At 42.8% G+C, this 486902-nt stretch overlaps 3 protein-coding genes and 3 long non-coding RNA genes across 11 annotated transcripts; 2 read left to right on the top strand and 4 right to left on the bottom strand.

The window, feature by feature from the left end:
• Window positions 1-2794: 2794 nt before the first annotated feature.
• FSD1L (fibronectin type III and SPRY domain containing 1 like) lies at window positions 2795-70371 on the bottom strand. Of its 3 annotated transcripts, XM_084774953.1 has the most exons (14): window positions 68806-70371; window positions 53200-53295; window positions 52248-52379; window positions 50356-50457; window positions 45179-45201; window positions 39780-39901; window positions 28974-29183; window positions 27395-27493; window positions 23082-23211; window positions 22400-22432; window positions 15665-15765; window positions 14870-15121; window positions 12237-12325; window positions 2795-8613 (listed from the first exon to the last, which is right to left on the bottom strand). In XM_084774953.1, exons 1-14 carry the CDS (start codon window positions 68818-68820, stop codon window positions 8491-8493), a joined length of 1527 nt encoding a protein of 508 aa, XP_084631079.1. In that variant the 5' UTR covers window positions 68821-70371; the 3' UTR covers window positions 2795-8490. The 3 variants fall into 3 exon arrangements, with proteins under 3 accessions (XP_084631079.1, XP_084631081.1, XP_084631080.1); XM_084774955.1 differs by lacking the exon at window positions 22400-22432 and having other exon boundaries at window positions 15665-15762; window positions 68806-70319; XM_084774954.1 differs by lacking the exon at window positions 22400-22432 and having other exon boundaries at window positions 68806-70315.
• Window positions 70372-78259: 7888 nt separating this feature from the next.
• Window positions 78260-257687, bottom strand: SLC44A1 (solute carrier family 44 member 1). Of its 3 annotated transcripts, none has more exons than XM_084771960.1 (16): window positions 257514-257687; window positions 215733-215822; window positions 206949-207091; window positions 182537-182673; window positions 170801-170894; window positions 164810-164979; window positions 162844-162933; window positions 159681-159820; window positions 158290-158476; window positions 156949-157114; window positions 155912-156068; window positions 154775-154858; window positions 145631-145768; window positions 137804-138040; window positions 135684-135764; window positions 78260-79112 (listed from the first exon to the last, which is right to left on the bottom strand). In XM_084771960.1, exons 1-16 carry the CDS (start codon window positions 257544-257546, stop codon window positions 79098-79100), a joined length of 1962 nt encoding a protein of 653 aa, XP_084628086.1. In that variant the 5' UTR covers window positions 257547-257687; the 3' UTR covers window positions 78260-79097. The 3 variants fall into 3 exon arrangements, with proteins under 3 accessions (XP_084628086.1, XP_084628085.1, XP_084628084.1); XM_084771959.1 differs by lacking the exon at window positions 78260-79112 and adding an exon at window positions 131060-133467; XM_084771958.1 differs by lacking the exon at window positions 78260-79112 and having other exon boundaries at window positions 135459-135764.
• LOC311592216 lies at window positions 208421-215725 on the top strand. Its single transcript, XR_014777344.1, has 4 exons — window positions 208421-209573; window positions 210053-210151; window positions 212103-212189; window positions 214288-215725. It is a non-coding gene; the product is annotated as an uncharacterized lncRNA (long non-coding RNA).
• Window positions 257688-271159: 13472 nt separating the features above from the next.
• On the bottom strand, window positions 271160-271558 carry LOC311605465 (small ribosomal subunit protein uS8-like; the record flags this gene model as incomplete). The annotated part of the gene is made up of 1 exon (XM_084796002.1): window positions 271160-271558. One exon carries the CDS (start codon window positions 271556-271558, stop codon window positions 271166-271168), a length of 393 nt encoding a protein of 130 aa, XP_084652128.1. The 3' UTR covers window positions 271160-271165.
• Window positions 271559-347906: 76348 nt separating this feature from the next.
• On the top strand, window positions 347907-468139 carry LOC311592247. 2 transcript variants are annotated; one of them, XR_014777347.1, is made up of 3 exons: window positions 347907-348373; window positions 412645-412737; window positions 467711-468139. It is a non-coding gene; the product is annotated as an uncharacterized lncRNA (long non-coding RNA). The 2 variants fall into 2 exon arrangements; XR_014777348.1 differs by lacking the exon at window positions 467711-468139 and adding an exon at window positions 457470-457500.
• Window positions 427453-483084, bottom strand: LOC311592181. Its single transcript, XR_014777329.1, has 3 exons — window positions 483002-483084; window positions 443452-443587; window positions 427453-431827 (listed from the first exon to the last, which is right to left on the bottom strand). It is a non-coding gene; the product is annotated as an uncharacterized lncRNA (long non-coding RNA).
• Between the last annotated feature and the right edge of the window lie 3818 nt (window positions 483085-486902).

Raw genomic sequence — 486902 nt, 5'->3', positions numbered from 1 at the left:
ATGCTGGAGTTAGATGATATTTTAAAAAAAAAATCAGCATTTATTGTGCTCAACAATCTCTAGAAATTAAAAGTAGGAAAAAGAACTTTTTTAAGCTAGGTGGTGGTGGCGTAAACTTTTAATCCCAGAACTCGGGAGGCTGAGGTAGGTTGATTTCTTTGAGTTCGAGGCCAGCCTGGTCTACAAAGTGAGTCCAGGACAGCCAAGGCTACACAGAGAAACCCTGTCTCGAAAAACCAAACCAAACCAAACTTCTTTAGAAGTGGATGCTTTTCAGCTGGGCGGTGGTGGCAGATGCCTTTAATCCCAGCGCTGTGATTTCAAGACCAGTCTGGTCTACAAAGGGAGACCAGGACAGTCAAGGCTACACAGAGAAACCCTATCTCGGAAAAATGCTTTTCAAGTGCAAATCTTGTCCTGTATAAACCTTGAAAGAGACAGTTAATAAGAGGACTAGCCAGTTTTTTTTTTAAATTTGAGCTAAGTATAGACCTCATTGTTTTTTCCTATATGAGAGTGGTTATAATGTACCATGTACATTTTTAAGTTTCTGTTAGTGTAATGTGGACCAGGATTTAGATACATATGCCAAGGAAACAATTTGGAGCCCTTCAAACAAAATTAGCAGTCCTTTTCTTTTGGTTATCTTGGACATAACTTGTCAGCAACTTTTTTTTTTCAATTTACCTCTAAATTCTCCCCACTTGTAACTTAGTTTCATTTCCTGCTGCTGTGATAAAACTCTGACAAGAGCAATTTATAAGCAAAGGTTCATTTTGGCTCAGTCACATCCTATATCATATTAAGAAGTCAAAGAGGCAAAAACTTGAGGAAGCTGGTTACATCACATCCAAAACCAGAAAGAGCAAAGAGCTAATGTATGCTAGTATTTAGTTAGCCCTCTCTTCAGTCCACGACCCAGCTGGTGAAATGGTGCTGTCCATACTCAGACTAGGTCTCCCCACCTCAATTAGCTAAGGGGAGCCCCCTACCCACCCACCTAGCCTTAGGTACTCCCACAGATTGATCTATGTGAGACAATCTTTCACTGTGACTCCCTTCTCATGTGATTTTGTATCGGGCCAAGCAGACAATTAAAACCAACCCACACACTCACGGAATACTACTAGGCGAAGCTGGGAGCTTCATTTCCACTATGGAGTTTCCAGATGAGTCAATATAAAGCAGAGTTAACTAAGCATTTTTACCAAGTTACATAAAAACAAGGTGCCAGAGGGAGGTCCTCTTTCCCTACCCATGCCTTTAATTTTCTTTTTTATCCTGACTCAGGTAGAGAAATACCGAAGCAAAGTAGACATGATCCCTGGATTCCTTCCAACTGTGATTCTACAAAGACTGGTGCCATGGGAGCCGAGGTCAGGATCTGTAACCCAAGTACCCGTTGCATGTACATCCCTGTATCTCACTGTATACTACTGGATGTCTCTAGAATATGCATAGCCTTCCCTTGATAACATTTTATCACTGGCTTTATCATTCCTTTTGGTGTCGGCATTGAGCACAGTGAGTATAAGCAACTAGTACTATGCAACGTAAACTCGAAACTTCAACAGAAAAGTAGAGTGCACATACTTTTCCAAGGAAAAGCCCAAATGTTGAGGAAGCCAACTGCCATATGGTTTCTGTTATGGCAGTTCTATTTGTAGAACCTACAGTTGCTGGAGTGGGTTGTTTGGGGGAAGGTCTTAAAGGTTACAACTGGACCTATCTCTTTCGCTTCTAATCTGCCAGCATGTGAGTAAGTAGTTTCTCTCATAAGCCTGTCACTACCAGCAAGCTGGTTTAGCCACCACACCTTCCCATATGTGACAGATTTCTGTCCCTTCAAAATACATCTTCCTTCTTTAAGATGCCTGTCAGATATTTGATCCTAATCACAAAACATAGTCTACGTATTTATATTATTGACTGCAGGGAAGGATACAAAGAACATATATAAGCCATCATATAAAAATACACCTTGCAGGTACAAGTTAGAAAGGAGAACCTTCAAAATTCTGATAGTCTATTTTTATTGAAGGAACTCTGAACTGTGGAGGCCAGTTCTTTGCCTAGCAGCAAGATAGAAGGATGGATAATCCATGTTTGCCTTTCTTCAATGCCTTGCTTCTATTTTAATGTCACAATGCTACAATGCATAGTATTTTTTTTCTGTGCCTGTATATACAAGAGAATTCATTGATTTCGTTAACTGTTAAGTTACACCCATCCATAAACCTTCTACACAGAGTACTGCCCCCTCAAAACCTTTGTCACGTGCTTCTCCTCATAATGCAAGGCTGCCTGTTTTCCTTTTATCTTTTTCTTGGTGACCAAGACCATAAATATAGGAAAGACAGCCAAAACACAATTATCCAATCATTGCTTTGCTCTTTTCCCCTTCGATTTGTTTCATGGTACAATACTCATTGCATTAAAAGGATACAGTTCTGAGACTGTGTCTCTTAGTAAGTACCTCTACCAAAATTCAACTTATGGTTTTGATGAGCCAACTACTGTATCTTCAGTGTATAAAACAGCAGCTACTGGTGGCATGTGATTGTTTAAATTGATACAAATTTTAAAATTCAGGTGGCTAGTACATTATTGTCAGTAGCTGCCTGTGGCTAGTGGCTACTAAAAAATACAGGATTCCCATAATTTTATAAACTATTATTAAGTGGCACTGTCCAACATATTCTGAGGTAATGGATTATGACTTTTAGAATATTCCTTCTTAATTACTATGGGTATTTAAATAAAAGTTGATAAAAATAAAACACTGACACAAAAGGAAGCAAAGAAAAAGTTTAATTTTTAGAAGGGATAATACAGGTGCTTTTGTAAAAACCTCAAGTGGAACAGTTTATACAGAACATACAATCATTTCAACATACAAGTTACTACACTTTGAACACCCATTTTAAAGTTTTAAAAAATCATTTAAAAAGGCTTTGTCTTGTTTCCAAGGAAAATGAGGCAGTGTGCTCATCTCACACACTCTTGCAGCACTGAATATGTCACGTGTAGTTTATCAGTGGTCTTCATCCACACTTCAAGGTTAAACCTGAGGAGCTGTAGTTTTTATTATCACAACTGCATAGCAAAATCATGTCCAGATAACAGACACACCAAAATCCTGTAGAGTAGGATAACTTGTAAACTATCTAATACACCCAATTTAGAGTGACACAAATATGTCCAGACAGATAATAACTGATATGGGTTAGCGAACAAGATTTTGAAATGTTTCTTTTTAATAAAAAAATTGATGAACGTTTGTCAAATGCAATAAACTGTTGAGCCATTTGGTTGTTGGCAAAGAGCTATTTCAGGCAAGCTCACTCTGCATGGGGTTCCAGCTAGTCTAAACGGGAAGTGCAAACTCCTGGGGGAAAAGGAGCTAAAGTAATTTGCTTATTTAGGCTTCCACTCTACACATGGATGCTGCGGGGGAACTTTTACAATCTAAAAGTTGTGTAGTTGATGAGAAATATACACTCAATCATGCACAAAGTAAACTAATAGTAAAGGACATTTTAACAGGCGGTCTTATTTTTAAAAATCATTTAAACTCACTGGTAACACCAACTTAAGAACATGCCTTTTCAAACCAAGCAGCATTTACAAGTATCCACACAGCCACTGTTAATGAAAACCACTCCCTTTACATAGGACTCCATTTCATTACACTCCTCACAACAGTCCCGTGAGGTAGGATAAACAAGGTACAATATTTTAAGTAAGGCAATAGAGGCCCAAAGGTGATGAGTGACTTATAAAGAGACCCTAGATTACTGTGTGGGAAAGCTATGGCGATTAATTTTAAATACTTAAAAGAATGCCAAAAATCTTAAGGACAGCAGCTTTTGCCTGAAGTTAGTCTCCAACTTCTTAAAAGATACAATATGAATTTGATTTTGAAGAGTCTCCATTAAAATATCTATTAGTTTCTGTCCTTTGGTACCTTAGAAATACTGGAAATGTAAAAAAGAAACTCTTCGCATAGCCCTGTGCTCACCAATATTACTAAAATGCCATTAACCAATCTCTCCCAATTTGATTATAAAATTGATTCCGCCTTAAGTTCCAAGCCAAGCAAATACCTTCACTGACCTCTGCCACATACTGCACATTCTTCTGCATGTTTATTCCTAAGCACCAGCTTAAGTTGACTGTTACTAACAAAATACATCATTTTAAACAAATATAACAAATGATTATGACACCAAGTCAGCATATTATATTAACTCAGAAAAAGTAGTCTTTTAATATGGCTGGGTAGTCAAGAGAAAAGTTCTATGGTAATTTCTGGTATTGATTACTAAGCCAGTATTATAAACATTCATGTGGCGTGTCCAACCTTCCAATGCAGACAAAAGCAGCAAACTATCCACTTAAATTCCAACTGGAACACAATCCCAACAGTGCTCAGATTAATCATACCTCTCAGGCAACACAATATTGACATCAGAATCACAACTGTGAACACCGTGGAGATATGCATAAAACTGAAAATACAAACCCGAGGTAATGTTGTGGTGATGATTTTTTCAAAGAAAGGACTTTCTTACCTACTCTAATTCTGAGTGCTGGAGTTATAAAAGGTCCTGGTTGACAACAACAATTTGATGGTGACTTGGATACTTAGTAAATTCATGCTTACCTCTGAAAGAATGCATATAGTGTAAAAATAAATCAGGAAACTTTTCTAGACTTTTTGTTACAATATAACTGTGTAGTCAATTTGATAGTTATTTTAAAAAGCTACTGTAGATATAGTGTGTGTGTGCGTGTGAGAGAGAGAGAGAGAGAGAGAGAGAGAGAGAGAGAGAGAGAGAGAGAGAGAGAGAGAACAACTTGCAGGAGCTAATTCTTCCCTTCCATTTAGGTCCCAGGAAACAAGCTCAAGTCATCTGTTTGGCAGCAAGCCCTTTTCCTGTGAGCCATCTTGTCAGCCCATGAATGCAGTTTTAAGAAATCTAATAACATATTAATAAAACATTATTTTTAGATTAAGACTATCAACTCAAAAATAACAGAACAAGGTGCCCATGGTGAATTACTAGTTTTGGAAGCCTAGATAGAAAATAATAAAACTGACACCACATCATTAAAACTCAAGTATTGTTATATGACTTTTGTGCTGATCTAACAAAGATGCTAACAGCTATGAGTAAAACACTTACAATTTTAGAGTAGGGTAATATATTTCATGGTAAGAAGTCTATACTGTCTTCTTTTAAGATTAATATTCTTTGGAGCAATCACTTCCCATATATATCCCTTTCCAATTTTTAAAAATTGTTTTAAAGAAACAATTGCAAATACATAAATAGCTATAATTTCATGGAAAAGATATATAGAGAAAAACTAATCATTCTAGGTAATTGACCTAATTAAAATATTTCATCATAAATATTTACTTTTATCATTTATAACCAGGATCAATCATGTAAGTTCAAATTATACATAATATTGTTGATGGTTTGTTTGGTATTTTTTTAAAAAATATTCAGAAGAGAACATCTTCAGAACAGAGTGAGAAGGCCCAGCCTGGCTGTCCAGCAGTTTACTGTCACATGGTAGAGGTGCTATCAATTAAACCCACAGACAGATGACACACTTTTAATACTTTTTAAAACCTATACCTGGAACATTCAAAAATCACTGTATATTATATTTCTATGTGCATTAGTCATTAAATGCTTGGTATGTACATATTTACCAATATTTAAAAGATGCAACACAATCAGCTGAGTCAAATGAATTGTAGCAAAATTCTTTTTCTAAAGTGCTTAAGACAGCTCCTTCCTGTCTATTTCCAGCTAAATAAAACTGGTTTGGAATTCAACTGCTCAAAGGGAAATACAATACTTAATACATGTTTTTGTGAAACAGTTTTTACATGGGTGGTATGCCCATTACAGTCCACCTCTCCTGCACTTCCTTCATGGAGAGAAGTCATGTTTGTGCTGGGCAAGCAGACATGGAGCAGTGAGGAATGCTGGAGAGGGCTTACAGGTTTCCACAGCCGACGAGGCTGAGCAGAGGACTCAGTACTTTTAATATAATGTTAGTGAGAATGTTACATATTATGATCAAGTTGATAGAGACCTTATTTTGAGATGATTTAAGTAGGCACTATATTCAAGTATTTTTAATTTAATAACAATGGTAACAAACTTCCATTTAACCTAATGAACTTAGGATTTTAAAACTAAAATACTACAGATTTTTAAAAAGAGACTCTTAGTAAGAGTCAGAGAATAGAAAAACCTCTGATGCTGAAAGCAATGAAGATGTAATTTAATTAGTACCTAGATATCACATGATGAGAACTTGGACTCTGATTCACTGACTTTATACTTTGTACTACAAATCTGCTGAGAAAAAACCCTTCCCAGTAAAAGTCATGCATTTTCCAAAAAATGTTTGGAAATTTTATATGAAGGTCTCAAATGCTGGGATGAGGACAAGGAAGACGCAGGCATGCTCCTCTAGCCCTCAACAGACGGCCCTCACCACCACTACAGCACAGTGTTGCCTGCCTCAGATCCAGTCCACAGTGAGCATGCGCAGAGGAAAAAGGCACTGTATAAATGAGAAGACACAACTATGCAAGATATCGTATCATAACGAAAAGTTCTATACAAGAACAACTGGCTTTTTCCATGTCAGTTTTGACAACACAGCCACATAAAGCAATTACAGTGAATTTCTGCTTTCAGGCTTGAGTCTACAAAAGAGTAATTGCTTTTTCCTTAGGTCATAAAGTATTCCTGTAGGTAGCACAACACTGAAAAATGTCTTTCAAACTATGAGAAATGAAAAGTACAATGTTGCTTTGAGGAACACAAAGAATATTGACATACTTCATTCTATAAACTGCTTTAGTCTTAAAAATTATTAATGTGTTATCAGACAATAATGTAGATAATTGTTATTTGGAAAATATAATATCCTAGGTCAAATTTGTTTCATCAACAGAACAAAAACACTCATGCCAGTAAGCAGTACCTTTAAGAACAAACACTACTGCTATCATACAAGCCACACACAGAAAAGCAACAATGTATACTTCTCCAGGCAAGTTTGTCAGAGCTCAAGATACTTAAAACAAAAAGAGATTTAAAAGTTTCAAAAATGAATTAAAAGTCAAATACTCATTTCTTTATCATTTATCGAATTTCAACTTCTAGTTTGGCTCAAAAAACTTGAGTTGAAAGTACTAATTGGCTCAAAAGTCTTGAGTTCAAAGTTTTAATCAACTTTGTAAAAAAAAGGGTTTTCTGTTAATAACCACACATTTTACTCAGTGTTTCACACATTCCTTCAGATTTGGGAAAGATATATCTGTGTTCACTTTTTGAAGAATCATAAACTTTTAAATAGCGAATTAATGAGCCAAAAAAGACAGAAATAAAAAAGCAAAACAAAACAAAAATCCTTCAAATAGTTGTTTGAAAAACTACATATACCAATTAAGTTGGAAACATTTTTTTAAACAGCTGGTTAAACCAATCCATATCTTTGTAAAAACAACATATAAATTATTTCAGAAAAGAATACTTTAGGCACATTCTTTATAATCTTTCATAGGCAAAAAAATTACTAATGTGCAGCTTTTTACCCTTTATAGAACTTAATTAACAAACTTCCATTCTTACTAATAAGGGTCAAAATAAGCAATAATTATCACGGCCAAATTTAAGTGGAAATTTTATCAAAGATAATTATAAAAGGTGGGATTAAAGTAAAGAACAAAATCAGAAAGCATGGCTTTTCAAACAGTACCCAGGGGCCACAGGGAGGAGTGGAAGCACAGAAACACACGTGAAGAATACTCCTTTGTGCTACCTAAATTATCCTTATCTGCTTGATATTTTGAGTTATAACCATAAGAAAAATATCACAATATTTTAGAGGAGAAAATGATATGAACTAGTCAATAAATAAGTTACCCTATCAAAAGTTCATCTTATTTATAAAAGAATAAAGTAAGCCAGTGTGAGAAAAATTCTCTGCCATCCCTAGGCAATCATTTCAATATCTAGGAAGCCTTAGGGGACTTTTTGTTTTTAAAGCTTCAGTGTGAGGACTTAATGACAGCTGGTGAGAAGAAAGAAACAAGAACATGTGATGAGAAAAGGCAAACTTTAAAAGCCTTGCAGCCCAGGTCTCGGGCTTACCGAATGTAATTACATCTACTAGGACAAGCCAGAGTAGCTTAACAAACAGAAAAATGGGTTTCAACATAACTATTTCAACACTGTGTTTTTCCTATATTCTATTCAGATACCACTATGTCAGCTTCCTGCACCCCAACTGCTTGACTCTGTGACACTGCTGTGACCTCCTGTAGCTGCTTCCTATTTGGTGTGCAGTCTGACAGATTCCAGGCTTTACAGCAGAACACAGCAAACCTGATCTCCACTACTCAGAAGCATCTGTTAGGAACTGCATGGAAAAGGCCAGAGTAAGCTGCAGCTACTGAGTGGCATTGTGCAGGCTGCCTGTTGATCCAGTCATTCCATTTTCACTTTTCTGAAGTGTTCTCACAGCACTTGGAACCTGCATTCCAGTGCTCAGAGAAAGTCCACCACACCACACCTAGGACAAGATAAAAACAAAGCCTCAGTTAGACACACAGCAAACTGTAACTCAAGCCATCCTGAACTTCCCATGCAAAAGGCAAAATAACACATGTGTGAACATCAACAAATCCCAAATTGATTAGCTTCATGTCTGAGCTGAGGAGAAAGGGAAAGGCTCACAGTGGCTGAAAGAAGTCTTTGCAATAGCAGAAGCCAATGGCACTACACCCAAGAAAGGGAATGCAGGGCAACAGTAACTCAAGAGAATAAACCAGATTAACCTCAGCACACAATGCTCAAAACAAAGATTCAACAAAGAGAGATAATGACAGATCAATTTCCCTTGTGAAGGCTGATGCAAAAATATTCAATAAAATGCTGGCAAACCGAATCCAAGAATACATAAAAAAGATTGCCGACCATGATCAAGTAGGCTTCATGCCAGAGATGAAGGAATGGTACAACATATGAAAATCTGTCAAGGTAATCCACCATATGAAAAATAAAACCACATGATCATCTCATTGGATGTCAAAAAAAAAAAAGGTTTGACAAAATTGCAACACCTTTTCTTGATAAAAGTCTTAGAGCGATCATGGATACAAGGCACATACCTTAATATAATAAAGGTAATATACAGCAATACGATAGCCAACATCAATTTAAATGGACAGAAATTCAAAGCAATTCCACTAAAATCAGGAACAAGATAATGCTGCCCACTCTCTCCATATCTCTTCAATATAGTACTTGAAGTTCTAGCCAGAGCAATAAGACAAGCAAAGAAGATCAAGGAGATGCAAATAAAAAAAAAAGAAGTCGAAGTATCACTGTTCAGATGATATGAATATACACGTAAGTGGCCCCCAAAATTCTATTAAGGAACTCCTATAGCTGATATACACCTCCAGCAAAGTGGCTGGACACAAGTTAAATTGAAAAAAAAAAATCAGTAGCCCTCCTACATACAAATGACAGGCTGAGAAAGAAACTCTTTACAAACAGCCACAAATAATACAAAATATCTGTCTCAGTATAACTTTAACCAAGCAAGTGAAAGACCTGTATGACAGAACTTCAAACATTTGAAGAAATTGAAGAAGATATCACGATGGAAAGATCTCCCATGGATCAGTAGGAGTAACATAGTAAAAATGGCCATCTTATCAAAAGCAATCTACAGATTCAATGCAATTCCCATCAAAATACCAACACAATTCTTCTTTACAGACCTGGAAAGAGCAATTCTCAACTTCATATGGAAAAACAAAACCCAGGATAGCCAAAGCAATCCTGTACAACAAAAGAACTTCTGGAGGTATCAACATGCCTGATTTCATTCGAGCTCTACTATGGAGCTACAGTAATAAAAACGGCACGGTATTGGCATAAAACAGACAGGTTGATTGAAGGAATCCAATCGAAAACCCAGACATAAATCCACACATGTATTTTTGGATAAATAAGCCAGAATTATACAATGGAAAAAGAAAGCATCTTTAACAAATGGTGCTGGTCTAACTAAAGTCAGCATGCAGAAGAGTGAAAATAGACTCATATCTACCACTGTGAACAAAACTCAACTCCAAGTGGATCAAACATACCAGCATAAAACTAGATACACTGAACCAAACAGAAGAGAAAGTGGAGAATAGTCTTGATTGTGTTGGGACAAGAGACAACTTCTGAACAAAACACCAACAGCTCAGGCACTGAGATCAACAATTAATAAAGGGACCTCATGTAACTGAAAAGCTTCTGTGAGGCAAAGGACACCATAGCTAGGACAAAATGGCAGCCTACAGAATGGGAAAATATTTTCACCAACTCCACATCTGACAGGGGCCTAATATCCAAAATATATAAAGAACCCAAGAAACTAGACATCAACAAACCAAATAGTCCAATTTTTAAAATGGGGTACAGATCTAAACAGAAAATCCTCAACAGACAAATCTCAAATGGCAGAGAAACACTTTTCAACAACCTTAGCCACCAGGGAAATGCAAATCAAAATGACTCTGAGATTCCATCTTACATCCATCAGAATGGCTAAGATCAAAACCAGAAGTGACAGCACATGCTGGTGAGGATGTGGAGCAAGGGGAAAACTCCTCCATTTCTGGTAGGAGTGTAAATGTATACAGTCACTTTGGAAATCAATACAGTGGCTTTATTTGTTTGTTGTCCAAACCAGGAAAAAAACAAACAAATGTCGTTGAACTAATAAACAGTGGTACAAGCCAAACAAGATGGCCCACACCTGTAACCCAAGCATTTAGGAGACAGGCAGGATTTCAGGCCAGACTAGTATACAAAGAGACTTTGTCCCAAATAATGTGAGGTAGGAATATAGGTGAGTGGTAGAGTGCTTGCTCAGCATGTACAATGCCCTGCAAAACCACCCAGCATCTACAGCATGTACAAACATGAAACACTACTCAACAGTTGAAAAGAAGACTGACTGGCACACACAGCAGAGAGGCTGAAGTTCCCATGTGCTGTGTGGTAGCATCAAAAGTTGTACACCATACAACTCCATCTACATAACAGCCTCAAAGAGCCAAACTACAGGAACTAAAAAATGGGTTACTTATTGTCTGGGTGGGCTGTGATGGGAAAGGCCTATTACATGGGAGCATGCCAGACCTTCCTACAGTGCTAGCCATTCCAGACCCTGATCAGTGGCCGTGGCTCCATGCCTGTGCACATCTGACAGAACTCATGACTATACAATACTATATGTAAGTTATGCCTTAATAAACCTAACTCTAAAAATTAACCTTGTGTGCAAACAATATCCTTAACTAAGTTAATAACACTAGGCTTCCAAAAAGGAAAATAAAGATGTTTAATAAGTTTAAAACTATTTCCTTATGTTATCTAGCTGTATTATTGCATAATTATAATTATTTGGAATGAAAAATAAGGGATAAACCCAATAAATATCTATGTTAAGATACATTCAAATTAATTCCATAATTGCATGGTATCCATTTGGCTCAACCATATGATCTAAGATTTTTCCATTGTCTGTGTGGTTTTAGTTTTCCACTCGTTCTTAGAACTACATCAATTTTCCAGTATATGACTATATCACAGTCCATCCATTCTAAGTTGGGTATTTTATGTGAGGGTCTTCTATTTAGAGGCTATGATGCATGCATTTTAGATATACTCAGTTACAGGCTGATTTGTGAAGAAAATCATGTCTCTTCACAGAAAATGAAACCTCTTTAATTTTTTAATAAAATGTTATTGATGCTTCTATAATACCTTAGCTGTCTACTTTTCTCTGTTAAAGTTAGGTGAGTCTGTAGCACTAAAGTCCAAGACAGTGGCTAAGCCTTCTACAAGAGCCACATAGGGAATGGACACAGGCACAGCAAGATCACACTCCTGACTTGGGTACCAGTTACAACGATGAGTATAGTCATGCAAATAGTCATGCTTGTGGTTTTGTACAGCATGTTAGTGCTGACTTAAAAAACATACTGAAAATATACAGAAAATCATGTTTTGGAAAGGGTAAGTTGGAGAAGAGATGTATACAAAGGTATGGTACTTTGCTTCCTTATGTCATACAACACATTATTCTCAGAATCGCTAAAACAAATAAAATATAAGTAAGATACTAACCATGAAACCAGGTAGTACTGGCTGAGTAAACTTTGTCTTGAAGGAATAGAGCAACTGCTTTGAGTGTGCATCATAGAAAGAAAGCTGACCTAAAAAGGTAAAAAAAAAAAAAGTCTCATTTATTATCCAAAGTTATAATGTCTAAGTTTAACGTGACCATGCCAAAAGTCGTATTTTGACATTAATTTTTGTTACTAACTGTATGAACCATGCTTAACAATTTTTATAAAAATCTGAAAATGTTAAGGAAAAGTCTAAATCTGTTTTTCTCCTGATCTTCAACACTTTAGAAATATCTCCACATTATATTAAGTTGGTGCAGAAGTAATTATGGGTTTTGCATTGTTGAAATTTGTCATTATTGGAATACATTCTTTTTTAAAGACTTATTTATTACATATACAGTGTTATGCCTGCACATCAGAAGAGGGCACCAGCTCTTATTGCAGATGGTTATGAGCCTCCATGTGGTTGCTGGGAATTGAACTCAGAACCTCCGGAAGAGCAGACAGTGCTCTTAACTGCTGAGCCATCTCTCCAGCCCCTGTAATACATTCTTAAATAATTATGACTGTTATATATACTTCTTTAACACACATTTCTTGCTTTATATTTCTTGCTACTAACAGTATTTCCTGTTTGTTTCAAATTTACTTTATACGATGGAAATGTTAGACAAAAACCAAACTCAGTTTTTCATGCAAGTTCAAACTGATGCACAGCAGCAGATGCAGCCCACAGCAGCAGTAACATGGCTGGTCTAGGAACTGCCAGTAAACTTGTACTACAGTGTTGGGGTAACAAGTTTTGCAGAAGGAAGGGCCTTGAAGATGAGGAACATGGTGGCCATCCTTCACAAACAGACAATGACCGTTGGCCTTCTTACAACTAGCTACACAAAAAGTTGCTAGGCAACTAGCTCAACATGGACTATTTGATGGTGGTCTGCACGTGAAGCAACTGAAAAGGTGAGAGGGCTTGGTAAGTGGTGCCTCTAAGCTGCCTACGATGAAAACAAAGTCCTCTTGAACTGCTGTCCTCTCTTATTCTAGGCAAACACCATTGCTCAATCTAATTATGATATGTAAGGAAAAGTAGAGCGTACATGACAAAAGATGATCAGCTCAGTGGTCAAACCAAACTAGTTCCTAAGAGCTACAATGTGTGTCCTCCTTCTCTCCCTCCCGCCTCTTACACACACACAGACACACACACACACACACACACACACACACACACACACACACACACACAGAGAGAGAGAGAGAGAGAGAGAGAGAGAGAGAGAGAGAGAGAGTCATGGCTTGTCACTCGGTTGCTAGTCTGATGAGTCCAGCAAAACCATTACACCTGAGACGCATGCTTAGGAAATCCATGAGCTGCATCAAAAACTGCAGCGCCTGCAGCTGGCGCTGGTTAATAAAGAGGGCCCAATTCTCCACAACAATGTCTGACCTTCCATCAAACAACCCCAGTGTTTCAAAAATAGAGGGGATGTGGCTACCAAGCCTTATCTACCACATTCACCCAAAATCTCACTACTGCTTTTTCAAGAATCTAGAAAACTTTTTGCAATAAAAACAATTCCACAATCAACAGGATGCAGAGATTAGTCAAATCTCTGAACCACAAACTTTTATGCTACATGAATAAAAATCTCCTTAATGGCAAAATTTGTTGATTTTAAGAGTTCCTATTTAGATTAGTAAAAATGTACTCACTCTAGCTGTATGATTTAAAATTCATAGTCCAGAACAGCAATTCCCTTTGCACCCATCTGATGGCACTGTTCTGCTTGTTCTACACCAACTGCCTATCTGGGAAGTGTCCTGGCATGGATGTACAGAAGGGAAAACTCAGCTTCTGGTGCAATTTGAAAAGACTTAGCAGAGAATGGAGGGGACCATGGAGGCTCTGGAGGTATGTGATGAGGAGGAAGGTGGGACTGTCAGCAGTGATTTCAAACACAGTTTTTTCTCTTTGATCACTTGCTGTTTTATGTGAGTGAAGCAGCAGGCAGGCTTGGAGGTGGGTTCCAAGGTTGATGGAATGCCTCTTGGTGGTAAAGGCAAGGATGGTTTCCACAGCAAACAAAAGGTTTTACTAAGTCACTAAATGCTAAGGTCGCTTCCTTCTCATATCGATTGTGCCAAATTCCATCAGCTTGTAAGCCTCACTCCTTCAGTCTGCCTTCTAACTGCCTGAGCCCACGGCACAGTCCACTCAGTGTAGTCGCGCTGCTTTGGCCTTGCTAGCTTCTGAAGGTCCCTCCCTCCCAGTCTGTTTCAGCAGCATCTGACTCTAACCCTCTCTTCCTAACTGCCCAGCCTAACACTGGCTCTTCTCTGGAGAACCCTCTGACGGCTCTCCTCTTCATCTGTATCCTAATCAAGTTTATATCGTGTGTCTCTTTTTCACAGATTCTAAATATAGCTGTTTTGTCCAAGTTTCTGACTATCTCTGTAAGCTGTTCCTAAAAAGTTTACTGGCACCAAATGGAAGAAAAAAGCAAAATTCCTGTATAATTTCACAGAGGCAAAAGCAGTTTACACATGCTATTTTGTATACATAAAGTATACTGAAATACAAGCAAGTATGGGGAAATGATGACTTAAAAAAATAAATACACTTACCCCCATCAAAGTCACAAAACACACCTATTTTCTCAGGAACAGGAACATCCAAAGCTTTGACCTTATTATTATGCTTGGCCGCAAATGTGTTCTGTAACCAGCTGTTGACGTGGACACACCAACTAGTGTTTGTCTTTCCTAACTGGTCAAATTTCCCTAAAGTTTTGTATGCTACACCCACACTATACGATTTACAATCCTTCTGGGCCTTTACTTCCCAATAATGTTGTCCACTTTCAATAGCAGTGTCTCCTATAAAAGAACAGAGAAAGGGTTTTGACTCTTGGTCATCCTTATGAGTCACAGATTTTAATTTTATCATGTGTTCCCCAGTAACATGTCTTTTTTAGACTCAGTCTTGCTCTGCAGCTCAGGCTGGCCACGAGCTCTTGATCCTTCCACGGCAGCCGCCAAGTGCTGGGATTACAGGCTTACACCACCATACCCTCCAATCCAACTTCCCTTTCTGTGAAAATAACCATGTCAACAACAGATGCTAAATACAGAGTATGTGCTATAAATTTAAATGTTATTTATGTTTCTATGCATATAAAATACCTCAAGGCAATTCTTTATTAGAATTCCTTCAAGGGTTACATGTTCATGAGGCATAAAATATGAGCTGAAGTAGAGACTTAAAAGAACCAATAAGTCAATATGAAGAACTCTCAAGCACTCAGGCTTCAAACAGAACCATCGGCAGAGGCTCACCATTCCCTATACAGGCTGACTTTCCAGACGTGCGTAGGGAGCCCAGCATGCCATGTGGCCTCCAGCCTGAGAACCACTACCTACCCAGCACTGTGTATGACTCCCCAGTGAAACGATCCCTGCTGCCTCTCACTGCTGGTGGCCTAGAGCCTACAGACGTCCGTTTTGGGGATGGCGTACCACTTCTATAAAATCAGACACAAACAAAAATTATGTTGAAAATGGTTCATAAATTAGGATTACAAATCATAGCAGAAATCTCTGAAAATACTTCTTATTATGTTGCAATACGTCCCTTGATCTGAATTATTAAAGAGTTATCAATTATAAGCACTCAAATGCAAGAGGCCATCAGCACAGAGCAGGCTGAAATCATTAATGCCATGCAGACTGAGCAAGATTTACACAGAGAACACACAGCTGAAATAAGAAACAAGACAAGACTTGCTGATGGGAGAAATTAAGAAAGATCTTGGGTTATAACTTGTACATATTTTGCAACTGAATTTAAATAAAAGCAAAAGCAAAAAAATAGATTCCTTATATAACCATAACAAAGTTGTCATTTTATTAGCACCATTTTTGCTCTTGATCTTTTCTTCTTAAAAAGAGAAAGTTACCTGAATCTATGCATTGGAAATATCGAATCTCAAAGCATGTTCACTATTACAATGGACAAGATCCAACATGATCTGCTTCATATCAAATAATATGACAAGCAAACTGGACATCAACAGACTCTTCACCAACCCACAAAAAATTGATAATAGATTAAATCTCCAAGATGCTTTTGTTGAGCCTATCAAGATAGTGCTCCAAGTTCCATGCTGTTCTTTTTGCAGTCTCAGTTCCTAGTAGCCTATCTCCAAAATGTTTTTAAAGTATGCTTTAATTATACTGAATTTGCACTTGTAAAACATTTGGTTTTTTTGGTTAAGATCATCCTGAAGTTGGGCTGTAGGGATTGCTCAAACGGTAAAGGGCTTGGTGTGCAAACACAAGGACTGGAATTCAGTCACTAGAATGCAGGTACAAAAGCCAGGGATGGCCGTGTGCACTTGTCATCCCAGCCCTGGGCACGTGGATCCACCAGCTCACTGGCCAGCTAACCCAGGGAAACAGGAGATCCAGTCTCAAAATGCAAGGAAGATGGCATGTGAGAAATACTGCTACCTACCTACATGTGTGTGTGAGTGTGTATGTGCACACACACATACACACAAAGAGGGGAGATCTTGAGAGATTATTCCAATGTTACTTAGGGAAAATAGAAATACTTTATTACCATCACTGTTTAGAAAATTTCTACTACAGTTGCACTAAGATTATTCTTCCAAAGAAAAAATTACTAGAAATTACCAAGTAAAACCTATATACAAATCTCTCTCCCCCCTCCTCCCTCTCTCTCTCTCGTTTTTTGAGACAGGGTTTCTCTGTGTAGCCTTGGTTGTCCAGGTCTCACTTTGCAGACCAGACTGGCCTGGAACTAATATTGATCCACCTGCCTCTGCCTCCTGAGTGCTGGGATTAAAGGCGTGTGATACCACACTCGGCTTACAAATCTCTTATAAACATGAAATCATAAAAATGATGTTTACAGTCATTTCATGTGATCCAATGACTTCGTTTTTGATTATTTAAATAAACTGTTGTTAAGAACAGACTTATTAATGGTTTCAAATAATTAAACTGGGATGGACTGCTTCAAGTATATACATTTTAGTGAATGCTATTAAGCAGCATGGTAACATGGAGTGATAAAATCTGCATGGTTTAGTTTAGTCCTTCCTAAAGGAGAGCAAAAGTCTTTTCATATAATTTAAAAAGTACAATAAAAATTAAATAAAAAATATCCATAAACATAAATACTGTTAAAATAAAATCTCGAAGTATATGTGAGAGACTATTAACAGTAACTATTTAACATGTTAGAATAATAAAAAAATAATCTTTTCTTTAAAAAGACTTTTTCTTTTTCTTAAAGGCCAGCCTGGTTTACAGAGTGAGTTCCAGAGCAGCCAGCGCTATACAGAGAAACCCTGTCTCAAAACAAAACAAAACAAAATAAAACAAGCCATTTTAAAAATATATTTAATACATCATGTTTGTTCAGACAATATGAGTATGAACAGACATCATCCACGACTGGCAACTGAAAATTTCTGTGAAAATTAGGGGCAGGAGGAACAAAAAGGAATTGACTAGGAGAACAAGTGCTTCTGAGAAGTTCTTCAAAATATAAAAGACTGGAATAAATAAAATCCCTAGGGACAGCTGCACTCAAGGGGTGAAGCAGGGGGATTACAAGTTTGAGGACAGTCAAGAAGCAGGTTTGCCGACAGAATGAGCAACAGAGTCTACTTGAAAATGCTGTCGAGGGTGGGGCAGAGTGAAATAAAGAAAAACTTAGTATTTTAAAGAAATATAGTTTTAAATTCTTTAAGATGTTTAAAAATGTAATAGATAATAAATTGCAAATAAAATTAAGATACAAATTAGTATACAAAAAATTTTGGCGTGACCAAATTTTTTTAATCTGGTACTTATTATGCAAAAAAGAGTCATTAAGTAGCAAGCTTAAAATCTGCAAACACTGCCGAATTAATGGCAACTCAAAATATCCCACATCACAATTTTCTTTTTGATTATTTTTATATAAACTGCCTGGTTACAAACACTCTTTGTGTTTTCTAGTATTTTATTTTGGACTAAAAGGAAAAAAACAACACTGTATTTTTCTCAAATTGAAAAAAGTAGATGGAAGGAAAAAAGGAAGGAAGAGAAGGAAAAGGAGGAGGGAGGGAGACAGCCAGATGACCAATCCGCTTCTGAATCCCTATCGTCCTGTGGCAGGGAGGACAAAGCGACTTGGGCTGGTAGTTTTCAAGACATGTCCTGAACCCACAATGCTGCAGAGGCTGCTGTGGGACTCTGGGATTAAGTCAGCTTCAGGACTCCGTCCTATTTCAGCCAGCTATCCTTTTCTCTTTTTAGATTGGTCTTCTGGCATATTTCACTCAAGGAAGCCATTCTGTTACGCTACAGTGTGAAACGCACTGTTTTAGGTGCAATATTAGGAAAGCCTGAAAAGGAAGATTAGTCTCTTTGCAAGTTAATTTAGTTTCACATATTGAAATTTACATACAATGAATATAATTGTAACTAGTCCTGGGTGTATTTGTAGACAATACATTTTGAAACTAGAGACTGCCTGGACTCTGCTTTGCAGTAGCAAATCTAGCAGTACTCTGACCCCCAGTGCTCCTGGGGAGGCTCATGGTTAACAGTTATGACTATGACTGATTCTCCACTGAGAGACAGAGTAAAGAAAATACAAGAGATCTTGTGAGTAACCATGCAATGATCAACGAAAGGAGAAGATAAAGAAGTTATAATTAAGGATAAGCAAGAACTAAAGCATCAAGCCAGGATGCTATGATGTAAACGTTACAGAGGCACTCTGCCACTGAGCTGTATACTCTAGACCTATTAATGAGCTCTTAATATGCAAATTATCACAGTGGCACAGAAGGGCAAGGCAAGAAGCCACTGAAGAAGTAAGCAAATGCTTCCCTATAACACAGACATGGACCAAAAAAAATGATAATGAAAAGACAATTTATATACAATATATGGTTTAAAAAATAACCAGTATATGGTGACTTTACTACATCGTGGCAATGGTCAGTGAAGAGCCTGCCTATGAAGTACCTTAGGGAAGGAAAATAACTGTGAACAGAATTCACATCTCATGGCTGTGTCCTCAGCACATAAGAGATATGTAATATCGGCACTAAAATATGGCATTATTGGTGAAGGGCCAGCTATACTCTTATAGTCTTAAAATTGAAAAAAAAATACAGGTCTTTAGGATTTTGGTAGCAAAGTGTTGAGTATCATCTGAGAAGGCAGAACAAAGTCAAGATCAACCTGGATGTTTTCCCCAAATACCCAAAATTCATGTACTCCTCCATGGTAGGTCCAACTGTCGGCTGGGAAGAAACTCACTCTGCAAACTATATACCAGGTACTTAAGAACATCAAGAGGACAGTGATACATAGAAACAAGAAGAAGCATTTCACTGAGCTTTGCCTCAAAATATACTAAAGGATCATCTAAAAAATTGAAAGAAGCAAAAGTAAAATAAATATGACTTACCAGCAGTAAAGAAATACAAGGAAGCATGAAAAACAGAGAGAGAAAGAGATAAGTGCTGAGGTGACAGTCTACCTTTAGAGTTAGGTTAATAAGGAAAACGCTTCCAATTTAGTTCCCCAGCCTTCCAACACTGCAGCACATTCTTGCAAGGACAGCAGCCACCACCATATAGACCTTGTGTTTCCATCTTAAAGGTACCTTGGTGACTTGGTTAAGAACTTGTGTAGCCCCTAGAGCAAATTATTTTACCAGCTTTCCAAATGATCTGCCATCCAATTCAGCTTGTTCACTAATGTAAGATAAACAGAATAGGTTCTCCTACTTTAAAATAATCATTTTTCATATTGTCTATTAGCAATTTAGTCTTGTAGGCTTATGTTTTAATCTCAATCTTCCTTTTTAGCCTTGTCACCTATAGAGTACTATACAATTAAATGTGCCAAAGTGTTCTGTAATTTTTATCTACAGCCTTTCTTCTTTTTCCCCTTCACTGCAAGATGAAACATCACATATTCTCCCACTTCTTGAAGAATCAGTCTGAATCCCACTTCTTGAATGAAGGTTTTTGTTGCCCTATTATACTAATTTTATAGACTCTAGATCCTGACCCTATTGCGGCATTTCACACACAGTCACAGACAACTATAAAGACTTTCCCAGGCAGGCCTCTAGGAGGATGCGTGGGGTGCCTTGGTGTCAGACAGTACAGTGGGCATCCCTGCTAACACCACACGTGGAGAACACCAAGCTTCTCAGCAGTTCCTAGAGGGAATCATATCCTGTACCTAAAATCTGAGACCAACCAGTATTCCTGGCTTACTTAGCTTTATTTACAGCAGAGGTTCTCAACCTGTGAGTCACAACTCCTTTGGGGGTCAAATGACCCTTTTACAGGGGTCATATGAAACAATTGAAAACACAGATATTTACATTATGATTCATAACAGTAGCAAAATTAGTTATGAAGTAACAATGAAAATAATTTTACTACTGCGATCACTACAACATGAGGAACAGTATTAAAGGGTAACAGGCAGCATCAGGAAGGTTGAGAACCTCTGATTTAGAGCCCTGTTCTCATGGAAGACAAGCTGCATGCAGAGACAGTTTTAAAGCGTGTGTACTCTATAGCAGTGTTTTCAGCATTAGTGTGCTGGCCTATAAAAGTATGTGTATGGGAGAGGCAGTTTTCCTCACTTAATTTAGTACATTTTTCACTTTTAACCTTTTCTTATTCCCTACTTCTTTAGCACTCTACTCCAAAAAGCAACACAAACCTTCTGTGTGGGGCTTTCTGCCAATGAGACGATCCTCTACCTATAACGTGTGCTAACTCAACCTGACCTTAACTTGTTGCCTTTCAATGGCGGGAAATGGAACACAGGGTGAATGAGCAGCCTTCACTTTGTGACTTCTTTCTTACACTAACACAGTAAGGTGGGAAAGACTTGCCTGCTGCAGCAGTTTGGCACACAGTTCAACATCTGGCAGCTCTTTAAACCTTTCTTCTAGTTCATTACTACACACAATGTATCATTGTACCACTGCTTCGTGTGTATATGTCTCATCTATATGACTTAGACCAAGTTTTTTTTTAAAGCAGGGACAGTGTTTATCCCTATAAACTCCGTAGTATCTATAATATATGTTCCAAAACAAACAAGCACTTATCAAAAAGATAAATAAATACATACACGTTGAGCATCCCTAATCCAAAAGTCTAAGATATTTCGACTCTGAAAACTCTGAGCCCTCATACAAGGTCAGAAAGTTCCCTACCTGACCTGTGTAAGTCCCAGTCAAACAGTGGCACACTAAAACGTGTGTACTTACTTTCAGTCTATGGATACAAGGTGTACATAAATAGCATATGGAGTTTAAAGTTGGGTGCAAACCTTATATGTGTGTACTATATATGTGCAAATATTTCAAGATCTGAAATCATTTTGCATCTCAAGCGTCTCAGATAAGGGATACTCATGTGGCAGTACATAAATGGCCAACATATACAGTAAGTCTAAAATGCTAGACACAGTCTACAGTGTTCCTAGCTGCTGAATAAAATTTTATATAGTCTGTCAAGTTCAACAGCATTTTACAGCACAGATGCAATCACTTTCACCAAGTACAGAAACCAAAAAGAAGAACTAACTGAAGAGCACACGTTGGTAGCTGGTGAAGATACGAGATCATCTTCACTCACAGAAGCATCTTCTTCCTTGAGCAGCCTGGAATGATTCCTATTTTTGGCACTGTCTTAATCATTTTATCAATGATGTTCATTATTTTTGAAATTACATAATTATTATAGACTACTCCAAGCCTGCCTCCTATCAAACACATATAAAAGCAATCAATAATGTTATTGAATACAGTGAAACAAGAAAGGTGCCAAGTATAAGTAAAAGCAGGGTAAAAACAGATGAAAAATTAAGTCTTTTTAAAGCAGAGCATATGTTATCATATACAATATAACTCAAAGAATGCAGTTCACTACAATGCTGTAAATTCAAAACACAAGCTCCCAATAGAGACAGTCTACACAAAGCAGCATTTTAACTTATGAAGGCTGCTGCAATGGCATCTGCTTATTGGTTAAAAGAAATTATTCAGGCAAGCTAGATACTAAGTCCTAGAACTAGACAGACACAGATCATCACCTTGTGTGCTTCTTCAGTGAAGTAACATGGGCACTGTCAGATAAAAATAGGCAACTGTTACGATACTACTTTACAACTTATACGTGACATCTTACACTAGAACTAGACTGAATGCTTCCTTGGGGGGGGGGGCTCTGCTTCACTGTTGTAACCCACAGACATTTTCCATCAGTCTGAGCAAAACTCTACCATTAAAAACTTATGCTTATGGTTTCCATATTATGACAAAAACAAAAGGTCCTCAAGCCCTGAGTTCACCAGGGTGCTCTTCACTTGGGGTAGAAATGCTGGGAGTTGTCATTTAAAAACTGCAGCTCTCTTTCAGGTAAGGCAGATGACCTATAAGCCTAGATAGAGGTCAAGAAACTTTTTTTTAACCTGGTGTATATATAACATTAAAAGACAGAATGCTGAAATAAAATGTATGAGACGATTATTAAAAGAAATTAAGAAAAAAGTATGACAATGTTAGGCACAAATTCAGTGACAAGAGGACATATTCTTCACCTGTTACTAACATCATAAACCATATCACTATGCAGAATAAAGTGTACGTTATTGTCAAATGAGAATCAACACACAAATACGTCCATAAAATAAGTAAGAACCTCAGTATCAGTATGGTCAGAGACAGACGGCAGGGTAAGCATTTGCCACAAAACAGGCGTAGTGAACGACTTACCTGCCTTTGTTCTCTTTTCCTTTAACCTTACTTTCTTGGCCTTTCCCTCCAGTAGGGTCCCACTCTACACAGGAGTCTTCAACTTTCAAGTTCAAATGGGATGATGAGTTATCTAAACTGAAGTTAAGTGCTGCCCAAGACAATATTTAACAAACATAAGACATCTCACTGTCTGAAACACACCTGTCATATTGTTTCTTACACAACTGAGCCAACTCTCCATGCAGAGAAAAAAGTTCTAATCATTAACCCTCCCACAAAAACTCTCAATTCTTGGGCTATAGTTTGTAAATCCCACCTGTTTCCATTTTTTCCCTCTGCATATCCTATACCCTAAGCAAATACAGTGAACCTGCACTGCCAAGAGTGCCTCTCCTTCTACTGAACTCCCCACCAGCACACAGCAATCAGAATTACATGTTTATAGAATGATCAGTTGATCGTTTTGACTAAATAGAAAGGATTGGTAGAATTGTGAAAAAAATAAAAAGCAGTATAGTATAAAATGATAGTGTAAAATAGCCTAAGTATTATCTCTAAAGCTTTAATATTAACAATTGGACATGGATGCTATGACATCACCGGAAAGCTGACTATACTCGAGCCACAGTGACGTAAGCAAAGGCACTGAGCCAGATGACAGACGACGTGTTTCACACAGTAAAAGGGAAAAGCATCCACTTAATGAAAACAAGGCAGGCAAACAAAAATATAAAAGAACCCATGCTTTTCAGATTATTTGATGTTTTAAGAACTGTATATACTGTTCAAAATCCTTAGAACTGCTAATTAAGGAAATTAATGAAACAGTTTTTCTAGACACTGAGGAAAAAAAAATCACTAAAATGAGTGATTCACTAGCTATACAAGGCAGTTTTCTCTATTTTGCAATGCAATTCCCAAACTACCTTACAAAGTATCACCTACTTAGTTACAAATTAATCTGCTCCCACTACATTTTCTGCCAAATGTTCAAAGTTTTGGAAATTGTTGATTAAAAAATAATCCTTTACAGTAGACACTTTAAGGATATTATTTGGAATTAACTAAGACTTTTGTAAGCCTGTGAAATACACACACACACACACACACACACACACATTCATCATCATCATCATCATCATCATCATCATCATCATCATCATCAGACAAGGTAAGCATATACAGCCCAGTGATTCCCAGTGATGAAGCATCCTTTCATCTGGATTTTGGAAAGAGGACGTCAACTCCAATATGCATCCCAGCCATTGTTCATTGTCTCACTTATAAAACATCTGAATAAAAATCCACTGACTGCACAGCCCTACTAAATGTCATACTACACAAGGAAGTCAATCACTCTCAAAAGCTGCATCTAAGCAGAAATAAACAGGAGGAATGATGCAGCTTTTCATTAAAATAAAAATAGAATTCTTCAATAGGTAGACACACTGAGACATTTCCAAAATCAACTGTTTTACAGAAACAGTTACCCCCTATATGCTAGCCAATAGGTTATGCAGTTAGAATATCTATATTTTTGAAATACAGAAAATGGGCTTTAACACACAAGTACCATCAATTGCCCATAGCTTACTCAAACCCTAAGGCCAGCAGAAAGAAGACTCTCAGGCTGTTCCCTAATATTTGTTATGATGGAGTGAAGAGACATGAGCTACCTCAGTGGCAGGAAAAGGCATCGCCCCAAACCACTTGTAAGCTAACTTACAAAATACCACAACATCCAAACAAAAAGGCATAGGTATCCAAAAGTGTGTCATGCTTAATCTCTTTCTTTCTATGGACACTATTACTTCACTAGGCCTCTGTTAAATCTGTCTCTTGAACCTCAAAGCTGAACCACATGCACAACCAGCTGCAGTTGGGAGAAGTTTTGTTACTTAGCAATATCATTTATCCTTACAAGGAAGGAAGGAAGGAAGGAAGGAAGGAAGGAAGGAAGGAACAATGTATCTTGAAACTTACACTGCTCATCACTTTTACAATTTTTATGCCAGAAGAAATAATGCTACATACATTGAAGGGACAGAAATAAACAATGGAACCGGGCGTGGTGGCGCACGCCTTTAATCCCAGCACTCGGGAGGCAGAGGCAGGCAGATCACTGTGAGTTCGAGGCTAGCCTGGTCTACAAAGAGAGTCCAGGACAGCCAAGGCTACACAGAGAAACTCTGTCTCACAAAAACAAAAACAAAAACAAAAACAGAAATAAACAATGGTAGCTGTATTGTGTTTTCACTGCCCCTTCTCTCGAGTCCCCACTGGTATACTGATTGGCACTAGGTGGTCAAAAATAGCAGGGACAAGACAAGTAACTCAGCAAATAACTGTTCAATGGTCACTTTTTAAGACCTTTTCTACAATTTCACTAAAAATCATGTTAATGCTACAAAATAATCTGAGAAATTTTATGATCCATAGTCACATAAAAACTATCTTATGTGAAGATCAGAATCACTCTTACTGGGTTGGGGTTGTATTTATATACAACCTATACAATCTATAATCTAGGCTAACCTCAGGGAGTTACTTCCATGAAATCTCAGAGACCAGAATCAGCTGCCTCTCTGCACAAACCCCCAGACCAATCAAGACTCCACTTGGTAACCTCAGACACAGCTAAAGGACAGCTATCCCAGGAAACCACAGCCAACAATATACTTCTAACTTAATGTTCATAAACTTCATAGCTCCTCACAGTTAGGTCCCAGCTTGTTCACTAACTATTACGAGACGATGCTCCCTAGGGCATCTAATTGTAGCAATGCAATCTTTCCCGACAAGAGACAAAAGTAGCTCAAGCCACATAGAAAAGATTATCTGCCTGGAAATTGGACAAGGCTTTGAAATGTGGAATCCTTTTGAAAAACAGTAATATCTCAGTAATTCTATTTCTTCACTAAGCAATGAGTAATCCTCAAGTAAAACCATCTGCTAATTCAAAGTATTTCAAACAAGAATTTTCCTAGGCCTTTATGCCACAAACACTCCTGAGTTTGTCTCATCGGTAACTCACAGGCCTTGAACACTCAAACACTTGCCTACCATGCACAGGGTCTGGGGCTAAGTTCCAGTACTTGGATAAATTCTGATATATATTTAGGAATTTTTGTCTGTTTCATTTTGTTTTGGTTTTTTGAGACAGGGTTTCTCTGTGTAGCCTTGGCTGTCCTGGACTTGCTTTGTAGACCAGGCTGACCTCGAACTTACAGTGATCTGCCCGCCTCTGCCTCTCTGAAATACATACTTAGATTATCATCCAGATAATAGAGAATTTCTATGATGTATATCCACTCAATGCATCATAAATAAACTATAAGTCAGTGGACTGCTCCAAGCCTCAAGGACTGACTACAATGTAGTCTAATTCAGGAAGTAAACTCAGACAGTTGCCACCTTGTGACTGGGAGGATCTCTAGCAGACTGGCTTTCAAGTCAGTAACTACCTAAAACCTCTCCTGTGCTACAAAAGGGGACATTCATAAAGCCAAACCTCTCTCAGAACAGAACTTGGGTTAGCACCTACAATGAAGGCTGGCTGAGAACTTGGGAAGAGAGTCTGATACCCGCCTAGGGCAGATCTGGTCTGTGGTAAATATCACACACTTCAATATTCCTTTCTTTGTTTGTACTATGGATATCAGTAATATCTATCAGTGGTCTCTTAAGATGATCTCGTGAGTGCGAGGTAATTACTAATAAAGTATATAGAAAATAATAACTGGAAGAAAATTTGGGGAAACAGAGGGAACTTCTTTGTTGCTGATTCATAACTGATTCTCTGAAAATTCCAGACAAACTTCAGCAGTGCTTATTTATTCACTCACATAAGACGTAAACTAAGCACTCAGAGGCAAATAGAATAGCATTACCTCAGGACGGTGAGAAGGTTCAGCAGGCAAAGGCACCTGCTACCAAGCCTACTGACCTGAATTCGATCCCTGAGACCCCACATAATGGAGAGAAGTGTCTTCTACAAGTTGTCCTCTCACTCTACATGCATGCTATTTCATGTGCACATACCCCATACACATATGCACACAAAATTAACAAAAATGTAATTTAAAGTAAAAAAGAAAAATGAATTGAATGAAATTAATTTTGAAAAATAACATGCTATCATCTCCGTCTATTACAGGAATAAGGGAGCAGTCTAATGAAAACCACTACTACTATAGTCCTGTATTTTTTACATTGCAAAAGCCACAGGGAGGTGGTAGAGGTGCTGGGAAGGAATCCAACTACACATGAAATGACTGACAACGCCCTAACTAACTTCTGAGGGTAAGTTCTGTCTGCTTATGTCTTCTTACCTTTGGTCTCTAGGGTCACTGGGTCTGAGTAGTCTCCAGCCACAGCCTTGTTGCATGCTCGCACTCTGAAGTTCATATACTTTGAATCAAACTTTAAGCCTGAAAAAAAAAAATGAAAAATTTTAGTCATAAAAAGTAAACGATTGACTCCAAAAAATATGAGTATACATCATCAAACAGATATTTTTCCTTCTTTAGACATCGCTATACTTTATGTTAAATGGATGAGAATAAGAATAATAAGAAAATAAGAATAATGACTTACCTAATATTTTCTTCAAAATAAATAAACTATACAATTACCAACACTTTTAACCTGGTGATTAATAAGGCAGTATGCTTTGGGGCTTCCATAGAAATGACAAACACTGGGTGTGGTGGCACACACCTGTAACACAAGCACTTGGAAAGCCAACATAGAGGGATCATTGGCTCCAGTTTAACCTGGGCTACAAAGCAAGAGTCTATCTCCAAAGAACAACAACAAAAAATCAACAAAGCATGACAAAAAACCACAGCAGCAGCCACAGTAACAAAAACCTCGTAGTACTTTATTCAACGAGAAATACTGCAGTTTATAATAGCATATTCATCATTTTTTTGGAAAATAGATATCACTAAGGAATATATATATGAAATCCTATTTTTACATGAAAAATGAAAGGCAATAAAGCAGAGATTGACATGACCTGTAAAGTTACAGCTACATTAAAATCTTACTCCAAATATCACTAGCTATAAGACCTTTAACTACTTGACTGACTTCTGTTTTCCATCTGTAAAGTGAAAATCACAGAAACCATTTCCAAGCACTCAGGATTACATGAGACATGATGTGCTGGTTAACTCTAGTGTGCTGCATACACTTCATGTCTCCTATACGCAACACCAGCTCCTGGGGTGGAGCTAGTCCTCAACAGGACGGTATCCCACCCTGCAAGGGCACACCTAAACCTTAGCTTGTCTGAAGTATCAGAAGATACAGTTTAAAAGGCACTCAAAAGGCCAGTACAAAAAGTCTTAGCTAAATCCCAATTCTGTGTTAACACGGAGGTAAGCAATCCTAAAACAGTGAAAACAAATATCTCTGAAATGTGGAAGAAAAATAATTTCTTTACTTAGTCAAAACTTAAAGTTAGAGGTTAGTTGAGCATGGTGGCACATGGCCTAATTCTGGTACCCTGGAAGCAGTGCTCAAGACTGGCCTGGTGCATAGTGAGCTCCAGGCCAACCAGGGCTACATAATGAGTCTGTCTAAAAAACAAATCAAAATACCACAAAGAAAAAGAGAAAGATAGGAAGGAAGGAAGGAAAGAAGGAAGGGAGGGAGGGAGGGAGGGAGGGACAGTTCTGAAATATTGTTTCCATAACATCCTTTTATAATTGTTTTACATACACTGTTTTAGTGGGTTGCAGATATTAATTAAAAGTTTTACTGATATTTCAACAGAAATTCATCCACATAATAAATATCTCAAAATTTAGCTAATAAAAATTTTATCATGTAAAGTAACAAAACCTTTTCCTTATTTACACGTATTTTCTAAGTGTATATAGTTATATAACGCTGTCCTCTTACCTGATAATGTGTATTCAGTCCCCTTAATGTGATCAACCGCTTCCCAACATCGCTCATCCTTCACACGTGGAAGCCCATCGAAGTTTGTTTTCCTATACTCCATTATGAAATGGTCAATTTTATTATCTTCTTCAGGCATTCTCCAAGCTACAGTTACAGAGTTGTCAGCCACCAAACACTCTGCTGGATCTATCTCTGGAGCTTTTGGGACTGCAGAGAGAAAAGCGGGCAGGGCGGTAAATATCATTCCCCACAGACTGTAGCACAAATCAAACACTTGTGTTTGGCACTCAATCATTGCTATTTCTTCTTTTGAAATTTCAAAAGTGAGTCAGTCTTAGAGAAAAGATAACCTACAAACTCAGGATACTTATTTTCAAAGCCTCTTTCACTGCCAGACTCTAAGAGTTTGCATTCCAAAGCTTTCTCACAGATTCTGGGTTTATTACCATCTTAGATAGCAACAGGTAAATCCCAACCATCTAACCATGCTAAAGATAATCAAGAATGACTTGTTACTTCTAAACATATTTTGAATTTATTATTTTTAAGTGTTTGATACAAATTAAATCAGTACTGAAAAGCTCTGAATATAATGATTAAATTAATTAAAAGTTGTTTTCAGTGTATTTTAAAGATTTTTCTTATAGCAAGTTGGGAGAAAAGAGAACAGCTGGTCGTCAGGTACAAGCAAATATACTAAGTTAAATAACAAGAAGAGGTTCTAATATTCCAAAACAGAAAAAAATGAGTGTAGTTGACAATAAATTATTATATAATTTAAAACAGTTACATTTTTAATGCTCCCAACACAAATGTTACATATTTGGGGTGATAATGTGATTGTGAACAATTTGATCATGATTTTATGACTTGATGGTCATACTATACCATAAATGCATATCACTGATATATGTCAATCAAATATCAAAATCCTTAAAAATAATTTTAACATACTAAACAACAATGAATTCCTCATCCCTCAAAATTACTTAGGAATTTTCAAGTGTTTCTCCCAGGAGTTTTATAATATGCTAAAATAAATGAATTTAATGAGCTACAGTTAACATGTATGACTATAAATCAATTTATTTTCCATAAAAGAGATTTTACAGTTTTGCAATACTGAATAGGTGACACAGATGAATTTTAACTGTCTGCATCTCTGCACATGACATAGAGATTTATGTTAAATTATGCTAATTAAAAAGGGAATTTAGCTGGGTGGTGGTGGCACACGCCTTTAATCCCAGCACTTGGGAGGCAGAGGCAGATGGATCACTCTGAGTTTGAGGCCAGCCTGGTCTACAAAGAGAGTCCAGGACAGCCAAGGCTACACAGAGAAACCCTGTCTCGAAAAACAAAAACAAAACAAAAAAGGAACTTAAAAATATTTCCTCCTCTTATGGTAACACATGACTTTACTCCCAGCTCTTGGGAGGCAGAGCTCTCCATGAGAAGGAGGCCAGCCTGGTCTACATAGTGAGTTCCATGAGTAGAAAAGGCTACACGAGTACCTATTTTTTAAAAAAATATATTCTGGTATGCAAAGCTAGATCAACACTGAGCCATCTCTCCAGTCCCTTGAAAATATTCTTTTTAAAGTAAAGTTTCTTATTATTCCTACTTTGCTAAAAAGTCATGAATACTGATTATTGTCACATTTTTATTTACTTATGATTATTTACTCCTTATTAGTGTTACTGAATGCATCCATCAATTTCCAGTGCTGCTCCAGTAGTTACTGCTCTCACGGAGGACCCTCGTTCTACTCCCAGGCCCCACATGGTAACTCCAGTCCCAGGGACTCCGATAGCCTCTTCCGGCCTCTGTGGGCACCAGGCACACATATAGTGCACATACATACATACACAAAACACTAGCACATGTATAATAAATAAATAAAATAAAAAATATTCTTCCAAGCCGGCCATGATGGTGTTCATCTGTAATTCTAGACCTTGGGAAGCTGAGATTAGAGGATTCTCAAAAGCAAGTAAGCCAAAAGTACAAAACGAAGTAGAAAAAAAAAAAAAAGGAACATCTTCAAAAAAGTCTATAGTTATCAGCACTGAGAAACACAATACCTTAACCCAAAACTACAAAACTAGGATGAAGATGTTCCCTTCTCTTCATGTCTACTCAACATTTTGCTAGAAAGTCTTATCTAAATACAGCAAGACAAGAGATAAAATGAAATATATACAAACTAAACAAAACAACATTTTTTGCAGATGAAATAACGAAAGGGAATAAACTAAACAAAGCAAATATTGCAATTGTGAGTGGCTGCACAACCACTGTGGGATACAACGGAACTTAACAACAGTGAGCTTATTCCTCATGGAAATTCTGCACAGCAATGTACCAACAAACAACAGCTGTCAAAGCCCACAGAGCGTGTGGTACCAGCAGAGAATTCCAATGCAGACTACAGACATCAGTTAAGCATGAACTGTCAAGCCAGACATGGCAGCACACACCTTCAGTCCCAGCACTCAGAAGGCAGAGGCAGCCAGAACTCTGTGAGTTCAAAGCCAGCCTGATCTATAAAGCTGAGTCCAGGACAGGCAAGGCTACACAGAGAAACCCTGTCTCAAACAAACAACACAAACCATGGTAGTCAGTGCTTGAAGAATAACACCTGAAGTTGGATTCTGGTATACATGTATACCTGCACACATACCTGCCCATATACACTAACATGCACAACATGAACATACATACACGTTACCAAAAGGGCAACAGGATTACATATAAAACCTAAAATACAAAGCAGCTGAGAACTAACAAATTATCTCAGCAAAATAACACTAAGCTGACAGAAGGAGAAGGTGACCAAGTTCTAATGAACACGGGATCTCCCCAATATTCAAGTTTTCTGTGTAAATAACTATAAGAACAATTCTTAGAATATGACACATCTTAATAAGACAACTGTCAGCCAAAGATATATTTATCACGTATCACTACCATCGACTTCCTTGATGTATCCTATAGGTTTTGTCACTGTGATATATAAGAGCTATTAGTCTCTATTGCTGCAAATGATGCAGACTATCCATTGTCAAGAGAACAAACCATAGATATCCAACAGCTCCCTGAAACCTACATCACAGTTTCAGCAAAAGTGAACTAGCAGGAAGATTCTTCTATCTTGTGACACAAAGAAACTACTAAAAACTGGGGTGAAGGGAAAAGAAACTGGAGCAGTGATACTTGGAAGGAAAAGGATTATTTATGTAAGTGGCCTTGCCATTCAAGAGTGATCCATTGAACTAACATTTATCTCTTCTTTCATGTTATGAGCATCCAGGGCTCTACAGTGAGTTTCTTACTAAAAGCATTTACTTGGGCCTTGCTATTAATCCATTTGGTCACTCTGGGATTTAATGATTTAAAGATTTACTTTATGTATACGAATGTTTTTGCTATTGTGTGTGTACACACACCATGTGCACAGGAGGGCCACTGGACTCCCTGACTGGAATAGAGTTGGTGAGATGTTACAGAGATGCATGAAACTAAATCTGGTCCTCTGAGAAATGAACAAGTAGCCTTTACTGCTGAGCCATCTCTCCAGTGCATACTTTTAATTATCGATAGAGAAGAATTTATATTGCAACTTTGTCAGTTGTTTTCTATTTGTCTTGTAGTTCTTTCCTGTTTCTGCTTGTTGTCTTCCCCTTTCCATTAAAAAAAAAATGTTTTGAACAGGTTTAATTTCTTTTCTCTTTATTTCTAATATTTTGGGGTGTGTGGTACCATGCCATTTACATAAAATACTGAGATATTATGATACACATGTTGGTTTTCACTCATAATTATTATTTTGTAAGTGCTTTATCAAAAAAGGCTACAGAATCTCAGAGAATCAGTTAAAATTCCTTCCTAGTCCAGAGAGTTCCCAAAGGAAGGAATGCTAAAGAAGCTGAGGAGGGAAGCTCTTGAGGACTTCCCTCACTGACTGCACTGGTAATCATGCCTCTGCAATGAAGTCTCCAGGAAGACCAAGCTGACTGGCTTCAGAGAACTTCTGCGAAACTGAATATGCTGCGGTAAGCAAAAAGATGAATAAGAACTAATCCAAGCAGGAGTGTGGCACACCAAAGCCCCGCAGGGAAAGGACCTCCTGCACCTAGGCCCCCTCCAGGACGCATCCTGGTACTTCTCTGTTGAGCATTTACTTATACCTTTTAAAACAACCATGTAATAAAGTGATAAATGTAAGTACAGTGTTTCTCAGAGTGCTATGGAGCCATGTAGCAAGTCAATGAAACCTAAGGAGACAGTGGTGGGATTCTGAATTTTAATTTTATTATTTTTTAATTTTCTATTAAAATATAATCAAATCATTGCCCTCTTCTCTTTTTTCCCTTGAATCCCTCCCATGTATCATACTCTCCCTTACTCATTCATAAAATCATGGTCTCTTTTTTATTGCTACACACATGCACGTGCACAACCACCCACACATGCACACATGCACACACGCACGCAGGCACACACGCACGCAGGCACACATGCATGCAGGCATACATGCACGCATCTAAATATACGAATACAACCTGCTTGGTCCATTTAGTGTTACTTGCCTGTGTATGATTAAGGGCTGACCACTTGACACTAGACAACCAACTGGGGAAGACTGATTCTCTCTTGCTCAGCAGGAATCCCAATTTTCCTCTCAGCTAACAGGTTCTGGAGGCCTCAGATCTGAAGCCGGGCCTAAAGCAGAAATTATGGGAACTGAGCTTAAAACCTGTGGATCTGGTGCTGCCTTCACACGGTGTCAGAAGTGAATTCAGTTAGAGAAAGCTCAATGTGTGTCTGCTACAGAAGTTCCGCTTGACGGCAGAGAGAGGCATACAGATCTGCACGCACCAGTCGCAAGGCGGGATTATGAGACTGAGCCCTGAGAGCCATCGAGGTGCTGTATACAGACAGCCCACCTTCACATAACAGCGCTTACGCATTAGCGAGAGATGGCACCACTCACGAGGGAAAGGAAAATCAGTCTAGCCACATTAATTTTGGACACTTGGGACATTAGAGTGAAGGATTTTAAAGGGTAAGCAAGGGTGTGGCATCAATTCCACAAGAAAGGCACAGAGTCTGATCAGTCAACTAACAAGACTGCAAAGAGACATGCAGGAACCCAGACTTCAACAGTCTCCCATCAGAAACGGAGCAGCAGACGGTGCTCCACCCAGGAAACTGCTGAGCTCCATCGGCAGCCGTGTAAGTTTAACATCTATGGTCTGCTGTGTCCAGCATCAGAAGACTACAGAATCACCTGAAACGCCATGGAATTCAGCCGGAAGACTATACTCTGGCCCACAAGACACACCTTAACAAATTTAGAAGTGTAGAAAACATACAGTATCTACTCTCAAAAATACACAATGCAGTTAAACTAGAAATAATAGAAAAAAAAGTGGGAAAATACAGCTTATGAAATTTTGAAAAAAAAACCAGTGCTTATAAAAAGTGTAACACTGAATGCATACATTAAAATCTAAAAATCAGTAGTCTAAGTACCTATTTTAGAAAACAATACATACACATAAGAACAAAGTAAATACAAAATTAGAAAAAATATATGATGAAAATTAGAACAGAAATCAGTGAATCTAAAAATATAAAACCAATAAAGAAAACTCACGAAACTAAAATCTGCTTCTTTGAAAGATCACTTAATCAGCAAGCCTCTACCTAGGCTAACCACAAAGACAGAAAACACAAATTATTGACATCAGAAATGAAAGAGGAGCTATCACTACAGACCCCATGGATATAAAAGCCGATAACCAAGCCAGGCATGTGGTGCACAATTGCAGTCCCAGCACTTGGAAACAGAGAGAAAAACTACAGGTTTTAGGACAGCCTAGTCTACATTGTGAACTCCAGGCTAGCAACCAGGAGATTCTGTCTTCAAGGAGAGAGGACAGGAAGACAAAGAGGAAGGGAAGGAGAATGACAAACACACACACACACACACACACACACACACACACACACACACACACACGAGGTGGGGAAGGAGAGAGGAAGAATATCTATCACACAGAGAAACCCTGTGTGCCAAAAAACAAATAAAAAAATAAATACTATGAACAAATTCTAAATCTACGATTTTGATGATATAAATTAGTAGATATACTATAATACCATGATAATCACTATATGCAGTAGCCACATAAGGAAAAATAATCTGAATAGACCTAAATCTATTTTAAAAACTGAATAATTAATAACCTTCCAAAGTAAAGTACCATGCCTAGATGGATTCATTGGTTAATTCTACCTAACACAAGGAATCAATTATACCAATTCTATACAATTTTTTTGAAAAGAGAGAAGCAGGTGAAATATTTTCTAATTCTTTTTGTGAGGCCAGCAACCCACAGTTCCTAAACTAGACAAAAATATAGAAAAAGTATAGACTACTATCTCTATTTGTAAACAGATCCAAGAAGGTTCAACAAAATATTAACAGAACAAATCTAACCATGCACTCAAAAGAATGCATGACTGATCTTTCTTAATGGCAGGAAAATTGACAAACGATAGTATTTTCAACAAATGCTGCAGTAATTGGACATTCACATAAAAGGAAGGAGCAGGCAGAAGAGAAGCAGAAGCAGCAAGACACAGACTTTACACTCTTTCTCAGAAGTGAACTCTAAACGGATCATAGACCTCGATGGAAAATGGTGAAAGTATAAAACTCCAGGGAGACATGGCAGGAGATCAGTCAGATGGCTTTGGGTTTGGTGACAGCTTTTAGACAAAACACCAAAGAAGATCCTTATAGAAAAGTGTTAAGCTGGATTTGCTAAATTAAATATTATAGAGCCTAGCATGGTGGTTCATCTTTTAATCCAATTCCTTAGAGGGCCATGGCACGAGAAGCTTTAGTTAACAGCACAAACAACGGAGTGAATGAAACCCTGTACCCCAAACAAACAAACAACAACAAGGCCAGGGACCTTAACAGATAACTCACCAAAGCAGCACAGGAGGAGTATATGAAAAGGTTCTCTAGTTTACATGTGGCACAAATTACAACTGCCATGAAATGACACCACAGTAGCAATGGTGGCAAAATGTGGCGTAAACACCAATTCACTGCTGGCAGGGATGCAGAGTCACAGACTCTTTGGGAGGCGCTCTACAAAGCTAAGTACAATCTCACCACACTACCAAGAAACTGCCTAGAGGAGCTGAAAACGTCTATCCACACAAAGATGCATATTTATAGCTATATTCGTTATTGCCAAATGTGCAGGCAATTCAACTGTTCTTCGGTAGGCAATTACGTAAGTAAACTATGACACACTGGGACTATGGGTTTTTATTCAGTGCTTTAGGAGCTATCAAGCCAGGAAAAGAAATGGAGGAAAGTTAGTGCCTATTGCTAGGTGAAAGAAGTCAACCTATCAAGGCTACCAGTGAAGAGATTCCAACTCTATGATCTTCCACAGAAGGAGAGCTATGCAGAGAATGGCAGGACCACACCAGGAGTAGGACCTCTGTGTAGACTCATCCCTTATAACAAGTGTGCCACTCTGCTGCGGGATGCTGATAATGGGGAGACTGTGTCTTGCATATTTTTGGTAAAGTTCCATGATTCCTACTTACTTTTGCTAGGAACCTAAAATTAGTCTAGAAAGTAACACCTATATTCAAAACATTACAATAAACACATTGTAAGCTGGGCATGATAGCTCATGACTTTAATCCTAGCCCTCCAGGTGCAGAGGTAGTCAAAAATCTATGAGTTCAAGGACAGCCTGGTCTACATACAAGTCCCAGAGCAGCCAGGGCTACACAGGGAGACCCTCTCTCAATAACTAACTAAATAATGAACTGTAAAAATTATGTATACTTATATAATCATGCAATGGTGAATCTAAGTAAGAACTCTATTAAAAATATAAGACACAAAGGAAATTAGTGAGATATATAAGTATATATGTGTGTCTATGTGTATGTATATGTATATTTGATTGCATTAAAAAATAAATTTTTGCTAGGCAATAAAAATGATGATAGACTGAGTTGATAGGAAAACTAAGGTTTCAAAGGTATATGCCACATAAGACAAAGGTCTACAAGTTATCCTCTGACCTACAAATGATAATCTACCATAAATAAAAATATAAAAAATCAGACTATCCAACCATTAGTGAAACTGAAATGATCAACAAGAAGTTTCCACATACTGTTAAACTCCAAAGCAAAAGTACTTAACAGCATTATATGCATGCTCTCATTTCTTTACAGGGAGTGGAATAACACTAGGTTTAATAGAAAGAAATGGCCATTTTAGGGAAGCAGAATGTCCAAATACTGTCAGTTACATGACAGTGTTTATGATGCTTGTCTAGGCATTACCCATTTGTGATGCAATGTTGTCTTCTTTATTCGAGACAAGTGTTCTGCCACTAAGTAGCATCTTGAGCTCACAAGTGAACATTCAGGTACTAAAAAGTAAAATCTCAGTTAATGGTAATCAGCAGAATTTTGATGCTACAACTGTCGGGGGCCATGAAAGAGGAACAGCAAAACAGCTTTTAGAAGTCACTGGATGCAGGCCACAGGTTAGCACACGTACAGTGAGTGTGCTTGGGAGAGGCAACGTCGCAAGGACTACAAGGACCACATGTCCTGAGGACTTCACTCTGTTAGGAGGTTTTTGTTCTGCTTGTTGTCCTCATGATCACCACTTCTCTCATAATCTGTGAGTTGCATGAAACCTCTAAGGGGGTTTCCAGCCCCTCGCTGGGCAGAATCATTGGCACTTACGATATCAGTGACTGATCTTTTCCAAGTATTGCTGCTGGAGCAGATTAATGACTCACCCACCACCCTCAGAAAGAATCTAGAGATGTAGACTGTTAGTAAAGTTAGGTTAAGATGTTTTTGCTACTGGATTTGATGTAGAAAACCTTGGGGAACAACTTGAAGATTAGAAAGGCACATCGTTGATAACTAGGTGAGGGATTTTTTTGAGGTCAGGGAACAGGAACAGTGGAGCCTGGCTAGCACTAGCTCACGTGCCTGTCTTGCTAAAGCTGGGCTGGTGACCAAGGTGCTGATTATTCTTGTACCCATCTTGACCTCAGCTTTCTGATATGATTTAATGAAGAGCTGATGAAGAGTGTACCCTAAGGATTTAAAGTAAAAATGGCTGATTTTTTAATATATAAAAGTCTAGATTTGTGATTCTTTTAAGATTTATTATGAGGTTATTTTTAAAAATAAGTAAGAAGATGGCTGGTCCTTTCCTTATAACTGCAAACTGTAGCCGTTCAGTAAGAGAAACTGACTGAGAGAAAATAATCTTGCTTGCTTACACTTTGTTAATCTATAGCAAGTTGCTTAGATAAGATTGTATGTGGGTTCTTGTTTTTTTCACCTGTAATACACAAAACATTTGATCATGTCTCACTACAATCATTCATTCACTTAGAGAAAAAGAATGTAATCACATTGTAATTTTTATATTGCTTGAAAGATTTTGCTGGGATATATAAGCTATAGGGAAAAAAATAAAGTTGTTAGAGCCTTGCTTCCTCCATTGTGCAAGTGTGCACGCGTGTGTGAGTACGTGCCTGCTTTACATTCACGGCCAACCCCACATCCCCTCCTTGGATCACTGAACATACTGTTGGAGCTGGTCTTCGACATAAAATGTCAACTTTTCAAAAATAAAATAAAATTCAGTTCCTTCTCAAGGAAATTCTAAGTGTCATATTGAACTGCTCAAACCACTTAAAGTAATGGTATTCCAAAACTCTAAAAAATGTTTATTTGCCTTTTGATATTAGATGCACACCAGGTAAGCACTGTGATGAAACAATAGTATAGACGTTCTTCAATTTGCAACAGGCTTGCATCACATTAAGCCAACCATAACTTGAAAATACCTTATGTAAAAGTTCGTTTCATTTGCCTAGTCTATGGTGCACGGCAGCTTAGCCACACAGTGTGCTGTAGTACACATAACTGGCCCTTTACAAGGCTCACTGGAAACCGTAGCTTCCTGCTGCTGCTCTCCATCACAAAAGCATATCCTACTGCATACTGCTAACCTAGGAAAGAACCAAATTCAAAATGTGATCTCTGCTAAACATTTACCACTTTGCACCATCATACTATAGAAAACAAGTCAAATCTGCCCAAGTCAAGGATTATCTGTAATTCAGAAAAGGCAATATACACACAGACAGACTGACACCTTCCTTTCAGCTGCACTTCTTCGTCCCTCTCTCCTTCTACACACTCACTTCTTCGTCCCTCTCTCCTTCTACACACTCACTTCTTCATCTCCCTCTCCATCTACACACTCACAGACTACCACAGAGATAAGGTACTGACAGTCACCACTCACCAAGACCGAATTGAGTCTCAGCTGCTGTTATAAATGCATTACAAGAGTCATTGCATTTAATAGCATGAAGCATTGGGAAAGAACATCAGTATTGCATTTTAAGATGGGGAAAAACGAGGAAAGTTAGTTGACTTCTTGAGATCACACAAGAAAACAGCACAATCCACATCTATGCAGTCTGGCCTTGAGACCAACCATTACTCTTTGCCAACACAGCAACATGTGCTATTTCTTAATGAGAATAACATTGAATTTTTACTACAGGAAAATAATTCTTACCAATAAAACTAGCAAATTTACTTCTTGCTAAAGTAAAACATATATTTCTTTAATATTTACATACATGTTCATTACAGAAAATCTTGCAACATTTTTACTTGAAAGATCCCATGTAATAATATATTTACCTGGCAAAAACTTCAAAGTTTGCAGCATCTGTCTTTCCTGAGAGAAATCCACCATTAAATGAGTCATGTTGTCACTGACTTTTGGTTTCAAACAAAGGCGAAAGGCTGAAGCCATTGTGACTCTATGGTAAACACAGACATACTCTTTAAAATAAATGAATGTAAGGTAACAAATTTTATATAATTTATAAAATTAAGATAAAAATTATTTCACTTAGTGACTGTAGAAACTGTAACACAGGCAGTCAAATAGATTTGCTTTGCTTTTGAAAACTGAACCAAAAGCTGAAACTCCAGTTGTATAAAATTTCATAGATACCACAATAACCAATAACTAACATAAATAATCTCTACAAGATCCCAACTCATCTGAACCTCTGTGGACACTCTCACTGACTTCCCAATGGCAGCCTGGTCACAAAGAGTGAGCCTGTTCTACACATCCTTCCAGGCACTGTTACAGCACTCTGTCCTCAAGGCAGAGGTAGAATGACCTGCTTTACACACTGCAATACCTGCTAAAGACGAGGAACCACAAGGACAGAGCCCAGGCCACTAACAATGAGCTCCATCCTGCCAGCCGTCCCTCCCGTCTCTCAACATCAACTGCGTGGGAAGATACTATGAGAGGCAGCCAGTGGAGGTGTATGTCATAGAATAAGAAGTGTTCAATAAAGACGAGTGTGAAGTAAAATACAAAATAAATAGCAAGCAAAATAAAATCTTACTTTATCAAAAGTATGGAGAAAGTTCTTAGCAAGAAACTGAAAATTAAAAGAAACTCATAATTGGTTTAAAAAGGAAAGCCACTTAATTGTGCCCCTGATTGTATCTGTTTCCCCTCAGGTATCCAAATGAATGAACTATTTACACACACACACACACACACACACACACACACACACACACACACACACGAAAAGAAACGTATTCAAATAATTTGTGATTTAATCATAAAGCTCAATATTTTCATGTTACAGTAAATTTCTACAAATATCACAGCCAGTCCTGCAACATCCTTGGGGAAACAAAGGCAGACACAGAAGTCTACTCGTCGATGTTTCCTTCCTTGCACAGAGTTTGAGATGATACAACTAGAGCTACAGGAACAAAGGGACCAGGCTTGTCAGCTGGATCTGCCACCAAGAGGTCAACAGGATGAAAGATGGCAAACTTGCTGATGTCAGCTGTTGCTATACTCAGTTACTTTACTTCACTAAGAAATGAAGTAATCACTGTACTATAACAACGAACAAGCACAAATTATCCAGAAGAAAGTACTATACAGCAAGCAGTTCACGGGGACGGCTCCTATGTCTGAATGCTTTAGAAACTAAATATGCACTATATACTCTATACACTGCACCAAACTGTCTGCTCTGAAAGAATAAGATTTTGGTTGTACTGATTAAGAAGTCAGTATGGAGGCTCAGCTTCATACATGCTGTTTTGTACAGCCCTGGATACCTTCTGATGTCTACATGTAGAAAAATGAAATTAGACCCATATTTGTCACCATGCACAAAACTCAAGTCCAAGTGGATTAAAGACCTCAACCTAAAACCACAGACATTAACCCAATTAGAGGAAAAAGTGGGGAAGAGTCTGGAACTCATAGGCACAGGAGACAACTTCCTGAACAGAACACCAACAGCCCAGGCCTTAACATCAACAATTAATAAATGGGACCTCATGAGGCTGAGAAGCTTCTGTAAGGCAGGTGACACTGTCAAGAGAACAAAGCGACAGCCTACAGACTGGGAAAAGATCTTCACCGACTCTTCATCTGACAAAGGTCTAATATCCAAAATATATAAAGAACTTAAGAAATTAAACACCACCAAACCAAATAACCCAATAGAGAAATGGGGCGCAGAGCTAAACAGAGAATTCTCAACAGAGGAATATCAAATGGCTGAGAAACACTTAAAGAAATGCTCGACCTCCTTAGTCATCAGAGAAATGCAAATCAAAACGACACTGAGATTCCATCTTACACCCATCAGAATGGCTAAGATCAGTAACTCAACTGACACCTCATGCTGGCGAGGGTGTGGAGAAAGAGGAACACTCCTGCATTGCTGGTGGGAATGCAAACTAGTACAACCACTTTGGAAAGCTATCTGGTGCTTTCTCAGAAAAATAGGAATAGGGCTTCCTCAAGACCCAGCTATTCCACTCCTTGGAATATACCCAGAGGATGTACTACTACACAACAGGGACATATGCTCAACCATGTTCATAGCTGCCTTATTCATAATAGCCAGAACTTGGAAACAACCTACGTGTCCCTCTATAGAAGAATGGATAAAGAAACTGTGGTACATTTACACTATGGAATACTACTCAGCTATTAAAAACAAGGAATTTCCAAAATTTGTGGACAAATGGATTGAACTAGAAATTGTCATAATGAGTGAGTTCACACAGAAGCAAAAAGAGCTAAATGGTATATACTCACTTATATCGAGACACTAGTCCAAGGTGTACGTCCCCATGAAAAACTGTACCTACCAGAATAGTGGGTAAGAGGGGAGGACATCCTATTGAAACTTTAGGTGTGAGAAGCCTGGGAGAAAGAGGAAATGGAAGGACCCAGTAGGTCCTGGAAAACTACAGGCGAGTCTGGGCCCTGGGGCCCTCCGCAAACTGTGGCAACAGCCAAGGAAAAAATAGGCAGTAAAAACCTTGAACCCCTACCCGGACTAGCCGATGGACATTCTCCACTGTTGAGTGGAGAAGGAGATCTAACTTTCACACAAACTCTGGTGCCCCATATTTGAACATGTCCCTTGGACGGAGATGCCTGGTGGCACTCAGAGGAAAGATAATAGGTCACCAAGGAGAGACTTGATACCGTATGAGCATATTCAGGGGGAGGAGGTCCCCCTCAGACACAGACTTAGGGGAGGGGAGGGGAGTAGGGGGGAAGGGGGAGGAAGGGAGGAGTGGGAGGATACATGGGATGGGCTAACAACTGAGATGTAATATGTATAAATTAATAAAAATGTATTCAAAAAAAAAAGAGAAACTAAAAAAAAAAGAGAAACTAAAAAAAAAAAAAAAAAAAAAAAAAAAAAAGAGTTCCTAAGGCACCATACTGAGATGAGACAGTTCACAGATGCCCAGTGAATGGGCTTGAACCTCACTGGTGTCTTCTAAACCTGATGGACTACTGCTTAATGAGAAATGCTGAGAATTTTAAGGGATTTTAAATCTATAAAAGCTTGTCATAATAAAAATTGAACACAAAGAAAAGAATGCCCCCCAAATGCCGTAGAAATGTCACCTACAATAGAAAAAAACTAAGAAAAACTTCTAGTCAAAATTAAAACTTAAAAACTTTTAAGAATCTGCCAGGCAGTGGGGGTTGCACGCCTTTAATCCCAACACTTGGGAGGCAGAGGCCCATAGATCTCTGAGTTTGAGGACAGCTTGGCTTACAGAGCAAGTTCCAGAACAGCCAGGGCTACACAGAGAAACTGTCTCAAAAAACCAAGAAAGCAAACAAACAAACAAAAACTTAAATGAATAAATTCACAGTTACAACAATATTTTCAGAAAACTTGAATTTATTTTTAAACTGAATATATTTAGAGAATATTTGGGCCTTAAAGCCCAAACTAAAAACCTAAAATTAGTAAGACATTCTTAAACCATGCTGTTTGGTATGTTTTAATTCATTCTGACTTTCCGAGATTATTTCTTATTGTAGCAGCTGAATTAAAAGATTCTTTCTTTCCTCCCAGTGTTATCACTGTCAGGAGAAAATAATTACAAAACAGATGAGCACATTTAATCAAGTTTTAAAAAATAGGCTAACACCTAGAAACACTCTTCAGATAGGAAGCAAGTGTTCCAAACAAAGGAAACAGTGTAGGCTTTAGCCACAAGGAAGAAGTGAGGACTCTGGTCCTGTGATGCCTGGATGCTGACTGAGAAGAAGGCAAAGATGGGGTGTTTCAGTGAAGAGAGAGGCCATAAAAGCTGGCATTAAATTTAAATCCTGATAAACAAACCTGAACAGAGGTCATCAGGAGTAAAGACGGCAGCTGGAAGCCCAGAAAACAGAATCCTGAAATAAAGGAGCAATTTGACAAAGTCTCTTAAGATTTCTTGGACAGCCCAAAACCCAGTGAGGAATTGATTTCTAAGCCAGAAAAATCAGGAACCACAGTGGAATGTAATGGAATACTTGCTAGTAAAGAGTAATATTCTATGTGGGTGTGAGATCTCTGAGGACAAATCTATCTTGACAAAGACCTCCCTCTCAACTGCTTGTCAGAGTACTTCACTGAGCCCAGCAGCATGCACCTACAGTCCTGGCTACTTGAGACCCAAGGCAGGAAGAACTCTGGATTCAAGGCCAGCCCAGGAGACACAGTGAGAACCCACTAGTAAAACTCTAGTGATCTTTCTATATCAGCATTCTAAGAATGAGCCACATCATTACCCACTTCATAATATAAAATCTACAGAAATGGACAATAGTATTGCTTTGACACTATGTAAATTTCATATCCCCCCACCCCAAATAATCAAAAAAGAAATTTCTCCAAATTAACAATAGACACTGGTTTTCATACAGTTTAGAATAAGTATTTCTGTGAATTACCTGATAAAGAATAAACTGGTCTAGACTTGAAGAGACTGAAGAGTTTTACCTGTCAGAGAATCTCACGATCGTGAAATAAAAGCCTGACGTTACAAACTACAGACAACCTCAGTGCCTGGTCAGGCAGGTCAGAAAACAATCCAACTGTTACCTCAGCTCCTTTAACACTCAGTTGTTCCAGAAGTGCTAAGTGCCCTTTTATATTCCTGACTCTACCAATGAGAAATACTTTCTATAACTTAATAATTTTCTTGCGTTTTTTCCCTACAGTATAAAAACAAGATAGTGGTGGCAGCAGAAGTAGAAAGGGTGGCAGCACCAGAACAGGACAGAGAGAACGGAAGGTGTTAGGCAGAACGGCAGTGAGGAGCTTCAGCAACTCAGGACACCAGGCAGCTCTGGCCTCCCTGAAAACAGACCCACGTAGACGTAAGACAAGCCACAGAACTGCACCCAGCAAGTCACCGAGAGACTTTCTAAGTCCTTCAAAATAGAGCAATCGTCACTACTAAACTAATTAAGAACTATTCTAAAACTAAAGCTAACTATTTTATTAAACCAGAAATGAAATTCTCTTAGAAATACGTAATTTCCACAACTTAAGATGTGACTCTAAAAAGTTTACTGGTTATGCTGATATACAGAGCACATTTTCTTTACTTTGTACATAACCATTATGTACTGTTATTTTAATCGACAGAATTTCAAGAAAAATAGTTTCTGAATTTCATTTCTGACTTCACTATTGACACTTAAATAAAGAAATGTAGGTTTTATACCATACCTATCCTTGATCTGTCTGGCAGCCTTGGAGCAGGTCAGGGAGAAGAGAAAGAAGTAGTTAGTGCTTTTCATGCAAGTTCAATGGCAGTGACATGCAAGAAAGTTAGGATATAAACCCTGCAACAGATTAGTTCATAGTCATCAAAATGTAAATTACAGAAAATCTATATAACTCACGTAAGCTTGATAAAGTGATGTTAGGACCACAGTAGAATCCAGACCCCTCACATCAATCATCGAAATAGGAGGAAAATTTAATAACATTTCAACTAATTTATGGAAGTATAATTGTGGTTTTTTAACATAAGATTATCAAAAACACCTTCACTTTTATTCAGTCTGATACTCTTTAACTAAAATAACTTCTTTCCTAGACACACACTGCTACACACCCCAATAGTTCTTATGTATATGAGAGCGTCCTTGTCAGCATACAAAACTAGAGTGCAGCTCCAAAGCCTCTGCTCCCAAGAACGAGTTCTGACAGCAGAGCCTGAGACATGGACAGAGGAGACACCTCTAACAAGCAGGCTTTCCCTTCAGGAAGGTTCACAGAAGCTATCAATTACACTTACTTTATATGTCTTGTTTTGTTTTTAGAAAATGAAGTTCAAGTTTAGGAAGGGTTCATGGCCACGACCTGGTACTACAGTCACAAAGCAACGGAAACACAGAGCTGTTGCCTCTTTACGTATAAATCAAATATAATATACCCAACTGCAGAGTTTCTTCCATGCCACCAGGCATATTAGCAGTTGCAGCTGACAAAGGTGGCTGTTTTGCTAGCATACTCCCTGATAGACAGTAATATTTAATAACTGAGTACATGTAAGTTAGATGTACAAAGCACTGCTCTGTTTCTTCTCTCCTTCAATCCTAACATTGTTTCTACTTGCTACAGGCTATTTTTCTACCCAGCCTCAACTATTTAGGCCTGAGTACCAGTCTAAACGAAAGAACTGAGGTCTGAAATAGATCGCAACATGCTCCTGCTCCAGCATTACCAGCGATCAATGCTGTGGCCTTGAATCTTAATTATTTTACTTCTCTGTTCTGAATGCTTTAAAAAAAATTCCTTTCCAAGGTTCACGTACTACAGCCAACCCCAAGCGCTGGCTCTCCGATCTCCTCAGGTCATGAACTTAGGCCGCCACAGTCCCTTCTGGAAGGAGTTTTGAAAATTACTGCCATGGCAGCTGGAATTAAAAAACATTTTCATACATGTGCTAAGGGAAAGAAACAGGACTGTGCTCTGCACTCAACACTTCTTTACATACAGAGGGAGCCATCATCATCACCCCCTCGTGTCTGTCTTCCTTCCCTTATCAGTGAGTGATGCCAGATGGTTAGTTCTACAGAGATTAACTCAGGTCCTCTTACTTGTCTTGGAAGTTTGCTTGTCCACAGAGAATATGTGTTGTGTTCCTCTTCCTCTGTGCTGTCAGTGTCACTGCAACAGCCCTCCCAACCCCCAGTGATCTGAGGAAGCCTGTGCTGGCCACACCTGGGTAGGTAAATTAACTGTGGGCTTAAGAAGTTTGCCTATGGAGAAACCCCACAGTCTTCAGTGTTATAGCAGTATTTGGCCTCGTCTCAGTTGTCGTATTTTATCTTATTTCTTGATGGGTTTTGAACTTGGTTCCCAGGTCCCCTCACATGACCTGCTCGTAGAAAACCACTACTGATTCTGCTTCGTATCTGGCAGGGTATCAATTTGTGCACATGTACCTACACATGCACACAGGACTTTTTGTGACATCATGTTCATTTTTGTTTAAAAAAACAGAAAATGAACAAATGAGAAATGAGATAACCTACAAGAAACTGCTATGCCGTGTATTTACATACAACACACACTGAAAATTCTGTGCCTCCTCTTTGAGTTAGGTTCACACTTTATTTTACATGCACCTGTAAATGCAGAAGATGAAAAATTATCCTCTACAATAAGAGGAAAGTCTCAGATTCTAGACTTGTTTCTCTAAAACAGCCCAACTTCAAGAAATATCTTTAAATAGAGAATAACTTTTTTTTCTAGAAATTCTTCTCCCAAAGAAGAAAGCCACTCATATACTTTCATTCCTCTGTTTTAATTTCAAGAGTGGTAATTTTATAAATTTGTGTCTCTGACATATTAAGCCTAGAATTTTCCAGCACTCTGCTGCTACCATATTTATCTGCATCTGCACTCAGCCAATCAGGAGAATGCCAGTGAGTGCTTGGCTTTCTCTGGGGCTATGGTGTTGTGTGCTTCTGGAAGCCTCCAGGAGGTATCATTACTTATGCTGACTGAACCCCGCTTACCAGCACCTCACACCTCTGTATTTGGACTGGAAACAGCCTCTTCTTCTACTCTCATCCTCTCTTCCCTATATCAATTAATTTTTTTTTTGTTTTATTTTCTGAGACACAATTTCATGCTGTAGCCCAGGTTGGCCTCAAACTCACAGCAATCTTCCTGCTTCAGCTTCTCAAGCACTGGGATCACAGGCCTGGGCTAGTATACCTAGCATCTATTTTTAAATTAATAATTACAATCTTTTAATATATCGGTTTTACAAACCTGTTACCCTAGGCCAAAGGTACTTAAGCAGAACTGCAAGAGAGTAAAGGAGTTACTACAATTAAGTATTCATAATGACCAACTGTAGGGGAGGAGTGATGCTCTCTCACAGCAAACACTGGAAAACAAAGAGCGAGCGGCTCTCAGCCTGGGTGCTGACGTGGCCTCGGCTCTGCCACACCTCCTTTCTGTCTTGCCAGTTCCAACCAATTTTACTCCTGCTTCTCCCTGAGCATGGATTTCCTTCTCTCAGCCTCTCTCTTCACTCTTGTTTTCTCCTGATAAAAAGCATCAGGAGTCTCCTCTGCCCAGCAGAGGTGGGCACTGCTCCTTCTAGAGGCTTTTCTATCCTTTTCTTTGCTGCTCCTCTTTCCACATGTCTTGGTAGTCAATTTCATTTATATTTTCCAGCATGGCCACTCAGTCCTCAGATCAACATTCATTTTTAAGTCTTCAAATGTTCATGAGCCTGGAGTTTCTTTTTCTTATGTAAATCCAAAAGATTTATATAAGGCATCACAGGCCACAGGGCGCAGTCTCCAGGATGTGAAGTTCCAGATGTTTGACTCTTAGGGACCTACTATCGCTGGCAGAGATAGGAAAGGTGTATTTCTTTCTAATATCCGTTTTTCCTTTTTCTTTATAGAAAGGAAAATGGAAAAAAAGAGATATATCAAAATATTCTTCTTCCTTTAGGCAAAAATATTAACCCTGTTAGGGAACAAGGCAGAGGCAGGTGAAGCTCTGTGAGCTTCAGATCATCCTGATCCAGCAAGTCCCAGGCCAGCCAGGGAGCTCCTGGGGACACAGAGGGAGAGCGTGTGCTTTCGTTATTCCTTTTTTTCGTTTTAAAGATCTTAGAAAAAGAAGTAGAACTAGATGTATACCTATTGATTCTATACATTAAAGAATGTGGATATATATATTTAACTTTAAATATATTTGACTTTTTTCATATATGTCTATCTTTCAAAACATATGATCAGGGCTGGAAGAGACGGCTCAGTGGTAAAGAGCACCTGCTGACTTTGCAGAGGACCTGGGTTCAGTTCCCAGCACCCACAGGGTGTTTCACAACCCCCCTATAACTCTTGTCCAGAGATCTGATGCCCTCTTCTAGCCTCTTAGGGTACAAGACACATACATGATAACCATACATATATGCAAGCAAAACATCCATACACTTAAACAAACAAATGCATAATCACTTAAAAGTAAATAATCTGAAACTCATGTTAGCACAGTACTACTTAGAGCCTCTTTATAACCAAGCACATCTGTACAGGAGGAGACTACACTTCTGCAACACACCAACACTCACAAATAAAAGGTAAAGGTCTACTTTAAGGTATGTTTAGTAAATACTTTGCTTATGTGTAGTTGTCTTCAAAGCTAAAGCACACTTTCGTTAAAGGTTCTCTCTTCTCTCAGCACTCCTGACAGGCCTAAGGAAGACCCATCTCCCAACCTTGCCCTGCACAGCAATGGCTGAGCTCCTCTCTCATTTGCTCTCCTCAAGGCTCAAGAGATGGACACACTCAGGGGTGAGCTATTGTGAGTGAGAAAAAGGAACTAAGCCCTATTTTTTCTCTTTTCATCTGTGATTAAACGCAGAGGACACTGTCCCCGTCACAGCATGCTGCGGCTGTTCTTCCGCTGTGGGTGCTCACGGTGGAAAAGAATTCTTTCCTTTTAATCTGACAAGGGGTTGAAGGAGGTAACTATTTATATACTGTCATGGAAATTGTTCTGGTCAGTTCTTCATTGGAAGAGGTTTGAACTCACAGTGAGAACAGGAATGTTACTTTTGGCAAAGGATCCAAACCCTGCTCTGCGGGTCAAGTGCCAGTGGCCGAGAAACCACAGTTGGTGGAATCCTGTCTACTTTCTTAATGATCCAGATCTCATCTGGACTTTTTGTGTATTTATTTACTATCAAATAAACTTCTCATATTAAAAAATAAGGTGAAGATATTCTAAAATTCTACCACATTTGTGTGATTTTTACTTGCTCACTTTCACATCATCTAATGCTGATAAATCGAGGCCTTCAAAGCCAGTTCTCCGGCTAGGAACAGGAACACACAATTTAAACAGCTGAAGATAAAAAGTATGAAAAAAAATCATTGTATAGGTTTTAGGCAAAGATATTTTGTTGTTGTTTCCAACTATATTAGCCAACTTAAAAACTTTATTTGGGATGTTTCAAAATAGTGGTTCTCCCAGATTTACAACATTCAGCATGCATCTGCTAACTGTACTTCAGGGTCATCCCACACTGTCTTGTCAGCAATTAAGCATCTGAAGTAGGTCTACAGAAAATTATGACTCGGCTCAATACTGAAGAATTTTTAAAACAAACTGCCATTAGGTATATAACTGAAAAATAATATGTGGCTCATTTAAACTGATTAAAGAAAAACAGAACTAAAATAATCAATTCCCGGCCCCAGTTCCTGACATGCTTTGAAATAAGCAAACATCTTGGATTTTATTTAGCAAAAACCTCAAGTTCTTTTCAGTGTCAGAAAGAACAAAACACTCTGAAATACTCCTTTAGTGTACTAGGACAGGGATTTTGATTTGTCTGTCTATTTGCTTTTTGTTTTGTTTACCTTTGAAAATTCTTCAGGCTCCTTTATATCTAAGGACTTTGTTGCGAATTCCAGTAGTTCTTCAGAGTTCTCCAGCGCGTTGTTACACTGACTAAGCTGACTCTGGGGGGAAAGCACAGAACCCAAATTATCACAATGAACCTTCCTACTGCAATCTCAAATATATGCTATAATAAATTTAAGAGATGGCAATAATTGGATATATACATATCTCATAGAGCTACAGAAGAAAGATAATTACCATCAGTTATATACATGGCAAAATTACCTCTTTTCTTATAATTTATTCAAAACAGCTTACCTAGGGCTGGTAAGATGGCTTGGTGCTTGGGAGAAGCACTGTCCAAGTCTGATCATTTTAGTTTGTCCCACAGTGAAGGGAAAGACCAGACTTGGAAAGTTGTCATCCAACCCACACTCCTACAGGAAACAGGAGAATAAAGCCAAGGGCTCACAGTACAGCTGGTGTCATTTAATATTGCCTCCGTGGAGCGTGGCCAATCAGCTAAAAACCTTTATGCCGGTTCGAATAGCAATAGTTATGGTGGCTAAGGTAAAGCAGGCTCAAGTATCTGCGTCAAGACCTACTGTGACTATATGCTGAGCTCAGACAATAAAACCTAGGAAGCCAATCGATATTATGGCTCAAACTCTGCCTACATAGCCAAATGGTTCTTTTTTCCTGAATAACAGATGGCAATGTGTGAAATAAATTTGAATCCTGGAAGAATAAGAATATAGACTTCTGAAAAAAGAAAGAATATAGACTTCTGGGTGGCCGAAAACCAGAGTAGGTGTTGACAGACATAGGATGAAGGACCTCCAGCAGGGTCAAGGAAAATCGCATTAGGTTTCAGTCAGTTAATAGTATAGTAATTCCTGTGGCTAGGAAGGGGAGGGATAACAATAGAAATACGGCTGATCAAACAAATAAGGGTGTTTGATATCATGACATAGCTGGTGGTTTATGTTAATAATGGTGGTAACAAAATTGATTGCTCCCAATATAGATGCTACATCAGCTAAATGTAAGGAGAAATTTGTTAAGACTACTGATGCTCTGGCATGTACTACATTTCCTGCTAGAGGAGGATAAACTGTTCACCCTGTTCCTGCAAAGATAAACAAACAAACCGATGATTCATATCCAAAACAAGAGACAGATGTTGACAAGGATGAAGCAACGGGAATCACTGTGCACAGCTGGTGGGAATATCAAAGGGTGCAGGCAGTGAGGCGCAGAGTGTGAGGCACCTAAGAAAACTAAAAGGGTGGCTGCCACATGATCAGCACACTGACTTCCAGGGACATAGCCATAAGAATAGTTAAGGAGTGTCTCCAAGATGTTTCTCCCTGGTCACGCTCACTGCAGCACTGCTCACCAGTCAGATGCGTAACAGCTCAGTGCCACAGACGGAAGAACAGGCAAACACGACATAGTACATAGAGATGCTATTCAGCCATAAGGCAACCTTGGCATATGCTGGGGTGTGGACAAATCTGATGCTAAAGTTGAAATGCTAGACAAGTCCACTCTCAAGAGACAGCTAAGTAATCAAAATAATGCAACAAATGGCACAATTGCCAGGAGCTGACAGAGGGGAAGTAAGGAGCTGTTATTTCAGGGGTGAAGAGTTTTAGCTTTGTAATAAGACAAAAAAAGAGCCAAGTTCTGCTAAGCAACAGTATGATTCACCAAGCTATACCTGAAAAGGGCCAACAGTAAATTCTATGCTATTTTAACCACAATTTTTAAAAATATCAAAAGATATTTATGACCTAACCCAAGTTAGAAACCACTATGGAGTTCAGAGATGCGCTACGCTTGGGTACTTCTTGCCTCCGAAGCGCAGCATTCAGTGAGCACTGCGCTCAGGTGGCTGAGCTCTCACCTGTAACTCCTGTGATTTGCGCACTTGTTCCTGCTTGATGGTGCTAATCATGCTTTCCTTCACATCATCCAATATGGAGTACAAACTATCAAATTCTTCATCTAACTCTGAAAGGATATTGGAAGAATTTTCCTGTTTTGAAAAACAAAACAAAGAATTGCTGAAGAACCATACAATATTTAAAAACTAAAAGGCATTAGCAAAGAGAATAAATAGATTTGTATCATAAATTACATTACTCTAATACAGTGGTTCTCAACCTTCGTAATGCTGTGACCCCTAATACAGTTCCTCATGCCTGGTGACCCCCAACCATAAAATACTTTATTGCTACTTCATAACTTAGTTCAGCTACTGTTATGAATAGTAATGAAAATATCTGATATGCAGGAGACCTGATATGGGACCTCCCAAAAGGGTTGTAACTTACATGGTGAGAACCACTGCTCTAATAGAGAAATAATAAACTTTAATGTGGGACTTCAGGTCATAAAAACTTATTTCCCCCAACCTGGGCCACTTCCTTAGGCACCCCTCTCTCCTACCTGAGTACTGTGCCACCTGCATCTGTGCCTGACTTCCATCTAGTCTTCAACCCAGTCCTACCACTGCAACCCCTCAGTATACACAGGAAAAGAAATAGACTGTTTTCCACTGCTTTGAAGAGGCACCATTTGCCCTTAATTGGAATTAGTGAAGAAAACCCTCACACAGAAATGAGCAGAACTTTAACACTTGCTGTAAACCCCTGGCTGGCTGTCCCTGCCCGTTGGCACCTACTTTCCCTGTGTAGAATGCAAGGATGACACGGAAAGCGATTTTACTCTCGTCCTGTGAAGACCCTATTCCCAGCCACAGTACATTACACTCTAAAGTTGACACGGTGTTAGCTATACTTCAGGTTTTATTTGGCAATCATTCATTTATCCAATTCTTACAGCAATATTCATACCTGAACTCCCTTCAGTGTGTGATTCAGTGTATCAATGAAGTTCTGAATCTCATCGTTCTTATTTGCCAGAGTTGAAATGATTCTTTGTAGAGCTTCCTAGGATTTAAAACAAAATATTATCTTCTCATAAAAGAAAATTTAAATCTCCTAACAAGCATTCTGTAGAGAAAGCTATACAGGCGTGTATCGCGTAATATATAGGAGCAAGGTAAAGCTTCTGTTTGTTTTTTTAGAGTCTATGGTTACACAACATGGGCTGTGGCCTGTTTTCAACTCTGTAATCCCCTCAAACTTCAGACTGAAAATAATCAATGTTATTGCTTATCTTTTTATTTTAATATGGTCTCACTACATAATCCTGGCTAGCCTGGAACTCACTCTGTAGACAAGGCTGGACTCCAACTCAAAGAAATCTGCCTGTGTCTGCCTCCCAAGTGCTAGGATTAAAGGCACGTGCCACCACACCTGGCTCTGTGTCATATCAACATATTATTTTAGACCACACAAAGCCATGATGCTAAAGCAAATCGAAGCTTATAATACAGTATCAGGAAATGAAGAATAAAGGTGAGGAGATAACGAAATCTAACACATTTATTTACGAAAAAAAGACAAATTTTAGAAATATGAAGGGCAACGTTGCAAATCTGCTGCTAGAACAGTACTGACAAGCTACAGAACCAAAGTAAATAACTGTTCTAATAGCAAACATTCTAGACTGTGATAATGCTTCCAAGTTAAATACAATATGTGGCTCTTTCATTTTCTCATACTTTACTTGGTCCTGTGAATAAAGTTTTCTAAAATAAATGTGTTCTCTGTATGCGCCCACTGACCACATGAAGCTCTCCAGCACAGCCACTTCTCACCTAGAACTAATAATCACTGTCCAGAAATGTGGGAGCACATTCGAGGAACTAAATTTCACTGTTCACTTGTTTAGGTTTTTTTTTTAAATCTTATTGGAATATATTAGCTGTACCAAATAATGGGCTGATATCATTTTCAGACATTATGTAATATGCTTTGATGATATCTTTCTATTTAGTTATTTTCAGTGTTTAGTGCAATGTGTGACCTGTATTATCACAGTGGACAGTACCGTTCTGATTGCTCAATAACTCCACTATTCCTATAGAGGGAAAACTCAGTAAAACTCAAATGCAAGTACTTTTCCTGTGTGACATTTCCCAGAGGCACGGGGTGCCTTCTCTAAGTACCTGCAAGCCTAACTATTAGCGAAGCCTATAAAATTTCATAGGACCAAGGTTCTCTTCAACACATAGCTGGCAGTGATAAAAAGGTTATATATAAAGTGCCCAGGAAATGAAGTGAGAGAACAATCCATCTAACATTAATGAATTTTAAAGTTACAACAAATATCTAATTCTCACAATCCCTGGAGATAAGGAAGCATTATCACCCTTGGGCTCAACCTCAACACTCTCTGCTTTCTTCATTTCTTTTTTTCTTTTCTTTTCTTTTTTTCTTCATTTATTGACACCATCCTCTTCTTTATGGTATTTTAAAACAATACAATGAAGTTATGCTAAAAAAAAAAACAAAACAAAAAAAACAAACAAAAAGCTACAGGTACCAAGAGTTAGCTGTTGAGTCTTCCATCCTCTTCTCAGGAATATGTACACAGTTCAGAATGGAATCGTGCAGTCAGGACTCTGAAGAGGGGCCACAGTCCTTCTGAAGAGAGGTAAAAAGGAGAGCCAAGTCTCCCATGTATGTGCCAAAGTCAGGCCCTCTAGGTATGTGACGCAGCACAATACAAGAGTAAGGACAGCACTACACCATCCTCTGGCTGATTACAGGTGGAGCCAACTAGCATGACCTGGTTCATTCTGGTTAATGGACGGCTGCTGCCTCCCTTCTGGGCCTCAGAAGGGCAAGTACTACAGCCTAGTGCTCAATGTTCCCTGAAGACCCTTGTCTTAAAAGCTGTTCTGCACAGCAGCATTGCTGGAAGGTGGTGGAATCATCAAGTGGAAGCCAGTAGATCACGAGGTTGTGCTCTTGAAGGGGGAATCCTAATCTCTTCCTTTCTTCTTCGCACCTCGGCTATGAGGTGAGTTTTGCTCCATCACATGATCCATACCATAATGTGGTGTCCTTTCCATAGGCCCCAAGGCAAAAGGGCCAAAGACAACCAATGACTGAACCCATAAACCAACGCACTCAAATAACCCTCTTCTTCGTGACTGCAGATATGCACTTCAGCAAGGGGAAGCTGACTGCGTCCATACACAAGATAAGAAAATGAAGACCTAGCTACTGCCCGAGTTACACTGCTGGAGAGAGACAGACTGGCTCCGTCACGTGCCAAAGCCCATGCTCTCACCACTCTGTCTCTAACCCCAGTTAACCTGTGTCATTTGATACACCTATATGATGGACTGAAAATCTTTAGTATCTGGCCTGTGGAGTTCTTAATGGCATAGACAATTTCTAGAAAGTCCACAGTAGAAACTCACACTTGAACTTAAGCTTATTCATGGTCAAGCACATGTAGCAAACTGTCAGGTCATTTAAAGACGCCGACACTGCACCAGAACAGAGGCAGAAGAGTCTTCAAGAAGCTCTCTCAGTCTACGGAAAAGAAGCACCATTTCCCAAGGTGTGCAGCCCAACAACAAAGTCTCAACAATCATGAGCAGTGTGTGCTCAATACAAACCAAGTGAACACTAAGGTGATGGCACACAAAAGAAGCAAGTCTCTCAGAGGGAGGACCCCACGCACAAATGCTTCTACACGTTTACTTAACTTAGGAGCAAATTTTGAAGAGCTCTGTAGCAGCAAGAACTCTGGAGACAAACGCATATTACCTCAGCTGCACAACTATGAACTCCATGGACCTTTTCAATGAAAAGCTTACCTTTTTAAAGCTTCTGCTATTACTGTGTGCAGTCAAACACAACTAAATACTCTAATTTTTATTGTGTCTTCATAACGAATCCTCTACATCATTATGAGTTACCCACCTGCTGAACATTAATAGACTCCTGTTTAATAATGGTATTAGAAGTCAGAGTGCAGCCATTACCATCTGCAGTATTCACATTTTTAGAGCAGTGCTGTCCAACAGAAATACAGTGTGAGCAAACAGCAGTCACATCACAAAGGTAAAGGAGAAACAGGTGAATTCATTGTGATACTTTACTTAACCTAATATATGTAAGTATCATGTTAACTTATAGTAAATATTCAAATGTTATCTAGTCTGGGATAGTGACACACACCTGTAGCCCTGCTAGATGGGAGGCAGAGGCAGGAGGAATCCAGGAATTCAAGGCAAGACTGGACTGAATAATCTAACAAGATACCAATGTAAAAATCCACAAGGTTTAACAATTATGAACGATCCTGTTTTTAAGAGAGCATTACTAGGGGCTGATGAGTTAGCTTAAAAGCTAAGAGAACTCATTGCTCTTTCAGCGCACCAGAGTTCAATTCTGAGTACCTACATGGTGGTTCACGAGCATCTGTAGCTCCAGAGTGAAGGGATCTGATTTGCTATCTTCTGACCTCAACAGGCACAAAGCAGGCATGTGGGACATATACATATGCAGGTAAAATACTCACACAAAAAAATGAATAAATCTAGTTTAAAAAATTTTAAAGAGAGCATTATTTCATCCTTAAAATCTAAAGTGCATTTTCTGTTTCCAGCATATCTCAATTCAGTTAGCCTGCTGTGTCTAGAAGCTAGGCAATCTAACTTTACAGGCCTATACATGCAGGGAGTCCAAGGGTTCACCTACTGATATAATCAACTTGGTGCTAAAAATGAACAATCTAAATGTTTTCTCAACTGTTTCTTAGATAAGTAGATTTTCCTTATGTGTTTCTATCATGGCAGATTGTTGAATTCTAAGTGCCTAATGTATACAAGTGGAAATGGTCAAACAACTTCAAGTTCCTTTACTAGAGTTACACTAATTTCTAAGTCTATATTTGTCACCACTAGAAGATGTAAAATATTTTTAAGTTATCAACTCTCAAAAGAAATAGTGGCTCCTAGAAGAATCAGAAACCACCACAACCGGGGGGGGGGGGGGGGGGGGAGGGGGGGGGGATAAACATGTTCTGCCAGTAAAATGTACACCTTATCACCAATATTTTTTCATTAGAGAGGAGTTTTAGGAGACCATGAGTAAAAATAGAAACTGACAAAAATAAGACTGTACATAGAGACAGTTGTCATGTGAGTTATCAAACTCAAAACCCCACCAGGAAAATGTCTACTTTATATGATACTATTCAATATCTCCAAAACCAGCGTCTTGAAATTACAACTAATCTTATATTTACCATTCCAATTTAACTCATTTGAAGTCCTTGCTTTTATCAAAACAAGAATCAAAGACCCTTTTCAAACTGTATTGGTCCAGGAAGTGCTACAGCAGTCGTTCTGGAAAGAAGTTCTCCCAGTGTGGTGCTGGAGGCTCTGTGTTAACCGCAGGAGCTGCTTACAAACACTATACATTTACCAGGAAGTAGTTGGGAGAATGGTCAGTAAAGGCTGCCCTGTATTTCTGGAAATTCTTTGAGGGCAGAACCTCTCAGGCTCATGTTTCAATTTAACACCAGTACAGTGGGAAAGATCAGACTAGGTGACAAGAGCTTTGCAGCCTTGGCTAGGAAACACACTGAGATGTGACAGCAGACAGGCCACCTCCATAAGGCATTGGAGCCTTTGGACTTAAGATCACATTGATTTTCAAAACTACTGTGAGACACACACACACACACACACACACACACACACGCACGCACGCACGCACGCACGCACGCACGCAAATATTTTTTATGTATTTGAGTGCTTTGCTTGACCACTGAGGCCACACATCCATGATGGCCAGAAGAGGTTGTTAGATCCTTTGGAAGTGGCATTACAGGCAACTGTAAGCTACCATGTGGGTACTAGAGACCAAACTGAGTCCTCTGTAAGAGCATTAAGTTCTCTGAACCACTGAGATGTTTCTGCAGCCCCATGATGGTTCATTTTAATTGTCAATTTGACACATCTAGATCACCTGGAAATGGATCTGAATGAAAGACTGTCTAGATTAGGTTAGCTTGTGGGCACATCTACGGAGGATTATATTGATTATATCAATTGAGGCAGGAAGACTTACCCATGTGGGTGGCACCATTCTCTGGGCAATGTTAGGAATAAGGAAAGCAAGCTGAGGACTACACTATATGATACATTAATTCATTGCTTTCTGCTCTTGATTATGGATGGAATGTGACCAGCTGCTTCAAGTTTCTGGGTTCAGTAAACCCTTTCTTAAGTAGCTTTTGTCAATGTATGTTTATCACAGCAAAAAGAAAGGAATCTAATTCAGTTACTGAGCACATTATGAACTGCAGAAGAAGCCAACATCTAGATCAATAACAGAAACCTAAAGACACCAATGTGACATTGACAGCAAATGCAGACATAGTGCTTCTATATTTAATATCTTGAAATTTCCCCCAAGGACAGCCTGCTGAGAAAAAAGGCCCAGCATTTCTGAATCCACCTGACCTTTAATCTGTCGTTATGGAGAGGGTGAGTGACTGCAAAGGACTCTGGTCAACATTTTATACTGAGTGTAATAAATGAACCCAAGCTCCACAGGAAGTACTAAGAACTAAGTTATGAAATTATGAAGGGCACCCGGGGCTTCAACCACTCTGCTCCAACAGTGGGATTTGCAAAACCCAGGGTGAAACGACAGAACCCAGAAGAATCTGGAGCACTGTGGGACGGAAGACAAGTTACAAGCAATCAGAATATTTAAGATAAGCTCAACCATCTCCAAAACATACCTTAAAACCCCTAAAGGATAATAATGAGAACTGAGTGGAAACGTAACCTTAGCATGTGTGTCAGTTAAGAGTTTTCTCTAGGGTGACAGGATCCGGGAGAAGATGTGCGTACAGAAATGGTGTGCGACTACTTGGGGACATATGCTGGGGAAAGCAGGCTGAACAGGTGTCAAAGCAGCAGGATCTTCATTTGTTTGATAAGTATTTTCTAAATATAACAGGCAATATACCAGGGCAGATATAAATATGTTCTGTATGCAAGTAACCACAGTTGGCCTCCCAGAACTTCAAAATTCATCAACAGTTTTCATAATGGGAACCCAGGTTAACTGACAAGGCTGAGGTGTGGGTCATTCGCGTGCTTCAGATCAATAAGGGCACTGCAAGCCGGAACCCAACATTTTCAGCTATCATAACTTCCTCCCCTCTGATCTAAACCCTACATGTAGCCATAATGTTCTACCACTGTTACATCCTAAATAGTTCTACATAGTTACTAATTCTATAAATCCTAGTATAAGACACCAGCAAGGCTCAATCTCTAGGAAAGCCCACACTCTAACAAAACTTTTCAACCATCCTCACATATATTCTTTCTTCCCAATAATCATTTTCTATTTTTCAATTAAAGTAATAAGATACCAGCACACTTCTCAGAGACTTCTCAGTGCTTCTTGGATAAAGTAAATCACCTGAACACTGCCCCTGACCATCCCATGCCCACCTCACCTGCTTACAGCGCTCGCGCTCTCCTCCCAGCAGTGTAGACTGTGCTGAGTTTCCCCCCTGTTGAGTTCTCACGTTCACAAAACTACAATTCTAAGATGTGCACAATGTGCTGCTTAAACCAAAGTTATATGGAGAGCCCTGTGCTGTCTGTGATGCTACCAAGGCTTCATGGCGAAGGAAGGCGCTCACAGGGAAACTGCTCCTGCACACCATGGGAGGCGCTCACAGGGAAACTGCTCCTGCACACCATGGGAGGCGCTCACAGGGAAACTGCTCCTGCACACCATGGGAGGCGCTCACAGGGAAACTGCTCCTGCACACCATGGGAGGCGCTCACAGGGAAACTGCTCCTGCACACCACGGGGACCTGTCTGCATAAAAGGCTGCCTCCACGGATCTTGGAGTCACGTCAGCTCCCAAGCCTCCTGTCCCCTCCCAAACATTAATATTGATAGCTAAAGGTCATATTTGGATAAGTATATTTTGTGAGACTTCAGGCAGTATTAAGTAAAAGTTCTCAGATTCTGACAAATACCCATTATGCCAAGTCATGACAAAACACATAAAGCATACGTCTCCAGAGGAGATGTACATCTTAGCTGCAGTGCTTGGTCATACAGCGCAGTCACCAGAACTCAAAAGCTCATGCCATCAGAATCAAGCCTACCAATTATTTCACTGTGAATTTAGAATAACACAACTGCTAAGCCAACAAGAAAAAAAGGGTTTGATACAGTCGGGCCGAACGCAGCTGCCACCACTCCCAGACTAGATCAATGTAATCTGGGATGGACAAAGCCTACAGCACTTTCTTCACGGCAGCACAGCTTACCTTTATAATCAGGGTGAACTGTAAAGTAAAAGCACAGGCAACAGACTGGGTAGATGGACAGCAACACACTCACACTGTCAGGAGCCGGGGCCAGCTTAACCTCTTTACTTCTTAATTCAGTTCATCTTCTCAAGATTCTTATAAATGGATCTGGGCTCAGTGGTTAGGCACACTGGCTGCTCTTTCAAAGGACCTGGGTACAGTTCCCAGCAGCCATATCCTGCTCACAGACGGCTGTAAGCTCAGTCACAGGAAATCCACCACCCTTTTCTAACCTTCTCAGGCACCAGGCATACTATGGAGTGCAGACATACATGCAAACAAAAATAAAGACTCTTACAAGGTATGATACAAATATTATCTTAATTTTCCAAAGAAGCAGCCAAGGCATAAAGAAATTCAGCAGATTGTCTAGAAACTCAGAATGAATGTGCCACAGAGGCAGGATTCAGATTAAAGAAGTTAATATTAACTATTATACTGCACTGTCTGATATGGAAAATATGAGGTTCATGAGAAGGAAGTCAGCACAGCTAAGAGCATCAAAAACAGCTATGACTCTGCTTCAAAATCACAAGAAAAAAAAAAAGAACCCTGGAACTGACAAAGTAGAGTACCTACATACAGTCCCCTCTGTTTTACACATGACTGGTAAGCGCCAGTGTTTTCAACCTAAAAGCAACGCATCATCATCTTCGTGGTGGTGGAAGCAACAGACAGAGGAAATTGCTCACCACCGTGACCAGGAAAGCAGAGGGTGAACTGTGCAGGGCTGAGCTGAGTCCAATAAGCTCAAGCCCCACCCCACCCCCCAAGCCTCTCCTCCGCCAATGTCACACGCTGGAGAACAGCCTTTAACACACTGCTTTTTGGAGACTTCCCAGATTCAACCCATAGCACCCTACACATCAGTTGTTTTGTAACTTGGGAGCTAAGATGCTAGCGCTCACCACTTTGAAATGGTATTGTTCTAAGTTATGCACCCCAGCCACAACTGGGAACTCCTATGCTGAGTCTTAACTTAGCTGCATTCAACAGCAACAAGAAGAACAACACACTCTGGCAACCCAGTACAACAGGCCCCTGAATGATAAGCATCATCCTGTTTGGAGAACAAGGGGCCTCCAACCATCGGGCCGGAACTCTACCTCAGCATCAACGTCATCCATATAGCATGATTAAGAATACTGACACATGGGCTTTCCCACCAGCAGCTCCTCAGACAGAGAGAGTTCTGAGACAAAGTCCACATTCCTGCTTACAACAGCTAAGACATCCAAAGTAGAAATCACCGTGAATACCACAAATGCACCCCCAATCTAAAGGGGACAATCTACTCTTATTCTCAAACAAGTTATTATTTAGTTAAGAACCTCCAACGTCAGGGATATTTTTAAAATTCATCCTAAGGGCTTTCAACAATTTATGGTCGCAGAAAGCCTTCAGAGGTTAACCTGATTTAGGTCACACAGCAGTCACTTGTCTCAGGAGCTCAGCTTTTACACTAGTGTAGACTGCTGTCACTTCTGGGGCTGGAAGGAAGGAATCAAGACAAAGTTCTAGTAACCAGAGCAAAGGGATCAGTGAATTCAGCTGCTGCCTAATGTATCACTTCATACCTTGGTCCTCATTTAAATTAGGTAAAGAGGGTTGAAAATGAGAAAGCCTCGCCCAGCAGGTAAGCTGCAGCAGTAAGTCTTACCAGGTGAGCATAGCTATTGCAAACATTAACAAGGGTGGTGGGTCCAGCAATGATGCGAGAAGGTAGAAAGGAGGACTGAGATGGCAAGAGTCTGACCATCCTAGAGCGGCTCACTGGTGGGGAGCTCGGTGAGAGGCTGTGAGTGGTGCTGAATGTGAACATAACCCTGACTCTGCTCACCAACTTAACAAATGGAAGAAAAGCCCAATCCTGGTAGTAGAAGTGGCAGGATGGAGTGTGCACATCCCTCCTCAGCTGAGTAAGACAGGGAGGCAGCCGAGGAGGTACTCTGCCATCCAAGAGGCAGGGAATGCAAGCGTGTGAGAAACTAAAGAGGCTTTAGCCACGTGGAGAATTGTTCCACTCAGTGTGTTAGGTGAGAAGGACGAGATGGACCCAGCAATGCCCCGCGCACTGGGGGAGAGGCTGAGTGAGCGCAAGCACTGTTAGCTGCTGTTGAGAACGCTAGATTTGTGTGGAGCTTTCCTTAAGTCTTTATTGTAAATACCCCATAAAGTTTTCTGTGTCAATGAGTTAAACTACCAGGAGCATCTGTTCAGGCCTTTGAATAGCAGTGCCCAGCCTTCCCTTATGCCAGGCACCCCTTCTCTGGCAACTGGCCAGCCTGCCCTCATGGTGGCTCAGCTGTTTTGGATACTTTACAATTACCCTGAGAATGCCAAAGCTGCAATTATCGACACATCTGAAGCCAGGACTCCTGTTCCACAAGACTTCACTCAAGCCACAACCACTTCAGAAAACTTAACTTGTCTGGCCTTGGAAAGCTTTGGGATAACAAGCCTTGCCAGACTTTAGATGACCCTGCAGCTCTTCTTACTCAAGACGGGGGACAAGCGCCTCCTCAGTAACTGAGCAAAAGGGAGCAATTGGTGAAACTGGAAGCTGGTGTAATGACTGGCAGAAATACTATCCTTCATTTGTATGTTACAACCTCCCCTTGGCTGCATAACCAAGCTATTCGGCTCACTGTTTAGAGCATCCTCCTATGCTACCCCAAGTGTTGTAAAACCAGGCCTACTACATCTTTCATATCCACTGATGAATCTTACGTACAATGGGATGAGATGATAGCATGAAAAATAACAAGCAGTGGCCCTAGCACTGGAGAAGGTGGTGGAGTGGCTGCCACTACAGCAGCAGCACCAAGAAGATGGTGACAGGTCTAGACAGCAGCAGGGACAGAAGTGGCAGGAGTAACAGCAGAGCATGATGAAGGGTGACAGAAGTAGAGAAAGTAGAAAGGTAAGGTGGTGGCCAAGCCTGCAAGCACTGTTCCCTTAGGCATGCCTAAGGGTCTCCAAGCCTTGAAGACCAAGGGGTTGTGACACGGGCAGCTCAAGAGCTAAAACGCTCACCACTAAGGGTTCTAACATCCAAAGCACTAGAGCTGTGAGACTGGCAGGTGCTGACTGTCGCTCTCACTAGCTCCAGCTTACAACTGAGGCTCTGCCTGGTCAGGCCACTTACAATCAGAGCCCTGGCAAAAAATACCGAAATAGATCTGGATTCTATAAACCTCTAGTTTTCAAGGTTTGGAACTACAAGCCCCTCAGTCTGTTGGCCGAGCCCATAAGCCTTGGGCATTCAAAGTCCCAGGCCTGAGAGAGTAGATTAAGTAGTTACCTATTCTACATGTCCATCTGAGGAGAGGGGGAAATGCACTTATTCTAACAAGCAAACCAGGGTCAGGGAGGCACAAGGAGAATATAGATTGAGGCACTCAAGCACTGCTGACAGTGACGTCAACCAACAGAACCCTTCTGAAGCGCAAATGGACACTATATCTCAAGAATTTTATGTAACTGGTAATTCCATTTCTCTAAATGTATGACAAGCAGGTTATTAAAAATGTTGGCAGAGACCTGGCTACAAGAATGTTCCTTTCAGTATTATTTATAACCTTAAAACTGGGGACCAACATAAACATCCAACATAAGGATAGCAATCAAGTTTAATCAAGAATCACATTTATACAAATGCATTATTAAGTGTTATAGAATGTTAATAAATTGGAAGAATTCTCATGATATGTTGTGTAAGAGCAATTTATAAAGCAATACACATACTATGATACCTAATGTCTTAAGGTTCTATTTGCATGAAAACGTGATCAGCAAATCAAACGATGTGGTTATGTTCAAGGTACAGAATTATAGGTGAGTTTACTTTCATTTGTTTATAGCTGACATTTTCTGCAATACACTTGGATTATTTGCATTTATAATGTAGGAGAGGTGCATAGGCTGGCTATGTTAACACTTTAAATTTTTTATTTAAAAAATGAAAAAATTACATGCTAAAATTAATACCCTATCAGTCAACAGACATCAGTAATTCTATCTGAATGCTGAGGCTGGAAAATCTACCTGAGGGGAAAACACAGTACAGGCTGCTGACAAACCCACCTGTTTCCAAGTACGGTCAGTGTGGAATGTCCACCGCTATGGCACCGCTATGGGAAACACCCAATATGTACTTGCTGCATGAATAAACCTGTTTGCACTCAGCCATGCACTGCAAAGAAGCATTGTGTTAAAACTTAAAAAAAAAAAAAAGCCTGTTTCATTAACAGATATTTAGAAGCTGCCAAGTTTAATTAAAAAAAAAAAACCCAAGACCCCTATATGTGAGTAAAGAGATCATGAGCCTTCATATGATGTTCATTTATACTGCACTTCATGGCTACAGCTCTGTTTAGAGAGGTAAGATTCCCATCCCACCTCCAAAAAGAAAAAGAAAAAGAAACAAAAGGAGGGGAGATGCTGTGCAGTATAGGATCTCACCTGGGGCAGCAGAGCAGATGCCAGACTTCACCTACGCTCTGCACCACCTAACACGTCCCTACACGTGACGAGTGTCTAAAGCAAACAAACAAAACCAACTACTGTACAGGGGTTTGTCCCTAGCAACATCTTATTTGTCGTAAAGATTTGTTTTCTTTTTAATTATGTGTATGAGTATGGGGAGGGGCACATGCATGCACGTGGTTGTAAGTCATCTGATATAGGTGGGTACTTGGAATCAAACTCTGGTCCCCTTCAAGAGCAGGAAATGCTCTTAACTGCTGAGTCATCTCTCCAGCCCCTAACTGTTAGGACCCAACATTTTACATTTTAATTTCCCTAATTGTGTATTTGGAAGCCAAAATTTAAGGACTAAAGGGAGGTAATGAAAAAATGTGGACTATGGAAAGAAAAAAAAAAACCACCTGGTTTGAATCCAGACTGCATTTGGTGCTGTGTGACTCTGCGAACTACAAAAGAATTTTGCTCTGAGAGTTCAAAGGAGCCCCCTACATGGTACTGTATGCACAATAATTAGCTTTCATTCTTCTTCACTTTCCTGAAGAAACTTTAGGTTTTTAAAACTGAAGACAAGTTAACGATGGAACACAGGTCAACTGGATAGCTATCTGGATATGGAGTGGGTCTTTCAGCAAGTATCAGGGTATAAGAGGAAACAGACGAGGAAGACAAGTGCAGAGCTGAGGCTAGGTTTACCCTGGAATAGAAAGGAGACTCTAAGTTACCACCCAGGGTAGGAAGAACACTCGAAACAATGGGTAAAGCACTTAACAAAGCACACTCTTGATGGCACTCTTCTTCTGTCCCTGTCCTCCCACACTCACTGCTGGAAGGAGCACCAATCTCTTATAAACAGGAACCCCTATGAATATCAGTGAGCTGTACCAAAATTTAACTCGCACTACCAAAAAAAAAAAAAAGTACGCAAGAGGTACAACTGTCTTAGTTGTTTCAGTGTTTTCTCTGAATGTGCACATTTCATCAGGGAAAGAAACCTTCCAGATTTTATCTTAAAACCACTTAAGGACATATTCAAAAGGTCTGAGGATCAAACAAAGCCACGTATCCATAACACATCCTGCTCACAAAAGTGTCCCAGAAACTCAATATAAACAAAATCCCTCTGTTCATTTCCAGGAGATAATACTGCTTCTGTGTCCTACAGTATGCCTTACACACCCACGGCAACTGCGTCTTCTTCCTCCACTCAAAAGCAGCATCTGTTGCTAACAAAACACTGAAGTTTCCATGGACAAAAAAAGGAAGGAAAAAAAAAAAAGCAGCTGGGGAAGCTGCCCCACGTGCTGACCAGGCAGCGGCAGCTTCTGTAAGACGTCCTGTTAATGTCTTTATGTAGACTGCCTGACTCACAACTCTCAGTCCTCTTTCTATTAGGATTTAACAATCATTTCTCGGCAGCACCGGCTAAAACAATTTCTTAAAGATGTACAAGTAGTAAACACACCTTAAAGTTAAAGAAGTCTAGACTGGATTTGAAAAGAAAGACGCTATTTTGAGGTTGAGTTTATAAGATTAACAAAAGCTGTTACTATGAGGTGGTTTTCTTGACATGAACACAATCCTCATTACTCTTAACGAGACTGCCATGGTTGTTTCTATTTTAGAGATGAAGGAATGGAGACTAATGGCAACTTATCCAAGCTACGATGGCCCATAAACAGTACGGCCAGAGAGCTGGCTCCTCTTAATAACTCACAACTCAAATCCCAAGGCCTTCCCTGCCAATTACAGCATGTAATAGTTCCTTTATAGACTGAGGGATCATCTCTGCTACCATTTTATAACCGGAAACAGTCTCTAAAGCTCATGCTATGGGTGTACTGCTGTCTTGTGCAATAGTCAGGAATACCCAGCTTAGCTCATTACTATTTGAGGCAAGTAACTGATTCTACAGAAATTCATTAAGAAAAGGAAGCTCAGCTTGACAGCATGACGTACAGGCATCAACACTAGTTACCCACTGTAAGCTATAGGACAAGTTCTTGATACCTCCAACGAAACTCAACCTACTTTTAACATTGAAAAGTTGATTTTCAGAGTAATTCCGGTAAGATACACCAGCACCAACTAAAAGAACAGCTAATTCTTCACTACCTCTGGGGAGACTATATATGGTACCCTGGCGGCGCACAAATACATTGTCTGAAACAAGAACAACTTGGCTCAAACCTCCGATTACTGGCGCCTCCTTGTAGACCTCACAGCCTCAAACACTTGATTGCCCAGTGTCCCCTGAGAAGATGAGCTACAGGAAAACACTTTTAGTATTACCATGCATGGACTGTTTTAGTACTAATTATTCATAAACTTTAAAACAGTTTTCAAAATGGAATGTTTTATCTCAGTTTTTAATAATACTATACTATTTTCTTACTTCCACAAATGAGGAGACTGATTAGTGATTTGCTCTGTACACAAACATACTGTACCCTGCAACTCAACTTTCTGTATTACCAACTCACTTCTTCCTTTTGACCTTTGCTAATAATGTCTGTTCAAATACCACATCCTTTTCCTCTAATAACCTGTGTGATGTTTTATAAGCCCAAGCAGATAATACTTCAAATTTACACATAACCAAAATACAAACTTTTCAGATAGCCTAGTAATATCTTTATAAGATAGGGTAATAATAGTCTGGAAATAATAATTGGATATACCCAAATAGGTTTCAAGGCAAGCAAATGTAATCTTGTGCATCTCTGTTAAATACAATAGTAAATGCTTAACACATCACATTATTCACGCCCCACACCTCTAGCATTCCTCAAGAAGGTGAATCCAGGATTTTTTAAAAAAAAATGCAATTGTTCTATAAGCCTTTCTGGCACTTTCTATTCAATAACAGAAAAGAATGGCCTCTTATATATGCTCCCTTTTCCCTGCTACATTATTAATAACAACACTTCTTTTTTCTTTCCTGTAACAGAGTACATTGCAATCACACTATAATATAACAAAGAGAGCAGGGTGGTTGATTTTTTCTATTAAATTTTCAATTGCAATTGTGGTCAATAGACTGACTGTAGTCTCCAAGTACTTCACTTAATCGAAAAGGCTACTCTGTAGATCTTTCCTTAACTTGTTCTCAAAGTACTGAACATTCCACAAGATCACCGGGTAACTGTGCTGAGCTATACCAACAGGCGGCCAAGGGTGGGGCAGCGGCCCTGACAACTGCCTTTTTCCTCAATTAGGCAAACACTGAGATCTGCTTATAAATAAACCACTAGCAAGGCAGTGGGCAATGGTACAAAGGAGATTCGGTCCCAGACCTAGAGGGCAGGGACCGTGCTTAAGACTCGGTAGAAGAAAAGGACACCAGTTTGGGCGCCAGCAGGGAGCACCCCCAACGAGAGGCTGAGCCACTGTCCTCACGCGTGCCGAAGAGGGACCCACCCTCCGAGCACGCTGCGGGAAGAAAGGGGCCTAGCGTCCGCAGAGGGCGGCGGGGACCCGGTTGCCGCTTGCGGTCTCCTCCCTGCGGTCCCCACCCGGAGCCAAGTACGGGGCAGAGGTCGGCCCGGGTCACCGGCGCGGTCCCCGCAGCCAGCGGGCGCTCTGGACCGGTCAGGTCGGGTGGGTCCGAGGCCTGGCCTCGCCCTCCGCCGCCGACCTAGCCCCGCGCGCCCCGCCCACCCTCTCGGCCCGGCGCTGCGCCCCCGCTTACTTTCTGCGAGTCCATGGTGAGGGACGAAGCCCTCCGGGCCGAACCTGTCACCGGAGCCGAGTGCAGAGCTGGAGGAGCCTTCGAGACCCGCTACCTCGGCCACCACCCGCCCTGTCCCGTCCCGCAGAGATGCCGCCCGTCCGCACCCAACCCGCGCGCGCGCGCCGCCGCCGCCGCCGCCGAGCCTCGGTTGCCAGGGTGAAAGGGCGGCCCGCGGGAGGGCGGGGTGCGAGCGCGCCACGCATGCGCATGCGTGCGCTGGCACCCGCACCGGAGGAGGAGAGGATGGAACGTTGCCGGTCCTCCTGCGCCTTCCTTCTGCAGCTGCCTCTTTCCTTGCATCCTTTTTCCTGTACCATCGCTGCGGGTCTTTGTAATGAGCCATTAAGCACCCGGCAGCCAGGCCTGTGGGGAGGCCCTGGGAGCTAGCTCTGACCAGGATGCAAGCCGCACCTACAGCATCTCTCCACTTAGCCTTGGAGAGGCAGTCGGGGTAGGCCAGCCCAGCTATCCAGCAGGAGGGGCAGCTGAAATGTGGGGAAAGGTCTTCAAGGGCTTGGTGGAAACCTGAAAGGGCTCCAGGACAGGGAGTAGGAGGAAGGTGCAGAAACGTGAGTATGGGACGATTAGGGCTTTGTGACCTGGCTGCCCTTGCCCCCACGTGCACCTTCCTATCTCTGTGATCCTGTGTCATCCATGAAATAAAAGAGGGACCGCAGACCTTGCTGAGGACCGTACAGATTAAATACTGTGTTTGTATTGCCCAGAACATCGTGCCTGAGTAAATGACAGTGGGGGCAGCAAATTAGAATCTGCTTAGGACCGCCGGAGGGGGCACCGCAGACTGGAAAGCCTGGGAGGGAGATGGGCGGCTTTAAAAGGTTCTCCAGGAAGACAGACTTCATTTCCATTTAGGTGACTTGAGAAAAACTCATCTGGGCATTCACATACTAAAGAAATAAAAGGAAAACGAGTGTCAAGCATTAGGTACCGGTTCTGCAGTTCTACACAAATGGTCAGTGAAAAGGCCTGGTTCTCAAAGAGCTTACAGTCTAATGTGCGTGAGGCTGTTAGAAGAAGAGTTTCTAAGAGAACCAAGGAGAGGGAGGGAGATAGATGAGGGGATAAAGCTCTTGTACTGCAAGAGTGAGGCCCCGAATCTGCACACACCCAGGACCTAGCACCCACATAAGAGCCAAGGGACCACAGACACATACTGACGCTCATGTGCCCACACATTGGAATACACTCACACCAGCCAAAAAAAAAAAAAAAAAAAAAAAAAAGGAAGTTGCATGAGGTAAATGGCAGAAATAAAGTAAGCAAATTTCATGGAGTTAATTCACTGAGAATAAGCAGGGTTCACATTTGTGACATTACTCAGGAATGGCATGGGGAAAAGCTCTGAAAGGGTCTGAGGAAGACTACCTCGTCACAAGGACAGTAAAAGCCAAGGCCTTGAGGAGGCATGAGCTGTTTTTGAGGAACCATATTTATATTGGAATGTTTTAATGTCTCTACCAGAGTCTTTCCAACCATATTATGGTTTCTTAAGGCATATCTTTAATCCCTGCACTTGGTAGGCAGAGGCAGGCAGATCTCTATGAGTCCCAGGCCAGCCTGGTCCACAAATTGAGTCCAGGACAGCCAAGGCTACACAGAGAAACCCTGTCTCCAAAAAAAATCCAAAACGAAACAAAACAACAACAAAAACAAAAGGAAAAGGAAAACATCTTCTACCATACCCTGTCCCCACCTAAGCAGGCCACACACTGTGCACCCAATAGACCCTTTCTTAACTGAATAGAAACGCAAGGAACAGGATAAAAGATACAAAGAGAAACAATGATTTAGTTCTAAGTGGACTGAGGAGAGCTTGTGCCCAACTTTACTCCTGCCAGCTGAAAGGAGGGGCAGTGCACACTTCTCCTGGTATCAAGAGAAGGGAATCTACTACCCAAAGTCCCCAATTGCATGAGGGGAGGTGACAGAGGCCAGGTATCCAGCCACTAGCCCAGTGCTGCTGGTTCCAGTGGCTGACCTCAACACTGTAGCTGAGTCATTTTCCATGGGTGAGAAATACAGCCTGCAGCAGGGCGGGACATCAGAGGTCAAAACCACCGCCCTCGATTGACACCATGGGCTGGTCCATCACAAAGGTTAGGAAGGAGCCTTTGGTCTCATCTCCAGAGCTTCACCTCGCTTCCACCAGAGGGAAGCTCCTGGGCCCTTCTTGAGTGACAAGCACTAGCATGGGAGGAAGAAAGAAGGTTTGAGAGACGCGGAGTCACCCTGAAATGTGATCAGCAGCCTGTCACAGAGCCACATCCTAGGAGCTCATTTCTGGCTCCTTGGCCCCAGTTTCTGTAGCTCTTTCCCTTCGGGCCAGCCAGGCAGCCTGTGGATTTTGAGGACAGCTGTACCCCATCTGACTTGTGCCCTCAGCAGCTCTCCGGTTCTGGCTTGTCTGGCTTCCCAGCACAGTTCATCCAGGACCATTTGCTAACCTCGTTCACGGTGCCAGTTCCTTTGGGCTGGGACTTGTGTCCCTCCAGTTTCTATAGTTCTCTCACTACATTCCCTCATCTCGTCACCACACTGGGCAGCAAGTCGACAGGCCCGGTCACTCACTGACCGGGCCACAGGCAGGTCCTTACCTTCTGGGTACTCACCTTTACATACCAAATCCGGCTAGGAAATATTTTAAAGTAGCTTTATTCAAAAGCAGTTGTTCTTAAAATTTGGCCCCAGGACTGACTGCATCAGCATAGTCTGATAACTTCATAAAAATGCAAGTTCTCAGGCCGGTTCCTCATAATCCATGAAAATGGACTCTCTGGGGTCAGGTCCAGCAATCCCATTTAACAAATCCTCCCTATGGGTATAACGCATACTGACGCCTGAGAATCACACTGACTTCAAAGGGACCAATATTGCTCTTTAAAGGGGGGGAGGGGCAGGGGAAGCTGGAGAGTTGAGAGCACAGGCTGCTGCTCCAGAGGACCTGGGTTCAGTTCCCAGCACCCACACGGCAGCTCACAACTGGCTGTAACTCCAGTTCTGGGTGATCTGATGCCCTTTCCTGACCCCCAAGGGCACCAGGCACTTTCATGCACAACGCATATAAGTAGGCAAAACATGTATACATATAAAATAAAAATAAAAAAAGGTTTAAAAGTAAAAAGGGAGGGGCTGGTGAGATAGAGTGTGTGCCACTCAGGCACCAGGGCATAAGCTTGGTTCCCAGAGCCCACATAAGAAGTGTGGGGTGTGGTGGCAGGCCTGTGATGCCAGTGCTTGGGAGCTAGAAATAAGAGGCAACCAGGCACTCACTGGCAGCCAGCTCAGCCTGATCAGCATGCTCCAGGGTTAGTAAGTGAACTTGTCTCAAATTTTAACGGTAGAGCAATTGAGCAAGATGCCTGATCTCAACCTTTGGTGACCACACACGTGTCCACAAATGCACACGTACCTGTTGTACCTGTGCATATGCGTTGCACATACACATGATACACACACATAAAAGGAAAAGGGACAACAGAAGGATAACAATATATATTGTTTCCAAACTTAGGCTTGCTGTTCTGAGATGCTCGTCTAAGTCATGGTCACCTGACTGAAGTGCCTGGCCTTCCCTAAACTGCTTGCTCTCTGATGAAACCCCAAGTCTGAATCGCCTCATGGTTGGCACTGCTCATGTCCCAGAAAACGGTCCCACTCCAAACTAGGTTCTTTGTCCTCTGTGAGAGAGGACACTCCATGCGAGCCTGAGCTTCCTCATGAGATCTGGGGGAGGGAGTTCCTTCCTTTCCACATCTCTAATAACCTCCCCCTTTGAGGATCAGTCCAGCTGGGTCTGCAGGCCCTAACAGCTATGTACATTTGAACCCTGACACTGCTGCCTGCCTGCTCTGCAGTCACCAGTAAGCCCATCTCTTCACCAAGGCTCCATTTCCTAGTGCACAGCCATAGCAACCATAATTTCCTTTGTGGTTTTAGTGGGGATTAAGGGAGACTATGTATGGAAAATGTCCGGCTTAGTGGGCTTGTAATGGGTGGGAGTTGCTACTCTTATTACTGCCCCTACACAGCGTTTCCTCCAGGGCTATTCTTGCATAGTTATTTCTCCACCGGAGTCTTGGAGCCTTAGAAAACCTGTTCCACTCCAACTCCCCTGTTCTCTGCCATGCCTGTTTTTCCTGTTACCCATCACTAGTCAGGTGCTGCCCTTTGTTGAAGTCCCAAATGTTCACCCATCACTCCCCGATCAAACGTGACCTGGGTTTTCATTTTACAACCCAGTCGGGTAAAACCACGCCTCTCCATTGGCTAGATCTGGGTAGGGGTTTGACGTTTACAGCCTGTATTGTCCTTGGCTGGTGCCATAGTTTGAGCAGCCCCTACCCAGATCTAGGCAATGGACAGGACATTCTCCACAGTTGAGTGGAGAGTGGGGTCTGACTTTCACATGTACTCTGGTGCCTCCCCTGAATGGGGAGGCCTGGTGGCACTCAGAGAAAGGATAGCAGGCTACCAAGAAGAGACTTGATACTCTATGAGCATATACAGGGGGAAGAGGTCCCCCTCAGTCACAGTCATAGGGGAGGGGAGTAAGGGGGAAATGGGAGGGAGGTAGGAATGGGAGGATGCAAGGGAGGGGATGACAATTGAGATGTAATATGAATAAATTAATAAAATAAAATAAACCAAGCCTCTCTAAGTCTCCGTTTCTTCAGCTGTGAAACAGGAGTCACAGCACCAGCCGCAGCTGATGAGCGGATTAAGTGAAATAATTCAGGTCAAGTGATTAGCTGTGACTGACAAGTGGTAAACATGCACAAAAGCTTTGTGCTTACTATCACTTCTCAACCACAGAAGCACCTAACTTTGTGCTTCATTAAATGACAAGAGCTCCTACAAAGGAGAGGTTGGTTATGCCCTAAGGGAGTCTGGTGGAGGAGGCTGAGCAGTGGGGTGGCCTAGGTCACACTTAAGAGACCTCTAAGCCATCGGGAAGCAGTAGACACAAACTGGAATGGTGAAGAATCAAAAACCATGTGAGAAGCGCAATTCAAGTACCTGATCATAGTTAGCCTAGAGGAAACATGGATACAGTCACCGACTTTGTCTCCTCTGGGCTGGTATGCAGTGTCCCACTAGTAACCTACACCCACCTGCTGGAAACGACAGGAAGACAAGTTTCCTCCCAACACATTGTCTAGAGTCCCACAGAAACTTGCTCATTGGACTTGAGACCTGCTTCACAGAAGGGAATTCATACCCGATAGTATAAACCTGATTACAAGCCAGTGGCTAGGACGGGCATAGACCACAAGGCAGTGGTTCTCAACGTTCCTAATGCTTTGACCCTTTAGTACACTTCTTCATGTTGTGGTGACCCACAACCATAAAGTTATTTTCGTTGCCACTTCATACCTGTAATTTTGCTGAGTTGTAATGTAAATATTGTGTTTTCCTATGGTCTCAGGCAAGCCCTGTGAAAGGGTCCACTTCTTTTGTGGTCGAACTTGGGAGGTTCAACCCGCAAAGGGGTCATGACCCACAGGTTGAGAACTGCTGCTCTACGGGGAAACCTACTACTGTCGTTTTGCTAACCAGGTATGCTGGCCAAGGGCTTTCTAGTGATTTATGCCTATACCCATAGAGCGGGTACTGCTCTCAAGCGCAGCCAAAGACACTTGTTTGTGCAGTGGCAGCACTTGGTGCAGGTGTCATCAGTCAGAGTGCTGACAAGAAGTGGCTGCTGAGAACTCAGCCCTAAGGGGGACATCTACACCAATACCCTCAAGGCTCAGGCAACATGGTGGACGAGGAACAGAAAGGATGTGAGAGCTGGAAGGATGCTGTTTTCTGAACACAGACTGGCTGTTGCCCTCCTGAGCTCACAGCAGCTAGTTGTCTGCACAAGATCAAGCCAGTCAATGGTTCCAGCACGGAGTGGAGAGGAGCTTCTGCAGCTACACTCCGAGCTTCAGCTGCTGCAGAGCTATTGGGAACTGAAGGCTGTTGGGAGAGGAGGAGTCATGTTTCCTCAGGGGAGGGGCCTCGGGTAGGTTGTCACGTGCATGCAGAGCCAACATCACTAATTGGACTTAGTGGGTTATTTGAAAACACACACATCAAGGTAGGAGAGGCACATGTAGAGGGTGCCCGGAGAGATTTGAGGAAGGAGAGGATGATTTGGGGATAGGTAATAAATATAGATTGTATATGTAATATAAAATGGTAAAAACAAATAATTATGTAATAAAAATAAGAGTCGCAGAGATCTAAAATAGATCGTGTGGTAGGAAGATTCCCACCAATGCCAACATCCAAGCAGAGGCTGGGCATTTGCTTAGCAGAGCTGCCATGGGGGAGGGGGGCGGTTCAGGTGCTGGAAGTGCGCCTGGTAGAGATAAGATCATTGTAAACATGGGGGTTCCAGGCGCTGGAAGTGTGCCTGGTAGGGGTGACATCACTGTAAACATGGGGGTTCCAGGCGCTGGAAGTGTGCCTGGTAGGGGTGACATCATTGTAAACATGGGGGTTCCAGGTGCTGGAAGTGTGCCTGGTAGGGGTGACATCATTGTGAACCCACAGTTCCATCATTCTCAGTAACAGTTCATTCTCTCTCCCTAGCTCCACCACACCCCCCCTGAGTCCACCGCAAAACATCCTTCTTCCTCCTAGAAGAGAGGCTACTGTCTGAAAAGCTCTGTTTGGATGCTGCTGTGTCACAATACTTCCTCTTTGTGCACTGGCCTACTTTACACTAGGTTCCGGGGGTACAGCCCGGAAGGTACACATATTCCCAGTGTACCCTGCTCTGGTCCTGGACGTGTTTCTGGACTCATGTTCAGGCAACAACTATGAACAAAGTGAATTATCGTCCCATCTATCTCCTCACGAAAGGAAATATCCCCAGGAAGCTGGCTCCTCGCCAGGCCTCCCCAGCACAAAGGAAAGGCTCACTGCCATCAGTAACAGCATGGCTATTTGTCCTTCTTCCTCTTGCAGATACTCTGAAATGCCATGAGCCAGGTAGAGCCTAGGGACAAAAAGTGCCACAGCACATAACCAATTGTACATACAGGAGTCACCCAAACTCCACTGCCCCACTACTGGAAACAATTCCCAGCTTGTAAGCACTAGCCATGTGGCCAGGACAGTTTCTTTTCCTCTCTATAGCTCTGTTTTCTCATCTGTAGGATGGATGTATTAACAGCATCTCCTTGATAGGTAAAGTGTTTAGAACAATGCTTAATGCATAGGAAATTCACACTGCACATTACTTACATATTATTATTTCCTAAAGTAGGCCATTTTCCTAATCACAGCCCCCAGAGAAAGGACTGTGGGTGCTTTGCTACCCTAGGACGGTGGCTGTCAGGTTAGGAGGGTACTGTGTCAGCTCTTGCTGGGAAAATAACACTCCTGGGATGCCTTTCTCATTCTGAAGGTCAATATGTATTTTTCCATTACAGAATTGAGTCAGAAAGGATGAGGGAGGCTTGGAAGGTGGGACACAGGGCATGGAATAATAATCTTTGATTTGAAAATCTAGTGTATTTCTTCTCTTCATTGCATGGGCTACACGCTGACCTACCAGCAGACAAGAAGGGAAGGTAGGATCCTGACTATGCCACAGCCTGAGCACAGTAAGAAGTGATGGGGGCATAGGCCAAGAAAAAGATGTGGAACACAAGCCAGGGACTAGAGAGAGGACCCTTTAATGCTTTCGAACCTGGGGAAGGGTTAGGAAAACTTTAGACTATGTAGGAGGTGGAATATTCTGCAGCCATAAAAACCTATCTCTGTAAAAAAAAAAAAGTACATAACCATGTGAAATAAAATGTATATGATATAATTTTTAAATAGCTGGGTTTTCTTTCTTTTTTAAGATTTATTTAATTATTACAATGTTCTGCCTGCATGTTACACCTGCAGGCCATAAGAGGGCACCAGATTTCATTGTAAATGGTTGTGAGCCATCATATGGTTGCTGGGAACTGGACTCAGGACCTTTAGAAAAGCAGGCAGTGTTCTTAACCTCTGACCATCTCTCCAGCCCCAATAGCTGGATTTTCAATAAATTAATTGAATAGCATCTGTAAAAAAAAGTAATTAATACACCTTTCTTTTGGCTCAAGAAAAGTGGTACCATATATGAAAGCCAAGCCTGTTAGGAAATAGAACGCTCTCATAGGCTGAATACATATGTTCTGTCTCCAAGTCATTTGTTTGTTGTTGTTTGTTTGTTTGTTTTTGAGACAGGGTTTCTCTGTGTAGCCTTGGTGTCCTGGACTCGTTTTGTAGACCAGGGTGGCCTTGAACTCACAGCGATCCTCCTGCCTCTGCCTCCCGAGTGCTGGGCTTAAAGGCGTGCGCCACCATGCCCGGCTTTCAAAGCCATGTTTTAAACATCCTACTCCCTATGATGATTATATTAGAAGTTGGGGGTCTTTGGTCTGTGACTAGGTTATGGAGGCAAAAGCTTTCATGAGTAAAATTGAAAGGAAGAAGGAAGAGGAGGAGGAGGAGGAGGTGGAGGAGGAGGAGGAGGAGGAGGAGGAGGAGGAGGAGGAGGAGGAGGAGAAGGAGAAGGCAGCGCCCAGAGAGCCCCTTTATCCTTTCTAATATGTGAGGATATGTGAGTAGGTGGCTGTCTATGAACCAGAGAGCAGTTCTCCACCAGACACTGAAACTACTACCCTTGCGCTGTTGTTTGTAAGCTGCATAGTCTGACATTTTGCTATAGCAGCCTGAACAGATGACGACCAATACCTACAGGCGTTCCGTATTTCGTTTCTGCTTTCATGAACATGAATCAAGCTAAAGAAGTTAGCTTTGAGTTCTGCACTCTCATTTAGCATCGTTCTCCCGTGGCTTAAAAACAAAAGGAGATGGGAGGAGAGATGACCAGAGATCAGACTGCCTTGGCTTTGGAATTCCAAGTCAAGGTGTTGGGCCTGGAGTATGCTGCTGTATGTGGGAAGGAAGCCGCGGGTCAGCCTGTGGACCGTTATTTTAGGACCTACTTTGGTAAGAGGAATAGAAAGGACACGAGTGGGAGGACTCTGGGGTAAGGAGCTGCCTGGGGCCCCGGAGACCAAGTTCTCACCCCCCCCCCAACCCCCAGCTGTCCTTCGCTAGTTGTATCAGCACAGCCCTACAATCCATGCCCATTACTACGGTATCTGCCAGCACACCATCATTAGAACACAGTGATTATGTCTGCATGACCAAGTTTTAATTTTTCAGTCGAGGGAAAGTGTAATAAAGTGCTCTTAACGAAAACCACGGGCTTCCTTCCAAAGTCATCTAAGTTAGGAGTCACAGCCTTTCCGGTAAGGGCCCTCTCATCAATATTTTAGGCACCGAGGGCCATAGGGCCTTTGATAGAATTGTGTAACTCTGAAACTGCAGAGAGAAAGAAGTCATAGACAATATATAAAGGGTGTGGTTGTGTTCCCATAAAATTTTATTTACAAAAATAGGTGGGGACAGGCAGATTTGACCCATGGGCCATAAACACACAGTGCTATTTTGCTTAGAAAATAATTCTGTGATTCTTAGGTGCTTCTAAAACACTTCTCCCGGACACTTTCCATGCACATACGCCACCATCCCCACCCCAATTTGAGACTGGGCAGTTATCTCTGTAGCAACAATGAGCAAAGCATAGTGTTATAGTGGAGGGATACCAGAATTGGAACACTGATTCTATAACTGTGTGATCTTACCCACAACACATGATCTCTCTGAGCATCTCACTTCCTCATGGTCAAAACCATCAACAATACACACCAACTTACAAAGTTTCCTGAGGACTCGGTATTCTGTAGGGCACCCATCCTAATGCTTAGCATGCAGCAGGCCACTAGTAAGAGCAATTATTAGCCCACATGGACTCTATAAATAGCAGAGTCAGAGAGGATAAGCCCGGGATGAACGCAGAGAATTCCCCCTGTGAGTCCTGACTTCAGGCCAGCACTCACTAGATTAGAAGCAGGGCTTGGCCCTTAAACATTACAAGGCCAGAAGAGAAAGCAACATGAAGTTCGAAGACATGGCTGCAAGGCAGATTATTATCAAATGCTTCGGATTAATCATTAAATAGCCACGCCCACTGTGGCAAGTCCATTTGGCTCTTCGCGGTTGGAGAACCTTCTTGATCGCTGCCATTGAAGTAATAAGATCCCGTCTTTCTCACACACCCGACAGCTGGCGAGTGGGAGAGCCTGCGTAAGCAGCCTCCTCTGAGGCCATTCTTCAACTCCAGAGACAGGTCACCTCTTCCTGAGCTGTAAAGTAAACACATCAGGAGAATGAGTGTTTCTCTGCTCGGAGAAGAAAACACAAGATGAAGCGATCAATAACCCAAGACAAATAATGCGGGATAATCTTTAGCTGTTATGAAGTATTAAAGAGGCTGAATATAATCACATAGGAGACAATGCATAATATGAACATCTGCAACAGATTCTATTGGGTTCAAATTCTAATTGTGCCCCTTTATCAGCTGTGATTTATGAATAAGCCACTTAACCTCTGAGCCTAGGTTTCTCTAAGGAAAATAAGGTACACTAAGGCCCTTTAAGTTTACGGTTGTTGTGTTAGCTATCAGCCTGACAGGCCCTAAGGCCACCTGGGAGACAAGTCACAGGTACACTTGTGAGGGAAGGTTTAGCCCCTGGGTATGCCTCATAATTCGGTTCACTAAAGTGGGAAGAGCCACACTAAAAGTGGAAGGCATCACTCCTTCCCTAGGGCCCTGCACTGTATAGAAAGGTGAAAGCTAGCTGGGCAGAGACAGTCATGACTCTCTGCTTCCTGTCTGTGGATGCAATGTGGACAGCCATGATGGCCTAGACCCTGCTCTGTGAGCCAAGAAACCAACCAATCAAAATACACCCAGCCTTTTCCCTTAAGTTGTTTTTGTCAGGGTCTTTTATCACAGCAACAGAAAAGTAATTCATGTTGCTGTTGTGAGGATTAAAAGGATTAACGACATAAATGTAAGCCCAGTCCCTGGCACACAGTGGGGGTGCTGGACTCACATTTCCCATTATTGACTGGGGTGAGCACTATTCTTTGACAAGGAGGTTTTTAGAAGTGGAACTGGGAAAAATCTATGAGTTAAATTCAATGCTAAACTGATAACCTGGTTTTATGGTACCCTCAAAGACCCAAGCCTGAAACACAAATAAAAATGTGCCTTTTTCGAGCCTGGAATTCAGTTAGCAGAGGGACAGACCTGACCAAGAATGTGTGTTGCCACTGTGCACTAGAGTCCCTCAGACAGGAAGTGAGTAAACAAGCTGAGGAGAAAGCCATGGTGCTGCCAAAAATGACGACCTTATCCTTAGGAAGTCCTCATTGAAAGATGGAGGATGGAAGGGCCCAGAGGTATGCACAAGCTATTCAGAAAACGGATGTGTGCAGTGGTGTGTGTGTGTGTGTGTGTGTGTGTGTGTGTGTGTGTGTGTGTGTGTATGTGTGTGTGTGTGTGTGTGTGTGTGTGTGTGTGTGGTGTGGTGTGTATGTAGTGTGGTGTGTGTGTGTGTGTGAGGTATGAGTGTATAGAGTGTGAAGTGTGTGTGTGTAGGGGGTGTAGGGGGTGTGGTGTCTGGTGTGATGTGTGAGTGTAGTGAGTTTATGTATAGTTGTGTGGTGTGGTGTGTGTGTTGTATGGTATGGGTGTTGTCTGTGTATGGATGTGTGTTATCTCTGTGTAAGGGTGTGCATTGTCTGTGTGTGGATGTGTGGTATGTCTGTGTGAGGGTGTATAGGGTGTCTGTGTGCTGTAGGGGTTGTGTGTTGTTTGGGTGTGAATGTGTGGTATGTCTCTGTGTTGTAGAGTATGTGCTGTGTCTGTGTGTTATAGGGTGTGTGTTGTCTGTGTGTGGATGTGTTGCATGGTGTGTGTGTTGTCTGTGTGAGGGTGTGTGTTGTGTCTGTGTATTGTAGGGTGTGTGTTGTCTGTATGTGGATGTGCTGTGTGTGTGTGTGTGTGTGTGTGTGTATGTCGTGCATGTTTGAAGATATACATAAAAAGGATAAGGAGTGAGCCTGCAGGTGGAGTAACGGTTCACAGTGGGCACAGGAAGTCTGATAATGTGGAACATGATGTTTTGTGTAACATTCTTATCTCATAGCCTCTGTCTACAAGTTAAATAATTTCTGCTGGGCATGTGATTACAGTAGAGTGCTGGGCTAGAATATTCAAGAAATGGAGTTCTATCCACAGTGCTGTGGGGAAAAAGGTCTTAAAATCCATTAGGACAAATCAATGCAAGAGACCTAATTAAGAATTGTAGACTCAGCTTAACTCTTAAGCAAGTCCAGGACTAACCCAGGACAAGCAGAAATGACAAGATAGTCGTGACCACAATATGCAGGGGTGTAGGAGGAATCTCCTGTGTATTGTATGGATACACCACCTGTCAATTAAAAACGTATGGCCTATGGCTGAGGCAAGAAATGGGTGGGACTTCCAGCAGGCAGAAGGGATTCTGAGAGTGAGCCGGGCGTGTAGGATTCAGCCAGCAAGATGTAAGAAGATTGGATGCATGGTGCCTGAGCTCAGGTAGCCAGTCATGCGACAGAATGTAGGTTAGAATAATGGGTTATTCTAAGTTATGAGCTAGTCAGAGAAGAGTCTAGCTATTTGGCCTAGGTACTTGTAAAATAATAATTGAGTCTCGTGAATCTTTATTCCAGGAGCTTAGGGCGGGAGGTAAAGACTCTTCCTACAACACGGGGAGGCTGGGCTTGGTACAAGAATAGATAGAAAGTAGCTTTGTGATCCATCCAGCTAATGTCTGAGATCTCCAGATACAGTTCTCTCTACAGTAGGCTCTGCTTCTCACCAGGCCCTACACCAGGCAGCAGGAAGCACTGAGAACAGCATCACGTACTCACTCCTGAGCTGCAGCCTTGGGACGTCAGCTTCGCATTCCAGCTACTGCCTCTTTGCTGATTGTGCCTGTCTCAGATTTCTTCCTAATTTCAATGTATTTGGCAAATGAAAAAATCAAATAAAGCCCCGGGCACTGCTTTTATGACCCCAATTCCTCGCTCAGGAAGTCCCAAGGCTCCCTGTGTCCTCCAGAACCTCCTCTAAACTTTGCTGTCCATGACTTCCATGCTTATGGTCTGATACATGGCAACACACAGCTTCAACTTTTATCATCTTTGCCCTGTTTCTGAGTGTAACACTTCCTATAATTAGACTGACATCCAATAGTGACGATGCTTAGTTAAGATCACATAGCACAGACAGTAGGCTTAACTAACCTTGTGGTTTGTGTGAGACCGAGAAAAACTATTTTACTACTATTTTTAGTTTAAACTTTTATTTTAGAACAGTTTTAAGTATATATAAAGAAAATCTACAAAAGCAATAAAGAGCTCTTATTACCCCTCACCTAACTCCCCCATTGTCACGCCCCAGAACTCTGGCACATTTGTCACAACTCCTGACCCAGCACTGGTAGACAGCTACTAACTGCACATCATACTTTACTCAGATTCACTGGTTTTTCTAATGTCATTTTCTGTTCCAAGACATACAGTTTCCCTTCTTTATATGTAAAATACTTAAAAAGCCAAATGTCACCCTTAAAAATATTGTATGATCTTCTCACGATCTGATGACACTTTGATTCTATCTTTCCCACTACCCTTGAACATGAAAAAAATTCCTAATATAATCTACTTCTTCCCAAGGGTGAATGAGAACATGCATTTGTGAGGTACCACTCCCATTGGAAAGCGGAACAAGTCCTTATAGACTCAGAGTTCAAGTCTTCATCTAATTGGCTGCCTGTGAGAAAGTTTTGCCTCCTATATAGTTTAGAAGATTAATATCTATCTATTTATCTATCATTTATCTATTTACATATTTATCAATCTATCATCTATCATTTTGAGATATGGATTTGCTAGGTAGCCCAGGTTGACTATAAACTCCCTATGTAGCCTAGGTTAGCCATTAACTCTTGCTATTCCTGGAATTGTTTTTAAAACTGGCAATTTGAAAGAGAACAAGGGAAAGGGAGGTATATGGAAGGGTTTAGAGATTAAAAAAAAAAAAGGTAAGGGAGAAGGATGTAATTATAACCTCAAAAAACCCTATCTGGCCACAGTGGTATAAGCCTTTAACTCCAAGACTTGAGAGGCAGGAAGATCAAGAATTGGAGGCCAAAAGGGGTCCAGGGACTCCCCTAAACATTACAGGCTATTGACAAGGTTAGTGTAGTGGTTTGACTCTCATGGACTCATATGTTTGAATGCTTGGCCCACTGGAAGTAGCATTATTAGAAACTGTGGGCTTGTTAGAGGAAGTGTGTCACTGTGTAGGTGGGCTTTGAGGTCTCTTAGGTCAAGCTCTGCCCAGTGTGAAGTCTAGTCCCCTTCTGCTCCCTTCAGAACAAGATGTATAACTCATGGTTCCTCCAGCACAATGTGTCTGCCTGCATGCCGCCATGTTTCCCATCATGATGATGATGTACTCAACCTCTGAAACGGTAAGCCAGCCCCAATGAAATGTTTTGTTTTATATGAGTTGCTATGGTCATGGTGTCTCTTCATAGCAACAGAAACCCTAAGACACTTACTCTCGAAGACCTGATGGTGAGGCCTTCCTGCTGAAGACAACACTTATTTATGGCATCAAATACGGAAAAGCAAAGCTGGTTCCAAACTAGGAACTTTACCCTACTATTCATGGTCCTGGAATGTACTCTGCATGACACTGGAGGAGGAAGGTAATTGTCAACAACACTCAGACATAAATGCTGCAATCTATAAGAGATCTGGTATGGGAGTAAGTAACCACATTTTAAAAATTGGACTTCAGGCCCATTTTGGCCTGACACCCATACATGACACTGTTAAAGTGTCCAAGAACCTGAGACTAGATAGGTCACAGGCCTAGGGAAGAACTTAATGCTATTATTCTGCTAAAGGACCATAGCAATGAAGTGACTCCTAGTGACATATGCTATACCCACAGTGCCCCACTCCGCTCTCCTCAGATAAGCTTCTTGCAGAGATAGGAATCAACAGAGACCTGCAACTAGATGGTGTGCAGAAAGTGAGAGGCTTTAGAGCATCAGTCCTAAATGAGATGACTTCATCAAACCCCTCTTTGGGCCTGTGCGGGAGCTATGCAGAAGAGGAAGTGGTAAGATTATAAGAGCTGAGGGAGAGCCGGGCGTGGTGGTGCACACCTTTAATCCCAGCACTCGGGAGGCAGAGGCAGGTGGATCACTGTGAGTTCGAGGCCAGCCTGGACTACAAAGTGAGTCCAGGACAGTCAAGGCTACACAGAGAAACCCTGTCTCAAAAAACCAAAAAAAAAAAAAAAAAAAAGGAGCTGAGGGAATGGGTGACTCCAAGAAAACAGTATCTTCCAGACACAACTGACTGAACAGGTGCGCATATGAACTCAGATCCTATGGCACCGGGCCTGCAGATGAGGTCCCAGCGTGGAGAGGGGGAAGTGGACATGGGGTCCCATCCCTAAACCAGAAGCTACTTGCAAAGTTACCTGCTGGGCAAGGGAAAAAAAAATCTGTTTTCTCCAATGGGGCGTCACTGGCTGTATCACTCATATTCCAGGGCAAGTCCCATGCCCAGAAGTAGCTGGTCAACACAAAATGAACTCCACCGAAGGAGAACTTTTGTGCTTTTGTTTCATTGGCGCGTGTGTGTCTTACTGATTTTTGGTTTATTTTTATTTTCATCTTGTGGATTTTTTTTAAGAGAGAGAAAGAACATAAAGTTGGGCGGTATGGGAGGTTGGGAGAGTCTGAGAGGAATTCAGGGAGGAGACAACATGAATAGAATATATTAAACAATACGACTTTTCATAAATTGTATAAATTTTTCATTAACAACTAGGAGAGGGAAAAGCTAATTGGAGACCAAGTAAGGCACGGTGCTACAGGCCTTTAATCCAAGCATCTTGGGTCACAGAGAGGCTGGGCTCTGTGAGTTTGAGACTAGCCTGTTTTACACAGTGAGTTCTAAACCATCTAGGGCTACCTGTTCAGAGTGACCCTGTCTAAAAAAAAAAGAAAAAGAAAAAAGCCACGAGGTCATCCTGGGCTATGCAGTGAGTTCAAGGCTAACCTAGGCTACACAGAAAGCACCCAAAATGAATTTTCACCAACATACAAGGAAAATACTTTAGAATGTCTCCACTGTTACTGCTTCCTCTCAGGCCAAGAAGATTAAAGTGGCTTTTTAAAAACCAAGGCAGAAGACCTTGGGAGCTGAAACTCTAATCGAGCCCTCAGTTACTTTCTTTGATAAGAGTTGCCTTTGTCATGGGTCTCTTCATAGTAGTGGAACACTAACTGCTGATTCCTGCCAAAATAACTCTGATATTTGGGGTTTTAAACTATTGTACATGGTCTATAAGATGTTGTTCCTACTAAAGCTCTGTGTTCTAGAGTGAGTGATCAAAAGGTTTTTTTTTTTAAATAAAATATAAATGGGATAAGATATCACAAAAAACAAACAAACAAAACAAACAAACAAACAAACAAACAAAAAACCTCAAGGCAAACGGTCTGCGTTCTGCCAGTGACTTTCATCTGATCCAGTCATGGACAGGCAGTCTTAGAGGCTGCCTAGATGCTCACTGAGTGACAGGCCAGGCTGGCCTGATCCCATGAGCATACTAGACGTAACCACCTGAACCGTGAGTTTCTAGCTTTTCCATATGTGCAGATCCACCTGGCATCCTCATCTCTCCCTGACTGGCTGGAATAGAAAGAACAAGTTCCCCGCCAGAGGACTGGTTTATCTTTCCTTCTTTTCAGTCACAAGTGGGTAACCTCCTTCCTCCCTCCCTCCCTCCCTCCCCCCCCCCAGAATAAAAACAATATATTTTTAAGAACCTGATTTTAAATGTAATACTTTAGTCTGCTATAGAGGACGTTTGCATGTAACTCAGTTTGCAGAATGCCTTCTTAGCATGCATGAAGCTCTGATTAAGTCCCAGAACCACACACAATATAAGCTGGGAAGAGTAACACCTGCCTGTAATCCCAGCCCTTGGAGGCGGAGGCAGGAGGATCACAAGTTTAAGTCATCACTGGCTACATAGCAAGCTGGAGGCCTACATGAGACCCTGTTTCTAAAACAAAGGCTTCACTTAATTAACTTCTAAATCAGGAAGCAGCGCTTAGGAGGTGGAGACAAGCAGGTGACAGGGTGGAGACAAGGGCTGGTGGCCGGCACCGCCGAGTGAGACATTGTCTAAACCCAAAACAAAACAGTAACAAGAAATGGAATATTTGGTGTAAAATAAAAATTTGAATTTTACAAATCCTGTATTTTACTCTTCCTTTATCTGAATCCTGCATAGAAAATTAAAGGCCTTTCCTGCAGAAAAACACATTTATAACTTAACCACCCTAGCACATTTATTTTCAAGTTCATGGCTTCCCTTTCTGTGTGTGTGTGTGTGTGTGTGTGTGTGTGTGTGTGTGTGTAAGTGATTACATGTATGTGAACAAGTGTATGCACAAATATGTACACATGGCAGTGAGGGGCCAGGGTTAGTAATACTGGTTGTCTTCTGCAGTTGATTTTCACTTTAGCTTTTTAGACAAGGTCTGCCACCAAACCACGAGCTCACCATTTTTACTACACTGGCCAGCAAACCCCTCGGATCCTTCTGTCACTTTCTCCCCAGCACTCGGGTGACAAATGTACACTTCAAGTAGCTTTTTAAATGGGTTCCAGGGGTCACACTCAGTCCTCATGCTTGAGTGGCCAGCACTTGACTCCTTGCTTTGTTTTGTTTTGTTTTTCAGATAGGGACTTGGATATCCTAGATTTGCTTAAAAGTTGTTGTGTAGCCAAGGGTGACTTCAAATTCCTGATCCTCCTGCCTCCCATCTCCCAAATTCTGGGACTATAGATATGTGCCATTATGGCTGACTCAGGTATACGTTCCATTCTTTTTGCCTCATGTTATACTACAAACATACCCCCTTTCTACTGTTCAGTGTGTTTTAATTGTTATGTACCCAATAAAGTAGCTACGTAATCCTTACTTAAGCATTCTGCTGACACACTGCAAAAAGACAAAGGTCTGTGTCTATTTGTTTCTACTGTACTTCCAGAACTTATAACAGTGCTGGCAAAAAACACATACTTAGAGCACATTTATTAAATAAAAAGTAAATTTAAATGTAAATGGTTCCAAGTATTATTCTCCTTTATTGTTGCTGTGACTATTATTATATTCTATTTTGTTGTCTTAAGTTTTTCAAAGTCCTCACTGTGTAGTTCAAACTGGCCAAAACTTTCTGACTCCCCCCTGTGCATCCAAATGCTGATATTACAAGCTTGCAGCACCACACCTCAGCTTTCTCTTAGGTAGTTAGTTTCATTTCTTATTCAACCACCGCAAATAAAGTAGTTTTTAATGATTATTTTTGAACAAACAGGAAATACGGTGAAGATCTTTCTTTGAGTATGACCTTAGTATGACGACATCAAAAGCCCCTGCACATCTGAAATGGCTTCGTCCTACCCTCACATAGTTTCCAAAGATAAAGTCTGCTGTGGAAATATGTTCCCTCCTAATTCTGAGGTCATGCGCCCCCTCCTCCCTCCCTCCCTCTCTGCCTCTCCCCCCCCACCACCACATCTTACCTCACAACCCACATTGTGTATTGTTTTAGCGTTGAAGGCCTTGGAATCACCCCCCTTTCCTGTCTTTTAGTTTTTCTCTTAATTTCTTTCTGAAAGATATCCTCAAATCCATCACAACCTACACAAATTACTGGGCTCTGCATTTTTCTTGTTTTTCAAATTTCTGAGCTTTGTCCTAGAAAGTAACCACCCACAGTCCCACTTGGTGGGTGAGAACCTGCACGCTAGAATCTTCTCCAGAGTCCGTTCTAGCTCATTCTATCTTTACTCCGGTGTAATAGACCATAGTGTGCCGATATAGCAAAGTCAATCCACCTGTTTTGGACCTCTGAGTTCTTTCCAATTTGAAGGTACTGCAAATAATCCTTCTATGAACATGTGGGGGGGGGCTTGTTTTATTTGCTTTTTTAAAAGAGTGTATGACTATGTGGCCTCAACCCATGATCCCATGATCCTTCTACCTCAGTCCTCCTGGTACTGGGATTGCAAGGCTTTGCTGGGGTCACCAGGGGAACTGTTGGATTTGTACTTACTTTCAACTTTAATTAATAAAACAACACAGGTTTCCAGCACGTTTCTTCTGACTTATTTTCTCATGAGTTATATGTAGAAGTTCTAGCTTCTTTTCTTTCTTTCTTGAATTTTTCTATCTATCTATCTATCTATCTATCTATCTATCTATCTATTTAGATAGGGATTCTCTGGGTAGCCCTGGCTGTACTGGACTCACTTTGTAGACCACGCTGGCCTCAAACTCATGGAGATCCACCTGCCTCTGACTCCTGAGTGCTGGGATTAAAGGCATGTGCCACCATGCCTGGCCGAGTTCTAGTGTCTTCAAAACCAAGTCAACATTTTATTTTTTAACATTAGGGGTGGCATATCTCGAGTAGCTTTAAGTATATGTGTCTCCAACTGTCACCAATCAGGAGGTTGACAATTCTCTTGATGTAAATGGATAGAAATCATGGGCAGACAGAGTTCATCACTGCTGGTCTCTAGCAGTTTGTGTTTCCCTCAGTGTTTGGCAGCATCAGTCCCAGCAGATGGCAGGTATACAAAGCAGCAAGTGCTATCAGGTACAGCCCTGTGAGGGCCTTTGACAAGGGGGCCCTTGTCCCTTGACAGTGGCCTGTGTTATGCCACTCAGCTCAGGGTCTGAGTCTCATGGCCTTGAGTGAACTCTTTGGAGTCCAGGGTTGTAGTTTCTCTCCTCTGGCTCCTCACAGCCTTGTATCCCCTCCCTTCTCCCTGTTTCCCTCCCGTCCTCCCTACCTTGGTCGCTCTCTGACCCTTCATCTTTCAGTGGCCACTGCCAAGCTGCTGCTCCTAGGCCTGTCTTGTGGTCTCTTCTACAGTCAAGCAGGTTCTAAGCTGGGACCTAGCTATGGGTCCCAACTAGGGTCATTTAGGACCTAGTACTGAGTACTGGAAACTGGGTGCCAGCTGCTGGGCTGGGCTGGGAGGCAAACCATCAAGCCGTTGTAGACAAGAGCATGACCGTGCCGTGCTGGGCAGTGCCAGGCTTCCCTCAGCTCCCCTGGGACTGTTCAGCCATCGAGCCACTGCAGCATAGCGAGCAGGTACCCATCTGATCAAAGTGAGCAACCTCCAAATACAGATTCATGCTTTGATCCAGAAGGGAGCAAACCACCTCAGGGACTAGTGCTGCTACCTGACATGAGTTCTTGTTCCTATCAGGGACTGGGCAGTAGTCTATAGAGCACCCATGGAATTGCTTGGCGCCTGTGAGATCAACATACCTTAGCCCTCCCAATGCAGGGCCAGGCAGTCTCTGCAATGTTTTCAGCTTAGCCTGCACTATTGAAAGTAGGCAAGAAAACCCCATTGGAGAGAAGTCTTCGTTGGACCTGATGTCACGTTACGGGAGGCATCACGGTAGAGTGTTCCTAAGCCCATTCCCCAGTGAACCTAAGCTTATAACCACAGAAGGGAGTATTGGACAGCACAGCCACTTCTTTGTCCAGTCACAGCTTTGCTTCCAGTATCAATGACAAGACATTAAGGCATGTGTTCCGGACATATAACAGCCTAGGCGCCAGCCATCATAGTTGGCCATTGATTTTCCTGTGTTCAAACCTTTCATCAATTTGGGTTTTGGGTTTTTTTTGTTTTTTGTTTTTTTGCCTTTTTCTCATCCAGCTGTACATGTCCTCTATGCATGTTCAATGGTATTTTTACCAAAGATAAATTATTTCTAAGTATTTTCCCTCTTTTTAATGGTTTCTTTTGATAAATATCATTATAAATTTTAGTTTTTATGGTGTCAAATGAAAGTCCCAACTTAAAGCAATTTCATGAGAAAAACTTTGACCTAGAAGCCTTTCTGATCTTGGTATAATTAACTGTATAGGACTTAGGTTTAGTAGCGATCTGTTCCCAAGTTCAATATTGGGCCTTTTCTGCCACTGGCATGAACACTAAACATTATGAGACATGAAGGATACCGTGCTATTCTATGACCCTTGGCACCAGAACACAGGAAGAGAGATGACGACAGCAAGCCAACGTTGGGTGTTGTGACAGGTCATATCACAACAAAGCTTTAGTCTCAAGAGATGAAAGATCAGTTCCTCAGCCACGGAATCATTGTTTTTATAGCTCCTCACTAAAGCCTGCATGTTAATAATATAATCTCATCTGGAGTAAAATTCTGTAATCTTGTAAATGCCTTCTTCAACAAAGCAGATCAGAAAGTCAGAGCACTTTATTGTACATTTTAAGGTTTATTACCTTTAACAAGGAGTAGCCCAGAGAGATAATTAGCCTACTAGCTAATTATTTACAAAGAAAGGGACTAAAAAGTCAACTGTTCAAAAAACCAGAGCCACCCATCTTGACTTTTAGTTAGTTAATAATTCTACATAGTTACCTTGCTTTCTTTGGTAATCTTGCCACAGTGCATGTTAGATGCATGCTAGAAAGTAAAATTCTTCTAATCCAAGCTGCTTTATTGTGTCCACAAAAAAGAAGCTTGCCAGGCACATTTCCGATGCATTTGCAGGTGCTGAGATGGACATAGATAGTTACACATACCTGGGATTTAAATTCTTTTAGCTGAGCTAAGCATTTGGGTCTTACTTGTCCACTGGCTCCTGGATCCTGTTGGAGACTACCAGAACTATAGTCCTTATACTTGGAACACCATTCTCGTGTAGCTTTACCTCTCAGCAGAGCATGTCAGTCACCTACTCATGCTACTTGGCAGGTAAGAAACATAGGTCAAAGTACCACTCTGCTCTGGGCAGTTGCTGGAGAGTAAAGCCTGTTCACTGAAGAGCATCATACTGGAAGACCATCCCTGAGACATAAAGCAGGGGAGGACAGCTTTATATGGGAAATGTTCCCATATGGCCCTTTGACTTTGACCTTGACAGGATGCCAAGAGGATTCAATGGAAAAAAGAATAGTCTTTCAACAGAGAGTGATGGAACCACTGGGTTCCTGCTTGGAAAAGAAGATAGCTGGATATGTGCTTCCTGTGGGCCAGACAAAAGCTAACTCAAACAGATCAAAGACAGAAGCACATGAACAAAGTGGTAACTTCTCAGATTGAAGACTTAGGGATGAATCTTCATGACTTTGGATTGGGTGAAATATATGTTTATTTCTATAACAATAAAGCACAAGAAACCAAGGAAAAGATAGATTTGATTTTTATCAAAATTAAAAATGTTTATGCTTCAAAGGACATTAAAAGGGCAAAAATGTAGTCCATAGATTAAGAGGATCATGTGTCTGAAAAGGGTCTGGTGTTCAGAGTAAATAATAAATAAACAAGCAACCACCTCACATTCAGCAAGAAGAGAACTTGCCACAAGCTGAGTCAGCTGAGAAACAGACCCCCGCCCACTGAGGAAGTGCTTCCCTCAGATTGGCCTGGGGACATGTGATAGGGCAACCCTCGGTTAAGGACTGATGTAGGAAGGCCCACAACAAAAATCAACCTGGGGTATGGAACTGAACTGCATTTTCAAAAGGAAAACAAATGGCCAAAAGATCATTAAAAAAAAAAAAAAGAAACAACTATTCAATATCCTTAGTCATTATGGAAATGTAAATTTAAAATGCTTAGAGACTTTATGTTACCCCAGTCAGAATGACAAAGATTAAAAATAAAAAGACAACAAGTGCGGGTGTGGATGTGGGGACAGGGGAACACTCATTCACAGTTGGTGGGAATGCAAAATGGTGTCACTAGTATGGAAATTAGCATGGCATTTCCTCAAAAAGCTAACTCCAGACCTAGCTATAGCACTCCTGGGCATAGCATACTCCTACTGGGCTCCAAATCCCACTGTAGAGATACCTGCCCATCCATGTTCATTGCTGCCTTTTAGTTCTTTCTTCCCCATTTTGGTGTTTTGTGTTTTGAGACAGGGTTTCTCTGTGTAGTCCTGGGTGTCCTGGACTCACTTTGTAGAACAGGCTGGCCTCGAACTCACAGAGATCAGCCTGCTTCCGCTTCCACAAGTGCTGGGATTACAGGCTTGTGCCACCAGGCAGGGCTGCTGCCTTACCGTCAATAGCCAGGCAATGGAAACAATGCAGATGCCCAGCACTAGATAAATAGGTTATGAGTATGTGGGTCATGTACACACTGGGATATTATTCAGTTGTAAATGAAACTTTCAAGTAAACCTCAGGAAATACTCATTCAGCTACATTTTTTCCTATTGTAATTGTAATTGTTATGTTTGTTATGTAAACGAACAAAACAATTTCTTTAACCCATTTGTTTACTTTGGTGTAGTTGGTTTTTATGCCCTTACTGATTTGTGAAGAGAGGGTGGGTTTGAACTCAGGCTCCGGCAAATATTAACTATGACTGTGGCAAACTGTCTGTTTCCCTATCATGTCTTCTCACCTGTAGAATAGGAAGAATGACAGTTCCACAAGAGTGCGTGAGTGGCCCGGCGTGGTGGCGCATACCTCTAATCCCAGCACTCAGGAGGCAGAGGCAGGCAGGTCACTGTGAGTTCAAAGCCAGCCTGGTCTACAAAGCGAGTCCAGGACAGCCAAGACTACACACAGAGGCCCTTTCTGAGGGGCGGGGCAGAGAGTACGTGAGTGATGTATGTGAAGATGTGGGAGTGTACCCAACTTGTGCAATGTGCTCAAGAAATAGTACTCGATGCCATTTGATTGTTGTTATTATTATAAGTGGGAAATGATTGATGAAGCACAGGAGCAGGGAACTGAAAATGTGCAGGCAGAAACCTTCCGTGATCCCTCCCCGTCAGGGGAATTATTTAAATATGACATTCAAAAAGAGCTATAAGACACATTGCTTTCTTTGGAATTCAGGTGAATGTCAATGTCATTCCAGGTCAAAGACAAAACAAAAATACATAAATGTATGTTAGGAATAATGCGCTGAAGAGAATGCAGAAAAATAACAGTGCTGTTTAAGAGCTCTGACACTGCCACCTTGAGGAAGTAGTGCTACACTACAGCCTGTGGAAGAGGTTTGCATTTGAAGCTGAATTACAAGCTGGTGAGAGGTTTCACTGCGTAAGGGCAGCTGTGGGCAAGGTTGACAACCTGAGTTCAATCCCCAGAAGTACATGGCGAGAAGAGACAACTGACTCCCACAAGTGATCTTCTGACCATCACCATGCTAGAGCCATGATACACATACATACATACATGCATGCATGCATACATACATACATAATTTTAAAATTAAAAATATATTGTCATTAAATGGAGTGAGATAATATGTAGATTTATTAATCACAGACCAGTTTTTAAATTTTGTTTTGGGCTTATTTATTTTATGTGAGTATTTTGTCTGCATGTACAGGTTGTGCATCATATGTGCGTCACATGTGCCCACTGAAGTCAAAAGAAGTTATAGGATCCCTTGGAATTGGAATTGTGAACCATCAAGTGGGCGCTGGGTCCTGTGCAAGAGGAATAAATGCTCTTAACTGATGAGCCATTTCTCCAGTTCCCAAACACCTATTTTAAAAATAAAATATTTTGGGGCTGGAGAGATGGCTCAGAGGCTAAGAGCACTGACTGCTCTTCTAGAGGTCCTGAGTTCAATTCCCAGCAACCACATCGTGACTCACAACCATCTATAATGTGATCTAATGTGCACTGTATTCATAGTAAATAAATAAATAAATCTTTAAAGAGTATTTTAATGTAGGAAGTGCTGCCATGCAATACTTAACAAAAAGGAAGAGAAGAAAGAAGGAAGAGGAGGAGGAAAAGGGAGGGAAGAAGAAGAAGGAAGAGGTGGAAGAAAAAGGAGAAAGAAAAGGAGGAGGAGGAGGAGGAAGAAAATACTGACTATCACTCTGTCATCACAACTCAATAACACTATTTTTAAATTATTTGTATTTTTCCCACTTCCTCTTTGTTAAAATCAGTAATGTTTTTTCATGCTATCACATCATTAATAATGATTTGTAATGGCTCCATGGCATTACGTTGAATAGTTGTGTGTAGCCTGACCCAACCATCTCTCAACGCTGAACAGCCAGGCCGCGACCAGGAACAGTGACAGTGCGCTGTGAAACACGCTGTAGGTAGAATTAGTGTGTTTCTTAGCTACAAATGTCAATTTTGCTGTAACAAACGGAATGTGCAATTAGTAATTTTTAAAGACTTACCACTTTAAGTGTGTGTGTGTGTGTGTGTGTGTGTGTGTGTGTTTGTGTGTGTGTGTGTGTACCATGTGCATGCAGGAGCCAGCATAAGCCAGAAGATGTCAGATCCCCGGGAACTCAAAGAAACATGGTTGGGTTGTAAGCCACCATATAGGTGTTGAGAACAGAACTCAAGTCCTCTCTGTAAGCGCAGTAAGTTCTCTGAAGAGTTGAGCCAGCTCTCCAGCCCTTATAATTAGTATTTGAAGAAATAAGCAAAAACAAGAAAATGAACTATGGCTGCAAGATCCCAAACCAGACAATTACTATAATACGTCCAGCAGTCTTTTGCACACGTGCTTGTTGAATATATGTAGCACATGTTGATTTTAAATAAGCATGAGGTTATATTTTTTTGCTTGAAAATTACATCACATGCAGCATTGTTAGTACTATCCATTGAAAACTTTTTGAATTAATAATATTCCATTGTATCAATTAACTAATGCACATTTGTACACAGTAATTAGCTTATATGTACATTTTTGACACAGTGCTTACAATTGAGCAGAGCAAATACATTAAACAAATAAGCAGAAAGAAGTTATATAAACATAATTTATGACGAGATGCTATGAAGAAGACTATGCTATAAAAAAAAACTGACAGAGGTCTGTCTGAGGGAAAAATTTCAACACATAGTCCTGGAGAGATGGCTCAGCCATTAAGAGCACTTGCTGCTCTTTCAGAGTACCCAAGTTCTGTTCCCAGCACCCATATCAGGTGGCTCACAATTGTCTCCTCTGACTTCTGTGGGCACCTACATTCACACGCGTGCGCGCGCGCACACACACACACACACACACACACACACACACACACACACACACACATTCACCCCTGCACATAATTAAAACTAATAAAACTTAGTTTAAAATTTAAAAAAGGTTAAACATGAACAGTGAAGAACTGGACATTTGAAAAACTGAGGAAGGGCATTCGAGACAGAGGCACCGCATGTTTGATACCCTTCACATAGGAAAATCCTTAAGTGCTGCGCGGGAAACCTAAAGTCAGCATGCCTCTCATTTGGTGGTGAAACAGGGGCTTTCCATGACACTGTAAGGTGTGCTGCACTCCAAATCTGTGAGAGTAACATGACTCATAGTTTAGAAAGCTCCTGTGTGACTGGAGAGGTGGCCCAGTGGTTGAGAGCACTCCTTGTCCTTCCAGAGGACCACAAGTCAGTGGCCAGCACCCACGTGTGGTGGCTCCTAAATGCGTGTAATTTCAACTCCAAGGCACCCAACACCTTCTACTGGCCACTGAAGGCACCCACAGATATGGGTACATGGAGACACACACACACACACACACACACACACACACACACTCCCACAAACAAAAATAAAATCTTAGAAAGCTCATGCTGCCTGCTTTGTTTCGGTGAATGGATTGGGGGGTAGCAATGTGAGGAACCAGTTGGGAAAGAATCTTCACTATTCAAAAGATGACCTGGAGGATTGGTGAGGCTAGCTATAACGGCTGGGTTTAAGATGCAGAGGAGTCACTAGCTTGTGTGGGAGCAAAGCCTTGTTTAGTCCTGATGGCAAGAGCTGCTAACATGGATGAGGCCTGTAGCAGGATGACAAACATAAGACCCTGTCCCCGGGTCTTCCCGTCCCTTGCATACTCTGCCGGTTCCTGCGCCCACAAGTCCAAGCTCCATATTACCTACTAGAGGCAGAGCAAGCATCTGCCATTAGTGGGGAGCTCACAGGACTTGTCTGGAGGTGGGGTGAGTTTGAGAGTCCTGGGTTTCTGGAATGTGGTTGGTCTTGGGTTTGGAGGGAGCTGTTTCCTTGGCTCTGTGACCTTCTGGCCCAGGGGTTAGAGGCCAGGAAGGGGGAGAGCCAGGGCAGAGAACCAAGTGTTTAGGGCCTAAAGGTGAAACTGGTCATATACAAAGTTAAGTTTGAAAAAAAATGCCTTTAATCATCTATGGGGGAGAAAAACATACAGCACAGTACATATACATTTCTGTACCATTGTTCTGAAATTCTTCTTCGTGCTATTTCTGAATGGCTCAGCTTCAACTTCTACACTTAGTAGAGTCAGCACCTGCCTACCTGGCTGTTTGGACACTGTTTCTACAGTTGGGATGAATAAGCCTGTCAGAGCTTTCGTACTTCCTTTACACGCTGACATTTGGTTTCATGGTATCTAGTGCCTGCCTAAGTGAATGCCTCTAAAAGGCAACTTCCCTGTCCTCTGAGAAATGACAGGGTGTGGAAGGAAGGGCGGGAGGATGGGGAGGAAGCATGAGGAAGCATCCGGGTCTCCAGCTTAAGCAGCAATTGGACGGTGGTGCTGTTTGCTGACATGGGAAAGGCTGGGGGTTGACTGCACTATGAGTCGCGAGCCTCAGTCTATACCTAGACCTAGGTCAACTGCAGGAGGAGCCAGTCAAGGCAGAGCAGCACTCAACAGCCTCCTCAACTTCGTTAGCAGGAGACGCCAGGCCAGGTCCGTTACAGCTCCCTCTTTGTTTCACTTGGTGATGCCATTCTGAGAATGGAGAGACAAAAAACCAAGACCGAAAACACCTTAACTATGCACAGGCCACAGGGGCTTAGACTTGGCCTCAGGGACATGGCAGCATTTCATAATGAGTTTGTCAAATAGGATGCAAGGTTTTTGTTTTTTTTGTCCCTTAGGCCATGGCCATATTAACTGCCTGGTCTATGAGAAAGGATTTATTTGTTTGTTTGTTTGTTTATTTTTAATCTAGGTTGTTGTCTCAATGGCTCTTGGTTTTAAAAAAGATAGACTTGGAGTACCACAGCACCAGGGTCCCTTCTGGCTCAACTAGGACAGTTCCCACCCTCTCGCTCTAACAGTACAGTTTACACTATTAAGTAGGGAGCTGTAACACTAACCTCAAGGAAGCCAAGAGTAAATGGTTTCCTTTACTTTTTTCACTCAGTCAAGCCTGACCTAACAACCAGTTTCCTCTCAAAACCACCTAGTAAAAGACTTGAGCCAGCACAGGAAGGAAGACTGCAAGGTAGCCTGGGAAATTAGTGAGAGTATGCCAGCAGCCAGAGGCACCGGAGGAGATCCCTGGGGTGCTGTGAACCTAACAAGGAAGTTCCAAAAAGTCCCATAATATAGAACTCTTTAATGACCAGGTCTCTAATGTGTTCTTGAGACTGAGGCACTATATACTCATCTTTTCATCTTTGAAAACAGACCAACTTATAATCTTTCTTTCTTTCTTTCTTTTGTGTATTTGTTTATTTGGTTGGTTTTTTGAGACAGGGTTTCTCTGTATATGACTGTCCTAGACTCGCTTTTGTAGACCAGGCTGGCCTCGAAATCACAGAGCTCCACCTGCCTCTGCCTCCCAAGTGCTGGGATTAAAGGTGTGTGTCACCATGCCCAGCCTCTTTAGCTTTTTTGAGACAGGGTTTCTCTGTCAGGCATAGCCCTGGCTATCCTGTAACTTGCTCTGTAAACCAGGCTGGCCTGAAACGCATAGATTTGCCTGCTTCTGCCCTCTTGAGTGCTGGAATTAAAGGCGCAGGCCACTACCACCTGTAGTCTCATAATTGTTACTAGGAACAAAAGAGGCTGGCGAGATGGCTCAGCCACTAAAGGCTCACAACCAAAACTTTAAGCATCAGAAGAGATGCCATGAATAATGCACTCACCACAGTAGCTTTGGCCAACTGCATATTGCTTGCTAACTGCTAGCTGTTCCTAAACCGAGGCACTCAGTCCCACAAACCTAGTTCACAAAATATTAACAGAAACATGGGGGAGCCATTCCTTTGTGTTGTTTTATAATGAAAAAATAAGAAAATTTAAGGTGAAATTACATTTAAAGGCCAATGCCTCTAATTTTGTATAAAGTACAAAATGAGCATCCACTCTATGAAAAGCTGACATATGAAATACTCTAAAATCTTAAATTTTGGAGGTATCAATATAATGCCATAAAATGGAACATTTCTCACTGATCTTGCAGAGGACCTGAGTTTGATTCCCAGCACTGGAATCCGGTGGTTCACAACTGTCAAAACACTCATGGTCCTAAGCATGTCAGATAAGATATTCAATCCAGAGAGAGTGTAGCTAAACCTTGGGAACTGCAGAACTATGCTTTCTCCATGTCTGTGTCCTTCCAAACAGGTGGTGGCTACACCTCCCTTAGCTGCAGCCAAGACACATCTCTGGGACAAAGGAAATGCTGTGATTTTAGTATTCCATATGCAACGGGAGGCCAGTCATTTGCAAATAACACAAGTTATAAATATTCTTGACTTTTATTTGGCCAATTTTTCAACTTCCATTCTCTTCCTAGAGTCTAATGAAAAATAAAATAGGACATTTGGTCCCACTCCTCTCTTCTCACGCAACTCCTGGCACCCTGCAGAGTAAGAGAGCACATTCTTGTCCCGATCCTGGGGTGATGGATGCAGAGAGCTCTAGCCCGTGCATTTGGTCTGGATGATGGTAGACAAAGGAGCCCCCCAGTTCATAGTCTGGATGGCCGAGGGGGGTATAGCTAGGCAGCTGTTGTCCAGGGACAGCAAGGAGTGAGGTGGAAGGTTCAAAGCAGTGAGCCCACATCTCCAGCAACAAGAAGACTTCCAAGAAGGCGGGAATTACTAAATTAATTGTTTTTAATAATTAACTCATCTTTACGGTTTATACTTCCAAGCAAATAAGTAGCTTCCTGGGACATACAGGGTGTTCAAACTTTCTAAATCTCAGCTTGGGACAGTTGATTTATCTGAAGGCCCTTTCTCCTGATGTGTGTATTCCCTGAAAAGTTCTCTTTATAAAAGGACAATGAAGAAGGTATAATACTTCTTCTGACCTTATTAAACTTTGAACATATATTAAAATCCTTCAAGCACAAGTAAATCATGGAGCTACTCCAGACCACTGTCATCCACACATGTCAGGCTGTGTCTTACTCTACTCCAGGTCATTGTCACCCACACGTCAGGCTGTGTCTTGCTCTACTCCAGGCCACCGTCATCCACACATGTCAGGCTGTGTCTTGCTCTACTCCAGGCCACCGTCATCCACACATGTCAGGCTGTGTCTTGCTCTACTCCAGGCCATCGTCATCCACACATGTCAGGCTGTGTCTTACTCTACTCCAGGTCATTGTCACCCACACGTCAGGCTGTGTCTTGCTCTACTCCAGGCCACCGTCATCCACACATGTCAGGCTGTGTCTTGCTCTACTCCAGGCCACCGTCATCCACACATGTCAGGCTGTGTCTTACTCTACTCCAGGCCATTGTCACCCACACATGTCAGGCTGTGTCTTGCTCTACTCCAGGCCACCGTCATCCACACATGTCAGGCTGTGTCTTGCTCTACTCCAGGCCACCGTCATCCACACATGTCAGGCTGTGTCTTACTCTACTCCAGGCCATCGTCACCCACACATGTCAGGCTGTGTCTTACTCTACTCCAGGCCATTGTCACGCACACATGTCAGGCTGTGTCTTGCTCTACTCCAGACCACTGTCACCCACTCATGTCAGGCTGTGTCTTACTCTACTCCAGGCCATTGTCACCCACTCATGTCAGGCTGTGTCTTGCTCTACTCCAGGCCTTTGTCACCCACTCATGTCAGGCTGTGTCTTGCTCTACTCCAGGCCATTGTCATCCACACATGTCAGGCTGTGTCTTGCTCTACTCCAGGCCATTGTCATCCACACATGTCAGGCTGTGTCTTACTCTACTCCAGACCACTGTCACGCACACATGTCAGGCTGTGTCTTGCTCTACTCCAGGCCACCGTCACCCACACATGTCAGGCTGTGTCTTACTCTACTCCAGGCCACTGTCACCCACTCATGTCAGGCTGTGTATTGCTTCTCCCTTGAACAGGAGCCTCTATTACTATTGTTCAGAAGTGGCAAGCCTTCCAGGCCAATATGCTTCCTACCTTGCCTGCCTTTTTTCTTTTGTGTCTTTGTAGTCGTTTGCTTTTTGGTGCTATTTTCACTGCCACATTCACTGAAAAATGTGTTCAGTCACAATGTATCAATATCTTGGCATGTGGAAGAGAATCAGGGTGGATAAGTACAACAGAAGAGGTGCTGTCATTGGGGTGCTCCCCAAAACGTGATCCCTTTAAATGAAATGTTAACTTTTAACCAAATCTCTCATAATAATGTGCTGTAGGCTGTTGACTTAGCTAATGAACAGGAAGCCACAGCCTGTTAGGAAATATCTGCCAATAAGAAGGTTACGCTTGGGCAGGAGAGGCTGAGAGATCCTCTCCTGATTTGAGGCTGGGCCAGTCAGACACAAGCTGCTTATCTGCGTAGATGGAACAGCCTGGCCCATAGGCCAGGAAACCCTAGCTTTGGGGAAATCACATCAGAGCCATGGCTCAGGTCAGGTGAGTAAATATTGACAGACTGGAGTCCTCTTGGGGTGTAGGGGGGCTGGTTAATGACTATCAGACTTTGTTCCAGAAAGACCTTGAAATCTTTACAAAGAGCTTGGGACAGAGTGTCTGTCCATAGAGCATTGCTGTCAATTAATCTGTCCTAAAGGTAAGCCAAGCAGGACAGCACAGAGTAGCATGAACCATGCTGTGTGACAGTTAGCATTGTAGCAAGCCCAAGTGTGTACCAATGGCCTTTGGATGACTCACTGTATGGGGGCGGGGGAAGGGCTAGCTAAGCTCAGCTAGCTTCACTAAGGACTCTCTCTCTCTCTGTGATGGGCGCTTGGCATTTTGTCACCTTTTCCCCAGTGAATCCTCAAAGCATCATTAGTTTCCCTTTGCCTGGTAAAGGCACAAGTGACTTGCCAGATTGATGGGATTGGCCAGATCCAAAGTCAAGTTCATCAGATTCCCACAATGCTTCTGCCTGACAGTGACAAGTGAAAGCTACATGCATGACATCACCCAAGGCCAAGCAGGATGGGAGGAAGGAGAGAAAACGGGCCAGCTTGTCCATCCAATCAAAGAGGTTTTGATTGAATATATTTTCCCCAAGTAAGCAACTCACCCTACTGTGGAAACATACTCATCATCACTTATTATTCTTTAAAAACCAAACCAAACCAAACCAAAGCCAAACAAACAAAACATCTAATTACCCAAAAGCAAGAGCCATGCTAAATGGACTGGGAATTTTAGTGTTGAATCATCTTCTAATGCCCAACCATCAACCATCAATCTTAAGAAAGTTAGTCTTAACTAGCTCAGCTGGATTTAGCCTCTGTCACATGAACAGGGAGGGCTGTGCTTTGCACTGATATCCCAAAGGAATGAACAGCCCAGTTAGAAAGCATGCCTTCAGTTCAGTCTCACTGTCATCATGCCCTGCCTGCAGGATGAGGTGTCTGCAGGTGATGCCCAGCCTGACTCAGGGCTTCATCCCTCATCACTTTCAGGAGGATGTTGTCCATAGGTTTCTACATGAGCTGTGTGTAGGTGCTGTTTCACACCTCCCCACCTCATCAGCTCCTCGTCTCCTTGTGAAGAGAGAAGCGACTTGCCTTAACCCAGTCCTCTCCCACAAAGGATGGCCTGTCGCCACTGCCACTCATATTTCCATCCCTAAGAATGCAAAGGACTCCTTTGTGTTTTTCTTTATCTCATTTGGAATCTTGAATGAGAAATAAAGATTGACTTATTATTTCCCTAAAACAAACCCTGGGGGTAAATTCCCTAATTTAATAGTTGAGTACAACTTTTAGTGAAAACCCAAAATTTGGTAATGTTCCCAAGGAGCACAGAAAGAGTAGAAATATTTAATGTAAAAAAAAAGTAACTGAAGGCTAATGCCCCTCAAGTATGTACTAATTGATTCTATTTCCAAGCTTGCAAATAGTGAATGCAATTATGAGTTCTAGCTTTCTCAGACACCTGGGGCTCCATGGGAGATTTAGCTGTAATTTCATTGGCTGAGTTTGCCAATTTATCACTTTCTACCAGCAGGTGTCACCAGACAAAAGCACATTTGCACAAGGATAGGCCAAAAGTCCCGCAATTTCCGCCTTCACTCTAAGGTCACATTGTAAGCGGAGGTTTCAGATGAACAGCTAGCATGGATGCTCATAATTCTCCAAGTTTACTGTGCAGAAGCCTCTGGGCTGCTGTGTGGGCAGCAGGGGTTGTTAAAATGTAGATTGCTGTGCCTCTAGCTGCAGGTCTGATTCAGCAGGTCTGGGGGGGCCCCAGTCATTTCCATTTTAAGCATCAACGTTATGCTCCCTGCATTCCCTGTTGTGATGTGGGCTTATAAATACTTGCTCACTGTCTAGACCGGACATGGTTGTTTCATAGTCTCAACCCATGAGATAGCTGGGTCACCAGGGAACGTCTTTGTTCTTGCATTCATTCATCAAACATCTGTTGAGCCCTTACAACTTGCCAGTGATCACTGGGCACTTCCACAGCATCAAGAGGCTCATCCTGCGAATTCAGGCTTCATCGAGAGATCAATCATTAAATCCAAAAAAGACTCGGCTTTTCTCAAATCCAACCAGAGGAGAGCCTGGCTTCCACCATGAGAAGAAAAAGATCCTTTTCCCAAAAAGAATATTCATGTATCTACAGAAAGTGCTGCCCCCAAAATGGTCCCTAACAGCTAGTTTACTTGACATAAAAGCAACAATGTATTTGGGAATGCATCTTATTACTATGATTTTAAACATAGAAAAAAAAATCCATTAGTATCTGAAAGTCAAAATGTTACCACGTTTTACTGCCACATTAACTTTATAAAACCAAGTACAATAACAACTCTGGTAGTGTGAACTGTTGGCGTGAGGTCAGGAAAGTGCTTACTGTGTAAGCATGGGGTCTGAGTTGAATCCCCAAAACCAAGAGGAGCTGGAGAGATGGCTTAGTGGGGAAGAGTGCCTCCTGCTCTGCCTAAGGACCCCAGGCTTGATTCCCAGCATCAGTGCGAAAACAGAGCCTAAGCACCTGTAACTAACTCCAGCTCTCTGGTGTCCAATGCTCTCTTCCTAGATTCGCTGGGAACTTTCACTCAAGTACACAAGCCTAGTAGTCATAGATACACACACACACACACACACACACACACACACACACACACACACACACACACACACTGAAGTAAGATGAAATCTTTTGAGGGGGTAAGAGAGAGGGGGGGGGGAGAGGGAGAGAGAAGAAAGACAGAAGTGAAGAGAGAGAGAGAGAGAGACAGAGAGAGAGAGCTTGATGGAAGAGGAGAGAGAATTTCATGCCACTTGATGCAATCTAAAGTCATGTGACAGAAGGGAACCTCAGTTGAGAAAAACGCCTCCATAAGGTTGGGCTGTGAACAACCTGTAGGGCATTTTCTTAATTGGTACTTGATGAGGGAGGGGGAAGGCCCAAGTCATGGTGGGTGGTTCTATCTCTGAGCTGATAAACATGGGTTCTATAAGAAAGCAGACTGATCAAGCCATGATGGGTAAGTCAGTGAGCAGCACCCCTCATGGCCTCTGCTTTAACTCCTGCTTCCAGCCCTTGTTTGTGCTCTACCCTGACTTCCTTGGATGATGGACTATGGTGTGGAAACATAAGGAAAAAAGCCCTTTCCTTCTCAACTTGCTTTTGGTCATGGTGTTTCATTATAGCAGTAATGACCCTAAATAAGTCAGGCAGGCAGACAAAGAGAGAGATGGTACGGGGAAGAGAGAAAGCGGGGAGGGTGGAAGGAAGGGGGTAGGGTAGTGTGATGCCCATGCTTGTAACCACAGCACTGGGAAGGCAGAGATAGGTAGATCACTGAGAGTCTCTGGCCAGCCTGTCTGGTTCAGTTGATGAATTCCAAGCCAGTGAGTCTGCTCAAAGTACAAGGTGGGAGGCATTCTGAGGAGCAACAGCTGAAGTTGACTTCTGGCACTTGGGTGCATGTGCATGTGCGCATGCGTGTGTACACACACACACACACACACACACACACACACACACACACACACACACACACACACGGGAGGTAAGTTACATAGCTACAACTGAAGTACAAACAATTCTGTCAGAAACTTAAAATTTTCCATTCTATGGCTATCTAGGGGGAATAAAAGAGAACACAGTGTTAAACACTTTAATAAAAAGCATTCATCTGCATGCCAAACACGGGAAAAAACACTATTCAGTGAACAATCTCACCATGCCCTGAGTCCACCCACATTTTTTTTTAAAATTTCCTGATCATTAGAAAATTTCTTACACTAGAACAGAGTTTGTAGTCATGAAAACAACCTTTCACTGTCTTTCCCTATGTGCTTAATACTGCAACATCCCAGGGGCAGTGGGCGCCACCAGCTTCTGCAGCACTCCTCAGAGACAGGGGCCTCCCTTCCTCCCTGGAACTAAGTCAGTCTTGGGACTGCCTCAATTACTCATTTTCCTCACATCCTGTTTGGTACATGGGAAATGCCCAAGTCTCCAACAGAAAGCCTTTTGCTCCTCAGGACTGAGCGCATTGTCTTAAGTTAGGCCTTGGTGTCAACTGTGCAAGTCAGAATCCTATAATGGTGGCTTAAAGAGGAAAGAGACCAATCCTGGTGGATGTGGCCAAAAGTGAGCAAGGCCAGATCTGGAGAGCTCTGGGATGATGTCCTGCCTTTCCATGCTGACATTGTCAGTGTCTAGGTTTCAGGTAGGCTTATGTGATTACAGCTGTCCCTGCAGGAGAAAAGAAAGGGGGGGGGGCAAAAAGGGGGCACCTATGTCAGGAGGACAAACTTTCTTGGGAATACCATTTTACTGCAGCTTGCATCTCCTCCGTCAGATGGCCACCTCAAACCTGAGGGAACTATGGTATGGTGTTGCCCTTGGCCCACTGGCACGACATCCGGCTAACATTCATGAGGAAGAATGGTACAGTCGACACTGGGTAGGACAATTAGCAGTCACTAGCGCAGCCAGATTGAAACGGATGATTAACACGTTAACTGACAGGTGAAACAGAAATATGTCTTTGTAATCACTAGACTCTTTTATGGCTCTGGGATGAGATTATAGAAACGGTCTATTTTCCCATATCATCCTATCAGCTACTGCTCTCCTTTCTAGCACGTCTCTTTTTCAAGCAGATCTCTTTCCCAGGCATTCTCAGAACGGGTTCCGCTTGTTTATGTGCAGGTACAGGCTGACCTACAAAAAAATAATGCAGAGTCATCTCCCTCCTCCTGCTGCCTGCCCACTGTGCTGTTAACAGAGCCTAAAAATCACCCAAGCACAAACATCCTCTGCCAGTTCAGACAAAGTACGCCCTGAATTCAGATGCTTAATGGAAAAGCATAGGGAACACTGGGGACACCCAGCCTAGAGTCCTACCCTTGTGATAGGAACGCTGCCAGCTTCTTAATAAAACTGATCCCACGCAGAAGCTCCCCAGGGCATCCCAGCGTCGCTTTGTCCATTGTGAGTTGGCTTTACGGACCCATGCAGCATATGCATCACCACCGTTCAACGCCAGGCTGTCAGACTCAGTCCACTGTGCCTGTGCTGTTACGGAATGAACTATATCATCAGCATTCATATTGCTAAGTCACCTTAAAATGAGGTTATACTTGGGATATTGGTGAGGGAGGGCTGTATTCACCTGCAGTGGAAATTCCCCCACATAATAGTCGGTTCCCATACAAAGAGGTCAGCAGACTACAGCGGACACCGCAAGCCAGTGCCCAGGCACTTCCTCACTGCTTCATCTCGTGTGTTTTCTAGCTTCAAGGTTATTTCATTATCCAGGAAGGCTGCGGGACTTCTAGCCACCATGTCTGAATCCCGGCCATCAGGAAAGTAGAAGCCAATTAAAGGGCAACGGCTCTTTGCCTAGCAGTTACCTGTCATTGCCCCCTCACATCCCACTAGAACTGAGTTACAAGGTCACAGTTCACCTATAAAGCAGGCTGAGGAGAACAGTCCCTGTTTGGGGTGACTGTGTTCTTTTTTAGAAATCAGGTGACTGCTACCTTCAAAGACTGGAAAAAAAAAAAAAGGACTGTATTGGGAGATGCAATGTAGTCTTGGCAACTCCAACTCTTTATCCACATCAGCAGTATAAATATTCAACTCTTCAAGGCCAAGGGGAGAAGTTCATACTTATTCTGCATCACTGTTGCTCATAGTTACTCGGCGCCATCTTAGGTGCTTTACAAGTAACAATGTAGTTAGTACCATTATCCTATTACACAGGTTAGGAAACAGCGCCCAGGGGTCAAGGCCGTGCAGCTCATCCGAAGCGCAGCCTTCTCTGGAGCTCCCTATGGTTTGGTTTTTCCATTAATGACTACTTTGCCCACATGTCTTCTTACGTCTGTTTTGGACTCAATTGTGAGCGCACATGCACACGCCTCACATATAAGCCCCACACAGCATGGAGCATCTGACAGGCATGTGTGGTTTATTACTCTGCTGATGGCCCATGGAACTTCCTCAGAGTCCCAGCTGTCTGCAAGCAGTAAAGAAATGTGAAGGCTTAGAGGTAGGAAAAATGGTGAGGAAAATAAATCTCTTAAAAGTTTTCTTTTCTTTTTTTTTTTTTTTTTTTTTTTTACTTTTAGGAAGGTAGCTGAATGAACAAATTCAAGTGAAGAAGAAACTCTGACACTAGAATTTTAGGGCTGTTTCATCAGCTAACACCTAATGGCCTTGCTGTGCTGGTTAGTTCTAACTGTGCACTCAATGAAACTGAAACGTAGACTGACCAGGGAAGGATGTTTAATGAGGAATTATCTACAGCAAATTGGAATGTGGGCATGTCCGTGGGGACTGTCTTTCAGGGTACTTTACCACAGAAACAGGAATGAAACCAGAACATGCATCCACTGAGAATGTGCAGAAAAAGGCTCAGAATGTCAGGCAGACTCCGGCCAGTCCTGTAGAGGTGACAAGGGAGCTCTTGCACAGCATGAAGAAACTTGGCATTTAGTATTGGTGACATAAGGAAGATATAGATGATCCACTGTATGTTCGCAATTACCATACATGTTCATTCCTATGTAGGGATGGGTGGAAATGGCTTACTGTGCACCATGAACGTGTGCTGGAAACCTAAACCTCACTGTGGAAGTGATAAGATGTGGGACAGTTCAGAGGTTATCAGGCCAGACATAGATTAGTGGCATCACTATGGGTGAGAGTTCATTTCCTGGGTAAATAGATTCTTTATAAAAATGATGTTTGTAGTCAGGGGTGGGGTGGTGACATCTTTAATCCCAGCACCCAAGAAGCAGAAGCAGGCAAATCTGAGTTTGAGGCCAACTTGATCTACAAAGTGAGTTCCAAGACAGGCAGGACTGCACAGAGAAACTCTGCCTTGAAAAAACAAAAAATGAACAAACAAACAAAGGATGAGTTCATTCTTGTCTTCTCCCTCCCACCACCAGGTGACGTGCCGGAAGGCCGTCACAGATACACAGTCCTCACCTTGAACCTCTCTGCCTCTGGAACTTTTAGAAGTGTGTCTCTTCACCACATGCTGGCGAGGATGTGGGGAGAGAGGAACACTCTTTCATTGCTGGTGGGAATGCAAACTAGTACAGCCACTTTGGAAATCTATCTGGTGCTATCTCAGAAAAATGGGAATAGGGCTTCCTCAAGAAGCCCTATTCCACTCCTTGGAATATACCCAGAAGATGCTCCAGCACACAACAAGAAAATTTGCTCAACCATGTTCATAGCAGCCTTATTCATAATAGCCAGAACATGGAAACAGCCTAAGTGTCCATCAGTAGAAGAATGGATAAAGAAACTGTGGTACATATACACTATGGAATACTATTCAGCTATTAAAAACAAGGAATTCCCGAAATTTGTGGATAAATGGATTGAGCTAGAAATGATCATAATGAGTGAGTTAACCCAGAAGCAGAAAGACTCAAATGGTATATACTCACTTATATCTGCATACTAGCCCAAGGGGCATGTCCCACGAAAGCCTTCACTTACCAGGAAACTGAGACAGAGGGGAGGACATTCTATTGGGACTCTAGATGAGAGAAGCATGGGAGAATGGCAAAGTAGAAGGATCCAGAGGGTCCTAGAAACTTACAAGTAGAACATTATGATAGGCAGATTTGGGCCCAGGAGTCCCGCTCAAACTAAGGCACCAGCCAAGGACAATACAGGCGGTAAACCTTAAACCCCTACCCAGATCTAGACAATGGACAGAACACTCTCCACAGTAGAGTGGAGAGTGGGATATTACTTTCTCACATACTCTGGTGCCTCACCTTTGACTATGTCCCCTGGAGGGGGAGACCTGGTGGCACTCAGAGGAAGGACAGCAGGTTAACAAGAAGAGACTTGATACCCTATGAACATATACAGGGGGAGGTAATCCCCCTCAGGAACAGTCATAGGGGAGGGGAATAAGGGGAAAATGGGAGGGAGGGAAGAATGGGAGGATACAAGGGATGGGATAACCATTGAGATGTAACAAGAATAAATTAATAAAGGAGAAAAAAAAAGAAGTGTGTCTCTTCTTTAGCAGTTTCAGGTATCTGTTAGAGCCAGACAACGTGGACTAATACAAAAGTGTAAAACTATTCCAACAAACTTGGTACAATGGAGCAGGAGAAGACATCCTTTCTAGTGTTTTCATGAACTATCTAGATGGCTAAAGGAATGAGGTTCAGCTCTGTGGTAGAGCACTCACTTGCCCATGGAGGGCCCAGAGTCTCAGCTGTAGGATGACAAACAAACAACAACCAAGAAAAACAAGCAACGGACTTTAATGAGTGATTCTGACTTCACAATATGAGCCACAACAATAAGGTAAGACTTTGGTTTCTAAATACCAGTTAGAATCGAAGGGAACTTGGACTCCTTTAAGACTTGAGTGATGACAGAGCTGAGACAGGGGAAGCACAGAGGAGCAAGGCATCTCATGGTCAACAAATAAGGAAGAACTTAATGAATGGAGAGCTCAAAACAACAGGAGCTATAGCATGATTGAATTTTTATTGGTCAAATTTCAGATCATTCGTACATAAAAAAATTCACAGTAATGAAACAAATCCAAGATCTGATATTTATTCTTCACCAAATTATGAAATTGTGTAATACTAACGTGTATTTGTTTATGGTGTTTATGTGATGAATAGGTAACAATTTAGGAGAGGCAGGAAGCTCTTCTTTCCAGCAGGACACCACAGAATAAAGTCAGGGAAAACAAAGGAACTAGAAAATTACCATCTGGCGAGAGCCACTGTAACATTCTTTTCCTTTAGGTAGCATATGAATAGATGCTGATGCTAGTGGCTAAGAGGATGACAAGTGTCATAGTCTGCCGGCTTGACACAAACCGAGACACAGCTGGGAAGAGAACACCTCAATTTAAGAGTCATCTCCAGCAGATGTTTGTGGGGCATCTTCTTGACTGCTAATAGATGCAGCAGCACCCTCTAAGCCAAATAAGCCCATTTCTCTCCTAAGCTGTTTTTGGTCATGTTGTTTATCACAGCAATAGAGACCCTGCCTAGGACAGTAAGAAACAGGACTTTTACACAGGTTCAAAACATCTCCCTCGAAGGCACTAATTACAAAGGGGTAACAGTTCCTTTGCAGCACACACACCAAGACCATCTACCTGAGCAATGTGACTGAAGTTTACATCATTCTAACTTCATGGAGATAGGACAGGCAGGTGCCTCCTGACGTGAAGTCCAGAGGATGCAGTGTGAGGCACAGCTGTCAGCATTGCTTTGCCTCAAGATCTATTTAGAAGGAACGTTAAGACAACTCAAAATGAAGAATATTCTATACAACAAATGGCATGGTTCTTAAAAAAAATGTTGTCATGAGTGACAAAGAAGGACCAAGGAATCAGTCCAAATGAAAGGATGTGAATGAGATATTAAAGTTAAAATCAGTGGGTGATCCCAGATGGGAACACTGACTAGAACATTCTTTTCTCTCAACAACAACAACAATAACAACAACACAATAATGAGAAAATATAAAAAATTAAAAGAATGTCTGTGACTACAAAGGATGAAGGGGAGAGGGGGTGGAGGGATAAACAATAAAGCAAATGTAATAAACCATATTCAGGGAATCTGAGGAAAAAAAGAATAATTCTTTGAATTTTCACCCTAATTCTCTGTAAATCAAATTATCTCAAAACAAGCTGAAAATACTAGCTAACAGTGCCATTAGCTTTTATGCTTTCTGGAAAATTTATATATCATAAATGTTGCTACTTTAAAATGTGCTACTTGGTGGCATTCAATACATTTATACAGTTATACAACCAAAAGTACCATCTCACTCCAAAATATCTTAATCTCCCCATAAGAAGCCTGATCGTGGCACTTGCTGACATGCGCGCTCACTCTATCAACTTTGCACTTTGTGGACCCTTTAATGTACATGGATACCATGAGATACAATGTGTCTGCTTTTGTGTCTCATTTCCTTCATGTATTTTCAAGGTTCATTCATATTACACCATGTATCAATAATGAATTCCTTTTTAAGCTTTATGATGCTCATGTGTATGTGTGATGTGTGGGGGATGGACCTGCCACTGTGTGCATGTAGAGGTCAGAGAAAGGACCACTTTCAGGACACCGGTCTCCCCGTTCCACCATGGGTCCTGGGCACCGAACCCAGGACATCAAGCTCGCATAACAAGCACTTTTACCCACGGAGTCTACTCACTGGCCTCTGATTCCTTTCTATGGTTGGCTTCTTCACTGCGTGGACATATTTCATCTGCAGGACAATGAGTTGTTCTTTTTTGAGTTGTCAGTAGCGTTGTCATGGAGGCATCTGTACAACTTTTTAAAACATCCATTTTCAATTACTCTGGAGATATACCTAGGTATAATAGCTGGGTCATAAGTAATTCTGGGTTTAAGTGACTGAGGACAGCTGAACACCAGCATCGCAGGAGGGTTCTCATTGTTCCGTGCTGGTGTCCAGGACACTATAGGCATCTAGTAGCTATGAAGTTGTATCTCAGTGCTGTTTTGATGGGTAGTGAAGTTCAGCATCTTTAATGTTCTTCATGCCATTAAAAAGGTCTTTAGAGAAAACGTTTATTCAAGTCCCTTTTTCATCTTGGGTTATCATGTTAATTGTAGGAGTTCTTTATATATGTGGCTTTTAGAATCTGGTTAGAGATAAGATCAGCAAATACTTTTTTCTGTTTGGTGGAATTGTGTTTTACTACTTTGTCTCGTGTGTGCACGTGTGTGTGTGTGTGTGTGTGTGTGTGTGTGTGTGTGTGTGTGTGTGTGTGTGTGCCCCTGTGTGCTGGTACACATGGAGCCTACAGGGAGGTTACATGTCTTTCCTCAACTACATTTCACAATTACACACACACACACACACACACACACACACACACACACTTAATTCTGAAACAGGGTCTTGAACCTGAAGCTAATGGATTCAGGTAAGCTTTCTTGCCAGGTAATGGGCTTCAGGCATCATCTGTCTCTAATCCTCCAGAGCTGAAGTTACAAGCATGGGCCACTATATCTGGCCTTTTACATGGTTCTGGGGAGTCTGAGCAAGCATGAGAACTAGGTCCTCATGCTTGATACTTGTGATACATGTGATACTTCAGTAACCAAGCCAAAGATCAGCAGATTAGTTGGCTTTGAAGCATAAACTTTTCGGTTTTGATGAAGCCCAACATACCTATGTCTTATTGACACCGGAATGTCTTATCTGACATTAGGAACTCTTCCCTCATCCACTGGTCCTTACTAAAACCAGCTGATTATAAACACAGTTCTACTCATAATTTCACTCCACTCCTTCCATTTCTAGCCTCATATCAGTGCTTCTCTGTCTTACTTTAACCTGTTCACGAGTTTTAACATCAGAAAGTGACGTTTTCCTAAATTTACAATTGGAATTGAAAACAGTTTCAGTTGTTTGAGTTTCTTTGTAGTTCCTCATGAATTTTCAAATCATTAACTTTCATTTATGAAAGAATAAGGGGAAATTGACAGGAACTGCTGTAACTCTGTAGCTTACTATAGGTAGCATGGTCACGTAAGTTTTTCTAATTGGTGATCATGGATACCTCATTGACCAGTATGTTCTTTCCCTTGTATTCTGTGCCTGTAGACTTTTGTGTAAACATCTTGTATCAGCTTGGTTAAATTTATCTGTCATTGTTTTATCCCTTTTGGAGTTATTGTAAGTGAAACTATTTTCTTTTTTTTTTTTATTAATTTATTCATATTACATCTCAATGGTTATCCCATCCCTTGTATCCTCTGATTCTTCCCTCCCTCCTATTTTCCCCTGACTCCCCTCCCCTATGACTGTGACTGAGGGGAACCTCCTCCCCCTGTATATGTTCATAGGGTATCAAGTCTCTTCTTGGTGGTGGAACCATTTTCATTTCTTTTTCACACTGTTCACTGCTAGTGTGTAGAAACAAAAATGGCTAATGCCATGTGTTGACCCTGTATCTTCCAACAATGTTCTGTTGGAATTAATTTTAAGGATTTCTCTGTGTGTATGAATTATTTATGACTTTACATATCACAATGCCATCCAACACAGGAGGCTTGAATCATTCTTTTGAAGTTATGTGCTTTTACTTATCTTTACCTAATTTTCCTTCATAGAACCCTCAGTACAATACTGAATGGAAACGGCATTCCTTTGTCTTCTTGATCTGGAGGGATCTTTTAGTCTTTTATCAGTAACTATGATTTTATTTATTTGTTTGTTTGCTTGTTTTCATAAACATCTTGTAACTGGCTGAGGAAGTCCCTTCTCTCCCCAGTTTGTTGAGGGTTTCTTTTTCAGTCATGGAAGGACTTTGAATTGGGTCACTAGCCTTGTCTGGACGCACTGAGCTGGTTATGTTGGGTCCTGCTCCATCTCACGAATGTTTTGCTCACCCTTGCATTTCCCTGGATGAATGGATGCCCCTTGGCTCAAAACAGAGCTCTCTGGGTGTGCCATTGGACTTCATCTGCTCATCTCTCAAAATGTCTTCATCTAAATTCACAAGGGATAATGGTCTGCAAATTTTTTTTCTTGTGATGTCTTTGACTTGCTTTGAAAGAACATGTTCCTCTTCTATGTTTTGGAATAGTTTAAAGTATCAGTGTTAATTTTTCTTGATCAAGCCATTTAAATTTTTGAGTTTTTTTTTTCATCTTTTTGAAAGAGTTGTCAATTCATTCTTTCATTTATTTATTCCTTTCATTGATTTCCACTCTAACCTTTATTTTCATGCTGTCATCTGCTTTGATTTTACAGTGTTCATAGTGGCAATTAAGACTAATGTTTTGGCATCTTTTTAAATGTTTGCACTTAGCTTATATGATCCACTGTATGTACTAACTTAGGGGCCTTTCATCAGTTTAAGTATGTTGTATCATTTTCTTTTATCTCTGGATATTCTGTATTTCCCTTGTGTCTTAAATGGTTATTCCAGAATATGCTCTTCATTTGCACATACTTTTACACTTACTGAAGTTCCTTGTTAATGCTTTCAAATTTCATTCCCTTTGACCTAGAATGTACTTTACATAATAAAATCTTTTACAATTTACTGTTACTTTTTTGTGTCCTGTTTTATAGACAGCATTCCAGGTCCTGTTGAGAACAGTGCTACAGAGTAGGGCATGCTACAATGCATAGCTAGTTAGTTGTTTTATGGTGTCATCGCTTCTATTTCCTTATTTATTGTTGGTCTAGTTGTTTAGCCATATTGAAAATGGAAGCCCAGCAGTGGTGGTACACACCTTTAACCCCAGCACTCAGGAGGCAGAGCCAGGTAATCTCTGTGTCTGAGGCCAGTCTGAACTACAGAGTGAGTTCCAGGACAGCCAGGACTACACGGAGAAACCCTGTCTCAGAAAACAAACGAAAGAAGAGAGAGAGAGAGAGAGAGAGAGAGAGAGAGAGAGAGAGAGAGAGAAAATGGAAGGATTAAGTCCCAACTATTAGTCTAGATTAATCTACTTCTTCCTTTAATTCTGTCAGATTCTGTTTCTTACATATGTGTGTGTTTACATACAGATATGTAAATGCACATGTATATGGAAGTGTGAAGTCAATCTTGTATGTGTTCCTTTGGTGGCTTCTACCTTGTTTTTTGAGACAGGTTCTCTCACTGGTTTATACCTTGAAAGCAGGCTAGGCTGTAAGTTCCAGGGATCTACCTGTCTCTGTCTCCCCAGTAATGGTATTATAGGTGAATGCTATCATACGTGGCTTGTTATGTGGGTTCTGGGGGACAGAACTCAGGTCCTTCTGTTTGCACACCAAGCACTTTATGGAATGAGCTATCTCCCCAGCCTGCTGCATGAGTTTTTGGTTTAAGTGTACCTATGTTTATCATTGCTGTATGTTATCAACAGACCATTTTATCATTATTAAATGTCATCATCTATTAACAGCCTCTTTTGTCTTGGTACTTGCTTGCCTAGTGCTGATATAGCCAGCTTGCTTTTGGCTACTGTTTGCACAGAATACTTTTTTTTTTTAACCTTCTACTTTCAACCTAACTAATGTGCTTTTTGGATCTAAACTGAGTCTGTTGGAGATATCATATAGTGGTTTTATAGTCTTTTAAACACATTCCTCTGATTCTGACTTTTAACCAGAAAGCTCTATCTATTAGCATTCAAAATAATCATCGAGTGAGGGTTTCCTTCTGCCATTTTGGTCTTTGTTTTCTGTATATCAAAAGCTTCTCGTGTCTCTCAATCCCCCACCACTAGATTCTTTCATGTCTTCAAAAAGAAAATTGTTTTGTTGTTATGCACTTTTAGATTAGTGCTGCTCTCAGCCTGGGTGGAGACACTTCTTTTTGGTTAGCAGTTAATGCAGCTCTTAAGTGGTAAAAGTGATGAGAAGTGGCTGTTTAGTGTTTGGCCCTATACAAGGCATCACACACACACACACACACACACACACACACACACACACACAGATACACACACACACACACACACAGATACACACACACACACACACACACACACACACACACACAGAGTAAAACTGTGGGAGAGGAAATGGAGAGACTGCAAGGAACCACAGTGACTTGTGCAAGACCTGGACAAGACCAAGCCTGCCAACATTTTATCAAGAATTGGGAAAGGGCTTGTGAGACACCACCTTTTCCTGGGAGCTGCTGGCAGTTGGTAGATACTAGGGAGACGAGTGTCATTTCCTCAGTGGCGTAATCACTGGTAAGCTGCCTATGCTCCAGTAAATAACCCTGTGCCAATGTTCAACCTTAGATAAGCTCAGTAAATCTTTAAAAAAAAAAGAGAGAGAGAGACGTGGTAGCAGAAGGGAGAAGGGCTTCATAAGGTGAGGAAAGAGAGAGAGAGAGAGAAGGTAATGGGGAATAAAAATGATCACAACTCATTATTTAAGAATACATGTATAAATCTGCCAAACATAAGCAATTTATGGATTTTTTTTTTATAGTTCTTGTTGTGTAGCCAAGGCTGGCATCAAACTCAAACTCATAATCCTCCTGCTTCAACTCCCTAAGTGCTGGGATTACTTCCAGGCACCACTATACTTAGCTAATCAAATTTTCTACCATGCTATTATTTTGATTTCTTTCTCACTTGCTTTTTTTTTTTAATATACTTTCAGTTACTTTGTTTTTTCTTTCTTTTGGTCTTTTTCGAGATGGGGTTTCTCTGTGTAACAGCTTTGGCTGTTCTGGACTCTCTTTGTAGACTAGGCTGGCCTCGATCTCTCAAAGATCCGCCTGCCTCTGCCTCCAGAGTGCTGGGATTAAAGGAATGTGCCACCACGCCCTACTCAGTTACTTTCTTAATGCTGCCCTGGTGGTTACAATTAACATCTCAAGTTAGCAACAGGTGAGTCTGAAGTAACAGCAACTTAGTTTCCATAATATACTAAACTGTCCTTATGCTGCTGTACCCACCGCATAGTGTTACCATCATGTATTACTTACAAAAAAAAAAATACAGTGAACAATACTTTAGCCATTTTTGTTTATCACTGAAATCCAGGAAATTCCCCCAATTTCTTTTCTCTTGAGTTTCTTACGCATCCCAGGAATAGTATCTCTGAGCATCTTGCTGTCCATTAGCCAAATAAACTTTTATGAGCCGCCTGCCATGCAGTTTCACGCAAGTTCTCTTGCTCATAAGTTCCTTTGGAAAAGCCAAGCCTTCTGGGATTGTTTGCACATGGCTTTCAGAGTTTAGTGTGTGGGCCACTTCTGCTTATTTTCCTGTGGCCTTGATTAGTTGCTTTTGGGCAGAACTCTTTGCTGAGCAGTAAAGACCACACATGCTTCCTGCTGATCTTTTGTTTTATTCCATACTAGCTGGACTTGAAATTTTCCTAAGACAGAAGTTAAGGGTATGCCACAAAGGACACAATTGCCTTCCCGCCGCCATCAACTCAGTCCCCTTGGCTGAGACCTGAGGTCCAAGTTCACCCCCAGCTCTTTTGGCGCCTGAGTGCTGCTGAACTCGGACTCACAAAGTTAATTACTATTCAACTTCACTGTCTTGACTTCCTACTGAACAGTGGCTCAGGAAGAAGATGTGTTACAGCTTTATGCATTGGGGTGCCAGTTCAGATAGATTTATAGTTACTGCTTTAAGCATAGAGAAAAAAGACTAGAGACAAAACCACAGTGGTAGCTTCATATTTACCTGTGGCTGTACCTGCTGCTCTTGTTTCCTCCCTTTGTCCTTCCTTCCTTCTTCCTCCCTTCTTCCTTTCTTTTTGGATATAGCTAAAGCAAATATCTACTGTTTTTTCATTTCTGCCAGGAAGACACCCTCTAACATTGCAACAAATATTCTCAGATTTTATTTATCTGGGAGTGTCCTTGCTCTCCCTTTGGTCTGGGGGACCATTGTTATTGGATAAATAACGCAGAATTGATGTATTTTTTCCTACATCACTATAAATATTTTATCTCATTGTCTTACAACTGTCCTAAGTCCTGATATGTATCAGTGAATAATTCTATCATTAACAACAGCTTATGTATAATGAGTTACTGAACTCACGTTGTATGCAATACTCTCTCTTTGCTTTTGTCTTTATCAACAATTTGATTACAGTGGCTCTCTTTGAATATATTCTACATGAAGTTTGTTGCGTTTCATGAATGTGCAGATTTATATGGGATTTGTTTGTTTGTTTGTTTTCAAGACAGGGTTCTCTGTGTAGCCTTGACTATCCTGGACTTGCTTTGTAGACTAGGCTGGCCTCAAAATCACAGTCCTAAGTACTGGGATTAAAGGCATGCACCACCACTGCCCGGCTTTATATGGGTTTTTAAATTTTCATTTAAAGGCTCTGTCAGGTCAATAGCTGGGTGGTACCAGAGTCTCTACTAAATTTTTCTTTTAATAGATTATATTTTATTTCTTTTTGTGCCTTGTAATTTTATAATGTGTCAACTTTGGAATTAGAGTCTACTTCCAGGGGTGTGTGTGTGTGTGTATGTGTGTGTGTGTGTGTGTGTGTTTTGTATATGTGTATGTGTGTATGTCTTTGTGTCTAATGTGTGTGTTGTATATGTTTGTGAATGTCTGTGCATCTGGTGTGTGTTGTATGTGATGTGTATGTATGTCTGTATGTCTGGTGTGTGTGTGCGTGTGCATGTGTGTGGATGTGCATATGTTTAAAGACACATTCTCATGTACTCCAGACTGGCCCTGAACTTGTAGTTGGTCATATAGCCAACTATGACCTTGAATTTCTGATTCTCCAGGTCTCACTCCTGTCCCCTCCTAGACTGCTAGGACTATCGGCCTGCATAAGCATATCTGTTTTTATGCAGTGCTGGGGATCCTGCATGCTGCTGCATGCTCTTCTAACTGAGCTGCATCTCTAGTCCTCCCTGGGTGTCTTTCTTCCTTAAATTGTTGCTTTGTGTGGGGTGCAGGTATGTATCTAGCCACCTCTCTAAACGATGGGGTTTTTGTTGTTGTGCTTTGTTTTGTTTTTGGTAAAGGTGGTATTCAACTTAAACTTTGGTATGTGGACACTGAAGTCCCTATCTGGCTCATATTGCGATAGCTTCTGTTAGTGCTTGGACCCCTCATGCCTCCCAAGCATCATTTTCTAGTCTGCATATTAGCTTTGTGTGTGGCAGTGCATAATGCTTCGAAAGGATGCTTCCTTCCATCTCTGCTTTAGCTTGTGTCCTGAAGTTACCCAGGTGACGACTCAAGGTCTCAGCCTTTTCTTTTTTTCTCCTCCCCGCCTCTTATTTTTCTGCACATAGACCAACCAAAACATATAGGTGGCCTTTAGATTTTCTAGGCATATGCAAGAGCATCTCAAAGATTTTGCTCTCAAATCCATGTCCAGGCCTAGACTTTTTCTTCCCAGGCTTTTCCACCTGTCTGCTTCTTGCCCACGGCATACACATATCATACACAGCTAGAGTATGCTATTGTTCTTGGGAGTATTGGCCTCTGAGTGTTTCTGACAGACATCGCTGTAGCTGTTGCTTCAGATGTCAGAAGGGTCTTGGAGCTGAGCCTTTGGACAGTCTGCACATCAGTCAAAGCAAGATTTTTGAGAACGAGAGCCTTTCTGGTCATGTGGCCCCAGCAAGCCACTGTGACCACGGGTTCTGCTGCCACACCTCAGCTGCCACTCAGCTAGTGGGTGAGGATATTATAACCTTGTAAGCTAACACACCTCGATGGGTTTTTATTACATTTTCCTCATTTTGCACTCTCCTGCTTCTAAGTTACTGTTCATTAGTATTACATTGTTAAGATTCCGGAGTCTGGCAAAGTGGACGTGACAGTTTTTGCCAACTTAATCATTCCTTCAGGAGATGGAGGAAGTCTTTAAACGTCCTAATCTGGCACTTTAGTCACCTCACGCCAGCATTAGCTTCTCTATACAGACTCCAGCTTGCTTTGTTCGGTTCTGTTTTCTCAGTTCACAATAGACAGCAAAGATCCTGAATATGTGTTAGGTAATGCTTTGAGTGAATGAAAAAAATTACCACTAAACCTTATTAACTTTCCTTTAAGATATTACTCTTCTCATTTTACAAAGGAAGACACTGAACCTCACAAAGATTTCCTAGCTCCCTGAGATTACATAATTCATACAGTGGCAGAAATAAATTCCATCCCATATCTATGATGCCAAGGCCTTTTCTCTCTCCTGTGTATTACGCTGGCTTTTCTAGGTATCAGACAATGAGGAAACGCCAATTGTGTTGTATGTAGCTGGTTTTGAAGTGTGTCCCTATCCACTACTGTATTTGCTACCAGAATAATCCTACAGCGGGAGCTGAATGCGTTTCCTCTTATAGGTACAGAAACTAAGGCACAGAAAGGGAAAATAATCTGTAATTGGATTGGAAGGCTGGAGATGAACCCAGATGTTTCAATTCTGGCATTTTCATTTTTGCTGTAATGCAAACACGGCTTTCAGCTTAACATGGTTCTTTGTCTTCTAATGCACTATTGCATGGAAACCAAGACCTGGAGATTCACACCTGACTCCCACCTGGACCCCTTATACCAATCAAACATCCAATTCTATTGATTTCACATCTCATTCATTCTTAAACATATCCCCGCGTCTCCCTTCTGTTGCTGCGATCCACGCTAGAGACTTCACCTTTGCTCATCTGACAAATCACAAAAGCTCCTCGCTGGTTTTCCTAACCTGGAACATCACTACACTCCATACTCCTTACGTAGAGAGATTTTCCCTACAGCTGTGGGAAAGATTAAGCTGTGTCACAGGTGAAAGCAGTCTTGGCAGGCTTTACCCTTGGGGCACCCCATGAATACCTTGTGATAGACTGAGTGGAGCCTTCCTGGGCTTGGAATTCAGGAAGCAGACCTGGGAACCCTACCTGGGCTATTGTTTTCCTAATTGACCCTCAACGGGAAAAGGAGACCGCCCTTTCCATGTGACTGAGGGAGGTGGGGAGGAGAGAACAACAGGTTCAGCCCGGGCGAGAGCGCGTGGAGAGCAGCGACCAGGCCGGACCAGCATGCGGGCCAGAGAGACACCTAAGGACCCGTCCCGTGGAACGGATACCGGAAGGTTCACTCTTTTGTCCCTTTAGCCTTTTTTCCTTCTTGTGAAAGCTAGTTGGGTTGTATAATAAAGCTTAGTTGTTAAGAAACAGAGCCAACACACAGCCAAATGTAAATATCAAGCATTTCTTTGCTCACTGAGCCCCCAATATTCATAAAATCAAATATATTAGAATGGTCCATAGGACCTCTGAGATCTGACCTCTTTTAACTTCTCCAGTCCCTTGTTCCCAGATATGCTCTTTAGTACAGAACCCCAGACACATTATCTACACAACACACACACACACACACACACACACACACACACACACACACTCACACACTTCTGATGGAACACCCTGCCCCCGAAGGCCTGTTTACTTACTATATCTCCACCTCCCACCCACCTTCAGGTGGGTCTCCCTGCACTCATGAGCTAAAAATTCTGTTAGCGCAACTGGTACACTCTAGTGCATGCATCAGTTTATCCCATCGCTGGCTTAAACAGACTGAACTTGTGAACAGTAGAGACTAGGCAGTTCTTTCTTCCTGCTTAAAAACAAAAGCCTTGCATGCGCATGTGCATTTGTGAAGGCTAGAGGTTGCTGCTGAGGAGTCCTCTATCCTTTTCCACCATATTGTTTTCAGACATGGTCTCTCACTGAACCTGGAACTTGCTGTTCAGGCCAGCCCTGCGAGACAGCAAGCATCCCTTATCCACCTGTCTCCAGCCCAACCCCCAGCACTGAGGATACAGGCACTCACACTGTCACATCCTGCTTCTACATGAGTTCTGGGGAGCCAAACTCAGGTCTTTATAAAGCAAGTACTTTACCCATGGAGCCATCTCTCTGGGCAGAATACTTTTGCACCCAGTGTTTTGTTTTGTATATGTGTTATCTCATTTATTGTTCAAGGAGATAGCACAGGAGGAGAATGGGACTCAAACACAAGTTAACTTGTCCCAAGTCACGTATTTAATGAGAGGGAACACAGTTGGCATTCGCAGTATTATGAAAACTGCATGTACTGCCTTCTACTACTGGATAAAATTCTACAGATGCTAGTGTGTTTCTTTTCTTTTTACATTTCGAGGAAGCTCAGTGTATTTAATGTCTCAATGTACTGTGCCCATATTCACTCTAAAATTTGAGGTATTTGTTATGTCTTGCCTGCCTTTTGCTTTTAATAATATTTCTGTATGGATGCCTTCTGGGAAAGAGTATAAATATGTAAACATGCATACACTAAAAGTAAATTATTTCTGGTTAATGTAAAAACAAACAGATAGTTAAGGGGACAAGCAGGACAGCAAAGCAGGCACTTTTCTCTGCAGCCACCTCAGTCAGGTTAGGTTGGGAACTGAAACCGAGAGATTACAGACGTTCATTCATCAGGCAATGGAAAAACCCTTTAGAGCTTAGAGAAACAGTTTACAGACCTCCATATTTTCTCTAACACATTTCTTTGTACACTACAGAGATTTTGCCACAGAGCATTGAGCAGGAGAGTCACTGGCATTTCCAACAGCCAGTGACTTAGAGAACCAGAGCTCTAATGAATTTATTCATCTGTCACCAGCTTCCCCTCCCCCCAAAAGAGGTGACATCATCCTAAGGGTAGGTAGGCCTCCATGTAAGAGGCCTGCCTCAAAAATATGCAACAGGGGCATATAGGAAGACTGGAATGGATTTCTAGTCTACACACAATGCGTGCGTGTGTGTGTGTGTGTGTGTGTGTGTGTGTGTGTGTGTGTGTGTGTGTGTGATAAAGCACGTATCTAATCAGTCACCATGCCGGCTGTTCTTCCCTGCTACACTTGCACTTTCCTTTCCAGGCTCCATGCACCTAGGTCACTTCCCTGTATAGAGCCTGCTATAGGCTCCCTAAAATTCAGTGTAGATGGGAGTACATGAGTGTACCCCTTTTTCTCCACGCTCACACATCTGCACCTTCTTTGCTCTGGACATCCCCAGAAAGACGGTACCTCCTTACGTTGCCATGGTTGTCTAGGTGATTCTGTTTTCCTCCATCCTACAACTCTGTCTTAGTTTAATGTCACTGGCCCTTCCCCTTCATCATCTGGGTAACCCTTTTCACCCTTCACGACTTAGGGAGTCTACTGATGGCCTTAGTACTTTGCGTGGTGCTCCGCACCTCCACTTCTCACTGTAACTCCACTGCTGGCTTTGTCCCCCACTAGGCTGAGGCCCCCAATCCTCTGCCTGGCCTCAGGAGTGCTCACTGCATTGGACACAGGAGTATAAGCCTCAGCAGGAAAAGCATCTGAAATGGGCCTCACCTCACATCTCCCACAAATCTGATATGAATGGCACCAGGTTATGACTTTCTAACCCTTCTTAATTTATTAAATCCTCCTGACTAGTGTTCTTGACTCCTCCCTTGACTAAATCACAATACATCTAGTTAGACTTGACTTAGATTTGTCTCCAAACCGGGAACCTGTGGTTCTGAGCGCCATTTAGTTAACATCCCCTCCTTGATTCACTTGATGTATGGTTATTTCTATTAAATTCTTACCAGAACTAGGACTTTCTGGGGAATGTTCTCTTCTAGTGCACTAGATCAGTTACTATCATTTTATTGGCTTACCTGGCCTTTTGCTTTCAATATAGCATGATGTCTTCATTAAAAAAAAAAAAAAAAAAAAAAAACCACAAGTATTTTATGTACTCAGTCAAGCAAAGAAAACAAAAACAGCTATACCAAAATTACCCATAAGCTCCCAACACAGAGCTTAATGATCGTTTTAACACAAGGATAATTATCATTTTAACACAATGACTTCCATTTAACTGTCTTGCCAGATTACCTGACATTCTCTGGCCTTTTGTAGACTATTATGGCTGATGATTCCAGAGTGCTCAGTGTTCAGCGCCCTCGCCTGTTCTGGCATTAATGTGCTATGCTTGGCAGAAGTCAGTTGTTTGTTGAGGTATCTTATGGTGGGTGAGGAGTTGCTCTAATGTTATTTAAACACTATGTACACCAATAAAAACAAGACAAGATCAGTTTTATGAAAATTAGTGCTTTGAAAACCTGAATGCTTGGGCAAGAGTCAATAGAGGTAAAATGCTAAAAATAATATCCATGAATGTGAGTGAGATAAATAAACATTAGAAAGAAAATTATAAAAAATATTTGCAACCACAGTTGGTAATTTTCTTGATCCATTTTTAAAACTCACTATTTCATGTTTACTCTTTGGGAGTGACACTATGAACCGGTGGCAACTAATCTCAAAGCTGCCATCAGACAAATTTAGAGGCATTCAAGATTCATAAAATTAACAGACCTTTGTCAAAGATTAGCCAGTAACCAGGCTAATTTCATTTCAGGTTTGAGGCAGGAGGATCATGAATTCAAAGCCAGTATGTACTACATAATAAGACCTTGTCTCAATGAAACAAAACCAAAACCAAAAAACAAATAACAACAAAGCCCCCCCAAAAAACCCAAAACCCAAAAATATTGGCTATGAATATTTATATCTCAAGATTAAAAAATAATCTTTAACAACTTTCTATCTTAACAATTTTCGGTTACCCTGTCAACTATCAATGTCAACAAATTCAATAAGGCATCTACTGGAGCTTTAAAAAGCATAGGCCATTTACTTTACCATGTGGAATAATGCCATAAGCATTCCTTCCCTCCCTGCACAGTGACTCCACTGTGAATGTTATTCTAATCTATTAACTATTACTATATCATATATACAGCCAGTCCTGCCCATCCTTCCTATTAACCTCCTGTGTAACCATCCCTTTTACTTAACATTTAAAATGTATGTCCCTGTTTTCACTTTTTCTCTTTGCTGGGAATGAGGGGAGGGGCACAGAGGTTAAGTTTAATCTTATGCTGAGCCAAGGGTTTATTAAATAGCTATTTTCCTTTGTCTCTTTTTTTTAGGAGAGTAGGGGGATTTTTGTTAAAGTTATTTTGTTGTAAGCTGAAAGAATCCTTTGTGGAAGATGGAGAAGGTAACTGACCACAAATCCCTACCATCGTGTCTCCCAGTATGAGGCTACAGGGCTGAACACCCCATTTCATCTTAAAGGCAGCTATGCTCACAGCTCTGGCCTGGGATCTTGGTAAGATATGAGGATCTTTAATAAGATTTCTATTAAAATTTTGATGAGGCCATGACATAGTTTGATAGCCAGCTCCAATTTTCCCAGAAACCTGAAGTTAACCTAGGTGAAACTCCTAAAGCTATGTTTCTCAGAGTCTGAACAATAAATGAAACACAACATGAAATTAAAGGTCTCACTACTATGTGCTGCATCTAAGACAGTGATATGAGGAGGTACAAGCATGTGCTGCGTGGGTCACTCCCACGGCACCTGGTGAGAGGCAGAAGCCAAGCAGCCTCCTAAGACACTGCTGCCTTCCTTAAACTGTTCTGCCTCCATGACCAGCTCAGATTTGAACCACTGTGTGTACATCCAGCTGGGACGTATGAGCACAGCCGTAATATTTTGGTCACTGATTGACTGCATTTACAAAGGCAGTCTCTTTTAAAATATCATTTTATCCAGGGATATTGCATCCATCTAAGGTTGTGTATAAACACATTCAAAGATGTTTACACAATAACGACTTTACCTCATGATACGCCCTTCACAATGTGTCCTTGTCATTAAGTGACATGTGTGAAAGAGACCTTGGGTTTTCTTCTATTTTCTAAAATTTGAGGTTCTATTACATGGTATACTTTTCATGGACATAGCATAGAAAATGACTTCAGGGTACCACTCAGGAAATAAAGCTTTTCATAAGCTCCTTAATAAATAGGAGGATTATATAGGAGATATGGTGTAATTCTGCATCAGAAGAAGGCCAAAGAATGCCCCAAGTCTAGACTGGCTAGTTTTTCAGTATCTCAAACACTCGCTATTGTCAGAACCTCACAAATGCTCTGTTAGCAGCCCCTTTTAGCAGCCTAGTATACACACCAGGGCTAACTAGGCATCACTCAGGCCCCAGGAAAAATCTCAACTTACAAAACAAGGAGAGATTTACTGGTTTTGCCACAGATCCTCCACTTAGGAAGTATCCTTTCTGAGTTCTTAGTATCACTTAAAATGGTTAGTTTTGAAAAAACTTGATTTTTACAAATTATAACAGGCATAGCTGCTTCTTAAACGATGGCCTGCCTCAACTGTACACACACCCTAAATCACTACAAATGGAAGCTTTAGTCACCGATGCCACTGCACCTGTGCAATGAATGCTTTCCGTGGTGAAAATTACACGTGGGAGGCCCTCTTCTCTACCTGGATTGGACTCAGTTGTAACTGTATCCCTTATACAGCCACGTGACCACGCAGATTCCAGCAATGAAACAGTAGATAAGCTTTGCACTTTAGAAATGTGTTTCAGTACACTAACACTTCATGGTGTACGACCCTGGGACAGGCTCAGATGATAGTTGGGAAGGAAGAGCTGAAAGCTGCTCTGCCTCTCTCGCAGCAGTGAGCTGATCTGAAGTGAGGACCACCTCTATCAACTGCCACCACAAGTGTGGGAAAGGGTTAGGACACAGTAAACAAATGACATTCTTTCCTATAAAATTTTATTTATTACATAAAAAATTCAATACATTTGTTAGACTAAAATACAGTTTTCATTATAATTCTGGCAACTGAGTCCGTACACAGAGAAAACTTAGCATTAAACCAGCACTTTTTTTTTCTAGTTCATATTTCTGCACAGGTAAAACATTTCAAAGCTCCATTTCATATAAGCTCATTGAACTTTGAAGCCAGATGGAATGCTAGCCAATTCAGAGCTCTAGGCAGTTCATTTGCCTGCAAGAGTTGATTGCTTCAGAAACTGAATTGCTTAATATACATAGTTCTTGAGTCCTGCGAGAGCGTAACGCTCTGTCTGTAAAGTCTGCACTGTGTTAGTCATGACAGTCACAAATACCAGGGCTACAAGGGCATCTGTGGGGCGTGTTCAAGCACCTCCATGTTTGTTTCCTCACATGCATAGTGTAGTGACACCGTGATAAGAAAGAACCCAAAGTAACATGAAGGTAGATGACCCCCAACTGTGGAATCCATGGAAGGCTTAACTGTATTTCAGCACTCTGAAAATAGATACAGATGGCAAACAAAACAAAACAAAAGCAAAGGACCAAATAAATAAATAAATAAATAAATAAATAAATAAATAAATAAAAAGGCATTAGAATGTTTTGTGCTTTCATCACCAGGACAATGCCTAGCCTTGGCACGGGCTGTGACGTCTGCCTGAGAAAGCAATAAGTAGCAGGCCTCCATTGTATTGACTAGACTCCAAGACTCCCCCAGTTGTCTTTAGTCTAGAAGCTCTAGCCTAAACTCAAGTTCAGGAAGGCTGGGCCAGTCAGTACAGATAGCTGGACTGTTTGGTCTGCAAAACACAGGCTCTGTGTCTTTGGTTTGTTAGATGGCCTCGTGCTCTTCCCTGCCTGTCAGCTGCAGTTCTCCCCCAGGCCGCGTCGTCTAACCAGCTAACAGCCTACCTGGAGTGACTTCACTAGATGGGAGGTCTAGCAGAAGTGCATCTGGTGGTCCTAAGTATTGACACTGTCTTGTGGAAACTTCTCATTTTAAGAGTTCAGTGCTCGCATAGAGGATGGAAGGGAGTCTCAATAGAGCAACACAGAAAAAAAAGAGTTCTCTTTCTCCAGATGATCATCTTTGAAAATTAAAACTCAAGAAGAAGCCGGGCGTGGTGGCACACGCCTTTAATCCCAGCACTCGGGAGGCAGAGGTACGCGGATCGCTGTGAGTTCGAGGCCAGCCTGGTCTACAAAGTGAGTCCAGGATGGCCAAGGCTACACAGAGAAACTCTGTCTTGGAAAACAAACAAACAAAAAACAAAAAACAAAAAACAAACAAACAAAAAAAAACTCAAGAAGAAGTTCTGAGGAGAGTACTGGAAGCCAAAGGCCAGAGAGAGTGTTAGCTAATCGTCCATGGCTCAAAATCTCCAGCTTCCACACTTCTCCATAATATAATCCTGACACAACTTGTGGGGCAAGGAAGGCCTGCCCTGGTAGTAACACGGTGAATGAGGAGGGCCCTCAGTTTTTAGAGGCTGATAGAGTAGTTCGGGGGACCCCTTCTATCTCTGTACATCTTCTCACAGCTTACTTTTACTCATGGATTTAAAATCCATTTCTCTAGCAACAACTAGCACAAACAATATTCCCAGCCAGCAGGAGGTGCAGGTAAATCCAAAGACAAAAGTCAGATATTTCCCCGTAAGTTATATGCTTCTATGACAAATGGATCAATCAAGTTATTAAATTTTGGGCCTTTCCCACCTATTACATAAATTTACAGCGTCTCCATTTACAACCATGAGTGGTTCATTCCAGCCTTTAAGGTGCTCAGAGAGCTGACTTTTGTTACTTGCTCATCAACGCGATGTTCAGCCAGACAACATAGTAGTTTTACTTAATCAGACTGTGAACTGAGACCCACTCAGGTGAAAGCATGGATCTTTCCTAAAGAGCCTTCCTAACAGTGAGCCGTGGAAGTGAAGGACTCAGGCTTCCTCGAAGCATGAGGAAGGACACAGGATTAACCAGCAGAGTAGTCTAACCCTGCCCTCTACCTTGGGGAAAACTAAAGCAGACAGCACCTCCCAGGTTGATGTGAGTGTGTGTGTGTGTGTGTGTGTGTGTGCGCGCGCGCGCACGCGGGTGCGCATGTGTGTGTGTGTGCTGGGTGAAGTCGAACTTCTACTGCTAGAATCAGCTCCTTCAATTGTTCACCAAACTTTTATTTTAAATCAAAAACCCACCCTACTTCAGTCAACTCATTATTGTTGTCTGTTTTTCCTCATGTTCACAGATGCATTTTAAGACACTTATCTATTGGGTACAGTGTGCCTCATAATGCTGTATCTGAGGTACGTCAAACTAGCTACATGTCTTGGTAGATGGATAATTACAAGGATTCTCCCCCCCTTTTTTTTATCTGATTTAGGGTGCACCCCACCTCACTACAAATAATTTGGTTCACTGACTAAAATTCCCTCAGGACAGACTCCACCTCATACTTCCACGGTAGGAAATCTTAGTGCTGCGATAATTTAAAGCTGCCCGTTCAGACTAGTGTAGCTTCTATGTCCAGGCCTGGAACTAAATCATATACTATTTTTAGTTATAAAATTGATTCAGGCCAGAGGTGAACAGCATCTGCTCCATGGATAGTTGGTGGGGGGCCTAACAGCCTGTAGGAACAGATTAGATGTTCACTGAGGTACATCTGAGAGGCAGCTCATAGCTTCCACAGGTATGAACGGATCCTATGGACAATCAAACCTGCTTTTGAATTTAAAATACTAAAAGAGAGAAATATCTGGAACATGTATAAATGAATCAGTGTTTTCATAATCAACTAGATCTTGGTTCTATTATGATTAAATGCTTGATTTTTTTGGAGCTTTCTGGTCCGGAAAGTCATTTAGGTTGTAAAACTGAGTATCAAAACTAAAGAAGAGTGTAATATTTGGGTCCCTAACTATTTATCTTTTGAATAAATTCAGTAATGATGCTCCCTAGAAATACCAAATCTAAATCCTGTACTTGTAATTTACAAAAGCATCAATTGTTCATGCAAGAATGAAATTCATTCATTGTTGGTCTATTGTTACACATATAAAGGGAGGAAGAAAGAACACAACAGTTCTGTAGAAAAGAAAGGTTTTCCACAGAAAGTCACGAGTTTAAAAATTCTGCATTGAGGATTTCTATAAGAAAGATATTTTCAAAGTGTTAAATTTTGAATTGAAATTGTCCTCTTAAAATAAAGAATATAATTTTGGCTCAAATTTGTGAAATCTGAATGGGAAAAGTATGTCATTTCAAACTTTCCACTGTATAGAGTATATTGAGTTTTAATATTGTTTTTAAGTTTGCTAACTTCAGACTTTTTTTTCTTGACATATTCAATGATCCTGCTTTTTCAAAAACTGGGCCATATTCTACTAAATGAAGACAAGTTAATTCTGCAAGTGGCCACTGTGTAGGAACAATGCCTACTTTTCAAAAGGGCTAACGCGAAGTCCGTAATATACACAGCCACATGGCTATGCATATAAAGCAAAAGGCATTCTCTGCTTATGAATATAGAACACACAGATCTCTGCTCTGTGTATTGACTCAGGATCTCATAGTCTCTAATATATATTCACAGAGTGCGTCTTAACAACTGAGGCGGGCGCTGTCTGTCAGCTGCAAGCGCAAGGGGATGCAGAGATGAACTGTCTGCTGCAGTGAGACGCCTCCAGATTTCCGAGGATTGTTTGCTTGCTTGTTTGTGTTTTCTAAGTGGCCAAAGCAAAACAATATTGAGCTGATGTTGGTGTTTGGAGGGAGAAGCGTGGTAGTGGGCCTGTGAATGTTAAGCAACTGCTTCCATCACTGAACCTTGCTTCAAGAGATGAAAGCTCACAGACCCTTTTGGAGGAAAGGTCTCAGAAAGTGCAGGAAGGCTATTGGGAATCCCAACTCAAATGAGAAGCCAACAATTAAAAAAAAAAAAAAAAAAAAAAAAAAGAAGTTCAAGTCACCATAGGCAATAGCTCCAGTCACAACACTGGCTGCTCTGAAGGTGGAGGGACCTCCTGAAAGAGTCCTCAGCAGCAGGGGCTGCATGGCAGGGATGTCTGAGGCCCAGGGGTGGAGCGGGTGGTAGCTCTGTGCGGCTCGCAGATACCTGGAGCACGCCTTTCCTGTACTAGTATTCTGAGGAGGCAGGGAGAGGTACTCATGTTTGAAGCTTAAAGTGGCCCAGGACCAGGATAAAGGAGTCTGCACCCTACCAGGGCAGCATCACCAGAAAGCACTCGGGAGGCAGATATCATGTTCCACGGTATTGGCCAGAGGTTACAGTTACCAGGGTAATGACATTCATTGAAAGAAAGAGAAAAAAGGAAGGAAGGAAAAACCTAGAGTAAAAGAACATCTCTACCAGAGGAAATACTTATTTCAAGCATAATTTTGAAAGGGACTCAATAAGTACCTCCACCGGGGAAGACGGAGAACCAAGCCAGCTAAGCTACTTAAGCGGCCTCATCATCTTAGAGCATCCATACCTGCAGGCTAGGATGAAAATGTCAAGGAACCGCTGCGGGAGATGGCCTCAAGAGCGACCTGGGTTGAGCTCTGCTCATCCACGCAAGGATTATACAATCTCAGCGCCCTCACTAAATTGTTAACTATTTATCATTATTGCATCAGTAAGCCTCTTGTTAAAGACGGGCTCATGGGTTCACACTGGAATAAATTTAATCCCTTTCCTCCCACACTACAGTCACAGGGCCACTTAAACATCATGCACCAGGCTCTTTAATTATCTGGTGGCAGAGACCTTGTGGCACTGTGGACACCACTGCCATTGAGAAAAGGAGACCCCCCCTCCCCAAGTCTAACTCCAGAGACTCCAGAGTGTAGTGTTGAAAAACCATCACAGAAAAAGGAGGATGTCACAATATAGAACCGACGACGGCCTATTCAGGTGGCAGGCTCCATGGTTAGTTTTTGTTCTTGGTCTGTTCTTCTCACTTGGGCGGGAGATGGAGGCGGTGAGCACATGGCATTAAGGCAGCCCGGAGCTAGGAGGATGACTTGCAAAGGAATGGAAGAGGCAGCAGCAATGCCCAAGCAGAGCAGTTAAGGATTACTAAGAGGCCTCTGTTGGGCTTTCTCAAATTAATCAAAGAATGGAGCTCGGGGCAGAGTGATATTACATACATCAAATATCACTCTGTGTGCACCCGTGCAATAGATATGCATATTTGCATATAGCTATATGGCACACAAATTTGCTTAGGGAAGACAGCCTGGAAATTAATTGAACTCAAATGACATAGTTACACATAGATCATAATTTCTATAAACACAATGTTAGTAAAACAAAATTTATTTGTAAAACAGGACCTGTTATATAAAATGGCACACAATCAAGTTATACAAAAATACAAATTTTCTTTCTGATTACAGTTCTAGTTGCAAATGATAATTAGAAAGCATTCCTGGTGGTTTCCAGTAGCTGGAATTGCGAGCACATGGAACAGGGGCAGCGAGAGTCCATGATGCAGGGATGTCCAAGTGAGCAGAACCTGATTCCCAAGTTCAAGTCCATCATCACGTCACTCTGGAGGGACACCTCCTAAAATGGCTAGCTCCTGGAATGTCTTCCGGTGTGACACCCATCTTCCAGGCTGTGGCCCATTCTAACTTTAGTTCCCAATGTTTGTAAATGTCAAAAATCTGCGTGGCTACAAGTCACATGATATTCTGATTTTCTCACATGATTTTTCTCTCTCACCTAGTGGGACAGTTGTTAGTTACACAATTAAATTCCATTTCAAGTGATATAAAAGTACAGTGACACTATCTGGCAAGACTAGATGGTAGATGTTAATTGCTGGCAAATTATTATTTAGCGATAGCTATGCTCTGAACGCTGGTTTCCCAGATCCTGCTTAGACATGAACTCTTACGTGTGTGTGTATGTGTGTGTGTGTGTGTGTGTGTGTGTGTGTGGTTTGTTGTTGTTTTAATCCAGACTCTTATTGCAGATACTCTGAAGGTTCAGAAATATTCATGAGCTTTGAAAGGAAACCAAGGCATTTAGCAAAATTTAGCCTAGCTAGATTAAAGAACACCAGTACTTAAAAAAGAAAATACAATTTACCTTTTGCAGCAATTTAAAGGTCCAACCCTTTGAAAGGAAGCACATTAGCAAACAGCTGCTTACTGAGCCCTCAGGACACCGTACGCAGTTCCATAACCCCAGTCTGATTCACCGTCTAGTTCTGACAGGCAATGCTTTCTTTCAAAAGATTTTCCTTTCATGGAATGATAAATGCTGAGGCTTTTTTTTTTTTTTTTACAGAGCCTGTATTTAGTGCAATAAGTTTAAAAAATTTGCTCTGAAATATTTACTTTACATTAACAAAAATAGCTTCTTTTAAAAAAATTGTAACAAAAAGGAGTTATCGCATAAACAGATCATGAATTATTCTTAGCAAATTACACTTTTTTTTTTCTTAAAGCATTCACCATTACAATAAGCAGAACAATGGAATATTAGCCATTCATATCTGGTAAGCTTTAGGAATGAAAAAAAAAAATCCAGCAAAACGAAACAAAAAAAACCCCAAACGTACCCGCAAACATAAAGCACATTCACACTTGAGGATTAACAACACTAACCAAGTCTTCAGCTAACCACTGTAGAACTCTGGATACTCAACAGATAGCCAAGGAGTGGAGCACCTGCCAGTGTGTTCAGATTTTATAGCAAGCATTTGAGTAGATGGCCGTTTAACCCTAAGCTCCTGACCTGTCTCTGAAACAGAAGCGAAGCACTGAGAATCCCAATGCTTCATGCTTCATCCCTCTCTTTTGTATTCCTTCTAGAATTACCTAAGGTGAAAATCAATACGCAGAAACGTAAAGGCTACACTTGCTGGGTGCCCCAGCTTCCTTCCAAATCAGGCACACAAATGTGTGGCGGATGCTACCAGGAATCAAAAAGGAACGAGACAAAATACAAGAAAAAAGTTTGCATAATAAAGATCATCTACCCCTTTCTCTCTCTGTTTTTCTCACTCTCTTCTACAGAAGCCTTAGGGTAAACTACAAATACCTGAGGAGTTGGTTACTTTTGAATGTCGGCTGACGAATGCATGAGTTACTATGAAACTTCCCATAAAGGGCCCACTCATATGCTTCTGAAAGGAAAATGGCATGGCTTCTTTGATTGGGGAAAACAGATTGGAGAAGTCTCTTATTTACCTGGACGCACACACCTAGCCTGACACACTAGGGCTTATGCGTCAGTAAAATAAGATACTGATTTTAAACACACACCAGGGAATCACCCCTGCAAAAACTTACACAAGAATTTGGTATAATAATTTTACCTAGGTTAAGTAACTAAAGTTAAAATTTCCTCTAGTTATTAAAAATGTTAATCAGATATGAATCTAACATTTCCATTAAGACAATTACAATTGAAAACATTAAATGACGGAAGTTGCCTTGTAAAAGCCACCCGTATGAAAGGAGTACATGTTTGACAAAAATAAGCATAAAAAAGGTATTAAATCCCTGTTCCTTTTCTCTGATTTTGGCTGATTATGTGTGTGTGTGTATATACATATACATATATATACACACATACATATACATATATACACACATCCACACACACAAAGACATAGTTATGTGTATATATTGTTTTGGAATGTCAATGGGGTCCATAACCGTCGGCTATGTTCAAGCAGAACTTGCTCCCGAAGCCTAGAAAACAAAGCCATACAGAGTATAATCTTAGAAAATTACCATTGAAAGGACAGATGAATGATGCCATTAGTATATACACACACGGTCACAACAGCAAAGTGGGACATGAGGTTGACACTCCACTCTTGAGCCTACCGTGCTGAAATACTTCCCACAGGGTCACCGGGGAGACACGCACAGCACACTTCAGCCCACACCCCAGAGAAATCTTAGCCTTGTGTGACAGAGCTCCAAAAGCATGCCGTTTCACTCAGCAAACTGCTCTCAGAATGGTACAGAGACCTCATGAATCTTAAAAGGGTTTTAAACTAGTGAGGTTCTTTTAAATAGCTCAAGGAGAAAAGTGGCAGTTTCTTATTTAGTTCAAAGACACCCTATCAAGAGGACAATCAGAAAATCTCATTTTCCTAAATGTATAATAATAATCAAGATCTAAATGCAGACAGTCCATATAAAGGGAGACAGGCGGCAGTGGCTTCGCTGTATGTACTGCAAGCCAGATGCGAGGCTCCCGTGGAGCCCCTCCATCTGAAGAGGAACACAGCAAACGAGAGCAGGAGGCTAACTTTCTATGACCCCCTCACTTCAGTGCCAAAGTGCTAGGATAACTCTTTATGACACCAGGGATGGGGGGACAGAAGGTGTCAACTTTACATGTGTGCTGGGCATGAGAAGAAACGCTTAACGGCATGCTCAAGAAACCGTTCTCTGCTGCTTCAGGGGTAGGGGCTTCTTAACAGTGACGTTCTCAGGGGACAGACGCCAGAAGGACAACGCACTTAAGGGATGTGCTTGGAGACAGAGCTTGTAGGACAGCGATGAGCTGATGAGCACTGTAACGTGAAGGCACCCGTGAAGGGAGGTATTAATGCACTGCTGTGGTATAGGCCGCAGCTGAAAACGCTATTCAGAGAAGTAGGTGGCTTCCGACAGAAAGCTGTGTAACTCGGGCAGTTCTCTCAAGATCAGCGTCTATAAATTAGGGTTTCTGGTAGGGAAGGGACCCTTGTATTCTGGTCTACCACAATTCATCTGCTTCTTACTAAGAATCATAATGGAAAGACATGCCAGGTCCATGGCCAACTTGGCCGGTTTTCAACCTCAAATATTTCTACCTTTCTTAAAATGCGCATCACAAGGGTTCAATGGAAGTTCCAACCAGCACAAAGGAGGGAGAGGTTAGTTAGTAGCTTCAAAGCTATGTGTATGCTCCTCTAAAGTGTCACGCTTGGTCTCTTTGTTCCCTAAGCAACGAGGACAACCAGGCAGTACAAGTGACATTTCTTCATGTCACTATTGGGTTGGTGGCATCATTCTATTAGACCAGTGCAGGCTTGAGGTATGTGCTACTATCCGACAGGAGAGTGTCTACAAGAGAAACAACTCAGGGGAGGCTAAACGCATTAAGTTGTTTTTTCTCCTCTAAATAAAATAACCCTATCTGTCTGGCTATCTATTGGTCTATCATCTCTCGTCTATGTATCCATCCATCCATCCATCCATATATTAATCTTCTGTCTATCTATCTATCTAAGTATTAGTCCTATCTGTAACAGGCTGGAGAAATTGATTTCTTCTACAACTAAGGTGCGGGAAGACTAGGCTGTCTTACCAAAATGGGATGTAAGTACTGATGGAAATCGCCTTGTTTGCAGGCGAAAATAACTCAAAACAAAACCAAATAAACAAACAAACAGAAATAACAACAGCAAAGAAAGTACAATCTGAGCAACAGAAGAAAAAAGTCCGTTAAGAGGAAAAGACAGCAATGTAAACAGAACAATATTGTTTTTCAAAAAAGGAGGAATATGAACTTTTAGCAAGCTGAAAGGAACTCTCACGATCACATTCTAAAATGATCAAAATGAATTGCCGTTTCAAAGACATCCCGAAATGTCCTGTAGGATGACAGGACTAGATACTGACAGCAAGGAAAACAGTGTTGACTTGGAGGCAAGCGATCGCCCTTGGTCCCCTGAGCACTGGTAGGGACGCTGTTCCTTTCAGCTCACTTTTACGGATGGTAGTCGCAGCTGTGACACGAATTGTGCCATCCAAGTGATGGGTAAGCAGACAAACAGAAAGAGCAGCATGTCCTGCGTGATGCAGACAACAAACGCTTCTCCAGAGGACGTGCAGTCAGTGAAGACAGAGAGAGAGAAGAACTGAAAATGAAAGTCTTGGAGGGCGGCCACCTCCTCATCGCCACCTACCATCGGCTTTAGTTCTCTGGCATCCGCGACGCCTCCCTTACCAGCTTCTTTCATTGCTTTCCTACTGTTTTCCACAAACTCCTGCAAAATATGGACCACACGGCATTAATTTGGGGATCCTTTTCGATTTCAGGCGGTAAGTGAACTTTAATGATACAACCTTTGTGTGGTAAACTGTACTTCGAATGAACAAGAAAACTGCTAAGTTCATCTGAATGGAAAGCAATTTAAGGACATAAAATCCTCCTTCCTTCACTGTTCTGATAATCTTACTAGGCGCCAAGAGAATAATTTTACCCAACACTTTTAAGAGTTTGCCTTTCCCACCCTTAGATTATCATTTTTCTTTGTTTTATTGTCCATATCAAAGTTAAATGAACCAAAACCAGTTGGGATCAAAGGCTTCTAGTTTCTTTTATTTATTTATTTTTAAATTTTTTTAGATAGGATTTCACTATGTAGCTCCAGGGGGTCTGCCATTCACTATGTAGCCCAGGCTGCCTTTAAACTCATGGCAATTCTCTTGCACCAGCGTGGGATTATAGGTGTGCAGAGCCACACCCCACTCAAAAGCCTGGACCTAGTACAAAGACCTAGACAGTAGTAGTCATAAGCATGAAGTACTTTAAAAAGTACCCCCACCAAAGAAACCAAAACCAAACCACAGGTCGGCTACCTTAAAAACATCGAGCCTTAACGTTTCCTGCTTTACAGCACCCGCATCCCACTCCAGACGTCATCCTATAAAGCAGAGCTATGGAAGGCAACAGCCGGTCTGATGTGGTGAGGGTAGGAACAAGCCCCGGGGCACTGTGGCGCTCTACTGAGGCTTGGGGAGCAGTTCCTCCCTAGCATCCTCAACATTCTGACAAAGCACAGTGGCTCCTACCTCCAGTCCCAGCACCAGGGAGACCGAGGCATGAAGAGTACAAGCTCAAGGTCAGCCTGGGCTACACAGTGGCAGTTTATCTACTTAAAAAAAAAAAAAGTACATTTTGTGATCAGTGGGTTAGAAAACGGAAATTTCCCCTTCAACTGCTCTAGTCACATGAACCTAAAATACAGATCCAATTCCATATGAAACCAACCAGATGGAACTCATTTAGGACTTATGAAAGCTTCCAAAATTTAGTGGATGATGCTATCAGCAATAACTGGGTATCAAACAGGTCAGGTCAGTTCAATTACCTTCAATTTTCACTACTGAAGAAAAAAATTATCTCTTTTATTTGTACATTTACTTCAGGGTTAACTGAATACCTCACACTACCACAAAAGGCTCATTATTTCAATGTATCAAATCCAGTCTTAAGCATCTTCAGTTTGGTATCAGTGAACAATGATAAAGCTATATTTAATTTTTTTTATTATTATATGTGTGTATGAGTGCACCATGTGTGTGCAGTGGCCAAGGAAGCCAGAAGAGGGAATGGGAGCCCTGGGACTGAAGTAACAGAAGGGCTGTGCAGGTGCTGTGTGCTCGCTGGGAACTGACACTGGATCCCCTGCAGGGGCAGCAAGGGTTCAAAACCACTTCCCAGTCCCTTACAGCCATTTTAATGTGGCTTTCAAGTTGTTTCAAATTTAACTGAATTTCTAACACAGAGGAACTTCAGGGGCTTCCGACGAGTCAGCACAGAATACTTTGACAGTCACAGGCTATTTCTTATATTCATTAGGGATGCCTTCAGTCCAGCCTGGGGGCGTCGGGATGATGGGTTTTAACTAGGGTTGACGGTAATAGCCTTGGATGCTGGAAAAAGGCAGATAGGACCCGAGAACAGGACTTCTGTCTTTAATACCTACTAAAGGAAAGGGCACTTTGATCAGTGGCTGGAAGACATGTTTAAAAGTCCAATCAAAGCTGTGTAGCAGAGAAGGGGAAGCCACAGTTTAACACGGAGTGTTTAAAAATATTAAAGAGCACTGTTCTAGAACGTGGATCTGTAATGGTCTCTTCTGTACCAGGACAACCTGACTTCTCCAAGAGAAACGGTCATCCAGGACTGAGTTCTACAATTTTAGCACTGGATTACTCTGAGGGAATCAGTCACACCGAGTGTTTTGAAAACATCATCGTTTTTATCCCTCAAGCAGTCGAGGGCATTTGACGCACTTACCATCAGCACTTTATCCATATAGAATTCTCGGCCAGGGCTCCCATCATTGTATTTTGTATCAATGGCAAAACACAAGAATAATACATCCACTACCATTTCGTAAATGGACAGGAAGCAATGAGCGACTAGGAAAGCAAAGAGGCAGACGATGATCAGAGGCAGCACCCATACTGTGTAATCTCGCTGGTAGTTGAGCAGCATAATCCCAGCCAAACCGGTGCTGCAGACTATCAGCACCTGCAGCAGAGAGAGCAGAGACCACACTTAATACCCTATGGCAGCAGCCACAATTCTTCATTGCTGCAAACTGAAGAAAACTCTTCATCAGTGATGGTTGCATAAGGCTGTTCCAGTTCAACAAACTCTACATAGACCAACACATAATGTTACCCATGGACATCATATACACTGAAGAACACAGGCTAGCTAATGCATGTTAACATTAAAGATAATCTAGTTTTCCAAATGTCATAAGGCTCCTGAAACCCTCATACACTGAGAATCTGGTAATGAATTTTAAAATAAATGTATGCATAATTTTTAAAAGTTGGTTTGTACTCATAAAATTCTTGATGCTGGAATTAGTATATATTTTTCTAAATATTCCTATATATATGAAATCATATTATAAAAAAAATAATAAAAAACTCTTCATTACAATTTAAGAATATCATCATAAATGCCTTGCAAATACTTAATTGTACAATTTCATCTTATGCATGATTTAAAATATATTTATCAACTTTCCTACTATTAGAGATTTATATTGTTTTCAGATAGAAATGATGCTGCAACAATCATCTTTATTCATAAAACTTTTCTTGTGTTTCATATTTAATTTCACACAGAACACATGGTAAACATAATTTTCCATGAAGTGTAGGCTTTGACTATATGTGAAGCAAAAGTTACCCAATGCCTCCATGTCCCTGCTAAAATAATAAAACAGTCAACTCGCTTACTGTGAAGAACCACCTAGCCAGGCACTTCTTCACCTCATATACTTTATAGCTCTTTTAACACTTTTTATTTCAGCTTGCCAATAATCTTGCAAACGCTTGGTGGCAAACATTATCAACCCCATTTCTTAGATTGGGGAACAGCCTTGGAAATGTCATTCAACCTGCCCCAAGGTCACAGAGTAAGGAACAGGTTCCACTCAAACAATGCCAGTCCCACGACTCTTTACAGGTGAAAACCCAGCAAGTATTTGGTGCAAACACTCAGAATCTTAGACACACTCTTCTCTGGCTCTCTGCTTAGTGTATCACCAGGCTTACAAAACAAAACGAAACAAAACCGGTAGAATCACTTTGTATCCAGAGCTGAGGAGGGGCAGGCCGACTCTTGCAGCATCCTCACTATCAACATCAATGCACCTCTCCTTTGCCTTCATCACAAACTCGAGTTACAATGAATGCAACACACCTACTCCACTACACACCCACTGAGTTATGATGTATGCAATACACCGACTCTGTTATACACCCATCTGGTTTAGATGCTTTCACAGAACCAATCTAGGTCTTCCATTTGTATGGCCTTAGACGTATTAATCACCTCTTATAGTGGCTTCTTTACTGGGTGATTTTCATATGTAGTTAACTATATTGTTTCTTTTACTCATGTGATTTCAATCTTTTTGTTTTGTTTTTAAAGACACGGTTCCTCTGTGTAACCCTGGCTATCCTGGACTCACTTTGTAGATCAGGCTAACCTCAAACTCACAGAGATCTACCTGTCTGCCTCCCGAGTCCTGGGATTAAAAGCACATGTCACGATTGTCCAGTGGTTTTAAATTTTGAATGAGTTATTTTTTATACTATCTTCAAATTCTGCACGTTCTATGGGAGATTTGAGATTTTCCATGTTCCTGCCATCTCCCTAAAAGTCAAACCATATTTGAAATATTGAGGTCAATTATAGAAAGTGTGGCTCAAACAAAGTAAATATTGACACAAAGCAGTTGGGATGGGAAGCAGCATATTATATCACGTGAGAAATAACTCAAAGAACATGTGATAGTTCTTCTTGAGAGACTAATGTAGTAATTATGCCAAAATATAACTAAAAAGCATCATGCATTTTAAAAAACTAATTTAATGGCAAACTGACAGGAACAGCACAGGAGACAGACAACATTCAAAACTTCCTCTTGTGTGAAGGACACTAAGAAAAGTCTAGTGAATGAATGGGTCATGTATTTATTTAAACAGAGCTGACTAAAACGGTTCTTAAACGGTAGAGGCTAGGAATGCAGGTTCTTGGGCTTTGACTCCAGAGAGCCTACTGACTGAAACAAAGATGAAGCCCAGAATAGCCCAGGTACCCCAGGTGTCGATGCAGTGTGCAGGCTCCATCGCAGGGAGCAGTGCAGTGCACCCATCATCTTCCTGCTTTAGGAAACATTCAGCTTCTATTTCTACATCTCACACACTTCCATTTTCTTTTTTAAATATGCCTCCTAACACCTACGTTAGTTAAATTATTAATAAATGAAGATATATGCAGGGACTGGAATATATTAATAGCTTGGCGGTAGAATGTTTGTATAGCATGTATAAAGCTCTGGGCTCTATCCCCAGAACAAAAAAATAAACAAATAACAGACTGTGCTCTCCTTCCTTCCTTCTTCCCTTCCTTCCTGATTGGACTTCTAATCCAAGATATTTATGCATAGTGGTAGAAATTCAAGTACTGTGTCAGAATGTGAGAAGTCAGGAATAAAGAATGTTAGTTTTAGAGTCGGAAAGATATAAATGTTAATGACAGCTAGCACTGGGCCTTGTGCCCTAAGTTCATTTAACCTTTGGAAGAGACACAACAGTGCACACATTGCATGATGGTAGAATCCACATTCTGAAAATACCTGATGCAAAGCCTGGCCAGTGTTCCTCCCTACCCCACCCCCTACACCTCACATTTATGACACCCTTTTCCTTGGAAACTGTATGTTGAGAGAATCTGTTTACCAATAAAATAACATTTGTATTAAAACAATCTCCTTAAATAAGTTGTCAATTACAAGACACAACCAATATGAGAAAAGTATTATGAAATAGAGGGAACATAATTTTACACAGGAAAAATAAAAACACATTATTTTTTCATGGGGCATAGCTTTATTGGGGCAAAAATCAAGATTTTAAGACAAAAACTCATCCATGTAGCTTCCAGGTCTCTCTATTACTGCTAGGCCACTATTCACCAATGACCACAAGGCTACAATTTACTAACTCAGAAAGCCACTGCCTTTGCCAAATGCCAAACTCTTTAAAGAACACCGTCTCTAAAGGTCATCACAGAAATGAGACCTGTGATGTTATATTTTTGTTTTCTTTTACAACTTTTAAATTAAACTCTACATTTGAGGAAATGTGATGCATATAAATATAAGAAATCACTCAGTCAGTGCACGTACTCTTCAGCTAGCTCAGAACTATCATCTTGTGCTATTGCGGCTCAGTACCATGAGGACTACTGATGCTAACACAGTCCAGACACAGAACATATCCACCACCACCACGTCCTTCACTTCATCATCCTACAACTATCCTCATCACCCCATCATCTTTAACCAGAGGACCACAAATCCACTGCAGCATGAGAATCGCCAAGTCTGCAATGTTGCCTATTGGTCACATATCAATGCAAGTGCTAATAATTTGAGATTAGATTTTTTCCCCCACTCAGTATTTCTTCAAGTTTTACTAAAGTTACTCCATCTACTAATAGTTAGTCCTTGAGGTCAGCTTTTATAATGCTTACAATGATCTATGTGAGCTACTTTCCTCAGAAGCTACTTCTATACAATAGCAACCATTTAACTATAATAAAATTCTTTTTAAAAGATTAGTGATCAGAAAAAGTGCATACATATACCACATTGTGAAAATGACGGGTACCATATCTGTCTGTCTATCTATCTATCTATCTATCTATCTATCTCTTTCTATCTCTATATATGTCATCTTCATGCTTTAGAGAATATTCAATTTCTTTATTTAAAAGATTTATTATTTATACAGTATTTTGCCCGCATGTACATGCTTGCCACAAGAGGGCACCAAATGTCATTACAGATGGTCGTGAGCCACCATACGGTTGCTGGGAATTGAACTCAGGACCTTTGGAAGAGCAGACAGTGCTCTTAACCTCTGAGCCATCTCTCAAGCCCAGAGAATATTCTATTTCTATGTCTCACACTTAAACTTAATTTCTTAAATTTCATTTTTAATATGTCTCATAACGTTTAAGTTTGTAAAATCTAATAAATGAATATATATTCAGGATTTGTATATGTGCATGTGTGCATATATACATATGTGCTTGTGTGTGCGTATATAGAGGGAGGGTAGAGATGTGGATATTCTGATACTGAGCTATACTACCAGCTCAGAACTACACTTAAAAAAAAAAAAAGATTTTTATTTTCCTGTGTTAAAAACTCAGAAGGTATTTTTCCTCTTAAAAAAAAAATCATTGGAGTTAATTTTTAAATGTATATTTATTTTATAGTTTTAAAGTATACTTTCATTAATGCTATTTTTGAAGATTTTATTTTAACTTTATGGGTATGACTGTTTGCCAACATGCACGTATGTGTACTGCATGTGTTCCTGTGCCCATGAAGTCCAGAAGAAGGCGTCTCCCTAGAACTGTAGTTACAGATGTTGGTGAGCCACTGGTGGGTGCTAGGGAGTGAACGTGGGTCTTCTGCAAGAGCAGTGAACACTCTTAACCCCAAAGCTATCTCTCCAGCCCCCACTTATGCTATTACTAAAATTTTAACTTAATAAATCACATTAAGAACTCTAATCAGTTCCACTTCTAGGCTTTTAGAACTAAAGTGAACTAAACCAGCAAAAATTAACATGAGCGTATTTGTGCAAAAAGTTTTATTGTAATATAACTTGTAATAGTAAAAGAAAAGAATAATGTAAGTTAATTTATTTTAACTTCATTATTATTATTATTATTATTATTATTATTATTATTATTATTATTTCACATTACATCTCCATTATAATCCCTTTGCACTGCTCACCCTCCCTCCCTTTTCCACTCTACTCCCCCTCCTAGACCTCTGACAGGTGGAGCTCCTCTCCCCCTTCCCCTGTGTTCCCACAGAGCCTGTGCCCTAAGGAGCAGTGATCAAACCGCAGGCATCAAAAATAACATGGAATGCTTCATGAATATGTGTGTCATCCTTGGCAGGGGCCATGCTAATCGTCTCTTTGTCATTTCAATTTTAGTATATGTGCTGCCGAAGTGAGCACAATATAAGTATTGTAAAAAGCACATACGAGAGGATTGGCGAAGAAATGATAGAGTGTACGTCATATGTAGAAGATGTTTACTGGAACTAGAAATGCTTGTAATATCAAGTGAAGAGAAGGGTAGGGGTTTCCCCTTCCCCACCACCTAAGCTGTGTTAGCACACAGACAGCACCCAGGACTGTCTGTAGTGCATCACAAATAAGCAGTCTCTATCTGGGGAGTGAATAGAAAGATATGATGAATCTAAAGAAAGGCTTTCAGTCAGATTACTAGCACACTAAAAACAAACCCCACAAGCCAATTTAAAGCCACTGCGCTTCATTGCTTATGTACTCTTCCTTCTAAGGGGATGCACACTGAGCAGAGAGGAGGGTGCCTTACCAGGGAGCCTCGTGGAGAGGAGTGTAGGGCTATCCACTGCTAACACTTGAGATGCTAGCTTTCCCTCTTCCGATGCACATTTTAGTTGACTTCCTAGCTCTGTGCTTGGTGGTGCTGGGTCTTGTGCATGCTTACAACATGTCTGTCACTAAGCTTCGGCTCTGGTCCTTAACAGACTATTTGAAGTGTAGTTTTACTCAGTGTTATCACTGACTGCACTATATTCTAAACTCAAAATAAGAACATAGTTTAATAAGCCAGCTTTTAAATCCAGTCATTTCTTGAGTTCTCAGCATTGCATTGTTCATAAAAGGTCCCTATTATAAACAAACAAACAATCAAAGCAAGCTACAGTTATTTTGTATTTAGAACTGTTTTAGGGGTAGTTCTGAAATTATCACAATTATTAAATAACAAGACTTTTTGGACAAACAATGTTAGTTGAAAAAAAATGATTGTACATGGTTAGATGTGAACTCCAGCCCTTCTAGTTCTCAAAATGTGGCCAGTTAATTACCTCTCTACACGACTTCCTTCAGCTACGAAACATTAAGAAAGCTAACAGTAATGGTCCCCTTCCACCTTCCAGAAGAGGAACATGCACTGCCAATTAGTCTAAGTCAGTCTCTGTCTCTCTCTGTCTCTCTGTCTCTCTGTCTCTCTGTCTCTCTCTGTCTCTCTGTCTCTCTGTCTCTCTGTCTCTCTCTCTCTCTCTCTCATTATTTGTGCTCATTCTATTTTAGCTCTAGGGAGACATTACGGATTTGTAAATAAAAACAGTCCAAACAAGACAAAGAATTTAAGCCGTTGCTGAATCAACGTGTATCATGTACACAACCAGCAACACCGTCAAATCCTGTTCTTGACTTAACAAGGACACATTTCACCTTTACTATAAAGATGTCCTCTCAAGTAAAAACATGACACAACCAAATGCATTATAATATAAACTTAATTATAGCTATTCAAAGTAATTACCCTTAATTGTTTTCAGATGTCAGTTCCCTATGAAGCCACACACTTCAAAACACACAAAGCTACATTTCCACTAGACCAAACAATTTTTTTTTTCTTTTCAAAGACATTTTAAAGGCACAGTGGCTGCTCCGTCCCAGTGTATAAGATGGTTCTTAGTGGGGTACTGACCATAGTGTGCATGAGGAGTTAGGAAGGTCATTAAGGCAAGGTAATGAAGTGTATGAAACTGTGCAGCGGAAACAGCGGGTATGTATGCTGTGACTGTCCCGCTGCAAAAACACACAAAGGCACAAGCGACATGCTAGTGACGCTGCAACATGTACAATTCCTTCATTTTCCAAATTTCCTAAATATCCTCTAGCTTTAAATACAGGTGCAATGAAATCTATGTATAATGCCATTTATGATTTTAGTAGATTCTGATAGCACGGAATAAACTCTTTTCTCGGCTCTAAGAAAAGTAGGTCTTGTTCCCTAACACCTCTATTTTAAAAGGATCTTTATATAATAACATCTAACATTCACCAACAATTAACAATGTGTCAGGCACTGTCCTAGATAGCCTGTGAGGTCTAAAGCCTCACGACAGTGAAAATGTGTCCTCGTTATTATGCCAACTGTACAAACAGTCACCACACGACCCGCAGAAGAGAGCACCATGTTTAGATCCATGATGTCAGGCCCAGACTCCAGGTGCAGCACTATCCCTGCCTTAGCTACTTTTCTATTGCTATGACCGGAAGCCACACGCTCACGCTATGACACATGTACGGAGGTGAGAAGACATCCCTTCTTCCACCTTCACACTGGTATTAGCTCCAGGGTTCAAACTCAGGTGGCCAGACTTGTGTAGCCGGTGCCTCTACCCACAGAGCCATTTTACCATCCTTCATAACTCACTATAGTTCACAGTGTACAGGCCAGTAACTTAGCCCTGCTGGGTCAGTCCTCCTGTTAACTGTGAACAACAGAGCTCAACTCATACATTGGTTATGAGGATTAAATGAACATAATACCTGTAAAGTAAATGAAGAAGTACCTAATGCATATTAAGGTGTCATAAACATTTGCTACATAGTAAATGACTTCTAGATTTGTGCTAGGCTACATCATTTTTAAATTAAAGAACAAAACTTCGTACGTCTACTCAGGCATTACGTTTGTCTCAGATAACACAGCTGGCCTTACCTTGCCTAGGAATAACATGAAGTCCCCCACTGTGTTGATGGCAGCCACTCGCAGGGCGTTCTCCACTAGGATGACAAAGGCATCCTTTGCTGAGGTGCAGAAGTTGGTGCTGTTGATAGCTGTGGCTGTGTATGCATTCTAGACAAAAGGAAAATGTTTCTATCAGTCTCCAGAAATGTACTTTTAAAAGGCATCAACCACGTACGCTTACAGCACAGCTAGGAGAAGACATCAGTAAAACACACAGCTTTCAAATGGTGTAAAGTAAAGTACACCACTGGGCACAGAACACAGGAGCCATAAACAGACAGATGGATGAACGGACAAATGGAAACTTATGGTAAAAGGAGCTCCTTTCCTGGTCTCTTAGTTTGGCCCTGTAAAAACACTTACTCAAACACACGCAAACATTCTGACATCCAGGAACTTCCTCCCTGTCTTCCAAAAATCACACATAATTTAAACTTTCCTGGATGTCTCAAACTTGTGACTAAAAGGACTAGAGTACACTGCTGACCATTTCTCTGCTGGTTCAAAATGCAGAGCATCCCAGAGCTGAGGAAAAACCGCAACCAACCAAGTTGTTCCTGGTGCCGATAGGAAACCAGAGCACATTTCGCAACTCAGCATGACTCTGATACACAGATTTTCATCATAAAAATTGCAATAGTTTACTACCTGAATATATTTATTTCAAAAGCTAAAAGATGCAGTGTTTTTTTTTTTTTTTTGCCAAAAAAAAAAAAAAATCAGGCCATTGCTTTTGTTAGCATTCATTCATTCATTCATTTGTTCTTTCTTTCTTTCTTTCTTTCTTTCTTTCTTTCTTTCTTTCTTTCTTTCTTTCTTTCCACTGTCATCCGCCTGCATGTTTTATCAACTAGAAGATAGCAAGAACCAAAGAATTAACTCCACAAGGCAGTACTCCACATTTTTCCCCTATCTTCTACAAAAACTCCTTTTGAAACATTCTGCAAAATGCCTCAGTAAAGTAAAAATAAACCATCCTTTGATGTCGTGTTACAGTGACCCTGCTGGAAAACCATGGAAAGCTCCTGTTCCAGGCAGACCTATTCTCAAAGAGCACAGAATGGTCCCCCGTGCTCACTAGTTCCTAAGCACTCAGAAAATACCCATCTAGCCATTTGTCCCAGAGCAAGGATGTTCAAGCCACCGCCTAAGGGCTCTGGCCAGGCCTGGCCTGCTGGCTGCCTTCATAAATAACGTTTTTCTGGGACAACGTCCTGTTCACTTGGCAGAAACAAGTACTTATAACTGAGATTACATGGCCTGTAAGACCAACACGTTTTCTGGTTCTTTCTAAAAGAAAGTGGCCGATCTCTATTCCGCAGCTCTGCTGAGGAGCAATCCTAAGCTAGGTCCCGTCTGCAGCATCCACTCCTCAACCTTGTAGAAAGCTGAACACGATCATTTCAAGCTTTAAAAGTTTCCCATCTTTTGGCATATTTTACTATAATTCTTTTTCCCTTCACTTCCCACTTCAGTGCTCTGAACCAAACCTAAAGCTCAAATGTGCCAGGCAGGTGGCCTTACGTGCTACAGCCCCCAGCCCTTTATAATTCTTTGATTGATTGATTTATTTTATGGCTGCAACAAGAATTCTTGTTGTCTAGGCTGGTCTCAACCTTGCTCTACAGCTGAGAATGACCTCTAACTCCTGGTCCTCCCGCTTCTTCCTCACAGGGCGTGGATTGTACTACCTTGCCTGGTTAATTCTTTAGCCCAAGACTTTACTGGGAGCAGGCTGCAGGGATATGGGGTGTAACTCCCTTGAAGAGAAAACTCTTCCTATGTTATTTATTTGAGTTTTTCAGTGCTTCTTAGGCAAATGCTCTACCACTGAGCCACATCCTCCACCCTGATCTCCTGTGCTGTAAGACTAGACTAATGAACTAGTTATTAATGCATTTCCAGGAGAAAATATCCTCCCATAGCAACACCGTCTTCCAAAGGACGCAGGTCCAGTTCCCAGCATCCACGTGGTGGTTCACAACTCCCAACTGTCCATTACATCCAGTTGCAGAGGATCTGGTGCCTTCTTCTGGCCTTTGCAGGCACTCGCCATACATTTATTCAGGCAAAACATTCATACATAAAACACAATTTTAAAAATCTAATAAAAATACATCTTCATTTAAAAATCATTATAACGTTCATAATTAAGAAAACTGAGCAACTCTAGCTAAGTAATTTGGTTTTTCAATACAAGATTTCTCAGTGTAGCCCTGGCTGTCCTGGAACAGGCTGGCTGTGAAGTCACACAGATTCATTTGCCTCTGCTTCCCAAGTGCTGGGATTAAAGGTGTATACCGCCACTGCCCAGCTAATTTTTTTTAATAGAATTTTACTGTATATGTCAAGTTGCCCCATAACTTACTCTGTAGCCCAGGGTCAGCCCTGGGGTTCTGATCATCCTGTTTCAGCCTCTCAAGGGCTGGGATTACAAGCTGAGCCATAGAGCCTGGCTAAGAAGACTTACTAAATCAGTTAGGTTCTCAGGAACAAGTCAGGAGGCTCATGTATCCCCACCCCCTCTCTTACCCTCCTTCCAGCTGCCTCCAGCAAGCATCTCACCTTCGCTAAGTAAACGATAAATGCCTCTGAGTTCATCTGAGAAGCCATTCTTGCTGCAGTCAAGTGATGTGAGTTGTTGGAATACTGTCTATAAAAATGTATTCTTGTGTTCTTTAAGTACACACACACACACACACACACACACACACACACACACACACACACACTACTGCTGGAGGTAGGGTGAGATAATGAAGACAGCTGGGCAAAGTTAGGCTTAAACACTTCCTCTACCTCAAGGACAAGCAATCTGCTACAACGAGCCAATATCAATTCCCCTATCTCTAAAGCACAGGAAATGATGCCTTATTTACACAGTTGTGTTGGGGAATTGCTAATGTATATAAATATGAGGTACGATTAATAGGGTGTGTGGTGCGGCGCACTAAAAAATGACTTGTTATGTATCCCGCTCACAGGAAAAAGCTTTATGATTCTAAAGAGCTCAATCAGTCAGCGCCCAGTGTGAAACAGCTAGTCCCAAACAGTGCCAGAGAACGAGTCCAGTGTGAGCCAATGCCCAAAGGAAAACATGTTCTGCTTGTAACAATCTCTGCACCTACGTGAATTCAGTTAGACTACATGTGTCAGCAACCTCCGTGTCACAGCCGGTGCTGGAGAACAAGGAGTGGTTCACAGGTTGCTGGCTGGCTGTACAATTCTAGCACCTACTCTATAAATAATAAATGGAGTATCAATCCTCTGTAAATACTCTACAGCAGCAGCAAAAAACTATTGGTCCAGGGATAACTGACACTGTGCAGCCCTAACAACTGTTTGTTCTAGCTCACTTGGATTTTTGAGGGGCAGGGGGTTGGGTCGGTTTTCTAAATTAACTGTCAATATTTTAATAAGAGGAGACAGAATGTAAGCCTCTAGAATTCTGGTGTGTGTGTGTGTGTGTGTGTGTGTGTGTGTGTGTGTGTGTGTGTGTTTTCCCCTTCCTCAGAAAACTGGGCAAGTTAGAGACTGTCTACAAACGCACAGAGCTATGGATTGGATGACCTCAGTAGTGACTGCCTGCTTTAGATGGCACAGCACACACCACTGCAATCCTTTACGTTCCTGGAACTGCCCCTCAAGGCACCGGAGTTTCTAGCTCTGTTCCAGGCTTTCAGAGGCTGCATGCGAATCTCAGGAGAAATAGCAAAAGGCTGGGTAGGACCAGCCACGTAAGGAGAGGACAGCTACCTTCTAGAGAGCACTGGGCAGAACAGCTTCAAATGGGGACTCCTTTATGTAAAGCATGAGGCACAGTGACTGGCACTATGGCAAGTGCTCTTCATCAGCTAGCATCATAATCAACATCACTATTTCACTGTGCTCTACCAAATACTCTACTCAAAGAGGAAGGAAGTGATTTGGGAAGAAATGTTTTAAAAGTAAGGACCACATTAGAAGATTTTTTTAAACATATATACAATAAAGCTACAAGAATTCGATATTATAGTATTGATACAGAAGTAGGCGGGTTAGTACCGGAGAAGACACGTCCTGGCGTGTGCTCATGTGACATAGATGAGTGCAGTAATCCCAGCACTTGAGAGCAGCAGCATAAGCATCTCTGCAAGTACGAGGCTAGCCTGGGCTACATACAACAGACATCCTTGTCAGAAGAAGCAAAGAGGAGCTCAACATGTGATTAAATGGGAAGAACTCTATCGCAGGAGACACACTGATCACTGACTGATCTTAGGACAGCTGACCGGATCCAGACATGTCAGGGAATTAGCCAAAGAAAAGAGGAAGGCCCTACGGGTCTATTAAAAACTACAATGGAAAAGCTATTTGATCTTGAGGTGGATAAACCTTGTTCAGCTTAAAAGTTAAGTAGGAAGCCACCAAAGTGAAGTTTAAAAGATCTGGCAGGAGGAAATAGAAAACCTTCTTTTTTTTTTTTTTTTTTTTTTTAAAATACATTTTTATTAATTTATACATATTACATCTCAGTTGTTAGCCCATCCCATGTATCCTCCCATCCCTCCCTTCCTCCCACTTCCCCCCCCTACTCCCCTCCCCTATGTCTGTGTCTGAGGGGGATCTCCTCCCCCTGAATATGCTCATACGGTATCAAGTCTCTCCTTGGTGACCTATTATCTTTCCTCTGAGTGCCACCAGGCATCTCCATCCAAGGGACATGTTCAAATATGGGGCACCAGAGTTTGTGTGAGAGTTAGATCTTCTTCTCCACTCAACAGTGGAGAATGTCCATCGGCTAGTCCGGGTAGGGGTTCAAGGTTTTTACTGCCTATTTTTTCCTTGGCTGTTGCCACAGTTTGCGGAGGACCCCAGGGCCCAGACTCGCCTGTAGTTTTCCAGGACCCACTGGATCCTTCCATTTCCTCTTTCTCCCAGGCTTCTCACACCTAAAGTTTCAATAGGATGTCCTCCCCTCTTACCCATTATTCTGGTAGGTACAGGTTTTCATGGGGACGTACACCTTGGGCTAGTGTCTCGATATAAGTGAGTATATACCATTTAGCTCTTTTTATAGAAAACCTTCTTATTAAGTGATATACAAGAGCAGAGCAGTGGTGGCGCACGCCTTTAATCCCAGCACTCAGAAGGCAGAGGCGGGTGGGTCTCTGTGCCTTTGAGGCCAGCCTGGTTTACAGAGCAAGTTCTAGGACAGCCAGGCCTACACAAAGAAACCCATTCTCGGGGGCCGGGGGTGGGGGGAGGGGAGGTGGGGCGGGGGGAAGAGATGTTCAAGAAACTAAATGTGGCCATTACTGCAGAACAAGTGGCCAGTTGCTGAGAATATGCTCCATGCTCCATGCACGTGAGAGCTCAGCACTGTAAACATCCTTTTCATTCACAAAATAATAATAGCCAATGTCTGTAGAGGCTGCTATTATCTCCTCCTCACACACAGGGTCCACATATTCACAAACATCTCACTGCTCTAAGCGTATCCAAGGCAACAGTAAGCATTTAATGATGATGACCACCATGTGAACATGGTGAGATCAGGCAGTTGTTCTTCTTGTTGAAGCTTTTATAAACTGGTGAGTACTTTTACAGTATGCTTAACTTTAGAGCAAACTGGTGTCCTTTTAGGATGCTTTTCGGATTACCTTGGCCCCATTTTAGTAAATCAGAATGAGCTTGTTTATAAAACGAGATCTGGCTCAGACGTTAGGAACACTTCCGGCTCTTGCCCAGGGCTCGCTGCACCTGCACTGAGCACCTCATAATCATCTGTAACTCCAGCTCCAAAGGATCCAATGGCCTCTTCAGGCTTCTGAAGACCTCCCATTTGCGCGCACACATACACACACACACACTCACACACACACACACACACACACACACACACACACACACACACACACACACACTCACTCATTCACCATTAACAATAAATCTTTAACGAAAAGGAAACGGAGGCAGCAGACAAGTGACAGCATGTGCCAGACAGTCACAAAGAGCCAAGTAAGAGAGTTAATTTACCTGCACTGAATTTCACCCTTATGTAATGCTGGTGGCGACAGCTGGTATGTATTTTTCTCTCCTTGCTAAGGAAAGGAACTGACTTACAGTTTCACTAAGCTTGCACAAAAGTGTTGAGACTGAAATACACCCTTATCAGTATCTGAATTCTCCCCACTGCACACCACCTCAACAGGACTCGACCCTGGATGCTTCACATTCTGAATGCTGACTCATTGTCATGTCGACAAGGGAAGACGTGAGATACCATGGCTCAGTCAGCAGCAGGGCACTGAACATCCACACAGCATGTATTACAGTACGCAGAGAGGTGTCCTTGGATTCCAGCCCCTGCTGCGCTTACACCTCAGTGTTTCAGAGTGTCGGAGAAAGGTGTCTGGGGGCGGCGGCATCTCTCAACACTGCCTCGACTCCTAGCATTTTATACATGTCACACAAATGGGTGCTGACCTAGCTCGGAAACATCTTCCTGGAAGTTGAAAGCACTCTGCTCTAGAAAACTGCTCCTTATGCTCTACTCGTCATGGCAGAAAGTTTTCTAACATCTTCTGTAGGGTTACATCATTTCTAATAAAGCACCATAAATAATTGGTCCTCACATAGCTGGATTTCATAGCCCCAAACCCAACTACTAAAGGTGTGCCCAGAAGTCTCCATAAAGCTTTGCTCATGTGTGACCTTTTACTACTTTAATGCATCTCTTGAAAGCTCAGCTATGGGGTCTACAAGTGAAGATCCAAATTGGACAACACTCCCATGGGAAGCACCCACATCACAGAACTACTGCTGAGCTGCTGACAGAGGGTGTGCTTATGTCTTGAATCTCACACCAGCTCATGCTTTGAAGGCTTGCTCCCTGGCCAGAGGTTCTGTTGTGGAGGGGTGGAGCCTTTGAGTGGCACAGCTAGCTGGAAGAAGTAGGTTCTCAGCAGGAGCACCTGAGGGTCACTGCCCAGTCCCTGCTCTCTGCCTCTGGTGTGCTGTGGCAAGTGCATGCACCATAGATTCCTGCCTCAACTCTACCACCACAGGCTAAAACAACCCAGAACCATGAGCCAAAATAAGTTTTCTTTTTCATAGGCTGTTTCTTTCAGGCATTAGGGTCACTGGGGACACAAATAACTAATATAGATACGCTGGAAATGCGTACACTGGTCAGTGACTACTTGTCATAACATATTTTTTTCTCCCTTCACTACAGCTGCACACGCCTTTACTATGAGTTTTTTTTTTTTTTAATGGAGTTGCGTCTTACTCAGTTGGCCTTTGGAACCTATATAGTACCTGGAATAACTAAAAATTCATTCTGAAAGCACCTAAAGACCTCCTGTGCGTCAGATACTGTGCTACCCCCTGAGAAGTCAAAGCAAACAGGAGTTCTGCCTTTAAGTAGCTGTCAATCTACAGGTTAAGATAAAGAAGTGACAGGCAGTTTCAGCTCCTTAATGTTTTCACAGAGGCATGACTTGGTGTTATAGAAGCTCAGCAGGGGACTGGGTGATGAGGGAAAGCTTACCCATGATGGGTTCCTGGCACAGGGCTGCCTGGGAGCTGAGATTACAGAGCCAGTCTAAGCCTGTCTTCCTGAGGATAAGCTACTTACGTAAGTATAAAATTTAAGGACAATGCGTTTTAGTATGCCTGTACCAAGGCCAAATTTTCAAGAAATTTCCAGGATTTTCTGGGTGTTATTAATTATTTTTGAATGAGTTTCTAAACACTTGTACATCCCCAGAGAATAATATGATCTGTAAAAACATATTGAATAGATTCTTATTGAATATAATGATGTATGCATACCCACTTTCTCATATTAACTACAGAGCTCAACAAAGCAAAGTCCAGGCATGCTCGATATCGTGGCCACAGGATGACCACCTATGGCTAATACACAGCGACTGGGAAATGCTATGTTGGAGATAAGTGGAGGGAAAGCCAATCATTTAGAGGGGAATGGTAAGAAAGTCAATTTCGCTTTGGCCTGTTGGATGAAGGCATCGATACATTAAAATTGATCTTTAGGGAATGGAAAAGTAGGGGAAAAAAATAGATGAGAGGGGCGGAAGATGGCTCAGGGGGCAAACACACTAGCTATGCAAGATGACATGGACACACACAACAACAACAACAATAATAATAACAACAACAACAGCAACAATAATAATAATAAAAATTTAAGTGGTGTCAAGAGAATTCTGTAGCAAGTCCTATGTGATGAGATATAGAAACACAGAGGGAGCCCTAACCTGCTTCCCTGTGTCAACTCCTTCCACTGGCCTTAGAAGTAACACCTCCCAGGGCTGGGAAGATGGCTCAGTCAGTAAAGTGCTTGCCATGCATGAGGACTCGAGTCCTCAGAATTGTGTAAACATCTGGGCACAGTGGCATGTGCCTGGAATCTCAGAACTGAGGAGACAGGAGACTCCCTGAGGCTTGCTAGCCAGCCAGGATGACCGAATCAGCAAGCTCCGGCCTCAAAGAGAGACCCTCTCTCAAAAAACAGGTGGCCGGTGATCGAGGAAATTAAACTCTGGACATGGTCCTCTGGGCGCCACACATGTGGACGCATACAGAACCATGAACACATACAGAGACGGAAAAGAAATAACTCGTCCTCTGATAAGTTTCCTCAGGTCACTATTGTAGAGATCTAGTGGCTTGACCAAAACAAAACAACAAACAATCAAGAGCAGTGATTTTGTAGAGGGGTCAGCTTAAGAAGGACCAAGTACCCACAACCGACCTCACTAAAGTGACGCTTAAAAGCAAACAGTATTTAAATAATAAAGGACAAAAATCCAAACAATAAAGATGTGAATTAAGAAAAAAGAGATTATTTTTTGCAGAAAGATGAACCAAGTGACATGTTTATCCATGTAGTAAAACTAAGATTAATAATAACAATGTCAGTGAACACATACCTTAGTTTAAAAACAAGACCATGATTGATACACACCATGTATAATAAGAACCATGTGTAATACCAGAAGAAAAACACAATTTCTTCTAATTAAGTTCAATTATTTTATCTTGGAAGAAGGAACAGCAAATCTCTATTTGAAAATTAGTTATATATATATATATAGTATATTTTACCTGATTTAAGTAATTTAGGCACTTTTCAAGACACCAAAGGCAACAAATGCAAGATTTCAGCATACACCGTGCACAAGCATTTTCCTGGAGAGAGGAAAAAGTAAAATAATTAACAAACACAGAAACAAAAATTTAATCACTGTGCATGCAATTTCAAATGCTAAAAACAACAACAACAAAAACAACAAAACATTTAAAAACCGCAATATAAGCTTCAAAGCCTCCATATCCATTTCTCCTATCTTTCAATATAATGGCTGAGTTATTTAAAAATCACTTGAAATCAACATTTATTTACCAAGGACTGCACATATGATAGAGTAAGGAATACAGAAGCAGTAAGACAAGATGAATATAAACACTAAAGGGCCAGACTCAGAGTGTGGAGGTGACTACGTGTTGTGAGAGTGCAGAACATGCTTGGGGAAGGGAGTCAGGACCAGTTTCTAGGACGAAGCAGATTCTGAGCAAAACTAAGTTGAAATTCATATTATTTCCAAAGTCAATAGGGAATTTCTATATGCTAGGTAGTAACTTGTTACTAGATGCAAGGATTATGTAGATCTTCTCCGCTCTTCAGATTGCAATCGTTTCTTTTCCCATAAGCCTTTAAGTTTGGTATAATTTCACTTTTCATTTCTTACTTTGGTTGCCCGTCATTTCTGTTTTTTAAAAAACAAAAATCCTTCCCCAGATCAATGTCAAAAACCACATCTCCTGTTTCTTCCTGGTCAGTGGTTAGAGACTTACTGTTAGACTGGCTAACTTCCGGTGTGCCGTCACACAGCAGGGACACTTGGCTAACTGCTCTCTACTAGACGTGAGGTTTGGATGTTCTTACCACACAGACATGACAAATGCTGTGAGGCTATGAAGCCTGCATGTGCTGAGCAGCCTGCTTTGACTATCCGACAGCAACACATGTATGAGAACACACTGCATTCTGTGTGCATGCGCAGTGATTATGAGTTCTTAAAAAAGGGTAAAGAAGCGGACTGGACAGATTTTCAGGACCTGTGGAACGTGGAGATGGTAGACAAGGAGGAAGAGCTGATCCCACCTTGCTCTGAGGAAAACACTCAGGAGCTCATGCCCTACTGTGTGCAGCGATGAGGTCTGGCGAAACAGCCCTCTTACCTTTCCTTTGAGCTGACTGTGGACGTACATTAGGATCATCCTCGGGATTTTGACCAGGGTGATGATGAAGGAACCTTTCGCCACCGTACCAAGGTGGTAACGAATAAGGCGGTTCACTGATGCCAGAATAGGTGTGAACGGCAAATTCCTTTTATCCCTATTTTTAAAATAATCAAAAGAATAAATAATTAAAACAAAGCCTGGAACAGGGAAGAAACACAAATATATATGGCCTGGAATCTAATGAAGTGGAAACAAAAGTAACAAATGTAATATTATCTAGCTTTAGGACAAAATGACAAAATAACCACAAAAAACATTGTGAAAATGCCACAAAATCAGTTTTGTTTTTCCACAATATGGTTCTTATGCTTTGCAGCTTTAGATAAAACTGGATTTTGAAAGTTCCTAATAGTTGGGCGTGGTGGTGCGCGCCTTTAATCCTAGCACTCAGAAGGCAGAGGCAGGCGGATCACTGTGAGTCTGAGGCAACCTTAGTCTACAAAGCAAGTTCCTGGACAGCCAGGGCTACATAGAAAGACCCTGTCTCAGAACAAAACAAACAAACAAAAATCTACAGCTGGTAGCTCATTATAATAGATTACTGTGTGGTTTACTCCTTTAGGTTTCAGCCCTAAGGTTAGCAAAGGGGTCTCACAGCAGTTCGTCTGAGAGAATCAAACTATGCTTGCCCCCGAACAGATTTTTACATTTCATACTCAACAAGTTTCCTTACAGAAGGCAGTTTAGGGCAAGTCATTGTCTTCTGCTCTAAAACACATTTTGAGGCAATTACAGGAAAGTGTGAGGTATAGAATACCCAACCCTCAGAATTATCAACTGAACCATTTTGTCACGGTCCTTTACACACACACACACACACACACACACACACACACACACACACACACACACACACACACACCCCTCTTTTCTTTTATCAAAATGAGACAGTTCCAGCTCAGTCCCACTTTCTTCCCCTGTAGACATGATGACGTAAAATGAACTGGGGTTTTCTCACAGGTAGGAAGTCTCACCTGGTGAAGTAGTATGTTACCACAGCCCCTGCCACAGTCATCTGCTGGCACGCGAGAATGAACTCACTGATCCAGACAAGGCCAACCACATGGTACCACCACATGTACTGCAAAGGCCCAGAAATTTTGTACTCCACGAAACCTTGTTCATTCTGAACAGCGCTGCCTGGAGAATGTCAAGGAAACAAAGAAGTGTTGTATAAAGCAGAAACCGAGATACCCAGCTACCGAGCTAAGCGGTCAGCAGGATTTCCCACAGCAGATGCCGCTGCTCCCGGGCATAAGTATTCCAGGCTTGTAGTGCTGTCTCACTAAGGGACAGCAATCGTTATCACTTTAAAAGTTGTGAATTTAAACATTACACAATTACACATTTTGGTCTCCTCTAAGGCATCAAAGAAAGTGTTTAAACTAATCTATTTAAATATAGTCTAATTCCATTATCGGTTATTTAGGCATGAATTTTCAAACACTTCAGTGTTTGTTTTGTTTTGTTCTCTTTTCTGGGTTTTATTTATCCAGTAATTATCGATCTAAACTACTCAGTAAGCATAGAAATCAATGTTATATTCAATTACTAAATGAGCTGCCTGGCCAGAGATGTTTCACACAAATTTCCTCTCACTAGACTCCCTACTCACAATTAACTCGTGTGTCTTACTTAACCTTTGGTACTGAGTCTAGCTATCAGCAAGTCAGAGTCTACCTACAAAATTGTAGTCCAGGAGCCAGGTGCAGTGGTGCGCACCTGTAATCCCAGCACTCAGAGAGACAGAAACAAGCGGATCTCTGAATTTGAGGCCAGACTGGTCTAAAAAGCAAGTCGAGGACAGCCAAGGCTACACAGAGAAACCCTGACTCAAAAAACCAAATCAAATAAACAAAAAAGGAATTGTAGTCCAAGATGACTCTGGACTACGAAGCAATGCTCAGAGGCTATGGATTCATTAGTTCATTTCAGAATGGATCCAACTATCTGAGTAAATTGGGAACTCACTTCAAATCCATGACCCTCTCAAAATTAAGCAGTTTTAGGTCTTCGCTGATCTAGAACCAAATTGCTAAGATCTGCGAAAACAATGCCAACGTGGGAATGAGTTATTGAAGACTCTTGCTAGATTTGATAGCTACTGGCTCTTTGTCAGCAAATATATAAAGAATTGTGTGTGTGTGTGTGTGTGTGTGTGTGTGTGTGTGTGTGTGTGTGTGTGTGTGCATTAGGATCACTTGTGTAGCAAGCACTCTATACTGAGCTTCACTCCCATCCATCTTTGATGACTTATAATATTTGGGTGCAAATTAGATTCATGGGTAAGAGGAGGAGGCCACATCTCTTCTTACCGGTAGTGCCAAGGAAAAGGAGCGTCATTATCCAGTATGCCCAAAATAAAACAAGAGCGAAGAACGTCCAGAAGGGCTGGAAGACTAGCAGCGGCAAGTGTATGAAGACCTTGCCGGCCACGTGAAACAAGGCGATGGTGAGAGCAACACGCTTGCGCATAACCAGCATTATCAAGAACAAGATGACCTGAGTGCAGAGGAAGAAAGGAAAGAGTTATTTCTCTAAGCAACTAAAACAAACTGCAAAGTGATAGAAATTCCTAACTTAACTTTCTCAATGTATTAAGACTGGTCATTTCTCCACTTATGACCAATCAAAATGTGTTGTCAGTCAGGACGACACTCTTCATTTGCACAGGCATGCCTATGGTCCTGAGAAACGGTAGGAGAGCTATATGCCACCACCTCAAAGCAAGGGAAGTATTCATTTGTATTTTATCTCCTTTGTTGACTGAAACTCCTTAAGTGGCATCTGTGGCAGAATAACCATTTACCTATTCGCCATCTCCACCTCTTTCCCTAGAAGCTAGCACAGAGAACTATAGTTAAAGAAGACTGAAGCCGGGTGGTGTTGGCGCACACCTTTAATCCCAGCACTAGGGAGGCAGAGGCAGGCGGATCGCTGTGAGTTCAAGGCCAGCCTGGTCTACAAAGTGAGTCCAGGACAGCCAAGTCTATACAGAGAAAACCTGTCTTGAAAAAAAACAAAACAAAAACAAAAAAACAAAAAAAGAAGAAGGAGAAGAAGAAGAAGAAGAAGAAGAAGAAGAAGAAGAAGAAGAAGAAGAAGAAGAAGAAGAAGAAGAAGAAGAGACAGAAAATAAAAGGAAAAAAAAAAAAGAAGCAAGACTGACAAATATCTTTGGATCCAGTAGGTTTTAGTGGCATTATTGTTATTATTAGTATCACTGATGCTCAACAGAAAGCTTGAGATTACCCCTCACTTAACTATAGTCCAATCAGTAATATTGTCACCGTGTAACACTCATATAAGTGGAGTGGGTCTCATTTATATTTTCAATACAACATAAGATGTTAAAAGGTAAAATTCAAATAAAAGAAAGGGAAATAATGAACAAGTGAAAGGAACATCAGTCTATTTCCTAATACTATTCAGAAGTATAGAGAACTGTTTTTAACGAATGTAACAATAAGAAATATGTTGTTAGCAAATGACAGTATAAACATCCCAGGTGAAAATTATCTCAAAAAGCAGACAAAAGAGAACAAGTTGTTGTTGCATCAAAGAAAACTCATCAACTAGAGAAACCTTTGAACTGGAAGTACATTATGGGATAGCAATACAAAGGCCAGAGTAAGTTTCTGTTCCGTTTGGCAGAGCCTGCTAACATGCACACAACACTGAGAGCTACACGTGCACCCCGACTCACAGTGAACACTGTAGCTGAAATGGCATAGATGAGGAGGGCCCGCAGGTTGTCTTCAGCCACCTGAGGCTGTTCAGGAATAACTGTTTCTTTGGGGAATCTTCTTTGCTTTGCATATAGCCACCACAGTACTCCCGTGCCACCTGGAGATACAGAACAATTGGTTTTGCAAAACCAAGAAAATATGTGACATACATGCTCAATTTTCTGGACCTACGTTTTTTTGTTTTTTTGTTTTTTATCACCAAGAATGGGACACAGTGACAATCCACTTAACCAGAAAGCATGTGGGTGCAGCTCTTTAGAAGCGTTAAGAGAGAAGGCAGCTTTCACATAGGTATCTGCAGATTCTTTAATGTACCAAATAGACTTTCTTCTATTGTATGCATCATTAACGATGAAGCTGAGGACACAGCCAGTAACGAGATACCTCCAAGAGAACCCGGGAACACCAGTGCCTAGTGCTGACAGCCAGGGGACTGATTAAATACTTCTACAGTAAATAAACAAACACCAGATGAAGGATATGAAAGAGTAGTTCTCGCCAAAGGTGGGAACAAAAGTAGGAAGCCCTGATGGCAGTGGGTTCTGGGGATGAAGAACTTGTATCTCCAATGCCAGCTCAGATGTAAAAAGGCTGAAGAACAAGGCAAACCAACCTCCGTGTAATGGGTGACTTTCCACCCAATGCACTCATGAGAACCTCTCCTCTGGGGTAGGGTAGAGTACTAAACAGATCCCCATTCTCTCTGCTCACTGAGCTCACACAGCCACGAGGACATGGAAACTAACAGAAAGGAAGCCACGACAGGATGTGAATCTAAGGAGAAAATCTAGGAAGGATGGTACTTGGTTTAGGAAAACACGGCAACTTTGTAATACCAATAAGCAAGGCCTCACTGAGATGATGGTGTCTGTGCAAGAGACGAAAGACTTCTGAAACTACCTAAGGAAAAGCATCCCACACCGAGGGCTAAGCGGCTGAGAAGAGACTGACTAGTAGGAGAATTCTTCCTCTGATCCTGAAGAGACCACACTTATCAGTCGATCCTAAAGCAAGTCACCAAGAAAGACATGCTAGGAGTCGTGCGTACAGGAACAGCTGGGGACCAGGCTACCCTGTAAAAGTATTTGGCTACAATAAGAAAGGATCACTCAAGTAGAGTGGGGGAGATATATAATATATAAATATAGATATATATATAAAATGTCTGACAGATAAAAACATGGACTATGATTTACACTGTTCAACTTGACCTCAAGAGTGAATAAGTGAAAAGAAATTCCTGATCCTATTTGTTGAATACCAACTGTGAAGCTTTCTTCTAATGAAAATGTGAAGAAACCAGACCAACTAAGAGTATATAAAAAGTACTTCTTCACTTTTGAAATACCAAGGTACCAGAAAACTGCTTGGAAAACTGTTAAACGTGTCCAAAAATAAAAAGAATTACATTCCCTACAAACGAACAGACAGTTCAGACAGCAGCTTAACGGCAGGAAGTGGAGAGAGTAACAGTGCCATCCAGGATGCTGCGGCTCGCGGGCGACACTCTGTATGACACTTTGGAATCCGTGGTAAGACCGGTACAGATCCCTCTACAGTTGTTACCTAATTTATCCATTATGACTATTAAATGGGTATTATGAATTTCACAAATGACACAACTGAAACCAGGAAAGTTAAGTAACATGAAATAGCATGTGCTCTAAGTGGCGAACTTAGATTTATTTATTAAAGCTACATACCTGAACACGAGTTACACTGACAGGCTGGTGGGCTAAATGAAAGCACAGATGCGAGGAGGAAGAAAAGGCAGGATGGAACTGAGCATCAAATCCCAGGCCTTCCCTGCCATGGCCAGGCACAGACTGACAGTGAGAAAACCAACACCAGCAGGGAGCAGACTCAGCTTGATGAACTCATCTCAATGCAAAAGAAAATAACAAAATACCAAAGACAGCCTAGACGATCATAAAATATTCATAGAATAAGCAACGACTTTAAGAAAAAAAAAAAAAGCCAGTGGGACAGGAACAATGACCAAACATAGAAATAAACCCAGCTCTTCACAGGTGAAAAAGAGCCATCTCCAAAAGACAAAGAGCAAGGACAGGAACCAGAGTCATCTTTTAAAATCCTTATAAGACTGCAGTAAAAAGCATATAAACCTCTAAGAGGCTTATCAGGCAAAGAAACAAAATGCAGCATAGTTATTCTCTGAGGTCTCTGGAGGAAATGCATAGGCACAAAGGAACATATGTGCCTGAACATGCTTCCGCTCAGCAAATCCAAAATGTGCATGGAAAGGTAAAGACAGTATCTGATAATCAAGAACTGGGAAAATACAACAGAAACCATTAAGTCCCTCATGAACAAATCATCTGAATTCACTCAATACAAAGGTGAACCAAATTACGAACTTAGAAAGATGCAGGACCAGCAGTTGCAACTAGGACTGGCCTAAGAATCCTACCCTGCGACGTAACTGTAAGTCAGAGGCCTTTCAAGGCAAGGGTAAATAAATCCTTAAGACACAGTATGCAAAAATAATATTTTAAATCTAATAATAACTTGAAAGCAAAAGCTGTGATTATTTGACAAAGCTAAAAAACACTAGGGAGCAGAAGGGAGCAGGTAAGAAAATGCTACACTTTGAAAAGGCACGGGAGACGTAACACATACCATTTCTGCTTTTAACAACCACAGGATTAAGCAGTATTTTACAAATAAACACAGGTTACCTACTGTAGAAGTAGAAATATATTAGATACACAAAGCAACGGATGAAGACTGTCAGAAAAAAACAGTGCGCACAGAAATGCTAGAAAAAAAGGAACTACAAAAGCGGGTGTTAGCAGCAGGACCAGCACCGGTCAGATTACAGACGCAAGTGAAGAGACACAGTCAACTGGAGCTCAAAATGTTAACTAAATGCTATGTATTCGTACGCATGCACGAAGAAAAGGGTATGTGCTTCAAGTGCTAGCAAGAGTGAAAGGAGGAAATGAGAAGATAATTATGACACCCTCAAGGCAAAAATAAACACTCATTCCAGAGAAGAAATAGCACAGGAAAATAAAAATTTCATTTTCTTCTTATTTCTATTTACTACCATGAAATTAGGTAGGTACCATGAAGACAAAGAAGAAGAAAATTGCTTACCAAGTGAACCCAGTATGACCAGAATTGTTAAGATCCACACAAGCACTCTTGATATATACCTGATAATCACCATCAAAATCATGGACAGAACTGCAGGGAAAATAGGAAACACAAAGAATATCATTTCAGAACCACAAGAGAATATAAAGAGAGAGACTTACAACTGTTGCTTTTTCCTACAGGAATAATTTGATGCTATTAACTTAGTTCATGACCACGATTTTGAAAAGAAAGAAAACAGGCTGCTTCTGAAATTACGACTCACACACTTAAATAGCATCTCTGAAAGCCAAAGGTCCTAACTGCGTGGGCGATAAACCACAGGAACGAATACATGCAGATGCACGTGGTGACTACACAACAACCGTGGCTGCTGTGGAGTCTCCAGCAGGAAGACATCAGACATGCAAACGGACATTAGCACAGGAGGTGGAGAGAATGGCGTGCCATGTTGGTGACCAAAACAAACAACAACAACAAAAACAGTAACGTGCAGCTGGAGGTCAGTTAGGGCTAGACTGCCCTGAGTAGCCTGTAGAGTCTGAGGGCAAACTTCTCTAATTCGACAACATTATCCAATGTTGTACATTATCTAATGTTTTACGTTTAACTCTACAACTCTGAGAGGGCCTGGGCCTATGTAGTATAATACCCTTAAACCTGCTTAAGCCAACTCCTTCCTGACCTCACTTCTCAAGTCACTGCACAGCTTTTCCTCAGAAGCAAGTGAACATTAGGTTGGGCTGCTTAACCAACTCCCTTCCCCACCCCAAACTCAATGCCAGTGTGCCAAGACTGCAGCTAAACTGTAAGGAAGGGCGCTTAGCCCTGTGTGAGAAGTATCACTCTGAGGAACACTTTATAAACAGTTAATGATCTGAAGGCCCATTCCACAAACAAATGAACAGAGATATCTTAGATTTATATTCTGTTCTTATGCGTCAAGTGAGAGATAGTCTAATAAAAGTGGAATTCCAATGAACTCAAAGCAGTGTTATATTAAAGTTTGTACATGGCTTTTGGTTACAGAATTCAATTATTTCAGAAAAACAAAGTGATTTTTACATAAAGTTGTCACAATTCTTCTGGCCATTTGCAAAGCTAAATAAACGGTTAGGTTTGTGCATAGGAATTTTAAGGTACTGCTTTTACAATAAATGTATAGGAATAAAAAAACCAGATGGGAGCCCTTCAAATTTCATACAGATAGCATTACTTTAATTGAGTCAAGTACTGCCTATGTAAAGAGAAAACACTCTGATGATAGGAAAGGTGGAAATACAGCCGGTCTCTTCTCAATGAACATGACTGCTATTAAACATACATAAATACTAATTTTACTTATGCAATGAAATGGCTATTTGGTTCCTACTAGGTTACATCTCCCAACTAAGAAGGCTTATAAACTCTGATATGTTCTTCTATAGTTTTAGAATAATACAGGTAACTTTTTTCACTTAAAATAAAATTAATTTTTATTATCTAATTATTGACTAAATAATTCTGTGGCTAACAAGTGGAGATTTCCTAGTTTTCCCAGCAAGGCAGTAATACTATGAACTATAGCAAAAAAGTAAAAGTACATACTTCAAAAGTAACCTATGTTCTTAGAATATCTTTTACATATAAATATACCTTTGGAATGATATCTAAAAACAAGAGGATTGCTAAATCATTAAAAGGAGCCTCCTGCTGTCACTAAAGATAATAAATCACAACTCAGTAACCCGAGTTTGGGGAAACAAGTCTTTCACCAAAGGAAAAAAAAGAAGCAACAAGAGCTTCAGATATAGACATATACATAAGTTTATGTATATATTTGTAACTAAATGTAATCTGAAACAGCTATTTGGCCACGGGCAGTCAAACATTTTACACGTATCCCCAGTTGTATGCATATTTTGGCTAAAGACAGAACAGCCTTCTTCAGTACTATGAAATAGCTAATAATGAGAAAAACAATTACCTAGTGATAACAAGCAAAGTCCCAATATAATTTCTTTGCTGGTCATTACTCCACTAATCAGCCTGTGTAAGACACTATTGTCACTGACAAAGGTGATCAGGGCCTCTGCAAACTTGGCATAGCAGGAAATGTTCACGGGAGCACAGCGATGGAAGAATGGAATAGGTGCACTGGTGACACAAGAAAAAAAAATCAGAAAAAAAATTACTCCTACTTAATATAAATGCCACATCAAACACACAAATGAAAGGTGAGTATGGCCGCAGTACACTCCACCCTGTGCATTATGGGAGCTAAGTGCTGTGCGCTATGAAGATGACTGCTGTGCATACTGATGCCAATCTCACCAGAAGCTTATCGAAGAGGGTGGAGTGCATATTCCAACAGAACACATTCCCCTCCCCTTCTGAAAAGAAATGCACACACACACATATACATGGAGAACTACCGGAGCAAAACCAAACACGCGAGGCGCCTCCAGCCCGCACATCTACGAGCGGCAGATGGTGAAGTTTACAAGCATGTACATCACTGAATGGAAAATAAACTTTGACAAAAGCAACTCAAAAGCAAACATATACACATGCTTTTACAGGAAATGGGCCACCATTAATAGAATGTTTCCTCTTTCAATCATCATAGGAAACCTCGTATTAATAAAGGTGTTTAGGGCACAAGCTTTTATGTCCTCATATAAACAAAGGCATGCGAAGATATTAACAGACAGCAACTGAAAACAGCCATGAGAATAATCTATAGAAATGTTGATAATACAGAAATATTAGGGAAATTATATATAATGTAATAGTGATATCTCTGAATAATCGATTACATATAAATATGGGAACAACAAAACACTATTAAAAAGTGAAAAATACACGATTTGTTAGGGTCATGGAATTCTGAACTGTTTTCTTTCCTTTTTCAGTGTTTGGAATTGAACCCAAGACCTCAGGCATGCTGGACAATTGCTCTACTACTCAACTATATTCCGGAAAATGTCTTTCCTTTTTAATATGTTATGTGCATGATATATATGACAGCATATTATATACAGCATATCATATATATGATATGTGCCTAGACAAAGAGAAAACAGACAATGATTTAATCATTTAACCCAAGCTTCCATGTACTACAGCTGTGCATGAGCCATGGCTTGAATCCGGCTCATGGTGACATGGATCTGTTTTAGCTTCTGAGAGTATAGTACATACACGCATATCTAACCAATGACTATGCTGTGAACCACAGACCATCAGGATTCCTGGAGAGCCCGTACATATAACACTCATGTATAAATACATATGTGTGCGTTCAGTTAAAATTCAGCCACCTTAATACAAACCTCACATGATTAGCGCTGTTTGTCAGGCAGGTGGCAGGCTACTGTGACACACTAGGCTGGCCTCGAAGCTGTAATGTGTTGCCATTCTTAAATATTGGTCTACCTAGTAGGTAAGATCATACACTGGGCATTACGCTTCAAGGTTTCTAATCTGAGAAAAACAATATACTATCTTTGTTTCCTTCGTCAAAATAATATTTCCTTTTGAAATCAGAATGTGTGGACTATGTATCTGTTTTCACTAAATGCTAGTAAATGAACACTAACGGCAATAAGCAATGTCATCCATACTTTACGAAACAGAACACGTTTAAAGATGAAGGCTTACCTTAGGTACAGTTGAGTAAAATGCATCCAAAAATGATGTGACAATACAACATAAATATTCACTTTAAAAAAAACCCATCTCTGTGCACCTGTATGTGTACACATCTAAAAGGGCATTAAATGAGCTCCCTAGAATCAACGCCAAAGACCTAACACTATTTTAAATTGCAGGAGGCTAGAATGTTCTGAACAATTGTTTCTTGAACAAGTATTGTGTCATTAAAGATGAGAAAAGGTCTCAAATTATACTACACTTTTAAATGAAAGGGATGGATTTAGAAATGCTACAAGAATTAACATGGATTAGCTAGGAATCTCTAAGGCAACAGAGGCTGATTTGGGGCAGAAGTCTTTAAAGTGATAACTCTGTTACAACTGACAGGGTTTCTCCCTATATCTCTCCGTCCATCTGCCCGTCTACATCTATCAGCTATCTATCTATCTGACAGGTTTTTTCCCTCTATCTGTCCTTCCATCCATCTATATCTATCTATCGATCTTTCTATTTCTATCTATCCACCTGCCTGTATCTTTCTATTTCTTTCTATCATCTCTCTATCTATCTCTCTCTCTATCTATGCCTTTCTATTTTTCTATCATCTATCTATATCTTTCTATTTCTACCTATCTATCTATCTATCCCTCCATCCATCCATCCATCTATCTATGTAAACTCAAGGCTGGCTTTACATCTTTAAAGCCTAAATGTTCTCTGGTCTATGGTCCTCTGCATTTCCACCTTTTGTGTGTTAGCCTGTGGTCTCCAACTTTCCTTCAGCTGAACTCATTTGTCCCGACCTGTAACTTGAGAGGGACCTACCTCAAGCCCCTCTCCTTTTTCATAGTATCCACTGATTTCCTTGTCCCTGCAGACTCTTTTCTTTTTCCCCCGTCAGGCACCAGTTAAAGCCCTAACTCTCCTGACACTGCACACTCACAAGCCATTGTTCTCCTTCCTGTTAACTCAGGGCCATATGTCATGGATTCACCCACTGAATAGCACTCCTCGCCTCTTAAATTATTTTGTTGCTATTATTTGCTTTTTTGTTTTTGTTTGTTTCGTTTTGGTTTTGGTTTTTTCGACGCAGGGTGTCTCTGTGTAGCCCTGGCTGTCCTGGACTCACTTTGTAGACCAGGCTGGCCTCGAACTCACAGCTATCCGCCTGCCTCTGCCTCCCAAGTGCTGGGATTAAAGGCGTGCGCCACCACACTTGGCTTATTGTTTGGTTTCTGATACAAGTCTCATTCTGCAGTCCAGGCCAGCCTCAAACTCATAGCATTCCTCCAGTCTCAACTTCCTCACTGCTGAAATTAAAGCTTTTAAAAAAATAAGCTAGCACATCCAGTTTTGCATTTTGCTCTTTTGTTAAAGCTCAGTTTATTTACATTTTTGTAAATTAAACTTGTTTTTTGACAATTTCATACCTGAGTAAAATGCATTCAGTCAGTTTGCTCTCACAGAATTCTTTTGAGTACTTTTGACACCAAAATACTTGTGTTATATTTTAGCATTTAAATCCTATTTAACATAATGAATTATCTCATTTCACATACTCCTGAGAAAATACCTCTGGGAACTTGGTATATGAGATCATGTCTGTACTAAAATCTAACCTATGTAATAAAGTCTGTACTTACTAATGCATAGGGCATGTATCTCTTTACACTAAGTTTATCTCTTTTTCAAAGCCACAGACTAAGGCATCTCAGAGTAACAGGTAGCTCCTGTAGGGCCTGGCATTCAGTAATGTGAAAATTACTGAAATATTAGTCAACAAGAACAAAAGGCGTGTGCAACGAGCCTCTTAAAGATTGGCCACTCATAGGCAAAGTGTATGTTACCTTGGCAAACACAAAGCTTGCTTCCCTTTTGAGTCCTGACTACCAGAGTGAATGGGCTTCCTAATGCATGACAACAGCGCTTGACAACCTGGTCCATGTCTCTTCTTGAGCGAAGGCAGAAATTAGCATCTCAGTAACTACCTGAGAACCCCGAGCTAAAAATAAACACCCACACATGATTTCTAGCTGAAAGTTTTGAGAGAAGAATAGGATTAAAGGATTCTAGAAAGATCTTGAGAGCAGGAAATAAACCAAGAAGCACCTAGCAGTTACCTAAAGTACTCTTTGTACGTTTCATTTTATTCTCTCTCTTCTTTCACTTTTATATACTTTTGAAACAACTGCCACAGAGATCCTGTAAGATCTAAGCTCAAATTCTAACTCACAGTGATGACTGTGTGGCCTTGGGTTAGGGTTAGGGTTAGGGTTAGGGTTAGGGTTAGGGTTAGGGTTAGGGTTAGGGTTAGGGTTAGGGTTAGGGTTCCCAACAGAATATTTCCAATTCAAGTTTAAAAGTCACAACTTGTTTGAACTCAAAGTCCCTGCTTCTCCGTGCTAACAGGATGCTATACTCCTAGGAGGAGGGGGTGAGGAGATGTAAAAGGAGGCTGGAAAGTAGGACCACATCAGGGAGCCGGTTCCAGTTCCAGGGGCTCTGACATGTTCTCCTGACCTCTGCAGGCACTGATTACACCTGCATGCATATTTGAATGAGGGCTAGTAATTGGGGCGCATACTTTCAACGCCAGAACTTGTAAGTCAGAGGCAAGGGAATCAAAGTTCCAGGCCAGCTTGGTCTATACAGTGAGTTCCAAGCGAGCCAGAGCTACATAGTGAGACTGTCTAAATTTCAAAGTGAATGAATGAATGAGTGAGTGAATGAGTAAATACTTAGCTGACCAGGAACAAGTGCTGCCCAATATGGCAGGATCAGAGGTTGGGGGTTAGGAAGGTGATATGAGCCACACCCCCACCCACCCACAGTTATGTAGGAAAACAAAGGAATCTCCTTCCTGTGATGCCTAAGACTTTCTAGCTATTTTTTTTAATATGTTCTAGCCTAGAAAGAATGGCTTTATATTTAAAATATACATTTAAAGCAGATTTTAGCAGCTGGGTATATTTATGTATCTTCTCTGCTCCATTGAGCCAGGGCTGACTGAGTTGACCAGGCTCACCTGAAACTTCCTACTTAGCTCAGACCTTGACCTTGAGATTCTCTTGCCCTGGCCTCTTAAGTATCTGGTATTAAAGGCTCACACCACCAGGCCCAGCTCTGCTCATTTTTCCTATATTTCCCACAATGACTGGATCCAAAGCACCTCCTTTGCTTCAAGATTGTGACGTCCCTAACAGTCTTCACGTCCATGAATGCAATCTCCTGTAGCTGGTTGAAGGCCGTAATTTTTAAATCCTTCCCGAGTTTCTTCTAAAATATTCCCTCTACTTTTATGTCTATAGGCTTTAAATATTGATTTTCAGTACAAACTTGACAAGGCTAAAAGATCTACAAATCAATTTGACTGATGCATCCTTTTTGTACTTTGCAAAAGAAAATTTAAAATTCAAGTTAATAAAGCACAAGTTACAGCCATAAGTAACCCTAAAGCTGACATGATCTGCTTTCATGTTCTCCCATTTCGGAGTTTTCACTTAATAGCCCACTCGAAAATACTGATATGAAAGTGACTGACTTCTAGTCAGTTTTCTAGAGGTTTCCTACGTCACACTGTTGGAAAGACAAGATACTTCAAAGTATGTGCATGTATAAATATATGTACACACATAATTTTGAGAATGTACTCTCTAATTCTTGAATGTTTATATTATGTTAATGTTTGCTTTACTTCTAAGTACTGTGAGCCGCTGCCAAAGTATTGCTTCATCTATGGTCTATTACATGCAATCAGTATTTAACAATAAATGTTTGCTAAATAGGATTTTGGATAAAACCTGGTGAATAGCCTAACACTGAGAATATACCTTAAGACTATAACCTAAACAACCTATGTAGATAGGTTCATTCATATACTTTTAAGACATAGAGTAAGTAACAAATAACTTCAGTAGTAATCCTAGGATCAACTTCAAAGCATATATGGGGACAGTGAGAATTGGTCTCTAAATTTATTTGACACTAATGCAGCTATTTTACAGACTTAAAAATTATGGCATGAAAACAAAACACACACAAAAACAAACAAACAAACAAAAAACAAAAAACACCAGAAAATAAGGCATGAGTGAACTTCGAAATATCTGAGAAGTCTATGAGTAAAATGTTTAAAGATTAAAAACAAACAAACAAACAAACAAACAAGTGCTATTAAGTCTATTCCTACTTTTAAAATACTATTATCAAAGTAATGGCCCCAGCAATTGGCATATCAAATGACAATTTTCTCAGGATAGCACAGTTACATTTACCTATGAAAACAAAAGCTACAAGCTAACAACTCTGTAATAAAATTTACCTGGCTGGTACTGGTAGTTTGGGGCAGAAGCCAGCTGACTTTGAAGACAGAGTGTATTCAGAAGGCTTTATATTGTAGCTACACAGTGCTGAGCCTGTAGAAAGAAGGTCACAGGTTAGCTGGGGGAAGAGTCTGAGCAAAACCTCCAACCATTTCTCCTGAACTCTGTAATACTAACACACAACTACAGTCATTACAGATGTTATAAAAATCAGATTTAATGTATACTATGAATTATTTAAGACAATTTTCTCTGAAATGACCAATAGTTCAATGTATTTTAGGCACAAATTTTAGTTACTAAAACTTTTAGTGACTGACAAGTCAGATGACAGGGGCATATATGTCACTTACTGTAAGCCTATAAAATAAGCATTAGGATGCTCACAAACTAGGAGATAAACAAGCTAAGAACACAAAGGCAGTTGGCAGAAGGGCTGGGATTCATTAGGAACCCGACTGTTACTGCAAAGCCTGCACACCACTGTATAACTGTCTCTGATTCGCAGATTTTCCATTACTGCACTCAGGTGGGATATCACTTGTCTCTTATTTAGAAGGCAGCAACTAATCCAACTATAAATCACTAAACAAACTGATAAACTGGTAAGTGATCTCCAATTTCCAGACAGTTTATAATAGCTCAAATTCAACTTTTGACTGGCCACTGGAAGGGCTTTCTGAGTATATGATTAGTACTTATCTAAATAACAGTAAAAATTCAGAACGACACAGTCCACTGAATTTAGCACATACTATGATACTGAGCTGCAAATTTTCTGATATAGTGACTCTTATACAGGAAAGGTCATTGTACTCCAACCACAGAGGCTAATGTGTGAGCAGCAGTCTGTTGCTTTAGTTTTACAGAGTACCTACCACATTATAAACAAACTATTTGACTAAATGAAATTCTTAAGTTTCTAGGTTACCAAGATACTATTATTGATACAAGCAGAAAAGCTTTCATTTGTATAATAAACAATGATGAGTTCTTGTATTACACCACGGTGGAAAAGATCCGACATATACAGTGAGGCCAGAGTGACCAGCTTCCATAAGTAACACTGGGCCAACTACAGGAAAGGCACATAATCATATCTCAAGGAAATAGAGAAGAATATAGAAAAATAAACATATCCGGGTTTGTCTGGGATAAAATTGGGAGTGGATTTATTCAATTTTTACCTTGTTTGATCCATCAAACTAATTTCTGGAAATTCATGGAAAGCCACAAATCAGAAGCAACAATGTCTGAAACCAGCAAACTATCTGCTGTTTAAATATGAGGACTGCAACAACATAATCACCAAAATATAAATAGTACGTATTTCATGCAAACATAATGCAAGTAATTTGCCAATGCAAACTATTTTTAAAGATAATTTAAAGTTACATGGCACTGTTTCTACTTTTGGTAGGCTTATTAGGGGACTGAGTTTTTCAAATGATTTTTAACTATTGTTTTTCTTTTTTTTAACTATTGTTTTTCATGTTGATGAAATTTCATTAAAAGTTAAGCATAAGGGCTAAGGAGATGCTGCATTAACTTAAGATTATGTCATACAGTTCTACTCATAGCAACTTGGAGGAAACATGACACCAACCAAAAATTTTAGATTAATCCTAAAAATATCTAGAAATCTTCCTATTGAGAAATACTCATTAATAGAAAGGAAGGGAGGGAGGGAGGGAGGGAGGGAGGAAGGAAGGAAGGAAGGAAGGAAGGAAGGAAGGGTGAAAGAAACAAAGAAAGAAAAGGCAACGGTGCCAACAAGCGCAGAACCCCCTATTTGTCTGTAGACATCTTGAGCTTAACTGTCAACACTTCTTTCAGAGACCAAGATGGAATCAATGTGCAAAGCACGGAAGGCACTAACTAAAGTACTCTGTGTTGTGTCCCTGCTACGAAACACACTGCTTCACCCGAATAAAATGAACACTGTCTCCACCCCCCTCCATGCCTTCCTTCCTTTAGAGAAAGAGGTCAACAGGTGCAACAAGGCTCAATCTTATAAATACTTCCCAGGATACTGTGCAGTGAAAGGATAATAGCTTTATCTCCAATGGTCTTCTGGGACTTAGGTCGGTACTGAGTAGGTCCTGTACTAAACAGACTAAAGGGAAAGAGACCTTCATAACACATTAGTGGCCACAACCAATCCTAAGAAACTTTCCGCTGCCTCCTGCTCAGACTTGATAGATGGAGGAGGCCCAATCAAGCACATGCCCCCTCCCCCTCAAAAAAAAGAAAAGAAAAGAAAAAAGAAAGCCCTTGCAATGCAAACATTTCACAGTTGTTGTTGTTTTTTTTCCATGTTATTCATGAATGCGCTTTCAGTGGCCATTTTAAAAGCAGCACCTGATACTTATTTTCCGTACAGCAGAATTATAAACAATGCCAATTGACCACAAGAGGCTTACACCCAAGGAGTTAGACATACGGGGCTTTTTTTTAATGCAAAAGCAGGTTTAGAAAAAAAAGAAAACCCACTCTTGAATAATGAAAAGTCAAAAGCTAAAAACAAAAGTTAATCTAAAGCACAGCAGAGGCACTCCATGCCACTTAGCCAGTGTTATTCAAAAGCTATCCAAATGAGCAACCTTCCAAGTCTAAATACGGTATGCAAACATTCATCATGGTAAACACTTGCCATCACCCCCGTTTAACTTCTATGATACTTCAAATGTCTTAAAATACTCAATTATTTGTTCTTTGGTTCAATTTTGGTTATACAAACCCTACGAGTTCTAACCTGTTACTACACCAGAAGCTACAGATGAGAGAAGGGGAGGAGGGGGGGGGAGGGGGAGGAGGGGGAGGGGGAGGGGGGCGAGAGAAAGAGAGTCAGCTGTGTATAAATACAATTCTCTGTTCTTTATGTCATTACGTCTTTGTGTTATTCATCATAATCATAACCAGACAAATATTCTGTTAGGTTCCATGTCAAAATATGCACCCACCCATCCATCCATTCACCCATCCCTCTATCTTTTTCGGTTATCTGGGGGAAATGTGTGAAGAAAATTTATTTCCAATCCCTCCTCGACTGTGTACTTTAATGCGCCTCCATCCATGATGTCCCCAGCGTGAAATATGTCTTCATCTGATTTTTTCTATCATACTGGTGAAGACATGAAGCCCTGTCAGTAAGACCTTCTGAGTCATCTTAGGTCATTATGATCTGTTGGGTCATATGGGCTTCTCTGCACCTGTCACATGACCCTCAGGAGGGTCTTCAGAAAATTCAGGTTCCATGTTTTATACCCTTATAGAAAGATAAAACTCACACTCCTCAGCTTCACGGCCTTTCTAAAGCAGGACTGGACCTCTAAGCGCTGCCTCGTTTCAGCCCTGGCTGCTGTAGGCATCCACTCTCCTCTGTTAGAGCTGCCCTGTGCACACCAGTATCTGAGCAAGGTTCTGCTAAGGGTGAGCAGGATGTCACACACCACCTCCTGTCACGTGTCCTCTCACCTACTTAGGAGGACATTTGCCTCTTGGCTCTGCTGCAGATCCCAGCATCTTATTTGGTAAAATGTCCACCTATCAGCTCCATGTTCAATACACGAGCTCATTGAGAACTGTGACCAATGTGCTAATGGATAGGTGACGCTGGAAACCATGTTCTCGGTGCATCAGGTTACATACAATGTGCATATGCTTCTTACTACACGCTACAGAACTAGTTTCTCAGGCTTGGCATTGTGGTGTGTGGTAGCAGACACTGGTGGTTATGGAGGACTGTGCTACACAATCCAGGGGCTTACCAGCACCCTTGGCCTCTCCGGACTGGATTCCAGTAGCTTCTCCCTAGGCCCTTGCTCAAGCAACAACTGGAATTTGTCCAAACACTGCCAAATATTATCACTTAGCACCATTACAATAAAAAAAACAAAAACCAACACACACACACACACATACAAAACAAGGATCAAAACCTGAATTACTTGAAATAAAGATATAGCATAGAGGCAATATTTTGAGCTGATATTTTTGCCTTAAGTTGGAATTTCATTTACTATAACAACTATTTTTATAAGCATTAAAATATGAAAACCAGACCCCTCAAAATATGATTTAGAAATTTGTATTAATTAGGAAAATACTGTGCATTCATAATCTGGCAAAAATCACTTTTCCAATTTCAATCTCTAGTAATTCATAAAATGTGTGAACATATTTACAATTCCCAAGAAGCATCGGTCCATAGAAATTAGCCAGGTGGTACCACCTTGTCAATATGGTGGGTACTCAGTAAATATTTGCTAAGTGAATTTTTAATATCTACACTCAAGACCTGTAGGTACTGTGAGGACAAGATGCCTGCTTCTGCTGGACCGCAAGCCTCTTTAGTGTGGAGCTACCATATGGATCTTTGGTGCACACTTTATGGATATGATTTGTTTGAAGGGATTAGTTTAAATTTGACTATCAACTGTAAACATTTTTTTTTAAACCTTTCTAAATAATCAAGCACCATGGTCTCTCACTTGAAAGCAATTAAATCATCTGCTGGGGCAGCGCACTGTGCTCATTTACATACATTACCAAGACCAGCCTTCTGCACCGTGATGTAAAAACAAAAATCTATACTAATCCTGTGCTCTATATTATGTTGTTGCTGACTGAAGGGAAAGCATACTGATCTGATATTGACTGTAAACTTGACAGCCAATGCCCATCAAAAAGGCTCGTTAGTATTCACGAGCAGTAAATTTTATCTAAATGTTATATATGTTTGTTAACATTGTTAATAGCGGAACAATAATCATTCTGAAAGCACCACTCAACACTGCTGCACTCAAAATGCATCTATGATCCAGACAGCAGGACATAATATCTCAGAATTATATGAGTTACTGTACATCAAAGCAGTGCTTTTAAATTGTGGTACTTTTTTTTTAATATAGTATAAATTAGATGCAAACAAGGAAGGAAAAGAAGCCTCTGCCATAATTTGCTATTATACTAGGAAAGACAGTGTGTGTGTGTGTGTGTGTGTGTGTGTGTGTGTGTGTGTGTGAGAGAGAGAGATAAAATAGAGTAATAAAAATGATAATAAATGTGACATGTGAAATAGTCCCAACAACTGAAGAAGCGTAGTTCATGGTCACTTACAGGAAAAATGCTCATTTGTAAACTGCTTGTTAGAATTGAGGTAGAAACCATGTAAAGTATCTGGTCCAGCACACAGCATATAGTAGGGATCAGTAAGTGGCATGTTGAAGCAAAACTCAGCATTTAAATCACTCACTAAGACTCCGATGCACGGACTGAACAACGGGACCAGAGATGGCGGGCCAGACTGGTGAGGAGGAGATGAAGCATTTCATAGCAAGCACTGTCACCTTCCTTGTCACCTGTCATGGTTTGCTTGGGTTCAGATGAAAACCTCACAGAAAACCAGAGCTAGGCATCAGAAGGAGGGCCTCACTCCCTCCATGACACACACATGATCTATGCTTTCAAAAACCATAATAAGTGCAGAAAGAAGCCTGATCATCAAGAAGAAAGAAAGATGGGGATGAGGGAAATCACACCTTGCTGAAATCAGGACTCAGACGGGCTCTCGCCGCACAGTTTCAGTTTCCTCTGCAGGGCATAAGGTTGGGGAAGAGAAGGAACAAGAGGACTTAAGAGAAGAAAGAAGAGGGACAATAATCACTTGGAGAGGGTAGAAGAGAGATAAATGAATGAAATGAATTATTTAGAGAGGAATTTAAAAAAAAAAAATGATCTCACAATTCCGGTTAGACTGGAGCTTAACAATTTACCTGCTGGTGGCAACACACGTGGATACAGAATTGAGGATAAGGAATGTAGAAAATGTGAGATTATTAAGTGGCAATAGAGACAAATATGAAAATCTGGTCCACGCTCTTTGAGAAAACATCACGGGCGTCTCCTGCGTGAGTTCATGCACTGGGCCTTGGTGTTCAGAGATAAACACAGCATGAGCCTGCCTCCCGGCAACTCACACAGGACTGAAAGGATGTGATAACGGGCTGATAGCAGTTTAAAATGGAGTCCTTACAGGTTTTGGTAACTGCAGGTTTTTTTTAAAAGGCCATTTAAAAATTGTTTTCTTTGCTAGCATCATGCATTTGTGATATTCATGTCATATATGAATTATGAGCCATAAGAAATTCACATTTACACATTGATTACCCAATTCACACGTTAGAGAATACACTTTACAGTCGTCTAGATGCGCCTGCCTGCCTTTAAAGCTCTTTGTAATACCGCAGCCCGTCCACAGACTCCTACATGTCTTCTGACCCCTCCACTCTAGCCAGGGACACTTAACAAACGTTTCCCACAAATATCCAAGAAAACAACCCTCTTTCTTGACTAGAAGAAACAAAGATTTGACAGAATACTTTATTCACCTAATAAATGTGTTTCTTATAAACACTACTACAGGACTAAAGCGCTTCCTCTTAACAAGAAAAAATTTAATAATTTCTAAAGGTAATTGTGAATGGTGATTTTAAGTACTAGAAAGTACTTTCAAAGGTCATAAAAACTTAAAATTCACCAGGCAGTGGTGGTGCACACCTTTAATCCCAGCAGAGGCAGGGGAATCTCTGAGTTTGAGGCCAGCCTGGTCTACAGAATGAGTTCATGCCAGCCAGGGATACATGGAGAAACCCTGTCTCAAACAAAACAAAACAAAACAAAACAGCAAAAACCTTACAATTCTTTCAAATGGACTTATATTTTCATTCTGCTATGAAATGTATTGTCTTACACTGCATTTTAAATAAGACTTAGAATTAGCACCCTAAAAGTAACTCCTGTATGATCCTATTTCGAGAATTTTTTAATTACGATGAAGTACACGTAGTGTGGAAGTTACATGCTATCTGTGGGAACAGTCATGGATGTCCAGTCACAGCGTTCACAACCAGCCTCACCATCCATCCCTAGAACTCTCTTCTAGAAACACTGTGACTCTTTACACATTACACAACAGCCATGTACCACTGCAGTTCCTGTCTTGAGGAACGTGACTGCTCGAAGGCCTCAAATACGTGGATTTTCCAACAGTGCCTGTCTTCTGAGGCGGGCTTATTTCTCTTAGTGTGTCACCCCCAGTCCAACCACGTAGAGGTGTAGCCTGTGACAGGATTTACTTCTTTCTTCAAGCTAACCAATGTCATCATGTGTACATTAACTCTTGTCTTTCTTCATTTGTTTTTTGAGACATGAGCCGCCATGTTTAGTTGACATTCTGGTGGTTTCTGCCTCCTGACTGGTGAATAACGCTGCAGTGACCATGGGTGTGCAACTACTTCTTCAGAACCTGTTTTCGGTTCTTTCAAATAACTACCCAGAAGGGACCCGGCTGACGTAAAGGGGCTCCCACGCTTCCACGGCAGCCACACTGTCCTGAATTTCCATCAGCCAATGGCTCTGAATTTTCTATGACCCACCAATGCTGTGATTTTATTTTTAATGATGGATCTTAAAGGCAGAAACACTCACATCCAGAGTGTGGGAGAGGACATGTTAAAAGGTAGCCCAAGACTAGACTATAACTCCGAGTGCCAGATAAGACACGCAGGGTTTCTGAGCAATGGAGCAGTGTTGACTGAGACCACCAAGAACTGAAATGGCTATGATATGGGATGGATATTAAGCACTGACCAGACAGAAGACTTGCAAGTATTTTCTCCTGTTTCTTGGGTGACTCAACTCTGGTGTATCAAAGTTTGAGATATTATGATGGTGACGATGATGATGATGGTGATGATGGTGATGATGATGATGATGATACAAAGTCTTGCCACACAGCAGCCCATGCTAGACTTGGATGTGTGACCACCCTCCTTCCTTGGCACCCTAAGTGCTGAGATTACAGGCACATGTCATCAGGCCTGGTTATATACAACTTTCAACTCTGACTTGACCCAATTCTGTTTTCTTCTTTTGTTTCCTATGCTTCTGGTGTCATTTGGAGCCATTCAGGAAAGTGTTGTGAAATCCAATCCCCCCCCTCCCCCCCGCCCCAGGCCTTCGCCTCCATTTTGTTCTAATAGTTTTAACTAAGCTTTTTTCATTTTTTCACTTTAATTATTCTCTCCTAGAGATCTGAATATTCCCTTCCTTATACCTGCGCCATCTCTTACAGAAATCTCCTGTTTGAAAGTAATATTAAGGTCCATAAATGGGAGTTCAAAGAGCTTCCACTGTGTACAGAGGCACAGACAGCAACAAAAATTGAAGACAAAGACCAAAAAGGGAGGGCACTAACGCAAGACTGGAGAAAGAGCGCTCCTGGTGGCAAAGGTGACCCTGGGGTTACAGCTCATGGGCCCATGTTGTGCCATCAATCTGGAGAACAATGTATGCTCTTCTGAGAAATTCAAGAGTCTCAATTCAGGGGCTGCTATTAAGCAGGTGTTTGAATATCTACACCCGAAGTTTCCTCTATTTTGGATTTTTTGTTTTGTTTTTTTGAGACAGGGTTTCTCTGTTTAGCCTTGGCCGTCCTGGACTCACTTTGGAGACCCAGGCTGGCCTCAAACTCACAGCAAACCACGTGCCTCTGTCTCCCAAGTGCTGGGATTAAAGCCGTGTGCCACCGCACCCAGCTCTTTTGGAATTTCAATAAAGTTTATACACTTGCCAATTGAAGTTACTGTTACGCCCGTTCTCTTTCGTCTGGACGCTCTCATTATTACTGTTGTGTGTTGGGAAGCAGGATCTAACTCTGTAGCCCACCCTGCCTTGGAGCTTAGCATCCCCCTGGCCCTTCCTCTCAAGGGCTGGGAATATAGACGTACACCCACATGCCCAGATTCTTTATTATTCTTAATACCAACTGACTCCAAAGCCTAAGGGAGGTTGCTATTTGCTAAAATACTTCTTAATTAACACTCCTGAAATACAAAGCTACAGACTCCACTGGAAGTGTTGTCTTAAGGTAGATATGATTAGACCTCTCTCGGTACCCCATTTACTTACAAGGTACTGGCCTAGAAACAAAGCAAGGCACAGGGCCCTCTCTCTTCAAGAGGTCACAAGAGCAGGTCACATAGAGGACAAGGAATGAGCCCTCACTCGGTGCTCCTGGAGATGCCTCAGGTTCAAGGCACCAACACTCTCATCCAGCCCGTTTGAGAAGCTGAAGATTAGACCATAGCTCTGTCATATGAGGCATTCACACTTCTTCCTCTTTTACCCCTGACGAGCGCCGAGCAATGGATTAGTGTTGACGGAAAGCTCTGAGAACTGCTATGGCTGTTATTCAGCAGCTACATCTAAGGAACTAGTGGAGAGGCTGGGTGTGGGAAGAGTCTCACACTCCTCTGGAAGCTGGAAGAAGAAAAGTAGAGGCGGCAGCTAACACTAATTTTCTGCAATGTTTTTACCAGCTAAAGTTTTAAATATTTTTCTTGTCCTGATTTAGCATAAAAATCCTAATGAGGTATGTCATGTAGACACTGCCCTATATGACAGATGAGGGGCCAAGGCCTGGAGAGGTGAAACAACCAACTTGTTCAGAGTCTCAGAGCCACTAAGTTGAATCCAAACAGCTTACCTGAGAGCCTGTACTGTTACCCGGTGACCCACACAGCACTATCGGGTACACGGTGTCTAAGCAACTCTACCCCACACCTAAGGTGGGGTATGGCAAGGTACAAGGCTGACAATTTCGGCATATGGCTTAGTGAGGCAAACGTGGGGCCGCACATGGGCATAGAGAGTGAGCTCTTGAGAGGGTACTGAGCCCTTTTCCTTCAGTGCCCATCACACACTCAGCATTCCTCACACATCCTCATATTTATTTGGATGAGGACACCTGGGCTCAGGAAAGCTCTTCTGTCTCTTATTATGTAGTCAGTGACAGAATCTGAATGAGTTTCCAGCTCCTCACCAGCCTGTGCCTTTTCTGCTATCTACATGAAGGGCATGAGGTGGTAGATCAGAGACATCCCCCATCTTCCTCCCACGGAGGACCAGCATCCTATCTGGAGCGAGGCTGCAATCGGCATGGTGATGGCTCCAGGCCTGGTTTAGCGAGCTACACGTCACGTGGGGTGAATACCTGAATCACCCGTTCTTCAAAGGACCTAGCAGCAGCCTTGGATTTAGGCAGGCAGGAAGGCTGAGAAGTCCTACACACAGAACACAAACATGGAACCTCAGGGAAGTTCAAAGCATGGGCCAGAGGGACCATTAGCATGTGGTTCTCCAGAAAGAGTGATTTTAAAACTGCTCTAAAGAGAACTGCGGCACACCATGTGGAGCTGAGGCCAGAGCCAGGAAATAGGAATTTCCAAAGAGCAGAGCTGACTGCAGCAAACTGGTTCTGCTGGCATTCTCTGCTAATCCCAATCTTTTAGCCTCAAAGTTCCTCAAAACTATTCTTAGAAAAGGTCATGATGCAACATTAAATTTAAGAGCAGAACATAAAATTATATGTACACCACACACGGGAAAAGAACTGACGGCAGAAATTTGATTATAGCTCTTTATATTCATTCCTGTAACTGCCGCCATTTGCTTTACACATGCATATATTATACTGTTAACACAGATTAAATATAGTGTCTGAGGGGGAAAGAGGGAGGGGAGACAGATTCAGAGATTTAAACAAAACTTGCAAAGAGGGCAAAACCTGAACATCACATAGAGGATACAAGTAATTCCAAATGCTTCTCTGGCACCCACATGATTGGCTTTCACCTGAAATTCCAGCACTCGGCTCTAGAGGCAGGCAAGAGCACCATCAGTGCCACCAGCTCAGGAGAGATCCTAGCTGGAAACAGTGAAAGTGGCACTCAGAGGAAGGATAGCAGGTTACCAAGAAGAGACTTGATACCCTATGAGCATATACAGGGGGAGGAAATCCCCCTCAGTCACAGACATAGGGGAGGGGAGTAAGGGGAAAATGGGAGGGAGGGAAGAATGGGAGGATACAAGGGATGGGATAACCATTGAGATGTAACAAGAATAAATTAATAAAAAATTAAAAAAGAAAGAAAGAAAGAAAGAAAGATAGCCAACAGGTTGTATCAAAAGCACCTGCAGGGTTTATTTTAAAAGTACCACTTTCCACATCACAAGGACCTGACTCAGAATTTTCCTGGAAAACACCCAACCCTGGGGAAATTCTTTGCTTTCCTTTTCCCATAAAGGTGTGAGATAATCTCTGGTTTGTGTTTTGAGACAAGAAATCTTGTTGTACTGTCTAAGCCAGCCTTGCACTTGAACTAAGCAATCCTCCTGCTTCAGCCTCCTGGGCAGCTGGGATTGCACTTGCACACCACTGTACCCAGCAAATCTAGACGTTAATAATCTCCCTGAATTGATTCTAGGGTTTTTGTTTTGTTTTGCTTTTGTTTTTCGTTGTTAGGTTGGTTTTTTGTTTTGTTTTGTTTTGGTTTGGTTTTGGTTTTTTTTGAGACAAGGTGTTTCGTGTAGCCTTGGCTGTCCTGGTCTCACTTTGCAGATCAGGCTGGCCTCGAACTTACAGAGATCCGCCTGCCTCTGCCTCCCTGAGTGCTGGGATTACAGGTGTGTGTCATCGTACTTGGCTGATTGTAGCATTTTAAAATTAGAAAACCTAAAATCACTTTAGCTTTTTAAAAATATTACCTCTTTAAGGTTGTTTTATGACATTATTTAGTATGAAAACAAGTATATACCGAAATGCAAACATCCAGTCTTTAACAGTGAAAACTGGGAACCAGAGTGTCAATTTGGACAGCCTAAAATCTCACCATTGACCTCTGCAAACTTCTGGACGTCACTCAAGGTTTTCAGTTCTTGCCCTGGACACGCTGCTACACACAGTGCTGTAGATTTGATCTTCATTGTTTTTAAGTCCAGATTGCATGGATCCAAAAAGAACACATACCTAAAGCAGGGAGAAAAGAACCAAAATATTATTTTGCAAAGCACATATGATTAGTGTACAGTGGTACACTTGACCATTCCCAAAAGCAAAGGGTAGCCTCCACTGAGCTGCACCGTCAGCATTCCTCCAAGAGAACCATGTGAAAATGTTGAAAACAGTGACTTACAGTGCTAACAGGGAGAATGGAGTAATTGAAGGACTTAATAGTTTTCACAATTTCTTTTCCTAATATTTACATTTTATAATGTACAGGTTTTATCATTAGAAATCATTGTTTTCTTGCTTTTTTAAACTTGTATCAAATACTACTAGAATGTCCCAATGCTGTGATTTAACATACATTATAGTTGCCATGGAAACCACAAACTTTGGCTAATGGATATTATTATCAAAATAAAAATATGTGCACGAATGAACATATACTGCTATGAATGGAAACATGCTTACAAACTAGAGTAATCTATAGCAACATCGCAGTGTCTCTGTGTGTGGTTTTTAGTTTCCTTTCCTTCTTACAGTTCTCAATTTCTAAAAATAACGCAGATTACATTTTAATTGGAATACTCATAATAAATACTATTTGTTAAGATATCATAACAGTTATGTAAAAATAATACACATACCCTAAATTATGTCCTCTGTATTTTTATATAATTACATTTTTAAAGAGAGAAGCTTAGGTGGAGATCACAGGATTCAACAGATAAAACCAAAGAGAAGATGAGGAAGGACAACAGGTATTATCTCCTGTCCATGAGAAAATGATGACCAAACATCCTCCAACAAGATAAGCAAAGTGTAGTGCTGCAGACCATGGGATGGAGCATAAGAAGGGACGTCTTATTTGGCACAAAGTTAAAGAAACATAGGTCTGGTACATTTTTTTTCTGAGTCCATGACAAATTATACAAAGTCAACAGCCTTTCCCACAACCACTCAAGTCTACAGTCCAAATACAACTAAACATTAGAATTGGGTAATTACTTTTCTTAGCCTTTGGCTACAGTGGCGTGAAGAAACAGGATTAGGCACAAATCTAAAAAGCAGAAAGGATAAAAATCAATGCACAGGTGAAACAGGCACCATAGAAGGAAGCCAGAAAAAGAAAAACAAAAAAAAAAAACATGCAGAAGGTACCAGACAGGCCCTCCCAGACGCAGTGATAACACTACAGCCAGCACAGGCAGGAGATCATCCAGGAAGCCAGCAGGGAGGCAAAGCATAAACTGCAGCACACATCAACAAGGTCTTAGAGACGCTAAAACCATTCATTCCGAAAGTATAAAAGGGATACAAAGAGGCCAGATGTGGTTTGGAAGTAGGGTCCATGGACAGCATCCATGGCCGAAAACAAGGACGTAGTCAGTACAGGCAGGCACAGAGAAGACGGGTGCTGGGAACCCTTGGTAGAGACAAGCAGCCTCTCACTAATTCTCCCTCCATCTGTCCCACGCATCTGACTCAGAGTGTCTGTTCCTAGGACCACAGACAATGAGCTGTACAAAGCCAGACTCTGAGCAGGGAACACTCAGGTCCTGGAAGAGGGTAGATCAACTAGCCCTGCCGCCAGTGCCAATAATAAGTGCTGTCCATGATAGCAGCAATGGATGCAGCCGGTCCTTACTCATGTGCCAGACACTCTAGAAAACTCTGTGTACATATATATTAGTTGCACACAATGGTGCGCTGTGCTTCTGTGAAGGCGGTGGAGCGCAGGTTGGGGAGAGTCATTGATTACATAGTTCCTACTGATAAAGGATGCCTAGAGATGCCTAGAGAAATCACATGACTGCAGCACACAGACTTGGAGATAAGAAAAGAAGGCCAGAGGCTGTCAGGCCTCACAGCTGGGATGGGGCTCGAACAACGGAGACCTCGTGAGAATAGATCCTTTGTCTGATGTCCTGTTTCTGCCTCTTCCAATGCTAAAATTGCCCTGGTTGTGTCCTGTTTATACTCTAAACACTGCTTTGTACTTGTGAGTGGGTAGCATCCTTGTACTGTGCATTAGTGATACCAAGCGGAACCTGCATACTGGTTCTTTTTACCCGCTCCGGCCCCTCAAGCAGCAGAGATCATAGGAATATGTACTAATTTGTTCTGTAGTCTACTTAAAGGTCATGGATAACACACGTAACAGACAGCACATATATGACAGTTTTATCGGTCTCACCCAGAAAGCAACCTGACTTCTCCAAAGCCTGCATTTGATAGGAAGCCACTCCACTCAACTCATTCTGAGTATGGCACACAGCAAGACAATAACTCTAATATTTAGTTTTCATTTAGGAGAAAAATCTGCATAGACACCATTAGGTCCACAGCCTAGTAAGGTAAGCAGCGGCTAGACCAGTTCAAGTAAAACAAAACAAAAATGGGTTAAGAAAGTGAGTGGAAGAGTTGGGCACAGGGGCCCACGCCTGCAATCCCGACACTCAGGCAGGCAGAGGGAGGTGGATCGCTGTGAGTTCGAGGTCAGCCTGGTCTAAAAAACAAGTTCAAGACAGCCAAGGCAACCCAGAGAAACCTTGTCGCAGGAAAAAAAAAAAAAAAGGAAAAAGAAAGAGAAAGAGAGGGAAAGTGAGTGGAATTCTACCATGTCTCTAAAGCACTATCAAATTATTACTGTCAATTACGGCTCGAGTACATGGTTTCAGAAAACCCATAATCCACAGAAACAAAATATAATTTTAATACACCTTCAGAAATGTGTGCTAACAGATGCTCAGTATCTGTATCTATGCTAGTTCCAACGTAAGCTACTTACAGGCCCTCGGTTCTAGCTATGCTAATGCCTCTTGGATGATTGGAGGTTTCCTTCCTTTTGACAGTGAAACAAGCCATCAACTATTTACAAGTCAGGCCAGCAGCAGCAGCAGCAGCAGCAGGTGACACTCAGTAGTGTCCCTTATCGCACTTTCATTCCACGTGGTTTCAGCTACCTGTGGCCAACCAAAGTCAGGACACAGTAAATGGAAACTTTCATAAGTAAACAAAATGCCAAGTTTTGAGTAATTTTTATTATAGGTATTGGTACAATTGCTCTAATTCATGGTTAGGTATTGTCAGTTTCTTACTGTGTTTGATTTATTAATTAAGCTTTATTATAGGTATGTAGTCACGGGAGAAAATAAATGGTACCCACAGGATTGAGTACAACCCACAGCTCCCGAGATCTGTACTGCATCTTAGAATGCGATCTTTCCATGAAGACGAGCAGACTCAGCTGCAGCTCTGTCTCAGAGACTATCCTAATTCCACTCTCAGTGGCTACAGCACGGATGTCCTAGAAGCCGGAGTCTACTAATAGCCTTAGAAGCAGCTCTGTTTAAGTTTTACATCCTTCAGAGGACCTAGAATGGATAAAATACCCCAACTGGGAATGAAGGAAGGGCGGAAAACAACGAGAACAATACTCCAGAAACCGAACAGCCTGGACACCTGCAGGCACTGGCACATACAGGATGCACACAGCATGCTTGGGTGTTCCAGAAAAGACATTTGCAAAGGGAATTGCCAGATGCCCAGGTGAGCTTTGAACTTAGAAGTGTGATGGGGGCTGGAAAGATGGCTCGGCCGGCTGTTAAAGGGCAGGCTCAAATCAACAACAACAAACCCAAGGCAACAGGAATAGAAAGAAACCGCAAGGGGCTCAGGCTGTGCTGCAAAGGAAGGCTGAGGAGCTGGTGAGGAAAGGATATAAACACACGCTCCGGTTCAGGTGGCTTCAGGGGTTATTTGAGGATTTGATATGAAACAAATCCACTCTAACTTGGAGGTCTAGAAATACAATACCAAATTATGTCTAAAAGGAAAGAAGAAGACGAATTTAACGAGAATGTCTGTCTGCACAGTAAACAGGAGGACACGGGCACCAAACATGAAAATGGGGCGATGGGGAAGAGGACAGCACTAAGTCACAGGTCAGGAAGAGGAGAAGAGCCACAGGAGAGAGGTGGCTTGAAAAGCTGTGTTCGGAGCAAGAAGATGAAACCCAATCATATATGATGCTGCAGGTTTAAAGGTTAAAGCTTAAACCTCTGACTGGCTTTTACTGTACTCACCAAAGACGAAAGTGAGCGGGGGGAGGGGAGTTACTCCATGTCATAAAGCCTCTGAGGCTGGTTCCTCACAACAACCATAATTCAAAAGCCAAGGGATGGATCCAGAAGGTGGGTGACAACTGGAGGTCACATCAGTGACAGGCTCATGATTGGCTAGTGATATCAGATCCCCGTAGTCCAAAGAGCTCACACTTACCCATGATGCAGTAGTTTATCATGTGGGGAACAGCACTCAAAGGGTTAAGCGTTAAACAGGACTTAATCCATAGAAAAGCACCCCAATATTCCACAAACATCGCTAAGTATTTACTCCAAGGGGAAAAAAAACTTTCTAATGCAAAAACTCACGAAACAAGAAATTTTAAATGCAGATAAAAGATACAGAAATACAACTAATCGTTTCAGAAACACATGACTTGTGATGAGGCTGAAACAGCAATAGAAACTGTGTAGTTCTGCAGGGAGGAGAGGGGGGGAGAGAATACATGGGGGGGGGGACCTGAGCTGCATTTCAAAACTGAGTAGAAATTTTCCGGACAGATGGGGAAAGGAGCACTCCAGGCAGAGAAAGCCGCATGCCTGAAAGCACAGAAGCATGAAAGAGCATATTTAAGGAACTGCGAATCATTGGATAGGGCTGACTGGGGTGGAACATCAAAGAGGCATGTGCCAAGGAGAAGAGGGATAAGAGGTGGCTGTCCTAAGAATTAGGGGATCTTACATTCTGCTCCATAAGACAATGTGTAGCCACATGGCCGCCTCACGCGGTAAGGCCCTGGTGTAACCACCGATCCAATTGAAGGCCAGAGGGAAAGGCTGGGGCACAGCAGGGCCGCTCCGGAGATGAGCCCCTGCCATTAAATTGCCTCCTGCTGCCATGGCAACTCTGCGGCAGGGCTTTTTGGAGCAAGAGGTGGCAAGCAGATACCAGGTCTGTTGGCCGCCTCCTGCCGAATTTGGCTTCTCTCCTCCCTAATCAAGCATTGCGGCACTAAAGCAAAAAAGCTGCCAGAAAGGCCCCTCAAATGCCTTCTGCTTTAGGGATTCCTGACACATGTCATCCCCAGAGGGGAATGTAAGGGATGCTGATCATTTGTCCAATTACAATAATGTGTAGCCCCTCTATACAGTGTATTGCCCTCCATAAGTCACCAAAAGGAAATACCAAAAGGAAATACACAGCAGAGCAATGCAGGCCTTCTGCTGATGCTACATACAGGCTACAGAGAGCCTGAGGATCTGCACTCCACCCACGGGAGAGTTCTGCCCAGGGAGACCTCTTATTTCCTGTGTGGAGGGAGGACTGCAGCAAGGCACGTCCAGGCACTGCACCAGGCTAGGAACCAAGTGTCCCAAGTAGGGCCATCTTACATAGCGCAGAGCTATGGAAACAGCATAGCCTAACTAAGCTAACTAACCCATCTACCGGCAACAACACACAATTAACTCCACATGTTTGGCCCCCAACATTCTAGAATAACAACCAAAAAAAAAAATTAAGAGAGACATGTTGAGAACAGTGATTAACCACAGACAGTGGCCTAGAAGGGTGTACAGTGTTTGCGGCCATCCCTCTCTGACCTATAAGCACGTATATTGCTATAGTTGGAACATCGGTCCCTCAAAATTCCATGTCTAGGGGTAGGGATGTACTTGCTTAGCACATATGTGAAGGTTTAATCCCCCTCAAGGAAAAACAAACAAACAAACAAACAAAAACCCACTGAAAACAATAAAACACCATTGAAATTTGTCACTGTGGCAGCATAAGAAAGATGCAGCTGTAAGTGGTGACCAATGATCATGTGCTGCTGTCATGAATGGACAAAGGTCAGCCTCAGGAGATAAGGTGGCTGTCATAGGAAAGTAGTAATCTGAGGTCAACCTGAACTAGGCTGTGAGACCTGGCCCCTAGACATACACAGACAGACAGAATGACTGACACACACACACACACACACACACACACACACACACACACACACTCATGCAAAGCTTTATTTGCTCCTTTACACTTTCATTCTAGCCTTGTACATTTTAGTTATTTATCTGTTTTATTATCTGTCTCTACTGATAGAAATCAACTCTAGGAGAATAGATAACCCAGTCCATATTCTCCGTGCTTAAACAGCACCCAGAATGAGGAAGGAACTCCATACTCATTTATGGAATCACTAAAAAGACGTACTTGTGTAAATTTTGCCAGGTAAGGATTGGATAGAAAGGAAGTGGGGGAGAAGATATTTAAGGTTGAAATAATCTAAGTTATTCAACATAAAAAATTTAAACACCTCCTCTGGCAGGCACAGGGGTAAGTAAGCAATATAATTATAAATATGGCAACACTAGCCAGGCAGGCATGTGGCTCATGCTTCCAGTCTCAATACTAGGGAGGCTGAGGCAGAAAGTCTCAAGTTCAAGGCCAGCCTAGGCTATGTACAGATTTCAAAGCCAGCCAGGACTGCACAGCAAGATCCTATCTCAGAAACCAAACCAAACCAACCAGAAACAGATTACAAAGTCAGTCTCCCTTCCCGGCATTCATGGTACAGAGAGGGGCTAAGGGAGCTGCAGGCAGTGCAAACATTTCACCCGGGAACAGAGGCCGGCACAGGAAGCATCAAATGGGTCTCCTGTGTGGAGCTGGGGCGGTGTCTAGAGAGGAGATAACTAAAGGAACTAAGGCTGAGTAAGCAGAGCAGCCAGAGCCACAGAGCTGGGAACACGGGCACTGCTGACGTGGACTGCAATGAAGGATGCGGGGGTGGGGGGTGGGGTGGGGGGTGGGTGGTAAGCAGGGATGCCGCAACGAGACTGTGGTCCTTAAAGGTACCGAAGAGGCAGGACAGTCTGGAGTTCATCCTACAGCTGGGATGCTGTTGGGAGATGAGCAATAGGTAAGTTAAATGGGAGGGAAGGAGGCTAAAGGACTTTTACCAAGAGGCGATGGCTTTGATTAGAGTGAGAATGGAAATAAACAGGATTTCAAAACTACCAAGGAACAAGTAAGAACATGTGATGATGTGATACAGCAGACAGGAGAAGAACATCTCAATCTGACCAGGATGCCTTGGTCATTAAGGTTTGTAGCCCTGCTCCATTAAAAAACAAAAAAATAGTAAGTGCTGGGCTCTGTGGCCCATGCCAATAATTCCAGCACTCATGAGGGAGGGGACTGGAGAAGACAAGCCCAGGAACTTTGAGTAACACAGCAAGACTGTCTCAGAAAACAAACTGTCTTTCACAGCTACCAAAAAAGAACGTGTCTATTTAGCAAAGGTAAACAGAATCCTACCAAAGCCACAGGCACTGTCCTCAGGAAGCACAGAAGGATAAACAGTATGCCCTGCTTTCAAAAGCCCCAGTTTGACGGCCTTGATCTATTAACATTACAAACAGAGGCATGCACATGGAGAACTCAGAGACAAAGATCAATTATCCTGTGTCCGTCTCCTCCTTACACATGTACCAAAATAAGAGAAAACGTGCTGGAAAACCTGGGTTCAGTTCCCAGCACCCACATGGCCGATCACAATCACTGGTAACTCCAATTACCAGGGACCTAATGACCTCTTCAGACCTCCACCAGCTATACAGGCAACACACACACACACACACACACACACACACACACACACACACAAATAAATCTAAAAAAAACTTTTAGAAAGGGATAGAATGAATCCAAGAACAACTGACTATAACTTATACAAAGTTATAAATAAGCACTTTATAAAAAAATCACATGAGACCTATCAAAAAATAACTTTTCTATTTAGCAAAAGTAACTAGAATATTACCAAAGCCAAATTCACTGTCAATACTACAGTCAGAAGGAACAGTCTCAAATTCAAGTTTTCAAGCAATCACATTGAAAAATACCAGATAGTAGGTCATGCAACAATGGCAAAGGGTTTTGTTTTCTCTTAGCTTTAAAACTTTATTGGGACATAATTAACACACCATAAAGTCGACCCCTGCTGACTGTGTTTTGCTTTCCTTTAACACAGGGTCTCACTATGTTGCCCTGGCTGGTCTCAAATTCCTTGCCTTAAGGAATGACCTTTGTTACCTAAGCCTTTTCAGAGCTGTGACTATACCTAGGCCCAGGGATTATAACTACAGGGAGGCCTAGAGACTTGAAAACAAGTGGGCCTAGAAATTGTGACTGACAGAAGGCCCAGGGACTGTGACTACAGGGAGGCCCAGGGGCTACCCCATGTACCACTGTGTCCAGCCAGTTTAATGTTTTTATGTATACATTATTGAATTGTTTGTCACAAAATCTAGTTCTGAAGTCTTTTCATCCGTAAGGAGCCTCCATAAGCATTAGCAGTCATTGCTCAGTCCTCTATCCCTACCCCTACTTACCATGACTCCAAAGCTCGCCATGCTACAGGGTATGTATGCGTCAATGCCCCACTGCGGCCCTGCACAACGCTGCATCGTATGCATACACCACAATCTTGTTATCCACTCATCAGTGTAATTATTTGGGGAGTCATAATTTGGGGAGCCTTTTCTAGTCACTTGCTCTAGCTCCGATATAAGGAGACAGAGACCTGTTAGATTTATTCAACAAGCTTTCAGGCACTGGGGCTGGGTAGGTATTCATCTGCTCTAACCCCCTATGGCTAGTCTGGCTACTTCTCAGCCACACGCCCCATGTTTACCTGCCATAGTGGTCCTGCCTGGGCTGTTTCTGCTCCATCGGGTCAGTCCTCATGACCACACCCTTCCTCTCAATTCTTCTTCCTTCTCCTCCTACTCTCAACACTGCTGTCAACATTCATATGTCTGTCTCTATGTGTACAAGTGCTTTTATTTCTTTTAGTTAGGTTTCATGAAGTAGACTTGCTAAGTCATACAGTAACTATGTTGGACATTTTGAGAAATAGTCTGTGTTTACCATGGCAGCTGCTCCATTTCAAACTCCTATTGCAATATATGGATCTCCAATTTCTCCAAACACTTGTCCATATTTTTAAAAATGTCTATCAACTGATGAATGGATAACCAAATTGTGATATATGATACAACAGAGCCATTTTAAGTCATCACTTTTCTTGTGGAAGAGACAGGAGTAACTCCGGTTTTGCTTTGTATTCACGAGCCTATTTATGCATACTGCCTTTCAGTTCCTTTGGAGAGACGCCCCTTGACTCTCTTGCCCATCACAGATGGCTATTCACTTGTACCAAAGACAGAAGGATGAGGCAGACCCAGGCACTAGATATTGTGGCAACACTATGAAAAAAAATTACAAGAAAAAAGGTTAAAAGTAAGGATGACAAAGGACAAAGATCTTTCAGGAGGCAATACGGGAGGCAAAGATTAAAGCTGCAGAACAGATGCAGTGAGGAAACAAGACAAAGCATATGCACCCTGGAAAGACAAGCTTGTGGCCGGAATAAGGGGTTTCAATTGAGTTGAGTTGGTTTGACAAGGCCAAACTATGGCTCTGCAACTATGGAAGAATGAACCCTGAAAGCATTCACTAAGGAAAATGTAATACTTCCCAGGGCTAGGGTGAGAATTGATGGGGGAGGATGTGGTGAAGAGCTTTGGAAGCAGCATACACATAACAGGGGTCAAGTGCCTTCCCATTTGGGTTAAAAACAGAAGCACCGACAACATCAAACTTTTTTGAAAGGTGATGATGATAATGAAGATCACAGATAGAAATTAACACTTATAATTCCAGGCACTGTGCTAAGGCTCATATGTCACTATCACATTTATTCATCCAAAACACCACAGCATGTCCATCTACCAACAAGGTTCTTTGGGCCAAGTATTACTGTTGCTATTTCCTATGAGGCAAGTCCTTCTTTAATTGTCTCTCCAATGGATCTACCTTTAAAGAGATCCTCAATTGCATGAACAATTCAACTCATCATGGAAAAGCTGAAAGTGCTATTTTTATTGTATTGCTTTTATCTTTTTTATTAGAGAATCAAAATTTTCATAATCAAGCATGCCAACCTTGATGGCTTAATTTCTTTATTGCTTCAACAATGTACAAATTATCCCCTCTCCTCAATGATGTACAATATTCACTTCAAAATATTTAATTCATTTGGAACTTACTTTTTATGATATGAGATCAAAATAAGTGGCTAAATGTAGCACTCTTCATGTTACCATCCAACCCAATAATTTTAATTTAATTTCTTTTTTTGTTGTTGTTAAGTGATGGTTGTTTTTACATGTTCTACTTCTCTTGAGTTTTTATATATTACTTCTATTTTGTTTCCATGACTGTATGTACCTACATTTACACAGTTTTTATAATACACCTTTGGAACATGATTTAGTCTAGAACAGCAATCCCTCCCCCCTTTGTTTCCCTAGAAAGCATATGACAAGGGCAACTAGAGATACATAATCTTTATGAGAAAACTTCAGTCCGTGTCTTGTCTGGCCAGCACATCAATTGGCAACAGGATACTGTTTTGTTGCTCTGTGGGAGGGAGATGAACTTGAACCTGGGACCTGCTAGGTAAGTGTTCTACTACTGAGTCACCCCTCCAAGTCTCAACACTTAAAAAAAATCAGAGCTGGAGCTGGCTCAGAGGTCAAGAGTTCCATTCTTGCAGAAGACCTGAGTTTAATCCCCAGCATCCCCACAGCAGCTCACAATCATCTATAACTCCAGTTCCCTGGGATCTACTGCTTTCTTTTGAGTTCTGTGGGTACCATATACACATGTGATACATATACATGCAAGCAAAACAGAAAATATGATAAATCTTAAAAAATATAAAATAAAAATGAGAAGACTAGCAGGTCTTATAAGTGCCCCTCATCCTTCATTAACCTGTGCTACCTTCAATGTATTAAAGAAGATTTTAACCAGTTGACAGGTATCTAGCCTCTCTTGAAAAATAGGACGGGAAAATATGTCAGTAGTTAAAGCCTTGCTGTAGAAGCAAGAGGGCCAGAGTTCAAAGTTCAGATCCCCAGAAGCCATGCAAATAGCTGGTGGATCTGCTGGTCTACCTGAAATCCCACCCTTTGAAGACAGAGACACAGGATTCTCAGAGTAAATCAGCTAATGACTAACCAGATAGGTGAGCTCTGGGTTCAGCTGAGAACCTGTCTCAAAGAATAAGATGAAAGCCAGACATGGTGATGCATGCCTGTAATCCCAGCACTGAGGAGGCAGAGGCAGGCAGATCTCTGTGAGTTCAAGGCCAACCTGGTCTACAAAGTGAGTCCAGGACAGCCAAAGCTACACAGAGAAACTCTGTCTTGAAAAAAATCAAAAAATATAAACAAAGATAAAAGGTAAAAGAAAACTCCTAACACCAACCTTGGACTTCCATAAACACGAGAGTGCGAGCGCGCGCGCGCACACACACACACACACACACACACACAAAGAAAAACCACTCTAGTGTCAAAGTCTCCTCTTCTTACATTTTGTATCTCAGCTAGAACCCCACAAAATCCCTATGTATGGAGTTCAAAGTACCCAGTATCTCCTAGCATCTTACACCTAGTCTATTTATGTAATTTACAGTATTTGTCTGGTGGCTTTAGGGTTTTCAACCTCTGGTGAAAGGCACGAGTCTCTCTTTCTGTTTCAAAGCCAGAAATTCACAGGTCTTTTGGTATTCAACTGCAGTAACTACACTTAGCCTAGACATCTGGTCTGCTCTCTCAGACGTACCCACTGCATGGCTCTGTCTCTTCTTCTCAAGTACCAGTTCACTGTCTTACAACATATGCACATCCTTTTAATACTCAGTTATTACTCTGTGAATAATACTAACTTTTAAAAGTGTTCTTCACTCGAGAAAAATCTTTTCTGTTTTTTATTTTATGAATTATACCATCAGCCAGGATTAATTCACCACCCTATTGGGGTCTTAACTGGTACTGTATTAAGTCTATAAATTAACTTTGGTTGTATTGTTGTATTTGCTGCATTAAAACCACCCAGTAGGAGAAGATTTTATATCTATTATTGTTCTGCTTTCCTTCTATTAAAATATTATAATTCTCTGCATTTGGCAATGTATAAATATGCATGTGTTTGTGCAAGTACAAAAAGCTAGTCTTTACTTTAAAAAATAAGTATTATCTTTTTCATTATATTTTCAGCATAATAATAAAATAAACGACTGAATTCTGAATTTATTTAGACATACGTTTTATAACTTATAATTTAAGCATCTTGCTTATGCATGTTATGTCGCAGCTCCTAAACAGGCTGTACTGTAGTCTCTTGTATTATTTTTCTCTCTAATGGAACACATACATCCCATTTCTTATATGATTTGCTGTACCTAGTTATTTACAACAATGGTGTACAAAGGCAGCATCCTGTTTGCTTTAGGTAAATAATTCCTATTTCTACATAACCTCTACAAGACCTTACTAGTGATTTTTTTCTATGACTTCAATCTTGCATTGTCAACAAAAAGTGCCAATGGAGAAGGCAAGTCTTTCTGATAAATGCTGCTGGGACACTTGGATCTTTCTCTGGGTGCAAGGGATCAATTTTGTCTATTTTTCACACCATCTAAATTTTCTAAAAGTACTCACAAAAATAAGAACTAGTTCCAGGACAGCCAAAGCTACACAGAAAAATCCAGTCTTGGAAAACAAAAACAAAAACAACAACAACAAAGGAGGAAGTAGTGGTGGTAAGCTAAAAGCTCTTAAAGGTAAAGTAATACATTGTTAGAACAGTAAATAGGACAAACAACTAAAAGATCATGAAAACTGAAAACCTTCCCTCATCAAAAGATGCCATTGGGAGGGCTAGAGAGATGGCTTGGTGGGTAAAGTATTTGCCATACAAGCCAAGATCTGAGATCAATCTGCAGAACCTGTAAACAGCTCAGCGGGCAAAAGACACTTGCAATCTCAACACTGGGAAGAGATAGCAGGATCTCTGTCACTCTTTGGCTACCCTAGTTTAACGGTCCTAACAAAAGACCATTTTTAAAAAAGAAGGCTCATGAGAAACACCACTCAAGAATAACCTCTAGCCTACACATACAGATGCCACAGAGAAAACAAAAAGAGGACACTGCAAAGAGATGGTTTAGTAGTTAAGAATACTTCTTGTTCCTACAGAGGAACTTTAACCCCTAGCACCCACACCTAGTGACTCACCACTGCCTGTAATTCCAGCCACAAGGGATCCAACGCTCTTTTCTGGTCTCCTTGGGGACACACACACCACACACACCAAACACACACACACACACACACACACACACACACATTTTGCAAGAAATCAAAAGGGTAAAACACAGACTACAGAAATATCACCAAAGTATGTAACCATACATCTAAAACATAAAGGACTTATACTAAGATTAAAAATCATTCTTGAAATTCTTTTATAAAAATTGAATTGCTTTTAAAAATGTGTGAAAAGCATAGTACTTCATAAAAAAATAGACAAATAGCCAGTCACTACTTTAAAAAATGTTCAGTATTGCTGGTCATTAAGAATATGAGAATTAAGAACAAATAAAAAGACTGGAAAATAAAATGTGAATTAAACTACAAGACAATGAGGTGCCATTATACACCCACTGGGGTATCTAAAAATAGACACCACAAAATGCCACAAAGACAGAGCAATTAGAACCCTCCCACTTTCCTAAGAAAGATGCAAATGGTGTAACCACTTTGAAACAGTGTGAGAACATTGAAATCCTATGGGATACTGAAATATATGTCCTTACAAAATCACGGCCACAAGCTTCCAAACTAGTATTACTCATGATGATAAGAAAGTATTTTTTAATTTAAAAAGTGCTGGATAACTAATATATAATACAACCACAAAATAAAATATTACCTAGGAAATTTACAAGGAATAAACTATTGGTATATCTATAAGATATGAATGAATATTAATAACATTTTTATGTTATGTTATTAAAACGTTTTTTTTTAAAAACCAATCTAGGTATGGTGGTGCCAGTTTTAAAAAAATAAATAAAAAGGGGGGACAGTACAGACAAAACACTACATATCACATATTTTCTTATATAAGAATCCTTTTAAAAAAGAAAAAGCAAAATTATATTAACAAAACACAGGTCAGTGGCTGCTTGGACTGGCAGGAGAGGGGAAAGGCTGGCTATACAGTGGCACAAGGTTATTTTCTAGTAGCAAAACAGGTGTGGATCCTTGTGGGCGGTGTTTAATTGTATACATTCACCAAAATTCTAAATGGATATATTATTTTATTAAATGTAATTACACCTCAATTAAACCATAAAATACAGTATTTAAATTTTCCTCTTGAAAATACCCTTTGCAAAATCCAGCTTAACCTGAACCACCAGTAGCAGGTAAGAATTCAACCTTATTCCGAGAGAGCCAAACTTTGGTCTTGGTTCCTGAAGTTACTCTCTGCATCTAGGAGTGCCTTTGTTTAACTGGGACTTGGGTCACGGCACACAGCCTCACAACATGATTTATGACGGGGACAGTTTAGGGACTGATTATTCTACAAACATCAGCATCAATGTGTAGACCAGGTGTTAGGGATCAGGTGGTGTCCACGTGACCTGTGATGCAGAGAGCTTAAGACTGAGTCATCTACACAGACAGGCGCACGAACCGATAAGCACAGCGATCCAGTGAGCTTCCTAGGTGCCCATCCTCCATTTTCACACACCATTGCTAAGCAAGTGGAGTACTCCAACCCCACCTGGCTTCCCTCCTTCTACGGATGAGAACCATGTGCTCCTTCTGTTGGCTCACCCATGACTTCGGTGCGGAAAATGCTGGAAGCATGGCTATCATTAGCTTCCAGCGACTCTTGTGAGATCTTCTGGTGAATTCTTGAACCCAAGAGTAATTCTTGAGCTCTGAACCTACATCTGCCATCGGAAGTAAGGGTGGCCCTGGGAAAATGGCATGGGGAGCCTTTTAGCTCCCCAGGTGCCTTCAATTCAGACCCAGATACACTCACACGCATGGGCAATGTCTATGAAACTCCTAGTTGAAGCGGTTAATGATTATCTCAAATTATGGTACAAAGGTCTCTCAAAAGCTTTTTTTTTCCCCCAAAAGCTTTTTAAAAATCTTTATGGCGCCGGGTTAACACACAACGAGTAGACCAAGCACACACACCAGCTGCCTAACTTAGACACAGCAAGCGCATCCGCGAGTCCAGCATCACAGGAAGCCAATCACCCGGCCTGAGCTGCAATCCTGCGATGTAACTCTGCTAAGTAGCCTTCCACTCTCCTATTTAGAATCGGTAAACCATTCAACTTCCATCTCCTGCCTTCCCTAAAGATGAAGTAAATAGCTGGTGTCCTTTGCTCCTGCTAGCAGTTCTAGTCACAGCAAGTATTATGACAGTGGACAGAATCCTATTAGGAATTACTTTTTCTTTTTTTTAATTAAAGTTAAGACATAATGGAATCACAAACTATAATGAAAATTATTTTCCAAATATGCCTCTATAAACTTACCTTTTGAAAAATCTAGGTCTTATAACTTCTAATGTTTTTCTCTGAGAGAGAAGTTTGGGAAATTTGTATAAACGACACAGCAAGTTTCAATTTGATCCCAAGTATTAACCATTTCTGCACGCTGATGATGCCTATGGGACAGGAAGTCTACAAATGTGGCTTCATCTGAGGTCTCGTCTAGGGTATTCCTTCTCATTTTATGCTAACCTAGGAGAGGTAGCAAGCAAAGGCTGACGGCTGAAAGCGTTTGACGGGAGACTGGCGCCAGTGATTTCCTTCAAAGCAAAGGGAAAATGCTCAGACTGGGGACATACTCACCTACTTAACCTAACTGCAGGAAGAAGCAGGTCAGCTGCTGGGTCGCTCTGCAGGGCACCGGAAGGCTCGAGCTCCCGTACAGTGCCTACACGAACCACATCTCATCCTCAAGCGGCTTCAATTCCATGGGACGCTTGGCCATTCCTTCCCGTGTATACCAGTCCTCACCCTGCATTAGCCCGGCCTGCAAGAATCCCAACCTGACAGACCTTGACCTGAACCTCATCCACAACAACCGGGGCTCCACATTTGACTAAAACTACCTTGTTCTCAGCCTTCCACCACTGGTTGGAACCAAGAAGCTGCCCTGAGGGAAGACTTATAATGAGGAGGCCTTTACCTGTCATTGAGGCAAGGTATCATGGGCCACAGGCACAGGTATAGAATTCTTAGGTCAGTGTTAGGCTCTGAAAATGACTCCTTACATACTCAGCAAGGAAACAGGACCCCAGTCCTAAAGCCACATCGAACTGACTTCCTGGTGGTAGGTTAGGGTGAGAAGATGGCTCATTCTCCAGATCGGCAAGAAGGCACTGCAGCACTGCCTATGCTGTGATTCTAGCCTTAGGAAAACATGGAATAAAGCACTAGCTACGCCGCCGACTTCTGATTTATAGAACCCCAGTGTTTTCCATCACTAGGCGACAGCAATCTGTTGCAACAGCAGTAAGTAAACTAACATAACAGTGTTTCTGGTCCCTCCACCCAAGGGCCCTACTTTTCTCTCTTCACCAGTTGTGATGAGGAACCCAGGCCAGCAGTCACAAGGTGTTGATGGGCAGCACTCATGCAGGATGGAGCCACTACCATTGTGCACCCCTATATTTGCCTTCCTCGTGAGAGTATGAGCTCTTCAAGGACAGGGACTATGAACATCTCTATTTTTAATTTAATGCACATAATGCATCTCATGTATAAAATTTAACCTTGAGGAAATAAAACCTATCCATTGTTCAACAATAGCAGTAAGATTCCCGTGTCACTCTATAACTGACGTGCACATTTGTCCTGTTTTCCTACCATAAGCTCCTGAGTCCTGAAATGTCTCTCCAACAATACTTCCTCCAGGTACAGCATTTGTGATTGCATGATTTTATCAAGTTGTACTTTTTTTTTTTTTTACAAGATCATAGTTTCCATCAGACTAAAAAAAAAAAATTACGTCTGTGTAGCTGAAGGATATATGTAAAGTTTAGACACCCAGATTTAGACTCTGAACCAAAGAAAATGGCCAAGAAAAAGGGTTTTAAGCAAACTCTCCTTCAGCCATTCAGGCTACTTCCTGTTTTATTATCTCTAGAAGTAGCCTGTATCACACAACTAATTTTCAATGAAAGTAGGCTAAAGACAAAATAAAATAACTAGATTTTTCCTTTTTAAAAAAAATGTTTGTTAGTCATTCATTTTATGTGTGTGGCTCTTTTGTCTGTTTGCATGTCTGTGTATCAGAGGAGGGCATTGGATCCCATGGGCCTACGAGCATAGATGGTTGTGAATTGCCATGTGGATGCTAGGAGTTGAACTCAGGACCTCTTGAAGAGCAGTCAGTGTGCTTAACTGCCGAGCCACTTCTCTCACCCCAAAGAAAAAATATACATTTTTTTAGGGGATGGGGGGGCGGGGCGGACAAAAAGGTGACAGGGTCTCTATATAGCTGTGGCTGCCTGGAACTCACTGTGTAGACCAGGATGGCCTAGAACTCACAGAGATCTGCCTGTCTCTGCCTCTGAAGAGCTGGGAGTAAAGGTCTGTGCCACCACGCCCTGGCAGAATTTTCAAGAAAGGTGAATGACAGACAGCCATTGAGCACACAACAATCTAGGTCAAGTCAACAGGAAGAAAAGTCCTCGTTGTAGGCGCTAGGTTATAGGGAATCTTAAAACACTCTTTTAAGCAAAATTTACCTTTTTTTTTTTTCTTTTTTCTTTTTTAAGCAGGGCCAAAGATTTTCAGTGAGTGAGATTTGAATAACTCTTGTTAAAACTTTGCAAAGTGATATAAATTACACCCGGCAAGAGGCACACAGGCTGAGGCCAAAGCAGTGTGTGAGGTCAGCTAGCCTAAAAAGTAAGGCTTTGTCTCAAAAGCAAAATAACAGCAACAAGCAAAGCATGTCTTTACACACTGATTTACTAAAGAAACATGTTTTCTGGAAACCAGAAGACTGTAACAACGTATAGGCCCAGAAACCTTGGCAATCACTTAAAGAGTAAACACACTCTACACAGTAGGATGCTGTCACCACTAACTTCCCATATAGCCCTTATATAAGTTCATAGGTCGAGGAGTGTGGGCAAGATGACAGGAATTATCTAACCTGAAAGGACAAGCAGTAACCATTAACGTTCTAAGAGAAACCACAACATTTCTCGAAATGAAGACCAATACTCACGAAATAATTATCCTACTTAAGAACTGTATGGTAGGTACGTGTCTACAAATATCAAAAACATATACACAGTAAAACAAAACCAACCGTGACATGAGAATAATGAAGTTCACACCACAGTTCATGTTCTCTCGCCAACAGAAAAAGGAATTTTGTGGTCGCCTTCAAACTCTTTAAAACCTCACAGATCTGGCCTCTTTCAAGGTCTCCGTGGTTATAACTTTTGTATAACCTGCTTCCTTCCATGTTTCCCAACAACCCTCTCCGCCTTTAAATGCTGAGAGGAATCTGCAGAATGAAAAAGGCACAAACCCAGAGCCGCAGCCCGGCTGGCAGGAGGCAGGACAGACCGTAAGCAGGGGCACCAGGCGGAGGCCAGTAGAGCCCTAGTCTGGGTCTCCGCACACGTTTGTTGAACCACACACAGACCAAAAAATAAGAGAAAAAATGCATCTGGGTTGTCACATTCAGAATTCTCCTTCTTACTACTCTCTGAGCAACAAGGTGTAACAGCTCCTTACTCAAGAGTACTATCAATAATTTGGAAATGTTTACGAATACAGAAAGACACACACAGCTTATAAGCGAATACTCTGCCATTTATAAGAAGGATGTTAGCAGCAAGCGATTTTGATATTTGCAAGTATGAACGTACTGGAACAATTCCATGGGGACACAAAGGAATATGCGTACAGGTCTCCGTAGAACCTGGGTCCTTTACTCATATAATAAAGGGCCCCAGTGGTCTGAAGGTCCTTCTAGCCCAGGCATGGTAAGCTAGCTTACAGTGAGGACAAGCACAGCTGAGAAGATAAAGTCCCTGCATTAGGGTTGTTTTCACTCCATTTCCTAGACAATTATGCAAAAAAAAAAAAAAAAAAATTGAAAGAAGACCCCAAATAAGAAGCTCCCTTTACTGACTATTCACACACAGATGCCACCATCTTCCTCAGACCCTTCACTTCTTGCACCCTGTTAACAGATCATCTCAAATTGAGAGGCATTTTAGGGGCATGTAATGGGAACTTTAAAATAGCTTCTTCAGAGGAAAGGCTGAAAGATGAAAATTAGATTTATGAGAAACACATCCTCTGAACCTGTAAAAGAAATCAATACTAGCAAGTAAGAAACACTGGGGAAATTTCTTAAGAGTAACAAAGAAAGTGGACACTAAGCAAGAGCGTGTGCAGGAAGGAGGGCAAAGTCCTCACGACGGAATACCTCAATCAGAACAACCTACATTGTACCCTCCCTGGCCTACGCTAAGAGCCGCCGCCCTCCTGTCACACCCTCTCCTCTGTGCACCCAGGGTGTGAGAATATCTCTTGCGCAAACACCAAGCCCTCCCCACTGCCTCAAGCCCCATCTCAGAGGCCAACGAAGTGAGACCCCTTGTCTCAGCACATTTCTCTGAACTAGTTCAGGCTGAACTGAACATAAGCCGATGCATCCCTGCTCTGCACATATGGACACCAGCACCCCTGTCCCAGATGTTACTGTTCCACCATGTATCCCGCCATCTTGTGATGACATTGGCCATTTGGCCATCACCAGAGGCCTAAGCCATAGAGCAACCTGTAAGGCTAATAATATCCCCTTCTCTTTATCATAATAATGATAGTGATAACTTTCACATACATTCTAAGAGTGCTTACATGTTATAGGTCCACAAATTAGAACATGGCAGAAGAGATTTAGTTTTGGCATTGTCAATCAGTTCACCATTCACTCCCTACAATCAGAAGTCTGGCTCTAAGCCCAACCCATGATGGGTAGGATCATCACCACAGCTCAGCCGCAAGGTAAGCCACTCTCTGTTCACGAGCGTTGGGCAGGCTGCTGTCAGATAAATAATCTTCTATTCTAGAACTCCATGGCTCTATAGGAAATGAGCTTATCTGAGTTGATCCAGACTTAGGCCCATATCTGATTTTGCTTCTATGCAGGAAAGTCTTAGTTTCTCAAGCAAGCAGCTCAGAAATGAATTTAATTCCATATGAAGTTGAGGCTTTCCTGGATCTCCTCAACACCGTGGGGCAGTTCTCTGTGCAACACTGTTACTACAGGAAATACACTATCATTACAACTAGAACATTACAACTACAAGTGCCAATAAATAAGGTTTTTCTTTACTGATAAGAAAACTCTTACATCTTGAACATTTGGTTAAAATAAGACAGATCTGTGTCCTCTCCCATCTGTTTCCTGAGTTCCCTCCTTTCATGATAATTACAATTAAGTAAGCCCTCATCAAGGAACCGAAGTACTCAGACTAAGAGCTACAAAAACCGGGAAGACAGTATGGCAGAGGACCCAATAAAGTCCCAGAGGCCTTGCTCATGTCCTTTTGCAATTCTTTTTTCCTTGAGTTCCAGTAGGACTTCAAATTTGTGCCTCATCAGCAGAAAAACGGCAAAGATGACATACATCACTTCCACCATTACAGCACATACAGGCAATGTCCATATGGATAGCACTTTATACTATGATATCACTTCCATAATTATACTACATAGAGGTATTACTTTCATTGTTCTAGAAGATTCTCTAGGTGCCCTTCTGCTGGTTCTGATGGAGTACACCACGGCAATCTATGTCTAAATTTCTGAATCAACAGACACCGGCATGACAAATATGTCTTGCTTTAAGCCACTAAATTTATGGTATTGTTACCTAGCAACCGATAATTAATAGACAGACAAGAAACACAATATAATTAGAGAGCAAATTGAAGGCCATAGAATAACGAGCGTGAGATGGCAAAGTTCAGGCAATCACAGTAAAAGGAAGCTTACTACGGGATAGGGTTATTTTGAAACACTTCATAAAAAGGTCAGCTGTGAGACCTGGTGTAAGTGTTTCAAAGAATCGGATAAGCAGACAGGCAGAAGGAACGGCACAGAAGTGGAATCAATCAAATGCCACAGACAGTAATAACACCACACTGAGGAACAGTAGGAGAGGACTGGGAAGGTGAAATGGGTCTGGATCTCAAAAGGCCTGCAAGAGCAGGGGCTGGGTGGGCTCATCTGCGATTGTACAGGCCACAGCAGGAAAGCAAAGGCCCTGGAAGAGGGCAATGGCAAAATAAAAGCCCTATTTTCAAGAACTTAATCCCATCACAGCATAAAGGACAGAGCTGATTACAGCTAAGAAGCCCCAGAATAGATACACTAAGCACAACAGTCGTCATGAGAGGCTAACAAGTGTGGGGGAGGGGCTTCATACACATTAATAACTAAAGGCACGCAAATTAAAACTATAAAGTACTATCCTGTGGCTTATCAAACTAGTAAAGAATAAAAACTAATAATACTATCAAAGATAAAGCAATCTCAGACACTGTTGGTGGGAATGTAAATGCAACAGCCTTTATGGAAAGCCGTTCAGCAACATGCATTAATAATCTTAAAATATTCAGATTCTCAAACTCAGTAATTCACTCCTTAGAGTGAATTTATTTACTCATTTGGCAAGCACTGAATGAATTGCCTACTTCACTCCTGTCACTGAGCTAGCTGGCTCTAAGGATTCAACACTGAAAAGAACAGGCCTCATTGCTTTCACAGCATTTAGTAAAGACGCCCCTTTGACAAATTATCAAAAAAAAAATTGTAATTATTTATATTAAAGGCCACAAGGAGAGTGTAGTTTTAAATGGAAAATTATGATAGGTGATTCTTTCATTCCGTCGGTAGAATGTCAGTCTCACAGTTTAATTTGTAAAGCCAGAGACAGCTTCTCTGGGAAGTGACCTTTCTGCTGAGAGGAAGGATGAGTAGAATTTAGCTACATAAGAAATGGAAAGAAAAAAAAAACCTCTAATAGAAGGGATAACAGTCATGAAAGGATTTTAGAGGATTTGTTGCTGCATTATTCAGCAAATGCACATGAAGGTCAAATAAGGGCCAGGCATTCGTGGTGTCAGCACACAACACAGGTGTAAGGAGAGTATGCATTAACCATGGAAGGGCAGGGAGCTCCCTGAAGCTGGCAGGACAAGCAAACAGCTCCAGACAAAGGCAGCAGGCCATATCGTAGGAGGAAAAGGATGAAATAAAGCTAACGCAGACAAAGAACGCTGCCTTCTTGTCGCTACCTTCAAATACGTAGACTTACCTGAATACGGATATCCCAAATTCTCACAGCCATTTACAGACAGAGATGGCCAGATTACACCGTAACAGTTAATAGTGCAGAGGAACCAAAAACACGTAAGTGGGTATGGTTGCACACACCTTCACATCCCAGGACTGGAGAGGATAAAGCAGGTGGATCTCTGTGATTTCAAGGTCATCCTGGTCTACTTAAGAAAGACGCAGGCCAGCCAGGGCTACACAATGAGCCCCTGACCCCCGCACCACACCCCCCCCAAAAAAGAAAAAGAAAACAAAAGCACAAAAATACATGTTAAATATGTGTACATGAGTGAAGAAAAAAACTAATTCAAAAGCCTACGCAAAATATTCAGAGAAAAGTAGCTCTTTCTCAGAGTAATATACAATTTCTCCTTGCCAGAGGCCAACGTGTATATATAAGATAGACAGAAGGTTTGGAAGCTGCCTCCCCCACCAGCCTGTTGAACACCACCGGGTTAAATGAGAGTGGTATCTGCATGCCTTATGATACATACATGTGTAGGTCAGGAAGCAAGCCACAGGGACAGTGGACTAAAGCATAAGAACCCTCTCTTTCCTGTGCCCTCAGCTGAGAGAATCATAAACTTGGCGCGTTTTAACATCTTATGACACAGGTGCTACTTTAGAAACAAAATAACTTGAAGCTTTTCAAGTTCTACATGTCCAAATACATTTTGAAATAAAAAGTCAACAAAAAAAGTTTGTGGTATTTTTCATATAAAAGCTGACCCAAAGTCTAAAATGCGTATTAATTTCATGAGGCAATTATAAACAAGCACAAATGAAACAATTTTCTAAGCTGCTAAGACTCATTCACCGCTTCTCTCGAGGGATGCAGGATGCAGGTGCACTTGAGGACAGATGCTCACAACAGCACTGGGTCCTCTGCTACCACCAACCAGCTACTTGGCCTTGGCAGTCACCGCAGCTAAACCTTTGTTCCTCCTGCCTTGCAGGGTGGTAAATGCTTGTCATCTGCAGGAAGCTATGCAAATGCTCATTGTTGTTACTTAGAACTTAGCATATTTGACCTGCATGATCTCCTCTTCATTAGAGGGTGGACTGTCTCTAAGAAAGGGAAACTATTTAAAAAGTTCTTCAAGTTTGCGAAATCACTGAATTCACCTTATACCTCATACAGAAGGGCCAAGATTTAACGAACAGAGTCACAAAATAATAAGTTGTTAGGATCTACTCTAACTTTTCCTAGAAAGTATAATAACTACACTGACCAGTACTGCTAGCCTGCAATTAGACTTATTAATTCTGAAGTCCTGGTTTGACTTGAAATAACACAATGAAGTTTGAGGGTATACACATTCACAACCTGAAACTTTACACAGATTATCAGACATAGAGCGTGTTTACTGGATGAAATGCATTTCCTCCATCAGTACTGGAAATAAAATAATAGCTTTTGAAGAGCAAGGACAATTAAAGTCAGGAGTGTCACGACATCCTCACGATGACACTGAGAACCCAAGACAATTTGTCAAAGAAGATGTAGCTTTTATGGAGCTGGAAAGGCTTAAATATTTATAAATGATGCATCACAAAATACTACATTATAGCTTTATGCTATTGTCATCCATCTGTCTCTCATTAAGTATAATCTTAAAATGGAGAATATTATTTTCTGGGTTAAGGAGTAGAACACAACCTAAAGGCTAATGGGAAGACAGAAGCCTTTCAAATCACTTTCTTGGCCCACTAAAACTGCAAGGTAGGCAGTTTTGTTTCCTGGAGAATGTATTTGTTGAATGAAAGCAGCAGTGACTAAATACCCCATTAAAAAAAATACTCTTATGGAAAGTATATGAAAATACCCCGGAGGCGTTAGGAAACCATGCCTCCCTGTGCTTCCCGCCAAGTTTCCAGACCGTTTGTCAGGCAAGAGTCTACTCACTTCCGGTGGGTGTGGTCCAGGCCACTGTTTGGTATTGCTTCCAGCTTTGCATTTCTCTGCCCACAGATATTTCCATAGCTGTCGTATCCTGACACTAGTCTTGCTGCTGCACCTGTTGCTACTGAAAAGCCACAAATAAATCCCTAGGAAAGAAACAGAAAAAAAACAGACACAAATAAACCATTTCAATAGCATCAGTCACTACTTGATATGATATTGAGCTTCTTTTGTCTGCTGAAGGGAACAAAGAGCTATGTCTTCTTATAGCAAACACGATTACACTGTTTTCCCTGGTCTGTATAGGAACAGGATGAAGAAGTCACAGGGAAATACCATTTGCTACTGGAAGGACACAAATCCTACCCTTCCTTGTCATAGAATTGCCTTTGCATTTTGTGACATTAACTGTGGTGCCCCCACACTGAACACCTGCTCGGAGCCAGGCTGCATGCAGGGAATTTACCATACATTCTCTAATTCTCCCGAGGAGGAAACTAAGGCCTAGGAAGGTTAGTAAGTCACGCAGGGCCACAAAAGCTAGTAAAGATCAGAGTCTAGAATCAAAGCCAGCTGTAGTCATTCCTTAATTTTACTTGGTCATAAAGGGGTTCTATTAAACAAACAGGAAAGGATAAATGGGGGCTAAAATCCAGAGAACAACAATGTGAGATCTGAATCATCATCACTTCAGAGCACACAACACTTTTGTCCTTCCTGTGACAAAGCTGTCTAAGAGCCAAGACTTACACCATGAAGCTCGCTCTTAACACAGGGCAGTGGGGGGAGCGCAGGTGAGGCACTGGCTTCACATACTGCAAAGGCTGCTTGTTTCATGGGAATATGCTTCATCCTGGTCTCAAAGGTAAATGGTAGACACTGGGGACCACACAGTGCTTGCTTGCTGAGTCTGGCAGGTGCTGATCACAACAAGGCAACGGAAGCCAGCGCTCCACCACAGCCCAGTGAGCATAAGGCTGCAAGTAAGACCAGTGACTGCTGATAATGGCTGTACTAGGGATGGAGGGGCGGGGGAGGATGGGACCTGGACCCATTTCTGCTGTTTAGTCAGGTTAAGGAGGCAGAGAGGGTACCCATCGATTCTTATCTAAATGGTGCTGCTGGATCTCAGGCTGCAGAGGTGCATGCTGCAGTCTGATCCAATCCCTCAGGGAAAAGCCTTTTTTCCTTTACACATACTTACCTAAAAAGCCTTAAAAAAAAAATCTGACAACTCTCTTTCTAAACAGTTTTTCTGACTTTCACTGTGCAGACAAGGAAAGGTGAGAGCATGCCTCTACCCTGTAGAAACTTCTTAAACCACACTCTGTGAAAAAGTGCACGGAGGACAGAAACCGGACACAATGTCCTAGTCTCCAACCCTGATCAACTTTCTACCTCAACTGGCTCACCTGACAAATGGACAGAAAGAGTCTGCAGCTCCTTAAGCTGGGGTAAGGAGTAAATGGCGCTGATAAGCATCTCATATTCCGCTATTAGAAACCAGAGCATGTGTGAGAGAAAGACGGTGGACTTCAAGTTACACGCTCTTGTGTTATCAATGGAGCATTGATGGCTCCATTTTCTATGAGTATGACTGTGGTCAAACTTGCTCAATCCCCCATGCCTCAGTCTACCCATCTACTAACTGGGAGTAAAACCGCTTAACCCAGCGGCTGCTGTAGGACATGCTAGAGGGAACACACATGAGTGCACCTCTGGGTAAATGCTAACCCTTCATTCCCTACAGCAAGAGCTGAGCTGCCAACAGCGCTGCTGGGCGTGGCTGGCCACTCCCGTTACAGAGTGCTCTCTCCCCTCTGAATACGGGAAGAGTCAAGGACTTCAGCCTGATACTAAGATAGATAGATAGATAGATAGATAGATAGACAGACAGACAGACAGACAGACAGACAGACAGACAGACAGATACTCTTGTACACACATACACACACACACATACTCAAATGAGCACACCCTCTTATACTTCAGCTCCAAACTAGGAAACCGTGTGCTGAGCGAACAGAAGGAAGGGGAAACGCAGAGGCTACAATAGAGAAGTTTTCTATCATGAGCATCCAGAATGTCTCCCAAAGATCCCCGTGTTAAGCGCTTCGGGCCTCCAACCTGTGGGCCAGTGATGCGAATGGGTGGTGATGAACCCGTAACACGTGAGCCCGGCATGTCTTCCGGTTACGCAATACCTTTGCAGGGGACTGTGGGGGCCCTGGCTGCTGCTTCATAACGTCTTTCCGCTGTCAGGGCCGGAAGCGGAAGTGAGTGACTTTCCTCTAATGCATGTTCCTACCACGAGGGACCAACCCAAAGGCCCCAAATCAACAGGGCCAGCCAACCATGGGCTGAAAACCTTTTCACTTATAAACTGACTGCCTCGAGTACTTGTTATGCCAACAGGAGAGCACCAAGCACGATCCTGGACAAAGGAACTAAACGAGCCTGCTCGGTAGCTGGAGTCTCCCTACCACCTGGTGCCTTTGAGGCAATTACGGACTTAGAGTCTGCTCTCTTCATCTGTAACGCTGAGCACGTCTACCTCACAGCACAATGATGAGACCTAAACGAGATAACGCAGATCCAATCCCTGGCTAAGTGTCTGCTACCTGGCAGGTGATCAATATGTGGGAGCTGTTACTAGTAAATCTGCAATGGTAAAGGCTGACAGCGGTACCAGGAAGTGACAAACTTGCTCTGTTTCTTGTCAGAAAAACCAAAATTTTGTCTGGGGGAGGGGGGTTGGGGAGCAAAAATGAGTAATAATGCCAGTAATTTTGTTACTACACAAGAATACTTCCAGATCACAATTAAACTTCTTTAGTAGTCCGGAGGGGGTAAAATGGTTCATTAAAAGGTTACATTTTTCTTTTGTTTTATTTATGGGGTTTTTTCCCCTAACATTTGATAGGAACGTTGTTAAGGATTCCATTGTTCAGGTTTCCCTCCCTGATTGTTTTATAACACTGCTGCTGCACATGATGGGTCCCCTTCTTTATCAGAAGCCACCTCACATCCCTGGGGCATGGCGGAGGGTAAGCTGTAAGTGTTATCTATGTATGCTGAAACGGGACCTTGTCATATTTTTCATACAGGTCATTTAAAGTTCGTAGAAGATTCCAGAAGCGCTAGAGCAGAGAGTGTGAGAAGCCGCAAGGGTGGAGCAGACGGTAGGGCTGGGTACATAATAAAGGGTAAGAAGCCACAACTATTGTCCCAGGGACTTCCCACCTGGTACAGGCACTGATGATGCACAACAAGGGCAAATCTAATTACAATTCCAATCTCTTTAAAAAGAAAAACACTTAAGTCCAAACGCAGGTGACTACACAACTTCAGAAGAGAAAAAAAGAATACAGTACATGAAATTGAAACAGGATGGGAGAAATGTTTCTGAAAATATTCAACACTTTAGTGGCTTTCTGGATAGAGGAGGGAAAAAGCACCCAGCAGAAGGAAATCACATCACAGACACGAATGTTTAGGTGGAGGAGAAAGCCTTTGTCATGGTGGAACAGAACACAATCACTATGACTAAGGAAGGGAACCGTGACGACAACATTAAAATGACTGAGCCACTGAAGCATTTTGGGGGCTGCTACTGTGAGGTAAATAGGTGCAGACAGAAGACTTAAAAAACTAGGTGACTAAAAACGGGGCTGGGGGAGGTGGTGGTGCATACTTTTAATCCCGGCACTTGGGAGGCAGAGGCAGGCCAATGCATCTCTTAAGAGTACCAGCCTGTTCTACAAGAGCCCTGGTTGCAGGGCTATACAGAAAAAACAAAACAAAACAAACAAACAAACAAAAAACACCTAGGTGACTAAAAGCAAATACAGGCACAGCGCTGAGGGACAGAGGTCATGGACAAGACCCAGCTAATAATTATGTATCACCAAAATGAGAGGACAATTTGGACGTAAGAAACTGCAGCTCCCTGTCATAAGGGCTAATGTTACTTAAGTAAGTTTTTGCTTAGACTTGTGCACCATCAGGATACACTTCTCTCTCTCTCTCTCTCTCTCTCTCTCTCTCTCTCTCTCTCTCTCTCTCTCTCTCTCTCTGTGTGTGTGTGTGTGTGTGTGTATGTGTGTGGGGGGGGGTGATTTTCACACCTACATTTTACCAAGCAACTGAACAGAGCAGATGGTCTTCACTAGGTGTGGGGGTGGGGATTCAACAAAAACCTGAGGTGAGTAGGAGGAGGATGTGAATATGCCAGAAATGTTGCAAAAATAGTAAATGGGGAAGTGAGTGGCAGAGCCGCTGTGTCCCAGCAGATCAGAGCACTGAGAGGCAGGATAGCTGTGTCCCAGCAGTTCATGGCAACACACCCCGCCAGCTCTCTCTCAACCACCAGCACATAAGTGGCAACTAGTGCTGGGTCAGTCTGCCCAATAACACATTTTTAAAGCAGTGGGATAATACTTGGTTTCTAGTCCTCCTCTTCTGAGACTCCTGAAAGCAGGAGGACCATCCGGATCTAGCAGATAAGGTCGGATTAGAAGGCTAGGCACAAAGGCATACTTATGCAAACAAAGCTTTTGTCAGTACACTGATTTGCAGAGTCCTTTAGCATTTAATAGAATGCATTGCTCTAAGAGGAAGAAAAAAATGTTTGACAAGTCTCAGAAACATCTATGCAATAAGTTTTTTTTTTTTTTTTTTAGTATATGCCAAGGCAAAACTTACAATAAAGGAATGAGCATACTCTTAAAGGAAAAGGAAACAATGGGCAGGCACAGAGGGAACAAAATCCAAATCTAAGGCTTGGTTTCATAAGACAATCAGAGAAGGGAAGAAAAGAAAAACAAACAGCAACAACCAGACAAGGAACACAGAGAACAATCCTTCTAAACCCCAGGCATGTCACACCCTCCCAAATCCTTTCTGTGGCTCATCAGAGCCCTGAGCTGGCTCTCCCCCTGGCTGATCACTAGTACCCCAGAGATTAGGGCCTGATCACTAGTAGGGAGCTGAGGATAGAGTTCTAAACCAGAATTCCAGATAACAGTCATGTACAGGTGGAATTAACGAACTACCTGATTGAAAAGAGAATGTTTTCAATATGGAAAGCTGAAAACAGGAATTTGGAAGTGCAATGTTATGCCAGGTATGATAGTAACATATCTGTGATCCTAACAGAAGCAGAAGGTTTCCAAGTTCCCGGTCAACAGAGACTAGGCCCAGCAGCACATGCCTACAAACCCAGCATGCAGGAGGCTAAGGCTGGTGAGTATAAAGTGAAGCCCAGCTTGCCAACAAGATTTTGCACCCATCTCACCCCCCAAACTTAAGTTTAATCATAAATGATGGCAGCCCAAGAAAACTGAAAACAATTTACTTTGAAAAATGCCTTAAGTTCTTGACAATTCACGCGGTAAAAACTTGCAACTATAGAACAAATAAGTAAATTATGACAAGGAAATGGGCACATGCAAATAAAAGGTTTAATAATGAAGGTGGATGAAAAATAAAAGTATCAAAAATAAATAAATAAATAAAATTAAAATATCTATAAAGAGCCTAGGTATCAAGGTAATAAAAGCAATAAAGCTAAAGTCTAAACACCAGGCTACAAGCTGACTAGAAAATGGTCTATAAAAGGAGAAAGCAGAGTGATCACTGAAAAGAACACGGAAAGCTCCTATCTTTGCTAACTTACTAGGCAAGTTAACACTTAATTTCACTACCCCTTGTTGATACACTAGTGTAAACTCCATCTCACTGTACGATTCAGAGATTTACATAGATTGATAATGTTCAACAGATGCTTGTTGAGTGTTTGTTTCAAAACTCCAGATGGGGCTGGAGAGATGGCCCTGGTGGTTAAAAGCATCTGCGGCTCTGGCGGAGGACCCAAGCTCAACTCCCAGCGCTCATCTCATAAGGTAGCTCACAACCACCCATAACTCCAGCTCCAGGAGACCCGACACCCTCTCTGACTTCTGCAGGCACCAAGCACACGTGTGGTACACAAATGCACATGCAAGCAAAGTGCTCGTGTGATTAAAAATAAAATAAATGAAGAATTCTTTTAAAGCTAATGGAAAACAACACCACTAATTTTTTTTCTTTCTTTTTTTAAAATTTATTTTAAGAACAAAAATGAATCCAGATTGCACCCTGTCCATCTAAAAGCCTGAAGTCTAAATGCTTCATGATCTAGAGCACCAGCATGGGTAACATGTGGGAAAGTCCACATGTGACCTCCCATGATGAGCTGCAGCCAAAACTATATAAAACTTCCTGCAGGGCGTGAGTATCAGGTATATCTGAAACATGGAGGAATTCTACGTTTAGACTTGGGTTCCATCCCACAGATACTTCATCATATTATGTATATGCACAAATAATCCAATTTTAAAATTTTACAGTTTTTTTGTGTACACATACATACATACATACATACATACATACATACATACATACATGTGCATGAAGGTCACAGCACAGCTTCAGAGAACCACTTCTCTCCTTCCACCATGTGAGTCCTGCAGATCAAACTCATCCACCAGGCTTGGCAGAGGGCTCCTTTGCCCAAAGAGCCATGCCAACTACCATCCAAATGTTTTTACCATTTTCAAATGGGTAACACTTTGACCCCTGAGTGTCTGGTATATGGCTTACTACAGAATGAAATTAAAATGGGATGGAACCAGAAGCAAAACTATACACCTCAGTTGCACTTGTGAGATGGGCAACGATTACTTCCGCCTCCTCACGGCAAGATTTGACATCAGCTCAACTCCATGGGAAAGCAACCTACTTAAAGATTCAGTCCAAAACAAATAGCGCTGTGCCTGTATTTAAAAGCACACACAGTGGGTCTTAATTACCGTCGTGATGAAATAGACATTATATTAATTACCATTGCATTAAAACATTTCAGTAAACAGCTCCTTACGCCCAAGTAACTCCCAAATCAGTCTATTAACATTAATGATTGCACTTTCCTGGGCTATTTGAGCCCAGGGAAATCAAAAGCACTTTGAGTGGCAGGGCACATGTTTTTACAAACGTAATTGTGAAGGTCATTTGCTATTTGTTTTGGGGTTACAATGGCTATGGAAGAGCTGGGGGCTGATTTTATCAGGCAATCTATCCATGCTCTTCGTGAATATTCGCACATGCTGAACATGTGACGTCACTCCACTAAACTAAGCAAACTCTTGAACAATACCTTGTAAGGCCTGCATTAGCATTTTGACCTTTTCTATGCACCCTAAATTTGGCAAAGGTGTACTTTTATCTTTAAAACAAATGCTCCTTATTTTCCTAAGCTTATCATATCTCATTCAAATGTATTGTTTTCTTTTCCTCTGCTCAGGGCTAAAAACCTTAACTAAAGCTATGGCTCCTAGCTTAGATGACGGCTGTCCTCCGAGTCACAGAGAACACCTGTGGTGTGCAGCGAGACATGAAATCTTTTATTGCAGACAGACAAAAAGCAGTATTTCCAGAAGGAACCTGCATAGAAAGGGCAGGAAGATGGGGCTAAAAATACAGCTAATAAGACCAGGGATGCTGGAGACAGTGCGGTTGCAGCCTGAGTTAGTCGCTAAGGGATGGAGAATCACGGCCCTGGACAGAGTCTTCTTGATGAAGAGGAACGAAATGCAGAGCTGGGGACACAGCTCTCCCATTCACTAGCACGGTAGCCTAAGGGTGGTCCTCTTCTTCCTTAGTGTTGATGTTTTAATCTATAAACCGAGGGTGACTGGCCAGATGAAGATTCCTAAACCCTTTGATGCTCCAAACGTCAGAAAGTGCTAAAGCAGCTCTAGGCCTATTATTTTGGAGCCTAGCACCCTGGCAGCAACCAAAGCCACGAGTGCCAAACTCTGGCTAGGTACACACTCAGCACCTTTCCCCAAGACTCCAATTCTCATCCTCTCTCCCGAGGATGAAATCACCGGAAGTCCTGATTTCCATCAGAGAGAAGCCACTCATTACACTTGATGGCAGGCTGGCGGCCTAGGACTTGACACAAGGGGAAAAGCACTAGGCAGGCTCTTCCCTTGCAGGAAGAACTCAAAACTCTGAGAATTCCAAGTGTGGTGGATATCAGAGAGCTACATATTCACTTTTCCAAAAGGATGCCAAGTCTCCGGGGAAAGAAGTGGCAATCCCAAAGATAAGCGTGTGGCTTGGGTGGCTGGAGGAGCTGGTACTCAGGATGTTCTACTAACCTCTCAAGATCAGATTTCAAAGAAATGTGCATCAAACCATCTGGCTCTCTCAAATGACTGGGTGAAGAGACTCTCATCAGCTCCTTCTGTTTTATCTCAGTTTTCATGCAACAACAAGAAAAAGAAAGAAAGAAAGAAAGAAAGAAAGAAAGAAAGAAAGAAAGAAAGAAGAAAAGCATAAAAGCAAAAGAAAACAGGCCTTTAATCCTAGCACTTGGGAGGCACCCACATGGCAGCTCACAACTGTCTGTAACTCCAGTTCCAGCGGATCGGCAGCCTCACACATACATACATGCTGGCAAAGCATCAATGCACATAAGAAAGTAATAAATAAGCTATTTTTTAAAAAGCCAAAAACTAAAACAAAACAAAAGACAAAATAGCAAGGGACTACCAAATCCTACCTAATTGTATTAAAGGGGAAAATAACCCCCCCCCCATGATGGTACCTCAGGTGCTCCAATTATGCCAATTATAAACAGGGCAGAGAGGAGAGACGAGCACACAGATGCACTGGAAGCTCCCTCTGCCCCTCACGCCCTTAGGTCCAGAGTGGAGGTGTGGTTAGCCTGAGTGTCCTTACCATCCCAATGCAGAAGAGGACAAAAAGCAGCAGCCATGGTATGTCTGTGCAGCTACGATCCTCCAGTGGCTTCCAGTCTCGTTTGGAGCTCTAAATTCAAAATACAAAGCAAGACAACTGGTAAGTGTCAATTTTAATCAAAACTGGAAAGGTACAAACACAACATTTCTACCCAGATTTTTTTTTTTTTTTTTTTTTTTTTTTTTGGCTACACAATGTCTACTAAACCTGTAAGGCAAAACGCAACGATCTATCATGTCTTTGTGAAGTCCACGCTAGCTTCCGGGGCCAACACTGCTGTGGCTCGAGTCCCACTTCCTCCCCTGGCAGGCATGGGACTAACATAGATAGTTTTTGTGGTATCCCACTGAAATATGTAGCATGCTGAGTTGTTATTCTTTTCTATTTCTCTTTTGAGACATTGACTTGTGTAGCCCAGGTTGGTCTTGAACTCCTTATGTAGCCAAGGATGACCCTGGACTCCTGATCCTCCTGTTCCTAACTCTCAAGTACTGGAAATACAGATGTGAGCCACCACATCTGGCTTCTGTGATGTTAGGGATGGAACCCAAGGCACTGTGCAGACTGCGCCAGCACCTACCAGCTGAGCTACATGCCCAGACCTAAACTGTTATTCTTAAGAAGCCTGTGTCTGTAGCCTACTGTGAGCATAGCAAAGGACTGGACCTGTCTCATTTCCCATCACTTTGGATTATGCCTAAGCCTTCATATGTTCTCAGTGAGGGATTTCTGGGATAAATAAATGAACATGGTCTTCCACTTGTGTGACTTTTTCTTTGTGTGTCCAGATGCCAGACAGACAGACAGACAAACATGTTAGAGCATCCTTTCTGTATGTTCTCTCTTGGAGAAGAAGCCCACCAAGTGAATTCTTAAGAGGTAGATTTGTCTACATTAAATATAATTAAAAAGAAATATTCTTTTTTTTTTTTTTAAGACAGACCTGAGCAACTTCTAAACCACCATCCTTGGGTTTTCATTGCGTTCCTAAAAAATGCAAGTGCTTCCAGTTCAAACAGAGGGATTCCTAACCAGAGAACTAGAAGCATTCTGAAAGTTAATTTGCAAAGCATTGACTGGAATTCCAATTCAATATTTTTTTCTTAGTGCAACAGTCTTAGGTGAGTCCATACATCCTTTTCAATCAAGCTGCAACTGGATTAACTCTCCTGAACTCTCAAAGGAGTAAATAGCCCTGAATCTCACACCCTGTCCTGAAAATGGAGCAGGGAAGGGAAGGGAAGGAGAAGGCAGCCTCAGAAAGCCAGCCCGCCTTTACCCTACAGGAACTACAGGCGACTGTGGAAAGCTGGGAGCAGGAGAGACGGCCTCCCAGGAAGGAGCACACCAGCTGACTGTCCAGTGCCACATGGTCAGCCCTGAAAACAGACAGACAAGTAACATCCCCTGCACTACGAAGGGTACATTGAGAAATATATTTATGTATTTATGTATATATGCATGTAATATCAATTAATCAAAAAAGAGGCCATGAGTTTGAAGGAAGGCAGGGAGGGGTGTATGGAAAGGTTTGGAGGGATAAAATGGGAAGGGTGTGATGGTACTGTAATCTCAAGACTTGTCAGTAGGAAGGGGCCGAGGCAGAGGGCAATGGAGACAAGCAAGTGCTCTAGTAGAATTACTACTTAGATTAGAGTCAAGCTCAGCTCTGTTTTTAAGCAACAGTCTTAAACTATATATCCTTTGATAAAAGCTACAGATCCTTCTCTTAAGATATACACTTATATTCACATGATTTTTATAAGAATGCAGACTTCGCGGGGTTAAGAAGCTCAACATTAAACTATCTGCCTATGAGGCAGTTCAATTCCTAGCACCCACATAATGGCTCACAACCATCCGTAACGCCAGTCCCGGGGGCATCAGCACCTTCTTCTGACTTGCATGGGCAATGGGTACACATACATAAATGCAGAGTTTTATATACATAAAATAAATAATTTTTTTAAATAGCTGCCTATGAGACGGGAAGAAGGGCCAGTTGGTAAAGTGCCTGTGTGTAAACGTAAGGACCTGAGTTTGATCCCCAGCACCCATATGAAAAAGCCCGGCACGCAGGTGTGTGCTGGTGTGTACCTGTAACCTGACGCTGGACAGGCCAGCACAAGAGGATCGGTGGTGCTTGCTGCCAGCAAGTCTTGCTGAATTGGTGAGTTTCAGATTCAGTGAGAGGCTGTATCTCAAAAAAATAAGATGGAGGGCCTCATTTACAAAGGTACCCTCCATGACGTGTGATGAACTTTAATTCAACCCCTAGGGTCCACATGGAAGAAGAAAACTGACTCCTTCAAGTTGTTCTCTGACCTCTCCATGCCTACTGTGGCAAGTGTACTCCCCTACACACATGCATAATGAAAGAAGAAAGAAAGAAAGAAAGAAAGAAAGAAAGAAAGAAAGAAATAAAGAAAGAAAGAAAAAGGAAGAAAAAGTAGAGAGAGGTGGAGGGGGGGAGAGATATTAGTGATTGAGAAAGACATAAGATGTTAATCTCTGGCCTGCACATACACGCATATGCACTTGCACCCAAGCGCACACACACAAACACCACACACATTATACACCACACACAACTCACTCACTCACTAAGTAACAACTGCCTATCAAAAACAAAGTCAGAAAATTTGAGCTACAACCATTTCTCTCTGACTCCTAAAGTGCTAAAGACCAACGCCTCCTTATGCCTTACACAGTTCAACTGTTACAACAGAAATGCTGTTCGCTTGTTCCCAGACACCCACACAAGAAAACAAAAGAGCACTAGTTAGTCATGGAGGAAAAAAACCCTCACCCCAAGACTCTAACTAGCATGGGACCGTAGGAATGAGTAGGTGGATTCCTCCAGAGGAGGACAGCGCCTGGCGTTACCAGCTAGCTGACTTCGGCTAAGTTGCTTGTCTCCCTGATGGCAGGGAAGGAGAGACTGGATCTCTTAAGTTTCTGTCAACTCTACAAATCTAAGATCAGGATTGGACTTCTGCAGACTTTTGGGCGGACAAGTAAAACTACTACAAAGTAACATTATTCCTTTTGTTGTTCAAATGCCTGTACTGTGGTCTATACTTTGGAAGACAGCTGGTCACTGTGTGAATAAACAATGTTTCTTTGTATTAAACAATTTCAATCTTGAATAGTGCCCATTGCAGTAAAATTACTCATGGGTACAGAATTTGGAGACCTCTGAAATTTATCCTATTTACTCCATGGTAACTTATAAAACAGCAGCTCTACTGGGAAACACTATTATTTGTTTGTCTTAAACACAAAGCATAGGAGGGACAGGCACCTCAGATTAACAGCTTTTTGTTGTTATTCTTGTTTGCAACCATTTTAGACCAGCACTCAGTTTGTTACTGCTTAAGCTTCCATCTGTAACATAAAGCCAGAGTGATTTTACTTTGACGAGACAAATACAAAGACTCAACATTGTAACAGTTGAAGCTGTTGTAAGACGCTGCTGTGCCAAATACATACAAAACCTCTACTGGATATAAGTTGGGAGGATGGATGCTACAAAGAAAAAAATGGATGACAGAATCCGGGGAAAGTGGAAAAGCAAAGGGGCCGCACACTGTAACGAAGGAGACGTCCCAGAAGAAACTAGCAGGCGTCAGGGCAGTGTCCATCACTCAAAAGCACTGGCTATTTTCATTACAAGTCAATATTCCCTTTTCAGCTTAACCCTTTCCTAATTGTTCAAGTTTCTATTTACAATGTGACCTTTTCCATAAAAGGTATAAGAATATTAAACTCTCTTTTCCCTCTTAATTATATTAAAATATTGGTCTCATGGAAGCATATTTTATCTTGGTTGCCATTTTTTGTTTGATTGGGGTTTTGTTTGTTTTGTTTTTGTTTTTGCTTTTGTTTTCCGAGACAGGGTTTCTCTATGTTATCTTGGCTGTACTGGGCTCACTTTGTAGACCAGGCTGGCCTTGAACTCATAGTGCTCTGCCTGCCTCTGCCTCCTGAGTGCTGGGATTAAAGGCGTGCGCTGCCACCCCTCCCCCCCCCCACCTACCCAGCCCCCTCCCCCGGCTTAGTTGCCATTTTTAACGCTATCAATGACTGATTTCTTATTAACCAGGAATTTCTATACCTAAAGGTTTACACACATGTTTTTCACTGATATAGGTACCATCCTTGCTCCAAAGATGAACAAACTTGGGCTCAGAAATTAAATAAGCAGCCCAAGGTTTCAAAGTTGTGCAGCTAGGATTTAAAACCCAAGTCCACGACTCCAAAGTCAACTCCAACAAGACTGCTAACTCCTCCTATTAGCAGTCAGTAAGGAGCATCAGCAATTCCTCACATGGAAATACGCAGAAGCCAGGCTGAGAATGCAGCATCCTTTCAGTGCAGAGAAACTGAGTGACATGTTATGAACCATGAAATTTCTCAAGTGAGCCACAAAGCTCAACAGCTGAAAATTTTAATGACTTTTTAACAGATGTAACCAAGTGACAACTGGATTTAATGCTATCTGTTTCTTCCAATTAACATCGCATATAGACCATCAAAAGGAAAATGTGCTGCAGACATACTTTAAAAACGTGATTTTTATCTTTACTCAGATTCTTTTCTCTCTCTCTCTCTCTATATATATATATACATATATTTGTGTGCATATATAAAGTTTGTTTTTTAATTAAATATTTTTTATTTTTTACATATACATTTATATTATTACACATATACACAATAAACTACCTATAGTAAGAACTATAACACAATCAGGAATTATATAAATGTTACATTCTTAGTGTTTTGGCTATTTGTATTTGACACCCTTGAAGAAAACATCTTTCCTATCTTGGTGCATCTAAAATTCTGAATGTAAATCAATATCTATCATATCTCATCATTATCAAGTTAAAACATCTATCTAGACCTGAAAATGTCTTAACCCCTAAACAACTAAGCTTAATTGTAAAACTAAATTATCTTCAAATATGGCAAACAAGCCACTAGGCAAAATGCCCTCATTTTTACCACAGACAGAATTCTGCCCCAAAAAGGGCAGGCAGAGTCAATGACAGCCAAACTCTGCCAAGACAGGGTAAGCAAGTCCTCAATAGTTCCTGCCTCATAAATATGTCCGTCAGATATATTGGGCCAGAAGGCTGAAGATGATGCTGGACATCTTTTTAAAAATCTAAAATAAGCAGAGTTGGGCTTGTCAGCAACCAAATATAGTCAAGAGAGTGATCAGTAAACTCAAGGTACCCAATACAAATAAAAAAGAATTTAAACTCAGAAACCAGAATACTGCTCAAAGTGTAGCACGAAATTGACATGGTCTAACATATGCATAGCAAGAACCAAAGAGGAAGATGTGATGAAACAAGAAATATTTGAAAATATAGTAACTGGAAGGTTCCAAAAATAATAAAAAAACAAAGCACAGATCTAAAGAATCATAAATTTATTCCAAATAATGACAAAAACAGTATGCATGTGCACACACATATTTGTGTGCACATGCATGAGTGCGCATGTGCGCGCACACACAAATAATAGAAAATGTGTATATGTTCTTCTATGCCAGACGACAGATGTCATTCATCAAATTACTCATGTTCTCCTTATCTTAAAGCTAGGCAAAGACAAGATTTGGCGTCTTTACATCCCTACACTTTACCCTGCATGGGTATCGAACTTTTTTACTTCTGCAATACCTCATGGAAACATCACAGTTATGGACAAGGGTATGACTGACCCTACAGTCACCACAAACCCTACAACCCAAACCACCAGCCTCCTAAGAAGCCTGATGTGCTCCTTGGAGGTTCTGGATTTTCTTTAGGGCATCAACCTGCACAAAGTTCTAACTCAGCTTTCAATATTATTTCATAGAAATTCCCATTTTGAAAACGCATTTGTAGCTAACACCAAAACACAGAACTGTCAGCAAGTGCCACGCTATGACTAGCTGGGTGGCGTCAGAAGTGCCTAGAAGGCATCAGCTCCGGCAGGGCAGGCCACAGGCGAGGGAGCGCGCTGGTAGAGAGAAGCCTACTGCATGGAATTCCGCAGGGCAGAAAGGATTAAGAAGACGCAGAAAGATCAGCCAGGCAAAGGCACGATCTAGATTTAAAGGTGTCAACTGGGTCTCAAATATGGAAGAAGAAAAAGGATAAACTCCTCCATGGGAAAAGGCCCAAGAAACAGCTAAAAACAAAGACTGAATGTTCCCTGCCACGTTCCTGTATTGTGCCTACTATGTATAAGCTTTACCCTTATTAGAACAGACGTGAAAAGCTTCCCCAAAGATTCCTATAGGGACAGAGCAGGCTCTGAATCTTCCCTTTATAGGCCATACTTATAGAAGCCTGCTTGCAAAATAATAGAAAATATATAACAAAAAGGTCAGCTAACGTGGTGTGTGACTGTGTGATACTATCCCGAGCATGCTGAAAAGGCTATCCCGATCAACACTGGGCACTACACTAAGTACTAATGACTCACAGACAGGTGAGACGGCTCCTGACCTTCCTGAGCTCTCATTTAGTGGGAAAGATACAAACCAAGCACTGTGACACTGCAAACAGCGCCAACACGGAGGGCTGGAAGAGGTACTGCAGAAACAGGCTGGGATCCACTGAGACGGTGGCTCAGAGGTCTGCTGGAATCACCTGCAGCTTACTTGCTGACGCAGACACTGAAATGATCTTTCCGTGTCTAAAACACAATGTGCCATGTGCCCACAAACACACTCAAAATTCTTGTGAGCTATGAGAACTATCCACTGCCGAGTGTGAATTTTACTTCCACTCAGAAAGGTTTACTAGAGAACAAAAAGACACACTAAGTTGGCCATTTTTCGATTTCTCGGGTTGCTTTCATTTAGAGAGAGATACTAGAAATGGGGGGAAATTGCCCTTTTCTTTTTTAACCCATAGCAAAGGACTGTATTTGCCAAGCTTCATGAACAGCATTCTTACATTTGTGTCATTTTAAGATACCTATTAAACCTGAGTTAGGTACTGGCTGGTCACATATATCAAGGGCCGCTACTGGAACTAAGCCAGGGAGCTGTCTTCGCCAGCATTGAATGCAACCAGGCCAGAGGACGAGAAGAGGTGTGCCAGCTGAGGCTGAGCCTGAACACAAGACAAGCCAGCCCTGATCTCAACCTCACTCCGACAGGCAGTCCGTAACTACCCATAATCCCGTGTTCTCACTAGCAGGGATATGCCCCAACATTCATCACCGATAACAAAGTACCAACACTTTATAAATGAAGCTGATTCTGGGTTCTTTGTCATCAACGCGTGCTTACATTCGCACAGGTCGGCAATAAGGAGCATGAAGCCGGAAGCCTAGGACTGCACAGAACCTGAAGCCAACAGTAATGACAAGTACAAACGTCACCCATCCTGTCTGCTGCCTAAACCTTTGCAGTACAGATCCGACAGATTAAAATGAGAAGCCAATAATGCCTGTGAAGGGCAAAGCTAGCTTTGATAGGGCCTTTCACCCAGCATAGATCCCTACAACTGTGCTGGGCTATTGTTGGGTAATCTGCAACTCTCTTTCTCTCTGTCTCTGTCTCCCTGTCTCCCTGTCTGTCTGTCTCTGTCTGTCTCTGCCTCTCTCCCATAAGCATCAGGCCCCCACCCCCAACTTCCTGGCTTAAAGAAGCCATTTCCAAGATGCTCTGATAGTCCCACAGCTCTGCTCTAGTTTCCATTGTCCCAACTACCCACTGGCCCATCCCTAAAACACACTGAATATGTCTATCTCAAAGGTCACGGCTACGTAGGAACACGTGTGACTCGGGCTCTTAGGTGGCCATACTAGTCTACCCATGAGGTTTTAATCTGGCTCTTGTCAATCTGCTTTGCACAAAGGCCTCTGGAATTAAAGACAAAGAACTGTGTGCTCAGACTCTCCAAAGCTCCCTCCAAGGACACGCTGCTTCATTAAATCCCCCAAGATGCTTTTATTTGCACAGAGTAGTAACGAGAATAAAAGAACTGGTGTGGATCGTTTTGCCAGTTTCCAATAGAGTGAGCAGGCATGATGAAGGTGGGAGGCAATAAAACATAGAGGCTTTCAGCCCTGTGTTCACTGCACCTGCAAAGAACATCTCCTAACAGGGTTTTTGAAAGATATCTCCTGTCCTTTGGGAAAGCTCGGTCAAGGACCTGGAGCGCATAACTACTTACATTTACTGTAAGTCAATCTGTTTCATTTGCTAAGCCTGGTGATGGCAATTTATATTGTGAAGGTGAAAATCAAAGCATGATTTTTTTTTTTCTTAAACAGGCAGTTAAAGGTAGTAAGAGACACTGAGTGGAAAGATACGGACATCTGTATGTAACTACTTGTCTTAGTTCATGAACTTTATGCTAAGTCAAAAGCACTCAACTGTGTAAGGAGAGAGGACTTAAAAGTTGTTTTCTGAGCTGTGACAGAAAGATACCAAGGACATATGTCACCTATGACATCATTATACTTCCGACTCCTCTAAAAGAAGTAACTGTGGGTCTCTTACTCGGCTTCTGGCACATAATAATTACTGAGCAGACACCAGGCTCGTCCTTCTCTGCAGCACTGCTAATCCTACCCTCTGCTTCTACAGGTGACAGCTGCCTACAGCCCTCAAGCAGCATTACTGCGTCTTTCTTGAATCAGTCTGAAGCAGTCTTTTAAAAGTAAAATTAAGGGGCCAGGTGTGGTGGCGCACACCAGTGGATTTCTGTGAGTTCAAGGCTAGCCTGGTCTACAAAGCAAGTCCAGGAGAGCCAAGGCTACAACAGAGAAACCTTGACTGGGGGGGTGGGGGGTGGGCGGGGGGAGAATTGAATTTCTAAAATTATATTATCCTTCTCACATCCTAAAGATGTCAGAACTTCTGTAATAGCTGATGATGTCCAGGGCTGACAGACAGAGTCAGCTCTCTGTTTTATACCTCGTAGTAGGTCACAGTGGTCCTCTGACCCTTTAATATACTTTCTCATGTTGTGATCCCCCAAACCATAAAATCAATTGTGTTGCTAGTTCATAACTGTAATTTGGCCACTATTACGAATTGCAATATAAATATCTGTGTTTTCTGATGGTCTTAGGTAACCACAGTGGAAAGATACTTCGATCCCCAAAGGGGTCACGGCCCACAGGCTGAGAACCACTGGTATCTCCAGTCTCCAGACTACTAGTTGATTTCCTGGGTTTTCATGCTATTTGTTATTTTAAAATATTTTTTCAGAGGTGTATATTTAGATTCTTACTCAACTGTGCTTCCTATTCATATGAAAGTGTTTTTAAAGTTCTCGTAATCTATGAAAGGCAACATAAAAACCACATAATCATAAGATAGCATGTAGGTGGCTATGAGTAAATTTATGACTTAGCTCTCTTTTAATATAGTGTGTGTGTGTGTGTGTGTGTGTGTGTGTGTGTATTCTATATAATTGTTTCCTACTACATTATGAGTTTCTTGAGGATAAGGACAATGTGTCTATTTAAATAAGCAACCAGCCCTGTTTATATAGGCACTAAAATATTTTCCTAAAATGCAAGTCTAAAGCATGTACAGAATCTTCCCTTAGGAGCTGAATCTGTATTGATTTTCTTGCCTCACAATGTATTTGGGGGCCAGGACTTCTTGGTTTTGTTCACTGCTATACCCTCATGGGTCCAGGAAAGCCTGCCACATTGTAGGCTCTCAGTAATTACTTAATGAGTGAATCAACAAGGCTACGTCTCTTAACTACAGGGATGAAATATTGTAAGTCAAGCATCCTCCCTGTCTCTCTTGCACTACACAATTTCCATTGTACCATAGGCTGGCTCCTTTTCCTAAAGCTGTGTTTCTCAAAGATGTCCACTAATGGTTATCTCAGAATATAAAGCCTATTCTATGTGTAAGTAGTGGCAAATGAAAGTCTATATTTTTTAAAGATTTCCTTTTATTTTATAAGCATGTTATGTTTTGCCTGCATTTATGTCTGTGCACTATGTATGTGTCTGGTGCTCAGAGAGACCAGAAAAGGATATCAGATACCCTAAACTAGAGTTACAGACAGTTATGAGCCACCAGGTCAGTTCTGGGAATCAAACCAGGTCCTTTGGAAAAGCTGAGCCACCCATCTCTCCAGTCCCCCTGAGTCTAGGTTTTGCGGACAACTCCTTTGATCCTTTATAGTGAGACTCTTCAAAAAAAAATTATTGAGTCACACGCCCCCTAGGAAACTGGGATGAAAACAACATAATCCCACTCACTATGTTTCTTTTTAAAGATATACTGCTACGTGTGTGTGTGTGTGTGTGTGTGTGTGTGTGTATGTATGTATGTATGTATGTATGTATGTATGTATGTATGTACCATGTGGCCAGAAGAGGGCCTCAGATTTCAGATCCCCTGGTGCTGGAGTTACAGGTGGCTATGAGTGACCCAGCACGGGTTCGGGGGACTAAACTTGAGTCCTCTGTGAGAACAGTGAGCATTCCTGACTGCTGAGCCATCTGTCCAGCCATGGCTCACTACAGTTCTAAAAAGCCATGGTCACAAGGTTTGTAGTTAGGTAGATACTCCCAATGAAAAGCCATCACACCAAAGGCTGGCAACTTTGTTTAAAGCTATGTTAAAAACAGTAATATAAATTGGTTAGTCACTTTCAGAAAGTAATTTGGCAATATACTTCAAGATCCCAAAGAAGTTAATCTACAACAGTATAACAGCTGCACATAGTATATTCAATGCAGAGTTATTATGAAAAATAATTAGAAATTAGCTAGACAATAGGAAACTGTTAAATATTAAAGTGGTATATTAAGCAATCATAAAAATAATTAAGAAACTGCATAGTAAGATAAAGATGATTATGATAAAATTTGCATAAAAATCATGGGATGAAGTTCTATATATACTCTGGTTTGATAGCTAAGTAAAACAATATATGCAAATGTGTCAGCCCTGAGAGGGGAGGGGAATATGATGTGCATTATTGCTATTTAATTATGGAAGAAACAAAAGAGAATATTGGCTCCCACTTCTCCAGGTTAGTCTTTTTCTACTTTCTCAGTATAAAAGTCAACTACAAAGGGACACAGCATCAAAACCATCATCAGAAAGAAATGTTTAAGCCAATCTACCTGACACTGAAGACAGAACACTTCAAAGTTCATTAGAAAGCTACATGCTAAAATTAGCTCAGGCAGAAGCAAGACTTCTACTTGGGAATGAAGGGCAGGAACGTTAGGAAGGGAACTGGTAGAGAGATGGATAGGAGCCCCACACAGCTCAAACCTCAGCTCCTCTTTCCTGTGACTGTGGGGGGCTAGCTTGGCTTCCAGACCCCTCAGATAAAGGTAAATACCCCTTTGGTGGTACTTTAAAGCTTCTAGGAGAACAAAGCTCTACATCGTTCTTGGTGCCTTTCTCAATGCAGTATGGGAAACTTCCCTAGGTGGCATCAAAGAAAGGGAACTGCACCAATGCTCATCCCAAACACCCATGAGTTGTTCCCATGGTGCGACATCATGGAAAACATATACTTGCAAAGCAAGAAGAAATGAATGAGTGAGCAACTGTTCAGACACCTGTGGTCAAGAGGGAAGAGTACAGTAACTTTCAAATGATGTAAATATGGGGAATTGACTGATTTCTGTATCTTACTCTCCACCCCATCTTTACTGGGTATTTAAAGAGCAATAAAGCAATAAAATATATCTGAAGGTGTATATGTCAAGTTCCGGTATGAGCACATGTTGGAAGCTCTTAAATTATTAATGAAAGTCAAAGGAAACACCAATTCTGAAACCCATAGTGAACATACTGATTTTAAGAATCCATCCCATCTGTAGTCAGGAACTGATCATTCCCACAAGAACTATGTGATGCACATGAGAATCCATCACTTGATTCTCACCTTGGGGCCACTGACCCTTTGCTAACTAACCATTTCTGGATCCTCCCTTTCCGTTGCTTCCCTTTTATACCACAATCCATTTGAGTTCACACCAGAAGGTTGGTGAGATGACAAACAAAATTGAATATAATTTTTATTTTTCTGGTACTAAGAACTGAATGCACACAATTATCCAAGGTGACAAAAGTCATGAATCAAACATAATCAGGCCTGGTATCAAAATAACCTGCTTTATTAATATGCTTGTGTACCGCCACGCAAACGTACACATTACAGTTAGTGTCACCAAACATACTCCATGCGCTGAGTACTTTGCTTATAATAACTCATTTAATCTGCACAACAAACCAATATGGTCGATAATTTCCTTATTTTACTGATGAAGGGCAGGGGGATGAAGTAATCTGCCTATGTGACACAGTAACTTCCACACTAGAGAAAAGTGAGTATTCGGGCTCCACACCCACAGCCGTTCTGTTCAGCTAAGCAGACAAGCCATGGCTTCCCTACCCAGTAATGGGGAGTGACATATGTGAAAACGAGGAGGGAAAACAGAGAAATGAAATGCGTAAGAATTACAGGAAATTTTATCTTGATCACATTTTATATAGTTGGCGTTTTTCTTATAAGAAAATTATAGGTTCCAACCAAGAGTAATATATTAAAGCATTTTGTGTTTTGATTTCATAGGTAATTCCCAAATGCCCAAATAATTACTCTTGGTATTTGAAGAAAACACCACAGTGATTGTTAACAGGTAGGAACAAACTGTTGTTTCCCCCAGCCATCTGTACTGTCTACTCTGTAAAGTGTTTGTCTGCAAAACGTAAAGTGACTTTTTGCCATTAAGAAATCCCATACCAGGGTTTAGAGAAATGGCCCCAATAATTAAGAACACTGCAGGTGCATCAGGTCCACCAGGAAGTGGAGATAAAGGCTGCTGTGGGCCAGCCGACACCGGGTCCTGCCTCGGACTCCTGCAAGAGCAGTGAATGCTCTTAACCATGGAGCCATCTTCACAGCTCCTAAGTTGTTTGGTTGGGGCTTGGGTTGGGTTTTAAAAAATAAAAACAAAAAATCCTAAATCACTAGGATTACTAGATAAAAATGCTGTTTTCTTAGAACAATCCAGTCTCTTCATAGGCAAAACAAAGGGAAAAAGTAATAATGTTACAAACAATTAACTTATAAGATAGACAGGGTTAGAAAATTCAACCTAAAGTAGAAGAAAAAACAAAAAGCAAACAAAAAACACAAAACACTCCATGTGCCATAATAAAACTAGACTGCATTTAAACAGCTATAGAAAGACTGGAGTGGCTAGGACCATACATATACAGTTTCAATTTATACAGAACCTAGGAGATTCTGGAGCTGGGCTGTTAGATATTCAGAGAATTAAACCTTGATGCTGCCCTACCAAACTTTTTCTTGGGGCTGGGATGTTGGGACAGAAACTCTGCCACAGACATGTACCTATCGCTGAGTAGACAAGGAGGGCACTGAGCTGCGCTCGCCTGCTCTCTGAGTCGCCCCGCCTACTCCTGTTTACTTGACTTCATGTAGTCAGGCAGCCTTCTGCCTGCCCTCTGACTTCCCCCATGTTGACAGGCAGTGTGCACAACAGAACCTGACGGTACTGAGAAGTGCAAGTGCAGAACAAGAGACGCTACTGCAGATAGAGGGAGCGTGGAAGTGAGACACAGGCAAATTGTTGGCGGCCTTATCTCATGAGGGAGGATCACAAAGGACTTCATTTGAGTGGATTTTATTTAAAACACTATTTACCAATTCAAAGTAAAGAATTCTAAGCTGGACAGTGATGGCGCATGCCTTTAATCCCACCTCTCGTGAGGCAGAGGCGGAGGCAGATGGTTCTCTGAGTTCGACGCCAGCCTGGTCTACAGAGTAATTTCCAGGACAGCCAGGGTTACACAGAGAAACCCTGTCTCAAGAGAAAAAAGAAAAAGCAAGTAAGTCGTATAGTACTTTGGCTTTGTCTTCGTGCTGACCAAACAAACAAGAATTTTCTAGTCTATAGTCAGCAAGTCTTTAATAAATTAGCCTTCAGGATGGACACGTGGACTTTATGATGCTGTCTGCGTATGTCGACAGATACGTACTTAGTGTATTAGTGAAATCATGACTCTCCAAAGCCCAGGGCTTGGTGGACTGCCAAGCCAACGATGCTTGATGACGCCTGTGGGCTGCCTTCATTCATTGATAAAAGCTGGAAACTCATCAAGTGCTCACAGTTCAAACTCTACGTGTGGCCCAGAACAGCTACGGGTGAAGCACAGCACCGAAGCGTAAACATACTTAGAACATCATGAGGTTATCTTTTTGTAACTTGATTGTCCAGGCCTCAAATGCGACCCCCGTGGTTGGCAATGTTGTGTTTCGAGGACTGGACGCACTTACCTGAAGGCAGATGCTACTGCACACGGCTAGCACTCAGGCGGCTTCTCCGTCATCAACACCCAACACACACCTTTGCCCTTAAAGATGGAAGCCGTGGGAAGGCAGGAGTACTGAGTCAACCTGTCCCTGAAATCTGGACCGTGAACCTAACAACACTGCTGCCTTCTTCCCAGAGGTGCTCAAAGTCAGGGTGCCCTTTAGTACCCTGAATCATGAGCCAATACTTCGGCATCACACAACCAGCTGACCCCCAGCTATCCAGAATGCTGACTAACTCGTCAAATGACTGCCAGATGTGAAGGTGACAAATTACTGCAAAACCTGCAAATCCCCTTCAGTGTTAAAATCCAACTATCAAAACTCAAGAGCCAACAGATTACTTAAGTCTAAAAAGGCAAAAAACATAATGCAAAACAACCCTCAGGTCAAATTCCAGTGTGAGAAGACAGCTCAGGCCCTCCCAGGCCTGGGAATCAGTGGTGTCGGGAGCTGTGATGGCTTCTGGGAAATCAAGTTCACATCACAAGCTCCATTAATACAAACCAGCTGAAGATCTATAAAGTGATTAAAAGCACATACCCAGAAAAAAAAGTCTAGAAACTCCCAAGTAAGTGAAGAGGAGCACTGAGTCATCATCAAACTAATAGTCCCGCGAATGACAGACACTATGCTTGCTGGGGAGAACCGGGGAGGGCGGGTACAGGAGGAGGGGAGAACAGATCAAACTAGAGTAAATAAGTGCTTTAAAAATATAAGCAGCTCTAAGTCTCCAAACCTAATGAGTCATCAAAATGCCTGACTACTAAGAAGCCATTTTTGACACTCACCAAAGCTAGTAAGTCTCAGGCACTGACTTACTTTAACTGGCTCACACGGGAGTCAGGACCAAGGTGGGGCCCCAGCCAAGCCTCTCGGTATCCATTATAAGTCCTCTTCTGTTTTTTAAGAGTGATCTCAATTAGTCCCTTAAAAGCAACTACCAAAGTAATGATACCCTGGACCAGCCATCAAACAGCTGCATGGCTTCTAAGAGCACTCCGCCCAGCATGCAAATAAATTCTACAGAAATCCAATTGAAACCTACTTCCCACAATGGAAGGGAAATGAAAAAAGAAAACAACAACAGAAACAGCCAGGAGGTGGTGGCACACACCTTTCATCCCAGCACTTGGGAGACAGAGGCAGAGGCAAGCATCTCTTTGAGTTTGAGGCCAGCCTGGTATACAGAATGGAGTTCCAGGACAGACAAGGTCATAGAGAGAAACCCTGACTCTAAAAGAAAAAAACAAAACAAAACAAAAACAAAAAACACAGTTCTTGCCTACACAACTAAGGGCTGGAATAACAGGTGTGAGCCACCACATTTGACTTAAACCTGTTTTATTTTGTTTTTAATTCCTTCGGACAAACCCCAACAGATACATCCTGTGACTCAGTTTACCATCCAATGTTACACAGAAATAAAATCCTGCATAATCAAATCATTTTGACTTTAGATCTTCCTCGCTGCTTCTAAGCTCCTTGGCTATTTGGTATGTTTCTCCCTGGTATCTATTTCATAGGATTTATTTCGATACACGAGTTATCCAAAACTTTCACTGAATCTAATAGCTAATAAATGATTTGATTCAGAACGACCTCTTTACTAAGTAACAAGTTCTTACACATATAGACTACTTTCTTCCATGCAGCTTATTAATAATTGTAGTTGATTTTGTTTTCTAATTCATCACTTGCAGTCATTCCCCTTGTTTCTGGCTTTATGGCTTACTACACTAATTAATCTTCTAGAACAATGCTAATGGTGATAATAAACTCAGTATAAATATCTAATGTAAACTAAGTTCTCACTGTCAGATACATTAACTGACCTAAAAAGTGGGTCTTGTTAAAGACGTAACAGTGTTTTCTTTAGCCGGGCGCGGCGGTGCATGTCTGTAAGCCCACCACTCATGGAGGCAGAGGAGGTGGAAGGATGCGAGTTCAAGGCCAGCCTGGACTACAAAGTCAGTCCAAGGCTACACAGGGAAATCCTGCCTCGAATTTTTTTTTTTTTTTGCTACTTTAATTTGTGTTTAAGTGTGGTGAGCACACGTGTCTGTGCAGCACACGGGTGCACTGCCTGCAGAGACCAGTAGGGAGCACTGGATCCCCCGAGACTGGTCATGTAGGTGCTGGGAACGGAACAAAGGACCTCTGAAAGAGCAGTGAGTCAGTGTTCCTAACCACTGAGCCATCTCTCCAGCCCCAACACAAAATTATTTTGTGTGTATGTGATTTTTTTTAATGGTTTTTCTTGAGATTTGTGTTTCTTGAGATGTCAAGTCATTAAATGACCCAGAATAGGCTTGAACTTTAGATAAATAGCTCAAGCTGGCCTTGAACTTGCAGCTCTTCTGCGTGAGCCTTTTTATGGCCATACACTATTATACCTCGCCACACTTTCTGGCATACTACTAGACTAATGGTATGATATTTCTTGCTGAGTATCCACATATCTTCAAGACATGCGGTGTTAGGAATAAACCTAGGGCTTTACATTTGCTAGGCCAGTATTTTACAACCGAACCATATCTGCAGTCCCCCAATACCTATTTCAACAAGAATAACAAAAATAGCAAAGAGGCAGGTCCTGGCTGCAGGTCAGAGCTAAGAAATGTTGAGGGCAGCTGTACAGTCTGCTAGGCCATGTTTCCGGCCTCATACATGGTAGGCATCAGCATAATGTCCGTAAGGTCACACTGGCTCCCAAGAGATTTTCCCAGCATGCCGCTGTTTTCAAGCAGAGGTGAGTTTTTTTCATGAAAAGAAAAAAGTTTTTTCAACAGAAGACAACTTGGGGGTGAGAAGATGGCTGAAAATCTACTGCAGTGACTTACTGTTGTCTCCGTGGCTTCTTTTTATTATGGGCTGCAGGTGCAGATGAAGGTGCCCAGGCCTTCCTCCCCATGTGCGCTAACGAGGCTGGGCACTAGACCAGCCCTCTGCCTGTCATGAAAACAGTGTATCAGAAGCAAGACTTCCTTTCTAGAGGGCATGGGCTCCCATTACGTGAGATGACAGAGAACAGGTGTAACTCGTGGTGCTGGCTTATTCGTTTTTTGGTTTTTAGCATGTAATAGACTATTATTTGTTTAAGCTTCCTTGGTGTTTAGTGCTCCATCCTAACTCTATTTTGCCATCAGCCCTATTGTTTGAAGTACCTGATTCTGGCCATATGGTGTTATTCCAGGTTTGTCTACATAGTATGGCAGCAGAAACATCTGTATCCCTCACAGAACCAACTTAGACTAATGCCATGTACTGCTTATCACTGACATCAGATAGATAGATAGATAGACAGACAGACAGACAGACAGACAGACAGACAGACAAGACAGGCAGATAGATGGATGATAGATTTGATAATTAATGACACAGATGATAAACATCACCTTAAGTCTCATGGTCATTACAAATTCAAACATTAAAATTTCAGTCTTTAATATAAGAAAGTTTGTTTTCCTATGTGTGTGACAGGTACAAGCAGGTACCTATGGCAGCTACAAGACAGCCTTAGATCTCCTTGAGCTAGACGTAGAGGTGGTTGTGAGACCCAGGGTGGGTGCAGGGAACAAACTTAGAGTCCTCTGAAAGAGCAGTCACAGCTCTCAACCACTGAGACATCCGTGCAGCAGCGGAAAGATGATTTTTTCTATACTGATGTACAACATCCTAGGTCCCTGGTACCCAGCATCTCTGACCTATTTTCTTCCTCAAGCTGTCCAGCCACTTGGGCGTTCTTGCTGTCCTTTTCTTCCTCTCAAGTGTACGCAGTTCTATCTCAATTTTGACTCACTGTCCTTCCTTTCCTGGGTATGAACCTATTTTGTTTTTTCATCTCGGGGAGGCTTTTCCTGAACATCCTTCTGTAAAATGTATGCGTGCGCACGCATGCATACACACACATACACACACACACACACACACACACACACACACACACACAGAGTCGCCTCTCACTCTTTTATATCTCACTTTTCTCCACACAGTGAAGATCTTCAACAGATAAACTACAGAACTTACCTAGTCATAAATCCTTCTAATCTGGAAAATGAGCTTGGTATTCTGTGCCATATCCCAGCATGTAAAACAGTTCCTAGCACATAAAAATGCTCACTTCCTACTCACTGTGTGAGGTGATGAAGGAATTGACAGCTAAAGGCCGTGACTCTTGAGGCCATCACCTTAATCACCGCAAACACAGCAAGAATCCGGAAGGTGGGGCATAGAAGTTGACTTTATTTTATCACAGATATACAGCTAAGTTGTGAAAACTTGTTCAAGAGATTTATGGAGCTGCTTCGGAAGATCGAGGACACTTGGAATTAAAGGGCTTTGAGTGGCTTGACTTGTCAGGCCCCCTGATGACTCATGAAGATTGTTCTTCCATGATATGAAGAGACATCTGAACACACCACACTGACGCTGCTGAGAGTCGGGGTAACAGGCGCTCTCTGGACAGGATCGAGGCAAGAGCGGAGCTTGGATTCACACTGCCATGTGTGAACAAGTAACTGGAGACTGTGCTTCTCACAGTTAGCCAGACCCCAGTCTCAATGGATCCCCAGAATTTAAAAACCAGAGCTTTCCCAGAAGTCAGTTTCTAAAGGTCACTAACTTTTATAAGAACTGTCACACTTTTACTGTCTGTGTTTGCCTCTGAGGCACAACCCTCAGGGACAGGCCTGAATTATCAAGCACTTATCACACTGGCATTGCTCACATTTTCAAATGCAAGGGCTGAGAGCAGAATGTTCCCAACACAAAGTCGATATCTATGACACTCTGAAGACGAATCACAAGCTTAGCCATCCTAAAGCGGTTGGCGTGTGCTCAGCTTTACAAAGCAGGCATAATCCCAGACGCTGCACGGCACACCTTTCCACGACAGAGCAAAAACTAGAGGGGGACACCACTATTGAGGTAAAGCCAGAGCTGTGGCAAAACAAGTAATAACAGGTAACAAACAACCTGTCCTATAGCTCCAGATGATGGTCATTCCTTCGAATGCCACTTTGCTACTTTGGTAGGCAATGTTGTAAGGCTAGACTTAGATTTTCAACTTTGCGTGGGAGCGGAAGCAGCTTAACTTTGTGCTTTAGGAGAAAACAAGTTTACTATATTGTTTTGTAAATTGATTTCTTAGTAGTTTTAAGTCATGACATCACAAATCTGCTTTGTTTGTCTTTAAGATATCAAACATCTGCATGGTGACTCACCCTTGTAATTCGAGCTTTCAGGAAGCCAGGGCCGAGAGGACCCTGAATGAGGTCAGCCTGGGCTACGCTGCACATTTAAGTCATGTGAACGGTGGCACGCCAAGACGGATTTCTTAGTTTTAGTAAACATACCAGCAATGACTGTAAAGCAGCAACGACTCTAAGAAGCTAGATGGAAGAGAAACACAGGAATTCTGTGTACACTAACTTTTTCTCAGTGTAGATTCAATCACTTGGAAGTAAGAGTTAAAATAAGAGTTCTAGCCCTAACGCCAAAATAAAACTGTGAAGGTGAAGCATTAAAGAAAAGCCAGTGTCACAAAAATCGATGTCATTTAAATTCTTTGGTCCAGATTAAAGGATACAGGAAACATGGTTTCTCAATATGTGAACTGTCCAAAGCAGACATATCTGAAGGACAAAAATCTTCTACTTCTCTATCTCAACAAAATACAGACCCACTCGAGCACAAATAAAAGAAAAAAATGCCTCAAAATTATAACAACAATTACATATGCATGGACCCTGGGTTAGAATGAGCCATCATTTAAACTAAATAATGGGTGTGGAAGAAATTAGGTTTTGTTATTAAAACATTTTACTCTTTATTACTGCTGCTACCACTCCCACACCTCCACCACTGGAGAGGACACAGGGCACACCCAAGCCTCGGTGTGGCAGTTAGAAGGCAGCGCCCATGATCAGGGATTGGGATCCGCCCCAGAGCCAGCTTCAAGCAGCTGGTGCTCTGACCTCAATGCCGTCTCACCAGCTCTGCTTTGCATTGCTGTATGTGGGAGAGCATATCACTATAACTCACAGTGACTTGGACCACGCCATGTAGCCAAAGCTAACCTCAGATTCAGGGTAATCCTCCTGCCTCTGCTTCCCAAGTCCAAGAAGTTAGCATACTAGGCTCTGAAAGGAAGTTAAAGTGTAAAGTTATTATCTCTATTTGCTAGAAATATGAGAACTATTTTGTTTTTCAAACTTAATAAAGAGTATATAAAGATTTTATAATCTGATTAAACAAATTCCTTTGGGTGTAAATGTGTCTAGAGCTGCAAGAACGGGAGGCTACCGTGCAAGCTTCCACACTCTGGCTCGGTTGGCCTCCATCCCCACCTCCTGCTCCTTGTATGGTCTCCGAACAGTTTGAACACTTCTCCACCATCGACTGCATCATCAGCCAGAGGCCTGACCCCTTCATTCATCTCTACTCTTTATCTTCCCTTCTGGTACTTAATTTTCCTGAGGTCAGCCTATACACACATCAGTTCTGTTGAAATAAAATTAAATCTTAACAAGGAAGCTCCAATTCAAACAAAACAGAACCTTGCAGGAGAAAGGATGGACCGAAGCCACTAGTTGTCATCCGCTTTTCAAGGCAGAGCCCATATACATCACAGGAAGTTCCAAAAAGACTAAATCTTCCACAAATTCAACAACTACTCTCAGGCTTCCTCAGGTTCCTTCCTCATTATTAAAATTATTTTGACTCACGCTTCCTGGATGTTTAATGTCCTAGGTGCAATGCGAAAGGGCTTGCATGCAGTTGTTTTGTTTTGTTTGTTAAGTCTTCCAACCAACCATTAGGGCTATAGGCTACTAAATAAGGAAACATCAGAAACATCAGCTAATTCCCAGGGTTCCTTTACTAGTGAGTAATCAATAAAACTTGTCAAAACTCTAAATATAATCTTCCTTCCAATGTCAATCCTTCTGTCAGTGCTTCTAGTAACATCCCAATTCCTCCCACTGGAGACGATCGTCTCTTCCATGGACCCTCAGGAGTCTCTTTATTTCCTTCTGTTGATCCTACTTCATTCTCCCTGTCATAAAGTGACAAATATATGCATCTGTGTTACTTTTATGTTCGAGCGCTTTAAGGACAAGAACAGCTAAGTCCCTGGCGTACACAAGCTGGACCTATGACGATGCCTGGTGGACTGACAGGCAGCGAGTGAATTATCTCTCAGCAAAGACCTTGTAGTCAATGAAAAACAAACTGATTCTTAATTCTCCCGGTTGCTAGGAAGACATCTGAAGTAGACATGCAGAGAGGCTGGGCACATACCAAGGCAGGGTGCAAAGCGCTTAGTTTGAAGCTTGGCAAACCTGCTAGTCAGTCCTAGCTCTGCTACAGAGAGGCTAGCTGAAGACAACTTTAGCCTGTGTGTGCCTTCATCTCCGTACCTGCAACACTTGTGCCAGGGGCCATAACACACACAGAACGCACAGCACCGCACACAGCAAGGGAGACACCTGCTGAGTCCGGAGATGCTGTACTGCTGTGTCTATTATGGGGATGAGGGGAGCACACAAGGTGCACTCAGGCATGCCATACAGAACAAAACTGTGTATTATTACATTCTAGGCATGGGAAACTGTTTTATGATCAGTATAGACCTCAGAGAAAAGTTTCCTGAGAGGAAAGGAAATGAGCTGACTCATCAGAAGGCCGTTTGCCTAGAATGAAGAAACGTCTAAATAAGGACATCACATAATTAAAAGCAGTGAGGGCAGGAGCAGATGCTGTTCCAAAAAGGCCACCATGGCCCACAACAGTCCTTGCTTGGTTTAAAAAAAAAAAAAGGCCAGATGAGTAAAATGAGGACATCCAGTGGGAATTTTAAATACAATTTTGAAAAGAAAAGATAAATTGCTAAACAAAATAGAAGTATGAGGTGGAAGCTTGGCCTGCTTCGGAGAAGGACCCACCAAGCAGCAAGTGCTGTCTCTGAGGAGGGATGAGGAGTTTCCGGAAGCACTGCGTGACTATTCTTAAACCACTGTTGGCGTTCCTGCTCCAACGTAGCTTTCAGTATGGTGACACATAGCCAGACACACAGAGAGAAGTAATGACTTTGAGAACTAGCCCTTGTCATGTGATTATGTAGCTGTCTGTGGATAAAAAGCAGGACACCAGAGGACTGAAGGTTCCATAAAACTTAGAATCACTGATCCCCGGGGAACTTTCAAAGCCAGAAAAAAATAGCTTAGTATTATTATTTCTCACAACATCAACAAAAATAGCCACATATGCCTGAAGAAAACAACTAACAAACAAACAGTAATTGTGGAGCAACTACTCGAAGTGGTAAGCCCGACTATAGGGACACACACAATGGGGTGACTTTCAAGCTCTGCGCTGGCAGGTCAAGAGCCAGGCATTGACTAACAATGGACTCTAAGCTTTTTGAGATTCCTGCTTAAATCAATGTATCACTCAGACGCAATTTCACACAAATCATCTACCATGAAAGGGCATATGAGCCCAGAGATGTAGTTTACATATAGATTCTTTTTCCAAACCATCGGGCACCTGTTCAATTAGATCTGGAAAACCAAAAAAGGAACAACGCAGCTCACATGCATTAATTAGCAAGAGCAACACGAAGCCCATTCATCCCCACAGTCCACATTAACTGTGTTCAAACTAACACAGGCGTGGACTACAAGGAACTCCAGAGGCTCTGCATTTGCTTTCCTCTCTGAGCAGATGGGGAGGGCCCATTTGACATTTTTTTTCCAATTAGTCAGTAGGCCATTCATCAATCTTAAGTGGAACTCACTGCTCTTAAAAAAATTACAAAAATGTGCACTATACTCCCAGCCTGTTTGTTTACTAAGTAATCTTGGCTCCTTAGCTTCTAAAAATGAAATAATACATAAAATGCTGGAAGGCCAGAACGCAGAGCAGCGCTGCAGTCCTTGCTTTGCACGTGTGTGCTGGAGTGCCCCAAACCATACCTACTTTTTAATCTAAGAAAATGACTTCCAAGCGAGAATTTTACTCAAACATGAGCAACATGTAAGAACGAAAGCAGGAGCTGGAGCCCTAGGTCAGCAGTTAAGAGCACTTATTTACCGCTCTTGCAGAGAACCTGGGTTCGGTTCTCAGCACTGACATCAGACAGCTCACAGCCACCATAACTCCAGCTCCAGGAAATCTGAAGGCAACTGCATGAATGTGGTACGCACACACGCACACACGGAAGAAGTAGCTTAAAAAAGAGAGAAGCCCTGTGTCAAAAAAAAGTTCAGAAAAAGGTACGTTTTGTAAATTTTGCTGCCTAAGAATAAGTCCAAGTAAAAGAATAGATAAACAAATAAGAACTAAGAGTCCAATATAATCAACTCAGTAATCAACAAACCTTTAAGATAAATAAGGGACAAGTTATTACATATCCGTCGATAACAGCTCTAAATATAAACAGTCATAACTTTCCAATTAAGATACATTCAGAGTGTGGTGGCACACGCCTTTGATCCCAGCACTGGGGAGGCAGAGACAGGCAGATCCCTGTGAGTTTGAGGACATCTGGTCTACAAAGCGAGGCTAGGACAGCCAAGGCTACACACAGAAACCCTGTCTCAGAAAAAAACAAAACAAAACAAAAAGACACATTCAGGCTGAATAAATTAAGAACCAAGACCCAAGAAGGGTGTGGTAACGCATGCCTTCAATCCCAGCACTCAGGAGGCAGAGGTGGGCCGATGATGTGAGTTCAAGGCCAGCCTGGTCTACAAAGTGAGCCCAGGACAGCCAAGGCTACACAGAGAAATCATCTTGAAAAATAAAACAACAAAAAGAACCAAGATCCAATTACCCTTTCCAAGAAACTCACCTTACTTTCAAACACATAGACAGACAGACAAACAGACACATACACACACACACACACACACACACACACACACACACACACTGGGTGGGGGGATATGAATAGGAAATGATAACCCAAGCAAGAGGAATCTTCCTATGTCAATCCAAAACACTGACGTAGCCAGAAGAGATCAAGGCCACATAGTAACAGAGAGAACAGCGCATACAGGCAGGGTGCTGCCTGCCTGTAATCCCAGCTGTTCTGGAGGTTGGGTAGGATTGTGAGTTCAAGGCCAGGCTAGATTATACAGTGAATGATTTTAGGTACATATACACCAAATGTTAATATTATTGCACAGGCAGACCCAGAGACTTCAACTTTTTTAAATTTATTACTCTCATCATGGAAATGTAAACCAATAAAAAAAAAAAGACCAGGTATGGTGGTACATGCCTTTAATTCCAGCACCCAGGAGGCAGAGACGGCAGAGTTTGAGGCCAGCCTGGTCTACAAAAGTGAGCCCACCAAGGCTACACAGAGAAACTCTTGTCTCGATAACAAACAAACAAACATAAAGAGCCTTAAAACCAGAGCCTACACAATGCAGGGTCAGTCAACTAGGTGAATACTGAGAAACCAATTAGTCCTAAGTGCAAAGAAACCCAAGCAAACAGCAAAACAAGACAGCTTTTACCCTCAAGGTCAACAAACCATAAAATACTCCATGATTCAGCTGAGAGCATTTACTTAGTCATGATGTAAGGACAGAACATTAACCCAAAGTCATAAAGTTCCACAGCAGAACCAAGGTACCCACAGGAAAGGGTTGGAAGAGCTCAACCTTCATCTTCCGAGGCAGAAACTGATGCTGAGAACTAAAGGATGAGGGGCCGGTGTACAAGCATACTAGAGATAGAGAAAAGAGAAGGCGCTGACCCCAAAGACTGAGAATGGCCTCAGGGCAGCAGAAGATGGAGGAAGACGGGACACTTTTCTTGTTTTAAATGACAAGCACTCGGAGAGATGGCTCAGCATTCAATGGCACATACAGATCTTGCAGAGGACCTGAGTTCTGTTCTCAGCACCCACATCAGGTGGCTCACAATTGCATGTAACTCCAGCTTCAGGATGCTCGGATGCATCTGGCCTCCCTGCGCATCTGCAGTCACATACACATACCTACTCCTAGGAAAACATAGATGCACATAATTAAAAATTATAAAGTTGTAAAAATGAATGACAAACACTAGAAATGTTTAATGCTTTAATGTATGTGCACATGCAGCTTTTACAGATACAGATAATATATATACAAAATAATATATATCAATGTGTGTGTGTGTGTGTGTGTGTGTGTGTGTGTGTGGCTTTTTTGGTTTTTCGAGACAGGGTTTCTCTGTGTAGCCTTGGCTGTCCTGGACTCACTTTGTAGACCAGGCTGGCCTCGAACTCACAGCGATCCACCTGCCTCTGCCTCCCAAGTGCTGCTATTAAAGGCATGTGCCACCACGCCCGGCGCAAGACATTTTTTATGGCAGGTTTTTTTTTCACCCATTTATTTATTTATTTAATCACTTTACAGTCTGATCTCAGGCCCCTCCCTTCTCTCCTTCCAGCCACACCCTCATGTCCACCTACCCTTTCCCCGAAACTCATCCCAGGACTTCAAGTCGCAGCAGGACTAAGTGTACGCCTTCCTACTGAGGCCAGACATGGCAAACCAGCTACGGGAAAGCGATCCAAAGGCAGACAACAGAGTCAGAGACAGCCTCTACTCCCATTCTTAGGGGACCCACCTGATGACCAAGCTGCACGTCTACTACATATGGGTAGGGGTTCTAGATTCAGCATGTGCTAGCTCTTTGGTTGGTGGTTCAGTCTCTATGACAGGTTTTACATTTAAAATACAAAGAGACAGCGAGGCGTGGTGGCACACACCTGTAATCCCAGCACTCTGGGAGGTAGAGGCAGGCAGATCACGATGAGCTCAAGGCCAGCCTGGTCTACAAAGCGAGTCCAGGACAGCCAGGACTACACAGAAAAACCCTGTTTCAAAAAACCAAAAATAAATAAATAAAATACAAAGAGACATACATATAAAACTTGGCAAACATTAAAGGCTGGTTTCAGTTTGTCATTCTATGTGACAAACTCAACAATAAAGTTCCAAGGATATAAGCCTAAACATGAAACGAAAGTTTCTAATAACAGGGAAAAGATCTGGCTGATGAGACACGAAGCACCCAGTTCTCAGTTGCTGGGCGAGACTATGCAGAGCCTGAACTAAATTCACTTAGTAGACAGATACAAAATTCATGGCCACCTAGCGCTAACTTGGTTAGCCCCAGCCATTGTTGACTTGTGTACACAGATTCCCCGTGACAACGAGGCCTAGGCAGGGCTAGAAACTGCCCTCGGTGAAGCCTGGGCACCACAAACGCCTCCGCTCCCATTTACACCTACCAACGACTCGCTCTTGATTTCTCCCCCAAGTCTTAAAAATATTTAGTTTGATTATAAGTCACCTAACATATCCATGCAAGCAGGCAAGGTATGAACACAAGCGGAAGAGGAAGCCATGTCTGCGTGGAAGCAGCTGGAAGATAAACAATGTAGTCTTCCAGTGTAAGAAACGACATGGAGAGCCAGGCCCCTGGATGCTGTGGGTCCACAGCTCGGGGTCCTTAAGCAGGTACTACACCCAGTAAGCATTAGAGACTTAGGGACCAAGTCCTCAGCAGCTGAGCTCTTGGTTGTGACAAGACAGAGAGCTGTGTGTGATTCAGGCAAATAGATAAGTCAAATGGATAAAAACAGCAAAGGTGGCCAGATTAGTCAACAACCACCACAAAAAATCTACCCCCTTTTTTGAGACAGTGTGTCATGCATCCTTCCTTTCCATCCTGTTACACACACACACACACACACACACACACACACACACACACACACTAGAATGTGATTTTTTTTTTTTTCCAAGACAGTGTTTCTCTGTGTAGCCTTGACTATCCTAGACTCACTCCATTGACCTGCCTCTGCCTCCCGATTAAAGGCCTCTGCTGGGATTAAAGGCGTGCGCTACCACTGCCCGGCCCACCAGAATGATTCTTGACTATATTAAGAGATTCATCTCAGGCACAATGAGAAAGGCCCCGCCTCCCTCTGCTGTGTCTTTTAGGATACTCAGGAATGGTTACCTGCACTGAGATATTCTAAGGTTTTTTTTTCAATGTCCATACATCTATACACGTATAGAACTCTGGTACACCTGTAGGCTGTAGTTTTTCACTCTACCTGGCTAATGGGTTCAACAGAATCAGGGCCAGCACAAAGCCGCATGGATACAACACTGTCTACTTTCAGAGGAAGTCTTAATTTTTCGTTAAACCTTCCAAGCAGCACACGAGACTAACGTTCAACAGAACTAACACAAGTGGCCAGTTGATATGCTCCTTTTTGTTTTATGGTACTTTGGATCCTTTGACTTTTTCTCTTCCACAATATCAGAGACAAGTCATTTTTGTAAGTCTCCTGCTGTGCACCCTGCTGGTGACACCTCAGGTCTGTATCTCTCCTCCTGTCCTCCTGGACTATCCAGGACAGGCACTGAGACCGCGGCTCACTTCCACCATATTCTTCTGCATGGTGAGCCAGTAACAAGGCTGTGCTGATGGGGACACGAAGGAAGGTGAACACATTCTCATAAATGTACGGCCATGTACCAATGCACTGCCGTACTTAGGCTTTGCTAAGGTCCAGAGAGCTCTATGATTTTCCACCCCTCCCCAAGATCGGCTGGATATAATTAACACCTTCACTGAGAGTTGCTTGCTTTGTTTTAATTTTCAGATTCCATTCCATTTTCCTCAACTGACACACTATATTTAATATGAGTCTTGGTAAGTATCATTAGCATCACCAACTAAGGATTTAGTCTTCAAATGCCCCCACCTCCCTCCTCATACCCTGGAATTCGTTACTGCCTTGGCTCTGTCCAGCATCAAGCCTGCCCTCCACTCGTTCGTTATCAAACGAGATAGCTCTGATCAGTGGGGCCATCCAGGTAGTGTCTGCAGTGTTAAGTGGTAAATGTAACTGCAAAGCCAAAGGAAAGAATAAGAAAACCCCAAAGACAGACAGCTGTTTCCCCTCTTGCTCTTGCTTCGACCAGTGGTTCTCAATCTGTTAGCTGTGACGGGGGAGTCGAATGACACCTTTTACAGCAGTTGCCTAAGACCATCGGAAAACACATACTTACATTATGATTTGTATCAGTAGAAAAACTACAGTTATGAAGTAGCAATGAAAATAATTTTATGGCTGGGGGGGAGGGGGTCACAACAACACGAGGAGCTGTATTAAAGGGTCGCAGGTTTAGGAGGTTGAGAACCAGTGGTCTACATGGTCCCACAGCAGTTTAGATTCTGAGATTTGTGAAGTTTCTTTTGTAACCCACCCACTTGCCTGGCCCTCCTTTCCTTGCTGTGATCGCTAGACTTCATCACCAACTTCAAGGAGTTCAGAGTCACCTGGGAGTTTGGTAAGAAGGCGCACCTGTGTGTATATCTGTGCGTCTGCAGAGAAAAGACCCAGCCTGAATGTGGGTAGCACCTCCCATGGGCGGGGGCCCACATGAAATACACTCTGAGAAGGGGAAAGCTGGCTAAGGACTTGCATTCCCCTCTCTCTGTTTCCCGGCCTGCAGTGATGAGAATCGTCCTGTTCAGCTTTGCCCTCTGGGCTATAGTAACTGACTCTCTAAAACAGCGGCTATCAACCTTCCTAATGCTTAATGTTTCCTTAAGTAACAGGAAAGATACAGGATAAATGATGTAAATAGAAAGATATTCACAGGATGGATAAATCCAGTACAGGCCAGGAAAGCAAATTCTCTCCTCCCTGTGGGGGTGAGAGCAAGGTGTGGTAACATGTACTATGACTTCTCAAGGTGGGGTACGGAGAAGGCAGCGGTGGTACAGAGTTCTCAACTTTTCTGATTGCAGACACGTCCATGTTTCAGGAGCGCATGCTTCAGGGAGTGATCAAGGTATTCTTGCAGAAGTAATTTGTAACTCTGAGTGAAACAGACAGAACATGAACAACCCCTACCGGGCAAGAGCCAACGGTTAAGTAGCAGCACTGCACTGTCACTTGTTAGCAACTCAAGAGAAACAAATGTTTCCACTTGTTCATGGTTTACTCAGTCAAATTAAACTTTGTGTTTAAAAGGTTTATAGTACCACACCAACTTATGATCACACTCACTTTTAAAATGAAGTGTCTTCTTAAACTATTGTTTCCAAATCTCCCTAACAAAGATCTGATTGGCCATTGGCTACTGTCTCAAAGCACAGCAAACCAATAAGGCAAAAAATATACATACACTGTAGATAAAGTGTATGTGCCGCTGACCCTGCTCCAAGTTTTTATACACTAACTAGCATACGCATTTTTAGGTTAATAGATTTAATATAATTTAAATTTATTGGGGGGCCGCATGCCACAGCACATGACTGGAGGCCAGAAAGAAGACAGTCAACAGGAGTCCTTCCTCCCCGTGCACCATGTGGGTTTCAGGGTGCTACTCACACAGTGCTCCTCCGTGCTCTCAGTGCCCCCGCCCCAACTTTAAAAAGAATACATGGCACACATAATCTCAGCTCGCATAACAAAAAAACGAGGTATCTAAGGTGCAACCATCTTACCACCACGCTTATGTAGTAGTTCTTAATAAAAAGCAGGGGGTAAGGTGAACCAGCAACACGAAATGCCCTCAGAACTAACTTGCTTCTACACTACTGGGTGGCACTGAGCTGGCTAACCAACTTTTTTTGTTTTTTGTTTTGGTTTTTTTTTTTTTTTTTTTTTTTTTTTTTTTTTTTTTGAGGCTGTTTCATCTATAAATTGGAGCTAACTCAGATCTGAGGACACAGTAGGAAATATGGGACCCAGGCCCTCCACACAACACCCAGACATAATTGGCCATCTGCGTAGTCACCTGCTCAGCTAACTGTGCTCACTGCATACTTGCCTGCTCCAATTTAGTGCCTATTACAGTGTAGTTCAGGCTAGTGGGTCTAAATACCTGGTCCACACCAAGTGCTGTTACTTCGAAAGGCTGCGGAGCCTGTCTGGCAGAGACTGGTCAGTGAGGAAGAGCCACTGAGGGTGGACTTTGAGGGTTATGGATGGCCTTGCTTCCAGACTGAGATCTCTACTTCTGGATCCATCAAGATGTAAGCAAGCTGTTGTCTCATGTTCCTGGCAAAGGGGAGCTGCCGCTGGCTCTTGTGCCTTCCTCACCATCATCTGTATCTCCCAAAACATTATCCAAACTAATCCTTTCCTCCAAGTCACTTCTACAGTGCCTTCCCCTGCCCCTTGGCAACGACCCACACTTGAAGCTCCTCCCTGTTTGTGATATAAAGTGTGTTCCAAAACCATCTGCAATCTTCAGTTGACTAGGAGTTGCACTAGCCGGAGGCACCAAGAACAGCATCACTTCTACTAAGCCCATACAAAATTCAACTCTCCTTCCTCTCCCGCTTACTAGCCCCATCAAGTCCCAATCACAGCAGCCCTAGCCCACTGCACAGGAATTCTGCGTGCCGTTCAAAGCCTGTCCTGTCCCTCTGCCTTACCTCCCTCCGTGTCCACATTCAGGCAGGAAAGCCTGTCTTACTTCACTTCCACAAAGTCTCTTGTGTTTCCTTTGTGGCCACTGCCCCAATAAGCTCACATCCACGGTTACACAGGTCTTCTGTCAATACCCCATGGCTGACCATTTCCCATCCACTCACACATGAACACCCTCCCTTGACATCTCTTCTCACCTCCCCAGGCGGGTCTCCTGACCATACTGACTCACAGCAGCTCATGCCTCTCCACGCACTGGACCAAGCGATCCTTTCCACTTCTCTACCCTCTCACTCTCTAAACCCTGGCCAGTGGGGCTCAGGAAGGCCATGTCCCACCCCTGCTTCCTCGCTCCTAAGCCGCGAACCACCAGCATGGCCTCTGCCTGTTACTACCTATTCTACCGCAAGTGCTCATCCCTCCAACATAGGAATATTTTCAGATGCAGCGTCCAGATTCCAAAGTTCGAATCTGAGACTGCCTTTCTAATGGGAGCATGAGCGTGAGTTTACATTACTATGGAAACTATGGAAACTTCTGGGATATTTTTTTATCATTTGTTTGATATAGGCCCATGAAGTTACTCTTGTTTCCATTTTCTTCTGGTGAAACCAAGGCACCAATGACCGAGGAAGTCAGCCCAAATAAATGAGCTGGTGTTGAGACTGAAATCCACTCCTTCCGGTCGGTACACAATGGTGCTCCCTCCTCCAGGTCTCAGAGGAAGGAAGCCTCTGAAGCAGGCCAACCGCCACTTGCCCACTAAGGGAGGGTTTGGTGGGCGGTGACTAAGTCCAATACGCTGAATGCAAATGGATTCTGTATTTTCAAAAGGAAAACGTTCTCTTAATCTGAAATATAATAGCTAAACCTAAACTCCTTTGCTGTTATAAATAAAACAACAGAACACATGATACAGCTCAGCACATAAAGGCTCCTGACACCTGACTTCACTCCCAGAAACCCACATGGTAGGGAGGAGTGACCTCCACATATGTACACCCACCCACAGTAAATAAATAAAATAAGCAAAAATGCCATCACAGAAGTACTCCTGCACACCATATGGCAATACTTTGGATTACTAGAGGAGTTCAACAACTTTCTTAAATGGCTTTCAGTGTAGGTTGTCAAGAAGTACCCAAGAGGGTTACTCCAATTTATTCAGCAAATCAATAAAGTCTATTTGAGTCAAAACCACAGAGGCAATTAATATTATTCTGTTAACTTATATCAAGGTCACTGGCGTGAAGGGGTGCCCCTCCTTCAGCCTGAGTGGTAACAAAATTGAACATTTCTACACGTTAGCTGCTTACATCCATTTCCAAAATTCTATTTCTTACAGAGCTATATTTGGTATGCAGCGATATTCTAAATAATATGAGTCTTCATTTTCACTGCTTTTATTTTTTTTAAAAAATCCCTGAAAGAAAGCACAGTGGAAGGAAGAACAAAAGAAAATGAAATGTTTAAGGAAAGTTAAAGAGGAAAAATGAATCCAAATCAGACAGAGATAAGCTTTAGCAGGGCCAGGCGTGGTGGTGCATGCCTTTAATCCCAGCCCTCAGGAGGCAGAGGCAGGTGGATTGCTGTGAGTTTGAGGCCAGTAGGTTCTAGAAAGCAAGTCCAGGACAGCCAGGGCTACACAGAGAGAAACCTTGACTCAAAAAAGAAGAAGAAGAAGAAGAAGAAGAAGAAGAAGAAGAGGAGGAGGAGGAGGAGGAGGAGGAGGAGGAGGAGGAGGAGGAGGAGGAAGTGGAGGAGGCCACAGCGACAGCGACAGCGTTATCAGATGAAAGAATTTGGAAGAGTAGGAAGAAGAGGAAGAGGGCTGGAGTGGACAAGGCTCTCCAGCTCTCCTGGGGCCACTCTTAGAGAAATGTTAATTAACTACTTAACCACACTCCAATCTCTGGAGTTCTTTACTGAAGCTGTCCTTTTGTCAGCCAAAGAAAGGGGCAGTGGGCGTGGCTAAGGAGAGAAAAAGGGCACTGTAGCAGAGGCTATAGCCCTGGGGGACAGGGGTGAAGACCACTGTGTGTGTGGCTGGAAAGGTTTATACTGGAGACACATGAAAGTGTTAGGCCACACTATTCAAGTTTGATTTCACAGACAGAAGAAAATGGCGGAGCTACTAGCTCCTAGCCTCTAAGGCTCCTAGTCCATACCCAGCCATCCCACCACCACTGGGCCCTCCCGCTTGTCTGTCCTACCGGTGTGGCTTCTGGTTAGTCCACTCTGTATGTCCAACCTCCTAACACTGCAACATGTCGTTGCCACCTACTCACACTGTAGAACTTCACAATCATTTTTTAAAAATTAAAAATTTCAGAATGCATTCTGTAAGTTTATGACTTTGTGTTGGGCCCCATTCACAGCTATCCTGAAACACAGAGGCTAAAGACTGGACCAACTACTGGGTCTTTGTTTTCACCCTGCTAGCCACTATTCAGGGATGATGACTGTATTCTTCCCTAATCTCCATTCAAGGAAAAGTAGTACAGATTGTTAGAAAAGTCCATCGGGAAAAGCCACAGCCATCTCCAGAGCAGGAGTGGAGAGTGAGAAGAGAAAGGCCACCTCCCTTAAGACTGTAGAAGAGAGTGCATGGTGTGGTTGCTCGGACCAGTAATCACAGGACTCAGAAGGCTGAGGCAAAGAGGAGTCTAAAGCCAGCCTGAACTACAAGTGGGAGAGGGAGGGAAGAAGGGAGAGAGGGAGAGGGAGGGAGGGAGAAGGAGAGGGAGGGAGGGAGCGAGGGAGGGAGGGAGGAGAGAACCAGGGAGGGAGGGAGCCAGGGAGGGAGAGAGGGAGGGAAGAGGGGGGGAGGACAAAGGGAGAGAAGGGGGAGAGAGAGGAGAGACACCAAAGAGAGGGAAGAGGAGGAGAGGAGAGGAGAGGAGAGAGTAGCTACTTCCTTTTATGAGTCATCATGGAGTCACTGAACAAACTAACTGGGAGCCCCACCCCGACTCGGGGACTGAGCAGGAAGAAATAAATTTTATTTAATGTTTCCAGCATTTGGATTTGAGGGTGATCTGCTACTGCTACTTACTTCTTCTGGTGGCAACATCCCAAGTGGCTTACAGTGAAGAATCTTGTTCGTGCTACCACAGTACTACAATATAAAGCAAGCAATGCCAGCACTGCTGCTTAAGCATCTTGAAGCAGTCACCTCTTTTCAATGTTCCAACCCTCTTGTTATTTTCTTTCCTTGACATTATACAAATGTATCCAGGAATAGCATTTGTGCCTAACATTCTTTAGCTATCCGGCACCCTTAAAAATAAGAATATGGAGTGGGGAGATAGCTCAGTCAGTAAAATGCTTGCCTTGTCAGCATGAAGAGCTGAGTTCAACCACTAATGTCCAAGTGGAAAAGCCAAGTGTGGCAGTATACCCACAAGACAGAGAAGCTAATGCCATGGGCTGGCTCAACAGCTGGCCTTTCCCAGTTAGGGAGTGCCAGGCTAGTAAGAGACTGTGTCAGACCCAAAGGCAGACGACTCGAGGAAGAATGCCAGAGACTGTCCACTGGCCTTCACTCACATCTACACATGCATGTGTACTCACACAAACATGAACAAATATACATATTATAATACTATTGCTTTAAAAAATGTTTAAACAAAAACAAAATAATATTATTGCTAAGAATTTCACTACTAAGCAGGGCAGTGGTGACACACACCTTTAATCCCAGCACTCACGAGGCATAGGCAATCAGATCTCTGTGAGTTTATGGCCAGCTTGGTCTCATGTCTACATAGAGAAAACCCTGACTAAAAAATATTTTTAAATTAAATTAAATGTAAAATGTATTTCACTACTAAATAAAAGTCTGGTTGTGATGAGCACCTAAAAGGAGTAACAATGTGGTTTTGGTAAATAAATAAACTCCAAGAGTTTATCAAAAGTCTTAATATAAACTATACTGAAAATACTATGAAAGTAACAAGTCTATAGCAAGAAAAGAAAAGTTGACATTTCTGATTAAGTATAATCAAAACTATACTGAAATATGCCACTCTGCTTAAAAAAAAAAAAAATAGTATCCTCTACTTCAAAGAATCTTAACAAAAAATAGTAAAAGGGAAGAAGTTATGGTTAAAAACAGCCAAGAGCCACAGAGTTCACTACAGGCTGTCTACAGGTACAACTAAAATCTGTATGGACTTCCTCTAAAGAATCTGTTGTTAAGAAAAAAATCCAGCTGAATGCAATGACACAAGACTGTGATCCCAGGTACCTGGGGAAGAAGACAGGCGGATCTCTGTGAGTTCAAGGCCAGCCTGGTCTACAAAGTGAGTCTAGGACAACACAGAGGAACCCTAATAAAAAAATAAAATGAGGAAGTCCATATTAAATTTTAAGGAGTACATTTGGCAAAGTAGCTTACCTCCACTCACTGGTACGAAGAACACATGTTTAGTTTGTTCAAACACTTCCCGAGCACCTCCACGAATCAGCGTCAGCCAAGCAGAGCCCAGCAGGAACACACAGAGCAGAAGAGAACATCTCTTCATCAGCCCGGGACAGAACAAGGGCACCAATGGTCCATGCTAAGGACCTAGCGGTGACACTGGTACCTGCGCAGGTCTCCAGAGTACTCCCCCCTCCTCTGCCACCAAATGGAGAAGCAGCTGCAGTCAGGGAGCATGGCTGTGTCACAACAAAACATTTTGGAACAAGGACACCCAAACTTCATATACTTCTCATGAGACAATATTCTTCCCTTTTTATTTGTCTCAGCCATACTTGTCTTGATTGTTTCATCAAACAAACAAACAAACAAAATGATGTTGTTTTTTTTTAAGGCAGTGGCATTTTTCGGTGTATTTTATTATACTTATTCAGGCAATATGAGCTTTCCTTCCTTTTGCTATAGACTTGTTGTCTATACCATTGTCTGATTGCCAGCCATGTAAACACAGGTTAGCAGGTCAGACTCCATCCATAGGCTATGGTAGGCAAACTCACAGTCTAGACACCAATAGTGACTAAAATTATATGATTACTGCTATTATGTGTTCAAAGGGGGAAAATCCAGGCAATGGTGAGTTTAATAAGCAGACGTGACCTAGTCTGAAGGTTCAGAAAAGTCTTCCAACAAGTTAATTTTAGGATGCAACTGTGGGGTCCTAGTCAAAGACCACATAGAGGGAAGAGCAAGGGGCCTTCTCCACATGTGAGCGCTTAAAAGACTAAGGCATAGGACTGCCTGAACCGTGAGGCTCAAACACCGAAGTAAATGAGGCTGGAAAGGAGGCACAGAGTGCACCAGTCCATCTTGTTGACGCTAAGAGAATCTAGTCTTTGTCCCCAGAGAAATCAGGAAGACTAAATGATTTTAAGTGGGGGAGGAACACAGCCAATCAGTTTAGACTTTTCAAAGACCATTAAGGCTGCAATATGGAGAAAGATGAGATGGAGGCCTGAAAGGACACAAGGTACTGGCTGGAGATGACGCTTAGCTAAGAGGCTGGCAGTGCTCCAGGAAGGCAAGATACAGCGATGGGCTTGGAAGAACAGAAGACAGTCTGTCTCCCTTCCGGACCCAGGCTTCCTAGCTCCACGGCTACTGGCATCACTCAGTGAGCCAGATATACAGGGACACATGGGATGAGGATAGATTTGAGGTCTGACTTGAGCTTTAGGGGTGCGAGTTGAGTATCTTCATGATGTTCCGGTGTCAATCAGTTGCTAGTAACAGGTCAGAGGGGGCTTGTTTCAACTCAGCAATTCAGTCTGGGAACGGTCCTCACCGACTGTAGTGGAAACCACTGGAGATGAAACCGCCTAGACAGAGGTGATCCCCTCACCCAGCAGTGGGTCTCTTCAAAATGTTGGCGCCGGGCAGTACCGCTGAACCAGTTAAACCAGAACCTCCAGGAGCAAGCCCCAGGCATTGGCATTTTTAAACTTTGCCAGTGACTCTAATGTATAGTTAAGGTTGAGAAGAATTAAGAATTAAGATATTAAGAACTAAGGGTCCCAGCTACCCCATAGCCTAGCTCTCTGACCTGACAACTTCATGTTGCAATTTGGGTCAACAAAATAGGAAGATGGTAATGCTGCTTTATGTCTTGTGTCTCTTACAGTCTACAAAATGCAGTCCAAACCTATAAACCCTGAGGACTTCCTTCTTCCTGGGTACTAATGAGGAGGGAGCATGGGGAGAGGAGCATTAACCAATTACCAGCAGCAAAACAGACTTGTAGAGACAGTACTCTTCCTGGCCAGGCATGGTGGCGCACGCCTTTAATCCCAGCACTCAGGAGGCAGAGGCAAGCAGATCACTGTGAGTTTGAGGCCAGCCTGGTCTACAAAGTGAGTCCAAGAACAGCCACGGCCATCACACAGAGAAACTCTGTCTCAAAAAGCCGAAAACAAAACAAAACCTCTGCCCTTGTCAGTAGCATTCTTAAATGACAATCAGAAAGTACAGCTAGATCGTGTTGCCTCTGGAGCATCCCCCCTGCTTGATCACACAATGGTCCTCCCAGTGCCTAACTGCAGGTGGCTCAAAGTGCTATGAAATTTAACTTGGAAATTCTTTGATACAAAGTTGACCTTTCTTTTTTGCAGACTGAAAAAAAAAGGTTGCAGCAACTTTAGATATAGCAACTATGTATGTGAACACTGAAAAAGCAGGCAAGTCAGATGCAAGCCACGGAGGTAGGCAGTTTCAACCAGTGAATGGGTGTGGTCTGTCACTCCAGCCTCCTTTTCGAATCTCCAAGTCTCAATTTCTTCAGTTGGAACATGCAAGTAAAATCAACCTGAATTACTATGAATATAAAAAATGAGAACATGGCTCTGAAAATAGATAAAACAGCATACTATTTCAATACTATTTCCCAGCCAATTATGATTAACTTGTTAACATCCTGGGGGTTTGTTTGCTGGAGGCCAGGGTTTGCTATGTAGCCCTCACTGACCTGGACATTCTCACTGACTCTGAACTTCCAGCAGCCCCAGCCTTCCCCGTGTTTGGATTACAGGTTTGGCCACCAATGCAGTGTGACTTAGAATCTTTTTGACACGACCTTTTATGCTTCTAAATGAGGTTTACTTCCCAGATCACATTTTTAATTGAACAATTTAGTCTCTCTCAATGATTCCACTAATCCTTCAATTCCATTTTTATCACCTGACTTCAAATTCAACAAAGCAGGTGTGAATACAGTATTAGAAAAGTGTTATAAGGTAGTCAAACGATAATGGGTAAACACTACTGACTGGGTTTTTCTGTCACGCTCCAAAAAAGACAGCAAGGCTAAGAAATGGTAGTTAAATATTTCACCCTCAGTTTGAAGTGCTTGGGATAAGACAGTGCCCAAGAGTCTTCTAAAACGAGCCCCACGAAGGGAGGTCTCTTCACCTGGGACGACTCCCCCTTTTCTCTTTCCAATTCTAAGGTTGGAACGAAGGGCACGGAACCTCAGAGGCTTGAGAAACCGTCTGTCTCCAAAGCACTGGGCTGAGAAATAATGATCTAGCCACTAAGGACAAAGACAGACAGCAATTTGCAAAGTAATCTTTCACAACCCACCTCCATTTACATGGGTTTGTCAATGGGAAAGAACATTCAATAAATCTGAAGATTTACAAGCGAACTTTGAAGTTTAACACTACAAGAATAAAAATTATGTATAGCAGGTTACAGCAGAAGAAATGCCTTATGGAAAGATGGGGATAAATTTTAAGAGTCGTAGGGAGGGTAAGTGTTGTAAAAAGAGAGCCCAGACCATCTTACTTTGATGCTCCCTTCAAGTACACTTTTAGGCAAAGGATGTCATATACTGGTTTGTTTAGAGCAACTTCTAACAATGTGTAATGGTTACTAATTAAGGGAAAGAAAATCACCCTAAGAGTTCTGTGAGATGCATGTTACTAGACACTTATCCTTAAATGTATGTATCTAAAACTGTACAGGTTATTTTGCAAATAATTCGTTCCCTCGGCAGTAAAATACTAGCAAAGAATATATTTTAAATTTAATTCTTAAAGAAGAATAATTATTTTGAGGGGAAAAAAAAACTATGATAGCCAGATATAGACAAGGAAAAATAGCATCCGGACTCCAGAGGATCAAAGTTCAGAAGACCATAAACTCTTTTATAAGTATCTGTAACATAGTAAGAGACTGGGAAGGGAACTAAATTATACTTCAACACTCAACTCTAGGCAGGCCAAAAGTAAAATGTACTTTACATACACTGATAAAGTCTCACTTCAAATTTCCTGGTGATACTGCTGAGCATGATGTTTTGGCTAGCTAGGCAGGGTACCATGAGAGCTGGCAGGCAAGTCTTTTCAGATGCTATAGCCACTGTACCAACCAAAATAAATACACATGCTGAGCAGGGTGTCAGGAGCAAAGGAGAAAAGCTGCTCCATCTCACAAGTGAGTGGTGTGATCGACACAACAGGAATAAGTGTAGCAGAGGAAGGTGAAGTTTTACCTCAACAAAGTTGGGGTGTGAGTTCAGAAGCGGATACTCTGGAGGAATCACCAAACCACAGAAATGACATGACTCAGACCCAGACCCAAGCTGGGGGTTCACACTCAGTGACTTGCTAGCCAAATAGTCAAATGTCCACAGCTGAGCAACTATACAGGGAGCCACGGCATACATGGAAAGCTGAGGGGGGGGAAAAAACGGAAGAAATCCACAACCCAGTAGAAAGCAGAATCAAGCATACATATTCTGCCTGAAAATACATTCATGACCCCCAAGATTAGCTCAGTAATGTGCACTTTTGTATCTAGAGATCATTTAAAGTTGTACTTCTATTTTATTTCAACACAACACACATGAACATTCTAAATGTCTGATGCTTCTGAGCTGAGTGTTAAAGCATCAGGAGATTGAGAACACTTCAGAAATGAAGACTGACTTAAAAAAAAAAAAAAAAAGATGATGAGCCCCTGTACATAAAAACTGCCTCAATGCTCTTTGAACACTTCAAGTCCCTAAAGCTGAACTCCAAAGCATGTTGACAACTGCTGATTGGTTACAGAAACACACAGGGGGGGAAATGCACCCTTTCAGGTACATGACAGTAATCTTGTCTACAGAACATGGCATGCAGCAAACAGTGGCTGTGAGAGGAGGAAAAAGGAAGAGAAGGCATGTGATAGCTTCCCATAACACCACAATGTGGAGGCAGACAAGACCCACTAACTGTTCAAAACGGAGTTCTGGTGCAGAACCCATCCCTCCCAAATTATCTTTCATTCACTGAACAAGCCATCCATAAACTATCAATACTTTCCTGTCTTAAAGGCATTTCACCACCAGATGAGCATGCACAGTAACCCAATTCCAAAAATTAAGGCAATATGAAAGACACCTTTTTGCTGAAAACTGTATTTAAATATCAGATGAACAACATCCAACTATCAATAGATGTACCCCCTGCCTCTAAGTCCCCAACCGGTTAAAAGGTAAGTATTTTTCTACACCTCTTATGCTAATACGGAAGCCCAGATCCAGCCTGCCTTAACAGCAGCCATATGGTTTTTCTTTGCTATCCTAACTGAATAGGAAGGTTTAACTAACTCAACCAGTCAGCCTACGAACTGGATTAACAGGAGGAATGCCCAAAAAGCCATAAATGTCCTCCACTCGTCTCCAATTCTAGTCGTTTCTGCGACAGATCTCAGATTTTTCAGAACAAGGATGCAGGTTATTTAAAACTGAGTTATATATAGTCACTTAGCAGCAAACACTTCTGTGTCACAGATGCTACATCTCCAGAGGAATTTTTCCCCAAAAACTAGCATTTTTCTTCGCCAAGAACCAACCAGCCTCTATTTCTAGAAGCAAGCGCATACCCCCCCCCAAAGAAAACCCAAATAAGACTACTGTTAAATTCTACGCTAATCTGTGGAGAAACATCCCTGGCGTTGTCAGAGCCTATTTTTCATACACCACCACCAGACAGTTTGATGCAGTATTCCTGATTGCTTTTTATCGTATTTGTAAATACACTCACTAATCCACTAAATTAGGTAATTTACAAACAGGTCCTCTCAGTTATTAGTGGCCAGCAGTCAAGTTCTATTACATCTGATCCTTACACAGTTGTCCAAACATTTCCACCCAGGTTAAAAAGGCTGTGATCGGAAAGAGAGAAGGCAGCTAGCGAAATTTGGAATGGGGGCAGGGTGGCAGCTGGGAGAAATCTCTGCATCTCAGCCCTCAGCGACAACATCCAGCCAGTGCCCACAGAAAAACTAAATTCGGCACCTCTTCCTCCTGTTACACTGGCAACAAAGAGGGAGTTTCCGTAACGCTCCCGTCACCCACCAGGTGCCCAATCTCTTTCCCAAGCCAGTCCCCGCGCTCCCGCAGGGGCCTCGGTGTGCCGAGAGGCCGCGGTGCCCGGGGTCAAGGCACAGAGGGGGGATGGGATGGGAAACGAACGGGTGGGATCTGTGAAATGGGCCCTGGAAGAGCACGGGGACCCACTGAAGCACCTGATTGCGGCCGACGGGACCGCAGGCCAGGGGAAATGGGGGAGATTATTAAATGGAGCCGAAACTGGAATAAGGTGGAAGAGAGGTGAAGAGCCCAAGCTGGGGTGCACCTTCTGGGGACACGGAAAACAGTCTGTGGGTGGTGGTTGGCTCAGCGGAGGTAGGGAGCAGGCAGACGGGCCCCAAGGCGAGGCAAGGGGACCCCACCTGGGGCAGATCGGGCGCCCGGGGCGCCTCTACCTGCAGGCGGGCGGGACGGGCCGCTCAGGTGCGAAAGCGGGGGAGGGTGCGCGGCGGGCAGCGGGGGCCGCGCACGGGCACAGGGGGTCGGCGGGGACCGGAGGGGCGCAGGGTACCGCAGGGGCGCGGAAGGAAAGGCTCCGCAAGCGCACGGCACGGCGCGGGGTGGCATCCGGGCGGGCGGCCGGGAGGCGGGAGCCCCTCACCTGCGCGGCGGAGGCGGAGCTGCAGCAGCCCATGGCGGGGCCGGAGGAGCCCGGAGGCGGCGCCGGGCGCGCAGCTACGCCCCGGAGCCCCTCGGCATGCGAGCCGGCGGGCGCCCGGGGAGGGCGCGGCCTGGCCCCGCACGACTCGGCGGCGACGGCAGCGACGGCGACGGCGGCAAGAACTCAGGAGGCGGCGCGGCTCGGGGCAGGCGCCGGCCACATCCCCCGGCGGCGGCGGCGGCAGCGGCTGCGCGGCTCCGGCTCCGCTCCTGCTGCTGCAGCTTCTCCCCAGCGGAAAGGGGCGGGCGGCGGCGGCGGCACCTCCCCCTGGCCCCCGCCTCCCACCACCCGCGCCCAGTCCCTCTCCCGCTCCCTCTCCCTCTCCCGGGCTGCAGCCGCCTCCTCCTCGGCGCCGCGCGCGTCTCCCATCAGACTCCCCGCCCCCCTCCCAGTGCAGCGCCGCGCCGCGCGGACGGCGGGGCGACGGCAGCCAGAACGAGGCCGGGCCCTTGGGCGCGCGCCGGAGCCTGCGCGGCGCCGGGCCCATTTCGCGGTGGCACCGAGGCAGCCTCGGGGGCGAGAGGGCGTCTGAGGCCGTAGCTCCCGAGGACCTGGCCGGCTCGCAGCAGAAATGCAGCCGACTCGCTTCCGGACCCGCGGAGGCACGGGGAGGTCACCCGGGGCTGCTCCCTCTCCAGGCTGGGTACTGACTCGAAGCTTTTTAGGACTCTCGCGGCTGCTTATTTTACCCAGAAGAAAGCATACATGCCAAACCTCCCATGGAGAAGGAATGGGTAATGGAAGATGAGGAGTAAAATACAACAACAACAAAACATCTGTTGCTCCTGTCCCCATTTTACGGATGTGGAAATTAAGCCTTGAAGGAGGCAGAAACGACTGCACCCAAATGGACGTTGTAGTAAAAGAGCCCGAAATGGGAGGGGAAGATAGTCATCCAGGCCCTCAACTCAAAGCCATGTTAGATCTTGACTAAACTTTCTTACACACGGTAGTGCTTACACACACACATCAATTCATATTTAAAATATTTACCGAGGCACTCGCTATATTACAGTCAAGAAATGTATTGGCACTAAAACAGGTGATAAAAGGCAAAGTTGCTATTCAACTAAACCTGTATTAGTATGTGCTAGGGTAGCAACAAGTTAGAATAGACGTGGACAACATTTTAAAATTTTCCGACGCTGAAAAGTCTTTAGAAATAGTGAGAAGCGAGAGCAGTTTTTAAATGGCGAGAATAAACAAGATCCTGGTTAGGAGTCATAGAAGTACATCTATCCAACACTCGGATGAACCTTCATGTCTGTCAGATTGTCTCAAAGACAGAAGCAAAGGGTGTGTTTGCAAAGTTACAAGAGTGAGTGAGAGTCCAGCAGTGCTCAAATAAAAAGGCATTGTCAAATAAGAGGCTTTTCAAGGTGACTCAAAGTCAAAGGGGAAGAAAGCCTGAAGTTGACGGTAAAGAGAGCAGGAGTGGAATAAAGACCGGAAACAAGGAAGATTAAAGAGGAGGACTCCATAGTTGGTGTGCTGCATTACCATTTCCTGGGTCTGTGGGTTTGGATGACTTGTCCCTCCGAACCTCATGTTCCTCTGTGAAGTCCTGATAGCAGGGGTGCCTGCAAAGTGTTCTGAAGATTAAATAATGTGGGCAAGCAGCTGATGGGTCAGTGACTAAGCACTCAGCATGCACTACTTCAGATCCTTGTATTTTCTGCGGTGTGACCTGAGGCTCTTCCATAGGCACAGGATGAGTGAATACTAAGTGTTCCCTAATGGTAACCATTGAGTCATTAGCTAGAAGTGAAGAAATAAAACAGTAACTACTGCTGTAGTCCCAATTCTGTTCATAAAGTCCACACTAAGATTGTAAACTCCCTGAGAACAAGGGGAAGCATTTTCTTCTTTGTATCTCCCTGTGCTCTCTGGAATGTTTGTTGAATTATTCAGTACAGCCAGGAATAAAAATCCCTCCCTTGAGATTTTTCCCTCAAAGCCAGAAAAGGACATCTTGTTTTTAACTGAGGGAGGATGCTGAAAGTGAAATTACAGTCTTAAACAAGAAGCCATCTGTCTCCCTTCTTTATAATCAAGGAAAGAGGAGTTGTCTCTCTTAGCAAGTCAAGATGGGAGCTTTTCTCTTGGATTATAAAAATCTTTCTGGCTAGCACAGTTGTTCCATGTAGTACCTAGTGCTTATTTTATCATTAGAACTGGAGAAGTGGCTGGATATGTAACTGGCTGTGTCAGTCCTTCATTTAAAAAACAAAACAAAACACGCTGTTGTTGTTGCTGCTGCTGCTGCTGCTGCTGCTGCTGCTGCTGCTGCTGCTACTGTTTTGGAAATCTCTTTCCTGATGTGGATGATGGATAAATAGCCAGTCCAAGCCCATCCCATTTGTGCTTGCTCTTGACTGGAGTTTTGCCTTTAAGAGTTAATAGAACCAGCTGGGTGGGTGGCATGGTGGTGCATGCACTCCCAGCACTCTGGGAGGCAGAGGCAGGCCAGCCTGGTCTAGGAAGCAAGTCTAGGTAGCCAAGGCTACACAAAGAACTCTGTCTTGAAAGAAAGGAAGAAAGAAAGAAAGAAAGAAAGGTGATTTAGAAGGAGGCCTTTCTGTTCTGTTCTTTTCACTATTTCTCATAAACAAGTTCATACAGTGTTTAGTAGAGTTAAATTACAGCAAGTTCAGAAATGAGGAAACAGGTTGTTTTGGGTTTTTTTTTATTTTGTTTTGTTGTTTTGTTTTGTTTTTAACCCTAGCCAGGGCTCAGGGCACTGATCTCAATACCTTGAGATGTCATCAGAAAGAATCTCTTTAAAAGGGTTTAGGATTTTTGTTTTCAGAAATAAGGAGGTTTTAAAGAAAAAAACACATTTTCTGAGTTACATAAGAACAACGTCTGCACTAACCAGGATAAAATTATAAGGCCTATCAATCTTGATGCTGCAGGGTAAAATCAGATCACCAGCTGAGCCAGCCGGAAATGCTTCCCAATAGTCTAGTATTGCATAATTGGCCGTGTGAATTCCATGGTTTCCAGGCTCAGAACGGAGGCTTGGCACTGGTCACTGCGGGGATACGGAACTAATGATCTTCCGACGACTTTAATAAAGCCTGACTCATTGTTCACATGAGTTCAGGCTTGAGGTGGAGGATGGGGAATAGGTCATAAATATACATGAATCTATATGTGAGTGGTGTGTGTGTGTGTGTGTGTGTGTGTGTGTGTGTGTGTACCCACTCAGAATAACCCTCTAATTTAAAAACGTGGCATTTGGTGCGTTGGCTGTGTTACGTTCTGGCACATACTGTGTTCACAGCCATATCCCACAGGAACACAATCCCTTCAGCTGAGGCCCAGCTTCCAGATCTGCCTCGCCATCCTAAGAGCATTCACAGATCACCCCTGGGAAATGCTCCTGAATCGAAAACTAGCTGTAACCGAGGCCTGTAGCTGTTCATTCATTACCAGAGAGCCAAGAGCAGATTCTATTGGAGACCTCAAAAAATTTATCTCAGGTTCCCAGGTAAATTCAGGAGTGAAAGACCTTCTGGGAAAACTCTGGTTACATTCACAGAAAAGGTAACATTGTTACTGGCAAGTTTAGGGACTTCTAATTCCTCCTTCTTTAACTATAGCTGCCCACATTTGCAAGTTTATGTCTTTCCAATGTTACTTTATTATGCTGACTTTTATTTATTATTTCACTTGGATTTTTTTTGTTGCAAAATCAGATAACATAAATATGTCTTCTACAAACTGTTGGCTGTGAACTTGTGTTTAGAGAGGTAAAACATTTTCCCTATTACTTTTCTAAAGGACTTACATTCTTTTGTAGTCATCCAATTCATTCTGTGATTATTTTCTTCATATTTTTTTATTTTTCACATATACATTTATGTTATTATACATATATAAAATAAACTACACAGAGCAAGAAGAACCACGAAACAATCAGGAATTATATTAATTCCTGTGGAGGTGCCTGATTGCTAGCAGACAGTAACTCAGGACGGGGAAGGAATGTAATGTTACATTCATAGTGTTTTGGCTATTGGTATTTGGCAACCTTGAAGGAAACATCTTCCTATCTTGGTGTGTTTAAAATTCTGAAGGTACATTCTGTAATTTTTTAATTGACTTCTTCAAGATGAGGTGGCATGGGCTGAAATATCAATCCTTGGGATTAAAAGCTATTGCTAACCTAAGAACAGTGTTTTGATTTGGAGGTAGTGAGGTGAGAAAGCAGGAGAAATAGAGGCAAGTTTATGAATACTAAATTGAGGAGGAAGGAGACAGCCTATAGGGTAGGGAAATACATTTAGTTAGCAACATGTTTCTTGAGCCAATGTAATAGCCAAATCCCTAGCTAAAGAAAAGCCCTTGCTTTAAACCCATTTACCTTCTAGTTAAGGGGGAAAAGGGGCAGGTATTAAATTAAGAATTACTGTGCAGTTTAAATGTAACAAGAGGAGTGAGTGTGCATGCTCTATCTGCTCAGAGAAGGCCCGCCACTAACTGGAGCACAGTCTTTCCCGTTCTTGGTTGTGTTGTGGCCAGCATCTCCACTAAACACAGCTGAAAACCGAGAACAGTGTGCAAAGTAAAGTAAATCAGTCACACAAGGACAGTTATCATCCAAGGCCATGTGCATAGAAGGCACAGAGTCAGAATATTCATAGTGGTAGAAAAGAAAAGGTTGGGTGACGGTATTATAATACGTACAAAGTTCCAGTTGGACTGAGCAGAAGGAAATGGTGATGCTGGTTGAAAGCTACCATCCGTCATTCCCAGGTGTATACTCTAGATGGTTAAGGCAGTAAAGTTGTTGTTATATGTAATTTATCATAATGGGGAAAAATGTAATATGGACAGTGTTGGAATTTTGGCAACAGAACTATGGAGGCTGCCTCTGTGTGAGGGTAGAAGGAAAAGTAGGAAGGGGGAAGGGAACAGGTGATATAGGGGATACACAGGGGGAGGGCATGTGGCTGACGGTGACAGCGGGATTGTGTCCTGCTGTTGTCCAAGTCCCTGTAGCCGGCTGTGGAGGTGCCTGATTGCTAGCAGACAGTAACTCAGGACAGGGAAGGAATCGGAAAGTCGTGTTAGGATGAGAATGTGCCAGAAGGCACACTTCTTTCCTGCAGTACTTAATAGAGATTGTCAACTTGGTGGGATTTACAATCAATCAAACCTCTAGGCCTGTGTGTGAGGGAGTTTCTTCATTCAGCTCGTGGACGTGAGAAAAATCCACCTTAACTGCAGGCAGCATCGTTTCATCGGCTGGGATCCCAGACTGAATAAAAAGGAGAGAGTGAAGGGAATACCAACACTCATCACTCTTGGCTTCTTGATTGTGAATCGTCCATGCAATGTGACCAGCTACCTCAAGCTCCCGTACCTTTACAGTCCTGCATGAGGGAGTGTACCTTGGAACCGTGAACCAAAATAAATACTTCTGAAAGAAGTAGGGGCCGGGGTCGGGGGTTGATTTGTTTTGCCCATAAAAGGTGTTACATTAGTTTTTCCTGTTTATTCTCTACCATACAAGCTCCTACTGTGTACCAGATATCCAAAACTAATTTAATAGCCAGAAATACGTATGAATAAATACATTTTGTTAATGAGCCTCTTGGTATTTAGATATTTATTTATTTATTGTGGTTTTTTGAGACAGGGTTTCTCTGTGTAGCATTGGCTGCCCTGGATCGTTTTCTAGACCAGGCTGGCCTTGAACTCAGAGGTCTGCCTGCCTCCGCCTCCCTGAGTGCTGGGTTTACAGGCATGTACTACCACACCAGGTGAATATAGATTTTTAAAAAATATATCTTAACTGCTTCAAAAGAAAACTTCTCAAATTTTGAATGTTTGCTTTTTAAAATCTGTTTTTCCTATAACATTTCTGAAATGTGTCTCTTTCATTTAAAAGTTGCATTTATTTATTTAAAGAGAGTGTAGGTGTACGAGCACTTGGGTCTCAGAATGCATGCAAAACTCGGATGGCAACTTGCAGGCATCGGTGCTCTCCTTCCTCCACGTGGGCTCCAGTGGTCCAGCTCACTCAGGCCATCAGCTATCTCAAACCCAATATGCCTAGTTCTAAATAGAGGACGGTTCTCTGCGAAACAATGTATCCTGGTGCTTTATCAAAAGACAGATTAAGAATTAACTGCATAAACACTGAAAGACCCCTTGAGATGCAAAAGATACCACATGTAAATACAAACAACAAACCTAAATAATATTAGCAAAGTCAATATGAGAGGTTTATGTAATTCACATGAAATTCCCACTTAAAAAGAAAAGGCAGCTGAAGCACGCCACAGTGAAAGAAATACAAGGACTAATAAAATGTGAAGTGCTGCTCAGTCTCCCTGCTCATAAACCTGTACACTAAAAAAAATTAGAGAATATCACTCCTCATCTAACAAATTGGCAACGATTTAAAGGCTTCATCCTAAGCAGCATTAGGGGCCATCATAGCATCCTAGCCACGATTGATGGGGATATAAAAATGGTCCTCTTCCTGCAGAGGAATTTAAGAATCTGTATAAAACTTAAAAGTTACTTTTTTTTTCTAACTAAATAGTTCTATCCCTGGCGATGTCAAATCACAATCCAGTATTTTTAATAAAGAAAATTTGAAGAAAACCTAAACTTCCATAGTATGGAAGACTAGTTAAGTAATGGCCAAAATAATAAGAAATACTATATGTGGTAAATGTTTTTTTTAAATGTTGTAATCTATATTCACTGACATGGACCAGGTATAATGATATCACATGACCAGATATAACCCACCTACCACATGATTACAATACACCATTGTCTTAGTTACTTTTGTATTGTTTTGAAGAGACACCAAAACCAAGCCAAATTATACTTTTTAAAAAAGCATTTAGTTGGGGGCTTGCTTACAGTTTCAATGGGTTAGTCCATGACCATCATGGCAGGGAACATGGCAGCAGACAGGCAGGTGTGGCGATTTAAGATAAGAGCTTAAATCTGATCCCTGATCTGCAACTTGTTGGCAGAGAGAAGAAGTGGGCCTTGGGTGGCCTTTTGAAATCTCAAATCTCACCTCCTCACGTGACATACCTCCTCAACAAGCCCACATTTCCCAATTCTTTCCCAAAATACTTCTAGGAACTAGGGATCAAGTGTTCAGCTAGGGGCCATTCTCGTTCAAACCACACAACCACCAATCAGCATAAGGTAAAAATCAGTATTACGCTGGGCACGGTGGCGGCGCACGCCTTTAATCCCAGCAGTCGAGAGGTAGAGGCAGGTGTGAACTGCTGTGAGTTTGAGGCCACCCTGGTCTACAAATTGAATCCAGGACAGCTAGGGGCTCTGCTAAACAGAGAAACCCTGTCTCCAAAAACAAAACAAAACAAAAAATCAGTATTATGATGAAATACTATCATGTAAGTAGCATGTATATAGAAAAGGTCGTAAGGAATTTATACTACTCTGTTCATTGCAAATGCCTTTCTTTACAGAAGAGATTAGCTTTCCATCAGACCATTTTGTATTTTGTGTCACTATAACAAATCACCAGCCAGGCTGGTGGTGGTGCACACCTTTAATCCCAGCACTAGGAAGGCAGAGGCAGGCAGATCTTCATGAGTTCGAGGTCAGCCTGGTCTACAAAGGGACTCCAGGACAGCCAACGCTACACAGAAAAAAAAAAATCACGTGAGACTAATTTATAAAGAACTGGAATTGTATTGTTGGTAGTTTTCAGAGACTGGCATGTTGGAGATTAAGACACTGACATCTGGTGAGGGTCTTCCCCCTTCATCTTTACATGGTAGAAAGCAAAACGGCAGAGGGGCAGTGAATATTGCATCCTCACAGGCCCACAGAGCAGAGCGAGAGAGTGTACTCACTCTCATCAATGGCACGGATCCACTCAGGAGGACACACCCACATGATATAAACAACTCCCAAAAGACTCCACCTCCCAGCACTGTCCTGGTGAGAACTATGTTTCCAATGAAGAAATTCAGGGGGACTCATTTAAAAGAATATCAAGAATGAGCCAGGGAAGGTAGAACCAAAAGGGAGGTTGCTTTATGGCCTGTTCAGTCCAATTGCCACATTCCCTCCTAACTGAAACATTTCCTCCAGGAAGGAGAAGAAGCTTTGAACCATAAAGAGAGGTAAAATAATACTAATTAATAATAATAATAATGATAAAATTTAAAAATGTAAACTTCTTAAGGCCCCTATTGGTAGAGGACAGAGACTTTGACTAGCCAAGCTGCTGGTCAAACAGGATTTAGCCTATGGAGTTGTCTGCAAGGGCTCTGGGGCTCCAGGGTTGCAATTTTGAGGGTTTATCACCCGCATTGGGCCAGGCCTTGTGCAGCTACTTTTGAGCCTTTACTGTTCCTTTGAAAGCAACTCCTCACCTGTACTCCTGCTCGTAACCCCAGTAAACATTCATTAGTTCACCAGAGCAGATGTCGGTGCGGTTCTTACTGTGGCCTGTCGAAGGCTTCCCTTTCTGTGCTGAGAACAGGAGTGTGTTAGCCTCCTTAGGAAAAGTCTCTCCTACAGCCCAACGCTTTCTGAATTATGATACTTTTAGCAAAAGCATCTACTGTTGTTCAGATGAATTTTTTAAAGATTTATTTATTTATTTGTTGAATATAAGTGCTTTGTCTGCAGAAGAGGGCATCAGATCACATTATAGATGGTTGTGAGCCACCACGTGGTTGCTGAGAATTGAACTCAGGACCCCTGGAGGAGCAGTCAGTGCCCTTAACCTCTGAGCCATCTCTCCAGCTCCTGCTCAGATGATTTAAGGGATATTTTGATCCTGGGTAGGAAGAGGCAGGGATTTAACAGTCTGATAGGCAGAGAAATAAGAGGGGGCAGTTAAATCTCAGGATTCAGAAAGGCCTCGCTGAAAAAGCTGCCTTTAAGATAAACAAGTTGCTTGGGTGATTAACTAAAGGTGGTGGGGACGGCACTACATTTATACATCATGGCACCTCAAGCTAAAACAAATGCCGATGGCTTACAGCAGTCAAAATTTGTTACTGTCTCTCAGAAGTCCGAAGGCTGAGTAGACTCAGCTGGGCCGTTCTCACTTGGGCAGCTCTCATGTGGCTACACTAGATAGTGGCAGATATTATCTTGAGGTTTCCTCAGTCAGAAAGGGCTGGTAGTTGGTGCTGGCTGTTGGCTGCCAGTCAAAATACCTACCTAGGGCTTCGCTATGTGACCTGGGCCTTCTTCTAGTGTCATGCTGTCTAGGTTCCCAGGAGGGCTAAGGTTGACACAGCATTCCTTTTCATAACCTTCCTCAGGAAGCACATGACATCCCTTAGTCATGTGAGCCATTGATGTCACAGCCCCATTCAGACTCAAGGGAAGAGTGGAAGGAATGTCAGAGTCATATCGTGAAAAGAACATATGTGATGGGACATTATGGTTTGTGCTCTTCTCTTGGCACAGTCATCAGTGCTCTATAGGTGCAATCTATACCACCCTACCCCTATATGGCTGCCCTCGAACTCACTATATGGTTAGGAGAAAGGAGACATCAAAGGTTCTATAAAACTGTGATACTTTTGAGTGACAATTGTTCGCCGGATATTTCCTTTGTGCTTTTTGTTTGTTTGTTTTTTCTCTTTAATTAATGTATTTATTCGCTTTACATCCCGATCTTAGCTCCGTCCTTCCTCTCCTCCCAGCCCCACCCTATCCCTGTGACATCTTGCCCCAGCACTTCATGTTGCTTTAGAACTGAGTGCATCCACTTTCACGGAGGCCAGACAAGGCAGCCCAGGTAAGGGAAAGTGATCCAACAGCAGGCAACAGAGTCCATGTCAGGGACAGCTCCTGCTCCAGTTGCTAAGGGCACCCACTTGAAAGCAGGGCTGTCCATCAGCTCCATAAATGTAGGGGGTCTAGGTCCAGTCCATGCATGCACTTAGGTTGGCGGTTCAATCTCTGTGAGCCCCCATGGGCCTAGGTTAGTTGATTCTGTTGGTCTTCTTATGGAGTTCTTTTCCCTTTCAGATCCTTTTATCCTTCTCCCCAACTCTTCCACAAGATTCCCAGATCTCGGTCTAATGTTTGGCTGTGGGTCTCACACCTGTTTTGATCCGCTGCTGGGTGGAGCCTCTTAGAGAACAGTTAGCTACGCTTCTGTCTGGTGGTCCCTGGTCCTTTGTTTTGTTTGTAACCAAACTTCATGTACACTAGGATGGCTTCAAACTTACTACATAAAGCAGAACCTTTACCTGCCTCCTCCTCCCCCTAAGTACTCAGATTACACTCATGTACCATAGCACCTGGTGGGTCAAACCCAGGGCTTTGTGCATGTTAGGCAAGCCCCCAACTGACTAACCTACATCCTAAGCCCTACAGACTGTCCTGTCACAGGGTCCAGTGTCATCCATCATCTGTGTGAACTTGTAACATCCAAAAGATGTGGAATGTGCACTTTCCATTGACAAGATGCCCTTGATGGTTTTGACCAGAGCAACACAAGGGTGACCTTCTCGCTTTAAAATGACCACTGTAATAATATCTCTGTAAAAAGACTCCAGGGGGAAGAGATTAAATAATAAAAACACTAGGTGCTAAAATTGTGCCCCTACTTCTCAGCTCCCCACTCAACACAACAAAATGATGCTTCAGTGTGAGTGATGGTACCCTCCACGTTTGTTACCAAGGCATTCAGTCTTCAGGATGCTCACAGAGGACTTCAGTTCTTACAGAAGCAGAGGCTCCTGTGCCCAGCAGGAAATTGCTAGGTCATGGGAAGCAAGTAGACTTTTTGAGAATGCATAGCAAGGTAGCACTTCGGGGACACTAACTGGTATTTCTCCCACTGAGCTCAGGCTCCCTAGAAAATGAGCCTCACTTGATTGCCAAGGGCTCCAATGGCTGGTAGCTCAGGGTGAGTGTGGCATTGCAGGAGGAAGTGGGGTAATACGGAAGAGGAGGCCATGTGGTCTGGCTGCACTGGCAAGCTGAAGCTTAGTCATTGTCACTCCCAGCTTCCCTCTAGTCCTGTTAAGAGATCTGTGTCAGGCAATCATCGGAACTCTAGCATAAGTCTGCTTTTAAAGTTTCTTTCACTAACTAGCATTATTTTATTGGACAAACTGTCAAAATTCACCTATTCTTTCTCTGAGCGCCTTTCTTCCTTTCTCATTGGTGCTAGACAGTCATTTTCCCTAATGCTATATAATTTTGAAGAGGCTGTGTCAATTGCATAAAATATTTCTAATCTCCATAATTAAGATGCTGCTGGCCTGACAGCTTTGCTCTCTCACTCCCCCTCGGCTAGTTGCAGGCTGTAAAAAGACATTTTAAAAGAGTACTAAAGCAAAAATGACACACTGTTCCCATCCCAGAGGGCCTGCTCATGCCTGTCGTCAGCCTCCCTCAGCTCCTGCCTGCAGAGTTGCACTTACAGCTTCTTCAGACGTGGGGAAAAGAGCCCAGTGTCAAAGTTCTCGTCTCTTGATGACCATCATCTTGGCATTTCCAGAAAAATGTGTGCCTGTCTCCAGTTTCTGTCAGCCCTGCCTCAAGCAGGAAAACATTTGACGTAGAGAAGTCACCAATGTAATGATCAAATCCTGAGGTCAGAAAGGAATCAAGAGTGGGGAACAGCAGATCAGTGCAGTTGACAGAGAGGAATATTTCAGATGCAGGTCCACTTTTGGGGAAAAAAAGAAAAATAGTTTTTAAAAAGTAACAATTTAACTAGACTTTCCCCATTCACTTCTTTCTTCACCTATCCTGCGTGTTAAGTGATCTATTCAGGTAACAGGCACAAAAGTCTATTGTCATCTTCACAGTACTTCTATTGAGTAAAAAAAAAAAAAAATTAAATAATCATTCTAGCAGTTATCACAATGAAATAGAACTGATTATACTGTATCCTCAAAGCCTCATAGGGTTGGTTTATTTTGTTTTGTTTTTACTTTTTTAAAAAAGTCTTTGTGAATTTCACATCATTGCCCCAATCCCATCTGTCTCCTCATTCCTCCATATCCACTCTCTGCCCTTGTGATCTCACACACACACACACACACACACACACACACACACACAAAACAAACAAACAACCTGACCATGGATGCTGTTGTGTGTCACGGTGTGTCATGCAGTATACCCTTTGGCCTAAACATCTCTTCTTGCAAACTACAGCTGCCATGTGGCTGGCTCTAAGAGCTCTGTGCTTGACTCAGGTAAATCAGTATATCCATTTGCTACTGCCTTAGGAGTTCACTTATCTGGTCTGCTAAGTCATCCCCCTGCCTCTAAACTAGGAAGAGGACTCTCATTAGATGATTGTGAGGAGAGTCCGAGGACCTTCAATGGACATTACACGCCCTTGAAGCTGGTTAAGTGTCAGTTCTTGAACAAACTTCTTTGACATTTATTTACTTAATGTGTGCACATGGGTATGGTAGTCAGAGGAAAACTTGAAGGTGTCATTTCTCTCCTTCTACCATATGGGGCGGGGACTGAACTCAGGTCATCAGGCTTGGCCACGGCTACCTTAGCTACCTTAGCCATCTTGCTAGCCGAAAGTCACAGTTCTTGCCATTTCCTCTTTCTGTCCCTCTTTCTGTCCCACTCAGATATATTCCTAGAAATGTAAGGCCTTCCATTATTTTGTTTGCTTGTTTTGGCTCTGGTTTGTTTTGGTTTGTTTTGCTTGCTTGTTTCCTTTTCCATTTCTCGGAGTTCTGGCTGAAATGCTGCCAGAAGAGAGACGTTAGTTACCCGACCTCAATAGTCCCAGCAATTAAGTGTAACTGACTCTCCTACCAGAACCAGTCCCTTTCCTGACATCACCAGCTTTCCTCATATGTCTCCCAGAATAACTCATTTGTGACTTCCTGGGAAAGGAAACGATAAAATCACAGTGGAGCTAGAAGTGTGGCCTGCGTGCCATCTCACACTTAAAAACACTGTGGGCACTGGAGCGCCTCTAGCAGGTCAACGTCAAGGCGCACAGATACAGCAGGAGCGCGGTGCCTGCAGCTATCAAGCTCTGAGGAGGCCATTCGGTCATCCCTCATATCCTCTTCAAACTATCAAATCTCCGTCCTCAATATTATTTCAAAAAAGTTAACTGTGGATTAAAGCGACTAAGTCACAGCAGAAAAGCATCTTATTTAGAAGCCTAAAACACTTCATCCCTCCCGGGAAAGAAAAGTAATTGCTTGCTCAGCAGGGTGCATGAGTTCCTTCCGGCCCCTGGGCCATCGCTTGGGAGAGTATTGGTAGAGAGAGATACAACCCAAGACCCCAGGTTCATGGTAAGAAGTGAGGACGTTCCCCCACAAGGTGCTCTTAAGCTTGAAGCTCCCTGTCTTTATTTCTCCCTCCTTCCTTTCTTGTTGAGAATTCCAACACCCTGATAGACTGGTTATATTGGGGCTCTGGAGTCAGACGAACGCCAGCAGCTCTGCAAATCACAGAGTGTGGGGTCCTCCGGTAAATGAGGGCACCCTCAAAGCAAGAGGGAATGCTTACTGGGCTTCCAGTAATGTGCCTGCCTTGCCGGCCATGGGCAGTTGACCACTCTCCCCCCGCCCTCCACTCCACGAAGGCTTTTTTATTCATGTTTTACATCTCTAGAAAAAGAATCCCAGGATCTTCCCTCCTGTGTGTTTTCGTCTTGCTTCCTCATGGTCCGTGATGCCAGCTGAGGGTGTCAGTACAATAAAGCCAAACTGACGGGGTGGGAGCAGATTGTTCTGCCATTTTTCTAGGTCCTTGAGTTGCACATCAAATCTAGGGCTGGTCACTCCACACTTGGTGAGCCTGCTTGTGAGGTTCACAATGATTTTCCCAGCTCTATGGTCATCAGTGAGCTCAAATTCACCAATGTAGCCATGCTTCATCACCATGGTTGGGAACCGGACGATGACTTTGGAGCACAGCCTGATGAGGCCCTGGCATTTGCCTCGCTTTTCAGTGTTGTTGATGCTATTGAGAGCATGTGCCAGGACATTCATGTGGACCATGGTGACGGCGCCTAAAGATGGCGGAAAGGGCCAGTCGGCCACTTTTAATCTACTGTCTTCAAAGACAAAATTAGCATCCTGCATAATCATTTTCTCAACCTATGTTTCACTTTTCATAAGATATTAACACTTTAGAAGAACATAATTGGCTGGGCAATGGAACACGGAGGTGCCTGGGGGTCCTCATTCTGAGAATAAAGGAATACATTTCAGCTTTTTAAATGACAGTTTTTCTTAAAGGCAAAATATTTTGTGCCCTGTGTTGCAGGATCACAATAGTTTAGTAAAATTTTAGTGTTTGGAAAGAGAATGACAAGAAGTTTGTTTCTTCCCTTTAAAAATGTCTGTCTTAGAGAAATACAAGTGCAGGGAAGTCCAAGAAAATGAACAAGATTATATCACTGAGCAGTGTATTGGAGGAACTTGGAGGTTTTATAATAAACCCTTTCCTCCAAGCTCACATTACTATCCCTCGAACCAAAGCTCTCAGGAGGTTGGGCAAAAAGTCTAGGAATTTGCCTGTAGATCAGCATTACTTACTTTTTTTTTTTTTTTTTTTTTTTTTTTTTTTACAAATAGTCTGTGGTTTTGCATATTTTGGTGGTGGGCAAGTATATTTTAGTTACTTTTCCATGACCTTGGTATTTGAAATTAAGATTGTCAGTGTATTTGGACTTTATTCCCCCCCTAAAGTTAGGACAGTTGTTTTAGGTAAGTGTTTACTTGTGTGAATTATCATGCAGACGCCTTACCAGTCTTGTGAGTACAGTGCCAATGACACACTTTGTATTGTAAGAATCTCACTGCCTGTCCTGTCTGCCAGTGACTCTGTTAGGCTAGGCTCCTCACTCCATAGCTGGGACTCACGTCCTTCTAGTTGGGAATTTACAGAAGTAATTTGAATGAGTTAAAACCAAATCTTGATAGCAGGAGACAGCTTCCCGGTCTAGATGTACACTTAGCTTAGGTTGGAAATTACTTTAAAGAGGGTTTGGGCATGTCTTTAGTCTCTGTGTAAATACCAACATGCTTATTATGCATCATAAACCAGTGTGTATACCTGTATATGGATTTGTAAAACTGGTTTCTGCTTCAAGTAAAGCTGCACCTTTGATTTTATAAGGTCCCCTCCACCTGGAACCCTACAAACGTTTGTAAATAGAACGCTAAAATTTGTTGCAATAGGTTCAATTTGGGAAATATCTGCTGAGAGACCAAAAAGTTCATTTTTTAAGTACCTTGGTTAAAGAGTAAAGATTATTTCTCTTATTTTTTTAAGAGAAGAATGCACTTTAACAAACACCGCTGCATGGGCAATTCAAACAAATCCATAAAATACAGTACCCATCCAGAAACCACACTTCCTGAAAACCATTCAAAGCAGAGTCCGGACGGGCTGGTGATCTCACTGCCTGTAGGTTAAAGCTCAGATTCTGATGAATTGTGAGACAAGCAGGGCTACTTCAAAGAGCAATGTGAATACAGCCAGAAGCTTCCAACAGGTCTATAAAATGACGGGTCCCGTATTTACCACTAACTAGCAAAACTGACAGAAAAACTCATAGAAATAAAATGTTTAAGAATCTTTCCTAGCCGGGCATGGTGGCGTACACCTTTAATCCCAGCACTCGGGAGGCAGAGGCAAGTGGATCACTGTGAGTTCGAGGCCAGCCTGGTCTACAAAGTGAGTCCAGGACAGCCAAGGCTACACAGAGAAACCTTGTCTCGAAAAAACAAAACAAAACAAAACAAAAAAAGAATCTTTCCTGCTGGTGTGCACTCCTTCCAATAGCAGACTTTCGCAAATGGAGTTTTGTAGTCCATATTTTAAAAATTGTATGTTTGTAACAAATAAAGTATGTGGAAAAGTGAAAAATAAATTATAGTTTTCCTCATTTTTCCCCATTCCTGGGATTGAAGCCATGGACTAATACATGCCAAGCAAATTCTCTACCACTGAGATACATCTATCTATCTATCTATCTATCTATCTATCTATCTATCTATCTAACTATCTAGCTAGCTAGCTAGCTGTGGCTGGCATACTTTTTCTGAATGAAAATGTATGCTTGCTGAGCCAGGTACTACACAGAGAGGCGAGACATGCCTATTTTGTTCTTCAACTTCTCAGCAGGCTGTGTTCTTCTGCTCGTTTTGCCCCAGGCTAGCCATTGACACCCCATCCCCCATGCCTTGGCTTACCATCCCATAGTCCATGGCAAATAGTGGGTACTCGGTGTATGTGAACTATTGTTTCACTACATGTCATTGAAGCCAGTGAGGTCTCTGAGATTTTATTATTTATTTCCCAGAGAGATAAGCAACGATACATCAGTCAGCTTTTCGAGAAAACAACTTTTGGTTTATGAACTGAGATCCTTCAGCCCACAGTCCTTGGCTCTGTTGCTTCTGGGACAACACAGAACATGTTAGTGGTGGTAGTGGGGGTTAGGAGGGTTGTGGTAGAGCAAATCTTTTCAGTTTGTGGTAGATAGGAGGCAGAAAAGCAGAGAGAAGCAGAGGTTGGGAGCAAGCCATGCTTGGAAGTCCTTTCATCCTGCTGGCAAAGCACAGTTCCTTCTATCAGTGATACCCCATTAACTGGGACCCTTGAAGAGATTAAATCATGAAATAAGTCAGAGTTCTCATGATCCAAGCCTTCAATGTAGGAACCTTCTAGGAGGCCAAGTCATATAACAACACAGAAATGCAAACTAAGTGGGGAATTATTATTATCTTTTCAAACAATAATTTTATCTTTGATAATGGCTGTGTGTGTGTGTGTGTGTGTGTGTGTGTGTGTGTGTGTGTGTAAGTGCCTATGGCCTATGGAGCTCAGAACTGGGCATCAGATCCTTTAGTGCTCATGTTCCAGGCTGTTGTGAGCCACGCAACATGGAAACCACACTCAGGTCTTCTGCAAGAGCAGTATGTGCTCCTAAGCCACAGGCCATGCCTTCAGCCTCTCCACCTTGTCTTTGGTGGGGGTGCCTTTCAGTGAGCCAGCTCACCACTTGCCTAGAGTGTCCAGCCAGCGAGCTCCACGGATCCTCTGGTCTCTGTCTTCTGAGCTCTGTGCTTATAGTCGTGTATTCCTGTCCAATTTTCAGCTGGAGGTAAGAAATCAGGTGTTCATACTTACATGGCAAATACTTCACCAACTAAGCCATGTCTCCAGTCCCAGTCACTGCTTTTTAATTAATAAAATGCACAAAAATATTTTAAATGTATGCAATAAATAGTAACAACCAATTGTTGGTTGCTTACTGTATCCCAGGAGCTAAACATTTGCTCCTGTATTTAATCCTCACTCTTAACCTAAGGGGTATTTCATTTTCACAGTTGTCCTCCCTCTTTCTTTGTCTGCCTGCCACTTTCTCTCATTCTCTCTCTTCTTCCCTTCACGCACTCTATTGAGACCTGATGAGCCCACATACACGGGCTGATTATGAGCCCAAGCCTGTAAGATGAAAATCTGAAATCTAAACATCTTTGTTATACTAAGTGCCCAGCCTCTCTCTCTCTCTCTCTCTCTCTCTCTCTCTCTCTCTCTCTCTCTCTCTCTCTCTCTCTGTGTGTGTGTGTGTGTGTGTGTGTGTGTGTGTGTGTGTAGACTCACAAAGATTGGCATGCCTCTACCTCCCTGAGTGCTGGACTTACAGATGTGCATCATCGTGCCCAGCATGCCCTATCTCTTAACAAATCTGCTGTTTGAAATCAACTCTATGTCCCCTACTAGCCGTTTTTTTTTAAAGATGTATTTATTTATTATGTATACAATGTTCTGCCTGTATGTATACCCACAGGTCAGAAGAGGGCACCAAAACTCACTCTAGATGGTTGTGAGCCACCATGATGTGGTTGCTGGGAATTGAACCCAGGTCCTTTGGAAGAGCAGCCAGTGCTCTTAACCACTGAGCCATCTCTCTAGCCCCCTACTGACCATTATTCATATTTTTGCAAATTTCCTCTCAATCTCTCCTCCATATCTTCAGCCTGAGATAAAAATATAGATGATATAAATATAGATATAGCTAGACTTTTTAAAAAACAAAATTAGACTTATGTTGTATACAATGCAATTTTGTACAATTCTTTTAAGACTGAATGATGCATTGTTGCATTCCTTGGTCACTGCAGACATGTCTAAAATATAATTCTCAGTGGCTGCATGACAGTCATGATATGCTCTACTGTACTCGAATGAAGAAATGCCATTGTACTGGATTTGATGATTTTTTTTTTTGTATGTGTGTTAAATAAAAATCTTAGGAACATGGAATGTTACAACCTTTCTGAATGTCAATTTGGTAATACATCAGGAGCCTTAGGAAGTTCTTGTCTTTATAACCTCACTTACAGAAATTTACTCAGAGGAAACTGCAGGATCTTCACCAAGATTGATGTACAAGGATGTTTACCACAGTGGTTTCGAAGCCTTTGTGTGGGCACCTGTAAGAGAAGCAGGAAATACTCATATCTTTATGATGGCTGATAGCTAACTGCTGAATTGATGATGGTTTTTATTACATACACTTTCTGAAAATTCTGTAAGTATGAACAGTTTCTGGAAACTTAGAAAGAAGTGTTTGAAAACTTAGTGTAGTTTTGGTGAATTTTGACCCATCCATCATTGAATCTTTATCTTCCATGCAAAGTTTGATTTAAATGGTTTGTGTGTCCATACTTTCCAACAATCTCCAGCTTACGGTGTAAATAAATATCACTCCAATACCTTCCCCTAGTTCCTTCAATCGTCAACTATTAATGGCTTAGCACTATCAACTCTGATAACTCCTAAACCTACCAGAGAAGGCATTCATTTGCTTCTCTGACAGCTTTTTTTCTTTTTTATTATTATTTAATTAATTTGTTCAGATTACAACTCAATTGTTATCCCATCACTTGTGTCCTCCCATTCCTCCCTCCCTCCTGCTTTCACCCTATTCCCTTCCCCTAGGTCTATGACCGAGAGGGACTTCCTACCTCACTATATGGTCATAAGTGATTATGCCTGATTTTGGTAGCCTGTTTATTCTTTCTTTGAGTGCCACCAGGCTTCCTCACCAAGGGAAGTTGGTCAAATATGGGGTACCAGAGTTCATGCCAGAGTCAGTCCCTGCTCTCCACATAACTGTGGAGAATGTCCTGTCCACTGGGTAGATCAGAGTAGGGATTTAATGTTTACTACTTGTATTGTTCTTGGTTAGTGCAATAGTTTGAGCAGACCCCACTGGGCCCTGATCCACCCATCATGATGTTCTTCTTGTAAGTTTCTAGGACCCTCTGGATCCTTCTATTTCCCCATCTTCTATAGTTCTCTTACCTAAAGTCCCAGTAGGATGTCCTCACATCTATCCCAATCTCCTGCTAAGTGAAGACTTTCGTGGGACATGCCTTTTGGGGTAGTACACAATTATAAGTGAGTATATATCATGTGAGTCTTTCTGCTTCTGGGTTAACTCACTCAGTAAGATCATTTCTAGTTCCATCCATTTGTCCACAAATTTCAGAAATTCCTTATTTTTAATAGCTGAGTAGTATTCCATAGTGTAAATGTACCACAATTTCTTTATCCATTTTTCAACTGAGGGACATTTAGGCTGTTTCCAGGTTCTGGCTATTATGGAATAAGGCTGCTATGAACATGGTTAAGCATATGTCCTTGTTGTGTGGTGGAGCATTTTCTGGGTATATTCCAAGGAGTGGAATAGCTGGGTCTTAAGGAAGCTCTATTCCCATTTTTCTGAGAAAGCACCAGATAGATTTCCAAAGTGGTTTTACAAGTTTGCATTTCCACCAGCAATGAAGGAGTGTTCCTCTTTCTCCACATCCTCGCCAGCATGTGGTATCAGTTGAGTTATTGATCTTAGCCATTCTGATGGGTATAAGATGGAATCTCAGAGTTGTTTCTATTTGCATTTCTCTGATGACTAAAGATGTTGAGCATTTCTTTAAATGTTTCTCAGCCATTTTATATTCTTCTGTTGAGAATTCTCTGTTTAGTTCTGAGCCCCATTTCTTAATTGGGTTATTAGGTTTGGTGGTATTTAATTTCTTGAGTTCTTTATATATTTTGAATATTAGACCTTTATCAGATGTAGGGTTGGTGAAGATCTTTTCCCAGTCTGTAGGCCGTCTGTAGGCTTTGTTCTTTTGACAGTGTCTCCTGCCTTACAGAAGCTTCTCTGCCTCACGAAGTCCCATTTATTAATTATTGACCTTAAGACCTGGGCTGTTGGTGTTCTGTTCAGGAAGTTGTTTCCTGTGCCAATGTGTTCCAGGCTCTTCCCCACTTTTTCTTCTGACTGATTTAGTGTCTCTGGTTTTACGTTGAGGTCTTTAATTTATTTGGACTTGAGTTTTGTGAATGATGACAAATATGGGTCTAATTGCATTTTTCTACATGTAGACATCCAGTTAGACCAGCACCATTTGTTGAAGATGCTATCTTTTTCCCATTGAATAAATTTGGCTTCTTTGTCAAAAACCAAGTGACCATATGTGTGTGGATTCATTTCTGAGTCTTCAATTTGATTCCATTGATCAACCAGCCTATTGTTGTTTTAATTACTGTGCTCTGTAGTACAGCTTGAGATTGGGTATGGAGATTCCTCCAGAGGATCTTTTATTGTATAGGATTGTTTTGCCTGTTCTGGGTTTTTTGTTTTTCCATATGAAGATGAGAAGTGATCTTTCAATGTCTTTAAATTTTGTGTAGGTATTTTGATAGGGATTGCATTAAATCTGTAAATTGCTTTTGGTAAGATGGCCATTTTTACTATGTTAATTCTCCCGATCCACGAACAAGGGAGATCCTTCTATCTTCTGATGTCATCTTCAATCTCTTTCTTCAGAGATTTGAAGTTTTTTTCAAACAAGTACTTCACTTGCTTGGTTAAAATTATTCCTAGAAGCCGGGCATGGTGGCGCACGCCTTTAATCCCAGCACTCAGGAGGGAGAGGCAGGCGGATTCTTGTGAGTTCGAGGCCAGCCTGATCTACAGAGTGAGTCCAGGATAGCCAAGGCTACACAGAGAAACCCTATCTCGAAAATTCAAAAAGAAAAAAAAGAATTATTCCTAGATATTTTATATTGCTTGTGGCTATCATGAAGGGTGTAGTTTTCCTAATTTTTTCCTCTGCATGGCTGTCATTTGTATATAGGAAGGCTACTGACTTTTCTGAGTTAATTTTGTATCCAGCCAATTAGCTGAAGGTGTTTATCAGCTGTAGGAATTCTCTGGTGGAATTTTGGGAGTCAGTTATGTACACTATCATATCATCTGCAAATAGGGATAATTTGACTTCCTCCTTTCCCATTTGGATCCTCTTGATCTCCTTTTGTTGTCTTATTGCTCTGGCTAGGACTTCAAGAACTATATTGAAGAGATATGGAGAAAGTGGGCAGCCTTGTCTGGCCCCGATTTTAGAGGAGTTTCCTTGGGTATCTCTCCATTTAATTTGATTTTGGCTATTGGCTTGCTGTATATAACCTTTACTGTGTTTAGGTATGTGCCTTGTATTCCTGATCTCTCCAAAACTTTAAACATGAATGAATGTTCCATCCATTTGCCTGCAAATTTCAAGATTTCCTTTTCGTTAATAGCTGAGTAGTATTCCATTGTGTAACTATACCACAGTCTCTTTATCCATTCTTCAGTTGAGGGACATCTATGTTGTTTCCAGATTCTGGCTATTACAAATGAAACTGCTATGAACATGGTTGAGCAAATGTCCTTGTTGTAAGGGGAAATATCTTTTGGGTATGTGTCCAGGTGTGGTATAACTGGGTCTTGAGGTAGCACTATTCCCAATTTTTGGAGAAAGCACCAGATTGATTTCCAAAGTGGGTGTGTAAGTTTACACTCCCAACAGCAATGGAGTGTTCCCATACACACACACACACACACACACACACACACACACACACACACACACACACACTCACATATTCTCAGGAACAAAAGTGTTAAAAACATTTTTTTAAAATAGATAAGAATGCTCCAGAGAGAATTTATTAAGGGGCCTTCAGTCTAGTAGCTTAGGATAGTACTGGGAAAAGATGCTGAAATTGAAGCTATGTGGCTCTGAAAGTGACCCTGCCATTTTGGAGCCTTAAGCAAGTTAATGACTTCTTTTCAGAGTTTCTCTGGGTTTTCTCAGGTTTCTGTAAAGAGTTTCAGCGCAGTTTTATTTTCCTGACCCTGGTTGGGTGTGACTGGAGCCTAGGAATTTGTGACTGGCATCTTTTGTTTTTAGAAAAGACCCAGTATTTCAGTATTCAAATACTGCCTCTAAGAGCAACATGATGTGACTTCTGGGAATGGCTCTAAAATACATCAACAATGAAAGGAAATGAACAAATGTGGCAGAGTTTTTACAACTGGTATCTGGGGAGTGGACATATGGGTTTTACAGCATATTCTTTGCTTTTTTTTTCTTTCATGTGTGCTTAAATAACTTTATCGTAAAAATAAAGAGACAGGAGAGGAATTACAGCCACTCTGTCTCCTTGTGGTACGGGTACAACCTTCTCTTTCTAGCCTCATGCCTCATAATGATCATAGTTTTTGTATTTTTATCTCTTGTGTCACATTCTGGGTAATTTTATCTAACCTATTTTTACTCCAATTATTCTGCCTTCAATTACATTTAATATGTTGTTGAATATTTAATTTCAGCTATTATAATTTTATTTATAGAGACACTGATTCTTTTAAAGATGTGTTAGATTTCTTTTTGTACTTTCTTGTTCCTTTTTACTTTTCTCTAATAACAATGACTTACCTGTGGGGATTTATTTTAGTGCTTCATATCCCAGATATTTGAAAACAACAACAACAATAACAACCTATTAGGCCTACTTGTCTTAGGTATAGTCATTTTATAACCTTGGTCTCACAATTCCAACATCAGAAATTTATTTGTTCCATAATTTTTTTTTCCAAGACAGGGTTTCTCTATGTAGCCTTGGTTGTCCTGGACTCACTTTGTAGACCAGGCTTGCCTTGAACTCTCGGCACTCTACCTGCCTCTGCCTTCTGAGTGCTGGAATTAAAGGCGTGCGCCACCATGCCTGGCTGCTCCATAATTTCTAGTGTTGGTTTTTTTTTTTTCTGTTTTTGTTTTTGAAGACAGGGGTTTTCTTTGTAGCCCTGGCTATCCTGGACTCTCTTTGTAGACCAGGCTGGCCTCGAATTCATAGAGATCCCACTGCCTCTCTTTCCTGAGTGCTTGGTAGAAAGACTTTATCTGGGGCTGAAGATGTAACACAGTGGTATAAGAGCACTGGCTACTCTCGGAGGAGACCTAGCTTTGATTCCTGTCACCCACATGGTGGCTGACACCTGTCTGTAACTCCAGTTCCACAGTATCTAACTCCCTCTCCTCATCTCTGTGGAAACTGAATGCATGTGGTTCATAGATGTGTATGCAGGAAAAATAACCATACACATAAAATTGAACGAAAAAAAAACCCCAAATCTTTGAACATTACAAAAAAAATCTTTCTCTCTCTTAGGCTCAGCAGACAGAAATTCTCTTGGAGTATCACGTTGGGATGAGGCATGACCCTGTGGCACGCCATCTTCTCTGGGGTGAGGAGGTCCTTCCTTAGAGAGTCAGTCTCAGGAAGGACAAGTATAGTCTTTGATGTCACCTCTTTGCTATAGTAGGTTACCATCACTCGGGGGTTGGGGGGGGAGCAGTACCTGTGGAGAGGCCAGACAAGTGGGGGGACAGAAGACACAAAGAAATGAGAGCAAGTCTGGATTCTGATCAAGCCCCATTTATTGATAAAAATTTACAGAGTTTTTATAAGGCAGGGGGCAGGGAAGCATATTGTTATGGCAACCCAGCTGCAGGCTATCTCAAGATGCGAGGAATTCCAAGCAGGTCACAATGTTCTGCCACACCGAATATTTTGCTGTCTTTATCTAATCTAACTGTTAAACTACAGCAGGGTGGCTCCGTCTAAATCTTATCTTTAGTCTAACTGCAGGACCACAACAGGGTCAGCTGGTTTCTTGTAAATAGCAGACTGCTAGAGAGATAGGAACCTAGGCTCTGACAAGATGGCTGAACATTGGCCATATGGCCTACCGTCCCCAATATCATTCAAGGACACCAAGGGGCGGGGAGAAACAAAGATAAACTTATTAGTGTTATAATTGAAATCCATATTTCAGAGACTTTCTACTAAGTAAAATGTTGCTTTTGCCTGACATATTAGTAGTCAGCAGAGCCTGAGATTTCCTCTCCTTGGCTTTAAAGTGTCCTGAGCATCACCCTTCAACTCCTGACTAAATGTATTCTTTGCTGTGAAGTTTTTCTGGCTCAGATGAGGTGGCCCCTCTGTACAAACATGTACTACAGCACGCCTGTGGGGGGCAGATGACAACTTGCCGGAGTTGGCGCTCTGCTTCCACCACATAGGTCCTGGGAATCAAACTCAGGCTCCAGCTCCACAGCAGGCACTGTTAGCCACTGGGCCCTTGTATCTTTGACTGGTATGTCTGCTCACATCCCGGTCTTCCGCTGATGGACTCCTCATCACGCACAAACAACCACAGGGATGTGTTGGCCATGCTTAAACCAGGATTTCAAGCCGGGCATGGTGGCACATGCCTTTAATCCCAGCCCTCTCAAGGCAGAGGCAGGTGGATCACGGTGATTACGAGGCCACCTTGGTCAACAAAGTGCGTCCAGGACAACCAAGGCTACACAGAAAAACCCTGTCTGGAAAACCCAGAAAAATAAACAAAAACAAACAAAATAATAAAACAACAACAACAACAACAACAACAAAACCCACTAAAACCAGGACTTCTACTTCGGGAACAGCTCTGTAGAAGGAACCATTCTGCAGATAATCAGCTACAGCTAATAAGCAATATAATATATTAAAACGCCCATCCACATGTCCTAAGGGCACACAGAACATGAAAACACATTTACTAAAGAAATCTGCCTGCTGGGTCTTAGGAAGGACAGCAGGCATTCCCGGTACTGACTACGCTTTCTATTTTCCCTTTACATGTGATTTACATGACATGAGCCCCATTCAGCTCAGATATCCCTAAGAAAACAGAGCTCCGTCGCCCTGGTTTCCCTCTAGTGTGTCAGGACACTAATGTCAGTGACCTCACAGTCCTAAACTACAGAATCTGCCTCTGGAGAGCCTGAGAGGCTAAACTATCAGAGGTTTCCTTTCTCTAGCTCCCTCATATAGCAGCGATTCTGTCCTATACAGAGCAGGCCTGTGGGGGTCATCAGACTCCTTGGGTCAGCTCATCTGTAGGGTGGAGGTTTCAAGGAAGGAGAAACAAAATCAGATCAGAAACTATTGCCTCTGTCCATCTTGCACCCTGAGCACAAAATCAAGGTGCCAGTCCGTGCCAGAGAGGCTGGCTCTAGTTGCTAGACCTCGTTCAGAGCAGAGCTCAGGGGATTTTTGCCCTGTGGAAGCAAGTCTTGAGGAACAGAATTCTGAAGCTCTCTCCAAAGCAACTGCCTCATTGGAAGCAGAGTTTGGGTAAATTCAAACCTAAAGAATATCTCAGAAATAATGGAGATTTTGGTGGTAAACAGTTGAGAGAATGTTGGTAGTTCTGTAGGGCAAGACACTAAGCCGTAGGTCAAGTGGTTTATGGGAGAACCAGGAAAAGACGAACCAGAGAAGAAGGGTTCTTAGGGTCAGAACAGACTTTAAAGACTGGACTCAGTGACTAGCAGGAAGGACAAGATTTAATTGGATTAGATTTTCAGGCAAGTTTTGTTCCAGGGCTTTGTCAAAAGCAATAAAGCAATCGGCTGGCTGTTAGTGGAGCCGCACAAAGGCAGGCAGCTTAACAGAGAGATCAGGGAAAGAGACAAAAGCCCAGCTGAGACTACTGGCATCCATGGCGACCACACGAGCCCAAGGCTCTGGATGTCTTCTAAGGAGTGACACCAGGGGCTTCGCTCAACAAGTAAAATAGACCTCATTAAAAAAAAAATCCAGGCGAGCCACTTAACTAAAAAATAAACAAACAAACAACAGAACCAAGTTGTGGATGAGGGAGGAAATGAATATTCTGAAATTTGCTCTGTCTTATTAAGTCTTCCCAAAGACGGCAATGTGCCTCTCCCGCCCAAGGAAACAATGCGGCGGGTACAAGGAAACTGGCTTGGGAAGGCTGCTGGTTCAGATGTCAAGTCTGATGAGCAAAATGGTCAAGTCAGACCTCACCAGCATAGCCAGAGAATGAAGGGAAGCCATGCTTAGTGAAGACGGGCAGGACGATAGAGTCTCAGTGAGGAGGAGACAGAAATTCTTTTTAGCAAGAACCATATGGAGAATTGTAGGCCTGGATTTGGGTAGAACAGTGCCGGAATTTAGAAGTTCACCAAAGGGGTTTAATAGCACATTGGGGGGTAGATTAGGATTGGACTAAATGTGAATTGGCAAACGTGTAGCTGGAATGATAGAGATTACATGATGAAAGAAGAGAGCAAGGAAATGGATGAAAGCTAAATAAACAGAGGAGCAAAGAACTGTATAACTCAGGAAATTCAACAGGCTTCTAGTAGGGCAAAGGCAACGAGATGCACGCTCAAACCCATCACAGCAAAACCACTGAAAGGAATTTTCAAAGAGAAAAATTTGAAAGCGTCATGAAAAAGAAAGAAAGAGAGAAAGAAAAAAAGACTCCTCACATACATACAAGAAGGCTCTAATAAGATTAAAAGTTGAATATTTTTTTCATCAAAACCAATGGAGACCACGATCAATATGATCAAATATTCAAAGTGCTGAAAGAATAAAAGCCAGGCAAGAATGTCACACCTAGAAAGATGCTTCAGATCATTCCTCCGCCTCTCGGTTGAGAGCAAGGGCTGCAAAACTTTTTTGTGATAACTTCTAATTACTTTGCATAGTATCAACATTGTGTATCCTGTGGCTGGGCGGGGGAAGGGCGGTGGCTGCTCTTGCAGAGGGCCTGGGTTTGATTCCCAGCGCCTGCATGGTGGCGAGCAAGAACTGTAGCTCCATCCTAAGGCATCCAACGTTCCCTTCTGGCTTCAGTGGGCACTGCACTCATGTATGTGGTGTACAAACACAGGCAAAACACCACAGACATAAAATAAGATAGATCTTTAAAGGAGAGATTTTTTAAAAAAAATATGAAGCATCACCTCCATGGGTGTCAACTTCTCTATCCTCTTTTTTTTTTTTTTTAGGATTTAATTATTTATTGTTATGTATACAGTGCTCTGCTTTTTATCATGTGGTTGCTGGGAATTGAACTCAGGACCTCTGGAAGAGCAGTCAGTGCTCTTAACCACTGAGCCATCTCTCCAGCTCCCTCTATCCTCTTAAAAATGTATTTTCCTTAAGAAACTTGGTTGCTCTGGAATATTTTTCCACCTGTCCTCTCTTGCCCAAGAACCCTTTAAATAGGTTATTCCCCTGTCTAGAACACGCCTCTCTTCATCTACTTAAGACTTGCCTTTGGCGCTCAGCTCAAGCTTTGCTTCCTCTGGGAAGCCTTCTCCCACCTCCCAGCCTGGCAAGATATGCATACTCCTGCCTGTTTCTCCTTCAGAGCCATGAAATTATACATGGACTGGTGTATTTGATTAAAAGGCACACGTTGTACAGTCTACAAGGAGAACTGGAGAGATGGCTCGGTGGGTAGGAGCACTCACAGCTCTTCCAGAAGAACCACTCAGTTCCTAACATCCAAGCCAGGAAACTCACAACCCCCTGTAACTCTAGCTCCACGAGACCTGACACCATCTTCTGAACTCACGCCTACGCTCACACCCACATACCCACATACAGACACACATATACATATTGCTTAGAAAAATAATAAGTAGATCTAAAAAGCTTCTAAAGCGTGTGTGTGTGTGTGTGTGTGTGTGCGCGCGCGCGCACGCTTTTGTTGTGCTATAGGTTAAGAGGATGGAAATATTTTATCTGAGGTCGGTGCCTAGTCCGGTCTTCTCAGAGAGGCTTTGTCCAGCCAGTGATAGGAGTCCATGTAGAGACCTACAGGCAAACACTAGTCGAAGCCAGCGGAACCCTGCAGAAGAAGAGGAGAAAGGATTGCAGGAGCCAAAAGGGTCAAGGGCACCATGAGAACATGGGCTGCTAAATCAACTAAGCAGGGCTCATAGGAGCTCACAGAGACTGAAGCAGCATCAGGGAGCCTGAATAGGTCTGGGCTAGGGCCTCTGCGTATACATTATGGTCTCGTAATGGTCTTGTGGGACCCCTAATAGTGGGAGGGGTAGTGCTGATTCTTTTACCTGTGCTTGGGACCCTTTTCTTCCTAACGAGTAGACTGCTTCAGCTTTGACATGGGTGTTTGTGCCTAGTCTTATTGTAATTTGTTATGCCTTGTTCAGTTAATATCCTTGGGAGGCCTGCTCTTTTTTTTTTTTTTTTCCCGAGACAGGGTTTCTCTGTGTAGCCTTGGCTGTCCTGGACTCACTTTGTAGACCAGGCTGGCCTTGAACTCACAGCGATCTGCCTGCCTCTGCCTCCCAAGTGCTGGTATTAAAGGCATGCACCACCACACCTGGCTTTCTTTTCTTTTCTTTTCTTTTTTTAATAAGGGAAACAGAGGAAAAGTAGATCTAAGGGAAGTGGTAAGGGTATGAAGAGGAGGGATAGGAGAAACTTGCAGTCTGAGTACAATGCACATAAAGAAGAAAAATAAAAATTAAGATTTTATTGGAGGAATGGTGGCCATTGCATCAGGTAGACCCTGCAGTGGCAGCACAAAGACAAGTAAAGAAGCAGTTAAGAGTGTTCCAAAGGAGTGTCCATCAAAGTACAGTCAGCAGGAGGGGTGGAGTCAGAGCAGAAGGAGCTGCCAGTGGATGGATGTCAGGCTTCTCTCATGCACAATACAATAAAATGGTTCTGTTTACGTCACTAGAGAGTCAGGCTGTTGAGCATGGGGATGTGAACAGGCTGAGTTCAGTGTGCGACTACTAATTCCGGGGTGTCAGCGAGCCCTCTGATTTTAGGCCAGCAGTTGGGCACAGGGTTATGGAATTCAGAGCTGTTGAGGGTGCAGATCTGCAAAGCCAGCTGTGCTTATCCCAGGCTCCCCTCCTTCCCAGCCAGGGTGTACCATTGCTGCCAGCCTCCCAGCTGCAGCTCTCTTCTGTCCCAACCCTAACAAAGCTGGAAGTGTCCTCCCCAAACTCCACCTGCTTCCCTACTTCCTCTGAACCCCACCCTGCAGGAGGGCTGTGTCAAGGCTCTTGGGAGATCCTTTTGTTTCAGGCTAGTCCCATGAAGGACTAGAAGTGAATGCAAAGCTCTTTTGTGTCTCTTTATTTTGATCCTCTCAGCCTAAATCTCAGAGGAGTGTGTGCTGCATATTCAAGGGTGGAGGCGCACTTTTCTGCTTGTGGGCCAGCTCTCAAAGGTCAGGCAGCAAGCCTTGGTCATGTTAATGGCCATTTCGTGAAATTAGATTTTTTTTTTTTAATTTTACCAGCTCAAGGGACTTTTAGAAAACTTCCAAAGGAGGACTATTGCCCCCAAGTCACATTGATCATTACCGGTAAAGTGGGGATTTGCTCTCAGCTCTGACAGAAAGCTGGAGCTGGAGAGATGGCTCAGTAGAACTCAAATTTGAACCCTAAAAGCCACACAAAAAGCCAGACATGGTCGCACGAATCTGTAATCCCAGCTCCCTTACTGCAAAACAGTAGGTAGGGTCAGAGACTGCTAAAGCTCAGAGGCCAGCTGGCCTGGAGTAAACTCTGCAACAGCAGGAAGAGGAGAGACCTTGCCTCAAAACAAGGGGGGAAAGCTGGAGCCCAGCATGGAGGCGCACACCTTTAATCCCAGCTGTTAGCATTCTGCTTCAGTCGGCCCACCTGTGATGTCACTGCTTACCTGCCATGGGGGGCGTGGCCCTACCCAGGGCCACATAAAAGACAGACCCTCCCCTCCACATGGTCTCTCTCTCTCTTACCTCTCCCCCTCTCCTCTACCATCCCCCCCTCTCTCTCCCTGCTCCCCTCTTCCTCTCTCTCTCTGGGGTGCCCTCCCCCTTTTCCTTCTTCCCCCATGGTCACTTAATAAACCTCATATAATATAATATCTGTTGCCTGGCATCTTATTATCTTATCATCCTATTTTCTTTTTATTAATCATAACACCAGCATGCAGGGACTCAGAGGCAGGCAGATTTCTGAGAGTTCGAGGCCAGCCTCGGCTACAAAAGGAGTTCCAGGACAGCCAGGGCTGTTACACAGAGAATCTTTGTCTCAGAAAAGCAAAGCAAAACCAACCAACCAACCAACAAAAACAACACCCTCCAAAAAACAAACAAAACCAAACAAAGCAAAATAACGCAACAAAACAGAACAAAACAAAACCAACCAACCAAACAAACAAAAAACAAAAGCAAAAACAAAGATAAAGGGGAAAAGAAAGAATAAAATCCTGAAAGTTGCCTGCTGGCTTCCACATACATGATGTGACACATGCATATATGTTCCCTCATTCCTGCCCTGCACACCCCCCACCCCCCGTGTGTGTATGTCTGTCTGTCTCTCTTTCTCACACACACACATAACTTAAAAAAATAGAAAATGATTTTCAGAAAAGAGGCCATCGCTTTTTCTTTTTTCATATATATATATAATTCTTTTATTAACACTTACATCCAGATCATGGCCCCCTCCCTCCCACCATTGCTTATTGCTTTTTCTGGCCACAACTTCTGCATAGTCTGTAGCTTCTTGGTGGATATTTTCCGTACCACACACCATTCCTAACGCATAGTGTAAATGAATGTGGGGGTTGTGAAACATTTGGCAAGAGTAAAAGGTTTCCGAATTCAAAATCAAATGTGTGATGAGTCTGAGCTGTTCCTGGCAGCGTTCTTCCCTGTTGAGTCCTGAGATTTCACTGCTGCCCGGGTTGTGAACACACAACATGTGCGCTTTACACTGTGCCTGTGGTCGTGCCAGGCAGGCCAAGGACTGTTTCCTGAAATACCTCGGCTTCAGTAAGACAGTCTTGTAATTTCTATTTGCAGTATTTTTACTATACGTACAATGCCTTCTGGCCTGGGCATGGTGGCGTCTGCCTTTAATCCCAGCACTTGGGAGGCAGAGGCAGGTGGATCTCTGTGAGTTGAGGTCAGCATGGTCTACAAAGTGAGTCCAGGACAGCCATGGTTACACAGATAAACCTTGTCTCAAAACAAACAAACAAACAAACAAATAAACAAACATATCTTCTTCTTTCATGGGAACATAACAGTTTAATTATGGGTATGGAAAAGACTCAGTAGTTTTCTCTGACCTTCAGATTGGCATATCAAGGCACACATCAGATTGGCACGTCTTTGGAGTGTACTCTGTTAGAATGTTGGGTTTTTAGAATTGCTTTTTAAGTTGCTGACTTCAGCTTTACAAAAAAAAAAAAAAAAACAACTCTCTCTGGACATGGTGGCGCACACCTTTAATCCCAGCACCCAGGAGGCAGAGGCTGGTGGATCTCTGTGAGTTCGAAGCAAGTCTGGTCTACAAAAAGAGTCCAGACCAACCAAGGCTACACAGAGAAACGCTGTCTTGGAAAAAAAAAAAAGACAGTTAATGAATTTTGGCCCTGAAATTGTCCTGAACATACACACTTCTGCTCTTCTGTACTACATACACATTTATTTGAAACAATATTTTATGTATTGATTATAAAATTAAAACATTGATTAACTCTGACAAATGTTGAGGATGCTTTATGTTATGCATCAAATATTCGGCCAATATTTAATTCCTTTTTTTTTTTTTCTTGGTTTTTGGTTTTTGGTTTGTGACAGTGTAGCCCTGACTGTTCTGGAATTCACTCTGTGTGTAGACCAGGATGGCCTGAAACTCAGAGTTCTGCCTGCCTCTGCCTCCCAAGTGCTGGGATTAAAGGCTTGCACCACCACCTCCCAGCTTTAATTCTTTGTGTATAAATAACTAAGCTCATCCATTCAGTAACATGAAACTTTACTTTAATAATGGTCAGATCACACGTATGCCAAAGAGCTGTCTTAAAAGAATTATTTATGAGGATGCTTCATTTTCCTACCTAGTTTATGCATATGTATGCCTGGAGTATGTAAAGAATGCTAGAGCAAAGGGGGCTTGCTTGTGAAAAATTTAAGCAGTTGTGATATAATCTGCCTTTGCTGAGAAGCCCTGACTCCTTGCTTGGACTCACCAGGTAAAAAGTAAGATAAAAGCATGCTGTCTGCTTTCACTACATACCTGCCTTCTCTTTGGGTTGGCCATCTGTTTCCCTCTGCATGGAGGCATGTTAATCTTTTAATGAATATCTAGCTAAAAGCTGGTGGTGCCTAGCTTCTCTCATCCCCTTTCAAGGCTAAATACACAAAGATAACGGTAGCTGAAGCATCTTGCTGTGAGCTTTCCTGCTCCAGAACCAAAGGCACCTACAGCTCTTTTCATTTGTCGTAAACCTGCAAGTCACCTGGAGGCAGAAGAATAGGACATAAAACTAACATACGAGAAATACCTGTTGACAAGAAAGCAGGCTAGGCCAGTCTGGTCCCCTTTCTCCTCAAGGATAACTAGAACTGGCCCAGGCACCTAAAAGTGAAAGTGATGGATGGCTAATTATCATACCAAAAGTGCACACCCCTGGGTGGAGCCCTGCGCTCACAGAGATTTGCCTGCTCCTGCCTGCTGAGTGTTGGAGTAAAAGCATGGTGATAACCTGTTTATGGGAATCGGATGCTCCAGTCACGTGTTGATAGTAATAACAACTTCTTTGAACTACCTTAAAGACCCAGAATGAAGATAACAGTCAACCAGGCCACACCTTGACTAAGATTGCTACCATACATTCATCCTGTTCCCCTTCCCAGTTCTTCCTCTTTAAACCTTAAGCCTGTGTCAGCATCTTGGAGACAGGCTTGGGATCACTGAGAACCCTTTATCTGTACTTGCCAGTGTGGCCACACTGATTAAATCTGCTGCCCCTGCCTTTTATTATTAATCTGGATGTGTTACAGGTCAAATCTAATCTCCAATTTCTAACCTTGAGGTTTCTTCCCTAAAACTCTAGTACCAAGAGCCATGGTAGGAAGGCCATCTAATGAATAAAGAAATAACCGCCATGCTATTGCTCAGCTTGTTTTTTTGTTTTTGTTTTTGTTTTTGTTTTGTTTTTTTTTCTGTGCTGAATAACAGGAATATGGTCGGGTGGGGCAGAGCAAACAAGGGCAAAGCAACACAATGTGTTAGGGGTTTTCAATCAGTATGACCAGCATGAACATGTGACCTTTCCAACCTCTGTCCCTCTAGTCATTTCATCAACTAGAAACAAGAACTGTAGCCTATTCCTAGCACAAGTCCTAAAAAAAACACCTGGTGGGAAATACCAACTCTGGGCTGTTGTATAAGCAATATGTTTCACACCTAGATGTCTGATCCAATTTGAGTTAATTTTAGTAAAAGGCATAAGATCTGTGCCTAGATTAGTATTTTTTCTTTCTTTTCTTTTCTTTCTTTCTTTCTTTCTTTTTTTTTTTCTTTTTCAAGACAGGGTTTCTCTGTGTAGCCTTTGCTCTCCTGGACTCACTTTGTAGAGCAGGTTGGCCTCAAACTCACAGCGATCCTCCTGCCTCTGCCTCCCAATTGCTGGGATTAAAGGCATGCACCACCATGCCCATCCTATCTTTTCATATGGATATTCAGTTATTTCAGTATGTTATTGGAAAGACCATCTTTACTCCCTTAAAATGCTTTTATTCCTTTGTCAAAGATCTGTTGAGTGTATTTGGGAGGTTATGTCTGGGCTCCCTATTCCACCCGCCTTTCTGTATATCACTTTGTAATACCATGCTATGAGGTGGAAAAGCAGATACACCTCTGCAGTGAGATACCCTTTCATGACTTCCACAAGCATCTGCTTAGAACTGCAAGACCCCTGGGTGGCCTTAGGGTACATTTGTTGAGATGCTTCGATTTATTTCTACTGTGTTCACTCAAAGTCCAGGCTCTTGTCCTTCAAACTAGGAAGCAGGATGCTGGAGGCCTTCTCTTAGCGCATCAGTTCACCTTTCTCAGAAGTACTCATCTGTACTCTGGTGGGACTTCCCCTCTGGGGGACTTCTCATTCTTTTTGTTTTGTTTTGTTTTTTTGAGACAGGGTTTCTCTGTTTTAGCCTTGGCTGTCCTGAACTCACTTTGTAGACCAGGCTGGCCTTGAACTCACAGAGATCCTCCTGCCTCTGCCTTCCTCCCTGGGTGCTGGGATTACAAGTGTGCACCACCATGCCCGGTTTCCCCTCCTCATTCTTAGTTCCTGTGCCCCAGGGGAGCCTGAGACAACGCCTGGCCCCAGTGTGGACCTTGGCCTTCAGCCGGGTTAGCTGTTCCAGACAACCTGTATTTTAGAAGGTGTCTGAGGACTTTTTACCCTGTCGGGGACACTGAAAAGTGGGGAAGTTGGCAGTGGTCTATTTGTGTGGAGAACAAGCTCATGTGACTGACCGTCTGTAGTCACCTGAGAGTTGTGTCACGTGCTCCTGAGGCAGGCACAGAATCAGGAGAGAACATTGTGCCACACCTTCCGTTCTCAGGAGGAGATTTTTAAACCTCAAGTTTGAGATTTCTGGGGTTTGAACAGGCTCCATCTCAGCAGTTCTATGCCAGTTCCTCTGGAGGAGGAGCCCCACAAAGATCAATCTGTAATATACTTGTACTGAGTGGGTGACTGTCTGTTGGACGTGTCTTATATAGCTTCAATTGTCAACTTGACACACCTGGTAAAAGAGAACCCCAATTGAGGAATTGACCTTTGGGTGTGTCAGTAAAGCATTTGTCTTGAGTGTTAATTGATACAGGAGGATTCAGTCCACTGTGGGCAGCACCACCCCTAGGCAGGTGGGCCACACGTACATAAGAAAAAGAAGTGAGAGATGGCTTGGCTGTTAAGAGGACTGGCTGCTCTTTCAGAGGACCAGAGTCTGAGTTCCAGCATCCACGTGGCCACTCACTGCTATCAATAACTCTTATTCCTGAGAATTTGATGCTTTCTTCTGGTCTCCAAGGACACCATGTTCCCATGTGGTACATAGACATACACGCAGTACATGAAGTATTACTTTATTACTCAAAGAAATAAAATGCTGTTGTATAAAAGAAAGGCAGTTGAATGCGAGTCAGTCTGGAAGTAGGCTGCTGAGCTGTGGTTCTCCAGGCTGCTTCAGTTCCTAAATCCAGGTTTCTGTCTTGAGTACCTCCCTTGGTTTCCTTCAGTAATAGACTATTTATAACCTTTAAGTAGAATGAATGCTTTCCTCCTGTAAGTTGCTTTTGGTTAGTGCTTCATCATAGCAACTGAGCAAAGCAGAAAATGTAGTCATGAGGGTTGTAATTTTCACAAGGATATTTCTATTCCAAGTTATCCTTTATGGACTTTATATATGTATATATCCACATATGCAGCAGGAAGGCAAAGTGGTTTAATGTGATCCTCCCTGACTCCTCTCCAGACTCCACACTGTTACTAGGTCATCTCTTTGAATGTAACTTGGGCTAGGAAAGACTTTTTTTTTTTTTTTAGCCACAATTGTACAGTTAATAGACATAGAAGCCCACGGCCTATGATTTTGGGTTCAAATGTCTTTTTATCTACTTACCCCACTTTTGATCACATTTGAACCATTGTTGGTTGCCATTTCTAAATAAAATGATTATATATAATTGTATGTGTATGGTATGTATAGTATTTTGCCTACATGCATGTCTGTGCACTGTGTGAATGGCTAGTACTTATGGAGGCCTGAAGAGGGTTTGGATCCCAGGGGTTGGAGGTCCAATATATAAATATTGTGTGTACATTCAGGTGTGTGTGTGTGTGTGTGTGTGTGTGTGTGTGTGTGTGTGTGTGTGTACAGGTATTGTGCACTTGTGTGGAAGCTAACCTTGGGTGCTGTTCCTCTGGTGCCATTCACTTTTTTTTATTTTTTTAAAGGCAAGATCTGAGCCAGGTGTGGTGGAGCATGCCTTTAGTCCCAGCACTCAGGAGGCAGAGGCAGGTGGATCTCTGTGAGGTCAGGGCCAGCCTGGTCTACAAAGCAAGTCTAGGACAGCCAAGGCTACACAGAGAGACCCTGTTGTGGAAATAGCAACAACAACAAAAGAAAGACAGGGTCTGTCACTGGCCTGGGACTTGCCGAGTAGGCTAGGCTCGTTGGTCTGTGGAATGAAGGCTGAAAATGGACCTTTCTCCACCTCCTCAGCTCTAGAATTCTATGTATGTGCCACCATACCTGGCATTTTTATGTGGGTTTGGGGAACAAACTCACTTTACTGACTGAGCCATCTTCCCATCTCCATACACGTTTTTAAAAAGATTTATTTATTTATTATTTGTATACAGCACTCTGCCCGCATGTACACCTGTAGGCCAGAAGAGGATCAGATCACATTATAGATGGTTGTGAGCCACCATGTGGTTGCTGGGAATTGAACTCAGGACCTCTGGAAGAGCAGTCAGTGCTCTTAACCTTTAAGACATCTCTCCAGGCCCCTCCATACACATTTTAGAGCTGCATTCTATAATGTGGTAGCTCCTACCCTCATAAAGTAAAATAAAACAGGAAATTCATCTCTTTTCCTACTAATCCCATTTCAAGCTTACACTAATTACACACAAGTAGCAACTACTGTGATATGGCAGAAACAGGTACTTTCCATCCTCACTAAACCAGACAATATTGCTCTGGGGACCTTTATTTGTGTGTTCAAAACTGGGGTCAAAAAAACCTTGTTATCATCTTTCCTTTCAGGCACAGCAAATGAGAGCAAGCAGCCCAGCGACAAGCCGTGGGCTGCCGGGCATTGCTGTTCATTTTGCTTTGCTGCGACAACTGTCCGAGGGCAACACTGTGAAAGGGAGGGTGGCTTATTTTGGCTCACGGTTTCGGTGGCTTCTGTCTGTGGTCGTTTGTCTTGTTGCTTTGGGTCTGCGATGGGAGCCACATGACAGGGGAGGACTAGTTTGCCTCATGGCAGCCAGTAAAGATGGGGGAGGGGAGGAGGAGGAGGAGGACTTATGAATATGAGTTTGTGTCCCGGTATACACGTCAAGGTCCAAGGCCACGCCTCCAGTGACCTACTCTTCCCACTGTTTCCTATCACCTCCCAATATTCCATCGGCCTGAAGAGACGCTGTTAATAAATACGGTTGCTGAAAATATTTAAGATCCAAGCACCTGTAATCGCAGTCCCGTAGAGATGGTGGCGATGGGATCGAGAGTTCAAAGCCTTCTTCAGCTACTCGGCAAACTCAATGCCAGTTATGTAAGACTCTGTCTCAACTCCACACACACCCTCCGCCAGACCCCTGAGGAGAGATCCAAACCCTAAGATCATCTATTAACTCCGTACTTTCTCAGCTCTTCAGTGGAACTGATAGCCTAGTTGCTCAGCTCAGGGCCGGGTAAATCTCAAACACGTCGCTTAGTGAGAGATGATTAACTGGTTGTTATATGAAGCCCCTTGAGCATATTATATAAGTAAATATAAAATATGCATTTCTCTACCCTACTCTGCTCTACCCCGTGAATGCATACGTCTCGGGATTTAGCCGAACACAATGATTGATTCTCAGGCTGGTGATTCATTAAGAACGCATTTCTCAATGACAGCCTCACAGATCATCAGTCTTCAGGCAGGAACTGTTTTCCTAGGTCTCTAGGCTTATTTCCTCTCCAGCTTAAAAGGCTCTGAGAAAAAGATCTCAACACTTCAATTCGTTCAGGAAGTAAGCTCCACAGCTAGAAATCTGTAGCAGATTTTCATATTGGGAAATGGTAACTGTGGTGTGAAATAAACCTTTTTTATTGGACAGAGCATACAAATGAAAGATTATATTGCCGCCTAGGTAGCACAAGTGAGTTATTTTCCCAGGGGGGAAAAAGAAACAACTTTGCTTTGCTTTGTTGTATGTCAAACGAAAACGAACAACAACAACAAAAATAAACAGATAACACACGGGACCCAGAGTGACAATTTCTTTTAGGATTGACATAAATAGTGTGCATTTGCAAATGTAACCCATTCACTTGTGTGAAATAATTGGGAGGGAGAAAGAAAAAAAGCACACAATTTCCACAAAATTGGAAAAGGAGGGGGTGGGGTTAGCACTAATGCCCCCTTGTCAGCTAGGAAATTTTGTATCTGGAGGTAGCCATGGCGACCATAAAAGTTACTCATGCGACTAATGATGCAGCTAATGATGCCCACAATTACCCAATTGCAGGCATGCTTAGCGGCTTCTGCCATTTTTGGAGGATGCTTGCGGCTAATTGTGGCTGCAAGTGGGTAAGTACAGGTGCAGTCAGGTGCGTTCCTAGTTTTTACATTTGTGCTGACAGTGGGAGAATAAACGATCCCATCTAAAGCAGGGAGTTGCAGGAGGAGGGCTAAAATTAGTTCTTGTAAGCCCAGTGGTGATGGAAGAGCCCCAAACATGAAAACAAACATAAGGCACTTTGTGTTGAAGCACAGGTCTGCATCAGCAGTAACTTGCAAGTTCCCAGCACTATCTGCCCTCTCTCTCCCTTTGCCCAAGCATCTCCCACTTGAATTCCTGGTCCTGTCACTCGATTGAAAAGGAACCATTTCTTCTCACCTTATGAAACTTCTATTCTACCATGAAACAATATCGTTTTGCATGTCTATGTGACACTGCTTGTATTTGCAGATGCTGTTGTTTTTCCACTATGATATACATGTACGTATTCAAGTATACTTTAACATATACCACAGGATAACTGATTAGCTTTAGACATTCTCTCACTGGTAATTAAACTCCAAAGATGGCTACATACATTTTAAAAACTTTTATCACACTCCTAAATGAAGGTTTTAAACCAGTAAATGTTAGAGAGGTTGTTTCAGGGTTAAATGTGTTTATTTTCTGTATAGAAGTGTGTTGTCTGCATGTATATCTCTGATTTATCACTTTTTCTGTTATTCAGTTAGACATCACTTTGAAACATGGATGCTTTCCTTCTACAAACTAACTTTACCTTCATTGTTTGGGATTAAAGGAGTGTACCACCACACCTGGACCTAAGCTTCTCTTTATCTGATACTTGTTCTATACCAGGCTGGGGTTGAACTCAGATCTGTTTGCCTCTGTCTCCTGGACTAGAGATGTGCTTGTATTCCAGCCAGATCATGTAGACTTACAAGGTGTTTGGATGTGATCTTTTGCCAGAACAGCCATGTGAAGAAGAGATAAACCTGTTTTTTAAGATCCCAACTGTGGGATCGGAACGGTCTTGTGAGAGAACAGGTGAGGTTAATCCACTTGAAGACCAGCCACCTCGTGCGGGAGCTTGATTGTTGCCAGCTGAAAAGATCCCGTGAACAGACTCTGGGAGGAGATATATAAATGAGCCGAAAACTGGAGGCGGGGTTTTGGAGACTTGGGAGAGTTTTGGCTGTTCATCACTCCACTTTGAGATGCTCCTAGAGAGAACTGCTAGAGGGAAGGCTTCGGGGCTCCGGCTCCTGCTGAGGTTCTGGGTTCTGGTTACTTCAGGTTCTAGCAGAAGAAATTCTGCTGATTACACCAGGAGAATCGTTCCTCAGAACTGATATCCTTACAGTTTTGTTATTGTGTTCACTAGTCCTTGTTTCCTATTGTTTTGGTTAATAGGGTTATAAGTGATGTATGCTTGGTTATTAAGTTGTTAATAAAATGTATATTGGTTAAGAAAATTGAGCTTACAGCCATGCTCTGACTTACCATTCCTCTACACTGCACGTCACCTTTTTCTTGTCTCATGAGATATGCTGATTATATTAAAAACTATTCAATGTTCCACAAATAGTGTTATATAGCTCATCAAGTGTATTAGACCCTGTTCTGGGCATTTGGTGATTTGGTGTGTTGACCTGGATAGTTGCTCACCCAGGGGATGTGAGGAAGCCTTATGCTCTAATTGTATGAATTTTTTGTTAGGGGCTTGAGGTACAAGATTTATCCACAGCCAAGTGACAGGACTGTGAGGTTCTGCAAGTAATGAGGTAGAGAAAGAGTTGGTCACCAGAACCCTCTGAGGAGGAGCGCTCTATTTGATTAGATGAAATACTTTAAAATGACATTTGGGGTGGAAGGTTAAGTTCCAAAGGCCTTCTCCATCATGACAGTCTGTCTGCTAAATTGCTTTGCATGAGGGACGAGAGGAATTCTATGGCTCCTGGATGAAGAGGCAGGAAGACAGAGAAGAGGAAGGAGGAGAGACCAACCATAAGCTAAGGCAGAATGATGACTGTTGCTCAGTGCAACCCTTCATACTAGAGCTATATCATTGATGAAAATGCTGAACAATGAAATGCTTACAATGTGCGATTATCTTGTGGATATTGGTGAGGAAACTGAGTTTAGTATCTGGGCTAAAGTTGAACACCCCAGTGTCTCCCTCTCTCCCTCCCTCCTCCCCCCTCTTTCTTTCCTTTCCTACACCTTCTTTCATTTCCTTCCTCCTTTTCTCCTATATCCAAGGACCCTAAACTGTAGCAGAGAACGACTTGGGAGATGAGGGAAAGAGTAAGAGAGTTCTATAACACTGTAACCTGGCAGGCTGAGGGTACCAGTAGGCTTGAAGGGATGGGGTGTGGTACCCAGCCACTGCAACCATGACTCAGGAGATGGCTAAACAATGGAAATAAAACAATTTACAAAAGCTAGGAGACAAAGCTACAAGGATTGTTCAAAGCCCAGATAAATAATCACCATCCGGAGTGTTTTCCTGTGTTGTGGGGTTTGAGTGGGCGGAAGTGAGACTGTTGAATGTTTCTCGGAGTTCATGATGCACCTGGCTCAGTTCTGGAGAATCCAAGCAGACATGAGGCTGCCACTCACCCTGAGACAGAGCCTGCTGGAATACAATAATAAAACCAGGGCTGGGGGAAGCTTCTTGGAGGACACGGTACCTGATGCACCGTACTTCAGAGCATGTGAGGAGGTTCAAAGGTGTGTAAGGAAAGCCTTCTGAGCAGAGAAGTAAAACAGCAGTGAACTGTTAGGACTGGAAGAGAATTGAAGCAGAGCAGAGGTTCTCAGGGGTTAAAATGGCTTCGATAATCCACTTGAGGAGTCTGACTGTCACCTGAAGGGACTGGGAAACTATGGGACAAGTTAAAGCAGTGAAAATGATGAAAATTGTTCCCTGATATAAAGGGTTGAGAAGATGGTTCAGCATATGAAACTTGTTGGGCAAGCCTGATGACCTCAATTTGATCTCTGTAACAGATGGAGAAGCCAGATGCAGTAGTGTTTATGCGTGACCCCAGCACTCTTACAGTGAGATGGAATGTGAAGACAAGCGAATAAACTGAAAGTACTGAGCAGGCCAGCTAGCCTGTAGTATACAACACAATAGAAAATATGCCTCAGTGAGGTAAAGGGGAGAATAAATTCTCCCAAGTTTTCTTCCAATCTACACGTATTCTGTGTGGTAAATACACACACACACACACACACACACACACACACACACACACACGAGAGAGAGAGAGAGAGAGAGAGAGAGAGAGAGAGAGAGAGAGAGAAATACTGAAGTCAAGATGGAAGCACTGAAGGCCTGAAGGAGAGTATGAGGGTAACTGGAGCTGAGAGGCAGGACGTTATGTATAGACATTCATAAAGTGGGGTCCTCTGGGTGGTTGAAAGTGGAGTTTGTGAGGAAGACCCCTTTGTTTTTTACTTTTCTGACTTGGAGCAGAGGGAGGAAGTCCAATCAGAGGAGTAGGGTTGTTTGGACAGGGGACAGGGAGACTATTGCTCCATGGCTTTTCCATAGCCCATGAATCACTGGAAGCAACACATAGAAGTCTACTTTTGAAGTAGATCACAGACTCTTAACTGGGAAACTGCACATTGGAGGTAACAGCATACAGAGGGTCTTTGAAGATGTGAGAGGGATATGAGCTCACAGGCAGAAGGCAAGAGGAAGGGTTATAAAAGCACGCTGAATGTTAATGTTTGTGAGAAGACATGGACAATGTTGCTCTGGAAGGCAGGGTTAGTTCCAAAGAAAGAAATTGGGAGCGAGAAAATTGTTATAGATGTTATTATAATGGTGCCACTCACCCCTGGTGGCACATGTAGATAGATGTTCTCCCTTATTCCTCAGCCCCTAGTAGTTAAGTAGTACATGTGACTAATTTTGCCCAATGGGCATGAAGTGGAAATGATAGGTGTTCCTTCTGGGCAGAAGCTGTTAAGAGCTGGCAATAGGAGGCTTCAGCTTGGTGGTGGCCTACTTGTGAGTGGATGGGGCCAAGATGGAAACATCCTGGCCAAGAGTCTCATGATCATGCGACCCCTAGAGCAACTAGTTTTGCTTGAGTGAGAAATGAACTCTTGCTGTGTTAAGCCACTGAAACTAATTTGTTACTGCCATAAGCCAGGTTATCCTGATAACTGCATCAGTGAGTTGTACTTTAAGAAGCTGGAAAATGGTCTGGAGAGATGGCTCAGAGGTTAAGAGCATTGTCTGCTCTTCCAAAAGTCCTGAGTTCGATTTCCAGCATTCACATGGTAGCTCTCAACCATCTATAATGAGATCTGGTGCCCTCTCCTGGCGGGCAGGCAGAACACTGTATACATAATAAATAAATTAATAAATCTTTTATGTGTATATATATATGTGTGTGTGTGTGTGTGTGTGTGTTTGTGTGTGTGTGTATATATATATATATGAAGCCAGAAAACATGATGATACAAACTAAGAAAAGATGAGGTAGATTAAAAAACAACAAAATGACTAGTGGATTTAAGAAATTAGGAGAAGAAAAGTGTAGTAGAAATAGGTGAGGATTGTGAGTGCAGGTGCAGCGTTCACAACTTCAGGCAAAATGAAAGAGATCTGGGCCTGGTGGGGCGTGCCTTTAATCCAGCCCTCGGGAAGCAGAAACAGGCAGATTGCTGTGAGTTCAAGGCCAGCCTGCTCTACAATCTGAGTCCAGGACAGCCAGGGTGACAGAGAGAAACCCTGTCTCGAAAAAACAAAAACAAAACAAAAAACTGGAAGAAAAAAACAGGGAGCTATGCAAACACACGACAAAATTGCTTTTGTCTTAGGAAAGATGTTTGTAGATTTGGGGGAGGGGAAGAAGAGAAAGAGAATTAAAAACATAAAAAAGAGCTTAATCTTAGCACTCAGGAGGCAGAGACAGGTGAATGTGAGTTCAAGGCCAGCCTGGTCTATGGAGTTAGTTCCAGGACATCCAGGGCTACACAAAGAAACCCTGTCTCAAATAAACAAACAAACAAACAAACAATCAAACAAATGGAAAGGAAGGAAATATACTTCTTCAGAAACATCTCTGTAAGCATCATGACCATGAGCCCATAGGACGGAGATGTGTGCAAAAAATGACTTCTCCATCTCACATCCTGTCAAGCATCTTCTCATTGTGAACTAGGTTGCTGGGAAGCCCCTTGGCTGGGCTTCTCACCAGCAATAACTGCACAGACGTCCATGCTTAGCCTATTGTCGTGACTCAAAGTGTGGGTTCCGCGTACCTGAGTTTACCTGGGCACTGTTCCTTTGGGGGTCAGCTGCTTAGAATAGAGTGAGAAGCATTCTTCTGGAATCGAAGTGTGAGGGTGGCTTAGTCAAAACTGTATTCCCTTCAAATTTGTACATTAAAGTCCTAATTTCTAGAACATGCCTGGAGATAGGGTCTTTTAAGTGAGGTCATGGAGGTAAACTCTAATCCATTATGCCTGGTGTTCTCTCTGTCCGTCTTTCTATGCTCCCTCAATCTCTTGCCTCCTACCATTGTCATCAGCATTTTAACTCTTTTTCCCCCCCCCCAAGACAGGGTTTCTCTGTATAGTCTTGGCTGTCCTGGACTCGCTTTGTAGATCAGGCTGGCCTCGAACTTACAGCAATCTGACTGCCTCTGCCTCCCGAGTGCTGGCATTAAAGGTGTGTGCCACCACGCCAGGCAGCATTTTGACTCTTAAGGGGACATCGTGGTGATGTTGAAGTCCTTCCAGCCTGGTGGGGAGGAGTCATGCTGAGAAACCTTTCCTTCTTCATGGTCAAGAGTGCCAAGTCAGAGCCCTACCTGCCTTACAGGTGACGCAGCTGATGAACAGCTGCCAGATGGGGGCAGGACAACCGGTGAAGAAAAAGAGCCCTGTGACCTGATGTCCTGGAGATTCTGCAGACTGATTCATTATTTAGAACTTCCCGACTTGGGGAGTTGGAAAACTGCTGATAGAGAGCCAGAATTATCATGGGCTATCTTTAGTCCCTCTTCTGGCCATTTATGACCAAGTCTGTTTCTGACCTAACATCATTTCCACATTCAGGTAGGGTCTTTTCAAATGGATTGATTTAGCATATCATTGGCTTCCACCAACTTAAAGACCGAGAACATCACCAGGATGGCATCAAAAGCTGCTGGCAGAGGCTTCCTTGCTTTACTCTCACCCTCCTGCTGGCCCCCGACCAATGCATAGATTTATGACTTTCTTTGTTCTGTGACGGCACGAGTTCCCGTAACCACTTTAATGGTGGAATGTGTCGTTCAGAACAACCTAAATCTGTATTCCCAGGTCATGTTCACACATATTTGGCTCAGAACAATGACCTCTTATTTTCTTTGCAGTGAGAACAGTGTTTTACCCTGACAGGGATGTAATTTCCTTTCCTACCCCCATCCTTTTTTTTTTTTTTTTAAAGCTGTACTAGAGATTAAACCAAGGGCATCATGTATCTGAGGCAAGTGCTCCACCACTAATTTATAGCCATTTGTCTACAAATTTGATTTCCGAATACAGACTGGGGACTAAGGAGATGGCTTAGTAGGTAAGGGCACCTGCTGTCAAACTTGAAGGCCTGAATTTGATCCCTAAGACCCACATGGTAGAAGAGAACAGATTCCTGCAAATTTTCCTCTGACCTATACATGTGTGCCATGGTACAAACCGACCTCCTCTGCAAAATGTACGTAGTAAATAAATAAGTCTAAAGAATAAAGACAAATCAGTTCTCAAAATTTAATGCTTGAGGCCCAAAGCTCAGCCATCATAAGTAAACCCCAAGAAATGTTGGGATCCCTTAAACATTGATCAACAAATGGTTTCCATCTATCAAGAATCTGTTTATTCATATATTACTTATACAAATATGGAGTCCATGGTCAAATTCTTTTACCTATTTTTATTGATTGGAGGTATATAAAAGAATGCTACCTGTCACTGAAGTCAGTTTTTGTCGGTTTAGAAATTTTAAATGGCGCCGGGCATGGTGGCGCACGCCTTTAATCTCAGCACTCGGGAGGCAGAGGCAGGTGGATCGCTGTGAGTTTGAGGCCAGCCTGGTCTACAAAGTGAGTTCAGGATAGCCAAGGCTACACAGAGAAACCCTGTCTCGAAAAACCAAAAAAGAAATTTTAAATGGCATTTATTTGTTTTGTATCTGTGATGAGGCCAGTATGGCAATCAGAGGACAACTTGAGGGAGTTAGTGTTCTTCTTTCCTCTCCACCATTCCTCCCAAGATTTAGCAATATTTACAGAGTACCTGTTTCTATTTTACTTGAAAGTTTTTAGCTAATTCATTTTGCATTGTTGAACCCAATTCAACAAATTTCAGGAAATTTCCCCAGCTGCGTTGTCTTGTCTCTGTGGCCCACCTTCAGATTTACACATGGTCACAGAAGGCGCTCCTAGTGCCTACCTGACATTCCTGTGATTCTCTGCTTCTTTGTCTGAGCTCCAGACATTGCGCATGTGCTGGAGACTTTAGAAGGCCCTAGAAGCAACTGTCAACCCCTGAGCAGTAAGAGTTACTGGGTAGACATCCCACCTTCCTGAGACTTATTGGGACAATTTGAGGTGCAGTCTACTCTGCCCTTCAGAGGGCTCACTGCAAGACCCACCCATGTTGGACTTTCCTGCTAAGGAACTTGATACTTTCCTTTCAAGGCTCACTTGAGATTTGGAAATTTGTTTCCTGGTTGAAGTACCTACACACAGGAGCTGCTGGGAAGGGAAGGGTGGGCAGATAATGCCGGGAAATGGATGTGTTGGATGTGTATACATAAATAACTAAACCACGTCTGCACTATGTGCTGGGCACATCCACACATTCTTTGTCTTCCATCTTAGCAAGGTGCTGATATTCTCATTCTCAGACAAAAAACAGAAGAAAATAAACATAGGCACTGGGAAGACAGTTCAATCCCCAAAGTGCTTGCTAAACAGGCATGAATAGCCTACTTCAATCCCCAGAATCACACAGAAAGCCAAGCATGCTAATGCATGTGCTCTTGTGCACTCAGTGCTGGGGGAGGCAGAGACAGGCAGAGACAGGCAGATATCTGGGCCTCACTGGTCACTCAGCCTGAGCCCAAGGCCAGGGAGAGACCCCCATCTCAAAAAATGAGGTGGCCTGGTCCAGTCACTCAGGAGATGAGGCAAACCTTTTAGGGAATGTCTAGATTCAGCTAATGAGGATGGGAAGACCTGCCCACTGTGGGCGGCACCATTCCATGGGCTGAGACAATAAACTGAAGTGGAGCCAAGCTTTCATAACTCTCTTTTTTCTTGGCTGAGAATGTGATCAGCTATGTCAAACTTCGGCTATCATGACTTCTCTCGCTTGATGTACAATACTTTGGACGGTAAACTGAAACTCTTCCTTCCCTGAGCTGCTGTGTTGAGTTAGGAAAACACACACACACACACACACACACACACACACACACACACACACACACACACGATCATGTAACTAGTAAGAGCTAGCATGCAAATCTCTAGCTGCCTTAGACATTATTTTGCCTCCCCTCCGCTTTGTTTGGATAGAGTTTATCAGCAGCCAGTGGCCTTTTTTTCTTTGAGTCATTCCATTTGCTTATCTGCATTTTGAATGGGAGAATTTCCTGCCAGTTGAACTTCAAGTTGTAAGTGGAAAAAAAAAAAAAAGAAGAAGAAAAAGCCCATCTTGGTGTGGTCTCCTAGCAACAATTTATGAAACACTTTAAGGTAATTATTCTTCTCAAGCACGTTTCAAAAGGTTGAAGCGTGTTCATTCACTTCAATCATTAAAACTTCCAAGAACACTCATTGTGTAGCGCATGGCTCCAGTAATTATAAGCTTGTCAACAGGTTGCCTAGTGAGCCGAGAGCAAGGCAGACCACAGTCCCTCCCAGAAGTCAGGTACGTTGTTTCCAGTCTAGAAGGGCAGGGCGGGTCCACTCCTCTCAGAGAAAAGGCTTAATTGACTGGTGGGGAGGCATGGAAGGAAAAGAATATTTAAACCTCGAAGGGCCATCTGTAAAAAGTGGAGCCCATGGCAACACATAACATTTCAGAGACCACTGGAATAGCTAAGGACCAATCCTCTACCCAGTCAGCTGTGAGTTCCAGGATAGCCAGGGCTGCACAGTGAGACCCTGTCTGAAAAAAAAATTACTGTTTCTCTTTGAGGCCAAGCTGTCCGCACCTCTTCCTCTGAATCCTCCTTTTTGGACCTCCATAGACAAGGATATCAAACAGGCTCGGCTTCCTTCTCTGGCCTCTCAAAGCTGGAGTGCCTGTATTTCCCTTTTTACATTTGTTTTCATTTTTGAGACAATGTCTCAAGTATCCCAGGCTGGCCTCAAAATGTTGTATTACCAAAGGTAACTTTGAATTGACCTCCCTGCCTCCTCCTCCCACTACTGGAATTTAGGCATGTACTAATACAGCCGGTTTTATTCAGTGCAGGAGAAAGGAGCGCCTCCTGCGTCCTGGCAAGCACCCTGTCAACTGAGCCACAACCGTAGCCCCAGCTCTGCTTTAAAGCAGCTATCAGTTTGGGCGTCTTTGTTTTTTAATCCTCTTTTTCATGTTTTAGAATATATGTCTGAGAGAGGAAAGCCACGTTGGCAGTTAGAAGTGCCATCTGGGTGTGCCATCACAGCCAGTTTGGTTCCTTGGGACAAATGCCAAGGCGCCAGGGAAGTTTTAGAACTATTTCTTAGGGGACCCTGGGCTTACTGACTGATCTGAGCAGCTGACTTATATGTGGTGATTGAGCATACTTATGAGGTTCAGTGTGACACTTTACTGCTGAGGACTCATGCCTCTTCCTCCCGTGAGTAGGGCTGTGTCACTGTCACAACCCCAAGGCCGGGACCATGGTTTGGATGTCCTCGTCGGATCATGTGTTTGACTGTTTGGACTCCAGACGGTGGCGCTGTTTTAGAAGGTCGTGGAACCCTGAGAGGCGAGCCCTTTCTGGAGGAAGTGCGTCACTAGAGGTAGGCCTTGAATTTGTCTAGCCTGGCCCCCTTCCTGTCTTCTCTCTGCTTTCTGACTTCACACAACCACAAGGAGACCAGATGCTCACCTTCCTACCATCCCGGAGGATGGCGAGCATCCCTTCTTGTCAGCTTTTAGGCATTCTTTTACATGCCTAAAATAAAAGTATCTTTGTAGGTGGTCTGTTAGCTAAGGCCTGTTTCTGTTTGTGATGTTGTAGCTTAGGGAAATGATTGTGTTTCTTTGACCACTGCTCTCTTGCTATATGGGAGGCGTTCAGTTTCCTGCCGTGCATAGCCTCTCCTGGATCTGACTTAGTGCCAGGAGGAGATGTCTCAAGCACATCTGAAGCTTGGCTGTCCTAAGTGAGACAGCAGCAGTGAGTATGCCATCACTCCCGCTGAGACAGTATCATCATAATGCAATATTAGCCGCCGAGGTCTTCTATCCTTTCCTGCCCCAAGAGTTATGGTCCTGGCATTGAGGATTTAAGACCTACAGCCTGAACACTACTTACTACAAATCTCTCACAAAGCTGCTGCAATAAATCTCTGGGAGGAAAAGTCATTGCATTAAAAAAAAAAAATCCCCAACTCCAGGGAGCTGGCCATTTATTCTCCCAGAAAAGGGGCTGCTACAAGAGACAGTCTCTGTGCCTTTGAGTCCATGGAGCAGGAGCCAACAAGACATTCATCAGGGAAAGCCAAGCGATGGGGCAACCAGATCGTCTGCTGAAGGAACATGAGAGGGAAGTGCTAATCCAGACATTTTCCTTTTCCTATCTTCAGCCCTGGCTGCCTTCTTAGCCTGAGGACAGCTCTGCAGAGTTTGTTACTCCTAAAGACGGACTGCCGGCCATGCTGTGAAGTCCCAAGTCTGCAGAGGGGATCAGATACTCCTGAGATTTAGTTCACTTACCCCCTTTTTTCATACTCCCACATGTAAAAATATGCATGCATACAGCATTCACACATGGACAGCATGTGTGTGTGTGTGGGGGGGGGGGGAAGGCAAGTAGGCAGGCACTTGTGTTAGTTTCCAAGGACAAGAATTGAAAACTCTCCAAAAGAAGATGGAATCCAGATTTTTGGCTTCTGTAAGGCAATTGGAATATCTGAAAATCTCGTCCCAACGTTTCTGACTCTCTGACTCATACACACATGCCTCAAGTTGTGCTGTGCCCCACTCTGCCTTCCTTACCTACTCTGTAAGCACAGAGCTTATAATCTCCTCCTAATTTGTTCAGGATGGCTTCTATTCTCTTGCCCTGCGCCACCTCTGATTCGGTATCAGAACTGTATACGCTGAATAGGAAATGCCGCTGATTGGCCCATCTGAACCATGGCCTCCGAGGCCTCTAAGGAGGCAGCCTGCTGTAGCTGCTCAGCTTGGGCGGTACCTAGAGACAGTGCTCAGCTCAAATCCCATTTCTCTCTTACTCTGGGATATTTGCCAGCTTGCTCAATCTCTTGAAATTTACTTAGCCCATAGCAAAATAGATACAATAGAATCTCCCACCAGGACATTTGTAAGAACACAATGTGGTAAAAGCTGTAAAGTACCTGGCACCTTGGACATCTCTCAGCTTGGGCAATGCCATGATCTCCGTTTTTGCCTTTTCATGGCTTCTTTGCTTCATCTTCAATGCTGCTTACTATCCCCCCCCGCCCCCCAGTAAGCATAAGCACTACAAAAACTTTCATATCTCTCTCTCTCTCTCTCTCTCTCTCTCTCTCTCTCTCTCTCTCTCTCTCCCCTCCCCCCCCCCTGGTTTTTCAAGACAGGGCTTCTCTGTGTAGGCTTGGCTGTCCTAGTCTCACTTTGTAGACCAGGCTGGCCTTGAACTCACCAAAATTCCCCTGCCTCTGCCTCCCAAGTGCTGAGATTAAAGGCGTGTGCCACTATGCCCAAACAAAAGCTTTCATCTTTGTGGTGACATACTGTTCAGGAAAAACACTTAGTGACCATATCTCTGTTGCATGTCTAGATTATAATTTAATTATTATTTCTTTCTCTCAAATGTCTGTACGCACATGCGCGTGCATGCGTGTGTGTATGTGTGTGTTTATATGTTTGGCTGTATGTGTTCATATAAGTGCCTGTGCATGTAGGTATGTGTTCATGGAGGCCTGATGTTGACATGGCAATCTCTCTTGATGGCTGTGCACTTCATGCATTACATCATGTTCTCCCATTGGACCCAGAGCTCACTGATACGGCGAGTTTAGCTAGCCAGCTTGCTCCAGCTGTCCTGGCTTCATTTCCTGAGCGTTGGAGTTATAAGTAGGCCTCCATCAGAGCTCTAGCTTGTAAGCTTGTGCTGTAGGCGCACTTTTAAGAGAGCCATGGCTTTATCTCCTAGTTGACTTAATTATTATGCTGTCTTTGGATATTCAGCCTGTTCTACTTTGTTTGTTTGGGATAGGGTCCCTGGCTAGCTTTGTATGTCAGGCTGGCCTTGAACTTTTTAAAAATTATATATTTTTTTATTAATTTATTCTTGTTACATCTCAATGGTTATCCCATCCCTTGTATCCTCCCATTCCTCCCTCCCTCCCATTTTCCCCTTATTCCCCTCCCCTATGACTGTGACTGAGGGGGACCTCCTCCCCCTTTATATGCTCATAGGGTATCAAGTCTCTTCTTAGTAGCCTGCTATCCTTCCTCTGAGTGCCACCAGGTCTCCCCCTCCAGGGGACATGATCAAATATAAGGCACCAGAGTTCGTGTGAAAGTCATACCCCACTCTCCATTCAACTATGGAAAATGTCCTGTCCATTGGCTAGATCTGGGTAGGGGTTTGAAGTTTATGGCCTGTATTGTCCTTGGCTGGTCTGGCCTTGAAGTTTTCATAATCCTCCTCGCTCAGCTTCCTGAGTGCTGGGATCACAGCTGGACTGATACGTCATTACACCTGGCTTAGTTGTTCCACCTTTGGAGCATAAGAACTTTTGGATTTTTCATGTCATTTTTCTGCTTTGTGGTTACTTCTTGATATATAGTCTCATTTTTCCACTGTGCTACCTCTTCTTTTAGACCTTTTCTTCTCTCACTTTCTCCAAAGAACTCTCATATGCCCTTTAGTACTTACTTGCTTTTTAAATGTGATCTCAGTAGGTAAATGTAAAAGGCATGAAATGCCACTGATACATGTAAGGAACTAAATAATTATTTTTATGTGATGAAATATGTTTTAAAACTTGCATTTATTTGTTGTGTGTGCTTGTGCACATGTGTACGTACATGCATGCATGGCATAGAAAATGTGGGAGCCAGAAGACAATTTATGAGAATCAGTTCTCTTCTACCACGTTTGTCTTGGGGATTGAAACTCAAGTCGTCAAGACAGCAAGTGCCTTTAATTGATGAACCATCTAGGCAGCCCGAGACAAATTGTTAATCTAGGATTATTATTTTCTTATTCCCTTCCCCAGCCAGAAGTAATCATTTGGTGGCAAGACACAGTCCCCATCTCCCCATTGGCCAAAGAGGGAAGAATCGTATTTGATAGAGAAAAGTTACCGTAGGGAGAGTGTGGAGGGAGAGCCCAAGCAGTTGGAAGCAGCTTGTTGGGTGACTCTTAAGGGGTATGAGCGAGAGGAAGAGTCCAGAAAAGTTAGAAAAAGTGGTTAAACAAGGAATGGAACTCTTGTAAGAGGAATATATAGACCTTTAACATGGGGATTTACTTAAAAGTTTTCAAAATGGCAAATGGCAGAATGGAATCACTGTGCTGGAGCTGTGGCTCGGTGGTCAAGAGTGCTTGCTGCTCTTGCTCATGATTGACCGAGTGTGGTTCCAAACACCCACATCAGGCGGATCTCAGTCACCTGAAACTCCAGCTCCAGAGGACAATTATGCCTCTGGTCTCTGTGGGCACCTGTGCCCCCCCCCTTTTAAAAAGAAAGACAACAAGGAGTTCTCTTTAAATCAGCTTTGCTGAATGTATTAGTATTTTGAGAATACTTGCTTTATATTTTTGGATGACCATAGGTTGTTAGGGATTCATGTTTGATGTCCTATTCAAAAGCTTTGTGATATGACAGAGTAAAGAATATAGTGGCGCGGCGGGGGGGGGTCCCTGAGAAAATAAGAAAGAATAAAAACAAAGAGAAACTTTCAGTGATGCCAGGGGATCAGGATGCAAAATTGCAAGGGTGTATGCATCTGCTGCTGTGAGTCCCTGACTTTGCAAGCCTGCGGGGCGGTGGGGGTGGGGGCGGGGGGGGGGGCGGGGCACACTTTCACAGTGTTCAGTAGATCAAATCCAGGTCTCACAACTGGGGATGGAGAGGAACTTCTTCCTGTATGAGTCTCAAGAAAACTCTACATGACAGCTTTTGATGTGTCTATAAAAAGCTCTCAAACAACACTCTGATGGCCCCTTAGAAAACAATTCCCCTCCTTGCAGGTTAATGTCGAAACACAAGATACAACTAGCAAAAGCCAAATCAATTTTTTTTCCTGATGGTTTGACTCGATCCAAAGATAACACTTTGACAGCTCGGAGGAATGGGTGAGCCACGCACCCTTTTCAAAAGGCTTCACAAATATCAGTTTCTGCACCTGCAACTTGATAAAGATTGGACACTCTGAAAGTTTATACTGTCATCTATATAGAAAATAGCCCTATGCTTTGGCAGTCCACTTGTCAGAAATGGCTGAAATATTTGTTCACAACAAGAGAGCAAGGACTTAAAGTACAAATAGTCCCACAATGGGTTCAGAAAAGCAAATGCGTAAGATCTCTACAGGTCTGTGGCATCTGAGGGCAGCGTTGTCTTTGAAAGCGCTTTGCCTTCTTTATCCGCTTAGTCCTGGATAGGAAAGAATAGCATCTAGAGAAAATGGCACCTAAATTAAAGAAGGGATCAGTCTCACCCAACTGAGAGAAAATGGTAATCAGGGAGCCAAGCAGAAAGTGTTAAGGTTTACTTAATGAATTTTAAGTATTTGCTCTGAGCTGGCATGCAGCCTAGACGGTGCTGTTGGCTCATGAATGCTTGGTGGCCCAATGGAAACACAAAGATAAAGGCAAGGCAGAAAATGTCAGATCTAGGGGGTGCAGCCACGCGAAGCCATAAATGAGTGACTAGGTGGCTGTCCTGGGACTCTGCCATTCCTTGTGGAGTCACGTCCCACTCGTGGTCACCAGAGTGAACGAATGAAGACACATAGCAATTTCCCACCAAGTGTGTTCGCAGGGTTTATCGTGCGTGCGAAGCCAGCTGGCAGCACAGAAACAGGCAGGCAGTGAGATGTCTCAAAGTTACGCGAAAGTAATAAGCCTTTCTGAACAAAGTTTCTAATAGGTTAATTCTTTTTTTTTTTTCCCACTGTAGTATCTTCTTCACTCTCTGCCAGATCTAGCATCCACTTCCTGTGGAAGATTAAGTGGGAGTATCACCAAGAGGGGTGGGAAGAGAATCATTTCCTTCTGTTCTCCGAGGAGCCCGTTTACAAGCTGCTCTCCACGTGGCTGCTTGGCATCTTGCATCCCAACGAGGCAGGAGAGACTTGTGGACCCTTCCAGCATCCTGGAGCCAAGTAAACAATAAACACGATCCATCACCAGCTTTGAGCTTTAGAACCACATAATCTAAAATACCGGAAAGGAGTACGGCTTCCAGGTTGGCTAACTGAGTTGTCAAAAGTATCCCCCTCCCCTCCATCATGAGAGAGCTCACGCCTACCTTCAGCTGCCTGTAAAACAAAATACAGCATGTTAGACTCCGTGGAGAGAGGCAGACGGGCTACGTGGTTCTCAGGCTGTATGCTGGAATAGTGCCACTAAGTCCAATTCTGCATAGGTGAACTGCTTTTAGCTGAAGATAGGGGGAGGATTTTGGCTGCTTTTGACACTCCGAAGTTCTTTGTTGTCCGTTTTCTACAAGGGTACCTTAGGCAGGACAATGAAGAGTAGCCTTGAGGGGTCCAGAACAGAGTAGAGAAATTCTAGTGCCAAGAGGTGTGCATAATTTTGTTTTTAATTTAAAGAAAAAGAAAAAGAAAAAAGAAAAAATTTGTTTTTAAATTATTATCAGAAAAAAAAATCACTGTGCTGATGAATTCAACAGTCTTATACAATACTATTTTGTCATATAAAATTAAGTTGCCCCTCCCTTCTCTCCTTTTCTCCTTCCTTCTCTTCCTTCTTTACTTCCCCTTCCCTTCCCTTCCCTTCCCTTCCCTTCCCTTCCCTTCCCTTCCCTTCCCTTCCCTCTTCTCTTCCTGTAATGCAGGTGAACTCAGAGCCTCACATATGCCAGGCAAACATTCTACCAGCACATTGCACTCCCTTAGCAAATAAGTTTTCGTCTCAGCTCACATTTCTGTAACTCCCAGGGGAGTTTGTGAACCCAGCAAAATCCCAGTTTAGCCGAACTCCTGGACCCATCAAAAGCGCCCCGACTCTGCCCTTTTGTTTCTCTTGACTGAAGTAGCTGGCACTGTTGAGTTGGCTAGCCACATCTGTGGTTCCAGTGTGGAATGGCACAGTTTCCTGGGCTGCCCCTTCCATGTGGCCACACCCATGGATGTTCTTCTCTGCATGTGGTTGTGCAAGCCCTGAACTTGCGACCTCCATCGCTATGAGCTAATAGATGAGGGTGGGGGGGGGGTAGTGCATATAATGCAACAACAGAAAACAGGCACAGCCATCTTCCTCCCTCATTTCTCAGAAGCAACCAGAGAAAACCCATTGCTCAGCTAGGGTGCTAGGGAATGGTGTCTCAGAAAGGAGCAACCCATGCTGCCCTCTGCTGTTTGCCTTTGATAAAACAGGCACTTGTGAGTGAACCACCTGGTCTGAGATGTGGTCATCCATGATGACTTGGTATAGGAGTCTCTTCTTTTTGGAATCAAGCAAACGTTCAACACAACAGTTCTGCATCCAAAGTTAATGCACACAACAAGGCACATGGGTGTCAGGAAAAGGAATGAGGACTAGTTGGGAAGTCAGCTATCAGAGGCCAGCGCCTTCCACTGGCCAGTTCACTGTTCACCCAGGAATGCTGGGAGCTCAGAAGCTGTACAGCAACCTGCTCAGGCTAGCTTTAGGGCCCGTGCCTGGTCATTGCTTTCACTCTAGAAAAGGGGGTCCTGGGGAAGAAAAAGCTTGTCTCAGTCTCTGTAGCAAAATTTCCTCAAAGCTCCCCCTAGTGAGAACTTGTATCTCACACAAGCCTTATAGGTTCCAACAAGCCAGGCAAGCTTTACAGCCCAGCCTTCCTTTTCAAAGGCTCGGTACCTCAGAGACAAGTATCTTGGGGAATTATTGAGATTACACTTATTTATCCAGATTTATGCTGGGTCAGGGCAAATTATGTTGATTTGGTAGCTTTGTAAATAGTCAGAAAGGCAAGCTTCAGGCATCGGGCACTTTTGAGTGATATTCTCATGACAACCTTGTGAAGCAGATCCTAGTGTCCATAAATGACATAGATAGACTAAGACACAAAGAAATAGTTGCTCTAATCATAGAATTGGAATTTGAGTCAGGTTTACAATTTGCAAATGGCTTTCTTTCTTTTCCTCCCTCCCTCTCTCCCTGACACCTCCGCGCCTCCCCCCCACCCCCTCACCCCCCCACCCCCCCACCTTCTTTTTTGGAAATCAACTCAGGGCTTTGTCCATGCTATACTAGAGCACACAGAGCAGCACTCCTGGCCTTTGCTTTTTTTTTTTTTTAGACAAACTCTCACTGTGTAGCTCACAGATAGGTGTCAGGCTGGGAACCCCGTAGGGCTGATGTTACATACAGTTCAAAGCTGAAGGTCATCTGCTGGCTTTAAAAAGGTTAGTGTTTTGTTTTCCTTGACCTTCACATTACTGTTTTACTCAGAGTTCACTGATTTCATTGTTAGTCACACCCAAAAACAACCTTATAGAAACAGTCAGAATATTTTCTGCTCAAATGTTGAGGACCAACAAGTTGACACATTAAAAATTAAAATTTAATTAAAATTAAAAAGCATAGATGATAAAATTGACTCTGGATCCTTTAAGAACAGGATATTTGGGCCTGGAAAGATGATTCAGCAGTTAAGAGCACTGGCTGCTCTTCCTGAGAATCTGAGTTCAATTCCCAGCAATCACACAATGGCATGGCTCACACAACTCTCTGTAAATCCAGTCCTAGGGGATCTGACACTTTATTTGTTACCAAAATGCACATGGTGCATAGAAAAAACACGTAGGCAAAACACCCATTCACATAAAAATCCAGGCAGGGCAGTGGCGGCACACGCCTTTAATCCCAGCACTTGGGAGGCAAAGGCAGGCAGATTGCTGTGAGTTCAAGGCCAGCCTGGTCTACAAAGTGAGTCCAGGATAATCAAGCCTACACAGAGAAACCCTGTCTCGAAAACTAAACAAAACCACATAAAAATCCATTAGAAAAAGAATGGGATGTTAAAGGCTTTAAAGAAAGGAACCCGAGTGTGGAAGATTGCTGCGTTAAATACATAGCCGTTACGAAAATAACTTGGTTAAATACATAACATTTCCCTGCAATGTAGCTTTTGGGACTGGCCTCTTGACAGACATTGTTTACTTCACTATAACCAGGAGCCATCAAGAGGACATGTGATGTCATTGGTTTTGTATCCATAGCTCACAGACGATACCTTCTCATTGAGAATGAAAGAAGTGTCAGGCCTTGGGAACAGCAGCGGAAGTTGTAGTCTTTCTAGCTCAATTGTTTTACATAGCTTCTCTTTCCACCTTGCACCCAAAGCCTCTCCTCCCTTATTACAAGAAAGCGTTTTGCCATGTGCCTTCTCCAGGCTCCACTCTGTTCCACCCCTGTAGCAGGCAGGTCACCCAGGCCTCTTTTTTCTTACCTGGTAGCCAGGGAGAAAGGGAAGATCATGAGCAGACATTAAAAAAGATGATATCAGAAAGCATTCTGGAACCTTATTTTTGTTTTTGTTTTTGTTTTTCCTATTTTCACACTCAAAACACCAATTACTCTTACAGTGGTCCATGATAGTAAAGCTAGCCTATTCAAGGTAGAATCATTTTCAATGATGGTGGAGTAGAGCGAGGACTGAGATGTGTGTGTGTGTGTGTGTGTGTGTGTGTGTGTGTACATATATATATATATATATATATGTATAGTATATGATATATAGAGAGAGAATTTGTAGAGAGAGCAAAGTAGGCTACTTGCTACCCACGGTTCAGCGTCACATCAGAGTACTCATTTTATCTGAATGTCAAAGACCAGCGTGTCCCTTGCAAAGCTTTGCATTCTGAACTACATCTGGCACCAGGCCTGGTGTATTCAGAGCCAAGTAAACTGCAGCTGCATGATTGGAAGGGGATATTATGGGCTGGAAGTTTTGTTAGAAATAGGACCGTGCAGGAGAAAACAGTGTGAGACAGCTCTACCCAACGACTTGCTATTTACGAGGCCATGCTTTGAAACAGTGTCTCGAGGACATGGTACCCTGGAAAAAGTAGCTCACAAAAGCATAAGAAAACCCTTTCATTAAAAAAAAAAATGTGACCCAGATGGCAGTACCAAATAATAACAATTATGGTGCTACTTTTATATATATATCTGAGGCTTGACAATGTCTGGCTTTATATTATAAATCGGCTCACTATAAGGAAAAAGATATTTATTGAAACACAGCCATGATCAACGGGCTCATTATCCTCTTGTGGCAGCCAAGAAGTCCTGAGACACAGCCTGTCGCAAACACCAGGCAGTTATTTGTACCAGTGCTATTTGGTGCACAGCTTTTCCACAGGGCAGACTTGTTCTGAGAAGAGGTCCAGGGACAAGAATCAGACTTCGGGGTCTTGATCTGATCATCTGGAAAATAGAGCTAATTGAGGTGCTCCCCTGGGGGCTTGCTTCATTACCGCCTGGTTGAGAGCTCCAGCGAGCTTTGAAAACGGTGCATCTGTGTGGCGCATGGCCTATTATTTAAATACAAGACCGCATAGCACAGTCTCTTGCTCTTCTGAAAAAGATTTGTATTAGCGTGTGTGAAGTATGAATAGCCGCGGGGTTTGTTACAACACTTCAAGCACATGTATGATGCGTCTTGATCATATCTACCCCAGCACCCTCTCTTGGCCCCCCTCCTCTTTCCCATCTATCTCGCTTCTATTTTTGTGTATTAGCTGTGTGAACCAATGAGTTTAACATTTTAGGATTACTTACAGGAACATGATCATCTTACCAGTAGTCTTAGCACTGAAGAAAACATCTCTCTCCCTCAGTGTGTTGTACTTAAAATTAATTAGTTAATTAATTAATTAATTAATTCTGGCTTTTTTGGAGGGAGGGGGAAGAGGATTGGAGTCAGGGTTTCTCTTTTAGTCCTGGCTCTTCTGGATTTGCTTTGTAGACCAGGCTGGCTATGAACTCACAGAGATCCCCCTGCCTCAGCCTCCGAAGTACTGGGATTAAAGGTGTCTGCCACCACACCCAGCATATTAAGGCTTTTTAAAGAAAGTAGTTGCCTAGATTCAGCTGACGACTCCTCTGATTCCTTGTTCAGAAACTTCTTTTTTATTATTATTATTATTATTATTATTATTAGTTGTGCCTCTTGAGACATTTTAAATAGCATTTATCACAGAATATACAAAAAGACCCAAATTCCTGCAAGGTCACAAATGGTCCCAGAGGACTAACCAGGGGACCACTGTGAAGAATGGGTTCAACAAGCAGCCCCTTGACGAGGTGGCATGAGCACTCATGCAGCAGGTGCGTGGCCTTCGATGGGTTGTTTTGTGTTGTTGGGTCTCAGTTTGCTTCTTAAGAAGAGGGGGAGCATCACTTGCTTTGTAGGGAGGCCTCAGGAGCCAGGAATGCAGCAGGTGCTTAACAAATTATAGAAATCTGGGGCTAGAGAGTGAGCTCAGCAGCTAAGAGTACTCGGCACTCTTTGCAGAGGATCCAGGTTCCATTGCCAGCTCCCACATGCTGGCTCACTATTTTCCCAAATTCCAGTTCCAGGTAGCCCAGCACCATCTTGTGAACTTCAATACCATGTACATGGCATCACGTACAAACATGTAGACAAAACACTAAATAAATCTAAAAAAAAAAATTATATAAGTCATTATATTTTTCCTAGAACATTTGGGGACTCTTTCCTTCAGAGCATCCTGAGTGCATGAAGAGCAGGAGGGAAGTGTCCTCCAGTTATAGACATAATGGGGACATTTATAGTCAACTGGGGGCTCCCTGGCTCCCTTTACTATAGTTAGCACTAAAGTATACATGCCTGGTATGTTAGAGGCTGAAAAGAAACCAGATAATGGGGTGAGTGACAACAGATGGACGGGATTGACCAACATACAACATTCATGGCCATCAACCACAGCACAGGCGACTTCACTTCACAGACTTAACACACAGCAGTCATTAGGAGTCCGGACACACTAACTGTGCTTCACGTTTTCCTGGTTTTTTTGTTTTTTTGTTTGTTTGTTTTAAAATCTGAAATTGGGGCTCGTCACTCAAGGTAACCTAACTTATTCTGTAGTCATGAATGATGCCCGAACAAATGTCCTTCGCAAGTCATCTACAGCTCGAGTCCATGGCTCCTTTCTTCCCAGACACAAGTAATCAGGGCAGTTCACTGGTGGGGCTGCTGCCGGTCATCATGGCACAGTGGGAAGGAAGCATGGCTGTGTTAGTCAAATTTCTTTTTTGTGTGTGACAGAATCAGCTTAAAGGAGAAAAGGGGTTCCTTAGTAAACTATGTTTTCACAGATTTTGGTCCACAGTCAGTTGGTACCATTGCTAGGAGCCTTTGGACCAGACATTATGGCAGGGAACATATGGAATAAGGTGGTGGTTGGGAAGCAAGGATTGTGTGTGTTTGTGTTGGGGGGTCTCAGTAATCCTTTCCAGGGAAAGTCCCCAGTTACCTGATTTCTTTTTAGCATGTCCCCTCTTAAAGGGTCTATCAGCTATCAGTGGCATCAGCTGGGGACAGAGCCTTTAACACCACCATTGGGAGTCCCTTAAGATCCAAACTATAATAGTGAGAAAGCACACAAGGATTTGAAAAACTGCATTGTGGGATTGTCTCATGATACTTTCTGAACGTTATGGTTAAGGAAAGCTGCATGGCCACTCTTTCCTTAGTTTAGCAGACAGGGGAGAGGGGAGAGGGGAAGGAGGTAGAGGGAGAGCGAGGGGAAGGTGGGGGGGGGAGCATAACTAAAGAAAGGAACCAAAATATTTGGCAAATAGTAACTGAGTTGATCACTGAGTTGTCAGTTGTCAACTGAGTTGACAAGAGGTCCATCATGGGTTGCCCTGACAACCAAACAAATTACTTTTATACATGATGTGTAAATGACACAATAATTATAATATGTTTTTGCTATGAATATGATGATTATTCGACGAGTTAGTGATGAGGCTAGTGAAATTGATCCCAGGTGTACTAATTGAAAGGCAGAAAAATATTTGTGTGTAAGGAGAACTATGGATCACAGACAACTATAGGCCAAATACCTATAAAAATTGATGTAGAGAGGGGGCGGGGCTGAGAACCGATGGAGGCAAGGTAAAATTAATGAATAACAGCAAGGAGAGGCAGAGGGACAGAAGGACAGACAAATCCCAACTGTGGGATTTGTCACAAAGCGAAAGAAACCTTTAGGGAGAACAGGGTCTCCACGGCCTTTGAGGTGCCCTGTCATGGAGGCTCATGTCCTTAGACCCCTCCTTCGCCTTGGGCTGAAGTCCTTCCTAATAGATTTGCTATGACATCACAAACATGCTCTAGCTCTTCCTTCTTAGACCTGCAATTGTTCTTCCTGGGCTCCGGTCAGTGTTGGATGGACAGCCAGAGCCTCCCTCACTTTCTCCTGGATTTGTGTCTATGAGGCTGTTGAATGGGGCCAATGACAGTAAGAGTTCATCTTCAAATGTCATCCACAATGTGGCCAATACGCCAGTGTTTTGTACCTTAAGAAAGCATCTGAACTATAGCTCTGTTTTCCTCTCTGTCTCTGTCTCTCTTCCTTCCTCCCTCCCTTCTTCCCCCATCTCCTGCTCTCCTTTCCTCCTCCTCCTCCTCCTCCTCCTCCTCCTCCTCCTCCTCCTCCTTTCTCTCTTCTCTCTGCACACACTCCCCCTCACATGGTGGCCAAGAGCTGCTTTCAATAAACCTGTGTATGTATGTATGTGTATATACATATATATTAATATATAATATATAATATATATATTAAAAAGCATCTGAATCTTGATTTTAGACTCTGTGTGTACAAAGATTAAGAGCTTAAGCTGAACTGAACTTGGTAGTACAGGTCTGTAATCCTTGTTACTGGGGAGGCTGAGGCAGGAGGATATCAAGTTCAAAGCCTAACTGGGCTATAGAGTGAGTTCAAGGTCGACTTAGACTATTTAGTGAAAGCCTGTCTCAAAATAAAATATGAGAATAAGGCTGGGTATGCGGCTCTTCTGTAGAGTGTTTGCCTGGCATGGCAGGACTCTGAGTACAATCCTCAGTGCCACGTTCACAAACTAATAATCTAGAGCTTGCTGTGGGGGGCGGGGGCTGAGTCTATTCTTCCATCCTAGGAGGGATACATCCTGTATAAAATAACAACTAATAATTTTTCATTGCTGCTGATTATGTTTACACAGTTGTCTCCAGAAACAGCCAGCGTACACATTAACACTTCCTTAGAGCTGCACAGGGAATGCTGGCGGGACTCAGGAAGGGGTTTCTTTTTGAGCAGGGGCTCCCCAGAGTCCTAGATGCAGAACCTTCTCCATGACTGTTTCAAGCATCTGTGCAGTCACTGATTGCTTGCTCTGCTCTCTCCCAGCCTCCTGTGGACTATCCCTAGCTGTGGCAGCTGGAATGTTATTGCTGAGTCAGACAGTCAGCCCTAATTGTCTGTATCAACCTCCAGCTGTGGTTCTTCCTTAGGCAGGAAAGCTTTGATCTCAGAGTTTGGTGCACCACATAACTGGATTAGATGCCCAGGTTGGCAGCACAGGTAATCTAGAGTTTTTTTTTATTTTTGTTTGTTTGTTTCTAACATTTGAGCCCACAGACTATGCCTGGAGGAAGAAGATGAGGGGCCTTCAATTTCTGTGTTTTTCTACACTCCTGCTAACCCCACTTCACCATCCCACACTGCTACATGCCTAGAGATGCTGTCCTTTATGGACCCTATAAATAGGTTTCTTTGCATTGTGTCTCCTGTCTGGGATTTCCTGCTAGTGAGCATCCAGGGAGGAGACCTGAGGAAAGTGAGGGGTATGTGTTTCCTTGGCATCTTCTCTGTGGGATATCATTAGGATTTTTCAGAGAGAAGGTCAGAGCTTCCCTCAAGGGGCCCAAAGTTTGAAATTTTGAATTCAGCTAAATGTCCCTTCTCCTTGCATTGTGGATGTGCTATAAAGATTGAATTGTCCCCAAGTCTTTGCTCCTTCAAGTGCTCTGCCTGGATGTGACCTTGCAGATACTCACATAAGATTCAGAGCTCTTTGCCTTTAGACTTGGCTTTATGACTTGCTTTGCCCAGTGAACATATACTAACTGGCCATATGTCAGTCCAAGCCAGGGCCCTAAGGAGCATGGCATGTCTCTGTGTGCCTCTACCATCTCTAGAAGGGTTTTCCCTGGACAACTGGTGCCTCTCCACTGGGGAGCTTGGAAGGCACATCTGTGGGACTGACCGAAGTCAAGTCAAGACCAGCTGGACACCAGTCGGCCTCAGAATCCTTAGTTAAGAACAGCTGCCCCCAGTTGATCCACACACCCATGGAAAGTAGATACTCGGGGCTGCATCTCCCCGAGCATGCGAGAGCATGTGACAAAAGGCAATAGCGCCCCACGTTTCTACCAGAAACCCTTGTCTCTATTGTAGGTTCCTACACCGTAAGTGCTTCTTTATTGAAGCCTCGGGGAACCATCCTAATTTGGGTGACACTGAATGAATGGTACAAGTCCTGGGCCAGTGCCTCTCCACTGCCTCACTGCATCACCATCAAAGCACAGAACCCGACAACACAAGCTGCTTTATCACTTCCTTTCCAGCTTCCTATTCAATATTCAACTGCAACTTTGCTCTTAGAAGGGGATAAGAGCTTATTTTTATTCTTCCTTTTATTAAATTGTTTTTTTCAGAATTTCGACTTTTAATTTGGAAATATCTTCAAACATACACACACACAGAGAGAGTTCACATAATAATGAATGCCCATGTAGCTGTGTCTGGGCTTCAGTGACTGACAGTTTGCAAAGTCTTATGTCATCTACTTCCCTTTTATTATTTTTTTTCTCTTGAAATCTAATGGCCTTTGAGTTTGAAGGAGAGTGCAGAGGGATATATGGGAAGGGAATGAAGGGAAGGGAGAAGCATTATAATTAAACTATAATTTCAAGAATAACAAAAGTAGAAGTAAAAAGAGAGAAACGAGAGGGGGCAGGGAGGGAGGGAGGGAGGGAGGGAGGGAGGGAGGGAGGGAGGGAAGGGAAGGGCTAACAGCTTTGCAGTCTCAGGGCGTCCAGAAATCCCACTGTACTTCTCATCTTCTGTAATCTTGTGACACTGTTCCCTCTTCTTCCCCAAATCTGTTTTCTCTCTCCTGTCTCTTGTGATGGTTGTTCACTGTTTCTTTCTTTTTAAAATTTTGATGTGTGTGTCTGTGTGTGCATGAGACCAGAGGTTCACAACAGGTGTGTTCTTCAGTCACTCTCCAACTTATTGTTAGTGATAGAGTCTCTCACTGGTCCTGGAGCTGACTGATTGCCTAGAGGGCCTGGCCAGCAAGGCCCTGGGATCCAGAACTAGGAACACATGTGCACACCATCACACCCAGCTTTCTAGACACTGAGGTTCCAGCTCAGGTCTCCAGTCTTGAGTGGCAATCACTTGACCAACAACTTCATCTTCCAAGGCCCATTTCCTGTTTTTTGATTCCTGGTTTGGCTCTTGGAAGTCAGTGTTCCTAGCCTGGAGAAATACCCTGTGCATGTGAGGCTTCATACCTACAAACCTGATGGCCTGAGTTCAATTCCTGGTAAGGAGAGAACCAACTCCTGAATTTAAAGTGTCCTTTCCACAGCTCTTGGATTTCCCCTTGCTATTTAGAGATTCTTGTAACATTTGAATTTGTTATTCCTGCCAGAGGAGCTAGTCAACATGTTATGTACTTTTTGTGTGTATGCAATCTCATTAGACTTTCTCTGTTCAAAAAAGACCCATTTGCGTTGGCGGAGGATATTGTCTTGATATAAATCCCAGCAGTGTGGAAGTTCTTCTCTAGGACTCTGAGTGCCCCCAAGGCAGGAATGGGGTGCTACTCATCTTTTTATATATCCCCAGTGTCTGGCACATACGAAACAGTGTTTGTTTGAACGGCACCTAAATTAGCACTGGGACTAAAGACTAAGATCCAGAGGGGACACAAATGTTGCCAGCCAATCACAATGAAAGCTGCCAAACACACAGTCTCTGGGCTGAGAAGCTAGGGTCACCCATTCCCTGCAGCGAGAGCCTCCAAGCCTGTCAGATGTCAGTTGCATTTGCAAAGTCAGGAGTTTAGGTGGAAGGCTGGAGTTTTCTTTACTAAACTTGTCATTCCCCATGGTGCGTCTCTGACAGGAACCCAGTGAGATGTCAAACAGAGACAGTTGTTGCCAAACGTGGTGGAGACATCTGGACAGCTGAGAATACATTGCGGCCCAAGACTTTACGTGTAATGCATTTTCTTTTCTTTTCTTTTTAAAGGGAGGTAAAAGATGATTAATAAACAAATAGCAAAAGTGAAGCCGGCTTGTCATGGTGCAGACGTGATTAGGTGAGAGTTGGGCCACATGGACTTGTGCCTCAAGCCTGCTTGTTAGCTGTGGGACTCAGATTGAGTGATATCTCTCCTCTGAGCCTCATATTCCTCATTTGTGATATTTTTATTGCAAAGTGACATACTATCCATGGGATTGTTTTATATACTGTAGAGCATGGCTTAAGTACTAGGCATAATTAGAATATATTAAAATTGCATTTAGTCATTTCACAATATTTGTTGTGGAGAAGACTGAGATGAAATCCTTGGAAATGTTTTATTCTCTGTAAAACACTATTCACATGTTAACTATAATTAGAATATATTAAAATAGCATCTAGTCATCGCTATCATTTGGGTTTGAAGTATCCTGCCCAAAACTATGTGTTAAAGGCTTGGTCACTGGTGGGTGGATCCAATGACTGAGCCTGAGGGCTCTGACCAAATCAATGAATTAATCCACAGATAGATTTGTAATTTAATGACAACACTAGAAAGTGGTTAAAACCAGGATGTGGGGCCAAGTTCAGGAAAGTACGTCATAGAAGGTGTGCCTTTGAAGGGTATGTCTTGTCTTTGGATTCTTCCTGTCTAAAATTTTTAATGTTCATTCTCATTTCAGGCCCAAAATGACCCTCTCTGAAATTGGTTTTCTCAAATATTTGTCATAAGAATGAAAACCAATGAGCACAGTCTTTACACAATACAAGCACACACACACACACATACACACACAGTATAGGACGATATTTTTTTTTTCTTTTTGTTTTGTTTTTCAAGACGGGGTTTCTCTGTGTAGCCTTGGCTGTCCTGGACTCACTTTGTAGACCAGGCTGGCCTCAAACTCACAGCAATCTGCCGGCCTCTGCCTCCCCAGTGCTGGGATTAAAGGCGTGCGCCACCACCGCCCTAGGACGATATTTTTATTTATCAAGTTAACCAGCCGTAGTTGACTGTAAAGGTTTAGTTTTAATTGTCAACTTGACACAACGTAGAATCACCTGGGAGGAGGGTCTCAGTGAGACACTGTTTACATTGGCTTGGCCTGTGGACAGTTCTGGTGTAGATGACTTAAGGGAATTGATGTGGAAAGACGTGGCCTACAGTGGGTGTCACCATTCCTTAGGCGGGGTGTGGGGGGTGTGGGGGAGGGGGGCAGGGGAGGAGGGGGGAGGGGTGCCGAACTGTATAAGATTGGAAAAACAGAGCTGAGAATAAGCAAACAAATGAGCTTGCTTGTGTCATGAGAATTTTTGACTTGTTACATAAATATGTGTTTGTGTGGGATAAGGGGCTGCTTCAGATCGTCCGCAGCAGCTAGCTATGACTTGTCTCACGCTCTGGCATGGATGTGATTTTTGCCAGCTGAGGATAGTTTACCTTTGGAATTCAGGGGACTCTTCAGAGGGCATATAAATGCCAGATCCCTGAGAGAGGGGGCGGCTGCTGCCGCCCTTGGTGCTGCCCCTGTTGTTGCTATTTGCTGTTTTCTCCTGTTACTCTTGCTGTTTGTTGCATTGCTGGTTGCTGGTTGGAGACAGCCTCACAACAAAGATCAAACTTTCCCCTAGGATCTTGACATCCCTTATCAGCAGGAAGTAGTTTAACAATACCAACACCCCCTTTTCCCTCTAACCTTCTTTCTCTCTACTCCTAGAGATAGAGGTGGTTTAGGGAGTTTTTTTTTTTTTTTAAAAGAACCCAGTAAAGTCTGGCTACATGCATGTATTCATTTTTCTCTGTCTTTAACTGTGGTTGTGACATGACTAGTTGCTGATTGACTTACTCTGCAATGGAATTATAAACTAAAATACACCCTTTTCTCCCATAAGTTGCTTCTCGTTAGGGTATTTTATCATAGCAACAGAAATGCAACTAGGGCAGTTGTTATGCATTTGGTTAAATGCTATCCTGGATGTGTGTGTGTGTGTGTGTGTGTGTGTGTGTGTGTGTGTGTGTGTGTGTTTCTGGATGAGATTAGGACTGGCCTGGTATATTAAATAAAACAGACTTTATTATCTTAGTGTAGCGGGGGAGGGCTCACCCAATTGATTGAACAGCTCAGTAGAACAAGAGGCCAATAGGAGAACTTCTGCCTGGCTAGTTGAGCTGGAACATTGGTCTTTTCTTTCCTTTCTACTTAAACAGTCTGCTCTTCTTGGATATTAGGCTTGCTGCCTTCTGGACTGGACCTTTCACTTTTGGCTCTCCTTGGTCTCAGACAGCTCCTTAGACATAGTCCCAAATGCAGTGTGGGTATTTCTGGGTTCCTCACTTGCTAACTGCAGCTCTACCGGCTTTGCAGCTTCTATAACTCTATGACTCAGTTTCTTATCAGCCATCCATCCATCCATTTATCTATCTATCTAGTTGGCCATCTGTTAAATCTACTTCTCTCTCTCTCTCTCTCTCTCTCTCTCTCTCTCTCTCCCTCCCTCTCTCTCACTCACTTTGTGTGTGTGTGTGGGGGGGGGCGTTGTTGAGACAGGGTTTCTCTGTGTAGCCTTGGCTGTCCTGGGCTTACTTTGTAGACCAGGCTGGCCTTGAACTCACAGTGATCTGTTTGCCTCTGCCTCCTGAGTGCTGGGATTAAAGGCGTGCGCCACCACGCCTGGCTTCTACTTTTATCTCTTTATCTTCTGATGGCTCTAATTCTTTAGAGAGGTCTTATTAATGCAAGTGATCAAAGTGATGCATATTGGCTTACTACTATATGTTCAGTATTTTGCCTGACGCTGATAGATGTAAAGAGTTTATAAGTTCCAGGCTAACTGCGAGAGGAGACTAACTATCCTTTACTCTCCACGTTTCTGCAGTGAAGGAAAAATTGCTGGTGTGTATGGGAACATTTCTTCCTCCTCATTCTTGTCTCGTCCTCCTGTTCCTTTTGTTTTTTCTGTGTAGCCTTGGCTGTAGACCAACTTGGCCTTGAACTCACAGAGTTCCAGCTGCCTCTGCCTACTGAGTGCTGGGATTAAAGGTGTGGGCCACCATCTCCCAGGCTCTTTTTGCTTCTTTTTTCACTCTTTGTAAGAGAAGAGGGACATGATTGGTGAGCTTGGAAAAGAGGGCTGAGCCGGGAGACTCTGTCTCTTCTGGCTCCTCTCCTCCCCTACTGTGGAGGATGTGGAATGCAAGCTTCCCCTACTCTGCTACACAGTAGGCCTGTCAGTGGGGTGGCTGGGAGGGCAGTGGGAGCCCAGCTCTCAGTGACCGTGGGCAGGATGTTAGAAAGATCGTGGGAAATGCATTGTGCATCAGTGACCTCGGTGTTTACTCTTGATCCTGTTTCCTTCTTTAATCTTTGCCATGTAAATCTCCTTTTAGTTTACGAGAAGCATCTTCCACTTTCTCACAAGGTAGGCTTACCCTTTAACCCACTCATCTCCTGAGCATAGATTGTTTAGACTAGACGAATGCCTTAGGTATTCCACAAGGTTCCCAGATGGGCTGTGTTGCTGTTGAAGGTATTTTATAAATATAATCAGCATATCTAGTCATGTAGTTCTAAGAAAGGAAAACTGTTTTGGAAAATCTGTAATAGCCTTACCCATTTAGTAGAAAAGACATCAGAACAGAGCTCAGACTTCCTTGAGGAGGTAGATACTTTCTCCATGGACTATAGCACTGGCTCCTACATGGGCGTCTCCACCCTGCCTTTCCTGGCAGTCTGCCCTATCAATTGCAGACTTGCCTAGCCAGGCCCACAGTGATGTGGGTCAACTCTGTGTAATAAATCTTTTTACATGCTAGGAACATATACCTCATACATGCATCCTATTTCCAGTCCTCTTCTAGATACAGGGGTGGAATAAAGGGATGACGACAGGCCTAACCTGCTTCTGAAAAGAACATTTATTTTACAGACTCAAGATTTTCAGTAAACCTTGGATGGGATTAAGGACAAAGAATGCCACACATAACACAGTGTTCTAGAAAAGCCCCTTACTTTGACAGAGGTAAAAGTGAATCGTACACAGAGTACATTCTAAACTGTTCTGAGGGACCTGGAGTGGTAAGCCCATCTGTTTATTCATAATTAACATTAAAGTATTTTCATTTATCTCTTTGAACATATCTAGAATAGCTGCTTGGAATGCTTTGTCTCCTGAAGTTGGGTCTGCTATGTCAGTTTCTATTTGCTTTTCTTCCTGTACATGGTACACACTTCTCTCTACTTCACCCAGCTTTCATTGTTGGTTAAAGATTAGAGAGATACTAACTAGTTAGGGCTTGCAGACAGTACACTGTTAATAGGACTGATTTTTTTTTCCTCTGAGTTTTAGGGAGTTTTTGCTTCATGGTCAAGACTTAAACTATGAACTGTCGCAGGGCAATGGTGGTGTACACCTTTTATTCCAGGAGGTAGGGGCAGGCGGATATCTGAGTTTGAGGCCAGCCTGGTCTACAGGGTGAGTTCTAAGACATCTAGGGTTACACAGAGAAACCTTGACTCAAAAACAAATAAACAAAACCCCCCAAACACAAAAAACCCTGAAACCAAACAACAACAAAACAAGACTATGAATAGTTTCCCCTGCAGTATATGCCCACTTTTGTCTGTTTTAAAAAGTCTAAGAAGTCTGGGTCCCTAGTGATCTCCCCAATGTCTGTGTATTTTAGCACTTTCAGTCAACAACTTGAACAAAATTAATTTTCAGTTATTTCAAGCCAGCAAAGCTTTTGGTCTCTGCTGGCAAAGTTGTGTGTTCATTTGTCAAGAACACCGCAAATTTACAAGCATCCCTAGATTCTGAGTGTCTGAAAGCAATCAGGGTGGTGGAGAGCTCGCTCTATCACCTTCACATCCTTAAATTTGCAGCTACTCTGTCCCTTTTTTTTTTTTTTTTTTTTTTTTTGGTGATGCCACCTCTGGCTGTTAAAAAAGAAAGAAGAGGAAGAAGAAGAAGAAGAAGAAGAAGAAGAAGAAGAAGAAGAGAGAGGAGGAGGAGGAGGAGGAGGAGGAGGAGGAGGAGAAGGAGGAGGAGGAAGAGGAAGAGAGGGAGGAGGAGAAAGAGGGAGAGGAGAAGAAAGGGGGGGGGAGGAGAAAGAAGCAGCCATCCTTGGAAGAGGCCAGTGAAAATGAGGTGGATGGGATGGGTCAGAAGGTCATAGGTCAGCATTCTTACCTCATCTTCTTCCTCCCTTCCTCCCTTCCTCCTCCTCTTCTCTCTTCTTCCTTCTGTTCTTTCCCCTTCTTTTTTTAGTGAGCAACTGCTTCTTTCTTTTTGTATTATTGCCTACCTGCCTAATAGGTTGTTTTAGTGTTATAAAATGGTCTACTTTAGTGGTTTTGTTTGGTTTTCCTTTTATTTATTTATTTTGTGAAGGGCAGCCATTTGCCTTCTTTCCCTCCCTGAAAGTCCAGCTCAGAGGTTCCAATTTTCAATATGTATAATGTCTTTGCAATGCCACTTTTATTATCCTCAAATATTATAACTCAGAGGCAATATCACTTTACACAGATAATTTCAAAATATCAATATACTTAACATAAAGGAACTATTAGGAAAACTAATTTGAAATGAAATTGCACACACACAGAAGCTAGAAGGTGAAAACACCATTTTAGAGCTCTGAACTCTTCTTTGGGTTAATGCCAAGGCCTTTGGAACACACATACACTAATACACACACACACAGACACACACACAGACATACACACACACATTTCATACACATACACACACACAACACATTACGCACATGTACACATGATACTACACACAAACACACATACACATTACACCACACGCACACATTTCATACACATACCACACATACACACTCATATATATCTATACATGCATACACACACACTCACATATACATATACACAATACACATACCACATATACATACACACCACACATATACACCACACACACCAAACACACACACCACATGCACATACACACCAAACACATACATACCACACACACACCACACACATACCACACACACACACCACCCATGCACACCATACACATAGACACCATACACGTAACACACACACCACACCACACACCAAAGACACATTTTACACACACAGACATATGCCACACACACATTGCTACACATACACACACCACACTACACACACACACATTTCATAAGCACACACATCACACAGACACACCACACATACGCACACACACATATAAGCATAAGCACGCATATTCTCTCACAAAGAGTTCATTAACTTGCAGAGAACACATAGTTCAACCCCTTGACAAGGAGCTGTGTGCTGTGCCAGCAGCTGCTCATAGTTTGCTAGTTTGCTGTAGCTCACAGTACACCTGCCTTTTCTTGTGTCACAGGATATATTTTAGTGTCTTCCGCCTAGTCTTCTCCTGATTCCAATTCTGCAACTCCTCACTCTTACTAGAAATCATAAACTGGGCTCATTAGAAAATCACATCTTTCTGTTTGATGGTGTAAGTGTGGGTGGGTGTGTATGTGTGTGCACACACGGTGTGTGTATATAATATACAGTGTGTGAGTGTGACCTACTGAACCTTGCTGTACAAGGATGAGGACCTGAGTTCAGACCCCAGCACCTGTGCGTGTCTGCAGTCCTGGTGCTAAGAAGGGTGAAACAGGCGGATCCCTGGAGATGCTGACCAGATGGTCTAGCCAAATTGGCAAGTTCCAGTTCCAGTGAGAGACACCATCTCAAAAAATGTTGAAGGTTACATCGACCTCTGGCTTCCATATGCATTCCCATGTGTTCATATACTTGTATACATCACACACACACACACACACACACACACACACACACACACACAGACACACACACACACACAGACACACACACACACACACACACACACACACACATACACACACAGGCCATTAGGTGACAGGTGGAATAGTGGTCCATCTTTCACCTATATGCATGAGCCTGGGTCATGTTTTCTTCTTCTATGCTCTTGTAATACTTCTGGCTCTTGCTATGAGCAGTGTTTGGGGATTTGTATATTGTTTTGCCAAACACTGCCCACATTTTCTTTCTTTTATTAGTAAATTACATTTATTGGCCACAAAGATAGAAACATGGTGCTTGCTGGTTAATCTTGTTTTGTTTTTTTTTTCCCCCCCAACATTTTTGGTTCACTAATTAATCTAAAGAGTGAATACCAATACCTGTTCTGGCTAGTTTTTTTTTTTTTTTAACTTTTTTTTTTTTATCAACCTGACACACAAGAATGGCCTGTGGGGCATTTATTAATGTGGGCCCAGCCCATTGTGAGTGGTGCCACCCCTGAGCAGGTGGTGCTGGGGTGTAAAAGAAAGCAGGCTGAGCAAGCAAGTAAACAACGCTCCTCTGTGGCCTCTGCATCAATCTGTGCCTCCAGGTTCCTGCCGGGAGTTCCTGAGCTGACTTCCTTCAATGGCAGACTTGTCGGCAGGCGCATAAACAAAATAAACACCTCTTTCCTCTACAAGTCACTTGTGGTCACAGTAATAAAAAGACTGAGGAAGACAACACCCATCCAAGAAAGGCAAATAAAGATTTCAAAAATTCCCAACAAGATTTCAATTTTTGAAATACCTTTTAAAAAAATATAGTTTATTAATTTATTCATATTACATCTCAATTGATATCCCATCCCTTGTATCCTCCCATTCCTCCCTCCCTCCCATTTTCCCCTTATTCCCTTCCCCTATTGACTGTAACTGAGGGGGACCTCTTCCCTCTGTATATGCTCATAAGGTATCAAGTCTCTTCTTGGTAGCCTGCTATCCTTCCTCTGCGTGTCACCAGGCCTCCCCATCCAGGGGACGTGGTCATATATGGGGCACCAGAGTTTGTATGAAAGTCAGACCCCACTCTCCACTCAACTGTGGAGAATGTCCTGTCCATTGGCTAGATCTGGGTAGGGGTTCAAAGTTTACTGCACGTGTTGTCCTTGGCTGGTGCCATAGTTTGAGCAGGACTCCTGGGCCCAGATCCGCCCATTATAATAATCTATTTGTAGGTTTCTAGGACCCTCTGGATCCTTCCATTTCCACATTTTCCCTTGATTCTCTCACCTAGAGTCCCAATGGGAAGTCTTCCCCTCTGTCCCACTTTCCTGGTAAGCGAAGACTTTCTTGGGATATGCCCCTTGGGCTAGTGTCCAGATATAAGTGAGTATATACCATTTGAGTCTTTCTGCTTCTGGGTTAACTCACTCATTATGATCATTTCTAGTTCATTCCATTTGTCCACAAACTTTGGGATTTCCTTGTTTTTAATAGCTGAGTAATATTCCATAGTGTATATGTACCACACTCTTTTTATCCATTCTTCTACTGAGGGACGCTTAGGCTGTTTCCAGGTTCTGGCTATTATGAATAAGGCTGCTATGAACATGGTAGAGCAAATCTTCTTGTTGTGTGCTGGAGCATCTTCTGGGTATATTCCAAGGAGTGGAATAGCTGGGTCTTGAGGAATCTTATAATATTTTTTGTCGGGCTGAGGATAAAGTGCTTGCCTGCTGGGTGAACATGAGGACCAGACTTTAAATCTTCAGCACCTTCTCAAAACTTGGGTGGATGTGACAGACTGCCTATAATACCAGAGCTCAGAAGCCGAAACAGAGATCCCCAAAGCAAGCTGGACGAGGAAACCCAGCAAGCTGCAGGATTAGTGGTGGACTGATCAAGGGCAGCGCCAGATGTTAATCTCTGATGTCTGTAGGTATTTGTTTGTGTCCTTACTTTTTGTCTGTTTTGGGGGTGGGGAGATAGTAGTTGAAGCAGAGTTTCTCTATGTAACAAGAGCCCTGGCTGTCCTGGACTTGCTTTGTAGACCAGGCTGGCCTCAAAATCACAGAGATCCTTCTGTGTCCGCTTCCTGAGTACTGGGATTAAAGTCATACGCCAACACACCCAGTCCTCCCTCTCCCTCTCCTTCTACCTCCCCCTCTCTCTCTGAAGACAGGGTTTCTCTGTGAAGACCTGGATATTCTGGAACTCACTCTGTAGACCAGGCTGGCCTCAAACTCCCCGAGATCCGCCTACCTCTTTCTCCCAAGCACTGGGATTACAGTAATGCACCACCACCACCTGGCTTATTTTTGGTCTTTAGAGACAGGTTTTCATATAATCCAGGCTTGGCTTGAGGTCATTATGTAGCTGAGACTGGCTTTGACCTCCTCATCCTCCTGCCTCCATCTTCCAAATGCTGGCTATCATAGCTGCATGCTGCCACTCAAGCATATTTATAAGGTTTTGCTTTTAAAAAATGATGTCAAGCAACTGGTCCAAAATGTTTAAGAGCTAATACAATACTGGATTGGATATTCTATTCTCAGAAGCAAAAGGGCAAAGATGCCATAAAAGGCTAGCTGGCCAGATTAAATTCTGGTTTATTTGTTCTTGACTGTGGACATCACAGTCTCTTGGTGTCTCACTTTTTCAAATCTATAAAACAGTGATCATAATAATACCCCATAGAATTCTTGAGAAGATTGTATTGATAGAAAACACTAGAACAGGGCTGGAGAGATGGCTCAGAGGTTAAGAGCACTGATTGCTCTTCCAGAGGTCCTGAGTTCATTTCTCAGCAAGGACATGGTGGCTCACAATCATCTATAGTGAGATCTGATACCCTCTTCTGGGCTGCAGGTGTACATGAAGGCAGAACATTGTATACTTAATAATAAGTAAAAGAAAAAAAAAAGAAAACATGAGAACAACATTTGATATGGATAAATACTTGACATTTGATCAGTAATAACAAAATTTTAGATATTTCATAAAATTTTCTTAAGAAATTGAAAGGCTTTACTAAACCCTCAAGCTCTTGAGGTAAGACATGTTTCATAGAAATTTTTGGTTGTCAATTATACAGTATAATTAGTAACATCTAGAGTAAAAAATAACCTTAATGAAATATAATTTTTCATTGAAAATTAATAACCTTCACTAAATGGGATGAATGGAAGATCTTTAAGTTTCAGGTCAGATCAGATTTTACTGCCAAATAAATAAGCTGAAAACTCCCCCAAAGTTTTCAGAGGGTTTTGGGTTATGAAATTGCATATAAATTTCACTGTAAGCCATCTACTTTCCAAATATCATGTTTTCTTTAAAGATAGTAAGGTATACATGCTTGTGGTGGATTGAATTAGAATGGCTCAAATGTTTGAAAACTTGGTCCCCAGTTGGTGGCAAATGGCTTGGGAGGAGGCTAGGAGATGTGGCCTTGCTGAAGAAAGCATGTTGCTAAGATTAGGCTTTGAGAGTAAAAACCCTTGCCTATATCTAGTTTGCTCTTTTTTTCTTTTGTGCTTAGAGCTCAGGATGTGAGCACTCAGCTTCCTGTTGCTGTTACCGTACCTGATGCTTGTTGCCATGCCTCAACGCCATGATGGACTCCCAGCCCTCTGAAATCTAAAGCCCAAATAAAGCCTTTCTCCTATGAGTTGTTTTTGGTCACAATGTTTTATTACATCAACAGAAAATTAAAAACATAGGCCAATTGTTGGATGGCGAAAAGTTCCATGTTAAAGTTTTGAGAACTCATTGAATGATATATATTATGTGATTTCTTTACCCATAACCAAAAGAGATCCATATTTTCACTCACATGTATTGCATTGCAAGTGGTCTAGAAAGAGACACGAGGCAACGTTGAGTTGTCAGTTCTGGAGGAGGGAATGGGGTAAGCGAAAAGGGACCTGACACTGTTGCTCTGGAGACTTCTGAATTGAGTCTTCTATAGAAATATGATCATACTGGGGATGTAGCTCATTGATAATCATGTGAGAGGCCCAGGTGTGCTCCAAAAATAATAAGAGAGAGACTGAGAGGGAGAGGGAAAGACAGAGTGTAGGGTTATGGAGAACCAGAGTTTTCTTTTCTTTCTTTCTTTCTTTTTTTTAAAAAGCCTGTTGTAATAATAAGCACAGGAAAAAAATGTATGATGAAATGACATGGTTTGCAGTTATATATTGAAAGTGGTGATAACCAAATAAACAAGAAGAAAAAGAAGGAGGAGGAGGAGGAGGAGGAGGAGAAGGAGAAGAAGAAGAAGAAGAAGAAGAAGAAGAAGAAGAAGAAGAAGAAGAAGAAGAAGAAGAAGAAGAAGAAGTTGTTTTTGTATTGATTTTTAGGCCAGAATTTTACTCCTAGAACAATTAGGCTCTAGTTATATTTACTGCATTATTTGTGGGAGGTGAGCTAGGCGGCTGCGACCTCCAAAGGATTTTGTGCAACTCGTATTCATCTAGCTTAAAGGACAGAAACGTGCACTGACATGCTAATTTAAAGTCCACTTACAACTTTTATACTCTACTTGTATGTGTGTAAAATCACTGCATAGGCCCTCTTACGTTATCTCCCTCCAGTCGCGGTGTTCTCTACGTAGTTCAAGCTGATGCATGGCGGTTTGAATGAGAGGTGTCACCATCGGCTCACGTATTTGAACACTCTCCTCAGCCAGGGGTGAAGTTTGGGGAGGTTACGGAACCTGTACGGAGCTGGATCCTGCTGGAGAAGTATGCCGCAGGAGTTAGAGCCCTGCCCTGCTTCTTGTTCATATATGTCAATGAAAATGTCATCTTCTGCCTTTCCATCCCCTGCTGCCATAGGGAGAGGACATGTCTGCATGTGCTGACACGTCTGCACATCTGCAGTGGTCACTCAGAACTGCGCCAGTTTCCTGATCAAGAGGAGCAAGCAGACGTGTAGCACCGAGGCCAATAATCTGAAGGCGAGTGATTCTTTCCACAAGACTGTGGGAGTGGAGCCCACAGCCAATGGCAAAGGAGTGATGGTGGTCATAAAACGCAGATCCGGGCAACGAAAACCGGCAACTTCTTACGTAAGGACCACCATCAACAAGAATGCTTGGGCCACCCTCAGCGGCATCAGGAACATGAAAGTACCATCCTGATCTGCGAGCAGCAGCCATCCTGAGAAGACAGAAGCCCGTGGTGAAGAGGAAATGGATCCGCCCCACCATGAGGCCCACACCCGAGAAGCAATAAAAAGCTGACTTTTTCAAACACACACACACACACACACACACACACACACACACACACACGTGATCGCTAGTTTCCTGCTCCTGTTGCTGTGCCTTCCTCAGTCACCATTCCTTAAGTTTGCTTTTGTCAGCCTATTTTACGATAGCAATAGAAAAGCAACTAAAATACTAATATTCTTTATTTATTCCATCCCCAAATACAACACACAGATTTTAATATTTATTTTATTGATTGTTGCTCATTGTGAGAGGGCCTGTTTTATTCATTTATATATTTCTTTCTTATTTTAGTGATGGATATTGAACCCAGGCCCTTGCTTATGCTAAACATACAGTCTAACACTGTGCTGTGCCCTTGGGTACAGTTCTTAAGTACATACTTAAATTCCATATTTAATATGTCTTGATGCCAGGATGTTGGGAACACCTCTGTCCATATGAGTGCTTTTTGCACTGCTTGTTGACTGTTAAGTATCTATTAAAAAACATTTTATGGGGGCTGGAGAGATGGTTCAGTGATTAAGAACACTGGCTGCTCTCTCAGAGGATCCAAGTTCAAGTCCCAGCACCCACATAGTGGCTTACAAATATCTCTAACCTCAGTTCCAGGGGATCTGCACCAGGCACACACATGGTGCACAGAACAAAACACATAAAGTAACAAGAAAGTGAAATTGTCAAATGAAATCATCGAAGACCAGTGGCTTTGACCTGATGTGAAACTCAAATGTACAAATGATTCTGTGTGTGTGTGTGTGTGTGTGTGTGTGTGTGTGTGTGTGTATGTGTGTGTGTATTCAGAGCTGAATTTTAGAGGTTACTTGTAATTATATGATACTAGAAGCCATCACAAAGTTGTCACAGGTTTTATTTCCTTTTTAATGTCCCTCAAATGAGACCCTACTTCATTACCCTAGTATCTGGGACTACAAGCACACAACACTGCACTTGGTCATTGGTAAAATTCCTATGATTCTGAATCCAACTGTCCTTGGTCTCATTATTCAGAGAGACTAGACCATCACAACTAGTAAAAGGAAAGAAAATCCCAGAAGTGTTAACACTATCGATCACTGTGCAGAGTAATCTTGTGAAGAAATATAGGAAGAAGAATATGACTGTAGCTTTTATTGGCCTTCCACTGGCGTGTGACTTCAAGTAGCACGAGTTCAATATAGACACTCCATTATTGATGTTCCTACAAAACCTGCATTTTAATACCCCTCCTGAACTCAGGGTTGATAGAAATAGTCTTGTATCCTAATGATCCGAAACTGAAGATAAAAATAGATGACTTACCTCCAGGAACAAGAGGGTGAGTGTCCTCCTGGGTGCTGAAGGAATGTCTTTGATGTCATGGCCTGAGAATGGCCTTGGTAATTGGTTCTGAGTAATTAACCATGGTTACTGCTCTTAATGCAAATTATTCCAAAGCTAATGTCATGATGTCTGTGACAGACAACCCCACCCCACCCCCGCCAATTCAACTGATTTAAATAAACTACAAAGCACAGCCAACAGCCACATTAAATGGAACCCAAAGCCATATAAACTGCTATAGCCTTTCAGCTTTTGGGGGGACGAATTCATCTTGTCGGATCCACTGAAAAGCCCCATGATTAATCAATATGCTAGTGTGTGTGTGTGTGTGTGTGTGTGTGTGTGTGTGTGTGTGTGTGTGTGTGTGTGTGGTGCAGGCACATGCAGGCCACTGCATACATAAGGAGGTCAGAGGACAACCTTGCCAGTTCCATCCTCATCTGCATCAGTTCTCTTCATCCACCTTCCTTGAGATGACAGTCTCTTGTTGTTTTCCTGATGTGTACACAAGGCTAGCTGGGCCTGGAGCTTGCTGAGAGTCTCTTGTTGTTTGAGCACTTGGAATTAGGATGGGGGTTATCGTGCCCAGCCATCCATAGGTACTGGGAATCACACTTGCTCAGCAAGCACTTTACCCACTAATCCATCTCCTCAGCTCTTGAATGTTTTTCAATAACCATGCCAACTACCGTTGATGTCTGCTTTGGATACTGCCTACCAACCATACTTCTCTAAGTTTGTGTAGAACCTGGCAAGACACATTTCAGTCTTTAAGATGGGGCGATATCACTAGCACCCACTCAAGAATGTTCTCACACAGCAGAGTGCTGGAGATGCTCCCCCCCTGGCGTGAGCAATAACCTTTCCCTCATGTGAAAAGGTTCAGAGTTGTTGAGCTGATAGCTTGAATTTGGTCATTGAGGCAGCACTTGAACCTGATGGGGGTTTTCTGTTGTTGTTGTTTTGAGACAGGGTCTTACTATGCAGCCCAGCTGCACTGAAACTTACTATATTCACTGGACTTGTCTCGAACTCAGAGAGATCCACCGGCCTCTGCCTCCTGAGTGCTGGCATTAAAGGCATGCATCTGCATTTCTTTTTCTGTTTTTTGTTTTGGTCTTGGTTTTTGGTTTTTGGAGGCATGGTTTCTCTGTGTAGCTTTGGCTGCCCTGGACTCAGTTTGTAGACCAGGCTAGCCTCGAATTCACAGAGATCCACCTGCCTCGGCCTCCTCAAGTGATGGGATTACAGGCGTGTGCCACCATATCCGGCTGCATCTGCATTCTTAATGAAGGGCATTTCGCCTCTCTAGAGGACATTTGGTAATCTTCAGGGATATATTTTGTCACAACTTTGGGGACACTGCTGACATCTAGTGGGTAGGAGGCAGGCATACTACTTACTATCCCTGCGATGCTGAAGACAGATCCCTCATCTCCATACCAATAATTACCCAGCCCCATGTGTCCTTAGGACTGAGGTTGGGTTTGAATTATTCCAAAGAAATTGGCAAACATAAACCTGGCCAGCCTGCTGCCCAGCTCTGCCCTGACCTCATCTTCTCTCTGTTTCTCTCTCCCCTTTTCTCTGTTTTTAGTACCAGTTATCAGCTTCTAACTGAGAAAGAGATTCCTTATACCTTCGTCAAGTAAAACACTTAACTCTTTTCAGAAGCCAGCTGGAAGAATAGATGGTGTTGGAAGACTGAAAGAAAATTCTCTCCTGAGTAATGCACTCAAACCATGGGTTGACTAGCTTTCTGCATGGGGCAGGAGAACAAAATTTTTAAGCTTGGCAGACCATCTGGTCTCCATTGGAACTACCATATAGTGGGGCATGTCTTAATTCTTAAGGAAAGGAACGTATCTGTGTTCCAATAAAATTTTATTTCCAAAGCAGAGTGTCAGTCCCGCCCCAGACACTTTCTCAAGCAAGGTTTTATTCTTGTGCCATATGCCTTCATCTCATGTTCAAAAAGTTCTTGTCCGGTTTAATTTGTATTCCGGGTCGGTCTCACAGCCCTCCTGGTGTTGGTGCTGGCGCTTTACCTGTGTGTTCTGTGATCCTGTACGGCGCAGTTCCTGCATGGAATGGAGATCCATATTAAACACCACAAAAAATTGTAACCCAATGTCTGTCCATTAGCAGATGGACTAAGGAGGCTGGCCAATGACAGAGGAGAACCTGGAGAGCTTTGGAAGAATCACAAGATTCTGTGCTTCTTGCCTAGAAATGCTGGGATCAAGCCTAGAAGTAGGCTCAAGCGGCCACTTCCGGCTATGGCTCCAGCCCTTCCACCTGCGGACCATTGCAGTACATTTTGGGCCTGATCTTCAAAGGCGTTGGCACTCACTGAAACAGAAATCATGTTAAGCCAGAGGCCGTGACTTCAAAGCACCCACCTCTTTATTTTACATGACTCATGGGGGGAAGATCCATACCAGTTCCCAAGCCCAGTCTTGTGAAAGAAGGTCATTTTATTTACCTCCTCCTGAGCATGGAACTTCGAGATTAAAAATACCCGATGGGAATCAGTGCAGTTTTTTGTTTTCTAGTGTTGTTGTTGTTGTTTTGTTTTGTTTGTGTGTGTGTGTGTGTGTACCTGTCAGGCCTCACCAAAGAGCTTGAGGTAGCCCTGGGCTGGCAAGTTGTGCTGTGATGGAGAGAGAACTTGGAGCTGCCTGGCGATCTAGGAGCAGGAGACAGCTTTTGTGGCTTTGGCCTTGTTTGCAGGTTACCCTACAGTTGTAGCAGGAGTAGTGGGCAAACAAGGCGCACCAAATGCTGACAGAATGAGCCCCACCCACCCTCACGGTCAGACCAGGACTCTTGAGAGCAGGGGGCGCAGGACAGCACGTGGATCCAGGCTAAGTATGTTAATCTTCCTTAGTCACTAGGTGGCAGAATATAATTAAGATGTCAGAGTGTCTCCTACTTTCATGGTTTCCTTCATTACTCTACAGTATTTGCTAGTGACATTCAGGGTTGAGGTAATGACATAAACATTTCCGTCTGCAAACATGTCCTGCATTTATTCAAGGTTTCACAATTTTCATTTAGCTAGCTCGAAGTACATTCCATTCCAAGTGACTATTCCTCAGACATTTCAAACTTACAAGTTTTCCTCTTTATTCTGTTATTCATTAGGGGACAGAAATAAATACCTTGCTGCCATCTGTAAAATTTCAAATAATTTTAACATTAAACATAATGAGATAATCCATTTTATAGATGAAGAATCCATGAATCCATATTGATAATAGATATTTGTTGATAATAATTATTTATTGATAATAGATAGATTTGTTGATTTTTTTTAATGATAAAGGACATAGTAACTCATGTGAAAATTTCTGATTATTCAGAAAGAAATACGAAAGGAAAAGATAGGCAGTAATCCTATTATTCAGAGAGACCAACTAGAAAGAGGTTACGGTGCCCCAGAATAATTAATCTTATCAAGATGATGATGGAAAAATGCTAAGAAAAAAAAAACCCTATTCATAGATAAACACAAGCCCATTAAGATCTGATCCTTGGCTACCTAAAATTCTAGGTCAGCACTTAAAACAGAGCATGCTGTTTTTATTAACATTTTATTATAGCAGATTTTAAACATGTGCAAAAAAATGCAAAGAAGATGATAAATTTGCTGTGTGCAATCCACACCTAGCTTTAAAAAACTAATGATATAGAGACCATCTGATTCATTAATACACACCGAAACTTCTATCCTCTAAGATATTTGAAACCCCTGATTTGTTTTGTTTGTATTTACTTAGGCTCATGTTAATCTTTAAAATGAAGTCTGTTGTGCAGCTTTGGTGATCAACCCAACAAAACAAAGAATCAGAATTTTATGAGTCACAATAAGGGCATGCACACCCACTCACAGAGGCCGTAGTGTGGCTGAGCATGGGAGTGGTCTGGCTCCCTGCTCAGAGAATCTGGAATTTATTCTGCTGGGGAAAATATACCCTGAACCTAGTGTGGGCCTGACTTCAGCTTGGGGATGCATACAAAGAGTACCAAAGAGCAGGAAGCAGCGAACCAAGCGTGTGAGTGGCTCATAGCAAGCAAGGGTCTCTTCCAAGGCAGGCGTTTCACGTGCCCCCTCGTCACTGGGCTCTGGACCAGATCTGCAATGCTAGGTGCCCTGTCTCTTGAGGTCTTGGTTTCATGTTCAGCTTTTGCTGTTTCTTCAGCTGGGTGTTTGCCTTCCACAGCGATCAACACTGGCCCACAGAGCCCTTTTCACCCCGTTGCCTTCACTGGGTCAGGTACATCTTTTCTGCAACTCTTACTGTATTTTCTTCCTCCTCACTTCTGCTTTCTACTCCCAGGCCTGTAAAAAAAAGTGCCAGTCAATTCCTCTTTCCAGACTGCTGATACCACACCCTTGGGTGAGTGACTTCATGTCTCCCAGCTTCTATTTTCCATGCAGTGGATGCTCATCACACGTCAGGCTCCGCACGGTGTGCTGGGTAGACAAAAATGAGCCCTCCTGCCTTTGAAGAGCTTGCAAAATAGCTGGTCTGGGCGAGCTGCGGGGTGGAAGAGCAGTGAACACTGTGAAATGTCTGGGAAAAAATGTACTAACAGATAATATGGTCACATCAAGGAGTAGGCTTATTCTGTTTAGGGTAGCTAGGAAAAGCTCGCCTAGAAAGGGCATTTGCTTTCTGTGTTTGTGTTTATTTAATTTTGGGGCCCAGTTGTGCATGTGCGTGTGTGTGTGTGTGTGTGTGTGTGTGTGTGTGTGTGTGTGTGTGTGTACATGACCCCTATTACTATTTTGCCTGTTCCACGTTCTCCAAAACTGATTGCTTGTCTACTTTCTTATGTGTCTTTCAAGAAGTTCTGTATAGACACGTGGGTAAAGACATACTTTTTTCGTTCTCTGCAAAGGTGGTAGCATGCTGAACTTTCTGGTGTGCGCTTGGTGGGTTTTTATAACGCAATGTTAGAGACAAGGGTCTTTAAAATCAGAATATCTGCATTCAGATACCAACTATGTGATTCACTAAGCTGATTAAACTTGGCAAGCCATTCAGTGTCTCTCTGCTTGTTTTTCAATATTTTTATCTCACACTTTCAAGTTCTCACAGCTTATTTTATGCTAACCTAATCATATATGTACACAAATACACAGCATTATTAGATACTGAGGTATCTTTTAAACATTCTCTTCTGTTTTGTTAGTCTTTCTTTTCATGTTTGTATGCTGCAACTGTTTAATTTTTGAGGTTTTACATCATGTTTACTCTTCAAAGATGATAGAACTTGCAGGGTCCGAACACAGGGAAAGAAACAAATAGTTAAGCATGGCTTGTTTAATGAGGATGCTAATCTATGCCTCAGGCTTTGCCCTCATTCTCAACTCACTTTCTAAACAGCCTACCTCTTGGTACCAAACACACCAATGAGAAAGTTTCAGCATAGGATTTTGGTATCATCTCTTCTAGAATAATATTAGAGCTGGGCCACTGTTTGGATTTTTATATCATCCCCCAAATACCATTCTCCCTACTTCAAGGAGTCTTTGAAAAGATTAATTGAGATGATACACAAAAGAAGGTATTTTTGCAAGCTTAGTGCTGTTAGGTTGTCTGGGTTTGTGGTTTCCTTGCTGCCTTTCCTATTACGATTACCTTCCCTGGGGCCAGTGTGTTAAATACACTGAACCTGGATTCTTCTACTTCACCTGCTGATCTTAAGTTCCACTGATTTTCCTGCAAATGACCTGATTTTGTTCTTGGTGCATTTGTGTATTCTCTATAATGTCTGTATATCAGGTGCGCTGGATGCATTATCTGTTGATGGCATCTAGGCTGAGCCTAGAACCTGGCTGTTGTGCACAGTGCTGCAGTGAACACAGACAATCAAGTACCTCTGTAATGCGTTCACTTTGGTTCCTTTGGGCTACACACAGGGATAGTAGAGCTGGGTCATGTGGTAGTTTCACTCTGAGTGTTTTGAGGATCCTCCATACTGACTTCCATAGTGGCTACAGCAATTTTCATTTCCAGCAGCTGTGTAACGTGCCCCTCTCTCTCCTCCCCCATTCAGGATTAGCTGCCATCTGTTTCCTGGATAATGGCATTCTGACTGGGGTGTAATGGAATCTCAGTGCAGTTTTAGTTTCCAGTACCTTCATGGCTAAGGATGTTGAACATTTGTTTTCATGCACATATTGGACGGGCAGAGTGTTGACTTCATTCACAAATCACACGTTCAATGTTGGAGAGATGGCCCCATGGTTATGAGTGCCATACTGTTCTTCCAGATGAGTTAGGTTCCCTGGTACCCATGTCAGGTGGCTCCTGGTCTCCTGTAACTACTCCACCCATACACAGACATACAGTTAAAAGTAAAAATAAAAAAAAAATTTTTTTTTTTTACAGAGTACACCTCACTGTAAATGTCTTTGTTAAGAGAAGGGAAGAGTGCTTCTCTCCTTTCCACAAAACCCAAATTCACTTTGTTGTTGAATAAATGTTTCAGGAGAAACAGGAGCCCAAGAGGAAAAAGAAGGTGAAATCTTAGCATAGGACTGCTTATTTGAAAAAAAAAAAAAAAAGCCTGGGTCTCTATCTACACGCTGCATCTTATTGTGGGAGAAGAAGAGAGAAGTTCTGGGTGGGATCCAGCTGCTTTTGGGATCTTCCCATCTCTGTCCTGCTAACTGGCCTTGCTTCTCTCAACTTTCTTTCCTTCTAGAACAATTGTCACATTCTTCTTCCCTGGTGGTCGAGACCCCCTTCTAAGAAGGATTTGATGCCCATGGTGGGTTCTCAGCAGAGAGATGCCAGCTGTTAGGCCCTCCAGGGTCTGCCTCACATTACCTCAGTCCCATTGTTCGTCCTCTGGTGACTGAGGGTGATGGGCATTTATGGCTGGTCCATTTCAGTCAGATGGGATGCTCTCGGATCTGTGATTAGTGGAGGCTTATAACAGTCTGTATTACAGGGCAAATACTTCCTCTGCACAGTATTATTTCTTTTTCCTTCGTTTCATAGATATTGATCTTTAAGAAAAACGTTTTCAAAAATGCTGAAGAAGAGCAAGTTTATTGAGATGTATATACTGTAAAATTTGTTCTTTTAAAGTACACAACTAATGGCTTTAGTGTGCATCTTTGTCATTGTTCTATTGCTGTGAAAAGGCACCATGACCACAACAACTCTTAAAAAAGAAAGCATTTGATTGGGGCTTGCTTACAGTTTCAGAGGCTTAATCCACTATGACCGTGGTCGGCAGTATGGAGGTGCACAGACTTTTGACACCCCTAAACCCATCTCCGGTGACACACTTACTCCAATGAGGCCACACTTCCTAATCCCTCTCATGCAGTGCCACTTTCCAGTGACCAAACATTCAAATATATGAGCTCATGGGAGCCATTTTTATTCAAACTATCACAATATGTTTGCAAAGTTGCACAATTATCACTTCTTTTAATTTCAAGATGTTTTCATGACTTTTAGAAGAACCCTCGGTAGCCAGTAGCAACTACTTCCCTTTCTTCCTCCCTCAGCCTCTGGCATCAATTATTTTTACTGTCTGTCCCCATATTTGTTTATTCAGAATGTTCCACTTAAATGGAACTATTAAGTATGTGGCCTTTTGCAACTGGATTCTTCTATTTAGTATTGTGGTTTCAAGGTTCCTTTTATCTTATAGAATATGACAGTATCCATTCTTTTGTTTTAAAAAAAATCAATGAATGCCTATGATCATATACAGGGGCAAGAGGTCCCCGTCAGTCCCAGTCATAGGGGAAGGGGAGTAGGGTGAAAGTGGGAGGGAGGGGAGGAATGGAAAGATACAAGGGATAGGATAATAATTGAGATGTAATATGAATGAATTAACAAATAATAAAAAGTAAAAAAATCAGTGAATGATATTCCCAAATGGGATATGTAATTAGATTCCCATTTTGTTTATGTATTCATTAATTGATGTACCTTTGGCTTAAAAATAGCCATCTTTATCCCAAACTCTGTCTCCGCGTGCACACACACACACACACACACACACACACACACAGACACACACACAGACACACACACACACGCACACACACACACACACACACGCACACACACACACACAAACACAGAAGGTGTCCCCTAAAAACTGTCTATGTTAGAAAACATTAGGACTTTTACTTCTGTGCCAATGGGAGTTTCTAAGAAATTTCCCCTGTGCAGTTTTATGGCAACTTGACAAAAGCTAGCAACAGCTCAGAAGAAGGCACCTTAAATGAAAAAATTCCCTCATCAGATTGGCCTGTAGGCAAGCCTGTGGGGCATTTCTAAAAAATAAGTGATTTTTTAGACCCAGTTCACTGTGGGCAGTGTCATCCCTAGGCAGACAATATAAAGATGTATAAGAAGTCAAACCGAGTAAGCCACAGGGAGCCGTCCAGTAAGAAACATTCCTTCATCTTTCCTGTTTCAGTTCCTGCTTGCGTTTCTGCCTTGACTTTCCTCCAAGATGGACTACACACTGGAAGCTGAAAGAAACCCTTCCCAAGTTGATTTTGTTCTAGGTGTTTTAACGCTGCAATAGAAACCTAGCTAATGTGTGCCTGCTATAGGGATGATAGGACAAAAAGTAGGTTATTGAATCTACGCCTCAACTTGAGGCCTTAATTGTTACTCACAAATAGGGTTGATTTTTGAATCATTGAAATAGAATTTTGTATAATGATACAAAGTAGGCTTAATTTTGATACATTGAAATGGAATTCAAATCTGGTATTGTTCTTCACACAAAATATTTTCTATTGTACACATACAGCTTAATTAATACATAGTTTACTTCCAATAGTCTGATAGTGTTATTGTAAACAGTTTAAGATAATTAAGTAATACTAGTCAATTGTTGATGTATTCATAGTCATGTTAAGTATAAGAATATACATGCTAGGTTTAACAGATATGATTCTATAGATACATATGGTAAAATAGATAAAGTCTTCAAAAACTTCAGAAACCTACAGAATATGGCATTTAAAAATATTTTTATTATTTTAAGGATTCCTTGACAATAAGACAGGTTAACTCCTGGCAGCACCCAGCCTCCATAAAGAAGATGATGAGCATTGGGAAACCTCCTTGTGGAGATGGCTTTGAGTGTGGCAAAACAGTCCCTGGACAAAAATGTCCTTGTTTCTCCCAGAGACAGAATTCTGCCTAAAATGGGCAAGCTTGGATGCAGGCAGAGTCGACGTCCAGACTTTGCCAAGACAGGGTAAGCAAGTCCTCAATGGTTCCTGCTTTACAAATATGTCTGTTAGATACACTGGGCCAAAAGGCTGAAGATGATGCTCCAATGTTATAGAGTTTTGGGTGACTGTTCAGGTAGTAAACTGCCTCTGTAAACTGCCTCTGTCATTTTTTCATTTTGGAAGCTGCTAACCTGCACTTCTCTTTTACTCAGGTAGTTAAATTTATTCCTTCTCCAGTCTCTGATGGAGTTGAAGACCACATTGTTAATTTTAAAATTAAGCTTAGTTGTTTTAAGAGTTAAAGAGATACTTTTAAGTCTAGATAGATACTTTTAGGTTGATGGATTTGAGCTTTAATAGATGTTGATTTAGGTTGAAAATTTTAAATTTAACAAGATAGAATAGATGATATTTTCTACAAGGTTGCCAAATATATTTTGATTAGAAATTATGTGTGTCTAGCCCAAGGGGCATGTCCCATGAAAGTCTTCATTTACCAGGAAAGTGGGATAGAGGTGAGGACATCCTATTGGGACTCTAGGTGAGAGAAATACGGGAGATTGGTGAAATAGAAGGATCTAGAGGGTCCTAGAAACCTATAAGAAGAACACTATGATGGGCAGATCTGGACCTGGGGGTTCTGCTCAAGCTATGGACCAACCAAGTACAATAAATTCAGTAAGCATCAAACCGCTACCCAGATCCAGCCAATGGACAGGACATTCTCCACAGCTAAGTGGAAAGTGGGGACTGACTTTCACACAAACTCTGGTGCCCTATATTTGACCATATCCCCTTGATGGGGAGGCCTGGTGGCACTCAGAGGAAGGATAGCAGGCTACCAAGAAGAGACTTGATACCCTAGGATCGTATTAAAAAAAATCAATGAATGCCTATGATCATATACAGAGGCAGGAGGTCCCCCTCAGTCACAGTCATAGGGGAGGGAAATAGGGTGAAAGTGGGAGTGAAGGAGGAATGGGAGGATACAAGGGATGGGATAACAATTGAGATATAATATGAATATTATCAATAAAAAGGAAAGTATGTGTGTAAGTCTTAGCTATTGGTTTTTATAATTTTTCATAATTGTACTTACTGTATATTTAAAAATGGCCTTTTTTTATTTAGACAGAAAAGCAGAGATGTTGGGGATGGTCTGGTGTATTTTGATACTAATTACTGCTTGCTGTCTGTGACCCACCTTTTGCTTAATAAAAAGCCATCTCACCTGGGCAGGGCAAAGGAGATAGGTTGGGCTAGGAGAGAGAGAGGAATCCTGGGAAGAAGAAAGGATGGCCAGGAGGAGAAGGAGAGAGACCTGAAGTGAAGAGAGGAAGGCTGCCATGGGTTAGCTGGAGGAGAAGCACATGGCTGGCATGGATGGAGAATCGGCCCAGATGAAGAACATGAGCAAGTGTATGGGATTATGGATGGGAGGTAGCTTGATAGAAGTTATTGGAAGCAGATGGCATGGGATTGAGACAGGGATCCAATGCCTGAGGCCCTACTATGGAAAGTAGGTTAAAAGATTGATGTCTGTCCTGCCCCAGGTATTTCAAAATACAACAAGTGTCTGTGTCTTACTTGATTGCTAGCCGAGCCTACAGATAATACAGATAATTTTTAAAAAACAATAGCCTGCCTCCTCCCCTCAAGAAATTTCAGCATCAGATGACCAGATAATAAAAAATCTCTCTTTTACAATGACTACTGTAGGCCAGCCTGTTAGGTACTTATCTTGTAGTAGTTTGTTCATTGATGAGAGTAAATATAATTGAAACCAAGAGAAGGAAGAAGACAAAAGGCCAGAGGAGGCCAGAAAGACGGGGGCGTGGGGTGAGGGTGGGATAGAACTCAGAAACTCACTTATGGCCTGCTGAAGTATTTGGGGTCTTTCCTATAGCAATGGAGCCTGGAGGTGAGGTATCATGAAGAGTTCCCCGTTATTTGTCTTTATAATACCAGGTAGCCTTTTGCCTTAGACGATTTTGCTGGAGTCCGGAGCAAGAAGTTGCTGGAGGTGAAAAGGTGAGCTGTGGGTTGAGGACAGGGCCAGAATTAATGTAGGGATGTGAAATATGCAAATAAATCAGAGAAACACAGTCACAAATGATGTACCTAGTTGCAAATGTAGCACACCCAGGTTTCGGTTCCTTTATCATGCGTTATCACGCTTATGACCTGGGGCAGATGCCCAGCTTCTCTGAGTTGGTGTTCTCTCGTCATTAACCCTTCCCTCACCGCAGCTTGGCATGAGGTTGAAGTGAGGCAGGCTGCATAAAGCAGCTGGCTCTCCTTTGCTTATCATTCCTGTTTACGCTGGGTAGGCTTGGGAGACGGGCCTGAGTGTGGACCTCCTTGAACTAGGTCATTGGGTATGATGGGCAGACAGCAGCGGAAGTTAGGACCAAGCAACAGGAAACTGCCAGAGAGACCCAGCAGTGGGTGAAATGCCTCTTGAGCTGTGCCCTTCTGAAAGGTTCACCAACTCAGGCCTCTCAACCAGTTCAAATAGTGCTCTGAGTGCGTTTGCCTAGTGGGGCCTGCTGATCCGCACTCTTTACTTCAAACCTGGTACAGAGGCCAGACAGGGAACCCACGGCTTTGCTTGGCAGGTGCGACTACCTAGCGCTACGGAGGCCGTAACCAGATGCTTCCTTTCTTGCTTGCTTGCTTTTCATGCTTCACAGCTCTCCTTTAGTGACATGTAGCCTGCCGTTTGGGAAGTCGCTTTGCTAATTTCCAGTTCCATGTGATAGATGGTTGAGACCCACGACCTCTGCAGCTCCTTGCTACCCCCGTGATGCTGCTGAGACGGAGAGTCAAGCTGGGTCCTGCAGCTGCTTCTGAGCCATCCTGGCCCACTTGCCGCCTCCGACGTTCATCTCCTCCTTCTCAGAGCTTGCCATTTGTCAGCCAGCGTGGAGATGCTGCCAGCCCTGGGAGACTGTGCGTTTGACCTACTGCCTCAGTCATGTTCAGGGTGGAGACACTGACAGTCTCAGACACGGGGCCGCAGTGCAGATGCTCTATGCCTGATCTGACGGTGATCAATCATGGCACTGACAGATGGAAGGGTGCAACGGTGACTAAAGAGCCCCAGGCTACAGAACAACCTGAAGAACTCTTTCTCGATCCTCAGCTGCAATTTGTAGAAAGTAAGAGTCATCTAAATTCATTTATTTCGCAAACATTTGCCCAGAGCTTATTGCCTCTGTGCGTATGTGCATGTGTGTGTGTGTGTGTGTGTGTGTGTGTGTGTGTGTGTGTCCGTCCACAGGACACCTGTGGCTGGTGTTAAGGTGATCCCCATCTTACATTTTGAGACAAGTTCAATAAGTAGGCCAGGCTTGCTTGCTGACCCACCATTGAGCTCCCCAGCTCTGCGATTATAATTTTGTGCTGTGCTGCCCAGATTTTTTTTTTTCCACATGGATTCCTGGGAATGGACTCAGGTCCACAGGCTGGCGAGGCAAGTACTTCACCCACTGAGCTATCTCCCTATGACATTTCCATCTTTCCTTGTGTGTGTGTGTGTGTGTGTGTGTGTGTGTGTGTGTGTGTGTGAATGATGATAAATTGGGGGCAGTTTCATCTTATATCTGACAGGCATCAAGGCAGGAAGGAGCTGGACATACAGACAGGAAATAGAGCCCCTGGCCTGGGGGACTGGACAGCATCCGAAATGAAGATAAACACAATGACCAGGGTCTAGATGACATAGATTCTGTTACAGATGCCTGCAGACGAGGGGACTACCAAAGCAAGGATTCCCAGAGAGGCCTCCTAGCTTTTGCCTAAGGAATACAAGTTTTCGAGGCTAATGACCCATGCTGGGGAAACACAGTGTGGTCGCTATCTATTATTCAACTCTGGGTCTAACTGCTGTAATAAGCTCTCTCTTCTCTATCGCTCATCAAGCCCTGCTTTTTGGACTCACCCCTGACTGGTACGCAGTCTCAGGTCACCCCGCGTTTCAGCTGAATACCTTCTGCCATTGGTAACCATGTTAAACAGCACAGAATAGGGCATTTGTGGAGGCCAGCCCCTACACAGGCAGCTCTGGGAGCTCTCTAAGGCAAAGTAGTATTACTTCCCAAATGGTGTCGTCGTATTATCTTCTCATCTCTTGTTCTTGTCCAAGTTCACATGGACCAAATCTCAGAGGCATTGTGGGGATGCTGAAGAGACTGGAAAATGCATGTCAGAAGAGTGTTAAAGACAGACAGGCCTTCTGGGTGGGGAAACGGTCCTTTCTCTTCCTCCTCATTAGCATGGTGACTTCTGGAGCTCTGCTGCCTATGAGGGACACTGGTACCCATTGTAGTGATCTCACAGTGTTGCTAGGAGGATTATAAGAGATGGTACATATGCCATAGCATTTTGCGTGGCACAGCACGTGCTCCTGGTAACAGTAACTTTTGTCAGTTTTGATTGCAATAGAATATACAAAAACACAAACCGTAGTAACCATCCAAGGACACAGTTCTGTGGCCTGGAGTAGCTTTGCGTTGTTGCTGCACCTCTACTACTATTCCTTTCCATTCTCCCACATTGGAACTCAGCGCTTGTCAAACAACTTCTCATCCCCTCTACCTAACACACTGAGACTCCGTAACCCATCACTCTTTCTGTCCCTATGAGTTTACGTGCTCTCATCCCATTGGCATCCGTCATCATCATCACTACCAGTACCACCACCACCACCATCATCACCACCACCATCACCATCACCACCATCACCACCATTTCCAAATTGCTTCTCCAGGGAACAAAGAGACTACTAAGTAGAGATGATGTTCCCAGACTCCTTGCTACTAACGAAAGCCAGTGTATTAATGCGTGTGCCATGATTTTCCTTCATTTTACTCTGGGACTGGGCAACATCTTTGTTTGCATGCAGTGGGTGGAAGGGCAGATGGGGAAGATTAGTCACCATAAGAGGCAGGGAGCACCAGTATGTGTCATGGAGGAGGATGGGCATCGGGGCTGTGCAGCTGAAGTGGTGATTTTATTTTCCTTGGCTTGAAGGTCGAATTTTGGGGCTGAGCCGAGTACAGAGGCCTTGACTCTACTACCCTCTACATGGGTCGTCGCTTTTCCAGGGGCTGGGACAGCTGTCCTGAATTCTCTTGAGTTTTCAGTGGTCACTTTCCTAGAACAAGAACAGTGATACCAGGTTGGCATACTGCCATGACTGTGCTGTGTCAGAAACATAAACAAATACGTTTGTATCTTTCTGAAATGTCGGAATTAATTGAATAGCAGCGAATCCACAAAGTCCTGCAGTTTCAGTGCCAGCAAGTTGCCAGATACCCCTGCTTACTTCAGTCCCCTTGGCTGAGACGAATGGTTTCTTTTATCCCAATCTTAGATACTAATATTAACTTCCAGATTATACATTATACACCACATAGTAAATACATCTCTCTATAGGTATATAAGTAGGTCGCAGAATGACCACAGAGGGTAAAAGAGGCAAGGAGTGTGGTTGTTGTTTTATTTATACAGTATTCTGCCTGCATATACGCCTGCCTGCCACAAGTAGTCACCATGTGGGTGCTGGGAACTGAGTTCAGGACTTTTGGAAGAGCAGCTTGTGCTCTTAACATCTGAGCCATCTCTCCAGTGTGAGGCAAGGAGTTTTAAAGATGCCCAAGAAACCAAGATCTGGGAAACTCATAGAGATGAAAGAGTTTTTATACTGATAAGGCAAGGAACCCAACTTAAGCTGGAGAAACGGCTACTGTGAGAGTTCAGCTGCTGCCGGCCACAGGTGTGAGAGATAAGCTGCAGAGATGAGTCTAGCTACAGACACAGAGAGGCAGGGCTGCCTTCAGACCAAGGAAGGGGCAGAAGGACATCCATCTCAGGTCCAGATGAGACAGACGGACAGCAGTCGAGTGGATCCCATTAACTAACCACAGGGGCAGGACCAAGCCGAAGCCCCTGGTATTGGCAGAAATTCTTGCCTTGATGTAGAAAGCAGGTGTTCAGATGACAGGTTGATGGGGGTGGGTGGTGGGTGGGGTGAGTGGGGGAGGGGGTGCAGGGGTCATGGCCATTGCAATGCTATGTGTCCACCTCTTTGAGGAGTTCGGGTGGAGGAGTTCTTGGTCTCGTGTGTCCCACAAGGTCTTGGGTCTGCTTTTCCCCGATATGACTTTAGTACACCCAACGCATCCAAGTGGTCTGAATGCACATCAATAAATCCATAAGGTGACACCTTTTTCACTCCCAGAAATAAGTCACTTTTCAGTCTGTTCTATATGGGGCATTGTTCACTTGTCTACCTAGGAGTTCAGTCATCCTCTTTCCTCCAAGAGGAGTCCAAAGCGAGTCTCTCAGAGCAAAGCACAGTCAGAGAAAGCAGCATTGTAAACAATACCGAGTACTGTAGAGCAGGGTGTATATTCACTGGCCCAGGCAACATAGCTTGTGGCTTAATCTCTGCTTAAGGCTGTTATTCTGACTCTGGGTCTGTCTGTGGCACCACTGGAACAAAGCCAGCCAGCCAGCCAGGCATGTTGGGGCCTTTCCCCAGGTAGTGCGTATACTCCACTAAGCTGAGTGATTTAAGTATTTATTGCTGCATGACAAATGACCTCCAAAGAAAGCATCGCAGAGCAGGACTTTATTATCATGCGTTTGCTATAGGCCAGGAGTCTGGGAAAGCTTTACCTGGGCGTCTCAGGCTAGGGAGATCGCTGGGAAGCTGTTGGCTAGGGCTGCCGCTGAGATTTCGGGGCTAGACTTGGGCTATTGAGTTTGTTTCTAGAGTCCCTCACTTGGCTGATGGTAGCCTCAAGTCCTCACTGCACAAACCTCTGGGCCGAGCAGCTTGCACCACGGCAGCTGGTCTCCCTCAGACCTCCTTGATGTCTAATCTCAGGACTGACTTCCCACCACCTTAGCTAGGAGCTCTTGAGCACACAGGTTAAGTCAGTGGAAGGAGATTTCACAGGAGCGAATGCCAGGACAAGGGAATAACCACAGTCCAGCTTGGAGGCTGGGTGCCACACCCCATACCCACACCCGGCAAGCCAAGCCTCCAACTTCCTCGCTATAATGCATGCTATTGTTCAGTTCTGGGAAGTAACTGGGGAGGGTGGGGCTCTGCTCTTAGCTATATCCTATGAGGTTGGTGAGGCCTATTCCCCTTTTCTGATTCAGGAAACCGGAGGACAGGTGCTTGATAGCTGATGTTCCCTATTGCTCTTAGAACAAGGGACTTTGCCGGTGACTCCGGACTTTCCTTCATCTCATTAACTTTTCATTTGGAAGTCCGGGTCTTCTGTCTGCAGCCATTAAATTGTTAGCTGTCTCCTGGGCCTGTTCATTCCCAATCAAAGGCAATTCTTAGGAAACTCGGGGCTCTGTGTCCCTGGCCTGCTGCCCTTCTCTGATGGTACTTGGATCCCCTATGCCAGGTCAGGGGAAGGGATGGGTTTTAGTTTAGGAACAAAACTGGTGAATAGTTGACAATGGCTCACGAACAGGGAGAGCTGGGAGGACACAGAGCTAGCCTAGATCCACCCCCATCCGTCCCCCCCCCCATGAGTGCCCCCCCCACCTCCTAAGGTCATTTTCCATCTCTCCTTCCCAGAAACAGCTAATGACTCACATTAATTAATGCGCCATCATCCTTGTCTTTGTGTCCTTGTTTCCCTGAGTTCTCTCTGATCTCTCCCCACCCTTCTCCACCCACTGACTCTACTACTTTCAAGACCAACTGTCAATCACCGTCCTGGTCTTTATCCTTAAGAGTTTTTGGTCCTGAGCCCTTGTGAGGCCCTGTTAGGCTGGAGACATTCTTTCAATAGGTCTGACATGGGCTGAGATTCTCCATCTTTAACGGGCTGGTGTGGGTGCTGTTGATGTGGCCCCACTCTCAATAGACAAGACTCTGGGTCTCGTTTTTCCTTTGGTCCTTACTTAGGTACAGGCAGGAGTCAGCTTTGTGCTTTCTTCAGACCTGATTTGCTTCAGAATTTGCTGGTCTTTGTGACGTGTGTGTGTGTGTGTGTGTGTGTGTGTGTGTGTGTGTACATGTATGAACATGCATGCTCTGTTTTCTGTTTCCTCCTATCTCTGTCTCCCAAGCTTTGATGTTATTGGTACATCACCACGCCCAGTTTTTATGTGGGTGTTGGGGAAGGAAACTGTACCTCACCAGCTGTGCCATCTTTCCAGCTCTTCATTGACAGTTTGCTAGGAGAACGTGTAGGTCACCTCAGGAAGTGACTACAATTCAAGGGTATATTATTCCTAGTTGAGCAGTATTCCAGAAAAAAAATAAACTGTGTTTAGCTTGTTAGTGTCCTCTTATTTAACACTTTGGGAGAAAGAGGGATATGCAATTAGTTCTTTTTGAACTTTGAAGAACCCATAACAAGACACTCAGCATCAAGGACAAAGTATGTGGGGCCTGAAGCTGCACTGGGATTCTGAAGAGACTTTTTTTTTTTTTTTTTTTTTAAACAGAGGAAGGGGCTTTTTCTGACTGAACTCTTTCCATTTGGGGAGAAAAAGGGAGAAAGAAAAAAAAAATTAAATCACGTTTGTTTTCCTCAGGAAAGCAAGTATGGTCCACAGCTACCCAAACCCAGACTTTCTTCACCTCTGGGTCTTTAGAGGAAAGACCTGGGGACTTGGCGCCTGGGTGGCTGTAGGTTGTGGGTAGACCTTTTTTTTTTTTTTTTTTTTTTAAACAAAGCAAGTGAGAGCATTAATTGAGCTCTGATCTTCCCTGTGGGTTTGCATGCCAACCTCTGACACCCGTTCAGCAAAACAACATCCCCTTTCACCCACTTTCTTTGTTTTGCAGCTGTTTGGTGCGTGCTCTGTGTGCACGTGAGCGACTCCTGATGATTCTGTTTGCTTACACCATTTCTTCCTCAGCACCAAGAAAGAATAGAGGCTCTCCAGGAGGTGTGGAAGTGGGAGCAGCAGGGGATGTGAGAGTGTCATTTGCGGAAGGGACACCAAGGTGATCCAGAGATTATGACCTAGTGTCAGATGGTCCCGGTCATATACAAAGACCCTTTCTTTTATGGGAACTAAAGAGGGACACATGGCTTGCTTGAGGCAAGCTAATGGTGACTAAATTATAAAGGGAAAACAGGCATATGTATATGTACATATCTATATCTGTATATCTGCACACACACACACACACACACACACACACACACACACACACACACACACCAGCAATCTCAGTTAAAATCCAGGCTTTAAGGTTGAAGGGCACCTTGACAATCACACACCCAGATGCTTAGACTCTGGCCTCTTGTGGCCTCACACACTGACCATGTGGCCAATATGGACCTCATAGGACATTGGGGAGATCACTACTGTCATAACAAATGGGGTTGGTTTCTTTGATGCTTTCTATAGGGGGGGGGCAGGATTTTAAACTAGCACAACACCCTTCTTTTGAATGTGTCGTGTGAACATGTATGTGCTGATGTACTTGTGTGCGTGTGGGGGAGTGTGTAACAGCTGAGGTCAACCTCTAGTGTATTTTAGAAGTTTTCTACCTTTATTTTTGATACTGGGTCTTTCTTGGCCTGAGGCTTGCTGAATAAGAGAGTCTCTAAGATCTGCCTGGCTCTGCCTCCCTAACCAAGGGATTACAAGCACCTGCTGTGATGCCTAGTTTTTAAATGTGGGTTCTGGGAATTGAACTCAGGTCTCCATGCTTGCATGACAAATGCTTTGCCAGCTAAGTTGTTTTTTCAGCCCCGGTAATATAGATTCTAATTAGAACTATACAGAGTTAATACAATTTCATTAAAAAGGTATTTTTTTGGAGTAAAATTCATTTACTCTTTGATCAGTTTGTTGTAGAATTCCTAGAAACTTAATTTCTATAAAGAATGTGATTTTTCCTAAAGAAAACTATTGGAGATTAAATATCTGATCCGTAAGGCAAACATAGGAAGACACTTATTTGAGGTATAGGATAAAAGTCTAAGAAAGATAGATATAAATTTAGTTTTCAGTGAATGAAATAATACTTTAAATGTCATAGGAGCTTATCACTTTAAAAAACTAATAAGAAATATGCTGATAAGGCCAGATGTGGTGGCACACACCTTTAGTCCCAGCACTCGGGAGGCAGAGGCAGGTGGATCTCTGCGAGTTTGAGGCCAGCCTGGTCTACAAAGTGAGTCCAGGACAGCCAAGACTACACAGAGAAACCCTGTCTTGAAAAACCAAAAATAAATAAATAAATAAATAAAAATAAAAATAAAATTTAAAATGCTGATAAATATAAGAGTATTTTTGTAATGTATTTATTTTAGGTATCCATATATTATAAGGTATTATTCAATGAGGCATACAAATATATTTTTAAATAGATTATTTATTTATTTACTTACTTATTTATTTATTTTGGCTGTCCTGGACTCACTTTGTAGACCAGGCTGGCTTTGAACTCACAGAGATCTGCCTGCCTCTGCCTCCCTGAGTGCTGGGATTACAGGGATGCACCATTGCACCTGGCTCACAATTAACTTTTAAAGTAATACCACCAATGACCAAAGCACTCAAGATGACAATAGAATATTCCTTATGTAGTAGAGAATATTTTTGCCAGAGATGGTGAGGATCATCCTTTCTTTAATCTCTCGTGTAAAACAAGGATATATGCTTTGTTTCCCTGTCTGTGTGAGAAACACATAGCCAAAATACCATTTTCCTCATACTTTTCTTCCAGCCAAGATCCTACCAAACCTTGCCTTCATGCCAAGACTAGCATCCTCTGGCTGACAGTGTGACCCCACGTACCCCGACTCCATTTTCCCTCTGAGTGTCCTAATGTTGATAACACTGCACTCGAGCCAGGCATCTTTCATGTCTCTAGCCCTCTTGGTCCTCTTGTCCTTGCCTTCTTTTCTGACTCAGTAGCCTCATCTTTGCTGTGTTTTATTTCCCAAGGCTACAACATCTTTTTCTCTTTTTCTAAACTCACAGCTGCTCTTTCTCCACACCGGCACTTCCATGTTGTGCCCTTCTGTGCCCCGCTCCAGTGTATACCACAGCAGTCCATTGTGCTTCCGTGGGTTCCAGCCTCAGAGCTGACTGCCTGAGGCAAACTGAGGGTCTGGTTTCCAGAGATGATAGAACAGACAGACGCACGGTGAAAGGAGGAGCAAGAGAGAGATGGTGGGGGCTTTCAGACCTGCCGTAGCTTCCTGTTGGACTGAGGGCTGCTTTTAAGTGGGAAGAACTAATACCTCCTGGAACAGCGTAAGAGAGGAGGACTTTGTCTGGTTCATGGTTTCACAGTGACTTTAGTCCATCTCATGGCAGCAGGGCCATGGCGCATTTGTTTGTTCACAACCTTGCAAAGAAACAGAGAAAGAGCCGGGCGTGGTGGCGCACGCCTTTAATCCCAGCACTTGGGAGGCAGAGGCAGGCGAATCACTGTGAGTTCGAGGCCAGCCTGGTCTACAAAGTGAGTCTAGGACAGCCAAGGCTACACAGAGAAACCTTGTCTCAAAAAACAAAACAAAAAAACAAAAAAAAAAAAAAAAAAAAAAGAAAAAAGAAAAAAAAGAAAGAAACAGAGAACAAACTGGGATGATGCTGGAGGGCCATCCCTAGCGTACCATTTCTGCCAGCAGGCCACACCCTCTAATGGGGCCACAGTCTTCAAATAGCACCATGAACCAGGGGCCACACTCAAGACATGGGTCTGTGGTGGACACGCAGATGCAACCCACAACAGACCTTATGGAGTCTGCCTGGGCTGGAGACAGACTTTGGCTACTGAACTGGGGCATTCTCGTTAAGCAGGTTCTGAGTGTGAGGGTAAGGCCAGAAGCTCTCTTGGGTCATTTTGAATAACTCTGCTTCATTCAATGTTACCAGCAGTACATGTGGATTCAGTCATTTTGGCTTATCACCAGCAGAAATTCAAAATGGAAGCCACTTAGGCAAAAAGAAAACAAAAACAAGAAACAAACCCTCAGGTGGACCAACGAGCAACTGAGTAACCAACCAGACTGCAAGACTGCAACATGGCTTCAACTTGGCCTCAAGAAAAACTGGGTGTGCAGAGATGGATGCTGCCAGTCTTTTTCTCCATCACTGATCTCTGCTTGGCTTCTGCGCGCTTATCTTCTCCCAACTGCAGACAGCCTTCCTCCACATGGATCCTGAAGTTTGCATCTTCCAAACCCTATCCCCTGAAAGATACTGAGTCTTATTCAAGTTGGGAGGTTTCTGAAGAAGGGTTCTGCTTGTTCCTGAGTCAGGTGCCTAACAGTCTCTATTCAGGCAGAGGGAGGCAATTCAAATAGTGGGAGACTGGGCCACAAAATCCATGCTATGTGAATAGGGTAGTGAGAGGTTCCTAGCAGGAGGAGATTCTAGGCAAACAACCCCCTGGGGACCCAATAGCACTGCAGAAGTGGCATGGGAGAGGTGCTCACTCTGGGCATATCCACCCTAGTGTTTGGAAGCAGAATGACCCACAATGGAGAATACAACCCTTTCTATGCCACAACATGGAGTCTTTACTGCTGGGAGCTCTGAGGAGGGAGCTGATAATTGCTGACCTAGCCTATAACGCAGAAAACTGGCGGGCGAGCTAAGCCTGCTACCTCCAGCTCTAGGCAGACACCAGACAACCTCGGCATTACTCTGTTCTGCCGAGAAATGCTTATGACTTGAACTCTGTGTCTTTGGCCTCAAGGGTTTGCTGAGTCACCTCATTTCCCAGAGGGAGAACAGCAAGGTCACCAGGGCCGGCAGGTCAGCCAGCAACCTAAAGCTGTAGCTGGAAGGTTTCTGGGAGAAGGGGAAGAAAAAGAGTGTGACATCACGCACCGGTTCTTTGGGAGGAAGGTGTGAACTCATCTATAGAGGCCAGAGGCTTGGTGGGCAGTGTTAGCCTAAAACACTCAGCTCTGGAGAGATCTTTCCCAGCGGCCCTGATGTCAGTAAAGTGTACTAAACTGGAGCAGGGAGGGAGGGAGCTGGGTAAGATGAAACAGAGCACACGGAGGGAGGGAAGGTGATGGCCCAGGGCCTACCAAACTAGTCCCCTAGCTGGGCGGTGCTGGCGCACGCCTTTAATCCCAGCACTTGGGAGGCAGAGGCAGGTGGATCTCTGTAAGTTCGAGGCCAGCCTAGTCTACAAACTGAGTCCAGGACAGAGAAGCCCAGGACAGAGAAAACAAACAAACAAACAAACTAACTAAAAAACCCACAGCCCCTGTTCCAGTTTTGCTTGCTTGCCCTCCCTTCTGCAAGCGGCTTTGAGTTTTCCCATCTGCTTGCCGCTGCCTTTGTTACCAGTAGCTTGCATTTCATTTCGGATTTCTGCCCATCCCCTTGCCTTTAGTATCATTGGCTGGTCTCTCTGGGGATCCACTGGGCTTTCTTTTGAGCAGTTTCTTTTTGTTACCAGCCAGAGAGTGAACCAACCAAGCGATGCCAAGCAGTCTGAGCTCCATATCCCTTCCTGGCACCTGGCTCCAAATTCAACAGGTCAGCCCCCGCTGGGGCGGAGCTGTTTTTCTCCACTTATCCCAGACAGAGCTCTGTAGGTCTTAGTGTAGACTGTGTTAGCAGGGCCTGTTTACTCCCTGTACAGGATCTGACTCATCTTCCAACCTGTAGCATCAGGCAGAGATTCTGTTGCCAAGGCAGCTCACACACACTTGTCCTATGGTTGGGGGAGCACTCACTCCCATGACTGGCTTGTGGAGCACTCACTCACTCACATGCCTGGCTGGGGCCTGAACCAGGCTTTCTTCTGTATCTCCTTTGGACCCAGATGGAGCCTCACTACATTCTTCCTTGTCCTTTTCTGCTGTGTTTTCCTTTTTTTCCCCTGCCAGACTGAGAAAAAAGGGAGTAGGGGTGGGGATGGGGCACAGAGACAGGCAGAAACACACACACACACACACACACACACACACACACACACAAAATCTAAAATCAGACTATTTTTTTGCTTGCTTGCTTGCTTGTTTATTTGTGTTGTTGATCTTCTGAGGTATGCTGCACCCCAAAGCTCAGGCTAGCCTGGGACTCACTGAGTAGCCCAGGCTGGCCTCACACTCATGGCAATCTCCAGCCTCATCCTTCTGAGTTCTAGGAGTTCAAAGCTGAACCGTCATCACGTCTAGCTATCTGCTCCGAAGTCCTGGCACCTCATGTCCTCTAACGGTGTGGCTGTAGCAATTATTTTTACTGTTCTGTGTCTCTCTTCCTTATCCATTAAGGGGGAAACACTAACAGGACTGTCCTCCTGAGGCTGATATGTGTACCCTGTTGTGCTGTGAGCATGTTCTAGAAGAACATTCTAGAAGTACTTGCTCTTGTTATTGGTCTCTATTTTCATACTGACTCCAGGAAGGGTCTTTGACCCTGTTCCGTGTTCCTGGCCCAAACTCTGACTCACAGGCGTCAGTTTTATTATGGCCCCTCCAGTCAAAGTTTTGCCAACGTATACTTTTAATTGGTAGCTCTGAACTATACCCCAGGAACTTCCAGTCTTGTTCCTTGGAAAATGTTATTATACCCTTATCTACTTCCGGGTCTTTCTTTAACCTGAACTGAAACATTTCCCTTTTGATGGTCAGTTGGTGTGGCTGTAAAGGAATAAGGTGTGTATGTGTGTGCGCACGCGCGTGTGTGTGTGTGTGTGTGTGTGTGTGTGTTTGAGACAAGGGCTCTCTACATAGCCCTGGCTGTCCTAGAGCTCGCTGTGCAGCCAAGGCTGGCCTCAAATTCACCTCAGAGATATGCCTGTTTCTGCCTCCCGAGTGCTGGGATTAAAAGCATGCACCACCATGCCTGCCCAACTAGGCCTTTCTTTAATAAGGTCTAGTTTGCTAGACAAAGAGTTGTCAAACTTTCTTTGTAACGGCCAGATGCTAAATAACTTATGCTTCTCACCCTCCTGTGGATGCTGTTTCTGCCTTCCTCTATCTCCTCCTCATCTTCTTCCTCCTCTTCACTCTTTTAGAATCCTTTAAGAGGAGGGATAGCAAGTTACCAAGAAGAGACTCGATATCCTAAGAGCATATATAGGGGGAGGAAGTCTCCCTCAATCACAGACATAGGGGAGGGAAGAATGGGAGGAAACAGGGGAAGGGCTAACAATCGAGATGTAATATGAATAAATTAATAAAAAAAAAGAAAAATTCAAAAAAAAAATGAAAAACTAAAAGAGACATGGTAAGTATGAGAGGGATACACTAGGAAGAAGGTTTCCAGATGAGTGGGAAAGGTGTAAAGGAACAGAGTGGGGATGACTGTGGTTTAAAAAATTTTTTACACAAGTATGAAAGTGCCAAAGAAATTAAGAATAATTTTAAAAATATGAAAAACCATCCTTGGCTTGATGGATTTATTAAGATGACTGCAAGATCTGTTTGGCACTCAGGCTGTAACCCGTTGGACTCCTGTAAAAACCAGTAAACTCCACCGGGGCAGGAGGAATTCTATGTTGTCATCTGTGGTCTAGCTGCCAGCCCAGCGCATGATAGATAGGAGTGATGGGTCCCTGGCTTAGAGTTTGAATGACAGATGCCTGTGTAAACTCTACTGTGAGCAGAAGGTCCCTAGGGCTTTGTAAGTTTATCTTTTGTTCCATCTTCGGTTAGCCCAGGGAATAGGCTTCTCTCCATGGTTTGCCTTGGCCTGAGTACTTGCTTGCACTTTCTGCCCCATCTCTCAGCTAAGAACAGATTCTTCCCATAGCTGTAGTTTTACAATCAAGTCAGCCAGAGGTGTGCTGGTAAATATTTAACAGCCAGATGCTTGGGCAACTTAGCAAATGGTCCTTGATTTATAACCATTTCCAGTTCCCATGGTGCGAATACTTTTGCCGTGGCCTGTCTCAAACTATAAACCTGAAACTTGGGAAGAGGCAGGCACACATAATCAGACCTTCCCAGGTGTAGCAGAGCCCTAAAACTATCCCATCTGGCTTACTCACTCCCACATCCCTAAGGACTGCTGACCTCCGAGGAGAAAACATGAAAGAAATCCTACTTCCCACCACCCCTGCCTCAGGACAGGGTGCTTCTCTGTGGTGGGGTGGGTGGGTGTCATTATCTTCCTCTCTCAGACTTCCTGGACATTGGCCTTTGCTTGCTTTGATCCTCAAGCCCCGGCTCTCGTCTGATCCAACAGGCTCCCTGGACTTCTTGCAGAACAGACAGCCATAAACTTCCTGACCCACCTAGATTTCTGGCTCTTAGATATTTTTGAGCTCAGAGAATAGACACGCTGCCTCCCGCAGGGGCTTCTGTTTTTCAGGGTGTGGCTTGCTTGGCTAGGCTCCTCTGCTTCTCTCAGCATGCCTCTCTGGACGGACGATCCTGCTTGTTGGGAACTTATTTCCTGCCTCAGATTCTCTTTCACTCTTCTTTGCTCCTGTCTAACGGCACTGCTGTTCTAAACCTGTACATGACATCCACTTTCTCTGAGTCCCACCGTGTGTCAGCCTGTGCCTAGACACTGGGGATACATCAGTGAATGAAACAGAAAAGATTCTATGCCCCCGAGGGAAACTCTAAACCGTGCAGAAAGTAAACAGGCACTATATTACGTAGGAAGAGTAAATGACGGAAACAGTGAGCAGGGACGGGTGGGTTGACCCTACTGATCAGAGGACATGGTTGTGACAAGCAGTCTTCCTGAGAAAGAACCCTGGGGCGAGGCTTTCTAACATCCCGTGGCCCTGTACTTCAAGTCATAGCCTCCACATCTATATTCAGTAGCTACATGACATCAGCACTTGGTGTACAGATTCGCAGCTTGACCTCAGCTCATGAACTTCCTTAATGTCATGATGCTCACAGAGAGTCCGTTTCCAGTAAGAGTGGCCAAAATTGCTGTGGCCCTGTCCCTGGTTGTTGGAGTGGAAAATAGGAGTTGAATCTTGGCTTTATGGCCAATTGCAGCAGCTACAGAGGCCCATGGTTTACCTCCACTAGATAATAAGTCTTGGAGGCAGAGACTGGTCAGTTGTATTCCCTGATATAGTCTATGGCCTATGTCTCACACAGCACACAGCACACAGCACACAGCACACAGCACATGGCAGGTAACATGTTAGTACAGTACTTGCTAAATCGGCGAGCTCAAAGCTATGCCTTTGGTTTTCTTATTAATTCCATTATTGTAGGAACATTACATAGTCTTTCAAGTGTTCAGTTCCTCATGTGTAAAACTGGCATGTTAATCATGATAATAGTAGTACTTGCTTCTAGAATTGCTGTGTGGTAAAATCACAATAACTCATAATGCATACAGAGCCCTCGGCGCAGTGCCTAGAATACGTCATGTGCTCCCTCAATTTTTGTTAGCAGTGGTCATGAGGGTCAATCACGTGTCCTTCAGCTTAAAGAAAGCCTGCCTTTCTTCCTTCTCCCCCTCCTTCCCTCCTTCCCCTCTCCCTCCTTCCCTCTACCCCATCTCTCTCCTCTCCCTCCCTTCTTCTCTATCCCCTCCCTCCCTCCTTCCCTCCCTCCCTCCTTCCCTCCCTCCCTTCCTTCCTTCCTTCCTTTTATTTGGTCTTTCATTAAGGTATGTGTGTATGTATGTGTGTTGCTGTGTGTACACAAGTTTATAAGTGTGTTTGTGTGTGTGTGTAGGTCAGAGAACAACCTTGAGCATCATCCTCACAAATGCCATCTATTTCCTTTGAGACAGGATCTTTTGCTGGACAATTAGGCTGAGCTGGTTGGCGAGCAAGGCCTGGCATCCCAAGTGTCTCTGCATCCTCAGCGTTGGCATTACAAGTGTGCGTCATCCCTGTTGGCATTATTATGTGGGCCCTGGGTATTGGACTCAGGTCCTTGTGCTTGTGAGACAAGCAGGTTACCAACTGAGCCGTGTTCTGAGCCCACTATAATGGAACAGGTCCCTGTTTTCTTAGTAACTTAGTCCTACCAACCAAGCCCATTGTATGGTGATGTCTGAGGGCCTGAATGGGAATGTGTGGGTGGTAGAGGGCAGGCAGAGTGGGGCTTGAAGGGATCTGGGCCAGTAGAGTGAGTTCAGGTATAAGGCCAGAAAGCGTTTCTAGGGTACCACAGCTAGGGCAGAGGCAATTGGGTTAAGAGCCAGGTTTGAGAAGTGGCAGTGAGTGCCCACATGATAATGTGATGCAAGTGGCAAATGCAACATTAGCCACGACTGAGAACATTTCTGTTACTAGGTATCACTGATGGGTGCATGTCTCATGTTGAGCCTGCTTCTCTCTCATCTTCAAATCCATGTTTCCTCCATGTTAGCATGGAGTGCTTCTCAGCTGAGACTCTCCTCTATAGGAAGAGCAAGCTGTTTCTTTTCTCTCCTGAGTGCTGAGCCAAGGCGAGCATCTTCTGGAATGCTCGCCTCTTTGAAAGTCAGTTTTTGTCTTGACGTCACAGCCTGGGCTCGAGCAAAATGGTCCTCATCGTGAATTCCCAGAATTCTTTGGAGCTGAATCCCTTTCTTCTTTGATTGCCTTCCATCTGGCCTCCTTTGTTTGGCTTCCACGAAGTGTTCAGTATGGCTAAGAAACCCCTGCTTTTCTCATGTCACGTTCTAACACATTGGGATATAACCGTCATTTTTGTCGTTCATGGTGAGTGTAGACTGGTCCTTTAACACTGCAACACAGAAGGCAGCACTCTGATCAAACAAGTCCAGGGGCTGGAAACTTCTCTCTATCATGTCCCTGGATGGAAGCAGATGTTTTATGAAGTCAGCGCCATCAAGATAGTTGCTAGCATTTATTTTGGACTCGCTGCACGTCCATTCTGGTGACAAGGGAGACAGCATGGCTGTGCAGAAAAGATAATGACCCTCATCAGCATCTCTGATTATTTCACGAGAATTGGCTCATCCAAATGGCTTTCTTTTTCCAAAGGGTAAGAATGCTTAAGGCTTTTGAGACACAGAGCCATGTTGCTTTCCAAAAAGGCTGTCCCACCCACTGCAATCCACTGTGCCAGTTTTTTTTAATGCCTGGACACACACACACACACACACACACACACACACACACACACACACACACACATATGATCTGTTTTCAATTAATGAGTAGGTTGATATAAATATTTGTTGGCTATCATAATATTTAGTATCCTCTTTAAAGTGGATTTGAAGTACTACTAACTAGTTTTTGTTGTTTACTTTTGCCATTTATTTTTAAATCTCTCTCTCTCCCTCCCTTCCCCTCTCTCTCTCTCTCTCTCTCTCTCTCTCTCTCTCTCTCTCTCTCTCGTGTGTGTGTGTGTGTGTGTGTGTGTGTGTGTGTGTGTGTGTGTGTGTGTTTCTAAGATGGAGTCTCATGTAGCCAGGTTTGGCTTTGTACTTGCTGTGTTGTTAAATATCAATACCGTAAAATGTATATTTTCTATGTATACTTTTGTGATTTGAGGCATATAAATAGGGCTGCTTACCTACAAACACAATCAGAATAAAAATGGCCATCTTTTTTCCATAAACTCCCATATGCTACCTCTGTTGTAGTCAGACCCTCTGCCAGTGACAGCCCATGCAAACTGTTGACTTATCCTGGGTCCATATAGGTTTTTGTTCCAAGAAAAATATGTCTTTAACAGAGCAAACAAAATTTAAAATAAAACTTAATGTTTGTCTTTAATGTGCTTTTGTTGTATTAAAAATTCCTTGCATAATCCAGTCACAAATCTTTTCTCCTATGTTTTTCTTATCTAGAAGCTTTTCAATTTTACTTTTTGCCTTTGAGTATATAAGACATTTTATTAAGTTTTGTATAAGGAGTAAAAATCCTAGGTCAATGCTCACTTTTAACAATGTGCATGTCCATTTGCCAGAAACTCTGCTTTTTTTTCCCTCTATAATTGCCTTTGCACCCTTGTCAAAACCAGTTGGCTATGTGTGGAGATCTGTTCTGTTCCTCTCTATTCTGTGTACTATACCCAGTGTTACATGGTACTGATTTTATTTTTGCCTATGAAAACATGGCAAATGGAGTCATACAGTATATAAAATTAGAGCCTATCTCTTTTCACTCAGAATGAATGCCTTTGAGAATCTCTCATGTTGTGCATTTCACTTTTTGGCTCATTTTTATTGTTCAGTATTGCCTTGTGGTATAGTTCATTTAAGCCGTCATTAAACATCAACTCAAAGTTGGTTTGGACATCTTTTTCTTACTTTTCTTACTTTTTTCAGAATAGGCTTGTAAACATTTGTGAGACTCACTCTTTTGATAATGTTTAGATGTCCATAAATCTACAGATCAGTTTAGGGGGGATTGTTATATTCTTAATATTACATCTTCCAATATATGAACATGGTCTAGTCAGTCATTTACTTAGCTCTTTCATCAACATCCAAGAGACTTTAGCCTAAACCCGAGCCTTTCATGGTTTAGAACTATCCACTGTATTGTTTCTTCTTACATTTTAGTTTCAAGTTAATCACTGGTAGTACAAAAATAAAACAAAGCAAAACCAACCAAACAAACAAAAACCAGTGGACCCTTTGGCTACTGGCCTGATTCATGTTTTTTTTCCTCTTGGAAATTGAAGCTGTCTTCTCTGTCAGGATGTCCTGGCTGTCCACGTGGAGACAGAAGGCCATGCGACAGAAAGCTGATGTGTCCTAGCTGAGAGATGGTACCAATTGCCATATGTTTGAATGAAGCCACATTCGTGTTCTAGCCCAAACTGAGCTCTCAACTAAGTGCAGCCACCTGAGTGAGCCCAGCTGCCATTGTAGGAAGCAGAAGATCTGCCTCTACAAGCCCAGAGAAGCCGCAAATTATAAAATAACGCACCTATGTTATTTCAAGCTGTTGAGTTTTGGAGGTGATTCGCCATCAAGGAGACAATGGTATACAGCCAGACAGCTGCTCACTAGGCCAGCTCTTGGCTCCATGCCCATAAGTGCTAAGCTCTGACGTTTCTTCCAGAGTCCCCCCTACATGCTAGTGAGACCCAGGCCTTGTGTCCTCAGGGCTAACATCTGCCAGCAGTGTGCAGTCCTTTCACCCCAACTTCCTCCACAGTGGTGTGAATCTCATAGCTTGCCTCTCATGGTGAATCTGTGCTTGCGGTGGTGTGTGCTGCCTCCTTGCTGTGAGCTGGTTGCTCACTTGTCTTGGAACTGCTCGTCTGCCTGGCGCCTGGGCCTCGGGCACAGCACTCTTTGTCTCCCTGATTGAAAACCCCAGGAAGGACCATTTGTAGTGCCCTCCTGACACCCTGAAATGAGATTCTGTCTTCTGTTGGGCCCACTTTGCACGGTTACAGAAAGGCTGATATTCCTCTGGCCTAAGTCCAATAGAGTTCCTGAACTTGGCAGCTGTTTAAATCTGGCCTAGAATCTGTGGGGAAATTTGGTTTTACCCATTTGATAAATAACCTCAAACTCCAGGGTTTTACATCAATTAGTTTTAAAAAATGTTTTTATTAGCTGTGAAATCTGGGACACCTTTCTGCACTTCACTTTTCTCTCCAGTAAAAGAGGCGCAACACTGCATCAGGTGGCACATGGGCAGTGCTGAGCAACCTACCAGGCACATGGCAACTGCTTAAGAGTAGCGACTGCAGTGTTGACCTTAGAGATAGATAATGCCTTTAGTGGTGTTTTAATTCACAACTTCCATGTTCTAGTGATGGAGAGTGAAGCCCAGATATGCTGAGCGACTTGCCCCAAATCACACACCACATTACTAGCTGAATCAGGACTAAATGATTAATCTTCCAACCTCTTAATCTTAGGCTTTTCCCTCAGCAACATAATTGCTGCATTTAGAAAGTACTGGACACAAAGAGGAAAAGATATATATGTGTGTATGTGTCTACATGTGTGTGTGTGTGTGTGTGTACATGTGTGTGTGTCTGTGTATATGTGTGTGAGTGTGTATCTGGTCCCATGCCATTTCCATAATAATCTTATACCTTGTCATCTCCCATAAATAGGTGAAGATATCGGGATTCAGAGAAGTTAAATTCTGTCACAATTCCCTCAACTACAGACTTTGGCCTGTCCAAATCCCTGACCAGCCTATGCTCCAGCGCATGCCCCTCCATCATGGCATGCTTTCCCTGGGGCAGGCCTGAGAGGCTGAGAAGCAGAAGAAAGAAGCATTTCTGTAAGGCCTGTCACCTCCTGGGCTGTGTTCCCCTTCGTCCTCCAAGGCATTGGCTATTGTGCAAGCAGGAACCTTTCATCCCTCTTTCCACACGATCCTTTTAGCTGAAACCAAGAGGCCAGAGCTTAACTGGAATTCTGCAGAACTGGCACTGAGGGGCCTGGCGGGGGCTTTGGGCAGTCACCCTAAACGTGATGTGCACAGAGAGTGAGGCGGATGACCGTTAGCTCCCTGCTCGACAGTGCCCAGTCTGGCCTCCTGATCTAAACTGAGCTCCTAATCATTTTCCTGGCATTTGCTCAATAGATTTAATTTTCTAGTAATAAAAACTCATTCATTGTAGGAGGGGAAAAAAATACCCGGTCTCCCCCTTCCCCCACTTTTGTGAGCTCTTTGCCACCACCTGTCCTTTCTCCCCCACCCCCCTTGTGTTTGTGCTTGGGGCAAAGCCAGGTTGTTTTGTGCACACTGTCAATTTTGGAGGCCCTAAGTGAACAGAGAAATGCGTTCACACTGACAGTGCCTCTTTGCTCATCACTGGCAGCTTCCTGTCTCATGCACTGAGAGCGCTAATCCCACAGGCTTGACCCGCATCTGTAGGTGGTGGCGTGGGAAGCCTGAAGAAAGTGAGTCACCTATGTCTCCTACCTAAGCACCTTCTGATGGCAGATATCTGGTTACCTCATAACCTCTGCACAGCGGGTCCACCGTGCCTAAGCAGAATTAAGTGCATACTCGTGTGTGTGTGTGTGTGTGTGCGTGTGTGTGTGTGTGTGTGTGTGTGGTGTGTATGCATGCAGATGTGTCTGCCCGTGTGTGCATGAGAAGGGCAAAGACTGAAGCGCCCTCCTTTGAGTATCTTCCTCTATTGCACAGCACCTCATTCATTCATTCATTCATTCATTCGCTTCTTTATTTTTAAGACAGGGTTTCTTACTGAACCTTGAGCTCATTGATTGACTGGATGGCTGGCCTGAGAACCCTCAGGATTAGCTAGTCTTTCGCCCCCACCATGCCCTGAATACACAGATGTGGGCTGCTCTACCTGACTTTTTATGTGGTTGCGGGGAATCCAAATTCATACTTGTGTGGCAAGCACCTTTCCCAGGCAGCCGTCTCCCCAGTGTGCTCAGACCCTCCCATAACCCTCTTTCCTTTCTGTTGGGGGGTGGGGAGGGGAGAAAATATAACATGAGAAGAATAAAACTGGACCTCACCAGGCTCTTCACCCCTGCAGCCAAGAATAACAAACTGACTTTGCATATATATATGCATTTCTGAGGCCCTTGCAGGTCTTACTTCCCTTCCAAGGCCCTGCTGTCTGACAACTCCCACCGGGCACAGCGCATTATTTACACAGAGCTTGCCTCTGAAACAGATCAAACACTTTCACCCTTCTGAGACTTTGCACTATCTGTTGTTCCCTCTCCGTGAGGCGCCCTCCGTATCCTGCTTCGTCTACTCCAAGCTCTGATAAAAATTGGGTACTCCTCGCCGCTTCCTTTCCCTCTTGGTGAGCTTCTCCACTTTAAGAGAAGCCAGTCTCCACAAACTCACACCCCTCCCCCTCCCCACCATCAGTTGCCCACTCATTACCCATTTTGGGATTCCCTGAGTCCACTGCCCTCTCCTATCCAAACTATCAGGGGTCAGTTCTCTTTTCCTGGAAACCAGTACCTCAGACTCAGCCGGAGACGAGATTTACTGGGCAAAGCTGAGCTGAGGCATCCACAGGGGGCTCAGGGCACTAGGGGATGGGTCAGAATGGTCTGTGAGCTAGCTTGTAGCTTCAAATTGCTAAGGAGACCCCTGTTGTTTGCTGGGCTCCATCTTGTCTGGCAACAGCCAGCCTTCGACCTTCAGCAAGCACTATAGCGCCAGAGAGCTGTGTTGGCAAACCTCCCTAAACTATTTACTCTTGTTCTTTGAGTGAATGTAGGAGCCCGTGTGGGGGATCTAGTGCCTGGCATGTCTGAAGCTCTTTTTGAAGACACTTGGGCCAGAATTCGAGATTTAACAGGGGTGGGCTGCAGGAAGAGAGAGAGAAAAAAAAATTCCAGGTTTCCAGCCTCACTTTTAGGCCAGGCCTTTTACCCTGTCTTCACAGCAGGCAGGCCCTTTGCTCTCTGGCCCACGGTCACCCACACTTTTATAAAAGGGGCGCTTTATACGTTCCTGTCGCTGGCAGCTGTGGTCCAGCTATCCTTTCTCACTGTACGGTATATGGTGCCACTGTATGTCACAAGCTCACACGCCCTTCCTCTCGCCCTTCCCTTTGCTCCCGGGCTTGGAAAACACCGAGGCGTGCTCCCGGAGAGGAGGTACTTCCTGGACACTGCGGATGATCGGAGTCGCACTGATTCGCATCGAATGCCAGGTGCTTTCCAACGCCTCGGTCCGCTTCTAAATGGTTTTGGGTGAGCTCAGAGTCTACCATTCATCTATCATAATATTAATGTGACTTGAGTTACTCCAGGGCTCACCCACCTTATGGTATCAGTGTTGAGGGTCATAGCCAAGGAGAGGACCAATCAAGTCTTCATCCCCAAGAGAGTATTCCCTATCACCCATAGAGATTGCTCCTATCCTCTCTCCCTCCTTCCCTCCCTCCCTCCCCCCTCCCTCCCTCCCTTCCTCCCTCCTTCCCTCCCTCCCTCCTTCCCTCCATGTTGGTGACGCCACTCCCCTAGCTGGAGGGTGAGAGGCACAAGGTGTCTTACATGATGTCTGAACATTGAAGATCTAAGCAGCATGGGTTGAGAGCACACAATCCTTTCTCCCAAGAGGAAACTCTTCAGGTGACCAGTTCCTTTGCTTTGGAGTTCCCACTCTGCTGGCAAGAATTCACCCCTCGCCCCCCCGCCCCCCGCTCCCCACCCCTCCATCTGCCTGCTAGTGTGACTCTGGGCAAGCATCACTTAGAGAGACCCCTTTCTAAAATCAGGCCCTTAGCTCTGCATAACCCTACAAGGAAGCCGGGCTGGGCACAGACATGTGAGACCTCTTTCTTGCTGTTTATGAGTCTTTGCTCCTTTTTTTTTTTTTTCCCCATCATGTGAGCAACACCATTTCTCCATCCTCCCTGGAAGTGACTCCCAGAAGCCCCACATACCAGCTCATCAAACACACTCGGCCAGAGCTGAAACCTGGTTTAAGTTCGAGTTGGGACACCATTAAAACAACAAATGCTTTGTTCAGGTCTCTAAAGTTAGCGGAATCTCTTCACATTGCTCCGCTTAACCTTGAAAATAGCCCTTTGGAGTGCGTGGTCTCTTTGTTGTCATTTTATGGGCAGTAGAGCTGAAGCTTGGCAGGTTGGGAGACATGGTGGAGGTTACTCACTTAGAATGAGGGCTTTTCTGTCCTGGCATATGGAATGTCGGGCTTTCTCTTTTTTTGGGGGGGGGTGCAAGGCTTTTGTATTCTTTTTTATTTTATTTTATTTTATTAATTTATTCATATTACATCTCCATGGTTACCCCCTCCCATTCCTCTCTCCCTCCCATTTTCCTCTTACTCCCCTCCCCTATGGCTGTGACTGAGGGGGACCTCCTCCCCCTGTATATGCTCACAGGGTATCAAGTCTCTTCTTGGTAGCCTGCTATCCTTTCTCTGAGTGCCCCCAGGTCTCCCCATTCAGGGGACGTGGTCAAATATGAGGCACCAGAGTACGTATGTAAGTCAGACCCCACTCTCCACTCAACTGTGGAGAATGTGCTGTCCATTGGCTAGATCTGGGTAGGGGTTTGAAGTTTACAGCCTGTATTGTCCTTGGCTGGTGCCATAGTTTGAGCAGGACCCCTGGGCCCACATCTGCCTATCATAATGTTCTTCTTGTAGGTTTCTAGGACCCTCTGGATCCTTCAACTTTGCTGTTCTCCCATGCTTCTCTCATCTAGAGACCCAATAGGATGTCCTCCCCTCTATCCTAGTTTCCTGGTTAGTGAAGACTTTCGTGGGACATGCCCCTTGGGCTAGTATGCAGATATAAGTGAGTATATACCATTTGAGTCTTTCTGCTTCTGGGTTAACTCACTCATTATGATCATTTCTAGCTCAATCCATTTGTCCACAAATTTCGGGAATTCCTTGTTTTTAATAGCTGAGTAGTATTCCATAGTGTAAATGCACCACAGTTTCTTTATCCATTCTTCTACTGAGTGGGCTTTCTCTTTATAAGACCACAGCACCCAAGACATAGCTGATGGAAATGTGGACAAAGCGATATCATACCTGGAGTTAGAGGCAGCTGCCACTACCCAGAGGTGATAAAGTCGGGCTGTGCAGGTGAACACTCAGTCTTCTCAAGGGTCTTGGGAACCTTTCCTGGTCTTTATTATTCTTGTACTCTCCAGCATTTGGCTAGGACTTTTTGCAGAGTTATTTTTTTTTCAGTCTCATGTCATGCTTGCTTTACTGTAGGACACTTAGAGGTAAGTGTGATATCTTTGCACCTTTTGTGTATGTGTGGTCTTTTGTACAGACATGTGTATGCAGGTGTGCTCACTTGTGCACATACTAAGGCCAGAGCAGGATGTCAGGTGTCCTGCTCTGTCACTTAATCCCTTGAAAAGGGGTCTCCAACTAAACCTGGAGCTAGGCTGGCAGCCAGAAAACCCCAGCAACCTTCTTGTGGCCCCTGCAACACAAGGTTTACCGGTACACATGCAACCATACCTCCTGGCTGTTTACATGGGTGCTGGGGATTTGAACTCTGATCCTCATGCTGTTCAGCAAGTGCTTTTTCTTACTGATCCATCGCTCTAGCCCCTCTTTGTATCTTTTAATGCCTCAAAGTGGATCTATGACTATGGTAGATGCTCAATACATATTCATATAATGACAAGCTGTTTCTTAGATTTTCACCTGGGCGATTCTGTTGTAGCTACTTCTCTTTCTCATGGTTGTGAGGTGGGCATTGGAAAGCAACACGGAGTAACTCAAGTCTGTTTTCCTGCTTCAATTTCCATGTTTTTATGATGTCCCCCCCTCCCCCAACCTGCTTTAGGTTCACTGCTAGATCTCACTTTCAGTTAGTTCATCAAGGTTTCTGACTAAACAAATTCAGGCTAGAAGAGGATTCACTATCTCAGCACCACGGCTGGGACTTGAGAGCCAGTCATCTACTCACACTGTGGATTGTATGATGTAGCAATATGCTCTGACATTTGTTTCCAAAGTGACATCATCACTCTCCATTGACCTAACTCACCGATCTGGTTCTCATCACTGTGTTTCCTGTCCAAAGCCATAGTCTTCTTTTAGGACTAGGCACTGATCCTAATTCATTCTGGGACCTGACCCTATGTGACACTTGCTAGCCTTCTCCCTGGGTCATTGAGCTGAACCTGTATCCCAGTTCATTGATGTCCATAGAGCACTGTTTACAAACAACCTTCCACCTGTCTGTCTGCTGGCCTCACTGGAGGAGGGCAGAAGGGGGTGCTTTCGGTCCTCCAGCCAAGCTGTCACTTGATTGGGCCAGTGGCTTCAGCCACCCCTGGGCTTGCTATGTCCTTTGGTCATCGTGTCTCTCCCATCTGGCTTTCATGTTTGACTTTGCATGCGATAAAGACCCAGCTGTGCACACACAGGCGGGGGTTTGTTCTGTACTCTGCGTGCCTGAGAGATGCCCCTGGATCTGTGTGCATGTCCCAGCCAGAACTCCACAGGGGTTCATCTCAATGTGCTCCTTAAGATATTTGGTGTAGGGAGGGAGCCAACCCTGGACACTGCTAACGACACTCGGCTGTGCTTGCAGACAGGAGCCTACCATAACTGTCTTCTGAGAGGCTTCATCCAGCAGCTGGTGGGAACAGATGCTGAGACTCACAGCCAAACAATACACCAAGCTCAGGGAGTTCTGCGGAGAGTGGGAGGAAGGGTTGAGGGAGATGGATGGGTCAAGGACACCACATGAATATCTCCAGAATAAACTAACCTAGGCCCGTTGGGGCTCACAGAGACTGAACCACCAGTCAAAGAGCTTGCATGGGCCAGATCTAGACCCCCTCCATCGACGTGTCAGATGTACAGCCCGGTCATCACGTGGTTCTTCTAACAATGGGAGCAGGGGCTGTCTCGGACTCTGTTGCCTGCCTTTGGATCCCTTTCCCCTAGCTGGGCTGTCTTGTCAGGCTTCAGTGGAAGAGGATGCGCTTAGTTCTGCTGGGACTTGAGGTGCCAGGGTGGGTTTATAGCCCTTAGGGGCTCCCCCTTCTCTAAGAAGAAGTAGAAGGGGAAGTGTGGGGAGGGGGAATGAGGGCAGGACTGGACGGAGAGTGGGGAGGGGGCTGGTATCAGGTTGTAAAGTGATAAAAATAAATAAATAAATAAATAAATAAATAAATAAATATATATTTGGTGTGGAAGAAAGCATGACACTATCTGGATAAACAAAGAACTGCTGATTGGGGTGAGGTTTTATTGATTTATTATTTCACCAATCCTCCTTCCCACACCCAGTCAAATACTACCATTATAAATACCCTCAAGATATATTTAACAAGGGGCTGGAGAGATGGCTCAGCGGTTAAGAGCACTGGCTGCTCTTCCAAAGGTCCTGAGTTCAATTCCCAGCAACCACATGGTGTCTCTCAGCCATCTATAACGAGATCTGGTGCCCCCTTCTGGCGTGCAGGTGTACATGTGGGCAGAACACTGTATCTGTATCCCCACATAATAAATAAATCTTAAAAAAAGAAGATATGTTTAACTTATTCCACTTTCACTGGCACTGTTTGAGTTTAGGTTAGTGCTATTTTTTTTTTTTACTTGTGTTCTTCGCAGACCCCCTCCTCTTTTGTAAGTTCACCTGTCCCCATTCCACATTTTTATAGGCCATCAAGTGACTGGATCATTGTCTCTCGTTTGCCAGTGGTGAGCTTCTCCCCCTTGACCCAAATCTCATGTGCAGTCAGTCATGTTCAGGAGCCAAGTCTGGGTTCCAACTCACGCTCCTTTTAAAAAGTACATGCACACACACAAACATGTTGTTCACCTATGTCTAGATGTGTGTACCTTGTGGGTGTGGAGAGGCCAGAGGAGAATGTCAGTTCTTCTAGTGTCTTCTACTATTGCTTTCTGTCCTGTTCTCCTGAGGAAAAGTCTCTCATGGAACCCAAAGCTTGCCAGCTTTTGGCAAGGCTGGTAACCAGCAAGTCTCAGTGGTCATCTTGATTCTTCCCACCCCACAGTCCTGGGGTTACAGGGATGAGTGGCCATGGCGCGATTTCTATATGGGTGCTGGGAGTCTGAACTGAGTCTTCAAGCTTGCACAACGAGCGTTCTTATCCCTCCCCCAGTGCTCCTCGTCCCTTCTGCACCATAATAAATCAAGTAAGGAAAATGATGTGACTTGTGGCCGTATCACAGAATCTGATCTAATTTATGTGTGAAGCTGGTTCTCATATGCTCAGTGTCTGTGAGTATGCTGAGCTCCGAGAAGGGTCCCAGGGAATGAGTGAGGCTTGCTGTGACGGTTATTCGACTATGGAGATGTTCTGAAGTCTTACCTTGGCACCCGTGAATATGAAGGAGATCTTATTTGAAAATAGGGTCTTGACAGATGTAACTAACTAAAAACACAAACAAATGTAATGCCTTAAAGTGCTGAATCCAGTGGCTTTGCCAGATGAGGGGAATTTGCAGACAGGGGATAATGTCAAAGATAATATGGAGATGTCGGAAAGAAGGACAAAGCATCTTCTCTCAGTACCGTCAGAGAAAACATGGCTTGCAGAGCCCTTGGGTTTGGACTTCTAGCCTCCCATACTATAAAAGAATAATCTCTGTTGTTTTAAGCTGTCAAGCTTGTGATTGTTAAGGCATCCTCAAGAACCCAATGCAGGGATGAGACATGCCAGGCTTGCTGCAGGCTGTCCTTCCGGGTGTTGCCTCTCACTTGGCTAGGTCTCTTCCCCAGGCTGAGAAAATGCACCTTGGCAATCAAAATTTGTGGGCTCTCAGCATAATTGTTAGAAAATATTTAATCACGGCTTTCTAAAAAAAAAATAATATATTTCAGAAGTATCTTTTTTTTAAAGGCATGACAAGTGCCTTTAGAAAAGCAATGGGGGATGCAAACTAATGTATAAAAGAATCATTTTATAATGTGACAATAGAAAAGAGCACCTAGATCTTTAGAGAGAAAGAAAATAATGTATTTGGCAAATATTTTGTGTACTTATTATTTCCTGCAATGAGGCTGAAGGGTGGGATGGCTCAGATAGACGTCTCACAGCAGCTGTAAGAGGTAGATGCACTTGGATTTCTTTTCTTCTATCTAAGTTCATTTTTTATCTCCTTATATTAGCAGTGGGTGTTGAGTAAAAATACGTGGAGGTAACTGTTGGAGAATGAGTGGAAACATTAAAGAAAAGCAGGTAATAGTTAAGCCAATGGGATACATGGGGTTATCCCTGGTTTAATATTCTGTGTGGATTCAGTTACCCAAGGCCAGCCAGAGCTTGACAACACTAAATGAAAAGGACCTAGAAACAAAGGACTTGGAGATTCAAATGGCACACTGTTTTGAGTGGTGTGATGAGAGATGAAGCCCCTTGCTGCCCTCTCCATAGCTTATGCTCAGCCCATCCATTAGTGACTTGGTAGCTGTGTGCTTCCCAGATTTACTCACTTTGTTTTGTAGTAGACACCTGGAGTGCTCGTGTCCCAAACTAAACTTACCTCTGCTGCCATCTCCTCTCCTACCTGTCTGTATCTAGCATGTGCTGCTCTCAAAGCCTTCATCCCTGTGGAGGGTGCTAGGTTTTTCTTTGTTGTTTGAGTCTCAGACCTTGAATTTGTCCAACCTCTCAGGCATTCTGTGAACATCATGGTCAAAGGTATACTGAGAATCTGACAGTTTGCTACCACTTCTGTTGTTAGGTCCCTGGTCACAGCTACCACGGTTTCTCTCTTGGGGGTAGAGTATAACATGTCTCCCAGCAGCTGCGTTTACTCTTCTTCCCTCCTTTCTTCAGTTTAGTTTCGCCACCATCTTTCTCTTTGGCTCTGGCTTCTAAAGTCAGCTAAGGCCACTAGGGCTCCCAAGTTTACTCAGAGTAACAGATAAAATCTTTATCATGGCTTCTGGCTCATGCTCAATATCCCCAACCTCCTCCTTACCATCTTTCCTTTAATTACTGATTTCTAGACTTTGTGGGTCCTCGACTGTTAGACATCTTTGTTTCAGGGTCATTGCACTAGCCGTACCCCTTCTTTCCAGGCCTCCTCCCCAGGAATCTGTCATCAGCTTGCCTCTTTCTGATCCTTCTAATCTTTTCTTAAATGTAATTTTCCTAATGAAGTCAACCAAGACTGTTGATTTGTTTTGATGATGGCGGGAGGAGAACCTGGGTTCTTGTGCAGGCTGAACTAAAGCCCTACCATGGAGCCACACCTCAAGTCACAGAACTGTTATTTTATTGTGGGAAAAGTGTATATTTAGAATTATCCAGCTGGACTTGGTTTAGATGATCCCAATTTCGTTGGCAGTACTGAGCTCATAATCAGGAATCAACATACGCCTTCTCTCCGTTATCAGGCCTTATCAGGGTATTGACTTTGGCCACGTCAGTGTCACAGCGTTTCCTCACAGCCTGTTGATCTGATGCTTGCTGACCTTGACATCCAGAGTAAACACAAGTATGCCGTCTTCTTTCTTCTCCATGGCTGACTCATGGTCGGGGGATTTGAAGATGGCATAGTGGTCAAGTTTGTTTCTCCTGGGTTTCTCTCTCTTTCTCTCTCTTCTCCTCTTCTTTTGAGGGTGTTTGGGCTGCCTCCAGAGCCACGAGGTCTTGGGCCTCCAGAAGGTGAGTGACACGTGGGTCTTCTTTTTGTGGCTGTGGGTGCCTTTCAACACTGCCTTCTTAGCTTTCAAGGCCTTCGCTTTGGCTTCGGCTTTGGGGGGGGGGGCAGCAGCTTCCTTCTTTGTTTTTGGCTCCATCTTGGTGAAAAGGAGAACTGTCATTTTAAATTCTACTTCCTGCCTTAATGTTTCTTCTAGTCCTTCTTGTTTTATTCTCCTTCATTCCGCATAATACCTGTCAGTCATCCTCTAAGAGAGTGATATAATTTACTTCCTATTTTTACCATTTATTGAAAAGTTTCTGGCTCAAGATCTCTCAAGGATGTTTTTAAACAAAGGTTGATCCTTGTTATTGACAGTGATGATGACTTTAAAAAAAATCTTTTAACTTGGATTTGTTTTTCAAAGGTAGAAGTTTCCACAATCTCAAATATTATCATTATTATTGTTGTCATTAGGATGGACAAGGTGGTTTAGTAGCATTTATTGCATTCATTGTATGCAGCATCTAATTTTGGTCAGACATTTAAGCATTGTATAGTTACTTCCAAAGTGTATTTAACTCACTTGTATTATTAAAGTGTATCCTTCTAATAACTTCCTTTGCTCCTCAAACTTCAAGGGAAAAAAAAAACACGAGAGTATACACACAGAATAAATTGTCTGATCTCTGACTTTTTTTTTTTTTTGCAGAAATGAAATCTCAAGCCAGACACCAGGGATATACAGTTAAAAATAAACCACATTATGCTTATAGGCCTTAAGAAAACAAATCAACTTTTTGTGAAGTTTTAGTGGTTTGCTAATTGTTTCAAGATGCTGGATGTTTCAAAGTAGACTGAAAAAAAATCCCTACACAATAGTAAAACCCATTAGCTGGTACTTCCCTATTGGGATTTTATTTTAAAATATATAAAATGTAGGACCTCCCAGTAAGGCATTCACACAACAGCATAGTTAATCCAGAAAGGAGAAAACGGGTATACTGCTGACTCATGCGAGCTTTGCTGAGGCAGGTCTGAGAAGAATGTATCTTACTAGCTCTGCTCTCTCCTTATTTCTACAAAGTGCCATAAACTCAATTCTAGAAGAATCCTGGAAGCATCCAGAAGAAACCGTGAGGACTTAGTTTTCTCAGAGAAGGGATTCTGTGGGTGGCAGGAGAAAGACTTGTTTCGTCATTACATACCTTTATGCACTGTTGGACTTTTACCTTAGGCATATGTTATAGTGGAAAATAAAACAACGGAGGCCGAAAGCTTGGTTTAACCATCCTCCCAAGTCCATCACAGCTATGGACGTAGATGAGTCACGCTTCCTTAGTGGTGGGAACTCAAAGGAGCCTGTACAGGGAGAGGTGGCTGACTGGCTTGCACAGCCGGGGGTGGGGGGGGGAGGGGGGTGGGGGGGTGGGAGTGGGGGTGGGGTGGGGGAGGGAGTAGTTCACAGCACTGAAGGGGAAGCCAAGCTTCAAGAGCAGGTCTCAGACCTGACAGTTAGGAAGGCCTTTCTCCAGCTTCCAGCATCAGCCCTTTGCACATGGAGCTGTCACCTGCTACTGCACCCTGTGTGTGTAGTCCTAGCTGATGACCCCTAAAGGGGGGGAAAAAGCAAGAAAAGGATTATTCTAAGTCTCCACTTCGAGTGCCAACAGGGGATCTAAATTAATGTTGCTTGTAGTCACGTGCTGCTCTACTTCAAACCTTGCCAGACCTAGACCATCTATCTGCTCCTTGTGTCTCTGTATTTTTCTCTGTTTCTGTCTCCCTGCCCTCTGCCCCCCTGCATGCCACCTCTGTGCACATGTGCGTGCAGGGCCTTGGGTATGCCAGGCAAGCCTTCTACCATTGATCTGTACCCCGAGCCTGTTCTAGCTTTTATTTTAAATAGTGACATGTATGCAACTCGAACCCCTTTACCTCTCTGCACTGAAGAAAAGAGATCAGGAAGGGCTTTATTAACTATAAATATGTTAATTACTCTTTAGATTGAAGAGAGGGCAAGGCACAAAAACCTGGCGTACAGTCTGTACAATGCCAGGACTGTGCCACTCAAGGCTGTTGTTTCGACAAAGAACTCAATATCGCAGTGTTAAGATTCTCAACTAGAGGTATGACTTTTGTAAAGAAACAACATCTTTAAGTATATTAAAACTTTACAATGATCTATAGTAGGAGTTGGATAATTTTTTTGTGTGTAGGGAGAGAGGCAGTTAATATTTTATCATCTACCACAACTGCCATAGCTAATACATAATGAATGTGATTGTGTGTAACACCTTATGGTGCTGCGGTAGAGAACGGGTTTGATACAATGACCACAGTTTTCAGACATATGAATAATTAGCATGTTTCCTTAGACAGGGGCCACAATGAACACAACAGAGTCTCCGTTTACCTGTGTCAAAGCTTTTGAAAAGATTATTAAAATCTGAGGCGATTTCCCAATGTACTTTTTTATAAACAAGATGACAAATTATTGCTAGTAGTACATCACCAAATGGATAACTCAACAGAAAAAGGCACCAATTACACCACCGTTTCTTCAAGAATAAAGTAATATTTTTTAAGGAATACATTGTTTGAAAGAAACACAGAGACATCATAAGGGCGTCAGAGTAGTTGTCTCTAGCGCTATGTTGCTTAATAGTAGGACTGGTTGTGCTATCTGCAAACCGAATGCACTTAGGAAAATACTTCTCTGATGTTGTAGTTTCTATATATAGTATCTAATGTGTCTATTTATCTAATGTATGCATTATAGTATATAATGTATAAACTCCTAAGTATTTTAGTGGGTTTTGTTTAAATCTGCCCGTGGAAAAATATAAATATGCAATCCCTTCTAATTTATTTGCAAGGATAATTTTTGGCATCACAATGATGGAAATTTATTAGCTCAACTTCAATAAATGCTCTATGTAAATGGAGGATAAAAGTTTTTAAGTTGTATTATTATTGAGCAAATTTAGCTAAGCGAGCCATTTCCTTGGTATCACTAGAACCTCCACAGGCACAGGAAGCTCATCAATGCGGCTGGCCATGCGCTGAGTGCTCTCATCACTCCACAGCCCCTGGGAAGGTCTGAGACTGGGGCCTCCCACGGGCAGAGAGCAGGGCTGCTAGGATTCTGCTCCAGTCTGCCTAGCAACCTGTGACGTCATTGCCTAACTGCCACTGGGCGTGGCCGTACCCAGGACTACATAAAAGGACAAACCGACCTCACCCCTCTTTCTTATTCTCTTCCTTCCTCTTCCTCTTTTCCTCTCTTGCTATCTCTATCTACCTATTTTTCTGTCCTTCTATTTCTTTCTAGGGTACTCCCCTTTTCTCCCCAGGTTCATATAATAAACATCTCCATATAATATCCGTTGTGTGGTGCATATTTCATATCTCATACTTCAATTGTATTTAAGAAGGGCTCCACCCGCGGGCAGACTGGGCAGGTGAGGCCCTGAGTGGGCGAATGCCTCCCTGCCCGGAGCTTGGAGCAGACTCCTGGCCAGCACAGAGTGGGTTCATTAGAGCTCTTCCTCTGCCATGGTGACCACTAGGTGTGTACACGAACAGACTGTCAAATGGCTGTGATGCGAAACAAACTAACATTCTTCATTTTCATTTCTTGCCTTTAAGTTATTTTTAAGTTAGTGTACATCTTTATTATGGCATTTTCATAGCTAAGTGTCATCACACTTTGCTCTAACTCATCTGTTTACCCACTGCCTTTCTTGTTTCTCCCTCCTACCTCTTGTTCGCGCCACCCCCACCCTTCTGCTTTCATGTCATATTTTTTTCCACTAACCTCCTTTCCTCTTCTTAGCATCACTTCCTTTTTCCCATTAAGCCAAGATTCTAAAAGCAGTAGCGAAATATATCTAAGCACATAGTTTACTGGGTTTTTATTGCTCTAGAAAACACAAAGATCTTGCTATTTAAACATTTTTGTGTGAGTTTTAAATTAGCTAACTAACACATGTATATTATATAAATAGTAAGTAAGTAAAAATAAATAAATAAATAAATAAATAATCACAGATTGGAATCTGCATGCTGCCTCTTTAAGAGTCACAGTGATACATGGCTGGATGCTCTGGACCGTCTGTGGTGGGGAGGCAGTGTGCACAGTGGAACACTGCTTGGCTGGACGTGAATTCTAGTTACTTCCACTTAGAGTCAGTCCTCAGTCTTGGAGATGGCATGTCAAGATGAGTTTTAGAAATTGTTTCCTGTCCAAAGCCACTTGGGAAAAGGTAGTGTGTTTCCTTTATTTTTTTCCCCCTTTCCAGCTGACCAATTTCCCAAGATGCTTTGGGAGCAGTCTAAGCATTATGTTTGTATGGGCTTCCTCTTCAACTCTAAAATTAGGCAGTAGTGTCCCAGGCTCAGAATAGTATTTAAGGAGATTTCTATGTCATTTATTGAACAAAAGAAAAATAAGCAACACAGATCACTTCTTAAAATATTTTATTAAGTCTGATTCAGTCGAGGTATTGGCAGGAGAATATGGAAAGGACAAATTCAGAAAACTCTCAAGCCACGGTTACAATAATATTACAGTGAACTGGTTGTTATTTGAAGATGATTTAAGTATAATTATAGTTCTGGGTGGACCTAAAAGGATTTCCCTTTTCAGTGAGTCTGGCAGTGTGTGAGGCCAGAGCAAGTCCATACATCCTGGGGACTTCAGAAGGCGGCTGGCGCTGTCTCATCCTGTTCCTTGTTGGAGCACAGACAACTGAACTCTATGCTGTCTAATCTATACCCAGAGAGTGCAGAGGATGTGCCTTCTCAGACCTCTCCTGCTCCTGGGAGGCCACTGATACAAGTAGCACATTATTCTAGGGGTCCAGTCATTGATCATTGCGCAGATGAGAAAACAGAATCCCCAGCACTCTGGGGATGGAGCCAGCCATGGCTGATTCTAAAGTGTCCCTGTCTTCCTCAGTGTCCTACACTTCACTTGCGGGGAGCGGCCCTTGGCAGGGATATTTTTGGAGCAAGTTTCCTCCTTCTTGACCTTGAAAACATGTTATATCAGCAGATGCCAATTCTGCTTATTCCAAATGACACCGTTGTGATGTTGCTTTCCCATGGCTTTGCTGACACTCCCAGGAGACTCTGAAAACCTCCCTTTATAATGTTCTCATTCGGCAATGGATGAAATTAATGCCCAGAAAGATAAAGTAACTTTCCCCAGCTCCGCATGATAATTAGGGATAGCCATAAATCTGCTTTCTGTGAACTTTTCAACTCCTCACATACTTGCAAAAATGATCCCAGCATATAAATGTGTGTGGTTCAGTTTGGATTTTCAATGTCCATACTTTAGCCCAAGAGTTATAATTTTTCTCTTTAAAAAATTGGCCAACACAGGGTTTCCCACTAAACATCGTCAAAACTTTGTGCCTATTTGGGGAAACAGTTTACAGTGTCCTAATGCTGGGTTGGCTTTGATTTAAAGGACAAGGCATTGGATTCCCAAGAGTTTGGGTGCTTTTCTAATGCTTTTAAAAGAGTGTAGAGACCAGCTATTTTAGGAAGTTTTCTGATCACAAGACAGAAACCATCACTTGCCTGTCTCTCCCTGAGATTGACTTTCACAAAACTCCCATCAGTTTTGTTTTCTACCTTGCACCTACACCTATAGGTCTGTAGTTTGTACCAGAGCCCCATCTCACCATTTCCTTATCATAAATTAGGAGTAGATTTATTAAATACCAAATAGAGATTTTGCTGTCTTTGTTCATCCATCAAACAGTAAAAAAAATATACTGAGTACCTATGGTGAGGTAGGCTCTGTACTCATCTTTGTCCTTGAGGCATTCTTGGAAGTGGAAGAGAGAGATTGGTGGGATATATGGTACTTGATGGGACACGTTGTATTAGTTTCTTGTCTCATTCTTTTGACCAAATATCTGACAAGATGCAGCTTATGGAAGGCTTAATTTTGCCTGACACTTTCAGGGGAAGCAGGGGAAGGTGGCAGCAGAAAGCAATGAATGCTTGTGCTCAACTTGCCTTTTTTTTTTTTCCTTTTTATTCATCTGGGAACCCTAACTCATAAAATAGTACTGCCGACATTTAAAGTCGGGGTTCTCACCTCCATTTACTTAATCTAGCTAACCCCTCACAGACACACCCAGAAATGTGTTTCTTTGGTGATCCGAAGTCCCATCAAAACGATAGTCAAGATGAACCACCTTATAAATCAGGACTCTGTCATAAGAAGAATGTGGGCTCGAGGACGCTTCTGTTTGCCCAGGAGAGCAATGGAGAGCAATGGATACAGCAGTGGAGAAGCTAACATTTGATCTAAGTATTAAAGTACAAATAGAAATCCCATAGGAAAGGGTGTGGGGAAGGCTATTCTAAGGAAACAGTGATTCCAAGGTAGAGACAAATAGATCCCATTTGAGTGGTTAGTTCTTAAAAAAAAAAAAAAAACAACACACATACACACAACAAAACTTAAACCTATTTTGTCAACTACTCTGTGTGTATGATGTGTGTGTGGAGGGGGAGGCATGATGCGGTATGCATGTATGGAGGTCAGAGGACAACTTGGTGGAGTTGGTTCTCTCTTTCATTTTTATGTGGGTTCTGGGCATTGAACTTAGATGTCAGGCTTGTATGGCAAGCACCTTCACCTGCTTAGCCCTTTTGCCAGCCCCAGGTCCCAAATTTGTGATGTAAATGTGAATGACTATTTCAATACGTTTGTTCTCTGAAGTTGGGTTCAAAGCGTTAATCATCTATTTAAGACTATTTTTTGAGTCAGGGCCTCTCTGCATAGCCCTGGCTGTCCTGGAACTCTGTAAGCAGACCGGGCTGACCTTGATTTCATGGAGATCTGCCTGAATCTGCCCTTCAAGTCCTGGGATTAAAGGCATATGCCACCATGCCCTACAAGAAAACCATCAAGGCTGGTGGATGTAGACCCGGGGGGGGGGGGGGGTTTGAACAAACTGCTGTACCAACCAAGGACAATGCATGCAGTAAACCTAGACCCCCTATTCAGATCTAGCCAATGGACAGCACATTCTCCACAGTTGTGTGGAGAGTGGGGACTGACTCTGACATGAACTCTGGTGCCCCATATTTGACCACTTCTCCTTGGTGGGGAGGCCTGGTGGCACTCAGAAAAAGGGGAAGCAGGCTACCAAGATGAGACCTGATAGGCTGTGATCATATGGTGAGGAAGGAGGTCTGCTTCTGTCACAGGTCTAGGAGAAAGGAATAGAGTGAAAGAGGGAGGGAGGGGGAACAGGAAGATACAAGTGAGGGGATAACAATTGGGATGTAATCTGAATAATAAAATTTAATAATAAAGAGAAGAATTATTTTTAGTGGCCAAATTTTAACTAAGACTTAGTTTTTCAGACATCACTTATCTGTTGTCCAGAATATGTTCTTAACTGTGCTGGGTCCTTTAAATATTTAATGTTCACAGGCATTCTGGGATAGAGCTACCAGGAGATGGAGCCTTGAGAGTTTGACAGCTTTGCCAAGGCCACAGAGCTAGCAGGAGATCAAGCAGGCTTTTAGCTCTTCAAACACACACTTACTAAATCATTTTTTAAAAAAAAACTAAAGTCATGGTCTCTGGTATAACTTATGAAACGAATATTCAAGGTACACTAAAATAACTTTAAAGTATCACATAAGAGACTTTTTTCCCCCTAAGATAGGGTTTCTCTGTGTAGCCTTGGCTGTCTTGAACTCACTTTGCAGACCAGGCTGGTCTCGAACTCACAGTGATACGCCTGTCTCTGCCTCCTGAGTACTGGGATTAAAGGCATGCGCCACCACTCCCAGCACACATGAGAGAATTTAAAAAGCAGCTCGTTTGCTCGTCTACCCCAAGGCCTTCGAGCTTATAGACCAAAAAAAGGTCGCCTCAAGAGATGAGGTGACTTGCCTCTGACACAACCAGTTAGGACAACAGCTGATGCTAACCTTCAGCTTAGACACTGCTCTGCCCCCTCCACACCACATGCCAACTATGCATCAGCGAAATTAGAAAGTATGAGAAATAGTGTTCTCAAGGAGCTACTGGGCAGGAGGGCGGAGGTTTCCAGAAGAAGCAAATCACCAGCTCTCTGTTAGAAAGCACATGAGCTGGCTGTTTTCTGTGACCTTGCTCTTCTGTGCATATATTAACACATCTGGATTCTGTTTCCTGCCATCACCACTGTACTCTATCTACAGTCTCCTCAGTCAACCCTATACATTTAAGCACTCAGGTGCCTCTGAGCTGCAACCCCCCTTCCAGCCCTGTGCCCTCAAAGCGCCCAAATCACCTGGCTTCATTTGCCTGAGACCCTGACAGGGAGAGGGAGCTTAGAACAGACATGGAGTGGGACACAATCTGCTGTACATTTTCTCACTGTCTTCTGAGTCTTCCAAGCTAGAAGCACAGTGTAAGGGGTATAAACGTCCTCACTGTGCAGAAATAAATGAAGAGTAGAAGATAATGGCAAGACTAGGGCAAATACGTAGAATCATTTCAACAATAGGCCAATGATAGCTCTCACAAACAAACAGATACCCTCCTCCTCCTCTTCCCTTTTTTTGTCCTTTCTTTTCTCCTTCCTTTCTTCTCCTTCCCTCCTCCTCCTCCTCCTCCTTCTTTTGTAAACAGTGCTAGAGACTGAACCAGGAGCCTTGCAGATGCTAAGCAAATGCTGTACCACTGAATTATAAATTCTAGCTTAAGAATTTTCTGAGGTAGGATCTCACAAAGTTACTAAGGCTGGCCTCAGTGCTGCAATCCTCCTGCATCAGCCACTGACGATGAATTATGGATATTTGTCCTGTGCCTGGCTGCAGAGGCCTTCACCATCAAAGCTGACAGTTTCAGTTGGGGACAGAGGGGCACTGATACGGAAGAGAAACCACTGGCTCATATGATGGGCTTTATTTCATTAGGGCTTCAGTTTGTGTGTGCTGATGTCTGACAGAGACTAAGAAGTGAGGGCACAAACATATTAAGTGATTTGTTTAAAATTGTGTGGTAACCATCAGTACACCCAAGATCTGGATTGAGACTTTCTGATTCTAGTAGTTTCTGTTCCTATCCACCGGCATAGAAAGTACCATAATTTGTAACTTCAGATAGAGCGTTGTGAATGGTGTTGCCTCAATTTGGGGAAAAACTCTTCCCAAATGAACACTGGACTCATCCCCCTCAACATATTTTTAAGCAAAATACAAAAGTGCCACATTGTTTCTCAACAGTTCAAGGAAATCCCAAAGCAAAGCTTAAGCATATGTGTATGACCACAAAAACATCCATTCTTGAGCCATGTAAAGGTCACAATGTCTGACATTCAAGCAAGAATCAGGACTGCATTGCCTAGGGTATGTTTGTGTAGCATGCCTTCAAACACAGAACAATGAACCGAAAGCTACAAGTATCTAAAATGAGGCTCAGAGAGAAAAAAGTTGGAAAACAAGCAAATACATGGTAAATGAACCATAATAATAATATCTAAGCACATAGAATTGAAGTTCCCCAAAGAAAGGGTGTGCCTAGGCATGAAAAATGAGGAAAAAATACTGGTTACTGAAAAATTTCCAAGATTATGGAAATTTAATAAGTCTCAAATTCCAAGAATACTAGTGTATATGAAAAAAAGTAAGCCAATAGATAACACAATGAAAATTACTTAAAATCTCTAGCAAAGAGAACATCTTAACAGCCAAAGGAAAAGACAGAGTATATAGAGAAGAGCAAAGGACAAAAAGTGGTGAGCCGGCAGGAAGTGATACCAGCAGAAAGGACACCATCTCTAAAGTCATATAAGTATTAACATAGAAATTATGTTCTAGAGAAAGTATCTTTCAAAAGCAAAATTTCTATGCTTTTAAGGAAACACACACACGCACACACACACCTGCACACACACACACACACACACACACACATACACACACGCGCGTGCATGTGTGTGCGCGCGTGTGCGTATATGTGTGTGTGTGTGTGTGTGTGCACATGAGTGCAGTTGCCCACAGTAGCCAGAAGGGGGTGTCAGACCCCATGGAGTTGGAGTTTAGGCATTTGTGAGTGGTGGGTGCTGGGAACCCATATCTGGTCCTCTGCAAGATCAGTATGTGCTCTTTAGAAAGGTTTTAAAAGGCTCACAAGGCTGAAAGACCTGTAATATAATTGATGACCAAAAAAGCCCTCCTAGTAATAAATGGTCATGATATAAACATGGTCTATCAGTAGGTCCCACATATTTGGGTTCAATCTAGTATGCATCAAAGGCATTCTGAAACAAATTGCGTCTGTCCTGAACACAGTACACTTTTTCCCTTACAACACTATATGACAATACAACTATTTGCATGACATTAACATGGTATTATGTATTATATACAATCTGAAGATGGCTTAAAGCATATGGGAGGATGAGTGAGGAGTCCAGTTATTTTTGCTCTTCATTTTATCTAAGCATTTTCTTAGTCATAGTGTAATGTGAGTCCAGTACAGTGTTCTCTGTACTCCCCTTAACTGCTGCTGTTGCGTTTCCTCTTCCTCTTCTTCCTTTTTTTGGTTTTTTGAGGCTGGATTCATCTCATAGTCCTGGCTGTCCTGGACTCACTTTGTAGATGAGACTGGCCTCAAACTTGCTGAAATTCCCCTGCTTCTGCCTCCAGAGTGCTGGGATTAAAGGTGTGTGCCACTGCACTCCCCTCAGCTTCTTGATGCTATCTGAGTGCTCAGTTTTCCAGGAGAAAGTGGGAAAGGACCATAAATATAATATCTGTCTTCCTTAGACACTGGTGTGGTCTTGAACATGCTTCAGAATTAACTTAATGTTTTTAGGTCCAAGGTAAACTTTTTTAACCTAGTTTACAGGGCTGATCAATAGACACACGAGAAGAAGTTAGTAAGTGCTTATTATCTTGTACTTGTATAATCAACACAAATACAAAAACATCCAAGTAAGAGAAATCAAAGTCTTCCCTTTGCTCATCCACACAGTTCATCTCTCAGCAAGTCTGTTTCCTCTCACATCTCACATGCTAGCCTCACTCAACCTTTCCAGGTCCTTAAAACCATATGCTTTCTTGAGTTGCCTACACATATGCGATGCTTATTTCTTAACCGTTTTTTCTTTCTTTCCCACTTTTAGCACAAACACCTACCTGTACACATTTACATACACATATCTAAGTCTTCAAGATTCAGCTTTAAAATTTTCTTTCTCAACTGGGTGGTGGTGGCACACGCCTTTAATCCCAGCACATGGGAGGCAGAGGCAGGTGGATCACTGTGAGTTCCAGGCCAGCCTGGTCAACAAAGTGAGTCCAGGAAAGCCAAGGCTACACTGACAGACCCTGTCTCGGAAAATTTAAAAAAAAAATTTCTTTCTCTAGGAAGCTTTTCCCATCACTTTAGAGTTGATATTCTCTCTGTAGAGTTTCCATCATTTATGTCTGTACAATTTATGATTATCCAACTTAAACTATTTATAAAATTAACACTGTGTTATACTCAATAGTCTGTCTTCCCTATTAGACTGAAGCACTGTGACTCAATAAATTATTTTAAAATAATTGAATGTATCAATAAAAACTTCTGAGATTAGAAAATAACATCCTCCCATGTCTGGGAGGATATCCCAGTTGGACAAAGATAAAAAAGGAGGAGCTGGGCCTCCATAGGGTCAAAGTTCCCAGGTAAAGGTCATGGTGTACGTGAGGGGACGTCTATCCACCAACTCAGTCCCTTCAGGAAACTGGAAAAAGAGACTGTCATCTGTACATGTCTTATATAGATAAGGCCACCTACCTGCCCTTAAGGGAGCTGGTAACATGCCTTTTTCTGGTCTGGAGTTCATCTGAAGAAACAGGAACTCATATTTTCCCATTCCTCTGAAGGTCTCAGAGTGGAATGGCATCTGTGAGACTTGCAGAAGACACTGAACCAACTCCAGCAGTCTCATAATAGCATTCACTACAACATCAGGAAAGCATCTGTGGCCACGGAAGTAGATACAGGAAGGAAAGAGCTTCCATAAGTGATGGTTCATCTTAGTGGTCAGCTTGATTGGATGGAGCAACATCTGCTTGGAAGAACAATTCTATCCCTTGGATGGGGTCAGGAGAACCTAACAGGCTGGGTGGGATCCTGAATGGAATAGAAGCTTAGTAGTGTAGTCTGGCTGTCCATTTTGTTGTCTGTCTGCTTACCTCCCTGCCCCCGCTTGTCTTCTTGTTCTGAGCTCCATCTTTCTCAAAACTCAATTATTTATGCTCATTACCATTTCATTCGAATCAAAAGAGCCATTTCTATAGAAAGAACACCGAGAAAATGTAAGGGGCAATTTTAGAAAGATGGAGCTCAGAAGGTGAGATTGTGACTTTGGAATACCACGGTTGCAGACTCTGTGGTGGTTCGCTGCCATCACTGAAGGAGTGGCATTTCCCTGAGTCTGTAATTTCTTTGCCTATTATTTTCTCACTTCCTTCCTCTGTAGTTTATCAAGATCACAAGAATTCCAGGTGTGGTCACCTTCCCCCTGATCCTATTCCATCTCCTTGGCCTCTGTGGTAGGACATTTAGTATGTCATTTTAAGCAAAGTGAAAGGCTTCGAAAGTTATGGCTGAAGCATGATGATGTTTTTGAAGAAACAATGAGGAAAACCTGAACATCCTTTGCCAAGAATTGCACTGTTATTGCTTATTTTATTCTTATACCCTTTCTTATGCTTGGTTTACTTAAAAACTACAAAGATATTTCCCAGCATCGCTTCTTTAATATATGCTATATTCTTACAGAAAATACCTTCGCTAGGAGCTTGCAGGTTGTACCAGTAATAGCCAGCATACTCTCCTGAACTTTGGACCCATGGTAGCCCCATGAAGTAGGATGGGTGCTTACAGAAAGACCACGTCTACACCTTGGATGTATGCTTATTTACAGGCATAGAAGCAACATGATTTAAGTGAATTCTTTTCTTGTGTGGCCTAAAGTACCAGAGATGGCACCTGTGACTCTAATTACACAAAATTTGCACTTCTTCCTCCAAATATTGATTTTGTTTGTAGTATTAAGGACAATAAGCTATAGCAGTGGGTGTGTTGAGCTTGGAACCCAGAAGCCTGGAGTTCAAATTTGAGCCCTTATTGTATTGTTGAGCAAGTCAATTTAAAGATGAGGAAGAACCGAGTAGGGTCGTGTGCCCCTTAGAGAGCCATCTGTTATCTGATCTAATTCTCTTCTATCAGATGAGCATTGGCATTTGCATTTTGCTTCAATTATAAAAACTAACTCAGGGTGACGGCAAATTTATTTTGCCTGCAGAACAGAATTGCAATTAGAAGAGTTTCTGTCTACCTCAAACCTACTCTGCTGACTGTAATTAGTTTTTAGTTATATACAAAAAAAAAACCTTTGTATATAAGGTTTTTTTTTAATTAAGAAAAAAACAGTTTTGAGAGGGAAAAAAATAAAGTTTGTGTGCTCCTAGAAAGGAAGCAGACAAAGTTGTATAAGAAACACAGTCAGGGACGCAGAATCCTATTTCAAGAATTATGGTGTCTGAAAGTGATTGAGCTGCACCTGATCAGCAGGGAAGAACATTTGGTACCCTGAGGTATAATCCGCTTCTGGAGAATGGTCAGCAATGATGCTCTGGGTCTACACTGGTATCTCACGTCTGCCCATTCACTACCCTGACCTTAGCCCCAGGACACTGACCTGTACAGGTGAGTGTAATATTGCCATAATTTCTGTGCTTTCTTCCCTCTCTTTGATTTTCACATATGAAAGGCAGGACCTTGGAGGAGTGAGTATGGAAAACCTGTATGTCTGTTTGCCTGGCTTGTTTTCTGCAGCCTTGCCCAGAGCTGCCTCCACCTCTAACTGACCATCACTGTTCCTGCTGAGGTTGCCCTTTCTGTGTGACTCTCTAGGAGGTTCCATCAGATGCTGCTTCCTATGTTCTTTACAGACACAAGGGTAGAGGACTCTCTTTCCTAGGATGATATTACTTTACTCTCACCAGTCTCCTTTGCTCACTCCTTAAAGAAACAACACCCTTTATTTGGTCTTCAAATTATTCTAATTTGAAAGCACTAATTTCCTATTGTGGCCATCACTGACATGTTCAACTGACAGAGAACTCCAGACTCTGTGCCAGCCTGGATCTTTTGGTGGTAGGGCCATATTCAAGGGAAGTGGCTGGAAGAATGGTCTGGAAGACTTGTGGTATTTTAAAATAATTTCTATTAGCATATACTAGCTATATATTATATTATATTATATTAGTAGGTACTGTTCTCAATTCATTTTGTGTGTGTGTATGTGTGAGTGTGTGTATATGTAAGTGTGTGTGTGTGTGTGTGTGTGTGTGTGTGTGTGTGAGAGAGAGAGAGAGAGAGAGAGAGAGAGAGAGAGAGAGAGAGAGAGACCTAGTGAGTTTTATTGGGATTATTTACAGGTTTGTGGTAGGGATTTGCTCACAGGAGTATGGGTATCTTAGCCTTGGCTTTACCAGTGGTGAAAATCTCCACACAATTTTATTTCCACAAAGCAACCTTCTCCGGGTGTGATGCAGAAGGAGTGTCATTTTTCTGGCCTTCTGAGAGCAGGAGTATCTACCAGCCATACTGTCAGCATAGGAAGCAACACTATAGCCAAGCCACATTGCTTCAGCTGTATCAGTGGGTGATGGCTCACGCTGCATCCCGCAAAGTCTCCTACAACTGGCAAGCTTTAAAAGCAGCCATCTTATTTCTTCTCACTGTTCTGCTGGACTGTTGTATTCTCAGTGAGAAGAAGATTCCTGCTTGTGGTTCACCACTCAGTGGCAGGCAGGCAGATCAGCTGGAGCTGGGGTCATCTAAAGACTTGGAGTTGAATGTGAACATGGCCTTCTCATTCGCCAGTGAGTTGCTGGTGGCCATCAAATGGGGCAAAGTGGGGGCAGTGGTCCAGTGGTTTGATTTTCTTCTGAGGGGTGTATCTACATGGGTTTCTTTCACTTTCGCCCAGCATGATGTTCTGCATAGCACAGAGTACTTGAAAGGTGATTTCCCAGCGAGCCAGATGGGAGCCACACCATCTCCTTAAAATGGCTGTACAAGACATGCAGCATCATTTTTGCCACTCGCATGGGTTCAAATATGTTGGGTCTTATTTAGAATTAAGGACAGAGCATGGATATAGATCTGAGGGCTATAGGGAGACCATCTTCGGAGATAACTACTGTGAGTCATAAATGGTTGGCATCAGTGGCAGCAGCAGCAAGGATTAGAGGCATCTCTTTGCACTGCTAAGGTTTCTACTATCGAAATAATTATATTTCTGGGGGTTCACTATGCCTCCCTTTGCATTTTAATAACTATATGGGTTTTCTACCCCCACTTCAGACCATTTAGTTCCTGAATAAAAAAACAGAGAGAGACTTCTTAGATTTAAGTAAGCTTTAAAGTACCATAACTGGGCAGGCATCAACCCTCTAAGCTATTTTGCTATTTCCCAGCTACACACCCCAAGTTACTTGCCATAATTGTTCCTGCCTGGGCTGCTTCTGTTCCATCAGGCCAACCCTCATGGCCACATGCTCACGGTCCATACTGCCCCATGACGACTTTCTTCTCTCTGGGTTCCTCTTCTCCTCTCTCCGCTCTTGGTCCCCATCTGACCCCAAGCTTAGGAACCTAAGCTCCACCTACTTCTCTTCTGCCCAGTTACAAGCATCTAGCTATTTTACTAACTTTAAATTAGATTGTGTAAAGTTTACACAACAATGGCTGTTGTTCTTGAGGATGTCTTGCCTGCAACCAGATCTTGGAGTGGGGGGCCAGGCGGATTAATGCCTAGCACCAGACCAACCCCCAACAATCTGCTGTAGAAGTGGCTGTATCCTGTATCCCTGACAACTAACACACTGACTCTTCATCTTACCCACACAGCTACAAGGTGAATTCCAGAAAAGGGACTGGGTTGGGAGTATTAAAATATAGGAAGGCAAGTGTTACACTTTGGGATATGGCATGAAGAAGTTGGTTTAAGTACTTTTTTTCATTACCCTGACAAAATCCCTTAAGGAAAGGTTTATTTTGGTTTGAGGGGGTCAGTATATCAGGGTTGAGAAAGCATGGCAACAGTGGTGACAGCTAGGCGTGTGGCATCTACGGTCAGGAAGCAATAAAAACGATCATGCTACTCACCTTCACCTCATTAGTCAGATTTTCGGAATGGCGCGGCTCACACAAATGGGTGGGACCTGCCACTACAGTGAACCCAGACTGCACACTTCCTCACACACGCCCCAGTTTTTCTCCTAGGTAATTTCCGATCTTATCAAGTTGACAATCAATATTCACCATCGAAGAAGCCAGAAGGACTCCAGTTTCATTTAAATAGATAAAGCGAGGGCTCCGGATGATTAAATCAGTACAGTACCACGAGCCAAACCTAGGCCTGGGTGCATGCATCACTAAACCAAGCAGAGATTACTCAGAATGTCTACAGGGTCCAGATAGATTTAATCAAAGCACCAAACTAACCTACATCGTTTAGCCAGGAGCAGCTTCCCTCACAGCCAAGGTGAACACATGCCTAAAAAATACACCTTTGAGTACATTTGAATGTGAAATCAAATTAAGTAGAATTCAGCCTGAGGGCGGTGGCCTCAACGACTCGCAGACAGTCCGGTGAGTTGTCTTTCTGTGTTCGGGACTAGCATTATATAGTTCCTCGGTTTCTACTGCTTTCTGATGGGATGGCAAACAGAGAGGTATCTGCCCCATCTCTTCTCACAATCCTGCCAATGGCTGTTGATTTACAACCTCTGTGCTGGCTGCTTGTACTTCTTTACCCAGGAAAGCATTTAATTATCACATAGATTTATGGCTCCAAGGATTAATCTCCATGTTACCGATAAGGAACTGATTGTAGAGAGTTTATGCAAAATGAGAGTGCTGGAGCCGGGAGCCAGAGGCGGGCCAACAGAACCCAAAGTTCCCAGTTGTTTTCTATTCCAGTGGTCTCCTCTTTCCTCCGCTTGTCCTCTTTGCAAAAATAAACGCACTAGTATATGCTTTGCCCATCCAGAAAGGTGGGTGTGAAGACTAATCAAAATGGACACTGCTATGTGTGTCAGATTCCTGTCATTTGCCAAGTGCTAAGCATAAACATGCAATTGTGGTTGTTGTAATTTGTTCAGCAAACACACCGAGAGCTTATCATCATGGACCATGCACTCTTCCATTCTGCAATGGAAATAAATATAGTAAACTGGCCAGGTGCAAAGCCTATGCTGAGTGGAGATGACAGTCTACTGAAACATCCTAGGCAGCAAACTAAATGTGTAGGTAAAAGTCATAACATTTTAGAAAAACTGGTACATGCTAAAGGGGCAAACGAAGCAGGCGGGGAGGTTGGGAGCACTGAAGGATGAACACATTTACCATCAAATGGCCCGAGGTGGGGGAGAAGGGGGTGGGGCTAAGGCTCTAATGGTCTGTGTCTCACATCGCCTTTGCAAAGAACAGCACACTGGCCAACTCTGCCTGAAGCCTGGTTTTGTTTGGCCTTACACTAAAAACAAACGGGCCTTAAAAGAGGAAGACATGGTAGACAGAGTTCATGCACAGCATGCCATTTTTCTACGAAGCCCTTCATATAAGAGACAGTTTACTGTCTCAGCCCACCTTTCATGCCATTGTTTTGGCAACTAGCTTTCCACAGGTGTAACGTGGCAGCATTTGATCTCAGATGCTTTGAAGATCCCTTGCTTTCTTCTCTTGTCCCTCCCCCCTCCCAAGAGAAGTCATCCTGGCACTTGCCCTGTGCAGCCTGGGGTGTAAAGTACTTAACGCTCTATAAGGTAACCCTGTCTAATTGGGAACGGGTGTTGATAGGCAAACACCTGCCACAGCTCTGCTTTCTAGTCCAGATGACTCTGAGGAGGCGGCAGTCTAAATGCCTCCTGAGAGGTTTGATACAGACGAGAGCTGCCTGGAGAGAGGGGATTGTCAGCTGAAGAATCACTTTCATCAGACTGGTCTGTAGGAGGCATTTTCTTGGTGAGTGATTGATGTAGGTGGATCCAGCCCACGGTGGGTGGTGCCACCCCAGGCCAGGTGGTCCTGGGTTGTGCAAGAAAGCAGGCTGAGCAAGCCATGGCATTCCTCCATGGCCTCTGCTTCAGGTTCCAAAACCAGCCGTTGGTTTTGGTTAGTGTTTTATCTCAGCAGCAGAAAGCAACCTCAGAAAGTCTTGGTAGGGCCAAGTATCATTTGTTCAAAGTGGTGATTAACTTGTTAGCACAGCCACTTTCCCACCTGCTTCCCCACTGTTGCTCCCTGAGAGCTCCCAGTACATGTTTTTTTTTCCCCTGGGGAGTATACACGAATATGATTGGAACCAGGAGCATCCATAAACACCCTGATTCTCAGGTTGAGCTCTAGAACTATGAGACTTGCCGATGACCCCACAGTGGGTACGGTGGCAATAACTCTGGTAATGCTATCACAGTTGCTGGAACTCACAGGTGGGGGACTCAGATGAGGTGCTGGCGGAAGAGGAAACACTAGGCTGTGAGCTGCTAAGACATGGACATAATCAGACACGATCGGACATGTTTTCCACTGTGACAATTGTGTAGTTGGGTGACTGTTGGCATCTTGAGAACCATAAAGAAAGTAAACAATGGACTTGTTGGCAAGGAATCAAAACAAGTTATACAAATCAAAGGGCTGAAAGGCAGCTCCAAGGAGAGCCCCAACTATGGAAACCTCAGAGCTGAGAGCCATGAAAGACAGACTCATCACTGAGTCTGGGAGGAGCTGCAAAGAGGACAGAACACAGACCTTCACCAGGTTCATGCCGTTGGAGCTTATCGGAAAAGAACAACGTTTGGCATCAAGATATTTATGGGTTTAGGTCTAAGAATCTTGTATTTCCAGGTACATTTGAATGCCAAAGTGTACAAAATGTGGACTACAGGAGGGGTTATGATATGAGAGTGCTATTTCATTACTTGGTGATTAACATCCTGGGAAGGCCACCTGGAGCTGGCCCCATGACTTTCAAATGATATCAGCCCATAAAAAATGCAGCGGGTGAGCTGGTAACTTCTTTGGCAAAGGACTGAGGAAGCTGTGTACATTAGCATAGATTTCCTGTTCAATGTAACAACTGACTTTGTTCTCGGGCAAGACCCAGATGGGAGACATTTGGTGATATGGACCCAGGAACTTACATAGGGAAAATGTCTTGTCAGCATTGTTACATGGCCCTAGATCACAGTGGGAGAGACTGCCATAGGCTGGGATCCTAGGCTGAGTTGGGCTCATGGAACTCCAAAGGATAGAATCTAGGGGACTGTATTTAACTATTAGAGGCAAGAGATGTCATAATCATAACAGGCAGCAAGGTAGGAGAAGCATTCCAGAGCTTTAGCTTGCAGAGATCTAGAGGTATGCCTGACAAACTAGGATGTTTTCAGGGAGAAAGACAGATAATCAGTGCCTGCGGTATTGTTTGATTTCCATAGCAAACAAACAAACAAACAAACAAAACTAGGACTTGTAAGCAGATGCTCATAAATGTCAATGAAACATAGTGTTTCTTGCAATGTCCAGGCTAAGTTAGAATTTAGGTTGAATTGGAAGGAATCCTGAATGCCACCATCAGCATTCCATCCCAGTATGCCCAAAGGGATTGTGTAACCCTTTCGCCGTACACTTGGGAAGCGAGCATCTGTGCTTTTCTCAGTAGTGGCTATGGGTTAGTTTCATACATGTTATTTAAGCTTCTCCCACTGAGCTGCATTACCAGCCTCTGGGCCTTCTGAGACAACGTAGATGGGAGGTTTGAACCGACTCTGCTACAAGGAGATTCAACTCGCCATCAAAATCTCCCGGCCAGAATGTCTGACGCTAGAAGCCCCAGAGATAAGACTTGCTGATAGCTACAGGCTGGAACACCTAGGTGGTGGAGACACACACTCCAAAGGGCTGAGATAAGAGTGTGTCTGGCAAGCCTGACCAAGGAAGGTGAGGCAGACATGGCTCGAGCCAAGCAGGCTTGTCCTGGGGCGGGGGGAGAGTGGGGAGGTGAAGTCAGAGCAATGAGGGAGGGGAAAGAGGAAGGACACTTGAGGTCTCCATAATGAGGTTGGCTTATCTTTGCGCAAAATGAGAAGCCATTGGCATGCTTGGGACACAAAAGTTAGCTGGTCTAATATTTTTTTTTCCAGGAAAGGGAGGAATGGGGTTAGGGGTGAGGGTAGGACGGGAGGAGAGGAAGGAGGGGGCTTCAATCAGGATGTGACGCTATAACCTGGGCATGGTGGTGCATGCCTGTCATCCCAGCACTCAGGGAGGCAGAGGCAGTAGGATCAGTAGGTCTAGATCAGACATCAGTACATCAGGCCAGTGTGGTCTATAGAGTGTTGGACAACCAAGGCTACACAGAGAAACCCTGTCTCAAACAACAAAACAAAACAAAAACAAAAACAAAAAAATCCAAACCAAAACAAACCAAAAACCAACCAAACAAAAAAACCAAACAACAACAACAACAACAATGAAAGAAAGAAAAGAAAGCTGTTAGAAGACACTGGCTTTGGCTCGTCTGGCAGCAATGAAGCTGAATGTTGGATATGAAGTGAGCCACTGGGCTTGTTAATGGGTTAGATATGAATTGTTTGAGAAGGAGGCTAAGTATGTTTATGGCCAGAATAACTGGAAAGCTTGAGTTGCTCATTAACTGAGACAGGAAAGACTACGGTAGGCATGGGTTTACAAAATCCGTTAGTGTAAAGAGTTACGTTTGGTGTGAGGGTTATCTGTCCATTCATTCCTTCAATCTGTCAAATACTAACTGAGCACTATAAACCTGGTGCTGTGCTTGGCCCTGGGAATTCAGTGCAGAAGAAAAACATACCACGATTACCCCAGGCACTCATAGTTCGGTAAATCAAGATCTTACAATTCATGGCAGTAAAGGTTATAGTGCCTAGAGAGGAGGGTTTCTGGGGTCTAAGTGAAAAAGGAGGAGGAAGAAAAGGGGAGGAGAAAGAACTCTTCCCACAAGCCTCTTTCCTGCTCTCTAAGGGGTTCACTCTTTAGTTGCATTGAGATTTTCTGTACCTTTGCAAGAGGCAGTGACACTGGCATTTTGAAGAAGCTCATCCCGATCTTATAATATGGAGAGAAAGCCTGGGCTTATGTCAAAACCTCAGTACAGATCTCTGTGATATGAGCAAGATGAAGCCTTCAGAATCCCCTTTCTCTTCACCTAAATTCAAACCATAGGCTGTGCCTACTCTACTTGGCAGGAAATCAAAGGGGCCAACTGTGAGGTAACGCAGTCTCTTTCTGTACTGAAGGTTTTGCTCTGCTGATTGCCTTTCCCCTGGGGCAGAGGGCAGAAAAGGAAATCAGAGTCGCCATGGCTTAGAAGCCAGAGTCCCCACCACTCACAGACACAGTTATAAAATAAAGCTCGGGTTCGTAGTCTACTAAGGAGAAGGGCAGAGGCATGTGGGCAACACAGCGAATAATTTCTTCTGCCACTCAAAGGGAGGACCATCTCCCCTTTATGAGGGGAGACATGTACTAGCACATCCCAGCTCAACTAAGAGGCACAGCCTCTTCATGTGACGCTGAGTGCTTTACACAGCCAACCTCTACAGCCTTGGTAAGAGAACCTGAAACCAAAAGGAGAAAGAGCTATGCGGCAGCTCAGAGACTACTTAGAGGCACAGGAGTTCCAAAAGAAGGAAATGAAACTGATGGGTTCAAAAACATTAGGCTCACCAGAGTTCATCTCTTTCTGAGAAGAGGGCCTGTCAGGAAAATGAACCCTGTCTGGGGAAGAGATGCCCAGGTTCCTGACTCCACTGAGATACCTTGCCTGCGATTCTGTCACAATCTAAAATAATAATAATGTCAAAAGTATTAAACTGTTTCCTTATCATAAAGGCAACCCATGACTTTATGAAAAAAATCAAAAAACAAATGTTTATAAGAAGAATTAAACATTTACACATGATCTCAAGATTTCAAATTCTATAATGCTACAAATCCTTCTACATTTTTAGAATTTATCTGTTGCAAACACACCATGCTTCCTTAGTCCCCTCCTTATGTATAGTCCACGTTTTAGATAACAGAGTGAGGTATTGGGCAATGTAAGCCCAGAAAGTAAATCATCATGTTAACCCTTCCTTCTTTCCTTCCTTCCTCTCTCCTTTCCTTCCTCCCTTCCTTCCTTATTTTCTTCCGTCCTTCTTTCCTTCCTTCCCCTCCCTCCCTTCCACCTTGCCTTCCTCCTTCTACATTTCCTTCCTTTATTTCTTCTTCTTTCCCTCCCTCTCTTTTTATTTCTCCCTGCCTCTTCCTTTCCTTTCTTTCTTGTCTGGCACATGGTGCCATGCAGCCCAAGCTTACCTTAAACATGTAGCCAAGGATAACCTTGAACTTCTTTCAAATGCCCCTGTCTCTACCTCCTGAGTGCTGGGATTATAGATGTGAGCTACCAAGCCTGTTTGTTTTCCCCTTTATTCTTTTGTCTTACATTCCTGAAGGGTCCAATTTAGCCCCAAGGGATATCTTTCAAGTCTATAATGTAGGCTATAAGTTTGTCCAAAACGTTGGAAAATGATTATAAAGAGAAGAGACAGGATAGCCAAGCCTGTAGACTCTGGCTTGAAATGTAGAATTTGGAGCCCACAAAAAGGTTTTAGCTATCCACTGGCCTCCCTGTGTTTTCAATGCACCAAAACACTGACAAGCTTGCCCTGCAAAGGGTAAGGCAGTAAATATTTCAGACTTTGAATGGAGGGCAACCTCTGATGCAAATACCTCACCCTGTAGTGTTGCACAAAGCAGCCACAGACACTACAGGCTTAAGCGAGCATGGCTGTGTCCCAACGGAAGCTTACTCTTGAAAGAGAGATTGGAAACTCCACTTGTCTGGAGAAACATAGTCCGTATGTTATAGCATCTTGCTCCCTTGTTGAAGACGATGAAACCTCTCTCCTAATGTGCACATACAAACATGCACACTCACATATCTGATTCTATTCATTCAGATTTTATGACTGCTTTAAAACATGCATATCAAAGTTTACCCCTTTCCATTTTAAGTATTCAGCTCAGTAGTAGTAGGTCCATCCATATGGTGTAACCATGACTACCATCCCCTTGTAGCACTACCTTTATTGGAGGTAAATACTCAGTAAACAATCACCTCCCCACCCCTTCAGGAAACACCGTCCCACTTCATGCTTTCTACTTTGGCTACTCCTGCAAACGGTAGCTCATGGCTTATTTTATTTAGTGTAATGACTTCCTAATCCAGCTATGTTATGGCATGTGTCACACATGGATTTTATAATGCTTTAGAACTTAGTGTTTTGTGTATTTCTCTATGTCTTAAAAAGTTTTAGTTTAGTTGGGCATGGTAATGTACACATGGAGTCACAGCACTTGAGAGGTGGAGGCTGAAAGATCGGAAGTTCAAAGTCACCCTCAGCTACATAGTGGATTCCAGGCCAGCCTGGCCTATGTCAACCCTCACCACACTTCTCTTTTACTTTGGTAAATACTATTTGCAAAGAATGTCAACATTCCTTGAAATGGACTAATTCATTCCATAACTATGAGATGCCGACTTCTCTCATTGTGAAGGAGACCAGGCCCTTCCTTAATCACAATGATGGGTTTGCAGCCAATACACTAGCAAAAGCTCTGAGTGAGTTTGGTCATAGCTGCCCCCAAAGAAATGACCCCTGTAGAAGAGCCCCCAAAAGCAGCCAACAAAACCCTCTTGGGAAGTGTAAGGGCAGTGCAATCAAAATTAGAGCAGGCTACTCTGTAACCTTCGGAGCCAGAGCAAGAATGCTAGGAACTCAATTACGTATTTTGCTTCTCTCTCTCTCTCTCTCTGTCTCTGTCTCTCTCTCTCTCTCTCTCTCTCTCTCTCTCTCTCTCTCTCTCTCTCTCTCTCTCTCTCTTTCCTGCCCCCCCTCAATTTGACAGGCCTAATCAGCTCACCAACAATGCAGACAATTCATATTTATAAACATTGCTCTTTGCTGGGCATTTAGGAAATTCCCAATGTTTTGTTGTTTGACACAATACTTGTAGGATAGATTAAGCTTTGTCTCAGGTGGAAGCAGTCTTGACGGGCTTTATCCTTGGGGCACACCATGAATACCTTGTGAGAGACTGTTTGGAGCCTTCCTGGGCTTGGAATTCAGGAAGCCTACCTAGGAACCCCACCGTGGCTATTGTTTTCCTAATTGACCCTCGAAGGGAGAAGGGACAGCCCTTTGCATATGACTGGGAAGAGGTAGAAGGAGAGAAGGAGAAGGCGCGGAGAGAGAGGAAAGGACCGGACCAGCTCGTGGGACTGAGACACCTAAGGACCCGTCCTGCCGAACGGATTCCAGGAGGTTTTAATCTTCTGTCCCTTTAACCTTTTTTTCCTTCTTGTATATGCTAGTTGGGTTGTATAATAAAGTTTAATTGTTAATAAACTGAGCCAACAATACTCTTTAATCTTCATACATAACTTTCTTCTACATATCCAAACACTGCCACTGTGCAATGTTTCACTCTGTTGCTGTTAAGAGCTTGAGGATCCAGGATGGCTCTACTGCTACGTCTTCTGCAAGGTTGGGGGTGGGGGTGAGGTCATGTTTGTAGGTGGATGTAGAGGCCAGGCAACACCCTTGAGTATCATTTTTAGGTGCTGTCCACATTTTATATGCTTGCATGCATTTATGTCACATGCATGCCTAGTGCTTGTGGAAGCCAGAAGAAAGCAGCAGATCCCCTAGAACTGGAGTTATAAATGGTTGTAAGCTACCGTGTGGGAATTGAGCTCAAGTCCTTGGGAGAATAGCCAGTGTTCTTAAGTGCTGAGTCATGTCTCCAACCCACATTTTGATTTTTGTTACAGGTTCTATGGTAGTTTGAATGAACATGGCACCCATAGGCGCCTGTGTTTGAACACTTGTTGCCCTGTTGGTAGTACTGTTTGGGAAGGATTAGGAGGTTTGGCCTTATGGAGGAGGTGGGTCACTAGATACTGACTTAAAATTTCAAAAAACTCATAGCATCCCCAGGGTACTAGCTATTTCCCACTTATGGATTAAGATGTGAACTCTCAGCTGCTGCACCATCCCTATCTGCCTGCTACCGTGCTCCTCACTATGATTGTCATGGACTCCTATCCCTCTAGAACGGTAAGCCCACCCTGACTCTGAACCCTTTCTTCTTTAAGTTGCCTTAGGCATGATGATTTATCACAACAATAGAAAAGCAGCTAAGAGAGTGTCTTTCATTGTCTTGGGGTTCACCACTTAGGAGAGGCTTTCTGACCAGTGAGTTAGGGGTCTGTCTCTGCCTCCCCAGAGCTATGGTTATAAGCATGGGATGAGACACCAAGCTCATTACAGCCTTATGCTTATATGAAAGCAGTTGACTACTGAGGTGTCTCCTGCCGGATGCCGCTGCTTAAACCATTGAGGAACTGCACTAAGGGGAATTAGTGAGCACTGGACAAGACACAACCTCTTTTGTCTATGGTTTCTTCTCAGAATAAGCATTAAGCACAATATGCATGAGGTTGGGTCCAGAAAACAAGGCAGGACAACAGAGCAAGAGTAAGCAGGATAGAGAGTTCTGGTTGAAAAGTAAGGTTGGTGAACTCATCCAGCTTACTACCGATGGCCCCGAGGGTGAGGGTCAAGGTGGAGCAGAGTCTCCTGATGAGTGTACACAAACTAAGGTTGATACTTCATCTGACAGATCCTTAACCTATCATATCTACAGAAGCCTTCAAGGAAAAAAAACTAACCAGACAATAACAACACATACTGTGTGCCTCGCTATAGCAGATTTAAATAAATCAATATTCATCAACTCTGCCTTCATTTCTTGGTGATATGGAAAGCTATGATTTCTAGGCCCTTGTAAGTAGGCAGAGGCTGATGACTAGTTCTAGTCAATAGACCAGGAACAGAAATACCATTCTGTCTTCCCTTCTTCCCTCTTACCATCCTTCCACTGTCTTTTCCCTGAGGATTATATGTTGTGGTGGTGACACTGTGAGCCAGCACATCCTTATTCTGTGAGTGGTGTGGGGGAGCACTGCCCTCTGCTAGACTATGGTGGATACATTTTGATGAGAGGCAAGTCTTCCCTATTCTAAGTTTTTCATTATGGATGACCCTTTTCCCTATGATACACTGGCTATTGGTTTGTCCAAGACCAAGTGAAAGAATTGGAATTTAGCCTCTAATTGTCATAGGGATAGAACCTCCATTATGAAGCCTGGGTCATCCAGATCTCTGGTACTGGGAACATAAAAGCTCATTGGTTTTGAGGCTAGGATCCCTGACCTTGGACCAGTCCATATGCTCATTAGATCAAGGATACTGAGATGCCTCCATCTTGTCAGAAGCATCAAGTTACCCAAGAGTGAGATTTATTCCTCAGGTGGAGACTTCACAAATTTATTCTTGGGAGGCTGAGTAAGGCAAAGAGAACACTGAGGTGGGACTAAAAATTGGCCGAATTCTTCTTACCATGGAAAGCCAATTCATTTCACCTCCTGGCTGACAGTGAAGATTTATTTAATTTGCTCTCTGCTTCTACTGGTAGTTTGTGGGCAGGCAAGACATTGATATGTCACTATCATTTTAATGGGAAAAATTTATTGGATGCAGAATAGGTGACAGCTCATTAATGCTGGGATGAGTCACTATGTCTGCATGCTTTGTAGTCTTAGCATCAAATAATCCTTTCCATGTCAGCCTTGAGTGTGCCTGGTACTGGGTTCCAGCACTCACTAAAGACCCAGTCCTCTCTAAGATCTCTCTACCCTTGCAACCTCCCCCTCAAAAAAGTACACAAATAAGCAAACAAAAATAAATAAACAAAACAAAATATAGAAAACATCTCATCATGGAAGCTGTACTATGTCACAGTGTGTCCTACATTATATCCTCTGTCCACACATCTTCACTTGCAAATGCTCATTGCAACGAGTCATTGATCTGGTTTAAGGTTTTTTTGGCTTCTGTGACACCACTGGTTCCTCACCAGAACTTATCCTGGTTATCCTGTTGTTGCCCTGTGTCATGGAGAACCTGCAGCTTTGGATCAGCAGGACCGGTCCTTTCATGCATCCTAACAGTTCACAGATGATGTAGATTTTGGGGTGAGCCAAATATAAGCCCTGGATCTGGGTCTGGGTGGTAACTAAGCTGGTCTGTGTGCCTTGCTGGCTCTCCCTCATCCACGCTACCAGGGTGACATTTTCAGCACTGCCACTGCTCTAGTTAGGCCACCCAAGGCTGCCATATGCAGGAAGAAGGGTCAGTTCTCCACTCATGCCCTTGGGGATGGATCACCTGCACTCATGCCCCCAGAGCCAGCTTCACTGTGTTGCCCAATTGAGGCTCAGGACCCACACTTTTCCAAGTGCTCTAGTTAATCAGGGCTGGGGACAGCTCTTCTGCTGTCACATCTTCAGGACTGACTCACCTGTGCCTTCACCATCAGGGCCACCTCCATTGTGATGCTTAGGTGAGGTACAGGGCCCACTCTCCCACCAGTGAGGGGTAGGGACATCTCTTCTGTTCTTACCTGTTCTTATGCCCTCAGGGCCAGCTCTCCCAACTACCACAGGTGGTGAAGGGCAAGGTTGGGGAGGCCATTAGCTCTGTACCTATTCCCTCTCATGGCAGATGAGTTGCAGGGCAGCTCTCCTATGCTCATGCACACAGACCAGCTCATCTCTGGCCCCTCTACTATCTTGTCCAGGTGAAGGGCAGGGCCCACTCTCCTGAGTGCTGCAGCCACTGAGGGGCAGGGCTAGCTCACCCACTTTCATGATCCTGGAGTTAGTTTTCTTGACATTTTCAGGTGGCAAGGAGTGACGGGGCAGATCTCTTAGATTTTTGAAGGCTGCCTTCACTGATAGTTTTCCCCTTTTGGGTTCCCAAATATTAGAAGAGATAAAGTACTGTTAACATGCTCCCCATATCTGTTTTATTTTGGAGCTTGAGCTTAAACTAAGAAACTAAAGAAGTTAAGAGCTGGATGTGGTGGTACAAACTTGTATTCCTAGCATTTGAGCAGTGAAGACAGAAAGATATAGTTGAGGTCATCTTTAGCTATATACTGGGCTGGAGGCCAGGCTGGTTATATGAAACCATGTCTGAAAAGGGAGATAAAGAAGACAAAAAATAATAATAATAAAGGAGGAGGAAGGAGAAGAGTTTATTTAAGAATTCTCAACAAAAGCTTGCCTGCTGTAGTGTGGGTGGGCAGAAGACACCCAAAGTCCTGCCTATCATGTGTCCTACCCACAGCAGGAGGCCCTATGATACACAAGTATGTGGTGGAGTGACGGGAGAGAAAAAGAAATGGATGGGTCTGAGCATTATGAAGAGAAGAGAAAGTGGGAGTGGGAGGGTCGAGAGAAATAGGATGATGTAGATCGCCTACCCATGCTGCTACTGAGGGCTATGTCTGCATCTGTGACCATGTAGCAGCAGGGTGGTCTGTGTCAATGTCCATGGTTCATATTATCACCAAAGGCCAAGCAGATGTGCCTGGTCTGGGCTGCCATTTGGGACCATGTTGATATCCAAGGGATGTTCATGTATGGACCCACCCTTCGCAGGTTGCTGCACTTGGGAAAGCATATGATATATACATATGCACCACTCCTAGGGAGCACAGTAAAGCTTGCCCTGTTGGATGGAGAGCCAGTGAGCTAGCCCCAAGGGATGAGAGCTGCAGAGCTGTTCCCACCCTTTGCCAGCTGCAACACTTGGGAGAGTGGGGCCCACACCTTGACTGGGCAGCAGTCCTGGCCCTGGTGGTGTGGGGGCAGGTGAGTCAGCCCCGAGGGCATGAGAGCAGGAGAACTGGCCCTGCCTCTTGCCAGCTGCAGCATTGGATGAGCTAGCCAGGGCAGTGCTGGAGAACTCACCCAGGTGGTGAGGGTGCAAGAGAGCTCATGGGCTAACCAGCTCAGCTACTACCTAGGCTCACATCCAGAGCTTTAACTCACTCCATCCCAACATCCACCCGATCTATGAATTGCTGATGCGTGTGAAGGGGCAGGTCCTGCTGATCCAAGGCTGCAGGATCTCCATGACACAGGGCAACAGTAGGATGTCTGAGAGGGAATCCTGCTGAGGATCCAGTATTGATGGTGTAGCAGAAAACAGAGGCCTTGAGCTAGATCAATGATGGATTGCAATGAACATTTGCAAGTAAAGATGTGTAGATAAAAAGATCTACTGTGGGACATGCTGTGACACAGTTCCGCATCCGTGATGAGATGATTTCTTTTCTTTTCTTATTATTATATTTAAAGTTTTTGTTTTGGGAGGGAGGTTGCAAGGGTAGAGAGCAGATATGAAGGGGTGCATGATCTGAAATTCACGAAGAATATATAAAACATTTAAAAAATTCTCAATGGGAAAATATAAGATACACTTTCTTCAAGAGCCTCCACTTATTAATAGAAGTTTAAACAAGGATTATATGATATATACTTATGGTACTTTACAGGATTGCGAGTGAACATTAATTTTAGCTCCCTCTATCCCATCCCAGGCATCACCATTTCTTCTTTGGCTCTTAAAATGGATTTGTGTGAAATGAAGACATTGCAGCTTCAGACAATGTGATGACCAAATACAGAATCACACCAGCTATTAACAAGAGCTATAGGACAGGACAAGTCAATCAAGTTTAGTTGGTTTCTATGTCTCACTCAGTCTCCAAACTGAAATCTTTTTGGTTTAAAAAAAGGACATGATCAAAGTTCATTAAGAAAAGTCTGTTGACAAAAGGAAGGTGATTCTATAGAACCCAACTTCAGAAGTAAAATGGGGGCCAAACTCTGCAACTGTAGGTGGAGCATGGAGCAGCACATTTCCAGAGCTCTAACGTAACCCTGAAGAAATCCAATACAAACTGTCCCTTAGGTATTTTTCTCTGGATCTGCTCACTGATTCTGGCCCCCTTTACCTCTCTCAAACTTTTGCTTCTAAGCTTCCATGAAGCACCTGATTATATCTGCATTTCCCAGTGTAAAATCTTATTAGTAGAATAGGATTGGTCTAGTTCTTTCTACTGGGGAAGGCCTTTCCCTAGGACACATCATAAGCTTCTGCGTGCCTCAGGGTCACATGCTCATGTAGTTTCCAACCTTACATGACTAGAGGAAAGAGGAGGGGGCTTGAAGAAAGCCAGCATGGCTCCCAGAGCTGTAGCCGCAGAGAGTTTTGTCTAAAAGTGGCTTTAGATGTGATAGATGTGCCATGGTTAGTGTGTTTAGTAAATACTTGCTGCATTTTTCATTGTCTAACTTAGAGACAGCCTTGTCCAAATTGAATACTTTACATCTGAGGACCTGAGAATCAGAGAGGTTTCATGATGTGCCGAGAGTCATTTTAAGTGATAAAGTAGGAATTAAAGTGTGATTCAGTGGGCTTTTTCTAGTATATCATTGTGGTGCTTAGTTTTATGTCAATCTGACATAATCTAGACTCATTTGGGAAGAGGGAACCACAATTGAGAGAATGATGTCACCAGACTGGCGTCTGGACAAAACTTTGGAGAATTATCTTCATTGATGATTAATGTGAGAGGGCCCAGATCACTGTGGGAGGTGCCACAGCTAGGAAGGTTGTTGGGGTATGGTCTGATGTATTTTGGTGCTAATTAATAAAAAGCCATCCCACCTGGGCAGGGCAGATGAGATAAGTGGCTAAGGGTCCCAAGAAGGAGAGAGAGGAATTCTGGGAAGAAGAAGAAGAAGAAGAAGAAGAAGAAGAAGAAGAAGAAGAAGAAGAAGAAGAAGAAGAGGAGACCCAAGGAGAGACCTGAAGGGAAGAGAGGAGGCCACCATGGGTTAGATGGAAGAGAAGCACATGGCCAGCATGGATGGAGAATCCAGCCCAAATGCAGAACACCAACAAGTATTTGGGATTATGGATGGGAGGTAGCTTGATAGAAGTTATTGGAAGCAGATGGCATGCAATTAGGCAGGGATTCCATGCCTGCCCACTGTGGGAAGTAGTTTAAAGGATTAATGTCTGCCCTGCCCTGGGTTAACTAAGGCTATTTTAAAATGTAACAAGTGTCAATGTCTTGACTGATTGCTAGCTGGGCATACTGATCATATTGATAATATAGATAATTTTAAAAAAATAGAAGGTGGTCTTAGGTGCTGTTAAAAACAAATCAAAAAACAGGCTAAGTGAGCCAGGAGGAGCAAGCCAGTAAGAAGCACTCCTTCATGGCCTTTGCTTCAGTTCCTGTCTCTAGGTTCTTGCCTTGAGTTCCTGCTCTGACCTCCTTGGATGATGGAGAATGACCTGAGAGTTGTAAATTGGAATAAACCTTTTCATTCCCAAGTTGCTTTTGGTCAGTGTTTTATCACATCAATAGAAACATAACAAAGAAATTATGCATAAAGTTAAAAGCATATTAAAGTATAGACAGTGCTGTGGTCAATTTCTGCACACTGTTCTCTTGCCATGTACTGAACATTATTCCTTTAAAAACACACACACACAAAGCTGAGAAGGAATAACTGTCCTAGATAGTGAAGTAAACAGACCTCACATTTTGGGCCCCAGACTGCACTCTGGAGAAGGAAAGTAGTCAATAAATAACAATGGGAGATAAATAAATATTGCATGTTATAAGGTGATAAGTGTTGTGGAAAAATTAAGGAAGAGGGATTAGGAGTGCCGAGGAAGTCATAATTTAAGCTGCCAGCTCAGTGCTGATCCCAGAATGATGGGAGAACCTGCAGTTCTGCCCCGTGCTGCAAATATCCTAAGGATTGAGCGGTGTGCATTCTTTCTTCTCCCCTTCGTCCAGGGCCTTGACCGTGATGGGTTTGAAGTAACTACTAGTTGAACAGAATTCTTTTGTGGACATCCTGAAGTTTTTATTCTGTTTTCAGTTTCTTTCTGTGTTATTTCCCTCCAGTGACGTGCTTCATGAAACCCCACCACTGTCCGAGTCACTGTATACATATGTCTTTCCACACTCCTTGGTATATTAGTCCTCATGAGATGCTCCAATGCAGTCTTAACTACAAAGTTGTGGTGGTGGTGGTGGTGGTGGTGGTGGTGGTGGTGGTGGTGGTGGTGGTGGTGGTAGGTGGAATTTAAGCAACACAGGTAATATAACCTAAGTATTTAACCCTACAACCTGATGTCTCATAAAGCCCAATCCTTTGGAGACACTGTAACAGTGGGGAGGCTCTTTGTCAGTGCTGTTCTGGTAAATATTTAATGAGCAGCTCTCGAGGGCAGGGAGGTGAGGAACTGTAAGCATTCTCATTTCAGGGTAGAAATTCTCTGTGGATGATTTCAGGTTAGGATGTGAAACCATTGAGTGTGGGCTTGTAATGCAGCAGCACAGCCCCGAGCTGCATCTCCATTACACTGATAGAACAGATGTAAGGAACTGCAAAAGTCCATGGGGCAGCAAAATAGGCTGAAAGAAGTAACACTTACTTTGGTGGCTAGAGAGATGGCTCAGTGGCTAAAGGGAAACCCAGTGCCCTCTTCTGGCCTCAGTGGACAGCTGTACACACATGTTACACACACACACACACACACACACACACACACACACACACACACACAAAGTAAAAATAATTTAAAAATAATTAGAAGGCAATGGATTTTTAATAATATTTTAGCTAAGTTTAAATGACTCTTAATAATGCCCATGTTTAATAAATAGTTTGTATAAGTTCAGAACATGTACCTATCATCTCCTATAGGGACACTAGCATGTCACTGCTCCAGGTGCCTTCTCAGTTATGCCCTTTTTATGACAAAGATGAGCTTTCACTATGAACACTGAACATAAAGTACTGAGATAGCTTCATTTCTGCCTTGTCCCCTCCTTGCTTGCATCTTCCCACATCCCTCTTGTAGGACTGTTATGCGGCTTCTCTGTCTTCCTAGTAAGGACTTTGTGAAATGTCCTCTGAGTTGGAGCCACCTGCACAAGATAAATACTTCTACTCTTCAGTGACAACCCGAGTCTCACATTGTCTCATTCTTGTCCCTGGGCTCTCACTTCACTGTGTGCCATGTAGGTGCTCTAGGCTGTGGGATTTCAGCTGGCCCGTGTGCTGGAGTGACTGGGAGTAGGTCCAGCACTTAGACACTAGCTCTCTCATTGGGCCTCTAGAGCAGTCTTGTTGGATGAGTCTTGATATTTCAACATCACAGAGGAGGAAACTGTGGCCCAGAGAGAAGTCACTCGCCCACAGTCTTGGATAGCTATCATGCAGGCTCGGCATGTGTAACCCCTCTCGGCTGGCTGATAGAGTTATAGCCTGAACCTTCACATCTCAGATCTACTCTGGGGAAACTCCCTCACGAAAATCTCAGCACCGTGACATTCAGCTTTCAAGATAGAGCTGGACCTGGAGCTGGCTGAGTACAACCAGCATCTCAGCGCATCACCCTTGAAGGAGGCACGCCTGGATATGGGGTTTAGTTTGCTCCTGGGGTGGCCTCTCAAACTTCATTCCCTCGCACCCGTCTCTTCCTACTGGAACTTTACTTTTGGATTCCCCCAAGGGAAAGGGCCATTAGGAGGCAAGTTCAGTCCTTCATAGCACAGACTGAAAGCAACTGCATGCAGATGACCCCAGGGACACTGCCTCTGAGCAGCAGATGCATGCCTGGGAAATTCTTTGATGGGAAGCCAGTTTGCTGTGGAGCATATGCCCAGGGTCGGGCAGAAGGAGGAGGGTGGGAGAGAATGTAAAGTTGCAGAATCAAAGAGATCTGCTCCCTCGAACACCAGGATTCAAGTGTAAGCACTCTTTACTGTGCAGCACTCTGGCCTTGAGCAAAGCCCCTGAAACGTGGAGCTGTTTCCGCCTCTGTAGAAATGGGAAGAGACAGACAAAAGAGTGATAGTGGCTTTCTATGTGCCAGACAGCCGCTCATGCGTAGTGCGTGTTGTCTGTGAAGTTCTTCCCGTAAAATACTGAGCCCGTGTGACAACACCATGTCAGTATGCAATAAAAGTGGCAGGTGTTGTTATATTAGTCTCCTTAATTGCACGGTTAATAAAAACAGTAGAAATGGTTATCATTCCTGGCATCTTCTGGGCACTTTCTGGAAGCTAGACATTGTTCTAAGTGCTTCTGGGTGAGTTAACGCACGTAATTTTTCTACCTGTCCCATGAGGTCAGTCTATTTTTAACCTTACTCAACAAATGGAAAACTTGAAGCCAATTAAATAGATTGTCCAAGGACACACAGCTAGAAAGTGACACGGGTCTACACACTTTGTGCTCTCTAGAAGGAGATACTGAAGACAGAGAGACTGAGCAGTGTGCCTGGGGCAGGAGCAGGCAGAACCCTTCCCTGGGTTTGGTAACAGATGAAATGCTATCGGGTGCATGGGAAACAAACAGCCTTCTGACCTACTGTTTGGAGGCTTTGGCCAGGATGTGAAGAAGCCTTATGCACTTCCTCTTTTATCAGATGCACCAGCTGCCTTAAGACCCGGAGTCCTTTAGGAAGGCTTGTCTGGACTTAGCCTGTCATTTGGGTGGGCCTTAGAGGCTAGTTTTGTGAGCCGGTGCAGAAGCCATGCTTGCTGGGAAGCTGCTGTGCTGGGAAGTTTGTGAGGCCGCCCATTGGCAGCGGGCCACCATCATGTGCAGCTGGGTTACTAGCGGTCACCCTTCAGCCTTCCAGCCACGCTTGTGGCTTCAGTGGCTGAGTCTTGGCTGTCATCTGGAACAGCAGGCAGCCAGGCACGGGAGAGGAGGCCTAAGGCCTCTGGTGGAGGAGGACAAGCTAAAACCAGGGAGCTGATTTGTGTTCCTTCTGCCTAGTGCTGACAACACAGGGCTCCTGAGAAATTCCTGGGAATGTGCCCTCTTCTCAGGAATGGGTGGTCCTTGTGTGGGTCATAAGGGGCCCTGGGACCTAGAAGTCTTTGAGGGCCACTCACTGTCATATGCCTTTAGGACCGTCTCTGTGTCATTTTGGAAGGCCTCCTGGTAGAAGCAGCTCACAGACCCTCTGTGCCTGTGCCAGCAGAGACAAAGCCGGGGAATGTGTACAACAATGACCCCGCTTCCCAAGCAAAGACCACATTCAGGTTTTGGGTCGGAAGCTGAATGTTAACACATAGCAGTGTGTGTGTGTGTGTGTGTGTGTGTGTGTGTGTCTGTGTGTGTGTGTCTGTGTGTGTGTGCGCGCGCGCGCGCGCACAAGCACATGTGCAGAGACACACATGTACATGTGTGTGCACATGCATGTCTGGGTCCTACATGGAAGGAATTTCAGAGAAAGGCTACCAGAGGCAATCTGGTCTGGGGAGGAACCCAGGCCCAGGCTGTCTCTCTTGCTGGTATGGTGGAAAAGAGTTGGATTTTTAACTGATATAGTTGTGGCCTTGCCTCCTTACTCTCTCATATTCTGTCTTAACAGATGGTGCTCACATCTCACCATCCTCCCGAACTCTTCCTGCAGAGATCACACCCCTGTAGGAAGAGCAGCATTTCCCACAAGTGGAGTGTGAAGGTGAGCGCACCTTTAGTTAGCTTTCTGTCTGCCAGTCACAACTGTGTCCTTTCCTCACCACGAACAGTCTAAAGCAGTGGTTCTCAAGCCGGGGAGTTGAGACCCCTTTGGGGGTTGCATATCAGAAATCCCATATGCAAGATTTTGTAACAGTAGTAAAATCACGGTTATGAAGTAGCAATGAAATAATTTTACAGTTGGGCTCACAACATGAGGAACTGTATTAAAGGGTCATAGCATTAGAAAGGTTGAGAACCGCTGGCAAAGGCAAACGTTTGACCAAGATCTGTTTTTCTTATGAAGACCATGCAGTTCAGCAAAACCTGACATTCACCCATTTCAGATGACACTGACCCTACTTGTGAAATATTAACCTTGGCATTATTGTAGTACAGTACATTCTTCTCTGAGGGCCAACTTTCACTACAAAGGTACCGTGAGTCAATCCAAAGTGGAATAAAACCTCCCCAGAAAAACAATGATTATGACCTCCCATCTTCCTTGAAAGGAGTCAAGGGCAGATGAAGAATTTCAGTTCCTTTAACCATAAATAGCAGTTTTATTTACCCACCTTACAAGATTATGACCTTCGGATCTTCCTTGAAAAGAGTCAAGGGCAGATGAAGAATTTCAGTTCCTTTAACCATAAATAGCAGTTTTATTTACCCACCTCACAAGATTTTGTGAGAACAATCTCTATACTCATTATGTAGGATCCTTGAAGCACATTGGTGAAGTTCTCCCCAACCCCTCTTCCTGTGGTAGACACTGAACCCAAAGTCAGAGAGGAACGCGAATTACCTGGAGTCACACAGCCATTTGGCAGCACCACCTTCTCTTAGTGCTTCTGCATGACTTCGTTTGATTGGTTCTTTTGTTTTTGTTTTGTTCCATCTTAGTCCTGTCAGCAGCCTCAGCTGCTGCAGTGTTCCCTCTCTACGGGAGGTCACAAGCCACCAGCCATCGGTCAAGTAAGGAAGTGGTCACTAGATGTCAGCTGCAGCTGGCGCAGAGCTCAGGGATGGCTGACCCTCGTGAAGCTGACGGGGTTGGAAAGGAGCAAATGCCATGCATCATGCATGTCTGTGTCCCCCCAAGTCCCCGCCAGCTCAGAAGGACTAGGGGTCTTGTACTATTGGTCCCCCAACACCTCCCTATTGCCTCTTTCTATACACTAGCTCCTGGCAGATGGCCATGTCACCCCCGCTGCAAGCCTTATGCTGTGATCCCTACAGCCCGTCAGCTTGCCCTCACCTCGACTCCCACACCACTCCATCACCTGCCTGTGCCTTTTGCTTCTCCATAGCTCCCTCATCAGTGCATCGCTCTCCAAGGCTAATAGCTTGGCCTTGTGATTCCTTTTCCCCCACAGTGTGAACACTCTGCCCCTGTCCTCCAATCTATCAGGCCTCAAGGGAACCTTTGCAGCATTTTAGAAAGAAAAAAAAATCTATCTGTGTTATCTTTCACTTCGCTAGGTTGCTTTTTCCTCCTCCTACTCTTTTGCACATAACAAATGTTTTATTATTAAAATTTGTTGAACTTCATAAAATTATATCACAGATTTGTCTGCCTTAACATCTATGTTCTATTTTAAAAGCAGTTACATGCTTTTTGCAATTCAAATTTACAAAAATATTTACAACCTTCCTATTCAAATCTTCAAGTATCCACTTTTGTCAGCAAAATGCACCATCTTTATTGTCAAATACCCAAAGCATAACGGTATGAACTAAAACGAACAGATTCACTTTGACCCCATCGTTCACTTGGTTCTTGGCTACTGGCTAATTATTCCCCAAATCCACTCAAATTACGTTTCCTCCAGTCTGACAAAATCTGTGGTGGTTAACTAGGAAGAGAGTTGCACTTTGGTGATAGCTGCTAAAATTTATGACGTTCCTAAAGGTCTAATTTCAGGCTTTTAAAAGACAAAAACTGAGGACTAAAGGTGTCACTTAGTGAGTAGAAGTGTTGTTAGACAAGTGTGAGGACCCAAGTTCAAGTCTCCTGAACTCATGTAAAAGCTGAATGTGTACTGAAGTGCCAATAATCCCAACACTTCTACGGGGAGACAAGAGACTGAGATAGGACAATCCCTGGAACTTCACAGGCCAGCTCTACAAGCATTCATGGCAGAAAAACAACAGAGAGACCCCGCCTCAAAGGAAATAAAAGATGAGGTTGTCTTCTGACTTCCTCAAGGATAATTAGAGCAAATCAAGCTGTTCCCTGTCCTGTTATCACTCCAAACAGCTGCTGCTATCCTAGGAGTAGTAACTCAGTGAGCTCTAAAGTCACATTCATGTCCCTAAGGTGCTCATATTATAAAGAAGGAAGAACCAAGGAATGCTAGGAGCTATGAAAAAGAGACCAGTCGGTGACCGTGTCAGCAGTTGAGGTGAGAAAAAATAAATAAAGGCTTAAAGCAGGGATGAGGGAACAGTCATGGGTAAGATATCAGAGGAGGCTGACATTGGAGGTAAGCGAAGACCAGGTGGCAATGGGGTTTCTTGCTGAAATAACCAGGCAAAGAGTAGTGCTCCTGACTGTACTTTCTGTTTCCTTACTTCTTCCTGAAAACATTGGGGTGATAATTAAATTAAGTTTATTTTTTAAAAGTCTACAGATCCAAGGCTGAACATGGTGGTACATGCCTAAGATCTTAACACTTGAGAGGCTGAGGTAGGAGGAAGATTGGTTGAAGGCAAGCTTGGGCTAAACAAGAGTCTATATCAAAAACAAAACAAAACAAACAAAACAACTCAGAACCATATATGGAGCGTCAAACCTGTAATTCCCACACCCAGGTGGCTGAGGCAAGAGTATTGCTCTGAGTTTGATGCAGTTTGGGCTACATAGAGCTCCAAGCTAGTCTGAACTACGAAGTGAGACCCTGCATCAATAACAAAACGAACAAACAAACAAAAAACAAAACTCCACCAGATATAACTAACCACGCCAAAAATACAGACATTAATTTAATTTACACACTTAACCCAGCTCAGAGAATTCCTTATCTCTTAAGCCCATCTACCCCTACAAGGAAGTAAGTCTGTCCCAGCTTCCCTTGCAGCTACCCCCAAGACAGAGGACGCCATTAACCAGACTCCATTCATCGGATGCTGGGATTGATTTGGAGGTTAATGACACTAGAAAGAGGTTCCATAAAGCCCACTCTGGCAATAATGGTCATGGGGTACACATTCCTAGAGGTAACAGAGATGGCGACATTAGGGATGACCACAGACCCTGAGTTCATGTGCGGAGCTGGTTACTTTGCCTGTCTGTACCCTGTGTCTCCACCAGGCATGGCTGTAGTGTGATTAAGTTTTATTCCTGGAGGCATAACCTTTAGCACTCTCAGCCATTTTATGACTCTTCAACTGGCCTTTAACAAATCTCTTTTCTGTATACTGGGTCAAGTGTTTCCATTGGTCACTAAATCTGTCACTGATGGATCCCGTCTCCCTGGTAGTTTCAATTTTAAATAGGTAACCGGTCACCTGAAAGCAAAGGAAATACAATGGTTATACAAAATTATTACAAATATATAACAGGGTGTTAATTTGCATAAGGTTATTTATGCTTCCTTTGTTTGTTATACAAATAATCTCAATATTACCAATGAGGAAACAGAAGATGAAATGTCCCAAGGTCACACAGCCAGTAATAGTGAAGTAGCTACTTCAATACCAGCAAATGTGATGCTCATATAAAGTATACCTGCCATGGTATTAAAGAAGCTCATCATTTGTTCAGCCTTGTAGCTTGTCCAGTCTGATTCACATCCTATGCTTTGTTTTCTCTCTATCATCCTCAACACATAAGAATGACTAATTCTCACAGCAGAATGTGGAGTACCTTCCGAATTGACTTTGATGCTGTTGCTGCTGTTTTGAGGCAGGGGGTTACTAAGCAGCCTGGGCTGGCCTCCATCTTGTTATGTAATCCAATCTGTCCTTAAAGCAGGTTGTCAGGAATTTGAAAAAAAATAATTCAGTGATTGTAATTATGATAACCTCCTACTGGAATGACCAGAGGCCCATCTTCCAGGTGATTCTACATCTTATCAGTTTGATAATTGAGATCAACTATCACACTAAGGTCATTGGATTATTAACCATAAGAGGCAATGTAGAATTCAAATACTGAGCACCCTATATATCATTAATTCCCAACTACAGTTGATTTTGGTCCCTACTCCCAGTAGATACTTGGCATAGCTGTTTGATATCAGATATCTGTAGATATTTTGGGATGTCATTCTTATGGGATTGCTACTGTCAGCTACTGGGTAGAATTTTTTTATTTTAGTTGTTCTTAATTTTTTAATTTGTTCACTTTACTGCCTGATTGTAGACCCCTCCCTCATTGCTTACTGGTCCCACTCTCCCTCTCTCATCCCCCCTCCTGCCCTCCTGTAGTCTTCAGAAAGGAGGAGCCCTCCTTCCCTATCATCTGACCTTAGCCTATCAAGTCTCATCTGGACCGCCTGCATCCTCTTCCTCTGTAGCCTGGCAAGGCTGCCCTGCCAGGGGGAATTGATCAACAAATGGGAGACAGAGTCCATGTCAAAGATAGCCCCTACTTTCCATATTAAGGGGCCCATGAGGAGACTGTGCTGCCCACTGTAGGTGGCACCATTCCCTAGGATGAGACTGTATAAAAAGAAAAAAATGGGGCTAGAAAGATGGCTCAGAGGTTAAGAACACTTGATGCTGTTGTGGAAGACCTGGATTTGGTCCCCAGGACCCCTATGATAGACCACTACAATCTGTAACTCCAGTTCAAGGGATTCCCCTGCTCTCCTCTGGCCTCTGAAGGCACAGTATGCATGGCATGCATACATATATGCAGACAAAACACTCGTACACATAAAAATCAGTCAGTATTTCTTAAAGGAGAAAGTGGACTGAATACCAACATTCATCATTATGTGCTTCCTGACTGTAGACACAATGCACCCGGCTTCTTCAAACTCCTGCTGCCGTGACTTTTTCACCCTAATGGGATGCACCATGGAACTGTGAGAGGAAATAAGTGCTCCTTCCTTTAAGTTGCTTTTGTTGGGGTGTTTTATCCCAGCAATATGAAAAGTAACTAAGAGACTTAGACAAGTATGTAATATCTGGAAAAATCATCTTCCTTACCTGTCAAGTGAGGTTACTCACAGTGGTTTTGTCTGCCTTAAGTGACATCACAGGTATTGTGATGCTAGCAGAATAGCCAGCCTATGACGTTTTTGTTTGTTTGGTTGGTTCGATTTTTTTGACACAAGGTCTCTTTATATAGCCTGAGATGTCCTGGAGCCCTGAAACTCACAATGTAGACCAGGCTAGCCTTGAACTCATGGAGATACACCTGCATCTGACTCCCAAATCCTGGGGTTAAAGGTGCACAGAACCATGCCTGGCCACAGGAGCTTTGATTATCACTGTCCCTTCTGTTCTCTGTAGCTGTACCACTTTCCAGCTGGAAAGAACTGTAGATGTCATCTCAATGGAATTCTCTGTTTATAAGTCAAGAGGCTGAGGTCCGTGAGATAATCTGTCTTCTCGACCCAGAGCCCATCTTTTACTCTACTAACGCCCCAGTGACGTACTGAAGTGGAACTTTCCAGCAGTGAATGAGTTCAAGGGCTCTCTCCTGTCAGGGTTGATTTGCAACACTCTTGCCCCCTGCAGAGCTCCTCATGATCTATTGTCCACTGATAGAACTCCTGAAACACTAAATCCCCACCGTGACTCAGACCGAGTTCAAATGTGTCCTTCCAGGGACCATCAATTGTCCTGTGCACTTTGGGTACCGGGGAAGGATAACTATTAAAACAAAATGTATGCAACATGAGAGTGAATGCTTCTAGCAAGTCAGCTTCAGGGAGATTTACACTCGCCAGCAACACATAAAAGCTGCTCAAGCATTTGAGCTAAGAGAATCAGAAAGATCATTGAAGCTGGCCATGGTGACAGATGTCTAGAATCCCAGTACTTGAGAGGCTGAAGCAGGAGGCTTGCTGGGAATTTTAGGACAGCCTGGGATACATAATGAGCCCTAAGCCAGCCAGACCTACATAACAAGGTCCTGTCCAAACACACAAAAGAGATAAATGTATCACTCTGTTTTGCAGTTTCCTGTGGTATCAGATTTAGGGATATTTTACTGAGAGGGCCTAAACAAAGCAATAAAAGAATTGGAAGCCCCTAAACTGGGAGAGGCCATAACAGCTGGATATAAATTTGTGATGTTTGCCAATGCACTCTCCAGGCTACCGAAGTTCTTCTGGGGACCATCACAGAATCACTGTCGACAACCTGAGAGCCACATGACAAATGAGAATCACACTGGAGAACTAGGAAAGGGCAAATGCCTCATTGTTTTGAAACTGCCATGAATAAACTAGCCTCCTCCACTTACTATGGGTTCATGAGCTTGGCACCCATTCTCTGAAAATTCCTGTAAAACATTATCCCAGTAATGGCTTATGAATGTTTACAAATTAAGCAGCTATCCTCTAAGCCAGCAGCATCTTCCTCAAACAACTCATGCCACAGTGATCTGATTACCCTTTTTGATTTTAAGGCCATTAGACTGGCTGAGCAGATATGCAGAGTAAAACACAGGACGCCCAGATGACAAGATGGCATGTCAGCTATTTTGGTGTTGCTGAGGCAAAAGTGCAGAAAGAAGGCTATATAGAAGTATCATGTGGTGACTTCTTTTTTTTTTTTTTTTTTAGTATTTATTTGTTATTTATTTATTTATTTATTTATTCGCTTTACATCTTGGTCGTAGCCCCTCCCTTCTCCCAGTGCCCCCTCCATCATCCCTCCCGTCTCCCCCCTCTCCTATTCCTCAGAAAAGAGGAGCCCTCGCTACCTCAACAAGTTGGATGAGGACTGAGTTTGCCCTCTTCCCCTATGGCCTGACAAGGCAGTCCCATCAGGGGAAAGTGACTGAAAAGCAGGCAATAGAGTCCATGTCAGAGACAGCCCCTGCTCCTCTCACTAGTGGACCCACATGAAGCCTGAGCTGCCCATCAGTTACATCTATGTAGAGGACCTAGGTCCAGTCCATGCCTGGTCCTTGGTTGGTGCTTCAGAATCTAAACATACTACAATGCACAAACCCAAAGAAGCTGAGTAGCAAGGAGGACCCAAGGGAGGATGCTTAAGTCTCACTCAGAAGGGGAAATAGAATAGATAGAGGTAGTGGTTGAAGAGAGGGAACAAGGTAGGAGAGAGAGTGCAGAGAGAAATGAGAATGGAGATCAGACCTGGGGAGAGCAGGAGGGGAGGACAGAAGGCCCACAGAGAAAAGAGAAACTATGGGTGGGGGCAACTCTGTGACAAGCTGGAGACCTAAGTCAGAATCGGCCTCTGGGAGGATCTGAGGGTGACTCTAGCTGAGACTCCTAGTAGCAGAGGCCATGGAGACTGAAGAGGACACCCTCTAACTAGACAAGACTCCTAGTGGAGGGAGAAGAACACTAACCCACCCATCAAATACTTTGATCCAAAACTTACCCTACCTACAAGATGTGCAGGGATAAAGATAGAACAGATAAAGCAAAGATTGAGGGAATGTCCAACCAATATCTAGCCCAACCCAAGTCCCATCCCATAAAAGAGAGCCAACCCCTGACACTACTAATGATACTCTGCTATGTTTACAGAAAAGAGCCTATCAGAGTTGTCCTCTGAGAGGCTCTACCCAGCAGTGGTTTGAAACAGACGCTGTGGCGATTTCTTTTTTTTATTATTAATTTATTCAGTTTACATATCAATTGTTATTCCATCACTTGTATCCTCCCGTTCCTCCCTCCCTCCTGCTTTCACCCTATCCCCTCCCCTAGGTCTATAACCAAGGGGGACCTTCTCCCACAGTATATGGTCGTAGGCTATCAAATCTCATCTTGGTAGCCTGGTTATTCTTTCTCTGAGTGCCACCAGGACTCCCCACCAAGGGGAAATGGTCAACTATGGGAAAAGATCTTCACCAACCCTACATCTAACAAAGGTCTAATATCCAAAATATATAAAGAACTCAAGAAATGTGGTGATTTCTTAACCAAACCCCCTGAGTACCAATTAATGATGGATAGTAGTGTAGAAGCAGAGCCTTGAGAGATGCTACAGAGATCTGGCGTGACCTGGGCCTGTCCATACTCTATTGCATATCAACAATGTCAGGCAGTGCATGTGCCATGCTCTGTGTTCTTTGTAGATCTCCTTGGTCTATAGTCCTGGACCAAAGGTAAATGCAGGTAGCCAGAGTTTGGAGCAAGTTCTATCTAGACTGCTGGACACATTGCCTCAATGATGTAGTCTATGTTGATCTTGTCCCTCGTTACTCTTTGGTCTTATTTTTGTTACACCATTCCCCATGTCCCCATTGACTCAAGCAAATCTACTTAGAATACAATGAAACACTGTGCTATTTTAATTTACTTGGGGGACAGGAGTGGACACTGGAACCATAGACAGGATCTCAGTATATAGGCTAGCTGGGAACTTACTATATAAATCAAACTAGCCTTGAACTCACAGATGTTTGCCTGCCTCTGGCTCCTGAGTACTTTCTATGTGGGTGCTGCGGATCTGAACTCAGGACCTCATGCTTGCAGGATGAGTGCTTTTACTCACCCAGGCACTGAGTCCTCTACCATGCTGTCTACTATCTCTTTATCTCATGCAGTTGCCTGTCTCTGACTGCAGTGCTCTTCTCTTCCCTACCTACTTCTCAGTCTATGTAAACATCTCTTCCTCGTTGTTCAAGACACACCTAAGGCTCTTGTCCTTGGATGCCTTTCATCACTCCAACTCTCTTCCTATACCAGTCCCAAGAAATTCTTCCCCATCTGAATTTTGGTGCTAGTGTCATTTGCTGTCTTAATAATTGTCACACTGCATTTTCTTATTTTCACTCTCTCCCCTGTCCTCCCTGTGCCCACCGCCCTTCTCTTCCTTTAATTTCGATTCATTAGGGATAGAAACCATATCTTACCCATAGCCTGGTACCTAATAGTGGCACTGTAAAAGAATAAATGAATAAAAATGAATGAGTGAACGCCTTGTATAAAAACACATTATTCTGGCTCTTTGTGACCAAGTCTAAGCCTGCTGAGAATCACAATTACATTTCCATGTAGGCTGATCCAGCTTCCCAAGAGATATATTTTTTTTTTCAAAAACTCATTGAACCGTTGCCTCCCTTCTAGTCACCTGCTGTCTTATAAAGGCTTATGAATGCATAGAGAGCACAGCAGAGCTCTCCCCTGGCAAAGATGAACCATCACCTCCTGGGGCCTTCTGGGGCTGTAGCTGACTTAGCTCACCAGGAACCACACACCCAAAGTCCAGTTTTTCAAGGCTCCCTTCCTATAGTCCCTAGACGGCACATCCATAGCTGTCTGACAGGGAGGTGTTTTCAGATGTGTCGTTTGCTTTCTTGGAAAAGGGAACTGAACTTCACTCATCTTATTCCTTTTCTCCTAATCGCCCCAGAATACACTGCCTTGTTTAGAATACAATCAGATGAGGAAAGGCAGGAAGAACCATCCTGCCTTCTCGGTGTTCTAGGAAGAGTTTTCATTATCATGGGATCTGAGCCTTTAAAAAGGATGCTCTGTGCTCTAATGAAAGACTTAAAATTCAAATGGGGGCACCGAATGCAAGTCAGCAGGCATTCAAGTCTCTGCCAATTATTCAGTCCTCAATAGCTAGCCCGGGCAGTATTTGTTGCAGGCTGGCTGAGATGCCTGATGGGAAGACGGGCAGCCTGGCCTGATACCAATGCTCCTGAGTCTGTTTTGGACCCCACGTGATGGAAGCTGGCAGCCAGCCCTCCCCTTCCCCCCAGAAAATGCAGGCAACCATGCCCTACTGGTGACCCTCATCACTCAAGTCTGAGATTGGCCCCATATGCAGATTCTGTCACTGGAAGAGGACAAAAGCCTGGGCTGCAGCAGCCAACAGATGAGGGTTTGACACTTCAGTGTGACCATCAGGTCTCAAGGGAAACTAGACCTTCTTAATTACTTCTAAAGAGTTAATAGTGTGGCTATAAAAAGAGCTTTCTGTTTTTAATCACAAGGCAAGTGAAATAAAATGCTTAACTTTTTCTAATCATCGTCTGACACTCTGCTCTCTTTGTGGAACGTTCATCTGAAGCGCTCCAAGTAATTAATGCCTAATGCTTGTTTATAATAGCATTATTATAGAACTCTTCATTGCTGCTTCTGTGTGCTCAGAATGTCCTGGCTGGAAAAGTCCAGAGCACATAGATTCTGTGCAAAGGAGAAGCACAGAGGCTTGCTAGAGTGTGAGTTATGCACTGGCTCCTTGTGTTTCTGGCTAGCTACACCTTCCTGCTGTATGAAGGGAGGCTGCTGCTATGTAAGGTTTGCAACTCTTGCCTAGCAAGTGTTCAAAAATTGGAAACTATGCTCATATGCACTCTCAGTCGTAAGTGGTAATGGGGCCACTGATGACAAGTATAAATTAGTATGCCTCACTCCAGACTTCCATAGACTTCTGCACCTAAGAGCAACAACGTGATTTATTGATATGTTAGCTTTTGTGATTTTCATAATAATATATGATAAAAAATAATGGATTATGGTATGTTCACATAACTAACATAATCAATTAAAATTTATATGTGAATTCTATTTATTCATCTAGATACACATCTTTTATTTATTAAGAGAAAAGTGTAAAATATATATACAGTCACCCTCAAACTTCATTGGAGAAATTTATTTGTGCAGTAGATGGTTACCATGGAAACTCACAACTGGTTGTAGTAGACAAACTAAGTGTCTGTGGAGTCTTCAGGCACAGGTGTGACATCTGTACCACATCCAGCTCCCACAAGGCTCAGGGTCCATGGTGGAAGAGACATGGGAGGAAGGCAGAAAGGTTGTAAGAACCAGACAGAGGTCAGGTATGATTGGAAGGAGCCACTACACACATGATCTCACAACTGCTGTGCTTGCTGGCACAAGACCAAGCCAGTCAACATACCATCATGGAGGGAAGATGGGCTCACAGGGCCCCATCTCTGGATGAGGAACTATTGACAGCCAATGGCTTAATTAATAGTGTGACCCCTGATAGTTTGTCCATGTTCCAGAGGACGGTTCAACATCCACAACTATGTAGGCAGCACAGACGGGACCCCATAGGTTCTTATAAAAACTAAGTGAGCCCGAAGTCGGATGGATTCGGCATGGAGGTAGGGACGGGAGGAGTTATAAAGGTTGAGGGATAAATATGATCAAAATGCACTGTATGCAGCCTGAAATTCTCAAAGAATTAATAAAATATACGGAAAAGATGCGAACAGGCTGGGAGCGGTGGCGCCCGCCTTTAAGCCTCGTACTCAGGAGGCAGAGGCAGGTGGATCTCTGTGAGTTTGAGGCCAGCCTGGGTGCTTGTAGAAAGACTCTGTCTCAAAACTAAGCCAAACCAAGTAAATAAGCAAATAACACGCACAGTAATTCTATTTTGCAAATTATGACATATATATGGCATCATTCAAACGTTTTTGAGTGGGAAAAAAGCATGGAAAGAAATATACCAAATGATGCCTTGGTCAGATACTGGGTGGCTTTATTTTCCAGTGTATATGTGTGTGTGCGTGTGCATGTGCGTGTGCGTGTGCGTGTGTGTGTGTGTGTGTGTATGTATGTATGTATGTATAACAGGAAATATTCTATGTAACATTCTACTTTGATTCTCTATCTAAATAAGAAAAAGGGATCTTTTTAAAATTAATTTATTCAGATTATAACTCAATTGTTATCCCATCACTTGTATCCTTCTGTTCCTCCCTCCCTCCCGCTTTCACCCTATTCCTGTCCCCTAGGTCTATGACCGAGGGGGACCTCCTCCCCCACTATATGGTCACAGGCTATCAAGTCTCATCTTGGTAGTCTGTTTATACTTTCTTTGAGTGCCACCAGGCCTCCCTGCCAAGGGGAAGTGGTCAAATATGGGCACCAGAGTTCATGTCACAGTCAGTCCCCGCTCTCCACATAATTGTGGAGAATGTCTTGTCCATTGGGTAGATCAGAGTAGGGGTTTGATGTTTACTACTTGTACTGTCCTTGGTTAGTGCAATAGTTTGAGCAGAACCCCCTAGGCCCCTATCCACCCATCATGATGTTCTTCTTGTAGATTTCTAGGACCCTCTGGGTCCTTCTATTTCCCCATCTCCTATGTTTTTTTTACCTAGAGTCCCAGTGGGATGTCCTCACATCTGTCCCAATCTCCTGGTAGGTGAAGACTAAGAAAAAGGGATCTTATTCTTTGTTTCAGAGTCCAGTGGACACGGGTGGTAAAGGCAGCAAAGTGGGAATGGAGGAAAAGTGAACTGAAAACTCTGAATCAAGAACAGTACTTTTCAGCCCTGTGTGAGTTAGGAAAACTCATATTTACTGTTTTTTCCCATTCTTATGTTTCCTGGACTTGGTTACAGTGTCATTTATGAAGAAAGAGCTCCTCTGAGGAAAGCAGAGAATGAGGAGATGGCATCTTGTTCCATATCTGGCCTGACAGGGTTCAGTACATGTGGCAGAAAAACAGAATTGAATGAGTCTATACCAGAGCAGGGAGCAGAAAGTCTCTGTGCTGTAACAAGATGAAACCGCTGATATGGCGAGACTGTCTGAGGAAGACAGAGAACATCTACCCCCATAGGCTTAGGGGCAGACACCTGAGAGGGAGGACTATCCTAATAGCTACCGCTCTGAGAACAAGCGGCTCATCCATGTGTCACCAGACTCTTTTTGAAAACCTGCAACTACTCCGTCACAGGAATTCAGTAGCAGTGAAAATACTTTACAAGGAGAAAAGAAAAGGATTCTTCTCTGGAGAAACTGTTTCCAGGTGAAATTGTTGAATATACAATTGTCTGTGGTATGTGCAGGAGAGTGGCTCCAGCAGCCCCTGCAGAGAGCAGACCCTTGGGATGCAGGAGTCTCTCCTATGAAATGCCTAGTGCCGGCATCTAACCTACACATCCTCATACCTATTTAAAAAATCATCTCCACATTATTTGTAATGCCTTAGGCAAGCTAAATGCTATCTATACAGTGTTTTAAGGATTTGCTTAGGGAATAATAAGATAAATCTGTATGCTTACTACAGACACTTTTTTTTTCTCTCCCAATGTTTTCAATCCTCTGTTGACTGAGTCATTGGCTGTGGACCTCAAGGATGCAGAGGCGAGGCCATCCTGGCACCTGTTATGAAGAAAAGCAGCTTACCTAATAGCAAAGATCACCATTCAACAAGCCCTATCCATGCAAACTCCTTTTTAGTTCCCCATCGTTAACCATGAAGTGAGCATCACCAAATGTTTAAGGTGTGTCCACAGAATTAAAAAGGGGAAAATTAAATAGAAAGGAATTAAGTCAATATATAGAGCCCTAGATAAGATCTCTATAATAATTTCCAAGAGGTAAGAAAACATAGCTAGAAGAGCAGGCAGTTACGAGCCGGCAGAACAGAACTCAGGCTCCCTGGCAGAGCCACAAACACTGTGAAATACTGAGGCATCTCTCCAACCCCTATATTTATTTTTGATATTGTGAAATGTGATAATCTATCCACTTTTGTTTATTCTGTCCCGTCACCCCGTTGTTTTTATTCTTATAGTTTTCAGTAAGGCTCTTCACAATCTTTGATCGTAATAATTTTATTTGGCTTCACGGAGGTGAATGTAAACACACGCTTGCATTCTGCTGTGTTTATACTGAGTCAAGACTGCAATCCCCAGGAGGATCTGGGATGTAGGATGACTTTGGTTTTATGAAGTTAACACTAGAATTACTCTTTTTAAAAAAGAACTAATTCAACTGTTGGCACTTTAGAATTTTTTTAAAAAGGTATATTTTCAAATCACTTTAACACTTAAGTGTGTCACAACACTACTTTTGAGAATTTGTGGGCTAGTCAAATAGCCTGGGAATTTAAGTTATACTCTCTCCTGTAGGGCTGGAGTGCAGCTCTCAGTGGTACAGTTGTTGCCTAGAAGGCTCGTGGCCCTGCTTTGCTTCCCAGCATTAAACAGTAAAGAGGAAATGACTCGGTGGTTAAGAAATCTTGTAGCTCCTTCGAATTTGGTTCCCAGCACTGAATCCAGCAACTCACAACTGCCAATGCCCTTTTCTAGACTCCACAGACACCTACACACACACACACACACACACACACACACACACACACACACACACACACACTAACATAAACACATACCCATGTGTTTAAAAGCCAAAGAGAAACGACAACCCTACATTTCCACTTTATTTATCCACATGAATGCCTCTAACTTGCATTATTGAGGGCGTCACCTCAATTCTTCACTTAGCCCATTCACTCCTTAGTTTATGAGAACTGAGGTAAGTTGCTCACTGGCTGTGGTTGACCTCTTCCTAGTCCATACCATTTAGGGTCTAGTGACTTTCTTCTGGCAATGGACTGGAGGCCAAAGCCCTGAGGGCTCTTGGTGAAAAGCCCCAATGAGGGGTAAGTTACAGCTTACGTGGCACAGCTGCCATCTTTTCCCTTCTCTTTTGGGAACTGTGATTTCTCTCCTTGGTTTTAGATTTCAACTCATGCCAAAGTTCGTTATTAGAAAATGAATTATTCAGCTGCTTCATATTCAAGCCCTCTTTAGCTGTCAGAGTATCAAGAAAACAGGAATAACTCAGTCACATTTTATAATTTTATTCACTGAGATTTATCAAGATGCAATGAGTTTTCACCAGTTTCTATGGCAAAATCCAAAATGAAATATTTTTTTTTCTTGTGGCAAAATATATACATGACATCAAACTAAAATTAAGTATTTCTTGCCAGGAAAAAATAGACACAACCTTGTGAAGCCCCATTCCCTCTCTGGGTCTTGATTCCCTCAGCTATAAAATGATGTTTGGGGATTAACTTCTAAGGTTTCATAGACATTTTCCTAAGGAAACTTTATTAGTATATAATTGACACACCATATAATTCACCCATTTAATGTCCATAATTCAATGGCTTCTGATATACCCCATTTCTTGAGTTGGAATAAACAAATATAACAAAATTTGTTATTTTAAGCACTTTAAATATATCAATCTGTGGAATTAGTTTCATTCTCTATGTCTCAAAATCACTGCCAGCATTTACAACACTATATCATCATCCTCATATAGACCCTCTGACCTGTGTAGGTGTGGCCCATTAGAGTGAGTCTGGTGAAGACAAAGCCCATCAAAGGCCCTCAAGCCCCACAGAAAAGAGAGTAAATTTAACTCCCATTCACGGTGACATTAGCCCTGTGGTGAGCAGTTACTGACTTATACACACTCCGAACATTGTTCTAAGCCCCATTATGGGTACACTAACATCACTAAAAAAAAAGTCTGAGACAAGAGAAGAGAATAAAAATGTGGCAGTTTTGTTTGGATCTTGTGACTATGAACCATCAGTTTTCTTATTCCTACCAACAGACTTCAGTTAACTTTCAAACTAAGCTAAACACCTCTCAAAACTGTTGAGCATCAGTTGGTGGAGTGGGGGATTTGGAGGCCGTTACCATGTGTTCTTTCCCAGGTGATAGCTAAAAACTGAGATGGGCACTCTTCATTGTGAATCCTTAGATCCATTCAGTCAAGGTCTGTGGTCCAGCATCTGATGTCTTCATCCCAAAGACTCCATTCAGCATTATCTGTACACATTAGAATACCTTTCCAGAATGGTTGCTGGCTTGATCTCTCCGTGTGATCAGAAAGAACTAAAACTAGAAAAGTTATGGCTGTGTGGGCACTAACCACAGGAGTGGAACTGGCTGTTCACAGACTTGCCAGTGTTTTCTTCCCTGCTTTTCTCAAGTCCTTCCAAGATGCTGCTTCCTGGCAAGGAGAGCCTCCTCAGCAAGTAGAAGCCTGGGGTCTGGGTCTCAGCAGCCCTAAAGTAAGATGAGTTGCTGTCAGAGTACAGTTTCCTCCCCTTTGCTACCCAGACAAAGGCTGCATCTCTGTGTGCCAGGGATGTCGAGGGGACTAAAAGCATAAGCAATAAAGTCCCCTCAAGTAATGAAACTCTGGGACGTTCTGGGCAGCAATTGTGGACACATCAAGCTCCACACAATACAAACCTGGTCTTAATCAGCCTTCATCCCACAGACCTGGATTCAAGTAGGGCTCCTCTGCCTTAATGGAGTTTGACAGTTTGATACATTCCACAGAATCTTAGACATGAATGTTACTTCTTCTAAAAATAGCAATTGCCATGATTTTTGCAAAGTGAACAAAAAGTTCTGGGCTCGCTCCCAGCTCCGCCTCTCCATATCTGTATGACTTTGGCACTTAACCTCTCTTGGACCTTGGCTTCCTAATCAGGGATAGTTTAAATGCCTTTGAAAAAAAAAATCCAAGATTCTTAAAAGTTTTTCCCCTCTTCTAATCGAAAGTTTCTTGCAAGATTATTCTCATGGGTCGGCAGTTGCTTAGGAACACTGTAAGACTTGGCAGCCTGATTGTAGGAATGGAGGGAACCAGGCATTCAGCCTCTGGATTCTGAGACACTGTTCTACAACACCTTGAAATGGGTATGCAAGCCTAGATCACCATTTGGCAGCTCCGTGGCTAGGTTCACCTAATAAAATTAAAGATGACTGTCTATGTCTTCTCTTTGCTATTAAGGGATGACCCAAAGTGCTTTATTAAAACAATTTCATTTTGCTGAAATAAAAATGGCCTTTACCAAATGGAAGGTCATGTTTATTTTTATGAGTGAGAGAATTACAAGGAAACCCTCTAACTGACAAGGTTAAGTCATGTCATCTTTCTATCAACACTGGGCTCTTTTTGGACATTTGAAGTGGGTGCTTAGTTTGTACCTGTTTGGGAGAGCAGGGAAGTTTCAAGCAGCCTATGAAACATTGGTGCTCTGGTTTCTGTACATGAATGTTCAGAGTGTATGCTTTGCTTTTCTGGACATGTCATATTTTTACCCTGTGACATAGACTACACAGTTCTTGTATCACCCTGTGTGGGTTTCTTAACCAATTGGAAAACAAGAAATGCAAAGGACAGAAGAATGGTGGGAGGAGCATCTGCGAGTCTTCTAGAGCCTAAGCAGGAAGAACAAATCCCAGAAGCCTTAGCAAAACAACCAGGAACTCGAGTCTTCCAGCATTCAAGGAGAGTTAAACTGGTACTTAGGTAAAAGCAGGGGAAGAGCACAGGTAGGTGAGAAAAAAAAATAAGAGAGGTAGATAGAGATAAAGAAAGAAATAGAAAATTAGAGAGAAGGATATATGACAGAGAGATTAGGTAATACATAGGTAATTGGTAGGTGATACATAGGTAGATAGATAGATAGATAAATAGATAGATAGATAGATGATAGGTTGATAGTTATTTGGATAAATTGATTGATAGATAATAGCTAGATTATAGCTAGGTGATATCTAGATGAATTGATGCTAGAAATAGATAGATACTAGATATAGATAGATTAACTGATTGATTGATGATAAATAGATACATACACAAATTTATTGATAGATGATATATTGATTGATGATAGATTATAGATAGATAATAGATGATAGATAAATTGATTGATGATAGGTAGATTAATTTATTGATTGATGATAGATAGATGATAGACAGATTGATTGATATAGATAATAGATGATAGATTGATTGATTCATGATAGGTAGATTAATTAATTATTCCAACTCATTCTCCAGAGCACTCCCCTCCTGTCCCTTCCTGCCTATTTTTTGGTTCATACTTCTCCCGAGAGTTCTAACTCTAGATACCCAACAGCTACTGGGTTCTTCCACAGACCCTTAAAGCTCAACATGTCTGAAATATGGCTCCAGCCTTTTCCCTCCACCCCAAACTGCTCTTCACCGAATTTCACTTAATTCAACCAAGCATCCTGGTACCGAAGATAGAAAGTCTGTAGCCATATTTAACAGTTTTCTCACCCTCACCCTGCATTTATCCACTCAGAAACATTGGTTTAGAATCCACTGTACCACTGTGAGATATTGTACCTTCAAGAAATACGAAGGTACTGAAACATGGCCTGGGATATATAGGGCTCAGTTTAGACCCAGAAGCAAACCAGCAGCCACAAAGAACTCAGAAAGAAGCCCTCTTTGTTCATCTCTTTTCTGGCTGTGGGATGCATTTGCCCTCTGCAGTCCTTTGGTTCAGACTTTTCCTGGTCTGGACAAGTGCTATTTTCTAGTGGAGCACCTCCATATTCTAGTCTATTCTTGTTTCAAGAACAATTATTTTATAGATAGAATTGGACTGCACCTCTCTGCATGTCCTTATCTACTGTTGTCTACACCTGGTTCAGTCATCAGAGCTTTTGCGGCCTTGACAATATGATGTCTCTGTCTAGAAATTTCTTCACTAAATAGTAAATTCCTATTTGCTATTTAAAAAGGCAGTTTAATGTTTAATGGCAACTCTTCCATGAGGCCTTTCTTAAACTATCAGGCAGGAGTTCATCCTCCTAAAGTTTATTTTTTTACATCTGTTTATATTATCTATTCTTCTGTGCTGTGTGTATGTGTGTGCATATATGAAAGTGTATTATGTTTTTGCCTAGTCATTTCTTTTGCCTGATTGTTGTTTGTAATGCTACTTCCTAGGTCTGTAGGGAGCATACCTTTTTGATACTCTAACCCTTAGCTCATAGAGATTGAAGAGCATGATGCTGGTATGTGGCCTCATGGTGGGTGATATCACAGTGATGAAGAAGAGATCTCATTGAAAGGGAGGGAGAGAAGAGGAGGAGGAGGAAGAAAAGGAGAATAGTTGGTATAGCCAAAGTTGTTTGACATCCCATTCTTGTGGGACCTAGTCAATTCCTTGAGACCAGCATCAATCCCTTCCGAGAGCTGTACTCCAATGTCTTCATTGCTTCCCACTGCGATCCATTTCTTAGAGGTTTCATCACTGTAGTGACACCACTGGATCAATCTTCTGACGTGTGACCCTTTGGAGGTCACACTCAGACTGTAGCAGTTGTCATCGTTTCCCTTTCCTTGATGCCTTGGTGATTTCATCTACAAATGTGACAAATCAATAGTTTATACACCCTAATCTATGTAGGGTATGGATATGCCACATTACTTTCCTACTTTATTAATAACATTTAAAATTTAAACTATGTTTCAAATTTATAAACAATGTACATGAGGAATGTTTTTAAAGGTTAGAGTTGACTCGTTTTGGCTGACACTGTTCATTGACCTGACATTTATCCGGCATCCATTACATGCCCAGCACAGTGCTCTTTCAACATCGCCCGTTAGAAAAGTAAACTCTATCTGCTCACAAGTTGCAGATGAGAGTTCAGCAGGAACTTTCCAACCCAGAATTTACATCATTATGAGAACTGTTGTTTCAGGAAGCCTCACTCTGTGCCAGCTACTGGGCAGGGCATCTACAAGCACTTATCTGTAGAAGGAGAACTAGTTTTCTCAATGTACAGATAAAGTAACTGAATCTTCAGTGGCTAAGTGACCTGTGCAGAGACACATAAACAATAAGCCATGGAATTGAATTAATTAATTAATTCATTCATTCATTCATTCATTCATTCACAAAGGGTTTTTTCAACACCTACTAAGTGTTGGTCATTAGTATTCCACAGCTACATCCAGAAGTCATACAAAGGTGATTTAACCAGACATGATGGGCCCTGTACTGTTCCTGAAGGCATAAATTAAGTGAATAAAGACAGATTTGTGCAATTATAAATTGTGGCACTGCTGTAAAAAAGTTGATGGGGGCAATGTCTGAGAACAGAAGGAGTTCGCTCGGGCAGAGAAGGGCTTAAACTGACAGGCATTTCAAAGGAGATGACAGTCAGCTGACACCATGAGCAGAAAAGGCCAACTTCTCCCAGGCACAGCCCACAGATGTTGGAAAGCTCTGGGGGGAAATGCTTGACACACTGGAGGAAGCACAGAATGCCAGTGTGTCTGCTGGGAAGCTGCAAAAGCAGAGGTGTCTGGGGGGAGCGAGAAGGAGGCAGCTCCACCCCTGCAGAAACTCTGGGCCACAGAGAGAAGCAGAGACTATATTTGCCACGCAGTGGAGCAGCCTTGGGGGCCTCCAACAGGGAAAACAGGGTTTTTTTTTTCTTTCATTTTGCTTTTCAGAGGACTGGTTTTGGGGTCCTCCTGGCTCAACCTCTTGAATGCTAGGAATCCAGGAATGTCCTTATGTGTGCCTTTAAACAGTCATTTTGACTTTCTGCAAAGTTAGTGAAAGGAGTGAGTGGAGTGCTGAGACAGGCTAGCTGGACTTTTTAAAATCTGGTGAGAGACAGATGACCAGGGCCCAGATTAAGGGGGCCATATTGAGAAGAAAAATACTAGGTCTCTCTCCCTCTCTCCTTCCCCCTCCCTCCCTCTTTCCTTCCTTCCATCCTCCTTCCCTCTCTCTCTCATTTCCTCACTTCCTCTTTTTCTCTTTTCTCCTTCCCACCCCTCTTCCTCTTGGTTCTCTGCTTATCACTTGGTGGTATTAATGAAATCTCGGTGTTTCTCCGGGTTCTACCTATCTTCCTGTGCCATAGAACGTCTATCTCACTGAAAATGAGGATATATTTTATAGAACATGAAATTTCTTGAATCTTTTGAGCCCTTGTACATTGGTTTCCAGAAGGAAAACCTACAGATTCCCTTGGACTTCCTCGACATCAGCCACATTTTTGGCTCTGCAGATGAGGGCTAAGCACATTGCTCTATCTTACAAGAACATTGCTCACGCTGACTCCTGACTTCATGCATTTTGCAAATGCACAGCTCAAAGACTGTGACTTCCTGCTGTTTGTGGCTTCCAGTGCTGCAAGGGATGACTTTTTATGAGGCAAAACCCGATAATGGTCTATTATTTTAAGATACAAAGAGCTGGGCGGCAGAGGGTTAGGGAAGCAAGCCAAAATGCTTTGAATCTATTGTTGCATTTATATGCTCAAAAGTGACATTTCCTTTCAGAATGCATTTTTCATTGTTTTCTTTCCTTTCTCAAACCTATGCTTCCTTACTACTGGACAATAAGAAACTACAAAGAACAAAACTGACAATTCCACACATCTGGAGATACTTACTGTAATGCCCTATAATATTTATGACTATAACTTTTAAACAATTGGTTTCATTTTCACTAACATTAAAAATCAATTCTATTCATTTTTTGATAGCTTAGGTATTATATAAATGGGAAAAATGTTCATCTTTGAATGGCTGTTGATAACATTTTAATGGTTTCATCTTTTTAATATATAATTAGTTCTATTCATTTTTGTAATTAATAGTACTATTCATATTTCTCCACTGTTAAGAAGCCACTCATAAGCTGGGTGTGGTGACACACACCTTTAATCCCAGCACTCAGGAGGCAGAGGCAGATGGACTGCTATGAGTTCAAGGCCAGCCTGGTCTATAAAGCGAGTCTAGGACAGCCAAAGCTACATAGAGAAACCCTGTCTCAAAAAAACAAAAACAAAAAACAACAACAAAAAAAGAGAAGCCACTCATAACTATTGTATCACATTGCTGCATACAGCAGTCATCTAATGTTTGCTACAATGTGCCTGAATTCCTAACCATAAGATGGTCACTCTGTGATGTAAAAACACTGCTGATTAAAAAGTTTGTCCTTAGAAAGATGGGGTTTGGGTGATATGCATTGTATGGTTCTCATCATTTCCTGCCTGCTGACTTAGTGTATTTTTTTTTGTTGTTGTTATATGTAATTTCTGAATGAAAATGTTTAGCTAACCATATATCTGTTATGGCTAACTCCCCCTTCCAGCCTCAAGGCTGTTTCCGTTGAGTCTTGCCCACCTCCACCTCAAACAGGCAGTTAGCCCAATTACATTTGCCTTGTCAAAGCTGTCTTTCCTCCATCTGCTCCCTCTTCCTCATTCTGTCTCCTAATAGGGCACAGCACCTTGACTCCCAGTCCACATTCTCTGGGTGGGGCTTATGGACAATCAGACTGGTCCGTGTCTTTAGCACCTTGTATGGGTTAAGGGCAGATGTGAAACAATCCAGAGGTTTATTCTAGGAGATATTTTTAAAGAGGGTATTTGTTCCTCTGAGGTGGTGGTTGGACGGATGATCTAATCACCGGCTGCTTGAAGCCATTGTGGAGACATAGCATCAGGCCAAATACACAGGGAAGAAGAGCTGAGGGATGCAAAGAAAGGATGCTCAAGGACATAGTCTGAGCTTGACTGAAGTAGCTGCAAGACTCTCTTTCATCTCTCTCACCACATTTTGTCTTATTGTTCAGAGCAGTGGCCTTCCCAGGAAAGATTGATGGACAAATAAGTATAAGCACTGTGTTCTCCATTGCGAGAGTGGCATTCATACCTATAGCTCCACATGGATGTGGACACATGGGCTGGCAAGCTACAAGTCCTCAATATATGTCTAAACAGTAAACATTGTAAGTGAATGAGTGAGTCAGCAGCAGAGCATTCATAACCAGTTCTGTCTTGGAGTCGGAGTTTTATTTAATTTATTACTTAATTTGATTCTTTTGAGGCAAAGTCTCTCTATGCCGCCCTGTCTGTCTTGGAATCCGCTATGTAGATCAGGCAGAGATTCACCTGCCTCTACCTTCCAAGGGCTGAAATTCAAGTTAGGCACAACTATCAAGTCAGGCCTTGGATCCAGAATTGGCTTCCGTCCTCCTGCCCACTTTACTTATCCCTGTTGAATCCTTGAAAAGATCACCTTTGCTTTTTCAAAAACATGTTCAGGCAATAACCACCTTAGCCTTCCAGCAAATGCTAACTTAATGCCAATAGCACTTGTCTCCAAACACATTTTCTACCTCAGTCTTCACAGAGCCGCAGAGTCTACCGTGTGGTTGTTCCCTCTGTTGTTTGGTCAGTTTCCTTTTGACTGGTATACTGCTTACAGGTTTTGGACCTTACACAGTATTATGCAATAGATCTGGTTATATAGGCATCATTTCTGCACATGGCAGAATATTTAGGAGCTTGATTAACAGAAATAAACTCATCAGCAAAAGGAAATGTTCATTTAAAATTCTGATAGATCTTGTCAAATTCTCTACATGAGCTGTGATGTTTCACCCTGCCTTTAGCAGTCTATGAAGGTAGTATTTTTCCATATTCCCGGTACTAGTAACTGGATGTTACTATTTTCTCCTAATCTTTATTGATTTGATTGGAATGTTAATTTATACAAGGAACCTTTAAATTTAAGAGCTTGAGGGGTTTGAACTGCAGGGTGAGGCTGTACAGTTTAGAGCATTTGAGCCATCTACTGTTTTCACTTTCGGAAAGTAGTTAATATGGTTCTCTCCCTTAAGCAGGATGAATTCTGAAGTTTGGTATGTGTGCATTATTAAAAAAAAATCATGGTTATTATATAGGTTCTCCATATATAATAGGTGTGATCATGTGTGTGTATATAACCTCATTCATAGTATGTTTAGCAGTTTATATAGTAGATATTATGGTGTTGGTGTTACAGTTGAAGAACAGAATCCTCAGTGCTTGTCCAGAGTCGCAGGCGGGAGTTAAGAGGCATTTACAGCCTGCACCACTCCGCTCAGAGCCTGCTCTTTCTCTTTTCTGTATCATGTTAATTCTAGATAGGACATAATAGGACATATTTTATGCAACTTAGGTCCCTGAAGTTCATGCAGCTTATTCTATCAGTGGGCACAGATAGACTCATCCTCCCCGGTTATTTAAAACGAATTCAATTTTTAATTCAGGTTTCTTACAGAGTGCAGATGGGAATCTAATTTCTAACCCAGGAATGCACTTCTCCCAGTGTCCTTCCACACCCCAGTCTGTTCATGCCTTGACAGAGGTCTGGTGCATCTCACAGGCCACACTACTGACCTCCTGTTTTAAACTAGCAGAATGTCTTCTACTTCCTTCCTGGTTTTTTTTTTCCCTCATCCCTTGCCCCTTCTCTTCTTCCCTCTTCCCTCATCTAAAATAAAAGCAAGCAACACATCTGTAATGTGGCACCTAAACTCTTAAATATTCATATGTAAGCTGCATTATTAACTAGAAACACAATGTTGCACAGATCCCTATAGTGCTTTCATCTCATAAACTTTATACACAGCTTCCTGGTCCCAGTGCTAGCCTCCAGCTTTCTCTGCACAAAGTTGCGTGCTTTAGATGTGTGTGGTAGCGGAGCTGTGTTATGTTTAGCACAATATCCTCAAGGTCCATCTTCTTCTGTGTCTTCTGCGCTACTGTTTCTCATTTCTCTTGTAATTAGAATAGATATCTTGCTAAAAAAAAATTTTTTTTTTGTTTCTTCACTTTATTTCTGTACCCCCATGGCTTATCTGAGAAAGAGAGAAAAATAAAGTGGGCAAGAAGGTGCATTTGGTTTGGGCACAGTGACTTACATCTGGGTCCTAGCATGTGAAGAGTCTCCGCAGGAGGAACAGGAGTTCAAAGCCATCCTGGGCTACATAGGAAGAATAAAGCCGGAACAGACAACACAATACCCTACCTGAAAAACAATTTAAATGTATTCATGGTTTGTTTATTTGTTTGTTTGTTTTAAACACAGATTATAGCCAGGCATAGTGGATTATATATGTATTCCCAACACTCAGGAGGCTGAAGGCAGGAGGATACTGCCAGTGTGAGGCCAGAGTAGATTACAGACTGAGTTCTAGTGTAGCCCGAGTTACAGACTTTTTTCAAAGTGGATGAAACAAACTCACTTTGTTTCAAAAGAATGAGTATGCAAGTAAGAAACAGCTTTCTTTATGCAAAGACATTATAAACACATATTTATTAACACTTAGTACCACCAATAATTGTCTTTTTTTTTTTTTCTTTTTTTAAAGACATAGTTCCTCTGGTTAGCCTTGGCTGGCCTTGAACTCACAGAGATCTGCCTGCTTCTTCTGCCTCCCCAAGTGCTGGGAATACAGGTGTGCATTACTGTGCCAGGCTAATAGTTGTATTTTTTAAAAGAATGTTTTGTATATATAGCCTTCAGAAATTTCATATACATATACACTGTTTCTTGATCATATCCACCTCCAAGTCTTCCTTATCATTTGCCACCCCCGACTCTGTCCCATACATTTCCCTCCTGCCTTCATGTTCTCTGCTACTTCACTGTAATCCACTGAGCTCACCTAGTGCTGACTGCTGGAAATCTGACAGCTTTTGTAGGCTTGGTCTTACCTGGGCCCTGTGCAGGTGGCTAAAGTGCTGTGGGCTTATGAGTGCAACAGCCACATCATGCGCAAAGACAGCATCTTACGACACTCCTCTGCTCTCCATCCCTTACATTTTACCAACTGCCTCTTCCTTTCTTAGAGCCTTGACTCTTGATAAAGATTCCTATCTAGGGCTGAGCATCCGTAGGCACTCTCAACACTGTGACCAGTTATGAATCTCTGTATTGACTGCCACTTAGTGCAAAAAGAAGCTTCTATGACCAAGATTGGGAGAAGCCTAGACCAGAGGGTACAAATAGATCTTTAGAAGGTAGTTTGAAAAAAAAAAAAAAAAGACCATTTAGTAAAATAAAATAGGAGGTTTCCACTAGGCCTATGACCTCCCTAACCATGGGCTTTTGATCAGATTTACAGTACAAGGCATGGATTTTCTCCTGTAATGTGGGCCTTAAATTCAGCCAGAAAGTAGTTGGCTACCTAGTAACATCTGTACCATTTTTGCATCGGTGGGCACATCTTGCCTACAGGTTAGCATTTGTAGCATGCAGAGTCAATATACATTGGATTTTTGAATACAGACTTAGGATGAAACAAAGACAGAAATATTTCATTAGCAATTTTTAGGGTTGATGCATTCCAAACTGACAGTATTTTATAAATACTGGGTTCAATAAACATTAAAATAAATTTTACCTTTTTTTTGCATTTTAAGTATAGAATTAGAAACTTTTAAATCACATGCATGGCTCATGTATTAGCTACTCTTCCATTGCTGTGATAAAACAACATGACCAAGGCGGTTTACAGAAGGAACGGTTTAGTTTGGCTAATACTTCTGGATGGATAGAAGTCTCTCGTGGCAGAAGCATGCCCGCAGGCAGCAGGCATGGCAGCAGGAGCTCACATCTTCAAACTTAAGCATGAAGAAGGGAGCACAGACTTGAAATAGGAAGAGGCTTTAAGCTCTCTGTCCCTCCAGCAAGGCAATACCTCTTAAGCCTCCTCAACAGCTTCACGAACCAGGGGACCAAGTGTTTGAATACCTTAGACTGTGGGAGGCACCCTCATACAAGACACCACAGACAAGGTCGCACAGCCCTGAGGACACATTGCTTCTGGCTCACAAGTGTCTGAAGGTTGTTCTAAGTGTGTTCCATGTAAGATGCATAAACTTACTACAGTGTACAGCTTATAGACATAGCCTGTAATTTATATATTTGTATGGTTCCATAAACTGACACTGGGAGGGGTTTGTTCTTTTTCCTTTGGCTTTTTTTGTTTTTTTAATTAATGACAAGGCTTTTATCAAGAGACTTAGTATTTAGTGTCTTGGCTGAAGTGACATCTCTGAAGACAAAGGAAGGCGCCCTGTGTCAACTAATGGATCAACTACCAGAGGGCAGAACCAGAGGGGCAGGTTCTCCACTCCAGCCTGCAGCAAGAAAAGGCCCATGGTAGCTGTTGTGACCCATCTTGAGCTTCTCACCTCAGTAACTGTGAGATGCTAACTTTGTGTGATTTTAAGCCTTCGAGGGTGGTTTATTCATAACCGCAGTAATGAGACACTACTAGACTTGTGACCTCCGATACTCCAGCTTTGCCTTTGGACTTTACGCTGGTGCAAATTATGCCAACACAACCATCATGTGGCATCCAACACCTTACACAGGCTACTCATCACTTTTGCAAAATGGAGTTTTTGTTAAAAACACGTGGCCCAAAAGTAAGTTTTAAGAACATTTAAGGCAGGTGAGGTATTAAATAAATGTAGGAGAGTGTGGATGCAGTGTTCTCATGTACATATGCCTGATGCAAAAACCTATCTTAAGACTCTGCCAGTATGGTAAATTTGCACAAAGGCTATCATCTTACAAAGAAAATCTTTCTACAAAGATGTCTGCCCAAGAACTGCCTGTCCAAACTTAGACAACGCTAAAGGTACTGAGACTGGTAGCCATGAATAATTGATTCACAACAACTTCTGCCAGCCTCCTCACTTTGCCTTTGCAAACATCCTCTTGCCTTGAACTCCAGTTCGCTGCCAAAGCATATTCCTGTCATAATACTTAGCTACTCCCAAATAAATGTATAAGCAGATTTACAGGAGACTCTGTATTTAGTGACAAAATGTATTTTTTTCATTTGTAATATTTTCAATTAATGATGGGTTTGAGTGGCGGTGAAATCACTTCCTGAAAGACAGAACATTTGCATATTAAATACTTCCACCTTGAAACGTGAATAGTCTAGATGACTTTTGCATTTTTGTAACCACAACTAGAACAAACTCTAACTGAACTTAACACAACATGGGGCACATTTCCTTCTTAGTTCATGAAAGGGATTGCTGCCGAGGACACGTGGGAAATTAGGTGGCGATGGGCTCTGTCTGGCCACAGGAACACAGGGCAAGTGCAATCCAGGAAGCAGATGGTTGCCTGAGGGAAGTTCTGCTTTACACTGACTCTCTGCTGAAGATTCCTGCCTGCATCAGCTATATCAGAAAATATCCGTGAGGCTTGGTGGATGCATATAAGACATAGCCTACCAGGGAGATTTTAGAAGATTTCTAGAAGTAAGCACCTGTTACTTGAGTGGAAATAGCATTGGAGTTTAGTTTGAACATCTATTTGGTGTCATATGTATAATTAGAGGTTGGCAATACGTGGACTATTTGCCCCATGTGGCTTTAACAGTCAGGTTTTGGGCTTGTTTGTTTGGATTGTATTTATTTATTTAATTTGTGTATGTAAGCGCATGTGGTGTGTGTCCATGTAGGTGCATATGTGCTAGAACATTCTCTATGAGGCCATAGGTCAACACTGGGTATTGAGCCAGTGTTTGGAATTCAGACAGGCTTTGGAATTCAGTTAGGCTAGACTGGTTGGTCAATCCTGAGACCTACCTATCTCTGTCTCCCTAGTGATAGCATTACACTTTTCCTTTTTTTCTTTTTTTTTTTTTTAAACAATATGGGTCCTGGGAATCAAAACCCAGGTCTTCGTGTTTGAGAGAAAAGTAGTTCCCTGACAGTCTTCCAGCACCCCAAGGGTCTTCTTGACTTGGGATTTAACACTGGCAGTGGAGAAGGAACCACATTCAGAACTACAGAATCTCCAGGGCTCAAATCTCCACGTTCTGAAAACTGAAAAGCGCTTTCTTTCTTGTTTGGCAGTAAGCTTGGGCATAAAACAACAGAACTATGTATTGTCTTCATTTTACTTGGTATAGATTTGCATGTGTTTTACTTCAGAAACAATGCTTTTGATTTAGGGCATTGGTCCTGACCTTTCTAGAGGATTATGTGGTACACAATGTGTGTCATTTTTCTATTTGAAAACTACATTTAATTTGCTACCAAGAGTTCAGAGGAAGGAATACAGAGTTGCAAAGGAGGTCCTCCATTTACTGAGTTACTGGACAGAATTACCTCATCAGGTGACATTACATAGAAATAGGCTGTGTGCAAGTTAATTAAAATGATGTCATGTCGGATTAGAATGGGTTCTGAGTCCAATGACTTGATGCCCTGATGAAGAAGGGCATATGGAAGGAAGCCACATGACAATGGGGTCAGAGAGAGTGATGCAGCTACTAGCTGCAGCAGTCAGCAATCACGAGATGCTAGGAAGCATGGGGAGTTCCCCTCAGCATCTGCAGAAAGAGCTGACCAAGCTGACACTTTGAGTTCAGACATCTGCACTTCTGAACACATTTCCAGTATGGTAATACATCTACTTTGAGTGTTGTTACAGTGGTCCTAGGAAATGAATGCCCTAGCCAGAATCAACATAATCACAGGAGTAGCAATAGGAATATTGTCAAACATTTAAAAGCATCATTTATTCTGTCAATAAAACATCTTGAAATTTTTAATTAGTGTGTGTGTGTGTGTGTGTGTGTGTGTGTGTGTGTGTGTGTGTGTGTGTGGCCATAGGCGCTACCGAAAATATGTGTAGGCCAGATGACAACTTGGGGGAGTTAGCTTTTTCTTTCTTTTCACCATATAGGTCCTAGGCCTTGAATTCAGGTCATCAGGCTTAACGGCAAGTGCCCCTACCAGCCCCATCCTGCATCTATATTTTGAAATAACAACCAGCAAGCCTGAAAATTCAGAGTAACTATAGCCAAAGAGGTAAGAGTCTACAATAAACACTTAAACACTCTGAAGAAAAAAATTAAGGAAGATAATAGAAGATTAAGAGATAGATTGATAGAATTAATTTTATAAAAACTAAAAACAATTAATGTACATATTCAATGCAGTCCCAATAAAAATCCCCATACCATCCTTCCTAGAAAAGTGTTTAGTATCATTAGCCTTGCAGGGAAATGCAAATTAAAACTACTTAGAGAATCTGTGCTTTTCAAAGACATTGGTATATAATGGTATATATTCTATATATCCAACATAAAAATTATTTTTATGTATAATGTATACATGATATACACACACAATTATCTCATTGTATTTTGAAATCTTAGGCAGTCTATAAGCTAGAAAATCTATTCTGCATATTGACCATCTTTGTATCACTATGATGAAATACTTGGCAGGAGGTACTTATAATGGAGTGGTTTATTTAGCTTATAGCTAAAGAGATCGGGCAGCAGCCCTGAGTGTGCACTCCCCTGCCTCCACTTCTTCTAGGCCCTCCATCGGCCTCCCCTCCCCTCTCCCCCAGATCAACTCCTCTTCTGTTTCCCTTCAATAAGAGCAAACAAGCAAACAAACAAAAATGGCAGGCCTCCCAGGGGTATACATGTCCTAGCAAGATGCAGTAAGACTGGGCACAAACCTTCATATCAAGGACAGACAAGCCAACCCAGTAGGAGGAAAAGGGTCCCAAACCCAGGCAGAAGAGTCAGAGACACCTCCTACTCCCACAAGAACACCAAGCTACACCACAATAAGGTATATGCAGTCGACTCATCAGTCTTAAAGATTCAACTACCTCCCACCTGGGCCACCCTGGGAACCAAGCCTCCAGTACAGTAACCTCTGGAGGGATATAAATCCCTATCTAAACCTTGGTACTACTGCTTGGCTGACGTGATTCCTAGCCTGTCATTAAACTACTAGACTCATGCTACCCTCACCCTCTTCCTTCTCTTGCTCCCTCCCTTCCTTCCATTTCTTCCTTTTCTCCATCCTTCTTTCTCTCTCTCCTTGCTAGAGATCAAACTCCATCTTAGGCAAGAGCTAGAGCAGGGAGTTATAGCTCTAAACCTCCAAATTCCATTCTGGGAACTTTCTTCTTTTTCCCTTTGGGCAACTGGAGGTTATCAATAGAAATCAGAGTTCAATTCCCATTTCTTCTTCGTTTACTAGCACCATGCTTCGGGCAATTTTCAAGTTATTGAATTTATGAGCTGTTTTCCCATCTGTAAACCAGGAAGAGAATAGTAAATGTTCCATGGGGTTATTATATAAGTCAAGCAGACAGCACGTATATTTGGGCCCTGCACATACCTGTTAAGCTGTGGGGTGGCCAGGTGCCAGTTCTCTTCCAAACTTGATTTACCCTCCTCTTGAGAACTCTTCATGGGGTCCCCAGGCAGCACTAGCTGCTCTACCCTCTGCCTCCAGGAATGGTTTCTTCTTCAACCTAAGACAGTATTTGCAGGGATGTATTGAGTTTTCTTTTTTAAAAAGTAAGTTTCTCTTTCCCAGCTGAATTGAAAGCTTTTCCCTGAACACAAACGTGCCTCTTTGATCTCTGAACGCCCACTGCCTGGCAGTCTCATAGGTGGCAGAACCTAGCCAGTATCTGGAGAAAGATGGAACCCTAGTCTGCCCAGGCTTACTCAACTTGCTATGTAAGCCAGGGATGGCCTCGAACTCCAGAGCCTCCCCCTCCAAAGAGCTGGGATTATAGCTGTAGCCACTGGCCCGCCTTTCTAGGGACTACAACATCATCTCACTACAACTAATTTCTCCCTCTGGTAGGAACTGAGTGCTCTGATCACATTCTTCCTTGAATCATAGTCATTTGCAAGGGTTTTGGTCTTTTCCATTAATGTAGCCCCACCCCCTCCTCCCACTCAGACCCAGTCACAGGATGGCTCAGATTTACATCCCATTCATCTCATAAGGTCCCCCCAGTGTCTTCCATCATTTGTTTAAAATCCAATCCTTCATGAGCAAGGAGCAAAGGATATGACTCACTCATACAACGAACAATACAGTTTTGACCCTTTTGCACAAGCCTGCTCAGAAAAACCACATCCCTGTTGTGCAACAGGGAAGGCAGGGCTATTGTCAGTGCTAAAATAAGTCATGGTTATTAGAATCATCCACCTTCCTCTAGATGAAAGACAGCTCAGAACCATTAACTCGTGACACATTTTAAAATCTGGGCCCTTCTACTTCACTGAAATGTCAAGACAAAACAAAACAGAAGAATCTTAACTCATATATGTGTAACATAGAATACAAACTCCAACCATGCTGGGGACCAACAAAGCCAATGAGAACAGAAGGCAAAGTTGGAATAGGGTAATAGGATAATGTTGTTCCCAGAAACACAAACTTTTAAACAAATCTCACCTTAACAGCAATAGAGTTGGCCTACCATGTGTGGCTACTTAAGACAAATCGCATTGTTGATATTATATTATATTAAAGTTACAGACAGAGAGCAACTGAGTGGAGATTTTTTTCTTTCAGGGTCCAGGAGCACCTTGGTGAATTTTTTTTTATCCATTTAAAGATGTTTACCACCACATGCCAGCACTGTGCTTGAAATGGCTGCTAGGTAAACAACCCTGGGCCTTGCCCTTAATTTTTCTTTCTTGTTATCAAATACTCCTCATTAACCATATTTATCCTGGTCGCCAAACATGCCAATTGCTACAAGGAATGAAGAGAATGTCCCCGAAGCAGTTCTGATGTTTTGAAGGCCATTATGCAATAGCAGTGTGACTATTTGCTGGCTTATTACTAATGTCCTAAAAAACCAGCCATGAAATTGCATTGTTAAGGCCCCCTCTTTTCAACTTTTAAATTTCTTACAGCCAACTCCTCTGGATCTCATTTGATTATTGGGTTTCGAACTTAAGTCTGTGTGCACCGTTTAACAAAGAGAGCATGCCTTGGCTTCCCTTGGAATATAAGTGCACTACCCAGCACGGTGTTTCATGGAAGTAATTTTTCCTCCTAGGTACCCGTGTCTCCTCCTCAGTCTCACAGAGCAGTAGAACAAGGCAGGCATTTTGGTATCTTCTGACTGAACCTGGCCCAGCCTTTCTTTTCTTTTTATAACCTCTGAAGGTGTTTTCTACAGAGTGAGGGTTTTGGAATTTTTTTTTTACCAAGTAAATTCTATTTAATTATTAAATCATAATATTTCATTTTCTCATTTTCGTTAAAGACATGCTCTGTAACTATTGTGACTGGAGCTAGCAGTAGGCAATGTGGCTACTGATTTTGGAGTCAGGCTGAATCTTCTCTGTGCCACTCGCTAGCTAAACAACCTTGCTATGCCTCAGTTTCCCCATCTGTCTGTGAACTAGTGCAACAGAAGAATCTCCCTCCTAGGTCTGAGGATCGTTGCTTTGTTATGCCTCCTTATAATCCTGTCAGACCCAATGTAGGACGAGTTGTATTTACATTAAAGTTTCCAATACCTTACGAGCTTGGGGACACTCATTCCTATGTCACTAGACAAGGCTCTAGGCTCCCAGGCCCACTTCCCCTTCTCCTAGAGATAAGAAGAAACTTGAAAGCCAAAGGCATGAAATGCCTGAAGACTATCAGCTAGCCAGGGCTAGCCAACACTAGAACCCATACCCTACATATTAAAGGATCGTACACTTATCAAACTAGTTCAAAGTCCTCCTGTAAAGGTCCCATGTGCCCCTAGATCATGGGTGTGAAAGAGACACAAGGAGTCGACACCTAATTGCTGGAGATTCTGTGTGCAGAAAGCACTTAAGTCCTGCTGCTTTCCCATAGGATAACTGAAAACTCTGGACATCCCTCTCTTGAATCTGGAAATGACAAATGATCGAAGGTCACTGTAAATAACTTCCTCAAGAAAATCAATAACAGAGGCTGGGCATAAGAGAGTAACATAGTAACAGGAGCTGGTGGTACAGGGTGCAGACCTGTAATCCAAGCACTGGGGAGACTCAAGCAAATGGGGTTGTGAGCTCAAGAAATAAGTGACCGATAAGACCCTCTGTAAATCTAGAAACATTCACCTAAAATAAGTTTTTAAATAGATTATGAAGCCTGGCATTGGTGGCACACGCCTTTAATCCCAGCACTTGGGAGGCAGAGGTAGGCAGATCTTTGTGAGTTCAAGGTCAGCCTGGTCTACAAACAGTCTAGCATAGGCAAGGTGTCACACAGGGAAACCTTCTCAAACAAAAACAAAAACAAACAAAAAAATAAAAGAGAAGAAAGGATGAATGAATGAAAGAAAGAAAATAAATTATGACCCAGAAGTACAGTTAGCACTATATTAAACCACTACTGCTAAAATTACCTGTAAGTGTAAACACTATGATGAGTTGTGTAGAGGGACAGAGGTGGTGCTGAAAGGCAGCGTGCTATGGAAGAAAGCCAATGAGCTCCTGCTCCAAGACACTACCTTGATTGCAGACTCCAGGCTCCCAGCTAGATTCACAAGGTGGTAGGTAAACCTCCTCAGACCAGTCTTGACAGTTCCATAGTCCTACTGCAGTGAGTTACTTAACACACACATGAGAGGCCTTCTGAGTAACTTCAAAGCTATGGAAACTTAGAAAAGGTAAGTCCCTGAACAACAGCAGTCAATTGTACTCAGTATCAGTGAGGACTCTTTAACAGTCATTTCTATTGCTGTTGGGATTGTAAACACATACAAACTATGGGGAGGCTATTAATAATATATTTATTTTCTGTTGCTTTGCTTTTTTCTTTTTTTTTCAGTACAGGTTCTCTCTATGAAGCTTTGGTGTTCTGGAACTCACTCTATAGATCAGGCTGGCCTCAAACTCACAGAGATCCATTTGCCTCTGCCTCCTGAGTTCTGGGATTAAAGGCATGTGTCACCAAACCCAAATAAAACTATTTACTTTCTTTGACCAGTGATTTCACACCTAGAAATCAATTTTAATGGGAGAATTAGAGACACACATACAGAGAGATATCTACACTGTCTGACAGTGACTAAAAATATTATGTTTATATAATATAACTGTTTATATAGAAAATAAACAGTTGTTATAAATGATATTCTGAGAATAAATTCATTGATATGAGAAAATACTTAGCGTCTAATACCAGGTTTAAAAGTCAGAATACAAACCAAGAATGATTGTATACACCAATAACATGAGCACTAAGGAGGCTGAGGCCAGACTAAGCTACCCATTTAAAAAAATTGAAATAAAGATCTATGCATGTGCCTTGTGAGCATATTTGTGAGAAATATTCTGTCTTCAGATAGAAGACAACAATGAAATTAAACCAAATGTGTACAATGGTACATCTATACATAGAAGTATACTCCTGACCTTAGTCAAGAGGCTAAGAAGCAAGTGAGCAGAATTATATAGGGTATTTTTTTTCTATATTGTATAAATGAACCAGTTTTATTAACAAAATATGAGCATGTTTACATTGTTACAAAGAAAGCCAATCACCTAGTTCCTTTTCACAAAAACACTTCATAGTTTCTAGGATAGCATTCTAAAGAATCTGTGTTATAGAAATTATTCACATGTGTGTGCAAACATTCATCCTTTCCCAAATGAAAGAACAATGCAAGATTCCGTTTTTAAATTTAACAATACATCCTGACTGTCATTCCACATAAAAAAAAGACATGCTGGGTGTGGTGGCGCACGCCTTTAATCCCAGCACTAGGGAGGCAGAGGCAGGCAGATTGCTGTGAGTTTGAGGCCAGCCTGGTCTACAGAGGAGTCCAGAATAGCCAAGGCTACACAGAGAAACCCTGTCTCGAGGGGGAAAAAAAAAAAAGGAAAAGACACAGCTAGCCCATTATTTGTTTTTTGTTTTTGTTTGTTTGTTTGTGTTTTTGTTTGTTTGGTTGGTTTTGGTTTTGGTTTGATTTGGTTTTTGGTTTTTCCAGGGCTTCTCTGTGTAACAGCTGTGGCTGTCCTGGACAGGGTTTCTCTGTAGACCAGGCTGACCTTGAACTCATAGAGATCTGCCTGTCTCTGCCTCCCAAGTGTTGGTATTAAAGGTGTGTGCCACCATACCCAGCTGTTTATTTGTTTTCTATTGAAATTAAACTATTTTAAAATAATATATAAAATAAAATAGCACATACTTATGAAGTGGTATGTATTATCTCATTATTTTTAATGGCTGCATGGTATATACTCTCAAAGGGCTGGAATGTTATTTGTTTACTTTGTCCCCTATTAATAGACATTTAAGTTGTTTTACATTGTTTCCTAGTATAGACAATGTTACAATGAACACTCTCTCTCTCTCTCTCTCTCTCTCTCTCTCTCTCTCTCTCTGTGTGTGTGTGTGTGTGTGTGTGTGTGTGTGTGTGGTCTGTGTGAAGCAGAGAGAAAGAGAGATTAGGCACATGTATAGATCATCAATCTGTACAATGAATTCCTTGTTATAAAACCAATGGCCTTATGTCATAGCTGGGAGGTGTATGCCCATAATGCCAGCAGGTAGGAAGACTGGCCACAAATTTGAGACCAGTCTAGACTACACAGTGAGTTGCAGGCAAGCACAGGCTACAGAGTGAACTCTCATCTCAAAAACCAAAATAAACAAAAAGCATATTACACTGCGGAATATGTATACATATATGCATTTTTAAAGTGTATTTCATGATAGCTTGTGACCTTGAGGCAGCAGTTTTGTTTTTTAAGACCCTAATTATGATAATACTTAGTTTGTGCCTAGGAGTGGTAGTGCAGGCTTTTAACGACAGCACTAGGGAAGCAGACAGATCTCTGTAAGTTTGATGCCAGCCTGGATCAACACAGCAAGTTCCAGGTCAGCAGAGGCTACCCAGCAAAACTTTGTCTCCAAAGCAACAAACCGAATCCAACACCCTAGCACTGCCACTGAGCTGCGTGCCCACCTAAGAGTGGCACATTCCTGTGGGAGGTCAGGTCTCCTAGAAACAGAGCGTGAGACAAGAGTAAATTAAATGCATTTACGGCAGTGGTTCTCAACCTGGGGGCCACAACCCCTTGCAAGTGACCTTTTCATAGGGGTCACCGAAAACCTTGGAAAACGCAGCTATTTACATTACAGTCCATCACAGTAGCAACATCACAGTTACGAAGTAGCAGCAAAAATAATTTTACGGCTGAAGGTCACCACAACATGAAGAGCTGTGTCAAGGGGTCACAGCATCAGGAAGGTTGACACTGATTTGTGGGGAATGTGGCACCAAAGAATCCTGTAAGGAAGGAGGAGAGAAGGCTAACAGGGCAAGGAAAGGAGGCAAAAACAAAAAACAAAACAAAACAAAACAAAACAAAAAAACCCTACCACCACCACCACCAACAATAACAAAAAAACATTATTGCTTCAGGTCAAGTACAGTCCCAGCCTGACCAAACAGGAACCCGGAAACATGGCCAAACAGCAGGCTGGGCCCCACTCCTAAGAAGCAGTGTCGTGAATTTGAACTTCCTATCTGCCCTACTTCGGTTGCAGGAATGCAGAGCATAACCCTATAGGACAATTCCTGGAAGGGAAGCCATGCCATTAGGAGAGAATTTCTGTAGCAGCTGAGGGACAGATGAGACCCCAGGCTACAGGAAATCTGGGCAGGGCACCAAAGACATCCACTATACCAATCCACTGATTTTCTACTTGTATGGATATAGAAAAGTCCATTTGTAACTGTATTTGTTGTTCTTCTTGGCCTTTGAGTTAAAGGTCCTCATTATACATGCACGCAAGGAAAGGTAAGGAAACATCGCCTCTGCTAACTAACAAAAGCCTACCTGTTGGCAAAAACAAAAACAAAAACAAAAACAAAAAAAACCCTAAAGGATATTTTCATTGTTGTCAAGTACACGTTTTCCTCAATCCATTTTGCTATTGGCTTATGGCTGCCGTTTGTGGGTCCTTGTGTTGAAATCTCAGTACAAGTCAGTGTTTGCAAGTTTTACTGGAGTTGCCTGACATACTAGTGTCGGGTTTGAAAAGCCCCTTTCCGGGGCAGATAGCATAGCTAAGGTGGTAATTCAGAGAGCCAGAAGGATGAACCGATCCCAACCTCCCAGTGGATGGGTGCAACAGGACTTTCCCTCTTACCACATTCTCCCTCTCCCTGTCTCCCAGAGGAACGCGGAACTGCTAATGCTGGCTTAATTTGATTTCGAACGTATTCTTTCCTTTTTCAAAAGCCCAACAAAGTTTCCCAGGGACAGTTAACTCTGCAAAAGAGATCAACTCTCTGGGAATTTAAATGCCCTGTAAACTCAGCAGGGTGTATAGGAATGTGGAGGGGGCCCAGGCACTCAGGGTTAGACCCCAGGCTTCCTCCACACATCTGCATTTTAGATGCTTGGGGAAATGCCAGAGGCTTGGTTTTCCTCTGTGCTATTGTCTTTGGCATTGTCATCAGGTTCAAAGATGCTACAAAGCTCATACTAATTATTTACAACAACTTTCTTGGGGACCGGAGTCTTCCTCCCTGGGCAGGTTTTAAGATCTCAACCTTTCGGGTATCTTTATCCCTAGGAGGCTGAGCTCTGACTAGCTACCCCCACAGGACCAGGGAAAGCTAGACAAGACATCGACCTGGGAGGGTAATTACAGCCCTCAGACAGAATGGGGTTAGGCTTAATTAACGGAGTTGGGTTTTTTTCCCCAAGGGGACAACACTTGTACAAGTCTTTCTGTGGCTAAGAAGGGAGAAAGCAGACATTTCCAAAACTAGCAGGAGGCCCCGAAGGCCTTTTTATGTGGGGCTATAATTTTCTAACAGGCTCTGAGGCTAACTGGGAAATAAATGAACCAGCCCAGCTGAGCTTTGCCCTGTGACTTGGCAATGACCCAGCTGGGAGAGAGGAAGGCTGGCTACTTCTCTGGAGCTATACCGGCGTGTTTACCTTCATCTTGTTCAGCCTCTACAAAATGCTGTGAGGAAAGTGAACTGTCCTTATTTTTCTGACAACAGGGAGTTGCTGAGCCACGCCCACAGAGCTGGTAAACAAGTCAAGCCCTGGGCCTTATCTCTCACTTTCCTTTAAGATGACCCAGAGATGCTCCCAGTTGCTTTACCTTTTTCCCAAGTGTCTGGGTAAACAAAGAAAATGTTTGGTTTGGTCAAAGATGGGTGCCACTCAGTTTGTTTGTTTGCCAAAAGGTATAAACTCTAAACCTATGGTTGGTTGCTTAGTCCCAGGAAATTTAGATGTGCTCCCTTAAGTTCTCTCTCTCTCTCTCTCTCTCTCTCTCTCTCTCTCTTTCTCTCCCCCTCCCACGGAGAAAGTACCTCTTGCAGACACTGACTTTAAACATACTATATGTATGTTATATAGCCAAAGAGTGTGACCTTGAGTTTCTGATCTCTTGGATGTACCTCTAGGGTGTTGTATTATAAAAGTGTACCACCGTAATGGGGAGCAGAGCCATGGCTTCATCCATCCCAGTCAATACTCTACCAACTGAACTACACCACAGCGTTTGAATCTCTTCAGGGAATGTCTCATTCCTGGGAAGGGAAAGGCTTCTCTACACTGAAGCACACCGACTACTGTCGGTTTTAAAATTCTATGTTTGTATCAGGCCCGCTCTGAAATTTTAGGATCTGGCATCCAATAAACACTCAGTGAGCTCGCTGACTGTTGTGACTCCACCAGACACAACTGGGCACCCGCAGAGTGAGCACAGTGAAACAGTGAGATCCTGTTGCATTCTACTGCTCAGAGAGCACTCTGCCTCCCACGGCCACCAGAGTCAAATGACACGTCTACTTCTCTGGTTGGAGGAGGCAAACAAGCCCCAAATTCAGACCCAAGACTCAAGAGATGTTTATAGAGTTTTTATACTGCTCCCAGGCAATGCATCTCTCTGCACTATCTACTTTCACTGCCTAGAATCACTCCACTCCCCTGTTCCTCTGACATCTAAATATAAATGCCCATCCCTCTTGGTCTAGACTTGGTGGCCTGATGAGACGACACTCACCACAGTCTCTTGGAATTCACTTAAATTAAAGGTATTCTATACTTATTATTCTATACTTATTCCCACTCCATATCATATATTATTTACATGGCCTGTTATCCTTAAAATTGCCTTTACAAAGTAATTTTTACCCATTTAATAAATGAGGAAATAGGACCACTGAGATTCAGTTCTCTGCTGAAAGATGATCTCTAAGACCAACAGCTCTCTAAGACCTTTGACCCCAAATCTCATGTCTCGGCCTTCTTTGGAACAAAGGCCTTATCTATAGCCTCATAGAGAGTATTAGCTTCTAGCTAGGTGGTGGCATTGGTGGGACCCAAGGTCTTAGTGGAGATAGGAGGATCAGGAGTTCAAGGCCAGGCTGGGGCACATGGAAGTCTTTTAAAAAAAAAAAAGCAAAAGCTTCTGAGTGAATGGATTGAATTGCCATCCCCAGTAAGAAACCAGCAGCAAAGCTCACCACCACCAGGGTCCCAGTGAGAGCCACTGAACCAAAAAAGGGCGTAGGCCAGCTCTTTGCTGCATCCACTTCCAGTATATTTCCCAATGATGCTCTAAGGCTAGTAACCCTCTCATTAATAGTTCAAAGACATCATAAGCATTGTGCGCTTAAGAACTACAGAATGGCTTTCCTACAACATTTGCATCCCAGACTGAAATGCTTCTACTCTATTTGGTCTATTCCTCACTTAGGAAGTGTTTTTGTGAACACATACTATGTGCCCTGCAACCGCTGCCAATCTCTACCCTCTTCTACACGCATTCCTGTACAAAGTCACTCACTGCTTAACCATCTGGAAGGCAGAGGACATCATCACTAGCTTTGTACCTTCCCACGTAAAATTTCCTGTGATAACAAAGGGGGAAAACCTGGGGACAGTTTTCCCAACCAGCTCTGCTAATCCCCACTGAGTACTGGATCTGAAGACCCAGAGCTGTGAGATGCGTCTTATTGGTTGTATGATGTTGAGAATCACCTTCTTAGAGCCTCACTTGTCGACTCAGTTTCCTTAACCAAAATATCGTATTTACAACTTATTAACTGAGCCTATGTCAATTATAACCTGATTAACCAAAACAGTAGGAAATGAAGATTAATTGACACAACAACAAAACCTTAAGGATATCAGTCCTGAGGATTTCTCTCCTTTACTCAGTTTTATCCTCTGAAAACCAGGGATCACACCAACTATTGCGTAAGACTCAAGCAGGTTGCAGGAAAATTCAATTACAACCGCCCCGCTCAGGGCTCTGTGCTGAAAGAGCTCAGCATGTGAGACTTTCAGCAGGGTCATGATAGAAGTCTCCGGGCAGCCATCTTCTTGCCAATGGCAACAGAGGCATCTGACAGCGTCTCCCCTGGTCACCTCAGCAAGCCTTGGGGACAGGGTTACTTTTGGGCAAGTGTAGTCCAATCGCTGCCTTGGTTTTAATCAGCCTGGGCAGCAACTCAGCGTTGGGGCCAGAGGCAATGACATTCCAGTTCCCTGACGGGACATTCAAGGGAGCAGATTCTTGGAAAGAAGTGAGAGTGGGAGGAGACTGGCCCACTTCTCTTCGCCTTGTATATCCTTTCCTCTGTCTCCACGGCCCCTTCAGGAAAGGAGGACACCTGCTTCTCTCTCCTGCTCTTCACAGTTCTGAGGAATAGCCCGGCACCTAGGGCTAGACCAGCAGTAAGAAGAGTGGGATAGGGCCCCGCCCTTCCCTTCCTGATGTGTGTCAAGCTACACAGGCAGCTCCAATGGGAAGGGAGGTAATGGAAAATGGGGAAGCTCTCAGATGTCTACAACTGCTCCAAATTTACAAGAAACGGGGCACTATTAGTTTCCTCTCCCCCTTCCCTCTCCTCTCTCTCTCTCTCTCTCTCTCTCTCTCTCTCTCTCTCTCTCTCTCTCTCTCTCTCATTGCTCTTTGGGCATACTGTGAGACGTCAGTTGGTGAGCTAGCCAGTACTTTGATCTTGCATTTTCTAGGCTCCAGATCAGGCATAGCCACAGTCGTAGCAGGCTCTGCCAGACTCAGTACAGAATTTCCAGTAGAAACAAGGCATTCTCTGCCTTCAGTGCTTCCCACCTGTTGTCAGCTATGGCCACATTCCAGACTGGGTGCTAGTCATGTCTGCTGAATGGATATAAAAGCCTTCATTGGGGAGAACAGTCATAAACAGTCACCTCAGCCTGACAGACACAGTTGCAGCTTCTCTTGAAGTATCCAAGGGTTGAAAAAATTCTAGCTGTTCTTTTATGAGCTCACTTTAGCAAACAGCAGCTTTACCAAATGGGAGCAGGGTCTCTGCCCTCGGTAAATGAAGAACCCAATTGGCAGCAAGTTCCTTCCTAGGAATGGCCGGAGCAGCGTCTAAAGGCAGGCCTTGCAAACACATTCTGTGTGCCAGCTGTTTATTCCAGAGCAGAACTCTACACTGAATCAGACAGCATTAACAGAAACTACCCTTACAGTTAGAACCTTAGGCACTCCCTGGGCCTCAGTTTCCTTGCTCATAAATGAAAGGTCACATTACCTCTTTTCAATCAATGGACCTCTAAATTCAAACACAAAACAAAACAAATCCACAAGGGATATTTTTTCCCACACTATGGTAGGAACACAAATGGTACTCCATAACTGGTTTTCTCCATCTGTTGCACAAATGCAGGCCCTCCTTTCCTAACAGAGCGCCAGGTGACAAGAATTCCCCAAATCTCCTCCATTCGGGGCATCCTCGCGTTAGCCCAGGCATCATCCACAGAAGGAAATGCTTGTTTAGAGAAACTCGCTGAGTCTGGAAAGGCACTGGAAGGGCTCTGTGCACGCATGCCTGGGCCCTTGCTCCAGAGGCGCCTGCTGGTTACCTTTCACCTACTTCGGCTGGGATGGCCCAGTGGGGTAACTCTAGGTCAGACGTGGATCCCCGCGCGCCTGCGCAGAGCTGGCTGCCGCAGCTACTAGGCTTCGGTTTTTTTTTTTTTTTTTTTTTTTTTTTTAATCCCCTGCTGGTTTCTGTTCCTCTCTGAAATGAAGGCTGTGGTCCTTGCGGACGTGCTCTGATTTCTCCCTGGGCCCGATCGCAAGCCTGGCAGGGAAACCTGGACCTACCCCCACGTCGCTACCCACCACTGACAAACTCCAAGGCTTCCCATCCCTCCCTTCCCCCGTTGCTGGATTTTCCGCTTCCTACTCTCGCCCACCCTAATTCCCCGACACACATATAGGCCCTGATCACGGCTCCCCCAAAAGAGCAAGACTGACTCCTGAGCTAGAGAAGAGCACACTCAGGCGAGAAGCCACGTGGGCGCAAACTTAGCACGCCAGTTTCTGCCCCGGGAGGAGCCGGATCTAACAACTAGGTTGCAAACCAGAAGGAGCTCGCTGTGAAGGCAGCCGGCTGCTCGCGCCTCGGGGTTACTGTCGGGCATCGCGCGGGCGGGGCAGGCGCTGGGAGGGACAGCACGTCCTCCGCGTTAGGAACGACCATAGCGGAAACACCCCTAGCCATCTCCAGAGGTTTGAGGCTCTGAACCACACCAGCCCCGATGATGGTATAAAGGAGTCTGTGGTGACCCTTCTGTTCTGGAGATTCCTCTCTTTCCTGGCATCCCATCGGACCTGTGGAGGGTCAAAAAGTAACTTGTTTCCAAAAATACCTTTTCTTGCAGGGGTTCGAGTCCCTCCCTCCTTCCCTCTAATCTCTTTAGTCCGACAAAGATCCCTAACCAGTGCAAACAGGATACCTAGGTTTGGCCAGGCTCTGCCACTGAGTGAGGTGAAGGGAATATGCCGCGTTCTTCCGTATCTGGGATAAGCAGCCTTAACAATAGAGCTTGGGGCTTTATCTGATGGCCTCTGGGCTTTTCAGCATTGAAGGTGACAAACTCTACAATTTTCAGCCCATCATGTCATGTTGCCTCTATTTCAGACAAGACCCCCAGGGAACAGTGCTAAATTGAATTAACTCCTGAGAGTAACTTAACTCTTTCAAGACATTACCTTGAGTCAAAGTATGTAATTCGTAACCCCCAAAGAATTGACAGATTCACAGGCACATGCACCTTTTATTTTTTACTCTGCCATAGCGTCAATACAGTGTATAATCCAGTTAGTTTATGTAGATTCGTTCTAATGTAATAAGAGAATCTTTGTGATTGGTGGAGATAAAGGTCTTACGCGTTCTTTTTAATATGAGTAGGTTTTAAAGAAACTCTTGAAGGTATGGGTGTCACATGAGGAAAAAACAAAGCAAAGCAAAACAAAAACCACGAAGGCTGGACACAACCCAACTGACATACAGGTAGCCTGATATTACTACACCCTAAAGGAGTGTCCATCTGTTTTAGCACAGAATAGCAAACATCCTGCATCAAAACCACAATCTAGTATCAGTTCTAATATAGGGCTGGAAATAAGGTCCCACCTTATTTTCTTTTCCTGTTGCTGAGGTAAAACACACTGACAAAAGCAACTCAAGGGAACAACAGTTTGTTCTGGCTCCAGCTCCGGGTGATAGTCCATGAGGACGGGAAAACTACAGCAAGAGGAGTTTGAGGCACCTGGTCACACTGCATCCATAGTCAAGAAGCAGGGCGTGATGAATGCACACTGCTGCTCGGCTCCCCTTCCTCCAGGTATGCATCCGGGAGCCACGGAAATGGTGCCACCCATAGTGGACAGGCCTTCCCATCTCATTCAATCCCCCACATGCATGCCCAGCGTTCCATTTCCCAGGTGATTCTAGATTCTGTTGAGCTGAAAACACTAGCTGTTACAGGTACCAACAAACACAGAGCTTCTTTACATGTCTGCGTTAAGTACTCACAATAATGATGTGAATCCAGTGCAAATTTCTGGTTTTTGTTCCGTGATGAACAAACTGTGGCTAAGGCAAGACGAGCATCATGCCTAAGCTGACATAGTGTGTATCTGAATGTTGGGCTTGTATGTATGTCTATGCCCCACACGTGTGCCTGGTACCCGCACTGTTCAGAAGAGGGGGTAACAGATCCCTTGGATGTGGAATTATGGGTGGTTATGGGCCACCATGTGGGTCCTGGGAACGGAAACTGGGTCCTCTGCAAGAACAGCAGGTTCTTCGGCCACCTCTCCAGCATCAACTTCAGAATTCCTAATGCCAAGCCTTCTGCTTTAAGAGCGCACTTTGCAATGGTGCTTGTGGGAACAGGAGTGTTAGATAGGGTTAGAGGGAGATTAGCTTTCTCAGGAGGTGATAAAGAGGGTGGACAGTGCTATTATTACTACAGCTGATATTTCTATACAGTGTTCCAGGTACTAGTTAGGGGCTTGCGTGTATTTATTTAGTCCTACCAACCTTTCAAAGTAAATATTGTGTCTTGTAGTGCAATCAAGAAAACTCCTCATCCTTTCCTGACTAGATGACTTGGGTGAGTTTTTAACTTCTCTGGACCCAAGTTTTACCGATTATAAAGTGGGAATTAACATATGTTTAGTAACCCTCTCTACTGGGTCTTATCCACATACAAATATGGAATAAATTTTAAACCAATGTAAAAAGACATATAAAGACAAACATGTTTTCTATAGTTTCTCCCTCTCTCTCTCTTCTCTCTCTCTCTCTCTCTCTCTCTCTCTCTCTCTCTCTCTCTCTCTCTCTCTCTCTCTCCCATCTCCCCTCTCCCTCTCTCTCTCTCTTTATAATGAGACTATTGGGGGAACAGAATGGAACTACAAGGTGATGGAAATGCTAATAAGAGGTGAATATCTTAAAAAATATATTATATATTTATTTTAATGAAAATGGTTTTTTGTTGTTGTTGTTGTTGTTGTTGTTGTTGTTTGGTTTTTGTTTGTTTGGTATTTTTTTTGAGACAGGGTTTTTCTGTGTAGCCTTGGCTATCCTGGACTCACATTGTAGACCAGGCTGGCCTCTAACTCACAAGGATCCACCTACCTCTGCCTCACGAGTGCTGGGATTAAAGACATGCACCACCACCACCCGGCTAATGAAACTGTCTTTATGAAGGCCATTGCAATGTACAATGAGTATATACTAATAAAAAATAATAATGAGTCAAGCTACAATAATTACCTGCTTAGCAAGATATGGCCTAGTGCAATAGTGGTACAAATGTTAAGGGAGTCACCAATCACTATTTGATTGCTCCAGAGGATGAACCGCATACCTAACACTATCAATAAGGCAAAGAACCTGTAGCTAGATAGATCATAGTCACTAAGGGTAAACCTACTACTAATTTGCTAAATGAACATAACAATAAAATGACTTCTAATGCCATTGCTATGCCTATAGATTAGTGACGGTCGCAACTTTCCTTACAGAAGTCTCTCCTTGCAATAGATGGGAATTAATACAGAGACGTACAACTAACTGATCAGTGTGCAGAGAATAAAGGATTTCAGAATGCTTAGCTTTAAATGGAATATCTGTATCACATCTCTCTCCTGAAGGCTCACATATCTATGTAGAAGAGGGAACAGAAAGATTGTAAGAGCCAGAGATGTGAGTTGGAGAGATGACTCAGCAGTTAAGAGCACTGCATGCTCTTCCAAAGGTCCTGAGTTCAATTCCCAGCAACGACATGGTGGCTCACAACCATCTGTAATGAGATCTGGTACCCTCTTCTGGCTTGCAGGCAGACAGGCAGGCTGAACACTGTAAATATAATAAATAAATCAATTTCTTTTTAAAAAGAGAGAGAGATAGGTAGCACACATGAATTAGCAGAGATTGTGACAGCATGCAGAAGATATACATAAGATCAAGCCAGACAAAATTTCAGCACAGAAGAGAGGATGACCATGAAGTCCCATCCCTTGCTGAAGACCTACTGTCAATGTTGTTGGGAGAGGGAAAGTCAGTTCTTTTCCAATGGAACAACACCTGCATATCAACCACACCCCAGGGCAAGAGTAAAGAGCCAACACAAACTGGACTTGGTTTCGGGGAGGTGGAGAATCACATCATCAACAGTGAACTTAAATCAGTGTAGGAGCATCACAATATAAACCCTCCTTTCCATCAAAGACTCAGTAAAAGTTGCAACGTTTGTTTGACCAGACAGGGTCTCATATAGTCCTCATCTATGTAATTGAAGATGATCTTAAATTTCTCATCCTCTGACTCCACCTCCACCTCCACCTCCCAAATGCTGGGATTATAGGCATGCATCGGTCTCCATGCTCAGTTTTATCAGTGATGAGGATTAGCCTCAGGGATTCATGCCTGCTAGGCAAGCACCCTGCCAGCCCCAGCTCCATACAACCAGCTTGACATGATGTGTGTGAATATTCATTGAGTTAATCATCTATGAGGCACTATACAGAACAACCCAAGAGTCCCAGAACAGGACAAATCTAGAAGAGGTGATATTTGGAACATGAGCTAAGAATTGGAAGGCCCTCTTTGGAATTCAAAGACCTCCTGAGGGGATGCTAGGTTTTCCATAGTCCATGGAAGGGAATCACTTGTACCCACCTGAAGAGTCAAGATAATTCTAAGCAGCACCCTGAGTTCAGACGTACAGAACCTAAAACAGAACAGGGACTTTTTTTTTTCTTTCAGTTTTTCAAGACAGGATTTCCCTGTCTAGCCTTGGCTGTCCTGGACTCACTTTGTAGACCAGGCTGGCCTTGAACTCACATCGGTCCTATTGCCTCTGCCTCCTAAAACGCTAGGATTAAAGGTGCGCACCAACCACGCCTGGCCTCAGAACAGGGCCTTTAAAGGTAAATAACAACAACAACAACAAAAATTCAATGTATCTTACTGTTATGTAGCTCTTCCAAATGAAAACTGTTCCAATATGTTCAATGTATGCATATACATATAATTTATATGTGTATAGCATATGTATTGTTCATGTGTATATCTGTACATGCTCTGCAAGGTATCTCTCTCTCTCTCTCTCTCTCTCTCTCTCTCTCTCTCTCTCTCTCTCTCTCTCTGTGTGTGTGTGTGTGTGTGTACACAAGAAGTTGACATTGGATATCTTCCTTGGTGGCTCTCTGCTTTATATTTTGAGCCAGGGTGTTTCACTAGACCTGGAACCCATCAATTCAGCTAGGCTGACTGGCCAGTGAACTTCGGAGACCTACCTGCCTGTCTCGAGCCCTCGCAGCACTGGGCTTCACAGACTTGTGCCGCCATCACTTTTACTTAGGTGCTGGGTATAGGAATTCAGGTTCTCACGTTTGAGCACGTGCTTTGCCAACCGAACCATTTTCTTACACCCACAGAATCTCACATTGCCATTGCATAATGTACTACCCTGTTTGAAAGATGCAAGTCTCAAGGGAGATAGCACAAGCAGCAAGTGGTTCACCAGGAGACAAAGACAGGCCCAACATGCATCTGAATTAGTGGCTCTTCTGGTTTCTCTAACAGGAGCTGGTGTTATTTTGGTACTGTCAAGCCCTGTGTGGAAATTGTGACCACAGGCTGACATTGATTGGAAGTGCCAGCAAAGACAGCATCGTAAAAACACATGAATATTTCTGTAAACGAACTTCTAGGAGGCTTAGCTTTCTCAAGTACAAAATGTTGATAATGACACCCATCTCGCTCCGTTATTTATAAGAGGAAAAGAGACAATTTGGGTGAGCACACTTTGAAGGCAAAAGTGCATTATATAAATGTTATTCGCAATGCTGAGAAGAAATAGTATTTAGAACATTTTTCTTCATCAATCTACTCAACTTCCAGCTACATTTTGGTAATGAAGATCCAACCCCATCCCTAAAGAGAAATCAATGTCCTCTCATCAAAGCAAAACACAAAAAAGAACACTTAAATTTATTATTAGTGTGCATCAGCTGGTTCATATATTCCGTTAAGTCCTTATACTGAATATTTCCACTGCATTACAAGCCAAAAAGAGAGATGAGAGGAGCCAGCTGGCTACTGGGGAAAGTGCTTTCTCATCCGTTAGAGAATCTTGCTCATCCATCAAAGGGTTTTCCCAGGATTGGATGCTTTTCTCATTTGCTCCCTCTTCCTGCTCTGGTAAGTCTCCAGGTCCTTCAGTCAATTGTAAATCACCTCCTCACTACAGATTACCCTTCACGGGGGCCCCTTTCATCAACTTCCCCCCCCCCATCAACTCTCCTTTAAGTACTGATATATATTTTTCTCTCACAACTGGTAACCCCAAGCTACCAAATAAAGATATTTAATAGCCATTCTTGTTCTGTAACAAGAAATCAATATACTAAAGGAAAATATAGATTTTTTTTCAGGGTAGAACAAGAAGGCTCTAGGGGGTGGAACATCTGTCACCTTCATAGACTGTGCCAAAGCTTCTCATAAATGGAATTTTGCCTTTGAGCTCATTCTCTTCATAAGCATTAAAGGTAAGAGTGATGACTGTTTGTTTTGTGCTCATGTGCTAGAGCCAGAGTTACAAAGTACATTTATGAGAAATAGAAGGATTTATAAGTGCATCACTTGAACACATTAGTAAGAAAGCACCATTAGAAGCCATGCTAATTTTAATCAGTGTGTAAAGACTGTGGACAGAGAAAAGGGGGGGGGGGAGGGACTTTCTCTTCTTAAAGGTGATGTCAACCAAGTCTGTCCTCTGATAAGGACTCAAAACTGTCAGTGTAGGTTAATTCCTTCCTGTGCCTGCTGCTGTTTAGACCAACTCCCATTGCATTTCCCATCTACAGTTACATTTAGTGAGACAAAGCTGAGAATTAGACTAGTATCTTGTATACTTTTTCTCATCTAGTACTTGTAATTTACCCAGTGAAGATGGCTCTTGAGGCTGAAGGAATGGGGACAAGCAGAGGTTAATGGCTTTCTCCAGCTCTACTGTTCTAGGAAGCAAGCAGTGCCAGCCACCTAACTCTACAACCCCTGTCCTGAAGCTGTGTGTGGAATTCCTTCCAGGTTTCTGATATAGGTCTTCAAATGTCCTCTCTCTGTTTGGCTCCTGTACTCCTTACTGTAACAATCACTTCTATAAATATTACTTTCCTGAACAAAACCTGCACTTCGTAATGATAAAAATAACAGTTGCCATTGGAAGCTCCACCAGATGAGTAAGTAAGTGTTCCTGGGCTGGACTCTCACAGAGTTAAATTTCTGCCTGGCATAGGCTACATTTTCTTCCTCATCCTGTGTCAGGCAATTAGGGAATAAAAATGGAAGAAATAAGAAAAACAATCACTGTTTTGGTTGGGGTCAAGCCTTTGGACTCCTGACATGTGAGATTAAAGCTACTTTGCGTACCTCACAGCCACTGTGGGAATTGAGACAATGCACGCAGTAGTTTTGGGAGTTGCCAGAGCTGTGTCAGCACTTAGCATGTGATCTCGACAAGTCATCAGTCTGAAGTTCAGTTTTAGCACCCGGAGGGAGAATCCCAGCTATGTATGACTCAAGGGAATTGTGAGGGTTACGACAGCTTGGTTCTTAATACCAAGCGGTTGCATCTGAATTTCGCCGGTACTCTTTTAAAGTGTGTTTTCAAGACCTTGTTTCTTGCCAAGTTTTTCAAGTGCCTCTCTCCCTCCTCCTGTTCCTCATCCTCTCATCCTTGAGTCAAGTGGAAACCCTCAGCTGTCTTGCCTACTTTTGCATTGCTTCTATAGCAAGGTCACGGACACACAGGTTCTACCTGCCCTCTCCCACTAAGGCTCCCACACTACCAATTTACGCTACAATGCCAACTCTCTCCTCATTGGAATCACTAATCTAGCCTATGCCAGAGACTCCTATTAAAAGGCCACTTCTGATTCAGAGGGCTGGAATGTGGGACTGATTTTGCATTGCTAAGCGCCTTTTAGTCCATGGGCCACACTTTGAGAAGTAACAACTTAGCTTCTGTGCTACACCAAAAGTCACCTAGGCAGAGCCACTGCAGTCACGTGTCTTCACATAAGGTCCTTGGTCTTTTCCATGGGTCACTTATAGGATTCTCAGGTCTGTGTGACAGAAGTTACTCTCTGCTTCTGAAATCTACGCTTTCTCCATGGCAAGAGAGCCAACATTCCTCCATTTTTTTTCCTAGGTACTCTGCTACCCAGGAGAAAATGATTTTTTTCCAACTCCCTGCTAGGTAGCTACGAAGGTGTGACAGACAGAGCTTCAGGTGTAAGGAGGAATGGCCTGTGATGCTTTCAGGAAGTATCCTTACTAAGGCAGGCCAGGCCCGCTTTACTCCCTTTCCTAATTCCTGTTGGTTGCGATGGAATCATGGTGATGAATATTTGTGGTGATGGATGTTCAACATTTTAGGTCAGAAGGTGGGTGTGGCAACCGTGTAGAACAAGCCATTGTCTTAGTACTTCTTCTGTTGCTATAATTTAATAATGCAGACCAACACACACACACACACACACACACACACACACACACACACACACACACACATCTGGTTTATTCAACTCATGGTTCAGAAGGCAATGCCTGGGGAAATCTCTCCTAAGGTAAGGTGGTGGTGCGCAGAGTCCCAACGTGGTACAAAGCACCTAATGGAAAAACAGTATCCTTGCTCAGTTTTGTTTTTTGTTTTTTGTTTTTTCTTTCTTTCTTTCTTTCTTTCTTTCTTTCTTTCTTTCTTTCTTTCTTTCAACAAAGCCACAGTCCCATTGGATTAGGGTCCTACCCTTATTGCCTCATTTAACCTCAATTATCTCCCAAAGGTCCCACCTCTAAATACTGTAGTTGAGATTGCATTTCCACCCTCTTACTACCTCACACTGGGATTAAATTGCAACATGAGCTTTGGTGGAGACATTAAAACCGTGGCACCTACTTCCAACTCAAGTCACAGGAAGGAGGCGTGTAAAGGTTGACCGAGATCTTTGGGATTCTGGTTCTCTTAGCTCTCAGGATCTTCCTGCCTCTCCTTCTCACTACTGGGGTTACAGACATGGCAAAGAAAAGAAAGGATAGGATTTGGTTTTGGTAAGTTTAGTCATGCCCAGTTTTTTATGTGGGTCCTGGGATTCGAACTTAGCTCCCCATGCTTGCAGAGAAAAAGCTCTTAACCCACTGAACCATATCCTCAGCCCCAAATTTTAATTTTCTTGATTATGTGAGATGACAATTCTTTAATATAGCTCTTTGTGCATACCTGGGAGAATTCTAAATACATTCATCACAAAATTTACCACTTTCAGCACAATAAACCAAGTCCCTAATTTGTTTTCCCTCCCAAGTCCCCTCCCAGCACTCTCTTTATGGCAGGGTCTCATGCAGCCCAGGCTGGCCTCCAATTTGCTGTGTAGCCTAAGGTGACCTTGAACTTCTGATCTTCCTGCTTCCACCTCCCAAGTGCTGGGATTGCAGACAAGTGCCACCGCACTTAGTTATGCAGTGCTCAGAACCCATCACAGGGATTCCTGCATGCTAGACCACATCCTACCAACTGAACCACATCTCCGATTATGGTTATCCCTATTTTTTTAAACAAGTTAACACAGCCTGAAAACTGTAAAATGGACAGCCCAAAGTCAACCAGTAGAAACATAGAGCATGCGGTTTTGAGTTTGTTTTCCAAACAGGCCGCACTGCATGAGGGAGGTAACCTCCATGTGAACTCCCAGCACCAGCCAGTTCTTCTTCTGCTCTTTGCTATAGTCATCAACTGTCATGGTGTGGATATACCCTCATGTGTCTCCATAATTTTCATTTAAACCATAATATAATGTAGTAGATGCATACATAATCGTCATTTGCTCTATCTTCATTATTACCAGAATTTCAGATTGTTTGACATGATGATAAGCTCATTTAAAGAAAGAAAGAGAGAGAGAAAGAAAGAAGAAATGCAAATCAAAATGACTCTGAGATTCCATCTTACATCCATAAGAATGGCTAAGATCAAAAACTCAAGTGTTCTATCTTCATTATTACCAGAACTTCAGATTGTTTGACATGACAATAAGCTCAGTTTAAGAAATAAGAAAGAAAGAAAGAAAGAAAGAAAGAAAGAAAGAAAGAAGAAATGCAAATCAAAAAGACTCTGAGTTTCCATCTTATACCCATCAGAATGGCTAAGATCAAAAACTCAAGTGACACCACATGCTGGTGAGGATGTGGAGAAAGGGAAACACTCCTCCATTGTGGGTGGGAGTGCAAACTGGTACAACGACTTTGGAAATCTGACACTTTCTCAGAAAACTGGGAATAGGGCTACCTCAAGACCCAGCTATTCCACTCCTTGGAATATACCCAGAGGATGCTCCATCAGACAACAAGGGTATATGCTCAACCATGTTCATAGCAGCCTTATTCATAATAGCCAGAATCTGGAAACAACCTAAATGTCCCTCAGTCGAAGAATGGGGTAAAGAAACTGTGGTACATTTACACTATGGAATACTACTCAGCTATTAAAAACAAGGAACTCCTGAAATTTGTGGACAAATGGATGGAACTAGAAATGATTATACTGAGTGAGTTAACCCAGACCCAGAAAGACTCACATGGTATATACTCACTTATAATTGAGCACTAGCCCCAAAAGAGATGTCCAGTGAAAATCTTCACTTACCAGGAGATTGGAATAGATGTGGGGACTTCCTATTGATACTCTAGATGAGAGAAGTATGGGGTAATGGGGAAATAGAAAGACCCAGAGGGTCCTAAAAACCCACAAGAAGAACATCATGATGGGTGGATCTAGACCCAGGGGGGTCTGCTCAAACTACTGCACCAACCAAGGACAATACATGCAGTAAACATTGAACCCCTAATCAGATCTAGCCAACAGACAGGACATTATCCGCAGCTGTGTGGAGAGTGGGGACTGCCTCTGACATGATGAACTCTGGTGCCCCATATCTGACCACTTCCCCTTGGTGGGGAGGCCTGGCGGCACTCAAAGAAAGAATAAGCAGGCTACCAAGATGAGATTTGATAGGCTGTGACCATATTGCGGGGGAAGGGGGTCCCCTTCTGTCACAGGTCTAGGCAAGGGGAGTAGGGTGAAAGTGGGAGGGAGGGAGAATGGGAGAATAGAAGTGAGGGGATAACAACTGAGATGTAATCTGAAAAAATTAATTAAATAAAACTTTTTTAAAAAAGAAAGAGAGAGAAAAACAAAGAAAAGAAAAGAATATCCAAAGCTACACCTGTAAAGTCTCACCAACATGGCTGCTCAAATGTGAGCCAAACAAGGACTCCAAAAAACATGCCAAACTGGTCAGGGAAAAGGTCCATGTGGCCTCAACCCTACACAAAGAACCATAGGCACCTAAGAAAAGCTGGGAGCAGAGCAGATGTTCCTACCCAGGAAAGAGGGCAGCAATTGTTTGTCTAGTGTGACACAGTCAGTCCTGAAAACATTTATACAAGTAACAGTATATAGACTCAAAGGCTCTATTTAGGAATATCTGTTTATGCAAACATACACACGAACTCAGTAACAGTTGGTGAAAGAGAGGCCATGAATTTGAAGGATAGTTGAGGAGGGGGGTATGGGAGGCTTGGAGGGAGGAAAAGGAAGGGAGAGATGTTGTAGTTAAAACACGGTCTCGAAAAGAAGAAGAAACACATCACTTGCCTAATATAGGTTGCCAACTGACTGGATCTGGCAGGAACTAGGAGACAAGCATCTGAGCCCACCTGTGAGAACTTTCTTGGTTAGGTTAATTGGAGTGCGAGGTCCGTTCTAACTGTGAGTGGTCGCCCAGATATAAGGAGATTCAAAGGAAATGCTTGTGCTTTTTGTCTGCTTGACTTAGTATTTCACAGGTGAAATTATCTACCATTTGGGAATTTATCTACCCTGTTGCTGCTGACATACTTTGCTCATATCAGAACCTGTCGGGGGGAGGGTCTTGTGCACTATGTTTTCAGATCATGATTTCAGTGCCCTGAGATCTGGTTACTGTCCTGCCACGGGCATTGTTATGAATGTTGAACCACTTCCTGTACCCATGTGATGTAAGCAGTGTTCCCTAATTATCCCTGATTGGCTAATAAAGTTGCTGAAGCCTATGACTGGGCAGAAGAGAGGTAGGGAGAGTTTAGGTCCCCGGGCTTAGGGTTAAGAGACCATGAGGATGAGAAAGAAGCAGAAGAGGAAGGGCTTCCATGGGACAAGATGAACAGTGATGCATCCATCCATGCGGACAGACAGGTGGAGCAGAAGCCACCCGGGAGTCATCAGATTGGCAAGTGATTGGCTTTTATGTGGGCTTTTAGGGTAATAGGATTAGAATAGCTTTGAATCTGCCCAACATAGTACCTACAGTGTAATTATAAATCATAGTCTCTTTGTGTCTATTATTTTGGAAGCTAATGGGGTTTAAAAAAAACTGTTGCCTTATTAATTAGTATTCTACAAGAACCCTACTTCTTTGACCTTCCAATGTGAACTAAAACTGAGAATCCTTCAGACTATTTGAAATGCAAACCTGTGAAAGGGCCATTCAACTCCCACCCCCCCCCCACCCCAAAGGGTCAGGTCCCACAAGTTCAGAACTGCTGCTCTAGAGCACCCTAATGCAGTGGGGATGACTCTGTAACCCAGATCAGCTGGGGCACCTACATGGTATTCCACTGGAGAGGGGCTGGTGGCTTCTGTCCCACGACCTGTACCCTCACCTTTTTCCTCACCATTTTTCTTTCTTCTTTTATCTGCAGCTGGGATGGAGGCCTGCAGGATGGACCAAGCACAAGACTGAGGCCACAGGAAGAATCTATTGGTGCAAAAACATGGCACATTTTCTTGAGAGGGCTGTCATAACAAATGCTGTGCTTTGGCAGCTTAAACAACGGAATCTACTTCTTCACAGTTTGGGAGGTCCAAGATCCAAGATGGAGCTGTCCACAGGATGGGAGTCCTCCTCTTCTGGCTTGCAAACTGTCGCTTTCTTGCTGTGTCCACACAAGTTCTTTCCTCTTCATGTGTTTTTCTTCCTGGTGCCTCTCAGAGTCAATGCTTCTTTTTCTTGTAAGGGTACCAGTTAAGAATGATTTAAGAGTCCCATTTTTAACTACATCATCTTTTCCTGATTTGCTAAGGATCAGATAGGGGGCCTTGCATATGCTAGGCAAGTGCTCAACCACTGAGCTACACACCCAGACCCCTTAATTACTGCTTTCAAACCCAGTCCTCCAATACAGTCACCTTTTTAGGTACTAGAGACTGGGGCTCTAATATGAATTTAGAAACATGAATTTAGAAGAAAAGAGCACAAAACAGCCCCTTGCCCATGGGGGACCCTACCTAGTACTTGCTGGCATTGTGGAGCAACACCACCTCCTAGACTCCACTAACTTGAGAAAGATGTCTGTATCTCATTAAGCTTTGGTCTTTGCATGTCCCATCCATGCAGGTAGCTGTATCCCTTAACTGATAGGTAGCCTCTCACTTCAGCTATTCTGCTCACCTCTTTTGAATCCTGTATGGAGTTGAGTACTCTCTTCCATTAAAACAAATTATTCAGTTGAACTGGTCTATCTATAGTTGATGATGGCTGTAAAATTTGAGCTAGCTAAACTATAACCTTAAAAAGCAAGATCTGGCTGGGTTTATTGGCGCATACCTTTAATCCTAGAGCTCAGGAGGCAGACGTAGGTGGGTCTCTAAATTTGAGGCCAGCCTGGTCTACAAGTGAGTTCCAGGATAGCCCTGGAACTCAGTAATGCCCTGTCTCAAAAACAGACAAACAAAAAACTAACTGACTGACTGACTGACTGACTAACTAAATATATATGGAATATCAGGACAATCTGAGGTCATCCTAAATCCAGTTAATTGAGTGATTCCTTGCCATAAGGGGACACAAGTGAATGACTTAAGCTTTTAATTTTTCATGTTTTAAACATTGCCTTCATAAACGTAAACATCTGTATATGCACATTTCAAATAGTAGCAAAAATCCTAGCATTGTAAGTAAGAACTCATAAAATAATTATTTTCTGAGGTTGGTGATTCAGGGTTGTGACAGTTCTGCAGCAATGCATCTGGGGAAACTGGCCTTTTGAATGTTGTGCATTATTGTTCGTTGGCATTTCATCTGAATCCTATCAGCATCTTCCTGATGAGTGCATACTTATTTTTATGCTTGGCTTCAATAATGCTGAACCACCTCATAGGAGGGCTTTGCAGAAATACTAATGAGTGCGATGGCCATGCATTTTGCAAATCTGAAGTCCTATCAAAGTGTCCAGTGCAATAGTAATATGGTACCTCAGAAGCTAAAATAATGCCATCATATGCAAGTCCAGAAGAGGAGCTGAGGGGCTACAAAAAAAGGTCAGCTAACTTTCATAGGCAGCCAAAGCTAAGATGTTGGGTCTGTGTATCAGAGGCAGCAGCACAACATAATAAATAATTCTAACTTTTCATCTTTAATGTTACTTTTTTCACAGTGGTTGGGTATAATGCTATTTATATTGAAATGATAGTTCACTCAAGAGTGTCAGGATCATGGTTAATAGTACAGCCATCCACAAAAAACCAGCTGTACTGTTAGAATTAACAGCCCATCATCAAGTGAATAATAATTATTTTATTTATGAAAAAATTTAAAAATTATCATTTATTTTACCAAAATAAAAATTAGTGCTTTATCTCTCCTAAAATGAGGTATCTTTTGCCATTCTTGGCTTTCCTGCCTGTTCATGGTCTCCGTAGATATTCTGATGGCTAACTATGAAAGGCAAGAGAAGGCAAGTAGGGATGAAGTTGGCATCATACGTGCAAACAGTAGTTCCCTGGGGCTTCCTTTGGAAGAGCCAATGATGGGGAGGCCTCAGAGAAACAGGAGAGCCAACCTTGGAAGACCAGCAGAGGGAAGTAATGCCGATTGCCTGGATACAGGCTGTGAGGTGGAGCCTGGGAACACGGAGCTTGATCCCTATAACCCACTGCAGCCCCTCAGGAAGGCGAGTGAAGCCAAGAGGAATACAGAAGGGTGGCCTTCTACCATCAATTACTGGAGAACACACTTGTTCAATAACATACTGATCTAGTTCAAAGGACTTTAAGCTCCTGGAGGAGGAGGAAGAAGAGGAGGAGGAGGAGGAGGAGGAGGGGAAGCTGCCTAGAGAAGCCAGATGAACTGGCTATTATGAAGTAGGCAGAGAAGAGAAAGAAGAGCCTTACTGTAGGGGTTGCCAGTGAGTCACTAAAGTAAAAATAACAAGTGGGAGAGGAGCTAGAAACAAGAGTATAACTTCGGGCGTCCGTGTGCCAATGGGTCATGCCTACCACAAGAACAACGGATGCTTGAAATCATATCAGAGGACAGAAAGGGCAGTGTTTTCTTTGTGGTTTCTCCAGTGTTGGGGATAGAATCCTGGGCTTCCTGCATGCTAGGCGAGCATTCTGCCATGGCTCCACATCCCAAGCAGAACGTGCAGTCTTTAGAAGTTCATTGAATTGGGTTGTATGGGGATGAAGCTGCTGCATGCAGAGAAGTGTTTCTCTGATACAGAATGTGAATTATATAGAGTGGTACCTAACTCACCGTTGTTACCTGAAATGGAAAGAACCAACCCTTGTAAATCCCTGATATGTCCACCAGTCCTGTTCCTATCTCAACGAATAGGCTGCATTCCATTCAATTGGCAAGCTATAGGGGCTGGAGGGAGGGCTCAGAGGTTAAGAGCACCGGCTGTTCTTCCAAAGTTCATTTCCCAGCAACCACATGGTGGCTCACAACCATCTCTAAGGAGATCTGGAGTCCTCTTCTGCCCTGCTGGCTCACATGCAGGAAGAATGGTGTATAAATAATGAATAAATGAATCTTTACCAAAAAAAAAATTTTTTTTGCCAGCTTTGAAACCCAGAACTCACTTCTCTTTTTGAGTCCTATGCTCGCATCTTGTTATCCTATTCTCTAAGTGCCAGCTTTACCACACTGTTACCGTTTCTAGGCTTTTCCCAATATATTCCTAACCAGTCTCCCCAATCCCAACTCCCATCTGGCCGCTATCATGCACTCACTGTTAGCTCACAAACAGATCTGCTAGTCTGCCAGCTGATCTCCCCGGCCTCTAGGTTACTTAGCAACTTCTGACATCATCACAGGTCACCCGCCACCAGGTGTGTGCTAGAGGCCCAAGATATAAAAGGACAAAACCCACTTTGCATCACCCTCTCACTCTTGAACTTTCTCTAAGGGTGCCCCCCTCTACCTCTCTCTCTCCCCTCATGGCCCACTCAGGCTGCCAATCCTCTTCACTTCCTTTCTCCCAAATAAATCTCTCCATATTCATATCTGTTGTGTGCCATCTCATTTTTTAAATCATAATAATCATGTCCATTCTTTTAAAGCCAAATGTATTTATGTCACTTCCTATGTGAAGTCCATCCACTGTGACACATCACTCACTGTAGGTCAAGGCAGAAAGAACTCTTTAACATAGCCTACATCACACATAGGTTCTATCTCTACCTGATGCTTCCATCTCATCCCCCAATGTTGAGCTCCTAAAATATGCCAGGCTCCTTCTCATCCTGAGTTTGGGCACATGCCATTTCATTTGCCTTACACTCTCTTGCCATCTTCACCTGGCTAATTCCCGCTTACCATGCAGATCTGTTTACCTGGTACTTTTGTTTTGTTTGTTTGTTTGTTGTTGTGTTTGGTTTTGTTTGGTTGGTTGGTTTGGGTTTCTTGAGAACCTTTCTTGACCATTCATACTCCAGGATGGTATTGAGTACCCTATTGTAAACCTACATTCCTTCATCACAGCTCACAGCAAAGGCAGGAGCCATTGTCTATTTTTGATTGGTGGTGCAACCTTAAGGCCCAGAAAAGTTGTGCAATACTATACATTGGCTAGATAGACAAACATGTACAGCCGACATCTGTAAAGTCTAGTTGAAAAACAAAGTCTATCGCAGCGTTGGATGTTGATGATGAGGGATGGAGGGTTTGAGTACGTGGGGAAAGGGTTGGAGGTTGAGGGGCTGCTTACAAAAGCCTGTACTTTCTGTTTAGTTTTTTTTTTTTAACCTAAAGCTACTCAAAACATAAAATGTTACATATTAAAAGGAAAGGAGAATGGAAAATTCAGAACTTATGCAAAATTAAGGTCATTATATATCCCTGTGGACGTATCACCTTAGATCATAATATAACTGGGAAATTTGGAGAGGCCTGGGAAATCACATTTTGAAGTTGACTTCAGATTTTGTGACTGGTATCACAATAAAATGATTTATATTTGGCGGATACTGTGGAAGTGACTAATGACAATTTCCTTTTAAAAATAAAAAAGCACCCAATGAGAGGACAGGATGTGGATTTCCAGGTCCTTGAAGGATCTGAGTGTACTACCACAGTCCCCCCAGGGTTCAGTGGAGTAGTAGCAGGCATGAAGTGTTGGCCACTTCAACTGGGGTATTTGGCTGTTAGAACGACTTCTCCTCTCAAACCAACACGAAAGCATGAATTCACTTCAGTAACGGTCTTGCCTTTGTACTTTAGAACCTTTGGACAAAAGCAAAGACTCGGTGAGCTGTAAAAATGAATACATACATTGAAAATAGAATGCTGCAGTTAGATCTTAAGTGCCCCTCACAGGCCTATGGTGTTCCTGGGAAGTGAAGGAACCTTTAGGAGGTAGGTCAAGTAGGAGTTCGGTCCCCAGCGAACTCCTACTTGACCTACTTGACTCCTAAAGGCAGCGTGCATTCTAGTCCTTTCTCTTCCCCTCAGATGTGATCTATAATGATGAGACCGAGAGAGGGGTAACAGCGGGCCTGTGCCAAGGTGTACCAACCCCTGAGGAATTACACACCACTGCAATAAATCTGGAATAAGGAAGTTTACTGTGGAAAGGGTGGAGGAGTGCCTGGCATTTGTGAGACCAGGGTTCAAATGTGACCCCGGTTATTGGTTCCATGGCCTTGGGCAATTTCTTAAATCTATAACTTGCTACTTCTTTCCGTCAAGTTTTGATTGTTTGAGATGGGGGTCTCATAATGTGGATTAATTAGCTTTGAGCTCATGCTCCTCCTGCCTCAGCCTCCCAAATATGGAGTTGCATCCTATTTTAAATATGAAAACACACTATCCCCATCTCAGAGCTGTCAGAAGGGTTATGAGAACTGAAGAGTAACTCAGAAGAACATATAGAGCATGCAGTTGGTGCTCAACAAGGATGTGCAGAGGGAACAGCAGACACAGAAGGAAAGATCAAAGAGGAGTGAGTGATTCCCCATGGAGAAAAACACACACAGAGCACCTCCACAACTGTTAGGGACCCTCATCTAAAGCCCACACTTTTCTGTGTGGCAGTGACTGTGTGAGGCCTGTGTAACCTCATTTCTGAAAAGCAAACTCCATTTTTAAGGGAAAGTGGCCTGGAGATGAACTCCACTTTCAAAAGGCCCACAAGAATGTGCTTTGATCAACTCAGCTCTTGTTGGGGACGGGCTATATGGCCAATGTTCTTCCATCTTATCAGAGCCTAGGTTCCTACTTCTCCAGCAGTCTGTCATTTACCAGAAACCAGTTGACCCTGTCGTGGTTCGGCAGTTAGACACCTGTTGTGGTTTATTGTGGGGGACGGTCATTCTAAGACCCCTGAGCTCATAGTTAAGAGCTACTCCTTTCTGACTATAAACTAGCTTTTCCAGTAAGACTACTGGTAAAATCATATTAAAGGCCAGTTGCCTGTGAGCAGAAGTTCCGGGAACTTTTTCCTGACTAACTAGATCTTTTACAACTTCCCTTTCTCTCTGGAATTTCTTCCTCTTCTGTGATTATAGCAGCTGTAAAGGTAGACACCTGCTGGAGCATTCCAGAGTTAGGTATCCATAGCAACCCTCACTTACGCAAATACCCATGCTCCTCGTATCTATAAAAACCTTCACAATTGAGTGGAGAGTGGGATATGACTTTCTCACATACTCTGGTGCCTCACATTTAACCATGTCCCCTGGAGGGGGAGATCTGGTGGCACTCAGAGGAAGGACAGCAGGTTACCGAGAAGAGACTTGATACCCTATGAGCATATACAGGGGGAGGTAATCCCCCTCAGGAACAGTCATAGGGGAGGGGAATAAGGGGAAAATGGGAGGGAGAGAGGAATGGGAGGATACAAGGGATGGGATAACCATTGAGATGTAACAAGAATAAATTAATTAAAAAAAAAACCTTTAACCTGAAAAATAAAATTTGAGAGCTTGATCAAAGACTTGCTCTTCTTCTTCATGTCTTGTGTTCTGTCCCTATACAGGAGAATTCTCTTCCCAAGCATTAGTCGAACCCCAGCAAGCCGGGTCAATCTCTGATAATGTTTGACCATTACCCCTAGCAACCGACACCAATGGGGAGGAGGGCAGCCAGGACGCCTAGTCTAAGAAAGATAGGGTGTTAGGCTACCAGTTTGAATAGCTCCTAACTCCTGGCCAGAGTCATGGAGCCTCAAGTACACCTACCAGTTTGGGCCAGTTTGAACCAGTTCAGAGAGCCCCTAGGCTCCGACCAGAGCCCTAACCAATCCTAGATGTACTCGTACTCTTGCCCCTGATCTGTGCCAATAGAAGTAAAGGTTACCTAACCCACCTTGGAACTCTTTTTGGTTTTTAGAAGAGGACTGCACATTCCCCTCGGGGTTGTTGCCATTTTCTTTGAGCAATCGGCCCCAGCATGCTGGAATAAAGGCTCTTTGTTTTTTCATATGACTGTGGACTCCTGGTGGTTGTAGGGGCCTCAAGATCTGGGCATAACAACTGAATTGGAAGGACCTTCTCAGTCTGAGGTTGAAAGGCTTATGTTTACACTCAATGTTTTTCAGTGCCTGGAAGGACAGACCTGGAGATGCTTTTCCACTCTCCTCCTGGGCTGACATGATTTTTAATTTTCTGCTTCTCTTTATGACTTTGGGCTCATTACCCTTGGTGGGTTTCATCAATGTTATTAATTTGAAAATATTTACTGGGCATCTAATAGTGCAGAACACTACATAGTGCTAACATAAATATGAAACAAGATGTTTTCAAGGCTGTCTTCCTGTCATCTTGAAGTTGGTAACACTAAGCATGTGTGAAGCAGATTCAGGCATGAGGAGATGCTGCATGTGGGTGGACATCCCATTACTGGAGGGAAGAATCTAGGCGATGGGTAGTTTTAGGTAAGAAAAGTTTTAGCTCTGAGCCCTCCCAGGACGTTGGACACTGTAGCAGAACCTCTGGGGACACAGAGGGACAAGAAGCTCTGCTCCTGCTCTCAGGGAGCTGACTGTCAAGTCTGGAGTACTGGACAATGAGATAGTACAACCTTTACATAAGGACAGAAAGGGCAATAAGGAAGTGATTGAGATTTTAATGTCATAAATGATACGGGCCATTGGAAGCTTTACAGGGGGGCACTGGTGCCCATCATTTCTCAGGTACTACACCAGCAGTTTGGAATAAAATACAAATAAGCCACGTTCCTCAATCTTCAAAGACTTAATTTTAAAAAGCAGAAGGGACATATGTGTAAACAAACGATATAATCCATTCATTCAGTGCTTCTTGGGTATCCATTAGGTTCCAAGTTAAAGGGGAAAAAGAAGGAAGGGGAAAGAAAGCATAGTGTAAAAGAACCTCAAGTTCAAGGGATCAATGAATAAACAAACCTTCCAATAAAATGTATATCATGTCAAGGTGGGTAAATGTTACATTTTCAAAGTCACAAGATGGAGGGTAAAGGGGCAATAAATTCTCTCTGAGGCTAGGGAGCCTTCTGATGGGATGGAGGAGTTTTTCAGATAACACTAAGCGGTGGGCCGGAAAGTTTTTTTTGAGGCAGGCTGCATGGCACAGCTGGGCACAGCTGGAATAAGAAGCAAGTGTAGGCATGTGCTGGAGATGAAGGTGCTGGCTGTGTGGGAGGGCTTTACGCCCTGGAGCTGACTGTAAAGATCCAAAGGTCATGCTGAGGGGCAGATGAATATCCAAACACAGCAGGAGGTGGAGGGAGCGCAAGGTGAGGCCCCCAGCAGAGCTGGTATCTATGAGTCTGGAATGACTGATGGGAATTAACAAAAAGATAAAAAGCATTTAAACTCAAATCCTCCGCAGCAATCCTTGGGGACAATGACCCTCTCCTTGCTCTCGCCCCAGCGGGTAAGAACAATGGAGAGCAGCAATTCCAGGAAGAGAAAACAGCTTGAGTCAGAGGTAGTGGGCTCACGCCCAAGTGACCAAAGTTGTTCCAAAAGCTCTCGTGTGTCTAACTCAGAACAGAAGCTCTCTGGGTGTCCTGCCTAACCACCCCACTGTCTAAGAGAGGTGTCTCCAGACAGACCTCCCTTTCTCCTCTTCAAGGCTGAGTCTAGGGCACCCAAGCCTTTTTGAATTCTGGAGATTGTACTTATTTTTAAGCCCTGTAAAGCAATAGTGGCTGTTCAGGTCCTGTGACAGAAACATCCTGGGGGCTCTGTCCTCCTTTGCCTTGCTGAGAGATAAACACCATGACCAACAGCAACTTATGAGATGGGTTTATTTGGCTTTCACATTTCCAGTGACAGCCCATCACTGAGGGAAGTAAGGAGCCTGGAAGCAGAGGCCTTAGAGGAACACTTCTGCCTGGCTTGCTCCTTCTGCTTGCTTACACAACCCAGGGCCACCTGCCCAGGGGTCGCACCACTCAGAGTGGGCTGGGACCTTCCACATGAGTGCCAATCAAGAAAATAACCATAGGCTTTTTAAAATATGAAAAATAAGGTATTAAATATGAAATATGTACCACACAACAGATGTGATATGGAGAAGCTTATTATATGAGCATGGGAGGAGAAAGGAGGGGCACCCCAGAGAGACAGAGACAGAGGAAGAGAGATAGAGACAGTGAAGAGACCAAGAGAGAAATGAGAGAGAGAGAGACAGTTAAGAGACCAAGAGAGTAAGAGAGAAATGAGAGAGAGAGAGAGAGAGAGAGAGAGAGAGAGAGAGAGAGAGAGAGAGGAGAGAGAAGGTGGGTTTGTCCTTTTATAACCCTGGGAAGGGCCACTCCTAGTGGCAGGTAGATAATGATGTCATAGGTTGCTAGGCAGACTGGGTCAGTATGTCCACAAATCTATCTGATGGGGTATTTTCTCAGTTGATCTTCCCTCTTCCCAGATGATCTCAGCTTGTGTCAAGTTGGTAAAGGAAAGAAAGAAAGAAAGAAAGAAAGAAAGAAAGAAAGAAAGAAAGAAAGAAAGAAAACAAAACCTGTATCAGTACAGGTTCCCATTTATTGCTGACCCCAGGCCCAGCTGCTTCTTCTAGACTGACCCACCTCAAGACTCTCTTCCCTGGTGTGTGGTTGAGTGAAGAAGCCAAAAGAAAACCAAAAACCATCCCGTTTTCTCTTTCAGAGTTTAGAGTTTGCTGAGAAGGAAAACCAGAAGGCAGGCCAATAACGATCAGCATTTCAGCTTTACTTATTGATGAAGCTGGACCCTGTGGCTTGATCTGGAGCCAAAGAGATTTTCTGAAAGCCCTTCTCAAATCGTTGATTACCCTGTAAGACCTCTCTGGCTTGCCTGTGCAAAACAATGGCTGCTTGGTCACTCATTATAGAGAGAAGAAACAATGCCAGTGACCCATGGCCAGGTGACCCCATATGTGACACAAAAGGAAGGGCACGGTCAAGTTCACCAGTCAGGCTTCCATTGCGGTAGGGAGAAGCTCGTGTTTTTACCTTTTAGGAGAGTGGAAATTCTCTCTCTGTGGAACATGAAAATCCAGGACTTCCTTCCCACCCCACCCCCATGCACTTTGCTTCCTTGCCTTGGGGGGTTTTGGTTTTTTGCAATTGACTCAACACTCAGCCATGTACTTCCTCAAGTGGGAAATCTTTATCTCAAGTTTGTATGCTCCCTAAGACTGAAGAGCGTCATTCTGACCCTTCTCTCCGCTACCACCTCTCACAGACTAGGCATGGAAAAGGAAGGGAAGAGGAGGGGAGGGAAGGAGGGAGAAGAGAGAAGAAGGGAGGGACAAGAGTTCTCGGCACACCTTTCAGCGGAGCAGACCTGAAACACCAAACGTTTACTATTCGTGTAGGTCCACTGCAGCAGGCTTGGACAGGGAAAAGGGGGCCGAGAATTGGATGGTGCTGCTATTTTTCACAGATTAAAAATTGAACACAATATTGAAAAGGGCTAAAAAAATGTATTGGCATTTGTTCTATTTTCAGGACAGTTCCCAACCAAAGAGAATGTATGTAATCAGGGGAATATTAATGAGAACAAAAGCATGAGTTTTCGGTTTATACATTAAAAGCATGAAACTGCCTAATGGTCACATACACTTGATGATGTATTTCATGTGTGTGAGCACTTGCCTGTGTGTCTGTATGTGCCCTGTGTTTGTGCCCGGTGTCCTCAGAAGCCGGAAGGGAGTGTTGAATCCCTTTTAACTGGAGTTAAAAGGCAGCTGTAAGCCACCATGGGGTGCACACTGGGTCCTCTGCAAGAAAAACCTACGCCCTTGACTGTTGATCCATCTCTCCAGCCCTGCAGAATACTTTAATCAGATTAAACATATTTCCTCACACACTTACCATTTATTTATGATGAAAACTTTTGTAAGCTTCTGAGGTTTATCTTGTTGAGACCTGTCTTAATCTGTAGTTCAGGCTGGCATGGAACTCACTACATAGCCCAGGATGACCTTGAATTCATGGCAATCTTCCTCCCTCAGCCTCCCAAATGCTAGGATTGTAGCTGGGTGCCACCATGCCCAGGTCTTTTTTTAATAGCCACTATCTATGCTGGTCCTGGGTGCACTATCACTCAACAACTACTTGTTCCTATTTAACTGTAACTAAGTACCTATGGTTCAATGTTTCCAAAATAATTTTATTTTTAAAAAGTCACATGTTAAAATATAATTTAAAAAAATAAGCATATTTATCCATGGAACATCCATACCAACGAACATTTATCATTAGAAAACATTTTTAAGCTTTAAGACGGAAAAGAGCAGGAATGAGCTCACAGCTATTGGGCAGCTCTTCAGCTATTCCCTGACTTCAGAAGGCCACCAGAGAGAGGCAGTCGTGAGTGCAGGCTCTGGAACTAATTCTGAAGACATGGCTTCTAGTCTAGTCTCAAACTGCCTTAAACCCTAGTTCCTAGATTGAACTCTTGCTAAGTAGGATTTGGTCTCAGACAAATGGTTCTCCTGTCTGGATTCTGTTTATTCCATTCCCCCCTGGATTAACTCCTGGAGACCAAATCTTCTACCATAGGCAGTTGCTCTAGCACTGAGCTACATTTCTCAATCTTCACTCAAGGCGGACTCCTGCTTCCGGCCTCCTATACTGCTTGCCTCAGATGGCGCTTTCTGTTCCCAAAAGCATTCTGTGGCCTCCTCCAAGCTACCTCTTATTCCCTATCCCATTGTAACATGCTGTGCATGGAAGGTGGGAGGTGTCTCTGCAACCTTCATGGTCAGCAGAGCAACAATCCCTGGGAGGCGAGAAGGGGGCTCAGCTGAACATAGCTAAGGAGCAGGTCATTGGTTCCAACTTCAGAAGTCTGACCCCAAGTAATCTATTGTAGGCATATTTAAGCACAGCACACTTTGATGGGAACTTTGCTGCTGATAACTACACATTCCCATGTGCACAATAAAGCATACATTAATCTCTTTGAGGAACAAAATAAGCTACATAAAGATCAGATAGGACTACACTGAAACTCTTGGCGAAGTGCTTGCGATGTAGATTGACTACATGTGACACCTTCCGTCAAGATAGGTTGTATAGGCTGACTGAGAAAAAAGGTTATTATAAGGGTCTAAGAGAAGCTCTGGCGTAGCCATGCAGATAGTGCAAAGGTCACCAGGCTAGAACACGCACGTCTACTCTCAGCCCTCTGGCTGGATGACAGGTATTGCACTCTTTGCCTTGAAGGAAGAATCCTGTGTGCTAACGTCTTGGACTGTCCTAGTGCTTATCTGTGAGCACAGAAACCTCTGTGCCTCCTACAGTTCTGAATAAGTACCTCTGGTGTTTTAGCCCCTGCCTTCCCTCTCTGATTAGGGCTGTTTAATATCTCAGATGCCTAGTTCCAACATCTGAGTGCTGATGTCTGTGATCAGGCACATCCGTCCTAAATCATGCAAATGAAGATTGACATTTGAGAGAATCACCTGGAAAGGCTAAATTATCTGCTTGGCCAATGAATATTTGATCTTTCTTTCTTTCTTTCTTTCTTTCTTTCTTTCTTTCTTTCTTTCTTTCTTATTCCTTTTTTTTCAGACAGGGTTTCTCTTTTATAGCAGTCCTGGCTGTCCTGGACTCACTTTGTAGACCAGGCTGGCCTCAAACTCACTGAGATCCACCTGCCTCTGCCTCCCCAGTGCCGGCATTAAAGGTGTGCGCCACCATGCCCAGCTGGGCATTTTCTTAATTAGTGATCAATATGGGAGAGCCCATCCCATCGTGGGTGGTGCCATGCCTGGGCTGACCAAGCCACGGGGAGTAAGCCAGTTAACAACACCCCTCCATAGCCTTCTGCGTCCAGGTTCCTGTTCTGAGTTCCGGTCCTGTCTTCTTCCTTCAGTGATGGACTACCATCCAGAAGTGTAAGCCAAATAAACCCTTGCCTCCCCAACTTGCTTTTTGGTCATGGTGTTTCATCGCAGCAATAGAAACCATGACCATGACACACAACAACTCAATACTGTTCACATAACTCACCCCATGTGCATGTGAGGACATGGAAGTTCTGAGAGTTCTGGAAACCACTGTGACCGCACATCCAATTATAGGTGAAGCTGCAACCTGTCCTCTGCTCTCCTGACACATGACTTCTCTCCACAAACCACAGACAATGACCTTAGGATCATTAACTTGTTTGAATCATGGACTCATTGGGAGACTATAACATCAGCTAAAATCATTACCCTGGCCCCAGAAAAAAAGTTATACTCAAAATTTCCGTGTTCCAAGGTGAGAGCCCCTGACTTTGGTTCACACACAGAAACATCTCCCAGATTTCACCAGGAGCGATTCTGTAACGCGATAGTTTTCCTTGTCTTCCAAATGTGCATCCAAATGATTTCTGGCTGTTCCCAAGTATCAAATCCCCAAAGTAACAAGATGTTCTAGGGCAGAAGATCTTCAAAAGAATGTGCTGTGCACTCGAAAGGCATTTTCACACAGAGCTTTCCACAGATGTTTCAGGAAAGCCAGGGTCTCTGGACACTCCAGTTTCCACAGGTACCCACTGGGGAGAAGGGAGCATTTTGTGCCCATGTTGGCAGACTAAATCAGCTCCCTTTCCTCTCAGGCAGTACTCACGTGGGGACTCTGGGTTAACAAATTATTTCCTGGTGAAAGGAGCTGCAGTTCCAAAGCTCAGTAGAGATCCCCTCATAGCCAATACTGCTTTCCCACACAGATTTCTGAGACCCCCCCCCCCAGGCCAATTTTGTCTCCCAATTTTGTATAATTTATGCCTCTTCCTTTCCTGACACACACTGGGTACAACCTGAAGGACAGATACAGGATTCCTGCGGTTCATTTTTGTTGTTGTCTGAGATAGCTTCTCACTGGCTGTCTAGTAAATCCTAGCTGGCCAAGTCAGGCTAACTTGGAACTCATAGAGATCTATCTGCCTGCCCCCCCAGTGCGGAGACTAAAGGTATAAGCTACAACGCCAGGGTATTTCATCACTTAGATGCCGATTTGACATTTATGTTAGCATTGCTGATCCAAGGGGAAACAGTGCTGCAGCTGCTCAAGAGTGGGAGATAGCAACTACACAGCACAACGAGGCTCACCTTTCCCTTTAAGAAATAAAGGGCACTTTATAACATAACCTGGTTTGCAGGGAGATGTTACTCCCGTGGCTAAAATCTGATGCTTATCTTTCCAGAGTGCAGCACAGTGTATTTGCTCAATCTTAAACATCTCTCCAGGCAAAATCATGTGTTTTCTGGAAGGAGAGTCACTAAAGGGAAATTGCTCACCAGTTTAAGGGTGGCTGTGATCTGGACTGGCCATTCAGAAAGATAGCTAACACCAGGTGCAGCTGCTTACCCTCAGCTCAGTCTACTTTGACACAATGGAAAAGGAGATTTAGAAGTCCTACAGATTTCAGTTTGGGGGTTCTGCCACTGACTACAGTCATAGATTCTCACTTGTCCTTTTCTATAATGACGCCACCTCAAAGAGCACAGGAAGCTACGAAAGGCCCTTTAAAAATTAAGGACATAGGCCGGGAGTGGTGGCGCATGCCTTTAATCCCTGCACTCAGAAGGCAGCGGCAGGCGAATTGCTGCGAGTTCGAGGCCAGCCTGGTCTACAAAGTGAGTCTAGGATAGCCAAGGCTACACTGAGAAACCCTGTCTCAAAACAAAAAACAGAAGAAAAATAAAAAAGAAAATAATTATTTATCTATGCAGTACGTATCTATCATGTATTGGTGTATCTAAGCTTCTACTGGGCTGGGTCCAGCTTTGTAAGAAAAGGGCAAGGTGACCACAAATTTAGGAAACCTGGCAGTAGCACCTCCTGTATAGCCTGTGCCTTGAGTCTTTTGCTGCCTGGAATGACCTGGAGCTGGCAAGGAGGGACGGTTTGAATTCCAGGCAGGCTAAATGGCCTTGGCTGGGGACCTCCAGGGGATTTCACAACACTGCAGGAAAAGCCTTCCCATAGCGAGATGAAGGGATGGGGTAGGAGGAAAAAATGCAATTCTGCAATTTGGAAAAAGCTAAAAGATGGGAGTGTCCTGGTGTAAGGAAATTCCTCATCACCGTCTGTCTGCCTTCCTGGGTTTCCATCACGACCTATGCTATCAGAAACTTGCACCACAGGGCCTAAGACCTCTTCACTCTAGCTCTGGGAGAGTCAGGGCTGCACTGCTAACCTTCAAAGGCACCCACGCGCATGCGCATCGCTTGCGTTCCCTCCAAACAGTTTCTAAACATCAGCGGTGCCCAGATCCGCTAATTATAGAAAAAATTCTTTCATTTTATACCTTGAAGTGGCCAGTGCTCAATATGCAGCGATTTCAGAGTCTGTGGTCCGCTAGGCCGCAATGAAAGGGAAGGAGGACGGGTCAAGAAGCGCTAAGGCCTGGAACTACAATTCCCGGCAGAGACCGCGCGGTCTGGCTTGCTGGTGGGCGGGCCCAAGGCACGGGAACCTTAAAGCGGCGAGACCTCGTAGGCCAGCTCTCCGCCGAGCTTTGGTGCTAGCTTGCGGGTTTTCCAGTCCCTGGAGGCATGGAAGCAGCAAGTCCTTCTGAGGTCGCTATTTCCAGTGAACTAGCAATGAGTGCAACGGAAAGGACACCATTCAAGTACTCTAGGCCTGTGCTGAAGTTCATCTGTTGCTTCCTACAGCTCCATAAATCCTAACTTGCCCATTCAACAAATGACAATCTGGAAAATGCCACCTGTAAAATCTATTGTGTCGAAACGATTGGTTTTTTGTTTGTTTGTTTGTTTGTTTGTTTTTTGTTATAGGTATCCTGAGGCAGCGTTTAGTGTCCCTTATTAAGACTAAGCATAGCCAGCATCGCATGCCCTTAATCCCAGCACTCTGTATGAGTTCAAGACTAGCCTGGTCTACAAAGCCAGTGAGGACAGCCAAGGCTACACAGAGTAACTCTGTCTCAGTGGGAGGGAAAAAAAAAAGACTCAGTAGGACACACAGGAACTCTTTAAAGAGATACTGCTGACAAAGCAAAAACTTGATTTAAATGTTTGCTTTTGTTTTTTACTTCTTTTAATGGAGTGTCTTTAAAGCATAGCATATTTGAAACTTCCTATTAAAGTGCATTTTTTTAAAAAATGATTTAAATTAGCCTGGCGTGGTAGCACACGCCTTTAATCCTAGCAATTTGGGAGGCAGAGGCAGGCAGATCTCTGTGAGTTCGAGGTCAGCCTGGTCTTAAAAGTGAATCAAGGACAGCCAAGGCTACACAGAGAAACCCTGTCTCGAAACCCACCCCCCCCCAAAAAAAAAAAGATTTAAATTGGGACATACTTGAATAGAATGTTTTAAGCTGCTTGCTTTTGGATACAGGCAAACAACAGCAGACATGCTGTCTGGTGGCATAGTGTACTGCAGGGCTTCTCAATCTGGGAATCCTAACCCCCGATTCACCCTTTCACAAGGCTCACATATCAGCTATCCTGCACATCTGATATTTACATTATGATTCATAACGCTAGCAAAATTACAGTTTTGAAGTAGCGACGAAAATAATTTTATGGCCGTGAAGTTGTGGCCCACACCTTTAATCCCAGCACTTGGGAGGCAAAGGCAGGGGGATCTCTGTGAGTTTGAGGCCAGCCTGTCTACAAAGTAAGTTCCAGGACAGTCAGGGCTGTTACACAGAGAAACCCTGTCTCAAAAAGCCAAAATAAATAATTAATAAATTAATAATAATAATAATAATAATAATAATAATAATAATAATAAATTATTATTATTATATGGTTGGAAATCACCACAACATAAGGAACTACATTGAAGAATCACAGCTTTAAGAAGGTTAAGAACCACTGTTCTAGAAGGTGCCGTTGGTTCTTAAAAAGCAATGATAGTGGTTTCCTAGAGCTGGGTAGTTACTGTGATTAGAGCCTTCTTGGCTTTTTATTGGCTCAAGTCACTAACTGTGAAGACCTTTCCAAATCCCTTCTCATCCCTGCACCTAACCGTTTCCTGCTGCCACTACTACACTTCCTCTCTATTCTGCTGACTTCCACCCCCCCTTTTTAAAAAAATTCTGCAAACAAATAAAATGTAAGGACATCCACGGGAACCAATTTAAGACCCAAATGCAGAACAGTTTTAGAGTTGGGGGTTCCCCCTTTCTTCTGAGTTCCTCTGCTTCACTCTGTTGAGTTTGATGCTTGTGTGTGCATTGTTCTGTTCAATGCCACAGAGTAATATGAAATTGGCCAGCTGTGCCCCAAATTAGTAAGATGTCTACTTTTTTATTTATTCTTTGTGTGCAGCGGCCCAGCAATAGGCACACCAGAATGTGGGAATAATAACTGATATACGGTGGTTTTTTTAGAGATGACTGAACTAGCCACTGTGCTCAGAACATACCCTTCATACAATCTGAATCAGAAGAATGCAAAACTCGTGATATTTGGAAACACACAGACCTTCCCAAAATTCTTAAATGTTCTCTTCATAGTCAGAGACAAAGCCAGTTTTCTGGCTATCAAATCTTTACTGTTAAACATTCAGTTTGTACAATCCCAGCAAAATAAGAATGTGAGATAAAAGACAATGGTGGTACATCTAAGAAAGTTGTAAAGAAACTCACACCAGAAACACTCTGAAGAGAAGACAGCTGGAGAGGTGAGCAAAGAGAGCAGCACTTAAGGTTTCCTTTTACCACCAACAGCCAAAGATATACATTAACTGGACAAAAGATACAAGTTATAATAGAACAACAACAAATCATTAGAACTGCAGAATAAGTCTTTTTTTTTTAACCCAACCTTTATGGAAGGCAATATAAAGCTTTATTGAAAATCATTAAGAAAGCATTTAAATAAATAGAAGACTACATTATGGTCCTGGGTAAAGTGGCTATGTTTTATATGGCTTTCCAAGTTGAAATTTGCACATTGCCTCACTTAAATGCTCACAATGGCACTTGTCTCTGTCAACATAGCGCCTATCTTGCAAAATGTAGATCAGTCTCTTAAGAGGCATGTTCTTGGTCTGTTGGGGTTTTGTTTTGTATTGTTTTTAGAGACAGGGTTTCTCTGTGTAGCCTTGGCTGTCCTGGACTCATTTTGTAGACCAGGTTGGCCTCGAAGTCACAGCGATCCCCCTGCTTCTGCCTCTCAAGTGCTGGGATTAAAGGCGAGCGCCACCACGCCCCGCTAAGAAGCATGTTTCTGACAGAGTGAGAGAAGAGGCCTCTGAGATGTTGTGTAGGAAGTCAATGTGGCCTCGTTCCTGGAGGTAAGGCGAGGACAGAGCTGGGCTGTGCACTGTAGGAGCTTACACAGGGGACATAGCTGGGAAGAGGTGCCCTGTTCAGCCAGTGGTGGGAGAACAATAAACACTTTAAAGTGTCACACCAAGTGAGTAAGTGGGTGAAAATTCTATTTAAATTAGAACATTAGCTATGACAAAGAAAACTTGTAGGTGGGTTTGTAGATTTCTTTGAGCTTGATCTTAGGAAAGCTTTCTTTTTCCTGTTTCTGTCCTTTTTTTTTTTTCTTCCTTTTCTTTTTCCCTTTTTGAGACAGGTTCTTTCTTTATAGTTCAGGTGCTCTTTGAATTTTCTGTGAGTCCAGGCAGTCTGGGAACTCATGATCATCCAGCCTTAGGCTCAGGAACCTGGGGATTACAGGCAAGCACCATGCATGGCCAGTAGGTTTTATTTTATTTTTATTTTATTTTTTATTTTGTTTTCCTACTGGACAATATCTCTAGCCTTAGAACCATTTGTGAAACAGGCACATAAAGTTCAAATTATGAAGGGAAAGATAAGTGAACCTGACCACGCTGCTAACAAGCAAGTACTTAAACAAATAAAATGTCTGTTATAACACACAAAAGGCAATAGGCAATAGAATGAGAAGGACGTGCCTGGGAGGAAAAGGCATGTATGACACGAAGAGACAAAGCATTAGTATTCATGTCTTAGACCACTTAACTGCCAACAACCAATAAAGCAAAAGCAAATGATGTAATGTAATAACATCATATAAAATGAGCCAGATACAATGTGGCTGATGAAGATGAAGACTGAATAGTTAATAGGGAAAAGATGTTCGGTCACATGGAAAATCAGGGAAATGCCAGTTAAAACAGCAAAGAGATGCTGTTTTTCACTTACCTGAGTTGGAGAAAGGTTTAAAAAGCCCTTGCTAGTCAGTGGTGTTGAGCAGCTGATA

The sequence above is a fragment of the Acomys minous genome, assembly GCF_964271855.1.
Source record: "Acomys minous genome assembly, chromosome: 1".
Lineage (NCBI taxonomy): Eukaryota > Metazoa > Chordata > Mammalia > Rodentia > Muridae > Acomys > Acomys minous.
This window is presented reverse-complemented; position numbering and strand designations above follow the sequence as displayed.

What these genes read in the sequence shown, in the direction of transcription:
- FSD1L (XM_084774953.1), bottom strand. An exon ending in AACTTTGAAGTTTTTGCCAG is followed by an intron (nt 29,184 to 39,779) that starts GTAAATATATTA and finishes TTCTCTCTGCAG; the next exon opens with TCCCAAAAGCTCCAGAGATA. An exon ending in TCACTGAAGAAGCACACAAG is followed by an intron (nt 15,766 to 22,399) that starts GTGATGATCTGT and finishes CTGATTTTATAG; the next exon opens with AAGTGGTACGCCATCCCCAA.
- SLC44A1 (XM_084771958.1), bottom strand. Translation starts at nt 257,546, where the DNA reads ATGGGCTGCTGCAGCTCCGCCTCCGCCGCGCAG. An exon ending in TTTCAGCTACAGTGTTCACT is followed by an intron (nt 158,477 to 159,680) that starts GTGAGTCGGGGT and finishes CTCTGCACTCAG; the next exon opens with GTCATCTTGTTCTTGATAAT. An exon ending in CCTTTTCCTTGGCACTACCG is followed by an intron (nt 157,115 to 158,289) that starts GTAAGAAGAGAT and finishes GACATTCTCCAG; the next exon opens with GCAGCGCTGTTCAGAATGAA.